Source organism: Patagioenas fasciata, chromosome 5 (assembly GCF_037038585.1).
Source record: "Patagioenas fasciata isolate bPatFas1 chromosome 5, bPatFas1.hap1, whole genome shotgun sequence".
Lineage (NCBI taxonomy): Eukaryota > Metazoa > Chordata > Aves > Columbiformes > Columbidae > Patagioenas > Patagioenas fasciata.
The window spans coordinates 59,167,024-59,717,430 of record NC_092524.1 but is presented as its reverse complement, the minus strand read 5'-3'; the positions used below and the strand labels follow the sequence as shown (position 1 = coordinate 59,717,430).

At 41.1% G+C, this 550,407-nt stretch overlaps 11 protein-coding genes, 3 long non-coding RNA genes and 1 other non-coding gene across 28 annotated transcripts; 8 read left to right on the top strand and 7 right to left on the bottom strand.

Moving 5' to 3' along the window:
* Positions 1-57,861: 57,861 nt before the first annotated feature.
* On the top strand, positions 57,862-59,645 carry ANKRD9 (ankyrin repeat domain 9). The gene is made up of 2 exons (XM_065840240.2): positions 57,862-57,953; positions 58,410-59,645. Exon 2 carries the CDS (start codon positions 58,479-58,481, stop codon positions 59,355-59,357), a length of 879 nt encoding a protein of 292 aa, XP_065696312.1. The 5' UTR covers positions 57,862-57,953; positions 58,410-58,478; the 3' UTR covers positions 59,358-59,645.
* Positions 59,646-77,371: 17,726 nt separating this feature from the next.
* On the bottom strand, positions 77,372-120,033 carry TECPR2 (tectonin beta-propeller repeat containing 2). 2 transcript variants are annotated; one of them, XM_065838046.2, is made up of 20 exons: positions 119,913-120,033; positions 115,061-115,345; positions 114,822-114,950; positions 114,273-114,404; positions 113,179-113,336; positions 111,790-112,102; positions 110,878-111,010; positions 109,119-109,589; positions 107,468-108,462; positions 105,798-105,981; positions 103,593-103,766; positions 101,196-101,376; positions 99,552-99,693; positions 98,008-98,248; positions 97,154-97,243; positions 96,082-96,315; positions 92,293-92,441; positions 79,561-79,702; positions 78,174-78,323; positions 77,372-77,910 (listed from the first exon to the last, which is right to left on the bottom strand). In XM_065838046.2, exons 2-20 carry the CDS (start codon positions 115,292-115,294, stop codon positions 77,753-77,755), a joined length of 4,410 nt encoding a protein of 1,469 aa, XP_065694118.1. In that variant the 5' UTR covers positions 115,295-115,345; positions 119,913-120,033; the 3' UTR covers positions 77,372-77,752. The 2 variants fall into 2 exon arrangements, with proteins under 2 accessions (XP_065694118.1, XP_071665757.1); XM_071809656.1 differs by lacking the exon at positions 119,913-120,033 and adding an exon at positions 119,305-119,570.
* CINP (cyclin dependent kinase 2 interacting protein) lies at positions 119,551-137,675 on the top strand. Of its 3 annotated transcripts, none has more exons than XR_011739447.1 (6): positions 119,730-120,083; positions 121,499-121,667; positions 123,022-123,148; positions 124,712-124,841; positions 126,696-126,973; positions 137,475-137,675. XR_011739447.1 is itself a non-coding variant. In XM_065838044.2 (5 exons), the coding sequence occupies exons 1-5, from the start codon at positions 120,077-120,079 to the stop codon at positions 126,896-126,898; spliced, it is 636 nt and encodes a 211-aa protein (XP_065694116.1). In that variant the 5' UTR covers positions 119,551-120,076; the 3' UTR covers positions 126,899-127,027. The 3 variants fall into 3 exon arrangements, 1 of the variants encoding a protein (XP_065694116.1); XR_011739448.1 differs by lacking the exon at positions 137,475-137,675 and adding an exon at positions 127,605-136,417; XM_065838044.2 differs by lacking the exon at positions 137,475-137,675 and having other exon boundaries at positions 119,551-120,083; positions 126,696-127,027.
* ZNF839 (zinc finger protein 839) lies at positions 130,433-143,390 on the bottom strand. 3 transcript variants are annotated; one of them, XM_065838041.2, is made up of 8 exons: positions 141,983-143,387; positions 140,155-141,078; positions 137,822-138,073; positions 136,943-137,035; positions 136,447-136,599; positions 134,680-134,820; positions 133,549-133,687; positions 130,433-131,807 (listed from the first exon to the last, which is right to left on the bottom strand). In XM_065838041.2, the coding sequence occupies exons 1-8, from the start codon at positions 142,700-142,702 to the stop codon at positions 130,819-130,821; spliced, it is 3,411 nt and encodes a 1,136-aa protein (XP_065694113.1). In that variant the 5' UTR covers positions 142,703-143,387; the 3' UTR covers positions 130,433-130,818. The 3 variants fall into 3 exon arrangements, with proteins under 3 accessions (XP_065694113.1, XP_065694112.1, XP_065694114.1); XM_065838040.2 differs by having other exon boundaries at positions 140,155-141,081; positions 141,983-143,386; XM_065838042.2 differs by lacking the exon at positions 136,447-136,599 and having other exon boundaries at positions 140,155-141,081; positions 141,983-143,390.
* TRNAI-AAU (transfer RNA isoleucine (anticodon AAU)) lies at positions 143,341-143,414 on the bottom strand. Its single transcript has one exon. It is a non-coding gene; the product is annotated as a tRNA-Ile (tRNA).
* Positions 143,415-144,756: 1,342 nt separating this feature from the next.
* Positions 144,757-164,820, top strand: MOK (MOK protein kinase). The gene is given in 13 exon segments (XM_065838163.2): positions 144,757-144,813; positions 144,815-144,872; positions 149,376-149,490; positions 151,250-151,339; positions 152,948-153,018; positions 156,588-156,666; positions 157,103-157,151; positions 158,084-158,262; positions 160,625-160,726; positions 161,134-161,307; positions 161,561-161,672; positions 162,733-162,930; positions 163,017-164,820. Coding segments are annotated over 13 exon segments (1,365 nt in total). The 3' UTR covers positions 163,098-164,820.
* A 3,703-nt stretch (positions 164,821-168,523) lies between these two features.
* Positions 168,524-213,840, bottom strand: WDR20 (WD repeat domain 20). 6 transcript variants are annotated; one of them, XR_010651378.2, is made up of 5 exons: positions 213,513-213,838; positions 186,608-186,790; positions 180,369-181,646; positions 178,569-178,635; positions 168,524-169,434 (listed from the first exon to the last, which is right to left on the bottom strand). XR_010651378.2 is itself a non-coding variant. In XM_065838162.2 (4 exons), the coding sequence occupies exons 1-4, from the start codon at positions 213,774-213,776 to the stop codon at positions 171,098-171,100; spliced, it is 1,821 nt and encodes a 606-aa protein (XP_065694234.1). In that variant the 5' UTR covers positions 213,777-213,840; the 3' UTR covers positions 168,524-171,097. The 6 variants fall into 6 exon arrangements, 4 of the variants coding, with proteins under 4 accessions (XP_065694234.1, XP_065694231.1, XP_071665759.1 ...); XR_011739446.1 differs by having other exon boundaries at positions 178,569-181,646; XM_065838162.2 differs by lacking the exon at positions 178,569-178,635 and having other exon boundaries at positions 168,524-171,193; positions 213,513-213,840.
* Positions 213,841-213,999: 159 nt separating this feature from the next.
* On the top strand, positions 214,000-219,785 carry LOC139828138 (uncharacterized). Its single transcript, XR_011739445.1, has 2 exons — positions 214,000-214,072; positions 214,736-219,785. It is a non-coding gene; the product is annotated as an uncharacterized lncRNA (long non-coding RNA).
* A 15,107-nt stretch (positions 219,786-234,892) lies between these two features.
* HSP90AA1 (heat shock protein 90 alpha family class A member 1) lies at positions 234,893-243,037 on the top strand. Its single transcript, XM_065838549.1, has 11 exons — positions 234,893-235,051; positions 236,623-236,781; positions 236,879-237,245; positions 237,755-237,888; positions 238,366-238,674; positions 239,330-239,495; positions 239,781-239,971; positions 240,101-240,248; positions 241,140-241,408; positions 241,753-242,086; positions 242,291-243,037. The coding sequence occupies exons 2-11, from the start codon at positions 236,623-236,625 to the stop codon at positions 242,398-242,400; spliced, it is 2,187 nt and encodes a 728-aa protein (XP_065694621.1). The 5' UTR covers positions 234,893-235,051; the 3' UTR covers positions 242,401-243,037.
* A 125-nt stretch (positions 243,038-243,162) lies between these two features.
* Positions 243,163-258,034, top strand: LOC139828139 (uncharacterized). 2 transcript variants are annotated; one of them, XM_071809660.1, is made up of 6 exons: positions 243,163-244,704; positions 246,405-246,555; positions 247,163-247,430; positions 253,945-254,012; positions 254,700-254,753; positions 256,695-258,034. In XM_071809660.1, exons 2-6 carry the CDS (start codon positions 246,445-246,447, stop codon positions 257,232-257,234), a joined length of 1,041 nt encoding a protein of 346 aa, XP_071665761.1. In that variant the 5' UTR covers positions 243,163-244,704; positions 246,405-246,444; the 3' UTR covers positions 257,235-258,034. The 2 variants fall into 2 exon arrangements, with proteins under 2 accessions (XP_071665761.1, XP_071665760.1); XM_071809659.1 differs by having other exon boundaries at positions 243,163-245,859.
* A 2,368-nt stretch (positions 258,035-260,402) lies between these two features.
* On the bottom strand, positions 260,403-304,281 carry DYNC1H1 (dynein cytoplasmic 1 heavy chain 1). Its single transcript, XM_065838621.2, has 78 exons — positions 303,940-304,281; positions 301,389-301,476; positions 300,615-300,788; positions 300,142-300,397; positions 299,042-299,228; positions 298,590-298,861; positions 298,225-298,452; positions 296,638-297,714; positions 296,170-296,349; positions 295,425-295,574; positions 295,033-295,179; positions 294,757-294,897; positions 294,447-294,623; positions 294,224-294,334; positions 294,022-294,141; positions 293,560-293,799; positions 292,853-293,008; positions 292,384-292,497; positions 291,702-291,812; positions 291,412-291,621; positions 290,870-291,016; positions 290,478-290,644; positions 289,659-289,832; positions 288,729-288,894; positions 288,462-288,650; positions 288,184-288,378; positions 287,217-287,499; positions 286,844-286,944; positions 286,503-286,662; positions 285,974-286,217; positions 285,614-285,797; positions 284,976-285,188; positions 284,568-284,806; positions 284,301-284,457; positions 283,666-283,893; positions 283,193-283,423; positions 282,922-283,062; positions 282,450-282,683; positions 281,616-281,822; positions 281,403-281,524; positions 280,858-281,023; positions 280,458-280,621; positions 280,038-280,167; positions 279,130-279,263; positions 278,750-278,864; positions 278,459-278,620; positions 278,168-278,382; positions 277,877-278,081; positions 277,565-277,738; positions 277,349-277,468; positions 277,100-277,220; positions 275,994-276,189; positions 275,253-275,370; positions 274,259-274,474; positions 273,506-273,718; positions 273,192-273,319; positions 272,617-272,770; positions 271,689-271,835; positions 271,457-271,607; positions 270,994-271,247; positions 270,693-270,827; positions 270,504-270,598; positions 270,239-270,413; positions 268,606-268,681; positions 267,334-267,494; positions 266,949-267,060; positions 266,809-266,869; positions 266,298-266,421; positions 265,861-265,974; positions 265,418-265,588; positions 265,000-265,217; positions 264,703-264,806; positions 264,108-264,319; positions 263,164-263,317; positions 262,227-262,369; positions 261,681-261,849; positions 261,188-261,315; positions 260,403-260,777 (listed from the first exon to the last, which is right to left on the bottom strand). Exons 1-78 carry the CDS (start codon positions 304,208-304,210, stop codon positions 260,649-260,651), a joined length of 13,956 nt encoding a protein of 4,651 aa, XP_065694693.1. The 5' UTR covers positions 304,211-304,281; the 3' UTR covers positions 260,403-260,648.
* On the top strand, positions 263,268-273,005 carry LOC139828140 (uncharacterized). Its single transcript, XR_011739449.1, has 2 exons — positions 263,268-263,589; positions 269,401-273,005. It is a non-coding gene; the product is annotated as an uncharacterized lncRNA (long non-coding RNA).
* A 4,527-nt stretch (positions 304,282-308,808) lies between the features above and the next one.
* Positions 308,809-394,744, bottom strand: PPP2R5C (protein phosphatase 2 regulatory subunit B'gamma). Of its 2 annotated transcripts, XM_065838709.2 has the most exons (16): positions 394,610-394,744; positions 392,918-392,983; positions 377,579-377,738; positions 342,985-343,184; positions 333,231-333,341; positions 332,523-332,615; positions 332,300-332,430; positions 329,893-329,952; positions 327,194-327,302; positions 324,991-325,044; positions 322,168-322,338; positions 321,472-321,599; positions 319,864-319,965; positions 317,185-317,257; positions 314,765-314,881; positions 308,809-311,733 (listed from the first exon to the last, which is right to left on the bottom strand). In XM_065838709.2, the coding sequence occupies exons 1-16, from the start codon at positions 394,634-394,636 to the stop codon at positions 311,602-311,604; spliced, it is 1,734 nt and encodes a 577-aa protein (XP_065694781.1). In that variant the 5' UTR covers positions 394,637-394,744; the 3' UTR covers positions 308,809-311,601. The 2 variants fall into 2 exon arrangements, with proteins under 2 accessions (XP_065694781.1, XP_065694782.1); XM_065838710.2 differs by lacking the exons at positions 377,579-377,738; positions 392,918-392,983; positions 394,610-394,744 and adding an exon at positions 363,338-363,543.
* Positions 394,745-395,047: 303 nt separating this feature from the next.
* On the top strand, positions 395,048-477,707 carry LOC136101764 (uncharacterized). Of its 2 annotated transcripts, none has more exons than XR_011739193.1 (5): positions 395,048-395,395; positions 440,015-440,107; positions 440,871-441,007; positions 444,241-444,315; positions 476,243-477,707. It is a non-coding gene; the product is annotated as an uncharacterized lncRNA (long non-coding RNA). The 2 variants fall into 2 exon arrangements; XR_011739192.1 differs by having other exon boundaries at positions 444,241-444,942.
* On the bottom strand, positions 450,550-452,174 carry DIO3 (iodothyronine deiodinase 3). Its single transcript, XM_065839470.2, has one exon. The coding sequence runs from the start codon at positions 451,976-451,978 to the stop codon at positions 451,154-451,156; it is 825 nt and encodes a 274-aa protein (XP_065695542.1). The 5' UTR covers positions 451,979-452,174; the 3' UTR covers positions 450,550-451,153.
* Positions 477,708-550,407: the final 72,700 nt, after the last annotated feature.

Genomic DNA, 550,407 nt, shown 5'->3' with positions numbered 1-550,407 from the left:
CCTCCCTTCCCCCTCCCGTGGCGGAAGCTTACGGCGTGGTTTGAATGGAGCCCATACAAAGCCCCCGTTGCCCGTGGCTGGGGTATTGGGGTAGTTGCTGGCCGTTAGAGCCGGGGTTCTATGCTAGAGTTCTATGCCTGAGCCGCTCGGGACGGTTCCCGCCGGCAGCGGCGGCTGTTCCGCGGGAAGGGAGAGAGCCCTCCGAGGGATTGGGGCACTCAGCGCCCCGCAGTGTCCCGAGAAGAGGGGCGGGGGGCGGCCCGGCTAGGAGCGGTGCTGAGGGAATGGGACAGCGCAGGGGACGGGGGGCTCGCCCTTTCCGGGAACGCAGCCCCGAGGGGGTGAGAGCAGCGAGCCGGGGGGCGGGCACCGTACGGACGGGGTCCCCGGAGCGGGGTCAGCTCCCCAGCGGGGCGCCGCCGGCTGCCCCGGGCAGAGCCGCCGGCCGGGGTGTCTCAACAGGAGGAGCCGCTGCAGCCCACGCCTCGGGCTGCGGCCGTGCGGGTCCCGCGATCCCCTCAAGTAACTCCTGAGCTCCCCCCTCCCCTCGAGGGGCTGTGCTGCCGAGCCAAGATCCGCTCTTCGGGCCCAGCCGCTGGCCCCACGTTTCCAGGGCTGGAGCCTGGCCAGCCTGGCTCCTCGAGGGACCCTGGCGGTGTGGCTGGGGGATCGGGCCACGGGGGAGCCCCTTGAGCCCGCGGGCCCTGGCGGGGCACACACCGGAGTCCGGGCTGCATCTGCCGATACCTTTGTGCTCCCGAGTCTAGCCCGGGTGTGCTGCCCTTGCCAGCCCCAGCGGCTGCGCCTCCCGAGACGGGGAAGGAGCCTGGGCCAAGGGCAAGGGAGCGAAACAAAAGGGGAAGCGAGACCCTTTTCCTTGTCTCCGTCCGCGAACCCTGTGCCCTTCTTGGGGAATTGCTCGGGGGGTAAAACGGAGACGGGAGTCCAGACAAAAATGGGCGACAAGAGTGTATGAACTGCTCGGTTTTATTTGCAACTTGAATTGTACAGTGGGGCGAGGGAAAACAATACATAATCATGGAAAGCAGCTTGTGAGGCGTGTCCTCTATTTTCATTCAAATCAACTTATGTACAAGTTTGTTGGGTTTTGGTGGTTTTTCTTTTTTTTATTGGCCCGTGCAATTAAAAGTGCAGTTTGACTAGCAGCGGTTATCTCGTATCGAACTGTCCCCGGCCACTCCCCGCCTCCCTCTGCCATTTTAATCCAAGAGAATTTGCACAGGGGGAGGGGGAAAAAGCCGCTGAGGGAAAGCTGCGGTCTCTAGTGCTGGGATTACCGTTCTTTCTCTATATTGTGCTTAAGATTGTCAAAATTATTTCAGTTCTAGGTTGTAGTCTGGAAAGGCTCTTCCGTAATTTTCGTGCATTAGTTGCTCCATTAAAATAAGGGAAAAAATATCTTTTACAAACGCATGTTAGTTTCTTTCAGTCTAGTGCCCTCTTTCCAATATTTACTTTCCCCTCTATACTCAGTATATGTGTTGTGTGTATATACTGACAAATGCATAATCGGTTTCCTTCATGTAAACCTGCATGTACCTGTAAATGTTTATTCACCAGTTATTTACAGCACAAAAAATAAGTTCATTTACACTACATAAAATAACTTCTAGCTCACAGAACTAAATTGTATGATGGCGACTCATGATCCCACACTCTTTAAAAATATCAGTTCTAAATCAGAGCAATAATTAGTGATGCTCTTAAACCCCAGCACTGAGAGCCACAAGTATTTCCTGGTGCAAAGCATATTAGTTCTTTAGTGTAGAATATATTTCATGGCAGGGATGCAAACATGGCAGAGTGTTCATTGTCCTCCTTCATACTCCAGTGTTTCTATCACAGAAATGCCAGGGCAGGATGGGAGCACCCAATTTTTCATGTAAAAATGAGCTTGAGTGAAATTTAAAAAGTTTTTCAATCTGGTTTGCAGTTCCCAGACCTGAAAAAGAAAAATAGCTCACCCAAGAATTAGACCAAAGCACACCTGAGTGTTCAGCTTGAACCTGAGACCACAGATGTGGTTACCCCAAGACACGTGTGTATGACTTTGCAAATCCAGACCTAATTTTGGTCGTCCTGCACTTCCTCTCCCTCCCTCCTCCTCTCCTCACAGCCGTTACCCACTTAGGCCCAGGTTTAAAATCTAAGTCAATCATCTAAAATATTTATAACACGATTTCACTCTTTTAAACTGTTAAAATGACATTTATTGCCAGCACTTAAAAACCATTGGCCTCTCCTGGAGCTGAGCCCCTGGGCCTGCCTCTCTGGTGTGGGGCTGAGCAGCACCCTCCCGATGGGATGGGGTGGGGTGGGGTGGGTTTGGATGGGGTAGGTTGGGATGGGATGAGGTGGGGTGGGGTTGGGTGGGATGGAATGGGTTTGGATGGGGTGGGTTTGTATGGGGTGGGGTGGGGAAGCAGCATATCCCCTGCAGCCCCACCACTGCTTGGCAGGACTGTGACAAATGCCACCCTTGCCAAAGCCATCCCCTGGGACAGCGGAACATGCTCTGCCACTCCATCCCGCTCACCATCGCTCGTTATCCCCGGCAGACGCTGAGGAGATGCCCATGAACAGGAGCAGGTCGGTGCCAAGGGGGGTGTGCACTGTGCACGTGTGTGAGTGTTTGTCCCTATAGCAGGAAGTCTGGGGCTGTCACCATCACAGCCAGTCTGCACCTGTCACAGCTGTTGTCCCAGCCCAACACCACCCTCTCCATCCCCAACAGGGCTGTTTTTCTATTTTTTTTGAACTTTTCTACAGAAACTCATGAGCCATGAATGTACCATCTCTGATGCTGATGGAGGTTTTTGTTTCTAACCATTAAGAACATTTTTCGTGTTTGTTTCTGCTTCCTTAACAATGGTCTTTGGTTTCTTTCTGCTTAGGCTGAAAACCTGAAGTTTTGAGTGTCCCAACACAGCACTACAGATTTTGGTGTTGTTCCTGAAGAAAACTTTGAAAAATTCTCTCTGGCCTTAAAGAAAACTCTTCAGAGAGTGTAGGCGACCGTGTACACAGAGACTGTACACAAAATACAGAATTTTATTTTATTTTTCAGCAGCAACAGTGAATGTACTTTTTACAGCCTCTGACTACTGCAAATGCCAAAAGAGCAACAAATTCTACTCCTCCAGCTCATGCCACTTGCTCTGCAGAAACCCAATGTTAAAACTTCTTTAAAGTTCTACAAGGTGGGACAGATGAGGAGGAAACCACATGAGCACTAAGAGAGACGCTGGTGGGCACGGGGTCTTGTTTACCTGCATCGATGCTTTGTTTAGACACATGGGATCATAATTCTACATGTGACCACACGCACCTGTACGTCCTGCCAAGACTCATCAAGCTGTGTGTAGGATCAAGAGAAGTTTCGTATATGATCTGTAGCAGACTGAGTCATATAAAGCAAAGATTATGTTTTTTCCTAGCCCATGAGCTTGACTGCAACTTTTGGACATTACTGTAATGTAAGAGTTAACCTGTTCAGCTGTTTAGAAAGCAGAGCAAAACCAGGGGGGAGAGGGGAAAGTATTTTCCTTATAAAGGTGGTGTCACTGTTGTGAGTTTGCTGTAGCATAACAGGTTGGACCAGGCAGGACTGTCCTTTTAAATAATTTCTTGAAATTTGGTTATCTCTGTCAGGGGAAAAGCACTTCTCCTTGCCAACTTTTAAATGAAAACTGTTTATTGTCATTAACCCTGTCAGTCTCACAAGTAAAATACAGGTGAAGTAGAAACACAGAGGGGATTCCTGACAACTGAGCAGCCTTCGTTCCCCGAACAAAAAGCAACATGTCTCCTGCCTCCTTCTTGGTCTCCTCTCTGCCCAGGTGGGTGTTTTGTGCCTCTCACCAGGAAAGTGAAGCTCGCCGTGCATCCCTGGGGCTGCCGGGTTTTGCAACAAGGGGTTACAAGAGTTAAAACCCTTCCCATTTGTCTGAGCTGTAAAAAGCAGCTCTCACCTCCTGTATATTGTATTTTCCTTGAAAACATACACACAAAAAATGCTTACCCCAGTGAGAATGTGCCTGGGTGTTTACACAAGTATATAGATACATATATATGTATATACACACACATATATTTGGTTGCTAGTAGTAGAAGGGACAATTAATCACGCTTTAGACTGATTGTTTTTAATACTGAAAGGCTATTAATCAGGAAAATGTTACCCTTTGAACAAAATGTTTAGACAGTCAACACTATGGGTTGGATTTTTTCCCCCAGTGCTAAGCTGCCTGTTAAAGCAGAGCGGAAATCGGGTTTATAATCTCTTACATTAGAACCTCATGCTTTGAGTTGGACAAAAATTTTGGCTCCTTTGGAAATTCTCACTTGTAGCCTTTCAGCCTGAAAGCTGCTTTTAGAGAAGGAATAATACAGCAAATTTTAATCCAAACTTTTATTTCCCACTGGAGACAATGGCTCATATCCTGTAGTGAGTGGGAGGCCTGCAGAAAAATATGGGGAGGACCGTGATGGAAGTGTGAGGGTGCAGAGAGTCAGCTGGGATTGGATTAGTGGGGGCAGGCAGGAGAAGGGCTGCTGGTTGCTGCGAGGTGACTCTATATTAGAGTCATAGAATCAGGGAATCGTAGAATCATAGCATAGTTGGGGTGGAAGGGACATTCAAAGCTCATCTAGTCCAATCCCCCTGCAATGAGCAGGGACATCTCCAACCAGATCAGGTTGCTCACAGCCCCGTCCAGCCTGGCCTTGAATGTTTCCAGGGATGGGACATCTACCATCTCTCTGGGCAACCTGGGCCAGTGTTTTACCCACCTTTGTTGTGAAAATATGGTGGGACCAGGGGAGCTGCAGCACCAGAGGAAACCCCGTGTTGGCCTGGAGTGGAGCTCCTGGCTGGCCCAGGGGGAGACACCAAGAGCTGGCCCTGGGAGAAAGGAGAAGATGGGACTGAAACTGCACAGACAGAGGCTGGCGATGCCAGAGAGAGCAGTGGGACAAACACACAGTGTCTTGGCGCAGGCAGAGTTGCAGAAGACACCCTGTCTGTCCCAGCGAGGTGTGAATACAGACCCCGGTGGGTTTGTTTCAGCATCTGCACTAGGAGCTATTTCACAGCTGGTGAAGCTGATGGGAACGGGAGTCACCCATCTGTACGTGCTACTGTCAGCATCCCCTTTGCAGGGTTTTGGCTCCTGGGGCACATGGCCTTCCCTGTCCCCTGTGTTGCTCCTACAGGACTCCTCTTTTCCTCCTGGGAGCTTCTCTCAGCTGATTAAATTTAAGGCTGTTGAGGAGCCCTGGTCCCCCTCAGCTTCCCCACCCCCCCAGCCAGCAGGGCTCTGGAGCTGGGGCACCCCCCAGCAGGCAGCACCCAGAGCAAGCAGCCCCACTCTGCCCCACACCCCTGGGCAGCCCTGAAGGGAGGAGAGAGTGGGAAGGGAGAGCAGTGAGAGAGAGGGAGACAGGAGCCAGGCTCTGGCATTATTAACCCCTCCATAGCTGGTGCCTTCTCACAGAAACTGAGGCTTCTATAAGGTGGGACAGGCACCTTCCCCTTGCTGAGGATGAGGAGGAGGCACATAGCAAAATCAGAGTAGAAAGTCTCGGATAGCTGATGGATTTGCTCCACTCAGTTCTGTGTTTAAGTAGAAAATATCCATATCAGAAGGGAAACACAAGGTGCGACAAGATTCATCACTCCTTAAAAAAAACAAATGGGGTGACACTTCACAGTAGACCCTATTGCAGGTAGCACAATGCTTACCCGGGAAAATACCGCTCTCTGTTTATACACTTCCTTCATTTCACTTCTCTCCATCATCACCACCTCGGCAGCGGGGCAGCCAGTGCACATTGCTGAGGTCTGTGAGGGGAGATGGAGTCCCAGGGGACAGCTGCCATCGTTTTCAGGGGGACCGGGAGTCCAATAACTTAATTCTTCTCACAGGAGATTTTGAACAAGAAATACACACAATCCCTATGGGGAGCTTTTTGTCACAAGACCTAGTGGGACAAAGATGGGATGCTGTACATCAAGCAATGCAGAGGTTTACCAGTAGATATTAATTTTAAGAGCTTTGCACGGAACATGATCCCTTGCACTTCAGCATTTTAGTTAGTCTATTGTTTTTTGAGTGGGGGAAGAAGCTTTCTCCAGGAGCAGCTACTCCTTTGACAGATGCTGCTGGTGGCGAGGCCAACAGACCGTGAGAAGCACCGGCTGGATCCAGCAGGACAGCTCCTCCACGTGAGATCCTCCGTGGTGGCAGCTTTCCAGTGGCCCATGTCGCTGGGATCCACTGGTGGGAGCTGAAAAGGCAGCCCAGAGAGAGGTGTCCCACCCTTGCAGCACTGCAGGCAGCCTCCTGCACCCATGTCCAGGCCTCCAGCAGAAACCCTGCAGCAAAGTCCCTCAGGACAACGGTCCCCTGCCTCCCTGGGGTTCCTCTTCACTTGCCTGCTGCTCTTGTGGTAATCCCAGCAATGGCGAAGAAAGGTGCAGCTGAGAGGCAGCTGCTTGCTCCTGAAATCCTACCAAAAAAATGCCGGTTTGAATTTCTGCCAACACAACCCCCTTTACTGCACCATTCAGCCCAGGCTCTTCCCATGCCACAGGATGATCTTTGGGAAATTCAGCCAGGGGGACCCTGCAGGGCCTGTGACCTCTGGCATTCCCACAGGAAAGGGAACTGTTAGAAATTCATCTGAAATTGCCCTCAGAACACGTAGTCGTGGGTCCAAGCAAACTTCTGTAACAGGGTAAAAAATTTATAGATTGGTATGTCTGTATACACATGGGAGTGGAGAAAACCATCTTATTCACATCCTTCTGACGTACATGGGGATCACGCTGCCTAAATCCCTGGAAATTCTGTTTGTTGTAAAACCAGTACAGGACAGCTCAGGCCCGGTGTTTCTGTGAGCACACCCCTAAGGCACAGCACAATTCATCAGGGCTCTAGTGCCAACCTTTGATTTTACATTTTCTCTTCCATTCATTCCAAACGTAATCGGGAAATCTCAAATGCTAGCGATCTCAGGGGGAGGAGAGAGAAATCAAAGGTAGTTCCTCACTGCTACTAGTCTAAAGAAAACCTGCAACACATGAAAACCTGGAAAAGAAAGAAATCAATAAAACCTCAGTTTGGTGTCAAGGGATTAATCACCAGCTAAAAGAAACAATCTTAGAGAATGCCATGACCTAGTACCTCTGAAAATCACAATTAGAAAAAGAGCTATATTCCTATCTGCCCCGGACTTTTCCCTCATTAAACACCAAATACAGATTCATTTCCCTGCCCCCCTCCCCAGCACAGCACAGGGGCTGGATGGTGTTTATCAATGGACAACTTGTTGGTACCCTCTCCCAGCCACCGCGCCTCTGGGAGTCATCTGAAGACACCAGGAGCCCTGGACCAAATTCTCAGTCATCAGACTGAATCTTTCTACTGTAGTCGTCCCCTTGTCATTGTCACATCGGTGTAAATCTAGAGTTTATTCTGATCCGAACCTGCTCAGAGGCACTGGAAGGTGCTGGATTAGTATCAAGCACAGGCATCTGCCTCCTCCTGTTTCTGTGCCTGTGGTATCAATAGCAATTTTGAAAATGATTATTTCTGTACAGGCTATAATGACTTAGAAGAAACAGTTACAGCCTGTTGTGCAAATGTGAACAATACTTGCTTTTTTAAAACGTGGATTTTTCACGCAACAGGAACTAATGGCCCTTTCAGAGCAGTTATGGTCTATCTTGTCAATTTGGTTTCTATTCATGCATGATAAGTGAATTTTTATAGCCAAACTAGGAGTCCCTAAAAATGGGCCTTATACTGGAAATGCAGATGTGACTTACTGTGAGTTGTGCTAGGAGAGCATCGCTGCCCCTGGGGAGCCAGAGCCAGTAAATCAGAATTCCCTTTCTCCATGCACATAACATGGCTCGCAGGCACCCTTTCATCTGTGCTGAGAGGCAGGAAGGAGAGGCAGAATTAGCCCCTCATTACAATAATGTTTCTCACACTTTTCCCAGCTACTCTCTGCAGGCATTAGCAGAGGGCCCTGGCTGCCAGGAATGCTGAAAACCTACATCTCCAGTTAAAAGAAATCAGAGAGCAGGGTGCTCAGCAGCTCTGAAAATCAGACACACACACAGCTTTAAGCAGAGGCTTTTATACTATTAAAAAAAAAAAAAAAAAAAAGGACAGGCTCAACTTTACTGTGAGAGGTTTGTTGTGAAAGAAAATTGTGTATTTTGCAGACTGTCTGATTTCTCTTACGGCTTCCCCACTATAAACTGTACTGCATACATACATCAATACATTTACCTGCCTGCTTCACAGCTGGAAAGAAAATTAAGCTGTCTCAATCATCTTCACATTCAGAGATAGAGAAAACTGACTTTTTTTTTCCCCACTCGATGCCAATTAAAATGTGAATTGTGGATAATCTGATCTCCACTAAATATTCCAGTCACCTCCATTGTACAGAGTGGATAAACCATATTCCATACTCAGTGGCAACCTGAACCCTTTCTAAGACTGGAAAAAGCAAGAGAATAGAGGCTATACAATCTTATTACTTATTTATTTTGAATGTTGCAGCCGTGCCTCCCTTCATCTCTTGGCTCCTTACCCAAAACCTGTGTAATGAGCAACATCACAGGACCTGACCATCAGCAGGCATGGCAGCTCCACTAAAATGAATGCATTTATACTGATTTATGGCAGCTGAGGATCTGGCACAGCGCACCCAGGGAATACCCACCTCTCCAGAAAAAAGATCCACCCCTGCCTGTGTCTTCCCAAGGTATTTCTCACAGACCCCATGCCGCAGTCGAGCAGGAGCCATCCCCACCCCAGCTTCTCCTGTCCCCATTGCTGCACCGCCTGCCTCGCCACCTTGTCCTCATCACAGGGGCTCTCATCTGAAAAGGCACAGAGCCAAAACTGGCACGAACCGATCAGATATGTACAAAGGAAAATCTTGACAGCATCTGTGAATAGAGTTTAAGAGAAAGGAACAAAATAATACCACATATGTTAACAGATTGAAGTGGTAGCTATGGTGACCACGGACAGACAAAGAACAAACCATTTTGACTGAATTCAGCCAATTCTTTCTGACAACAAACTGCAAGTCTAAAGCAAACTTTTAAAAATCCCTAATGAAATCATTATAACAAATCCGTTCAGCTCTGTTTAGCTTGTTTGCTTTTTAAATTTCAGTTTCAGCTGTTACATTAAACCTATTAATCATTCATGTAGTCAAATAGTTTCCACCGACAAAAAATGGGGATTTTCTCACTGTAAAAATAAAAATTAGTTTTCATTGTTTGCATTTTCAAATAAAGCGGTGGGGGGAGGGAATAGTTATTGTAAAATGACAGGCATTCATAATTCTGACCATTTTCTTGTGCCTGAGAGAGTGTCTGGGTTTTGTAGAGTACAGGCTTGTTTATAGAAGTTGGATTACTTTCCCTACTGCTATCCTATAGCAGTATAGCTATGAAAAATTACTGTCCTGATGTCTCAGAGTCTCTTTCCCCAGTGTGCCAGCCATTTTTTGCAGCCCTACAGAGGAGCCAACGCTCGGCGCTCCCCCACCAAGGGCTGGCTGGATGTGCCCAGGGGAATGGAGCTGAGGACAACACAGGAGAGCACAGAGCCGAGCTATCGAGGGACGGAAGAGCTGCCTACTGAGAATCAGCACTGGAAACATGCAGGCAGGAGATGGGGAGGATTAGTCTGGTGCCAGCACAGCATAAGGCTGCTCAAAGTGTTGCAGAGCTGCTTGCTTGCTTGCAGACTCCCACCCTGAGGGGTTGAAGGGGCCAAAGGAGGCTCCAGAGCCGATGTCAGGATGGAAACTCAGGCATATTGCCTGTTGTGGAGCATCCCAGGCACACCCTAATGGAGACCCCGCTGTCTGCGGCCGCTGGGATTTAACCTGGAGACCACTGCAGTACGACCAAAACAAGGGATGCTGCCCCTGCACCCCCTCCCTCCGCTCAGCCACACGCGCTGGGTGTAGTTTCAGAGCACGACACAAAATCCTGCTTCTAAGCTGTAGAAAAGCTGCTGTCATTTCCCTGACTGAGTGCTTAATATTTAACTTCAGTATCTTCTGCAGACTGTAAAATTCATAATAATATAGATTTGCAATGTGGCCATGCTTTCGGTGCTCCAACAGTAATAACTTCCAATCTCTATAGTGTACAGACACTCAGCTCTACGCTCGCATTTTCATCTGCTGAAGTTCATTGTCCTTTAAAGAACAAAACAACAAAAAAAAAGCCAACTAGCACAGAAGTGCCCCCATTCAAACACCACTCCCTTTATCTGCCTGCTGACTGGAGCTGTGGTTTAGCCTTATGTAAACTGAATTAAGTCCCCAGCTATGCCACCACTGCCTGCGTGAGACGGGCACTTCACCCTCTGTCTCGGTTCTTCCGTTCCCGGTAGGCTAAAACGGGACCAGCTTTAAGGCCTTTCACTTCTGCCTAGCGTGGCCCTTCCCTGTATTCTCCACCCACTCGCTTTGCTTTCGCTCTTGCCGGTGCAGAGGGCACGTCCTCTGGGACTCGTCCTCACTGTGTGGGTACCCCAAGAGTACAGCTGAGCGAGGGCAAGCACGTGTGCTCCCTGCCTTTTGTAAAAGGAGGCCAGAGGAATAAGCATTTGGTCCTGTGCAGCCTGACCTGCTGGATCTGTGTGCTTTAGATGTGGCTCGAGTGCAGCAGGAGCACATGGAGGGGGGTAAGGGGAAAAAGAAATAGCGCTTTTTCTTTCAGTATTGCTTGGAAACAGTGAAGAAACGGTTATTTTGATTTTATGTGCAGTAAACCTTCACTAGGTGGCTCCTTACAGCAAGTAAATATATCCCCCACAGAAAGAACACTGATGTGGCATGATCTGTGTGAGAGAAGAGATAGCGTGATGCTAACTGGGCTTTATTGCTGGCTGGGCATTTTGCACGGAAAAGCAGTATATAACAGGGCTGTGGGTGGGTGAGCAAGTGAGCATTTACACGAATTACGAATGACACCTCTCTGCGAGTTCCGAACTGTAAGTCAGATGGGCACGGGCGTCTCAGACATCAAAAATGCCACTTGCCCTTTTCTGTAGGTTTTTAAGTTAATTAATTTCACATTCAGCTTTCTAATTCAGAAAGCAGAACCCGGCTGCGGTGGACGGTACCAGCAGTGGAGATCTGGAGATCCTGGGGGGAAACAGTTTATCCCAGCAGCCAAGGCAATAGATGGTATTCAGGCTGAAACCCCCAAAATCATGCAATCACTCCTAAAACAAAGAAGCAACATTCATTTCTGAAATGTCCCCCCTTACCATCGCAATATCACTTTATTTGTAATGTGCGTATTGGCAGGATGTTCTGGGCAGAAGTACAAAAAGAAATGAGCTGTCATCTGCAGTTAACCTCTCATTCATACATTACTGTGTGCACTCCGTGGTTCAAGGTTATGCAAGTTGATTGTGCCCTCATTAGTGAGCAGTGTTAATTGGTGTCTATCCCCATTGAGATAAACACGTATATTACATGTTAAAAGTACTGCAGGCTGTGAAGGATCTGTACAGTATACAAATGAACACAGGCCCTGCACAGGGAACTGCAGGGAGAGATTGCATTGTGAAATGCTCAGCCCTATTTAAACCCACCAGCAATTTCAGACTGAGCAGCCCATGGCCCTGCATGACAGGCTGGCGCTGGCTCCAGAGCTGGGTGGCTCCTGCTGGCAGAGCTCTGTGCTGTCCCTGTGTTGTCCCCTCAGATCCCCATGCCAGCTCCCAGCTCCCAGCGCTCTGCCTGCTGCCCACCCGGCGAGGTGGATCAGCAGTGCTTCTCCTTTCCCTTGAAGCACCAGGATGGAAGCTCAGGCCATCAGCAGCTCGCAGGCAATGTAACCGTCCGTGTGGCAGGGCAAGTAGATGCGGCAGGAGATGTTGTCCATCCCCATATAAACTGTCCCTGCTCGGGAGTCGCTGGCACAGGAGCTGGTGTCCCTGTCAGCTTCCCTGATGGCTTTATCCAGCCTTTTCGCTCTTGCTGTCCCCTCTGCCCACGTGACAAGACAGCAAGGTCTGAAACAGTGGCAAACTTGCACATCATTAAACCTCTTTTTTTGTTGTTTTCCCCAACAGCTGCTGAAAATCAGCACAGATAAGTACTCTGAGCCAGGTCATAATCAACACTCAGCACTGATGCAAATATAAGGATTAGAGAATTACAGAAATTACATTAAATAACTTACTGTAAAAATTCCATTATAAATGCTCAAAAGAAGAGAGTTGCATGTCCCATAAGCAAGCACAAGCCATGTCAGACCAATGCAAGAATTTACGAACAAAGTAATATTTGATCGTCTAATTAACGGCACTGTTATCTCCCTGTGACAACTCAGGGCTTAGAGCTTTTAGACTGTTAAACATTTTGTCTCACGGTTTGAAAAAGAGTAGCACCTGACAGACTTTTCTTTTCTTAGTAGTGTTGCCTTGAAGTGTGGTTGTTTACTTCAGGTCTTGAAGGCCGGATTAAGAAAGGAGATTGTTTGCTTTAAATTATACACAGAAATTTTATAGTCATTGCTTCTGCCACTAACAAGCTATTTAACAAATGTCAAAGTGGCAAAGCTCACGAACTGCAAAAGCGAAAGGGTCACACCAGTGAATCCAGAAATAATATTGAGATTTTCTCTCTTTTCATGAAATGTACTTGCAGCAGGCAGTGTTAAAGTGCTTCCAACTTTCATGGCAACCAGGAGGAGCAGCTCATGAGTCAACCCAAAGAGGAAATATGTCATTGCCCAGTGAGTTCTCAAGATACGCTAAACTATCCGTACGTCTATGACATCCAGGGAGGAATTTTTATAATATTGGTTGTAGTCAGCAGTTTATTGTCACAGTCCTGGGTGTGGGCAGGTATCTTGGCGACTGAGGCTGTGATTGCTCCACACACTGCTGAGCATTTCACACTCTGGCTCTCATGTTCCTCCTTTTCAAAACAGGAAAAAGGTGAAACACTCTTATTTGATAGCTGCTGGAAAGACTCAACCAAGTCCTCATGGTTGTACTCTGAGTACTAGCATTCCCCTCCATCCCCTGTACCGTGCTCGCCACACCAAGGAAAGGGTAGGGCTCTTATCCCAGCCTGCTGGAGTTCCAGCCCTTCTGCAACTGAATGAAAACAAACTGACAGGAAAAAAAATAATCAGCTTTGTACATTTTCTTGCTTGTGTAAATTATGCATCACACTCATTATAGGCAAAAGGAAAACACAGATTTGGAAATTAGTTGTGGGTTCCTTCATTTTTCTTACAATCATGCAAGTGTTACAGCTCTATACACAGGGGACTTTCTTTTTTTATGCAGCTTTACGTCAAAATAAAGGCCTCAGTTGTTCTAGTCAGTGATTAGACTCAATGTTAAGCCTCTGGGAATGGGAAGCACTGGGAGTCAGAGAAACAGAAAATTTAACGGGTTCTTTATTTGAAGAAGGGAAAATTTTTCAGAATGTTTTCCAGAGCTCAGGGGATGCTCTTCCCCCTTTGGGAAGATGCAGCTCTTCCAGGTGAAAAAATTATAAACCTTGTTTGCAGAGCAGCAGCCCCCAAAGATTTCCTTGCCCTCTGAGCCCATGGATACACAGATTTTCTCACAGGCTAAAGTGAAATCATTTACCCTTATGTGATTTACTAGATCTTTTTACTGATATGGCTCATACTGCCATGTCTCCCTGCAGGAACTGGGATGCACAGAGGGAACACTCAGATCTCCACTTGCACAACAAGCTTCATGAAGACAAGGAATATGGGCAGTGAATTTGTACAGATATGCCTTGGAGTGGAGCTTACAAGTGGCCCATGAACCAGGCTTAGGAGGCCCCCATTTTGGCCAGGCTCCTGTAGTGAGAACTGACCCAAGAACATTGGAGATCAAAATGGAAATGGCCACACCACGAGCTGAAGGGACAGGGACCCTGCCCAGCAGGAGCAATCAGAAAATACTGTCCTCTGGAAATATCTTTGGGAGCTGTGGCACTTTGGATTTTTTTTTCAATTTTGAATATTTTATGTAATGCAGTAAATAAAAACAAAACCCAACCTCAGAATTGCTTACAGAGCAACTGGGCAGCTGGCTGAGCATCAGCGAGGCTGGTCAGTGTCTCCCCACTGTCACCAAAAGGCAAAGCCTGCCGGTGCTGACAGGTCTGTGACACTGACCCAGGGAAAACACCGCAGAGACCATGAACCCAGAGCCAGCTTGCTCAGCGCTGAAGCCATGGGGCACCCCAGCTCTGAAGCAGCTCACCTAACAGCATCCCCTGCATCCCTCCCCTGTCATCACTGCTGCTGGGACACAGCACTTCCAGCGTGGAGGCATCTGGTTTGGTAGGGCCACCCATGGGCGTCTATTGAAGATGACCTTGCTGCCAGCTCTGTCTACACTAGGAGGCAGAGGTGTGATGGTGAAAGCTACTGGATATCTGCCTGGTGCTTCCAAGTGCACTCAAGCCTGCACATAAAATAGGACAGGCAAAATAATAACGTTGCACAATGCTAAGAATAATAGAAGCGGTCACCTGCTGTATCTGGGCTGCTAAGAAGCCCTTTTGAGTAAGTGAAACACAGACCACAAGAAAAATGCGCACATCATATGTGATATTGTCTCCTGGGCTATCTTGTATTAGATGAAAAAGAAAAAATTACCCATGCAGAGCCCACATAACCTATAATCTGCAATGCATTAGGGCAGAGGGAGACCAGCCTTAACCCAAACCATGTGCATCTGCTGTTAAACCCAGCGTCACTGGGGCTCAGCCAGCCTGTGTGCCATCCCACCTGTCCTGGATTCAATGCTTCTCTGCCATATTCAGCGTTTCTCTCCACATTCACAGCTGAATCACTCTCGCATCAGTAGCCTGACTGTGGGTAGCGTTCCCTCTCTGGGGCAGGCAAGCAGTGAGACTTCCAACCCAGCCCCGCTCAAGCCGGCAGTGGCGCAGGATCCCTTCCAGGACACCATGCCGGTATTCTGCAGGGCCTTGTGCAAGTTTGTTTTTTTTTTTTTAATCCCAAATTAAAACTTAAGCTTCAAAGGCGAAGGTCTAGGGGGGGTCTCTTCATGCGGATACTGTATTTCCTGGAACAGATCCTTTAATTTTGTGGTGAGCTGGAGTTGAAGGCATTTGTATTCAAATCCTTATTTAGGCTCTAATGCTTTTTAGTATTGGATATAGGGATTTTATACTGGAAATGGCACTCTTGACTTTACTATCACCCCAACGAGACAATCAAAATTTAAGCTGCTATTTCTTTCCCAGCCTTCTTATGCTGTTCCCAGTGCTCCCAGAAATTGTAATTATTCTGCCACATGTAGTCTACTCATAAAATTTATTCTGGTCTGTGCCTTCCCCCCCCATTTTCTTCTCAAGTCTTACACCATCAAATAAAAGAAAGGTTTTTATTAGTAAAGGGGTTATCAGCAGCTTGGGTTTTACTTAGAGTTCTTCGAATAGGCTGTAGTGATGCTAGGTAGGTAGAAATGTACCATAATAGCATACACTGTGGTGCATCCTCCAAGCATCATTTTGTATGGAATGTCCCATAGTAGGCCTATCCTTTTAGGTTTATTTTTATCCTTGCTGGTGATAACATTTATGGCTCTAGTAATTTTGCTGGATATTTAACCAGACATGATCTAGGTGATGTTCAGGTCACTCATGCTGCCTCACCTCACTGTTTGCAATCCTGTCTGAACACAACAGGACTTTGTCATCTCAATGGGCCCTTGTAGAACAGCCCTCACTTAGCGGTCTCTCAGGGCTTTACAAGCTCACATTATGCTGTTGTGTGCCAGCTTTAGGTATGAAAGAGCTAAAAACGATGGATATGTACATCGCTGGGCTCTTACAGATCCAAGGACAGGAGGCACCAGCAGGTTCCAGTCCAGGCACAAGACTACATCCCTCTAAAAACGCACTGAGTGAAACTGCCTTCAAAGGATCAAACACGTTTAAATTCTTAACTATGCACAAAAGTCATGTCGAATAAGCACAAAGGATTTTGAATCTTAGTTTATTCCCCAGCTTGCGCATCTGTTTTTTGCTGGTGTCTCTAGGAGCAGCAGCTTTTCTGAGCCATCCAGCACAGAGTTCATTCTCAAGTGTACGTTCCATGCAGGTGTGCCTCTGGTGTCTCCTCCGCTCCCAGGTGTGCAGGTCTTTTTCCCCCAGATGTCCACACCTGAGCTGGGATGCATGGCCACAGCATCAACAAACAGTTGATTCCCAGGTCCAGGGTCTGGGAGAGTGTTGTTTCACAGGCTGGCTTTGGCCTTGGAAAAAACAAAACAAAAACGAACAAAAACCACAAACAAACAAAAACAAACTACAACAAAAAAACCCACACCACATTAAGTACGAGCTGGAAATTGGCTCTGTGTTCCCTTCGCAGAAAACAGGGACCACTAGGGAGAGTGAGGGGAAATCAAATGCCATTCCCAAAAGGCAGTCGTTTACATGGTCTCACATTCCCTCATCTAAAAACAATAACAAACACCTCCAAATAAATAAAACAGACAAGTCCATTCAATGCTTTTAGATCTGGGGAATACTGAAAAAAATAGTCAGGAATAATTTGTCATATTCCCAGAGTGTGGATGCACATTGCTTTGGTAGTAGCTTTCCCTGAGGGCTCCAGCTAACCAGCTTGCCACAGAATGATCTTTGAGTAGCACATTTTAAAAGGAGCGCTAGCAGGTATTCCCCAGAATACAATGTGGAATAACTATTCGTAAAAAAAAAAAAAAAACCACACACTGGATGTCTAATTTAGGAGCTCTGATCATCCTTTCAGCAGCTAGAAACATAGCACTTATCTGCTTGTCCAGTCAGAACAAATGTGTGTAACTCACAGGTCGCTGCTCAGTAAGTTGTCACTCACCAATATCAGGTGCAGAAGGTCGGGGATTGCTTGCAGAAAAGTCTTAAGTGAGAAAGAGCCTGTGTGTGTCAAGGGGTTCCCCCAAGTAGATTATTTACTATGAATGACTTACCCAGCCTTAGATTTTAATTGATAATTTTTCCCTTGATGTGCTCCGTATAAAGGAAATGTTAGCATTAACCAAAGCTAATCCACAGCGCAGTTGGGAAGGGGATTATTTTGCCAATGATTATTTCCTTTAAACATGGAATTGTGATCAAAGCAATATGGTTGTGATTTTTTCCTCTATTTTTAGCTTTGTAGTATGGTTCTTTTTAATAGTAAGTTACCGCTATAAGCATGCTGTGAATTTCCAATATAGCAAAGCTTTAATAATTTGCAGCCATAATTGTTCCTGCTTCAGTCTCCAATTCAATTTGATGTGGAATTCCCATCTCCCAACGCAAAGCTTAACTTGACGGTATCTGTGTGAGACAGACTATGAAACTAGTGTGGTATAATGGACTTCATTAAGGGATAGGCAAATTATTTTCATCTGTAATCTATTTTAAATGGAAAAGCAGGCTTTTGAATAAATATTTTTCATTCAAAAGTTATTAATTTCTGTGGGAAAAGGGGGGTGATTGTTGTTGCTCATTTTTCCTTTGTTTTTATAAAAGGTTTGAAAATTGTTTTCTGGTTGAACTATTTCTTTGGTTGAAGTAACAAATATTTAAGCCAGGAATGGGAACAGCATATTTTTATTTTACTGAAGAGTCAAACTGTGCTAAGAGTTTCCAATTCTTTGCCTGCCCAGCTGTAACCTCTCCCGATGCTAAAAGCCGGGCTCCCGGACTCACATGACGAGCATCACCCATCTCTGGACCTCGGTGGCCATTTTTCTGCCTACATACAGATTCAGGAGCCTCAAACCATATTTTAGACAAGCCTCAAAGCAGTGAGCTGTTTGACGCTAGCACAGAGATCTGGTTTTAAGAGTCAGCCTGCATTGGCACAAGACCCATTAACCCTAACCTGAACCGCATACACGCACAGACTAATAACAGGTTGGTGGAGAGTCTTATTCAAGCCCTGCACATGAGAGTAAATTACTCCCTTGATGAATAAAAGCCATTACTTAGTATTTAGCATCATAGCAAGAAGCCTCTTCTGCCTGTTCCTAACAGAGATGTTACAGTTAATTTAGTGTAAAATTATCACCTGCTGTACAATAAAACAACAAACTGCAGTCAAATAATCTCTTAATAAATGAAAATGTGTAATAAACTGTGTCAGCACCACAGAGACTTGGCAAGGCTGAATACCCTAAAGGTACCAATCCAAACAAATTCACCATACAATATATGGCCTGTGTCATTTCTGGTTCTTATCAGAGATGATTCATCTGGGAATCCTTGGCACTGAGTTTTACCTCTAAAGGCCAGGCAGTTATTACAATGATATAATTTCTGCCACATTAATTAAATATAATGCCTGTAAACCCCTTTATAGGGGTCTATAAATTCGTTGTAAACATATGCTGTAGATGGGCATATGTAATCTACAAAATGTAATAAACATTCAGTCAACTTCCTCTCCATTGCAGAGCAGGGAAAGAGGTCAAATGATTGCCATGCCAAAAAAAAAAAAAACACAACAAAAACACCAAACAAAAACAACAAAAAAAAAAACCCCACCACCACCAGTCACCCAAAGGTAAACCTGATGTTGCTTTTGCCAGGCACTAAATATATATAAAGATGGACAGACCTGTGCGTCTGTCAGAAAGAAAAGGCAGAGGAGCACAAGCACACAGCTGCAGCAGGCAGGAGGACCAGTGGCTGCTCTCACAGGCTGCTGGCTCCAACCACAGTCTACGTGGACAATAAAACCACCCCTAGTCACAGCATAGTTCCTCTGCTGGCATCTTCCGACTGCAGGAGAGCCACAGAAATGTCAGGTGTTGCTAAAAATCTACTTTGCACTTATTTGCTGGGGATTCAGATGTTCCCCCTGCCTGGTATGAAGAAAAACAAGAGGGGAAAACAAAAAGGGAAACAAGGCCAAGTGAACAAAAGCAGGGTAACACTTCTTGCAGTCAGCCAGACCTGGGCTTTGAGTAGCTTGTCTGAGGTCCAGATTGAGCAGAAATAACAGATGTCCTGCTGCATTACGTGAGAAGGTGAAGGAGGAGTTTCCCCAGCCCCATGCTGCCCGGGGAAGAGCGCGGCAGGCAGCTCCAGGGGCAGGAGCAGCAAAGGTGCTGCTCGCCCAAAAGTCCAGTCCATCCTTTCGGAAACCATGAAACCTTCAGGCTTTGCCTTTCTGTGCCCTGACCACACACTGGTTGCTTTAGTGAGTGCCAGGAGCTCAGTGCCCCTTGGCCCCGATGGTGAGAGGCTGTTTGCTGGCATGTGGAGCAAGTTGTCTTCTGGAGCTGGCCCAGGGCACGTCTCCAGAGCCGCTGACTCCCGGCCTCCGTTCTTGGACAGAGCCTGAGGGAGGTCTGCAACACAGGCCATTCACACTTTCACGCTGTACTTGGGCTTGTTTTGTTTTGCATAGTTCACACAGCAAGAGCAAGGGACAGCTGGTGACAGCTGAAAATGATGTAGGGTCAGGGCAGGACACAGCAGGATGCAGCTACCTAGCAGAAATTTTTAGATACAATTCACCATCAGAAGTCTTTCCCCTCCCCGCCCCCCCCCTCCCCCCCAAAATACCAGTTAAATTGTGAAAATATGAAAAATTACCTTTGTTTGTGTGCAGTGTTTTCTACATAGGTGTTTCTGATCCCATTCCCAGCAAACACTGTACCTTATGATAGAGTCCAACTAGAATTACAGCTTCACTGGGGTCAAATTGAGAGCTGACTGGCATCCCACGCCACCCCACTGATGGGCTGTGCGTGATCAGCACTGAAATCAGTCATTTCTGTTAGGCATCCATCTGCTAGCCCCTTTATAAAGTAGTTCTTGCTGGTACAAATCACCCTGGTCCATCAATACTTCCAACCTCAGTCAGTACCGTGGGCAACAGGAATGACCCTCCCAGTCTACCAGCTCACACCTATCTTCCAAACCATAGCTAGTGGCTTTAAACAGGGAACTGTGCCACGAAACTTCTTAGGTCCCCACGTCTCCATGGTGCCTTCTGCAGAAGAGCTATGGAGCAATTTCGCTCAAGCTTTCAGGATGGGGAAGGAGGCTGTGCTGGTACATAAATTTGGCTGGGCATCTGGAGGCCAAATAGCCTCTGCCTCCAGCAAGATGGCCAGCATCTCTTTGTCCATGCAAGTTCCTGGCTAGCAAATTGGTATGACACCACTGGAGACCTGTAGGAGGTTTGGATACTGCTATAGCTCTGCATGCAACCGCCACATGGGTGTGAGTGCGGAAGAAGGTCCAGGAGCCCATGGGTAACCACATCAACTACCCTATAGCTCTTACGGGGCATGTATCACACGAGGCAGCACTAAGGCTGGAACAAGCCCCTCACGTTGCTGATACACCCCTCCCAGTTCTTAAACTGAGGGAGCCTTCTAATGGGTGGGTGTTTTCCAAAGACAGGACCCCCCGACCCATGGCAGACGCTGGGCTTCTGAGCCCTGGGGCTTCCACGAGCAGGGCCAGAGGCACTACTTTATTCACATCCCACCACCATGATGGCAAAGCGTACACCCAACACAGCTTGCCCCTGTTTTCCCTTTAAAAGGCTGAGACCGATCATCTAAAAACAGGAAATTAAAATGACAACTGGAGGAGACATCTCCTCCACCCAGCTCCCTCCTTGGGAAACTCCGTTCCCATATAAACATCCTCTATCATTAACCTTTCTGGACAACATCCTCGCCAAGCAATGAGAGCAGAGCCTTTCCTTCAAATTGAGTTAAGATGAGCAAAAGATAAATACAGCATTTTTCCCCAATTACATCAAGTGTTTTTAACAGACAGGATCATCAGGACGTGCCAGCACCTTCTGGTAGGAGGGGTGGTCTGTGTGGTGGTGGGGCTTGTGGCTCCCGACATCTGCCCTTCTGGGGGTCTCAGCTTTGCCAGCGATGGGTGGCCAGGCTGCCTCTGCCACAGGGGACAGCTGAAACATAAAATGTGCTGCACTTCAAGTCAATGCTAAGGTTTCCCTTGCTTTTAAGAATGCTTTGATCAAAATGGTAAAAGATTCACTCTTTTGAACAGTTTTAACAGCCACACATCACAGCGCAGCCTGTGCCCTGTCATACTGCCCCATGGCTGCGCATGCTCACTAAGGTAACAACAAAAATAAAAATAAGCAACGCAGTGAATCTTATTTTGTCTCCTTATAGGGCCAGAAACAGTCTATATTTTCCTTGCTATTCACCCAGTGTTTGAGAGGGATCCTGCCCGGCCAGCAGTTTGAGGCAGACAGGCTGCCGGCCAGGGGTTCCAAGAGCCAGAGCAACGAAATGGGCCTGAGTCACCTCCAGCAGGTTTTGCTCAGTGTGACACTGTCTGAAGGGATGGAGAAAGGCCTTGACAGTCAAGGACATCCTCCCTCAGCCTTTAGTTATAAAACAGGCCGGGAGGTGCTCTCCCAACACCAAGCCAGGCTGAGATCAGCGGTGATGCTGCTGCCGTGAGGTGCTGGGCTCTGCCCTGGCTCCCAGGCTGACACAGCAGCTGGGCCCCTGTGGGTAATTCCTATAATTTCTTCACGTTTTGCAACACCGGATTGTTTTTTCTTCAGGTCTCACCTCCCAAATGCACATGTGATAACCAAGCTTTCCACAAACATCATCCTCTCAGGAAAAGATGGAGAAGAACCCAAGCCTAACCTTGCTGTTCAAACCCATAATGTACAGAAGTGGACTTGGAAGTGTGGTTTTGGCCGAATTATTTTCCTTCTAAAGGCAGGAAGGGGAGGAGTAAAGTAAGTGTGTTTTACAATGACTCTTGACCAGAAAACCAGAGAGGTCTTTGGGTGCCTGTGAGGGGACCCTGACACCCCATGAGTGGCTGTGCTCTTCACTTCGTCGTGCAGATTTGCATACGGGAGATATCTATAGCTGCTTCTCCTCCGGCAGACAAAAACGAAGTTTATTGTCCGTATATGGCACAAAGTAGAAGTTGCCAATAATGGGACGTTATAGAAAACCTTGTCGCTTCTGAGACCGGCCGAGCCTGGCTCAGTCCGCTGCCTCCAGCCAAGGGCAGCTGATACAACAAGGGCATTTGGCCACTGAAACACTGCACTAATCAAAAGGACATCACAGCGGTGAGACTATTGATCCAGCTCTCTGTGGTCCCCGGCTGATGTCTGCCAGGAAGCGCTGCCTGTGAACCCGTCCACCACAACACAGGAAACAAAACTGTTAAAAGTGAAGCCAACGGCAAGACTGCAACTGTCACTGGTCACCGCTCCTGCTCACGGATAGTGGAGGTCAGGGACCCACCAGCTCATCACGCTGATCACAGGCTCGGTCATCACAGGCAGCAAAACTATATGTGCATCCCGAAATCCTTCCACCCCTCTGCATCTGCGCGCTGGTTGCTAAAACAGTTAAACCAACCAAATAAGTGTGGTTTCAGTCTATCACGCATCACATACAGCCGTCTCGGTGCTTGATCTCTCTGATAATCTTCACTTTCCTCAAAGCATCACCTTATCAAAATAAAAACAAAAAACAAAAGACACCCCCCCCCCCCCACACACACACACACACAAAAAACAAACAAAGCAAAAAACAACAACAAAAAAACACACCACCAACCTAATTTGGCCAGGGCAGGAAGCTGGATATTTTTCCAGGGGTATTGGGGTTTTTTGGTTTGGGGTTGGTTGGTTTGTTTTGTTGCTGTTGTTGTTTGGTTTTGTTCTGGTTTTGTGTTTGGTGGTTTTGTTTGTTTGTTTTTTCCCCAGCAGCAGTCACTTTGGCCTCCTATAATTGGAGGGAGCAAGGGAGAGGATCCCTGAGGTTCAGAGTCTTGAACTCCTGTTAAAGGCAGAAAAGGCAGGACTGTAGTTTCCTTATTCCAGCCCAGAAGGGTCACGTTTCCTGTAAGGCCAGTACGATCTGACTGTATGATCTGAGCCCGTCAGTGAAAGGGACAGACCACGGCACACGCTTGACTTCTGGCTGCTGTACCAGGGCACAACGCAGCGCAGGACCTGTCTCAGTAAGAGAGTTTCACCCTGCAGCCTTGCCCCACTGAGTCTCCCCTTCCACACAAGATTTCCAGCCTCAGCAGGTCCCTTGCATTGTGTTATGAAAATGGCTGTTAATATGAGCGCTATTCGTACTGGCAGTTCAGCTTGATGTGAAATTTAATACCTGGTTTGGTACTAGGCCATGGTGTTAAAGTTTTTAATTAAAATTGAAGAATAGTAGAAGAAAAGTTGAAAACAAAGTAATGTTTGAAATTTTTAGAAAAGCAGGAAACCGTTCAGTGATAATTTTCTTCAGCTTTCAGCCATTTCAATATTTTTTTTTTTTAAAGAAGAAACCCAGCCACTCTAGTTATGAGCTGTAAAGCTAAGAAAAACAAACAAGAAAAGTTTCACTTAGTCTTTATCTGTTGCCAAATCAGACTGTGCCTTTTTGCCTGAAGCACAGTTACATTATAGCAGAGATGCCCACGTAAGAAGGATTTTCTTATAACACCCATGGTGATCGCCATCACTTACATCCTCAGATAGGATTCACTTTGCTCATCCACAATCACACTGCTTTCCATTTTGCCCAGGTCTGGATTCTTCCTTCCCTCATCCAAAGGCAAAATGCCTGTTTGCATAGTGACATACATTTTACACCCAGGACAAGCAACAAGGGCGGCAAGACAGCATCGCATTGCTGGGGGCTGGCTGCAAAGGTGCAGGGACCCCCCACCATTTGATCCAGTGTGTGGCTTGGGTGGTGACAAGGAGCAGGATATGAGCTTGTGTTATGGCCTCATTATTTTGATAATGACTTCTGCTCAACAGACTTTTTTTTCCTCTATGCTGAGTGCAAGCCTCACACTGAAACAAAAGCTATCCAGAAATGCATTAAAATGCAAAGCTATCTATAATTCACAGCAGGACCCTTTCCACGAGCACCTTTCGTAGGCTACATGGATAGTTTTAATTTGATTTTACCAAAGACCCTGTTGCAGTAAAAGGGGAATGTGTTTTAAGTGATATGAAAGCTGTTACACATTTTCACCAGGTCTGTCAAAATTTCACATATATAAAATGAAATTGAAAAAACAAACAAACAAACAGAAAACTCTTAAAATCCCCTGTAACCCAGTTCCTAGGTTACTCAGTGCTGTTTTACACGGACCCAGCCATCGGTATGGACATAGCCTGTACTGTTCAGCTAATAACTTTTTCTTGAACCAGATCTGAGTTTCCACTGCCCATGGGAGCACACCAGTACTGATGTACACACCAGGAAAGAATAGCAAGCAAGATCTCTACACATGATAGACCCATCTAACCAGAATTACAGAGGGTAGATACTGCAGAAAGAAACCAAGAAATGAGAGTTATTTACATGGACCCTGATATTGCCTCTGCCCAATGGCAGAAACAGTCCCACCACAGCCACGTCCAAGGGGCCAGCATTGCTGCCACAGTTTGTGCTTCTCTCTGGTTTGAGTGTCTTTCCCAGCTACATGGTCTGGGCATCACAGATGCACCCAGGGGCTCAGCATCCTGAGCACTGCACACCAGCACAGTTCAACAGGGGCGGCTCCAAAGGGGATGTGAAAAGTCTATTGCTCAGTAACTAAAACCGAACTTTCACCTGAGCTCACAGCTAGGTGGTGGAGCAGGGCAGGCTGCTGCAGGCATTTATCTTCCTTTGGGAGCATCTCAAGAGGTAAAGCACCCTCCACCACGCTGCTTTCTGAGCCCCACACCTGGTGTCAGGGCTGCAGACCTAGCGTAGCCATTGCCTGTGCCCAGTGCTCCTGAGGAATCACAGAATCACAGAAATGTTAGGGATTGGAAGGGACCTCAAAAGATCATCCAGTCCAATCCCCCTGCCAGAGCAGGAACACCTAGGTCAGGTTACAGAGGAAGGCATCCAGGCAGGATTTGAATGTCTCCAAAGAAGGAGACTCCACAACCTCCCTGGGCAGCCTGTTCCAGTGTCTGTCACCCTCACTGAGAAGAAGTTTCTTCTCATGTTTAAGTGGAACCTCCTGTGTTCCAGTTTGTACCCATTACCCCTTGTCCTACCACTGGTTGTCACCAAGAAGAGCCTGCTCCATCCTCCTGACACTCACCCTTTACATATTTGTAAACATTCATGAGGTCACCCCTCAGTCTCCTCTTCTCCAAGCTAAAGAGACCCAGCTCCTTCAGCCTTTCCTCATGAGGAAGATGCTCCACTCCCTTGATCATCTTCATTGCCCTGTGCTGGACCCTCCCCAGCAGTTCCCTGTCCTGGAACTGAGGGGCCCAGAACTGGACACAATATTCCAGGTGTGGTCTCACCAGGGCAGAGTAGAGGGGGAGAAGAACCTCTCTTGACCTACTAACCACCTCTCTTCTAATACATCCCAGGATGCCATTGGCCTTCTTGGCCACATGGGCACAGCACTGGCTCTTGGACCAACCTAGGAATGAAAAACAGCTCCATGGACAAGCCCTGTTCACATGCACACAGCATGGATGTAACTGAACAACAGCAAAAACAACAGAGAAACAGCACAACTGTTGTCCCAGTGTTGCTCCAGAGAGAGAAGGGGAGCTGAACCCACTTCTACCCTAAGAAAATCCAATTTCAATCTCTCAGCAATAAATGGCTCTACAGTTTGCTTCTGCTCCTTTGCTCTTTTTCCATTACTTATGGACCTTCATCCTTTTTCTTGCTTTGATTGTCCAGGTTTTCCTCTCAGTGTAACCAAGTGCACAGCTAATCTAAAATGAAATTCTCTTCTACCAGGAGAGGAGACATATAAAACCACAGATTTTCCTTCCTCATTTAATCTCTCCTCTCTCTCATCCCTTTCCACAGATTTCCATTTCCCCTAACCCTAATTTTCTGCTGAAAAAGTCCCTGGAAACAACTAATCCTTCTGCCCTCCCCCCTCTCATTTTCCCATCCCAGCTCCTGCTTCAGGTTTCTTCCCTTTCATCTGGTTTCTCTCCACCAGCTGCTCTTTCCATACACACAGCTCTCCCTTCCCAGCCTCTCTTCACCCTATCATCATTTTTTCACTCATGCTAATTAGGCCCTTGGCAAACATCTTTTCTCTGCTTCCCTTCCCCCTCATACCCTTTTTGTGCCTTCCTAACCCACTTGTCCTGGCATTTTCCCTTCCAGGGTTGCCTTTAATACCCTTCTGGGTTATAGAGCCCACCCAGCATTTCCAGAGGTCTGCGTGGGCTCTGACAAAGCACATGAAAGTACCCTTGCTCAGCAAGCGGACCCAGCCCCATCCCCACACTACATGCGTGCCTGCCACCCTGCACAGCTCACCATCAGCAAGGAGCCACCGTAATTACAATCACCCCAACTGGGGCCCAACAATTAAGATAAAGAGGTCAAATCATTACCGGCAGGTCAGCCTGCCAACCCCAGCTCTCCAAGCACAGCCGTGCTGGCTGCCTTTCCCCAACAGCATCCCCAGCATCTCATGCAAACCCCTCTGCTGCAGTCCCAAACCATGATTACCTGGGGTTGGACATACATGGCTGGACTGCACCCGAAATGCCAGTGGCTCAAAAGGACTGCTGAGGTGCTGTGCAGCTCTCCCTGCTGAGGAGAACAAAGCTGCACAAGAGCATTTTGTGTCAGAGCTGCTATTCATGCCACTCGCCCTCAAGGACATACATTACAGCAGCAGCATAACTTATAAACAGAGTCTTGCTCTGCATCCTGGTGGCAAGTTCCCAAGTCTCCAAATAGCTCAGGTCGCCAACAAATTGCACGATTCAGATGCCAAAACCCCAGCATCGGGGAGGGCTCCAGTAAAGAAGGGAGGAGAGGAGGGCCTGCGGCTCCTGAGGAACTCATCCCATTGCTGAGGGAGGAGATGGAGGCAGAGCTCAGAGGCTTTTGCTCTGTACTCCTACACATAAGTGTGCTTTTGCCAAAACTAGGCTGGAAGAAAGTTCCCCCTCTCAAAAATGTCTTTGAGCTGCTTGTCCCAGGAGTATTTGTCCCAGTAGGGGATCCCCAGGCAAAGATTTCTGCAACTGTTGGAAAACAAAATGCTTGCAAAGAAAACCAGTCCAGCTCACTGTATTTAGTTTCAATGTCACTGTCATTTTCTGTCTGGATCATCACTGTTTGTACCATCAGAGTAACCAAAGGCTAGACCCTGACTGCACCAAACGTGGAAAGATGAACTCTGGTGCAAGGACCATCTTCTAGACAATCAGCTCACTTTTTAGAAATAATTTGGAACAAGAAAAGTAAATTTCTTAAACTTTGAAAACATTAAGATATCACTTATCTGCCAGTAGTAGGTCTCCAGTCATGTTGCTCACACAGACGATCTACCTGAGGATGCGGGAGGTAAATGCAGGCACTTGCAGCAAGATGGGTTTTGGGCAGCGTTGCCCACAGTACCCAGGCTTTGCCTCTTTCCAGGCTGCCCATAAAGGCTACAGGGGGTAGTGTGTATGTCTGTTGAGATACACTACTGGGGGTTGAGACATGTAAACCTCTGGTTAGCTCTGCCAAAGTGACACCCGAAGCACAGTTTTGCTGAGAACAGCCCTGGCAGACCCACACCTCCAGAAACTCACTGCTGCAAGCACCAGGCTGAGTGGATGGAGGATTTGTCCCAGTTCACTGCAGCCCCTCCTCAAAGTGTGAGGAGCCCACATGGAGCCAGTAGGACCAAGAACCAGAAAAGGATTCCACTGAACATGTATGAGAGCTGGCATAGGGACACTACTGTTCCTCCCCAGCCCCTCAGGGCGTTTCTGAGGACAATGAGCCACCACAGATGCATCTCTGTGCTGCAGCTCTCCCTGCTTGGAGGAACACCCACTTGGGATGTGTTTGACCCCACATGAACCTTCTCCATCCTCCCCTGCCAACTGCAAATGCGTCACTGAGGGACACTGCCAGGGCCAACCCCAGTGAGAAGTTGGGTGCATTTTATTGCAAAAATTGATGAAAATGGGGCAGCTTGCACATGAAACTGTCTCAAAAAATATTTTGACAGGGATGAATTTGTTAGTATTTTTTTTGCATCACCAGTTCAAAGGGATTTTATTTAAAATTTTTAGAAAAAGTTTCAGTTGATTTCTTTCTCTCCTCTTTTAAGAGCTGCATTAGCAAATGCCACAATGCAGCAGCACTGCTGTAAGCTCCCAAACAGCCTCCTCACCAAGCTCGCAGCACAGGCAGGCAAATGAGTACTGGAGGACACCTTTAAACTGCTCTCTGCTTTTCCCCTCTGCCTCCCACACTCTGCTCCCCAGGATGCAGCTTCCCCTGGGCCTGCTGAGCAAAACACAGTCCATCTCCTCTTTCCGCAAATATTGCACCTGTGTATGTGGCAGGGGTAACCCCTCCAGGCTGGGCCTGCACTCCTCCAGCTGCCCCTGGGTTCATGGAAGGTGAGGATCATCCCAGCTCCTCCCCAGGTCAGGCCCAGTGGTCCATCCCATGGCAGAGCTTTGCCTGGGCTGTGTTACCTGAGCACATCATCAGTCCCCTGTGGTCTGTGCCTCTGCCCACCTAAAACATTTCCTTCCTCAGTATTTGCCAGCTGTGGGGTGAAATGAGTACATCCATCTCCAGCCACAGCTTCACCATCGCCATTGCCAGATGTGAAGACCAGCAGGTCACCCGCAGTGCAGAATTGGTGCTGCTCAGGTACAAGCACAGGGAGGCTGAATTACCCCGAGCGCTGCAGCGAGCTGGGTGCTGCGTGCCAGGGCCCTGCCAGCTGCAGGAAGACGGGTAATCTCCAATGAACCGTGCAGCTGGAGCAGCCTTGACAAACACTATCTGATCTTGCATCAAGCCAGCTGACACAGTTTACTTGTCAGAATGTTTTAAACCCATTTGGACATGCAGCCGGAGCTCATGCTGCACCAAGGCTATGCAGCAAGGGAGTTGAAGCAGCAGCAATCCCATCTCCAAGAACAAATATTCACTACACCAGCAAACCAAACTCATGGGTCTCTTCTCCTCCAGCTCCTGATATTGAAATTTGACAAATCTGCATCACAGCACAAAGCAGCAGCACATTTTAACTGTGCTCATTAATAAACAGCAGCAACAGCCCCAGGCAGCCAAAAAGGAAGGATTTTAAGGCAGTGAGTGGCTTCAGACAGGATTAACAGCACATGTTCTGGAGAAGAGGTACTGGTATAAGAGGAAGCCACAAAGACAAGACAAGCAGAGCTTTCCTCTTAACAGCAGTGATTCATCCCAGAAAGTTAACCAAGTAAAGGTTTTTTGGAAAACAGAACAGGGTTTGTTCCTGCAATTACAAAAAAATAAAGTTTTCATTCAAAAAGAGTAATTTCTAAACTTTCCATTGAGCATCAGCAATTTCCTTGGCCACTCTTCCCAGGAAAACCTTTAGAAATGTTGAGGGGGAGGAAAGAAGGATGACAGGAGCAGGCTGTTCCATGACAAGAATTTGATCATCTGATTTTCTAAGGATTACATACTACTTTTTGCTGTATTGATTTTTAAGAAAACTGTGCATATTTCCATTTGGACACCTTCCCAAGCAGCTGTAGTGTGAGTTTTACATGCGCTCTCCCTGAGCCAGGCCTGAACGTCCCCACTCTGACATGGAAATTGCACATTTAGACCTCTGGGAACTATAGCTGACCTGAAACAGGTATCACCCAGGAGGGTCTCAGGGCCGGAAGCTCCAAAGCGCAGGTCAGCAGCACAAGAACCACACACAGAGAGGTAACTCATCCCAGTCCTGGTGAAACAAGGACAACCCCTGGCTCCTGCAACACCAGCCCCATCTTGCTTTGCCAGTCCCTCTTGCCTCCTGACTATGGAAGCCCATCCAGGCTGCTGGAATGACCCTGTAGCCAGGTCTGTCCCAAGGGGCTGCTGAGGAGAACAGATACCCAAATGCTCCCTAAGTTATAGTGGCAGTCCCATGGAGGTAGGAACAGCAGAGCAAGGAGTCAAGGCTGGAGGTAGAAACATGTTTGGGGAAAGGAACAGGCTTTCCACAGAATGGTTTGAGTTGGAAGGTGTCCTAAATATCACCTAGTTCCAACCTGAGTGCCATGGACAGGGACACCTTCCACTAGACCAGGTTGCTCAAAGCCCCATCCAACCTGGTCTCGGACACTTCCAACGATGGGGCAGCCACAGCTTCTCCGGGCAGCCCGTCCCAGTGCCTCACCACCTTGGTGGGTCTGATTCACTGCATCCCCTCCAGCTCTCCACATGGCAGATGCAAACCCAGCCTCTACTATGGTCCTAGAAGGGAAGCAAGAGTTTGCTCCTCATCCATCCCCTTCAGCACCTACACACCCATCACTTGCCACCAATACACTACACACCAAACCCCCACTGAACCATCACCTGTTGGGTTGGCATCTTCTGCCACCCCCAGGCTTTGGGCATTCAGCAACCACAGAGCTGTGGGTATCGTGGACACTAACCACACCTTCTGGTGCCATGTTCCTCCACGGACCCTTTCCCTATGGTTTTTGTGCTGAGGACTAGCCTGCCCTGCTCAGCACTTCCAATGTTAAACATTAGTAGATAACAAAAAATAATGCCCTCCTTGCCACTGGCAAACACCTGTCATAGGCTTTGGTTTGGGAAGAAAGGGAAATCGGTCATCAGGGGCTTTTGATGCTTTTGTGAGCTTCCACCGCAAAAATGAAAGGGCAATTCAAGCATCTTATTTCCACAATCAGCAATAAAATGTTACATACCTGTGAAGCTGAACCTGAGATTATAAAGTAAGACTAAGTTGAAATTAAATGCTTTTGCCTTCATTCAAGAGGTTGCATTTCCAGTGGAAGCTTAATTACTTCTACCAGCTGTAGGTCTTAAATAAGCCTGTCTGTCAAAAGCTCACAAGTTGTGTTGAAGTGGAAATTTCTGTGAGGCCGAATTTGGAGCAGATGAAATTAAAAAAAAAAAATAATAAACCACAGAAGAAAAACAAACTGACATAATGTACTGAACTGGAATTAATTTTGCTTTCTTGCCAGCCTTCTGGAAGGAGTCACCAAGTCCCACATGCCTTTGCCCGAGGTGCTGGACAGGAGGAGAGCTTGTACAGTTTTAATGCAGTGAAGACCATCTACCAGAAGTTGAAAAAGACCTGGAATAACTGAAGTCAAACTTCATTAGGTAACTCCTCAGTCCAGCTGCATTTTATCATCTCCCAAGGTCAGTTTTCCTGTGAGAGAATGTCAAAGTCAGCAATTCACATTTTTCTTACTGATGTGCCACCTTGCAGCAGGTTCCACATTAAATTTAGTGAGTGCATTTTCCAGTAGGACAGACAACCACGCTGGTGTGTCACTTGTCTCACTGGGAGCCCTTAACCCTGGCTGGAGCTACCCCAGGAGCCAGCCTGGGACAAAGCCAGGGCCACCCTGGGTTTGAGAGGTATTTGTCCACCCAGCGCCACGGAAGGGAGGTAAGGTCCCACAGCCACCCCCAGCACGGCTCACACTGTGCCACAGCCTTCGCTGGGGACACACTGCCCAACAAAGTTGCAGATGCCTCATCCCTGCAGTGTTCAAGGCCAGGTTAGATGTGGCTTTGAGCAACTTGGTCTAGTGGAGGGTGTCTCTGACCATGGCAGGGAGGTTGGTCCTTTCCAACCCAAAGCATTCTATGACAGCAATCAGCCAGCATGGGCAGCCCAGGGCAGGGGGCCTTGTTGTGAAAACATGAATGCCAAAGCCAAGAGTCACTGTTGAAGCATTAGAGTCTACTACCACAGCACAACTCCCAAAATTTGGATGGAGAAGTGGCCTTAAACACATTTGGAAATACATTTGGAACAGGTCAAGACCCCCCCCGATCATCTTACTCCTCACTTTTTCCCTACAGACAAGGGATGCATTGCTCAGCCATCATACTATTTGAGACATTAAGTGTTTGGGACAGCATTTGGCCCTGGAAGATGACCCTCTGCAGAGGAAGGCAGCGCCTGCAGTGGAGGTGGGGAGGCTCTGCCCATGAGAGGCATCATCTTGCAGCCAAAAGCCATATTTGAAGGTGTATGTGCTTTGTAGCCACACCACATGGCTGCTGGCCAGCTGCCACAGCAGCTTACCGAGTCTGCTCTTACTGTTGGCAAAGCCTGGATGTTTTTTTCGCTGAAGGCACCCATATCACCCTCACCTCTGTGCCCAGCCAGCCCCACGCACCCCCAGTCCTCCACCCCACAGCTGGGCTGATCGCCTGGCTGGAGCATCCCCTTGCCTCCATTCCTCTCTGGGCCCATTCCTGCAGGTTTTATTGTGGCTGATCCTGTAACAAAGCACAGATGATCAGCTAACCCTCATGTCCTTAAAAAGCAAAGTGAAAAAAAACCACAACACAAACTTAGTTGTTACAGCTTTCCAGGTCCCCATCAGAAGCCACACTATCACACACATTCTCAAAGCAGAGCAGTGTGATATTGTAACACAGTTTATCCACACAGACCAGGGAAGGAAGCTGACCCTCTCTTATATTCAATATATTGATTAAAATGTAATCCCCCAGACCCTATGGAAACAAAGTGCTTCCTGCACCCATCTTCCTCCAGGGAGAAAAAGAGAACAGACAACTCATAGCAGGTGCTATCACCTCCCACCACACTGGATGGTGCTCAAAGCACAGAGCAATCGTCCTCAGCATCTCCAAGGAAGAGAAAGATGTGTCCAGAGCAGGCTCCTCTACTCACAGCAGGGACACGTACTTGTGCACGTCATCCATGCCCTCACCCACACGTTTTCTTTGCCATTTCAGAAGTGCTCAGTGCTACTTTGGGCTTTCCCTTCTGCCCATTGGTGACATTCATTGACTGTCAAGTTCTTTCCCGTGTCTGCACCGATTATTGTCAAGATGATTGTTTCCTACAGCACCAGGCAGGGAGCTGCTCTCACTCCAGCACTGGGGTCGCACCTGGGGAGGAGCTGAGCCCTTTACTCAGCCCCACGCCAGACCAGAGCCCATGGTCACCCACCGCCATCACATCCATACATGCACTTCGAGGCATTTCCTTGCTGGTTCAGTGCCTTCCCCACACCAGATCACATTGCCCTCTAGTGGAGCTGAATTAATAGACATCAGCTGGCAGTGACAATAACTGAGGAAACTGAATTTAAAATAAAAAAAAAAGAAAACCTAAACCAAAGCAGAGCAGCTCCCAGCCAAGCTCCTCCCAAGCATGAGGAGCCACTGTCTGAAGAGCAAAAGACCCATCAGGCAACAGTCCCAGCACAGCCAACACAGACATGGGGGTATCAAAGCCCCCCAGCGCAGGGAGCCGCTGGGTGTGTGATAACAAGCACCAGAGCAAATCATCTGCCCTTCTGTGCTGTACCGTCCTGTGACAAGCAAAACAGGCTTCACAGAGCCGACGAACCCAGTTTTCAGCCATCCCACAAGGCACAGCCAAGGCCTTTTACACACCATCTGTTTCGCCTTTGCACCCAGGGCTGACGCCTGTGTCATCTACAGGCTGCTGCGTTTTGTATGAACAAGCAACAAGATTTCAAGAGGTCTCTCCTCTCAGGGGGGAGGCTTTTAAGCAAACAGTTACCAACCACTAAAATGAAAAAACTTGGGAGGGAAACACTCCTATTCAACCAAGGTGGCAGGTTAGGAATGAAGTGCTCACTGTGAGCTGCCCCAGCCTTCCAGCAGGCTCGTTGCATCGCTCCTGCATTGGCATCCGATGAGAAAAGCGAGATCAAATATCCCCACTCACAGTTAGATTTTAAACCATCTTGCATGACCCATGAACCATTAAGACTGCAGGTTGCCATTCCTGAAGGAGGGGCAGCATGACTGGGAGCTGCTGGCCTTGCTGGTGACAAAAGCGGCACCCTACGATCCAAGGCTGGGGTCAAGCACTTATCTGCAGTTCAGTCCTGAGGCACGAGCACCCCCCAAAGCTTGGGGGAGGCTGGAGCAAGCCCCTTTTTCCCAGCAGTGGTTTTAGGTTAATTCCTGTTGGCTCCTGTGGGGCATAACCACAAGAGATGCTTCAAATGGGGGCACGGGGCAGGGGAAGTAAACAACACAAGAAGTGTGACTGACTGCTACAAAAGCTGCAAACCCTCTTAAGAGGTTGATTTTCTAATGCAAGACCTGTTATGTTCATTGCAGTAACTCTGAGGACCTTGGCACAGCAAGTCAGGCCAACATCAAGGCAGCTCTTCCACTGCACTGGCAAAAGCCAGATTCTCACCAGGGGTTGATGGAAAACTAGCACATGAGAAGAAAACTGGGCTTTCAAGTGACTCTCCTGCCTAAAAATAAAGTTAAAAGAAACAAGGCTATTTTTGCCTCATAGATCAGCACAAACCAGCGTCACCCTGCACTCCCTGGTAGGTCTCACCCATCCCAGGGTGCCACTGACCGCACCAGGAACTCAGTGTCACATTGGTTCAGAATGTAGTCCCACTTCACCTTGAAGAGATGGTCCCAACCAGAGTAGTTTCAGCTTTTTGCAGGCCTCCCCAAGGTCCTGTTCAGCAATTTTGGTTTAAAGTTTCTGTTGGATTGTGATTTGGGGGGTTGGATGGCTGCCACTGCATGACTGTGCCACAGAGTTCTCCATCATGAGCATTTGCTTACGGGAAGCTCATCCAGGCTCAGATGTTGACCAGAGCTTCCTGGGGCTGGCAGCCCCCTCAGGCACTTTCACCCACACTCTTCCTGGGGTGACACCAGGCATTGCCAATCTCTGGGCAAGGCAGGCTTGTGGGTTAAAGCACAGAGATGCTCACGTCCCCCAGCCAGCAGCACCTGATCAGGATGCAGAACAGATTGATACACCCCAGCAGGACAAGGAGGTAGGGACTCATGGGCAGAGAACAGAAAAAGTCCTCCCCTTCTTTTGATCCACCTCAGCCAGGAAGGCTTACATCCTCCCAGTTAGCCACCATCCCTTCATGCACAAGTTTCAGGTGTCCCATGCCACTGATACACAGCAAGAATTTGGCACGTGGTGTCCAAAGCTGCTTTTTGGGGTTCAGTTTCTCCTTCTGTGTTCCTTAGAACCGTGGCTGAGGTGTGAAGGCCCTGCAGGTGAGGTTCTGTCACCAGAGGTGCACCCAGCTCTTGCAGGACATGCCCCAGCACCAAACCCATCCAAGATTGGGCAGGAAAGGAAGGGAAAAGGAGGTCAGTGAACCTGTGCACTGTGCTTTTTCCTCTAGGCCTGGGTCAGTGGATAACAGGCCAGCTGCCCCTGATGCGAGAAGAACTGTGGAGGCAAACAACACTCAGTTTTCCACAACATTTCTGCTTATGTTGCTCTACCAACAATCAACCTTTTCATAATTTCTCCCGAGTACCTGTGCAACCTGTGTGGTTCACAAGACTAAAAATAAAAATGAAAAAAAATCTATAGTATGTTAACCTAATCCACCTTTTTATTTCTAATTAGAGCCTGGACTAAAGGGCACAGTCCCCTTCTGCCAGGCAATGGGATGCAGCCGATCACCCACCTTTGGTGAGGACATTCTGTTGGGCTTTACAGCATGTTTCACATGTCCCTCAGACACAGGCCCATTAGTCAGATCGTTCTCTTTCTCACTCTTTTCCCAGTTTTACTCATATCCCTTTTTCACACATCCACCCAGGTCCTCACAGTTATCAGCCAAACATACACCTGGCAATGGCTCATTTCAAGCATCTCCCTGCTTCTGACAGCTCCCTTGCTGTGTTGGGAACTGAACATCACACCTCTAGCTGGCCCAGGACAAATATTGCTTTTTGGGAATGGCATTGCGCACCCCACTGGCAAGGACTGAAGGAAAAACAGCAGCACTTGACCCTCTAGTACCTTACTCACTACTGCTCACTGATGGAGACCGTGTCCCTCTGGGGACAGCCACACACAGCAAGTCCATCACTGGCACCCAGTAAGTCTACTGGACTAGCATACCTGCTCCTGCTGAGCAAGGGAAGAGACAGAGCCCTTCTCCCCCAGGAAAGTCCATCAATGGGAGGAACAACACCAACCCCTCCCCAGCAGCACCCTCTTCTTCCTCCCCCAGTCCTCTCTCTCCCCAGCTCCTTCACCCACCCCAAAGCTGCTGTGCTCTGCATGCACCAACATTGCCCAGGGCAGAAAACACTGAAAAATTAGTATTTTTTCCAACACGTGCTAATAATAGAGAATAAATAATGGCTAGTCTGATAGTGTCAAGTGTGGACAGCATTTATCTTCAAATGTCCTGAGACACAGCAACCCTGAGGGCAAAATTTATAAGAGGTCCTGAACAGATGGAGAAGGAATTCAGCAGACTTACACTATTTGGGAAACTGAATCTAAATTTGGAATCAAGAAGTTGCCTTCCTGTTAGTCTTTAGCCATCCGTGTTCCCAGAAGTAGCTGCTTGTGTTTCCAACACATTTGGCAACTTTTCTGTCTTGCTCACATCGCGACAACTTCCATCAGCTTCTGTAAAAGGTCTTTAAATTAAAGGAATATGCTACAGAAAGGTAGAGCGTTCCCTTTGATACAGGTTACAGAGGGCATAAACGTCTTCTACCAACCTCACAGATTGAGAGCAAAAGTAGGATTAGTAACAAGGTTTTTTTCCAATTAAAAAATGCATGTTCAATAAAAAAGTTTAAAATTTTTTTTTCATTATTACTAATGACAAAATCTATATGTGTTCAACTATTGCAAAGTCAGGTCTTCATCTGATCATTAGTTACAAAATCAGTTATTTGGGAATACCACCTCCTCTGAGAACCAGACAAGTTGAGAAAATTTCCCCCTGGGGAGTCACTGATTTAATATTCAGATTCAATTCTCTTCTAAATTTCTAGTCTGACTCTCTGGTACAGTTTGAATGTATACTTGAAGACATTTAGTATAATATACTTTATAATCAAGCTGAAATTTATGTTCTGTCTGGCAGCTTGTCGGCTGAGCTGCTAGAAGTAGAAACATATTTTCCTTCCCACCTTGTTCTGAGTCTGTTCCCCCTGTCTGGGACATACTGCACACAGCACCGTTACACGTAAGGCTAATTTTGCAATGCACAGGCACTTTGTAGCACCGTTCCCCACGTGAGCACAGCCATTCAGACACAAAGGTCTGTGCCCCAGAGCCCCACGTTACAACCATCCTCACGTGCAGCTTGTTTCCCAGCCAGATTGAAGCAATTCGGCCATGGCCATCCAGCTCCAAGGGCAGAAACCCACGTCAGAGGAGTCTCTGATGCAATCAGCAGCCAAGGCTGGTAGGAACACAACAAAATACCTTTTTACACCTAAAAGGGGGCCAGGTATGGGGGGAGGCATACACCAGCAGCTGCTGGAGGATGGGAAACCTCACCGCCCCCGGGTGCCCCAGTGAGAGGAACCATTGTGGTCCCTTGGGCTCTTAATCAGGCATTTAAAATAATAAATCTTATTACACTAAGCATATTACTGTTAAGCCTTCAGCTGCTAATATTCAGACGCTGTTGGAAGGGCCAGACCCAGCCACACATGAGCCTAAAAGCGACACATGCAGAGCAGCAAGACGATACTTCCCAGAGAAATAATTACTTCGGCCAGGAAGGCTCAGAGCCAATGCAGCGACCATTGCTTCCATGTGCATCACCAACACCATGAAAGCAACAACTAGCTGTCATGAAGGACCTTTGGGAGATGTCCCCTGTGGCCAGCTACCTACAGATATGCCTTCATCCAGCCACATGCTGCAAACTCACCCACCCAGGACCCATCTGTTCCTTGGGTCCCAGCTCTGACTAACTTAGGCAGGCAGGTTTTCCCATACCAGGGAGCAGCCCATGCCAAACTCACCATCATTAAGCACACAGAGCTCTCCAGCCCTTGAACATCACACAGGCTCTGCTTCTCCATCCTCCAAAACACACAGGAGCCTCATTAGCCCCCAGCCCAGCTCTTACACCCTCCAGGGAGGCAGGAGCCCACCTTCACCTTCCAAAGCAAAAGAAGGCTCCCTGTAGGCACTGCTCAGCCCTCACCAGAAAGCTTAATAAAACAAGCTTCCCTCCAGCCCAGATCCCAGGACTACCACACCTCTAACGATCATACCAGCAAAGAGCAATACCCCAAGACAGCAACCCCCTCCAGGATTCCCAAACCAACCCCTGCTGCTTCCAGGTGCCCTCTACATCCAGCATTAAATCACTAACAGCCATCACCTGAAGGCCAATCTGCAGGAAACACAGGTTGTTGAGGGTTTTTTTTCTGTCTAAATGATTTCTTTAAACACCCACCTGGTGAGGGGTTTAGCAATCCGGGTGGTTTCTGTGGGTATCTGGGCACTGATGGTGCAAGCTGCCCTGGGCCTGGGTCTGTGACCACCCAGCATCCTGCAGAACCAGGTGGAAACCATGCTGGGCTGCACTCACACCACCTCTTTTTCTTTGTGTCACAGGGTTTTTACAAGAGGCTTTAATATTGGTCAGCTCCTTACATACAATTTGTTTAAAAGGGATCTTATCTTGAATACTCTATTTTTGACACTATCAGCTGTGATTCCAGCACTGGGCTCAAATTGTCTAATGTAAAAATCATAAGTGATCTTAAAAATAATGCACTTGGGAGTGGCTTTCAATGTCTTAATTTTCCTAAGCCTTTCTATGGCAATATTTTAAGTTAGAAGTTGAGAGCTGGAACAGAATTTAAAATGAAAGCGAAGGTTTGAGTCTAATATCAGGAACAAGGACCTGGGGCTCTAAAAGGTTCCTTGAATATTTAAACCAGAACAGTGTTACAAGAACCAGCTGTGCTAAAACAATTCATCTCACTGTTTTCACACAGGAGGTAGAAATCTATATTCGCAAAGTATTGTACATGATTTGAGCACCCAATGGGAACCGAACAAGAAAAATTCAACTCTGATGATCTGTTTCATTGAGCGTAAATAACTGAAAACAGAGTGGCTGCTGATTCCTTCAGTTTGTGCTGGACTCTGTCAGCACTGCCACTTGATTTCCTTCTCTGTTCATAGCTCTCTGTTTCACAAGGGATGGAGAAGACAACATGGCGGGGGTGTCCTTGGAAGCTGTTGGTCATCAGCAAGATCAGTCGGTACCTAAAAACTGCAGAAACATCACTGACTTCTAAACCAGTGCCACCCGGTTCAGTACAGTGCATGTCCTGCCCTACAAGCTGCACTGGTTCTTTAATAGTTCCTTGACCCCTAAAAGCAGAGCCCAGCCAGGCAGTAATCTCACCGATAGCTTGTTTTATACAGCCTTGGTCCTGCTGAGGAAAACCAGGGCTGGAATAGGAAGCCTGATGTTCGATAGCCCAGGGGCTTGCAGTCCAGGTTTGACGTACAACCCTTCATTTCTGAGATGCTCTCTGAATCATTATCCATGGTTCACAAATACAACCTACTCTGATCAGCCCGCAGAGCACAAAACTATTATATTGGAAAGTCCTTGGCTATTCAAGATAAACTTGGAAACCAAACGGGATGAAATACAACAACCTAATGTATGTGGCAGTCTGCTGTGTTATCCCATTTGGAAAGGATGAACTAAATCCAGCAATGAGAAAAATCTTGATTTCACGCCTAATTTAGCATTTTAAAGACTAACATGGGATTACACTATGCAAACATGCTGTCACCAAATTAGTTGACCTCCCCAGCTCGATAAGCAGTTGGGTCACTACGGCCACATTTTGTTCTTCACTGCAGTAGACTTGTGGGTGACTCCATGTGGGGCCAGGTGGCTGTTGCACTTCACAGCAGGAAAGCATAATTTTACCCTCCTATTTCGGCTTTTTTGGAGTCAAAACTGCTCTTCTCTCCCCTTCTGTGTCCATGCACAGAGGTCTAGACAAGGACATTTCACCGTGGTTGGTGAAGACCATCTCCAGACAGGATGATGGTTCTAACACGCCAAGGGAGACAAGACCTTCACTTTCCAGTTTCCTTCTCTGCTTTCTTTTTTGTCGTTTCTGTTCTCACCATTCCTTTCTCCAGGAAGTTCCCCCCAGCAACAAGATCAAGTTAATACTTGCAAAGAGTGTTGCACCAGACTACAAATGCTGCTGCTCTTTGTCCTAAAATAATTCTCATATGAGTGACTAGAATACAGATTCCCTAAATTGTGATTTGTTTTACTCTAGCTCAAATGTGGGACTTAAAAGTGGACCACAAGTTCCAAGAAGTGCCATTTTCTACTGGAGTGAAGCGTAGCCTCTGCAGGGCAGGGCTGTGTCCTGTGCCACTCCCGGGGGGTGACTGTCCTGCCCCAGGCAGAGGGGACCAAGTCAAAGCTCTGAGAAGTCTTTTTTGGTGCTGTTTGCTCTGTTTGATCCCAGGAAGAGCTGCATTTGCAACAGATAAATGCAGAGGGTTATATTTGAAGCTGCTATATCCATGCTGAGCTTGCAGGGAGGCAGCAGCTCACCCTGAGGGACTTTAATGTTCCCAGAGGAGGGAGAGGCAGCACTCTGGGCATGGGGACATGGTCCCATCAGCTGCAGAAGGACCAGGTCAGGTCTTGTCTCAGCAGATTTAGTTTGTCACCTGCAAATATCTTCCTGCCAGACATCGCGCTGTATTTGACCTTACACACACATGTGCACGTGTTCCATCAGCAGGGTCACTGATGTCCGTCCTATGCTGCCACTAGGCTGAACACTTTAATTTAGTCACCCAACGCCTAACAGACACTACAAAGTGACCCTTAGGGGAAGTGGGAATACCCATTTCCAGTCTGGAGGCCCCTGCCAACTTAACCAGGTACCCCCAAACACAGTGCCTCACATAGTCCAAAGCCCAAAGAGACTTTTGGGGTCAGAGACAGGACTACGAGACAAAGCTCAGATCCCAAATCACACAAGACACTGGCAGCAACCAAATCAAATCCAACATTTGCACTGAGTATCTCGGCAGGCCTGTGCAGAGCGTAACATAATCTCAACTCCAGAAGTCCTAAATCTGTGGGAAGTTTAAATCCAGAAACAAACCACTTTTACTAAAATTGGACAGTATTTACAGAGTGTATGTGCATGGGTGAGAGTTTATATTTGCATCCTATGCACACATATTTGTCTGCACACATTGACCACTTTCATTTTTAACAACAGCTAAAACCTAAGTTAGATCTCAAGAAAAAAGCTTTGCCTGTATTACTCCAATTTTTCATAGGCAAAAATCACAGCTCAGGCTGGCACCATGATCTGCTTTTGCTTAGCTCCTTTCCCACAAACAGCATTTGGGGGCACAAATAACCCAGTTCAGTGAAGCTGCAGAGAGCCAACCCATGCCAGGGGCAAATTCCAGGCCTGGCCTAAATGGGTGTAATTCAGATTCAAATCAATTGAAGTTATGCCAGCCTGCTCCAGGACTGGCCCAGCTCCTGAAGCTTTTCTCCTCAGCTTTGTTCCCAGCCTGTCACTGTAATGAGCACATGCACACAGGATTTTGGCCTAGAAGTGAGGCGAGGTCGGCTCTGGTCACGCCAATCAATCACTAAGCTTTACATCTGGCACAACTGAAATCAGTCACTGATTACCGACTCCCAGTCTGGTGAGGCCTGTGACAATCAGGAGCATTTGGGGATACATATTTATGTTCCCAGAAATGAAAACATAGGGAGTTATTAATAGACAAATCTAAAAGCATCCCTGTCCCTGAGACTGTAAGGTCTCATCATCTGGCAACGCTTTGCTATAACCCACTCCTGGGAACATAATCATGTACGTCAAATAACGTTGTCATGCACCCACCATCATCGTCAGCAGTATGAGCTCAGCCCTGTTTTGGGGCCAGCTCAGTCTCCACAGAAGAGGCAGCAACATTTTAACCCCACTCCAAGGCACTTTCAGAGGGAATGGGTGCTAGAGCTGGGACACAGCCCAGCAGGGTTGGATTTTCCTCTCACCAGCTCAGCTGTTTCCACCTTCCCTTGGGAGATAGGCTCCCTTTTCCTCTCCTTCCAGACAGGCTGAGGGAAAGCCTGGATGCTACCCTCTGGTTTAATGACAAGGGTACATTTGAGAGCAGGAGGGCACCAGTGGAGGATGCTACTGTCCAGGGTGCAATGATGAAGGAGGATTCTTCTTACCTTGAAATAGGTAAGCCTGGCTGGGGAATTGCTGGACCAATCTCAGCTTCATGCCTAGACCCTGTCAGCATATGAACCGAGAAGCTGGAAGTACTCACCACCTTCATCCAGTGGGGCCAGAGGACCAGGTAGGACTTGGCTGCACAGGCCACGTTTTCAACACACCACTGTTCACTAAAAGAAACAGAAACACAATGTCCTTGTCCACTTGTTTTTATGTCCACTCCTCTATTGCCCCCACAACAAGTTTCCCTTGAAACCACAGACACAAACGACTTTGCTTTCCAGCTCTGAGATACCCGTTATGCAAATAGACGAAACAGTACAAGATTGTCCCTCTTGAATAACCTCTCTCAGGTCTCTGCAGTTGCTCTGTAGAGGTGTAGGTGTTGGCAGAGAGCAGGCTGGGGTACCCTCTGCTCGAAGATGAAATGTGGTGTAGCCAGCTGCTTCCTGGTTCGAGTGCTCGGTTCCTGGGTATGGCAGGGCACTAAACACCCAGGAGGAAAATATTCTTATTATTTAAAGCCAAATACATGAAATAAATGAACAATCTGCCTCTTCTTTTTTTAAATTTTTTTTTTCTAGAAACCTGTGAGTTTTCTAGGTAAAACTTCTCTGAACATGCCAAAATACAGGTATCTCACATCTCCTCTCTTCTCATCCTTTAGTGAGGTATCTAGCACCCCATTGTAAAGGTCTTTTTCTAGAATGTCAGTCCACTATAAAGCTGCTTTAAATAGCTTCAAATTAGTTACAGATATATAAACAACCACATATTTATGTAAAGAGAGGGATTTTTTTGTTTTTAATACACATTTAATAAGACATTCAGAATATGAACTGGCTATGTTTTGGGGATTTTGTTCATTTTTATGGTGTTTCTGCCTATTTATTTCATGGGCTCTGGCGAGTGGAGGCTAAAACTGAGAGCTTATAAGAGGTCATAAAAGAAAAGAATGGCCATATTTTTCAAGGTAGTTTGAATAGCCAGGTTGGGAAGAAAAAAAAGCAATGCTTTTTATTCACATCTTAGCCAACACTTTTCAGTCAAAGGTAGAAATAAAAAGACACACATACAGAGACCCTAGACTAAGTAGTACTTGCTCATCCTGAGCTCAGCATCATTTTTTCTTAGCACTGGACTCAGGCACAGAGACCTGTATTTTTTTCACACAGGCTTTCCTCCAGAGTGCCTTTGAGAAAAGCCCTTCAGAGCTTTATTTCCAGCTCCATAGGCCTGAGAGCATCTTCTCTAACTGCAGCCCAAGGAGTGGAGGGCTGTTGCTATCCCCACCTCAGGGAATTGGACACACCAAGGAGAGGCTGCAAATGGCCATTAACTGCAGGGGCCCAAGCAGAACGCCCCAAGACCTGAGTTGTCAGGGTATGTGGCACCATTAAACTCTGTATGTTTAAAGCATCACCCCTACTAACGTCTGTCGAAGCTGCAGGCACCTGGCACTTCTGTAAATCTGGTTTTCGGGTTTCTGACATCGAGAAAGTGAAGAAAACACGTTTATAGGCCACCCACAGTCAAACACCACAGAGGTCTGGACACAAATTTGCACAAACCAGAAGGTCCCTGCGACCAGAATGGACTGAGCACCCAGTGAGCCAAAAGCTCAAATTCCTTGTGTGCAGTTGGTTACGCACCTCCCATGCACCACTGCTGCTCCTGGTTTTACAGCGAACTTCTTGGAAGGAGCGAAAACAGCTGGTGAATAATTCATCGTGCACCCTCCCGGTTGTACTGCAGCCTCACAGTTGTTTGCAGGCAGGGTTGTCTGTACCACCACGAGCCATTCCTCCAACGCTGCTGGGAACAAAGGCTCCCTTTTCACAGCTGTTTATGCAAAGGACATAGAGAGGGATGCAGAGGAGCTGGGGAAATAGCAGTGGTTGGAGATCTCACCCAGCAAGGTCCCTCCTCAAGGAGCAGAAGTACTTCCAAGCAAGGAGGACTTGGGACTCGCAGCCACATCCCAGGTCTATCTGCTGGTTCTGTTCCCCTCGCCACCAAACCTTCTCCCAGCTTACTGAGGATAATGACCCATCCTCCCATATCAGAATGACTGCTTCTCAACTTGGTAATAAAACTGAAACTATGAAAATTAAAGAATCAAGCAAATGATTTAGCATGGCGGGGGAAGAAGGCTCCAGGAACATTTTGGAGGGTGAAGAGCAGGGCTGGGCACCATAGGGCATGACGGGACCAGGACAGACTCCCTGCAGGAGTTGGGGCTGTGCTGGAAAGTTGAGCAGAAGCATCATTCCTCTTTGAAATGTGGCACCAGTTGGGTATGTACCGGCACCCTTTATCTGGAGAGCTTGGTGGCACAGAGCAGCCCTGGCAGATGTGGCAACAGGGGCACTAGCTCCCAGGAATGCTTTTTGTGGAAATGCTCCAAGCAGGGATGAACTGTTCCCCAGGACAGGGCTGCCAGCTGGGATAACCATGGTGCTTGTCTTGTGCTGAGGACTCCAGCCATCCTCTTGCTTCCAGCTCATCCTGAGCTGGGAGGAGTTATTATACTCACTGCACCTTCCAGCTCAGAACTCACACATCAACTAGTTAGTGACACCTTACTCTTTTGGGGTTTTTTTGGCCCTCATTTGCAGAGCTTTATATCTGGGTCATGGGCTCCATCTCCAGGAGTGGCTGCTTTGGGCAGGGCTGAGGGGAAGTGGGCACACAGCCTTGCAGTGCTCCCCCCACCTGAGCCTGTCCCCCCAAAAAAAGCTGGGAGAACTGCCCATTTCCAGGTCCCCCCCCACTGGCTAATAGCCACTTTTTGTGAGCTGCACAGATGCAGTGGGAGAGAGAATGCTGGTCAAATTCTGACAGACTTTGTGCTAATTCACCAAACAGCATTTTAGACCATACATGGACCCTTCATCGAGTGGGAGAGACAGCAGCGAACACGACATTTAATTATGGGAAAGAAAAAACAAAGTCTTTTACCCTGCATTTGGCATTCTCCCAACACACAGAGTTAATTGTTAGGAGGGTATATTAGGAGGCAATGAAGGAGAAGATTGAAAACCCTGATTACACCAACGTCCTGAAAATGCTGAATTTATTGAATTTCACATGAGAAAGAACAGGCTGTGCCACGCTGAGGGCTGTGCCAGCAGCCAGCTAAGAGCCCAGGGGGTCTGTATGTCCATGTTAGTGGGGGACAAAGTGCCCCAACTGATTCATGAGCCCCTGCCAACTGCTGGCCAAGCTCCACCGCATCCCTAAAATGGAGCAGGTCAAGATACTGAAGTAGGTGGCCCTGAAACATGAGCAGACCTCAGTGTAGGTGATGCACAAGGCAAGCACGTTGTTCAGGAGCTCCATTTTCTTTGGAAAAGGATCTAACCAGGTAAAGCTGGAAAGGATGTTTCAGCTGTGACCTCTGTGTAATATATTCGGCTACAGTTGCCTAAATTTGGCAAGAACCTACAGCAACATTAAGCCCAAACCACTTGGGGAAATGCTGGCACAGATGCTCACGAAAACATGAGAGCTGCAGCGCTGGAGGAGGGGGCACCACAAGGTCAGAGAATCTATAGAAATCTTCCCCAAAAAAACCTCATCACCTCCACTAGCTTCATACTTGTGCTGCGGTGTAGCTTTAGCATCCTCAGCACATTTCCCCATGAACTTGCCCAGTTTTCCCTTGAAAACCAGCTAAACTTTCAGCCCCCCCTTTTTTTTTTTTCAGGTCAGGTCACAGGTGAGGGGCAAAACTGCAGCTTAGGCTGACCTGTGGATTTAGTCATTATACCATAGTCCTTGGCCTAACACATCTCCCTGGAAAACTCTCCCAGTCAGGTGCCAGGAAGAAGAAAAGTGCCAATAATTGCCAACTCTTTCATTATGTTAACAACCCCACCTGTGCTTGCTAAAGTTGGTAGAATTGACTCTGGATTTTTGAGGAGCACACTGCTTTTTTATGCCTTTAAAAATAATAAAAAATAAATAAATAAATTAAATCTACACTGATAAATGAAATCCAAGTCGTGTTATACCTGCAGTAGCTTTAGATGTACTGCAGGGGGTAACCTTCGGCTGCTGATACACTCGCTGCTGCAGCAAGGCAAGCGGAACCAGCCAGCCGCGGTGGAAAATCCACCACGAGCCCTGGGGATTTATACCGTGGTCCCAATTTAATTACAGCAAGCTTCTGCTTTTCCTAGCTTTAAATAGTTTAGGAAAATGAACCCTAAAAATAAAATAATTTTTTAAAAAGACAGAATCTGACATTTGGGGTAGAGTAGCTACAATTATTATTTTTATTTTCTCAAATCACATGATTTTTGTGCCTGACCGATGTCAGCGGAGATACCCAAATTGAACACCTGAATCTGCCTCACAGAGCAAGGCCATCACTGCAGAGGGGGAGGTCCAACAGAAAACCTTTTTTTTCTAGCAAAATATAGTGAACCAGAGGGAGCCTAACAGACCCATGTAACAGAGATGGACTCTTCACACCAATGCTCAAGGAAGTATCCCGGTTCAGAGACTGCTTGGCTCATGCTGAGCTTTGAAGAAACCCCAGCAGCCCTAATGGGAGTTAAGCTAATTCTCGAGCCAGAGGTCACACAACTCCACTTCTCACTGTTTCTATAATACTTGGCCCTCTTTGTGAGATTTTTTTTTTTTTCCGGTGAAGCTATTTTCCCCTTTAAGCCTGCAAACATTTTCTTCTGAGGAGCTCTTCAAGGAAGGGGCTGGATGATCATTTGCAAGAGTGCTGTTCCCGGGGGGCTGTTTCCAGTGCTGCTCGGCAGCGCTCCAGGAGACCTGGCAATAACTCACCCCCAAGCCCTGCATGCCCTCCGTCACATCGGATTTTCAAGAAACATGTCAGCATGGAACCGCGCGCCAGGCATCCGATGCCCTGCTCGGGTAGGCAGGAGGAATGTCTGAGCCCACACCTACGGGCAGGTCACACAGTGGAAATGAGGGTTAGGAAAATGTCAAAGGCAGAGAGCAGTGAAATACAGGCAGACAGGTTCCTCCTTTTCCAAGGACTGATTTGAAATGTTTGCCTTTAGTCTGCAGCAACAACCATTCTTCAGATCCCTTTTGTCCTACCAATGCAAGGGTCCTCTGAGAAAGCCAAGGAGACCTCTGGATGTAAAGGAAGAAGGAAAGGTCTCAAGTCAGCATGGGCTTACCGGCAGAAAAGCAATGAGACAAACCCAGGCCTCACTGCAAAAGAAAAGGCGAAAATATATATTTTTATAAATTAAAAAATATCTCAGAAACAGCCATCTCCACTTTAGCACTTTCAAAATGAAAGTCAAAACAAAGATTTAAAGACCGTCCTGCACAAGAAGCACATTTTCCTGTACAACAAGCGGAAGGTAGTTTCAGCTCAGCAGCAGCTGAGCTGCTGCACAATGAAACTCACTGATGAATGAGCTACTTTAACAGCAACCAAGCTTTGTCTCTTGGTGGCTCAGCCTCTCCAGTGTCTCCAAAATGTTGGTTTGTATGTGGGAAATTACTAACAGACCCTTGCAGAAATGAAGGTAGTTGAGGCTCCAGCTTTGGGAAGTCACTGGGGCAGGGGAAGCCCTGTGAGAGCCGAGGCTGGAAGGTGGCCAAGCAGCATGGATGCGGCTCCATCCTCACCACTCCAGGTAACCTGAGGAACTCAGCTCCTGGTGTCTGGTTCAGGCCACCAGAGCCCTGAGAACAAGCTTGAATGTTGTATCCTGCTGCTCTGAACTCACCTCACTGCTTTCCCCACCACCATCCTTACACTCCTCCAAAAAATAACCCAGCTCTCAGACACCCAGTCTGTGAGAGCACAAACCAAGCACCAGAGAACCAGTCTCATCTTCGCCAGATGACAAAAAGCTGGAAGCAGCAGCACCAAGAGGCTTGTCTTGCCTTTAAATCTCCACAGGCTGTCAACTCTGAAATTTACTGATGGTGCTAAAACAGCAGCCATGGTTGGCTTGCTGGCAGGTACCACTGCAGCGGGCTTCTGCCACCATCCCATGCTGCTTCCACAAAGCCCCAACCCCTCGGAGTGACCATCCTGCTTATCCCAAACGTGTGCCGTGGCATAGCCACTGCTGCATGCCAGAGACTGGAAACCTGGAAGTCACCTCTGATGTAGGACAAAGTACAGCCCACAAAGCACAACCTTATCATATTCACCAGGAACAGCCTGGACGCTGGGAACAACACACCAGCACCATCAGGGAGCCCACAGATGCCAGCAGAAACTTAAGCTCCTTTTACTCTATACAAGCAAGCAAAGACCTTGAACTCTTATCAGGCACTTATTACCAGGACAACAGAGAAAGGTGCTTGAACCCTGGCCAAAATGTTTCTCTTTCTGCTCCACAGAACACATGAATTGGAAGAGCAGCTTGTGCCCAGGAGTACTCATGCCTCAGAGACAGCAGCAAGATTTCCAGAGTAAACAGATATGAAATCTTGTGTTTCCTGTAGTCTCAAACCAATTGAAAGGATAAGGGCTCTCAAATACTGACACCATTTAAAAAACAACATCAACAAAAAACAACAGAAACACCACACCACACAAAACACCACCAACCAAACAGCATTACCTCTCTGGAGCACAGGCATTACTCCAAGACCTACATCCCTCCATCCCACTGCACTGATAGATTAGCCCAGACCCACTTTCCTCAGTAGTTTAAGCTGCAATACCTGGCTGCAAAGTGGGGCACAGGCACTTCTTATTGTGCCATCCTTGGTTTGGGGACAGAAGAGTGGGGTGAAAGGCTGATAGCAACACAACAGAGATGTGGTGAGGGTAAAACGAGTACTTTGTCTGTCTCCTGCAACATTTCTTTGTATGAGCTATAAAGCTCTGGAAAGTTTCATTATTCGTACACATTTCCAGCCCCTGGAGCTGTAACTCAACATGCACAGACCTTTCCTGCTGCTTGTGTTACCTGCCCTTCCTACTGGTTTCAGTAAAAATTCCCATTTTATTCAAGTGAAATTCTTACCCGCTCTGTCAGGTACTTCAGGAGATGCTGCTGTACCCAGCTCCGAGTGAGCTGCCAAACAGCAGCACCCCCAAGAGCCCATCAAACAACCCCTGTCTGTGATGGGCCATGCTGGGGTGTGTGGGGTACGCAGACGGGCTGCCTGGCAGGCACAGACACCAGCCCTGCCCAGCCTCTGTGCCACACCATGCTCCACAGCCCCAACAGCAACAGGCTTTGGGAAACCATCCGAGGGAGCTCAAGATTTTGTTCAAGTGCACTTCACACCTTTCTGCAATAAAACCAACCCTGTGTGGTCCAAACATGCTGTTCAGACCCGAGCAGACGTGCTGCCAAGAGGGAAGGCAATGGTGAGCATGGTGAGCCAGTCCCAGCATCCAAGCGGGGCTACAGCAGAGATCCAGGGAGCAGAGCTGAGAGGGAGCAGAGCCAAGGGGGAGCAGCCCATTAGGACCCCATGCTCGCCTTGGGCAGCTCAGGTGGTGGCAGGGAGCCAGCTGACCTTTCTGACGTGCTTAGCACCTGGGCTTGGGTGTTCATCAGCCTCACTATTTATACCAGACTCGCTATTTATACCTGGCTTGTTTTTGTCACACATCTTGTCTTCCCATTGCCTTACGTCATCTTCTCAGCCCTTTTTTATTTCTGTTTTCTGGGCTGGAGGCGTCACAAAATACTGGCAATACCTTGGAAACATCAGCCGTCTCATTTCCCTCAATTGCATGTGCAGGAGCAGAGGGAATTCCTGGTAAGGGGAGCTGCACCTTAACCACTTATTACACCGTTAAGAAACATTAACAGACACACCTGATCTGGCAGTTACAATGATTTCAGTGACAAAAGCAACACTTCCAAATGGAGAATTGCATAAAAAAAATGCTGGTGCTGAATCCTGCAGGTAAAAGCTATTGCTGTGCTGATTTTAGGTGCCTTTACACGCACAGAGCGATCCTATTGCCTCTACATAGAGGATAGCTACTGAGTTAGGAAAAAGAAAAGGAAACTCAAAAACCCTACTGTGAACTTGCTACAGTCCAACCTCCTGATTGTATTTGGATTGGAAACTTTTATTAGAAAATAATTACAGAGAAACCGGAAATATTACAGAGGCTTCATCACCAGACCCAGGAGGTTTTCTTGGCAGCAGAGCAGCTTCAGGCAGCGCTAGAAGACTACTGACTATTTTTTTACAAAACGAAAGGGAAAGACAGATTCTTTCTAAACACAACTTTGCAGCAAAAAGGCTTTTGACTGACAACCCAACCTTTTTCAGGAAAAAAACCACAGGTTTCCTATCGGGATGTATGTGACACGAACATGTGGCTGTTGAGGCGGCAGTTGCCTTTGGAGTTCACTGCTGTAATGCAGCCGCTTCCCGCCGACGGCAGCTCGTGATGGAGCTGCCTTCTTTCCTCATCCCTCTTTGGTATTTCAACAGACCCAGCGGCAGCCAAGAGCAGAGAGAATGAACAAACGGGAAAAAAAATAAGCCCTCAAAACCACGCAAAGCGTTAGCCAGTTTGGTTTTGGTCTTGTTTTTTATTTTTTTAATATTTTTGCTTGGCTTTATACCTGTCACGTTTTACTATTCAAATGGCAGAGGATTTTATACCACAAAACCAGATCAAATACAGCCCTTCAGTGGGTATTACACTAAATGTACTTGCTTCTAAAGACAAGTGAGGTAGCTGCTTTACTTTTTCTTAGATAGGAGGAGTTCACCCTGCAATGAGTTACAAGCTCGGAACAGATTCACTCTGAACAGTGAGGTCCGAACAGCTGCAGGCACCACCAAAATTAAATATACTCTCATCACAGGTGAACTCGAATAGCTCAGGCCCAATGATCAAATTGGTAATTTCTGAGTTGCAGAGCCGTGCTCACATCCCAGCTGTAAATGCCTTGGGGAAAAAAAATGATGGTTAGGGTAACAGTCCCTGCAGCAACCAGAGCATCTCCACGGTGATGCTGCTGCAGCAAGAAGATTTCTCTCTGCCTTGCTCCAAAGAGGCTCCATCCCCCAAATCTCATCTAGAGACAGATATCTACACAGCCCTGACAAGTGCAGCCTGCTCAGAAACCAGGAGCTTGTGAACTTATGGCTCATGCTATGTACCTACGCATTCCGTGGCTTTATGCAGAGCCACCTCAGCATCGCAGGCAGTGGCCCCTGGAATTAGGGTGCTGCTGCAGTTCTGGGGCCCTGGAGCCCAGAGAACCACAAGTTTCATTCAAGCCAATTATAGCACATTATAAATAGAAGGTCCTGCCTGTTTTGGAACCAGCAAATAGCGAGTGGCAGGTTCTGCTTCCACAAATAGCCCGGGGAGCTGGTAAGGTCAGGCACATGTTAGCTGGTTTGAGAAGTGCTGGGGTTAAAATGACACCACTTGGGAGCAAGGATATGCCCCCCCACCCTGGCCAGAAACTGGGGTGGACAAGTCTGGGTGCCAATCATCAGCAGAGTCAGGCTCTGCCTTAGCAAAGCCTTTATCCTCCTTAGTGCAGGAAAATGGAGCTTTCATTCGATGCCTTCCTCAAGTCTGTTAAGTCAGCAGACTTTAATAATCACACATACAAACAGATGCTCTGGTAACGATTTTAGGCATGTTCATGACACACAATGCAAAAAGCAGACACCTCATTGGTTCATTACCTATAGCTCCATTCTTACGGAGCAACAAATTCACACTGAAATGAATCAGGCACCTGCTCAAATCAGTTCCCAATGGGGAAGGCATCTCATTCTCTAACTGTACAACACCGCATCATTTTTCTAAGCTTTGAATATTACTGATTTTTTTTTTTTAGGTGCAGAGAGAGAAACGTACATGGTACAACTGCTCTTTCCAGAATTGGAGCACCAAATGCCAACTGAAATCCCAACTGGATATTGCATGACAACAGAGACAAGATGTGCTGTGCACATTTGGGGCAAGGGAGGCAAAGGTTTGACGCCCCCCGAGCCCTTGGGGTGTGCTCTGCCAAGGCCAGGTTGCTATATCATTGTGATAAGGGTAATCCTGTTAGTCAAACACTTCAAACAAATAGTCGTTCCTGATTGCCGACCTTGTCTAGGCAAATCTAACCCAGGGTTAAAAATGTGCTGAGTGCACAGTCCTGTGGCACAGCACACTAGGGCTGAGCAGGGGATACGCAGGGGTCTCCTGTGCCCCAGGACCCTGGTGCAGGCCCTCACCAAGGCTCAGGCTAGTGCCTAAAAGCATTTAAAAATTGCAACAGAGTAAGTTCCCTCTCTTTCCCCTTCACTTCTTGTGCAGAAGAGGACAGATGACTCTTATGTCAGGCTGTTTTGCTTCTATAATTATGTCCTGCCTTAGGCTCACAATGTTCAGCTCAGATGCAATCCAGTCTGGTCGTATTAATACATCTGGGATAATATTTTTAACAACCAACATCAAGCTGAAGGCCAAAATCATCTGCAGGCGCCAGGAGCTCTCTGACCCCTCTCATCCGCTTGCTTATGCAACAGAAAGGATCCCCAAAAGGTACTTCTTCCCTTTTTGTCTTTTAAGGGACAAGTACACTTCTCAGCTTCCCCCGTAACATACTGGATCAAATTTAATTTCTGCTGCAGCTCTGGGAGTTTCCCTAGGTTTCCAAAAGGATGAATTTGGCTCATTTATTATAGGTGCCAAAATCAAGGTTTGATGAAAGGTGGCCTGCAAACTGAGCCAAAATAAAGAGGACACTGCTGATAGCCTGTGACTCTCCTTGAGGGCTTGTGAGATAGCAACAGCTGAAGGACCTTATCACCTTTCTGTCCACCTCATTTCTGCCAGAACACTTTGTCAAGGAACCAGAATAAAAACTAAGTTTTAAAGACTGGGTTATCCCACCAGTGGACACTGACAACCTCAACAAATTCACGACACCAGCTGAGTCATTTATTCAGCCTCCCATCAGCTGGGACTGATGTTTGACAGTGGTCAACCTTCATGCTACGTAGTTCCTCAAGAGCCAGTGGAGAGATGTCCTTTCTAAAACAAAGTGTTTCAGAGCTTCACTTGGTCTCCCAAGTGACATTTGGGATGCAGATTTTTGGAAAGGTGTCATATTCTCTCAGCAGCAGCAGCCAGGAAACAACAGAAACAAGAGAAGGCTTGTTCACTTTGCTGTTTCCAAAGCAGATTTTCTTTCATGCTGTGGGTCAGGATGGAGCTGACCCTATAACGCAGCAGAGAAAGCAAACCAGCCAGGGCTACGGGTAGGTCAGGCTGAGTGTGAAGTGATGACTCACACAGAGTCAGGCAAGCAGGGAGTGCCTGTAACACAGAAGAAGACTGAGGATGAAGAAGAGGTGGGTGCTGAGCGAGAGAGTGTGGGGCAAGTGGTGAGAACAGCTTCGAGGCCACAACTCCTTCCCTGGACAGAGCGATGTCTGATGGTTTCAGCAAGGGAGCCAGGAGCAATGCCCCAGCCCAGATCACCACTGATTCACTGCAGCATCATCAGCGGTCTTGTTTCTCAAGTGGAAATATTTTCCCACTTCCCAGGAAAACTTGCATGTCTTTTTTCCAAAGGGATTTGAGGTTCTGAAATGAAACGAAAGGGTGATTTGTAACAGCCACTTGCCAGTTTATCCCCATGAAAAACAGGCACACAAAAAGCATGTCCACGATGGACGTGATAGACTCAGAGGTGGGTATAGGAGGGAGATACTTTTCTCTCCACATCTGATGTACAACACGCATCCATAGTGAGTTGTCCTCACCATCATGCAGGGAGGATGTGTGCCTTCCTCCTTCTCGGGGAGGGACAGGACAGTCCCCAGGCAGCTTTCCTCGGCTGCCCTCCCATCCCTGCTCCTGCAGCAGCCAAGGGCCCTGCTGCCTCCATCCAGGCTGAGTACTCTGGAGACGACAGTAACAAAGGGTGAGCTCCTCAGGCAGGGAACCAGCAGCAGCAGAGGAAATGAAACAGAAAGGTTTCTGGCGAAAATGTTTATCTAAGGCTTCCACGAGGTGTCAGCAACAGCTATTATTCATCACAGCTGAACAGAGGTGCCTGGAACTGCCATCTGCCCCTTCACCTGGCATGTTCTTACGAAAGAACATGTCCCATTTAGAGACTGCCAGCAGCTCTGCCTTCTTGTCTCTCCACAGGCCAGCACCCTATGACAAGCCTGTGTCCCCTGTCTAACACGGCAGAGCAGAGGGGTCCCCATGCAAGGCCAGTACCCTAAGGACCAAATTGATGCACTTCTGTATTATCCCTGACCTAAAGAGCTCACCAGCTAAACCAGGATGGTTGAAATGGTGTTACTGCACCCACCCTGCAGACAGGATGCCGGGGGTACAGTGAGACTAAACTGGAGGTCAATGACATACCTTCGGTGGGAGAGGGTCACACAGTGTGTATATTCTATCCCAGTGCCTCTGCTGCAAACCCCTGACTCTCTTCATTCACTACTTTCTCTCTAAATATGTTTAATTTTAGCTAAATGGGACATTAGGCATTTCTATCTGACTTGTTTATGAAGACCCCAGAGCCAGAGGCTTGAAGCAAAGCAGCAGCTCTGCTGCTCCAGCCCACCATGGGTCTGGGGCTGTTGTCTGAACTCTGCTGACCTTCGGTCCCAAGCCTGCTTTTGAGAGAGGAGACTGGTAAATATTCAGAGCCAAACCTGTGCACAAAATCCACGCAAGGACTGGAGTGAACCCCATTTCTTTCAGCTCTTTTCATAAATGAGCGATGCACTATTTGCTCATCTTCTATCTCACAGTCAAAACCAGCGCTAAACATTAACTGTGTTCAGCTTACTCACTGATACTGCCTATTTTCATATTGCTTTTAATTACACCCACAATCATGGCTATTAAGTCAATAGGATCCTGCCCTCAATTTAAAGTAAAGATCAGGAAACAATTGACATCTGCTATAAGAAACGGCAGAGCTTTTCCCTTTGTCTCGTTATGTGGCTGGGTTTCAGTAGTGTTAAGTGGGTTTTAGTTGGTCACTGGGTGGAGAAACCAAAGGATCAACATCCCAGAGGAGGGTGAAGAAAAAAACCGCTCTGAGAGGACACGTCACATTACTTAGATACGATCGCACTGATGGAGTAATCTTCACCATGTGCCAAGGAACCTGTGATAAGCCTTCTCATAGTCAGATCAGTAATAAGATCACTTACTTAACTCAAAGTGATTAAAACCAGGCTTGACTGCAAACAAACAAGTCATGTCTGTGGGTCTGTGCATAAAATATATACCGTCACAAAAATAAAACTTTTTTGAGATAATGTGTTTTGTCACTATTGCTGGACATGCTATAAGCAATTCGGGGGGCAAATGCAATACTTTATCTGCAGTGCAGCCCGCAAACATACTGCCTTTCTACAGGCAGGCTCCTGCTTTGTATGTGACAAATACCTTCTGCAAACAGGGGCCCGCTTCAGGGTTACTTGTCTGTTGGTTTTGAGGCCACAAGGACTCAGCATGCTGGTTTTAAGCCAGTTCTGGGGCTCAAAGCACACGCTGGTTGTAGCTGGTCCCCCCACCTCCATACGAGAGCTTGGCCCGAGAAAAACAGTCCTGCTTCCACACCAAAGAGATTAGTTTTCTACACAAAAGCCAATTTGGCTTCGCAACTATGCCAATCCCCTGCCTTCGGGCCCAAACACCACTTGGCTTACCCTCACCCAGGCATGTGTGGAAGATGAGTAGAAAGGGCTGGGCAACCTGGCTTGTCACCACACTGGACATCCAACTCCATGGCAGTGTCCCAGTGATGACAAGGAAAGGATTTGGGATTCATGGTTGGGCAGGGCTGTCTCCTGGAGAGGCAGCAGGCAGAGGTGCGCTGGGTACCGCTGCCAGCAGTGGTGGTGGCGAGGCACAGGCAGGTGAGGCTGCGCCGAACAAAAAGGAAGTGCTACAGAATTATCTATTTTAAAACCATTTCTTTTGATCCTGCACTTTGGTACAAATTATCCCGTGCCTGCAGTAATAGGATGCAACTGAAAGACAAGTGCTCCAGCAATAGCAGGGAGAGGCGGAAGTGGCTGCCTTTAATGAGTTTTCATCTGGAATCGGACACGAGTAATGAAAGAGGATTTTCTGTGCTGTGGCTGACATCTGAGACGCCAAGAGCTGCGGTGGATCCGCAGGGATCCTCAGATGATGAATCGCTCTGACAAACACTGGATGTAATTCTCTCCCACAAAGCAGTTCAGCGCATGTTAGCCTGATTTCTCTTCCCTGGGACATGGTGACCGAGAGTTTCTGAGTGTGACAGTGCTGTGCAGTGTCCTGCCCGGCTAACCCCCCCCACCTGCACCTCCTCACATGGACACCCGGGTTCTGGTGTGGGCATCACGTGGCAGGGAAGAAGTCACAGAGCAAACAGAGCACAGTTTAAGCATTATTTCCCCGGCTGAATGGCAGCTCAGAAGAGGCGCAACAAAGCGAGCAGTTGTTCCTCGCTAGCTTTGTTCTGATCAGGGTCAAGGGAGCACTATCAGGGTGCTGTGAGCCCCTTCCCCACTGCTCCCAGCAGCTTCCTAGAGGGCTGCAAGGAAGCGGGATGTTTCAGCAGACACATGACGGTCCCCCCTGGTGTGCAAGCACACAGGTTGTGCTGGGACACGTGGAAAGCGTCACTTATTCCAGGAGCAATCAGCAGTAGCTGCACTCCTGGTGCTGGCTGGGAAGGCTGGAGATCCCTGAGGACAGAGAAACCAGAGCTATCGGCCATGAACACGACAGTGATCGGCATCGCTCGCCTGCAGTCTGATCACACCCTCCTGATCAAGAGGGTGATGGCTGCAAGCAGGGGAGGCCAAACGTGGTGCAAAAGAGAGAAAAGCTCTGAATTCACTTGGAGGGGGTAAGGACGAAGCTGATGCCATGATTTGCTGTCCCTAAGGAGGCCTTATGAGTGAGATCACAGTAACGACAGCACTTGCATTCACCGTGCTTTACTAGCACATGGCTGTTACCTGTACACACAGGCTTTAGGGCCAAGGGACTGCAGGTGCCCCAGGGGAAAGTCCCTGGTGCAGGGCTACCAGCTCATGCCCCACCACGACTATCTCCTTGCTCTTGCATAGCCAAAATCTGACAGGCAACTGTCAGCTGGAAGAGTTGCAAATGTCACTGTCCAGGAGAGAAGCAAGAGCCAGGAGTTGTACAGCCAGCACATGTGCGCACACATGCAGGAGCCCACAGCCACTGCCAGAGCCCCTGCAGGGATGGGACTCTGCCCACCCGGGACCCGTGTGCCTGAGGCACTGCGCGTCTGCAGGCTCCTGCACCCGGGAACCCGAGTGTCCCAGAGCCCCAGTCACCATCCTCAGGACTCCATTGACTCAGGACCCTATGTCCCTGGGACCCTGTGCTCTCTGCACCTCACACCCCCAGGACCCCATGTGCCCCTGACCCCCTGTGCCCTGGACCCCATATCCCCAGGACCCATGCCCCTGTGTCGCCAATATCGCCTGGATCCCATGCCCCCGGGACCCCACACTCCCGAGACCTCACACCCCCAGGACCCCACACCCGGTACCCACGGGCTCCCTGCCCCGGGCCCCCCGCCAGGCCCCGCCCGCCCCGCCGGGACTCGGAGCCGGCAGCCAAGTTTCTTGGAACTTTGCCTCCCGTGACGCACACGATGGTGCAGGGCCCCGTCCTCTCGGCGCAGCCAATGGGCGCCCGGGGGAGCCGGGGCGGCGGCCAATCGGCGGCGGCTGGACAGTTCCCCGGTCCTGACCGACCTTCACCGCCCGGGCCGGGGGGTGGGGATAAAAGGGCCCGGCGGCGGCGCGCGCTCCCGCTCCCGCCTCCACTGCGGCTGCGGCGGCTACGGGCAGCGGCACCGCGGGGACGGCGGAGAGGTGAGCGCCGGGCGGCCGGCGGGGCGGGCGGGCGGGAGGGAGCCGGGAGGCGGGCAGGTCCCGCGCACCGGGAGCGGCGGGTTGCTGTGCAGCCGAGGGGAGGGGTTACCATGCACCGGGTTCCCCTGCGCCGGGACACGGACGTCCTGTGCACTGAGTGGAGGCCGTTCCCCTGTACCAGGTTCTCTTGTACCGGCGATATGGGCGTCCTGTGCACCGAGGGGAGGCGGGTCCCGTGCACTGGGGGGAAGGGGTTCCCGTGCACCGAGGGGAGGCGGCTCCTGTGCACCGCGGGGAGGCAGCTGCAGCGCACCGGGGTATGGGTGTCCCCTGCACCGGGGCTGATGTCTGGTGCAGCGGGGCCGTCGCGGCTCGCTCACTCTCCTCGCACTGGCGGCGGGTGCACCCCGGGGAGCCCCGGCCGTGCGGTACTGACCGCCCTTCCCACTCCCGCAGGTCCGGACCCGATGCGGCCTTTGCGCGCCGGGGTGGGAGGCAGCCCCCGGAGGAGCCCGCCCGCCCGCCATGCCCTGGAGCGTCCGGTGGGTCGGCGGCCGCGGCGCCCAGTCCCAGAAGCACTGCAAGAAATCCTCCTTCGCCTTCTACCAGGCGGTGAGGGACCTGCTGCCCGTCTGGTTCCTGGAGGACATGCGGACCATGGAGGTCTTCCACTGGGAGGATGGGGGCAAGGTGAGCGTGTACTCACCCTCAGAGGCCCTGCTCTACGCGCTGGTGCATGACCACCAGCCCTACGCCCGGCACCTGCTCACTAAGTTCCCCCAGAGCGCTTTGGCTGTGCCCAGCCAAAGCTTCAGCTGCTGCCAGTCCTCAGCCCCACACCTGGCCATGGCCGTCCGCTACAACCGCGTCCGCATCCTCTTCCGAATCCTCAAGGCCATCCAAGCCTTCCCGCCCGGTGACAGAGCTGGCCACCTGGACCGCCGGGGCTGTAGCCGCGTGGAGGGCGGCAAGACGGCCTTGCACGTGGCCTGCGAGCTGGTGCGACCCGAGTGCTTGCTCCTGCTGCTCGGGCACGGCGCATCGCCCTGCTTGCAGGACAGTGCGGGGAACACCCCCTTAGACACCTTGCTGCAGCAGATCGCCCACACGCCGGCAGCAAACGTGCGTGCCAAGCTCCTCTGCCTCGACTGCCTCTTTTTCTTCGTGCCTCAGGACCTCCAGTTCACAATGAAACAGCAACTGTTGGACAACCGGCAGCGGTGGCAGGACCTCCTGGGGGAGAACAGGCTCCAGTGCCTGCTGGGCTTAGCTCCTCCATCGCTGTTTGTCGGAGCCATGCGTGTCTTGATCAGGACCATTTCCCCTGAGCATTTCCCAGAGGCTTTGGACAATTTGCCTCTGCCTCATTTTCTAAAGCCTTTGGACTTGAAACTGGAGAGCTAGAGGGGTGGCATGAGAGCCTCCTGCTCACCTGACAGAAATAGACTTGTGCTAAAAATGTATCTGTATATGAAGCTGCTAATGCAGCAGCCAAGTATCTGTTTTAATTAGGACTGTATTTTTTAAATGAATTGTATCTGGCACTTTACAATATATTTTATTTAAAGATCCTTGCAGTGAGGTGAGGTCTGCACTGCATTTTATAAAAACATGCACGAATGAGGGTACGTAGGAGAATATATTTGTAAATACATCTAAATAAACCAGTGGCAGATATGATCAAAATACAAATCAAGTGACTGAAAACTCTGAAGCGGCATGTGCCTTGAAACAGTGTGGATGGGGAGGGAGAGTCTCTCTTCGTTAGGATTTCCCTGTTATATAAGCCTAGCGGTGCTGGAACAGGATGACTCCTTTTTTACAGCTCTCCTAATACATCTTGGCAGGGATGTGGGTTTTTTTTAAAGGCACAGATGAAAACTTCCTCATCTTGTACACAAGACCAAAGAGAAGCCAGATACAATTAAAACTTCCCTAAACAAGGCTGGCAGGGATGTGCAGCTGAATAAAATACATTTTAAAAATGTACATAAATAACAGTTGGTTTCTTCGCAGAGTTCTCCCTGTTCTTCTGGGAGAGTCAAGGTGTCAGGCAGTAGCAGAAGGACACACATCCCCATGGCCAAAGATGATCCTGCCCTGGCAGCAGGCAGGGATGGACCTGGCCACCCCTCCGATGGGTGCAGGGTGAAGAGGGTGGCACAGGGAAGGACCAGCCTCCTTGTGCCTGCCCTCTGCTCTGCCCAGGGGCATTGGTGGAGGTGTGGCAATGGCCCAGGACCCTAGAGCAGCTTTTGTTGGTTGATCCTGCCTGCTCTGCTGCCAATTCCCAGCAGAATGTGATGGCTCAGGTTCAGCTGAGAGAGCTGTGCCAGTCTTGGTGTCCAATCTTGGTACCAGAGGAGTAGCTTACATCATAGAATCACAGAATGTCCTGAGTTGGAAGGGACCCACAAGGATCATTGAGTCCAACTCCTGTCCCTGCATATGACAACCCCACAGTTCACACCATGTGTCTGAGGGCATTGACCACTCTCTCCTTGAACACTGTCAGGCTTGGGGCTGTGACACCTCCCTGGGGAGCCTGTTCCAGTGCTCCTGCACCCTCTGGGTGAAGAACCTTTTCCTAATGTCCAACTTAAAGCTACCCTGGCATATTTTCTTGCCATTCCCTTGGGTTCTGTCGTTGGTCAGAGAAGAGATGAGTGCCTACCCTTCCTCCTCCCCTTGTGATGAAGCTGTAGACCACAATGAGGTCTCCCCTCAGTCTCCTCCAGGCTGAACAGCCAGACTTCCCCAGATATCCCTTCGGAGATGTTCCAAGGTACACAAAACATCTTCATGTCCGCTCCAGCTCAAAAAAGCCCTTCAGGGGCAGTGTCCTGCTTTCAACACTTGTGTTTAGACACTTCAAAGTCCTGAGCAAAGGGTACAGCTTCAGCAATTTGCTCTGCAACCTTTACTCTACAGCATTCTGAGTGGTCACGCTGCCAATTTCCCTGTAAAACCGGCACTGCCCCTGCCTGCTCTGCAGGGCGCAAGCTGCACCAGCTCAACCAGCATCACCACCACAGAAACGGCCACAGCACTGTAGCTTTGCCTCTGTTGTTACACACTGTCAGTGAACCTGTAGGGTTTGGTTTCAGTGCTTAAACGCATAGCCAGGGAGTTGTTTGCCACTTGAACTATTTCAGCACTGCTGTTCTCTTTGGGGTCACCAAGGAACTGATGCGCTCAGAGAGGGAAGGCCAGGTTCAAGGCACACATTTCTCTATTTGTGAATTAATTTTGGTTAGGAAAAAAACCCCACAGAATGCGGCACTATAAGCTGTTCATGCTTCAGCAGAACAGAGTGGTATTTCATCTAAAATAACCTCTGTAGTGCATGCACAATAGAAGATAAGCCATACTTCTGAAATCCAAGATGCAACAGAAAGAAAATTGCTATTCTTAGACTGATGGCACCAAGAATGGTTCCTAGAAGATGAAATGTTCCTTTTTTTCAAGAAACCAAGCTGATACGTGCTTAAAATAATTACCATGGGAAATTTAGATCCCTTGCTAGAAAGGACAGAACAACTCCAACTGTTCTTTTCAGCTACCTTGTTGATAATAAATTACAGAAATCCAAAGAACTAATCCCTTGCTTAGATGCTTAATTAGAAAAAAATTAAAAATCTGTGTTGCTACATTCTTAGAGTACATTTTCCCCATTGATTCTGTAATAATGGTGTGGAACCATCTTCCAAAACAGATAACAAGTAAAGCAGTCAGGTCCAACTTGCACATGGAAAAGTGTCTTGAGGTGAAGGAAGCAGCAGAGCTGGTGGTGGGAGGAAAGTTTGATCAGCCTTGCTGACAGAGACATTATGATATTAAGCAGTGGAGAGCTGGTCAGTTGAACTGAGTGCTGGAAGATGCTCCAGCTCCCAAGCTGTGAGGCTAATTACACATTGGAACAACATGACAGGCTGGGCAGGACACCCTACACTTTACAATGAGCCTGTTAACAAAACAAGAATTCAAGGCCAGAGCTGCCCCTGTGATTCTTCCCTTCTTCTCTGGTAATTCACTGTAGCAAACAGAAAGGGTCCCTTCAACGTGTTGTGACGGGTCCAAATTCAGGTACCTGCTGTGCCTCTCCTGTTACCCTGAGACAGAAATCAAGCCTGTTGCTGAGCATATGCTGGGATCACCCTGCTGAAGGTCACTGACAGACCTCACTACGTGTGGCTTGTTGATGTGTCTGGGATGCTTCATCTGGAGAGGCTGAGAGGAACTGCGGGCAAACTACACAGATCACTCACCCAACTGGGTCCAGGCTTGTTTTCCAAACAGTGTCACAGCTTGGAAAAACACTGGGGCTTCTCGGCTTTGGAAACAGAAGCCCTTTGTTTATAGACCAAGCAATCATGGCATCAGCTTTCCTCAGACTGACGTGCCAGCATGTCTCTCTGTCCTCTGCCACCTTTGGAGCACAGTGGAGCACAAGCTCCACAGCATTCTCCGTCTCTTGGCGAAGGCTGCCAGCAAAAACGCCAGTTAGTGCCAGTTGCAACACCATTGCCAAGCTTAATAAAGCAAACATGGACAGTCATTATGTCTCCGCAGAAGAAGACTGCCAGTGCTAGTCAGGGAGCCGGCCACAAAGGTGTGGGAAAGAAGATTCACCAAGTCCTGACCCCACGAGGGCACAGGGGTAAGGATATATACTTAAAAGCTTCTGTCTTACCTGCACACAGGTTAATCTAGACACACAAGGCAAGTTACTAATCTGTAGGAAATACTTTCAAAAGCATATAAGGCAGCATTCCTGAAAAGCTTAGTTACAGCCAGCTTTTCTAAAAAACTACTTCCTATCATGAAAACAGCGATGAAATAAATATTTCCCATGTGTATCTCAAGCACTTTCAAAACAAAGTATTCATATACTACCCACCTTTTAGTACAAAGTGCATTTATTTGCAGGTAAAAAAGGCCTGAAACACTTTCACTTGGAAAGCAAGGGGAGAGAGGAAGTACAGGGTTACTTTTATTTTTGACTCTCTGCAAATGACTCCTTGCTGCAGCTCCCTCAAGTGTTTCAGGAATTACAAAGTTCAGCCTGTCTAGAGTCTGCTGAATGAGCTGAAGTCTATTGTAAATTTGAGTAACTCATTTAAAAGATGCATTTGGGATCTTTAAATCTTACTTTACCCACAATATTAAGTAGTTCAAGAATTTAAATTGACGTGAACACAAAACTAAGTGGTTTAAATAGTCTAAAAAATCCTTTACTGTAACATTTGTCTCAGTCCTGCTCCCTGACTTAGTGTCCTGACATAAAAGGTGCATCCTTGTTCTTACCCTGGTCACAGCCTGGTCTGAGCATCACCAGAGGTGGGCATCTTAAATTTAGCAGAAGATGCAGGCATTAATTACACCTGAAAAATCACTCCCTTCACAAAGATGTATAGATATGGAATATCAAGCCTAACATCAGTTTAACCCTTGGCATCACACAAAGAACGTCTGCTGCAAACAGGTAAAGGTTTCATACAGCTTCAGAGGGAGAGGAAAAGGCCTGTTAACGAACAGGCTCCTCTGTGCAGGCAAGTCTTGCAAACTGAACCAAACAGGGAAGCATTAACTAAAGGCAAAAAAGAAGCAGGAAACTGCCAAGAGCAAGACCTGCAGGGAGAGGAAGCCTTGGCTACAGGTATGGCTGCAATTATAGACTGGATTGAAAATCAAGTTGAAAATATCAAGGACAAAGATCCAGCACAGAGGCATGGAAAGACAGAGATTAGAAATGGGCCAGGGTGCCAGGTTTGTTTCCTAATCTTTATTTGCCCTGTGTCTGGTGTTCAAATCATTTGGGTTTCTGACTTGCAATATAACAAATCTATTGAATCAGCACATCATTGTGCATTGCATCACCTCATCTTCAGATCAATGCTCCCAACTGGACAAACAAAGCACCCATGCCATGCACTTAATATTTAAACAGTACCGTAAATCTGTGCAAACCAACTTTTATAACACCTGTGTTAATGACAGGTGATCACTGGTTGCTGTCAGCAGCTGTCTGAGGTGAGTTCACCATTAATCCCCAGCCTGGCTTCAGTGGTCTCTCCTTCACCTACAACATGTGAAAAATAAACTCTGCCCATTACTTGCTCAGACCACATCAAACCGTCCTCTGTTATCACACACAAGAATCACACCTATGGTGTTGCAAGGCTGCTGCTTGCACTGATTTACTCCTCCTCACATGTGTAGCACAAGAACAGAAGGTGCAGAACTCTCTTGCAAAACATAACTCATCGGTCATAGCAGAAAACAGAAATACAGTTTGCATAAACATCAGAGCACCCTCACTGCTGCTAAAAGAAATGGATCCAAGTGCAGTTGGGATAAAAAGGTTCTCCCTACTTGCTCTGATGACCGTGCCCAGTGGTTTAGTTGATAAATGGAAAGACTACGTGAATCAACAAAGCAAAATCTTTAGAAGCCTCAAAAGATGAGAAACACTTCACATTTAGGAATTTTTGCTAAAGTCAAAAGAGTCTAGTCATCTGGTCTAAATTGTGTATGACACAGGTCAGCAATTCCCATGTTGGGCCTATCATAGCTGACTGATTTGCAGCATGTGCTTTAAGTCCAACCTTATTTTATAGTTTTTTAAACACTGGAGCATCCAGGGCTCTCTGAGGAACTTGTGGCTGAGCCAAGCAAAGGTTTCATCCAGATCAGCTCAATCTCTTACCTATCCCTAAACCACAAAACATCCCCTGTTGTCAACCCTGCCTCCTTCTGTAGGAATAATTAATCACTTGCTAATGCAAACACGAGAACTGACCGAAATGGACCAGAGTCAGCAAGGAGAGAAGCAGGCAAAGCAGAAAAGGGCTTTGACCTGTCCCATGCTTAGACTTCAGCTCTGCGAGCAAGGTTTCAGCAAGAGGCTGAGCCAGTAAGTCAGGGCCCTGGGTGAGCTCCAGTCACACCAGGCCTTGTAAGGTTAAGTTCCCTGTACCGTGAGTCTGATGGGAAACACAGAGCAAATCAACTCTTCTCCTTCAGGAAATCATATTAGGCTCCAAAAGTTCAATTCCCAAATTGAGGCCTAATGCATCCCACATTTTGAGCCATGGCAAAATGCCTGTATGCCTAGGATATGAGGCTCACAGTCTCCCCTTCCCTGCCCTCCCCACCTATGGCAAACAGGAGGCTCCATGGATCTCAGCAGGGAGGCGACCGAGGCGCCAGGGCCAGCCAAGCCCTTCCCTTAGGCTCCTCTGTGGAAAGCGATGGAAGGAGGCCAAGGGAAGAGAGAGGCTTCCAGGCAGAAAGCACTTGGCTGCATGCCTCAGCCAGGACAGGGAGCAGCTTCCAGCTCCCAAGAGGACAGCATCATCCCTGCCCTCATCCTCCCGCCTGCACTCCCCGCTGCCTGGCTCCTTGATTCCTGCCCCCTTCGCTGCCTGCATTTCGGCTCCTCTCCCACAGCCTCACAGCCTGTCCTCCCACCTCCCGCTCACACACCAGTGATCAGGCAGCGTCTGCAGACCCTGACTCTGTCAGGAAGATTGGGAAGCACCATCTTCTCTCTCAGCTAACAAAGCTCCCCTACCCAAAATTGTCCCTCTGCTCCTTTGTTCCAGCCCTGCTGGTAATAACCATCTGGATGCAAGGGTGGTTTTTCTGGCATCATGCTCTTAATATTTAGGCTTAATTTTACAATCATTAGGGTTCTTTTTAATGGTGCAAGTAAATTATAGCAAACACATTATCCTACATCACATTCATATTTTTAATGCGGTGTCATTTCCCTGACAATGTTTGAGGCAGCATTTTACAGCAAAGTCTAAAAGGATAAGTAATTTCTAACTCACAGTAAGAGAGAGAATGAAGTCCCTTGAGGAGCTGAGTTTTTGAACGTCCTTTCCTCCAAAACCATCTGCTAGTGCTCTCCCGCTCTCTCCCACTCCTGCAATAAGGAAAGCTATTGATGGTTAGTGACTCAAAGCAACAAGACAGAAAGATGCAGACTCTGAAACTGACTTCAGTCCTTTGCTAGTGACATGTACAGACAGGGCAATGGTCAATGCCAGGCTGGACTGAAGTCCTCAACTAGTAGTGGAGATGAACTGAGTGACTGCTTGTCCACTACTTCTGTGAGGAGAGGGGCATGTTGCATCTTTCACTGCTGGGACATGGGACCTTAAGGGCCACAGAGCTGAAGAAAACTACTGAGAGCACCATAGGGCCACGGCCATCTGACAAAGAGCCATCACAGAGCTCTCGGCACTAACAAGGGGAAACACGTGCCAGCAGTAGGAGCGTGACACTCCCTCAGGTTTGCCTCCTCCTTCAGATGTCCAAGGTCTGACTCAGCCTTGCTGCCACCTCATCTTCCCTGCCAGGAGCAGCACAAGGGCTGTGGTTAGACCGAGAACGCCCTGGCAGAAAAACACCCTCTGAGACAGCCCTGAGGTGAGAGCTGCCGAGAGGCAGACCAGGTGAGTCACTCACTGAGTCACTCACTCGTTGGGCAGAATATTCTGAAAGATAAACCCAGGTTGTTTCCTTCAGAGAAATGACAGCTGCACAACCAAGGCATTGTATGTATCACCCAGGTCGCCTTCACTATTAAGTGGTGGTGGAGCTTTGTACAATGTGGTGGTCAGAGATGCCCAGTTCATATTCAGAAACATCATCCCAGCCTTCCTGACAGATCAGCTACCTATCACCCCATCAGCCAGGGCCATGGTACCAAAGCTCTACATGAAAGACTCAAGGTGTATCTCCTACTAACCCTTTCCCCAGCCAGTCTGGTCTCTCAGGAGACTATGGCTTCTCCTGAGGGTCATCACCCTAGAGCGGGTGTGCAGTAGAAGACACTCCATCCTCCGTTCCTTCTCAAAGGAATAAAGCCCTTACCCTCAGCACAGCCTGTCCTGAGACTCCTGTCTACCACTGGCCCCTTCCAGCACTGCCTACACCCCTGTTCTTCAGGTACAGAGGAAGCACCACCAGCATGGTGATGGGCGAAGAGCACGGCCCACATCCGAGCTACCCTTCACTGCTGAAGAGACTTGGTAAGTCCTGGCTCGCCAGTGAGATCAGACCTCTGCAGAAGCACAGAGTACGGGGGTTGGGGAGGACAGCACAGCCAAGCAGACAGTGGGGCCAAGCACCAGAACATTTCTATCATGAAAGCTGTGAGAACTTGAGGTCCTAATTCTTTGATACCACATGGTATCAGCTATGCTTACATACGTGCTTAGACATGCCTGTGGTACTGATGCATCACCCACATGACGAACAACAAATCACATCACATCTCCTTCCCTTACCAGTTTAGAGTGACACAGAGCAGTTACAATCCCAGCTTTCTGAGCTGGAGCTTTTTCTCAAGTGGTATCAGCAAATATTCTTATCACCAGAGTTCTCTGGCTCAGTGTTGCCCTGCAGTGGCCACAGCAGTGGCCTTTAGCTCCTCAGGTCTCACAGGCACTCACTCCACACAAGCCAGCTAGCAGCAGACCTTGTCCTGCAAAGGTCCACACTGCACCTGCAAACAGCATGTGCTTGTACAAGCCAGGGCAAATCAGGCAATTGTTCCTCTCTGCTGCACAGCTAAGCTCACCAGGGCCAAAACCAGAACCAAAATCATCTATGCTTTCCTCAAACCGCAGGACTGATGTGTTCCCATCCTCTTTCCAGTTTTGCTGAACTGATGGCAGGGAAAAATAGAGGGGGGATCAAATTGCCTCACAGTCCCCGATAGTGAGGGAGTAATTTTCCAGGCTAGAGCCAGGCAGAAGAGGGCAGGAGTAACACAGAGTTTGGCTCTGCCCACCACCAACTCAGAAGGAAAAGCTCTGCTTAGCAAATGCTTTGCCTTTTTGAGGGTGCTAAGCAGCACTGAGCACTCACTTTGGGAGGTGACAATTCCCAGCCGGTAGTCTGGATTTGTATCTATTCACCTTTTTGGCATATGCAGTTCATGCACGGAAAAGTGGCACCGTACTGTATCAAGCCACGGATACCAAGCTGGGAGGGTATTCGGAAGTCTTTTGTTCCAGAATCAAAAGAAGCCTTTCCTGCCTCCTGCTTGCAATTTGATGCTTTAGAAACTGGTTGCTCAGATACCAAACAAATCTTGTGTAGATTCCCTGCTAAAACAAAAGCATAGAAATTTATGCAACCAAATCCCTGCTTTGGACTGGGACTTTATCAGGCCCTATTCACTAATTAGGCTACACTGAAGGTTTACGCAGATCCAAACCTGACACTGATGCAGCTGACTCTGTAGGAGACACCCTTCCTAATGGGACACATACTGAACATGCTATTTTAATGGAATGTTGACCACAAGTGGCCTTGATGATCCAGGCATTAAATACGGCGTGGCAGAAAGATGTGTGTCCTACCTCTCTCTATGGGTTGGTGTCTGTAAAGAAAAAAGCCAATTTGGCTATGCAAGCTGACAGCTTTCAGCTCAGTTGGCAAAGGGCTGCATGCACTGTGAGGGTAAGTCTTGAGCTCAGAGCCTACAGAGAACTTCTATTAATTGTGGTATCAAAACACGAAACTCCAGCACAACAATCATGGCATTATTGCCCACCTTCCTAGTTCCTCCACCTCTGCAATGGGAAAACTTCATTCTTTATTGGTTTGTTGCTCACTTTTCTATTACTGTAAGGTGTACCTGCTCTGACCATCATGGTACTCTCAAGCCCACACCCTCAATGTAAAACTCCAAGCTTGATACCCAGCTGAACCTGTGGTTAGCGAGGGTCCCCCCACTCTGCTCACCACTCAGGTTTACTCCTTTCCTAGCAGCATTTGGAAACTACTTCTGAGCACAGCAAGTCTGTCAGCAGCAAACTTTCAACTCTTCCTTCTTATTGCTGGCCCTCCTTCCTCATCTGCCTACAGGTGCAGACAAGCCAGCTGCTGATCATCTCTTTGGAAAGCGCTGTTACTACAAGAAAACATGGAGAAATGCATGAGATGACTGGCTTTGTTGAAAAACTGAAAGGTTAATAAAAATGGTTAGTCCACACAGCTAAGACCTGTTGAAGACAAAGGCTGACGCTAAATGTGAACATCCACTTGTAAAGAGATAACCTCTGAGAAGAAAGATTATTGAAACCAGCACCTAGAGTTTGACAAAAATGGATTTACTACACAAGTCTAACTTTTTTTTAATAAATCTGCCATATTGTTGTAATGTCAAATCATCAGTGGTCAAATGAATCCCTCTCAACTTACCCGCTTGATGTACTGATTCTGAAAACCAAAACAACCAAGCCCCTCTTACATTACATCTGTTACAGGTGATGTTACATGTATTAGTAGCCAGCTGGTTGCTTTTGTGCTTCCTCTACGATAAAGAGCTCTGTTCTTCTCACACGGGCCATCAATAGGCCCCGAATGTTCTCACAATAAACCAAAATAGCTGTAGGACTGATTTGCAGAAATGCTGAGTGTTCACAGCACCAAATGACATTAATTGAAGATGCACATGTTCCGCACCTTCAAAAGCCCTGACCTTCTGCTAATGCCATTCAGATCTACCATAGAGAACACAAAAGGAGGTAAGAGTACTCGAAGTGAGAACAAGGTGATATCACCTACATAAAAGAATCACGCAAAGCAACAAAACATTAAATGGCTCTGATAGATGTTCTCATCCGTTATGTCATTACAGGGATTGTTCCCTTTGTCCAGTCTTAAATGCTTCATAGAAAGGGACTGTCACCATCTCCTGACTACTGCACAACCTAACTTCCATCCTGTGGAAAATGCTTCCTGATATTAAGCCTGATTCTCCTTTTCTCATTCTTCTCTCACAGGTCAGAATTATTCTCTTCAGCATTCCCTGAAACCATCATCTTACCTCTGCTCACCCTACCAACTGTGGATTAAGGCAGTTATTCTTTAAAGACTCTTTGGCTTTCATTCCTGTCCCTCTCCTCAGGTCATTATCTGTGCTCAGTTCATTATTAATACTGGTTTTCTCAGAACTTAGTTTCCGAAATTCAGGCGCTTCCAGCTGTATGCAGTAACCTAGATCTGAACACATCAATATCGGAGCTGCACTACACAACACAAAAGAGATTCACCGCAAACCAGGACAAAACCTACAAATACTACACAAAACCGGCTACACGGGTCCCCCTGTGACTTGAGTACGTTTCAAAACGTACATTCCTGTTTCCCAGTCAGTGGCACAGAGTGGCTTCCAACGTCATTCCTTACTTATCTGGATTACAGCAGAAACACTGGGATCAAGAAACAAAACAAAGAAAACCAGTTCCTTCCCTAATTGTCATACATGTAAAAACTTTATGAGTCACTGCCAAGGAAGAAAGACACTCAGTATGTGGCTATCACTTCATACAAAGTAGATGCATTTATTTTGCAAAATCACTTGCCTGGGATGGCTTCCAAAAGCATCCTTTACTTGGCTGAACAGAGGCAGAGTTGCCTCTGGAGATGTCATATGGTAAAGCCTTAGATCCTACTAACAGTATTCCTGAAACCATATCCAGATCCACTGTACTGAAAGCTCTGCCATGGATTTATATAGGACTAAATATGAAAGACAAGCGTTCCAATATTCCCTGCTTCCCTGGCTGTATTTTCACAAAATAATTTTTAAAAATTATATTTTTTTTTTTCTAGTCACCATGGTGTTGTTATAACTGTTACCGGTATTTCTTCAGCTTAACATGACAACTGAATTCTGATATTGTAAATCCACCATCGGGAAAACAGCTAAATATAAGCCAAGAGATTAATGATACCAATGCTAATAAACATAAATAAACTAATTTTCAATAGTTGTCAGATTATTCTGTGCTGCTCCACACAACGGTAACTTTTTAAATGAAAAACTGCAAGAAATTTGATTAAATTCAGCATGAAGAGAACATGAAGGAAGTTTCAATTGTCACGATTAATCAAGTATGTAATTTATGTCGGTGTTACGCTGACATATTCCACCTTGGCTGGCTTTAGGAACTGCGAGCAGCAAACCCCAGACCTAAAGCAAGAATCTTTAGAGACAAACCTAAGAAATCCACAAAAGATTATTATTATCCACCATGGAAGCTGGCAAAACTCACACATGTAGACTATGAGCCTGTCCGTGCTGCCCAGAACAAATGTGCTATGGGAGACACTGAAGTCCAGCTCTTAGCAGGCCAGTCCTGCAGAGCCAATATTCTTCTCCAGGACTCTGAGCCTGACACTAACACAGATGCCAGCCTGCTCCTAAAACTGGCTTTGAGAAATCACTGGATGTATGATTGCGAAACTTAGGGATTGAATGAAGCATGGCCTTTTAAGTGAAAGCTGAGCCCACCTTGCTCAGTAGCTTTGAAACTCATCTGGCAACACACGCCATCTCTTGCCCATTAAAAAACCAAAAAAAGACCCGCACACAACCAACCATCTGTCACCTTCCATCTTGAAAGTTATCTATTAAAATCAGGTTTTAGAAGTTACCCTATTGTAAACAGTGAGCAATGGTGAGAAACATGCTACAAAGGACTACAGACAAGGTCAAAGGTAATACAAAAACCTGCTGGCTTTAGTAACATACCAAAGCTTCAGTAGAAGGAGCTGCTTTGCTACCTCCTTGGACCTCAACTGCTGTCCTACAGCAATGAGAAGTGGTAAGATGGGGAGGAAGGAAAGAAGGTGGTAAAACACTGGCTGGGTTGCCCAGAGAGGTGGTTGATGCCCCATCTCAAGAAACATTCAAGGCCAGGCTGGACGGGGCTCTGAGCAACCTGATCTGGTTGGAGATGTCCCTGCTCAGTGCAGGGGGTTGGACTGGATGACCTTTGAAGGTCCCTTCCAACCCAAACTATTCTATGATTCTATGATAAGGTGACATACAAAACCCTCAGAGTTGTCTCTACACAGTCCTGTGTTTTCCTGCCAGGAATGCTCCATATGAGCACCATGTAAGTACATAGTTGTGTACGGAAGAGCAGGAAAGGATCCCTCCACTGATGAACAGTACGAAAGGAAGACAGCAGGCCTTAAAAGCAAAAGGATTCAGCTCTCCACTGTATCTGTTCATAGTACAAACACTTATTTCAGATTGTGTTGTTTTAAATATACAGCCCATGCTGACAGTATCTTAAGCAACCACCTAATTAAACCTGAAGCCCAACAGATCTCCTACACAAGTGCTATGGAATCAGTGTTGATATTCAACAAGGTCAGCATTATTATTACAGTAATTATGAAGTGAATTAACAGTGCTAAACCTCTTATTTCAATGTGTTACACTGATCATTTACCATGTTCTCCTTAATTTAAAAGGCCCAACTTCCACCACAGCACCGCAGAATGAAGCGCAGATCCACTTGGCGTGTTTGCTATTCCCAGTTTGGAGCGCTGGGTGCGGCTCTGGGAGGGAACAGACTCGAGCCCATCTGCTGAGGCAGGGAATGGATTTAGTGAGACCAGCGTGGGAGCTGAGCAAGTAAAATCTCAGTCATCCTAGCAATTACCCTACTTACTCTGCACTTCCCACGATCAGCTGTCTGTTCCCTGTAACAACCGCGGATTGTGGGGTTTCTTGCTGGCAGTTGCATTTTTCCCCCTGCAGCTCAAGCGAATTCATTCTTTGCTGTACACGTGTGCCAGCCTGGCTGCTGGGGGCTTCCCTGGAACTTTCCCCACAGCCTTTTATTTTTGCTGGAAGAGGTCTAATTAGCTTGATCTTTCACCTGACCCAGGCGAGCTTTGCTAAATTCATCCAGCCCATGATTTGGCAAAATCCAGCTGTATAACAACTTTAGCAACTGTCTACTGAGTGTTCGTATTTCATGCTTTAACAGACATAACATCTACACCACTTCTCCATTTTATATACAAGGCACCTAAGCACACTCCTAACAGAGAGCTCCAGGCAAAGCTGACTACACCGATTAGGCTACAGGTCCACCGAATACAAATAGAAAGTGCAGCCAACTTGTGCAGATTCAAGACGGTTTAGTACAGGACATCAGCATAATTCTGTACATGTCTTTAGTTGTATTTTCTCTGGATATGAGACTCAAAACACAAGGGTTGTAAATGCAAGTCTCCTTTATCTCTATCTGCTGTGAGTCTCAGCTGAGGTTATGAGAAAGGTATATTAAAAAGGAATAATAAGTCACTGGTTTCTTCTACATTGGACAGAAACAGTGAATAATGTTTGAAAGATTAGTTCACAATGACAGCTCCACTCAGTGCCATGCAGTTGTGCACTATTCAGTGCCTCTATTAGAGAATCACAGGCTATAAAAATCAGTACATTTTAGTCATTTCTGAGGGCCAAGACAGAAAGGACATCTTTCAGTTTTGAGGTTTTAGCATTTTTTTGGTATTTTATTATCATTGTATTAGCTTTTAGAAAACAGAAAGCAAAGCTTTTTTATATGTATATATAAAAAGTCTGCATTCTATCAGAACAAAGTTTATCAAACAGATCTTTACTTTTTCTACAGTGTTTCTTTCCCCTCACTATCATCAAACAGGATTTGAACTTTATAGCAAATATAACAACTTTAATAGACCTATTCCAAGAGATTTTGAGTTAGATAAACTCCATGACCAAAGGACTCAGCATGGTAATTTCACCTAGATTCCAGTATGATACCAGCCACACTACTATCTGCATTTCCTGCACTGAACCCCAAACCTCACTTCCTATCCTGATTTCAAGTGATAAGAAATCCACAGCTATTTACGTAATAAACCTAGAGAGCACCATTCAGCAGTCATTCTAACGAGACCATTTCATTTATCCAGATATTTTAATCTTTATCAGTGGAGCTCTGGCTGTAGTAATTCACAAAAGATAATGACTGCAACTCAACTTTCACTTTCCAGCAATTAAAAACTAGTCCTCTATATTACAAGTTCTGTTCTGCTGATGTAAGAGTGGTTATTTTTAACTACAATAACCCAATATCAAACAAATCAGGGTGATCGACTTTGGCAAGGGATAAATCACCTTTCTTTGCTGTCTCCTTGGCACCATAACACAATTTCCAAGGTGCAACTTTCACTTTCAGAAAGACTATAAGAGGAATACAGTCTGCATCTCACGTTTCACAGCTAGAAATCTCAATCCAGATCTTCTCTTTCTACTCCTGATGGTAGGGAATGGGATGTGGGCAGGGCTGGTTAACATAAAAACCGAAGACCAGAGATTTTTCTACGCAGGAATGAGGAGATTCCCACATCTTCGTATGTGATTTATGCTTTTCTAATTGCTAATTAACAAGGCAAAGCCATAGGCATACAGGCACTTGAACTTCAAGCCTCTACACTCAGTATTTACCGAAAAGTTGCCTCAAGGTTGTTCCGTGAAATCTATCCAGAGCTCTAGTGGAAACAACTACCAACAGTGCTCTCATTAAAAGGAGTTGTAAGAGAGAAGCACAAAGATAAGCCAGAATGCCATACTAGTCTGAAATAACCCACGAGTGCCACCAAGACACTTAACCTCTCACCTATGGAGAAGCAGAGAAATTACGAGGTTCAGACCTTTTGATGTTCACGTGTGCGTGGGGAAGAAGGGGAGATTCTTGTCCATCACATCAAAGACGCTCTGTACAGGTACAAAGAGTTTGGAATAAATGTGACTCTTTGCACCTCTATAAAGCTATGCTTAGACAATGACACAAGTCCATAATTAAGAGTTCCTCGTTATAATTTTCTTAGCAGTTACAGTGTTTCCTAACAACACTTCTATCATCTTACTTCAGCAACTAATGTATTTTCTTTGACAACTGTTAGTGAAAGATTTTCTTTGTACCACTTAAAGTGATCCTATTCATTTTTATTGCTGCAAGACAATGACAAACAAGAGTTGCTTATGTAACTAAGATGGCTGTTCCAACTCATCAGTCACCTGAAGTTCCTTAAGCTGTGACACAGGGATTTCTCTGCAGAACAGCACCCATTGGGGGCTGGAAGGAGACTCCCAGACTCCCAGTTCCTTGGGGGGGGGATGGGAGAAGCAGCCAAACCCGTTTGTCGAGCTAAAAGCTATGATAATTAGCCAAGGATGCTGTCACCTGAATCTGAGCAGGATTCCTATGGCTGGAAGTGGGTTTAAGAGTCAGAAGCATCATTAATCATTGCTATGTACTCCTGTGTGAAGTTACCCAGGGTGCAATTCAGTTCTCCCCTCTGGGAAGTGAAGCCAAGGTGCTCTCCTGAAGCCCCAGCTCCAGTTAAAGGCCAGAAACATGGAAACTCTTCCCGTGAGCTTCGATATTTTAAAATGCAAAGAAGGGTGCAGTTACAGCATGTGGTACAATCACTTGTTTTCTGCTTGAATATTTTCTAGCTGTGACCGCACAGGTACATTCTTCACTGAAAGCAAAGACATTTATCATGCAAGTGCAATCTTTGTTTAGCATGCAAGGCAAGAAACATGTTTACTTCTATTACAGCAAGACCAACTCAATACAGAGGCAATAAGTTTAATATTCAAATATGAGAAGTGTTTAGTTGTCTTTGCTTGGAAGATGACCATTTTGCTGCTTTGACACATCTGTCACCATTTAAAAAAAATACATGAAATAGACTTTACAATATGCAGGTCCTTACACTGTTATTACCATATTGTCTGGGGTAACAGTAGGGGAGGGGTTTCATAAACACGTCTGTCTTGCGCATCAAGGCCATTTCCAGACACAGAGAACTCTCTTGTGAATCATACAACAGATGAGTCTTACCACAGCAATTTCTTTCTTGAAAATCTAGTTTATTGCACGTGTCTCAAAGCACAAACAAAACCAAAAACCTAAATACAGAAATAAAAGTAAAAAAACCCATCCTAATTTCATGAAAACTACCCTACAAAGTAGTCTGATAAGAGCTCTTGACACCAACTTAGTATTAACGACGATAGCAAGGTACAGTATTATACAGTAAACAAACAACTAGCAAGCTCAAGCCATTACTAAGATGACTTTGAAAAATGTACGACAAAGGAGTCACTATTAAATAATGCCATTGTACTTGAGCATCTGGTGCTTGGCAGGAAACAGAGAAGTAACTCATGTCCCTTCTCCAAAGTGACTGACTCAGGAGCTGCCACAAGATACTTTTAAGCTGAATTTCAGCTTCTCTGGGGTCCTCAAGATACCAAGCTATGCCTGCATAAAACAGACTGGGTTACTTCACAAGCTGAATCGTTACAATCCACTGCCAGACAGGCTAAAAGAATCCCCTGGGGTAACCTCCATATACAGATGAGATTGCAATGAAGCAAACATATCATCTGTAAAAGGGAAACAACCTGTCCTCCCTGTAAGATTGAAAGATCAGACTGAGAACTGACAGCCAGTATCACAAGTGCTACAAAAAAAAAAGTGACATAACTTGGTTCTCTCCCCATGGATTCACATTCTCACCTTGCACCATGTTTGTTCCAAGTTTAGTGCAGTACACGCATGAATTATTCTGAAAGAGAACAGAGGTTAAAAAGAAAACACATCCTTTTCCATATGTATTAAGTTCTCAGAACAGAAACATCCCCACTTTGCAAACTCTTGGCCTTTTCTGAAGCTGGCTCTTTTACAGTATTGGTTAGTAGCTGCTTAAAACAATCTGATGATTTATAAGCCTAGAATGAACACAAAATAACTCCTCCGCCTCCGTGGCGAACTCAAGTTCTCTCATCTACAGTTATATTGCTTAAAAAGATGAGGTATCTTTAAAGAAGATTTAAAGAAAAATAAACTGCAATGATTAACTTAGGTTACTTCTCAGTTCATCACATACCTCTGCTGCAACATCTGCTAAGTATAAGACACTTCAAAATGTAGCTAACATAGCTAAAATCAGAATATTGTTAAGTATTTTCTCACAATATCACAACTTTGAGTGGGATATATAGGTAATTCTATCAATTACCGTTTTTTGTTTAAATACATCCAAGTTTGGTGCTCAAAACAATTTGAGTCCAAACATTAAAGCACTGGCTGGAGGCACAAATACAGCACAACAGGAATTATGAAAGCTGCCTTGTACATTCCTGCTTTGTACTAAAAACCCAACATGCAACTTCCTCCTCTTTCGAAGTGGGACCCACCCCCCCAAATCTGTCAGCTTCCTGATGGCTGTGTGAAATGGGCAAAATTCCCCAATATAAGGTGTAATCCAAACTTCTCCCTTGTGAATGAAGCCAAATTATGAACCTAAATTTCTTGAAAACAAAGGTTAGTAGAGCCTTGCAGATATTTATATGGAAACGGATCAAACTAAGTTCATTTCAACACCAATGCTGTGTAATCATGATTTTATGAGATCTTACTAAGAAATACTTTGCCATATTTTCTTCCATGCTGCAAGGGAAAACAATTCTAAATATATGTACAATAGTCAGCAAGCATTCCCATCAGTTTGGAGTTCTAAGTACAAGAAGAAATTGAGAAATGTTTAATGTTTCTGCTGTAGAGAAATATTTAATGCGACAGAATCCTTCTCAAAATAAGTACACATGTATTAGTGTGCATGCTGTTGTGAAACAGTCACTTTCATTGCTAGTAAGATTAACTTAAGAGTTATATTTCCAAAGGAGCTTCTACAGTAGTACGGTATAACAACTGGAGTATGCCACACCTAAAGAGTCTCCCAAGAGATAATGAAACAAACATCAGAACTCACAGCTGGGGGCTATTTAACAGCTCAGTTTTTCAATACAAAAGTGCCAGTGTCACAGGTCCAGTATAAGTGGCTTTCAGATCCAACATTCTGTATATACATTACGGAAATTTTGTCCTTCTGTTTTTTTCACTGCTTCACAAGCTTGAGAGACGTCATATCACTTCCCATTCATCTTCAAAATCATCAGGGTGAAGCAGAACAGAAGTGTCATTATTTTTCTGCAAACTATGGGAATGGCTAAAGGTCTTAGTGAGGCGCTGGAGAAGGGATCCCGAAGTACTGATCGCCCACAGTTCATCTAGAGGGGTCACTGCAAAGCATAAATTAGCCATCTTTTAATTAAGGTAGCAGGTTCCGGTTATAAACATTAAATAAATAATATTTGGACCTATTTTCCTAATTACACCCAGAGACGGTTTTTACTAAGGCAATAAAAGCACCCTTGGTGAAACTCTCACAGTCAAAGCATTTAGAGTGCGCAGCTCCCCCTGTATGGGGGCAGCTCGAGCACCACCAGGCAGACGTCCAAGAGGGCATCACAATGTTTTGGACCCTCGTGTAGAACCAACTTGCCTGTTAAACGCGAGACATTCCCAGGAATCTTCTTCCAGTAGTCTCCTGCTGGATTCTTGTCAGTAATGCCATAGCGACGAGCTACATCTCCATTTGGACAGCGTGCCCAAACCGTCCTTGTACTTATAGCCAGCTGACAAGCTTGCAAACCTAAAGGTAGTTGGATATGAAGAGAGAATAACCACAGGCTTTCTTATGTGCTAAATACACTGGCAGAAAAGTTTATTAAGATGACAAGATTATAACAGTTTTTATATATACATTAATACTAGAGAAGAGCTCTCGATTATAAAAGGCACAAAGAAATACCTGTTTTGCCAGGGAGCTTTCTAAGAAAGGACTGGCAAGAAGACAATTTAGGACTACATACTTCCTTACACTGACTTTGAATTGAACAGTGTAGATACTGTTCATGTCTGAGCGCCTGGCCACGTGTGAGCTGAACACAGAAAGTAGGCCACTCGCAGCACATGAAGCACTGGTGAACAAAAAAGCTTTTTAATTGCAGCTGTTGTATTCACTGCATCTCCTGACCGTAAGGGTACCACACTGCGGATACGTTTTTATTATGTGGCCACAGCCACAAGCAACAACCAATCAGAGGATCTTCCAAACATGTTTTTGGAGTCTCTGCTGTATTTTACTACCACAAGGGGAATAATCCAACAGTTATGACTTTAGTTTATCTAAAAATGGTTAACGTTATAGATGTTGTAGACCTTTTGTTTCTCCCTCTTCACAAGAAAGCAAGTACTCCACAACCAAGGGTCACGCGTTTATGCAGCGAAAAATCTTTAAAAAGCAGACAGCATCAATACACAGCTATTTAAAAATAAACAACTAAAATTCAGTTCTATTCACAGGCAAGGCAAAAATGAAATTACCTAATTTCAAATGCACCTAGCACACAGGATTAACAGAAATCCATGCAGAATAGCACTAGGTTTTTGTTAGCCACATCTAGATAGGAACTCCACATTGTATCACATTTAAATATAAGACTTCCCACAGCACAGTGGTCTCCTGTTGCTTAGGAATACTGCTTTAGTTCTAACTGAAATGGAACAGTACTATTTGCTAATTCAGTGGCAGCAGCCTGAAATAACACACAATGGAAATTCATTTTTAAAATACCAAATTTCTCTTCAGTTAACCACTCAGTGTTTTTAAGCAAAACCAAGGCCATCTTTAAAAGACAACCCTTATCAAATACTTTACCATGTTCCTATAAATAAGCACACTTGATTGCTATGGAAAATTTATTTAAGCATTGCTATGCAATTTAGAAAGCAACACGGGGAAAAAAAACACACCACACAAAACCGAAAAAACAAGCAACACTGAGAAAATGGCAGAAAGAACCAGGAACTAACGCATTCATTTTTACCTGGTACGTGTTCCCAGTCAGTGCCCACAGGCATTTCATCTGTAATTCCAACTCGTACGTGGACATTCCATTTGCTGTCAATTGCCCACAACATCTGATCATTTGGACTTGAATGAATGCTGACCAAGTTGATTCCCACTGGCTATAAAAATTAAGCACAGTATTTAACATTTGTACTGCTGCATCTTTGTACTATTGTATCACTTGTTCTTCACAAAAGTACAAAAGAGAAGTAAAATACTTATCAGATATTAAAAACAGGAAGAAATTTAACTGCCATTTTATTTGCAAATGTATAAAATTGCCCACTTTCCAAAAAGTCAATCCCTTCCTAAATGGAAAAAAAAAACAGGAATGAAAGTCGATCAAAGTTACTGATAAAGATACTCATGTTTAATGTTCAGCATCCAAGTCTAATATTATTAGTATTTGCTTTACCACTGTTATTCCAATCAGGTACAGTTTCAATTGCAAGTTGAAGAGGGAACTCCTCCACTGAAATGCACAAGGTGCAATATTTTCCTCTTGCCTTCCTGGAAGTTTTCCTAATATAACTAAATCTGCGCTTTATTTATAAACATATACAAGCAGTGTGTTTTCACGGTTTGAGTGTTTCCTCTTTGCCATGAAATGGTGATCTGCCTTCTCCCTGTGCTTCGTTCTACAGAAACACGATGGTGGAACTCAGGGCAGGTGTCCCTGCGGTACCCCAGCAGCCATGCTGCAGGCGAGCACCTCCAGCACCGGCTGTGGGCAAACGCGTGGCAAACACACTTCCCAGTCCAGATCAGTCCTTGTTCTATCTGCTTCTGTGGAGATCTGCCTTAAATACTGTTCAAAATCTGTGTTACGGACCACAGCACTTTACGGGCATTATAAAGATGGTGATTTTGTAGCAAAATATATCAGCCGACAGGTTTAGGGAAAGCAAACATCCTGCAAAGTGTGTACTTTAAATAAAGCACATATAAGAACAATGATTTTTTCCTCCACATCAGCCTCATAAGGTCACTGAAGAAGACAGTAAGATGCCCTAGGCACAGACTGAAGCAAAGGACGTTCCAACTGAATATGAGGAAAAACTTCTTTATTTGAAGGTGCCAGAGCACTGCACCAGGCTGCCCAGAGAGGCTGTGGAGTTTCCATCTCTGGAGACATTAAAAACCCACCCAGACACATTCCTGTGTGTTCTGCTCTGGTGAAACTGCTTTAGCAGGTGGGTTGGACAAGATGATCTCCAGAGGTCCCTTCCAACCCCAACTACTCTGTGATTCTGTGAAATATGTCATCAACTCACAAAGAAGCACTGCACTTCTTGCTTTAGCCTCATAGGCATAAGCTGAATTTCTAGAGTGATAAATACAAGAGCAAGCAGCTCTTTACATGTATAAGACCAGGAATATAGGAGCATAACTTGCATGTGTATATAAGCACACAACCCAGCCCCACATGGGCCTTCTGTGTACATAACAGCTACCTGCTTTGTTTTCGCTTTTAAAATTCTGGTTCAAACAACTCTCTGACCTGCTATAACCAAGTTCAACTTGCATCACCAAATCAGCCCTGTCTATTCAGGCTGCAAGGCCTTTGACAGACTATCTTCTCATGCTTGTGCTCTCAGTAGGTACTTGCCCTCTGTTGGAAGCTTGAGGCTGGCAGAGGCCTGACGACGTGTTTAACTCTGGTCATGGTGAATTCACAGTGGCTGCAGTTTGAACACTTAGAGTAAGACACTGTGTTGACTACATAGAATATATAACTGTCTATTTTCTAATCGGTATTCTGCCATATTACAAGTAAACTAAACTACTGTATAGCAAAACAAAACAAAGAAACCAAAAAACAACCAATAAAAAAAATCCTGAAAAATAATCAACAAAAAAATATCCAAAACCAACCAACAAAAACCCCCAAACCACAACAAAAATATAACACCCCAAAACCTCACACAACTCTCCTCTCTGGTCTTGCTGCCTCTTCAGTGTAGTTCTCCTCACTCCTGGCCCTGTTCCTGTTTCTCCTCTCCTTTTTTTCTTTGCTTCTTTCCATGGCTACTTTGGCTTTGGCTCCTTCCGACTCCACACCACTGTCAGGGGGTGTTCCCGGCTACTGTGCTGCTTCCAGCTTCATCTCATCCCTCTCCATGCCTCTGCTCTTGTAGAACCATGTTTTCAAGTAAGGGAGCTGCGCAATTAATAGCTTGTGCAGACTGAATCACTGCACATAATCACATAACAAGAGATCTTTGCCTTTTATTTCCTTCTCCCTGCAGTGTTCTTCTACCACAGTCACCTCTTCCTGAGATTTAGGACTTTCTGCCACTCTTCCCCCATCTCCTCCACACCACAAACTGCCAGTGTGTCTGTCTGTGCTCCACCTCTGCAATACACTGCACGTTCCAGCTGCAGCCCTTCACAAACTGCCAAGCAGCTTCATCTGACTCTTGTTACTGAAATGCTGGGGTTTGTGCACCTTGATCTCCACTGCTCTGTGTCAGGTTCCTCTCTTCCTCTGTCATTTGTCTAGAAAATAATTCCCTGAGAAAGAACTGGAGTATTTCCATCCAGAAAGACTGAGTGCTCACACCTAGTACCTAAGGTTCTGCATTGCTACAGATTTACAGGTAGTGGAAGCTAAGAAAAGCAGACAAAACATCCCAGAGCGGTAGAATGGAAGGAGTTGCATGATGCTCAACTAGGTTGTTTTGGATACCACTGCGGCTTCAAATATCATCACAGCAAATACCTCTACCCGGTTCTGCAGCACCAACATATCTAAGAAACAAATGGAAATTATCAAGTTCAAAGTAACATCTCTACAAGTCTGGCCAAGAATTCTTCTCATTCTCCATTTTTCTAGGCGAGTTCCTGCTTCCCTACCTGCCTGGGTATGTTACTTTCAGCTTCTCTTCCTTTTTCAGGCTACTTAGCTCTTCCTGATAACCTCGCATCAATAAAACAATCCTCCTACTCACTCTCATTGTAAAGGATCCAGGCAACACGCTGATGGCAGCAGCCAGTGCTCTTACCAGAGCGCCCTCCCCTGCGGCTTTCTGCTGTGAACAGACACCGAAGGGCACAGCTGACAGGATGGCTCCTGATACCACCATGTACAGCAGCTTTTGGCACAAAACAGCAACAAGACATTGGGAAACAAGTACAGGCAATTCTTGGAACCTGTTGCAGAGGTTGTGCCTCTGGGTTTGCCGCTGGGGTTTTTCTGTGTATGGTTTTGTTTGGCTGTTTTTTACCCAGAAAGCAGCTGTCTACAACAAAAGGTATTCTCGATAGAATGGATAAAATTAATTTAAAACTTACTTGACATAATGTACCATTTTTTGGAACAATCATGCCGACATCATCTCAGATATCCCTCATTTTCGCTAAGTTTTAATTACCATTAGCATGCTTTAAGTATTTTATAATCTATATAACAAGACAGATCTCTACAGCTGCAGTTAAAGACTAAATAGAGTTCTCTCACAGCAGTAAAGAGAGACATCTGTGCAAATGTATAAATCTGCTGATAACATTTCAGAGACTGCTAACCATGAAAATTAATAAATTATTTCAGCGTAGCCTTTTCTCAGCTGGTTTAACTTCCAACAGCATTCATGAGATTTATATACTTGAACTGTGAAATATATTTGTAATTTACTGAAGAGTTTGGAATTTTAAAGAATCTCTCACCAGTCTCTCAGCCACCCTGCTCAGATGTTGATGCAGCAAAATCTGTTTATAGGTTTACTCACAATACTCACCGCCATGAGACATTGACTTGTTATGGAATATGACTGGATTCGGTGTTATTTGATTTTTAAAAAGGTGGAACATTGTCTTCCTCTTACTTGTGGTGCCAAAAATTTCTAAACTCAAAAAAAAAATCTCAGGAGATCGACTGATTGAATGCAGACCCTCCCATCCTCTGGTCTTGTACCTCAGCTACAAAATCCTCAGTTGCTCTCTTTTTTAATGCTGAGGATTTCCTATTACAACCATGGACTGCAACACATGCCGGCTATGTGCCTTTCAACATTTAAAAATGCAAACTAAGACCTGTGACTATCTTTGCTACAAATGAAAACAATGAAAACCAGTTTGCTAGCACCCACGTGTCTGATGAGAAAACAATGCTGATAAAATGAAGTACACTTGAAGGAAGCAGTTCAACAAATTGTTAAATTATATCAAGAAACAGTGCCAAGGCTAAACATATTTAAGTTACAGATTTGTCCATCAGCTTTATAATTTTGTGCAAAGTCATTTCTTTCTGCAATCCACAGAGAAATAAGCTGCTGTGTAAGAACTTCATTTAAACAATAGTATCAAACAAAATCCAAACTAAAAACTAACGTAGCTCTCCCTCGACCTACTAATCAAAAATGTTGTCTTATTGCAACTGCTTTGGTCACAGCTGAACCCAAATTACAGCGGTTCAACTTCTTTGTAGAGGAGGAAAGGACAAACGCACACATAAAAGGTGGCAGAACATTTTCCACGTCACTTTTCAGAATCACAGAGTCCATGTACCAGCAGACCTCCGCTATTTCTGTTATATGCTGTAAATATCCAGGATGAGGAAGACTAAACATCAGGTTCTCAGTCTGTCCAAGCCCAAGTTTTTTTATAACAGCTTGGTGGCTACAAGCAGCATGAATGTTCTCTTCACCTTCAAAAGCCAAACCAGAGACACCTTCAGCTGGTCCAGACCAGGCTGTAAGAAGGTCAGATCAGATACTTCTCACAGTGTCAAGCGTTACCTGTATATCAGACTAATCTGACTATTTTCACAGCTAACAGATGTCCAGATCCTATTATCCAGAATAACAAAAGCTGCAACTTAGGGGGACCTGCCCCTAATACAGGCCTAACTATTTGCATATTATTTCCTGAGCTCCATTTGAATGAAGGCTACAAAGCACTTTCAGCATTAGAGATACCAAGAAAGCACGAGCAACGTAAGAGCAGCACTGACCTGAATGTTTTGCATTCAGACATTGAGGAGAACGGCTTACTACATTAAAAGCCCCTTTCTTCTCTGCAGAAAAGTTCAAGGCAGTATACAAGAGCAGGAAAGATTACAAATCTATGTTTAGTCTTCCTGGAATGCACGTGTTCTTCAGAAATGCTGCCATTGAATTGTCAGAACAAGATTATTATTTACGGACTGAAAAACTGGAGTACTATTTTCCTCAGGAGCCTTAGAATAACAGCATAACCCTTTCCCCCACTTTCTGCCTTTGGTGAATAAACAGACGAAGGCCTTAGTTGGATATCTCCAGCCTATGGCAGCTCAATCAGGAAGAAAAGGTAAAGCCAAGGAGTCAGTTCCTTGACCTCTCCTTTGTTGACTCTAAATTCCTTATTCCAAGGTTTCTTCTCACAGAAACATTGGAAAGACTACAGCACATAGCATCAAATCCTAGAAAAGGTCATAGCAAACCCACGTGACTATTCTCCATGATAAAGCTCAACAGAATCATAAAACACTTTCAGAATATTTAGCACAACAGTTCCTTAGAAGCAGTTAATAATTAAAAATTTAATGCAGTTGCTTTAAAGACCATACAAACTACAGATCTGCTCAGGTTTGCCCAACCATCTCATACTTCTCCTCACACTGTCTTACATCTAAGATTATAAACTGTAGTGCAGGAGATACTCTGTCTGTATTACCACTACAGGTAGCTTTAATAACATACTGAAAAACTGAAGCATTAGGAAAAGAATGACTAAGTTTTTACAGAAATGTATGTCAAGTAAAAACTACGTGCAACCATTGCCCATGAAAGAGAACCTAATTTAGCACGACGTAATAAAAACTTTGTGTATAAGCAAGGCGCTGAGTAACCAAGGCATTTTCTGTTTTTGTTTTTTAAAGACACACCTTTAATGAGCATCAGTAAAACATCCTCCTCTCATGCAGGCTATGCCAGTAAAGCCACCTCTCTAGTTTTCAAAACTTAAATACCTTACCAAGGAAAGTAAAGCATTTTTGTAAGGTAGGAACACCCATGCCTCTTCAACTTCAGCCTCAGCTCTGCTTTGCTCTGACAATTTTAAATTATTATTAAACTGATGTGTTTTCTGCTGGTTTGCTTTTTACTGTTTGTCCATGTTATTTAACCTATTTGTGATGAAAATGACACATACCATTGATAGCAACAGGAATTCCCATTTCATTACTGCACTGCTTTATGAAAAAATGTATATATAACCTTTATTTGTTACAATTCATTTATCTAACCAGAGTGGGGGAAAAATATCCCAAACACCTGTAACAGAAAACTCCACAAACTCATGGAGGGGGTAAAAAGGTCATAACTTAAAAAAAAAAAAATCAACAAATGTTGACCAGTTCTGAAAAGTAACAGTGTGTCAGAATGCAAAACACATCCTGTAAGCCACAAGAACACTGAAAACACACTCAGGATAGAACAATCAGTAGTAGTACTCGTACAGTGCTAAAGCTCTTGACTAAGTACTGTCTCAGGTAAAGCGTGGCTCCCAAATACAAGGCCGTGCAATGCAGCAGTCCGGGGGTCTGGGATCAGAAATGAGGTCACTGCCTCTCAGATGGATGATCCATTTACTGGACTACACAGCCCAACCTCCCCGGCCTTGCTTACTTCTTAGCTGGGTTCAGTTAAATCAGGTCTTGCTACAGACCAGACTATTTGGCGGTTCTGTAGGAAGGGCCATCCCAGCAGGAGACACACCACAGCCCAGCTCCCTGGGAAGGCAACTCATCACCCAGCTGGTCTGCAAAGACAGGTCATCAGCACCTTGTCTGCTTACATCGTCATGATGAAACGGGGAGACAGTAACACACCATGGGGAGGGGCCTCCAGGCTCCTAATTCGAAGTCCAAGGGTCTGATGGGCCCACCAGTTATGCCAGGGAGTGTCCTTACTCAGGACAGACTTGTTGGCTCACTGATGTTCTCTTCACTGACCACACACCGAGCTCAGCGCCCGCCTCTGCTGTCCCAACGTGTTTCACAAAAGCTAAGCCCCCAATTACAATTACCGTTACGCTTTTGTTTTAAAATAGTTTTAAAAAACCTCTCAAAACTCAACAATGGTAACCGTAGTTACTGAACGTTAAATACATTTCTTAAGCCCTCTGAAAAATAATTAACTATATAATTCTGTGTTAGATAACCAAAATATGGGCACATCAGAACAGAGCAGATGTGAAGATGCTTCCTATTACTGACCAAACAAAAGTATGAAAAAAGAATGTTCTTCTTTGCACAATTTTTGTTTTCAGTGTAAACCAGTCTTGTCAAAAAGCAAATATGCCACCTTGAGATCCTATTGCAAAAGGATATGGAAGGACCGTCCACTCAGTTTTCTGGGTGTATCTCATTTTGTGCACTTTTTGTGATCTAAAGCTTCTGGTGCTGATAATAATTGCTATCTAATGTGACAGGCTACATGCACGCTTTTCTGAACATAGCGATAGCAAGGCCTTAAAACAAATATCAGAAGGCTAAACCACCAAAGCAGAAAAATACAGTGAAATATAGTGACAGCAGTTTTCTTAACAAGCAACAAAAGGGAAGATAATAAGTACTGAACTGAGGAATGGAATTGGCATGAGGCAACTTCAGCAAAAAAGCTGGAATTGCATTTTTTCAGTATCTAAAGCAGCTTTTATGTAACTTACAACTTCTTAAGAAAGGTATGCCTGTGAAGAATTGTACATATTTGAAATTAAACATTATGGCATTCTAAATCAGCTAAACAAAATAACACAGCTGCAGGAGCTTTGATCTCCTGTACTCATTTGCAACCCACCTTGATACAGCTATTCTGATTACTGCTAAAGAGTTTTTCTCTGCATCACCTTGAGAAGTGCCATCCTCCAGGAAAATCCTCTTCCTGTTAATGTCTTCAGGAGGCCTCACATGAGTAAAGATACATGGAACAATAGACTATCTGCTCTGGTCTACAGATAACCAGGGGTTAAATGAGTGTATTACCCCTCCAACCTAAGCAGAACTGGTCTAATAAAATATATGGTTCCTCTGTATCTCACCGTGGCACTCCAAAATAGAACTCATAGCAACTTGGAGATACCTGTGCAACAACCAGGTAACTAATGCAAGCTAGTCTGTGCTAGTGAAAACCAGACTTGAAAAGAATACTCATGTGGATTATGCACTAGAAAGAACAGTTTTCCATGCAAGGAGTTTCAAAAGTAGCAGAGATGATTCTGAAGTTATGAAGTTTTTTCAACAGAAAAATCCCTTCCCGTCCACTTATCCAGTTCTTGAACATAATTTCAACCAAACCCTTCTAACATTTCAGCTTTGATTTTGCTCGCCTACCAAAAAAGATGTAATGGCAAAATCTGACCTTGCGGAGCGCTCACCGCTTCCTCTGCAAGCGCCACTTAACACAAAACTGGCCTTAATAATAATAGAAACCTCACTGAAAAATGCAAAGATGAGGCAGATGGCAGGGGATGAGAGTCTCCAGATTTGCATTAAGTGTTCTGTACTGTAAGCAGAACTTTAAATAAAGAGAGGAAAGGAAACGAAGATCATGATAACCACTTCTAACACGTCACCACTCATCCGTAAAACAGATTAAGAGAAAGGAAGGTATTGAAAATAAATGAAATTTAACATGTATTGATTTTGCAGAATTACACAAGAATTTCCTAAATTTCAAATCATATTTTTAACTATTTGCTTTGTAGTATTAACAATTTTTGAATGACAGTGAAAGTGCGAACAGCCTTAATTTGTGTATGTGAGAGAAAAAAAAATAGCTCCTCCTAGAATTCTGACCTTCTTCTCTTACCTATGATATTAAACTTAAAATATAAAGAGACTATTATTAGGTTGTTTATGGGAAGAATGGTAAATCAAAAGTTTCTCTCACCTGAAACGTACATACTTCAAGAGACCATTTTACGGCCAACTGAGTGTGAGTTAAGTGGTTCTCTTCTGCTGAGACTCTTGGAACTACAAAGGATCAACAAAAGCTCTATACAGGAGCCAAAGAGCAAACATCTCCTGAAATACCCATCTGGCTCCACAGTTCGGACAAGCTATGTGGATATTTAAATAAACCTCTCAATCTAATAAAATTGCTTTTTCAATCCTATTCTCTATGAATTTTGGTTACAAAAGCGCAAAGAGTAGCAATTAAGCAAATGGCAATTAATAAAATGTTTAATGTGTTTTTAGAATAAGACTGATTGCTTACAAGAAACAGATGATTTGTCACTCATTACAAATACTTGTCCTGATCTTTGTTTGCCTTAATCCTCTTAAATAAAGTTTTGCTTATCTGATAGATCCCTTAAGCTAAACCTGAGAAGGTGGTCGTTAAGGCCAGTTTTAATGTTAAATAGTACTTGTAGGAAGTGAGCATTTCTCAAGATCAGATTTTGTCTCTGCATCTTCTTCAGAAGGTGCCAAAAATCAAAGCTGAAATGTTCAAAGAATTCTTTTCAAACAAGCATTCGACTTCTGGTGACCTTTTAAAGCAATTTGATGATCTTTAACTTTTAACCAACTTCTACTCCATAATTATCCAAATTAGTCTTACTGACTATATTAATTTTATATTTCATTTTTAATTATTATTTCTGTAGGCTAGAAATCTGCAAAGCATTATATCTTCATAAATACACATGCACACACGTAGAAACATACTCTATAGTACCTACATAAATAACATTTATAATTCCTGTTTATTTTTTAAAAAGTAAACAATGTATATTGAGGCATGCTACCGCAGGTAAGTTTTTTCCTGTATACTAACAGTAGAATGAAAAATACTTTCTATGTCCTGGACTAAAATAATTTCCATCAAAGAATTTTGATCAGCTTTGTCAACGTCGTTAAAGCTACTTCCAAAAAACTGCTTAACTACATAATTGTTTTGACTTCTAAGATTGCAGAACAAAATGGATGAAGCACAGAAAACATCTATATATGAACTACTACTGCTCAAGATATTGCAATGATGTTATCAACCACTTCTCACGTGTTGAGTAAAATAAAGAAGAGCGAGGGCAGAGAACGTAAAATGTTATTTTTCATATCTAGAGATGCTGCAGTAGGGAGTTACAAAGGGAAGAATAACAAATGAAAATGGTTTTAATCTAGATTAAAAAACAACCACACAGCATCACACACAAAAGAGTGAATTTAAATTATATACACTGATTTTAACATGAGTAAAATCTCATCAAAACTATTGTCTCTGAATACCTCAGTGAAGCTGTGCAAAGACGGCTGCTGTGCAACCGCAGCACTCCTTTAATGAGAAGTGACACCATAAAAGCAGAGTCTGGAGCTGCTCACGAGCTGCTCATGAGTCATGAGATCTGGGATATGGCAAGTCATATTGGCTCTGACATTTACTAGGGAATGAAATATCCCTAGTTGGTTTTAAATTACATTATTTGAGAATGCTGCTGTACTTAAAACAAGTGAAAGGCAATTTTGATTTCCTTCTTCCAAAAGAAAAGGACAGAATCGCTCACAAATACTCCTTACAATATTTCTGTTGTTCTGAAAATAAAGTGAGGCAGCATGAACTGTGTCAAAGTCAGTTAAGGGACAGTTAACAGTAAGGTACTGCTAATAAGCAAATACTGTTTACTGAATAGCCTACTTTTCAGACAATCTGTTATGATTGTTATCCGAACACTAAGCTAGCATTTGGAAATCATTTTAAAGTTCACAGGTTTTCTTATTTTGCATTAAGCCTCTGTAAAAGCACAAATGGCTGCTCCTTCAGTACTTTAATGACTTGTTTCAACCTGCTGGAATTGTCTCAAAACAAGCACATAACCCACAAGTTTTCATCATCTCTGCAAGGAATGTTTGAATTTTTGCCCTTTCATGTTGACTCAATAAATTTGCAATGTCAGGTGTTGGCAAGATAACAGGAAAGAGAATGACACTGCTCTAGAGATCAGGTTATCATTTTGGAAGGCAACATCATCCAGCTTCCTCGATAAGCTAATAGGAAATAGTTTGATTTTCAACCTTGTCCACTTAAAGACATTCTATATAAGGAAGTCACTGCTAAATAACAAACCATGGCAAATCCCAATTTCTTGCAAACACCTTTGTATTGAGTACTTTAACCTGCTTAAATGGAGGAGTAGAGAATACGCTTAGTACAGACAATATAGTATCAGTGTAGAGAAACAGCTTGTTGGTCTATTTTCCTGGATAGAGAAATCTTTGGTAAGAAGATACTACACAAGTTTAGTTCCCTGCCTTTTGGCAAACTCAGTCTAAGCATCACTGATACCCTCAGTCTCTTTCTGCTTCTCTACTCTCTGTTAGCAGGAAAGAAAAAAAGTCTCTTCCAGATTCCATCAGAAACACCCACCTGCAGCACACAAAGAATGAGCAGTGTAATCTAGCCCTTGTTGCAAGCAATGTTGGTATTTATTTATCAGTCTGTTCTGCTCTTCTGCAAAGCAAGGTGCCATTTCTCCATGTCTGACCACATTCCCAGCATAGAGCGACAAGTCTAACCAGAGCTGTGCTAACTGATGGGATGCAAATTTACAGTTTCATTTCCCTCTTTCCCTGCCCTTCTTTGCTGTTACACCCCAAGATTCAAGGAAGGAACTGATAATTGGCTGGTGAGAGATAAGCAGAACTAAAAGTGAATGATGTAAGAGACAAATAAACTTGCAACTGCACTGCCACAGATTTACTTTTATTTCTTAATATGTACCACACATTTCAAAACCTTCAAGAGAAATTGTTACATTATATAATGTAAATCAAGTATGCAAACACATCCAGTGCTACTGTGCTGGATCAGCAGACAGTTCAAGTGATTTCATGCCAAGAAGCAAAGAATGAAATCAGCAGTCAGAGGTCAGCTCTATTACAGCAGCACCAACCCACTACACAGATTACTCCTATTTCATTAACTTGCAAAGTATTAGAGCAGCAATGAAAGCAAGCATTGAAGTTTAAAGACTAGGAAAAAAAAGAAACCAGATACTGGACAAACAATTTTGTCCATTCTCTATATTCAGAAAAGATGCTCCCAGGGTACTTTAGGAGGCTTCTTTCCACTCCAGTCCTCCCAGTTGGAACATAGACAGGATATGAAGTTTTCTCCCTTGTTCCTGGTATGAGCAGAGCTGCAATTCTACTGCATGCTTACTAACCACTGGGTGATAAGGGACATCTCTAAATCCAGACAGAGCACCCTGGCAAGCATTCCAGACTGAGGAGGGTGAGGATAAAGGAGGAGGGAGGCACAGCAGCACTGAGCCTTCCCACAGCCCCTGCTCTGTGCTCTTTGCCAGCCCAGCCCCTTGGCTGGTGTACAGCAGGTGTCTGGTGGACGGTTCAAGGCTGCATTTTCTATCATGTGCCCATGAAGTGGCTGTGTTACAACAAGAGTAAACTTTTATTAAGAACAGAAAACAAAACCTTCCACTTTAAAAAAAAAAAAAAAAAAAAAAAAAAAGGTATTGGGAACTATTAGACGAATGGTGATAAGGTAGCATATTCAGAGTCCATAATACAGATGCTGAGGGTTTTTTGTCTCCCTTTTTTTTGGGGGTGTGGGATAGAGTAAAAGAGAAATCCTGTAGAATTTAAACATGTAGGACAAAGTTTTAGCTCCACATTTAAAATCTGGCCCTATTGTTTCCCATGAATGTTAAAATTATTCTTTTTCAAATACATAGAGATAAACCACACAAAGAACTATAATCAACATTTTACCTGTATAGGTGGCTCAATCATTATCCACGCAGGAAGCATCAGGCTTGGGTTAAGAGGTTGAGTTCCTACACGGAAATAAATGCCACCACTGGTGTCACAGGCCCAAACATGCTGATTTCCACAGGACAAGCTGACCAGCTTTACAGAACCTAATGACATAGAGACTATTAGCAACCTGGCTTTTTCCTTTCAAATTCAGCTAATAATGAGAACTCTTATTTAGACTAGCTTTAAACACAGTCACATAAAAATTATTAAAAGTTAATACAACTTACAAGAAAAAAAAAAAAAAAATCACTGGATACAATTAATAAAACTACCAGGTAGTATATGTGAGGTATTTCTCTTTTAAATCTAAAAATAAATGGTTTAGTCATAGGATACTGCAATTTCTAAAGCACACTAAAAATATGTTATTAAAATAACCGAATTCAAGTAGGGAAACATTCTGTGACAAATGTTATCAGTGCCTAGACAAACTTTCACATGACCTCATGTGAACTTTTCTCTCCAGCTGGCTGTGCCTGCAGACTTTTAAAGGTGTTGATCTGCTAATACATTCAGCAAGGAACATTCCTAATGCTAAATATGAGAGCATACAGATTATGCATTTCACTGTTAACATACCGGTGTCCCATCAGTAAAGAAAGGGCCTGATTTTCCAATGGATTTATATTCAACTGTGTACCTATTTCTTACACCTATCTCAAAAGTGCAGCAGTATTTTAACCCTATGTAAGTCAGCACAACGAAAACAAAGCTGCCAAATAAGTATGTTTTGCGGTTTGGGGGTGTTGGGGTTTTTTTGCATACCAAATCACACCCATCAACCTTGTTATTAAGTTTGCAAAGACAGTAGAGAAACATACCAGATATTTCAGACTAAAAATCTGCTAGTTAATTGCCAACTCAAACTCCTTCACATTCATTTTAAAATAGCCATGTGAGGTAATATAGGTAACATTTGATTGGCTTTTTTTTTCCCTTCACAATCTTGGGACAACACAACGTTAAGTAATGGAAAACATGTTGTACAGAAAGAGAGAGTCAGTACAGATACACCACAGAAGGAACGCTCTGGTCAGACTCCAAACTAAAGACTATAAATAGGCCTCGCTGGCTGATTGAACATGCCAGGGCTGCTTGGGATACTCCATTCTGGGTAAGTTCTTTCTTCAGTGATGCGAAATCTGGCAACAAAGGCTTGAAAAGTGCATCATATACAGCATTCCTTAAAGAGATGGGCGCAAATTTATCCCACAGAGTGCAAATTTAAAGCACATATTTCTGCAGCAGGCAATATTCCCTGTCATTAAGGCTTGCTACGATAAAGAAAAGGAAACAACAACACAACTAACACAGCATTATTTTTTAGTTATCTGTAATAGTAAACAGATCTTCTCTTTAACAAAAATTATGTAGTTTTCTGAAACATATTAATTAGAATTAATTCATCTCACCCCAAAACTTCCTTTAATCATGCAGCTTGATATCGAAAACAAATGACAAAACCACACACAAAAACCTCGAAGGCTTGGGATAAGCACATGTAGAACAACTCTCTTTTCTAGGCAGGGACTTGACATTCAGCTACAAAGTCAAAATCTTACTTAAAACATAATTATTCCTTCTAACAAAGTATGACTTGAAGTAGCAGTTTTGTCACATGATGTCTCAGCTGTTGAAATGTTCTGATCCAAACAAGCATCCAAGCACTCAAATGTGGAATCACATATCACCTACTCGGCATAGCTGATATTATTCACGTCTACAGTACAAATTGATATTCGAAAATGCAGCCCTTAAGTAAACATTCTGGGGTTTCTCCCTCCTCCCACTGACCTTTTTTATCTTAAGAGAACATCATGCTAACCACATTCACCTACTGCTTAGAAAAAGTAGCATGATTCAGAGCCATTGTTTATAGTTAAAACCTAAAGGTCATTCTACCGTGTTTAGAAACCTTGATACTGATAGTGGAACCCTATCAGTATAGTTTACTAGATACTACTCCCAGTACATAGTGTAAAAGCACAAGGAAGATACTACCAACATAATATTTCAATGTTAATGCTGGCAACCCTATCACTTTCATACTGAACTCTGAATTGCATTTTACAGAAACTTGTTCCCCAACGTCTTTCAAATGAGAGTCCTAATGTTTCAGATGGAAACTTATACACTTGAACAATAACAATAGTTCCCCAATTTCTTCAGCACCATTAGACCAAATAAAGGCTTTCATAATCACGGATATGCACGATCTTGTCAGCAGTGCTCTACCATACACATTGAGTCGGAGGAAAAATGCCTAAAACACTTTCACACTTTAGTATTAACCCACAGTGACAAGTAAAGTGGAGTGTTTAAAGTACTTCCTGACCCCATATTTCTGCAATATGACCAGAACGCCACAAAGCCAACAGGAAAAGTTGAATGTAAAGGCTGAACTTCTGAACTGCTGAAGTTCACAAACCAGATATTACTCAGCTTACACCAAGTACGCTGATTTCCTCTATGAATGCTTTGAGATTTGCAGACAATAGCAAGGAGTTATTTATTATTTCAGTTAAACAATTATTATCGAAACTGCTGGAAAGCAACAGTATCATGAGAAAAGTTTCAAACTCTACTAAACAACATGAGAAGAGTGTGGACAAACATATCCTGTAGGTCAGTGAAGGTAAAAGAAATGAAGCAGTGCTTAAACTATGGTACGATAGTGATTTGGAAGTAATCCATCAGGTCTTGAAAACCTGGTGTATATCTGGCAAACAAATTCATTTTTAAAAGTTTTCTATGAAGTACTACAAATCATGTACTGAAATTGTACGTGAGGCTTCAAGTCTGCCAGCTGTGTCTGCCTTTTGTTAATCCTGAAACTAAAATTGTTTGTTTCCAGACCAGTCGTGAACATTGCCATTAAAAATGGAAAACTGCAAAACAGTTGAATTATTTTTAAGACGGTGCAAGAATGGTGCATACTCTCAATTTCTTTTAGTTCCTCTTAGAACAGGAACACAGGCCAGCAGGAAGATAAGAATGTTCTAGCAATCAGACTGTCAAATAAATAAATCTAATTGGAATATGACTGATGAAGCTTACACATGGCCTGACTACTCCAGAACCAAACTGGGTGGACATTTTAATGACCAAACCACGGTCAACAACCTTGGTCTTACGCCTAACCAAATAAAAAGGGCAGTTAAGCAGCAGCACGTTCTTAACATTATGCTGAATTGTTAGATCGGTGTAAACCTGCACAAAAGAGAGTGTTTGTTATCAAATGCATTGCTTATGGATGACGTAGCTCTCGGTGCACAATTTTTCCTTGACAGGATCCTAACGAAGCTTTGACCACTCTGTTAAGAACATGTTTAACCGCAAAATTCAGGGCCTTGTGTACGGAAGTGCCCAGGACCACACAATTATGGTTACAGTACCATAGAGGAACTAGACTAGTTCAAGCTACTGGCACACCTGCACAGCATCGGCTCAGGCTGAGGAGCCTCCGACTGACAAACTGTAAGAAGCACATACACATACAAATTATCTTGTAAACAGCAAACATGGTGTCTCCAGCAAAAAGCTGAATGAAACATTATTTGAAAGCTGTAGTTGTTCCTGATGTTTTGCAGTCCTCCGCTGTGAAGCCCATTATTGTAAGGTACTATTTAAACCAGTAAATGTAATATTCCATATCGGTAAACCAAAAGATACTTCTGAGGGAAAATACTGACTGTCTGCTGAGAAAGCTAAGAGATAGTCAACTCAATAAAAATAGCATACCTAGTTGAGAGAGATCCAGTTTTGTCCAATGCATCCCTGTTGGACAGCTGGATGAGAGTGTTCTGATAAATATCTGCCCGAGACTATCCAAACCCCAAATAGCATCCTGGCAGGCAGAGTAATGCACCATTTCAGCCTCCAGTGGCAGCTGCACCGTAGAAGGACGAAACTGAGGATTCTGATCACTGACACAAAACAGATCCTTGTTGCTTTGGCACAGCCACAGAAAGCTTCCTACGGAAAGGACATTTCTGTTACTAAAATAATTCCTAACCCACTCTGAGAAAGCTTACATATCTGCTTCTTCTGAAAAAACATCAGTACATTTGAAGGCCAAACTAAAGCTTCTCGGCTATGCTCACGTGATAAGATTTTGAAGCACAAATATGCATCCCAAGCCCTTATTTAGGCACTTAAATACTCTCCCTCTGAAATCAAGCAAGTAGTAAGTGATCTCATTTGAAGAAATACCTCATTTAGAGAAACTGGTAGAGAGAAGACATATGTAACAGTAAACTACCACTTCCCTTTATTCTTCTGCTCTTCTTTATCCTTGATAATTGCCTTTGAAAAACAGCATTCCTTTTCAGCTCTAAATCACACATTTTTGCCAATAAAGCTAGTGTACTTAGATAGATAACACAATTGTTAACCATTGTAACTAGCAGTTGAATTCCATAGCGTGGTCGCACTTTTACTGATAATGTGCAATTTTGCTGCAATAACTGTACTGACAGGAGATGTACTTGGTTAGCACAGGCATTCCAGCAAAGCATGCTCCAGGATTTCATATTACAAATACTGGCAAGTCTACCTGTGGCAATTTAGGAAGCTACTGCTCCTAAAGAACTACCCGTTTCTCTGTTGGATGCCACTCCACACCAAAGGTGGCAGAATGATCTCCAGTAGTTTTACAGACATATTTCTACCTTACTTGAAATATTTTAGATCCCTTCATACAGAAAAGGCACCCAAAATATGAAGTAACTCAGGATATCTAATTACTTATATCATCAATTCCACTTGATTTAAAAAATCGGATATTATAGGCCAGCACTGTTGGTTCACTAACCTTCTTTAGATGGAGCTGTGGAAGCCAACATGAAAATCCATTTTGTGGCAGAAGCAGTACCACGAGGCACAATATTATTCCAGTAAGTGCCTTGCAAGAAAGAAGAGTGGTATTAGCATGCAACTTAATTTTGTATTAAAATCTGTTATTACGTAAAATGTGACTATTTTAAAGAAATTCTATTGCAATCAATTATTAAATATCATCTAAACAAGATTTTCTATGTAAATATCTCAATAAACCATTGGGGCAGGAGAGAAAGCCTCTTCCTGACGCATACAATAAATACACACAGAACGCTGGGAGTGCAGAAAAGGAGATGGTAGAAGATAAATAATCTTCAAAAGACCAATTTGGCGACAAGGTTAAACGGACAATGTTCTAGGTCTACTCTTAGTATTTCCCTGATCAAAGAAATGTACTAAATCAAAACTGTATTTTGAGAAATACAGCAAGAAAAATAAATAAAACAATGCTTCTATTATCACTGTAAAACCATAACATTACTGTTTTGCATAGTCACACTGATCATGAAAGATTCCACTGTGCTAGATACAACAGGTACAACACCTTAAGATCATCTCACCCCAGAGAAGGGACAAGTGTATGTGTAATGTGTGCACAGTTCACTTGCGGACAAAGAATTTTCCATGAAAAATATTTCCCTTGGAACAGGGAAGTATTTAAGACCAAACGCTAAGGAATAATTTCATTTAATTTTTAAACATGGAATTGTTTGTTAAAGCTGCCCTGCCTCTCCACAGATAATTTTTGTGCAGACAGAACTGTTGTTAGTTACTTTCTCTTATTTATTTTTCTTAACTTAAAAGTATTAGATACAAAAGCAAACCAACCTATCAAGTTTCCCTTTGCCACATGGAATTCATTTTTGCCTGAAGAGATCCAGACTCCGCTGCCATTAACTCCGAGGAGGCTGGGCTGACACTGAAGCTGCTGTGACCAAAATGCCATTCGAAGTTTATCAGCCACCTTCTCCACAGGTGCCTGTGCTGCTGTTGCCACTGTATGAGTCGCCTGGATTATCGTCTGGAACAGGCTGCACTGGTCGAACATGACATAATCAGTGATGCTTACCTGGAGGGGGAAAGAAGAAAATTCTTGGTAATTAGTTAAGCTTTTGGGAGAACTGCAAAGACTTTCAGTAGCAGCTTTTTTTTTTTTTCAATGCGTGCTTTATATACAGGAAACCTACCAAGATTTTAGAAACCTTTAAAACATATAAAGGGAAAAACAAAACCAGTAGGCTTTGGATAAGTAAGATCCTTGATAATAAACCAGATCAAATATTGAACATCACCTTACAACTCCCTCCTACCCAACAATCCACTCTGAATTCTCCATTTTAAGAAAGCCCTTCATTTGAGGATGACTGTTCTCTCCCTCTAAAAACACCGTGAACTCTGCAAACTAAGAGGCGAATTTTCAGTTTCTCAAAGGAGAGAAACTTGCATAGTGTAGCAATTTAAATCACGTTGTAGAAACTTGTATATACTACTCCTTTACAAGAAGCTCATGAGCATTTTAATTCATAAGGCAGGAGGAGGTCTAAATAATTGCCCAAGTCCTGTCATGGACAGCTGGCTTGGCAACACCCTGGGATACTGGGAAGGAAATGCTTAAGAGCACAAAAAGAAAAGTGGTTTGCCAATAACCTCAAAGCCAAGCTATTCAAGATGCCCATAAGCAAGAAGAGATTACACATGAAGATAAACTGGAAGTCTTTTAACATGTAGGCAAGTTTTCTGTGTAACTGGTTTTGCGCCCCCTTCTCCCCCACACTTATCTCTCGGGAAAATCAGCTGGGAAAAACAAAGAGTAGGGAATTCTACATCAATACCAGGGAGTACTTGTAGTAACTTCGGTTTTACCCACATGATTTGCGACTGAAGCAAGCAGCCCCACATGGTTCGATGAAACCTCAAATGAATGGGAAAACGTGTAATAAAAGCATTTTTGCAAGGTCACTTACTATTTATTTCACATAGCTAAGGAAAAGGATGGGTACTGGAAGACAGGAGACTGCATTCAGCAGCCAGGCTGGAACGCTCTGCCTACACAGCATGTCCTATTGCCATCATTAAGACAGCAAGCGCCACCACATGTGATGTGACCTGGCAGAGCATTTCTTGTGTTTTTCAAAACTGCTGCGATGCTGCCCTGGATGAACATGGGATGTTGGTTTTTTTTCCCTTTTTTATAGCAGACATGAAAAGGGATTTCAGCCACAGCCATGCCGTGGTTTTAATCTATTGCATAAAGAGTGCTATAACATACCAAACAATTAATTTATATTATCATAGAATCTCATGGGAAAACAATGCAAATAATACACCCAAGGCAAAAGACTGAACTAAAAGCAAAATTTTAAAATGCCTACTTGCCACCAATGGTTATCATCTCCTTGTGGTTTCTTTGAAACTATACCAGTTCTGAACCACAGATTTCCATGGATATCCAAAGCCCATAATGTCTGCTGATCTCCGAGGGTTATGCACACAGGTTCCAAAGCTTGCATTTCACTGGAAATGCAAACAAGTACAAAAATTAAAAACCTTAATTCAAATTTACACTTAGAGCATTTTAAGGAAGCTGTTACGATGCTAACAGCAATTCAAAATGATCAAACTCAGTGTGGCCAAGCTCAAACACACATTTGATTTCAAACTTTCACATGTATTCAGTAATTCAAATTTTATTAATTTGTGGAAGTAAAAACCATTCAGCAACAAAAAATAAGTCACTCACAGATCATTCAAGATTTGAAACTTGGGTACATAACAATAAAACTAAACAAAAACTAATTTTTTCAGTAAATAAGAAATAAACAGCTGTGTTCTTTATATTTTTAACAAACCAACTTCATAAATGTATCTCCTCCAACTTCCTTGACCTATCCTGAGAACACCACTAGCAGTTCAGGGACCATAAACAGAAAACTCAATGTAACTATATATATATAACAAAGACAACTGTTAAGGTTAGGACTATATGTTTCCTGTATAAATAAACAGTTTTCAAGCTCTGAAAGTCACCAGGATCAGGTGAGCATTTCAGACATTTCAAAGGTAGCCAACAATGCTATTTCTTTCAGAGAACCTCTCTCAACAATTTAAGAACAAATAGGGATTGCTTTCTGCAACTATAATGCAAAGCCCAAGAACATTAAGTGTACCTTAGATGTACGTCAAGCAGGTATTTAAATTAAATAAAATAAATACATATTTTAATTAAATAAATAAACTAACTGAAGCACATGCAAATTTCATATTTGAACAAGACACTGAATATTTTCTTAGACTTTTCAAAAGCCAAATACCAGGTTGGGAGGTAACACAAGTTACAACTTCACAATAGGGTAGTCAGTAGAAGATTAAAATCATATGATGACAAGAACTGGAATTTCTTCCTATACTTGCTTCAGGATGATGTCACAAGAGAAAAAACATTCTAGATTCTCAAAGCCAGCAGTAAACACTCAGTGCTTTTAACTTTATCACAAACTAATTACTGTGAGTGTAGGATCAGCTACAAAGCTAAATACCAATTACTCAGAATATTTATACAAATCTGTGACTGGGAAGTGGAAAAGTATTATCAAGATGTGTGGATGACCAAGAAAATGCTGAGATTTAATCTTAGGAAAAATTCACTCAAATATCTGGAGAGCTCATTAAAGCCATTAATCACACACATTAAATAAAGAGTGTTTGATCAAGAAGTCATACTGACAGACATTACAAAAATCTTTTTGAAATTGTTCTCAATTTTTTAAACTTGCTTTAACTGTATTACCACTCTCTGTAATGAGAGAAATTGCTGTAAACAGACAGAAAAATGCCAGTTACTCTGAATATACCTGATCAAAGACTAAAGGACATATATGTATATATACACACACATATATATATATGTATGCACATGAGTTCAGGTGACACTTTTTCAAACACCAAGGAGTTCCAGCACTGAAAACAATTATTTGTGCCATTCTTGTTATAAGGCTGTCCCACCACAGTGTCATTACCTGACAATATCACTCTTCCATTGCTCTCCTTCAGGACAAAAGCTGCGGACTCCCTCCCGGTATAGCAGGACCCGCTGCTCACTCAGTGCCCACACAACATTATTTCTGGATGTAACCTGTGACAGTGGATAAGGGCAGTCAACCTTTACTGCTCGGGCACAAGGACGATCCACACTGAGGCCTACAAATCAAAAAAGGAGGATTGCTTTACAAACTTCGGGTGGTTTTTTTTTTTTTTTTTGCAAGTAAGAGACAAAGCTATCCAATAGAAGAAAATGAAGAGGGGAATATCCTTGACGAGCTAATGCTTTTCTTTCAATCAACATTTCCCTGACTGACTGTTTTTCTCTATAAACTATTAATCATTTCCTCTAATATAGCGGAATTTATATTTTGAGAAATAAAACACTGTATATCCTTCAACATCCCACAGAGCACACAAGTTCTGCCTGGTCATTTCTGTTCCTTTTCTCCCTCTAGTGTCAATACCAGGAATCTCAGTTTATAAAACCTGTACCGAACTTTGCAGAAGCATCAAAGAAAAAGGCAGCAATGGAAAAACCTTTGCCCAAAACGTGCCAAGGAGAGAGGCAACCTTATCCGAATAGTGTCTGCAGAACAATTTAAAAAGAAGATGCCACAGTGTGCAGTACTGAAAGGAGAAGAAAGGTTCTGGTAGATTTACAAGTAGTTAGCACACATTTATACACATAATCTCGAGAACCATGTCTTCTTCACAGTTATACTGAAGCTTGATCTACACGGTTGCATGTGAAACACCTCAAGAGACACAGCTTTTGCTTAATCTTCTCATGCTGCCAAAGCAAGTATGAACACACTCATCTGTATGGTATTATAAAATAACAAGAATGCTCATTTCCAAATCTCTGAGAACACACTGTTGTTTTACAAGTTAGACAGGGCAGTGGAGGGAATGAAAGGATCTCATAGAAAAAACTATCATTAGTTCCCTCACATTAACAAGATGGATATACTGAGCACTCATTTTTGGCATCAAAGACAAATTTGGAAGCCCAAGAAGAGCAGAACATAAGCTGACATAACCAAACCAATATCTCATAGGGAAGAAAAACATTGGTTCAAACTTCCACAGAGCCATGTATGATTGACATCCGAAGTTCACTCTTTATCACCAGTATCCCATACATATGTGACCTTGGGCAGGCCCTTTGATTTCTCTGTAACTCCTACACCTAATTAAAATAATTTAAGAGCAGAGTATCTTTGAAACTGTGTATTTACACAGTTTTCTTAATCACAAAGAATTCTATATTGTGCTACAGCAATTAAATCTGCAAGAGAAATTAGGAGAGTACCAGAATTAAATGGAAGACAAATAAGAATTTTGATAGCCACTCTGAGATGCTATCCTGCTTCAGCATCTGCTTCCCTCTTACCCAGTCCTCCTCTCACTTCTCCAGTAACTCTTTCATCATGTTATTTGTAATTTTTCCTTACTAATTCATCTCTCTGTGCAAAGCCCACATGTCCAAGTGTCCCTGACACTCTTCTCTCTTAACTCGAAAACTTGGAGCTCCATCCTTCATCCTAGCTCCTTGTATTTCACCTGAATATTCTCCATCTAACACCATCCAAATGCATCCCCTTCTATCCACTGAAGGGGACAAAACTAAGGCCATGACTTCAAAGTTCCCACCACACTATTCCTTTTTCTGATTCTTGCCTCATCCACACCCAGTGAGAAGGCAGCTGTAAAGACTGTTGCTCCACAGCCCGTTCCATTCCTCCACTGTCTTTGTTTTCTCTGTCACATAAAATACATACCACTTGCTTGTACTTTCAAAGCACCATGTGATTTTCTGTCTCAGAATATCTTCCTTTCATTATCAAGCGGTAACTCTTGCCTCCAACAGATCTGTGCTTTTCAAAACACACAGCTTCCACTTTCCCCTACTCTGTCCCCCATACCTCAATTTCTTTTGAACAGCCCACACACTATCTCACCACCTTTCAAAGTCCTTCTTAAAACTTTGTTAAAATCCTTAAAGCAAGAAAAGAAAATCCACTTAAGGCTCCGTTGTTTCAGTGCATCATACCATTTTCAAGGCAAGGATATTATTTCAATATTTTCTTCAATCCTTTTCCACTTATCTGCATCCATCCCATGTCATAAATTCTCTATACTATATGTTCTCTAGTTGGCACAAAAAAATAAGTAGCAATGAAGCAGCTTTTCCAGTGTCCTAATTACACAGAATCTTGCAACTGTTTCCAACCATTTCTCAAGATAAAAAAAGTTTTCCTATGTCCTGGCTGTGGATGAAAGTTGAAAACAAATTGTGATCATTCCATGGACTTGAAAACCAATAATCTTAGCCCACAAAAATTCAAAGCGTCTGCAATTAAATCAGGTACCTGTTTGCAGATACAGATCTCCATTTGTTCTGATAATCCAGGCGGTGTCATCACTTAAAGATACAAATACAGCCTGGGGTAAAGCCTCATACCAGTGGCGTTTTCCTTTTATAGTTACTTTTCCACAAGCAAATGCTTTGTTAGTCTTCTGTTCAATCTTCCAGAGAAGAGCCCCTGTATGAGGAGTAAAGAGAGAACATAATATCACTTAGCAATTACTGTAACAGAGACAGCTGATCTGTCCTACCTGCACCTAAACTGATGTGATGGGAAAGGCAAACCACTAGCATTAAACAAACATACAAGATTTAAAAACACCTTTTTTTTTTTTTTAAAGCAAAACCAGAATAACGGCCAACTTCTCTACGAATTGCTGAAATCCATTAGTATATGTGAGACTTTTACAAGTTCAAATGCTAGTCACTCCTCCTTAGTTACACACTGAAAAATAAACAAAATTTCCTTGTCAGAGCCACACTAGCCTACTATTAGGAGGTTGAAATTCATAGCTTGCTTCTGTAGTAGTTGGTACATCCTCAGTACATAAAGGGGTTAAAGGTAATACTTTCACCTTTCACAAATACTAGTAGTAAATTACAATTTTGAGGACCAGAGAGTAGTGACAAACACCTGAAGGGCTGTGCTGCCCCACGCCACAGTGGGCAGTGCCACTACCTGCTTTCATAGCATGTCACGAGCAGACAAAGCTCAGAAACGTAACTGCACAAATTCATCTGGAGAACATTCTCCCTCATGTGAATGAGCAACGATAGCTCAGAAAAAGAACACCAAATGGAATTCCAAGCTCAACTGCTGATGAGTAACCATGCTGGTTTCTACCAGAGCTGTACACTGTCATACTAACTTCCTTTGAATAATTCCACAAAGTAGCATTTGTTTCCATTTTTGATGTTGGCACTTAACACGCTCTTGTGTTAATACATCCACAGGAAACTGTGGATGCTAGAAATTTGTATGGATTCAACGCAAAACAGTGGGAGTTCCTGGAACTGAGGAATAAGAAATGCAGAGAAAAAACCTTTTGCCCAGGAAATCTCAGAGTCACCAACAGCGGCCATCTGATGCTACCAAGTGCAAACCCCATGCCAGCCCATTCCTTTTATTTTTCTGCAGGCATCTGCGTTTGACCACGGTTAAGGACAAGATACTGAGGTGGATGAATCTGTGATCTCACCTATTACAGCTACTCTTAAATTCTTTTGTCCATAGCAAAGCTCAGCTACAGATCAAATAGAACACCTTTCCTCTTAAAACAGAGAGCAAATCTTCCCCTACAGCAACAAAGGGAAATTGCCATGTGCTTTTAGAGATGACAGGGGAAGAAAAGTAGTGGTAAGGCAGCAGACTTAAGTAAATAAAATGTCTGAGAAACTTGTATTTTAACACCAGTCCTGGAACAATCTGGAAGGCCAAAAGTGATGCAAGTTTGTAACCAAAACCTATTTCATTTTAATTCAACACAATCCTCACTCCCAACCATCCAGAACAAACTCATATGCAAATACACCAAAAATCAAAAGGTTTTTTTCTTTAGTACTTGCAAAATAAAGAAGAAAAAAAGAAAAAAAAAAAATCAACAAACCCATACACAAAACCAATTCTATATTTACAACAAAAAGAAATTAAATTTGGGAATCATAAGCAGTTTTGTAACAAAAAACACAGTTTTGTATAGACAAGGACCTCTTCATTCATCTCTGCCCACCACTGAACTATTACTTCTGAAATTCACTTTAATCAGGCAGCCATGTGCTCAAAACTTCCCAAAATGCAATATGAACCTGTTAGAAACACAACCACTTAAACCAGAACATGGTGTGCAGAGGTAGTGAAGATGCAGTCACATCACACAATATGACCCCTGGAAAAAAAAACCAAACCAACCAAAAAACAAAAAACAACCAACCACAACCAAACCCACCACCAAAATAAACCCCACTACTTTTACATGAAATGAGTTCCAAACAACCAAGTTTCTGGAAGCACTGTATTTAAAAAGAAAAAATTGTCTACATGGAAATTACATATGCACTGAACTGTATTTGTGATCTCCAAAAAACGAGGTTTCACCTAATTACATAACAGCTATTATTAAAAAAAAAAAAAAAAGGCAAGCAAATAAACCACGCAAGTCTCTACAAGTTTCACATTGACAAGGTTATAGTGAAGCAGACGGTGACCAACCTGAGGGGGAAACCGCCACCTGCTGCACCCCATCTTCAAACTTCTGCCAGCGCAGCCCCGCGGCAGGCAGGGCGCTGCAGTACAAGCTGCCCCTGTAGTCCAGGCACCAAATGTACTTTTCTGAGACAACCAGGCTCAGGATGCCGTAACCAGGGCCAGAGTATCCCATCCAGCTCTCTGCAAACTAAAAACTGTAGAGTCAGAGCAGTGTCGGGTGTCTTCCAACTGCACGAGAAAATGGCTATATGAGCATAGCAACTCCCATATTTTCACTCCAAAAAAGCAAAACTTAAGGTTAAGTACTTTGACCAATGCATAAATTTGCCTTGTGTAAACTAAAACCAGATCGGTCAGTGTTCTCTAAGATAGTATGTACTGCAAAGTAAGACTGCTAGAACAAACGTTTCAGAAAAAAAAAAAATTACACAAAAAAAACCAACACCCCAACCACACAAAAAAAACCAAAACACAACCTCCAAACTGCTACCTCACCTCCAAAAAGCGGAAAATCTTCTCTTATTAATTAAAGAACACAAAGTAAATAGCAAATGCAAAAAGGAATACATAAAAATGTAAACTCTGTAGTCCGGGAAATTATTTTTTGACTATGAATTGATGAGCAAAGGGAACAAGAAAGGTGGAGTGCAGAGACAGCTAAACATCCACCTCCGATACTCTCTGCATGGTACAGGAGCCATCTATTGCAGAAAATTGGTTTAAGGGCTACTAACTTAAATTTTCATAGCTTGCATGAGGTGAACCCAAGCACTGCATACACGACCCATAATACAAGCAGCTGTGGAGCTTTTCTAAACATTTCAGGGTGTAAGAACATCATTACTTGAAACTAGAAGTCTTCTGCACTTTGCCCTGCAGGTGTTACTATAATAGATAGGACACCGTCAACTTTTAACTCAACCTTTATCAACAAATATTTGGTCGATCTCAATACAAGGCTGTTATCGAATTAACAAGGAACAAAACCTCCAACCTAGAAGAACTGTATTTCCTCCTCAAAGACTTCTGCTAAAACTACTTTACAATTAATTTTAGTATTTACAATTTATTTTAGTATTTCTTTCTATTGTCTATATGAGAATTACTATTTCTGGAAACATTCACTCACAGAATAACAATGAAGGAAAGAGGGATAACAGAAAAAGGAAAAATGTTAACATTTTTTATAGTACTAACTGCTATCTAGGGTACAAAGATTAATCCTTATTCTGAGTATTTACAGGTAAAATGATCCTTAACCAGGGGCCAGCCATGTGAGATCATCAGCACTAATTCCTCCTGAAGTCAGAGAAAGTTGGGAACAGCATCAAGCAGAATTTGGGCTACTGGAGACCCAAACATTTGAGCATGACTTGGGTTTATTGTTCACTCTTTAATGGATGGGTTTATGACAGCATTTTTGTTGAGCTGGGAATAATACAGCCAGTGCAGCTTCTTCACATTGTAAGCACATACCAACTGTTCTGAAGACGCATGCATCACATTTAATGAAAGTTACAATACATATTGCTCTGTGGCTTTATATTTTACTTGTTTACTTGAATCAAGTAAGAAAAAAAATGCTTTCCTAAACAAGTAAAGCATAGTAATTACATTAATGTTTCTTCTGAAATGCTGTAGCTATGTATTTTAACTAAATTGAAAACACATACCTGGTCAGATTTTAACAGCACCGTTTCATCTAGGCTTATCTTGGCCACATCCTGGGAACCAGGCCCAGCAGCAACTTCAGGCATGCTGGTCTCTGAGGACGAATACGGCAATCCATGTCCATAAATATCCTCTTCATCACTTGAGGCAGATTTCTCAATCTTACTTTCATGACGTTCTGCTACTCCTTCAGTAGTGCTAGTACTACACTTAGCTTTGATTGCACCTTCAAAATTCCATCCAGAAATAGAAGTGTCATCTGAATAAACATCATTGGAAATGTCAAAATGGAGCACAGAAGGGTCCGACAGAGCACTGTGTATTAGAAAGATCTGCTGTTGTTCTTCCCCACCAGTTTCATCACTTTCCTTTGATGCCAGGGATGTCTGAACACCAAGTGCAGTGTCACATTCTAAAAACATTTGGTCTCTAAGGTCTGACTCTTCAAAAGATTTTTCAGTATCCTGAAGCTTCATTTTATCTACATTTTCATCTATTTTACACAATGTAGGAAAATCCTGCTCCTCCTCTTGGCTTGGCTTTCCAAGACAGCATCCATTGCTGGCAGAAACCACACTACTGTTACATTCACCATCAACACTGCTGGTCAAGTCTTCTGTGAGGATTAGAGGAGAGACAGATGTCAAAGTATCTATAATAGCTGAAGTACCCATGCCACTGTCACTGTTTGGAAGTTTCTGTAAATCAGCCACATCTCCATTTTCTTCATTAATTAGTACAGTCGCAGACTCAGGAGACTGTAGGACACTGAAAGTTTCTGAACCATTATCTTCTTGCAAGACGGTGTGGGACTCCACACTGAACATGCTTTCCTGATCTGGAGACCCCGTACTCAAATGATCAATGCTGCCACTCATTAGACTGGAAGTCATGGAAAAGGAGTCTGCATTCAACGAATGGGGACTATCGCCAGAAAGCTGGCGCTCATAAATTGGTGTACCTTCCAGAGAGCTGTGGTTCTTCCTGGTCCCACTTTCTGTTCTCATAAAACAAACACATACACAAAAAGGGCAGTGGTGAGGGGAATAATATTAAATAGGATCTATTACACTTCAATGCCAAGTAAAAAAATTAAATATTTTATTACTGGAGGAAGAAGAGAGTTAAATTTAAATTTTGACATACTGACTTTTCTCAACTTCAACACTGAATGATACATACAAAGCAAATAAAGGTCTTAATATCAAAACATTTTAAGGCTGTAACACCAATATAGAAAACAATTAGAAAGCAAACACTCATGCTATTTTAACAAACTAAAAAGCACGGCTAAGAAAGACACTGTCAAATAGTTTAAAGAAGATGAATAAGGTTACACAATTCCAACACAAAACTGGAAGCAGAGTCCATTGTATGTTGCCATTAACCCACACATTAGAACCTTAAGCATGTTTACATAAAGCAAAAGTTAAAAAAAATAAAACAAACAGATATAAAAAGACTTAATCAATTGATCACTTTAAAGACAGGCTTTCATCTAACACATAAATGGCCTACTACAGCCACTCAAATATCTCAAGAGCATGGCAATATAATATAAACAGCGCATGTCAAACACGCTCTGTCTGTGAAACATCAAAAGCAACGTGTTCTAATAATGAGCAGTGGCATGGAAAGTTCTGCCAGACTTACCTTGTTTCTTCTTTTTTTTCTTTTTCACTTTAATTGGCTTTACAATGAGTTCTTGATCAAAATCTTCAGAGCTGATTGTGCTGAACCGTTGTGAAGAAAGTTGACTTTCTCTTTGAGCTTCTGAAAGGTGGTCTGCACATATCATAAAGCTAGAGCCACTGTCCACAGAATTTACTGAACTGCTCCTGCTTCTTGATTCACTTACTACAGAGCAGCCCCTTCTTCTTGTTTCATTGCTCAAGTCTCCCACTCTATCAAAACTTTTCTCTGATAGCGTTGGAGTTTCCAGATTATCTTTCACTAAAGAATTAGAGTCATTTTTATCACCAATAACTGAAGGGGAAGTAACCAATTTTTTATCTGTTTCCACTGAAGGGCTAGATGATACAGATGCAACTACTGATAATGGGGTCAGCAATTTGGGACTTGTATCTGTTAAAGGATTCGGCAATTTTGAATTCACATCTGAACCTGACCAAAAGAAAAATAAAAGTATAAATACTAGTGTGTCAAGTGAGCAGGAGCGCAGTTCTTGGAGAGTACTGAAAAAAAAGAAGCTTTGTGCAATGGAAAAAATATTCTAAGTTTGCAGTATTTCAAATACATACACACACACACAATGTAAACTCTATGTAAGTAAACCTATATTAAATCATTTTAATAAAATCAGTCTCCCAAAGCCTATATCAAACTTCTATCAGCAAAATTCTGAATTTGTGGTACAGGTCTTTAGCTTGGAACACCCAACAGTATCACATACTGAAATGCCACTCTCTATCTTCAGCTTCTCCATTCAAACATTCAGTATCTTGAAAAGAATCAAGGAAAATTTACCAGATAAACCACGGTGCTAACTAGACGAAAATATACTTAAAGAAGGCTCCGTCCAAACTACACTTAGAAGTTACAATAGTAAGCACTCCCTAAAAGTTTGTGAGCAAAGAACTGCTTAAATGACTGAAGTTATGGCTAATAAGGAAGCTCTCTAGCATTCAGTGAGACTTCACAGCATATTTACTAGCATTTTGCTAATACAAGATGGAATAGTTAAAATGCGTAAGTAGTCATTCTGTGAATGTAATATGCTGGATAATGGTGTTTACAATCTTTATGATTGAGAAATCATCCAGAATCATCATTAAGGAAGTATTATTAATCCATTTTAGAGAGTTCTAGTAACATATATTCTGAGCTCAGGTGGTAAATAATAAAATAAACTCTAATTCTTTTTGGAATTTTAGTGAGTATTCTTCAGACGTTCTGCCAGTTTGCTCTTTTTCATTGCGGGGAAGGCTGAGATTTCCTCTGGAATGTGGGTGGTGACAGGTGGCGCAGAATCAACATATGCAAGTATCTCCAACCCAGACAATTAAGACTGATCAGTAAAGATATAACCATGATCAGGATCCAGATTGCTTCAGCATCACGGTTTAGAATAAGGTCCCAAATGCACAGATGCCTGGCTACGATAGTGCCATTCCACTCTCAAAAAAAAGGGAACCATAATTTATTTATTTATGCTCCCATTCTTATTGCAGCCAAAAATCTGCTCAGATGAGTAGATAAATCAGATTTTTAAATATAATCTGCAGAAACAGATAAGTAACTCTAAAAAAACATGGTAGGCTTTTGCAATGATCTGAAGGTTTTTATGTGAGGTTTTGGTTTGTTTTATAGAGGTCTTTTTTAATATTAAAAAAGATACAACAGGCACCATGTTCCATGAGGCACGTCCTAAAGTTTGCTAATCTATACAAACCTATTGATGACAGTCCTTCAGGTCTACTTGAAATTCTTATTATGTCTCTATCCCCCTTTAAGAGAAAAATCTCATTGTTGGTACAGGACACAGACACGATGTCACCATATCCTTCCAAGCCACCAATCAAAGCCTATAAAAGAGTCAACACAGAAAGAAATTATTGGCATCAGATTAACATGCTGTTTGGACAAGACAGTGCTCTTAACAAAAGTATTTACTGGAATTCAATCAACACAGGTACTTACAGAATAAAGATTTTATCTTATAAAAAAAGAAAACAGAAAAAAGAAGCAGGACAGCACTCTTTAATCATGATATAGCTCATTTTATACTAATTTTAATTCCACAGGTCTATCCATTTTCTCTGTCCAAATGGGTAGCAACCAGTTACTTAAACAATATAAAACCTGGTGGCAGACAAAAGCCACAGTACAAATTTAAAGATAGTAGCTTGTATTTGCTTTCATACGCACTTTAAAAAAAACCAAAATAGTCTACATCTCTCTGTATACCAATAAAAAAGTAATACTTGTTTTTTTTTGCAGACATCAACAGTAGCAGAAAGGAAAGAATAAATAGTTCCAGGCACATCTTATATGCCTAAACCCTATTTTTACATTAATTACTAGATTTTAGATTTATATTTGCTTTATTAATTATCAAAATCGACTATGATGCTAACACCTGGACTGAAACCTTTAAATATATTTTATTTTCATATACATGAAGCTTGTCTTTGAGTATATCATTGCAGCAACAACTTGAAGAGGGACAGAACAAAGTTGTCTTTCTTAGGTTTAAATACGGATTTAAATCATAGACATGTAACAGATAATCCAAAGAGTCTCATGGTACAGGATGAATGAAAATGAGTAAGAAACAAAACATACACCCACAAGATTTATTTACCTGGTTCACAGTGTCTAGTAAGTAGATGCTGTATTCATTCCAGGTCAGCACCCATCCTTCCTGGAAAAAGCATGATACAAGCCCAAAGTGTTTCTCCGGGGAGCTGTAACTTCCTCTGTCAGGTGGTTCCAAACGAGGATATAGTTCAAAAGTTTTTATTCCTCCAGCAAATACATCTTTCAATATGAAAGTGGCCTGAACAGTCCCGTGAACATCGGACTTCCAGAGACGAAGCCCGGGTCTTGCAGCAAATAGCGTCAGGTCACTCTGTTTACATAGGCCAGGTATAAAACATGCTCCAAATTTGCCAGTGCTGAAACGCAAACCAAGAATTTATTTAGAAGGCTACATACTCAACTTAGAAACATTTTTTAAAACTAATGGCACACATTTAGAACTGCAAGTTATCAAAAGTTTTGTTCTTTGATTAAAGTATTCAGTCAAACGTCTGAAGTACAATTTTGGTTACAGTAAGACAAGAACAGTGCTTCCAAATAGCCAGTTTTCCCTCAGCTTTAGATGTCAGGCACATTAAATGACTCCTCCTAATAAGCTTCGTAGGCTTAACAGTCTCTTTGCTCATCTCAGAAAGATCCCAACTATGCAGCCATCCTTCTCCCAGAATTAAGAAAAAACAAGCAAAACACTACAAGTGCTCAGACACTGACAACCTGTCGTTGCAAGAAGCAAGGAACTACCTGGACTGCTAAAATTTTCGTCTCTCACACATAAAAACACCCTTTGTACGTAACATGGTCCTGGGTATTCCTCTTACTATTCATATCCCTGAAACAAACACTACAAAGGTTCTTTCAAGAGTCCATTTCCTCCACTTCCAGATACAGTCAGTCATGCTGTTCTACGAGTGGGTGCCCTCCTTCATATCCAAAAGAGATTACACAATGGAAGATGCCAGGTCATACAAGAAGTTCTTAGCTTTCATGTCAGCTTTCAGTTCTTGCTATACCTTTTCCCTTTTACTTCACTTCAGCATATAAGAAAAACTGGGATGCTGACTTGCTTTTTGCATTAGATATTACATCACCCATTAGATGGGCCTGATAACAATGCTTGCTCACACCAAGTCACAGTAAACCAAGATGGACTGCTGAGGAAGTCTGCCCAGTGATTTCAGTTTAAATGAGAAAAAATCTGAACTATTTTTCCATAATAGTTCCCTGAAAATATGACTAATATATCTGCAACTATGCCCTTTCTAAGTAGGCAGAATTGTCATTTGATGTTTGAGCAAACAGCTACTGTAACTAACTTTTTGTGAGTGGACCGCTGTGGTGTATTAGTTTCACTGCTTAGATCACTCTTTCTGTAATCCACTCTGAAAAGCTAGTATTAACAGATGGGCCTGTATCAAGATTTTATGAGGGTTACTTTTTTCTGGGCTGTGTTCCAACTTGCTTGACAGATTTCTCTTCTGTGTAAAAAAGTATAGTCCGTTGTAAAGTAGAGACGAGGAGCACTTTCTGGTTGTAATCCAGCTGGACAATCGATGATGGCTCTTCCAACACAAGGCTGGAGTTGCAAATACCCTTTTAAAGATACAGGCAATTAACAAGAGTCAACCTTTCCAAAAATATAAAGTAATAACTAACATTTCAAATAAATTAATATGCCTGAAAAAACTAACAAACAAAAGCTTTTGAACTACTGCTGCACAAAGTACACTTGATGAATGTGGTGTTTCTTTATGCAGACAAGAAGGGAGTTAGATTGCTTGTACCACAGTGGCACACAATGCCATTTGATTTCTCTCAGAACATTAGCCAGCATATTTCACTCAAAGTCAACAGAAGCCCCACAACCCATTTTCTCCCTTTTTCTCTACTCCCAGGTCATATAATGCCAAGACAACTGTTGCACTCGAAGACATTAAACTTCGTTAAATCAAATGAGGGACAGTCATGGGTAAACTGGAAGGCCATTGTTTAAAGTTTTCTCCCATATATAAATTTAAGTTAACATTTATTTTGTTGACGTTCCAGCTCTGTTTTAGTTAACAAACCATCCAAAAAATTCCATTTACTGGTGACATGCTAGAGTCACCCAGTAGAGGCCAAGTGTTGTTTTCCTTCTGTACTCTATACTAAGATGCTGAACAATTCTGGGAAAAGTACTTAATCGATTTAGTGAATCAGCAATGTCGCACCATTCAAGGAGAAATTACTGGCTGAGATCTGAATGGAGACATAGACAGTTATTTCAGACAGAAACATGATAAAACAGGAAGGATCACTACTCACCTTTTTAAAAAAATAATAAGTAAAAAAAAAAAGGCAGTTGTGAAGGTTATCTAACTGTTGTCTTGCTGGGTGTATGCGCACCTGGCCCAGTGTACACATACCAACAAAACAGTCCAACCAAATACCTGATACTAAGCAATTCACTAACTGCTAAATATTTAAACACACAAGCATGCTTTCAGAAAACCGTAAATGAGAATTAAGGTTTCTGTAATAAACGCTCACCTGGTCTAGGTCTAGGGCAGAGTACACAATCTTCCCTTTGTCATCTCCAGAGAACAATTTCATCCCATTGGGACTCCAAGCTAAAGCTGTGATGCTACTTTTGTGGATACCAGCAACGTCAAATCTCCGAAGCTGTGAAACAATACCAAAGTGTTACAAGAAGGAGAAGAGAAAAATGGAGACACGAAGCCTACTCAGTGACTGACTGATAAACTGGAGATCAAGTGCAAAAGTGCAGGGCATTCTAATTTTTATTTAGCACAAGAAAAACTAAACAGTCAAAAAACCCACCACCAAATAGCCCAGCTATTTTTTAAAAAGGATGAATTTATCAAAAGCATTTTTTATTAAATATATATTTTTAAATGAAAAGCCTGATTTAAGATAATTGCTTTTATATGTTTAACATATGAAGCCTAAAACATATTCATAGATATTTCATCAAGCAAAATTCTCTGTTTTTTCACTATTATAAAGAATCATGGTAACATTCTACTAGGATTCGCCATACTAAACCTCACAGTTGTCTCGCCAAATGCAAAGATTTACCTGTTTGTTTCTTCCAGGTAATGAAGACACAAGCTGAAAAACTGCAACCCGACCTGAGGCTGTACCAACAGCAACTAGATCATCGAAACAACTCAACAGCTTTACAAAAGTAATAGATTCGCACTTCCCCTGTTGAAACAAACCGTACATAAATTTGCAAAGTTAATGAGAGACAAACGGCACCTCAATTCTGAACAACTCAACTTCATTAGAAGAGATGAGTAAAAGTTAGTATTTACCTCAAAATTGTATTTTTTCATTTGGTTTAAATGTCTGCAGTAGAGATAAAGCATTCCAATGCTGCTCCCCACAGCAATGTAGTCTCCATTGGTATCGAGTGCTGTGAGGTAAACCACAATTGAGCGAAAGCCTTTTTGGACCTTTGTAGGAATGGCATTGAGAAGATAATACAAAGGACAAAACTCCTTAAATATAACCGGTGAAGCCACAGATGCCATAGCAAGCATTGGCATCAGCAACTTTAAGGCTGAAATAAACACATCTACTTGGCCACATAAGGAAATCTGAAATACAAAAGCAAAAGACAAATCAACAAAAGCAAAAGACAAGTCATTAATTTCTTTGAAAAGAGTAAATGGTTACAAGAAAGCCATCATTTAGCAAATAAGGATGCAGAAATTCTCAGGTTTTGTTTTGTACAAAGAAAAAGCAAGTTAAACTCTTCTAGTGAATGCAAGTTATTCTTAGAAGAGCCTTTTTCTTAAGACTAAGCTTATTAGGTCCAAGCAATATCTAAGGATGTATGGTAACCACTAAATATGGTGTAACCACTTTTCCTTGCAGCTGTGAGCTCATCAAAGTTGAGTTCAAATGCAGTATTTCTCATCTAGCTAGTGAAAGAATCACAAGAGCTCAGATGCTGAACAGTCCATGCAGTATATTTCTTCATCTATCTGCAAAATCTACCTTCAGCCCTCCCAGTGCTGAGAGCACAGGATATTCACTTTGTTAGACAGGGCTTTAAGATCAAAGTGTCAAACTAGTATTTATGCTTGGCTCCTTAGTGCCCCACATCCCAAGCAAAACATGGTTGAGAAACAACTCAGTTATAACTACATCTGCTATATAATCAAATAACAACCAAAAAATGATAATACTGTGGGAAGAAAGGGGCAATACAAAGTGTAAAGAAATCCTATTTCGACACACATGGGAAAATATTCATGTAGCAACTGAATTTAGAAAGATAAGAAGCAAACAGAGAAGAGTACCATATGCCCATATTTCCCTTTGCAGTTAAGCAAATAACTTCGTGCTTTGTAAAACTGTAAATATACTTAGGGGATAATTTTGGTACTTTTCCAAGAATAATAGAAACAAACACTCTGTTTGCCTTCTTCAAGAAGACAAATCTAGTCAGAGCTCATCACAGTAAAAATGCACTGGGATCTTCAGAAAAACCTCCTATGACCATGACGTACGTAAAAATATTTTTAAAATTTAATTAAATGCAGTAATTTTTCTCACTGTGGGGTGACAGCCTTGGCAACAACATTTTTCAGCAGTAGTTATGCTCCTCATGGATGATTTCAGAACACAGAAAAGAAAAGAAACCTTCACTTCTTGAATCTTATTTTGCCATGAGCAAGTCTGATTAACAGAATAGTTTAGAATCTGCCAAAAATACCTGCAGTTTTCCAAGACACGGATTTTGGTTTCTGCAAAGAAGAAAACTTTCTATGGTTCTTTAAGCCTGTAACACTGAAGATTTTCTTAAGCACCAGCAGAGTTAGCACTTCCTCAGAGAAATAAAAAACAGAAATATGCCAATTGAAGTAAGAAACGCTTCTAAATGCTCACAATTATTCTGTAAAATATTCCTACTGCAATTTGTGTGATATGTCCTATTGTGCCTAGCTTTTATTTCTATAAGGATGGAAAATGGCATTTGTTTGGCAGCTTCACACACTGCTTAGAGTGTGTATCAACTAAATTAGAAAAAAAAAGTAACTGCTCTAGTTTAATACCTCCATTACTGTGAAAAGCTCTGATGTCTCAATTTTCTAACTATTTCAGTTATTGTGCAAGACAATTCAGCACACTGGCTTTGAGCCCTGCAACACTTGCTGTCAGCACACAATTCCACTAAATCCAATGGGATTACTTGCACGGCATTACCCATTCAAGCCCATGTTAGACAAGACCACAGGAATAAAGATTGGTTACTGGACCCATATTTTACTTGTGTTACAAAACCTGCCAGTAAATAAGCTAGCAGCAGTTATTACATGTGCTTAATTATGATAAATTTTGCTGCTTGCTAGAACTTACGATATTAATTCCACCCTCCTCCAGTGTTTACTACCTGACACCCATTCCATAAAATATCACAAGGATTAGCTGATTAATGTACCCACACTAATTTTGAATGAAGAGTTCCTTTCAGAGTTGTGTTCATGGATAACCTCAGTGCATCACCACTCTTTTACAATACTTTCACACACCAACTATTTCCTATCCTGTACTTTAGGCATCCTGCCCTTCCCCTCAGCATTTACTACTTTTTATCTACAGTCAACTAAATAAATGGAGAACCCGCTGCTAAAGTCTCTTGTTTGCTGTTCTAAACATGCTGTTTCACCAGTTGAGTGATTGTACTAGCTGCTGGTCTTTTTTTTTTTCCCCCCTTTCTTTTTTCTAATAAAATCCAGTTTCTGTCCCGAGTCTCACACGTACAAATCTTCTTCTGTCTAATCTCAACTTCTGCCACTCTCCAGCTACTGCCTCATGAATTTAACATATTTAGGTTTTTAAATCCCCTTTGTCACTCCTACAATTCACATCTGTCATCATCCCATGCTGCTCTCATAGCTGGAACCAGATCACATTCCCCAGTTGCCAAAGGACCTTGCAAGCCCTTAAATTTCATTCTCTCTCTTAGTTTCCATCACTTATCCTTCCAGATCAACTAAACTGTTAAAAATTACAAACTACGGAATTATGGAAATTTCTATTATCCAGAAAAAGACTGGCACTCTTTCCTCTACAGCCACCCTATCTGCAACCTGCTGCATGTTTTTTAAGTTTACACGTCATTTAAAAAGAGGGTAAAAAAATTTGGGAGTTTGATAGGGTTTTTTCCATCCCACAGAAAACACTGGGAGGAATGATTTCTTGTCGCATACTAAGTTAAATTTTAAAAACCCACTGTCAGGTTACAATCAAAAAAATGTATTAATAAACTATAATTTCTTGCCATCATACACAAATGACTTTCATCTTGAGTAGTCTACAGACTAACAAAACACTTGCACAGCTTGTGTGAAAACGTAACTGAAAGCTCACATCATCACTTTACTAAAAATACTGCTAATTAAGCAATTTTACCTGCATGAAACAAATATATACAAGTATACAGGACTGGAGAATTGCTATGTGGCCTGTATCCTCAAAAACTCCGCACAAACACCACAATTCTCTGCTTAATAGCCTAAAGTCTTCAACATCCCCCTAATCACAGTTGTGTATCACATGTAGTCTCTTTATTAACAGTTTTAGGATTATATGTTCTCTGTTTTTCTTACTTCATTAATGAAAGGCAAACAGTGGATATAATCTGTTTTCTCAGATTTGGGAATTGGACGCACACATTCACTGTGTCAGCCACAGTTACTCTGAAGTACATTAAAAGCTGTAGAGGGCAAATCAGCTTCTGCTAAGCAGCTGTTCCGCAGCAGAGATAAAGTAGAAAAAAATACCTTCTATTCCACATCAAAAACAACCACCAGACAAAGGAGTCCCTCCATCTCAACTCGTGAAGTTCACAACAAGCTTTTAAATATTACATTCAAGGCCATGTTTTGAAAAACAAACTTTTTTAAAATTTTCCACTGGTCTCAGAAACAGGAATAAGGCTCAACACTGCCTAACAGAGGCAACTAAAGCCAGAGTTAATCCCACAGCTAAACAGATAGGCAGCAGTTAAAGGTTCAGTGCCAGGGTATGCCACAGACGGACCGCAGGAGGCTAAAGCCATCACTGTATTTCTCTGTGCCCGTGCCCTGCCTGTAGAAGAGTAACAACAACTTTGGGGTTTCTTTTGTTTTTATTCTTCGGCATAAAAACTTAAATTTAAGCTCTTCAGAATATGGACAAACTCGTATATGTGACCACAGGTAAACACAACAGTCTCTTTTCTCAGCTAGATCCTGCCAACTAAAAAGAAAAGCGGTTTTATTTTCTAATACTTCTCACATTTCTAGCTCAAGGAGCAGGCGACCAGGCTGCAACATCTCCAGAGCTTTTCACAGGTGCCAGGCAGAGGGGAGAACACAAACTCCCACCCACCCCTGTGAGCTCTGCTTTTGTGTACCCAATCTGTGGGCACAGGACCGGCCAGCACGCAGGCTGCAGTTACCCAATTAACACGCCTTGTTGCTCCACACAGCTCTTGAGATGTTGCATTTTTGCCTCGAAAGAGTTTCTTTTGAAAGAAAACTAGAATAACAACCAACCAACCCACCCTCGGTGGCAAGGCCAGAAAGGACAGAAGGTGCACCTGGGGTCACCGCACACACAGGTGCATCCAGGGGGGCGGCAGAAACCTGCCCTTCTGATGCTCTCGGGACACCCAGTTTCTCTAGGAAACCTTCCTTAAATGTACTTCTACATCCTGGCAGATCTTTCATGCCATTCCTTCTGTTTTCCAGCACTTGAGGGGCTGCAGCTCCTGGCGGGGGAGGCAGCACACAGCCGCGGGCCACGGACGAACAGCTGCCAACGCCGCCTCGCCTGCCCGCCGGCTTTACCTCAGCTTATGCGGGATTTACTGCCCAGAGCCGGGCCGGGGCGGGAGGGGGGCGGCGAAGCCCCTCCGGTCGCTCTGCGAGCGCGGAACGGCCGCCTCGCCCCCTCCGAGGCCACAGCGCTCCCTCCCACTAAGCGAACCTCCGGGACACGGGCGGCACAGCCGGCCCGCTCCCTCCGCCGCGCCGGGCTCGCCCGCTCCGGCCGGCCGCAACAGGCGGCAGCGGCAGGCCCGGCTTGCGGCGACCAGGGAGGGGGAGCGAGAGCCGGGGCAGACCCTCAGGCGGCTCGCACCCGGCTCCGCGGAGACGCGGCTCCACTCACCTCCTCGGGAGCGCGGGGCAGCCGGAGCCGCCGGCGGGAGGTTGAGGGAGAGAGCGCCGCGTCGCTCAGGCCCCGAGGCAGCTGCGGCGGCCCCGGCTGCCTGCGCCGCTCGGCGGGGCCGGGCCTGGGCGGGGCCGGACGTGAGCGCACTTCCGCGGGGCGCCATGGCCGGTGAGCGAGCGAGGGAGGGAGCGAGCGAGCGAGCGAGGGAGGGAGCGAGCGGGGGCGGTGCGGGGTGCGCTGTTCGCTCCGCCGGTCAGGCCCTGGGGCCGGCTGCTCCCCTGGTGGGAGCGAGGCGCAGGGGGGGCTGGGCCGGGGACAGCAGCTAGAGGCCTTGGCGCCTCCTAAATAAATACAGTGCTACTGTCTGTTGTGCCCGGCCGTGCCGCCGGCGTGTTTCTCTCAGTCGTGTGCGTCGGTGGGGAAGGTGCCCCCGGGAGGAGCGAGTGACCCCGTGTCTCGCCATGCGTGTGAATAAAAAGAGCGGCTGGTGCTGTTCCATGGCCCGGAGCCGGGCAGGAGCTGTGCGGGCGCGGCCGGCGTTGCGGGCCTGGGCGGGAGCGGCCGCTCGCAGCCGCCCCGAGGAGCTGGCGTGTGAGCAGAGCCATGTGTGGTGGGTTCCCGTTACTGTGTGCTCCTCTAATGGCACATCGTGAAATTACGGTCGGTGGCAAAGCACCCGCTGCCTTGAGGAGAGGCCAGGTTCCTCGCAAATGCCTCAAGACGTCAGTTCGTGGTGTGAGCACCACACGCGTGCAGTAGCTGTGGCCGTGATTCCTTATCATCATGTGCTGCGTTAGCATTTGACTATCATACATTGGCTGAGAGAGTGCTGTAATAGATTGGCCAGTACTGGAAACAGAGTGTCCAGAAGAGGCTATGAAGTTGGTGAAGGGTTTGCAGGGGAAGCCATAATGAGGAGCAGCTAAAGTCACTTGGTTTGTTCAGCCTGGAGGAGACTGAGGTGAGACCTCATGTCGGCTACAGCTTCCTCAGAAGGGGAGGAGGAGGTGGGCAGGTGCCAAACTCTTCTCTTTAGTGACCAATGACAGAACCCAAGGGAATGGCAGGAAAATGTGCCAGGGGAGATTTAGGTTGGACATGAGGAAAAGGTTCTTCACCCAGAGGGTGCTGGAGCACCAGAACAGGCTCCCCAGGGAGGTGTCACAGCCCCAAGCCTGACAGTGTGCAAGAAGAGACTGGACAACGTCCTCAGACACATGGTGTGAACTGTGGGGTTGTCATATGCAGGGACAGGAGTTGAACTCGATGATCCTTGTGGGTCCCTTCCAACTCAGGACACTCTGTGATTCTATGAAAGCCACTGCTGTCCTGGTTACAATATCACATCTCAGAACATGCTTGCATTTTTTTTTAATAACACGATTTTCTTGTAAATTGTAACAAGGCTGATAGTCGTGAAATCCTATTCCTCATCTAAAGACAGTTATTGTAAATTCCATTTTACTTTGATCAATATTCAGCAATAAAGCAAGGTATTAATTCATGCAGACAGCTGCTGGACAGCGCACTGATTTGTTTCTGTATGCTTTAAATGGCTTGAATGTCTTTATTTTCTCATACAGCAAAAAGTCCTGCTGATGGTACTCCAAAAAGACCTGTTTTATCTGTCAGTGCAAGAAAAATTAAAGATAACGCAGCAGACTGGCATAATTTAATGATGAAATGGGAGAGACTGAATGATAATGGCTTTACTACGGCAAATAAAATAGTCAACATGAAGATCAGTGAGCAGTAAGTATGCTAATAACACATATGAGTAAAGACAGCATAAAGATTGCCTTTATTGAGAAATTAATCTGTTTTCCTCACTAGGAAGTTCTTTTTGGAGGTGAGGGAGAGAACAAGTCGGAGTGGATAAGCTAGCTCTTAGATCAAACTCAGCAGTTGTGCTTTGTGGTTGCATAAACATTTTACATTCACATAATAGATGTCTCAAAGCTTAAAATAATCTCATAAAGTAGAGATATTTGCAATAAACGGATGTCTATTATACATAGTCAAGCATAACAGATATTTAAAATTCTTCTGTAATGTAAAAAGTTAGAATCTAATCCTATAGTTCTCAGCCCATGTGACTTCACTCACTCTCTTGCATATTTACACTGAGGCCAGTATTACTAAATTTCACCCAAATCAAAAGCTCAGCAGACTTTAACAAAGAATCAGTGATGTATATAGACAAAAAAGTTAGAACAGTGATTATTTATAAAGCAAAACAAAACAAACCCCACCACACTTGGGTAGAGCTGGTATCTTCATGCTGTAAAGAAAATCCTATCATTATCAGGGTTTTGAAAAGAAACTTCTCCAGAGTCCTGACAGCTGAACAGGGTTTGTCTGACAGGGTTCTGACAGGTACAACTCAGGAATATTTTGCTCTAATAGTGTCAGATGTTGGCTTCACTTTCTGTCAGCCCCTGTCTAAGTTTACATCGTCTGTGGGAAACTCAGCAAGACAGGATAGGTGTCTGCACATTGGCTGCTCTGGATTCACAGTTAAATGTCTTAGCTTAAATTGTGCATGAAGGTGAGCTTGTGCTGAGCCACCAGATTGTCAGCTGGAGGCTGGGCACACCTTGCCATGGAATCATAGAATCATTTTGATTGGAAGAGACCCTCAAAATCATTGAGTCCAACTGTTAACATAACACTGTCACTAAACCCTGTCCCTAAGAAGCTCATCTGCCTGTCTTTTAAACACCTCCAGGGATGGTGACTCCACCACTTCCCTGGGCAGCCTGTTCCAGTGCCTGATAACCCTTTCTGTGAAAGGAAATGACCATTTTGAGAGAATAACTTATAACACAGGGGCGAGCTAAAATGGGGAGAGGTGTTATCTTAATAGCTGCAACTGTTTTTTTCAAGCACATACTCTAAGGTAGAGTAATTCTTTGTTCCTCTGAAGATTATGGTACCAGCCCCAATTGCTCACGCAACTGGCTATGTCTCTTACTGGTTTTAGGTAGGAATTCTTATGAACAGCTTGTGAGAGATTTTAAAGGATCAGACCATATGGATTTTAAACCTGCTCAGCTCAAGTAAACCTATATACAGTTGTTTATCCTGCCTTACATTTCTGTTTTAGATTTCAAGGCAATAAACTGGAGATAGCATGTGATAACAGTGCCACAGAATCTGAAAAGCCAACTCCAGAATACAATGAGCAACTGGACAATTGCTGTGCAGAGTTACTTGAGACCTTAAAGCATATGGTAATGTTAATTTTTTCAGTCTTAGTCAATATGAATCAGTTCCAAGTGTGTCCAAGTATGACATAAGGAAATGTCCTCAAGTGTTTGTTGTAAACAGAAAATTGGGATTTTTATTCGTTGTTCTTTGGCTTCCAGTGTCCACCATTAGTTTGCTTGACTAGTAAATTTGGAAGTTAGGTTTACATCTGCCTTCCTATAATTCTACTCCTGCCATTATAAAATGATCTTCTGAAAATTAAAACTAGTCATAGCAAAATGCATTCTAAAACTGCACCTGTTTTCTGTTTTCTCACCCTGAATATTTTATTTAGAAAAAAAACAAAACAAAACAAAAACAAACAAACAACCAAAAACCAAACAATAAAGCATGAAGTAGTGCTTTACCTACCATCATATCTTTGCAGTTATCTTTGATCAGACATAATGGAGTTATATTTTTAGTCTGCCTACCTGTGTTTTCTGTGTATAATGCCTTCTCTGGGAAGTGGAGTATGATAATTATCTGTAACCCACCTTTTCTTCTGGATACATTGCTAGGAATTAATGTCACCTGTCAGTCTGACAGGAAACTTTTTTTTTGCCTGATACTGCAATTTAAAATTCATATTAAAAATAAGTTTTACAGCCATCTGCCAAAGTGGAGGCCCATTAAAATGATGATAGATCTATTTTTTTATATAGACAGGGTTCCAGTCCAGTATTTAGAATAAACAGGAAAGCAGCTGGATTTTCCTCAAATGTTGTTCTGTGGGAAAAAGTAACAGTAATTTTTTTTTCCTTGAGGTAGTTTTGTATTCACACTACCAAGTGTGTTGATGGAATTTTGTTTTACTCCTGCATAACAGGAGTCCAAGCAGCCAGTGTTAGATTGGATACTAAACATAGCTTCTACAGATGTATTCTATGTTTTATTCCTTATGAGTCTGTACCACCTTACAAGTTTATAGAAATATCTGTAGTTCAGCTTCTTGAATTAAAGATACTGCCTGCAAACTCCATTGTGTTTTAAATGTTAGTCTCCATCAGTAACACACAAAGTCAGGTCAACATGAAGGAAGTGGATGGAATGACCTGTTTTTCAAAGCAAACTGCTAAATCAGCCCAGTCACAGCCTGAGCTGCTTTTATCACCTGCCGCTGATATTTTGAAATGAAATTTAAGTCACCTTGACATGGTAATGTAAGAAAGCGTGTATTTACAGGGCTTGCGCCACCTTGTTTGTAGACAGCCTGATGTTTTTCTCCACTACTAAATTGCTATAATGAAAATACAGAGAGAGGTGAAAAACTGAGAGCGCACTTTAATATGTTTCTACATGGGGGAAAGAAAAGAATCATGCAAAATCAGAGTCAGTAAGTCATATCTGCAGTGTTCAGAATTGTAGGGTATCTCATATTAAATCCGTATATAAATTCCAGCTTTAATTCCTGCCTGGAGTTAAAAAAGTGAGTAATGCTAAGCTGAAATAGTCTCGAGAAATAGTATGTTTTAAGAAAATGTTCAAGATTATAGTAGCCTGGTGTCCTGTGATGTTCGTTAACATTACATGTTTATCACTTCCAGACAAAAATACAAATGAAAATGGAAAAGCTTACTTCAACTACTAAAGGAGTCTGTGACTTGGAAGCATTCCACCGTGGAGCTGGGAACTGCACAACGCCCTTCTTTCATACATGGCCCACACCGTACTTCTGTAAGTAAAATATTGATTATCTTAGCTAATTGCGCTGTGTGGTTGATAGCATCTAATTTAGGACTGAAAAATAAACCCTTTTATCTGGATGTGTTAGAGAGGGAGAGTGTGTATCTGTCTCCTTTATGATTAACTAATCAATAAACATCTGAAAGTACCACTTGGCTTTAGGTTGCTGCTGGTGACTGCTTGTATGAATTGCCAAGCGTTGTCTGACATGCAAAAATTACAGCATAAAACTGAGCTTGTCAGCAGCTTACAGTGTCCATGCTGCAACAGCCACGGCCTTTGTAGAGACGTATTTGCAACTGATGGTGTTAAGCCATAGGCTTAACAGGCTTGCCTTGTTACTTGGGACTGAAATGAAATCCTTGAATGCAAAGAACATGGTATACCTCAGTTAGTTCTCTGACAGCAGAAGAAAAATACAATTATCTCAATGTCAGTCAAGTAAAGAAATGTTCAGTTATTGTCTACTGCGAGTATCAATCCCTTTAGCATTCACTTGATGGCAAAAGGTGCAGCCTCCCAGCTCATTGTGCCACAGTTTTGAAACTGAATTCAAGAGAAGCCTGATTGCGTGCAAATCAACTGCCGTCTTTGTGAAGCAAAAGTCATGCCATGCTGAAGCACTGCTTCTTACTTCGCTACCACAAAGTTAGGAGGAATCTTTTGTATTAGTTTCTGCAAGCTTAAAAGGGTAAGAATGATGAAGAAAACTTCTGTCAAAACACTCGTTGTGACTGAATCATTTAACGATCTCAACTCCATGAAAGACTGAATCCTCCTGAAGGTAGGGATGGGCTAGGTTAGAAACACAAGATCAGTCTCTCTTTAAAAATAATCTATGTGGCTATTTTTTTATAAAGTCAAATAAGTAAAGATTATTACATAAATGTATTTTAACCCCCCTACCAGTATTACTAACAAAACTAGTAACAATATTATGTTTTACATTATACCCTTCAGTTTTTGCCTGTTGTTTTGTTTTACTGTTATTTTTCACTGTTTCATAGATCATAGAATGTACCTACAGTGTCCTGAGTTGGAAGGGACCCACAAGGGTCATCGAGTCCAACTCCTGTCCCTGCATATGGCAACCCCACAATTCACACCATGTGTCTGAGGGCATTGACCAGTCTCTTCTTGAACACTGTCAGGCTTGAGGCTGTGACACCTCCCTGGGGAGCCTGTTCCAGTGCTCCAGCACCCTCTGGGTGAAGAACCTTTTCCTCATGTCCAGCCTAAACCTCCCCTGGCACATCTTCCTGCCATTCCCTTGAGTTCTGTCATTGGTCACTAAAGAGGAGAGTTTGGCGCCTGCCCCTCCTTCTCCACTTGTGAGGAAGCTGAAGAACATTATGAGGTCTCCTGTTAGTCTTCTCCAGGGTGTTGGTGTCACTTCCTGGAGATAATGCATTGCTAAAGTGCTTGGCAACATGTGAGAACATCCTTTAGATGAGGCAAAATCAACAGTGACTCTGAAATGTGGAACTTGTATTTCAAGATAGCATTGCCAAATTTGAAAATAAAATTTCATTTTGTTTTGAAAGAATTTCTATAATTGCTCATTTTACAGTGAGTTCTGAGAATCAATACCACTGCTTATTCTAGAATTCATGTCAAAATCGCAAGCATATAAAATATATCTAAAATCTGATGAAATTGTTTAACGTTTTATATTCTAGTGTACAAACATTAATGCTGTAAAACCCAAGATGTCTAGATATGGGTAACAGCTTATGTAAACATAGGATTTTTTTTAAATGATCAATATATTACAAGTATAATTTAACTTTTGGAGAATTGCTGAAATGTTCTGGTCAATGTGCTTGACTTTTTAATTCATTTCAGACGAGGTTTCTCTGAAGCTTTCTGAAATGTACAAGAAGGAGCTACAACTCAAGCAAACAATCGTACAACAAATAGCTCATTCTGCTGACCAGGATCTGCTGATGGTCTATTTATCATCATGGTTGTACCAGCCTTACATTGAGAACAGCAGCCAACTACTGCTTGAAGCCATGCTGCTGGAAACAGGACACAGACAGTGCTAGAATTTCAGATGTTACATGGCTGGCTTCTCGTGATGCTTACATGAAACTGAAATGGCAGATTGCAAGGCTTACCAAGTAAGTTGAATTTTTGGAAAGTTTATTAAAAATATTTGTCTCTGTTTGTATTTATTTTGTCTCAGCTGATACGCCTTTTTCTTCATGGGACTATCTGGTTTTGGTTGCTTTATTCATTTTAAGTGCAATAGAGAGGCTACAGATATGAGGCCAAGTTCCCTATAATCAGAGAGATGTAAGCATTGCTTGGTGGTCTGAGGGGATCCAATGCACATAGACACCTGCAGCAAATAATTCAACTATATTCCAAGTCCTGACATTCTAAAATACCTACATTATCCCTTTCACTGTAAAAGTTCTTCTTCATCTTTCATGGGGTTTTTTTTGTGTGACTTAACAGAGCTAGTGCTTTTGTACTTGCTTTGTCAATGGGGAAAAAGAAAGGAAAGCACAAAACAAAGCATCCCAAAGGATCCACATGGTTTGGTATGCAGTTCTGAAACGGTGTCACAGGCACTAGTGTAAATTCTGGTTTGGTTTTGGGTATAATGTGGTTAGGTACGTGACCCTTGAAGAGGGGTCCAAGCCTCAACCAGCACACTGGGCAGGTTTAGTACAACTCACCATTCCACAGGCATTACAGGAAAAGGTCTTGTCTCTTTTAATATATTGTAATATTTTTTTTTTTTAGAAAAGTTTCATGAAAGCATCTGTTGAATAAAAACAAGACCTACTTCAGTCATGGCCTTACCCCATATTGTTTGCTTGCTGTCATAGGGCTCAGCGAGTTTTTCCCTGGGTTGCTGTTTCTGAGGTGAGGTGGTTTGGGTTTAAAGGCGTGCCCCCTCTATTTTTGGTTAGCAGCTCACATGACAAGAATCTGTGGCTCAAATTCTTGGCTTTCTTGGAAAAGAGGGTATGGAGTGGGTTGAAGAGAAACAGTTCATGCAAAAGCTGAAGTGGAATTCAATATCCTTACTTGCTTTCACTCCTGAAGTCGTAATAATCGCTGTAGCATACCGTTATGTCAGACCTGGGTAGCATGGAGAAGCTGCTACACTTACCCAGCCTTTAATAATTGCTAGTTGCTATTGCAAATTAGCACTTTTCAGAAAAGTGTATTACAATGTGGAAACTACACAGCTGTGTCATCAAATTTTTAGTTAAATGCCTACACCGTAGTGAATTTAGGCCTTCTGCTTACTTCATTATGATTAATCTAAATTCCTCCCACTGACTGATTGCCCATATGACCTGCTCCTATATAAACTGTTGATTTAGATCTCCTATTTCACACAATTATGCAGTGTTTCTGAGTGCCATTGACTTATTGTGCCCTGACTGATGTTTACCCTTGATTCTCCTTGTAAAAACTATTTGAACTAAAAGACAGTAACACAAAATGCACGCTGCTATGAAATGGCTGTGGTTTGAAACTAGGAAAATCTAGTTAGAGTAGTGAGAGATTTTGGAACACATTGCTGATAGTAAAAGTGGGGTCACTTAACTAGTTCTAAGTTGAAACACCATGAGCTTGGTAAAGGAAAAACATGGGTTTCCTGCAGTAACAGAACAGGAGAATTGGAAGAGTTTTCTCAGCATGTTACTCTGTTCAACAGGTTTTTTTCTGACACCTTAATAGTGTTCTATTCTTACCCCAAATTTCTAGTGTCTGAAAGGAAAGCCTGCTGTAGCTCATGGAGAATACGATCCATTATGAGTAGCTTTGTGGAGTTTTATTATTTTCCTTTGCAAGCATTCCACCTAGTTTAACAGCCACCTTCATTTATCTGAGTAGGGCCAGACCCTTGTCACTATGGAAACACCTTCATACTTGAAAAATATTTTCCAAGGAGAAAAGGTTTGTTCACTTATAGAATTGTTCTTTTAAGATGAGAGTGGGTGTATTGTATTTCCCAGCATGTGCAAATCAATAGGGAAGGCAGAATTGAGGCATATTTTCATTGTCTGCCCAGGTGGAAACTGTGGTTTGTTCTCATTTCTTAAGAGGAAATATGCTTTTCAGGAAGGAGTCTTCATATTCACGGACCCCCTTGCTCGTTGACTGCTACCAGACACAGCAAGATCACTGCAAAATCATTGCAGAGGTGTTTTGTCATTATAGCTTTAAGTAGTTCATTGTTACTCTTGAAGCCCTCAGATGTAGTTATTAGACAGTCAGTACAAAAGAATGTAATAAAGAATTGCTCACTGCAATCATAGACTTTGAAAGGCCAGCAGAACCTTGCTTTATGTGGTAGCTTTATTTACAAGGTAGGCCTGTATCCTCTGACAGTTACCACCTCCTGAAAAATAAAAAAGGAGAAAAAAAAACCGCAAAACAATAACTATACCATAAACCCAACAACCAAACAGGAGCTCACTAACATATGACATCTTTCACATCCACACATAAATTCAGTGGTTTGGCTAAGCAAGTTAATATTCTATTTTAGGCAACCAAGAAAAAACAGCCAAACAAAAAAACCCCCAAATGACAACAAAAAACTTGCAAACCCAACCGTATTAAAGGGACATAGTAGAGTGGATTTTTTCCATTTCTAAATTGTCCTCTCTTGTTCAGATTCAGTTTTACTGTTACGTTTTTCCTCAGTAACAAGACCATGAAAAATCAACATTCAGTGCTCATACTTGTTCTCCTGCATATTACAGGGGCTTTTAGCCGATTTCTCGTTTTCTCAGTAGCCTCATGTATTTAGCAATGAGGCAACACAGACATTTAAAAGGTATGTCACCAGTTTTCAGTAATGTCTATGACATCACAAGAACAAAATAAAGGTACTTGTCATTTAAGGCTGTTTTTTTTGACCTGCTAAGCTTCTTGGAAGGACAGTGCCTTGGACAAGAAGCTGCTAGGAGGTCTCCACAAAAATATTCTCATCCAAGCAACATACTGAAAGTATGACAAAAATACAAAAAGCAGTAGATAAAGCAGATAAGTAATTTGGTAAGATTTCTATCTGCATGGGGCAACAGGGATTATAGTCAAGGATGTCTTTTTTTTATGATTAAATAGTACAGGTCATTGTGGAGTTACTAGGAAGATCAAAGCTCAGAACTGATAAAGGATGCACCATCTGAAAGAAAAAAAAGTATAATAGAAGTATAACAAAAATAGACCATCAGAGACTGAAGTAAAAAAAGGATTTGGTATCACTAAAGAAAATCAGATCACTACTTACACATCTTCCAATTTCTGTCCAAGTTAACAGCAATTTTTAGAGGTGCAGCTGAACATTAAACAAGCACGCTGAAATACATTTCCAACAGCTCAGTACAAATCAGGTCCTGTTTGAGGCTATTTTTGTCTCTAAACTCAGCGGATGCTTACTTAAGTAAGGATCAGCTAAGCTGTCACATTGGGGGTTATATTTAAAACTGCTCATTTTTCCTTGCAGATTTACACACTGAGTCTAGATGCTAATGAATATTCAATCTGGCTTTAAGAAAGTGGAAAAACAAAGTGTTTTGTTGTCTCAGTGGCACAGAAAACACACATTTTCAATATAGTCTTTATTTTACCCATATACAGCTTGCCAGTACACAGCACATCACTGCTGAACAGCAGTACAACTTACTGCATTTTTAGATGGCTAAAGAGAAAAGGAATTATGTAACAAAAGGGAATAGTGCAACAGTTTTAGGGTTGACAGATTTCCACTTTCCACCCACCCCCAACATATAAAGCAAATAGAACAATGTTAATTCTATAATTTTTGGTTGCAACGCTGCTAGATATATATAAACATAAGTTATAAAAAGTACAGGGCATAAAAACAGTTTACAAATAAGTTAAGTTTCCATTATTTCAGTATTCACATTAGAAAAATATACATTTTATAGAGTCAGTCTTTTCCAGAAGAAAGCATATACAGTTTTCTAATTTATGGCTCCAATTCACTTTGCGAGAGCAAAATATCTTCACTTTGGCCATCTGCTTCCATTGCCAATAGTGCTTCCACAGTTTCCAAAGGTATCCCCTCAGGTGTGCGAATGTGCATCGTAGTACCATTGGAATCTGTTACAATTACAATACCTTCTGCCTGAGACAAAACAGCAGTATCTGGATGAGACAGGATAAGCCCATCTGAAGTCTGAATAAAAATCTGTTCGTGTCCCTGAGACAAAAAATCATGGCTCTCATCAGTAATCTCAAAGGCTACAGTTTCATCTACAGTAACAGTATTCTCCAGCTCATGTTCACATGTCCCACATGAAAATTCAGTCATGTTTTTGAAAGAGTTTTCATGGTTCACAGGAGCAGACAGGGAGGCTTCCTGGGCAGGGCTCTGGTGCGACTCAATCTGGGCGCTGTGTGGGAAGGTTATTGGCACGACGTTTGTTGAAAAAACTTTTTCAAGTTCCTGCATCTCATCAGCCACATCAGCATTATGAGGTTGTTCAGAACGTCCTTTAATTGCAAAACTCTGGTTTTCTTCTTGCAATTTCTGATATGTTTGCTTGTGACCATCTCCTTTGCTCGTTGGTACGTTAGCGCTCAGACTGCCCATTGCCTTCTCCAACACAGAGCTGCAGAGTTCAGGAGCTGACAGCCCACTTGCTGTGTTCCCACTCACAAAGTGCGCTTGAACTAATTCAGGTGAGCTGTCCGCTTCAGCAGGCAATACAACTTCAGAATGTAGTGGAGGTGCCTCACCTGCCATATCTGGTCCTTGTATGTTCACAGGCTGGGAATACTCAATCCTCATTTTCACAGTCTGGGAGAAGGTACCTGAATTTTCAGCATTGATTCTAACTCCTGAATCGGCAAGTGAGTTATGTTCTTCCACTGTCAGCAATGTATTTCCAGTTGTGCAGCAAGTTATATGCCTATCTTCTGAAAGCAGGATTTCTCCATTTAATGGATTAAAACCTGAAAATGTGAAAGAAATATCATTTTGTTGGGCATTCTGATATTGCACATCTAAAAATTATCTTACAGCAATAATTTTAGAGGAAAAGCTAGACTGCTTCCCTGCTTGCTTTCCCCAAATTAGCAAATCTGAAGCAGCTTATAACAGTTTCACAGCACTTCCCCTGAGAAGGCCAGTATAAAAATGCTTAAGGAATTTTTGGATAGCAAAATATTGAATATTTCCATACCACAGGAGCTTACATTAGAAGCATTTTTTTGATAATCCTGAAAACAACCTGGGCTGAAAGTCAATTCCTTCCATTTGGCGTACAGCCAGTAACATTAAAAGATAAAGAATATATGAGGCACAAAGTTGTCAGCTGCTCATCCCCATTACCATTTGTAAATCAACAGAAGCATTTAAACTTGATACAATTTCTGTTGATAATCAAGTGCATCCTGGACTCAGACATGTCATCTAGTTACTACATTTCTAATTAGCTGTGCTAACAGTCCCAGGAGCACTTTCATCCTGTGAGAGAAAAAGTAAGAAACACTAGGAATGTAGTGTGCTTTACTGGTTATTTGATCTGGCCTGAGAGCCAGGTCACAAGCCCAGGAGGTAGCTGAACAATAACTACTACGCTGTAATAGCATGAGGTATCAGTTTTTATTATTGAAGATCAAAAGGAACAAGTAGGTTTTTCTTGTTGTGAAAGATACCACAAAGGCAGCCTAACCCTGCAGAAAGGACCATTTTAAAATTTTTGTACTGTAGACTAGCGAAAGCCTTACTAGCAGGTGGATGTGAAACAATATTTTAAAAACTCATAGCGCAGAAGAAAATCATAATACAACATGGATTAAGCATGGTCATGCAGAAAGCCTTTCAGAGAAAGATAAACCAACTCAGGGGGGAAAACAAAACCACCACTGTTGACACAAAGACGTGCAAAGGGCAAAAGCAAAGCGGCTTACAAGCAACACCAAAAGAGGTATTTGCAAAGCAAGAGATGGTACAGATACACACACCTTACTAGAGATGGGTAAGGGCTGGAATCTTTCACAACAGTGATCACAACACCTCTGAATTACTGCAACACTTTTGCGTAACAGACCAGTGGAGTTTAGAGATGACACGTGGGGACCCATCTCACTTTCTAATCCACTGTTCCCCTGCCAGTCTGACGGGCAGGGGGAATAAAGACAAGGGATAAAAAGAAAGGCAACCACCCAAAGGCTGTGGTGCAAAACAGTGCCTCAATTCCAATCCTTAGGTCCGGCATCTCCTCTGGGATACGGGGCAGCCTGTGCCAGCTCGTCCCCTCCCCCAGGACACACAAAGCTCTGATGATTCTGCTGTTGTGACCTGCTGGGGCAAAGAGGAAGGACACGCTGCTTCCCTTGCCTCTGCTCTCCCACAGCTGACACTAAGGTCATGCACCACCTCCGCTCTAAGGGCCAAGAAGCAGTCAGGAAGCACACAGTACAGGATAGCACTATGCTCCTAGTACTGCCGAAGTATAAATAACTGGATTATCATGCATTTAGAGTTGAGCTACTGCCATGGCTGCATCATCCATAACTTTTTTTCCCCCCCAAATGAGGTCTTTTCAATTAAACAACTGCTTTTAAAGGACCTGGGAAGCAAGTTACAAAGTGGAACCTTAAGACAAAAATCAGAGTAGCTTGAAGAACAAAGAGATTTGTTCAGCTCCTCCACAAACAGAACATGATTGGAAAAATTTGAAGAGGTTACCATCTTTTTCAAACAGTGTACATAAATTCCCACTCTTTTCTTTCACTTCATCTTGGCTGGCATAAGCATTATTCACATTCTCCATTACGTCTTCTAACTTGGTCCTTTTGGCTGATGGCAACAGTTCCTCCCCTGAGCTCTGTCGATACAAGAGATAATTAACTGGCTGCCACTGTAACAGCTGACAATACTGGAAAAGATCACAAACTAACTGTGGGCACTTCATGGCAGTGAACTGATGCTTGAAAACAGGATTTTACACTAAAGGTCTTTGTAAAAGGATTTGAACACAGACCTCACACTTTGTCGAAATGCCACTTTTGGTATTTGATTGAAACAATCTGCCCTTGCTTCAACACCAAAGCTGCTTCTTGAGCCTTTCTGAGTAGTTGTACAGCATGAAACCTACTATAAGCTCACTCTCCAACTTCAGTAAAGGGCTGTGAACAGCCTGCCCAGCATTGATTGGTCAATGAAGAAACACTGATCAGCTCTTTAAATTTAACCACAGGCAGAAAATGGAAAAGCACTAGTCTTATTTATCTACCACCAGAAACAACTCTGGATCAAATAAGATGTAGAACAGTTAAGGGGACAGAGATGTGACTTCTAAGAAGAGGAAACACCATTCCCTGCTACAGCTGTAAACAGACTAAATCGGGTCAACTGGCTTGTTAGAAAGAAATAAGTTATTTTCATGCACCTCTGCCAACCACCAGTTAGCAGAGCAACCACTTCTCCAGCATCTGAGCCTGCTCTAAGTTAATCCCATTTACTCTAACACAAGTTAGTAGAATCTGAGGATCCTTCTCACTGTGTGGCCCCCATTTACTAGGACCTCAACAAAACTCTTTCATCCTTGTATCATGAGATTACCTGTAAGCCTTTGAGATTCCATCCTGAACAGTACCAAGTGTCTTCCCAAAGTACATCTTAGCATGCTAGTTCACATGCTCTGCTATGATACCACAGTAGAGAGCACTTTTTTAAAGTATTTCCAAACACCATGATAGCCTTACTTTAATACAAGTCAGATAATACTAGTTAGGTTTTGTAAGGAATAATTAGCTGGCTTAACAAGTTTTAATTTGTCTTAGTTTGATTTTTAATTTTCACAAAGGTTTTCCATACCTCAGCTAACCGTTTTTGTCCCAGTATCTCCACAGGCACTTGCTCACTAACCACTTTAATTATACATTGTGAACAAGAGTCTACGCCTCCCGTCTTTTGTTCTCCAGTGAGTATTTCTGTAATTCCTAGTGATTCAGCAACCTTTAAAAACAGTTATAGGAAAAAAAAGTCAAAGTTAGCCTTTCCAGTCTGAATACATACATGCTGAAATACTGATTCGTTTCCTTAAAACTGAACTAGAACTACATGGGGTCTAGTCTAATAACAATCGTCATAGCTCAATAAAGTATTTAGATTCCGATGTTTTCTAGTAGCTTCCATATTAATAGAACACGACCTTCATTTGAAGGTGAATATTAACAGGCAAACTCAAAAAAATTAAGAGTACAATGGTTATATATAGAACCCACAGACAGTTACTAAGAGCAGAATTTAATAAAGAACACAGTTGAGGCTCTCCATTATTTAAAAAAAAATTTCAGTCTTCCTGTTTAAGAGCATCTCTTAGTAGTTATGGATTCCTCCTGCCCCCATTCCATTCCTGTGCTTCATCCTTATATAGGTGTGATACTATACAGCTTCTCCAGTTTGCTGATTTGGGGTTTTGGTTTGGTGGTGGTTGGTTGGGTTTTTTGGTTTTTAAGAGCACACTTTTGTATTAAGAAGGCACATTAACACTGAAGAAAACCAAGAAAGAGATCCCATTTTAGGACTGCCAGTATCAACAGCATCTCTTTACTTGCTGCACCTTCATTTCACCAAAAGGAAATGTTAATTACAAAATGTCCAGATGAGCACACTGTAATTCTAGTAAGTTTTTTAGTATGTACACTGAACATCACAATTTACTCTGAAAAATAAGTGTTAACCACTGCTAACAGCCCATACAGGACTTCATTTGTTAAACCAGGGTTATTATAAGAAGCAAAATCTGATCTCTACCATCCCTACTCTGAGTTTTGTTCCCTTCTTACAGCAGTTAAGTTCAGTGCTTGGGTACCTTCATAAGCACATTGTTTGGAAATTTAGGTGGAGGTAACGTACAGAATAGTGTTTTCTCTACTGAGAGAAGGGAAAACCACAAGTGTTAAGTACATGTACAAATGTTATACTTTTGTTCTAAGCAAGGGGAACATAAATTGATAAGGATCCATAAGGACAAACAGATCCACATTAAAAACAAACACCAACAACCAGAAAACCAAGCCTACGTTGTCTTTCTAGATGCAGCTGCATACGCAAAAAAATTGAAGAGTCACTGAAATAAGTTTGCAGTTTTTTTAATGTATTCACTGCCTTTCATGTTGGTTAGTATGACTCCATAGATGTATTCAGTTTGTCCTCATTTTGCAATGAAACCACCTATCTCTTTAAATCAAGGCCACTCATTTTAAATATAACCCACTCCATCCTAATCCAACATCAAGATGTATTTTTATTAGCAGTGAATGCTAAATACACCTTGCAGATACATGCAGCTTCATACTACCCTAAATATGCAAGACAGATACCAGTGCTGCTAGAATTTTATTTTAAATATATTTCTAGTTGTATCTACTGCCACAAACTAGAATTGTAGTTTTATTGTTGACTTTTCAGTTAGTTATTAGCCTTTTTACAATAATGTCTATTTTGCTCATCAAAAAACATTTTCTTTAAATAACGTTACCAGGATGACAAAGCTTGTCAAATAAAAATGCAAAGCATCCAAAATAAATATAACACAGAAAAAAAAAAATCACCATTCCAAATAGAGTGCTTTATTACCTTAGCATCTTTTATTTCAACAGGCTGCTGGCAACTCAGCAAATCAGAATTACTGAGGTGATCATAAGCCATTTTCTTTACCATATTATGCAAGTCTTCAAATTCCCTATACACATCTGGGAAGTAAGCTTTGGCTGGATACCCTTTTTCAACCTAGAAATAAGAGGGGAAAAAAGGGTTTGTTTCCCCCTCCCTATATTTAAAAAAAAAATGAAATTTGTCAGTTTGTTTTGTTCAACATTTTAAAACGGAAATATTGAAGTCAAAAGATATGGAATATGCAAAAATGCCACTGACCCAGGCAGCAAAAGGCCAGGCTTTCAATCAAGAGACCTACCAGAGTTTTGCCTGTGTTAAGATTGGAGTGATGCATAGAACACGTACATTTTGCACAACTCTAACTTAGGAAATTCACATACATCTCTAAAGGAATCTTTTTATGTACGCTAGTGGAAGTCTCCCTAAAATAATTTAACTTTTTTACATAAAAACTTACCTTCATCAACAGGAATTCATATACTGTAACAAGCTTTGCGAGACGTGGGAGAGCCAGCTCCATTAAGTCTTCATTATCACATTGTTGTATCAGCTGTCGAAAGCCAGAAAGAGTTTATTAGAGCAAAGTGGTCTACAGAGGTTATGCATCCCATATTCAGACCATAAAATATCACTATGTTTTTTGAAAAATGCACTGTATGTTGAAGTAGCTTTGAGAATAGATGCAAATTAACCCCAAATGAGGAGATAAATTAGAAAACCTCAGAACAGTTACTGCCCTTACACAGAAAAAACTCAGTCCCACAAATGTTGCCAATTCATACAAAGAGCAGCAACATCAGCAGCCATAAAGGATCTTCCACAACACATAGGAAACAAACAGAATATTGTGTTAGTTGCATGGATTTTTATCCCAATTCTATCCTCCTCCAAGAGCTTGCAGGTTTGTTTTTTTTGTTTTGGTTGTGTTGGGGTTTTTTTTTTCCTTTTTGATGTCGCCCAGCCTCAGTTAGGTTTATTTCTTATTACAGTGTTGGAGGAGATACACAACAGCAGTTGGTAACTTCACTTCACCAGAGGGACAGCAAGAGGATATCTACATGTCAAAAGACCCTTTCCAGACTGAGTTCCCACATTCTCTTTGGCCAGTGTTCTGCTAGAAGTATTTTTTCCTTAAAAGACAACTTAAAAGCTTTCTTCTTAGATGTCTTAGGCTTTCATCTTGTCAGTACACAAGGATGTAATTAAAAAAAAAATCATTAAAAAATAATAATAAAAAAAAAATCAATCTTTCTGAAAATGATTCCTTGAAAATAAATGATTAAAAAAAAAGGCAGAGGGAAGATACTTGTGAAGTAATTGCAGAAGAGAACCATACCTCTTTTAACCTAGCTTTTCTTCTGAATACATTGTGCTCTGCTGACACACTACTAAGTGACTTTGAAGGGGACTGACCAGGTCTGCTAAGCCTTCCAGAACACTTGGATCTTCCACCCATCCTTGGTCGACCACGTCTCTTTGGTCGTCTGGGTCTTCCAGGTCCTTTTGGTGTTTTGGGTCCCCGGTGTCCTGAACTGGTCTCATTTTGTTGTTCTGCCAACATATGTCTGCTTTCTGCAGACTTACAAATCTTAATTAAAAGAAAAAGTATTTATTCACCATTTTAAACAGTGTTTTGAAGAAGACAATTTTATGATTAAGTTCTTCATCTATGTAAACAATAAATAGCATATTAAACAAATACAAAGCCTGATACAAGCATAGCTGAGAAGAAAATTCTGGAATAAATCCACCACATTAGTAAGATCTCTACTTCTGCAACACATATATGCCATGATTTGCAAAGTCAGAATTTTTGATCCACAAAATGTCATACAAAATAAAAAGCTTTATGTCAGTTAAATATATGTAATATTTTTGAAATAAAATATGTCCTCTTCAAATAAAGAAGTTGTAGAAATAATGACCCGTAAAACACACCCAAAGAAAAAACTGGGTTTCATTGTAACTGTCAAAGCACAGAGACTTTATATGGAAGAGAAAAATTCTGAACAGCCATGAACACTGACAAGCCTGGTAACTAAAAATGAAAATATAATATACTGCCCAGTTTCCACATTTCAAACTCCTTAGTCTTCCCTAAGAACACAGCTGAGAAGTACAATTTCTATTGTTACCACTGTGATTTCAGTGCAATTTTTTTTTACTGATCAAAGCAGTGATTTCTTACTGAACACGTCTTCCCTTCCAAGATAGAATTTCTAATAATGTCCCAGTATTTTGTAAGAGAGGCATTTACAATAGTCCTGAGCTATATAAGGCTTTTTTTCATAACCAGTACATTTCCACCCCAATCTAAATATTCAGTAGTTCCCCACTATTCTAATGGTTAGGAGAGCTCTAAAAAGGGCAAATTTATGTCAGTTCTATCCGGAGATTAAATTACTAAATTAGTTCCAAATACGACAACAGACTACGTTGAGCATGGGGATCTTGACTGCCCTCCTGTCTGTATCAATGTACCAGTTTTAATAATCCTGATATTCTTCCTAGAAAGTATTCACCTGGCCAAAACCAGGAACAAATCAATGACTTAAAGTGCAAATTTGTAGAATTCTTATTTGCTAGTTAAAAGTAGCAGGTGCAATAGCAATCTAGCAGTCAGTAGTGGTATTACATGAGACTGACTGGAATTTTTCTAAATTCCCATCATCCTGAGTAAAATAAGTGCTGCACAGGGAAGTAACACTACACAATAATAAAGAGAGCAGACTTCAGCATTCTGCAATTCTGTTTCCATAGGTGACAGAAGAGTGTAGAAATGGGGGAGGTTTGTTTGCTGCATTGGCATCGTAAGCCGTAAATTTTCAAATTTCTGAGAACAACTTCACATTTATAAATAACACTAATAAATGTGACATTGCTGCATCTAAACGAGTATTTTTTTCCTAGACAGCAGTTTTATCAGCTCTTGATGCAAGATGTTAGAGCCATTTCAACATTAAAAGAGGAACTTTACTTTGAAGTGAAGAGCTAAAAACATAACAGAAAAAAAAGTACAGCTACAGTAGCTTCCAACCCAGAGACTCAAGTTTCACCAACGTGTTTGGTTTGCAGGCGTAGCTAAGCCACACTTTCAAAAACCTGCTCTAGGAAAAGCTCTGTTGGATTCCAAACAAGCATCATCACAGAAAAATCTCTATTTCCGTAACAGAAATTGACAGAGCAGATGATGTCTTGCTGTCTAACATGCTAAAGGCTGGAACTGAACCACACAGTAGTCTTATCCAAATGCAGAGAAGAAAGCCATTTACACAGACAAGGGGTTTTCAAGCCAAAAACTGTATGTCAGAAAACAAGTAGGAAATGAACACTCAGCAAACTTTTTGTTTTATGTGCCCGTGCAAGAACACTATTCCTGCAACGCCTCAAGAGACAATAACGTGATTTTTAAAGCACTTAAATGGGAAATTTGTTTAATTTAGTATACTGGTGGATGTATCTGAGCAGTACAAAACTTCTACATTTTACTAATGACACGTTCTACTGAACTGACATGCATTTAAATCCCTACCTTTAGTCTTGTCAAAAAGACTTATTCTGTTACTCTGCTGTCAACAAGAATTCAGATGAATGAGTACAGTATATAGCTACAAAAGTGCCATTTTACTTTCTACAGAACTGGCAGCTTTTCCAAATAACACACTTTACCTGTTCTCCAGCCTTCGAATCAACAGTTTCTTCCAGATCAGTAGCTAGTGCATTTTCATTATTTAAAGTGACAGCAGTTGAATCCAAATGTGCTGGACTCATCATTCCCTCTCTTATTCCACAGGCATTGTCCACAAATATACTTCCATTAGGCTTATTTAAAGGTATTTTTTGAGGTGAAGACTCCAGCTGTCCATGGCCTGGGTTAAGTTTATAATGTCTTGCTAATCCTCCTTTTCCTATATAGGATTTTTCACAAGTCTGACATTTAAACATTTTGGGTTTAAGATTATAATTTGAAGAACTGAATAATGCATCCTTTCCCTTCACCTTTCCTTCTTCATCATCTTCTATACTCAGCTCAGAATAGTCATCAGAATCGGACTGATGACCATCAGCCAAATCCTCCATTTTAATGAATTTATAATCTTTAGCTTTGTATTTTGGGGGTCGGGAAATCCGTCCAGAACGAGTTTTCACTTTCAAGGATTTTTTTAACTTGTCATCCTTTTGGTTTTTTTCAAGGCATGGTATCAGAGTATTTGCTGAACTGGCTCCAACCATGGTGATATTTGGAGACCTCGTAGCCGATACTGTGGCACGCATAGCTTTCTGTCCATTTATCATCTTAGATGTGGGAATCTTGTTCACAGACAGTGATCCCTGAGATGGTAAAGGTCTCTGCATAAGCAACTGAACTGGAGACTCAGAACTCTGCAGGAATAGCTGCTGCTGCTCAGTTCCTGTAACAGGCTGTATCCTAATTATCTGGGGATTAATAATGCCAAGTCCTGATATGTTAGAATTTCTACCAACTGACTGACTCAGCATTATAGTTTTGGACTGGATTGGTGCCAATGAAGGCATTGGCCTTTCGGTTTCCTTCATCTGTCCTGGCTGAACTTGGACACAAATGGCTTCCAGCTGCTTTTGTGGAAGAAAAGGAAGAGTTAAGATTACACAAATACAGTATTTATAAAGACAACACTTATCAAGATCATACACACATGCCCTTAAAGCAAAGCACAGAGAAACCAATGCCCATCATTAGTTTTCCATTTTAAAGCATCAAAGCACAGATTTAACACCAAAGCACAGATTCCCTTCCTTCAAGCTCTGGGCTTTCCTGCACATCCCCTGATGTGAGTGCTGTTCAACTAAAGCATGTAAAGTTTTTTCTCGTGTCATGTCAGAGCTCTGCTTCCTGCAAGCAGAGCTGTTCTGCAATAGCAGAGTCAATGCCATCACATGGGCGCAGTCATAACCTTCAGCAACTCAAACACAGGAGAACTACAGCCTGCTAAATGATACGGGCCAAATACCAGATCCAGGACTCACCACTGTAAGTGCTCAGTTGAAAAAAACTTTGTGATCATGATTAAGGGGAGCTATGCATTACTGTTCATCTCCCTCCTCACCCAAATTTCTGCCTCAGCTTGAACTGACTACTTGATAACACCTGCACCCCAAAACGTGGGCAGAAACCCCAGGTACTGTCACCTTCTGTAAGAGGGGAACGCAGTGTCTACCTGTGCATCGCCACTTAACCACTATGAAACAGCTTTTCTAACCCGTTTTAGCTGCACGTGTAGTCGGGCCAAAATACTGACCACAGCAGCTGGTTATCTAGGCAGATTTTTCTAAACCACGTTGGAAGTTGTGTCTTCCAGCTGCGAGGCTCGAGTCTACACCCAAGGGCAGGTGTGGCCAGGAGGAAGGAGAAAAAACCTAGCGCCCCCCGAGACGCACCCTGGGCGGTGGATTTCATCACCGAGCGGGCGCCGCAGCGTCCACAGCGTCCCCCGCGCCCAGCCCCCGCCCCGGTTACCTTCTGCGGGAGGAGCCGGGCGGCCGCCAAGGACTTGCCCTGCTGCAGGGCGACCTGCTGGGCCACGCTCTGCAGCTGCTGGGCGGCGTTGTGCATGATGCTGGCCAGCGGCGGGGCGGCCCCGCAGGCCTGCGGCGGCAGCGGGCCGGCGTCCCGGGGCGGCGGGCACCCCCCGCGGCGGCAGGGCGGCGGCCCCGGGCAGGGCTCCGCCGGGGCGGCTATCGGTGGCTTCTGCTGCTCCTGGGCCTTGCTCACTTGCTCGATGACCCGCTGGAGCTCCGCGGGGGCCAGCGGCGTGGCGGCGTGCCGAGGTGGCGGGGGCGGCGGCTCCGCCGTGCCCGGCCCCAGGCTCCCGGCGGCGGCCAGCAGCTGCTCCAGCAGCCGCCGCTGCTCCTCGGCGCTCAGCCCCGCGCCCTCCACCAGGCTCCCGTCCGCCTGCAGGTAGAGGACGGTGCCGGCCGCCGCCGCGCCGCCTTCCAGGGCGGCCAAGCCCTGCGCCAACTCCTCCGTCACCGCCAGCAGCTCCGGGACCTCCGCGGGGGGCGGCGGGCACACGGGCTCTACCGCGCCCCCGCCCTCCTCCCCCGCCGGCCGGGCAGCCCTGCCCGCCGCCACACCGAGGGCAGCCCCGCAGGCGGCGGCCGCCCCCCCGGGGGGCTCGTCTTCAGCGAGAGGAGGGGTCGGCGGCGCCTCCGTGCCCCCCTCCTCAGGAGCCGCCATCTTGGCAGGCGTCAGCGGGCGGGAGCCGCATCAGCCCCCCCGGGGAGGTCTTGGAGGCGCGGGGCGAAGCGAGGGGCACCGGCGGTACGCGGGCCAATGGCGCCCCTGGGGCGGGGCCGCCCAGCACCGACGGCGGCCTGGCGGGGGCAAAAACCTTCGGAGGTGCGTGGGCGCGAGTGGGACCCACGAGGGGTATAAGCCGGCTGCAGGGAATTAACGCAGGTTCGCGTTCCCTCTCGTAAGGCGAAGCATGTACTCGTCACTCACTCTTACTTGGCGGGGTTCCACGCGCCCGTGGGCAGTAAGCCCAACAAGGAGGCGGCAAACGAGCCTGTGCCACGCGCGAAGTGAAGCCCTCACGCAAAAAAACCGCGCCTGCAGGGGTGACCCGAGGACGCCGCGGGCGGGCTGGCGTGGCAGCCGCCCTCGCAGATAGGGGAACCCGCGCCCTGCCGGAGCCGTCCCGGGCTCCACCAGCCGCGGGAGCACTGACGGTGCTCCAGCGCGCCAGGTGAGCTCCGCGCTGAGCGCCCCGCGGCCCCATCCTTGCGCTAGGTAACACTGCGTGTGCCAGCAGAAGCGGGGCGGTGGGAAGGGGGCCGCTGGAACGAAGAGGAGAGAGGAAAAAGTAGTAGTTCTGGCCCGTACGGGGATCGAACCCGCGACCTTGGCGTTATTAGCACCACGCTCTAACCAACTGAGCTAACCGGCCAGCCGATGGTACGGTCTCCCTCCGTAGGGTAATAACGTCACTAAGTAAAACTGTCGCTATTCTACCAGAGGCGAAGGGACAAAAAAAGCGACAGCCAGAGCAAGTGACCTCCTCAGCTCCCGGGAGCGCCGGAGCCGGACCCACACAGGGGGAAACACACGCTTAACTGATCAGCTCAACCAGAAAGCACTCAGCCTCGCATACAGAGATGCAGCGCCCGGGAGGCAGCAACAACCACAGGCCATGTTCACGGGGCGACTTAATTTCACCTCTTAATAGGCTATTACTTCCCCAGGCTTTCTAGGATATCATTCTAGTTTCATTTAAGCAAACAAAATAGTTTATTTTGGGCATTTATGTTAATGCATTTACTCATCTGGCTGTTTAATGCACCATGAGGATCTCAGTTCTCGTGAACAAATTATTCTCCTTCTCCTAACATTTTGCTTTTTACGAGTTATGTAGTATTTAAAAGAGAAGTTTTCTTCACAGCTTTGAACCCTACATTAAAATACATTAAGTCCGCTTATCAAGAGGCAAACACCATGAAGAGGGTGGGTGGGGACATCTCTCCAAAATGCCGGGCTCGGTGCGGTGAGAAGCCGAATAGAGAGCGGGGCCGCCGCCGAGACCGCCGGTTCTCCCTTTACTCCTCGTGCAAACTGGGAACTGGGCGAGTGCAGCGCACACCCTCGCCCGCCAGAAATAAAGCCCGCCTGCTATCTGCAGTGGCACACGGGAGCCACTGGGGATCAGGCGATCACCGCAGATAAACCTCAGCTTTCTCGGGCGCCGCGACACCATCCAGGCCACCGATCGCGCTGGTGGTTTTATGGAGCACTCGTCGGCTCAGACCGAGGCCCGCACACCTTAACCCCTCACCGAGGCGGGGCCCAACGCCACCGCCTCGGGAAAGACAGGCCCGTGGAGGGCGCGGGCAAGAACCACTCTACAAAAACCAACACACGCACGGAGGTACAAACGCACCAGGCCGCCACGCGCTCCATGACCTAAAGGGAAAGCCGCGCGGTCCTCAACCTTGCCGGCTGCCGGACGCGCCCCTACCCGCCACCCCCGGCCCCACCGCAGCGCCACTTCCACCCCGGAGCATACGAACTGTTCCCACCACACCACCCCAGCCCTCTCCCAATTGCGCAAACTCAGTGAGGAGAGGCGGGGCAAGTAAAGCAGCTTCCCCGGCGTGGTGCCCACTGCGCATGCGTCAACTCACTCCCCGCCGGCCGGGCGGCCGCATTACGTCTGCGTGTTCCGCGTGCCGTGGGAGGGGCCGCGCCGCCGTGGGGGCGGGGCCGGAGCCGGAGCCTGCGCGGTTGCCAGGGTGATGGGAACACAACATGGCGGCCTGAGGGCCGGGCCGGGAGCCGCTTGGCGGTCGGGAGAGAAACCCAGCCGCTCTCTCGCTCACCCCGAGACCTGAAGGCGAGCGCAGGATGAACAGTAAGAGGGAACGGGGGAGAGTGGTGGGCCCTGCTTGGTGTGCAGGCCGCGGGCAGAGGGCCTTTCTTCAGACGCCTGTGAGGGGGCCGGCGGTCACCGGCGGCCCTGGCTGGAGGGGAGCGGGGTCCTGGGCCGGGAGCACCTGAGCTGAGGTGACTGTAGGTGCTTTTGTGGTCCCTGTAAACTGCTGTCACTGCTGCCAGCTCCTAGATGTGCCTGCCGAGCTCGCCCATGGCAGCGCTGGTCTCTACATGCCGGGCAGTTCTCCAGGGGGTGCTCAGAAATCCTCCTCCCAGTCCTGTGAAGCAGTAGCCTGGCTGTCCTCTGATCTCTCTGAAGGATTTCTCAGAAATTGCCAAGCTTCCTCATTCTTTATTCTGCAAACCTTTCCTTCCATCACTTAGCATCCTTCTTCAAATCATCCCATGTCACATCCAACAGGTTTGGCATGCTTCTGAATGCAATAATTATCTGTCATGGCCTTGTGACTGTGGCTGAAGCTGAACTTCTTGCTTTCTTCATTTTATTTTGGTTCTCCCCACATACATAAATATCATATTTAAATGTCATGGCTTTTTCATCCTCATCTTCTTGGCAACTTTGCAACAAAATATCTGCTTTAGGTATTTATAGTATCCTGGTTTGACTACGGTAGTGGTATATTGTCTGTTGTTTTGCATTTGATTCTTTAATTCGAAATGATGATTGATTTTCTGTGCTCTCCAGTTACAGTAATACGGGTGTAGTCTTTGAATTCCATCACTTGCTCGTTATTTAGTTGACATTGTTCTTAATTTCCTGTGTCCTGTAGTCTCTTGCACATTAGACTGTTCTTCTATTGAATGATTACCCCTCTGCCATTTCAATGACCACTTTTTGGTGTTAGACTAGTTCAGATTGCTGCAACTTATTCTTACAAATAACTTCTGCCATATCTTTTGTACTTATTTTGTTGATTTGTATGGAATTTCATTCAGTTTTCCTAAACTTTATCTACCTTTCTGCTGGCCACTCTAAGCCTGAGTATCTGTGAGTGCTGAAACCGAGAGGAGGGAAGAGGTTGGGTAATATCGAGCTTGTTATAGATGCCATGAAAGCATTGCTAACTCATTATTAGGTCTTCTTTATTCTTTCATGTTATATGCAAGTGTAATTAAAACACTGTTTATTTAATTTCATCCTGAAAGCTTTCAGTCTTAAAATCCTGATTAAAAAAATTAAGATTTCTGTCATTTTTCACCTTTCATTACCAGAAATCCAGGCAAACCAACTGGTAGCTAGTTTTGTTTTGTAGCTGTAGTAAGCTTCATAGTTTAAAATTGACACCCTTAGACCTGACTGTTTTCTTTCAGAGTGTGTTTCAAGTCCCTTGTTTTGGTGGGGGTTTTGCCACTTTTGAAAGATCAGTTATATGGTGCTGAAGTGGATTTTTAAGAATCTCCAGACATCTTGGCTTGTGGATGCAAATTTTATTCCTTCTTATTCTATATAAGCTTTTATGCTATTATTCTTACAATGTCTGAGTTCCCTTCAGCTTCTCATTAAATGATAACTAACTCATCACACGATCATTCTCATTTTCTCCCTAGGACAAAAGGTCTCTCATCTTCAGCGATCTGTTCTGTTGAGAGTTTACACCTTTATTTCATGCATCAGAGACATTTCAAATAATGCAATTTTCCTTCCTAATTCTACATTTTATTCGATCCATTGAAATTATTCAGGTCTTTGCTGTCATTCTTTTCACTGGATGGCTCGCTCTCAAATGCCAGGTTAAAGCCTCAGTTGTTTGTTATGTGTGAGTTTTTAATTTTGTATGTGTAGCATTCTATTGTAAAAACTTACAAGAACAAACCTAATATGCTTACATAAAAAAAAAAAAAAAAAAACAAACGACTTTAGTGCTGTAATTATGTTTTAAAGTGTGTAAAGATTTAACTCATCTTACACTATTAGAACTCTTCAGTTTAAAATAAAAAAAAAATCAAATTATTTTGAGCCCTCCACTGTCATCTGGACTTATCTTGTAGGAGAAAAAATATATATCTAATAAAACATAAACAAACCCACATTATATGAGTATATACTATATTGTCTTTATATATCTAAAAATATTTTCAATAAATATGTACAGTAACGTTTTCCCTGTGTTTCTCTGCGTAAGTGCTTTGGTTGATTAACACCTCTTATTTTCAGATCATATGATTTGATTTTTTTTTTTAACACTAGAGAATCAATTACTTGCATGTAAGAAAAGAAAAAATATGGGATTGTCATTTATCCAAATCAAAGAGCAGGTCAATGAATAACTATTTTTGTGTGTGTCTGCCTTGGATATTTTTTGCCATAGGGTCTGGCTCTGACTTTATATGCACATATAACATAGCCAGTGTGTATCTGACTGATTAAAGAATATCAGTTGCTACCAAAAAAATCTCTTGTCACTTTTTCTTTGGAATTCTGTTAGAATGGGATTTAAGTATTCTGAATTTACAATCTCCATGTTACATTTAGCTAGAAAATTGAAATTTAAGGTGGGGGTGGAGAGCAGTGTGTGAAGTGTGATTTTTGCTGATAAAACACATTGCTCAGTCATGTTGCTTAGTGGGTGCCAAAGGCAAGGGATAACTTTGCTTAAAGCACTGGTTGAGCAGTTACCAAATAACAGCCACATGAATTGAGCAATCTTATGGTCTATTCCATATTTTGGAGTCTCTGTTAGGGATTGCCCACTTTACCCATAATGACTTTCAAATTCTTTTTCTACTTATAAAATAGTACTATTTGTAAACTGTCTGTACAGAATGCATTAGACAGTGTCATTGATTTTAAGTTACTCTGCTTTTTCCTATTTTCAAATTTAGATGGCCCAATTATTTTATGATTCAGCATGATGGATAATGATCAGAAAATCTAAACAGCAGGTGATAAAAATGAGAACAACAACTGACAATTCTCAGAGCATTGCCACTGCTATATTGGAGAAAGAGGGATTTGCAAGGGGAAGGTTTCTACTGATTAAGATATAAGCATTTGGATCACAAGGAAAGGAGTAGTTTTTTAAATAGGAGTAAGTGTGAAAGTTGAGGAGGAGAAAGGAGGTGAAGACAACACAAATTGATTGCTAGTTGGAAGACAACGTTAAAATGTTGTTGCCTAAGTAACTTTTCACTCTGCAAAATTTCTTGGCAGGCTTTCCCCACTCTGGGGCTGTATTTATACTTGTAAATTAAACATATCTGGGAATCTTCTTGGACACAAAGAGCGACTGGCATGAAATGGCCCATGTCTATGCAAGTAAATTCTCTTATCTTCCAAAACAAGGCAGCAGGACACAAACTGCTTGAGGAATGACCTTAGAAGGAGCCATCGCACCAGGCTGGGAAGGTGCCTGGGAGAACTGTGGTTGTCACACACCAAATCCAGGCCAGGGACTATTGTCACAGTAACTAATACAGACTTCACTGAATTTACTGCTATCGACAGAGCTTAAGGCTCCTGCAGTTATTCTGACTCCCATAAGGGGCTGAATATGATAAAAGGGTTTTCCTGCTTTGCCTCTCTCAAAATGTCTGGCTTCAGATCTTCCTTAAATAATAAGACTACATGAAAAGCAACAGCAGCATAAAGCTAACCAGAACTGGCCTTTGCTCAGATGAAATTACTGCAATAATTACCAAGGGTGGAATCTGTAGGTGCTAAAAATAAAGGGAAACAGGAGGACAAAGTGGGTGAAGGGAACCAGGGAATGGGATTGGTAATGAACGGTTAATCGCAAAGCTGAAGGAGAGTAAAGGATGAAAGAAATGTCAGTTTTGAAGGATAAGACTCAGAAATTAACAGAAATAAAGCTTGCTTCATAACTCTTGTGTTATCCGCTTCATCTCTTAAAATTCTGCAGAATTGACTAGAATTGACTGATTATCACATCCTTTTGTTTGGTGCACTTCATTATTAAAACAAGGCATTACTTTTGGCCTAGTGCAAAACTTACATCTGAACTTAAAATCAGCAACTGTTTTGCTTAAAAAATCCCCAAAATATTTAAAAAATAAAATAAAAAATCACCACCAAAACTACCAAAACCCCAATGTTGGAACAATGACAAGAAACACTTGCTTTTCAAGGTAATTTTATGTGTTCAGTACAAGGGATTTTTTTGGTGAAAGGAGCAAAGACCAAGTTCAGGTCTGAGTCGCTAATGTGCTGCAGCAGAACAAAGGCATGAAGTGCAGAGGCACCATGCAAGGAGGTGGTAGTTTGTCTAAGACTGAGTTACTGTATTTTACTTTCAGGAATATAGATTTATGTATTATAGGCAGCAAAACTTCATTTCCTATTATTCATTATATTTTCTCTCAAATAAACTTATGTGTTAACAAAAAAACTCCTTTTAAATGCAATTTGTCCTCTAGAATTTAACAAATCAAGTATGGATTAATATGCAGTCTTCATAACCATTTTTATTGTAAACATACTGAAACAGTATATTTTTGTTTTTAGACTACAAACCAGTGGGTAAGATAGGAGAGGGAACATTTTCTGATGTTCTGAAGATACTGAGTCTTAGGGATGGAAAGTACTATGCATGTAAACACATGAAGCAACATTTTGAAAGGTATGCATAACTGATCATAGAAAATCTTGTTCAAATTAGGTGGGGAAATGTGAGATTAAGACGCGGTGAAGTTTTTTGAATACACATGTATTAAAAAGGTTTGCATGTAGCACAGAAATGAAACTCTGCTGCTGATTATGAAGGGCCTTCCCGCTTGGCATTGGAGTTATTGCCTTGCATACTCTAATTACTGTACTAAATGCTGCCTGACCACTGGGTCGAGGGTGAAATGAGAAGAACGAGGACTAAAGAGCTGATTTCTGCTTTTCCAAATGCATTGAATATACTTGTGCTGTTTTTCTTTTTGCTGTAAATAATAACAGGATGAGGAAAAGTGTCAGTACACCCCCTGGACAATGTTTTCTTTAGTCTTACTTAAAATACTGTCTTAATACAAGTTAAAAACACTGCATTTATCCTTAGCCCACGTATCGCATTGGTTCTACTTCATGTTTGCATTTATATGTAATTACATCCATCATCAAGATGCTGTTTGGTCACAAAACAGGTGCTTTTTATCAGTTATGAAAATAGAGGAGATGGCTGTGTGGAAGTAGACGTAGACTTGACATTGTCCTCCAAATATATAAGTGCCAAACAACGCTTTTTGGGTCACTGACTTTATATTCTCAGTCAAATATATTAATTTCCTAGTGAAATCACTGAGAGTGCCACATTTGTTCATACGAAGTAAAATGGGACATTTTGCTCTTACATAAGATTTCACAATGTAACTCAGCTTCAAAGGCTGTAAGTTAAAAAAAAGAGAACTCAGATACTTTCAAGTAAGGTTGCTTCTGATTCTCTGTTGTGTTGCTAGAGAGCTGTTGGTCCATTACCCACAACTGACCAAACTGTCCAATTTATGATCAAAAAAGTATTTAAACTAACAGCTTAACTATATAAAGAGCAGATAGTATAAAATTCAGTGGCAGGACATAACAAGCAGACTCCTTTTGTCATGTAGCATGTTTAAAACATCTTTTTTAGGCCTTTAACCTTTTGATAAATTGACTGACAAATTCTTTTGATGAAATTAACTCTTTTAGCAACAGATAACAGTGTTTTAAACAGAACCTGACCATACAAGGTATTTCTCCTAGTTTCAAATAGGAAAATATTCTTTTGATGTGTAGCTTTAGGTCTGACTGTGAAATGGCATCTGAGTCCTGTTCTGATCCATTAAATAGTGTGCAAAGCTCTTTGTTTCCTGGTTCTTCCCCAGTCTCTGTAGCATATGGTTTTGTTCGTTATTAAAGTCTAGGAAGCCAACGTAATAATTGAACAATAATTGAATACTGTCTGTTTTTCATGTAAGAGGTTACCATCAAAACTTAATTTTAAATGTTAAATTTGGCAAGGCTAGATTGTCCCTTTCATCATGCTAAGCAGGAGCTGGAATGTGTGCCGTGCAGAATAAACCATGTCATACATACTATTGCCGAGCACAGAATCCCTTCCAGATAGCTCCTTGGCGTGGTAACTGATGTCTGGAGCACAACGAATAACTACTTATCTTGTTTGGGTAAATCCAGCTACTCCAGACTGCAAGAAGGAATAAAGCCATTCTGCTGATTACTGGTTTGCACTGTAAAGAACCAAAGCAGTTGAACAATTTATCAGGTCCTGCATTTGAAAATTCAATTACAGACTAAAGTGGAGTACAGTCTGACAATCTCATGGCAGGGAAGAAAGATAATTATAATCCAGTCCTTGATTGCAAGTCGGTGATTCTCTTTTCTTTTTAATTCAACTTTAGTTTGGAACAAGTTAATAATCTGAGAGAAATACAAGCACTAAGGAGGCTGAGTCCACATCCTAATATCCTTACATTACATGAAGTTGTTTTGTAAGTATGGTGCATTCATTTCTTTTTTCCTTATTCCTTTATTGGCACAATACCCAGTAACTTTTCAGACTAGAGGCAACTTGTAGGCACTTAACCAGCTTTTTATTCCATCAGAAAGAAAAAAAACCCCAAGTTTGTCATATTCTAAAGTCTTCTTGCCTTTTTTGTTAAGAAAATGTGATGAAGCTCACACTTTCTGTGGCTCTTTTGCAGCAGACCAAAAATATTTAAACATCAGTATTAAAATTACAGACTTCAAACTACAAACTTCGTATTGTGCTATGTCATAGTTGCTGGTGATTTCAACCTGTGACCCATATCCAGTCAGTGCTTTAACTGTGCAACGTCATGCCTGCAGGAGACAGGATTTTGGTTGGGCACACACAGAGCTTATCTGCTGGAATAGGCTCTGGTACTTCAAGGATCTTGCTTTGACTTGTCAGTTTGAACTAGGGATCTGAGCAAACTATATGGCAATACCATTTTGTCAGAAACTTTACAGACACCCCTTTGCAAATAATAGAAGTTTAGATCTCTGAATAAGGGAGAAGCTGAGCTACAAATTTGGAAAGAGATAAGTCAGTGATGAAGTTGGGTTCTTTAGCCTCGTTAGACACATAAGTGTCTTCTGGGGACATGTTCTGTCTCATAAAGAGATCAGGTTTTGTGATGGCATTTACTCCATTAGTGAGCGTGACACTGTGAGTGTTTAGTTGCATAGTGAGCCTATCCCTATGCAACAGCAGACATATACTTCATTATTCGAATATTTGGCACAAAACTTGTTGACTGTTCTAAAATATTTTTTCTTGCTTTTCAGGCTCTTATTCCTCTGCTCAAGGCTCTGGTACTATATTGTTATTGACAGGCCCATTTTCTACAAATAGACAGAAAGCCCATAATCGTGGCAGCAGCTTGGCTTCCTGGAATTCTCAGCTTCAGCTGCCGTTGTTAACGAAGTGTCATCCAGATGGCCAGGCAGCTCATGAGCTCTGTCAGTCTGTCTGCAAACCCAGCTGCAGATTGTACCCTCAACCTTTTGCTGTCTGGGTTAATGGAACATTGCAGAGGGGATGTACTTTAATGCAATTACCTTGTAAGAAAAAACTGAAGACCCAAAGACATCTGCCTCTGCAGGGCAGTGAAATGGAAAATAAAGTGTCAGATGTATTGTCATAGCATGATGATACTTAAAGCTGCTGTTGTCAGCAAAACACGAATTCCAGGCAGATACTCATTTCCATGCAATAGTGCACTGCTGGTGACCCAACTAGAAAGTCTTTTCATTTATGGAGTAATAGCTTTCCTATCTCTTATTGTGAGACTGTGTCAGTTAATTTACTGGAAATTTCTTGATACCGAACAGTATCATATACCCAGAAAACATGCATTCAAGTAACTTCATGGAGTACATCAGTTAACTTCTGCAGTAAACTAAAACTATGATATATGAGACCCTGAGTTGAACAACTTCTGTGAGAAAGTATCAATTAAAAATGAAAATGTCCAATTTAATACTGGATAAACTAAGTCCTTTTTTCTATGTTGTATACAAACAAACATGTAAATGTTATTTCTAGCTTAAAGTCTCCCTGTTTGTTTCTTCAGTGATAAAAAAGCTGGCTCCCTTTCACTCATATGTGAACTTCTGGACATGAATATTTATCAGCTGATAAAAGGTATGTAGAATATGGTTAAGAAACGCTCCTTGTGTAGATCACAAAGTGGAATTAGTTATTTGTCACGTGTTTGTTCGCTGTTATGTATTTCAAAGTTCATAGGGAAATTCTGTGCTGTACTGCTTTACTCTTGTTTTTCTCCCCAGTGCAATAAACCCACGTGTTTGAGGTGTGGACGCACACAGAAGGTTTCTAATGAGTCAGGTCAATGGCCATTTATTGCTGCAGTCAAACTTTACATGGAAACAGCCAAACAACCTTGACTGCAAAATGCAAAAAATTACATTATGTAACAAAAAATAGAAATTAAATAGGCTTGTTATGTCACAACTGTATGATATAACAAGAAAATTATTTCCATTTGTTTCAAAAACTACTGAATCAATCAATAATGATTTTCAAGTTTTATATCTAGTAAAAATGCCCTTTACCGAGTTCTCTCCACAAAGCTTAAGGAAGAGTTCCTACAAAACGCTTATAACAAAAGCTGATTTAAAACCAGGGTTATATAGACACCAAAGGAGTTTGATATAGTAAATGAAGGGGCACTGACTTACAATTCAATATCAAAAGAGGATTTTTTAACTGAATGATTAAAAATTTGTAATGTCTTAACAGTTCGGAGGTTCATATAAGTAATTCAGCATGCAACTGTCATTCAGTGTAACAGAATAAAGACTTGCTCCCAAACATTACGTTAGTGACACTGAGTATTCAGATCTCTAACAAAAGGAGTAACCATGTTCCTGACCTAAATAAAAAAATGAGATTAAAATAACAATAGATCACTGAAGCAGCCTTGAATATTTGCTGTTTTAATAAGACGAGGAGAAATCCATGAAGTTGTGAAGTCAAAGTAATTAACAGAATATCAGAATGTGGATAATAAGTTAGCCCCGTGCATTACAAACAATCTTGCATCTTCTCTTTCTAGGAAAGGTAGTGTACTTCAGTTATGAAAAAACAGAATGTTTAAGTTTGTTATTTAACTGTATTTTTTTTACTGCAGAGTATTTGCTTTCAGTTGATGACATTTCTCAGTGTTTCATTCTTTCTATGTGAAAAAGCCTGCTATATTAAGCATTATATACAGATGGAAATTAGTCTAATAATTTCAGTATGTTCTGCTATTTTTTTTTTTAGTTTTAAAACAGTATTATCAAATTCAGGCTTTCCATTAGAAGGTAGTTTTCCTGCTGCTTATTTTAAAAAACCTCCTTTTTTATGTCAGGGTGAATCAATTCAAAATGAAATCTGTTCAGTTGTCATCTGAATGCTGCAGTTGAGGTTATCTAAACATTAACCTGGGTCTACATGAACTTCTAGAAATTGCCGGTTCTTCTTTGTGGTCTGATGTTGTGTCTGGACTGTATTTCCCATGATACAGCGCCTTTTTTTCACCTTGTACAAGATGGTGACAAATCATAGAATGAAACAGGAAAATGAACAACAGATCCCTACGGAGAGTCTAATTTTTTAAAAAGTAACTTGATATTTTCAAGCACTGAAGCGTTTCATTTCTGTCAAGTGTTTTGCATTTTAGAATCTATGCGCTTTTTTTGAAATTTATTTTGGGGTTTCAAGGTAGATGTGTCAACACAACAATTTTCCTATGAGGCAGAAGTAGTTTTTCATTTGTTTTCTCCCTCACTCTACTTGTGGCTTATCGCAAAGACAAGAAATATAACATATGGCAGTCACTTCAAACAATAAATGTCTGGCTAAAATTCCAAGTACATAAGTAAATTGGAAAATTAATCATAATTCTGAGCCAGAACACTTATCGACTGAGGAAATCTAGATAACAATGGCAGGTAGAAGGAACTCCTCTTGAATTTTCAGCTTTGTGATTTGAAGGACTGCATTAATAATTTGTAGAACAATTAAATTGTGTTCATTAGCAACGCTCTGTCAAAAAACAGTTTTCAGAGTGGACAAAAGTAGTCGCATTTCAGATGATTTGTAATATTTTGTATATTTTGCCAGTGTTTAGTAATGCAAATGCTTGTAATTTCCTGACTACTCTGAATCTTGCAAAATTGAGTTTAATATGAGTGCGGAACAATTTTAAAAGGCTTTAAGTTGGAAAAGTTCAGAGGCAAGCATGGTTTGCATGAAATCTTATAACGAAGAGAAACTTGAAGCAGGAATTGACTGAGAATGAATTTCTAGCTTAACAAGGTGTATGGAGACACTTCTCTAAGTAGGAGGACAGTTCACTCTAATGCTACTAATGTGCAAAGTTGATCCTTTTGGTTTTTTTTGTTAATAAACTTACCGATTCATGTTATTTCAATCAAGACAAGGCTATTTGTCTTTATACAAAGCCATAATTCCCTTGCTATTAATACATAGTGCTATCATAAGTCATTTAATAACTGAAAACCAGTCTTGCCTTTTGCTTACTCAAGAACAGTTTGGTCACCTGAAGCGATGAAAAAAATAAGGCTCAGAGGGAGGTGGGGGAGATGCCTCAAGCAAAAATGGCTGTTGCCTCGAGTGCTGCCACCTGATGATTCGCTTCATGATCACTTTCGAATAAGGTTCTGTAATGACAAAACTGGAAGTAGAAGAGCATGTGCTCCAGATTTTACTAGTGACCTACAATGAAGAGAAAAATGGAGCACAACTTCTTTTTTGAAGGCCTGTTTTGTTTTAAATACTAATGATAATCTGGGTTGGTTTGAACAGCTGCATTTTCTAAAATAATTTCTATTATAAATGACAAAATGCTGATGTTGAAAGCACCATTTCTCTCTACTGGGGTAGTAACACTACAATTCCCAATGTGAACGGGTTATCTAATGCTGCTCATTGGATCCTGTGGCAGAGCGGAGCAGCCCTGTGCCGCCTGCCAGGACTCGCAGCCTCAATGAGTTACTGTCCCAATCATCTCCCTCCTCCTCCCCAGTCAATTACTCATCCCGCTGTCATCGGGCAGATCAGTACCTGCTTTGTTTTCAAAATTGCGATCATTTCTGCCTCCGTTGATGACATTGCAGCGTTACATAAAGGCATTACAGCAAGACTGAAAGGCCTTTGGAGCCTATCAAAGAAAAAAAGCTGAATGGCTCTGAAAAATAAATTTTATAACTGTCATTATTGCACAACAGCAATAGCAAGCTGAACTATGGAGGTTAACCTTTACTCTGCAAGTCAAATGTGAATCACAGTCATTTAAACATTGCAGTAATTTGAGGTGATTGATATGAATCTTGAACCTTATGGACAGTTACTTTGTTTAGAAAGGAAATTAGGTGTTTATAAGTGAAATACTGTAGTTCTGTTAGAACTTGGGGGAACGCATTGCAAGAAAAACATGCAGTAAAAGCTAAGGCAGATTACAGAATATCAAATTGACAGTTGTTAGCTGAGCTATTCTGGTACACAGTGAAATCTAAATTATGTCTGAAATTGAGTGGAAAATGGATTACAAAGCTAGCTATAAATGACAGAAATAGTATAATTGAAAAGCATAATATCAATGCATTATTGGAAGCTGAAGAGTAATTTTTTTGCATTCTGTTGTTTGCTAAAAAGGTCTTGTACAACTTGAAATTTAATTCTAGGAAGGAAAAAGCCATTATCTGAAAAAAAAATTAAGAACTACATGTACCAGTTATGCAAATCTCTTGATTACATACATAGGTAAGAGCCCTGGTTCAGCAACAGCTTTAGAGTAAACGTCCCATACATTGATTTCAGGGTCATATGGTAGAGAAACACAGTTGTCTGGGCCAGCAAGGAGAAAAAAGGCCATTGCCCCTGCAGCTGTGCCTGCAGCACAGCCCGGCAAGGAGCTGGGGGACCGGGAGGGGGTGGCCCCGTGATCCTTCGGTGACCCTGGGGACAACAAAAGCCGCACGCGCAGCCTCCCCTCCCTGGGCTTGCCCTTTCCCCAGCCCCAGACCTGGTGCTGTTATCTTGCCGTGGTGGCAAAATTCACTTTGTTTTTTACTATGCGGTTGATGAGTTTGAAGAAAGTGTTAATTTCTCAAAGTATTTTTGTATAAATAATTGTAAGCATTGGTAATGTTGCTCTTTTTACTGAACTCTTCTCCCTGGTGTGCTTCTATTGGTACAGAAATGGGATATTTCACAGAGATGTGAAACCAGAAAACATATTAATAAAGGTAATTAATTTTATGTGAAAATATTTAACTGAAAGTGAAGTATATCAGTATTTTTCTCTTTACTCTGAAAAGGTAATGTTTCTTCATGAATAAAAGTACAGTTTTAAGAAAAATATATAGACAGTTACATGTAATACCATATTCCTCATCTAGACGAATGAACAACCCAGTATAATATTGGCTAAAACCTGGAATGAATCAGGTGCATTACGACCTGCATGTCTTCACTCCGGTTGGAAAACCTGTTCTTTATCCTGTATTAATATGTATTTTCCTTTCTGTGTTAACATAGAAACAAGTGACAGGGTTCAGTTCTGCTGCTCAGTCTTTCTGTATTCGTGTCCTATATTTAGTGCTAGTTATTCATACAAAAGAGAGCAGAAGGTATTAGCTTTCTGAAGATTTCTTCATAAAAATCTGTTCTTCTGACAGTTTCAGAATGGTATTTTGCTAATGTCTGAAAAGCAAGGTTTTCAAAATTTGGTTTATGAAATTTTATTTTCTGGACAAAAATTTTTCTTTTAATTTTTACAAGTGTCCAGGAGAAGCTGTTACAGAGAGAAGCCAAAGTCACCTATTATATCATTGCTGAACACAAGAACTCTTAAGAAAATATCTTAATCCAGATGTCCTATTTAGCAGTCTTCCATTCAGTAATAGTCCATGTAGTTTTGAATTAACTCTTATCTCTTATCTCTTTCTTTTCATGATGTACACAACAGTATTTGCACGTATTTTGAGACACAGAAATCTTCAAGCCTGGAGTTACTTGCTATTTAAATGTAGTTTTACTGCTTTAATACTACCCCTGGGATTTCTGAAAGTATAAAGTAATCTGTGATTTATTTTGTTATGACTATCACATGTTTAAGGAAAACCTTTGCTTGAATATTTCAGTGTTTCTAATTTGTTAAAATACTTTCTTTTTGCAGCGCAATACCCTGAAGTTAGGAGATTTTGGATCTTGTAGGAGTATCTATTCTAAGCAGCCACATACAGAATATATCTCTACACGCTGGTACCGAGCACCTGAATGCTTACTTACAAATGGCTACTATAATTACAAAATTGATATATGGAGTGCTGGCTGTGTTTTCTATGAAATCACAAGGTATGGTGTTCAGTGGCGGGTCTTACTTATTATTAATCAAGAAAATCAAAGGTAAATAATTCAAATAAGGAGCACATGGTACAGGTAATATCATCTTTGTTTCCATGGTTTTGTGGAAGCTGCTTCTGTGATCAGTGTGCGGGTTCATGCACAGCAACCCTGCTCGGCAGGTGCTCCCTTCACCCCGTGGCAGGTTAGTAATAAAGCAGTGGGGTGTTCAAAAGAAGATAGTACCAACAAATATGATTTACAAGTAAAATAACAATTTTAAACAGTTGGTCATTGTGGTTTGTTTGTTTGTTTTTTCCATTGGCTTCATATTTGAGTTTGGTAAAAATGTGTTTTCTGTGCTTTATCTCCGAATACAATATGGCTTGTTTCCTCTCTTGAGCATCACTAACTAGCCTCATATCTTGTTAATGCACTTGATGGTAAAATTTTTCCCTCTTTTTTTGAATTACTATTCTTCAAAAACAAAGGAAAATAGAGAAGACACTCCCTCTGATTTACTGCTTTGATTTATAATGCAGTGTGCTTAAGAGCCTTGTGCCGGGACCTTGTGTTCTAGAGTATCTTGAAGTTGGATTCTGGTGAAGGAAGAGTCCAGGAAAACCCAGATTGAAGTCCTTTAAGCTTTTGAGTTATGATGAAACTGTAACTCAAAAAATGTGTAATTAGTCTTTAAGAAAAAAAGGAAAAATAACCACCATGAGTATTCCTCCAATATCTTTGTGCCCTAGCAACAGCAGCAGTTCCTCTTTATTCTCCTCCCACATGGCTGTCTCCAATATGCAGCCAGGAGTGATAACATTTGCTTTGCTTCTTTCCTCCTCCTCCACATGGTGAGTGCAGCTGCTGCCATCACCATCACATTAAATGACAACCCTTATGCTTTGCCTGCTAACTCTGAGAAACAGTTCTACTTCGGTCAGAAAACTGTTAATAGAAGAATCTCAAATGTGGCAGTTCTCTTCCAAAGTGAATTGGGACCAGAAGCTGTAAAAATGCCATGTTTTTCCATTTCAATTTGAATCAGGTGGGCTTTGAAGTTTGGCAAGAAGATTACACGCTGCAAAGTGAAGTTTACTTAGGGCAAAAAACCTTAAAGAAATTTTCTCATAATGTTTAGCTTAATATAACAAATTCCATTCTTTGCAACCACTGCACATTTCAGAGACCTGAGATTTGAGTTCAGGGAGAAATGAGGGATGTTTATTGGAAATTACCAAACTGAAAAAGATGCAGCCTTGCCAAGCTAAAGGAAGCTATGGACAGGTTTATTTCTTTTTACGTGCATCTTGCAGTTTTTGCCGCTGAACATTTGTGCAAGCCTTTACGCTTTACACCTTGCCGTGTAAGAATTTTTATCCTTTTACTCAGCGATGCTTATCTTGGTCTCCTTCTGCCTGTTCCTTACAAATAGTGGCTCCTGGATTACAGTTTTTTGTGGACAGCACAGTTGTTCTTCCCTAAGCTGTTCTTCCCTTTACACTTAAAGGCAGCACATTTTGTAGCTCACACAAAAGCTGCTCCCAACTGCTTGTCATGCTGTGGCTGCACAACATGAACCAGATCTCGCAACGATTTCTAAAGACATTCAGAGAACTGTGCAGCCAGCTGTTTGACTGAATTTGCAAACAGTTAAAGAAGTTTCCTCCTCCTTCAAAGAGGGCTGAATGTGTTGCTTTCAAGAATCACATGATGCTACTTAAATTAGAAGCCGAAGGAAACCCTCTGCTAACATGGAAAAAGGCAACTTGTGCAAGAAGCAAATGGTACTGGACCTAGGTTGTTAAAAGTTAAGCTTGCTCTACTGATCACAATGTTCCAAGGACTCTATGCAAGTTTTTTTATGAACTGAGGATGATGCTCAGGAATGCAGTTCAAATTGCCATCTTTCCAGTATTGCTGCTTGCAGAGAAGCTGTGTGTTAGGAATGGAATGTTTCTGATATATTTCTCTGTTCATGCACAACAAGAGGGATTGCTTGACTCTGCTGTCTTAAAATGAGGAAAACACGTTTCCTTCTGAGATCTGCCACTTCACCAACCACGATTCCATATTCTTGGCCTTTCACTGGGAGGGATGTTCTCTTCGCATATCTACCCCAAACCTGTGAGGAAAGGGCAACTACAGATGTTTGTTTAATACCCCAAAACACCCTTTCAATCCAAATATGTGGTTGTATTGATCTGCTACTCACGTTATCCTTCAGTTGACTGGTATTAAACTGTCTGCAAATGAATAATCCTAAAATTTATCTTCCTCTTAAATGAGAATGTTTTAACCAAAGTGGCAGCTATGCCACTTCAACTAGTTTAACTGTGTGTTAACAGTGCTAATGCCATCTCTTAACTTGCAGTTTTCAGCCTCTCTTTCCTGGATCTAATGAGCTGGACCAAATTTCAAAGATCCATGACATTATAGGCACTCCTGCTAACGAAACTCTGCACAAGTTCAAGCAGTAAGTAGCTCTGATGTCACTGTTTAACTACCCACAATATAACCGTTCAGCTGCACGCAATTTCTGCTCAGGGAACCTCCACAAAAGTCAAATTCTTTTGTGACAGCTGCTGACCAAAGAGCGGTGTCTTCTATCTATCCCTACCCAGAGATAGGCACACATTTGTGAGCCCTGACTGCAGAGCAGAGGAAGCCTGAATCAATCTTATTTGGCCTTTTATTTCTGTAGTATCCTTAAGGCCCATGACATAACTTGTTAAGAAATAAACTTTTTTTTTCCCCAGCCAAGTCTTTCTTACTTGTCCCTAATAAATGATCGCCTCAATCAGATTAGAATAGGGGTTTTTTCAGTAAATTGTAATTTTCTCTGAATATGCATTAATAACTGTTTGTTCTTGCTTAACACAGGTCAAGATTTGTGACTTTTGATTTCCCCTTTAAAAAAGGAAAAGGAATACCTCCTCTGATGTGGAATTTATCTCCCAAAGGCTACTCTCTCCTGTATGCAATGATAACGTATGATCCTGACGAGAGAATTGCTGCCCATCAAGCATTACAGCACCCTTACTTTCAAGACGTATGGCAAGTGACTTCAAATCACTTCAATCTTGAAGACTAAAATTAAAAAGTGGGCTAAAATTAGGAAGTGGGGGGAGTGCGATGTGCTTATTATTTGAAGTGGACTGGAATGAAGTTTGCTTACAGTGCCAGTATTTAGCTTGCATGACAATGAATGTTATTCAGTCAACGTGATTCTTTACATCAAGTCCAAACTTCACCTAAAGCACAACTGATGGTTTTATTATTCTTTTTTCTTCCCACCCGAACTTTCTAGGGCAGCTGGTACACAAGATTTGCCCAAGCACAAAAAATTAAGATTATTAGGAAATACAGCAGGGAAAGTACCTCTGCATTGGTGGCAAATTTCAAAGGAAAGTCAAAGACAGGTAATATATAAGTGGAAGAATTGTCAGCCCCTTTAGAGAGGTGACACTGAGCTTGTTAGCTAGAAACAAATGTTTTACTTAAGCTGATTACTTGGTTTTATTCAGTCTGCCTGAACACTGATCTTTATTGGATCTGATGCAGTTCCACCCCCCAAAAGTCCTGAAAATCGTGAGATAGAATTCAGAAGCTGTGATACCACATAATCCCTTCAGTAGACAGTTGCCATAGTTACTATTACTTAGAGCAGGGGTGTCAAACTCATTTTTGCTGGGGTCACATCAGCCCCTCGCGGTTGCCTTCAAAGGGCTGAATGTTATTTTAGGACTGTATAAGTGTAGTAGTTACATTTATATGTAGGAGTAGTTACAGACTTAGAGGGTCAGTTCCACATTTTTCTCTTCTTTTTTTCCCTTTCTTTAATATCATCATCCTCCTTGCTGTCTGCCTTTAAGTTTTATAGACGAAGTTGCAGCAGAGACAGAAAGGGTGTTTTTGCCTTTTCAGGCCTTCAGTCTACATTTTGAACAAATAATTTAAAAAAAAACTTTATTATCCTGTATTTTGATGATATCTTGGAAAATCCTAAGCTTATATTTGACACTGGAAATAACAAAAAATAAAATCTGATAAAAATTCTGGCAAACTAAAGCCTTTTTATATTCAAGCTATGAGAAAAATGCTCCACATATTCACTCTTATGGAGTGAGATGGAAGTTAGTACTACATGAAAAACTCTCAAATATGTTTTTTTCACACAAAAAAAATTGAAGTAGGAAAATAATTGTTCTGCGCTGCATTTAACATTGAAAGCATGAAGTCTCCCTCCACAGGAACAGTCATTTTCCACCAGTTTAGTTCTGGGGTTCATCAATGTGGGCTTTGTAGGAAGTTCCTTCAGGAAAAATTGCTAAAAAGTAATTTTTAAAAAAAGGAATTAGCTGAAGAAGTATTTGGCAGAGGTTTGGGGTTTTTTTTCTGATCATTTGGATTTTCTCTTTTAATTTTATTCCATAAGATGCTCTCAGAAAGAAACTGAAAATTGTTTCTTTATTTTAAAAGCGTTCTCTTAGCAAAGTCCAGGAAAACGCAAAACAACGTGGACCTCCTGGTGGAAAATTACCAAAATTAAATGCTTCTGGATTAGCCAAAGTCACCCCCCAATCTACTCCTGTCTTGCACTCGGTTTGCCAGACACCGAAGGAAACTGGTGACACCCCTGTGTTACAATCTGTTAGATTTATTGGATCAGACATCAAGGTACAGACTCTAACTTGCTCATGAAAGTGTAGTAGCAAAATGTGTTTTACCCAGCGCATTTCAAAGGCTTTTTGTTTCCTTAACAGTCTGAGAAACAGAAGGCACTTAAGTCTTCTCGGAAACATTTCCACTTACCTGCTGTAGAACGAAGAGGAGGCGGCTGCTGAGCACCTTGTAAAGTATTTGGAGAGTGAGGAAAAGCGGGACTGTGCAGTGAGAGTCCCAGTCTCTCTGCCGTTGGTAGAGCTCCAACAAGAGCTGCTGTGCCTTATTTCCTGTTCCTCTGACAGTTTGTAGGAAGACCCACAAGGCTCTGAAGGCTGCTTAGCTCCCATTTCGGCATTCTGTTCCAAAGGGCATCAATCCTTAATTAAAGCATTGTTTGGTGGAGCTCAGAGAGCGCCCGGGATTGAACTTCCTAAGTATTTTTTCCTTTTAGAACCTGATGGAGGAGGAGGTTGGTTAAAAATAACATGAAAGGATTCTTTGAGCTTCACTATTAGGAATGGAATGTTATCTACAAAATGTAAGTTTTCATATTTTATAATAAATGATAGCTAACTTTTGTATATTTTTTAGATGTTAAAAATGTTTATTTTTCCATCAATTCTGGAAAGTATTCACCTCCCGTATTCAATGACTTCAATCTCGAGTTTTACTGAGAATCTGCAATTATGCAGTCATGTGAGATACTTGATTTTGATGCAGTTTCTGTAACTGCTGAATGTTTTTATATAACTATAATCTAGCTAAAAGCTAAAGCAACTTTTTATCCGATTGAAAAGCAAATAAAGCAAGTGGTAAGACAAGAGAAAATGGCCTCAAGTTGTGCCAGGGGAGGTTCAGATTGGATATTAGGAAAAAACTCTTCACAGAAAGTGTTGTCAGGCACTGGAACAGGCTGCCCGGGGGGAGTCACCATCCCTGGGGGTGTTTAAAAGATGTTTAGACGAAGTTCCTAGGGACATGGCTTGGTGCTAGAGTTTGGTTATGGTTGGACTCGATGATCCTGAGAGTTTCTTCCAAGCAAAACAATTCTATGAAAATTTAGTAATAGTTTTCTTCAAGACATTGATCTTAATCAAAAATTTTCACAGTGACTGATACTGCAGCAAGTTGCTTAGAGGGCAAGTATCTTACCATGGTTCAGAAATGTTGCACACAGATCAGTAACAATTTAATATAATGTTACCGTTTTCTAATCCTATAAAATGTAAGAGTTAAAAGGCAGCATATTTATCTTACTTCCAAAGAGTAGCTATTGCAGTTTGATACCAATGATTTTAAAACTCCCAAGATCTCCTAAAAGGTTGCAATAATCATTCTGTGATATTTAAATTTGGTGATGTGTTACAAAACAGTTCTGCTATTTAACAAACAAATGAGTGTGCAAGTCATATTTAGCTGGGGGTTTAAATATCTTCTGCCTACCAAGTATGCGTGCAAGACGGGTTCAAAATAGTTCCAAAAGTTACTCTGCTCATAAGTGGGAAGTGATCAACTCTTTTTCAAGTAACCAAACAGCTCTGGGACTGCTGCTGCTGTTCAGAATCTGCTGTGCAACCAACAAGTGAAAAGCAGGCAGGGAACAGGCAGGTTGGTTCGGCAATGCGAAAAAACACTGCGGGGAGCAGATCACGTTAAAGTCACTAAGCCAACCCCTAAGCAACAGTTTGAGATTGAAGCTCTAAATTCAGACAGACTAATTATTCTAATCTGTTAAGATGCAGCTCAGACAATGCGGTAAAATACATACTAAGAGTTTATAAAAATAGTAGCCCAATATGCTCTCAGCTGTCCTGAGATTTTATTAGGCTATGCATTTGTGAAAGTAACAATTCTTCTCACTCAATTAGAGATTATCCAATACATGGCTTTTTTATTGTGTTGATGCGTTGTTTTTTTGGTCATCTCAGCACTTGTAGGATGCTGTTGTGACGGCATTAAAGCCTATTCCTTGTTCTACCGTTGAGCTGCCAGATAACTCCAAGCTCACCCAAATTCCACATTGTAGCTTTGCATTGTGGGAAAGCTCATAAGACTCAAGTTCCTTATGAATACTTTTGAGATCTACTGCTTAAAAGCACTTGTCTATATTATGTTTATTTCTTGGTTTGAAGAAGGTCTTTTCACACCATACTGAGGATCAACATGACATTCACTAGCAGATTTTTTACATGTGAAAATATTAGCATGCTACATGTTTGTGGTGCATAGTGTGGGAGTAATTTGTTAGTATCAATTCAAATTTGACTATCCCAGTTGAATATCTTGCACCTGCATCACGGCTTACTGTACCTTTACTCATTTTATTCCATTTCTTCATAGCAAACTTTCAGAATTTCATTAGCGGTAACAGAATAAACATCCCAGCCCTGGCAAGAACTCCTGTAAAATGAGGCTGTAGCACATGAACAAGGCTCTGCAGGGAACCCTGTATCGCTGCCAGTCGCCTGATGTGTGCCAGAGGAGTAGTTTTCTCTTACTAGGACTGAACAAATACATAAGGAGAGGTTTAGTGGAGGAAGTGTCCTACACCAGCAGAGTGAGAACATCATTATAAAGGGAGAATTAAACAGCAGAACATAACGGTTCTGCTCTTCTTATTTTATTGGAACTTATACTAGAGGGGTGTTGTCCTTGTCTCCAGTCCTAAGCAGAAAATACACTCCTGACAATGGTACCTCCAAGTGCAGGGGACACACATACACATAAAGGCAGAGTGACTGGTTTTACTGCTCTGTTACACTTAATGATCTCCCCACTTCCTCATGCTTTCCCATTAGCAGCTCATACTGATAGAAAAGGTAGAGAACAATACGGTAATGCAGTATTTGTTTGAATACCTAGCATAGGTTTTCATATATATATATATATACACACACACACCCCCCTAGCATAGGTTTATATTTATAAAAGGTGTGATGCTGAGCTTCAGAAATGGAAATAAGGACTGCAGCTCCACAGACAACACAGCGTAACAGTAACCTCCAATTTCTTACCTTTGGAACTCAGAACAAAAGGTACCATGAGCTTATTATTCCAGAGAGGAAGATGGTGAGTTGCTTGGGACTAACGTAGTTGAGCATGGCATGCAGCAGTAAGAGTGACAGCCTAAAAATAGGCAACTTACTATATCTGAGGGATTTTGCTCTCTGCAGTTATTAATTTCTGACAAAATTAAAAAGAGGACAAAAAGGATCAAATCCTGCTACCCACATTTGACTGATCATTCAGACCCAGCGCTCTCTAACCCAGCATTATGCAGTAGGCCACAGCTCATACTATCAATAGGACGTTCCTCAAGGAGGTGTGCTAACTGTCTTGGTAGCTTCCCATAAGGTTTTTCTGGAAACATCAAACCACAGATGCTGAAGTTTAATTATTTCGACTAAAAAAATAAAATCCCTCAGATCATGTATGCACAAGATACTTCCCTGGTTTTGGAAGTGCTATTTGCAACCATTTGCTTCTATAATTAATTTATCAGGTAGGTCATTATTCATACACCAGGAAAGCAGTTGTTCTTTTGAAAAAGGATTAAGTCAGAATTTTTGCTAAGTTTTAACTTGCGGAGAAAGGCCATCAGAGCAATATCTTGGATATCACCAGTAATTCTCTCTTGTGTACTGTTTATCTGGGGCTGTCAGGCTGTTACAATGAAAAACACAATTTCACATTCAGCAGATAATTTTTTGCTATGAAAATTGGAAATCTGAAGTGAAGGACCACATTGGAATGTTTGCTTCATTTATTTTATGCTTTCAAGTGGATCTTACACGGTTTGGCACAAACAGTGCTGCACGGGCATTTATTTCATTACAAGCTCTTTGCCTTTACACTCTGGAGGCAGCTCACACTTCTCTGGCTCTTGGATCAGTAGGGAAACTTAAGTTTTCCCACCTGCTTTATAGTTAAAATACGCTGAACTTTAAACTACAAGTGTTCTTTCTACCCTCATTCATCCACCTAAATTCCATATTGACATGATCTGTGTTACACTCACTTCTTTTTTTTTTTTTTAATGTAGTAGGAAAAAATTATTTATTAAGAGCTGTATCTATACTAGAAGACTCCTAAGTTCTTTCCAGGTAAGTTATTAGTATCCCTTTTCTTCCTATTTTTTTTCCATATGGAATAAAGGGTGGGACGGGCAGTTCAAGCTTCTCGGTGATTGCCTAATAGTAAAGAAGCAGATGAAAAAGCAACCCACATACACTGCTTGTGTGCTGTTTAACTGTGACCTGTAGCAGGGACACACTCTGCACACAGATATGCAAGTAGCTGCTATTATTAGCTCAGTGTTGGATACTACGGTCCTTTCCGTACTGGTTTTGCGTTTTTCCAGCTGAAGGAAAAAAATCTTTTGAAGTGTATATATATTTTCTCAACTGTTTCATTTTGACTCAGACCATATGAAGCACTTTTTATACAAAAGAAGTCTACAGGGAGATCACTACACTAGTTTTCAGTGATGAGGTTTATCTGTATTTTAACAGCTAAACCCACTATTTTAATAAAACTTCTGAACAATAATCCTGCTTAGTTGTGTTTTCCCCATTCCTCGTATTTTAGAATGTAAGTAGATAAGAATTGTAAAGTACAGCTCCATCTTTAATGAAGTAGACAAGCCAAATGCCACCTTTTAAACTCACCTGGCAGTTTTCTACACGCCAGCTGCATTACTAGAATAAGACCAAGTTGCAAGTAGCCACTGTGGTTGTTTCACCTGAATTTTTCACTTATTTCCTGAAAAAGTAACTTTTTAACCTCATGTCTGAAAAATGTCTATAATCCACTTGCAATTCAAAGAGTTCTACCCAGCTGTATCATTGGGAAGCTGGAAGGGCATCCCCATGGGCCCAGGGTCCAGCGGCTGCGCACTCGGGCAAGTTCCCCCGCCCGGGCCAGTGGCCTCTGTCCCCGCCACCCCCCGTGATCCAGCCCAAGCCTCAGCCCCCTGCTGCTGCACAGGGTCAGGACGGGAGGGATGCTTCTGTCATTCTGGGGCTTGACACGGAGCTACAGCTTTTGGGGGGGTCTTTAATCTTTACAAGAACTGAAAACAATTCACGTGTTCTGTTGCTGAGTGCTTAAAAACACTGTGTGTTCAGACAAGCAGCGTGAAACTGTACGCAGAGATAGATCTATCTCCGTAACACTTAAAGAGCGTTGAATTATAAACGAGATGCTGGATTTAAGACAAGTTGCCTCAGAAATGCATCTACTCCAATCTGTTGACCTAATTTGGGGTTGTCAAGTCAAAGTGTGGACATCTACCACTGCTGGATCTCCCGAGACAAATATATGGGACTATGTGATTACAAAATCCTTGCCCCGCAAAGGTGTCTGTGACCTTTCCACCGTATGATGTATGTAGAGATAAACCGTTAAGAATGAGACCAGAACAATGTTATTCCACTTTCCTAATTGACGTTTGACTATATTAAATATGAAGTAATATTCCAGATGAGATACGTTTGAAAGGAATTTGTTCTACAAAGTTTAGATGATATTTTTGTACCAAACATTTAATTCAACAAAGGATTGATTACATTAAAAGTGATGGAATTTGAACAGAAAGTAAACAAAATGCATATTCAAGATAGTTTAATATGTATTTTCTGAATTAGAAATATCACTTTCTTAAATGAATGAGAATTGCTAGTGTAATGATCCATTACTCCCCTCCCCCATCACTGAATTACATTATTTATACATATAATACAGAGCCGATTGCAGTTGGAAACAACAATATTAAAATAAATGTTTAGTAGATACAAAGGTTCTTTTCTCCACAACATAGTTTTTTCTGGTGTCTGGACACCAATTTTAAAGTAATTCTCTATTAGCATTAAACTATTTAAGTGCAAAACAAGTTTGTTTTAAAAATCTATGATTGCAGCATCCATCTTCCTGAATAACATTTGAAGCTAGAAAGTAATGACTTTCATTTGCCGTGAGTGCATTCCAGGCTGTCTTCTAGCCATCTCTGGTTAAAAAAATCAGTGCAAAATAAACAATGGTGAAGTACTAGTTTAACCATTGAACTTACTTGAATTTAAGAAACATACTTTATTTTACACTATATATATATATATATATATAACTTTTATTTATATATTTATAGAGAGATATTAAATTACACTGGACTTGAAAAGTATAAAGAAAACCAAAAATGTTATTTTTTTTTTCTGCAGCACCAAAGGAAGCATTTTTAATCTTTTTTAAAATGAAAACTCTTCCTCGGGCGAGCAGCCTAGCAGTATTAGCTGTAATAAGAACTCATTACATTATTCCTTTGCAAATTACTATGTGATTCACATAACTCCATGTTTACACTCTACCACATTAGAATTTGTGATGCTCTTTGCCTGAAGAACAGCTCCTGGTTCCACTGTCATTACTTCTTGTCCTGCGTTCAGAGGTTTGCTAGCAGTAGTGTGCTGGCTATACTACAGTTCCACTTGGAGAATTGGCCTGGTTTTGAGATGACAATAAACCCTGCAAACAAAGCAGTTTACATTAATCCAGCAAGAGAACCTGACATTGATTTTATAAAGTTCTTAGCCTGAAGCTAAAATGAGTACAATCTATTTTTACCATCACTTGCTTACTTGAGACATCAGCACCTTTCCTACAGCAAATCTAAGCCACTACTGTATCGGTCAAGCAGCACAAAGAGCTTTCAGTAAGTAAGGAAGCGTGTGCATTTCTGACACACGATGAATCTGATCCCAGCATTTGATTTAATCTGCCTTGCATTCTGAGTCATTGTGAACTGTGAAGCTTTAAAAATCATACACCAAAAATGTGATCAGCATTTTATTAGGGTAGCAACAAACAAACCTGTTCCAATATTAACAAGTTTGACACCTAACCTGATACAGGAAAACGCTCTGATCTCTTATATGCTCTTGAATATTACAAGCTTTGAATAGAAAAATAGATTATCTAACCAAATATTTATTTTGGTAATTTTAAAAGAGAATGAAATGCTGAGCAAGAGTTCAGTAAAGATTTCCCATCACAATTTAAGCTTGCATTCAGGAAAACCTTTTTTCCACCAGCTCATTTAACTATGTTACTGTTCAAATAAAATGAGGCTCGCTTCATTTCAGACATAATCCCGCGACTGCACAGCACCACTTGCCAGACAGAGGCTGCTGCTCTGGATTAAGGCAACTACACCTTACAGACAGACACCAATGGATAGATCCCATTTCGCATTTACATAGAGTAGCCTCTTTTTAATCATTCGCATAAAATCATGTATCAGACTTATGTAGGAAAAGCTTAATATCAAGATACAATTTAGTCTTCTTGCAAAGGTCGATATTTAATTTTAACAAGCGCCAGCAGGATGAGGAGCACGGCAGCAGCTAAGCTGGAAGCACAAACGAGTTTCACGGTGCGACTCCTTGCTGCGTAGGCACAATAAATGCACTTTTAGCGCTTCCTCTGAACAGCCACCATCGCAGGTTCTTAGCTCAAAACTAAGATCCTGTGACTCAGATCCATCAAACTAGACAGGCAGCAATTAGCACAATGGAGAATTAGGTCCCACCTTCGGAATCTACAGGAGCTCTTTCTTGCTTGGATCCAGGAGCTGGAAGGTCATGGCTGATGGAAGGAAACCCCGACCTGTGAGGGCACAGGTGGAAGGAGGGCTGGACTGGCTGCATTCAGGTCACCAAGTTTCTACTAAAACCATAGTTCTTTGTAAAAAACACCTACCAGCTCAGACATGTGGTGAACATTTGTAGGATTTATAGCAGACTGCGTGTGTGTATGTATATGCACATGCACACATTTTTTATGACATTAATATATAATAAGTTATGTGGCACAATTTGGTGCTCTCGACAGATCACACCAGCAAGAAGTGGAACACTTTATTTTTGACTTGTTTATGTCATGGATATCTGATTCAAACACTGCTGAGGTAGAGGCTGAAGTGGGTTGGTCTTTAAACCTGATGGACCTTCAGGATGTGCAAAGATACTGCGTATTTCATGAGAAGAGAACAAAAAGTTTCCTAGTTATTAGTTACGGAACAGATGGTGAAGACAGAATTTTAGAGAAAACAACGGAAGCACTTCTGAAAATTTTTACCAAGGAAGTTGTGTTCTATAGTGACGAAGATGAATCAGAACTCTATAGTTCATTACCAAAGCATTCTGCAGAAGTCTGTTAAATCCAGCAGCAACTGGAAGGCCTTTCTTGCCAGAAAATTGCACCCACCAAACAACTTGATAGTACCCTGGAAAAAGGCATCCAGTGGTATTATTTTCAGCCTTTAATAAATCAGTGATCCAAACTGTTCATATGCAAATAGGTGCTTTATCAGCACACAGAAAGTACTAGGGATGGCATAATACGAAGTGGTTTTCAGCGGGCTCGTAACCACGCTCTACAGATGAAGAGAGATGAGCGCTGTTCTAATATGGGATTCACGCTGTCATCCAACCAATTGTTGGGAAGCAAAATAAAGAGTCATTCATTTCCGTACAACTCCTCTAGAAACAAGCAGCACGTACAGAAATTCAGTGCGGTGCCTTGTTCCCTATGAACTGCCAGACCTTCTAGAATTCAAGTTCCAAGACCGGGAACAAGGAGTCTCTCAGTCCCGGATTGGTCTCCCGGGCACAAACGCTCCCTGCTTTGAAAAACACAAGCGCAGTGCAGGTGGCTCCAAGAAACTCAATACTCAGAACTCCTTATATTTCAATCCTTGCTCTGAATTAATCCTGTAACTCCGAGCAGGCGAGCCAGAGGAACACTAAAGCGGGAAGAATCTCCACATCAACATCCTTGTGCTACTGCAAAGAGACATTTCAAAAACTTTGCAGGTAGTGCCTTAAAACATGACCAGGATATTCCAGAACTTCGCTTTCGTGACAGAGATCAGAAATGTTATGAGTTCTTCCAAGTACTTAATGTCAGAAGACATCTTAGACCTTAGATGTTAATACACAAAAAGCAAGAATAAGAATTTGGGTATTAGGCACAGACGTTTTACCTAAGTGGTGAGTGTTCTCACTGGGTCTCGAGTAACAAAAATATTATATAGAATTTTGCCATTATTTCAGAGCCTTTCAAGCAAGGCCATTTAAGAAGTTATGCTGGGTGTAACAGAGGATAAAGCCACGTTAGAAACAAAAGTGAGGGCTCAAAACCAGTTACAGTTTTGATACAAAAGTCGCTCTATAAGAGTCTGATCTGTAGTACAAATGGTGTGGGACTAGAATATCTGTAAGCACATTCTCTAGGAATATTACAATGGATAAGGTTATGAAAAAATATAGAAAGCTCCTGCCTGTAAAAAAATAATAAAGACATCAGATTTCAGTGTGTTCTGTGATGAAACCATCCAGATTAGTCAACCAGGTGGTAAAAAAGGGAACAAAAGCTGCAGCAACTTAAAGCTGCGGAGTTTAACAGCCAGGACAGAAAACATGAACCAAGATGCGCCAGCTGCAGATGTGCTGTGCGGTACCGTGCATCAGCTTCAAGTTTAAGAACTGACAGATCACACTGAGCAAGCAGCAGAAACAAACGGAGAAACTGTTCAAATGTATGGAAATAAATGTAGCCTTTTCTTAGTAGTAGCATTTCGTCAGCAGGCGGGTCTAGCAAGGGGTGGGAAATGGAACAGTTACAAGACCCAAGTCAGGAATTTGGTGAGACAACCTTCACCAGCACCTCCGAGAGGGTCCTCCAAGCAGGTGCTGCATCATCTGCCACCTTAAGAGAACTCTCTGGGGCTGAAATGTGCTGCTTGGGCAGAGGCCGGAGCTGTTATTCTCAGGTCAGTCAGCAATGTTAGAGTATTGAACACAAACTGCACCCATTGCCAGGGCTGTTCCAAATATACAGGTTTTGAAATTAGTTATATGAAAGATCAGCATGTAATTGCTGTATGAAAAAAAAAAAAAAAAATCAGGATGATACTATTAAGTAGAAAAAAGCCATCAGTAACTACTGAGTTAGTATTTTCATACAAATTAGAACAGGATTAATTGGAGCCAAAGATGCAGTTGTATGTAGTTTCACTAATCTAGATAATAAACTGCAAGTTTGGACACATGAGCCGGATACGGGAACATGAAACAGCTCAGCTGACTCTGGGTAACTCGCTGGATGTCAGAGCTCTGCACGGCTTTCCTGTTCTCTGCTTTGAAATTGAAAGGTAGAAAAAACGAAGCAAAGGGTCTAATGTAACAACCAACCAATGTAAAACAACAACAAAAAACCCAAACAAAAACCAAACCAAACAACCAACCAACAAAACCCAACACAATGAACAACAAACCCACCCTTTGGGGCATGTATAGTTTAAAAGGGTTCGTGTACACTAATGCAATTAAACCAATTTTTTAAATAGTTGAATTAATGAATGCCTATACAAAAATGGCACTGATTTGTTAAAACATTTCTGCTATTGCCAGTAAATGAAATAATCAGAATTCATTATTTGAGGAATATTCCATGGGTTGTTTATTCTTGTCCAGAACTGAGATATTCCTGGTGTAATTTGAAAATGTAACCTGGACTGAGACCTTTGCTTGCCAAGAGCCCACAGTCCAATACAGTATTGGAGAAATAATAATATGCTAAAACAGAATGATATTTTTCACATTTGTAATTCTGTAGTCAAATCAGCCAAACTGGTTTTAACATTTGCATGAATAAAGTCTCCAACAGTTTCTTATCCAAATGAATCAGCATTTATTAGCATAAGCCTCTGAGCTCCATATACTCACTAAATCAGATATTAATCTCTAACGGAGCCATCATATTAATTGAGAATGTTCAGGGAAGTGCTTGCTGAACATTCACGTAACATACTGAAGAGAAATATTTTGCATGGGATTTGGGGGGATACAGCAAAGATACCTATCTTTACACAGTCTACACATTCCCTAAACAGACTCTGAAATACATTATTAGTCTTCCATTTGTCCCCACACCTTCTTTTATTGGTTCTAACAGTGGTACAGGAAAGTAGGAATGTTTAAACCACTGGACACCAGATCTTGTAAAAGCCTGTAGGGGCATCAAGGAGGTTTCACTTGCAGCTTCTCTTCTGTGCAGATAAAGGAGTTTCTCTCCTCACAGGCACTTATCACCATTCTACTCATTGTCAACAAACAGAAAACTGAAGGCTGCTAGAAAATCTGCCAGCTAAAACTACCTAAAAATCTGTCTAAGGGTATTGGGCAAGATTACTTCAAGACTAGTATATGACTGGCAACTGGAAGACATGCATGTTCAAGAGAAAAAAAAAGATGCAAGTGCTTGTGTGCTGGGAAGCAGAAACCTGATCTGGCTTGAGCAATGGGACCTTAAGCTTCATTTAGGCAGCAAAGGCTCACGTGCTTAGAATGGTTGTTTCTCCAGCTTCCTCAGCCTACAAAAATGTGTAAGGTTTAAAATTTTCAGATTAGAAAATAACAAAGTTGAGATAAACCAGGGAGAACGTCAAAGAAAAGCATATGACTTAAGGCAACCCATTTGGGTTAGTGGTAAAAGAAGTGTGATCTCAGCTGGAGAAGGAATGAGTGAAATTAATTTGATAAGGTGGATCAGTCCCTATCTAAAATCCAGCTTTGAAACCCAGAAAATAAAGCGATCATACAAGTTATTTCCTTGACAAGCTTGTGTAATGTTATTAAATAAAGACAAACAAGATTACACGTCCAAGTTCCCAGACATCTTTTGCCCAAATATCTTCTATGGCCACAGAGCTCGTGGAGGTTGTGTTTGTGCTCACACTGACTGCTGAGAGACTGGTTTGACCAACCAGTTCTCGCACCATTTGATATAACTGGATGTTCCCAGCAGCTTTCAGAACAGATTTCACTTTGTTCCTGCATTGGCACTTGTTCTTAAACATACATACTTGTTATATATATAGACCACCATAGTGGTCAATCAATACCTTCTGAAGTACCAGAAAGTTCTCATGTTCACATAAGAAAGAATCCCCTCAGCTTTAGCCTACAGAGTATTTTTGCCTAAGAGACCAAGAGAGTCCTACTTCAGTTGGACTGGGCCCAAAGTAACTAACTTTTTCAGCGAAATTTCTCAAAAGTGCCTTTGAAACACTGGAGCAAGTCTCATTTGCTTGGCGCCTTCACTGGTTAGCACAGAACCACTGCTGCGAGGGTGACGCAATTCCTAGTCCACCAGATGGAAGGGCAACGTCTTAAGTCTTCGCCTAAACTGATTCCAATAAATTTTGCAACCAGTTTTAGACAAGTTTGGTTCTAGTTCAGACCGGTTTAGTTCTAGACTGGCCACAGCTTCTCTAGACAGAAAACACTTGAATCATCTGAGCGAGCCATGTCCTGAGGGCTGTGAGTTCAGCATTCATTAGGCAAATGCCAAGATCTAGAGCTGGAACAAAGAACATTCCCTGCACCAGGGTCCACGGAGGAAAGAGCTCCTGTAGAGTCCTAGAAGGAACCACAACGCTCCGCCCCAGCTCCTGTTCGACAGGTAGGCAGAGAGAAGCCAGATACATCCATGTCCATGTTACACTGAATCTGAGTTCAAGCAAGTTTGATAAGTGGTTTAATGAAGCATTCTATGTCATATTACTCTAGTCCTAAAAAAATAAATATAATGAGACACAACCTTATCAGCAAGATTTAAACATCAAAACATATGCATCGTCTTGAGATGAAATGAAACATTTACTCAGAGCAGGTTACAGGATGCGATCAACTTCTTATTTTAAAATATGGCAAGTTAACAGCTTTCGTTGTGGCCATTTGTTCAGCACAGTATGATAGCGTAAGACTGCCTAAGGACTGCAAGATAAATTAAAACTCAAATGTGGAAAGGACTATTGAAAGTTATCTACATTTACAGTTCAATCACACATTTTTATTTAACATCAGTATACAGAGGACAACCCCAGCAAGTTATTTTGTAATGTCAAGTATTTAGTAAAGTTCTTCAGCTGTAACAGTGACAATAGAACAGCTAAAAATAAGCAGTATGAAACAAACATGATCTTCTTAAAATTATAAATATACCAACAATACTTCTTAAAGCTTAATTATTGCAACAGTTAAATTAACAAGTTCATGTTAGAAAGGCTCTATGAAATTTATTCAAGTTGTCAAGAAATTAGATGGAAGTGTAAAAAGGAAATACATATGAATTTTACTTTTGATTTTCACTAAAGGTAGTCAATACAATTTTGTACAGTATCACCTAACACGTCAATCTTGAACAAACTCCAGTATACAGAATTCATTAAATGCAGAAAAAAATTGTTTAATCTTTACATGTAAATCGACAGTAAATTAACTGACACAAATTTTATTATTGTAACATAAGCAGGTCAGCATTTTAAATATTAATTTAGTAGCTTTATGTTGTTAAAGGGGCAGACACATACAGTCATTCCAAGTACATAATCAAATTTTAAGAAGTGATAATCCAGAACACGGGGTTTCTAAAAAGTGTTTAGTAAAAGTCATGTTATTTCCTAATCCAGACATCCTCATCATAAAGCCTTTACAGGGTTATGATCTCTCCTGGCTTTACTGGAGCCACTAGTCACACCTCCTCACACACGCACACACACATACCTTGCTATAAATATCACACCAGTGTACTAGGTTTAAATTCCCCCTGATAATGCGGGTATGCTATGTGCAACTTTGCCATTATGCACATTACAGAAAGCTTCAAATTTTAGCATGGTAACCTGAAGTCATATAGCTGTGTTTCAGTTTTACGATAATCATCCCTGAAGTTTATACAGATACCGTATCACGTTGAAAGAAATCTATTTGATAGTACTTAAATACCAGCAATTGAACTTCAATTGTAATGATGAAATGCTCCTTTCCACTGAGGAAGAATTAGTATGTATAGCTGCTCATCTCACTCAAATATAGTACATGAATGTTTAAGTACTTTCACTGAAACAGAAGTCATACTAAAACATGATACTGTACTACAATTGTAGTTAACTAGAAAATTCAAGGATGTTATAATTTAAGTCTAAGTTTTTCTGTACAATAAGTCAAATAAATAAATTCCATGTGCATTTGTTTTACAAAATGGTAGCATGTTTATCTTGCTAGGTTATACACGGCCATTTCACCTGCTCATACTGCCGGCCAATCTTACCTTGAGCCTCCTCACAAAAGAAACAACCCATCGGCAACTTCCATTTAGATAAAACGGAGTGCCTGTACAAGATGGTGAACACTTAATTCTAAAGTCAAACACAGAAATCACACAGATAGTTTCTCTGATCATTAAGTTACGAGAAAACTTGGTTTGCATATCCAGGTCCCACTTTGGTTTTCCAGAGGTTTTGTGGATTTTTTTTTTTAAATGTAAATGCTTCTGCAGGTCATGTAATTCAGTTTGAAGTAGCTATAAAGATAGCACATGAAGTTTACCTTGGTTCCCTTAAAATTATTTTTGTATGTTTTCAGATTCATGCAACAGTTCTATAATGCCATTTGGGTTTCCCCTCCGGGCCTGGGAAAGACAAGGGGGAGAGGCAGCAGCTCACTGTCACCATGTTGAGAAGAAAGTTTATACTCTTGTTAAGGCAAGCTATTTTTCTCATCACCCTGAACTTTCTTCCACAGAAACAGGCTAACACAGAGAAAAAAAAACTTGAAACTAACGAACCCTGAGCCTCACTCAACTTGTTTCTAATTGAGTTTTGCCATTCACTTCACCTCACTCTGACTGGGAGTTGGTAAAAGAGCTGGGGAAGTGCAATGCAAGGATGGCAGATCCAGTGAGGAAGCTCAAGGTATGATTATCCACACACCGAAGCAGTAATTTGGGAAGTTTATAAACAGTCGGGACACTCGAAGCACTGTACAGCCCGTAAGATTTCATAAGGATCACAGCTGAAGAGATATTTCTGGATTTTTTTTCCGCTAAGCCCAGCCACAAAAGCGAAGAGAACTTGTCATACACTGTCCAATTATCCAGCGTGTCTTTTGAGGGCTGTTAAAAATGAGAGGCAAAGGTAGTGCTGGCCCAATGGAAATTCCATTAGACACTGCAAGCCTGCTTCAGTTTTCCATCCAATCCTTTCTCTAGGTTGGCAGTGGCATGAATTTAATGAAGGCCTTTTGAGGCAATGATGGAAAAAACCAGCAAGACTCAGAGGCTTTCACTCCAGAGTTGGCAGACAAAAAAGTGACGGAGTTTTAAGATCACTTGGGGACCCATATTTCAAAAGGAAGACTAGAAATAGCAGCTTTAAACCCCAGAGTAATGGAATAGCCTAGGATAAAACAGCTGGTGAAACAGAAATGAATGGTATATAACCCAGTAAGAAACACATTACCATGAGTGTTTTATACTTTGACAATTTGCATTAAATAAAATTATTAAGTGCTTTCCTATAAACAAAAAAGATGCTCATAATGTCCTTCTGGCACAAATATTGTCCTATCAAAGCCCTGTAAACATGTCACCGAAATTTAGTTTTTACCAGCAGAGTGAGCTCACTAGAAATGCAAGTGAAAACAGAAGAACAAATTCATTGAAAATTTCTAAATACTTCCTAAACAATATGGCATTTACATCAGTGTGCAATATATTAATTTTGAAAATGATAACTCAGTATGAAAATTACTTACCTGTAATTAAAGTTTTCCATATTGGCCAATACATAAATCCTGATTTTTGGTACTGCATACTTTATCTCTGAAATATTTGAAATGTCATATTCCAAATCAAAGTCAATACACACAAATATTTAAGTTATCCCCACTCTAACAAAACCCACCTCAGCCACTGAAAATCAATTTAACAGTGTAGTGTTTAGTTGTATGCAAAGGGGTTTTAGAACAAAAAGAAAATATAGGTCACAACAGAAATCTGAGGCACTGCACGTATAAAGTTAATTCATAAGACATGTGAATTGCACTGAGTCACAGAAGCCGTAACTGCTTTAGTATTTTCACTTAGGACAAACATTTTAAATAGGTTAGTGTTTGGGGGGTGCTTGCTTTTTCTTTTCTTTTTCCCTCTCCTTAAATTACTGCTGGATTTGTAGTTCCCATGCAAAAAAAAACTTTTAGGTAGTACTCTCCTCCTTTCTTCCCAGGAAAGGGTTTACAAGTTTTAGTTTTAGATTCAACCTTTAAATAAGCATTAAGATGCAGAGCAGACATAGCTCTCTGTGTTGTGGCAAATTCAATAACAAACCTATATTATACAAACACTTTTAAGAAAAAGTATTCAGCTTCACTTAAAAGCTTATGACAATGAAGATGTGGTATATAAATATATACAGTACCTCCACTTCGAAAGTCAGGTTTATGAACTAAATGGTTATTACCTAATGAACATCAGATTTTTATTTAGGTTGTCCAATGTGGCAATATTCAGGTGTTACCAGACTATTTCTTTAGGTGGTAACCTACATTCCCTTTCAGAAATTTTCACAAAAATAATGGTCCATTTTGCTAGATCAACTCTGGTAATGTTGTCATAGCTTTATTCCTTTAAAATGTTGCCGGCCAACAAAGCTATCATAGCACAAAGTACTTTTTAATAATATAATCACCACGTTTAGCTTCATTGAAAACTTAGCCTTCTATACATTGGACAGAAAAAAAATAAAGTTTTATCTGTGTTCAAGTGCATTAACAACAAGAATTAAAATTAGTGATCTATTTTAAAGAAGGTTCAACTGATAGAACAGGTGCCACCAAAAAGCACGAGCTTGTTGATGATCAAATTGCCAAACAAAACTGAGTGACGTAACACTGAAGCTTCAAGAAAGCTTTGCGTGATTTTCCCTAACTTAACAAATACAGAAATCCAGACCTGGCTAAAATAAGAGTTCCTTGATAATACTGACTCACAATTTCAAAAGCGTAAACTGCAGTCAGTAAAATCTGTGCATAAAATAGCTGATGTTTTCATAGGAAGTGGTTTGACATTAATGGCAGGCCACCACAGAAAAGTATGGAGGAATGAAACACTTTGGTTTTAATTTTTTCAGAGGCTCACATTTCTCATTAGACTTAAAAGCAGCAGCTTTTCATAAGCTACTCTCATTGGGAGCGCATATTTTGTAGAAAAATTAGAAGGATTATAATTATTTTAGTGATTGACAGGTTTTACTTCAATTTTTACATAAATAGCTTTCACCATACTGTGGTTATGCTTAAGTATAAGAACACTGATCAATAGTTTAGATGCACAGTATTTATTTCTTCTGCTGGAAGGCAACTATACTTAATAATTGTATCCAAGACACTTCAAATCATTCAGAAATATGGCATGCAGTATCCAAAAGTATGGCTCTGAGGATTTTTTTTTTACATTAAGCATAAAGAAATTTTATATTCAACATTCATTTATATTTCAAGAAAACTACCTATTCAGAGTTCTAGTTCTTTGATGCAGCATTAAGGATTAAAACTTACCACTTTACCAGGCCTTGCCCATGTGCAAATAAATCCCTCCTGACAAGCAGTGACTATACAGTCTTCAAGAAAAATTAACACAGTCAGTCTTTCATGTGCTATCTTTTTACAGATAAGAGGCTCTAACAAGGGAACATCTTCCATTCGGGGACAGAGAGGTGTTCCCAAAGTTTTAGCTGGGTCCGTTTTGGTTTTAGTAACTAGGTTCAGTTTGTCACTGCTCTTGCTAGATATATGTCCCATGCTATGATTTCTCTTGTGATCTTTTTCATGGTGTCTTTCCTTCCGATCGTGTAGCGATAAGGTTGCAAATTTACTAACGCCAGAAGCAATGGCACCATCCATGACGCTGCTTTTACTGCCAGCATTTGAGACTGCGGAGTGCGGAAGGCTGTTGGAGCGTGGAAGAGGAGGGGGTACAGAGTTTCCAGGTGTTGTGATACTGTTTCCGTTACTTCCCGGGTTAGTTCCACCACTTCCAGCAGGTGGACTTGTGGCATTCATGACATTTGTATGTGTCCTTGCTCTTGAGAGGGGTTGGTGGGGGAAGAGGATATCTTCTGTGAGATCCCACAAACAGAGCTGCGTGTCCTGGCCTACTGACCCAAATCTATACGTAACACTTACTGGACGACTGTCCGTAGAGTTCCTTTTGGATAGCCTAGATTGTGTACTATTCGCTCGATCTCTGCCAAAATGAAGGTCTTGGAAATCCTCATCGCTTCCGCTAAATTCCATCGGGTCGCTCTCTTCTACACTAGTGGTATATGGATCAAACGCGACAACGCTGACCCACGATTTATGTCCGTGGCCTCTCGCTATTACTCGACAGTCCACGAAAGACCAAACTGTTACCAAGTCATCCTCTCCACCTGTCACTATGTATTTCCCATCGGGACTCCAACACACACAGAGCAGTCCTCCAAAGTAGCTTTTCATTGTACCATGCAATTCCACCGAATCAAAGTTAAACACGCGAAGAAAACCATCCTGGCTCACACACGCCAAGAACTTCCCATCTGGGGAAAAGGCAAATTCATTCAGGGCACCCTCACCTACTGTCCATTTAAGCAGAGGATTTCTTGTGGATTTACTCTTGCAAGTGTGAACTGCAAAACTTTCTCCTTGTTTAAGTAGCTGGTAGTGCGGGGCTGTGGTACCACAAGTGTGCTCCACGTTATACAAGTACATATTGCCACTGGAATGAGCTACTAGGAAAAGGCTTTCCGAACCTGGTACCCATTTTACACAGGTTACTCTGGACTTGTCTATTAGTCTCTGTGAAAAACAAAGAAGATACACATCAGACAGTCTGAAAATTAACGTTTTAATTATTAACTGTAAATCTGAGCTTACTCGGGAGGATGGGGAGCAACACAACCAAGGTGAACTCAGCTTTATAGAAAGGAGCTATGTTACTGTATTTGCAAAAACTTCTCATCTTATCAGGCAGCGAAGAGGAAATTATTTTTAGACAACATGCTACCAAAGGTTATTATTAAGGTCCAGTCACATTGCACAAAGAATACACTTCAATCAAGCCAATCTGTTGTTATGAATCTAAAGGTAGTGTTCTTAGGTTTATTTTTCACTGTGAAGGTTGAAGAGCATGAAAAGGAAACAATCAAGAAAACACAGATGAGCTAAAGGGGAAAAAGGCAGTTACTCCTCTGTTCTACACAGGTTACAAATCAACAACAGTAAATTTAGGCTATGGTTTCATCTGAAATCGCAAATAAAATCCATTCTCTGGAAAAAAAAAAAAAAAAAAAAAAAGGAGGCTTGAGGATGAGGAGCCTTTACCAGCTTTTACTGATTCAGGGAGCAAAAGCTACATCCACAGTGTCCCTGTTATCATGGGGCTGGAAAGTCAGTAGCTAAATACACATGGTTCACCAAATTCAGAAGGCACAACATACTCTTCACCTTGGAATCCCCACCCTCCAATTACTTTTCATTCATTAGCCAAGAACCTGTCAATACTGTCAGTTACCACCTGATTAAGTAGCTTCCTTAATAGAAAAACATTTTAACAGAGTCCATCATTGCAAAAGAATGAACAGACGTATTAAACAAACATTCCTGATCATAATGTCTTCAATGTTGTAAGAGCCAAGAGATTAACTTTGACTTCTTGAGTTTGTTAGCGTAGTTCTGATGGGCTTCTAAAACTTACCAAGTCAGCCATGGCACCACTGAACTGCAACTTGGAGACAACTCTTTACATGCACATTCAAGAGTTGTACTTGGTATGGATTAACTACAGGCTGAAAGAAGAGCTGAGCTACACAAAAGGCAAGAATGCAAATACAAAGAACTACTAGAACAAGTTACAAAAGCGTTAAAAAAACAAAGCAGCAAAAAAAATCCCCTAAACATCTTGCTATGCTCTTCATCACAAAAAACCCCACCACACCCACAAACTAATGGATAATACATGGACTATTATCCATTCTAGGCCCATGACTATCACTGGAAAGCAGCACCTTGTCACTGTAAGCTATATTTTTGCACATACTATTGCTGCTGCCAACCTCAGCATAAGACCAGGAAGACTCTTCTGTAATTTCTCATTGGTTAAATTAGCCATGTTGTACTTGAGAGCTGAGAAATGTAACTTTTTTCATCAAATGCAGTAGTTTTAAAGTAACATATTCTTAGCCCCTCTTGCAAGATTTAAAATAGTTGGTCATGTGTTCATTGATATCCATCATTCATGTCTCAGTAATGATGATATCAGAAATATTAGACTGAAAGTTACCTGGTACATACCAAGGGAATGTGGACAGGGAATATCAGCTCCTGCTTTAGGCAACAGTCTTCTCCTTACAAAACTACCACTAATATGGCAACAAAGTGAAATTATCATACTTGCTTGCTCGACTGAAGCAGCTCAACCTGACATACCACCTCTACTCATTAGAGCAGTTGCTCAACTTTTACACTAGAAATGGCATTTTAAGTCCATAATCATATTGGGTACATGACCTTAAAAACTGTACCAAAATCCTGCAAACCTGATCTTTACCACAAGGAGGTTTTAAGTAAAACAGAACATTGCAATCTGCAGTGAGAACAGATCAGCTCAGAGACAAGATGCAGAAAGACTTCAAGCTGATAGGTAGCAAGCGACTACAACTCATACCCTTCTCAACCAAGAGCTTTAAATTCAGCAGGAAGATAAAAAACTCTGAAGTTATGACTTTCTGAAGTTTTAAAAGCTTCCAACTGGCCTCACATGATGCTGCAGCACAACAAAACAAGATCTGAAGTCAGTTTGACTGGCAAACGCATCACAAGAATAGACTGAATGCAGAATCAAGCAAACTGGTGGAGCAGCTGGGATAAGGAGCTTATGTTCAGTTTAGTGAAAGAATAGTAAGTGAAGGAACTTCAGTCACTACTCAGGAAGACAAGCCAAGTAAGATTATCTTGGTAGCCGTGTTTTGAACAAGCTTGAAGAGACAGAATCAAAGGCTACAAAGGCATGAAAAAAAAAAGAGGCAATCAAGGAATATACACTAATGTCTGACAAAGTGCTTTGGCAACATAGGTACAGGAAAAGTTGATTAGGAAAAAAATGCAGGCTAAGGATTTTGTTTAAATACTATTTTTAAAAAAAGAATTAAAAAATAAACATAATTGAATTGATTCGCTTGAGAATAACCAGCTATCACCTGGAAACAACTGAATCTGTGAGGTTTACTTGGATGGTTCTGGGAATAAGAAAATATCACTAATTTAATTCTCACACAGCTAGAAGGAACAGCACTGCTGATACAGACTGATTCAGGCACACAGCCACAAGCTGCATAGGATCACTCACCTCAGCCTTTCAAGACCCTATTGTCTTCTACATCAATAGAATTAAAAAAAAAAAAATAAAGGGAAGAGTAACAAGTTAGACTGCATTAATGCTATTGCATTTTCATTTCAAAATAACCTTCTGTGTCATAACAGGTTATTTCACACATCACACACGATTAAGTGCTACCCTGATTACTTTATCACAGGTGATAGTCAAAACAGACTTGGGCTACCTGAATCACCAAATTACTAATAGGACACACAGTGAATTCTATTACCTCTATTGTTCCAGGACTAGTGCTAAATCTGTCAAAAGATGCAAGTATTCATTTAGATCACCCTCTGCCTATGAAGACATGTTTATTCTCAAACGCTATCTAACCTCTAAATATATTCAAAACCTAACAGGCATCTTCATCTTGAAGCAAATGAACTCGCTCAAACATCGATGCTCACTAATGTTTCTCTGAAGTGGCTTTTAGATACAACCCAGAACTTCCAAACAAGTCCAGGACAAACTTCAGTATTGTAACTGACAGACTAAAAACAGAGAAAAGTTTTAGAATTGACTGCAACTGCAGATAAGATCAGTGTAGGAAACAAGAGTTTGTCATTTAACCCTAGCCTACTGCGCAGGTAGTTCTAGTAGCAGCGAGCAAATCCTTATGTTAGCTTTGTGGAAAACAGATCATCTCCACTGAACTGTCAAAGGATGTATTCCCAGCAGGGAAGTAATACTGGTTATAGCACAGAAAAAAGACAATACTGAAGCCACTTTGCATTAGACAGTGTTTCCATGGTTTGTGAACTACCACAGGAACTACTCAGCCTGCAATGCAGCTTTATGCTGTAGATACTTGACAGTAACCAGCATCAAGGCATGTACACATGCATTGGATCTTTATATAAGTATTTCAGCAGTTTTTCTCAAAGTAACTATTGTTCATCTACAAGAGTGGGAACTGCTCTGTGATATGAAACTAGCTATTGACAGTATTTCTGCTGTCATTTGTAATACTTACACTATTATCACACAGTCAGAGCTGCACTTAAACAAGTAACTCATATGCACATTAGCACTCCCAGGGGCGAAGCTGCACCAGTGACAAAGTTTAGGGTGTTCTGGTTTGGGGTGGGCTGTAGTTTTTGGGGGGGTGCTAGTGCAGGGGGAGGGGTGTTAGGACAATGCTAAAATGAACATTTCAGTGACTTAGAGGTTTCTAGCAAACGGAGTACTCCAGCACTGTTTCCCACTCAACACATGCAGAAAAAGAGAACAGGTGGGAAAAAGGCCAAGTAAGAAGAAAAACACCCCTCTTCTGATTTAGATGTAGCTACTTTTAGAAAGCTGAGGAGGAATTAGACAGTTCTAATTATAAAATATCTCCATTGAGAACAATACTTCAATCTTCTTTGCACAGAGCAAGGCAACATATCTCTCTAAGGTGGGAAAGATATGCTTGCTCAGTTTGAAAGCTGAGCAAGGCTTAGCTTCATCTGCAGAGCTCTTATCCAGACCTGAAATTTAAAAAAAAAAAAAAAAAGACACCTGCAAAGCTCTTTGCTATCATCCCCACACAATTCACCTGCAGAAAAAAAAAAAACACCACACCCAAAGAAACTAAACATACCCCTGCAAACTACCCAAATTCCCATAGCTTATCATCTGCAGAAAATGCTGTCTAAAGTCATACCAGTTACCAGATTTCTTTCCTTGACAGAATCCAGATGCTTACTCTTCTAAGAATGCCAATACTACCAGAAAAATCAGAGCCAGTGGTCTTGTAACTTGGCATTAGTTCCCCCCATACTACTCTCTTCTCTCTTTTCTTATTGCACAGGAGCACAAAAAGCAGATGGAGAGTTTCTTCCAGGAACATAACACAGCGAAGACCTAATAAGTCTTCAGCTTTTCCTATGCAGCATTCAGCTTGATATCCCAGTTTTCCCCATGCAAGTCTTTAGTAATTCTTGATACAGACGGTTTCTGCTGTAACATCCTGACTATAAAGATTGGTATTTTTACCTTATTTACTATTTTCATCAGATTATGTTAATTACATAGGGGCTTAAATGTTCTCTTCTTCATTCAGAACCAGAAGCTACAGAAACAACTGACTGTAGAGTATATGCAGCAACATTTAGAATTGTAGACCTTTTTTCTATCAATTAATTGTCATTAACTCTAGTTACTGTATCACGCAAACTAGAAAGTCCTAATTTTTCATCTTAACCCCCAAAAGACTTCTTCATGAATAGAATTTCCATGTTATCCCAAGGTATGCCAAGCCAATGAAACAGCTGAAAAACAAAGGTAGTGGCTGAATGATAAGCTGTATAGGCAAACAGAGACATCTGCAAAACGTCAATAATCTAGGATGTTTAATACCACAAATATATTTGCATGCAACAGTGTTAAGATTTCTACTTACTTCCTCATTAAATAATTTGCTAGTTTCTTTTTTAATAGGGTCTATAAGTTGGACCTGGCCTGCAGAGAAGCCCACTAGAAGAGACACACTTTCTGCTGTGGCTGTTAAGTGATTGAAGTCATGGCATGTAGGTTGTGTTCCTTTGTATATCCTTTTGTCTATTGGTTTACTCAAGTCTGCAGCCTGCAAAAAGAGCAAACAGAATTAAGACAGTTTATCACAATGTGTGCACATAACTAGTTCTATTTGCAAATAATGTTTATACTAAGCAACAATTTATGAACTCACAAAACCCTACTTTAAAAAGCAGCTTTGTATTTATCAAAGACAACCAAGATAATGTCAAAAGGTTTATCTTTTCATATAATGCAATGCTTGTGTTTTTTAATTTTGCTAAACACTATACCCACCATAGCCTTTGTAAGTACATCACGGGACAAACCAGTGACAACCAACCACTCAGCAACACAAAGGCTCCAGTGAGTTCAAGACCAACCTATCCCCAGAAGGCTTCTCCTACCAGCAGTTATTCCATCAACAGAGACGAGATCCCTTCTAGTTTCCCAGTAAGAGCAGCTTTCTCACTACTGAATCTAACCCATTTTGGACTACAAATGGCATATTCTCAATCATTCGATTCTTATACTGTAAGCCTATCCTTTTATAACAGGCAAACAAAATATTGGTCTCATAAAAAAAAATGATCAGCTAGATCCTAGGAGAGCATTTTCTAGGAACACTGACTCAAGATGTTGGTACTGTGATTATAAAATACATTTTAAGCTATTAAGCTACAAAGTAATTGTGCTTCTCACACTGAACAAAGAATTCAAATATAGCTCAGACAAAATAAGTGGTAACAGAACTGAGGAACTTCAACATAAACAACTGAAGATCCAGCACTAAAGTGTCAGAACAATCAAAAGGAACAGAAAAGCAATTTTAAATGTTCTTGGTTGTGTAACCTATGTTTATCCCCATATCACTTCTGAGCAGACAACCTAATCTTTCATCATCCAGAGATTAAAACCCACACATTTAATATGCAAGATCATACATCAGGTTCAACATTTTTTTTTTTTTTAAATAAAAAAAAAGCCTTCCTATTTACTAGATTCAGAGTCTGTAATTAGAAAGCTGCAGATACTCAACAATACCACAATCCTGAGATGCAGCTGTGATTTGGGACTCAGATTCTGATTTTGATATTTACTTCTTCAGTATTTTTAGTCAGAGGAAATCAGGCCAGCAATATAAGAAATAAAACTTTGAGGAAGAGGACAAGCTTCACATTAAAAAAATTGCGCCAGTGTATTAAACCTTTGAGGTCTAAAGAGCAGCAAACCCTTGGTGTGCATGGAGCCACACAGACAGAAACTAGACCTGACAGTAGGGGAAAATCATAACCAGCTACGCAGTGAATCATGTCAGGTGAGCCATTTCCAAGGCAAATTTAACTACAAGATATACACGATAAGCATATATACACAAAAGTATTAAAGTTGCACTTATGTTTTGGGGAATACATTATAAACCAGCTAAATCATGGGTATGGCCACATAGTTGAAAACTCCAAAATGAGATGATGTATTCCAACTTCTAAAGTCAGCAAATTAAAAAGTTATTCTCCAGAGCCTAGAGATCCATTATAAGCTAAAAAAAAGTATTAGCAATTCCTCTTCAAGGAGAACTTAAATAGACTACTCGCTCTACTGGGAGATGATAGGATAAGGCATTTGCCTACCAATGAGCATTCACAGACACATGTAAATCCGTAATTTGAAGCTGAAAGCTCAAATCCTAGAGGCCATGCAGTTCTTATGCAAGATTCCCTTGTCCTGTATCACAACAAAACCAATGATATCAAGAGGTAACTCTCAAAATTGACATAGCATTTCTAACTGGAAGACCATTCTTCAGAAACATATAGATGCCGCCCTCCGTACCTCAAACGCAGAGTTACCAAGGTTAACCTATGAGACGTGAGACTGTGTCCTCTGGACAAAAGTTCCAGCAGGACTCAATACCTCTAGAAGGAAGATCCCTTTTAAAGTAAACAGAACTCTGCCTGAATTCTGTTGAATGATCAAAGAACCAGAGACCCTCCAAGTCAGCAGGAAACACAGGTATTCCCAGGTTATTCTCCTCAATCTTACTGTACTTTTAAGTAGCAAAGAATCAACAGGTGGCTACTTTCAGACTGGAACTATATCTTGCTCTTTTGTCTGGTTGAGGTTTTATATCAATAGCTTTGGCTTTTGTTGTCCGACAAATTTGGTGTGACTGAAGTTTCCATCTTCTGAAATTGTGTGATAACAGATCTTGCAAGACGTGAAATTCTGATAAATTAAATCTAAGTGCAGACTTCACTGTGCTTGTTCTAGCTGTTCTCTGGGAGCCAGATGGCAGTGACAATCTGTCAGAACTTAAATGGAGTATAAATAAACCAATTCAACCCACAATTACCAGGCTTCTACTGACAGGGATGCATCGCCTTTTATTTACATGTAGCTAGTGTTCTCAGTTATCATATAGCTGTCCCATTGTGACAAAGTCAAATCTACAAGCACAAAAGTAATCTTTTGGTCTTGATCTCTCTTAACCAAAAGGGTAGAATTAATGAGCACAAGAACTAGGAGACATTTTCCTTCTTTCCGTGCAGTTAAGGGTTGCTACTAGATTTGGGTAAGAACAAGAAAAGCGCTTACTCATAAAATTCAGCCACGCCTGGGACTCAATATTTCATTAGCTCACCACTAAGTACATTTGCTATAGCTGTTTTGTGGAAGATTTGATTTTCAGAAAAGAGCTTTTACATTAGATCCAAGTCCACAACTGTCAAATCCTATGATATGACACTATTTACTGAACAAGGTGATCTGAACTGCCCCCTTCTCAGAGGAATGGTGATGTACTTTGAAAGAGAACAGAAAGATCTTGCAATTAAGTATTACCAAACATGAAGGTTAAAAGCACAGGATCAGGCACCCTCACCCCTGCTTGAGCTGGCAGCAAGCTATTTGTATGCTTCTTGTCCCAATTCCTTTAAGATTTTATTATGAAAAAACACTCTGCACTATTCCAGTCTGTCCACCTTGAGAAACATATTCCATTGTGAATGATTCAAAATAAGACCAACATTTTGTAATCATGACTGAAAGAAGGTTGGGGCATCTAACGCAAGGTAAAGAATCAATATCATCCACCCTTCAAACAAAAATCTGGGCAAGCCGCTGAAGTACTACTTAGCTAATCGAGACTCTGGCACTGGCACCTCAGCCAACTGATACCTGCATCAGAAGTCTGTTCCTTCCAAACTACAGTAGTATTTCAAGTACCCCTTGGGCAAAGGAACAAGGAATAATGATTATCAGGCAACAAGAACAAGAGGAATCTCATACCACACCTGTCTGAAGTCAGTAATGCAACTGAACAAAATTGGTGTGCCTTGAGCATCAACAGCTTCCAAGTCCTGTCTTTGAATAGATTAAAACATTCCAGAGAAGAAGAAAAATTGACCAACTTTGCCATTTAGTTCTTTGTGATGAATTCATACTCTAGATATACAACAGGAACTATGTAACTGTCTGGGGACTTCCTAGCCCCATTTAGTTAACTCTCACAGCACAATATTTTAGCAAAATTACTCCCACTGTGCTGGGGTAAGGAAAAAAAAAAATTAAAATTAACAGTGTAGAAGTTGCCCATTCACCCTGAATCATGACTTCCAGCTTAAATGCAGTCAAGTCAAATTGAGTATCTTAACGACAGCTTTAAGCACATAAACACTAGGAAGAAGATGGGAAAAAAAGAAATCAGTTACCTCAGTCTGAAACAAACATTTAAGCTTTCAGATTGTGATGTTTGAAATGTCTGATTAGGATGGGCATCAATAACCTTGGTTATGTAGCTGTATGTAATTCTAAGGTCAAAACCAGATTAATATCTACCCAAGATTCATTCTTTTTATTTACTATTGATCTGAGACTTAGAGCTTTCATACTAATATTTCCCAAACAGTGAATCAAATTACTTGAAGTCAGCATTTAATCACGCTCCTTGACAGATGCAATTTCTTCCTGTATCTTCTCCTAACTTAAATGTGCAGCTTTCTGCAAATTTTCGATGAATGAAATGTATCATAGATGCTACACTTCCTTCTAAGCTAAAAAACATCTGAGATCAGAAAGTAAAGGAGTTATTTATTAATTTGTCTTAGATATTTCAACTGTATTCATCAAAATGCTGCTTTTAGATACTTAATAGTATTTAATATCACATTTGCCAGGAGACTAGCTAAGTGAGATCAAGGTAGAATATTAGGTCTTTAAGCCTGTGAGGGCAAACATTTATTACAAGTTTTACTTCCAAAAATCCTCTTAAGAAAATCTCTCATGTCCAGGTAGTGAATTGATCTTGAACAGCAGATTACAGATCAGCTATGTATGTAGAGCTTCAGCTCAAAATAAAAGAGAAGACACAAATAACCAAAAGATTATACTTTTGAAAATAATTTCCTCAGCATTTCTGGAATTCACAACTTACAACCTGTAGCTTGGTATCTCTTCAATACCTTGCTGTCCAGGGATTTAATGGTCCCTGGTCTATAAACAGAACAATTTGAGAAAGCTGTGCTTGTTACAATGCTATACAGGTAACAGGGGAAATCAACTCTTAGAATTATTACTAAGTGAACTGTATTGAACTTCACAGATGCTCTTTAAACCCCAGCTGAAAAAAAAGAGGCAAGGTAAGCCGTGCTGCAGCACTTTGCCTTACAGTGTCCCCTAGTGAACAGGGCAGGGTCTTCCAGGACGGACTCATTGGCTTAGCAAGGACAGGGAAAACCAAACCACGAGGCCCCTTTCAGCTTGTTTATCCTTCCTCCGTGTCCTCTGCAGAGCCTCCTGCAGAGCAGCAAAAGGACAGAGCAAGCTGAGGAACACCGCTGGAAAGCTGAGTTATCCAAGGCACTTTTGTAGAATTTTTTGGTGAACTCTATTCATTGTTTCTATAGACAAGTCTTTTTGACAGAAATACTAGTTTCAGTACTTCGCACTGGAAATAAGGAGTAAATTTACAGATTTTTTTTTTTTCAGAGCCCAAAACCAGCTAACATATATTATCAATAGAATAATTTCTAGTTACTTCACTGTTACTTCAAGCTGGTCTGATCTCATAGCTGACCCTGCTTCAGGCAGGAGGTTAGACTAGAGACTCTCAGAACTCCCTTCCAACCTGAATTAATCCTGAGATGCTAAACTTAGGATCAACTAAAGCAGCAGCAATAAGGCCACTCCCAGCTTACTTAACAGGTCTGGTTTATGTCTTTAACTACATGCAGGAAGAAAGCTACAGGAAGAAGTCAGTTGTCTTTCCCTATAAAAAACAGTGATGTAGAGCAGAAGTTCTATTTAATTTATATAAGACAGACAACAGAAAGTCCAGGCAACACTCCCTGCGACTATACAGCCCAATTAAAACACCCTTCAGTGCAGAAGACAGGGCAATGGTCAATCAGTACTGAACTGGCTTCTACAAATGCAATTTTATGTAACCCAACAAAGTGCTGACTAATCAATGACCTTAGCTTGCTCAGGAGAAAGTTTAAAGTCTGGTAAGAACTCACATCAGTCCTAGGATCTCTTCACATTCAACAGCACATATCTTTCAGGTAGTGTACAAGTGAACATACATTCAGGGCCACTTCAGAAGCCCCCAGAAAACTTATAAACTAGTTTGAAAGCTTCTGGGAACACTTACAAACAGAAAAAAAAAAAAAAGAAAAGAAAAAAAGAAAAACAACACAACACTAAAACAAACCAAACCAACCAAACAAAAACAAACACAAAAAAACCCACAAGTACAAATACTCTTTAGAATCCTATAAAAAGCCAGCAGACAATCACCCTTTGTAAAGTCCACCTACTTATATATCACTACAGTAGGTTAAGTGTAAGGACAGTTTCTTAAATAAGAGATGCTTTTTCCATAGCCGAGTGATGTGCTCAGCATTAAGAGTTGCATAATGGATATTTTGGGTGTACACACAGTCTAGCTTTAAGTGTCTCCTTAGCCTTGAAAAGCCATTAACAGTATGGAAATTTTAGGTCTATTTTGCAACACTGCGTTCAATGCACATGCTTTATATTAAAGTCACATTTGTAAACCTCAAGAAAATTATTAAGTTTTGCTTTTAAAGTTTAGCTGAACTTTCAACTCTATGAATTGAAGCACTAATAGCTCAACACTCACAATGGCACAACCAGTGCTGTATTTGCTGCCAATTAACATAAGGGCAAGTATGAACTAACACTAAAAATAAGCACAGATGTTCACTTTCCTTTAGTCCTCTCTAACTGAAGTCAAGAGAACCTATGAGAAAGAGACAAAAGTTGCACTGGACAACTCAAAGTTTGAAAACTAAAAACTAAGAAACTGGGACAAAAACAAGTCACAAGCATGAAAAAGAATCTGTTACTTTTAACACACTGACTCAAAGACTTTCCATTAAGGTACCTCTTCCTTTCTCTAGAAAGTCTCCAGTAAGTGTAGCTGCCAATGTGTGCCAGTTTGATAAATCTTAAGATCTTGATCTTCAAGACATGATCATTATTAATTTGGCTTCAGTGGCACACCTTCTGATGTACTTTTTCTAATACGTAAATATTTTTCATGATCTCACTTAAAGCTGAAAATACTTTGCATTTATACTCACATAAAACAAAAACATTTCAAGATTTATTTCCACTCAACAGAACATTTACTCTCCTGAGCAACACTGTTCTTCGTAAATGGGTTCCTGAATCTTTGCAGGTTTTTTATAAGGTACAAAGCACTTGATTAAATGCTGAACAGGAACACTTAAGGCATGTGACAGAGTTTCTAGGATACTGTATAAGAACGGCTCTGTTAGTAAAACAGGGACGTCAAGTAATTTTAGTTAACTTAATTTTTTCATCCGTAACAAAGTGTTAAAAATCAGTTTTGTACAAAGCCATTTGTAAATTTGGGAAGCCACTTGATACTCTTCTCTCTTTTAGATTTAATTTCCAATTGGAGCCATACAAGACATACACATTTTTTGAAAGGATAAAAGCATTACTTAATAAGATTTCATCCTTTATTCATACAGCAGACAACTATGACCACATACATTAAGATAAAACTCTAGTTCAGACTACTGGACATAAATCCATATTTAGGCAAAGATCAGTTTAGATTTCTGAAGCATCCAACAAAATAATCACACTCTATTTCCAGAAGAATTATTACAAGCACTGAAACAGAGCAAAGAGCATGCACTGGGGTGAAATAAATCTATTTGATATTAACTGAACCAATGGTTATATAATTGGTATGACCAGGAAAGTGGATGTGAACACCATAAAAAACACACACGAAGCACTGTTTGATTTACAACTTACCATAACAATCTTCACTGCATTTTACTAAGGCTATAAACCAAGGTATTTGTTTGGTTACAGTATAGATCAGCACATCCTATTCATAGTTAACTAAGGTGAAAGCACCAGTCTACGAATAAGCCTAGAAAAAGTAGTCATTTTTATTTAAAAAGAGTTCAAAAACCAGAATAGCAGACTCATTAAAAAAGAAGAAAAACAATCTTTTTTTTGTTTGCAAAACTCCATTCACTTCACAGGTGCATATGGAATCAACTTACCCTTCGTTTCTCTAGAAGACTGGGCAAAGGGCATTAAAGCAGGACAAGAATGGTAATACATTTGAACTACTGTAGGCCAGAGAGGTTTAGGGAAATTAAAACAAGGTTTTGAACTCCTCTACACAAAAAAAATAGCTCCTCTGTCTTCTGAGCAGAGAACACTGCTGCTGCCTCCACCCCTCACAGACCAATGGAGGTCTCAAGTCACTGAAACTGCTCCTTTAGAAACTTAAAGAATTTTCAATTCAAGGTGTTACACGTGGTAAAATTTACACCCCTGCGGACACTGCTCCTTTTGAGTGAGAGCCCACAATGTACAACTTCTGACAGCGCCATTCAAAGAGCCAGGGCAAACCCCAAGTGTCCTAAGGAACCGACCAGAACCCTCAGCACAGCTCAGAGCAAGTCCTGGTCAGTCCTGAGAAGGTCTATGAGCAGAACTCAGCATCTCCAGAAGAAACCAAAACAGGCTGCTCACTCCAGGCCAGGGATTGGAAGCTCTCCGAGTAACTCTAACAATCTTCAGCTGCACTATAATCAAATCACTAAAACAGCAGGGAAATTACATGACACTGTAACATAACTTTCCCAAAAGTGTTTGTTTCAACATCGTTAACAAAGTTAATTTTTATTACACCTGTAGGAGAAAAACCTGTCCCTTTCCTCCCTAGAAGCTCTCCAATCCTTTACATCACACTTTGCACAACACTGCCTTCCTATGACACAGGGAGAGCACAATAGCTTTCACTTGTTCTTGAGGACCTCAACGATCACTCAGATACCTACTCTAAAGAATAGCTAACAAAAGCAGTATTTCACAGTTTTGCCAAGTTCACCTTATTGTGGGTGTCAGTCAATGACATGATCAATGCAGATAAAAATTAAGACTTTGACTTCACTGTAATGTGGTTGGGCCACACTAAATCTGTAAACAGGTTGGTTAAACTCAACTCTGAATATAGTCACTGTATCACATACTCCCAACAGACGTGAACTGAATTAGATATTCTATTTTGGTTTAAGCAATTAGTTGCCTTTTTTTTTTTTTTTTTTTTAATAGGAAGAAGGCAAAAGAAGCTGTAATATCAGTATTATTGTCAGTGGCTGATCTACATAATTTTGGCTCAACTGTAGCTCAGCCTGCTGGATAAAAACCTCTCCAAAAGAAATCTAATTCAGAATCACGTATGTGCTGCATGCGATGCAGACACCTTCCTCCTCTTCTCCCCCTACTCAGCTCTTTTTAAGGAGATATGCAAGAAAGAGATCTCACTGTGCAGTTTTAAGTTCAAAACAATGATCTCTCAGGGCTATTAATAAACGATGGGTCCCAGGTCACATTTTCATACTGGTCTTCCCCTCACTGGCTTAAAAATTAAGACACAGATTTAACAAGTCATGGCACACACATACTTCATAATCATGAGCTGCAGAACTGGACTACAATACCATTTATTCAACAGTGGGCAGATATCAATACAGTTCGAGACGTAAAGACAAGAAGTTAGCTGCATTAATAAACTGTTGCCCATCCTAGATTTCCTTCAGGAAGCCAATTAAATTGCAAACATGGAAGTTTAATAACCCTTTACAGGATTGTTTGGGGTTTTTTTGGTTGGTTGTTTTTTTTTTTTTTTTTTTTTTTGCATTAACCACTGCATGGAACTGTGAACATTACCAGATTTTAACACCCACTTTCTGTTCATTACTTAACTGAAAAAACACATCCTGATAAAGTTAAATATGTGGGGAAAACATATCAGTTCTGCATTTTGTTCCCCTCTCGTTTTACTGAACACCTTCTTGTTCGCAGGAAGACAATGATGTCAAATCTTCCTTATATACACAGCACTTACATTGCTTACTATAAGTAGTCTCATCTGTTTTAGTATTCCCACAGCAGTTTTCAGTGATCACAATTTTCACGATTTCCCTGAATCTCTTTGTAATAATCCCTTTTTTAAGATCAGTATAAATGCTTATAGATGGATCTACTAATTTATACAATGCAATATGATTTACTTCATTCTTCTTTCCAATACCCTTCCCCACTCCATTTCTTGCAATAAAGAAAAATTAGGACTCAGGTACTGATCAATTAGGCCAGTCATCTATAGCAATCCCTCTTCTTTTTGTGCAGTGGTTTCAAACTGACTCAAGTTTTTTTCCTCCACTGTGTGCCACTAGAAGATTAGTGGGAACACACACTCCTGCTCATTCACCTACCATAACAGCATCTCCCAAGTTTCTTATTATTGCCTCCTGCCTTGACAGTCAGTTAGTTAAATTAACCTACCTTCAATTTCTGCTGCTCTTCTCCTTTATTTCTTTTCCTGAAGTTACGGATCTACCACAGAACTATAAATTACCATATGCTAAACTTAGTGGGATGAAAGCTATTTAAAGTTTTATTTACTGTGGCTAATCAATGGCACAATTCATCACTTCCTGTGGCCTCCAAGTTCCTACTTTCCTTTGAGCTAAATCCCAGTATAATCTTCCAGATGTTTTCACATCCTACTTTTGTATTAATCATAAAGTGAACACTAAGTCCTTTTTAAAGAGGTCAGCAAAAAGCACAGACTAACCTCTAAGTCAGTATAACAGTTACTATTTGTAACAAGTCTGCAGCTCAGCCTCTTTACACTTCAAACTCATGACAACTCCTGAGCACCATTTCAGCCTGACACTAAACTGCTTGTTCATCACCTCCAACACCTCATGTTCCAGAACATCACTTCCTAGTTATGACGACATCAAGCCTTCCTTCTCAAGACAAATTAATTGTAGTTTCTCAATAATAACCTAAACTGCTTTCCCTTAGCCTCCAACTACATAACATCATCTCCAATCCAGATTATGCAACGCATGAAGTGATGAGGTGGAGTCACATTCCAGTGTAGGGTGCACATCACCTCAGTGTCCAACTCCAACTCTAGCCTCTATCTTCAGGAAGTTTTTAAAAGCAGCCTATCTCTCAAACCACAGATTGACCATTCTATATAACTGCTTCTCCTTTGGGCATGAGATTTTGGGAAATATGCATGTAAATATACATATTAATTTACATTCCAAGAGAGAAAAATAACTGCATGATTTGCATACGACCACACCTATGAAAGACTGCACAGCAAGTCACATGCAATAATATCAGATATTGCCATAATATACTGACAGGACTGCAATACGAAATACTGCACTCATAGACAGTTCGAAGAAGCTGGTTAAACAGGGAAACTATCAAACCGAGAATCACCTCATTAAAATACATAGATCTTTGTTGCAGATAGCAACCCTTAAGACAAACAGCTGTGGGAAAGTGAACTAAATACTTCAAGATCTTTAACATACACAAATCATCAAATATATATAGATCATATATCATGTAACATACACAGAATTATTAACATAGACAAATCATTAAATATATACACACACTATACTGGCCACATCTGTTAAACAAGACATGGCACACTGAAAATATGTCAACCTTGATTACAGTATTTAAGTAATTTATCTGTCTCCAAGAGATAGATTCTATTCAAGAGATTCTATTCCAAGAGATATTCTATTCACTCAGTGCCCTTACAGTTAGAGGGCAAGCCAACAAAGAATGTCACTCTTCCCTGCTTGGGCATATTGCCTGCTTTGTGCAAAACTCTGAACCAGCTATTAAGATTTCCTTGAATAAAATAGGATTTTAAAACAGTATTATTTGGAAAAGAGACTCTAATAAATTATAAACAGCTACACTTGCTCTCCCAAGTGATTATGTCAGTTTACAAGTTTTCTTTTGTGTATCTTAGTTTCCAAACTTTGGTATAAATTTCCTACTCTGCTTGCCATGGTAACCAACAGCCTGTGCCTCTACTTAAAATTCGGTTTAACTGTTTAGTGCTGCATTTGATCAAGATACATTTAACATCTTAATGCATTCCAAGGAGTAAACAAGCAGTTCTCATACTGGAGGAATCACCTTACTCACTGCTTACAAACCTCAAAGGATTTTTGCTGCTGTTTAAGATGGGAGGGTAATGAGGAAAACTTCATTGACAAAGATGTGCACGAATAGCTACCAAATAAAGAGAACGCACTCAGATGGGAGGAACAAGGTATTATATATCCACTGTGTAAGGAATTGCACTAGAAGAGCAATAGGTCTTGTCTCCTGGGTATAAAGACTTCGCATTCACAGGAGAAATGAAAATTTGTTCCAAGATTGCATTTAAATGAGAAATAGAGTTTCCATACATTAAAGCTTGCACCCTGGTGGAAAACCATTCTGTTCTGGTGCAAGATGGGCCAGGTAACTGGCTTACTTGAAGTTTTAGGATTTACTTTAACAGGGCAAAGCCAAGCCACAGTTGCTAGCTTTTCTTAGTTTCCATTTTAAAGAAAGAACTTTCTTCAAATATTCAGCTCAAATACAGAATTATGAATAAGAAAACATCTGTTTTAAGCAGATGGGATCTTTCCTAATTCCCAGAACACATATCAAATACCTTAGCATACTGAAATTTATGTAAAAGTAAATAAAGAACAGATTACAAAATCCTGAAACAAAAAAGTTGTACTGCTTAGGTTTTTTTCAGTCTCACTATGGCATACGATAAAAAAAAAAGGAAGTAAAAGTTGGCTGGTCACCTCTTTTATAATAAATTAATGCACCATTATCCAATGTTATTATTCAAGAAAATCTCATCCTGTACTCTGCTCATGGTTAAAGATAGAATGAAATAGTTCTGACCTTCAGAGCCTGTTGTATAAATGCAGATTTACAATACAAAGAACTATCTCCAAGAAAAATCTAAAAACCAAAACAAAAACCCCTGAAGCTTCCTTACAAAACTGCTGGGATACTGTTACCTTAAAACACTGTGAATATCACAGCAAGAACATGCTAAATCAGCTGTAATTCTGTTCTTTCATTAGACTTCAGTGTCTCCAGCTCCTCAGTATCTTGCACTTCATCACCTTTTCTGGATCTAAAAAGCAGTAAGGTGGCCTCACTGGGTACCACACAGTTGGTTTTGTATCACTATATTTTCTTCATTCCATTCATCTGGCTCAGCTCTAAGAAGTTTCTGGATTAAATGCTTTGCCTCTTCTTAAAATCCGTTCTGTACTTCCCATAGAGTCTATAGCCTAAAACAGAACAGTATTCTCACTATGCAGTTCAACTATTCACAATAGCTTACAGCAGGGCTAGTCAAAGAGCAGGATCCTTCTGAATGGATCGTGAATTTTGCATGATTTGGATTCAAGGGAGATCAGGCAATGCTTCTCATACATCTAGGGAAGGTTTTGTTTACTTATTCTCTCCTTCTCTTCTTCCTTTTAGAGCTTTAAGAAATAGTGATTGATTAGCTCAGCTGATTAAAAACAAAAAAATCACACTCTTCTTTCTTCAGTTTTACATTAGACACCATCTTCTCCTAGTAACAGGAGTTGAAAATGACTTTCATCAACATCAAGCAACTAGAATTTCATACAATATTAAAGCCACCTTTTCAATGCCTTGTGCAACGGCACTAAAGATGCTTCCTTATTTCTGTTTGCAAACCTCATTTGATACATCTTGGAACTGCATTTACCTCCCCCTGCCTTCAACAGCTCTACCACAAGCTGGCTCAGCTTGTAATCAACATTACATTCTGGTTATCATATTTTCAAAGTTTCATGGCTGAAGAAAAAATTCCCTAATTATGTATTTTTTTCAATGAAGTTTCACTTCAGTTACTGTTCTGATACTAGCTTGTTTCTCCTTATAAAACACTCTGATTATGAACAGTGATGCCTCCCAATTTTGTTATGAGAATTTCATCATGTACATGGTCTTAATTCTTTGTCCTAACATTATCAATGAAAATATTGTTTCCAAAGCCACTCCTAGAACACCTCAACTTGAAACTCTTCAACAGTTGTCAGTCCCTGTCATCAGAAAATATGTAAAAAGATATCAAGAAATAAGCATTTTGTCTCTTCATTTCAGAACAGAATGAGTTTAAGGTTCTAGAACTCTGTCAGTTAAAATATGCAATACTCCTTATGGACTGCCACATATTGTGAAAACAATGTATCACCTTCTGTAAAGCCTGGAATGCACTGAAGCACGTATTTTAGTCTCTTAATTTTATCAGTTCCTCAGAAGTCAAGTGTACTACCACAATTATCTCCATCCTTAACTACAATTCATAATTAAGTTCTGCAAGGTTCACTTAAGATATATACTTAGTTAACTGTAAGTCCTTTTTCAACAGTTACAGTCTAGTAAGTTATAACAGATTCATAGCTCTAAAGTAAAAAAAGTAATAGCTATCTTTCTGATCTCCTCCTTGTTCCCTATTCTCCAGTGGATCCTTTCATTTCCTCCCATTCCTACAGTCTAGTCACACTGTTGCCTACATTTATCAGTCCTTTCTCACCTGTTATAACGCTGAATGAGGCGTGACTCAGATCAGCTGAATACAGATAAGATAAATATATTAGATGTAAGAAACAAATTAAAATAAGAAAAATAGATGGGTAAATATTAAATGGATTCCAAGTAAAGCCATGCATTCTAGCACAATTCAGCAACTGTTCTCATTCTGTTCACAGGCTCAGTTGAAATACTTACTAAACACTTAGTAAGTTACTTTCATTGGGAAATGGTTTAAATTGTCTCAGCTCTGTAAGTGAAATTGATTAGAAAATTATACTTGTTAGAGGTGACACCCATCTAAATTACAGCTGGCAGGCTGCTTTTAGATGCCCCCCAACATGGAACAAACTGGAAACATTGCATGACCTAATGACAGAGTTGTTCATCTGCTCCCCTCGCACATACACAAAGTTACCTGACCTGTTGGACTGCAGTTCTAGTCAGTCACACCTTCAAAGCAATTACTTTCACTTCAGCTTTCAACCTTATTTTTTTCTTCTCTAAAGCATTGGTATGGTTTTGTTACATTATCAGAAAAATACACTTTAACAATACATGCACATGTATCAATAGCATCCTTTGAGGTTGACTGTATATACAGCTTGCCAGAAACCAAACTTTTTCTTTCAAGTGATCAGACATCCAAAGTATCATCAAAATACACCACACAAAATAAAGTTCCCTGTTGAAAGACTAAGGCTGCTGTAGTTTCATCAATTAAGTTGTTCAAATTTCATTTCTTCAAACTTTAAAAAGATCAAAATACAGTAACAGTCAAGAGTTGGCTTTACAAGTGTTAGGAAAAAAAAAAAAAAAAAAAACCAACAAAACCCAACACCCAACATCTGCAGTCCCTTGACAATATTCTAATTTTAACAAGGAAGTTTAAAGAAGAACATTCTCTCTTTAAGGGTATTCAGAAGTACCAAAACAAACAAGATGTGCAGAGACTTTAAACATACAAAGAACAAATAACCAAAAGTCTGACTGATTCAGGGAATCAGCAGTAGGGCTAAACTAAGTTGATCCACTTGGAGTTTGCCAGCTACTATATGATCATTATTATTAAATTTAAGCAAGTTCAGTTTCATGTAGACTTGTCAACAGGTAAAAGTACTCGTACTGCATAACAATATAGCCAGTATAGTTCCATTATACGAAATAACATACAGACAAGTAATAGTAGGTTGAGTTTCCGCCAGCCTATCAGTCTGGTATTCATCTTTAAAAGTTTCCCCCATCCCCTTTTCAGGACATAGAAGTTACTTCTTTAGGAGAAAAAAAAAAAAAGCAGCAGCAAAAGAGCTCAGGATTATCCGTTGCTATAACAAAACAATGTTTTAATCCAACAGTGTAAATTCGCTGCTTGTAAGAAAAAAATATCCATTACAGAAAAGCAGTGTGAATAATTGTACCCTGCATTGCCCTGTTGCTATAGAAACTTATTTCACTGCAGCACTTGTTGATCAATTTACAGTTTTTTCATTACAAAGCTCAATAAGAGTCAAATACAACCCAATAATGTCTGCCCAGCAAGTCAGAATTTTCTGGCTACTGTTGGATTTTGCAAGCTCTACAGGAATGCTGGACATTTTTGATAGTTATCAATACCATAACTCCATCATGTTGCAGCATGTTAACAAAATATGACTAGAAAAAAACCCTAATTACTTTTGTGCTAAAAATACAATGTAACTGGATGTTATTCTAAGAGCCCCAGAACAGCCCTATAGAAGTTATCTGAATACATTATCAGCCAAATGTTTAACCTATGCTCCAAAACCAGAATGAAGCCCATTGGTTTATGCTTTTTGTGGTCATACTTAGTAACAAATAGATAAAATAACATATTTGCCTTGACTCCTGTCTTTAAGACATTTCATAACAACCCAACCCAATGAGGCAAAAAGTGTTGCAGAACAAGAACAGGAGTACAGGCCACCAGAAAACAAATACCAAGGGCCACATCCCTACCAGCAATCCACTGCAGTGAACTCAGATGTCCCACCATCCCACATGCACAAGGTCTAGGATATCACCTAGTTTACAAATGAGATTCCTGCTTCGGAAGTTTTAGAGCAACAGGTAGCGTGTTCCAAATTACAGCACCAGCTTTCCCAATAGCTTTATTCTAAAGTAAGCAAAGTATTAAGATACTTGAAGTAATAGTAAGTGCTACCAGTTCCACTGGTAAAGACATTATGTGGGGAAAAAAAAAATAAAAAACAAACCACAACAACTTTTGCCTGCTATTTATCACTTTCTTCTAGAACTACCATTAAGGGGCTAAGAGTGCCTATATGAGGGCACAGAACTGAACACAAGCTAGTGGCAGAACACAGCCCAGCTGCTAAATCACCCCTCCCATTGATATGGGCACACTAATACTATGCATGCTAGGGATTTCTGCTGTCAAAAATAATCACATCTTTACCTAGCACCAGTATCAGCGGCCTGTACAAACATAAATTCACCTTTACATCAGCTTGCACTGGAAGTGCCACAGCTGCAAGTCACCTACTAATCAGAGGTGATACAAATGAAGAAAGGGTTCCCAAAAAACTGAAGAGAAAGCACAGCAAAAGTATTTTCTAGCATCCTAAGACTGGACTTCCCCAAGCACTGATCTTACCAGCAACGCCCTCTGTCTGACTCTCTTATGTACAAGCAAAGCCTCAATCAATTTAGGACTAACAAAAACCAATACACAGATCAACCAGATCAATGTCAGCCCTATACTTTTTTGCAAAAGGGGCAACCTATTGCTCAGAGGGAACAGAAACAAGCACACTGCTGCAGTGCAACACAGAGCTCAGCGAGCTGCCTCTAGACTGCTGCAGTAACTTAACGGACAATGAGCACTTTGTTACCCTAACAATGAGGAGAAGTATGAATCATCTTGAGCACCACTAAAGGCAGCTTCATCTGGACATCTATTTGAGTTGTTCAGAACAGTTGTCTGCCCCATCTCTCCCATTCAAAAGTGCTAACGTGCCCACATTTAACCACATCAGTTCAGACTAGTGCACTTTCACAGACACAGAAGCTGCATTTTGGTTAAAACACAGAACTACACTTGAAGTCACTTCATTGGCACAGAGCCTATCCTACCAATAGGTCAGGAATTTCATCTACAACATCATCTTAAGACGCTGCAGGCATTTGCTAACTGCACATGACACAGACAAACATTGTGTACAAGGGACCACAGTTTCGGTGCTGAAGGTGAGAACTGCAGACATTCCCACATGTTCAACTGTCAGGAACGCAATTGCACAGCTCCCTTTAGAGGGGATAGTGCGTAAGATCCCATTCTGAATGAACAGCAGGATTTTGCTAGAAGTCACCTGGTGAGATATACAGTGAATACTATCAAACAGTGATAACACCCTAGTTAACTCAAGCATCTCTCTTTTTAGAAGCTCCACCCCGTATTTCTGAAAGCCTTATTTGAGAAAAAACCTTGTCCTGGCACACTCTTCAAACAAACAAACAAACAAACAAAGGTTACTTATAAGCAATAGAGCAGTAATTTGAACTGACACATGCAAGATGGGCTATACCTATAAGACAGGTAAGAAATATTGCAATCTGCAGTATACAACATGTTATCAAACTTTAGAAGTGGTCTTATCTAACCATGCAAATATTTCTGCCTTATTTTTTAAAGATAGACCGTATTGACACCCTTAGTGCAAGCAGATAGCTATTGAAGCTCTCTGCCCCACTCTCCTATTAAAACAGCTAAAAACCCCAACCAAACAAAACACAAACCCCTCCCCCCAAAACACCACCAAACTCACTCTAGAAACACTTTCATCTAAAAGGAAAGTCCAAAAAATAAATCCAACTGTTTGCAATACAGAACCTAGTAGGAAAGAAAGGTGGAAATTTGAAGGAAAATGCAGACTAGTTCTCTATCTATGGCTTCACAAGTTGACTTTTAGAGATGTTTGCCATTCACACCACTAATTTACGCAAATCCTAACACCTAAACTATAAATCTTATTAACATGTCTTTTTTAAAAAAAACATCGCTTAACTATTTTTCTGTCATACTGAGGACAGTAACTAACAGAAAATCAGAAAAATCAAGACAACAAAAAAATACAACTTCTCCAAAATTTAATTCTAATGATAGCTTCAAACTTGTGTCAGGGTCATGTTCCAATATCCACCTAAGGAAAACCTGCCCAACTTTTGTGGAAGTCTTTGTTACAAGAACTGTGACCAAAAAACCAACCAACCAACACAACAACAAACCACCTTAGAAATAAATTGCCACAGTTAAAATATGACAAGACTATGACTTGTAAAATTATATATATGTTATAGTCACATTTTAAGTCAGGAAGATACATGACTTAGATTTACAGAGCTATCCTTTTGACTGTGCAGGCTAAGTTGTTCTTCAGGCATTGTTCTAATAGTTTACTTCACCAGACTCACGGATTTTTAACAGATAGTTTCAATATACATTGGCATCTACTCAGCCTCCTGTTGCCACTGCTCCATTCCTTTAGTTGAAAGGGAGCATTAAAGACATAAACCAGAGTCCACTCAAAGTTTTATGTGGTATAACTTTCCCGGCAAAATGTATGTCAACTTCCTGTAAGATAACAAGAATTACTCTTTATTCCTAGGACAACAGGAATAATGAAGTTTCATCATAACATCCAGTGTTGTCTCCCTATTCCAGGGCATTTTTTAGTTAAAGTTCTTGCTTAGAGCAGTATTTAGTCTAACATAGCACTGGAAATTCTCTAGGTGTACAAAAATTAGGCATTATTAAGCCAAGAACTACTTAGTAGAGCCATCTTCCAAACCCACAGTTGAAAATGAAAACAAAAAAGTATGCCTTGGACCATTACAGCCACATAGAGAACCTTATGATTAACTCATTAAATTAAAGACCAATTATAGCTGGTAAACCAAAACTGAAATCAATTTGCAGAAAGTATCTATTAGAGATCTATCATTCCATTATGAACAGTTTTACTGAATAATGCAAGAGAAAAATCCCAATGCAAGTTATGACATGGCCACTGGAAAGCTTTCCACCGGAGCAGCTGGTGGTCCTGCCTACAAAGGCTACAGGGCTACATCTGATCTACCAACAGTCTGCAAAACAGATGCCAGAACAAGCAAACACAGTGACTTTAATTTAAGCTACAGGGGACAAGAAATAGGAGGTATGTAGAAGCTAGAAAATGGACTGCATATATATTTGGACTTAAAAGTGGGGTGCGGTAAGGAAGAAAATTTCTTGATTTCTAAGAGGGACACAACAGAATATTATTAAACTTATGGTATGGCAAATTTAATGTTACTTTTTAGTTTCCTCAAGCTTTCTAAGAGGACAATGGCACTACTAGACATTATTGGCACTAAATTTCACCATTTTCAAACACTAATTCATCCAAGTGTGTCAACTCATAGTCATGGCAACTGGACAGCAAGTGGCCTCTGGATACACATGCTTTAAAAGAAAGTATTTCAGATGGTTCCCTTTAGCCAGAGAACTATGGTAAGACTTCAAACTAGGGCATTAAATTTGATTCTGGAATGTCAAACAAGACAATTACGGCTTGCAATCCTCTCAGAGGTGGGTCTAGTCAACGTTTAATTAGAGTTCGAGGCATCTTCACTGTACATTTTAACTGGTAACACTTAGCTAACTGTTTTGCAGACTGTCAGATGTCAACACATAATGCAAACTCCTTGTAATTTAAGCACATAGCACAACGCTTTTGTAAACATTCTGACACAGCTAGCCCACAAAACTCGCTACAGACACAGAAGTGTTTGTTACAAATGACCATTATTTGCATCTGTGAAGCATTATGACTAAAATGTTGTCAGTCTGCAAAGAATAGGCATCACAATGGTTTTACACTAATTTCAATTCCCCCAACTGAATTGGTATAAGTGCAATATTACTACAATTACACTTCAATACAAAACAAAAACTGAATTATACCTACAGTGGCACAAAAAACACCCAAAACAAACAAACAACAAAAAAACCCCAACACACACACACAAAAAAAAAAAAAAACCAAAAAAAACCACCAACCACACACACAGAGACGCACACACAATGCACACACATTCACTGCTTATAAGATACTGTGCACCAATTTGGGGGTTTGGTCAGCATGGTCTAGTATCCACTCTCAATCATGCCAGCCAAACAAGCTGCCATAGATAACTGAACTGTCACCTCAGAGAGCAATCCTGCAGAGGATACACTGTAATAGCTTACTGAAGTCAAACAGCTGTGATACAAGCTCAAAGCACAGACTAGGAGATAGTGGCATCAGTCTGTAGTGCTTCTCTATCTACAACTCAGAAGTAGTCCCCACCTAATAATCATCTTGCAAGCTCCGTTGAGCATAGAGATTTTATTCTCTTCCACAGCAAGAAACATTTAACAGTGTAACAGTATCATTTTAAAGCACCTTTTTAGTCTTTCCTCTTAGTCTACCCAGTCCTAGTTCTATATATGCCTCACAAGGAAGTTAAACACCTAGAGGTACCTACACTCCTGTGATCTACATTAGTTCTTCACTATTTCCTTCAGAAGTGTCATTGAAAGAAAAGGGTTGCCAAAAAAAACGCCGTTCAGAAAACTCTACAGGAACATTTTGTAACATGTCTTGGCAGTCCACAGTGCAACCCAGCTAGAATGAAAACATCTGCCTACACCATAAAACTCGAGCTGGTCAGTATATCCATCCATTAAACGCTTGAAACAAATTTCCAAGAGACTTTCAAATACCTTTACAAGAACAGATCAACAGGTAAAGTACTACTGATTTAGCCACAATACCTCCAGAGGGCTGGCAAATCCAGTCCCAACATAACAACCATTATCATCTACAAGACAGAGAAGTAAAAAACTCAACAAGAAATGGGACTACACAAATTCCTCCAGTACAGAAAAATAGTATCTTCCCAGTTGCAGGATGGGACCAGATACCTTTGACAAAATTTCCGCTGTCTTTACCATGGTACTTCCATTTGCCACCTTTGTCTGTCATCTCTTTGACAAGCGTGATGCTTGATTCTGGCGTAAATAAATATTTGAACACAGAACACTTTCTAGTAGAATTCGACAGTCAGGGTAGTAAAGCTTTCTTTGGTATCAAAAGCACTGAAACATTACGGACTGTAAGCACGTAGACAAAGCGGGGAAAAAAAAACAAACACCACCACCACCACAAGGAAAACTTGGCAAAATCAAGCACCAAACTGATCTAATTGTCATCTAAAAAACAAACAAACAAAACAAAAAAACACACAGAGAAAAAGGTCTGTAGCAAATATAACACGTGGTTTTTAAGTTCTATGAGATACTTTTGCTAACTCATGAGAGTACACATCAAATTTGTGAATGACATCAGGACTGGAAGGATTTTTTGCAGTATGCAGCATGGAACTGGAAATAAAATCACCCTCTAATAAACTTAATAAATCAAAATTAAATGAAAATGCTATGTGGCATTTCTAAACAACAATGAAAAAGTTCAAAATATGGATAAAAACAGAGAAAAGCAGCAACACAGTAAGAAACAATCCAAGTGAGTCAACATTATGAGCAGGATTCAAAAATGCCAACATTATTGAATACGTTAGCGACGATATGAGAAGGCAGACACAGCAGGAAGTACTATATCTAGTTTAGGTACCACAACTGCAAGTAAACAGCAATCAGTATAGAGGAAAGCAATCAAACTTTTGGAACTTCAGATCTGAGAAGAAAGTTTAAAAGAACTTATTTATTTACCTTAGGAAAAATGAGACAACAATGTAACACGTTTTCAAATATGTAAAAACCAAAGGCAATAGTCAACTGTTCTCTATGGACACGGTAAATAACAGCATTCAGCCTGGGTTCTGTTTGGTTGGTTTTTTTCCACGAACAAAAAGTAGTTTAGTAGATATTGCAGGGGGGGAGAAAGAAAACTAAGCATGAAAAGAAATTATTTAGGGCATCTGTGGAATTCTTGTTATAAAAGCTTAAGATCTGGTCAGATGTAGGTATACTACACTTTGCTTCAGAGCAAGTGTATCTTCAAAAGATCATTACAAATCTCAGCATTCTTAGAGCTCGTATATGCTATTAAAACTTACATCTGTTTCAGAGGCCTGACACAGCTCAGTGATCTCTAAATATACAGTAACATAAACTCATGTTCTCACCACATCTTGAGAAAATTTGCTGGTTTTCTCCAGATTCCAGCTTCCAACCCAGAATTGTCTCACATTGCTCTCCCAAGAGCCATAAATTAAGCACAGTGACAAATGCCACCCATTATCATTCTGTCTTTGAGACAAGATCCTAGATGAACAGTATATACAATGAAAGTCACCAACAAGAACAACACTTCTCAACTAAAGACTCCAGTATCAAGCCAGACATAAAAAAGGTAATTTCAAGAACTGCAAAGGAAGGAATCCTACACATCATCAGTATTTTTACTGATAACCAGGGACTGACAGTATGCCTCTTTTCCTGAGAAAGAGGTTCCAAAAAACGAAACAACCAATGTTAGGAAAGCCTGGTACATACTAACAAATAGAATAGGTAGTGAAAATTTAAATACAATGGGAAAAGTCTAACATAATACAATAAGCTAAACTACACATTCAAATTAAGTTGCCAATTGGCTATGTAAAAACCAAGACTGCACTGTGCAACACTACTGCTAATATGTACCTGTATATGACTGTACTGCAGTGACAGTTGCAGACTAACTTGCCCAGAAACCTTTACAATATAGAGAATAACACATTAATTATCATACACATAATTTCTCAAAGGAAAATGTACTAGCTTCCCAGTAGAAAGAAAAACAGATTTGGTAGGCAATGTCAACAGTAATCTAGAAAGCCTTGTTTTGTCAGTCATCCCTAAGGAGAGGAGGATGCGGTAGCAGTCTCCTTTTCCAGCCTAATGAATCAACTAACAAATCATTTTGTGAAGCTAGCCACAAACCATATTCAAGCAGCCCAAGATCATCTCATAATCAAGAATCAAGAAACAGCCCTCACTCCTGATTTGAGGCTGCACGAAAAGGCAACTCATCCAAAGCATCAGAGCATCAGAGCTTGAACAATAATTTTTGAATTATTACCTCATAACCCTACTCCATAAAGAAGCAAACACCTAAAATAATGGAAAAAGCCTCCTTTAACACCTGTAAGTTGCTTAATCAAAATTAAGTCAACAATCCCCCAAGAACAGATAATTGTGAATCTGACATAAGGCTGAAGGTAAAGGCTTTATTCAGGTCAGACCTCATAAGGCGGTGGATCTGCTCTGACAGGCCAGGCCACTGAAGGGGGCAGCTTTATTCCTTCGCCCCACCCTCAACCCTTTCTTTGCTGTCACTGTGCCTGCTAATATCTGACCCCAAGCTGAAACAGGTCAGCTCACCAAATCAAGAGCAAATCTGCCCAGAAAAGCAGCAAGTATTTTGCTGCTGGTTTAGCAAGCTGAACTAGCCCAACCAGAGGCTGAGCACGGCCAAAGCCAGCAAGGAGATCAAAGCGCACTGTCAAGAAGATACTAGACTGCTAGACCATCATTTTCAGCTGTCATTAGATCAGTTGAGTTCATGAAAATTGACCCCTTCTGTTTAACAAGAAATCACTGTACACATCTAACCTTAAAGCCAGAGATAAGGACTGAAAGGGAAAGCCCATTGACACTCAGTGCAGTTGAGAATAATTATATACTCAAATAAGTAAAGCAACCACATCTCATTCCATCACAGGTTAATTCCTCCTTACTAAACTATAGGTTAATTTCTTTTTTCAGTGAACCCAAATCAGAAAGCAGCGGTTTTCTGGAAGCATGCATTGCATTATTAACACAAGAAGAGCTGCAAAAGTTTCATTATAAAAACAACAACAATTGTTGTGCTTTCTATGATGTGGAAAACATGGAAACATGGTAACATATTTCATGGTAATAGTAAAGTTTAGTGATAACATGGAAACACAAAAACAGTAAAAACTCAGCTTCCTTTTTAAAGGGGCGAAGAACAAAGTTGAGAGAAAATACCTTTTTGCCTCAGAAAGTCTTTCAAGACAGCTTAAAATGTTGTCCAAAACTCTCCCTTGTCTCTCTACCAAACTATGATCCCTGTCTATCAGTGCTCCAATCTCCACTCCACTGTCCGGGACACCAAACACAACTTTTCAACCAAGTTTCTTAGAAGACGGATCAAGGTTAAAGAAACATCCCTGCAAATGTATTTTCTTTATACAGATTAAATATCCTAAACAGAACACATACATCAGCAGTCTACTTAAAAAGATGACTTACGGACTAGATGTAGCACATGCTATGTATTTAGGATTTAAGCAAAACTAAAAGAAAGTTTAGCATCATTGATTTCAAGAAATATCCTTTCAAGTGGTATCTTTGACTCAATATTATGTTATTTATTCTTAAGTGTCATTCATGGCTTAAGTGTGACTCTTACTTGATGTGTACTGATCTGCAATGGATTACTGATGTAAGAATTATCTCAGTATCTAACAGACACAGTTACTTAAAATAAAGTCCTGGTAGTTCTTTAACTCATTTTAGTAAAAATACAGCATTTTCTTAGGAAGGAAAGAAGCAGAGCTTAAGAAAATGTAGAAAGACAACATTATAGCTACCTGATACATACACAGCACAGCTTCACTAAATTCAACTCATACTCTAATATCCTAATATGACTTAACCAAAATGAAAATTATAGTCTTAAAGTAATTAGAGATTTTTTTAAAAAGGATACACAGATAATTATGAACTCACAATTAAAACTGAAGTTATTAGCATCTGTATTATGCAGAGGATCACAAATAGGTTGGGCTTCAACAGATAAAAGTCACTCCGGACTCAAGAGCAGGAAGGTGTGCAGAGTCTCACAGCTTGTCCAGTTTAAAGACAGAATTACACACTAGCAATTTAGGTAAAGATAGTTCTCTCGCTTCTACAATAGTCACAAGATATACCTTTCGATTCACAAGATATAACTTTTGATAACTTTAGAGAGTATGCCTCAAATTTCACAAGTTAGCCTGACAAACTAAAATTTTCTATTACTGTGTATCAAACCAGCAGTTTTTAGCATCCAAAAAAATAAACTTAGCTCAAAGTACTTTTTATAATTTGAAAAAATTATTCAGTTCCCTATTTTCAATGAAGTTTCCAGCTTTACATTATTATTTTTTAGAAGTGTTGTAAGAGATGACTAAGACAACGTGCAAGAATCGCACGTACCATTACTAAACTACATAAAGGCCTGCTCTGTAATCTAAGTGAAAGAACTCCACAGTTACTTTGTACGGAAAAATGAACATAAGATATTAGAATCCAAATATGGTAATAATTCAGGATAGAGATTTTCACAGATATTGCCACCCACAATACCTTGGAATAGCAAAGATAACAACCGCTTATAAATAGCAAATGCTGTTTGATACAAAATACTAATAGAATGCTCAAAGAAACTATCGTCTAAGTATTATTTAAAACATAACTAGATTATTAAAATTAATTAAGGAGTGAAACTAAAAACCATATGCACATTTTTCCATATAATTATACAGGACATATCAGATCTGTCAAGTCACAGTCAACAGATAAGCACATAGGCTTTATTCTCAAGTTGGTGGTTATATTTTATACAGAGAAGGCACAATATGTTCACTAGCTTAGGACAAAGTAGATTCAGGTATAAGTCCTTGCTCATCTACAAGCTTCCTGTACAGCCTTGTGTCCATCACTAGCTCTCTGTGCCTTCGTCTCACATTGAATGGAGGGTAAAGAGCAGTAAGATTTCAAGGTACTCACATTATGGCAGCTGAGTCTCAAATATGTAAGATAACAAACACCTACTTTTTGAAAGGTAAAACAGAAAGCTGACAACCATTACATCTGTGTTTACATATATTAGCAGTGACACATGTTCACTCAGCATGACAAATTCTGAATCCTTCTCTAAATCCCATAACATTGAGGACCTTAAGAAACAAGTAGAGAGGGTTTGTTCATAAATACAGTGAACTGAGAGATCAAACGCATGCACTGTTAGTCCTGTGCCAAATTATGACAGATAAGGAGTCTCTCTCAAGTGCATCAATGGTTCTTTCCTGTAAAAGCAACTTTATCTGTGTTAATTATCTGACATTTAAAACTCAGCTCTTTGCACTGCTCCCATTTAGAAACAATCCTAAAATCAGTCCACACTTCAAAGTCATGATGAAGGCCTAAAACTATAGTTAATACTGTAACCAGTCAACCAAGGCTAGAAAGATCCTGAAAGCAGGGATTTGACACCATCATAATCACACCAAGCGTCACTGTCCAGCAAACTCAGACTTGAAGCAGCAGGTGAAGGAGGCCCACGGCTGCCTTGCCAATGGAAAACCAAACCTCATTCCTGTACTCCAAGCAGGGCCCAAGCAATCGCATCCCTCCAAAGGGGCTCCCCACACACCCCTACCGTCAGTGACACAGTATTTGACACAGCCCGCCAGCACCAGTCCCCTCATCCAACGCAGGGCCTACACCCCGCCCTCCCCAGCCGCTACCCCACAGACCAGTTAATCGGGGCACGGACTGACTCCCAGCCACAACCGGGCAGCCGCCAGCCCCAAGGCCGCCGCGGGGGAGGCGAAGGCGAAGCGGCCCAGAGGGGGCGGCCTCCGTCTCCCGCCCACGGCGGGGCTCCCACAGCCCACGGGCAGCCCCCGCCGCTCCTCCCCCCAGCCCGGCGGCCGATCCCTGGTACCTTGCGGACCCCCTTGTAGATGTAGAAGTAGAGCTCCCGGCCCACATTGAAGCAAAGCCGGTCCCCGTTGCCGCTCTGGTCGTTGACGTTGACGAAGGAAACGCGAACCGGGTTGGAGCCCTGCGAGTTGAAGGGCACCCGGTTAGGCCGGCTGTACTCCGAGTGGCTCAGCAGCTTGTACAGCCCCTCCCGGGTGGTGAACTGGGTCTTAATCTCGTTCATCTCCTTCCCTCCTCCCTCCGCCGCCATCTTGGAAAGGAGCATTCATCCTGCCCCAGTGCCCGGATGTAGCGCCACTGCGCAGCCGCCGGCGCTCGCGCGGCCCTGCGCGGAGGCGGCCACGCAAACGGCGTAAGGGGGAGGAGCGGAGGCGCCTGTTTACTGCGCGTCTGCGCAGGCGCCGGGCTGCCAGCCCGGGGGTGTGGCCTCGGTGGGAGGGGGCGTGACCTGAAGGAAGTGGGAGGAGCTCCGGGGGGCGGGTCCCGGCTGCCCGGGGGTTGCTGGACATGGCGGCGGGGGAACGGGTATGAGGAGGGGCTGTACGGGGGCGCCTGTCCCTGGTAGGTGTTGACCGCCACGGCCGGAGGGGCCGGGCTGGAGTCGGAGAGGTGTCGGTGTGCGCTGGGGCAGCGCCGTTGTGTGGGGGTGACGGCTCCCGGGTGAGAGCCCCAGCGCGGGGCGGCAGAGATGGGTTGAACCCCGCTGGTACCTGCGTGGGCTTGTTTGCCGTGGCCCTGGCCAGCTCTGTCGCACAGGTTGGTGCCTGCCAGCTTCTGAAACCCTGGTCAGATGGGGCTGCTGAACCCTCCGTGGGTCAGTGGGTTCAGAGGCAGCACACACAGGTGTGCAGGTGTACTTGGGCACTTCATAGAATCATAGAATCATTTCAGCTGGAAGAGACCCTCAGGATCATCAAGCCCAACCATAACCTAACTCTAGCACTAAACCATGTCCCTAAGAGCTTTGTCTAAATGGCTTTTAAACACCTCCAGGGATGGTGACTCCACCACTTCCCTGGGCAGCCTGTTCCAATGCCTCACAACCCTTTCCGCGAATAATATTTCCTAATATCCAATCTGAACCTCCCCTGGTGTAACTTGAGGCCATTTTCTCTTGTCCCGTCACTTGCTACTTGGGAGAAGAGACCAACCCCCTCCATGCTCCAACCTCCTTTCAGGTAGTTGCAGACAGCGATAAGGTCTCCCCTGTCTCCTTTTCTCCAGGCTGAACAGCCCCAGTTCCCTCAACTGCTCCTCATCAGACTTGTGCTCCAGACCCTTTGCCAGCCTCATCGCCTCCTCTGCACTGCCTCATCTGGGTGTTCCTGCTCCGGCAGGGGGATTGGACTAGAGGTCCCTTCCAATCCCTAACATTCTGTGATTCTGTGATTCTGTGATGTCAAGGCCATACAGCCCCTGAAGGAGACAGCACCCACAGCCCTCCAGCTCTGCACCAGCCTCTAGACTGCCAGCTGCATGCAGAGCCAGACCGGGGAGTTGACCTGAAATGTTAACCTGAAAAACTGGTTGTCAGATAACCCACGTCATTGTTCTGATCGTCGTTGCAACTCCACAACAAGCTGTGTTGCACAGGGAACCAGATCAATGTCAGAAGGAAGTGGCACAGGGCTGGAAAGGATTGTTTTAAGTGGGCAGGGAGGCAGGACTGTTTCTTTTGGCAGCAGTTTCAGCTTAAATATTTTGTCTAACTAGAGCTTCACAATTGACCCAACTAGTTCAAGACTGATCTCCAACTGTAAAAAAGGGCTTTGACCTCTCCTCTGTCTTCAGGTATGTATTCCATTACCTCCCTTACATGAGTTCTAGTAATCATGCAACCAAAGAGTGAATCAGGTCCACTTGAAAACTAACATGCACAAAGAAATGACGGGTTCTCAGGTAAGCAAACTGTTAATCAGCAAGCAGGCTGATCCAACTTATAGGACTGCTAGAGCCAAAATAAGGAGTTGGGAATGTGCAACGAGGGGCAGATAAGCAGCACAGAATTAGATCATCTTTTATTAATACAAAACGTGGTTTAAAGCTACAGTTTCATGCTGTAGCTGTGTTGCTCCAATGCAGCTGCTACCAAAGTGGTTGTCCTGCTCTCTTCATTCTTGACTGTGACTGTCTGCTGCTACTGCTTCCTTCATCAGCACAATGATCATCTGACCGCATGATGAGCCATTTCTGAAAGATAAATTGATATAGAATTAAACTCCCTGCACATATGAAATGAAATCTGTGAAAAACACTGACTGTGTAAGGGAGGGGACAGCAATGCACAGCAGAGCTGGAGGGAAGCAGGACCTGCCTTTCCACTAAATCAGCTCCATCACAGAAGTCCACTCAGACTCCAGGGGTTAAAGAAATTTAAGTTCAAATCAATTTAGTTGAAAGAGGTTTACTTTGCAGCTGAATACTATCTTGCTGCTCACCATCAAAATATTAGTATAAAGTAGCTGAGGGATATGAATCAGACAAAGATCGCCAGGTTAACTCATGCAGAATAGAGTATGTGAGTGAATATGTCAACAAGCACAGATAATCAAACTGCCAAAAGGCCAAATATTGAAGCCTTGCTTGAAATTCCTAAAAGAAAGTCAATCCATAATGACCAATAGATCTTGCAATCTTATCCGCCAGCCCTGCCAGATGGTATTGATGACTTCCTAAAAGCACATGAAGTAGGTGAGCAGACCTGCAATTATTTTAAGAATCATTGTCTCCAGAGTGGTACTTTCATGTGGAAATTTCATGAATGGACTTCCAGAGAGAAGGTCAAAATGTTTTCAGTCACCAAAAGCAAAGCAGGAAATGCAGGGATCTCTAAATAATAATAATGATATTCAAAATAGACAAGGATTTGACTAAAAAAAATAATGTTGCTCCAAGCAGGCATATTCAGTATGTCTTATTCATTATACTCTGACAACATTGGATAGATCACTTGAGCAACAAAGCAGGCAACCTTGGTAGAAGAGCCGTGCGGAATGCAAATCATACTGCAGCTGCAGGAGCTCATCTGTCACCAGTGGAATGAGCATGATCCAAGGAATAAACAAAGTTAACATGTACCTGGTTATCAGCAGTACATGATGGTGCAGAAAGTCAAAGAATTGATGTAGTGTTTAACATTTACCAAGAAACGTCAATAAAAGCTGCTGAGAGGTTCCACAGAGAATCCAAGACAAACATTCATTTGAAAAACACAGCTGCAAGTCACAAGAACACTATTGTATGGCCCCATCAACAGCACTCATCAAATACTTGGCTAAAGAATAGGAAAAAAGATTACAGATATAAGCCCTATTAAAAAATTCTCTGTACCACTTGTAAATTCTGTCTCAAGCTAACCAGATGATAGTTCTGAAATGATCCCATGAGGACATCCCTAAATGATTTTATGCACCGCACAACCAATAAATAGTAGTAGGTCAGAAGCACTGCTGTACCGTGCCTTTAGTTCTCACAAATGTTTTGGCAAATTGGAAAACTGACATGAGCAAAATTCACTAACATTAATAAAATAGCATGGTCCTTTGAGATTGATTTATGCAGAACATAAATTGGTCCTGCAGCTTTTCAGGATGCAGCATTAATAGTGTTTTTGCTGGTCATGAGGAAACTGCAGCCTTAAAACTTAGGCAATACATGTACAGCAATCAACAAAACTTTTCAGTGCTTGCATTTGAATGCCATCTGTTACTTCTCTAAAAGTGCAACAGCTGATATTAGTGGTGCTTTTACCACCTCTACTGAGCCAAGGGAAAAAAAAAAAGAGGGTGGTGACTGCACCCATATCCATTATGCAAACAGCATCTATTTTAGCACACACTGCCTGCAGATCATGATACAGGAATCCAGAGACCATCTCTGCAGTGTCTGTCAACTATAGCAGGTCTGTCAAGTCTTGCTTAGACTTCTGATGCCAAAACCAATTGAGGCATTTAGTGTGTGACTGGCTTAAGAGTCAAAAGAGTCAAAAGCTCTGCAATGTGTCAAATTTCAACAAATTATGAATGTGTGTGAGTTACTAACAGAGGCATACAGACATATGTAAGCGACACATCTGAACTAGCCAAAAGATTGATGCTGGTGAGAATGGCACACAAGCTCCATTTCACATGGGGAGAAAAGAATCAGTGTTGGAAATATGTTTCCAATGACTTACATAGACTTTAAAACACATTTAACTTGCTTTCAGCGTGATAAAATATTATTTATGGCATAGTTTCTTAGCTCCTTATTTGAATTATGAATCTTTTCTTAACCACTACACACATTTAACACTGAATATATGAGATAACGCATTGTAATATGTACTACAAAGTGAAAGAGTTTTATCAGTAAGTTTCTGCTGTGCTGGAATACATTGTGTGTTTTTTGTACTCTCATCCCTCCTCAAGAGCAAGAGCACGTGAAACATTTTGTTTTCATAGTTGCGGGGGGAGGGGGGATGTATTACTTAAAAATAAACAGATATTTGGATATTTTTAAAAGCAAACATTTGGATTGAAGAAGGCAAGGTAAAATAAATCCTCTTTGCATTTAGGATTGGATGACAGTGAATTCTGTTGTGTCTTTGGAACATTTCATTTTGCTGTTTGCGATCTCTGTAATGTGTCTCCTGAAGAGACTACTGTACCCCCATAGTGAAGAGTGCTGCTGTTGTCAACAACAGTTCTTATCTTGAAGCTGTAGCTGTCCTGGAAGTTCTGCTCTCTGAAGATAAGACTGAGATAATGAATTTAATTTAAATTCTATGGAAAGCCAGAGAGATTGGTTTGATATGCTTACAAATAGCTTGTGTTTCTAAGATGTGCTACAGCAGTATGTACTTCTCAAGACTCCCTAAATAGGGAAGAAATTTTATCCATACAGATGGTATTGCTGTAATCCAGCTGTGGAATGACAAATCTGTGAATAAGTAAGGTCTGATTGTTGGCCAGCAGCAATTACTTTCTTACAAAACTGGAATTTCTAGACAGTGATGCTTACCAGTGCTGCAGTGTGAGAATGTGCCATCGAAAAGGCCAAGAACACTCCTAAGCTGCAGTCTGCAATGGACCTTGTGTGTCTGTAACTTAAGCAACAAAAGCTTCACTACATAAATGCTTCAAAATTATTTTTTCTTCCATCAGATTCAGCTATTTCATTCAGCTGGTTTTCACTGGGAAGCCTGTGGTTATCATGTTTTGATAATACATGGTGTTAGTAGGTGTTGCAGGTCAGCCAAGCAACTGGTAGTTGGTGTGACCAACAGTCAGGTAACAGTCACCCATGTGAGAAAGTGGCTGCCATTGTGTGATTTAAGACTCCCTAAGCAGAACGGGAAATAAGGAAAGCTTAGACAGGTGTCCTTGGAAGGAGCAGACTTCAACATCCAAAGAAGGGGAAGCATTACCAGGCTAAAACAAAGAATTGAGTAAGTTCTAAAAGGCAACCAGATTCAAGAGCCTCTGAACGCTTTGCACTTAAGAGAGATATGTGTGTGGATGCCTTAAATTTATCCTGGGTTCCTCAGTCTCTCCAGGGCCATCCGCCTAACTCATGGAGAGATCTTTCTCTGCTGTTTTGTTGTATTTCTCAAAGAGGGACTGAAAACTTTTTGGCACGTTCTACATTCAGCTTATCACCTTTCTCACATGAGGCAATATTATCTCAAACATGTTGCAAAGAGCTTGAGAAGAATGGCTATCTTATTTCTGTCCAGTCATAGGAGGAGATTCTCCACAAGTGGCCTAAGTGTAATTTCAGTTCTGTGGCCTGGATGACTGTCTCCAAATTGTTTTAGATGAAGCACTGAAGTTTTAGATGGATGATCTTCTAATGGGACTATGAGTTTGTCTATTGAAGAGAAGATGCTAAATCAACGTATACTGTGATTAAGTTACAAAAGACGTACCCATCATTAACCAATTGACATGATAAATGCTTTCTAACCAACTGCAAAATGAGAGGATATTTTTCAAGTTTTAGATTCTTCTGCATGACAAGAAGGAGACAGAAGAAGTGATACATTGTTTAGAAGCAGAATACTTAGTTATATTTAACTAATAATCAACAGATGTATTGTGGGTAAGAAACTAATAAATTATAACTAACATAATCAACTATTTCTTAGTATAGATGTATGTTAAACATTTCCAAAAAATGTAATTAATATGTAGTAATTGTGTGAATATAAGCAATGCAAGAGCGTCCAATTGTTGGAGCACTTATAGAGGATGATCCCCAGTGCTGATAAAATAAAGAATGCCGCTTAACAGTATCATTGACTCTGCTGTTAAGTTGATTTATTTGTTTCACCATGAGCTGACTGAAGCACAGGAGCTTTGGATACTGCATAGCACCCTCTGTTTGTTCAGTGCTAGTTGAATCATTGCACATTTAAAGAAAGGAGAGCTTATTTCTCTGAATTGTGTGCTGGCTTCATTATGGTCATTATTATGGTCCTGCTCATGACTTTTGTTTGCAAGTCAAGAAGGGCAGAATTTAAATTCACAAGTCTTCACCACCCATCTTGTATCCAGAGCTTATTCATATCTAGGAACTGGAAAACTGGTGAGTGGAACTGTGGAACTGTTTAGGCAACACTTCCCAATACAAATTTTCCATCAAAGTGGGATTTTTTTTAATGACGGGGATTTTGTCATCTACAGGACAAAGAGAGATTGGCTGAGGATAATGGGGATTTATTGCTATGATGCATATATTCTTATGATAATATCATATGTACCTTATAATTTCATCACACACAAAAAATAATTACAAATCAGCAGTCAGGCTTTCAGCAGTCTAAGTGCCTGTCCAATGAGAAGTCTGACTTCTACCATGCCTAATGAGACTTGTTCAGTTTCTCTCTACATATATAAAGCAAGTGATGGAATTACTAACGGAAAGTGTGGTTTGAAGATTATCTCTGTAGAGTATGCTCTTGGATCCCTGCTTTTCTGGTTTACCTGAAACTACCATCCTTATCCAGCTCATGCATTATTATGTTCTTATGTAACATATACTTACCAGTAATCATTTCATCAGGTATGCACATTAGTATGACATTCCTTTTTTTTTTTTTTGCCTTCATCTTTCTATGACCAGGTTCTAGGTATAATATGATTTATGTAACTTCCCAATAGCTGTTCAGTCGCTTGAGTTAAATGCCGTCTGATGTCTATTTGTTCACTGTTGGTTTTATTTCCATAAGTAGGTATATTGTGCTAAAATCAAATATAGGGTAGATACATCTTAATGTATTTTCATCCCCTTTGATAGTAATAGTGATAGAATTGCTTATTAAAGACACAGTAGAATATAGAGAGCATCAGTCTGACATCTTTCACAGGCAATTACTTTCAATTTTCAAATACTAACCTCTCGATTAATTGATTTGACACAGACGAAGACATCTAATAGATGCACTGGCATGCAGGGAATTCCTTTTTTAAAAAAATCAGCAAACTAAAACTTTGATGCAATGCCTAAATATGTTCAGAGCCTCTACATGAAACTAAGTCTGGGAGATGGACTGAGGAGACAGGACCAGTTTCTGTATCAGTGTATCACATGAAAAGGGAAAGCCATACATATTTGTAAGCTTACACTGATTTTTGCAACTTTTATTTGTCTTTTTATTTAAACATAGAAAAAAATCACAATATTTTGGAATTGAAGACAACACATAACCTTCCATTTTTATAAATGTGGTTTTATAGTTGTTTAGAGATTTAAAAAAAATAAATAAAATAAGCAAGCCTGTTCTAACCTAGATTTCCTGAGACAGTTATCCGTTTGTGGGATGATGGTGAATGACTGAATAGTTACACATATAATTAATAGAAAACTATTGAAACAAAGTATCTGTTACAAAGAATGGACTTATTGAGGGGGCTTACTTAAAAAATACTTTTAGAAGGTCAAAACTCCTATGCCTTATATACATATAGCTCTCTCTACCTATCTATATGTATTTGTTCAGTGTGGCTTCTGTAGAGAATATTTATATTTGCTGTATTAGCCCCATCTGGTGAATTCTAACAGCATTGCAAACTCAACAGACTTGATGCTGAACTCTCATGTCTCAGCAGTGGGAGGGTAGTAGGGCAGACGCAGGGATGCATGCTCCTCCCTTTGCCTGCTGCAGCAATAGGGCAAACACCAAGGAGCAATACTCATTAGTGTGTTATTAGCAGAATTTCTAAGCTTCTCTTTTGCTTGAATGGATTCATCTTACAAGTTAGGGGGCTAATATCTTCAATTGCATTCAGAAACATGATCAGACCATTGATGCACTTTAGGCACGCCCCCATTCACAGATAGGTGTATCTTCCATTTCTGTCCTTCAGCGCTGTTTGAGCGACAGGGCAGAATCAGCTGCTCCTTTAGAAAGTTTAAGATTCTTTCTGAGAGAGGGATGTGGTCCAATTTGTGTAATTGCAAAGGGATGTGACCCATCAGTGAGTTCATTTCAGAGCAGCTATTCATGGAGATAGTTGTGGGCAACCTGCTCTGGGTTCCCCTGCTTGAACAAAGGGGTTGGATAGCATGACCTCCAGAGGTTCCTTCCAACCTTAAACACTCTGTGATTCTGCAAGTTTACCCTTATCATTTATATTGTGCAATATCAATATAAGTCAACATTATTTTGAATAGGTAGCATTTTACTTGCCTTCTGTCACAGGATCAGGATCATAGTTTCTAAACAACAAATGAGGAAGCTGCTTGCCTCTAATACATGGGTTAGTAAACCCGGTTAGCCTTTGATACATGGTTTGTCAGAATAATACACTTTCAGCACCTGTCTTGACTTGCTCCATGCCCAAGGAGTCTTGTTCAGTTTCCTCTACTCTCCTTCTCCTGCTGCATGTCTAAACCAAGTGATTTTTTTTAAAGTGTTGTTTGAGGTTACCTACATGGAGTAAATTCTGCAGACAGATGAGTGATGACAGGGATTCTGTTACTGCCAGACTTAGCTGATGAAGATTAGTTGCTCTGCTAAGGTAAGCTGAAACGTCACTACAGTATGTTCCTTTCCACCACTTCCATTTGGGAAATTTTAACATAATCTTGTCATAATCCTTCTAGTCAGTCTAAATTATAATTCATTCTGTTTCTTGTCTTGTTTCCTTCCCACAGCTGTGACAGGAGAGAACTGTGGGCAAAATAAAACCAGCTAGTAGCGAGACACGAGGTTCTCATGGTCTTTATTCAAAACAGGTGATTAAATGGGGCTGTTTAAGCATAACTTAAATAGGAACATTAAACAGGAGCACATCTTTAATAGAAACTCTACATCTTTATGTGGTTTCAGCCTTGATTAACGTTAAATGATCAACAGGAGGGACTTTACACTATAACATGTCCCTTCAATAAAATCTCTTTCCTTGTAGTATTATTCTGACTTGAATGGATAATGAGCAAGTCCATATTAGCCTCATCATTATGCCAACTAAGCCAGTGTCTCTCATTCTTCCAGAGAAATTTCAAGCTTATTCTTAAATCATTACCTTAGAATGTTCCTATACAGGTAGTGTTTCAGTTAAAGGAGAGTCAGAATCTCCAGTCTTTTTTATTTTGTCGTAACTGTAAAATTTAAACCCTGGAATGTCCCAGAATGTAAAAGGGAAATTAAATAGTGATAATAAATAAAGTCTTGTGATGACGTTTCTTGCTTTATAATACAATCTAACATGAATACATTAAAAAGCCTACTAAATTCCTCTTGATTAAACAATTATTTATCCTATGTTATCTTCATCTTAAGCAAGAAACTAGAAATCAGAAGTGAAAACACACAATATATACTGGAATATTAATGATACATCTGAAACAATAATTATATTTTTCTGTCCTTTGCTCTCAAGACATATATCCAAAATTATTTGTATTTTTTCATTTATACGCCATATGCCACAGTCAAGTGTGTTTATGTATAAAATATACAGGCTGTAAGATTTCAGCTGTATGTATACTTACTAACACTGAATCTGTGCAAACTCAAGATCAGCCCACGGATGAAGAAGAGAAGACTCTTGCCTTCCAGGCTGAAATAATTGCTCATCAACACTTTCTATTCCAGCAAGAAAAGATACCAGTTTGCAATTCGTCAGTTGCTATTAATATGACTCAGCCACTAAAACACTGCCTGAGTCCATAATTATATCCTGAGAATTCTTGAGCTTTCTCTTGTGGTTTGTGGACAAAATCGGACTCGAGGCCCTGACTGATCCAGACAAGCTGGATCCTGGGAATGACTGACCGGACAGACACAATTGCACTTTGACCATCATGGATTCAGACATGCGATGACCAAAGCTTATCCTGTTACTACTGTGAGGTCCAGCAGCAGAGCTTTAATGGAAAAATTACTTGTGCTGTTGTCTCCAGGACTGGTTACTTCAGGGTTGACTCCTGCCTTCTTGATTGCAAATATTGCTGTGCTCACAAAGCAAAATGACAGGCAGCATGTATGTCACCTGCAATTCGGGGCTCTCTTGCCATCATTGATAACGGGAAATGTTTGTGAACAAAATTTGCTATTCTCTATCTTGTGGCTGGCTAACGTCAAGTGAACACATTGCAGAGCAGCAGTGAGAGCAGAGGTGCACATATGATATAATAGTATATCCTAACTTTAGCAGCAAATTTGCCCTGGCTGGGTAATAACCATCGACTGAACTTTGTATAGCAAGAGAATGAAGATGGTATCACACAATACAGCACCACAGCTGCATTTCATTTTTAGTGTGTATAACATAAAAGGTCAAACTTAATGAATCTCTGCATTATAAACTCCCTCTTACAGTTCATGCATTGCTGTGTACTGCTCTGCTTCATGAGGGTATGAAAGTTGGGGGAAATAGACATTGAAATGGTACAATTGCTGTAGCTGTTGCATTTGCTGGAGCATAGAATAGGCAGAAAGCACCAGTTCATCACTATTGGGTAGTCAATGATGATTAAGAATTTCTTATTACAATTATATCCTAACTCCTAAATTCAGAAAAAGCTTGCTATTTGGCCATTTGTGTTGCCACTAAAACTCTCAGGTTTCATTCAAAGGGAACCCCATGGCTGTAGAACAAAGATTTGACTTGATCCTAAATCTGAGAGAAGACCAAAGAGAACATTTGGAAGAAAGGTAAATCAAAGAAATTGTGAAGAAGCATTCTCAATTCATCAGCTATCCAATTACACTCTTTGTAAGTGCCTTGTTTGAGATGCTAATAGTACCTGCTTTGAAACTCTAGTTGCATCCCTTATGTCCTTGCATCATTCCCAGATGCTACCAGTACAACATCAGTTAAGCTCTCTGTACTGCCAGCATTATTAACATTTATAAGAATGACTGTGCATTATGTTGTGTGACAATTTCTTGCTTTATTTTCCTAATTATCTCTTTAAGAGTACTATCTATGTAGGATAGTGTTATACCATGTATCAGTTGAATCTAGATGCTGAGCTTCTCATTCACCAACCAGAGGATGTCTTGCAAAGCTCACATTCACATTGGTGAATATACTAAGACACAGTTCATGCTTTTGTTAAAATCTGGACTACTTGACAATGAAAATATATGTTTGTAGCTGAAGATCCTAGTTATGCAGGTGAAGCAATAAACCCTACATATGTATTTTATACTGATATATCCTAAAGTTGTACATTTGGGGCCAAGAGAATCTCCTGACATATTTGGATAAGCTTCTGAAAGAGGTCTGATTGGCACTCACTAATTAGTAATTCTGGCTTTTAAGCACTAGGTATTATGGCCTCAGTTCCAAAACTAAGACCAGATGAGCTGAAAGCAGTTTAAAAAGGTACTTTGAATGCCAGGTGTTTCAGTATTATTTCATGAATGAATTCTACAAAGCAGAGTTGGAAATACCTCTCCTATGACCAATAATGACCATTACTCTTGAAAAAGCAGGGACATGCAGGGAAGTCAATCGAGATGGAAATAACATGCAAATTAAACAATCCAATAGGAATGTGAATGTAGAAGTTTCTAGAGAAAAGAATGGCTGGCTGTAATTTTCTGTCTTGGACAGCTAAGGAGAAGGAAGCCAAGCCACTGTGGCTATATTTGGTATAAATTCAGAACTCTATTTCTATCAGATGAAAGAAACTTGGAACAGTTCTACAGAACTGCAGGTAAGAGAGAGATTTCATTTTGAACAAATGGTCAGAGGAAATACAATTTTAGATAAGTCATTAGAAAGAGCAGCTAAGCCCTGAGGAAGAAAAGCTGAAAAATCCTTTCTTTTACTATCCAAATCCTTTACTGTCCCTTCCTGCAACTTAACCTTGTAACCTACTGTGAAGGATGGCAAGAAGACGACAGAGAAAATGCATTCTGTCATCAGGTTTTTATAGTTTCATTTTGTAATAAATAACTTTTCTGATTAGAGTGAACTTGCTGCTTTTATTTTAAACACTAGACATCTAAAAAGTAAATAAAATTTGACAAAATACTTTTACTGTTCCAGACATATCCAAATAAAGTGGAGATGCAGATATCCTGGGCTGTCAGCATCTGAAACATGCAGAAAATTACAGCTGGCCATTCTTTTATCTACATTCACATTCCTGTTATATTCTTTAATTTGCATGTTGTTATTGCAATTTTGTCAATCGTGGGAGTCAGTGCGAGTCCTACCGAGCTGAAAAAGCCATTCTGGAGGGTTTTTCCTCTGTCTTATTTTGTCAATGGTGAGAAAAAGAAGGGAGAAATATCTCCTGACAAGTATTAACCAGCACCACTTTGATTAAAAAATAACCCGGTGACTTTTAGTAACTCCAGTCTGTCCCAGTTTTACAATGTAGAGCAGCTGCATTATACTGACATGCATATTAACCGGCTAAGAATACCCTCAGCTCAGCTGACTGCAAAGCAGGATTTCAGTAAAAAGAGCCAAGTTACTTCAGAAGCTTTGCCTCAGTGTGGCAGGAAGCATCTCTTTGAAAGGGATGAAAACCGACTTTCCCTCTAATTCACTCCGTCTGGTTCCTGTAGCCTACAGATAGATTTGTATATGATTAATCAAGTACTTACACATCTCTTGACAAAATTTCTCAAAGTAGCTACTCACAGTCAGCTTTCATCAGAATTATCTCACTGCCACTACCCTTTTTTTCAGCATTCTTTTGTGGAGAGAAAGCTGGGATTCAGAGCTCTCCTGGTTTTTCACGAGAAATTAATCTTTTTATCTGTCTGACACAGCAGGAAAATAGCATTAAACTGCGCCTAAGCACCATGTTCATCATGGATAGCTGTGAAGCCTTTATGTGTGATTATCTGAAAGTACTCCATAATTTTGGTATTGTGCTTTTTTTCTTAACAGTATCTCTCTAATAAAATGAAAGTACTGTCTGAAATATGGAAAAAAAAAATCTATCAACCATGTACTAAGGAGTCTACCTGGACCGCAGGGACAGATTTAAACTATTTTCTTGCCTTTTTTTTACAAGTATAGAGTGCAAAATTAAAGACTATTTTCTATGTTTGAAATACTAGAATTGACTTCATGGACATCTATTTTAAATGCTAGTAATCCCCCTTCTTGCAAAACGTGGAACTTGAATTTGCAGGTTTTTTTAAATCCATGTAACTTCTAAAACCGTTGTTGGAATGTGTTTCATGATGAAATTGAAACTTCTAAACATGTAGCAGACTCAGAGTACAGTCAGGTGTGTATCGAATTCTCAATAGCTGACTTGAAATATTTCTCCACAAATATTGCAGCAGAGCAGAATTATGTCAGTGACAAGAAAAAGTGTAATAACAGAATTCTTCAAAGTTTTCCTTTACCGTCAGATGGAAGCAAAACATAACAAGTTTTATAAGCGATTTTCCAGAATGTGAGGTGCTGTAACTGGGCACCTTGTTCAAGGAGGGACCGGGCTGTCAGGGTGTAAAAGCAGAGGTCGCTCCACAAGGGAGGGTGAGTCAGGAGCCAAGGGTGTAAGTAAGGCAGGCAGTGAGCACGGTGATGAGGGTCATCATCCACCTGAAAGAGAAAGGAGAACTGGCCAATGATGTTTCAGCCAATAGCTCAATGATCACCACACAAATGTATAATACTGAGGTAGGTCCAAGGACAAGCCAAGGAGTCAGGTCAGCAAGGCAAAGCACAAGGCTGAACCCAGGCACAGCTACAGCACAGCTCAGGCGAGGAGCAATGCCAAGGGCCAAAGCTCAAATGCAGCTCCTAGGCTGAGATGGGAAATCCTTGGCCAAAGTTTCTTGCAGCTCTTCCTCACACCGCTCCTTTCATACTGGTCAGATCCAAGGTAACTGGGCTGCATTATATCAAAGCTAGTTTTGAGCTGTAATTTAAACTTATTAACTAAAAACTCTCACTGCAAATTCTTTCTAGTACCAGGCTTTTCAGATTCTTTTCTGCACCAAATTAAGCAGAATTTCTGCAAGATTCTTCAATTCTTTCCATTTCTGTGCCCTCTTAAAAGTTCAATGGTTGAGGTTATTGCATGGTCAGTATCCTCAATAAAAATGTGTAATTGACTTTTTTAACCTAGTGTACCCTGATTCCAGCAGTTGCTGCTTAGTAAACCTGTTTTCCCAACGCTAAACAACTATTAACAAAATTCCATTCACAACTAAACCAGAAAGTGTAAGTTATCTCCATATCAGATTGCTCTCACTCTTCCCCTGATCCTTTGATTTCTAAGGTAAACCTTTCTCTGAAGGTTTTTCTCCTTTGTCTCTAGGAACTGTGCTTATTAAGTAGATGGCTCAGAAGTGTTGCTGAAGTATGAAGGTGTTGCAAACAATTTTTCTTCCTGCTTTTGCTGAAGGCACTAGAACAATTTGATCCCAAATATGTCTTCTTTATATAAAATATTATCTTTTTTATAGAAAATCTTCTTTATCCAAAAAATATGTGATCTTTCCAGTACAGGTGACTGCATGAACTACTTCCCTCAACATCTTCTTACCTACTTAAAATCCAGGACTAGAACTTATCTTCCATGTGTCTATTTAAAATTTATCCAAAATTTATTTCCTACTATCAACTTTTCTGTCAAGTCCTAATTATCTAACTCAACTCTGAAATGGCATCTGTGTTCACTAATTTGAAAAATAAATACTATTGTGTCAATAATAAGTTAGTGACATACAGAATACATGCTTTGTGACATAATTTCCGATAGTATATTGCTTCCTAGTTTGAAGTAATTTAAGATTTGAGAGTCTTTAGTTGTACTGTTTTGGACATGGCTTGAAGGACAGTTTTATCACCAAACATACCACTCACACAAAATAAGGTAAGTGCTCCATACATACCCATACCTGTAGTAAATATGTGACAGCGTTTAGCTCTTCCATGTGCTAAACCCACAACCTTTCCTGTTATACTGAATCCAATTATTAGAACTTGAATATATACAGGGAAAAAAGTATCAGGTTTATTTCCACACGTGTTGATGCTGAAGCTCTATTAAGTTATTTTTTTAGTGATGTGACTTTACCATCACTACAACTTTTATGTCCTCATGGTAAGTCTACGATTTTGTTTGTCTGGGGATTTTTTAGTTGAACCTCCTGCTCTATGGAAGAGCTTTTTCTCCAACTTTCCTTATGAATTAGGATCTACTGAAACGTCTGCCTATGAATGGAAAAAAGCTCTTGATTATAAAAGTTACTGCTACCACCATACCTATTGTTCTTCCTCCAAAGCTAACATTTAAATGTAACTATTCCAAATTTAAGGGGGATCTGATGGGCTTGACATGCCACTGTCATTCTACAAATCACATAACTGTGTGTACTGTTATTTTGGTGCCATGCTAGACAAAGGCAGCACACATTTCCGCAAGCAGGTACTTGTCATCTTGCAGTGTTCTTAAAGCAAGGAGCAGAACCAGACACTATAAAGAGACATCCATAATTCTTTGGAAGGCTAAGTGTCCTGTGTTGCTAAGTTTGCATAGGTATAATTCTTGCTTTGTACATGTATTAATAATTTCAGCTAAGAAGTACAAATTATGCATGTATTCTGGGAAAGTGTAAATGATGATATAAGGTATACAACTATAAAGACAGTATCCCCTGTTCCAGTCACAAGGGAATATTAAAATGAGGACCAGTTAAAAATACCAAATTGTAGTGGTCATAAACAACCTAAGCTATTAATTTCGTAACAAACAGCATATAAAGTATTATATGTTAAGATTAAACAATTAATCTGGGGCCTTGTTAACATTCTATGAAGGCAGGCCTTTCCGTGCTCATTCTCTCAGCCTTTCTATGCAGCTGAGGTTTTATTATAAATTATGCTTGAAGTTTGTTAGTAGTGGAATTGCTGAGTTTTGCTATAACACCTATATTTTTGTTAAACATTTTGAGTCCTTTCAGAATTCCTTCTGAGAGCAATGACTCTGACAGTTATCACACTCCCTAACACGTACTTCAAGAACCACAGACTCTTAGAAAAAACTGTGTGTAACCTATTGCCCTTCGTCCATACAATTCTTGCTGCCACCTACAGTTCAAAAGAACAAGTACATTTTATGAGACCGACTTTGTTCTCTGACTCTTAAGTACATTTTCACAGCAAAAATACTCCTTCTAAGTCACCATCGATCCTATTTCTAATATGAATCACTTTTTTTTTTTTCTGTGACCTAAAAGATCTTATGATCACTTCATCTTCCAGTAAGACATGAGAAAGTAGGGAACAAGACAGCCTGAGGAAATTTTAAAGCATGAAGCTTTGCACAGAGATCCCTAGCCAGCTTTACATTTCATTATGATAACACAGACTTTACATGCATAATTCCATGTGTTAAAGAAAGCTAGACACATATTAGCACATCTTTCTACTTATGTCAGTCTTCTGAAATCTACTGTTTGGGTAATTTCAGTTGCTGCTGTTTTGTTTTCCTTAAATAAACCCTGAAGCATCAAGATAAAAACACGACACATGTGTCAGAACGTAAACAGAATTAATTTTAAAGCAATGTTATAAAAGCATTAAGGCTACAACACCAAGCATTCAAAAGTTAGTTAAATGCTGGAATTAGAATTTTCTATGCAAATGTAATTTAATTTCTTCTTATAAAAATAATAAAAAAGAGAAGTCTTATTCAGCAGCACTGAAGAAGCCTTTGATGGAATCAAGAATAACACAGTTTTCCTGGGTGTTACTTCAAGGCTTTGAACATTAAATAACTTTCTTCCAGCCATCTTTTACTTTGTTCTTTTTTAATTTTGCAACCTTCATATTGCAAGGAGTTCTATGAAAACATGTAATTCAAGACTTTATTACAATGCAAATGTATATGGGGAACAAGCATGGGACTAATCCTTAGGAAAAAAGCAAATATAAGATTGAGGCTGATGCAGTTACTGCAGCAACACATCCAACTTCCTACCACGTGGTGTTGGCATGGAACAGCTTCTGGTTAAGGAATATCTGGTTCTTCAACATTTTATTCAAATCTGCATTTTCTGAAAGTGAAAGTTGCCTAGATTCTGAGAAGAAAATGGCAAATCAACTACCTGCCTTGGCTTTGATTTTTGAATTAGAATTGAGTATTGTGGTGGTTAGGTTTTTTTACCTTTGCATTTACAGTAATGTTTGAAGTAGTAAATCTTACTGAATGAATGGTAGTTGCCCCATGTTATTTATTTTATTACTGTATAATTGGAAAAAATGAAATCCCATATAACCATTCCTCAGATATTGGCTACAACAGTTGTTAAAAAAAAAAATTTATTCTACTTTCCTAAGGAAATTAAGCACATGCAATAACATGGTTGTTGTCCATCACTACCTTCTTAATAGTTCTGAATTAATTCAATTGAAGTTAAGAAAAGAACAGAGATCACAGAGATACTAAGGTCTGCAAAAATCAACAGGTGGGCAGTAGAGACGTGTGCTCTTCTTGCCTCTTCTGAAGGAAGGGGTAGGGAGAATTCAGCTTTCTCCCCTCTGTGTGGCTGCCCTAACAGCTGGGAGAGAGCAGCCAGCTCTTCACTGAGCACATCTGGGTGCTCAACCCAGGCAGAACCTTAAAAGCAGGCAGATGATATAAATGGGTTTGGGGGTCAGGGGCCTCTAGGGGACATGGGATGGAATGAGTCTGTGTAAATGTAGGAAAAAATGGAACTATTTTGCTCAGATTCCACCCCCCCCCCAATTAACTCTGATGTAAACGAAGTCTGGAAACAAGCTTTTTTAACCTAAAAGTGAAGCAATACAAAACTGGCATCAGTTAAAATAGAGTAACCGTAGAAACAAAGTACCAATCTTCACTAGTCCTCACTGCACAACAGAACAAAAAGAATATAGATTATTCACAAGTCATGAAGAAAATATTTCTTTTACACAGACACACAGGAATTTGGGTTATGCAGAGCTGGGAAAACTTAAATGGTTTGGTATGAGATTACTTTCTCCTAGTGTATTTGTCAAATAATTTGGACAAAAGAAATCAGTGTGCTTTTGAAAGCTGAGTAACATGACCGTAAGGGAGAAACAGAATGATTTGACTGTTACATTAGACACTATAAAGGCATGTAATCCTGCAGACATATGCAAAACCTGCCATAGGTCTTTACATGCTTAAAATTACGTATGTCCCTAAGTCTGAATGACTGAATCCACATTAATCAAGAGACTAGAAAGGAAAAGATTTTCTTAAAAGTAGCACTCTTTAAAATTCTGGGTATCACAAAAGTGGAAAAAAAAAAAAAAAAAAAAGCTTAGACAGATTTCCATAAATTTTAATATCTTAGCAGTCCTCTAAAATACAAAGTTATTTTGACCCAAATATATGTTGGAAAACATTTCAGTTAATGGAATCTGAACGTCAGAAAAACTCAGCCAGAAGGCATGTCCTATAGAATTTGTACTATACCAGCACTATTTTTAATCTAAGAAAAACATGAAAGTTACATTGTTATGCTTGGTTATAACTGTCACACTTTATTAGGAAAGTGGTAAAAAGCCATTAAGCTGCTTTATGGGAGTAGACAACCAAAGCAGCTGTCGGACCACTGAAATCATAGTCACTATGCAAAGAAAGGAACACGTCATACTCAAGAAAGCATTTTGGTGCTTATTATTTTGTAGAAGGGTGGGTGTTTGAGAGAAAGGAAAAGCACTGAGACGCACCACAAAATCAGACTCAAAGAAGGTACAGAAAACCACCAGCCGGAGTAAGCACCAAAAAGGTGACCCAGACAGAACGGCAGAGCTTTCTAGGCTGAGCATTGGCTGAAATTCAGCTTCTTCAGTGGCTTAGAACTGTGAACAAATAACCTCACTCTTACAGATGGATTTCTTCCGTGTGCTGTATAGATGGGACCAGCAGCTCGTCTATACGCCCTCTTATGTTATTGTTGACACCACAATTAATCTTTCCTTCTAACTAAAATAATCCGAAGGACCCTGTATTTTGGCTGACTGCTTGGGTCAGAGCTGTAACAGCACTACCTAGCAGGGCCGAGTCCTGGAAGTCATGGCACCAATGCAGATACTGGTCCAGAAACTGCAATGAAACAAGCTGTAATTTTAACTTCTTGTCAAGTCATATGCGATATCTTAAACACATACTTTATGTATCTTCTTGTCAGCTACTGAGAAGTACTGAAAACTCCCTGAAAGACATAATGCTGCAACCAAGACTGTAGGCCCCAGTTCAATCAGATTTGCTTTTCTAGGTCAAACTGCAGGATAAAGGATGTTAAGAATGTGAAATTCAGAATAAGGGTCTCCAGTTAAATGCATTAATGGATCTTCGTAATATCTAGTTAATGGGGCACGCTACCCAGTGTAATTTAGGATGCTTAACTGGCAGAAGGGCAGACTAGGCAAATAAAACTTGCCTTCCCAACAGTCAGTCAGATGTTGAACTAAATAGCTGTCTGGGGTACATCTAAGAGCCAGCAGAAAATCCTAAGCAGTTGCACCTGTGATGAATTTTTGCTACAGAAGCAGCATCCTTTTTATTCCTTAAAAAATTAAATAGCTCTTATTTAGAGCAGGGAGACGATTGTCTAGATTCATGCTTATATTGGTGTACAATCGTTAACATGTAGCTTCACTTGGTATTTATATCCCAAGAAGTGGATCAGCTCCAAGAAGAAAGTTTTGGAAGCCTGGTCTGGAATACATGTGATGCAGATCATTCTCCTGAGACATGGAAGACCTGCATTTAACTCCCTGCTCCAAATCAGGTCATTCAGGATATAAAAATAACCCCCTCTGTTGCATGCCATGATCAGAGAGCTACTGGGTATGATGAGACATGTACTTATCAAACTCTTTATGCAGGATGGATAATGTATGTATAAAGGTGTCTGTAGGTGTGCGCTTTGAACATGAAGTGGTATTTCCCACAGATTAGATGGCAAAGGCCACATCCAGGCTGCCAATCCCAGTGGGTTTCAGACTTTAGCCTGATAACAAAGAGCACTGGCATCCCTCTCATGTCTAGTATTAGCACATCAATATTTTAAGTAACTGCACTGCAATGTAGGTCTCTCAAGTTTCTTGGATTTTCTTGCTTGACTTTTTACCCTGAACAAGTACACAGGGTAAGAGGGGTGGTTTCGCTCAACTTGCAGTCCGATACTTGCTGCGTGAGAAGCAATTTTTTTTCCCCTGATGAAGCAAAACGCTTTACCACTGCATCCCTAAGCCGTGATTCATCCCGCTACACCCCACAAAGCAGACACTTCCCCCTCCAGCATCCCCGGCCCGAGGGGGAAGCAGAGCCGCAGACACCTGCACAACCGGCCTGCGGGAGCCGCCCGGCGCGCCCAGCCTGCCCGGGGCCGGGCGGGCGCAGCCCAGCGGCTGCGGCTACGGCGCGGAGACACAGCCTGAGAGGAGAAACAGCGGCTGCCGCCCCGCACCCAGGTTCTGGGCACTTCTGCCGCCAGGAGAAGGCGGGGGCAGCCCCGCGGTTTCTAGGCCCTTCTCAGCCCGAGGCGGGGGAATGACCCCCCCGGGCCCGCCCGCTTCTAGGACGTTCTGAGGGGAGCAGGGCAGCCAACGACGTCACCCCATCCCTCCCCCTCAGCGCCGCGCGCGCCCAACCACCACCCCGGGCAGCCACCGCGCATGCGCCCGCCCGCCGCCCGCCCCCACCGGACTCCCCGCCCGAGCCGGCGGTTGGGCGAATGGGGAGCGCGCGCGCTCGTTCAGCCGCCGGCTCATGCGCAGAGCGCACCTCCGCCCTGACTGCTGAGGCGGCGGCAGGCGCCTGCGCGAGACCCGCGCTCTGACGCGCTCCTGTCGCGGACGGCCACTATTGGCTACAAGAGGCTCGACCCCGCCTCTTAGCGGCGTGGCCGGGAGTCTCCGCCCCCGCGCCCCCCACCGCCGCACCGCCCCCTCCCCCGTGCCTGTCAGTGAAGGTTCCCGATGGTTCTGGAAGGAGGCGGCGCCGGGGGTATATAAACCAAGCGGCCGGCGGGGAGCGCGCACTAGTGGAAGCGCCCGCCGTACGGATAGAGGTCGCTCGCAGCTTCAGTGAGGAGACTAGCAGCCCTTCCCCCCAGCAAAGGTGAGCGGTGGAAGCGGCTGTAGCGCTGGCCGGTTACACACAAGGGTTGATTTGGAAGAAAAGAAGGAAGCTGTTTGCTCTAAAATTCTAGCGGTTGGTGCACGGCTCTGCCTGGGAGTGTGAGTTGAGGGGGGTGATCAGGGAACCGCGTGGTGCAGGACGTGTCTTTTTCCCTTCCGTTCGCCGATGACGGGGGCTTGGAGGGGTAAGCGGGTCTCGGACTCTGGGTATGGTCGGAAAGGGGTGAGGTGCTGATGGTTCAGAGCCCTCATGTTTAATTCAGATTTTTTGTGCCTCTGAAGTAAGGGAGGGGATGAAAACGGGCGAGCATCTCCTCGTGGAGGGGGTTCTTCCGCTAGCGGCGCTGGGGGTGGGCGGCTTAGGAGGCGGGTGGAGCAGCCTGTATTTCTTTTGAGGGGTGTAAATGCAGGTCTGGGCCCCAAGGGAGGGGGTGCTTCCGTTCCGAAGGGGGTGGGGGGCATGCGGCGGGCAAGGTTTGCTCCCAATGAATGGGCGCTCGGCCATGACCGTGCAAGCTGGAGGGGCGGGCGGTTCTGGGGCAGGGGCTGGTCGGCAGCGCACCCCGCTCGGGGGTGGGGGTGGAGGGGGGTGTAGGCGCTGCTCGGGGTGGGGTGGGGGAGCGGGGGCGGTACGGACGGGGAAGGCTCTGGCAGTTTCTAGAATCTTTCCTGCTGCCGCCTCCAGCCCGCAGGGGGCGCTGCGCGGCGCGCGCGGGGAGGCTGCGCGCGCCCGGCGGTTACCGAGCCGCTCAGCGGGCGCCGGCCTGAGCGGGGCGGTTGCGAGCGCGCCCGATAGCCTCTGGATTCGCGTTATTCTTTTCCTCTCTTACCGCTGTAGTTAAGGATTGTGGTCTTGAGCGTGGTCGCTCTCCGTTCTGTAGCGATTAAAGTGGGATCGTGTTGGGAGAGGTTTTCGTTTCTGAGTTTACTCGGTTGTTCCTGAGCCTTGACTCATGCAGGGGATATCCGAGGCAACAGGTGGCCGCTCAAATTGGGATAATATGTCAGGACAGAGTAATGAGGTTGGCTGGACCGCATTGGCACATTTGTTAGAGTTGTGAATATATTTCCATCGTAATAATTATATGAGTAAAATAGGAGGTAAATGGGAGGAAAGGAACGTGTCATAAATAGAGGCTTTACTGTGACTGTCGACTGCAGAGTAACCAACCTTTCAAACATGCGGTCCAGGTCTTGGCTGTATTTTTTATTTTTTTTGCGATGTGCAACTAGTCTGATGATTAATGTGTAAATTAGTGGAGGGAAAAAGTTCTGTGTTACCATAAATGGTGCAAACCGAAATGAATGCAAAGCAAGTCTGTAGGTTAAATTTTGTATCCAGTTTCTGCATTCATCAAGAATTCCTGAGCTGTTACTGATAGAACATAAGATCTGGGTTGTTCTGTTGTGTGTTACTTGTGTTCCTATGGGGTGGCATTGTGATCATATATTAAAATACCTTTATCTCACAATGGTATTGTCACTGACTGTGAAAGGATATGTGTGCCAAGCTGTTGCAGAGTGGGATTTCAACTATGTCTCTCCTTACAGATGCCGGAAGCTGTGCAAACTCAGGACCAACCAATGGAGGAGGAGGTGGAGACATTTGCCTTCCAGGCTGAGATTGCTCAGTTGATGTCTCTGATCATCAACACCTTCTACTCCAATAAGGAAATCTTTCTGAGGGAACTGATTTCCAATTCATCAGATGTAAGTGTCTTGACTGCTAGACTGGTTTGTGTCAATAGAACTACTGAAATTTTTAGAACTAGTCAGGGAATGTGAAAGTCTGTTTCTTTTCTTACAGGCTTTGGACAAGATAAGATATGAGAGCTTGACTGACCCAAGCAAGCTGGATTCTGGAAAAGACCTGAAAATTAACCTGATTCCAAACAAGCATGATCGCACTCTGACCATTGTGGATACAGGCATAGGGATGACCAAAGCTGACCTGGTCAACAACCTTGGTACTATTGCCAAGTCTGGTACCAAGGCTTTCATGGAAGCACTGCAGGCAGGGGCTGATATATCCATGATTGGTCAGTTTGGTGTTGGCTTCTACTCTGCCTACCTGGTTGCAGAAAAAGTGACAGTGATCACCAAGCATAACGATGATGAGCAGTATGCTTGGGAATCATCAGCTGGAGGATCTTTCACTGTCAGACTTGATAATGGTGAGCATTAAATGTTTCTACTCAAGTATGCTTTCTGAATATTTTCTAGCATTCACATACCCACCCTGCCTTGAAAAAGGTAAGATATAAACCAGGTAGTACTGGTCGTGTCAGATCAAGCACAGCTGTTCTCTTACTGGTTTCGGTTTGAGTAGCTGTTGATACATGACAAGCAAATACCTGGAGTAAATGGTGCATTATAATAAATACAAAGCTTTCAAAGCTTATAGGTTGAGATTTTTCTGTAGACTCCTACAAGTATATATACAGAAATTGGAGAGATGACAGGCTAACTCAGTGATAATCTCCATAAGCTTTTTGAAATACATGCTGGGTACAATAAGTTCGATGAAGTGTCTGGAAGGCTGCTTCTGTACACTGAAGCTTTGTACTTTCCCAGCACTGAAGACATTACTGATACAGGAGTGCCTTTCTTAAGAAAGCATATTTTAAATTAATCACAGCCTACTTGGCTCCTGCACAAATAAAACTTGTAAACTCCATTCTAGGTGAACCTTTGGGCCGTGGAACAAAAGTCATCCTGCATCTTAAAGAAGATCAAACTGAATACCTGGAAGAACGGCGGATCAAGGAAATTGTGAAGAAGCATTCTCAGTTCATCGGTTATCCTATTACACTCTTTGTATGTACTTTGCTTGAAATACTAAGTATTGCCACATCAAAATTAGTGCATTTTTAAAAACAAAGCAAGAGCAGTCCAGGGGTGTTTTTTTTATTGAAATTGTTATGGATGTTAGATAGATCTAGCAGTTGCTGAAATGCAGTTCTGTTAAATACAACTTACTTTACAAAACAAAGTAAACAATGTGTTTTACCAAGCCAGTAGTGTTTCTCCAGACCACTGAGTAAATCAACTACTGCTTGATATATTAGTGGCAATTCAGTGTAATGAAACTCAGTAGCATAAACTACCACAAGCACATGGAAACAAAACGGCACTTGTGTTTCAGTAGCTGGAGTGTCTTCATTTGAGTCTAAGAGGGAAGGACCACACAATACTCCTGTAGTTTCTAGCTTTGTGAGGCTGTGAGGTATGCTTCAGGGTTGTTAATGATGAAACTTCTGGATTTCTCAGTTCAACTGATGGTCTCGTTTGTAGGTGGAAAAGGAACGTGATAAGGAGGTGAGTGATGATGAGGCTGAGGAAAAGGAAGAGGAAAAAGAAGAAAAGGAAGAAAAAGCAGAAGATAAACCAGAGATTGAGGATGTTGGTTCTGATGAAGAAGAAGAAAAGAAGGATGGAGACAAAAAGAAGAAGAAGAAGATTAAGGAGAAGTACATCGATCAGGAAGAGCTCAACAAGACCAAACCCATTTGGACCAGGAATCCAGATGACATTACCAATGAGGAATATGGAGAATTCTACAAGAGTCTAACTAATGACTGGGAAGACCATTTGGCTGTCAAAGTAAGTCCTTGTTTTACTTCAGGCATGATAATGCTTGCCACTAAAGTTGTAAGCTTGATGGGCATGTTGCTGAACGCCTATGCTTTGCTTTGGGTCTTACTGTGATAAGTCTCTTAGGATTTGGAGTGATACTGTTCCAAACACTTTATGTGAGGGTGACACTATGTGCTACAATTATTTTGACTACTGTTAAGGTGTTCCTAATCCAATCCACGGTAAAGTGCAGATGCTTTCCCAGTTTGTAGCTTAGTTGTTACTAAATTGAAAAAATCAAGTAGATTTTTAATTAATGTAGGTTCAGTTCTTTACATTTGTAACTTAGAAAATGCCTACAGCTAAAGGGAGTAAGTGGGATATAATTGTCCTTTTTTCGTGCATCTGTAGTGGGAAGTGCTCTGAAAACACATGTGCTTCCTGAGTTGTGTATACAATACAGGGAACTGTCTTCTGAGGCAGTCTGTTTTTCTGGTAATGACTGAACAGAATGTAGATGTCTCTGGAGAATGTGCTTGTTCCTGAGCTACTTGTCTTGCTGATGGTGTTGAATTTTTTCCTGACATCTCAGATGGTTATGGTTTGCTTTCTGCATGTGAAGAGCTGTTACAGGATTACTAAAGTGAGACCCATATAAAATAATCATCTTGCTTTCTCACAGCACTTCTCCGTGGAGGGACAGCTGGAATTCAGAGCTCTCCTGTTCGTCCCACGGCGTGCACCCTTTGATCTCTTTGAAAACAGGAAGAAGAAGAACAACATCAAGCTGTATGTACGCAGAGTTTTCATCATGGACAACTGTGAGGAACTGATCCCTGAATATCTGAGTAAGTATATTTTGGAGAAAAATTGTTTTCCAAAATATTGGCAACTGCCTAGTGATTTTGTAACTTCCCTTTGTATTTAAAGAAATCCAGGAAGGGGAAGACTTCAGTCCTCAACAGGGCTGATCAGGAAGTGTCTGGGCAGTTAAAAGTACTGCTAATTTGATGTGTAGGATTCTGTAGAAACAAATTCATAATTTTCAAAAAGGGCAAAGCCATTTGAGTGTTCAGTGGTAACCTTGATTTCTTAAACATCTGGAAATCTTAATTCTTACCATCATCTTCCAGATTTCATGAGGGGTGTGGTGGATTCTGAGGATTTACCTCTGAATATCTCTCGTGAAATGCTGCAGCAAAGCAAGATCCTGAAAGTGATCCGGAAGAACTTAGTGAAGAAGTGCTTAGAACTTTTCACTGAGTTGGCTGAAGACAAGGAGAACTACAAAAAGTTCTATGAGCAGTTCTCCAAGAACATCAAGGTTTGTATTGTCTTTCTGCACAATAATGAAGCAGGAGCTATGGATTGTTATACCTGAAATACTAAACTACTACAGTTTAGTATTTATCTAAAGGGATCATGTAATAGCTTTTATTTTTCTCTTGTGTAGCTTGGCATACATGAAGACTCCCAGAACCGCAAGAAGCTCTCAGAATTACTGAGGTATTACACATCTGCATCTGGTGATGAAATGGTTTCTCTGAAGGACTACTGCACTCGGATGAAGGAAAACCAGAAACATGTCTACTACATTACTGGTGAGTTGGTAACAGAAATTGTGTGTAAAGCAGATACATATGTAGGGTTATGTTTTGGCAGTTAGAAAACTTCCCTTAGTCAATTTAGAAAGAAACTGCAATTTTTGAGGAAGTAGCTAATTGTGTAAAAACAGTTACGTTTTCAGTATATGTTGCACTGCTTTCCAGAATATCAGTGTCATAATTTTTATTGGTTTCTTAACGTGGTACAGTTTCCATGAGGACAGCAGAACTGGCTACAGTTATTCTCTGCTGTGTTCCCTGCTGATGTAATGCTGACTGGCTGCTTTGGTGCTAGCTGCTGACTTGGGACCTGTACCATTTAATGAGCTCTAGCAAAACAGCTCTTCATGTGTTACATTGCTCTTGAAATAAAATGTTCAGTGTCACTGCTGCCACTTTGAGGTGTGGACGAGTGTGGTTCAGCTGACACGAAGGTTGTAAAGGCCTTCAAGATAGCTTTGTGTTCAGGCTTTAATACTTTTGGTCAGGATTATCTGAATTTTTAAGATCTAATGCTCAAACCATTTTAACTATTTGGGCATCAGATATGAAGATGTTTTTTCCAAAGCTAAGGTGCTGTACAGGCCTTCTTGATTTTCCTTTTTGACAGGAATTAAAAAACAATTCTAAACTGGCATTCCAGGAAATGTAAATTTATTTTCAAGCGAAATATTACAAGCTGTTACATCAGTTTGAAAGGCTTGAGTCTCCTCAAGCCAGACTGGTCTTCTCAATAGTTTGTGAATACCTATTTGGTGCCCCCTTTCTGTTCACTATGGACAAAAAGCATCACTGGAAGGGTTGCATAGGCTGTTCCAGAAAGTGAACAAGCTGCCATGTTACAGTGTGGGGCTCAAACTACAACTGTGCTGTTCTTGGTTCTTGCAGGTGAAACAAAGGATCAGGTGGCCAACTCTGCTTTTGTGGAGCGTCTTCGCAAACATGGCCTGGAGGTCATCTACATGATTGAACCTATTGACGAATACTGTGTGCAGCAGCTGAAGGAGTTTGAAGGCAAGACCTTGGTTTCTGTAACAAAGGAGGGTTTGGAGCTTCCAGAAGATGAGGAAGAGAAGAAGAAACAGGAGGAGAAGAAAGCCAAGTTTGAAAACCTTTGCAAAATCATGAAAGATATCCTTGAAAAGAAAGTAGAAAAGGTAATTATTAGTAAATTTAAAAAAATCAGTTTGTCTCTACAAATTCAATGATCTGAAATAAAGTTGCTGCAGAGAAGGCTCAGCTGTAATGGTATGTTACTTACAATTGCCTTTCCTGAAAGAATCTCTGTAAGATAAATCTTTGTAGATAGAAGGTGTCTTTTTTTTTTAGTGAAGCTAAGTGCTTCTGTTGAGTTACGGTGGCAAATTCTTTAGATAAAGAGTCTTAGGCCACATGTAGCAGGATTTCAGGGTTGAACCTTGGTTAAATCAGTGGGGATATTAAATGAAGTGTATGTGTCATGCTAAATTACAAAACTTCTGTTTTGCGTTCACTATTCTAGGTTGTTGTGTCCAATCGTTTAGTTACTTCTCCATGCTGCATTGTAACAAGTACGTATGGCTGGACTGCCAACATGGAGAGGATCATGAAAGCGCAGGCATTACGAGACAATTCCACAATGGGATACATGGCAGCAAAGAAACATCTGGAGATCAATCCTGATCATTCCATCATTGAAACACTGAGGCAGAAGGCGGAGGCTGATAAGAATGATAAGTCTGTGAAGGATCTTGTCATCTTGCTGTACGAGACAGCACTCCTGTCCTCTGGCTTCAGCTTAGAAGATCCTCAGACACATGCCAACCGCATTTATAGGATGATCAAACTTGGCCTGGGTAAGTTAGAAACGTGTCTTCCCCAGTAAAAACTCCAAGTGTGGTTATGTGCACTTGCAGGGTGCAGTGTTTGGAGATCACCTTTGGAGCTGCTTTGTACTTCTGGAAAAGGGGGAAATCTCAGATCAGTTGAAGTGCTAAGGAGAACAAAGCTTGGAGTTCTGTTATTGGCATTGATGGGTGGTGCTTCTGTTTCCTGAACAGGCATTGATGAAGATGATACTGCTGCAGAAGAAGCTACTCCAGCAGTGACTGAGGAGATGCCACCCCTTGAAGGAGATGATGATACATCACGCATGGAGGAGGTGGATTAAAGCAGTTTACAGGAACTCATGAATGTTTCCTTGGCTAATATGAATAAGTTATATTTTGTATATTATGAATGTTACCTGCCAAAAAAAAAATCTTCGACACTTTTGTCTGCATTCCCTCTTTATATTTATTTTCGAAGATGTTATACCTTTATTTTTGTTACATTGCTTTTTCAGCTGATGTGAGATACAAATGCCATTGAGGGAATATTTTCTTTAACACTGTACAACCCTAAACAGGCAAGTAAGGAGTAGTTATTTTTGTCTGTTTTAGCTGGTTGCAGGTGGCAGGGTTTTTTGACTTATTCTTAATTGCCGGAAATGTGGGGAAAGAAGTTAGAAGGATGGTATGACATCGGGGTGTTCAAGTTCTAGTGTTATACAGCTCTTCAACTCTAAGTGTAACATACAGTACCTAGTAACTAGGTATCTGAGAGCTGAAATGAAATACCTGGGGAAGCTTTAACCCTTTTGCTCCTAACAAGGTCTTGATGTTTAAAGTTGTTTTTTATACTGTTCAAGGATTCTGGATTGCACTCTACCATAGAATAGAATCCACTGTAAATCTCTATTGTGACTTATGCAACTCTGCATGTACAGTTCAAACTTAGAACTGTAAGAATAAAAGTGTTAAGAAAGAGTCATGTCATTGACTTGTCTGTTAATGCTGGGAACAAAACCTGCTTTTCTTCGAAGCATTGGGTGCTGCTTTGGGTTTTGACTACAGCCACCATTGTGTTAAATCTACAGTTAATACTGCATGGTTTGTGTTACCACTACAAACTAGTACCAGATAAAAGTAGAGAAGGCAATTCTAATCTGAAAAAGTGATTGTGTCAAGTGAGATTTGACTGGTGTTAAACTCTAGCAGTTTTTTTTTTTTGACTTGGTGACTGGAACATGCTCCTTTAAGGTGCAAGCCTGATGTGTTAGCACTAGTCAGCACTACATCATGCTGGCTTCTGAGAAACTGTGAGGTTGTGCTGCATTCTCTGTTCCTTAGCCTTTCTCTTTGAGAGAGCAGTAAAGGAAAGATTTACAATAAGCTTGAGTCTAATAAACTTGTAGGGGGTGAGGGGGTAAGGGCAAGTTCTGAGCCTCTTGCCCTGTTCTCTGTTTTGATACAGCTCTCTCCCAAAACAATATTTGAGGTCTGATTCCCAACATAAACTTTGATATGACAATGTGTGTTTTGAATTTTTTTTGTGATACGGCAAAAGCACAATGAAGTTTCGGTTGTAACAGTACCTTGCAGGTGTCTTGTACACATGGGCTTCCTGCAAGTTAGTTAAAGTAGTTGCACAAAGCTGTGGGTCCCAAAGGATGCTGTGTTTATGACAAAGCTTTTCTCAGGGCTGGGAGGGTCAAATTTACGCTTTGCATAAGGGCAGTGGATATTTCTGCTGGCTGATGAGTGAAGTGACCTTTTGGCAGTCACTTTGACATTTTTGCATGTCGGTTTAACTAGACTGCTCACACCTCTGCAAATCACTGAGTTGGATGTTAATTGTATAAGGAGTCCTTCAAGTTTGCTTGGAGGCTTCCAGTTTTTCTGTACCCCAGTTGTTCCACCATGCTTCTATTAGATCATGTTACTTTTCTTCAGGAGGGTAGATTTAGTACCAACAGGAAACATGTAGCACTTCTTTCTATGGTTCAGAATCTAGGTTACGAAAGGAAAGATGCCTTTCAAAATCACTTCCCTTCCACAGTTCCCAGTACTTTACATGCCCTGTCACATGTCTGAAGTTGGTCACAAAGCTTGTTCAAGCTCTTGGTGACTAAAAGAATTACCTTGTTGCATCCACAAAATAGCTTGAAGTCACAGGTTACTACATGTGGGGCATTTGTCTTCCAAAGCTGTCCTGTGTCATGTCATAAAATGTCCAAAATCACTTCAAATTGTGAGTATCTCAGACTGCAGGAGAGTGGCATTTACTGTGCTAGTGAAAGAAGCAAGGTAAGGTCAAAATGTAGAAACAACTTCTTGGACAGTGAGACAACAGATCTGGGTTCTCTAACTGCTCAGCAGTGGAGCTGGGCAAGAGGTGCTTGAGCGTTGCTGTTTCTAGTCTATAGGTGTTCATTCCCTTTTAAGTGACCCAAGTAGAATGAAATGTCTTCTATGCATTCCAACACTTCCTGTGGCCATAGTAACAACTACACTGTTGCTATAGGAATGTGTATGACATCAAACCAGATGCAGTCTTCTGGCTTGTAAGAGGAGTTGGACAGCCAGAAATGTTACGTGTACATCAGTGCTGACCTGCAGTTTGGTGCATGGATGACCAGAACAACAATCAGAAGGTAAATGCTTCCATCAGGGTGATAGTCAAATATTTACAGTTGTCAGGCTGAGAGAGTTTAGTCTACTCTTAACATAATTTCTCCAAAACGTCACTGCCAAAAATTCTTACTCAACAATCTTCCAATTAGTAGGTTGAGATCTAAAATTTACAGTGACAAAAGGTGGTTTTCCAGTTGGTCAGTGAAGTGGTGGCTCAAGTCTTTTGTTCACATCTTCACCTCCCTCAAAAACTATTAAACATGCAAGTGAAACTGGTAGGTTATCTCCAGGATTTTCTGCAGTGGAAATGTATTGGTGTTTCGAGTAGTTTCCTGTGTTACACTGCAGAGTCAGACCTTGGCTCTTGCACAAAGGGCACAACAACAGCAGGTTTTGCTTTGGCAGGGAGTGCAGAGCTCTCATTTACCAGCTTTTTGCTGAATTCCCAAAGTAAGGGCACTTAACAAAAGCTCTCTTGCTCAACTACCTGTTGTCACAGTTGACAGTCTTTATCTCTTACCTTTTGTTAGTGTTGTAACAGTGGATGGAAGTGTTGCGGAGCACCACAGTGGAGTTCAGGAAAGGTTGGGTGCTCTGATAAAGTAGTAAGGGCTCTCTGACCCTGCGGTGAGGCTTATAGTGCAGTACTGCTTAGGGCTTACAAGGTCACTTCTAAGCAGAAATGCACAACAGAGGTTGGGTACCTATATTAAAATATGTTTCTCCTTATTTGAGCTGCAAGATGGTGGAGCCAACCACTCTGAAGAAGTGATTACTGTAACACTTGGCACAGCTTGGTGTTACACTCCTCCCTTGCCTCCTGGCCATGCTGCCAGTCAGGTGTCATTAAAGTTTAGCAGAACATTTTCCTGTTGATAATGGTCTTTTTGAGGTCACACCAGGGTTAAGGCACTGGGATACTGAATTCAGAAGTATTTGATTGTGCTGCTCTTTCTGGAAGGAAATTGCTCCTTATGTGTTTGGGATTTTTGAACCTTAGGACCTGTGGTGCTGGTGCCCTGTTGCTCTAGCGAGAGGCTCCCGCTGTTGTATGCTGTACACTCTACATTTTGGATGGCAGCAGAAAAGAATAGCTTTCATTGTCATAGAAATCGCAGCAATCAGTTGATGGATTTCCAAATGTAACAAAGAAAGGAGCAGAAAAAAACATACGGGTAAATTCTGTGTGATGTGTTGGGGAGGACTTAGTAGTTCTTGAAATAAAAATGCATCTCAAATGTGCTATTGATAGCCCATATACATAAACACTTATTACAGCATTCATGGCCAATGATGTGTCCTGCTGAAGAGTCTTTTCAGGTATTTTGCATTCATTAACAGCTGGCTAAAAAATGCTAATTTATTCACCTTCTTACTATGAATTTGGAAGTCTTAATTTGACAGTAGAAGCTTTGGCAAATAGATCATTTCAGATGGTCTTCTGTCTGTGTGTAAATTAAACTTTTCTCCTGCCTGCCAGGATTTGCTTAATAGTGAGGTCACCCTGAAGAAAGAGTGACCTGCATTTCACACCTACTTGGATGTTTCTGATATGTTATTATGTAGTGATCTTGTTTAAATGTTCTTTACTTTCAACAAAGCAAACCTCACCTAGGAAACATCTGAATCAGTCATACTGGACAATGTGAAGTGATTTCAGATAAAGATTTAGTTTTGTGCTAGCAAATTATATAAAACTTTGTATTTAAAAAAAAATAAGGCAAAAAAGAAGAACTGGTGAATAAAACTCCATCCAAGGAATGGCTGGTCCAAGGAAGCGCAGATGTATCAGGGGAGCGTGCAGTGCCCGTGGCAGGAATGGCATGAAGAGGAGACGGAGGAGACGGAAACGTGCGTTCTTTCACACCAAGGTGCTGTTTCGATGGGGTGACAAGGAAGAGGAGGGTGCGGGGCACGGGGTGTTTGGCTTTGCCACTGTGCAGAGTTCTCCTGATTTGAACCGTTAGTCAAGCATTTCATTGTTAGTGCTTTAAAACACACAAGTACGGTTTCTAAGTGTATTTCACTATGTCCTGTTTTTCTGACCTATTTATGACTGTAAATTACATCGTTGAGTTGCCTTTCTCTATTAGAAGTCCATTGCAGTTTTTAAAGCAAAAAGCACATTTTTTCCTGAGGAGAGGGTTTTTCAAGTACAGTTCCATGAGTTTTTCCTGAAGCAGAGTTAAAAGGCTGTTAACAGTCTTCTGTTGCAAAGCAGAAGTTACATAAAAAGAAGCGTAGAGCGATTTATGACATTACGTCATTGATAGTCTCTCCTGCAAAGTGCCACCGAGGGTTGTGCTCTACTTGCTAAAATGCTCTCCAGCATTCTTGCTTTGCGTTTGCTGTCCCCTGCGGCAGATGGTTTTGTGCTCTGGAAGTTCTGCAGGAAAACTCCCACCTGGGTATCTCTGGTGGGAAAGGGACCTGGCGGTACAGAACTCACCTTGCTCACTTGGACTCATTGTATTTTAGTTTCCAGATGCTTGCACTGGTTGTGCAGAAGATGGATCACTTCACACAGGCTGTAGGATGAATTTCCACAGGGGTAAACATCAGAAAGGAATGAAACCTTCATGGGTGCACAGCAAGCCAGAGGCTGTAGATTTCAGAGGTGTTTTCCATTTAGAAGCTCCACAACTTTTTCTTACACCTGGAAACACAATCCTGCCAGCTACAGAGTCCGACAGTGACATTTACATGGAACAAGAAACTGATTTTCAGACACCAGTGAAAATAATTGGTAAGGAGGCAACTGCTTTTCCTTTAATGGAAGTGAATGAACTGTCTCAGAAATCTCCAACTACTGCAGAGTCCCAATTGCCTTCACCCATGGAAATCGAGTCTCCACACTCTGTGGGATTCCTGGAGAACTCTGTTACAGCTGCCCTGCTGCCAGACTGGGGCAGTGACATGTGTGAGCAAAGCGCAAACATTTCCAATTCTAGAATGCACTGGTGAAAAATTAAGGAGAAAAACCCTTCGTGTGCCCAAAAGTGGGTATGGCAATAATAATAACAGCATCCACAATACTTGGTCCTGTCTTAATGTCCTGTGAAATTTCTGAAGTTAGCCTAAGGTTCCTTTGTGGAGTGGTTGAAGTCATGTAGTGGAATTAAAGCTTCAAAATCATTGTTACAGATAGGGCTGGGTCCTGCTTACTTCATGAAATCATGTCATAGATCCATGCTGAATCTGGGCAACTATAGCTAAGGGCCTTGTCGATTTTAGATTATTAAGAAGAACAAAGTCCATCTCATTGTCCCAGTTATTGCTGTTTCTCTTAAGATATTAAAAGAAGTGCTGGTTGATGGGGTTGGGAAGGCCAGGCTTCTGGGAAGAGAGAGCCACCCCCTCCTTCAGACTTCCTGGAGTTTGTTTCCAGGGAAACAGAAGCACAGGTTCGGCTAGACATGGATATACTCCTTCCTTCCTTGAGTGGGTGATGCGTTGCTGTATGACTGATCTATTCTTTTTGCCTTGTCTCCCAGGTTGTTACAGAGGCATTTGAGAGTGAGCCTGTAACTTTATGTTATGCTGACTATTGCTCATTTTCTTGAGGTTCTTCACTGGATAAGCTAGAGAGTTTGCTATACTAACCCTTTCTAGAGTTAATGACTTAAATGCATTTGCTATTTTTTATTAGTTTGGAACAATATACTTGATTTTAGTAATTTTCTAAAAGTTCAGCAACTTTCAAAAGTAGTTTTGATCAGAGCCTAGATATGTTGTGGCAGATCTGAAAATGAAGCATTAAGGCATTAGGAAACACACCTCTTGGTCCCATGGTATTCTGTCCATGTGGTCATAAAAGGTATCTGGCATTTGACAGTGCCCTGAGAGAAGTAGAGGCATTTTTTATTTTTCTACTGTAAGTTGTGCAAACATGTATGTATACAGCATCTTCATTCCCAAAAGCTCCTAGCTGACATAAGAACTATTACTTCCAGCACTCTCTATTGTAAAATCTGGCCAGATCACTTACATTACTCCCCATCTTTCTAAAGAACAAAATCCCAGTCGGAGATATCAGGCTTCATTCCTGAAGCAACGCTGTGCAAAGTGAGAAGAGACAAGATTCAAGTGCAGTGGGGCTGGTCCTTGTGGGTCCCATCAGTCCTGTTCTGCTCGAGAGCATGAGATGCATTTCATGACAGTACAACCCACTCCTGGGCCAGGACATGATGAAAACACTCTGGGAAGCTGAGCCAGATGTTAAGGCTGTCGCGCAAGGCAAATCCCTCAGGGAGGGTGATGCTGGCTCAGTGAGGACGTTCCTTGCAGATGCTGACTTATACTCTTACCACTTTCAGCCTGGAGTGTGATGTTGGTGGCCAGGTGCACCTTTTCAGTCTGAACTTTGATCCAGAGCAGCAGATGATACAGACACTGACATTCATTGAATGGAGGAATGAGAATTTATTAAAGAGTTTTCTTTCTACTTGGTTTTCCATTAGTCTCCTGTTCTTTTCCTCTAATCTGCTTTCCAGTAAGCAATAAGTAAGACAAACCCTATAAATGCCTGTGATTCCATGCATGGTTTGGCCAAAAATTACTTCTAGGCTTTCTTTTTCTGAAAAAAATGAGGTAATAGATCTGTTCTGTATCCTGATGCCACTATTGCCTGTCAGAAAAGGTGAATTTTGGGATCCATGGAATATTGATAGAAACAGGGCACGTCCGTACTGTCTTGTTCCCTGTTAGATCTGTAGGATCCCACACGCTCCAGCCGAAGTGAGGGAGCTCTGTAATTTCAAACTGAAAAGGTTTCAAATTTGTGCTGCTGGTTACAGGGCAGTTCCAGCGTGAGTCTAGGCTGAATGCAAATGCTTCACCTGGAGCTTTTCAATCTCTACTGAGCTTACATACCAAGCTTACTGCACCGTCACTGGTGAGAGGGCTGTGTGCACTCCTGAGGTAAAGGGACTTTTAAAGGTTTGCTAAAAGTTGCTAACCAGTCAGAAGCAACTAATTGCAAGAACTCAGCTTAGTCCTCGCTTAGTTTGCAAAGCCCCAGTTAAGCACTTCTGCTCTGCACTCTGCGTGCCTGAACAGCAATATAACCATAATATTTAACAGAAAAGGCTGAAACTGCAAACAAGTGGCTGACTGATGTATTGTATTCCTCAAGTGATGCTGATGAATCCCTGGATGTTCAGTTGGCATGAGAGGCACTGGAAGTAGCAACTAAAACAAGCAGCAATGGCTTTGGTGTGGATGTGTGTGGGGATGCCGGAGCTGCTCTATTCAAACCCTTGGCTGTGTTCCAGCCTGCAGAGCACACTCAGAAATCCCTCCAGCAGCCAGACTGTGGCTCACGGGGCAGGTGGGGTGATGTGTGTCAGCCTTCAATTCGTCTTCACGTCCCACTTTCGTCAGATGGTGAAATTATTGATGAAACTGAGCTAAGAGGTGGAATGTATGGAGGCTATTAAAAAAAGAAGTGCATATTGATCACATATAACTGAGGTTTTGTGAAAGAAAGTCTGCATAATCACACTAATCACCTTCCTTGCCTTCTCAGTATCCTAATTACAAACCCCCAGTCTTGTACCTAGGGAAGTGGCTGAGGGGGGGAGAGAGGCAGCCCGATGCCTGACTCCTACAGCCTCCAAGGAAATAAGGGGATGTAGATGCTCCAGGAACATTACTATGCAATACTTCATCTTCAGGACAGCAACAGCCTGTCAAAGATGACAGGATTAAGCATCTAATTTTGATTATTCCCTGTGGCAAATGAAGTAAAACCCTTTTCACCCCAACACTGTGCCATCTTGCATTTTAAAAAAATGTTTTGTACATGAAAGAGATGATTCCTAATGTCTAAATAGCGCAAGGAATGCCGCTGTTTGGCTTCATTGCCATACAGCAATTCCAACTGTACTTGAGGATTAGAATTTAGAGACACGCATTGCCCTCCAAAGACAGCTCACATACCAGTATCTGCTTCTGTCAAGGCCTCTGCCAAAATTAATAGAAAAACTCTGCTGCTTCTGATCCTCCTAGAGGTACCCTGTGAATAATCCATCTTTTCTTTGACTGGCAGCTGAGGGACATCAGCAGCAGGAAGAGATGAGCACCTGCAGATACAGAGCCACCGGGGACAGGTGGTGGCTGCCAGGGGAAAGGGTGACCCTGGTCCAAGAGTACAGGGAGGAAAAAAGCACTAGAAAGTGTCGCCTGAGCTCTTCAGTCAGGGTGGAAGCCTGGTCTTATGGAAGGGCTGTGGCTTTATGGAAAAAGGCTGATCTTGCTTCATCTTGGCTTTCTTTTTTTTTTTGTAAGAGTTCACCTTCTTCTGGCCCCATGAAGGAAAAGTATTATTTTCTAGGTTGCTTTGGTTTCAGCCTGTTCCTCAGATCCCAAACCAGAGCTGGAGCAACCAGATGGTTGCAGAGCTGCATGTGGAGGCCCCAAACCCCCAGTGTGTCCTGCGCTTTTTGCATTCCTTATGGTGAGAGGTTTGCCTGGAACAAGATATCTGTGAGTCAAACATGGTGTGCTGTGAATTGATTCCCCGTTCACAGTTTACAGATATAACCTGCAGGATCTTGGACAAATCAGTTTTCCACAGTTTTTCCTCCAGCACATTTCACAGCAAAAACATTTTACCTGTGTACATACAAGCTGATGTACTTGGCTGCTCTTTCAAAAAGACGAAGGGGATTATTATTATTTTTTTTTTGAAGACAGTGATGCATGTGTGATGTATTAAGTGGACAGTTATAAGGTAGAGGCCGAACTGATGTACTGAGGCTCACAGTGCTGGCCTCCTGGGGCACCCATGGGTAACAAGAGGGGGAGTTAAAGACAAGAGTTAAATGAGTTAAAAATGCCCTTAAAAGCAAGAGAAGTAGTATGTTACCTCAGTTCTCCTCTGGCCACAAAGCCCAGACTCAGGAAATCAGAGCTACCTGGGGCTGGTACAAGGCCTGTGAAGGGTTAAGGGCTATCCTAAGGGTGACAAGTTCAGTAAATGGCTGCAATAAACACCTTAAGTGAGCATTTCTGTGCCTCTGTAACCCTCTGGCCACCCTCCTTGTCCTTTCTGCACCAACCGAGCAGAGCTGGAAGCTGCCCAGGCTTGGTGACAGCATCGCTTGTGGCTTTGGAAAGCAGAATCCCCAAATCTCCCTGGGTGACCTGTTGTGTGACTGTACCTCTGCTGCCCAGGTGGGTGCTGGCAGGGGGTTCACTGTGCCCTGGCCTGGTCTCAGCCTTGCAGCCAATATTGCTTCTGTAATTCCTCACAGACCAACCGTTCCCTCGAGCCCCATGTGCTGAGGCCTTGTTGGTAACACCTGTTGCCTGCAAAGCATCAGTAGCAAATTTAGCACAGGCTTTTGTGGGAGAAATAAGTCGAAGCCATGTGTTTGGATTAAGGGTGATGATTGTGTTCAATGCAGCTGGTACTGCAGGCACTGTCACGGCCCTTCTTAGCTCCCACCTCACTGGTGGGAGGCATTTTGTGAGGTTTTTTGCTGCTCTGTTTTGTTTTGCAAGTGGCTGGAGAATCAAAAGAGAGGGAGTAACCATCAGATTGTTGTGGTCTGGGCAGAGAAGGTAAGGAGGTGGCAAGGGAGGTGCCAGGGAAGAAAAGAGGAGTTTGCAGTAAGAGTGTAACTCAGCTCATAGCAGAAGTGGGTGCAAGGCTTGTGGAGTTTGTGAGGTGCTCCCAGTGCAGCTGCTGTCACTGTCACCTCCCTAGGGGCTGGCTCTTGGTGTCTTTGGAGCGACAACCTGCTGCTGGCTCTGGAGCTGAGAGACACTTGTTTCACTGAGGCTTTTTACTTGTTTTAAAACTAAGCTAAACCAACAGGACCTTTTACATCGTGCAGGGAGATGCAAGAAAGCCAGGTAGGAAGGAAATAATGGGAAAAAGAGGAATTTGATGTGGAAAAGTAAAAATAATTATTCTTCATTTCCACGTAAAAAGGAGGAGAATGGAAATGGAGACATGGCCACTAAAGGATCAAATCAAGTTTACTTATTTGTGAAAAATGGGTCTGAGTCATAAGTTTCCAGTAAATCTGGAAAAATACTATTCCTTGTATTTCAAAATAGCAAAATTGAGGTTTTTTTGCTTAGTGAGTGATTGCAAGTAAGGGTGATGGTATATAAGTCCTCCAAATCACACATGATGGCTTGTAAATGATTAAGAGGAATGTTTAGAAAACATTGTGTGTCCAGCCACAGCTTTCCATCCAACTGGTAGGAGATCTGCCACATCAAATCAAATGGCAGAGGTGGCTTTCCCTTGACTACTGACTGTCTTTCTGTCAGCCTGACGGTCGCGTGAGTGAAACGGGGTTACAAACAATAAACCGGTGAGAGCGGAGGGGGAGCATTGCATCTCTGGCCACCAGGTCTTGCAAACTCAACTGTAGATGTGTGGGCATGTCTGTGCATGTATGGGCTTTATAAATATATATATATATGGACTTAAAGAAATGCAGTGACTAAAGGACTCAAACTGCCATGCTATGTTGTGCATGTGTGCTGTAAACACTCAGTCAGCTCTGGTGGACACATCGTGAAGAACAGTCTGGGGTCCCCAGAAGTGGCCCAAAGTGTTTTCACAGGACAACCTTACTCGCTTTTTCCTTGCTTCACTCACATCTCTTTTTGAAAGAGGGACGTCTCCAGGCTGGGGCAGGTGGGGGCAGAGGTGGGGCAGCTGGGGCCCCAGCCCATAAAGCTGGAGGAGGGTGAAGGAGCTGGGAGCAGGATGGCCTCAACTGAGAAGAACTGGTGGTGGAGGAAGAGACGTGGGGCTGGGCAGCCCGTGGGTATGGAGAGCAGGGAACACCCTGCATCAGAGCCCTGCTGGGGGCTGTGTGGGCGGTGGCTGGGACAGGGGGGCTGACTCTCAGCATGGCTTTGCATGTCCCTCTCTAGTCTGGTTTGCTGTCTTGAGTACAAATACCTCTTTGAGGGTTCAGAAAACATGAACTGCCCTAAAAAGAAAAGAAAAAAAAAAAAAACTCCACCACTTTACAAAGTATAAGTTTATTTAAAAATATATAATTTTTTCTCAGGTTGCATGAAGGACCAGTGAATCAAGTAGTTGTATTGGTAGAAGACATTGGCTGCTTCTTGTTTCTTTTTAAGCAGAAGCTTCCTTTGAGAACTTAACACAGACTTTGTGAAGGACTGACCAGCTTTCCTAGCATAAAGGGAGGCACCACATCTGGGCAATTTATCTCTGAGAAGATTTTTCTCTAATGTGTTTTCCTACCCTCTGTCTGTTTTATTAGATGCTCAGAAAATGAAGGATTCTGTTAAAAGCCCAGACCACATAGAAAGACTGGCACATAAATACATGGTAACTTTTTTTTTTCTAATTGCTGCTTCTTTATCTCCCTGTTAAAGTATAATTTAGAAAGTGTTAGTCACTTTGTCATTAGTCTGCTAGTGCAGCCAGCTGTGCTAGCAAAGGGTGCATGAAGAACAGGTGTGAATGAATTAATTCAAATGGTATCACCTGCAAAGAAACAGAAAGGGAGGGAGGAAGCTATTCCACTCCTGGGGAATACGGGGGCTGTGAGTTTGTAAGGGCTCTTCAGCAAGAGCTTCAGAAAAAAATGAGGATGTAGTTTAATCTTTTCTCTGCAGTTACATTTCTGAGATATAGGCTCCGATTTATAAAAACAAACCCACAAAAAACCCACCAAAAGCAAAGAAATAAACAAAACCTCAGTGCAAATCAAAAAGTATTTTTAAAAGTTATTTACAGACCTGGAATAACTGTTCCTAGCAAGTGCAAGGTATGTTCTGAATAGCTTCCTATTGTACTTTTTTTCCTATGGGGGGGTGAGGAGACTTCTGTTTTTCCCTCGTGTCTCACTTGTACAACCCAACCAGCACCACAAATGTGAGATATTTGAAAAGATGAACTGGCCCCAGATGGGAAAGCTTTGCACAAACACAACATCTGCAGTTTGTACTAGAACTTCAACCTGAAGCTGTGGTAACTTCTGCTTGGAGTGACGTTTCTTTCCTTCCTCTGCAGCAGAAGTGTGTAGTGGAGTCGAGTACGGAGTCCGAGTCTGAATCCAGCACAGAGGTGAGGCCTGATTCTCCGAGGCGTTCTGGTGGTGATGAGGTTCCCTGATGAGTGTCCAGCTCTTCCCTCCCTTCAGTCTCAGTAGGGAGAGTCTGCGGCATGGTTGGGGTTGTTGGGTTTGTGATCTTAAAAGGAAATGGGGGAGAGAAAGAAAGAACAAAACAAAACACCACAAAACCCTAAACCCAACACTATTGTCTCCATCAGGCTCTTACTTGCAGCTGTTAATAATTTTAGCAAAGTTGATTCTGGGGGTATGAGGCAGGGAAATGCCAGTGTTTTAGGTAGGCAAATGTAGCATAAACACTTCTCTGCTAAGAAGTGCTTAAATCTGAGCTGGGTTGTCTTTAGTGGTTCACTTTCAGCAGCTCTGGGTGGAGAACACCTACCTGAGAGAGCACCTCTCTTGCTCTGGCAGTTATTTATAAATATTGGTAATTTCCTGAACGTTGTTCTGTCAAACAAGTGTGTTTAATGTTGATGAAAAAAACAAAACTGATTCTGGAGTGCAGAAAGAAATAATTTGTGGTTAAGTCTTCAGAATTGACGCCTGCTGTTAGCCCATGTGAACTGCTGTGCTCCACGGCTTAGACAGGCTGTCTGGCACGAACCTGCCACCACTTCACCTTCCAGAAAGCACAGGGGAAAGATGGAGATTTCCATTCCCCTTCTGGGAGAAACAAGACTGGAAGTCCAGCTGGACCCCAATGGCTGGGCTGGGGCTTGCAAAGGTGCCAGCCTGGACGAGAGCTGGTTGCCCTCACTGAGGGTGCTGAAGCAGAAGCTGCTTTTCTTCTTTGCCCAGCACCACCCACTGGCTTTGTGGAGATGCCTCTGTGTCCCTAACTAACACAAGAACACGTGGTTGCAGCTGGGCTCCTGTGCTTCAGGTTCCTGTGGTGAGGAGCCCAGATTTGCCAAGCCCAGCTTTGCATCAGCTGGGCTCAGACTTTCCTTCCCCACTGGAAGCAGCTCAGCAATGACTGGCAGCTTGTTTTCTGAGCAGCTGTGGTGGATCCCAGAGGAGCCCTTCCCTTGCAGGAAGCCTTTTCCCCTCTGTGTGACTGCTGTGTACGTGTGGTTTGCTTTCAAAAGGGTGTCTCGCTACATGGTGCTTTTTTTTTAAATGCACTTTTTCAGAATGATGCACTTCTCGAGCATAAATTCATGAAGAAACTTTTTTGCCCAGGTCTGGACGAGCCCATGTTTAACCACATGGGGGAAAGAAGCCTGAAATTTCAGTGTTACAGCAGCGACACTGAGGCTAATTGGAAGGACTCTGTTTAACTATGTTAGTTACAGAACTCTTCAAAGTACAGCAAATTTGTAATCCAACTAATACAGAAGGATTTCAGGTCAACCCTATGTAAAAGAATAGGAAGGGACTGAGTGGGAGGGAAGCTGTCTAAGTTCTGTTTTGTCTACTATTACTTAAATACTGACTTGGTTTATTTGTTCTCTGTACCAAAGTTTTAAGTGCAGTAAGACTTGTCACAGCTCTCCTCAGTCTCTCTGTTTCAGGCGAACTTTACCAGGCCTTTAACAGTTCGACTGAGATATACTTTTTACTATCTTTTAGCAAGGGGATAATCTGGCTTCCTCTTCTCTAGGATTTTTACTTCCTCTGGTTTTACTTCAATCAGTAATTCATAGGAAGGTGCTCTATAAACCTGTTAACTTCTCTTAAATAGGTCATGCCTAGCCCACTTGCTGCAAGACTCAAGAAATCAAGGGACTCCAGGGGACTGCAAGTAGGTCTGGTTATTGTGCAGCAGCCTTGTTCTCAGTGTAGCACCCAAAATTTAAAATATAGGTGGGAATGTGTGGATAAACAGAAACTTCCACAGTGAGTCTGTGACTTACATTGTAAGTGGTTTTAAAGACCACTTTATGATGCCTCTTTCTGTGTGTGTTGGGTATTTAGAAAGTTCTTTATTTTAGTTTTCAGATCCTTATGATGGTGATTCAGAAGATACATCTATTCACTCTGACTGTAGCTTGACTTCTTTGAATAGTATAAGAGTTGCACCACGGGTGAACAGTGCCCCAAAAGCAATGGCTCTGGAGGATGCTGATACTTCAGAAGATGGAGAGTCCCTCCCTAAACCTCGAGGCTGGCTCTGCCCAGAAACAAAAGTCAGTGGCATTCACACAGTAAATGACTGTAAAGCCGCTCTGGAACTTCCCAGCCAAGAGAGGGATTTCCCACGAAGCCTTTTGCAATCATCTGAGCTGACCCGAGCCACAGAAGCATTTACCTCCATGTGGGTGACACCAGACCGTTCCTTACTGCTGAGTGTTAACCCTTCAGCCTCTGCGGGTCTCCTGGCAAGCCTTGGTGACAGTGCTCCACAACCCACACCAGCAGCTGACTGTGATGGCACATCAGCCAAACAGCCCCTAACTAAACGAAAACGAGGGATGTCCATTCCAGAGGGTGCTAGTGAAAAGCTAAGAAGAAAGAAGTCCCGTGCAACTTGATCTGAGGTATGAATAAATCACTGGATGAACTGTTCTGAGGAATGAACCTGGTAGAGATTTCTTTTGCAGATGGTACCTGAATTGAACAAGCTTTAAACAAACCTGTTACAAATGCAGCTGCTCTGTGCACTGCAGGCTTTGATCTCCACCTGAAATACAGAATCAACTAAATAAGCTTGTGCAGCGGTTTAAGTGAAGACTAGCTAAGGCAAGCCCACAGAATCACAGTGAAGATTTGTGCCTGGGCGCAACTTTGGTGCCTGGGGCCTCCCAAAGCATCAGTCTAAGGGCTTTCTCTGGTACCTGGAGGCACCTGCTAGGCTTCAGTGTAATTTCAAAAAAGTATTACAAAGATTTGCTGAGGAGGGAAGGAAGAATGACTGCAAGGTTGCAATTGGTTTCCAATATCTATAGCTCACCTCAGGCTGACTTCATGTTGGTGTTTGGTTTGTTATATGAGGGAAGTAGCTGGATGGTGAATGATCCTACAGGTGTGACTACAAACAACTGAATTGCATTAAATTGAACTGCCTGCAACTAAAGGCAAATTAGCTTTTGTTTTGTTTTGTTTTGTTTTCCTCCCTTCAAACAGGGAGAATCTGATTTGTGCTAATTATGTATCTGTTCCTACCCATGTTGAACAATGTTTTAGGTACAGCCTTGGCATACCTACCAGTTTAGAATTGAAGTGATAACAGTCATTTATGAGCTGCAGAACTGGTGCACACAGATAGGAGGCCAGTAAGGCAGCAAAAATGATTTCTGATCTCCCTCTCTTACATGGCAATTTCTTTTATCACCTTTAGTAGTTCCACATAAATGGACTACCCAGACTCTATCTATAAAAGTAGAATGATGGCTTGAAATACATGGGTACCATTTACTTTGAAAGCATTCATTCTGTATGACTGGCAGAGTTCTGTTTTTTTTAATGTGCAGTTTCTTTCGTAAGTAGAAAGCCACTCAAAATACTACTCAACCTCTAGCCTAGCACTCTTTCATTAAGGGCTGCATATTTATTTTATTAAAGCAGCTTTGGGGATAAGGGTGAAAGCGATCTGAAGATAGGGAGATGTTTTTGTAATCAGTTGTTTGGAAATAAACTGCTTAGTAAGATTCAGAGGCCTTTGCCCCAAGACACAAGCTACTGTGCTTCCTTCTGATTTGCCCCAGTGGCAAATAACACTGCAGTGAATACTGCAAAGTTAATTGCAAAAAAAAAAACCCCTTTGCAGCTGTAGATTTGTGTGTACCCCACACTAGGCCACAGGTCTCTCTGGAATTCAGACTTGTGAAAAGGGTTTGAAGGGCTTGGCTGCACCAGTGTCATCTTTTTAAGTCTGAGCTGTCTATGGAATGGTTTTTCAATCACCTCAGGCTAAATAAAACTGAACTATTGACCCTCAACCTGCAGCCAAGAACCCTGAACAAATCTGGTGAGGATTTACTCAAACCACTTGTTTAACACAATACACTGAAAAAAAAAAATCCACTAGGAAAAAATAATCCAGGAACAATCAGGAGAGAAATAAGTTGAAGAGTAAGCCACACGGCACAGGATATATTCAGACATTGAAAGTCTGCTTATTCACAGTGAGAATCCAGCTGTGGATTAACTTCTGAACTGAAAACACACCTTTTGTTAATTCAGGTCTAATACAGAAGTTGGCATATAAAAAGCTGAATAGTTTAAGCTCTAGCTACTTCAGGTGTATTTGAGACTCTCTTGATCTCTTCATGTGTACTTGTTAATAGGTGGCACTGGTTTAACTGAAGGTTTTTCTAGTAGCTGAAATCTGCTACTGCAGCCCCAGTACCGAGCTATGCACAAAAAGTAGTTGCGGAAAGTTAGGTGCATCTTAGCTGTGCTGCTAGTAGCTACACCTTGGACATATTTCAGCTAATACTTCACACTGCAACTGGTATCCAGAGGATACTGCTAGCAGGAGGAAGTCTGCTTCCTTACTGTACAGTGTATTTCAAATGATCCTGGTGGGAGTGACAGTATGAATTCCAGGTACTAATATTCTGCTAACGGAAATGAAAGCAACTCATAGAAGCTGAAACAGAACCAGGACATCATGTTATGGTTAAAAACTGATCTTGGACAATGCATGTAGTTCCCATCTCTGTTCCTTACATTTGGGTGTGAAAACTACAAAGCTTACATGATGCATTGATCTGGGATTCTTTCTTTGTAAGGTAATAAAACCACGCAGGGCAGTTCAACCTACAGAGAGGAGCTACAAAACTTTATGGAGAGGGTAAACAGCAAGCATTATCTCTTTTGGTAACCAACAGGCATCAGCTGAAACAAGCCACCAAGGCAGGCTGAGATAAGAATTCTTCCTCCCAGCACTGGTCCATGCAGTAGAACCACTTACCAGAGAAAGAATATTAGAGTTGATGCAATTTCAGAACGCCACTGCTTTCCTAGGAAAAATTGCTGGAGGGAAGGAGCTTCTGAGATTTCTGTTTTGAGACTGAAAAGCTATGTACCTGTATTTTGCACAGGCATCTTTGAACACCTGATATTAGCCACTGTGAGCGAGGTCAGTTGTTCTGGCAAGATGGTCAGAAGAGCAGAAATGCTCACCTGATGAACTTAAGGTCAGAGAAGTCAAGTGGATATCCAAATCATTACAGCAACCCAAGCAATTTGCAGGAATTTTCATCTCTCTTGATTTGGTAACAGTTGGTCACATGTGTCTGAAGTAAGACTGTAACTCTTTGTTTAAGCATTTAATACTATCCTCCTGGGCTTAACTAGACATGAAACTGGAGCCTTATCTCCCCATAAAAGCAGCTTAAGAAAGAGGAAGCCCCATGGGTCAACAGATGACAGTCTTTGGTTTCTGAATGTATCTCAGCAGCTGTGTAAATGTACGTTATTTCAAGCAAGAGTCAGTTCTTTGCAAATAATTCCTGTTACGTCATCAGATATGTCAGGCTGTGTGTATTTTTGCAGTGAAGACTTAACTCTAAGGTTTTTGTTACTGGAGGTTTGCTGAGTGAGCTGTGTGAAGGTTAACAATATGCTTGAATACTGACTTACTTGTTGTCCTGGTGACACTTGTTATTCTCTAAAAAGAATAGGCATAGGCATAGTTTTTCCAGACCAAAAAAAAAAAAAATCACCATAGGAATTAGATTTCCAGAGAGTCAAAATTCTTGCTACAGATTTTATTTTATATAACATGAGCCATCAAATACCACATCTACTACTAACCGTCTAAAAATCTCATCCAATTTTCCTTCAAAGAAATTTAGCCTATCAGCTTTCCAATGCACTGTCCTCTTTCTTTCTAGTCAACTTAACACAAATCCATCTGACAACCTGACTGGGTTACAAAGATATGGGTGAATACTACATAGAAGACTGACAATTACTACAGCATTACCAATGAAAACAAATCACTCAGTGCAGAGAACCGCAACACCACGTTCATAGAAGCTACGAGGATCTTCCTTGGTAGCAATTTCGAAGTCAACCGTGAAAATCAGATCAGCACGAGTGAAGTTCAGATAAACTGGTAAAGTAACCTGGGGAAAAACATAAATACAGAAGAGGTGTGCAACATAGCTGAAAAGTATATTAAGTTTCTATAATACTACACAGTATTTATGAGATAGGAATTTAGTCTCAGATAACTTAATACTAAAAATATGAGGAAAAAACCCAGGCTTGTGCAACCTTCTTTATAGGTATAAATTCAAGTTTTGGCCTGAACAGCATTAGTATTTTTAGATGCCTCTCTCCTTATCTACCTGCGAAGGAAAGACCTAGTCAACACTTGGTCTGTTTGCTGCTAGCCCAGAATTTAGGTACCAGCTGACAATGAGAATAATAGAAAAGAACTATTTCATTTGTGGTGCTCAATAAAAGTATCCATAAAGCTTCTGAAAAAAAAAAAAAAAGACTACATAGATCTAATGATCTTATCAATACTTACAACATTTGCTTTTTTATCAGCATTTGTCTGCTTGATCCAACGAAGCTGTGTAATGGGCAGTACAGTTGAAATAGCATTTGAAAGTGACAGCTTGTTGTTACTGCATGTAGCTCCCTGAAGCTTCAGGCCTGTAAATTGAAATATACTTTAGAGTTCTAAGAGCTTTCACGCATTCACATGAAGATTGTCTCCCTACGTGACATTTAATGGCTAAGTCCACTAAATGAGAGGTGTTTCATACTGCAAAATGAAGAGGTTGTAGCAGATAGACTATTCAGTACCGCTTAAATATCTACTGTCTTGAGTCTCGAGATTTATCAGCATTAGAAGTACATCTCTACTGACCAGTATCAAACTACTCTTCAAACAACTTCAGAAAGTGTGTTTAAACTTTCACAATTATATGATCTTTTTCACCTGCTATAGCCCATTTAATACCAGAAGCTTCTGAAAATATCTTGGAGCAAGGACCCCCTAATTCTGCTAAGTTTACCTGTGACTCCAAAACTGCACGCATCCAGTACTGCGTTCTGTGTAGTTGTGACATTGACCTCGAGACAGAGTTCTTCAAGGGACCAACTGTTTGCTTGGGCAACATATTGTCTTGTAGCAGTAATATAGGCCTCTGGTACAAACAGGCCACCAAGACACACGTGGATGTTCTAATTGAGGAGGAAAAAATTCAAAATAAGTATATCAGCTGCAGTATTAATTAATGATTATCATCAATATCACTTCAGCAATCTACTTACATTAATTTTTTCCTGCTGATAGTAGAACACTGTGTAACCACTAAACTGCTCGTTGTTCTCGTGTCACTCTAAACCACTAAATTTTCCTCTAATCTGTATATACAGTTAGCCTGCTAAGCCTCCCCATTTTACTATGAGGAGATACTCAAGAGTATTTACAAACACATTTCAAAGAACATTGACTGAAGTTGTTTTGCCTGAGGAACTATTTAGAAGCCTTCATGTGAAGACCACATGAGGTGGTTACACAGCTCCACCAATAACCTCTAGAAATAAGCACAAGGTACCTTTAGTTCTTTTGCTCCACCAGAAGCAGCTGCCTGGGAAATACTCTGCAGCTGCTTAATGCGCTCGCTGAAGTCGGACACCCACTGAATAACAGTCATACCAGCTGGCACTGTGTAATGAGACCAGCTACGAGGCAAAATACCTACAAAAAAACGTGATTAGAATTAAGTTTTGTTTACCTACAAGTTAGAATTAACACACTATTTTGGCAACTCACTACTTTCCCCAACAGCCATTTAAGGCCTGGACCAGGATATCAGCCTCTATCTTACAAGGCTCCCCAGTTAGCGAAAGCACTTTCAAATATCAAAAACTAAATGGCCTTCAGGTCTAGTATTTATTTAAAATGCCATCCAGCTACAGAAACCCTGCAACAGCAACTTCAGTTACACACAGCTATATACTGCAGTAAGTGATCTTCAAGTTTTGTGAAGATTTGAGTTCTTAGAAAAAACCTGAAGAGGTCAGGTATCTGTGTTTTAGGAAATGCTTTTGTTCAAAGCAGACAGCAGATCTTCAAGCAGTACTAGAAACAGGATGCCTGTGAAAATTCCACATTTATGTACAATCTTGAAACAGAAGTTTAGAGAACCTGAATGTTTTCTAGGAGATTTTCTAGGAGCAATATTACTCACTTTGTGGTATAAATAACTTTGTCCCATCACAGTTCAGAGACTGAAAGAATTTGCTAAGATTTCAGCTTAGAAATTAAACTGCTCATATAAACAGTACAAAAAAGCCTAATATTAGCTACCTCAACTTGAAATCCCAAACCAAATCAACTGGAATTTGATGCTGAACTGAAAAGCATTGCTTGTGTTAAATGGTAAACTCAATACCAGTTTTCCTGCATTTTTTTAAGCTGCTGAGCGTATCAACTCACAGAGCACAAGAGGCAAAGAGAGCACAGGAAAATGCTAATTTGATTTACTGTACCTTTCACCAGTTCATTTATAAGTGTTCGCAAATAGTTGGTTTGTTTCTTTTTTCCTTCACACACTTGAACCACATCTGCAAGATCCTGACGAACATCCTGAAGCAGCTTAGCTCCCATTTTCACCTCTCTCTCAAAGAATCGGAACAAAGGATCCTGGATGGCCAAAACAATGAAAACAAATTGCAGATCAAAGTGCAAGATTCTTGCTGGAAAACTGCTACAAAAAGCAACTCCAAAATCCTGGATGGACTGACCAGTGGCACTGTGACTACAATGAGCGTTTTACAACCAACAATCTCCTCTTCCTTGGAGAAGCAACAAAATCTTAGTTGAACAATTAATGCAGGTTGCCTGCTGCAGCTCCTACTAATCAACTCTACATTTCTTTTAATGAGCAATAAATGGTTCTCACCTACTATCCCAGAGTAAGTCTTTAGAAACTGTTAGGCAATCATGGGCACATTCAACTGGAGAGCTTACTTGTGAATTAGAGCTTAGGGTGCTACTGTTCAGACCTTAAAAGTTTCCTCCAGCCCTTGCAACTTCTTTTCCCAGTTAGCAGAATCTTAGTTAGCTCAATCTTCCCCTACTAACAATCACTAAATTTTAGCAGTAATTTATGTGCACTGGCTGTAACAGCTTACAAGAAGCACTTGTTTTCTGCTACCTCCGCACAGAGAAGCTCCAGAAGTGGTACCCTTGATAGACAGTTTGCCATAGTATTTCTTCAAATAATTCCCAGAAGACATAAACCAACTTTCAAGAGCCTGAGAAGAACCCAGCGGGGCATTACATAGCTATGGCAGTCAGAATCGGCACCGATACAGGCTCCATTGTTCCCCTCAACAGTTTAATCGGCACTTACAAATCACAACGCGCTTGTTCCAGCGCACCAGAATTTGTGTGCTTTCTATGCCCACATTACACAAAACGTACTTCTTACCTTAATGTTTTCCACAGTCCGCTTCAGATGGTTCAGAGTTTGTGGGATAAGGTGAAGCCAATTAGAGGCTGTGGTGTGCAGTGTTCTCATCCAGGCCGGGCGACCATCTGATGTAGAATCAGTTCTTGTCTTCTTCTCAGTTTCTGCATAAGCTAGATCGTCCTCATCCTCCAGCATTTGCATTTTCAGCATTTTACTGATCATATCTATGCCTAAATCAGAAGACATTGCTGTCGGTCAGAGCCACAGTCTTCATCAAGATGAAAACATCCTACGAACATGCAAGAACTAGGACTTTTCTTTTTCCCTAGACTTAAGACTTAGAACTGCCCAGCTGGTAATAAAGCTTTCCAGAATCAAGATGGGAGTTTGCATCAGGAAAGCTGAATGTAACTGCCTTTTTCTTTTTTAAATTCACAAGCCTCTGGTCACTTTCTGGTCTGCTCAAGTGTTTTACCTTGCAGAAGCTAAAGCCACTATGTTGAGGGAGGAGGGGAAAGCTATTGACTCTTCAGCAAGATATCTATTTCTCTTCTGCGTTTTAGTTTAAAAGCCTGGTAGTCTGCGTAAGATATTGTTAAAGTTCTGGTTTTACCTTGTGTGGTGAGAAGAACTTTCTCTGCGTTATTTGGCAGGCCCAGCCATGATGGTGTTTGTGTATCGGGCAGCATCTCAACCCACTGAACAAATTCTTCACGTCTGCAAGTCAGTTTTAATATTCATTAGAAGACTTACCCTATTAGAATAGCAAGGTAATTCTTTGCCTGAGACAAATTTACACAGGTAAACTCCAGCACAGAGATACCTTATGGATTTTGAGTGTTGTTTTTTTTTCCTAAATTTAAAAATAGAGAACTTCTACATAGAGATCAGGATAAGGAAAAAATGATACCTGATTCCATCCGGCATCTGAATATCTTTGTGCCCATCAACTTTGCAAGCCAGTTTGAATTCACTATCAAAACTTAAAGTGGTGAACAGACGTTCCAAGAAAGTGTTTAACAGACGCTGATCAAATTCATTATCGATGCGACCTCCATAGATAGACTGTGCCATCAGTGTCTTTAATGCAGACCAGGGGATTTTATCAGGTGAAATGTTCTGGCGACCCTGTAAGTAAAATGCAATGTGATTAGCAGGAAACAATTCTTTTCACTTCTCCTCTGACTGAGGAATTGAATTAAAAAACCAAGTGAAATTACCATCAGGCTACTTGTGGCTCCTACTAAATAGTTCCAGAACAAACTGCCTCACTGAAGATCTTACGTTATCTCAGTATTACCTATACCTAAGTACACAAGACTACTTGCCTTTGCTGTATCATCCAGCCACGTATCTACTGTGTCACAGGCGGATCTCAGATCAGATTCTCCAAATTCATACTTCTTGGACCAACCCAATGGAGCATAGCGCAAGCGCTCTTGAATAATGGCATGAAACCAGGCGAGGAGGAAATACAAACGAGCACGCTCGTTTGGAGACTAGGAAGTGGAGAGAAAAAAACAGAAATACAGCTATTACTCAAGTGAACTGATAAAAATCAAAGCCTGCTAAAAGGCTAGAAAATACCAGATTTAATGCTAGATTGCTACCAAAACTGAACATATTCTACCAACAGAAGCAGCAACTATTACTTCTATGAGAACAAAACATTCTATGTACATCTTAGAAGCTGAGGTTTTATCATCCAAAGTAAGATTAATAATGAACACATTCTGACATTTTGTTTCATCTACACAAACCGCAGCCTTACCTTGCACATTCTAGAAACTGGAATGCTACTGAAAGTCCTCAGCATGTTTGCCTTTACACCAGGAGGAGGTTCAAACACAAAGATTCGTCCGGCACGTAGCAAATTCACTGGCACCTAGAAAAGATCAATAAACTCAAATCCAACTACTTTAGTGTTCACTAAACTAAATCTCTCTTAAAAGCACAGTTTCCATTAACTTCAAACAGTGAAGTCCTGCCTTTCCTTTGGAGGGTAGGGGAAGCAGCAAAAAGAATGGTATGAAGTTTTCAGCTACAATTAAGTTACAAGAAACCAAGGCTAGTTACTATGCTGAGAGGCATCTACTTTCCTTTTTCTTTAATGCAGAATTGCAGTAATGAGAAAACCTTCCCTGGGTAGCGCTCTTGGCTCTGCAAGCTCGTTTCTCTACAAAGGATAAAATTTCATATCAATGTTACCTTTGGATTAATCTCCATGGTGAGGAAGAGTCTGAAGCAAGCATGGGGTTGTAGGGAATGCAGCTTCTTTTCCAGTTGCATAAGCCAGCCAGGAGCCAGGTGAACGTTCTTCAGCATTACCCATCTGTGAAGTTTTGAAACAGAACAAGCGCTTTTAGTGTACAGCTTATGGATCCTGGTTATAATCACCACAAACAGTAACAGAATATGATATTAATGCTACAGATTTCCCTCCCTCTTTTAAACCTGCCTTCTACATAGAATCAGTTACTGTCTACTGTAAATGTGCTGACCTTCCTGCTCTGCAGATACAACCTACTTCTCTTGAAAATATTTAAATCAAATTGTTATGAACAGCTGTGCTTAAGTTACTGCAAATTTCAGTTGAGAAGACAGTCCCAATTTTTTTAACTCACAGTTTTATCTATTTAGCCAATAGATTACTTTCCCCTTCCCTCCCATTTACCTTTCTGCTAGGCAGTATTCTAGCTAACAAGGAGACAGAACTTACCTTCCAGATTTCACTGCTGTGTTTATTGCTTTATCTGCTTGGTTAAACCCTTCAGCAGAACCTAAAAGACAGAAAGGGTTGCTAAAGCTCTTATTGCTAACAATTTCTTTTGTGCTTTATGAAATAAGGTATGTTCTTACCAATAGCAATAGAAGTAATCTGTGTATTCTGCTCAGCTGCAAGGTCTTCAACGTGACCACTGGCATCATAACCAGGCACTGAACACATCAGCACAGGGGTATTAGGTTTCACCTGTTGTCCAAGAAGTTTAAAAGGATATGAATCAGTCACTAAATCAATACGATAATGCAGTGAGCTCAGTCTTTCTTCCTTCTGGCTAGCTAAAGACATTATGCTACTCTAAGTTTTACATTAGCAATTAGGAAAACAATCCACTCCTACCCATAAGAAGAAGGGTAAGTGGAAAAAATGTTCCAGTGAAGAGCTTTACTCGCTACAGAATTAATGCAAGGTGGCACTAAACATTACCTTGGGATTTTAGCCTTTCAAAAACAAGCAAGTTACCTCTGTATCTACAATATGCGTCAGATCTAAAGGCTGCTCCATAATAGACATGAAAGACTCTCCAAGATTTGTGGAAACAAAGGTATGTGCCATTGCCAACAAACGATCTGGACGGAAGGCCTGGATCAGAAGTAAGCGATGAATGGCCTGGCCGATAGGAGCTGAAAAGATGAGACAAGATTAAGATGGAAAATTAAGAAAACCATCCTCAAACCCTCCTTCTTTTCAATTCTCCATTCAAGTTTTTCCAACTTGTTCTGAAGACTAGATGCTTAGAGAACTAGTTACCCCTTTCAAAGATCTGTTGCAACATATTAATGGAATGCTTGTACTCTACCTTCACTTGGACAGTCAAAAGAAACTTATCTTCAGTTAGTTTGTCTTCTGTGACATTTTAGCTACCTGCTCAATTGCTCATGTTGTGAGCCCTTTGAAAGCCTACATTGGCATGATACTTCTGGATTCTGCTGAAATGCTACTGTTTTAGAAAATTTACAGTCTATAACTAGTGCCATGAAGTGATTTTACCTTCCAGGGAAAACAGGTCACCTCTTCTCATTCATTCAATAATCTGGCATTCTAGTAGACTTTACAATATTATATACTTGTCTAGCACGGAGAGGATAAATAACTGAGTATTGCTTCAGTTAATGGTCAAGCAACTTTATCGTAGCTAGTAAAGAGAAGCTTAGAATCCTTAATATAGAAAGCCAGCTACGGGAATAAGCCCTGAACGATCATAGACAGCAAACATTTCCTACGGTTGCCTTTCAGACAGGGCAGGAACTAAAGGGCAAGTTATCTTTAAATTCTAGCTTTTAACAAATAAGGACTGTCAACTAACACAGCAAGAATTAAGACTTTGTGCTTAGATACAACTGCATTCTATGCTGTCCTCAGACAATCTCTGTCTTGGAGAGTACTGAGCCGCATCCAGATTTGCAATGACTAAGGTTATTCCAAACCACTATGCAATCTTATGAGATTATAGGAACTGCATTTCGCCCTCAGTGGAAGACCAGATCACAGGTTAAGGTGCAGGAACCAAGTACAGTGGCCACTGCTTACAAAAGTCTGCCTTAAAAAAAAAAAAAACAAAAAACAACCCATAAACACCAGATTTCAGGTTCTTCCACAGCTTCAACCATATGGTTTTCCCACACATTAAGGTCCATATTAAAATTCTACTTTAGAATTGCTTTAAAATCATAGTAATTCTACTCAGAATAAAGTAATTTCACTAGCACTGGTGTGGAAAATAGTGTGACTTACTTGCAGGTCTTTCTTCAGTCCAAAGGTACGGTACAGTCTGCTCTGGTGAACTGCTATCCAGCCAGATACAGAATTGCTATATTGAAAGAAAATGCAAAGAATTTGAAATGGAGTTTCCTGGCATCAAATATCTCTTGCAAGGCACAGGCCCTGTTCGTGGTGCAACAGAGAGGTTTAATCTTAGCCATAAAATTTAGAGTTTAATGTACTGCAAAATTGTTCAGCTACACAGCAACTTCCAGTAGAAAACAAAGATTGCTGGGGTATGGCTAAACTTGGTACAGTCCACACTCTAATAGCTTTTGATTTGTAAACAGATCTCTAAAAATTCTAATCAATAGCTAAATGTTTAAACAAGGAAATGCACAAGTTTGTAAGATTTTTCCAATTTAATGCTCACATGTTATCACCAATTTTCAGAATAAAAATTTACATGGAGTACCACATAAAACTTTTGAGCTTCCATCTATGAGTAAATCTTAAGAAGCAAGACACACACAACACTGTTAAACAGAAGCACTATTATATTAATGAAATTAAGTCAAACATTAAACTTAACCCCAAATATTATCCAACACTCAACATAGTTTGGTCTTTTCCAAGATTTCTAGATAGAAATGGTTTGAGTGTTTCATATGTAAAGTGTCTGAATGATTCCCTGAGCAAGCCTGCCATATGACCAGCACATTTAGTAAGCTCTTGACTCATGTTTCATCAAATTAATTTCTCCAAGTTCCGTGGTTTTTTAAAAAAATTCCACATGTAAAACTCAAATTATGTTTTGTTTTTCTTTAGATATGTCCAGTCATTTCACTAGCATCCTCTAATTCTGCATTGCCTCCAGCATCTCCGAACCTACAGACCTCTAGAAGTCCCAGCCCAAGTGATACACCACTTTACCCCTGGTTGAAAAGTTTGAGAAAAACTTCAAGGCCAGGTTGGACTGGGCTCTGAGCAACCTGATCTGCTTGAAGATGTCCCTGCTCATTGCAGGAGGGTTGGACTAGATGACCTTTCAAGGTCCCTTCCAAGCCAAACCTTTCTATGATTCTATGAAAATTAGATATTGCAAAGAGAATTCAACTTCTAATAATAAAACTAGACAGGGTAATCAAACAAGTACTATTTTAAGATGTGGCCATATTTTGGAACATGCAGTTTCACAGTAAGGACACAGATGTATTCTTAGAACACATCACGAGGAGCAAAGTGTTGAGCAGCTGACCACTACCCAAATTTATTTGAAATAGTAATGCCCAAGAGCCCACCATAATGATGTTATGTAGGGCTATGGCTGCTTCCCTCTACTGAATCATTATCACAGAACAGCAATACAGTAAAAGTCGCAGTATCACCCTCTCTTCTACCACAGGAACCAAAGCCAACTGCAAAGCTGGAAAAATGGTGAGGTGAATAAACTGCTTCTAAGGCTGAGTGATGAACAGTGCCAGTATTTACAACTGAAGTTTCATAGCTTGATTACAAATGATGCAAGGGCATTAACAACTACAACCAGTTAATCTGTAAGGCTTCCCTTCTTATACTAAGAGAGATTATCTGCTTCTAAAGCAGACACCTCATAAACTTATAACCAGGTAGTTTAGTGCAGAAACAAACCCCAGCCAACACTTACCTCATCAGCTTGAACTTTTGAAACAAGATCTTTAAACGCAGGCAGGCAGCTCAACCTCATCATTGCTTCTGTTTGCTCTACAGTCAAACCATTAATTTTTGGGAGAGATGAAGTGTTTAGTACAATTTCCTTCCCTCTCAAGAAGTGCTGGAATTCTGCATCATATGTAGGTTCCCTAATATTAAGGGAAAAGATTTTAACTAGGTGTCTTCAAGACATCCCTCCCTTTTTCAACTAAAATGAAGTGAGGAAACAAAACATTTACCCAATAGTGCCTTTCAGTTTAATCCGGGCCAGCAACATGGCAAATGTGATATGGTCTTGATGCAGCATGCCACGCGCCACTCTGTTGAAAGCAACCTACCAAAAACCAGTGAAGTTAGTAACATAGGAAGCCCTGAACTCTGACCCTTCAAAAATGATTTAAGTGCATTTACTAATTAAAAAATTGAACCTGGAAGAGATCTTTTGTGATGATTGAGAGACGCTGAGTATGGTCTGTAATTCCCTTCAGATTTGGGTTCTCATACAAGACGTTGTGGTAGATGTCCAAGAAAAACTGGAGAGAGTACTGGTACAGAAAATGTATCTGAAAGACAAGAGTATGGTTTTTTCTTGAGTCCAGCTGTTTGATAGTCAAAGTCTTATGCCTACAAAATTGCAACACAACAACCAGGGCTGGAATTAGGCACTGCCTATTTAGCTTTGATAAGTAAATACGTGAAGCTTCTGGCATGAAGAAGCACTCAACCTACTTGCTTCAGTGACTCCATAGTAAAGTAGATACTGCTGCACGCTGTAGAAAGAGGCAAGTACTGCTGAGAAACTGTCTCCACTTCCTGCATGACAATATCGGTCTCTTCTACTTTTCTAGTGACTTCTGCTGCTTCCTTCTTCAGGTTCTCAAGAGTAGTAATGATGGTGTCATCATCCAGGATACGTCCCTTCACTTCATTAAGCGCTTGGAGTAGGGATTTTTCTAACTGACGCAAGCGCAGCTGAAATTCACCTTAATTAGAAGAAAAATCAGGTTACATATTGTATAAATGTGTTGGTTTTTAAGAACTTTATGAACTGCGTATGCTTTACCATTGGACATCCTGAAAAAGCAGGAGTATAATCTATGAAGCTATTTCAGTGTGTATTTCTACAGCTACAGTAAACCCACTGTATTCTTTTTAGGACAAGAGGAAGTTACTCTAATTTGGGTACGCATACCCTGAAGCTTGAGGAGGTCAGAGCGTTTTTCATCAACATCTGGTCTTTCAGCTTTCAGGACTTCATTCAGACACTGGCTCTGTAAGCTGCTGCGAGTTACTGTGAAGTTCACGAATGTAACACGAGAGCAGAGGTCCGGTGGGAATTCAACCTACCACAGGAAACATGAAAAACTTTCTCAGCTCTCTGACATACCATTTCTACAAACAGGACAGCCTTTTGTTTTACTCACTGTTGGATCTCTGGTGGAGAGGAAGATAACGAAGGATGGTGACAAATCAATATCTTGGTCTCCCAGAGTAATCAGAACTCTGCCTCCAGTTCTCCGGACTTCACGATTAAGAACAGGATTCAGAACTGGATCATAGCTCTCCACATCCTAGAAGCAGAGGTGTTTTGAGAGATTCTGTTTCTTTTAAGTATCTCAAGCTAAAAATCCTGATCCAACTGGGGCTTAAAGCTCTGGTAGCTATCAATTTGCAGTTGGTTTTGAATACAGATCATGTCCAGAAGGTTATTTCCACTTCAGATTTGTTAGTTGAGCTACACAAGCACAAAGTTTAGGTTATTACCATACAAAATCTCAGTAAGGGAGTATTATTAGTGGTCATAATTGTGTTAGTTCTAATGCATAATATGCCCTATTCTCAGCAACAAAAGCAACAGTTACTGATCTAATCTGTGAGCTAATCCTTTGTTTTTCCATACTAAGAAATGAAATATGTATCCATCTGAAATGAACGCCAAATATTCCTACAGTTGCCCATTTGTATTACTCAAACTTCTTCCTGCTACTCAAGGTATATTTAATTCTACATAACCAGCCATACTAGGTGCTATTATCTCTGACTAGAGATAGCATAAGGGAACAAAGGAACAGACAGACAGGTTGCAAGTAGTTTTATAGAGTGCAAGTAAAGAAGGATCATTTGAAAATAAAAGCATTTGATATTAAAACGGTGGAAAATGGCAACACCTTCTTTTGACTGTGTCACTAATCATTTTTCTCAGACTAACACCTCACATATCACTCACTACTAGGTTACTTGTTAAATTACAGTTTTAAAGTAAAATTGTTTGTATCTTACTAACAGAATAATCACAGTACACAGACAGAATTCAAGAATTTTAAATAGTTTCCACATGATCATGCAACTAACCTGGACCAGAAGCGGGTTACCAAATCTCAAGGCACTTTCCAAGTTCTTTCTGAAAGCGTCATCCAAGAAACTAGTACGAGTTATCTTACGGTCTTTATATTCATTCATGATAAACTCTGTAGCTTGCCCAGAGGGATCAATGATCAATGGATACCTAAGTTAGTAATAAAATACTTTCATTATTTGAGTTTTGACAGCAGACAGTCTCTAAGTAGTTTTATGAATTTAGGTTGCATTGTTACTCTCAACTCTAAAAGCTTGTATATTGAAGGAATAAGTTGGCCAGGCTCAATGACTTATTTCAGTTCAGAGTTTTGGAAGGTCAGTCTACTGTATTTGGACAACAAAATAGTTTCAGTTCAAGCCAACTTAACAGCTGAGCGTAACAAGGCAAGGAAAGATGAATGAGAGTTTTTATGTTTACACGTGGCTGATAAGCTTTTACAAACATTAGAAGCTCTCGCAACAGTAAAGAGTGCTTTGAAAGAGTTACTGTGATTCTTTGATAGATGCAAAACCCAACCTGCTGTGAGAATGTTGCTTTAGAATTCTACATCTTAGAAAAAAATACCTACCTATTAAACCGCTTAAGCATGATGGCATTCTCAGTGCACAGATCGTCTGCAGGCAGGGAACTTGCTTGCCAGCGAAGCCGCTCGTCTGCGTTGGACAGGTACTCGGTCCTTGCTATGTCTGTACGGAACTGCAATAAGTACATACAGTTACTATTTGACTGGAGATTCTCCAGCTAGCTGGTGAAGACATTTTGAGTAAATGAAGCTCTACAAGGTTATAATTTTCCAATAGCTCCATTCTTAGCAATCTTAAAGCTTCTTTAATGGTTGCAGTAAATAGATTTACAGTTACCTTATCACGTCCATGTCTTTACCTGGATATTTGCTTGTTGCAAATGGTGAGACCATGTGGTGAACAGATTCTGACGCATCTGCTGATCAAAGTAGCCAGCATAGGCAATAAAAGCTCCCGAAAGTAAGCAGTCTCCCGCAATAGTGGACATCTGGTTCTTGAAAGTTTCACTTGTCTTCTCCCATCTTTCACGTTCAGCAGAAAGACTCTTCAGAAGAGCTGTGCTACGGTTTACCTAGAAATAAGTGGTGAAGTAGACTCTTTAGATGATCAATTGCTCTAGTATTCCAAGTCTGTCGGGACACTTAAATATTAACTCAAGGCCCAAGTTAAACTTAAAAGCTCAGATGAAATGAAATGTGTTTCTTCACTTCAGTGTTAATTTATTATGTTGGTTTTAACTGTTTTCTTGATGAACTTAGAAGTGCTAAGCACTAGCAGAGTAGTGACACGCTAATGAACAGATCAAGTACATAGAGAAGTTTTTCTCACACCCCCACCAAAAAGAACTCCAGTTAAGCCTGTTTCTAAAGGCTTTCTACTTATTTTAAGCCTTATGTGGACTGTCTTGTTAATCAACTGGCAATATAAGTTGATGTTCTAGCTCCAGCCATGTTTCAGTAGCTTAAGAAGCTTTGAGAGATCCAGAGATGAAACAGCCAGCTCAAATGCACTGCACAAGGGAACCAAAGAAGTCTGCTCACACGTTTGAAGAACAGTTCTATCTCTGTCAAAGATTAAAGAATGGACAATTACTGATATATAGAAGCCTTACTTTTGCTTCTACAGCAGCCAAGTCTGCCTTGATTGCTTGAGCCTCCGAAATCAGTACCGCGTATTCTTCTTTGTAACGGGCAATACTGGCCTCAAGATCACGAATCATCTGCTCCACTTCATTTGCTTTCTGTTGGTTGTCTTTGGCATCATCCTCCAGCTTCTGCAGTTCGTTGCGTAGAGGTTCCACTCTTTTCAACATATCAGCGTAGTTCAGCTGCAAACATTAAATAAGCCATTTATACTTTCTAAAATGACACGTGGTACCAAGCATTGTTGATCAGTCTTCAAGACTCTTGTTTAAACCAAGCACAGACTCATATGTAACCGCTTTTTGCAAGATCCTTTTACTGCTCTCTAGATTTACAGAAAGTCATCTGAAAGGCTGAGCCCACATTAAGTAGTGTACTGCACTGTTTTGCATTAATACTTAACTGGGTGTCCATGCCAGTACTGTGCTAACCTGCCTTTCTTAGGAAAAAAAAGAGTATAGCCAAGACAGAGAACAATTGGGATAGGACCTGTTGTATTGAACATCAACCAGCAAGTAAAACCGTTCTTGGATATCTCAGTCTGGGGCTGTCTTCCCAAAAGCTGGTTCCTTTGGGAAACTAATCAGGTAGTCTGCCCTAAAAGACCTTAACAGAGCTGCCTGTGTGTCCAACTCTTGATGAAGACAGAGACTGCCTAAGTTTCAGTAAGAGGATTGTCCTGCATCTTCCAGCTGAGAACTGTATTGTCCTCTAGAATGACAGTACATAGAGAAAAGATAAGCTGTTGTTTACCTCAAGTGTCTTCAGGCAAAAGCTGTATCACAACTGGCCATTAGTTCTCTGGCACAGTACTACAGGGCCCAAAAACATTCATCTGAACCTTACACTGATTTATTTGAAGCAAAATATCTTGCAATACTTAGCTGAACAGAGCAATGCAGAGCCTTCTGACACTATTATTACGTGCCTTCAGGCTCACTCTTTTCACAGTACTGACTTTACCTGTGCAATTGCCCATTTCACCATAGGTCCGCAGGCCAGTGATGCTCTGTTTACAATTTCATAGTTGTAACTTGGATTTGACAGGTAGTTTTTCTTCATCTTCTCCCGGATGGCATCGCTGCAAGGGAGAAGTTTTTAGAGACAGCGTAAGTACACTGTCAGCATACAGGTGTTCAGTTATCTCTTTTCCTGCAGTTGACATGATCATTTCCTGGCAGTTCTGCTGACTGGTATCTGAGACACTTTAATTAGCTCAAGATGTTGTTTTGGAAATTACAGCTTACAGGTGGTAAAAGGCATTTAACAATTATTTTAGGATTAGCCACTGAGGAATTGGTTAACTTTGCTCAGAAAAAAATTGAGGTTGGAAAGGAATTCAGAAGGTCCCCGGTCTGAGCTCCTGCTTAGATTCAAAGCCAACTAGGAGGTCAGCCTGGATAAAGCCCTTGGCAACCTGGTCTGTTATTACTGCATAACAACTTCCAACTAATAATGTGGCTTTGGAAAGCAACACACTGCCTTGCAACCACGTGCTGAAGTTACTCAACAGCAGCTGTTTTGTCCCAGTTTGCATGATACACCTTTGCTTTAGCAGTCTGTTTCCTATACCACCTACGCATTCATTACATGCAGGAGTAAACTAGTCTCAAAAGAAGTCCAGCCATTACAGAGAGAAAAGTCCATTTAAGACCTTCCATATCTTTGTGAATAGTTCTTTCCCGTAAGTAATTCACACCTTACCTGATTTCCTCAGCAGAGAAGTTAACAATGGTTGGAATGAAGTTCTCTCTCATGATGATGGATCGTATTTGTTTCCAATCAGTTGTACTTTCACCCAGCAGTAGGCAAATGGACTCCAGTGCTAGCTTCACTGCGGCAGGTGGATTAGCCATGGAACGGACCTCTACCAGATGCTGTTTCTTTATCGACTTCACAGCTAACCAGTGCCAGAAAGATGATGAATGTTGATTGGGAAGAAAAAGAACAGTTAGAATTAGAGAATCACAGTACAGTTTGGGTTGGAAGGAACTTGAAACGTCATCTAGTCCAACCCTCCTGCAATAAGCAGGGACATCTTCAACCAGATCAGGTTGCTCAGAGCCCCGTCCAGCCTGACCTTGAATGTTTCCAGGGATGGGGCATCTGTGCCAGTGTTTCACCACCCTCATTGTACAAAATTTCTTGACCGTGTCTAGCCTGAATCTCCCCTCTTTCAGTTTAAAACCATTACCCCTTGTCCTATTATAACAGGTCCTGCTAAAAAGTTTGTTAACAAAGTCCATTAAAGTACCTTGGATTAGTAAAAATGCTTCAAGAGTCTCAAAAGGAATTTGAGATTATTAGAGAAGCAGATATTAGTGGATAACATTCAAACTACTGTATCACAAGAGAAACTTTTCTGAATGTCAACTTGCCAACTGGCTACAGGCAACTTAACTTACTCTGCTGTCTAAAACTGAGACACTTAAAGCTTTATTATAAGCAATGACTCCTCTATCCAGTTTAATAAACGGACAGCTTGACTATATGCTGTCTGTGCAATAATAAGGCAGCAGTCTTTCTGATTATGAGCTTTCTTTATGAATATATAGACTGAATAAAATACTAGAGCAATCTGCCAGAAACAAAGACACAAGCCATAGGAGTATCATGTGTCAGATCAGTACTACGAACAGCACAAAAATCAGAGCTCATAGATACAGAATTCCTTCAACACTGTTCAGGTCCATATTAAGAGCCCACACTTTTGTTAGGCAGGACCAATTCAGACTGCACCAAAACACATTCCCATAGACTTCAGTTTTAGATCCAGTCCCACAGTGTCACCTTTTCAGGTGCTAACATACCATTCTGAGCTTCAATGACAGCAGGCTCCACCTTGTCAAGATCTTCTTTCACACTCATCTGCTTGTCTGCAATGACCTCCTGCTGCTTGTGCAGCTGTTCCTGAATCTCCTGGCTCATGACCTAGGAGGAAGTTTCATAGACAAAATACTGCTTTTTAGAAATTGAACTTCTTCCAGTACTCACTCTGCAGGCTCTGTTTTGTAAATATAAGTATTTACTATGCATAAAGGTTTAACAAAGATTTTTACCTTTTTCTTCTCAGCTTCCTGCTGATCTTTCACCATCTTTTTCAACTTGTCATTGGCTGCTGCATTCTTCACTTCCAGTTCCTGACTCTTTATTCTTAGATCACGCCGCAATTCTTCCACCTGAGATAGATTGTAAGATGGAAGAATTCACATTAAGCACAGGGATCTACTTAATCACTTCAATCTTATAAAGGGCAAAGTATCAAGCATATATACCTGATCAACTGTTTCCTTGATTTTTCTAAGGCCAACATTCAAGTGCATTTGCTGTTCCTCCAGTTCACTTCGTTTCTCATTGAACAAGTTGGCATAGTGGTTGATGAAGTCTAAATAGTGGCGTGGTGTGATTGCCATGGTTCTGCCTCCTCGTTTTGCCAGACGAGCATTAGCCTTTAGGGAAAAAGGAGTTGTAGATTACACACTGGTTTTAAACTCATTCAAATGTCAAAGACCATACATTTTAGGAAACTGCTGCAAGATGTTGTGGCCTAGAGATCAACCCAAGTTAAGCAACATAATAAAACATACCTGATGGAGAGTCTGATGAACAAATACACAACTATTAACAATAGCTTCCCTGTGTGATGGTGGCTGTGGCAGCTTATCATACACAACTGGCATGTAATCGGGCACAACGTAATTTGGTTTCTCAAGATCCATTTTGCTTGTGAACTCTTTGCCAACTTGGTACAGTGCCTCAGTTGACCAGTCTCCAAACCAGTTCAAGACACATCTGAAATATAAAGCATTTATGAAGACTTCCCCAAAAGTACTGTTTTAACAGTCCTTGTAATACATGTTGGAATATACAGCAATTACCTGTTGAAGAGAGCAGGAGAGGTAGCTGCCCTGTCCTTCAGGCCCTCAGAAGATGGATTCATAGTGAACACGACATGGAGATTGCGAATAACTTGGCTAGTGAACCATTTGTAGAGTTCTTCATGAGAATCTAACATTAAACCTTCTTTCTGTGCTCCTTCTTTACACTGAGTCATGAGGGTGGCATATTCATCTCCTTCAAAGAGACCAGGAACCTAATTCAAAAGATAGCTTTGTTGTAGCTTATAGTTGTAAAAACGTGCTTCAGGTATTTACTTAAAATCGGCCTACCTCTCCGTTGGCTAGGAGAGTGTTCATTCTCTCCAGAAATCCAGAATCCAATACATTCGACTCATCCATTATAAAGGCTATTTTTTCATTTTTACAGCCAGAACGTCTCAATACTGTCCTAAGGTCTTCATCAAAATCTTCACCTGTATATTTTCTGTGAACCTATTAAGATTTAATATTGGTTATTAACATTTTGGTTCAGCTTTTATGTTTTCTTTTTTTTAGGCATCAATATTTAAGAAGTGCGAGTTTTGACTAACAGTTTTTGCTAAATGAAACTAGCATGCCCACCTTAATTTGGTAGACGCTCAAACCATTCATCCAGGCAACAAATCTCGAGAGAGTTGTTTTTCCTGCTCCGCTGACTCCAATAAGCAGCAAGTGACCCTGTGGCTGACGGAAGATTCTGAAAAAGCACAACAGCAAGTATGTTTTGATCAAGGATTATCAACTTACTGAAGATTTTCCTCGAGCACCTGAACTTCAAATCACTACCAAAACTGACACATCTTTACAACTAGGATCCTGCTATCTGGAAGCCAGAAGTACATAATCTATGGATAACAATGGGATCATGCTCTATTCTTACTTAATCTGTACTTGGGCTACTCTATTTCAAAACAAGTCTCTAAATACTATTTATGTGAGCAGCAGCTGAAGTCTCCACTTACCGGTCAATTCTTAGCACATGATCCAGGACTTCATTGAACAGAACAAGTGGTACATCAAGTTCCTCTTCATAGAAGACTTTAAGCCTAGCTTTCACATAGTCTCTTAATTCTTCTTGATCCACTGGAATATAATCCTGTAAGAATCAGTCAATACAGTATGGAATTTAAGATATGGGAATTCTTCTTAGGGATCGATTTATGAGTGGAGGAAAGCAAAACTATTAGAATACCTAATGTAGCAATCACCTAAAGAAGCTTAACAACACAGTACTTGTTTAACTTGCACAGGAACGTGTCCACATTTTAGAGTGCTACAGATAGCGACATGGGGTTTAAACCTGTTATCTACTGAACCTGTCACAGGTTGAGTCTGTGCTGCCAGTAACTGAAGAGACTAGGAAGCAGCATAAAAGATTTATTCCCCCATCATTCCCCCAGTTCATTTTAAAAAGCCTTTCGTAGATATTTGCTATTGATCAGAGAGACGGGTGACAGAATAGATGGGCTTTTGCCTCGAGTCAGTGGGATTTCTACAGACTGCCCAGGTGGATCACTTCAGATTGCAAGAAACAGTCCACCATAAAATTTACAATATCAGCATTGTCCAAGGGTCACTGCCTTAATCCAAGAGATTCCACAAACAATAACTAAGCAACTTTCTGGGAGTATTATTCTGTTCTTGGGAAATATTATTTAATATTGCCTTTATCTACTGTGGCAGATCTTACAATAGTATTCTTGAAATAACAGTGATTAACTTGGTGGTAGAGTTTGCTTTGGATAATCATGGTAAAGAGCTTCCTAGAGCTCAGTTTAACAAAATGATGGGCACCAACTATCAGGTTAATGTAGTCGTAAGAGCAGCATCACTCAGTTGTTCCCAAATTATTTATTTTTTTATTTTTTACCTTTGACAGCCAGTTGCTGTATAAGATAGGTCTGCTCATAGCTTTTTCTTTGTCAATATTGGGGAAGTGCTTCAGAGCGACCATATCAATGTTCTCATCAGTCCAGCGTCTCTCCTCATCTTCTACAAGTCTGGATAAAGAAAAAAGCCAGTAACTACAAATCTTCGGCATCAGGAAGATATAGTCACATCACATGGCAGTGCTACCAGCAAAGTATGTTTCTGCTTGGCATAGATAGGACTTCCAGTAGTGTTAAGCTGGAGTGAAGGGAAATACTCTCATTTGTATTCCCAGTTATTTAACATGAAGTACATTGGTGTTTGGTCTTCTAATGGAAGCTGACAAGGAGGTGGGAAGAGCTGGGAAGTTTTTTTGCACCGTTCTTTTTTTTTTCGGCCCCCCATCTCAAGTTTATTTTACCTGTCTTGGAAGAGACGTAAGGCTTCATGGGCCCAAATCCTGATCAGGCCTTCAACTGGTAAAGTTTCCAGTGGTCTTAATGCTTCGAATATACCTCTCACCCATCGAGTCATTTCACGAGGAGAATAGATGTAGTGCGGCTGCGTGTCTTGAGTGAATCTCTCCTAAAAATTCAAATACGATTAGTTACTTCATCCCAAAGTTGTAACACATTTTTACAGGTCTTGTGCTGCATGATATTACTTTGCTAGTGTCATTCAGTGGCTTTCACCAGAACTCAAGTAATTAGTTGAGTTCTTGCACACTTATTAACCATATCAAGGCAAACAATGCATGTTAAGTGATTCAGCATAAAAGGAAGACTTCTAATCAGAACTTGGGGCTGTATTCAACTAATTACCTGAGACATTGTGTAGAATTCTACCATAGCAGCAGTGAGAGGTTCTGCGTATGTGCGAAGTGACGGGATGAGCCTTAGCATTGCACGATTAAATGTTCCATATATCTGAGTAAGTGAAGCTGGTCCAGGATAGTCCACATAAACCACAGGAACATGTCGTAAAAATCTGGAAGATTAGTATAGTACATAGCACAGAAAGTCAAATTACTGCCTGTACTTTTTCATTATCATTTTCCAAAATAAAGTAACTGCTTGATTCAAAATTATCAGCAGTAACTGCAGTTGGTTTGATTGCTCCTTAGTGACTCAGACCAAAAAGCATTCTGAAGTACCCAAAGAATTTTAGACAGGATATTCGAGAAGTGTAACAATGAGCTGACTGGCTGGTTGTCAGGATAAGAACTGACCAGCAAGTTAATCCAAAAGCAAGGAACACAACTCAGCACAGCTGGTGTTAAATAAATGTATTAAGAACAGATTACATAGTCAATGCCTAAATTTTAAGCCCTATTCTGTTGCCACATAGAGTTTACTAAATACATTACCTATGTGAGAGAGGTTTTCTTCCAGGATCAGTAGGTGGATTACATGCACCAACAAACTGAATTCTCTCCAGTTTCACCCATGTCTGGTCTGATGTACGATAGAATCCTCCATGTTCTACCATCTGGATGAAAAAAGTAAAATAAAATCAGTGGAATATTGTATTTCCCTAAAAATACCTGTTATGATATAGTTGATTACAAAGAAAGACAAACCTGTCTAATGAAGGATATGACTCTCTGTGTGCCGTACTTATCCATATCTGGCAAGTTGATTTCGTCACAGAAGAGCACCAACCACTTTCCTAACTGCACAGGAGCCAGCACCACTCCGTTAGGTGTACGTCTGTACTCGCAGTAGTGATCAAAAGTTTTCAGGAGTAGTTCTGGAGTAGTAGCACTAGAAAAGTTGAGTCCAACAACCTTGAAAAGAGAATAGCGAAAAAAAATAGTTAAAATACACCAAGGCTTGAAAGAGAGCCTATTAAGAGTCCTGGAAACAGGTCTGTTTGGCTTTCCACAGTGGAAGTAGATATTCCATCTATATTTCAGGTTACTGCCTGCAACCTGGCTGCATACAGTTCACTTCCCACTGCAGGTTCTCTGTTTACCATGCAGCAATGCCTCCTGCCCAACCTTGTACTCAGATCATCACAGCTTCACATAACTGTTACTCTACCTAAATACAACGAAGGATGAGAACCATTCTTAAACACTACTCAATGGAGCAACACCTCTGTATTGCTGAAGTGGCAAAGGAAGAATGTAGCTTTTAGGTTAAGTATCTTGAGATTTAAATTCAGTTATCTTCTTAGGTATCTTCAGTTATGTTATCAGTTAAGTATCATGAGATATAAATTCAGATTCTGCTCAACATAGTTTTTAGTTTTTGCTATGTAAACACATGACTGAGGTGGAGGCATCACTGAACTCTGGCAAGCAAGTGATTCCTGTACTAAATCAAGACTGCTTTAATCCCTGAGGAAATTAGAAACTTGTTACTACTCTAACTCACACACGTGTGGGGCACACACACACACTCTCGTGTACCTCCATGTCAGGTAGGGCTCTGAGAGCACTGAAGAGGGTCATGGTCTTTCCAGAACCTGGTGGGCCACAGAGTACCAGCGGTTTGTGTTCTGCCAGCCAAGTATACAGCAATGCTTCATGGCGAACTGTATCCAGCGTTGGTACTACAACATCAGGAGCTGCAACTTTGTGTGTTTCGACTTCAATTTGAGGAACCTTGGATTGCCACGGCACCCATTCACCCGTAATGGACACCTAGGAGCACAAAAACACAATCCGACAATTTAGAATAGGAATATAGCTCAACCTTAATTAAAAAAGAGAGGTTTGTTTAAACCACAGAATAGTTTGTCACATTGAATTTGATGTGTTTTTTTAAACAGGCAGGTTGTTCACTGAGCTGTGAAATCATGTTTCCAGTTTCATCTCCATAATCTGAAGCAAGCTTCTAAGAACATAAAAGAGCAACATGTCTAGCATAAGAAAGGCTTACCTCATAGTCAATTATAGGTATGTTGGGTGCAGTGGGCAGTGGCACAGTGGTGATTCTCCTGATGTATTCTCCCAGCTCTGCTCTCATTTTCAAACGACTGTCTCCAGAAAGAGACCAGAGTATTGCATAGACCAAGTACCTCTGTAAGATGCAGTAAAAGCAGTTATTGTTTATAGAGTAATGGAATAAAAATTAATGAACACTAAATGAAACATAGCTGCTATATTGACACATCAAACACGGCAGCGACTTAGCAGCATATTGTATTTACCTGGATGTAACGCTCCAGTTGATCTATCTGCATTGGGAAGTCTGGATGATTGGCATTGTACTGGGCTACGTTGCGGCAAGCTTGATGCAACATGGAGAACAGAGAACCAAGACAGCGCAAGCGGGTGAGATCCATTATATGCTCCAACTTGAAAGCATGTTCAAGTGCTTTAGTTACCAGGCCATTAGATGTGAAATATGGCTGCATTATTGTTGCAGCATCTCTCTGAATCTGTTGGGGGAGACAAAACACTGTTCAAAGTACTTGCTTCTCATTTGATTACCAGAGACAGCAGGAAATCATTTTTTTTAATGCTTGAAATACTTCACAGTCTTAAAAAAAAAAAAAATGGAGAAAAAAAGATGTAAAGAAGTAGTCAGCTTTTCTATGATAGTCATAAATTCAAAGCACGTTGTACTACTTGCCATATGAGTGTTCTTACTACGTTATCACTAAGGTAATCTAAGTTATACCTGCAACATTGGGGATGCTGCTTCTTCTCCTTCATCTTCTTTGCCCTTTCGCCTGCGCTGAGCTTCCTCCTCACCTTCATCCAGAGGAATGCTTCTTAGTCTGGCCAGGAAGTTATTGAATATCATGTCTGTACTGAGAACATCCTCACTGAACCAGACCATGCCACATCTTGACACAGTGGCCAAAGTGGCATATTTCAGATCCTGTACCTCAAACATGATACGCACCTAGAGAGTAGAAATTTAAAACAAAAGTTTGAAGTAAAAAAAGACCAACCAACCAACAGTAAAACAGAACAAAAAAACTACAACCATCCCCAAAGAGACCCTCTAGATAAGTTACTTTGTATTTAACCATTGAATAATCAACAGCAACGTTAAACTGTTCTAAGGTTAAGTTCATCATTATTGCCTGTTATCCTGGACATTTTATAATCCACAAAGTTTGTCTTACAGAGTCAGAGTAAGCATAACGTGAAATGTTTGCTTCCACAAAAGTGCCTAACCCAGCAAACCACCACCTGACATCAGTATTACTCTGATTGTGATGAGAAAGAGGGAGAGTGCTAATACAGGTTAAGGTAAAAGCAACAAGTTCATAGGACAGCATGTAAACATAATGTAAAAAACATTACATTTGGTGGTAGGCTGAGACGTTCTCCATTTGGCAGAGTCAGTAGCTTGTTGTCATCCAAAACAGAGTTCAAGTTCTCAACCCATTCAGGGTCTACATCGCCATCAAAGATAATCCACTGACGTTTCTGTAGTTCACCTCTCACATTGTCTATGATTCTACATTAAAGGAAATATTTATTGCAGTAGAGAACAAAAACACAGTAAGGCCAGAATATCCACAGCACAAATATACTGGCCATTTTTCATTTGTGCTATTAAAGACTCACTTTCTCAGGACATGTGTGAACAAGCCATCTGTCCATTCTCTGGTGTTTGGATCCAAAGTACCATAGAGGTGATCTTTGCTGATTGCTTTTGGATCTATAATATGAGCAACACCTTCCACACCCTCCAGCCGTTCGAGGGCTTTCAGCAGTACTCTCCAAGCCATGCTCTTTCCACTTCCAGACGGACCGACCATCATCAATCCATGATTTATCTGGGTGATCTGGTAAAGTTGAAGAACCTGTGACAAAAGAAATGATGTACCAATTAAGTTTTCAGTAGTTAATCTAAGCTCCTTTGCATTGCTTGCTTAAGACAAATAAAAGGAAAAAGCTTTCACTTTCATAATAAAAAGTTTAGTCTTATACATCCATTAATTTCAATTCCACATTTTCAGTTTTATATTTTACCTTTTCAACCCACATGCCACCAACTTCTTCTCCATCACCATACGTAAGGTACATTTCCTGACACACTTTCTTAAGCTCCTCTCGCAAAGCTGTCATCTCCCCACGATGATACTGTACTCCAGGGAACACATCAGAAAGGAGACTGAACAGCAATGGAATATCTTCTGCAACCAGTTTTGGTACCATGGTTTCACACACACTTTGGATCAGGATCTGCAGACAGTTATATTTTGGTTAAGACTTTTTTTTGAAGTTCGCTTTATCGAGTGTGTTTGACAGGGAATACTTCACTAAACACATTATTGATCAAGCACCAGACCAATGAATTCCTATTGTTTTTCAATTTATACAGCTGTATTTTCTTGTACCTCTTCACCATGCATCTGATACTAACTGCTGAGGAACCAAGCAGCCATATGTGTTATGAATACACCATCTCCAAAGTCTTTCCCTATGACTCCTAAGGGACTCCTAAGACATGTTTAACTTGGTGCTTCTAAGCTATCCAATTCCCACTTTTGTAACTAACATTACTCTGCTTGCATGGCTTAACACTAAATGTTAAACACTGTAGAGTTATTTCCTTTGTTTAGTGAGCATCCTGTACTTTATCACAGAAGAATACACACACACATTACCTCTTGCTCTGGTAAGTTCTCAGCGATTTCTCCCTCATCAACAACTTCACCACGCTCTTCCTTCTCCCGCTTTATCTTCTGAATCCTCTCTCTCTTCACATTACCTGCACTAACCAGCACACTCTTCAGTGCTCTCAAGCCAAAATCATAGTGACTTTGGGAGGACAGCTGTTCATCACAAAGCCTAAGAAGCAAAAAAGACAAAACACGATTTTTAATAGGGACCAACACCACACGCAGTAAATGTCACTGTTTACTTGAAACGATTGCTACATAATGTGCTTAGTAAGTTGTGAAGAACATTATTGCTTTGAACAATAAGATGTATTTTTACTGATTGAAACCAAACTTGTTACTCACTTGAAGAACGGCACTATCTTGTTGGCAAGCACTTCAGCTGTACGGAAACCTTGGGAGTACAACATGACCTGGGCAATCAACTGACGATCTGGTTTTGTCATTGCCAAGCTACGGAACAACTTCTTCAAATTGTCAGGCAGATTTGACCTGCCTGCGTAGCCAGGATTCATGGTGATGAAGATAGCCATGTCAGGGCTCACTTTGACTTGTTTGTTCAGCAGCTCACAAGTAATAGGTGTTGCAGCTGAAAAGAAAGTGCATTTAGTTACAACTGAGTCAGTGATTAACCACTCTGAGAACAGAAGTCATACTTTATTCTGGTTTAGTTTCCTATAGTAACAGACCACAGGTCCTCTAGTACCGCTCAAATACAAATTCCTACCAGGTGAAAGTTACTTGAAGTTTTTAAGTTTTGATAGAAAGTGGCGTCGTTCTTGGATTGTTTGGGAGAAACATAACTGAGCAACAAAACATCATGAGGGATGCTAAAAATGCTGTACAATGCCACTAGAAACGAACAATTACGTACTCTTGTCATAGTTGGGGTTGGAATGCTCTCGCAAGGCTTCCTGGATGCACTGAACTTGCTGTGAAACAGCTGACAGCATACGCTCCTCCAGTCTGTTGAACTCATCAAAGCAGCCCCATGCACCCACTTGGCAAAGTCCCACAAAGATGCGTCCCATTGCCTGCGCACAGAGGGGAAAATTTACTGAGGCTGCATGATCATTCTTGCGTATGCACAGGCAAAGGGAGCAGAAAAGCGCACTTCATACAGTGCTGTATACAGATACCAGCTCAGTTAAGACTTACAGAAAGACTCATATTGCTTGTTAGCAAAGACTACTTTTTTTAAATCAAGCAGCTTACCTGGAAGTCAAATGTTTCATCACAGTTGAAAACCAACACAAAGCGGCCAAGCTGATGTCCAAGAGCCTTGACAGATTCTGTTTTACCAGTACCAGCAGGACCTGTTTTTGAAGCGGGACCGACACATATTAGTGTTTACCACCTGAGGTATCACCACCTACTCATGTAATTGGCCAGTGTGTTGATTCTGACAGTCCCTGACAAGAGGGTTCAGTGAAACCGAAAACTATTACAACTTCCCCCAAAAGACTGTTTTGTTCTTTAGTAACTTAGTTATAAGTGTTCTCCATGTTCATTTTAGAACTATATATTAGAGAGGGTAAGAGCTTTTACATTTGTCTCAAGTTTTTATTGTACTTTAGTACAAGCTTACCAAATGGTGATCCTCCAAGTCTTGCCTCCAGGGCTTGTGTCATAGTCAGGTAACAGCGGTCAGTAAGAGGGGTCTGTACCAGCTTATCCTGAACACCAAGGTACTCAAAACCGTAGTTGAATTTGGCATTTGCCATCTGAATGGAGAGCTGTTGCAACACATCTGTCTGCTTCGGGTCAAAGTAGAACCGCATCTGGCTGAGCCACTCAAAGGATTTGGAGCTGTCAATCTTGCTTTTGATCAGTGATCTTGTAACATCTCTCTGGTGCACTAGCTCAGTGATCTGGAGAATGAAGGAACTTCTTAGACCACAGCAATACAAGCCACTGTTAATAACAGTGGGAATCCTATAGCTTTTCAGATTAGTCATCATTTTGAAATCATGACCTATCAACAGGCTCTGCCTTAAAATCTGTTGCTATGATGACAAAACTAACAATGTTGACTCCTCTTGTTAAAGACTTCCCTGGCTTTCAGCAAAGCGCTCCGGTCAGTTAGTGTGCTAATCCATGACACTACTAAACTAGGTATTTTATTTGTCAGAAGCTATGAAGACAAGTACTCATAAAACAGACCACATATTTCCTTCTAAAAATCCGTAACAATAATCCAGGATGATTTTCAGTTTCCCCCTCCCCCAATCTCAATCCTTACCTACAAACAAAATCATACAATAAATAATATGCAGCTTAAAGAGATAGCTTATTTTTGAATAAAGAAATCAGTAACTTCCACATATGGAAGAGCCAGTGTGAAGATCAGTTCGGTGAGCTAGTCTATAATATGCTACTATGCATTAAGCTGACTAGAGCAAAAAACTAACACCATCTACAGGATCAGGGCTTGATGCAGTTGCTTAAACCTTTTCCTGGAGGAAAAGTAGAAGTCTTACACTAAGCAACCTTTTCATTAAACTTCTAAAAATCCTCACCTGCTAACCAGAAAAAGAAAGGAAGTTTTTACTTACTAAGTGCTCCAGTTTCCTTCTGCGAAGGGGCGGCTGCTCCATCAGCACAGAGTCTGCCAGGACATTGAGCGTGACCTCAACATTAGCTAGCACAGAGTGGAGAGGGCTGTTGTCTCCAACTCCACCCACACCATTGAGGGCTGACTCGACATTCTCAGACCATGCAATCTGGGCCGACAGGACAACAAGCTGAGCCTGTGTGACAAAAATCCTCATCAGATAGATTTCCTCACTGAAGTAACCAAGCTGCAATACGCTTAAGTGTTCCACATTGATACCTGGTATTTGTCAATCCACGAGATGTAGACTGCTGGATCAATTGAAGTTGCTTTTCCAAAGATTTCTACTTCAGTAACAGATTCTGCAAGCAACTTAGCAAGGGTCACTCTCATTTCTTTCTCAACCAGAGTGAGCCATTCGTTGATCTTGGGATGTTCTGTGATGGAGACAGGTGTTTTGAACAGCACCTGCAAAAATTAGGTGTAAGTCAGCCCACACTCACTTATTTTCAGAATTTTGTTTAAAAAGAAACACTGCAGCTATACCTCCTCTCCTTCACGTGAGGATATCCCAAGAACCACAGAGTTGTCTTCATTGAGAATAATGCTGGAAACACCAGCAAACATCTTCTTGAAGTGTTTCTGCAGCTTAGCAACATTTTTGCTGTTTCCAATGATTTCAAGCAAGTCTTCATCACCAACAAAATAAAACCTAATAATTACAGAAAATTAGATCTATATCAGGACTCCAACTATCATTTTTAATTTATTTATGCTTCATAGACTGTTGCTATACAGGAGCTATTGACACCCAATTCCCCAACACTGCAAGAGTGCACAAACCATGCATTTGCTAGAAGTTATATTTCAGTTCTAAGGTTAAGTCTCAGTTCATGTGGTCTGTACCATACAAAAGTGTGGATCATTTTCATAACCCATCCATCCCTGAAATACCCACAGTAGAACCTGGGATTAAGTCTATTAGGCAGGAAGGACTCCCACTCAGTACTTCGCTCATCCTTACTGTCTCAAGATGGACCCAATTTCAAAGATACAGTGATTTCAAATTGGGTCTATCTTTTTGAAACACCCTGTACTTAAGAACTACTGCTAAGTCAGAACCAACAACTTAAATACTGGATTGTGACAGCTTACACACTGTCCTTCAATTAAATGCCAGAATTAAACAGTTCAAAACTGAACCTACAAGTTCACAGAAATCAGCTGCAGTGGTTCCTTAACCAATATCTGAATCCTACGACCAGCCACAGATGGTCAAGTAAGGGAATTTTAGACTCATTCCTGAGAAGTAGCTGTAAACTGAATTCTGTATTTAGACAACATAGATTTAAGTGGTTGTAACATCTTACACACATGCAATACATAAAAATTGGGAGAGGTTTTATGGAACAGTACATCAATTTCTGCATAGAAATACCAAATTATCTCAAGAATCAACTACAGTCAGCTCCTCACCGAGGGAAAGAGGACCTCTCCCTTTCCAAGTATTCTCCCAGTGCCTTCTGTATCTTCCCAAGTAAGTCTGCCAGTCTCTCTAGTGATCTCTGCACACCCTGAATGTTAAGAACATCCATCACTAGTGGAGATTTGGACACCTTTTTCATGAGTGCCAAAAATTCAGTGCTGATGCTGCAAGTAAAAGAATACAGTACATTAGTGCAAACTCAGTAACCACAGATCTGCAGAACCCCAATGTTATTTGTCTCTAAATGACGACTTGTCTCTACACAACCACAGGCTGAATTCCCAAAATAGCTCTTCAGCCACCTCAAGTCCACAACAATAAAATCTTACTTGTCTGCAATGTTCAGTCTATCAGTTCTACTGCTGAAGGTCTGCTTATCTTAATTTCCTCAAGAGATGCATAAATCTGAGCAACTTTAAGCAGAGGAAGAAAATGATGTTTGAAGGATGAAACTAAAGACTGAGGAAACAAAAATCAGCCTGCTTGTTGCAGTCACAATGCCAGGAAAATCCTTGAGGTAGCTGACTGGAGCTAGCAAGAAAAAACACCTGAATCCCAGTCACAAAAAACTTGTCCATTAACCTGTTTATTATAAACCTTTTTCTGTCACAGTTTGCTACATGCGCCTCTTGCCATATTTATTTGCTTGATGCACTTACACCTACAGCAGGGCTGTAATCCAGCTGGATTAGGTAAGAATTCAGTTAATATTTCAACTCAAGAGAATACTACACTGAAGTCATTAAGCTGCAGGCCTGTCCATTTGATGCCCCAAGGGAGGCAAGAAAAGAGCAAAGCAATCAAGTTACCTCTGGAACCGCTGGGTCTCCACAGGCAGCAAGTGCTTGATGTCTGCACTGCCAGTAAAGATACCCTCCAGGTAGACCCATCTCCTTTGGACATCTATCCAGACATCAAAGAGTGCCATGATACGGTTCAGCTTGTCTTCCCAGCTAAGGGCATCTTCCTCAAACACCTAAAGTTTAAACAATGCATTAATATTCATTTCAATAGTATCAGGGGTTTGACTGCTAATAATTTTTAGCTCAAACAGTTGTTTGAGAGCTAGAAAGTATGCATATGCATTTAATTGTCTGTCAACTTAAACAGCAAATATAGGCCTTGCTGACAAATATATAAGCTAACCAAGAGAGGAAAGCAGGATTATATGAAGATTCTTTAGATTTGTTCTGCATTTTACCTTGTAGTATGGCGACAGTTTCATAGCAGACACGCTGTTAATGTGCTCTTTTACTTTGTTGAAAAGGTCATCCCATCCACGAATCAAACGACATTTGTTCTGGTAATTGACCAAGTCCAGTTCGTAAGTGTTCCACACTTCTCTGATCTGAAGAAAAAGAAGTTTAAGATATCACATCAATCATTTCTGCTCCCATATAGTTACAAATGTATTTCAGTAATCAGAATTTACTTTTTTTACTCAAGAATTCTGGGTTTACGCTCATGCTTTTGTTAAAAATATGGAGAATATGATGCAGCTAGGTAAAACTTAAACAATGTAGGGTCTTTGCAGTCATTTTCAAGGACTGCTTATCCCATATAATCCAGGTTTCATCAGAGGAAGCTTACGTAGCTTTAAGCTGTTCTCCAAAACGGAGTGTTCCATGGAGTCTCAGTACTTGTACTAACAGCTTAGACTGACAGGTTTACTAAGCAAGCTGTCACCTGACAGCAAGGCTTTCAGTTGCTATTAAGTGCATACATACAAGAGCTGATACTAGCCTGTTTCAAGAACTCTTCCAAAGCCATTTCTCCCTGGGCCACCAGCAGTACATCTTTGACGATTGCTTCATTTCTCTGTAAATCAACATCCCAGATCTGACCCAGGGTCAATTCCGAGACAACCCAGTTAACGTGAAGCCTTTTCATCAGCTGTTTCCAGTGACGATCTTTAAGTGCCTCTGATTTCAGTTCAATAACTAACATGTTTATCTACAAAAGACAAGAAAGCAGGTTATATCCTTGAACTTGATCTATAGAATAAACGTATTTTAGAAATGAGTATAACTTACCTTCATGTAGCCCTTCAGAAGTCTCTGAACGTACTCATAGGATGCATACTGTCGCAAGCGGGCAGGGAAGTTTTTCAGTTGGTTCAGCAGACCATCTAGGTTTTGTCGAAGCTGTCAATAACATAAAAGCAATGAAAGCTTTCTCTGCAAGCGCTGCACACATAGTGGCATGAGTTTACAGTTGTCTATAGATATATATATATATATATATCTCATTTCTCTAATAAGATGGTTTCTAGCTAAGATTTATGAAATAGTATTGTCACAGGCACTTTATGGCTTGGCGTTCCTCTTGCTCTCTGCTTCCTGAGCACTGAACTAAAACTGATGCTGTTCATCCAACCATATAATGAAGTTTCCCTATTGAGGACCAAAAGCCTATTTAAGAACAGCACAGTTTCTTCTCTGTAGACGCAGTCAGTCAGTCCAGTTCCAATTTCAAAACTACTGAAATTGTTTAAGTCCCCCCCCAAATTATTTAGGTTGTGACAAACCCTGTGACTTTTTTTAGCATAGCACGAGAAGAAACATGCTCATGAGATACTGAAAAAGGTACCTAAACAGTGAGAACGATCTGAAACGTAACAATTCATAATTGAGCACGTCTGTCTCAAAAATTCTAATTCTTAATTTGCGTAGACTTACAGTAGTTACATTGTTTATATATAAAGAAGTTAAATACCTTTCGAGGTTGTACTGAAACCCAGGGTTGTTCTTTCATTTGATCAATCTGCTCCCAGACCTTAGAGAGTTCAGACCAGACGCCTTTGAGATCCTGCAGCTCTTCAAGGGCTACCTATAGTAAAGAATATGTCAAATATTTGCAGTTATTCCTAATTTCTTCATAGTCATTAGCATGAGGGAGGTAAAAAGAATATTTTTAACATGTCAAAAACATTAAGACAGCTTGACAAATCAACAGAACTGCAATAACATGTGACACAGATGAGATTTCTGCATCTCAGGTCACATAATAGCTTCACAAGAATAAGAGAGGTAAGCAAGAGATAACAGACAATCTCTTAAGGTTAGAACTGAGTAAGTGTGAAGACTCTGTCTTGACACTAGTATATTATAGGCTACAAGTCACTCTCTTAACGAAAAAAGAGATGGAACTGAACAAAACAAGAAGTTGTGTGAACAAGTTGTACCTGGACGCGCTCTTCGCTGCCACTGAGGAGTCCTGTATCTGTCAGTTCCAGAGCTTCCTTGGCCTTTGCACACTTCTCACGATCATCTTTCAGCCTACCAAACTTTCCTTCGTAAATGGTAAGAGCTTGAAGAGCCTCTTCTGGACGCAGGTTTCCCTAAAGTTTGCATGGGACACGTTAATCCAAAACCGCTACAATCAAGTTGAAGCTAAGTTAAAAACATGCACTAAATACTAAATGTTGGTCTGTCATTATTTTTTCATTTCCAGTTTGCAGACAATAAGGCTACATATTAAACCAAAGTAAGTCTCATCCAACTTTTACACGCAGTTTTTGGCTTTACTAAAAATCGCTTCAGATTAAAAAAAAGGAAGGGGGTGGGACAATGAAGCAGCTTGCTTCCGAATCCTGCTACACACATGCCTCCAACATATCCCTTGTTCCAGCCAAAGCTGAAGTAACTGAAATAGTCTCGCTTTTTGCACCTAACAGAGGCCTACATTTTAAGGGTAAATCTCCCTCTGCCACTTCCCCAGAAAAAAATAAATTTGCATTAGCAAATTATTATAGAAGCCTTAAAAAAGACTTTTACCACCATCTAAAATGAAAAACTACAAAATAACCCCATAAAAAAACACTGCATGCCTCTTATTGAATGCAGAGAATCTGCCTCATTTGCTGGATGAGGACTAAACATAACTACTTACTGTTACAGGCTTTGTTTTCTCCCAGTCTGTTAGCAAGTCAGTTGTTCGGCTCTCCACTGCACGATCCTCTTGAACTATCTTCATCTGCAAATTTGCTACTTGTTGTTGAATGGCAGAATCCTTTCTACGCATGATGTCATTGAAGGCACCCCATTCTCCTTCAATATTGTCAATGTAGAGCCAAGAGGACGGAAACTGGAACCTTTGTTTCTCAAGCAAGCGCTGACCATTGCGATAAAGCTACAAGAGACAGCAACTGTTAAGTTAAAAGGACAAAAGTAACTTAAGTCGCAAGGCTAAATACTCAATATACTTTAACTAGTTGTCATTACAGAGTTCACAGGATTCCTCAGGATATTAAGTTCAAGTCTGTTCTCAAGAAAACTTCAATATCATGAAGCTGCACCTTGAGGGCTAAGCCTGACTTTTCCAGAAGTAAGAATCATTAGCAAGACAACATACCTCAACTTGCTTCTCAAACTGCTTGATTTTACGTTTTAGGGACTGCACGTATGTGATGAATGTCACTGCATCCGATGTGCTGGCAGTGTCCACTGAATGCTGCTCCAGTTCTTGACGGGACTGTTTGGAGCACAAATCAATGTTTTAGAAGTCTAGAACAGCTGATCCAGAAGTGAAAAACTGGAGTTTGGACTTGTCTTACCTTAGAAATTTGTGAGTGAAACTCTGTCATATTCTGACCAAGCATTTGGCCGAATTTGCTGAGCACTTCCTTATGCCAGGAGTCGTATTTCAAGTTCACCTTTGATTGTACCTACAATTGAATAAAGTTACATAATAGTAATTTGTTGGCCTTGCTATTTTCTGTTATACATCCATTTTGAAATGTAATGCATTTATCACAAACAATTATTACAATTTCTTACCTTGCCGTAGTCTATGACGACAGGTCCAAATTCCTTTCTGGTTTCTGCATTGTCAAACGTTCCTCTTGCCTTTCTTATCTGAACTAAAAGGGCTTGCCACTTATTCAGGTCTTCTCCAAGACGGTTGTAGATGTTTTCAGCCTGCATATCCCACAGACACTGGTATTGCAGCCAAACCTAGTTGAGGTATTACACAATGTTCAGAACGTCTCCAGCATATTCCAAAAGACATCCTCTAAACCCCTAGGAAAACTGAGAGGAAAACCCACGTTCATTTTAGTTGTAGCAGTACATGGTGTCACCCTCCTACCTTGACATACTGCTCCACTTCAGTCACAATTCCCATGACAGCAGAGTATGACTCCTCCAAAGCTGCAGGGCCATCAGGCATCCTTGTCAATGCATTACGATAGAATTTTTCTTCCTCAGACAGCTCATAATGCACTCCAACCTAAGGACCACAATTACATGTGTGATATGCATGAATTTCCAGGGTAGACAGATTCAATCCTTGAGAAACAAACTAATACATCAAACACAATTAATTGTGAAGTTAAAACAATTGCACAGACTTCCTTACACTTACCTGATATCTCTGACTTTGAATTCTTGGTAGCGACAGGATTACCATCTTCCAAGAGAACATTTCTTGATAAAGTTTGTATCTACACTCTTCAATTGGTGGATTCAAGTATATCACCTGGTTGGTTATTCTCAGTTCATGTACAATGTTCTGCAGAAACAGTAACACACTCAGTTTTACTGGCAGATACTACTACAAGTAGACAAGAATTTTGGACTTCAACAAGTAGCACACTTTTGAAAAATCAACTTGCACTCACATGGGAGAAAGCAGGTATTCCTCCAAACCCAAATGCAAAAGAATTTATCTCCCATATAAGCTTCAGATACAATTCTTGCATTAAGTAATGGACAGTAAGGGAAAAGACAACAAAAAAGCCCCCCAACAAAACTTACCTTGATCTTGGGTTCACCACCGGGCTTATGGCTCACTTGAGGAGCATCTGTATCCATGTCGACTTCTGCTTTGTCATCTGCTTGTCCAAGCAGAACTTGGGTCCAGGCCCTCAGTCCAGCTTGCAAACGAACACCCAGGATTCTTTCAATCTAAAGAAATTAAGCCACATTGGAGGAAAAAGCTACGTATTCACTCATAAAGATTCCCACTATCGATATATTCCAACACCAGGCACCATAGTGTGCTCCTTTACTATGTTACTAAAGAGGTTTAAGAGGTTTGGAAAATTTTCACTGAATATCAATTCAAAGCTTCTCACGTCTTCATGGACTTAAGTAGAATTAAACAATTTTAACTGCTTTGAAGTTGGTCTAGTGTCCAATAACCTGAAACTTAACAGGCAGAACCAAACAATATGAAGGTAATGAATCTTTGCTACAAGCGTAGCTGATTTTAACTGCCCTTTATCTACCTCACACCCCAGAACATTCTAGGCAGTCAAGCTGTACCAAACTTTTTTCTTCAAAGGACAAAACTCCCCTTGAATTCATTGATCCCAAAAATCAAAAGCTAAAACCAAATAGGTCTTGCATATTCTGCACACTGAAAATGCACTGGAATTTTCAGAAAATGGGGAGAAAGAATTTTTCCCTGGATATCCATGAAGAGTGTAATCAAAACCCACTTTGAACCTGATCAATAAGCTTCCTCTAAATTTATACTACTTCTTGACCCCAAACCTACCTCCATATCCAATTTATTGACCCAGATGGGCAAATTTGAATATGAATGAAGATTTAAATCATCCACAGCTTTCTGAACCCTGTTTAAGATTTCGGAGAAAGTCTTGTGATCATACATGCATGTTTCCAATGATCTCACTTCCAGGTCTATTTTCTCTTCAATAATGAGCAAATCATCCACCTAAAATGGTTTAGGAAAAGTAGGTTGTTTAGTTTGACAGGTTAGAGAGAGGCACCAATAACTATGCAGTAATGGTTAGTCACTTCTCTTTATTTGCATGCAGCAAGCCTACCAATTTTAGTAGCACTAAAAGATCCATTCAGCTGGCCAGCTGGTGCCAACTCAACCAGCTTCTTAACCAAAGAGCTATCAAACAGGTCATGAGCTTTCCAATTCCACTTCTGGTTAACCCCCCATTACTGAAGTATAAATGTACAAATTTCGCAGAATTTGAAAGGTAAAACAAACCTTTTCCTGGAAACTGAAGACAGTCTCAGCTAAGCGCTGTACATATGGATCAAGTTTGTAGGATTCCCACACAAGTGCAATTCCTTCTGCAATCAAAGCCTGCACCTCTTTCTTCAAGCCAGCAACCAGAAGTGAGATAGTGTTACGCTCTTCTACTTTCTCACATGTCCGTTCATATGTACGGACACTTTCAATGAGGGAAATAGCAAATGGATAGAGCTGGTTTGCTTGGTGAGCTTTGTTGACAATTGCTAGTGGAACACGGAAACCAAGCCACTTCAGGTTTCGGACTTCTTTTGAAAGTGTAATTATTTCTGGAAGGAAGTTGACTTTCAGTTTCAGGACATTTCCAGTTCGACCTCTGACACGAGTGCTTTCGATGGTGAAAATACGACCAGACACACCAAGATTGCGTTGCTGAACTTTTCTTGCCCAGTCATCAAAGATCTCCTGAGTGTTCAGCTTCATGCGAAAGCTATCTCCATCCTGCTTTAGCTTCTGACCTTCCACATGGTTCTCCCAGCCTTTGCCAAGGACATCCTCAACACGCTTCATGTAAGCAGTGAGCTGTCTGTCAATCTGCTTTGCCCAAATTATAGACCCAGACACAGGTGGCAAGTCACGAACGTGACTCATTTTACAAGCTTGACTCTGTGGGTATTGTACTTTAAATTTGTCATGAAGAGACTCAATGTCATCTTTAACGCGCTGGATCAATTGTGTCTGATATTCACGAATGGCACCGCGAATGTGAGGTCTGACAAACAAAGCATTAAACCGAGAGAAGATTCTGAACATTTCATTGGCATTCTTTGCTGTACCAAGCTGGTCTCTCAAACGGGCCGTTATTCGTGTTTCAACTCTATCAATTCTTTCATCGTATCGTTTCATTGCTGCCTCCCAGGCTTCTGTACCTTCTTTGGAAACATCTAACCCATCCACTTCCTTAACATTCTCATAAGCAAGATTGACTTCTTCAATGGCATTAGCATCTGCAGCATCAAAAAGGACTTCTGCTACTTTCATATCCTGTGGTTCAGGGACCTCTCCTTGATTTTGCTGGGCAACAGCAGTTACCTGCATTAAAATCAGAGTTTAGCAAGTTGGATGCTTCAAACTTTACCTACAAATAGTTAAACCTAGTCTTCTAACAAGCATTGCAAAAAATCTACTAAGTAGTACTAAATCCTTAACAAGCTTTCAGACGTTTCAAATTTAAGTTCTACTAGGACTGAGGCAACAGTTATTTCACAAACTTCCCCTACCGTGCAGCATAATCTCATTTTCCACTGTGGTTTAGCTAAGCTCAAATATTTGCACACTTATTAATCTCCTCTACATTAAGTCTGGACTTGCTGTGCCTACTAACATGAGCATGGCCCTGTAGTGTGGAAGTATGAGGAGAATTAAAGCTAAGCCTATTAGCAAGGGTTCAAAACCAGACTATTTTGGAAAGCAGGCAGCAAAAGAGGATGTTAGGTTAGTTCTGTGTTGTAACTTTTTAAAACAACAGCCAACACTCGTGAAGTTGAACGTTGTTGAAGAAGCTGCACAGGTTTTCCGTCTGATAATGACCAAGAATATTACCTGAGGTCGCAAGACTCTCACAATAACCGCCCTCAGCTGCTCATGCTGACGCCTGAATTTCCTCATTTGATCAAGACGACCCTGGAGCTTCCTATGAGCAGGATTGATTCGCCACACCATCTTCAAGTTCTCTTCCCTTTTTCTTTTCACAATATCTCTCAGCAGAACTTGTAGCTTCTCATATTCATCATCCCAAGTTTGGAAAACTTCAAAGCATGCAACCATTACCTGGAGAGAATTTTAGAAAAGGAATTTTAGCTCTCAAATTAAATGCTTCCTGAAAGTCACTATTTGATGCAAAACCACATCCACCAGTGCCATGATGCAAAAATACAGCTGCCAGTGTAAGAAAACCACAAACATACCTTTTCAAATTCTTCATAGGCAACATGCATCAGTTTCCTGGTTCCCAACACTTTAAGTAGCTGAGAGCTCAGATCTCTTGAAATAGCCTCCACTAAACGCAATGCCCTTTGTATTGGGTATTTTGTGTTTCTGATTTTTCTCAAATGGGTAAATATCGCAACAAGGGCCTGCCTTATTTTGTCCAGCTCAGTAGCAGATAGTAAGTCATTCAGTGGGAAGTCTTTCATCAGTGGATTATAGTCGTTCACTGTTTCCAGAGCCTGTTTTAGACCTAAAAGTAATAGAAAAGATTTTGAATAGAACTTTTCATTTCATTAATCAAATCTATATAATACAACAGCTTTAATTAGACTCTAAACAGCATTGTTCTTTGTACCACAACATTCAAACTTCATAACAGCTTAAGTTCTGCAGGATAGTTGTGAAAAATTGTCTTGAACAGACATTTTACCTGTATCTGTATCAAAGCTGACAGTTGCATGAAAACGTTTGCCATGTTTCAGAATATCCAGAGTTAGAAGAACTTCTGGACTTTCACGTTTTTCCTGAATGCGATACAGCGCCCGTTCCAAATTTAACCAGAAGCTTATCTCCTGTAATGCAGTGCCTGATGCAGGATCTCGATCTAATTTGGTCACCTTAAAAGTATTAGGAAGAGAAGAGAGGCAGAAAAGCATTTAATTTATATGCTTCAACTGTAAAAACTTGCTCTATTACTAAATACAATTGAAGCACGTAACATCTACTAGGTTTTAATAATCTAACATCAGACAGTTTTGGCACTCATTCTGTGAGAGGTGTAGGAACCATAGCACAAGCAGCATCAAAGTTTAATTCCAGTGGTCCTAAAGGTCAGCGTTTAGGACATTCAGGTAACATCTTCAGCGTAGCCTAAAAAGGTCACCTGTCTGCTTTCCTGATTGATGTCTGTATTCTAGTTAATGACAGATCAGCTAGGCAAGAAAACAAATGTTTTACGTTCTGGAGTAAGAAAAAGCACCGTTCTTCCATAAGCAATAGGTGTTCACTGTCCCCATGGAGGAAAAAAAAACAGAATAGTATCTGAGCTGCTATTTCTGGGTGACAGCAGAACAGCAGAGTTCTTTTGAGAAGTAACAGGCAGGAGTACAAGAGACTACACTATACGACGGGAGCAAGTGTTCTGAAGTGTTTCTGGATGCACCCGGGGAAATAACAAAACCAAACAAGAACCTGTTACTCTGAATTTGCTGTAAAGATTCGAATAATAGTTACAAACTTCACAAGGCTATTGCCAGTTACATGAGCCTATTACAACAGAGACAAAACAGTCATGTTTTCAGTTACCTGCAGAACAATTTAGACTAGACTTTCAATTTAGACTAGGCTTAGCTTCATCTAGAATTAGACTTAGTCTAATTTAGACTATCATCTCTGGTGACTCAGAACACTGGTTTCAGATCTTCAGACTATCCCGCATGGAGAAGTATTTTACCAGTTAAACTGTGAAGAACCTACACTGTACTACACAGAAGTTCGTATCACATAGTCTAGTACTTTTTTTTTTTGTACCTTTTGTATCTCTCTAATCCAGCGGTTCACTCCAGATTGTAGCTGGTTGAGGAATAAAGGATCCTCAGCCTTCTCACCAAAATCTGTAACCTTTGGTTTTTCTCCACGTTCGTAACACTGCTTGGCAACATTAGTAATGGTAGCATGAATTGGCAGACTAATCTCTGGAATTTCAATATTCTGCTGCAGATGCAAGAGGCCCATTTCAAGTTCTGCAATCTTTTTCTCCACTGAAGGAGCCATCTTATCTCCATCCCTGAAAAAAACACAGTTGTTTCCATATAAAAAGCCAAACCAAAAACCATCCGCAACACATTTAAGCCATCTGAACAGCTTCCCCAGAGTCAGCAACAGCATTGTATGCAACTGTGTGCTTAAAGAATTTCACATGACTTGCCTTGAACACTTATTTTTTTCATTAAACACCTCTTTGAATTCATTAGCAGAGAAGTGCAGTATTTATAGTGAATTACCTGTCTGCTTTGCCAGATTCTCTGATATAGGACTTGAAAAAGGGAGCAACAGCATTGCTGATGAAAGAGTGTAACGTTTCGTATGGAGAATCTTCACTGAGCGTGAGCACTCTCAGTTGAGAGGACACTGGTTTGTCGGCATCAATCACTGGCGTGCGCTTAATGAATGCCAGGCTGCAGAACAGAGAAGAGAGTTACGAACTAAACACTTGAAACTTAAGTGACAGTTAGAATTGCTTTAATCTGACTGCGAGTTTAGGTCACAACAGTCAAACGCTATCCTGCATCACCATACTTTATAATCTTTCTTCTAAGAATACAAGTATTCCCATAAATACTTCTTTATACTTCAGTAATCAGGCAAACATAGCTATCAATAAGGACTCTGCAGTATGGCCACACTAAAGAGGCACACATTTTATGAAGCTTCCGAGTTAAATATGCACGAAGGTGACACATATGAAAGAGTCAGGCATAACCAAAGATCACTGCACCCAAGGTGTGTATGTTACATTTGCATGTACACCAAATTAATAAGACTTTGCTTCTTTAACCTCAGAGCTATAAATCCCAAGTGTTTTCAGCCTCGTGATACATCCCTGTCTTATCAGAGCCTCCACCTTGAAAAGCTACTGCCCTCCCAGAAGTAAAAAAACAAAAAGTACGAAGCACTACATAAATTGGAGGTAAATTTGTAGATAAAGCAGGTAAATCTCCTTGTGTAGGTTTTGCATTCATAGGGTAAAAATGTCCAGATCTATTTTCCTAACTCACCTGTTTGATTTTATTCCATAATGAATGTCAGTGCTGATACTGTAGGAAATGAACTCTTTTTCCTCTTCTCCTTCATCTCCCACATCCTCTGCAAAAGATACACTATGTAAGAAATATTTTATTTCTAAGGCATCTACAGCTTTCTCTCAACCATCTTCTGCTATTACCAGATATTTTTAATCTTTAATTTCTACACTAACTTAAATTTAGCTTGCAATATCACATTCAGAGTGGGTTAACTGTTTTGTAACAAAGCCACATTAACTTTTTTCCGTTGCTATAAAAAAAAGATAAAACATTACAACAAACAAACTGCAACTCGCATTCTAAGAGAGAAATCTGCAATACAGAATGTGCATTTACTTGTAGAGATACACTGATAGCGAGAATAAGAAACAGCTGCTTTTTCATTTTAAAGGTTGCTTTGTATTTTCAGACTTTTTCTTTTGAAGTGATGTGGAAACTGAGTCTCTGAACAAAAAAAGCCCAAGTCATGGGAAGTACTCAGGCATTACCACAGCCAGCATATCAGAGATGACGTAATCGCTGGGGATGGCAGCAGTTGTGCTGCAATGCAGTGGTTTCAGTGCAGAAGGTTACTCCCCGTTGGGGACACACTCTGACCACATTACAGCAGATTCTTATCCTGCTTTCATTTCATTTGGCCCTTTGCAGGAGACACAGCCCCACAGTGTCACATTTGCAGTGCTGAGCACCAGAAGCCGGGTCACAAAACAACGCACTAGATCCCAGGGGAGCCTGGACAAAAGCTGTCGACAGTCTGTGTAGCTCACAACACCACAGAGCAGGTTTCATTTCTCAGAAATATGGCTTCTGTTTCACTGTATTTGTGATCAACAATTTTCTTCACACATTCTAGTCCATGCACAAGTTTCAATAATAATACCGTTTTTAATAGTGCCAGAAAACACAAGATCTCTATTTGCTCCTGGATGCTCTGAATCTGTTAAGTTTGAAGACCGCCTGTCAATCAGATAATCCACTCTTCCCAAATAACTCCTATTAAACCCAAAGATATAGATGGGAATGCCTTCTACCAGCAGTAAAGCAGTATTTAGCTTTTAAAACATGCAATAAGTGACTCAATTTGTCTTTAACCATACATACGTAACAATACCTATGCGACAAGCCTGGAGACAACTGATCACCGTTATCTTTCATTACTTCCAGCCTGAACTAAGGAAAACCAACCTCATGGGCCAGACATTAACGGAAATTTTGAAATCATCTGTACAGTCTATTAACATCCAATGGATGTTTCTTTAAATCTTATTAACCACTGTATCATGAATTCATAAAGACTGTTCTTTTTCTCCCCTCTAGAACTTTCAAGCACTATCCCTGCTGAAAAAGAAGTCTCAAACTTCGGAAGGAGAAGGAAGGGTATAATTAGTGGAAACAGGCACAAGATAAACACAGGATGTTTTGAGCAACATCTTAAGTTCACAGTGAACAGACAGCAAGTAGAAGAATTTTGTGCATGCTTCCCTTGGTGCGCAGGAACTGCAGGGCATATATCCAGTATCTTACACTGCAGCGGCTGACATGTTAAATAATGCAATACGAAGTATGACTGCACGATGTTCTGATATACATCTATAGGGACTGAACCAACAGCACCCTAGGAGTAGAGATTTGGAATTTTAATACTGAAATTTTGCGAAGTCAGACTGGCAGGCATGTAGCCATATACAGACTGTAGGCCTTGTTTAATATTAAGTGTGTTATCAACGAAGCCTAGTTTATTTTACTGTTGTTTGTTAGGCTGGATGCTGTGACAATAAGCGCTTACTTAACAACAGATCCGTTGACAATAAAAACCCGTTCTTGAAACAAATCGAGTCAGGAACAGTAACATGTAACTGATGAAGATGTTTCTTAAGTCAAAGCAACTTAGCTGTGATATTTAATGCCGTATTCGATGAGGTTTTCGAGGACCATTTACAAGCAGCATGGCCTCCGGGTTTTGCTAACTAAACAAAGACACTGCAAGGTCTACATCTTGATTCATTAACTTCAGAGTCTTCCTAATTTACCATGGAAAAGCACTTTTTACAGGCTGATTCTGGTGCGCTTTTTCGCCCCACCCTGCAGGTTTTTTTGGTTTTGTTCTGTTTGAGGCGGTGATTCGCCTGGCCAAGCAGGAGCTCACTCCCGCCGCAGCAGGGAGGCCGCACTGACGAAGCACTTTCGGAGCCTTTCCCAGCAGAACAGGCCGATACCGCAGCACTCAGGCTGCCGGGCCCGCAGCCCCGCCGTGCGCCCGCCCCAGGGCCGCCGAGCAGCGTCAGCTCCAGCCCCGCACCCGGACAACAAGAACAACGGGAGAGGCCGGGCCGGGCGCCACAGCCACCGCCCTCGCGTAACAGCGGCCCCGCGGAGAGGCCTCCCCCGCCTCCCCGAGCGGAAAGTCCCCGCGGCGGCGGCACCGCGCTCCTCCCACCCCGCAGCAGGGCGGCAGCTCCGGGCGGGCACCGGCGGCGCCGCCGCCATTTTGCCAGCGCGGCGGCGGCCCCGGCTCTCGCCTCACCTTTGAGGGTGGAGCGCTCCACCAGCACCGTGTGCACCTGCGGGTCGGAGAGGAACTTGCGCATATGCTCCACGGCGCCCTTCTCCTCCAGTGCCGCCTCCAGCACCGCCGGGGCTTCGCCGCCATCCTCCAGCAGCAGCGGCACCAGCTTACGCAGGTGCTTCTGCAGCACAGACACGTCGGCCACGTTCTGCACCGCCGAGCCCGACACCTCCATGCCGCCGTCGTCGCCGCCGGGGCCACCGCCCCCACCGCCGCCGGAGTCGGACATGCCGAGGCAGAGACAGCGGCAGGCGCGCCGCGCTCCGCCCGCTCAGCCGCCGCCCCGGCAGTGGCCCGCCTGCCGCCGCGGGGGAGGCTGGGAAGGGCGGGCCGAGAAGGACAGGCCGCCACGCCCCCCGCCCCGCGGGAGGCTCCAGGGCCCGGCCCGCGGCTCCACCCACCTCCCGGCGGGGCTGGGCCTGGCTCGCGTCCCCGCGGCACTAGGGGAAAGGGCGGTGCCGCCCCGGCGCTGCGGGAGCCGGAGGACGGGGGTGGCCCTGAGGCCCGGGGAAGGGCCGCGTCTTCTCCTCCTCTGCGCCCCATCCACCCCCCTATTTACAAAGCGTTTGTTCTGCAACGGGAGCGGTAGCTGAGCGGCTCTCCTCTACCCTTCATCCCTGGCAGCACCGGCCGGGTGAGATGGGGATTTGCTACTGCCGCCCCATTAACCTGGAAAGACAGACCTGCCCCGGAGCCTGTTTGTCCAAAGAATAAAAATGTTGATTGCATGTTGAAGAGAAACCCAGAAGCCGTAAGAATAGGTGGTAAAATGCCATCTTTTCCCATTAAGGGAGGAGCAGATCAGCATGTCACCATCTCAGGCAAAGCAGACACAGCAGCCCCTGTCACCCCGCGCTGCTGTCACCCCAGCTCCTCCAGCCAGGCCTGCTGCTCATAGACCAATGGACACAGCACCCCAACCGTTAATCCGGTGTTCTGAGAGGCTGTTTCACAAAAGCAAAGGACATAACACAGGAGGGACTGAAAGCATCAAAGGGGACTTTCAGCTGACACATCCATGCCTGCCCTATCTCAGTGCATGTGTTCGGCTGATGGTATGAGCTTAGCTCACTGCTGCTGGGATGGACAATCCTGTTCCTCGTTGCCCAAACTATTCCCCTCCCCGCCCTGGTCCTCACTGGTATTTGAATGTGCCTGGGAGAGGGGAAGTGGCAGTGAGGTTCCAGAGCAATTCCACTGGTTCCCAAAAAGTATATTGCAGCCATCAAGTGATCCACAGACTGAGCCCCCCACCCCTTTTATTTTTTAATAGAGAGGAGGAGAAGGGGATGTCACCCAAGAAAGAAAACCAAGCAAACCAACCATACCAAACCTCACATGCATTTCCTCAGGTGGATACCTTGCAAATACACATCCTCAGGCCCCGGATCTGTTCAGATCTTCTGCACAAGAAACAAGAGCGCTGGGGTGGGATATCCTGCCAAAGTCCTGACCTGTAAGCTACCTCAGCAGTGTAACTCAGCGTTAAAGCCTGTATCTCCAGCTAGCACACCAGGAATCCAGAATCCCCCGACAAATATCCCAGCTCCTCCGTTTCTACTGGGAAATAAGCATGTCTATGCTCAAGTAGGCTCCTAAGACGTTCAGGAGTCCAGTTTAACTTAAAAAGCACACTGATTTCTCAAGTAATAGAAATCTCAGACGTTCTCGTCTGGAAGGAAAATGATGTATTCAGCAACAAAGATTCAGTCACAAGCATCAGAACTGATAGGGGTGATTCACTAAAAACCAATCAAAACCATTTAATTCCCCCCCTCTCTAACCTTATTAGAAAGCCTTTTTTTTTTTTTTTTAAAATAGCGGTAAATACTCACCTGAACATTGTATTTTCAGAATATAGTTACTGAGATAGTGTTTAATACAACACACTTCTTTCTGTTTTCCAAAGCCTAGTTTGCTCACACCCTATCATCTTTCTATTAACACATGTAGGTTACGTTTTGGGATTACATTTCATATGAAAAAAAAAGTGCTCTCTTTGCTAGGCTGTCTCAGTTCCATCAAGGCTACCCTCTGTTGGTCCTGCCTCACTGCCTTCCAATGCAGGGAGAATTATCTACTTACATCCATGTCTAATTATCAGTACAAGCCAAGCATTCAAAAAAACACAGGTTAAATGAACATTCTGGCCTTCAGCGTGTTTGCTAAAAGGGTGTTGATAATACTCTTAAGCAATCTAGATACATCTTGAGTATAACTTGGCCTTTCTCAGGTCAGCTCAAGCTATGGTTCCAAGTGCTTGCATGCTCATTCTTCTAAAACAGCAGTCATCTGCTGCACGAAAATGTCACATTTTTGTAGCTTACAGAGCAAAATACAATATTTCATTACTTTAAAATTACTGTCAGGAAAAAAAATATGTATCGGGAGACTAAAACAGAGAAGGTGAAGGAAGCAAGACAAAGATAAGAAATAAGAACTCAAGGAAATAATTATTTATATACATTGCCACTGAACTGCAGAGAAAGTAGCACCAAAAACCCCAACAAGTCTCATCTCACTGTAGGTTATAAAACCAGAAATACTCATGTGTGGCAAGGCTTCGTGACATAAAAAGACAAGTCTAGGATTCTGATATTTAAATGCTAGGCTACTTGCAACTAAAAGCCAGTGTAGGTCACTTTGTATTCCATTCATCACTTGAGCCTTATCTACTTTGACAAAGGGAGTGGGAGGGAGACGATGTAATTAAAGGAATCTGAAGCAAAGACAAGACAAACGAGCTTTTTTGCACAGGTTCTCACGCTCAGTTAAAGCCCATGGAGAGAAAATGCTTTCGTTTACTCCATCAGGGTGCAAAATAGTTTGCCTTGGTCTACCTCTAGCTGATTATGAATGCCCTTGTCTTGGCTACACAAAGGACCTGGCCCTTCTCACAGGCATGTGAGAAGCCATTGAAATCAGCCATCCAAAAGGCAAGACTGTCAATATGACACATTTCCCCTATAATTTAAATAAATATGAGTATTTCAGAGTATTAGAACTAGGGCTTGTCAAGCCAGACAAGATTTGCTCCTGGTGAATGCCATATAACATATGTAGAAAGAAAACCTTTTGCATAATAAACTAAACAACTTCAGGAAAAAAAAAAAGCAGCTGTATTTTCCCCATATTTAATAAAAAAATTGGTAGCATTTGAGACCAAAAACAAAGCAAAAAACACCAAACAAGTAACAGTCAGAGGAAATCACTTGCCTTCCCATCTCTAATTCTTAAGCCAGAATACCAGAAAATTTCCTGCTATGGCAAGGCCTTTGTGCCCCGTTAGAGTGGTCTTCTGAATCACAAAAATGCCTAAAATAGCTCAAGGCAGATTATGTGGACACTCTTCTCCCCCAGTAGCAAACCAGTGGGAGCCCGCTCCCCGCAACACTCCAGGGTAAATGCTTCCGAAACTTCACATTTGGCATGTACACTCCTCCGCTTGTGAACGTGGTCCCAATATCACTGCTCAGAGAAAGCCGGCTGCAGTCATGCTGCTCTTATGTGAGGAAAGAATAATGTATTATATTATCTTCTTTAGCTCCACAGTAAATTCTTCCTTGAGATATCTTTCATATAAATTTTTTTAAGTACACTGAAGTTTTATTTTGTAAGGAAGAGGCAGCTCAAGCCTAGTCTTATCATATAAATACAACTATAACCCAGGGAGACAGCAATATGGTAATCAGAACGGCATTTCTTCATTAGCTATACGCAGTCTGAGCCTACACAATGACTCTGCACAGTTAAGGACAAAACTCAAGGAGCAGAAATGCTCCACTTTTAGGTGGATGGCCCATAATGGGATCCAGAACAATCCTCTGGATAACCTGGAATCATAGCCATCTCCTTCAAGTACCATTTCCAAAGCACTAAAATAGCCTCCATAAAATAAGCCAACAAACCTCCAAACACAAGTATACTTGTACTACACACCAGCTCCTTCATTTCCACTTCCAAAAAGCCGAACCAAGTGAGTGATGCCAAAAAAGGTTGTTGGTCAATGCCTTTAAGCTTAATTCCCTTAGAAAGGATTAAATCCACCTCTCCCACCCCATGAACGTGTGTGCAACTCAATAAGGTATTTATATAGAAAACAATATCCCTACTGTCAGTATTAAAAAAAATGGAGAGGTATTTGACCCTAGCTTTGTAACCTGTAGGACTGAATTTTCAGTTGTTGCAGTATCTAGTATTGGATTCATGATTAAGCTTGGCAGTGCACGTGATGAGTTTACTTCTGAGCTCATGCAGAAAACTCTATTTCAGTGAGCAAAGGCTTCACTTATAGCCCAAATACATTTCTAACTCAAGTCAGTTAGTCACATACTGATCCCAGGCTTACAAATCCCCCCAACCCCACCACTCACTGGAAGTCAGCTTTATATAATTACCTTAGCTCCTCTGAAGACTTCTATGGATTCCACAGGGAAGACAATTCTGACTGCAGACTTTTTTTCCTGTATCTTTGCCACCTGACCATGTATCACCTATATATGTTGCCATGTACCACACCATAATCCCTCTTGGCTTGAAGCCTGTCAGTACAGAAGTGTTACAGAGGAAAATACTACGGTAGGAAAGGTGCATCTTTCCTATTTGGAGATTTATTGAATTTCTTTCAGTACTGATAAGTGTTTGAAAAGTTAAGTCTGTTTTTTCCACCGAATATCCATTATTCCTCCTTTTCTAGTAATGGCCTTTCCATATTTTTTTCTTTTGTGGAATGTATGCAATTAATTTGTACCGCTGATTCTGCAAACAAGGATAATCTGAATACACCCCCAAACTCTCTGTGCTAAATTTACTTTCATGATGAGCAAGTAAAATTCACATGTTCTTTATTTGTCCATATAATACACCATTTTTTTTTAAAGTTTTAAAATTAGATAAAAGCATATTAAATGACAGGTGTATGAAGTTCTTCAGAAACAATGCCAGAACAAAAAACTGCATTACAAAATGTTAAAAAATATGTAGGTACATTTGAACTTAACATTCCACTAACGCGTAATGTTACAGATATTGTCTAATGAAAAATAATTGTGCCACTTACCTATTTTTGCGGTTTCTAGGAACTTTTTATTCTGTACATAGGACGATTCTGTACAAAATATGAAGTCTACATTTTTATTACTTATTACCATAAAACAAGGTACAATGTATGTACAATATTAAAATGAAGCCATACTAAAGCCACACTAAAAAGACACTTGTAATATTACTTTTGACATTCCTGATGTACAGGTGTAACTTTGGAAACGGGAGAAGATGTCAAACACAGAACTTTATGAAGAACAACAGTCACCAAAATTCTACTTTTTTCTTCTTCTTCTTCTTCTTCTTCTTCTTTTTGGATGTATTAGTTTTAGAATGGTTTAGTACAGGATTATAAGAAGTATATAAATATTGGTAATAAACATGCTAAACCATTAGTGGTGACAAATTCTGGAATATTGCCTAAGCAAATGTTCAGTGGCCAGAAACGTCAAATATGAATTTATGGTGAACTTTCAGCCTTTACAAATACCATAATATTTTGCTTTTTGGTGAGTGTTTATCTTCAATAAAGAACAGAAATAAAAACTAGACAGTAAAAGATTTTCTTATACGTTGAGGATCACACAATCAAACATTGATATACAGCTTTTTTTCTTTCCTTGAGTTAACATAATAATTCCTTTCAGCAATCTCTTGCACAAACATACTGAACACCCAAAATCAAAGGTAACTGATAATCTACCAGCTAAAGATGGAAGTTCAAACAATGGTATATCAAAATACATAGACGCTGCTTTACACAACTAAAAAAAGCACCCTTTTTCCCTCAGAAGGAGAAGGCATCTTTAAACTGTTTTACTATAGTTTAGCCTAATGGTAAAGCATATTATTTTTCAAGTTTTACAGGAAATGTTTTCAGACGTCGTGGACATTCCACTTAAAGGTTGGGTTGATCTTTAAATTTAGTTATGGTAAGCCAATATTTACCACCCACAATTTTCTTCCAATAGACAACGCAACAAATATTGGGAATCGAATGTTAAATGCAACCAACAAACAGCAGGCACTACATCTGCACAAGGTTACTATGGATGTCTGCTTTGCGCATTTATTTTAATGGACACAGGAGACATTATACTTCCTTAAAAAGTAAAACAAAACTATTTTTTAAAGAAGCCACGTTTTTATCTCTTTATGCATCAAGACATTGAACATTAAGTTATATCATGTTACTGCCAGAGACAAAAGAAACTAATCACTCATTTAGAATAGCAGAACACGTTTCAAACAGCATGTAAGCAGGATAAGTAAGTTAAAATACTGGCCACCCTGAGAGAAATCAAATATTGAAGACAAAGCACTATATTTTTAAAGAGATTTTCCTCCCGTGCTTTTCCATCTACAACAAAAAGCTCATTACATGCAAGTAATCTTGTGGAATATATAGCAGCATTTGAAGTTCATCAGCAACTTAGATGCATTTTTCAGTTCACTTGTGAGGTGTATTTGCAGCACATGTGCTCTTTACAACTACAACAAAAAAGTTTTTTCACGGTAAAATTATGGTCACTATCTCCTCAGCTCTGAGACTCATCTAAACAGAAGAAAGGAATTCAAAAGTCTGTTCTTTTTCTTATTTTACTTTATTATATAAGCTTGTGATGATGTTTCCTGAAAGATTATGTTCATCTTTCAGATGAAAACTGATGCAACTGAAATCACGCGTAATATCTGCCACAGAATACTGAACTCCTAGAGCCCAAGAAAAATGCTGAGTATTAAAAGCTCAGATAAGGGAGAAAAGAGTGAAAGAACTTGAAAAAAACTTAAAATGAAATTTTATATTCAGTCTACTCCCAGTCATAGTAAACAAATTTTCATTTTAGGAAAAATTCTTCTACCAGTTCATATCTGGAATACTGGTGCTGTATTATACACTGAAGACTGGAAAATATGGCTTTAAATATACATAAAGTATTAGAACATGGTGTATATATATAGATCTTTATCCAAGTAAAGGAGAAAAAAAATTACAGAACTCTTAGAAAGGAATGATGATTGAAGATTGTCATGGAAGTCACCAATTCGTAAGCCATGTTTTATACTATGAAAGAATAACTGTGTATTTTCAAAACTGCTGGTATATTACAAGACATCAATAATTTGGAAACAACTACAAAGTTCAGAAATCCTAGAAAAAGTTTAATACTTAAACTTGAAGTAATATTACTTTTGAAAACACACATTTATCATTAGTACCAACTATTGGTCATTCACTTTAGATGGAAAGAGTTTATAGAATGCTCTTCTCAAATAGAACTATAAAAACTGCATGATATTAGCTGGCTGGTACTATGATAACACCTCCAGGAAATTGTGTCCACTTGATTACAGTCAACCTAATATTCTGCATATGGAATTGGGTAATTTACCATTGTTTGAACTACTAATCTTGAGCTGCATACTCAATTTATTGCCTACAGAACTGGGTTGAAGAAAGCTTTGACTTTGTGTGTAACTGATTGGTATGGCACAAAAAATTAAGTTCTACTGTAGAACTGAGTCCAGAAAAAAAAAAAAGACGTTTCCTCCAAAATAATATTTGACTGTAATAGTTTAATGCCCATCATGTGATATTAATTCATCAGCTCTGCAATGTGATTCCAAGGCTTTCATGGTATAGATATCCTGAGGCAGTTCTGACTTGCGTCGCACAAGAGGACGATCTTTTTTCTGATCTTTCTGTGCCTGAAATAAAAATAGAATAAAGTTGGTAAAAAACATGAATTACTAAACAATGACAAAATATTTATTGTATACCAGTATGCTCACTTTCAGGAAAAGAAATAAAAAACATATTGGAAAACATTTATACTTTCTCTTTACCCCACCAGCTACCCAGTTTCAAGCCTCAAAACCACTGTTTTGCTAAGTGCAGAAGAAAAATTAGAAACAACTGACAAACTCTAAGCTATTAGCAGTCATGACATGACTACCATGATTATCACTTGATAACATTTTTAAAAATAAAATAATCTATCTTCTCACTTATTTTTCACTTTCATTTCTACATGGAAGATAAATGCTCTGAAGTCTTTTTTCTGTGCTTCTAATTACCTGCATTATGCACATATCTGAAAATTCTGCTGTATTATCTTACTGATGCTCTCTCAAAACCAGATATTATTCCTATCAGAGTACCTTGAAACTATATAATGGTATCTTTATGTAGTCCCCCTGACTGTCTTACCTACCCTAATTTGCCTGTTAGATCAATGATGTTTATTTGTGCCCTTTTAAAAACTGATTGCCTTTTATTTAGCCATGAACTTAACCAGCGAGTCCAAAAATTTAGTAAGCCATGGTGGTCAAATTTTATTGTAGCAAAAAGCATTCAGTAAAAACCCTCAAATAGTCTGGTCTGCTTTCCTCAGTCAATCCATCACCTTTTCAGTATGGACATTCTGCGCTATTGCTAACCTCTGGCATATACCTTACTTTGATGGACCTCATTTTAGCATCAACTTCTGATGGTACTTAGCAAGGGATCCATAACTGCCTCTCCAATGTTTTCCCAAAAGCTGTTGCAAGAATGCTATCTGGTTTTCTTTCTGAAATACCCTAATCCTTCATCAAGTCCTTTTCTGCCTGGTGACCCAGACCTATCAATCTTCTTACAAGCTTTATACTTCTCATAGATTCCTCTAATTTTTTCTAATAATAAGAATCCCTGTTTTAAACTGTTCTACTAGCTCTGCAAGGCCAGGATCTTTAACTTTGAAAAACAGGCTTATAACCTTCCAAACATCTCATTTACTTCTGGCACACTTTCTGAGCAAGGAAAACCAGGAAAGCATGCACTTGGAGAGACAGCTGAAGAATGCTTCAACAGTTCCAACCCAAGTTGCAGAATTTTATTTAGTTTACAATTTGTTTCATTTCCATTAGTGTCACTTTTTCATCTCCACCTCTTCTAAGAATCAGCATGGGGTGGGGAAGGGGGAAATCAAACTCATCCAAAGGAATGCAGTGCACTGGCTTTCCAGTTGGAGCACTATCTTGAAGCCTCAACATTACAGCTCTTGAAGTTGAATCCTTTGTAGAAAAGAAAGTAAGACCTAGGTAGAGTCCTTGGTTTTAGTTGGGGCTGCCACTACTGTTTGTGCATTTTATGTTGTGTAATACTGGCCCAAATCCCCGAACGCTTCCAGCAGCTGGGACTGAGGACTTTGTTCTTCACTGCTTGTCCCAGCTACTAGTGTGTGTGTATATATATAGAGAGCGAGCAAGAGTTAGGAGGTATGAGTTTGAATTCCCTCTGGCCAAGTGAACCAAGGTCTCATAAATCTTAAGAAAATGGTTATGCACTAGAAAATAGCATAGTAAAATATGGACACTACCATCAACAAAACTCTAAGGCAGTACTAATTTCTTTGAAGAATCTCATATGCTCCTTTTTCTGCCAGAACTGCTTCTAGGCTCTGGAGCTACTGAAAGGACACCCCTCTCCCCATCACAGGGGCCTGGCTAAGCTATCCAAGGCCTGAAGAAAGGCAGTGGTTTAGAAACTTTAGTTAGCCCAGTGCTCCTCACTGACCAGCTCTAAGCAGCATCCCCATGCAGGGGAATGCCACCCTCCTTTGTTGCCCTGGATAGGTGTGCAATTCAGCCACCGAGATTTACATATAATGCATTGGGTTCCACTCCAGAGATAAGTGTTTAAAAACCAGCAATCACTGAGCACGTCTTGAAGGCATTCCAGCATTTCTTCTGATATCAACCTTCATCCAAAATGCCACAGGACAAATAAAAAAAATATACTCTAATCTTGCAAGATAATGACACTGGAATTTTAAGACAGTAATGTAGGGGGTTAGATGGACTGTATGCTTGTTTTTATTAAATTTCTTGTTTGATACACTGGTTCAAGTAAACAGACTTTATCTCTGATCTCAACCAGTTTTTCAGCTCCAGATCATTTCTCTGGTCTTACACATTACTAGATTTAGAGATGTTCATAATACTGATATTGCTACCAGACATCTTAGTGATACTGCAATGCTCCTGGCACCTCTCCATTTCCCAGCAGCTCCAAGTTAAAATCTCTAGTTCGAATGTCAGGCGTCTGGTTCCACTTAACAGAAGTTAAATTAAAAATACGTGAAGATCACTAAGCATTAGCTAAAGACAAAAAGTCTGCGATGACCCTGAGAGTCCTTGCCCTGCAGCAGGTGATGGAACAGGACAGATGGTGGACTGAGGAAGACCCATGAGCAGGCAAGACAAATAAACACTTTACATATTTTTTTCAAAACACAGCTTTAAGCCACTAAGAAGGTTTTGAATAACAAGCAAAAATATCATCACTAGAATCTGGTTATATTTTATATAAGTTTTCCTTATGAAAAAACAAAACTGTTATATAGAGATAGAAAATAACGTGGCAGATTTTAGCCATATTTGTAACTATTCTTAAAGCGTAGTCATTGTTCACATAATGACGCAAAAAGCTATTCTAAGTGAAAAGAAAATGAAAGTTGCTGTAGAAGAAATGTCAAGAGACCATACAGCAGATTCACAGGCATTAGAAATAACACTTGTATTCCTGGCTGCTACAGTATCACTTGAAAGTAGCAGCTCTAATGAAGTTTATTACTCTATGATAAATAGTTTCAGGGCTGAAAATATAACTCAAGTTTACGTCTAGGATTAACTGTTGCTTTAAAAAAAAAAAGTAATTTGTAATTTAGGGTAATTCGTTATCTTCACATGGCTTTACCTGACAAGCCTCTTCTTTCACTGTCTTCTTCAGCATCTGCAAATCTTCAATTAAAGGCCCATCTGTTTCCATTGCAACAGGACTGTTCAGCAAACTCGTGTCACTATATGTTGGGTACTAATAAAATGCAAAGTGTTAAAATAATCATTCTTAGTAGTAGTACCTAAATAATAAGAGTGTATTTGAACATTTGAATGCTATGATTAGTTATGAGAGATTAGCTTCAATATCTTATGCTTCCAGGCACCAAGTTACTAAATTTCAAAATGGAACTCCAATACTTTCACCTGGCAGAGATGTCCTGTTGAAAAATACAGTCAGAATACAAAAGATATTCTCTGATTTTCCGAGACTGAATTTTAAAATATTCAGATTTTGCCAGTAACAAATGTCTACTTTGGCAATTGTTTATCTGAAACTTTATTAATACATTGTCTAGTGATTTGTGAACAGTGTAGCAAACCAAACTCAACTATTTTACTTTATGGTGCAATTTTGTGTTGGAAGAAAAAATACAATATTAAAAGGGCAAATATGGCCAAAATATATTTAAAATAATTTTAAACTGAAGTAAAACAGCCATAAAAGTCTTTTGGGAAGAAAAAAAAAAACATCTTGTGAAAACACTTGGATAGAATAGAAAGCTTGCTATACAGATATCTCAATATTTTAAATTCTATTCTAACTCAGAGGTGTATGTGGTCTTGAAATCAAAACTCATTTATAAACACACACACTTTTTCATCCGTTTTTCCTCGTAAGTATTTTAGTATGTGAGTGTACCAGTAATTTAATGCAGTTGAGACAAATAGCAAAAAAACCTCACAGCAAGGATTTAACTAATAATTATCATGACCTAAAATCTTAAAGTGTATTCTTGTGTCATGCAGAGTCAGGAATAATTCTGAACAAGAACTGTCAGTAATCAGACAAATGAAAAAGTTAATAGAAATTCCAGGAAAATTTTAAAAATCCATTACACAGAGTGCTAAAAGCATTAATATCCTAATGTCAATTCAGTCGAGCACTCAGTGTCCAAATTAATAATTTTTCTTTTAAGTTGCTTCCAATTCCTAGCTCTCTTCAAGCTTACTATGCAGAACATACTGTACTCAGGTTGTGTAAACCAGTTTCACAAACCATACACAGTTATAAATAATTACTTGGAAAGAAAAGGAAATTTACACTGTAGAGCTAGTTTTACTAATACAAGTCAATCCCCTTATTTAGTTAGGCATGCAATAGTTCATAATTTGTGACACCAAATGACCACATATATCAAGCTCTCTTCAAGCAAGGCTTTAGTATGGCTTGCCTGATTAGAGGAATGATTTGTCACTGAAAGTCAATTGCTGCTTTCATATGAATGGTTATGTTTTTGATTATTTAAACTGATCTATTGTCAACTGACATTGTTTAACAATTTTTATTTGAGTGGTGTAGTAACTGTACCCTGAGCAATGCCACAAGAGGGGAAAAAATATTACTGAATTTCTCGTCCTTAAAAAAAAAATGTCCACACACTTTGTTTTAAAATAGCACTGAGATCATAAAGTGTCCCAGTTCTGTTTATAGAGTGCCATTACTCCACCTTCCATCACTTTAAACTCAGCTAGACAATGTTGGAAAAACATAATACAGTAAGTTTCTTGCTGCAATATTGGAGAATTCTGTCTGCAAAGTAACTGAAATGTTTGCGGTTTTTTTTTTCCCATAACACCAATTGATTTGATTGAGACAAAGGAAAACTGGCAGCACTCTCCAAGCAAATTAAGTAGCAGGGGGAAAAAAACCAAACAAACACAAGCCAAACCACCCCCTTCTCCCATAATTTCAAGATATAATGAATAGTCTAAAGGATCTTTGCTTCTTTATCAAAATTTCAGTTACACCAAGTAACGCCTGACGGGATGTTCTCCTTTCAGTAAGGACCTAAGGCGCAGGTCCACCAGAAGACTGGCCCAATGCAAGTATGAGAACAAATGCAGCAGATAAGAATGTAAAATATTACTTTAATCCACTTAGCACAGAGAAAAACTGACCAGTCAACTCACAGTTTGCAGAAAGATCTCTTTTGTAATATATTGTTTGTAAAACAGCTTTTCAAGAGAAACCAATTATGGCACCTCTATATTTTCCATAATTTTGCACAATAATTTTTCAAACCGCAATACAGTGTATCTCCTATTATAAGAAAACGAACAAGTACTTCATATCATACTTTCCAGAAACCTTTTTAAAAAAATAATTACTTGCACAAGAGAAAGGTTACAAATTTTAAAAGTACTTTTATTGTGTAGCTTTCATAATACAATTAGTGAAATTGCTTTATTTCCATGATCAGTCAGACCTGTTTCCCTCACTGATATTTAACAAAACTAAGGTATTTAAACATGAACACGTTAATCTTTTCTAAATACCTGGGGATTTGATTTGGCTAGATTTTCTATTTTAACCCAGGCTTCTTCCCGTTCCTTCAATTTTAGCTTCTCTCTGAAAAAAAAAAAAAGATAGAAATCTAAATAGCAAAAGCAGCTTGGTGAATCTTGCATTACAACTTGTATACTTTCTTAAACATGAAGAAATTCACTAGAAGAATTCAAGTAATAAATTATTTAGTTGTGCCTCTTTCAGCCTCCTGCCCAAAATATCACTTACAGTTGACAGAATAATTTGCATCATATCAGTACCCCATGACTGCAAAGCAACATTAAAAGGGAAAAAGCTTCTATTTTCTCCTGAAAACAAAGTGGCTGACACCAGTTTATCTTTAGTAACTGCACATTGTTAAAGGAGTAAAAAATACAAGAGCCTTGATCTATGTTGAAAGTGTGTTTGCGTTTTAACTTGGTAATACTTGAATCCTATATTGGAAAGTAAGAAACTAGTATCTGACCACAAAAAAGGCAGATTGCTACTGGCAACAGTTTAAAAGAGTAGTTTAAAAAGAAAAGTAGTTTAAAAGAAAAGGCCCAGAGACGTTTTGAATTGAACACTAATGGAGAAGTATCTGACAAAACCACTCTGAATGAGGGAGTCACAGGCCAAGAGGGATGACATGGGATGCCTTTTTTCTCCCTTCTAAATTAGGAAAGTAGGAAAGGTTTGTTTCCTTAGGCCTAATGTAATTCAAAATGGTAAAATCTAGGGGCTTCCTCCTTTCTTTCTTAACGATAAACAACTTATTGCAGAGACTAGAAGGAATACTTGTCTTTGGAAGGCGGTACAGTTTAAAAGGGCTTTTAGCTTAAGAGTGCTAAAAATGTTCTCAGGCTTCAATGCATACAGCAGGTGGTCCAAATGTAAAAAAAAAACCAAAAAAACCTAGTTACATTAAAGCATACGCACAGTTTGCCTCCAACTCTCCATTAAGTTAAATTTGGGCTGGGGTGGAAGAACTCTTTAGCCATCTTCTTTTAAGTTCTTGTGAGGTGAGGGGTTGTTTTTTGGTTTTGTTATTAGGTCACTCTGCCTGTCTTAGTTCACACTCAAAACACTACCCATAAAAAACACAAAAAAAATCTCCAGAGAATAAAAGATTGCTTTCCTATTTAAAAGGGATTCTACTTATTTGCTAGGAGGGAAGAGAGACTTACATATTTTTAAAACCAAGAAAAGTTCATATTTTGTTATCTCTAAACCCACCCATACATCTTAAAAATTGATTATACTACAAGCTCATTTCTACCTAAACTGTAATAAGGAAATGGAAAACTTCGGCAGATCAACCTACATTAAGAATTTGTAATACTTCTAGTATATTGATTTAAAATAGGTGTATAATTTGAACCATTACTTGAAGGGATCCCTGTTCACTCTGAAACTAAAAATAAAATTCAAATTCAAACGCAGGCATTTTCAGTACCCACTTCCTAACTACACTCCTCAGTCCCTAAAATGAGAGCCAAACCATTAATACTTTCGACTTGGTTATGTTTAAAACAAGACCAGTTCTCTTTTAGTGATTTTTCCTTTCAGTTCTTCTAAGTAACTGCATTTTTCTGAATCTGGCTGCATGTTTTTCAGACACCGTTCGCTCCGGAGCTGGTAACGGTAGCAATGGTGTGCAGAAGAGGCCCAGGTTTAGACTCATTGCTACAGCAGCCAAGGTTACTGATAAATTTTGTATGCGCCCTAAGTGAGAGGGACATATTTGCAAGGTGGGGCGGACAGAACAGGTGACTGAAATTGACCAGCTAAGTATTCCATCCCATACACATCATACAGCCTATCAAAGTGGGAGATCATGAGGGTCTCACTCTCCTTGACCACAGCCGGCATCTAAGCAGGACCCTGCCTGTCATTGCTGTGATCCCAGGCCTAGTTCCAGACCCTGCGTCCCTGAATCCAGCTCTGGTTTACTGCGTTACAGGTACTCAGTTCCACCACAGGCCCCCCGCTGTGCTACCCCGGGAAATTCAAGATTCATTTTGTATATTTTGTATTATTCTATTTATTAGTGGCATTAGTAAAGCATTTTTAACTTTTTCCAACTTGTAAGTCTCTGTTCGTTTTCCTCCTGTGACCTTTCCTAGCGGGGAGGGGTGGGGGTATAACAGAGAGCATCTGTCATGGTTTATTGTCACCCTGCATTAAACGGTGACATATACTCAGCAGGATTCTTCTGGCAAATAACGTATACATGCCCCTTATTACAACAGAATAACAAGTTTATTTTAGGGTAATTTTTAGAAAAACAGGCACTTATGCTCACACACAATGTAATGCTCAAAAATACTGGAAAAGTGTTTTGGGAAGAACTGAGTGACAACATGGAAGAAAATAACACCGGATAAATAAACCACGCTAAAATAAACAGAGGATGTAAACTAAACTGTTTAACAGATCTTTTACACTGGGCTCTGCAATCAGCAGTGTCCTTCTCACAAAACATTAATTTTTTAGGAAGATGGTGACCCCCAGTAGTATTAGGCCAAAGACTACATGAAGCATCCTATTCTTCAGGAGATTTTACAGTTCATATATAACAAGAAGTTCAAATGGGCACAGCTTCTCACTAAAGACAGTCATTTTTCAGAGCTAAAGCACTCTGAACAAATTACTCAAGAAGAGACAGACACACTGACATGAAAACTTACTTCAGTTTTTCTGCTTTAAATTGCTGTGTGCAGTCATCGAACAGTTTTTGGTTCATCTCCATGAAGAGTTTCAGAGCATTGTATATCAAGCCATGTATTGTCCTATAAGTAAAACTTCTGGTTGAAACTCATAGTACTTTAAACTTTGAAATCTAGTTTTTCTGGTCAACAGTAGCCAATAGCCTACATAACTGGAAAATTACATCATTTCAGAATAAGTGGGAACAGAACTAGTTAGTGGAAGTTTCAGTTTACTCTCAAAAGGGTTAATACAAGTACTAAAATTACTAACTTTGAATGCAGTTTTCTTTCTCTATAGTATTACTTGCCACTTGCGATGTTTGTAGTATTTGTTTTAAATATTACATGTACCAATACAGGACTAGTTTTGAAATTCAGTTGCTGACGCTAAATCAACTACAGTTATTAGAAAAAAATGTAAGATGAAATTAAAGATCTTGATGCAAGCAAATAACTGGTAACTGACAAATTCAAGAAAAAGGTTAGTGATTAAAAGGAGCCTAGAAAAGATATAATTGATTTTGAAAACTGCCATGCAGCAACAGTACTCACTTGAACAGAGTTAGAAAGTGTTAGAAAAGTGAAGTGGAAACCATCAGAAAAAAATAAACAAAAATAATCTGTTTATGAAGCACTTTGACAAAGTTATTTACAGCTCCAGTCTGTAACCATTGCTGATCATTAAGTCCAAATAGCAATCAGTGACATGATTACTTTGTATCATATATGTGAGTTACAAGTAAGAGAGCAGCTGTACTGGGTGGCGTGACTTCTGCTCGGAATGGAATGAACGCATGGCCCTGAGCCAGGGGAAAACAACCAACAACAATCCACATTTCCTACACACAATCGCATCACTGAATCGGAATTTCATTAATGAGTATATTATTTGTTACTGCTTACATCCAGTGAGAGTAACCAATCCCTTTAACATTACTTTATCCTCCATTTATTTTCCTGTGTTTAGTGGCAGATCGATTGCTGATCCTCGGCCAGCGCCAGACGGTGACACTCTCACCACCCCGGCAGTTGCACTGCGGCTCAGACAAAGAGGCGCTTTACAGCAGAACAGCTGCAGAAAGGAGCTGACCAGGACTGGTTTTGTGCGTGAGTACTATGTTATTGCGGGGGAAAAAAGTGAAAATAGTCAATGGAGAAAGAAAACAAACTAAAAGGCGGGGAGGGGGAAGGAAAAAATGACCTGATCTGCAACATATTCCAGTAGAATGCAGAAGAAACGCAAATCAGCAGAGGTTAGAGAACAGAAATCAAAGTTAGCCTGTAGAAGTATCTGGACTACACGTTAATGGGAAATTTGCTTTATATTAATAAAAATATGTCACGGATTAGATGCACTAAAACACTGTTTCTTCTTTAACAAAAATAGGAAAAACTATCTTCCTCAATTCTTACTATTTCCTGAAAATGTTGACAACAGTAGTCTCCTCCTCATCCAGCAACTTTCACGTCATAGAATAAGCAGCTCAACACACTTAAAACTAGCAACTTAAAGATCTGAACTGCTTTTAAGCCTAAAACTAGACATAAGTGAAGTAGTAGAGTTTCATTTGTACAAGAGTTTCTTACTTGTTCCAATGTGTCTTTGAATTCCGGTACAAGGATGGAAACATGATGGGTAAAATCTTTGCTGCATTATCACTAATTAAACTCATAATATATTCATTATTCCAGTAGTATAATGCTCGCTCCGCAACCTAAGACAACATGAAAAAATGAACACTTCAGACAATCTCTTAAAGAGCAAATAATCGAAATATTTGGCAAACGTAAGGGAAAGGTAAGAAAGGCTACAACTCAGATTTGGGTTTTTCTCTAGTGCAAATGGGAGTCATGGAGCTGATGGAAATGGAGATGGAAAATTGCCTTTTCCCTGATAGGAATACGATTCAAAGTATAACCTATGAACTCTGAAAATGAAGCAAAGAAATGTTTTCACAAAGAAAGATTATTTGTAGAACTCTATTACAAGCAGTGAAATGCAAATACAATGTACTGAAAGGGTTCAGGTACTTCTGTACTGGTAACCAGTGAGCTTCTAAGCTTTTTTGTTAGACATAACACTGAAGTGCATCGCCCAAACTGAATGCACATACTGTACTCTTGAAAGTAAATCATAAAACTAACATTTGGATCCCTAAAATTTGACACAGAAGACTTTTTTTAACCAATAAAATTCATTACAGTGAATAATAGTTGGTAATGCCAGTAACAGCTCTGCTTTCTAAAAATCCTCATGCTATTGTACATTCAGCAAGTACAGACCTGAAAGTGTGGACTGGACACACATTTGGCGAGCTGTCTGAACAGAGGCTCCATAACCTTTACAAATTCAGATGGTTCAATAACATCTAAAATTTCTTCTAGTTCATTTAAAAACATGACTTCTTTTGGACTGTGAGTCTTTGGCCAGTATTTCAGCAGTGCCATTACAACCTGCAGAGACAAAATAAACATAATCTTCACCATAATTTGACTTTACCTTGCACTAAACTATATTTAATTAAGCGGTCTGATATTTTAAAGAGAACATAAAACCCAGATTTCTTGTCCCATGTGCCAGCAGTGATATGGTTCAGTGTCACAGAAATAACTGCTAATAGGTCTAAACACACTTATTCAGAATACAAAGTTATATGTTCAAAAATAATAATCAAACGATTACAGAAAGTAAGCTGACATCTAACTTCACATGATCATCAAATTGAAGCGCAAATTTGCTACTATATTATTGGGAAAATAATCTGCCACTCAAGTGATAGCAGCTTTCAATCTCTTAATTGCTTGGAGGCATACTCCAAAGCTCAAGAAATTAAGTTCTATCATTATATTTTAAAAAAAGATTTACTATAAATACCAAAATTGATAAGTGACTGACTACTCTAGACATGTTACTCTTAAACGTCACATCTTATTTAATTGATTGTATTACTGTAATTACAGTCTTAACCTCCTTCGTGATTATTAAATTATTTACCCAGCTTGCTGAAGAAGTTCTTGTTGAGCAAACTATGAACACTCAGAAGATCAGTGAGAAAAGAGGGGGTGGACTGGGAAGGAAAGGGCAAAAAAAATACGGGATCCATAAAAACGTGCCACGAGAGGAAGCTGTCTGCCCATTGGCTCACAGCCCTTCAGAAACAGTCTATAAATCTGTGCAAAAATGTTAATGAAGTCTCATTGAAAAAAAAATACTCTCATCTATGGAATATGCAAGTAGGAAATTTTAAATTTGAGAATTGATACTGCTTTAGCAGTTAAATATATTTAGACGTGTCTATTAGTGGAGTTACCAATTATACCATAATTTATTAAAGAATCTTCAAAAATACACCAAGCTATATTGAAGAAATAACAACTTGAGCTATTAGCCATTTCTGATTTAAGGAAAATGCGATTAAACACAACTGTTTTCATTATAAAAGGACGATAATTTTTCTCAAAGATTGCAGTTTTCAACCCAAAATATAAAATCTTAAAACTTTTTTTACTCCCTCTGTACCATAAGAACAGTTTTTCACGTGCCAATTTGGTGCCAAACAACATTCAAATAGGAGGACATCTTCCTCCAAAAATGACTGACATAGCAGTCAATCTTAAATTTAGATACTTTTGATGAGGAATTAATACAACTTTGAATATAGAAGCTTATAAATGCTTTTTGGTTTGTAGTTAAAGATTAAAAAGCCACGAAGAACAAAACTGAGTGTTTGCCTAGTCCTAGGTGAAGCATCAGAGGGGAAAAAAACCACCAAAACAAAACAGAAGAGTACAGGCTTACAAAAAAAACCTCTTAAAGTGAAGTTTATATGTGTCGTCTTATAAAGTTTAAAAATTGCCAGACACCTATTTTTTTCCCTCATTCGGAAAAAGAAGCAGTCTTCTCTTTTGTTTTATGAAAGTGAGGACATTTTCATAGAAGTCCATCTTTTCATATTTAAGAACTATAGGCAATATTTAACATCATTGCAGACAACTCAGTGAAAAATCAGCGCATCTTTCATGTATGCATGATTTAATCATGAAAGCAGACACTATATGCCCTCAATGAAGCCTTGGAAAATTTATGCAGATTTTTTTAATAAGACATCAAAAAGTCTCATATGACAATTGTAACGGGAAACAAAGTTTTACTTTGTGATGACTAGAATTTTTGGAAGGGGAGCTTAGCACTTTGGTAATGCGTGCGCTAAGTTTTAAAAGAATGTTGTAGTCATGTGCTAATTGGGATCAAAAAGGGAAACAGACTTAAGTACAACTTCATTTAGATTTGTACAAGCAAATATGTAACATCCTAGCTCATGTGTCGAAGCAAGCCAAAATTTCAAGATCTTGTATAGCACGTATGACAGAATGTCTGAGATTTTATATCTTCACAAATATTAAGTTCTACCATTATAAAAGCTCCAAGTAGGATAGAGTTCTTCCTTAGCTGCATACCTCATTTGTTTCAAGAATCCCAGTTTCCCATTTTGCACCGGAAATGGTTATAATCTACTAATGTGCATTTTTCTTAATAGCAATCGTTTTACTGATTGCAACTTAATGATCAAAAACATTCATTCTTACCCACTGAATATCTGGTGTAATGACACGACATACTATCAAGGACAATGAAAAGTATTCATCTATGCAATTATGTGCAGCCAGACCAAAGTCTGGCTTTGTTTACGGTCCAGACTTGGTAGACATGAACAGGATCTGACTCAAAAGCCTTGCATCAGTAGATAGCTCTGTGCTCCACCAGAACATCAGTCCCTCAACAGAGCACAGTTCAGGCAAGCGAATAATGGACTAAACTGCTTCTGGATCAACCACCTCACACCCAGTCAGCCTGAACAAAATAAGCAGAATAAGCTCTGGCCTGTTTGCAGGAGGTATGCTCTTGGTACTGTTTTAATTCATTTGGGACATTCCAAATAATTGTTTAAAAAAATGAATATGACAGACCAAAACAGCTAATATCTGATTCTTCCTAATAAAAACAATTACATATCAATACTTTGTTTCCAAAACCTTCCTAAACAGTATACAGATGAAAAGGATCATAATATTCCAGAATATATAATAATAACAACATGAACTTACTGGTTCTGTAAGTGTGCTGTCCTTTTCCAAAAATTGAACTACACAGTATGCCAGCTACAGTAAAAGAAAGAGATTTTCATTAACATACAATGTGAAACTGAACACACTTTCAAATCATGACCATAAGTGAAAAACAGTACTGAATTCAAATATAAACAAAACAGTTTTTCCATAATTTTACAAAAATTGTTCAGTAGACAATTTAAACAACAAAACGGCAAATACCCTTTACCAGTTTTTCATGACCTTCTCAATTCTGTCCTCATCTTTTTCTGGGGTATAATATAGACAAACACATAATCTGATGTTTTTGTTTTTCAATCTAATACTTTGCATTTCAGCACACTTTGTCTTTTCAAACATAGGATTTAAAAATCACAATCTTGTCCTCTGAAGTACTTTCCACTCACTAACATTTTGGTATCCATGCTGATTTAGTGTTTTCTATTTCATAACCCAAGTTAGTTAATAATGCATTGAGCAGTTATAAATCATAGGATATTCTATATATGAGAATTAATGATAACTATGCATATGAATGCAAAACTGTAACAAGCCAAGGCTGAATTACAGCATTTACCAACTTCAGTTTGGAGAATGAGAGTTGTATCTGTGCCTAAACAGTGAATCATTACATCCCTTTCAATTGACAGGCCACGAATCCCAAAGTAAATGGGAGGTTCACTGCACAGCTCATAAACTGTTTAACCATTTTTCTAACATCTCTCCATTTATAGAAATTCAGCTGATGAGCCCAATTCCTTTCCTGTTTCTGACGACTGCTACCAAGAATGTCTCTAGGTAACCTGAGGAATGTATAAAGACCATTACATCTAGTGCTCTCTGCTAATCTAAAGTAAATTTGAACTGAATATAGAAATTAGCTTTCTTCATGTGTATCTGGATTTGGTGGCAAATGCTTCTGAATATCTGCCACAATTTCCATGTGAAGTTTTGTGGTTTTGCTCTGGTGTGTCACACACTAAGCTCATTTGAAGTACCTTCCCATTTCATTCAGGAGAACATGTAAGAGAAGCATTCCTATGTCGCTGACTTCTTTTTACTGACAGTAATGAGGAATGCAAATCACCTGGAGGCTTTTGAGAATTAATTTGTGAACTAAGGAGAAGAGATAAAGACCAATACGTCTCAGGTAGGTAGAACAAAAGGCAACGATCACAGATCTCTGCACTAGTCGAGATTATAAGAGAGGTCTGATTGGCCACACCCCAACAGGTTATGTTCATAGCATTAGAAAAAAAGAACAACAACATATTTTGAAAGGGGAGACACTCTGGCCTACTACTTCAACAGGAACCGGCGGGAGCCCCAGTAGGCAAGATCCAAAGCAAATGCTTATAAGCAGCTCTAATTGCTAGAGAACTGTAATTATACAAATGGTGTTCTTAAAAATACAAGTTGTTAGTAATTTTATTTGAAGAAATGGTACTTAAAGCTTGGACTACTTGAACTAACATAGAAAATGTTGAACTTTCAAATTAAAAAAACAAAGCTATGTAACAACCTCTCACAGAGAAAATTGCAGAGTATTGAAACAACACTCTTCTCTCTAACATTGTATGATTTTCCTGCTCCTTTAAGAATTCTGAATGGAACTAAAACCCAGCACAGAAGAGGTACAGCTGGTTCAAAAGCACAATACAACTCAGAAGTCGCCCTTTTTCCTGTGTACTTCTAAAAAGATCTACTGACTTAATTAATGATGTAAATAGTAAATGCCCCAATTCTTTTCAAAACATCAACAGTTTTAAGAAACTGAATTCAGCTGAAATTTTCCAGGTAGCTTAGAAAAAAAATGTTTATAGATGGCATCCACTAAAACCATACTTTTCTGCAATTTAGCGATGTCTAACCATTACAGACAGGAACAAGATAAGCAAAAATTTCTGTGCATGGATAAACATCAACAACTTTCACCTTTGCTAAGTACTTCATGTGTATCATCTATCAACACTCCAGTGCTTTTTAAAAAGGTATTTTTATACACACATATATATTTATTTTTTTTCCCCCCTCGGGAAGTGAAGCATTACAGGTACATAAATTAAATCATTTCTGCAAGGCCTCTTAATAGAGAAATGTTGGAGCCTAGAACAAAATCCACACAGAATGACCAGATCCCCCCAGCCTCTCTAGGCAACTTGCTTGAACACTAGTATGAAAAGCGCTGAACAAAACTTACCTGTGGATGGTAGACACTGAGTGATTTCACTTTGTGCAATGGTAACAAAACCTTCAATAGGAATATTTTGTGCTCTTCTTTTAATGGTAAGGCAAATCCATTAATTATGCTGCCAGGGAAATAAATTTGGAAATAAATTTAAAAATAAAAATCAGTAATTACACAAACCGTGCACAATAGAGAATATACCAAACCTCTTGTTTTCATCGCATGTTTTTTTGCAATCTCCTGGAGAACATGATGCAACAGAAAAAAGTACAAATTAAGCATGCAGCAGACACTATTTATTTTTTGATCCAGTTGTCTGACGTTTATAAATTACTAGAACAGTTAGATCAGCCTCTGCCCATCCCTCACCCAAGTCTTTCACAGGTCCCAAATTCTTTTTCCAAGCAAGATATGACTATACCTACACTTCAGATTCTAACTTTTGCTATGAACTATTGGCTATCATCAAAGCTTTGAATACATATTTCTCCCAGCTTCTTCATGGAATTAAAGAATGAACCAGAGACTGGATGTAGAACAGATGAATCCAGGCGAGCATACAAATCAAAACACGACTTCTGCTAAAACATTACTGTTTCTGTAAGACTCTCACATATAACCAAACATCATCTCAACACACAGCATCCCAGTTACTGGTGAGTGCAGACATGCCTTGATACTTGGTCAACAGCACCTTCACCTAAAATCACAGTAGTATAACAGTGGTGGTGTTTGCTCATTTTTCTAGCATTAACATCAGTGAGAACCTCCAGAATCCTATTGCCCATTTACTATTTTAAATCCTATTTTATTAATTATAATGCTTTTCACTAGCAAGGACAGAAGGCACCCAGGCATAGCAACCTATCAAACACATCTTAAAAAACAAAACAAAACCAAACCAAAAAAAATACCAACACATTAAAAAATTCAAAGTTTCATATCTATTTCAGATCTCAGAAATCAGATGATGTCCCAGAATTAAAGCTAAGTAACACTCACCCTTGCTACACATGCTTAAAATAATTTTCACTAGTAGTGACAGTACAAGTATTATAAGAGTATGTGGTTATTCCTCCTGAAGTCTCAGTGCATAATATTAAAACCCTCCTTCTGCATTAACAGTTCTATGGTGCTCTTGCCATAACTTCAACATACTTGACACTACGTTAACTTCATAAAAAAAAGTTTCTCCAAAATGTTTTAAGGTTTGTTAACCATGAAGAGGAACAGAATTGTAGGGCAAGTTTGGCCTGGATTGAGCGTGAAGAAATTCTGTGATCCTGCCAGTAGATGATTGTCAGAAAAAAACATAACCACTTCAGTAGATCCTAGTGGAAGTGTTAATTTGTCCAGTATTATATAGCACTCAGCAAAGAATTAAATCCAGTAATTCAGTATGAAATTAAATTCCTCTTTAGTTCTGACAAGGCAAAACGCAGGGACTCAACTAAAAACTATTACTCATAAGCAGCTCAATGTCAACAGCACGCTGCGTGAAACTCCTATGGATTGGAAGAATAACCAGTACAGAACAGTTTCAGCTCAGAAGCCTCATTTAACTACTACAAATTTTTATTTGGATGTCTGGGGAAAAAAATAACTTTTAAATTTGTAACATTTAAAGCTAACTTAATAAAACCAAGAATGAAAAAGGTGGTGACTTAAGTAACAGTTTTGAAGATCTAGCTCCCTGTTCTAGTATTTAAGTTCTACAAGTTTTGGTGTATCTTGTAACTTTAATCACTGAACATCAAATGACTACTCTGGGCAGAAACGCAGACCTAGAAAGTTTTAAAACAGCTTTGCAGTATCAACAACATCGTGGGCTGCAGGGAGATGATCCTTCCCTTCTGCTCAGCCCCGGTGAGACACATCTGGAGTGCTGGGGCCAGTTCTAGGCCTCCCAGGACACAAAGGACATTGACACACTGGGGGGAGTCCAGGGAAGGGCTGCAACCATCATAAAGGAGCTGGAGCATCTGACATACAAAGAAAGGCTAAGAAAGCCTCCAGGTACTAGAAACAGCGACACATTGCCCAGGTTGTGGAGTCTCCATCTTTGGAGATTTCCCAAGCCCAACCAGACACAACCCAGAACAACCTGTTCTTGCTGACCTGTTATTTTTATGTGCAAAGATATAGAAATGTCATAAAATGAACCTAACTAGGCTTTTATAGTGTATTAATGTATAAAACCTAAAAGCTTGCACATGGATTAGAGAAATCGTTTGATAAAAAACACACTAGTTTTGATGAGGCTATCAGCTTTAACTGGTAACATTTCAGTTTCAAGGGCTTTCAGATGCATCACTGAAGTTTGCTATAAAATGAGATTAAAAAAAGTTTTCTGAAGTTTCAGAACCTATGCTTTGTTTACCTGCTATGCATTTAGTGATGTTAGAAGAACTTTTGAATAAATTTCAACAAGTTACATGTTATTTCTAGTTGCTTTACAACTAGTACTAATTGCAAAGATCCTAAGCTAGAAGAATTTAAAAAAAAGTTTTAAAAAATTGTCACATCCCAGGACTTTGCTACAGGGTTCAAGTTTTTGCTGGGTTTCTGCAACCTTCCACAACACTTATTCTCTTTTTACAGCTTTGCTTTGAGACAAGATTAAAATAGCTTCATATCATGTGACAATCTCTAATCCCCAACCTGATCTTTAAAGTCTACTCTGGAGAACAAGTAAGTTTAACTAAACTTACCTTCCCAGTATTTCCAGTAATTCCGCTATGCCATTGTGATGTTCTGTTTCATAAATAAACCTAAAGAAATGAAAAGTTTTACTCAGTTACTGTTAAATAGAGATAGAAATCTAACACCAAGATCCCCATGTAACATTACAGGTAGCCTTGACCTCCCAGGTTTTAGTCAGTAAAGAGAGAACAGAAACACATAGTGGAAAAGAAACTTGGTGTTGAAAGCAGCTTGATTTGTGTTTCCACATCAATCTGCTTTCAAGCTTTGTGCTTGCTCTTTTCTCCCACATTTAGCAAAGCAGCATGTGCTTGAGCTTTTTCCCATAATCATATTCAATGCCATTTTAATAATGGAAAACTGAACACAGCAAACAATGCTTTAAATATCAAAATAACACAAGCACCTGGCATCATTAAATGCCATGACTCAGCCTTCTATAGGGCATACAAGTACAAGGTGTTCAAACGGTTACTACTTATGGATCTAAAAAGCTCTTTGGCATTACAGATTTCCATGCATACAAAAGGCTCTGTAATGAATAGAGGAAGTAAAATTTTCCTGAATTTTCTTTTGATAGAACACTGTAATTTACTAGGCAATCACCTTTCCACCCTCTTCCCAATCACCCGAGTATGAATTTATTGAGAAAGTTCTATGCACAACTTCAGATATTTTGCAAAGAGTTATAAAAACTTACACTTACGAGAAAATAATTCCACTAATTTGAAAATATTTTCTATTTGTCAATTTGTCACAGACTGACATATTAAGAGATACTTTTAATTCAGAATATTTGATCTGACACTTCTTTCTCCTTAAAGAGCCCTTCTATGCAATTCATGCCAACAACTGCAAACAAAACTAAATACAATGACACAAAAACTTCGGACTGAATTAACAGGATCGGTTTAATATATTTTTAAATACATTAAAAAAATATTAATGTACTATTGGGCAGAATTCTGGTCAGTGACTAAACGACAAAAAACACAGATTCCTTAGATAAGCACAATAACAAACTGATGACTTGCAGGAAAAAGTAAAAGAAAAGGAAATATTTTTGAAAAATTCTACACATACTTTAAGAGCTTATCATGCACAACGCACTAATTCAAGACAGAAGTTGAAACAACTTTCCTCCCCGGTGCTTGTATCCCAGGAACACTAGTTTACACTTGGATGCAAAATGTTTCAACTTCTAGCTCCTAAATTTGATATAACTAAGGGAGGTTTACTGTTTAATTTCTTTTTCCCCTACAACTCAGTAGGGAAAGGTAGTCTCAACAGTGCAAATTATATAATCTGCCATATACATTTCAGATTTAAAGCATATTTTTATACAAACTGTTACAATGTTCATCTAACAACTGGAACATTTCTTAATCTTTCAAAAGCCTTGCACCAGATCTGTGTTTGAAGACTTTGCTTCCACTATTCCTGAAAGTTCATTGTTCGGAAGATACACCTGTACTGTCTCCTTAGGACATAATGGCTCAACTGTCTGCATCACACTGAAGGCTTAATAATTATTTTTAAGTAGTCCCTCTGTATCTCTCCTAAAGGCTTCCTTGTTACCACAGACTGGGAAGATAAGCTCCCTCCACAGCTGGTACTGAGGGGTGTCACTCATTGGATGGCACCAAGTATGTGGCAGCTTTTTGCTATTTTCTTAAAGGGGTAGCATGATAAATTCATTTCAGGATTAAAACAACAGTGGTAGAGGACAAGGGAAGCATGATGGAAGGACTGTAAAACAGATACACAACATAAATATATATAGAAAAGTGTACCAAAACACTAATAAAAAGGCACCATAATATTGAATTCACACTTAACATAATGACAGTAGAAATATACTTCTAAAGATCTTTGGTAATACTGTGGATTCATTTTTCATCTTTACATTTTTTGTATCAGGGATGATACTACAGTTTATTCTATGGTGTTAGAAATATGTCACAAGACCTAAATGGTACATCTCAGTTCGCAGGAAAGAAAAGGGAGTAAATATGTTCCTGCAAGCAACTTCCAGATCTCTAAGTCACAGAATCACAGAATGTTCGAGCCCAACTTCTGCATTAAGAACAACTACATTTTATTAAGGTACTACTGTAATACAAATACTACTACCGAGTAAGAAAAAGCAAAAACAAAACAGAACACCAAACCTCACAGATAAAGATAACCAAACCACCACTGAATCACACACAAACTCAAATTTCAGCTGTCAAATTTATGGTGTATGCAAGACTACCCTTATTTAAATCTCCCTGGTTGGTATTAATTATAGTTAGATGTAGCAATACTAGGTATAAACTTACTAAGAATTTTAAAAACTGCTAGCACTGTCTTGGGAGTATTTTTAGTTGTATACCTGACCACATGCACCAGAATACAAAGATGTTGACATACCTATAAAATATATTATTAATTTGTTTCCGTATGTAAGCTCTTAGGCCTAAGAATTTCCCATATATTCTGTGAAGAGTTGTTTTAAGAAAATCTCTTTCACGAGGATCTTCACTGTCGAAGAGCTCTAAAAGCTGCAAAGGAGGAAAACAAGAGATACACTTTACTCGAATCTTATGCATTGTAAAAAAATTTAGAGTTTGAAGTTACTTTCTTTTTTCCTCACCTGTAATACAAACTTCTGATCAATATATTTCTTAGCTATGTTAGGTTGGAAATCTGGAGATTCTAAAAACCTTAAGAAAAATTCATAAACAAGCTGAAAAAGAAAAAAAGAACAAAAAGTATTAGTCTTTTAAACATAGATCCATTCTAGTAGCAGCACATTACCAAAATTACAAATCAGTTACTCAGAACTGCATTATGTTTTTATTGATACTTATTTATATAATACGCAGTAAAAGCTTTGCTCTGGCTCTCCTGACAAAGTACAAGAACTTAAGGTTCTTTAAACCGCATTGAAATTTTGCTGAGCTCCATCACTAGATTTTACTCTGACGACGTACAGTAATCTAATATTCACCAAGCCCTGAAGTGCATGTTATGAAAACTCTGTTCTCCTCTGTCTGTCATGGTACCTCTGAAAGCCAGAGCTGTGCCAGAGTCAGATCAAAGCATTCATAGTGACAAACTGCATCTCATTTAAAAATCACAGCAGTTACAGCTGTACCGCAAGAAACAAACCTCTAACCTCTAATAATGCTAACTAAAAGTTTTAAAAAGATTATCAGTTTAAATGTAATAAATATTTTAAATATTGCAAATAAATGTAATTGACTTGAGATAAACCCATCAAGTAAACAATTTTAAGTCAATAAACAATGACTTCAATGTCAAAATTTTGTTAGACTGTGACTTCATCTTCCTTAAATACCTGTAGATGAGGCCATGCAGCTTCTAAGGTGGGTTCATCTTCCTCTGGATCAAATTCTGCTCCCGTTGGATTGGAAGATGGTGGTAATGTTCGAAACATATTAACTGCAAACTGAAATCAGGAATGTCTTTAAGAACTTTCAAACAAGTGAATAATTTTAAAAATACTTCAAAGATGGTTTTGACTAAGAATTCTCCACATGAATTATTTTAATTAATGTTTGCAAAAATACAGGCTACATAACCCAGTAGTTTAAACAATAATGAGGTACATTGATTCTTCTTCAACAATTTCTAACTTGGAGAACACTTTTCCAGGTAATACTCTTTAAAGCACAAACTTACTGCCAGGACATTTTCTATGAGGATATTTCTCTGATCTCTTTACACACACATTCTAAAAGCCCAAACAAATGCATATCAAGTGTTTACACAAACATTTTAATATATATATACACTTCATAAGGCCTTACAGCGACCTACAGAAGAAGTCAGAGGCAGAGATGCAAAACAGATTATCCACAACTGTTCTTCTCTGCAAAATATTATCAGTTTCCTTCCATGCCATGAGTATATAACATGGAAAAACTTTAAATCCAAATCCTCCTTCCTCCTCTTACTGGTATTTCTCTTAAACCGTGTCCATCTACCTGACATCACAGAGTACTGAGCGGGGGAGAAATGCGCATCCTAATCCTTTAATCTTTCACTTCATCTGAATTCTCAAAACCCTGAAAACTGTTTAGCATCCTCATGGAACTGGAGCAGACTACAAAGATGAATCACTTTCCAAGTAGTTGATATGTACACAGACAAATTATGTTTCTAAGTGCTTGTTTGGATGCACATTCATACTGTGTTTGAAGCAAAGTAATGCTTTTCACAAACCCCTTCAAGATGAAGAAAGTTTCGAAGTCCCTAAAAAAGACAAAAAACCCATTCCCTGTCATATAGACAGAACATTTTTCCATGAGGTTGCGGTCTGGGCAAAACAACCTCATAACTAAGTGCTTGGAGCTGGAGTTTTCTTTAATAAAAATGTACCAGTAGAAACAATCGCATATTAATTCATACAATGCATTATAATCACAAAACGTAAAATACACTTGTTGGCTAAACAAAAAAAAAACATTACATGATTTTTGGGATAAATTTAGCACACCTCATCTAGAGTGGTGCAAAGATCTAAAAGGTCTGCAGTATCCTAAATTCTCCATGGGAAATGCTAGCTAGCCGAACCAGCTGGCTCCACTGTGAATAACAACGGAACAACAAGCGAGGGATTCAAATGAATGTTCTCACACTCTGAGGGGTTAATGATTAAAACTTTACTGGGCAAACTGGAAAGAAAAGGTTTCTGCACATGCAAGTAAGAAAACCTGAAAAAGCCTCTATCTGTATACCCAAGACTGCTATGGCTGTCAATACTGAAAAGAGACTAATTCCTCAATTCCACTTGTAATCCAGAGCATTAGGTAGGGCAGACGTTGGGAGGAGACAACCAAATCGCTGAGCAAGTAGAAATACATAATCTATTTAGCCACACCCAATAGAGACTTTCTTGTTCTATTTTCTTGCTTACTCATTATCAAACCGGTACCAAGCAGTCTAAACTTATTTCTGTACAGAATAAAAGAAAGATCAATTTGAATTAGTATATGGTCCTAAACCACCTCCACTACTTCAAAATGATCCTTTGAGACAAATGCCTCAGTCTCTCTGCAGCTTGAACACATTGCAGAAATGAGAAGGCTGCCAAAATAAAAACATAGTGGTGTTCTGTCCTATCCCTTCACAATGACTGATTACATCAGGCTTCATAAAGAAATTCACTTCAAGACTATACCTACTAGTCAAGGAAGGGAGCCAGGAGACCTGCGTGGCTAAACAGGGGATTGCTGGGTAAACTCAGGTGGAAGAGGAGAGTTTACAGATCATGGAAGGAGGGGCTGGCCACTTGGGAAGAATATAAGGCTGCTGTCAGGGGATGCAGGGAGGCAACTAGGAAAGCTAAGGCCTCCTTAAAATTAAAGCTGGCAGGACGGGTCAAGGACAACAGAAAGAGCTTTGTCAAATATGTGGCAGATAAAACTAACACCAGAGGCAATGCAGGCCCACTGACGAATGAGGTGGGTGCCCTGGGGACAAAAGATACAGAGAAGGCAGAGTTATTGAATGCCTTCTTTGTCTCTGTCTACTCTGCCGGAGGCTGTCCCGAGGAGCTCCGTACCCCTGAGGCCCCAGAGGAAGTCAGGACGGTGCAAGAATCTGCCTTGGTTGATGAGGAGTGGGTTAAGGAACAATTACGCAATCTGGACATCCACAAATCCATAGGTCCTGACGGGATGCACCCACAGGTGCTGAGGGAGCTGGTTGAGGTCATTGCTGGACCGCTCTCCATCACCTTTGCCAAGCCTTGGGAGATGGGAGAGGTGCCTGAGGACTGGAGGAAAGCAAATGTCACTCCAGTCTTCAAAAAGGGCAAGAAGGAGGACCCGGGTAATTATAGATTAGTCAACCTCACCTCTATCCCTGGGAAAGTAATGGAACGACTTATCCTTGGTGCCACCTCAAGGCATATCAAGGATAAGAGGGTCATTAAGGGCAGTCAACATGGTTTCACCAAGGGGAAGTCGTGCTTGACCAACGTCATAGCCTTTTATGAAGATATAACGAGGTGGATAGATGATGGCAGGGCGGTGGATGTGGTCTACCTTGACTTCAGTAAAGCATTTGACACAGTCTCCCACAGCATCCTCACAGCTAAACTGAGAAAGTGTGGTCTGGACGATCGGGTAGTGAGGTGGACTGCGAACTGGCTGAAGGAAAGAAGCCAGAGTCGTGGTCAATGGGGCAGAGTCCGGTTGGAGGCCTCTATCTAGTGGAGTGCCTCAGGGGTCAGTACTGGGGCCAGTACTGTTCAACATATTCATCAATGACTTGGATGAGGGACTAGAGTGCACTATCAGCAAGTTTGCTGATGACACCAAGCTGGGAGGAGTGGCTGACACACCAGAAGGCTGTGCTGCCATCCAGTGTGACCTGGACAGGCTAGAGAGCTGGGCAGGGAAAAATTTAATGAAATATAACAAGGGCAAATGTAGAGTATTGCATCTGAGCAGGAACAACTCCAGGTTCCGGTATAAGTTGGGGAACGATCCATTAGAGAGCAGTGTAGGGGAGAGGGACCTGAGGGTCCTGGTGGACAGCAGGATGACCATGAGCCAGCACCATGCCCTTGTGGCCAAGAGGGCCAACGGCATCCTGGGGTGTATTAGAAGAGGGGTGGTTAGTAGGTCAAGAAAGGTTCTCCTTTCTCTCTACTCTGCTCTGGTGAGACCACATCTGGAATATTGTGTCCAGTTCTGGGCTCCTCAGTTTAAGAAGGACAGGGAACTGCTGGAGAGGGTCCAGCGCAGGGCAACAAAGATGATGAAGGGAGTGGAGCACCTCCCTTATGAAGAAAGGCTGAGGGAGCTGGGTCTCTTTAGCTTGGAGAAGAGTAGACCGAGAGGTGACCTTATTAATGTTTACAAATATATAAAGGCTGAGTGTCATGAGGATGGAGCCAGGCTCTTCTTGGTGACAACCAATGGCAGGACAAGGGATAATGAGTTTAAGCTGGAACATAAGAGGTTTCACTTAAACTTGAGAAGAAACTTCTCAGTGAGAGTGACAGAGCACCGGACCAGGCTGCCCAGCGGGGTTGTGGAGTTTCCTACTCTGGAGACATTCAAAACCTGCCTGGACACATACCTGTGTAACCTCATCTAGGTGTTCCTGCTCCAGCAGGGGGATTGGACTGGATGATCTTTCGAGGTCCTTTCCAATCCCTAGCATTCTATGATTCTATGATACTTGCAACACTGAAGTATATTCTGCTTTCAAATACACAGACCATTTTGTGCTTCCTAAAAATACTCAGATAATTTAAAGTAAATTTCAGTAACATCTGCTCACAATGAGAATGGTGGATCTGCTGAATGGAGCTATGTCCTGCACAAAACTCATCTATTGAATCAGCTGCAGCAGTTACACGTAGCTTCAGCATCAGGCATACATCCTAAATATGTACCACAAGTACCAGTAGGAGTTAACCTATACATTGTTATTGATGTTCGGTTGCTGTTAGATTGGAAGTGTCTTTTTGCAAGTATTTAAGGGAAAATCTGAGAATACACTTGCAAAGCCTGGCAAAGCAAGAGATAACAGAGCAGAGAAGCTGATCTGCCAGGAAAAAAAAATTATTTGCAAAAGGCTACATCACCAGGAGCAGCAGAAACATTTACTGAGCCTTTTCGAGAAAACCAATACTTGGCTCAGCAAACATGCCAGTACAGGGCATCTCCAGAACCAGGTAGGAAAAAAATAAGGTTACTCCATTCGAACATGCACTGAACTGGATGTCTTACTTGAGGAAGCAAAAGAACATTTTATTTATTTCATCAGCCAAAAGTTTCCTACACTTTTAACAACTATGTAATACAGCTCAACTTGAGAAAAAAACCCCTAAACCCTACAAGTTTGAATTTAATTACAATGTAGCTATTCAGAATGCAAGATCTACTCTAATATCCCATTTAAGATGTATTCTTTATACCACAATTTCAGTCTTCTGTTCAAATTCCATCACAGATAAAAATCATATGTGCCATACACACATTCTTATTATTTTCTCAGGTTTTATCGAGGTTTTTTTTTTTTGGTTGGTTAGTTTGGGACTTTTTTGTGTCTTTATTTTTTCAAATATTATCAAAGCTTTCTTGCTGATCATTTGAAGATTACTTTGAAAGCTCTGAAAGATTAAGCTGAGTTTAAAGATGCTACTTCGCAGAGGAATGTGTTCCACCCATCTTTGGTGGGATCCTGGGAAAGGCAGCAGAATGCCATGTTTCTTTCTTCACATGCTGACTTCTCATCAACACCTCCACTCACAGTTAAAATAATGCTGTGAATTACCTATTAACTGGCAGGGCTAAGGAGCATATGTACATGCTGTCCTGCCATCTCACATGTGACAGATGGCAGAGCAGACAGTGGGAGGCAGTAGCAAACCGTATTAGCTAAATCTGCAAGAATGACATCATTTTCCCATGAAGGAAAAGTCATTCTGAGGCTCTATTTTTCTTCAGAATATTCCTTCATTTCAGCCACTGAGATGTAGGTCTGATACAGACTGAGAATGACATATCAGAATAATTACTATTTCAGAGAATTAAAACTAAAGCTAGAATATCTTTATGTTCCCCTTTTTGAAAGCATGGACATCAAGCAACTAACAACCTCCAACCTTCGCCTAAAAAATATGGTGAAAACAATACTCAGTGCTCTTCCAAGAAAATAAACCCAGGAAGACTAGACTTGAAATTTAAAATTCACTAAGGTTGTTAAGCAAATGGAAGAATAATCAGCTTTTTCTAGATGAGAAAGTCTCAGGCTCTCGCTACAAAAAAGAAAAGTCAGGTCATGTAAGGTATTAGGTACAATGCTTTACATTTTTTATTTTTGAGAATATCAAATAAAAAGATTTAAAACCCAAAACCAGAATAATTTGTTCCACGAGCAATGGAACAAATGAAGCCTGATTTGATGTGCTTTGTGTTTCATATCCTTGACTAACAGAACACAAATTGCTCAAATCAAGGTGCAGCATCTTTCAGTGAAGGCACAAACCTGAAATTCTCTCATCTATTAAGCCACAGAAATTTAGGAAAATTTGCAATGGATTAGTATGAGTGAGACCTTTACTTTTCTGCCAAAGGCTGATCTTTTTCCTAACTTCTCAGTCTTTTGACCACACAGACAAGTTGCAAAACCTAATTTTCTCTAAGGCAAATTTCCCACAGAAGTACTAAATAAACATAGCGTAACTTCAAACACAACCCTAACGCAGCTCCACCCCCCTCCAACAAAACCCCACAAGCCCCACCAAATTTATGAAATGTGAATCTTTAGGAGAACTGGGCTGCTGTGTTAAAATTCTCTCTGTGCTGCTACCACTGACAATATTTGAATGCAAAGGACATAACTTAGGAAGACAGCAGAACAAAAAAGGAAAAGCTGCATTTTTACTGCATCATAGACATGCTTGCTGTAATGGTAGTTATGCACCCTGCTTTTCTGGTGGCCCATTTTGTATAACCCTGGAGAATATTTTCAAGCAAGTAAGTGTCAGAAATATCTTTATGCATTTTCTCCTCCCTTGTGCTGAGAAGCCTGAGTGAAGCCTCACATGAACAGCTCTCAATGTCAAGCTATAGAATCTGAAAGTCTGTGCCTTTTGTATTCATGTCAATGAAGCCATCCTAATAGCTAAATAGAATCACAAGTAATACATTTCTGTTGACACTAACATCTCTTATTCTAGACCAAAGATCAGAGAACAAAAAAAAGAACCCAACAAAGCAACACAAAACCCACACACCATCAAAATCCCCAAAACAATACCACCACCAAAATAAATCTCATATGTGTATAATTGAGTATGAATTGAGTACCTAATTCAATTTTCGTAATGCATGAAAAGTTGCAGGGAAAACTGCACCAGTTGCTAAACAAAACTCTGTCTGTTCCTATGCATTGTCAATTTTATAAAGCAGTATTAGCCTGTGTGCTTCACAAAAATGCTAATTTGCTATCCACAAGAACTTCATCATCACCACCACTAAGGAAATTATTCTGGGAGCTACAGAACTAAGCAAGCCATATTTATCCAAGCTTCTGAACTACTACTTTCTCTGAAAAGAGTCCTGAACCTCCACATCCAAGACTGGCCCAGCCTCCTCAGGCTCTCTTCAACAGCCTCTGGCTGGCCAACTGGGAAGAGAATATTCATACTGATTTCCACTTTCATAGTCCTTCTTAAAAGAGATACAATCCAGATACTGTCCATCTTTTCCTGAGGTGGAAAGCTGCATTAATTTGGAAAGCAACATTAATTTGGGTCTGTATCCTACATAGCTAGCAAATCTCATGAAGTTCTACAAAACTAATACCCTAATGTTGGTACTTCTGACAAACCACAGCACAGCAGAACATTCTCATACAGTCCAGTTTTCTTCAAAAGCCAAGATAAAAAACCCAAACATACATTCTTTTCTAGTAAGAATCTGTAACAGATGCTTTTGATCAAAAAACCTAAACCTATCATTTATATTTACAAGATTTACTCAGACATTTGTCTGCATGGCTTATGGTTTTGAAAAGAGGTAAGTTCCTGCTCTGAGGCTAATAAATCCAACCTTACGATATCATAACTGAGAAACTGAACTTGTTATACAACCATTTAATAAAAACATTTCCTTTCCCATCACATCTTTATGTACAAATGCAAAAAAAAAAAAAAGAACATATCAGCTGGCTCTTTGAGGACAAAAGAGAAGAAACTCTTGCATTAACACTGGAGAGTAACACTGAATCCATCTTAGAAATTCATTTCTCTCATATCTTTTGAAAAGGAAACTTATGATTAACATTAAATAGTTCAACTAAGCAACTAGATTAATACATAGCTTTAAGACAAGATCTTACTATAAATTAGGCTAGGACACTTGAAGCAAAAAAAGGATGAGGGTGGAGTAGACGGACATGACACGAACACTATAATTGTAAAGAATAAAGAACCACCAGATGATAAGGTAGCTGCTTCCCGTATCAGAAATAAGATTATGAGCTATTGAAAAGGAAAATTTTGACTACTTCTTTGTCACTTGAATAATTTTACTGAAAATACTATTCCTTCTTAATATAATTCAAGGGAAGTAACAGCACACAACTTAACTTATGTGTCTTGGAAGATTCTTGAAGTACACAGAGACACGAGATTTATTTTTCCCTAAAATACACAAAATTAACTGAAATCTACTGCTAGAATTTAGCAAAAGTACATTCCAATTTATATGTAAAAGGCTCAAAGAAAGAGGCTGACAGTGCTACTGCAGGAAGAATACACTACTTTCAGAACAGATGACCAAAAAGAAATTGTTCCATAGAAGTAGCCTAAAAAACCTGCTATTTGAATTTAACCTCAAAATAATAGTCCAGGTGCCTTCACTGACAGTGTCTATTACAGCACCATGTAAGTCCCAGCAAGGAAATCCCACACCCTTTAGAATCTTGCACATGAAAAGCATTTTAAAGTCACTGAAAGAATTGCCAAACAGATGCTGCATGCTTCCAGTAAAATGCTGGTGATTAAGATAGCAGCCAAATTCTGCACCAAGATTTATGAACTGATCGAAGTGCAGACTTTATTACCATTAGTTGCATCTGAATGTGAAGACAGTGTATATTCTCCTCAGCCAAATGTACTCTGGCCACAACTGTTTACTGGAATTAGATAATGCAGACACATAAGGCAAAAATTATAAATTATGGGCAGTTAAGTCTTCTTATGGAAACACTAATGTCTGACATAGATATTCAAGAACTCACCATGAACTCCATTTTACCTAAATGAAGTCTCAGCAAGCTTAACTCTCTTTCAAAACTCCCCTTTCATCACTGTCAAGTATTCCAAGAGAAGCAATCAATTAGCAAAAACCAAAGATACAAATAAACTATCAATCCATGGGAAAAGCCATGATACCCACATCTCCTCATTAACCATCCTCAATGCTTCATGTACGTGTTTGACATCTAGAGTTGTAAGCAATCCTCACATACTCGTAAGTTCTCATGAAAATAACTTCTGTATCAGTAAACACTTATGGCTGATTTAGATAACAAGCAACCTCCAGAATAAACAACATCTTTTATACTATAAATTCTTAGAATCTTTGAAGAAGCTTTGAAGTCTCTGATCTCTGGGAGGACTTCAAAATTTGACTGAGTTCATATTTATGTTAAAGAAACACTTTTCCTATCCCCCTGAAAATTCACCCCAACCTATAAAGTTTTGGGAAAAAAACACCATACCAAACGCAGTCAAGAGTTTCTTCTAGGCTCAGCAGTCAGCTATTTCAGAAGATGGTTTTTGTTCTCAGCGTATTGCAGACAACAGCTACAAGGCCTGAGACCTCAACCTGACTGCTACTCCAGCCAACTCGTGTCTGGTCACTGCAACAAGAGCTGAAAGACCCTCTTACAGTTTCATGGCCTCCTCTGGAGTGGACTTAAGCATGACAGAAAGAAAAAGTGGGGCTAGCTGGCTAAGATTTGGATAGTAAGCAGGGAGAAACAACGCAGGTCTGAACAGTTTGCATTCCTTGTTCCAGCAGAATCCTCATCTGCCATGAGGTGCACTAAATAAGGTCCGACTCTAATCCTCACCTCTGAATACAGAATAAAAATCAATCACTGGTACTGAATGGGATTACATAAATTAAGCATCAAGCTTGCACAGGTGATCTTAATTCTAATATTCTTTTTTTTTTTTCAATTTTCAGTTTTGAAATCTACCTTTTTTTAGACAGCTGGATGTATTTAACATTCCTCTCTATTTTTATAAACATCTATTTAAAAAGTGTGGAAAAAAGCAATCTTTCTTTTTTATACAAGATTTCATTTTTACCAACTTAAACCATAATTTAGTTCTGCTTCATGTATGTGTCTAGTTTTTATATTAAGAAAAATAGAACTCAACACCAGCAATGGGATTAAAAGCATTGTTATGTTACTGTTTTGCAGATATGTAAACATAACTGATCCTTTTTGAAAATTTCAGCATGATTTCTTAAAATAAATTGATACAGCTGAAGAAGTAACTGTGAATTTTAAAAAAAGTCAAAAACAGTTCCCATTGTTAAATCACTTACCATATGTACTACTTCAGGGTAAATAGGTTCTGTAATCACATTGCGATTGTGTGTGATATATTCTACCATTTCACTTAAAGCTGCTCGTTTTACTTCCTTCCACTTTAGGTCACTTAGTGGATCAGAAACAAAGTCAAAAAGTACACAACACTGTCGTAACTTCTGGATAAAAAGCTTTTCTTGATCAGCAGGAGGAACATCTGAAAAGTGAAAAAAAAATTGGTTATAAATGATATTGTAGTGGACTTTACTCTTCTCCCCATTTTTATTTTGCAAGAAACAGGCACAGCAATGTTTAAGACTACAAGCGAACTTTCTGAATCTTCAAATAACTTTCAGGAATATAATGGTCCAGAGTATGAACCACAGTAAAACACACTGCATATGATTTAACAAGACTGCAGTAGTGACGCATACTTACCTTTGCCAGAAATAGGTACCGCATGGAAAAAATACATACTTAAAAAATATCTTAAGGAATTTCCCAAGCAGCTCAGTTTGTCTAAAAAAAAAATTATTATGCCGTATTTGCAGAACTTTTTTTTTTTTTAAAATAAAAGAAATAAATGAGTGGATCTTCAGTTTCAGCATTTAAGCCAGAGCCACTTTTTAAACCCAGGAGCTGCCACTTCACAAAGCCCATTTTCACATTAAGTGCCTCCTACAACATGACAGGCTGCAGTCACCATGCCTATGCACAGTACAACTATTCCAGATTTTCTTAACTTCAGTAACATAAGAAATACCTAAAGAAACTGGAGCGACACACTTAGGATCTTCAACTATTGGGTCAATCTGTAACACTGTGTTCAATGTTTGTTTTGCACATACAAGTGTTAGACTTGATTATCCATCTACTTAAGCACTTGCAGGAGTCTGGCAAACTGATAAGAAACTATTTTCATTTATCTCTTCTGTGATACCTATTAAAGATATCTCACAGGCTTCAGATATCCTGAGAGCCAGACTCCCTCATCTTCAATAACAATTAAAAAAACCAATAAAAATGAGAGAGAGGAAAATATTTGTACTCTTTCGGCAACACACTATCATCCATTGTCTGTAGCATTTATCACTGTTATACAGACACAACCTTTGAGACAAAGGTTGCCTTGCCTTATACAATCTTTGGGCGCTGGTATTTTTATTGTTTCACAAGGATATCTAGGTTATTAAAAAAAAAAAAAAGTTAAAATTTTTACCTCACAATTTTCACTTTCTGTGCTTTATACCTTAATCATCCCTGCTGATCATCTGTAATTAATTATTCAGTACTTGCATGTGAAGTGAAATTAGATTGCACAGTTCAAACATAATACACTGAATTAATAAGCAAACCAGTACTACTTCTACCATCAGTATTTTCTGAAATAATGAACCTTCAAAAAACTAAGAAGTATACTCACATCAACGTAGATCCACCACTTATAATTTGAAACTCAACTAAGCCTAAATCACCATGTCCAAATATAGATGTAGAAGTTTAAGTTTAGGCCAGTCTTAAGAAAGAACTAACACTAGACTGCTGTTTAGAAACATTAATATGTCGACAAATTAAAATACCTCCTATGGCTAACATTTCAACAGTTATAGAACGTAAGTTATGCCTTTAAATTCTACAGCGCTTTAGCCTCAATGCCATAAGATTCTGCATGTGCTTTGTTTTCTGCTTAAGTAATTCCATGAGTAGCTAAGATGACTAATGCATGTGAAATTAGACATCGTTATACACAGCAAAACTTTCAGGATCAGGACCTTAACTTTCAATACTTAGGAAATTCTAATGTAATTGGCCAGAGGTCAAGAAATCGGTACCATATTTTGACAGAAGCAAAAATTCCTGTCCAATTAACCATAGTACTAGTCTTCAAACAAGAAATGTGAATACACCACAGAAAGCTTGTGTAAATTAACACCATAACGCTTTTTATGTTTCTGCATAATGACTCCTTTATTGTTAGGTATGAACTGCTAAAACATTAATAGCACGCTAGAAAAGAGTAAGACTAGATTGCCTTTGTAATTATTTCTGCAGTTTGCTCCCACTTCTTCCATTTTATGACTTTTCTTAGAGTATCATGAAGTGTTAAGATTTTCTTAAACCCAAGCAGCAGGAGCTACCATCAAACAAAGGATTTCAAGTGGTACTACTGAATACAAGCACACACAACCAAACCCATGCACATACGATCTAATACACTGAATGTCTGTGATGTCTACAGGCCAGTTGATTAGTAAATTGCTCTCCTTTAAGTGCCTGACAAACCTCTCCTTAAGATAACAAAAGCTGGAGTAGTTCCTCCCTCCCCAAGAGAAGTTGCTTTCAAGAGTGCTTTTGTTATAATAAACCTGGAGGATGTATTTGGTTTAAAACCGTCAGCATTTTTTATAAAGTTACATATACTGAATTCCTCTGAAGATTAATTCTAGGAAAAACAAAACAAAACACCCTGTAAAGTAACACCCTTGAAGAACATACAGAATAAAAATGGAGCATATACGAAAGAAACCATAACCAGTTACAGACTTCAGTGTCACCGAGACACCTGAGACAGTGGGCTTCAAGAACTACAAAGAAGGTGCTAAACGACAGATGTTCCTAAACAGAGCCTATTTCTGGCAAATAAACCAAAATTCCTGTCCAGGGCTGTGAACAAGTCAGAGGTACTTTAAGTCACACAAATTCTGTATCCAAATAAACATGCTTTTGTCTATTTGGATTAAAAACTATAGCAATTAATAATTTATCCTGGAAAACGAGTATTTAATCAAGTAGTTTGCATATTGAAAGCCAAATATATGGCTTGAACGTAAGTCTTGGATGCACAAAGTGGTTGGAGTGGTTACCTTTTCCCAATTAGCTGTAAAACAGAAAAATGGGAAGTGGTTCAACCTGAAGGTTCGCAAGCCAGTTTCACTTATGGATACTGTGCTGTGAATGTACACTCCACAAAATCCAAAGCTTAAATAGAGGCTATAACCATACAAGTAACGGACACACAATTACAGTGATTTACAGTACACTAACCTGAAAGGAGAGGAAACATTAAAACTGCAATTACTACTAATCTTAGAAGTTAAAGACTGACAACTAAGAGGGACAAGAAACACCCTCACAGGGCAAGCCGCCTCCCTCACCATTTCTGTGGAAGTTGCTTAACTATTTTAAGTACCTCAGTCATCCTTGTTATTCTAGAGGAGAGAGATCTTCTTTATACAGATTGAGAACTTCACCTATTTCTAAGGAACTGTGTTTTGTTTATTTGGGTTTCTCGCCCCCACTACCCACTTTAGGAGTGTTCATCAACAGCTTTCAATTGTCTGGACCTCAAATCTCTTGTGGTACTTGTCTGGAACACTTGCTGTCACATCAAGGTAATTCGTACTTTCAAGGTTTGAAAGGATGACTTCAGCATGACAGAAGACAGGAGGTGTTTAAGAAGCTGACCCGAATAGACCATAATTTTTGCTCAGAGGATGTATGGAAGCCTGCAGAGCAATCTGAGACACCCCAAGGAATCATTGATCCTCAGCCAAGTGCCAGAAACTATCTGGCTACATTCTTTCAGTTCACGGCACAGCAACTTCTACATCATCTTCCACTTCAAACTGAAGGGGTAACCCTCAGCTTCCAATTGCAGATGTTAACTGACATATTCAAAGTGTGTCATTAGGGAATATTTTTCATAATTAAGCAACTTTGGTGCTCCATTCCCCAACGACCATGGGAAGGTCACGGTTACTCAGAAGCTACTCCCTACAATTATTCCAAAGCTGACATCTAGAGCTACTCACCAAACAGTTTTTCTTTTTAAACAAACCAAACACCCCCCCACCCCAACAAAACAAAAACCATACACCCCCCTCCCAAATCCACACCTCTATTTGCTAGCCATTATTTACATCATTTTCACAGAATTTGTTTCTGAACAGTAGTGCTAGCATGATCTGAAACCTATTCAATCCAAACACTTAACCCCGTCAGTAATCATACTTTAAAATAAGTACTGTTTCTGCTCTTCTACTGGAACAGGAATATACTTTTTCAGAATCACAAAATATTTCAGTCTTACGTTAGAATTGGATGTCCAGCAATTCCTGACCAAGATTTATACAAATATCGTTATACCCTATTTTATGCCGAGATCTGCACTAATCATCCTACTGCCCTTTTTGTGAGACAGAAAAATACACTCGAAAAAGTATCAAAAGAAGGTAGGTACTATGATAACAAGGTAAGCCTCTGGACCGAAGGGATCAGCTTTTTGCCTTGCTCAGGTTTTTCAGAGTTCTGTTCCTTCTAGTCCCAGGATAACTGTTAGACCAACTCACACAACTGACAGAGATGCAAACTCTACCCCTTCTATTTTAATGGTACTGATACAGAAGTAACTATTCAGTTTAAAACCTTCAAAATCATCTTAGACTGTGGCCTAAACTTGCTGATGAGTATAAAATAAGTTTCTTTGCACTGTATAATTGATACCAGCTGTGCCCACTGCGAACAAACTGTTCAGGCTGGTGACTCCCCGCTGTATCCTCACTCGCTTCTCAGCCAGAACGTGGCACCGTTCTGCACGCAGGAGCCACCAACAGACAGACTGTGGCACCCTGAGAAACCACAGGGGTTTAAGGTGCAGCATAGCTAAAGAACTTAAACACAGTCATATTCTAACAAATCAAGATCTTTTTTCTGTCTTCATATTCGAAAAAATTTTGCCCGGTTAAAGAAACTTAAAAATTGAAAAAGTAAACCAGAAAACACTGAAGTTCAGTTTTTAAGAGTCTGAACATATGTTCAACATTGCATGATGCATGCATATTTTTGCACTGTAGGACTGAAGAGAACTTGCTGTTCTCTGGATAGTATTTTTTATATTCCTTCAAATATGAAAATTAGATTTTTGGGTTTGCATTGTAATTGTGTCATAACTAGGTATTGATGATTGATCAATCTCCTGCCTTTTCACAGAAGACCATTTTTCAATGACAACGGTGTAATTTATTACTTGCTGAATGGAAGACAAAAGGCTAGGCATGGTAAATAGGTGAACCAGAGATGTCACACAAAACAGCTGTTTTCTAGTCCAGACTGGAACTGAAATAAAGCTAGAAGTTTAAAGTTTTCAGGTATTGTCCCGACAGGAAGAACAGTTGATACAATTTCTACCACAAAACACAATTTGCGGTCAGTAAAACTCGCTGCATTACATCATTTTGAAAGCAGAAAACAAGAGGCATGGTTGATGATTTGCACAAAATACACAGAAAAGATAAAAATCATCTCGGATGTATGAGCAAGCTCTTGCTCATATATAAAGGCTCAGTGGAGGTACCAGTTTTACTCGGCTGACAGGTCCTCATTTCATTAAAAGAAAAATACATATTTTTTCTTTAAAACTATTAAATATCCATAACAACCAGACTATGTACACACACAACAGTTTAAAAAGTTCCTCTCATTTTAAATGAGCAGCTAGATATTTTCACACACGAACATACAGAGATGTTTAAGTCAAAGAACACACAGATCATGATACAGATGAGAAGCATGTGCAAAAACAAGTTCACAAAGTCTAACTAAAAATCACATGTTAAAAGTAACTGACTCCTTAAGACAAGAGTATAGAGCAAAACTTCGAGCATGTAAGGTCACTCCTGCTTGCAAGTAGATGATACATCCCATGAAACGTCTCTGTAAATCTATCAGAGGGTTAGAGCTTCTAATGGCACAGAAAAGCAATATTGAACCGTCAACTAGGGCACTACCCAGAACGTATCATCAAGTATATCGATAACAAGGTCCCTTTTGCTGGTCAAAAACCAAGTATTAGTGTATTTCAAATTTGATGTCTGTTGGAAAAGCAAGCAGCATTAAAGCTTTAGCAAAGCTTTGAGATTATGTACTTTGTAGTTGTATGTTTAACAAGGGGCATCCAATACCTTGCAATGCTTTCTTAGACACTCCAGTTGAAGTACCATGGCAACTTTTTTCAAGGAATAGTGTTCAATATTTTGAGTAAAAGAAACTGCAATTGCCAGACATAAAGTCAGAGGGACTACAAAGCACAGGAAAAAAGGACATAATCTGTCAAAACACGGATTTATCAGAATTAGCACTTGGTCCAGAACTAGTCAACAAGGTACTTAGAGAATAATGCAAGACAGACACAGAAAACTAGAAAATTACAAAAGCTTGTCTAATATTTGATAAAATTCCATTTATAATATTCATCTTATTTTGAAATGGTTAAGTTACTATCCTAATCCAAAGCAAGAAATACTTTCCTGGGTTACAGAACTTAATTTTTATTGTAACAAACTGCTGGTTTTGGCTGGGATAGTTAATTTTCTTTACAGTAGCTAGTACGTGGCTACGTTTTGGATTTGTGCTGGAACTACTGTGGACAGTACAGGGGTGTTTCATATGGAAAGTCAAAGCCTTTTCTGCTTCTCACATCACCCCACCAGCTAGTAGACTGGTGCACCAGCAGCTGGGAGGGAACACAGCCAGGACAGCTGACCCCAGCTGACCAAGGGGATTTCCACACCATATGGCATCATGCTCAGTTTGTATTTTGGGGGAAGAAAATGACAAGGGGAGACGTTTGTAGTGATGGCATCTGTCTTTCCAAGTAATGGTTACCCGTGATGGCCTGCTGCCCTAGAGATGGCTGAATGCTCACCTGCCAATGGGAAGCAGTGAATGAATTCCATGTTGTGCTTTACTTTTGCTTTACCAGTTAAACTGTCTTTATCTCAACCCGCAAGTTCTCTTACTTCTACTCTTCTGTTTCTCTCCCCCATCCTACCAGGGGAAGTGAGCGAGTGGCTGCGTGGTGCTTAGTTGCCTGCTGGGGTTAAAGCTCGACACAAACTCACTACACTTTTCAGTGATTTTATTGAAATAATAATGGAAATTAACACTACTTAGAAACGATACTCTCCCAGTTAGCAGCATTCTATCCTAATACATGATATTGGAAACAAGGGGGTGGCACAGAGAAGGAATCTTTCAATTCATGCATGGAAAAGCTTTATTAAAGCTATTACTTATACCAATACTTAAAAATAAATTCAAGGAATACAAGTACTATAATTATAGACAACATGCAATACATTTTATGCTATAACTAGCAATCCTGGGAGTGGGAGTTTGGCTGCAGATAACTCAAGGCGGGCAAATATTGTTATGTGCATACATTGGATGAGAAAAATAAATTAAACATACTACTGTTCATATTGTTGTATTTGGAACATTATTGATCCTGTAGAAGCGTTTCTTTGCCAAGAGAAATGCTTAAAGGAAGAAAAATTACCACAGTGATCAAAGCCACAGGAACACTCACGGAAAAAAAAAAGTGCTTGTATCACACTCAAGAAAGTATGATATATAAACATTTCAAGTGGCATAGAAGAGGAGCAAACTTCCACTCTTTATTTCCCTACTAAAGATAAAGGGATGCACACGTAAGAGATGCAATGTGTCACAAATGAATGCAGGCTTATTCCAAAAGAACTGAGCTGTAAGCTTAAGGTCCTTCACTAATTACCATGTATGAAACTTGTAAACATTCCCACAGAGTAGTTCAACAACTTTTTTATTTTTTAAACATTTAACACATTTGCCATCAGAAACAGAGCACTGAAGATTAGATGGACTATCCCTCGGATATACAACAACAAAGCTCACAATTCTCAAACAACTCCTGATCAGCAACAAAACATTTCACAGGTACCTAGAGTTTCCATAAGGATTACAAGAAAACACCTACTATTCCAACCAGCTATTATCATAGTAAAGTTGTTTTGTTTAAGGCCAGTTAGAAGGAGAGCTGAGAACAGTAGGTGGATGCACAAGGGAAGTTCCCCGTCTCAAGCAGAACTTGGACAGCAACTGAAAATCCCCACACATGACCCTTGTCTCCATCACCTGCTCTATCAGCACTGTGAGAGCTCAGCAGAAGTCCAGGCATTCTGGAGAGAGAGACCCAGCTGCAATTACTGGCTGTGTTCGCTCCTTTGCTTTCAAGGAACCGAGCTGCTGCCAGAAATACCTTTTGGCTGTTCTTCAGATCACCGAAATTCGTAACTGGAAATAAAAGCCAGTTTTCACTTCCCTGCACTTGGAGGAACTGCACTGCTCCCAACTGCTGCTGAAAGTCCGGCACCCAAAGTATGAGAACTACTTCCCTATGTGTAGGCAGAATATAAGGTTTAAACACAATGCTTAAAATCATACATGTGGCACATTTTCTACCAAAAATTCAAAAGCAAGCTGCATTTTATTCTGAAGTAGTCCAAATTTTTGGACATTCAGGTACTCCAGCGGTTTTATTTAAAGAAGCTTTATTTCCAGCAAATAAGACCAGTTTAGTAGCAAACGTTCAAGCTATAAGTTTTCAATAAAGCAACATGCTTCTATGCTGATCTGCAGTCTGGATCCAGTCATAACTCTTCAAAATTAAAAAATTATTTCACCTATGCCAGTTTATATACAAAACTAGTCTTAATCATAATACATAAGTGAGGAGGAAGGAGGCAGGAGCAAGATAATGGAATTCTTTAGGTAGAAAGGTCCACAATATTTAAAATTTTGGGGTTTTGCATAAAGAAATCTTTTAGCTAAATTTTCATTCAAATGAACAGCTTTTCATTGGATTATAATACTTTTAAAGCAACATATTCTTCAATTTATTGGGAAAAAATGAAGAGCTGTTAGAATCAAAATGAGCCATTATCAGACTGGGGGGGTGGTAGTTGAAAAGCCACCCCTACAGCTTAAGAAAGTCTGAAAGGAGAGAGAAGCACATGCTTTGTCAAGTCCTGGAGTGAAGCTCAAACCAGGTGCTTCACAGCACTAATTCCCTGTGAAAGCTGTAGCCCTTGGGGAGTCCAGGGCTGAAGGCTATTGCCAGTGGCACCCATCTCCTGACTACATTACACTGCGGTTTTGAGAACAGAGAAACCAAATAATGACATTTAACTATTAAAGATTTAAAATGGGAGATTTTAAGGACTGACTGGTAAGGAAGCAGAAAAAAAGTCTTTTTTCCTTCTATAATATTTGGCTTAACTTTCACATACTGAACAACCCAAGGCACTACAATTACTTCCAATAACATCTTTTCCATGCACACATCATAAGTCTAATGATGATAAAAGCAGAACAGAAAATAATCTGTGCACCTAATTATCTACTTTTTTTTCAAGAGCGGATCGGTATCACCCTGCACATAAGCTGCTGCTTTACAAAGAGTTTTCTCAGAAGTCAACTATTTTCTTAGAAGAAATTTTAAAAAGCCCCTTGAGAATACATTTGTAATAATATTTAAGATAAGTAAGGATTTATAGCCTATTACATAAAAGGTTTAAAAATAGAAAGCGAAGACTAAAAGTGATAACTGTATAAATACTTTAAAGTCAATGTACCATAAAGAGGAACACAGGAATGCTCATACAGGAAATGACAAGTGAAACAAGCTGAAACGGGCTTGAGCTAATGAAATAAAAAAAACACCTGAAAATTAGGGAGAAAATTGACAGGGAAGATAATCAAATAGACAGTGGAAGAAAAAAAGTCTTAACAAGAGACTACAGAAATGAAACAGATCAAGAACTCCCAGAGCTTTTTGGCACACACACAGTTAATATGACAGCAAAACCCACTTTTAAACACAAAGCTCTTACTAGAAACTCAAGAGAAAAATCCTGTTTCCCAACCGTTACAGTGTTCTTGAATTCATTCTCATGGCACAAACTCAAACTTATGCAACAACTGCATGTGAAAACTTTAAAATTGTTTTTAAATATGTATGATAATCTGAAAAAAATGAAGTACTTCAGCTACATTACAGAAAATAATTCAAGTCTTCGGTGTAATACAGAAGAAGATTTATATAACGTAAATTGAAGAAACCCATGAACCACTGTCTAAACTCTGCCACTTTGGACACTTGGTTGAAATAAGGATCAGCTAATCAAGCCCAATCATCTGCCACGAGCAGAAGTGCTGTTTCTGAAATGCACCCAAATGCCACACACCAACCTCATCCCAGTCAGATACGGCTCACGAGTTACTAACTTGCCAATCAACGTTACCTGTCACACACCTATGATAAATATAATTCAAACAACAACCAAATGCCAAAATGTGAATTAACTTGGTTACTTCCCCAGAGTGTAAGCCCCTGCTGCTGCCTCTCCTCATTCCCTGTACATGCACTAAACCCTGGGGATCACCACTTGCTTTCTGCTGGATGCTTCTGAGTGACAAAATAATCAAATTTAATTATAACATTTAGAATAATTATGCACTGATATCACAAGAATTCATTGAAGACTGCTGGGTCATGTGTAGGCTTAGAAGGAGGTGACACAATATAGAAAGTACAAAGAGAAGCACCCCACATTGTCTTGTATGGTCAGACTGAAGTGTTTCACACCTTAATGTGACCTAAACCAAATGCACAGCCCCACTGCAAGAACTCTGCGTAAGTTACAAGCACAACTGTGTGCACTTTCCAGCTTGCGTGAAGCTAGCATTTATTTTTAAATTAACAAACACTCCCACTATCTTTCCTTGATGACAACACTAAATCAGCTCTCTAATTCCCCGTTCTTTTCAAAATTCGAAATAGAATGGGGAATAGGGCAAGTCTATTGAACAGTCTGTTCACAGGAAGAGCTTTAACAGTGCAGGGAACTCTTAGCTGCGATGCAAACTGAAGTCCTTAATGGTTGATCCACAACTAAAATCATCCCAAATTGCCACGCAATCAAACTTCCAGCAGTCATTACAAGAGACACAAAAGCACCACCAAATACCACCAGAATGGTTTTTGTGGGTTTCTCACAATTTCTTACTAAATTTAAATAGACAGTAAGTTCCACCCCCTCTGAGTTTTTGTTTGTTTGAGAGAGGTGTTGTTTGGGGATTGATTGTTTGTTTTGTTTTCCCTAAAAAATCCTACTTTCCAGTTTAGTACACAGCCTTCCTCATTTTTGGCATAAGCAACACTTCCTTAGTCCCATATATCTGTGAAACTTAGGCACCTCACGCAAAGTGACACAGGTAAAAGAAATAATCTAGCACAATAGCAATGTTTCTGGAAAACATTAAATGCAAAAGCAATATAAGAATTTGGTTCTAGAAGCTGTGTGAAGATGCACAGCTTGTAACTTTAATCCAAAACCACAAATTAAAAACCTTCCATGAAACTGCTTTAAAAGTATTTCAAATTAGTAGACTGCTACAAGCCACCAGAAAAGCCCCAAATTATTTTTTTTTTTACCTTGTTTTTACATGTTTTCTTTATAAATTACACAAGGAAGAACAATACATGAAAATATTTACTTCAGAACATTCAGATCATTATCGGTTACAAGAGCAATTAAGAAAACTGACATAGAACTGATCCCTTCTGTTATTGATAACAACCCAGAGTCAGATCCCATTCCCAATTTGCTCTGCATTTGAAAAAGAAAACTTCATTGGCAAATTATAGCAGAAATAGTGTTGCATCATCTGTACATGCATTAAGCGGAAGTGGAATGGACTAAGAGAGGTGCAGATGTGGCTTTAAAACATCAGGCACTCAGAGCACCATGTAACTCAGTTTTGTCACTGGAGACACAAGGATGCGGGCAGAAGCCGAGCACGGGCTCTGTTTGTGCTGTCAGGACAGCGCTTTCCCTGGTATGGGGTTTTATCTTGGGCATGAAGATCAGAATATCAAAGTTACCACCAGAGGAGCATCTTGTCTGTACGTGATGTAAATATTCCTGTATCTATTAAATATTGCTGGTACTCAAATCTGCATGCTTTACAATGTGGCTTCAGCAGCTAACAGTATCTGATAGCACATGGAAAGAATTAGCTGAAGCTGAAATAAATTATTAAAAGCTTTTAACAGAAAGGGGAATAAAAATTTTCCTCAAAAAAAGATCACACTGAATTTTAATCTTAAAATGTATTTCATAGCAACAATCACAAAATAGAATATTTTGATGTATAAATAATAATGAGCAAAATACACATGTATGGCAATATAATTTAGGTTCCTTGATAGGGTATGCAAATCACACCATGAGTCAATAAAACTAAAAAATTCCAGTTGTCTACCTTCCTGTAATCGCACGGAATTTTCAGCTCAACAAAAAGTCCCATCCAGACCCATTTTACAGTCATACCCGTAGAGATTTCTAAGCGCAGTGTGATCACTTAACATCCTCATTGCTTCCAGAAGCAGAACTTACACATACACTCTTCATACAGGCAAACGATCCATACAAAGGTAAAAATAACCCAAAGACAAGAGGAATGACAGAGCACACAGAGTAAAAGCAGTAACAAGCTAAAATATACCCTCAGATACAAAGTTATGCACAGTAAGTGAAGAGTTAATCAGCATGTCACCGCATTAAATGTGGCAGGAGTAGTAACTAAGCAACCTTCTTTAAATCTGCTCATGGTCAAGTACCTAAAACACTCCCCACAAGTTGCTTCAGTCTATACCATTAAAAAGCCATCATCAGTCTATGCCTGGCTGTGTACTGTGGCTATGTCTGGATGTCCTTCAAAACACACAAATCTACCAAAATCATACAAGAGGCAATACAGTAACACAGTCATTTGTACCAATATCAGTCTTTAGAAAATTCAGGTGATTATCTAATACTAATTGATGAAACCCTAAGTAAACATTACACAATCCTACAGATACAAGAGGCCTAGCTTCATTAGGAGTAGAACTGCTGCTTGTTCTTGAGGAAGATGATCTTGTTTCTTCTTTTTGAGGCAACACTTCTAGAAAGGATCAGTGGACGGGTTTCAAAGGATTCTGTGTACAACTGGTTAAGCAACGTTAAAGAGCAGCACTGGCTGAGAACTTGCTATGAGCAAGATGGATGACTGCAAACTCCAGGAGTCAGGTTGAGTATCCACGGAGTCTGGGTGGCTTGGTAGGAAGGCACAGGATCAGCCCAAACACACAGCTGATTCTCACCTCTTCAATTATTAAACTATAATTGGCTCATATGGGAAAACAGGGAAGAGCAAGCATTTTCATCTCCTTTAACCTCAGCTGAGGTTTATCCATTTCATCCCAAACCAACAACTATGACCCACAAGCAAGACAGAGGATGGGTGCTGGACATAGGAAACCCCATTCAGAAAATTGGCAGAGGTGCAAAAAAGGTTTTGAAGGTCTTTTGCACAGGAATATTTCCACAAAAGTAAAAATGAAAGTGAAATTCTACAAGTAGCTGTAATTTTTAAATTTAAAGCATTGAAAGAGAATTATCACAACTCATCACTGTGATGGAAGAATCTCTGAAGAAAACGATTAAGGTGTCTAGTGTATGTACCTTCCCAGGAAGATTTTACTTACTTCTCACAACAAAGAGTCACTGTACCTTAAACATTCACTCAATTTAAATGTGTTAAAGGATTAAAGGAAATTAATATTTAAATAAACATACATGCTCAGGCGAGTTAAGTTCATCAGCCTTAAAAAACACCCACAAGATGCGTGTGAAAGTGAAGATTATCATCATATAGAAAATACAGAGGGAATAACCAGATTCATTTTCCACTGCAGTATACACTAACAGCAAAAAAACCAGTAGTATGAAAGGTGACTTCGAGATTTTTCGGTATGCTTTCATAGTCAGGATAGACCAGTTTCAGACCATAATACAACGTTAATACCCCCCCCCCCCCCCCCCCCTCCCCAAAAAAAAAAAGGCAAACTGAGCACATGTAAAGGATATCATGCTTGAAATTTATCAAGTTCTTGGAAAGTATCAGAATTCTGGTAAATTATAATCAATCCTGGATTTTTAGACTTTTAACATAATGTTTTTGTTTTTATAATGCAGGAAGACTACCAAAAACATGTTGTAAGGATCCGTGGTAGAAATGACACTGTTCAACATTTTCATAAACACCTCAGAAGATGAATAGCGAGGTCACATGGTTTGTTAATGCAGTATTCATTGTCAGTTTAAAGCTTGTTTAAAAAGACCTACAGAAAAATATCACTATATTGAGCAAATGAATTAAAACAAATAGATATTTCCAAAGGTGATAAATGTAAAGAAATACAGATGAAATAGCTGACTGCACATTCATGAGTTCTAGCTTATTCAGAAGATACTTTTAGAGTTGTGTGTTCTGTAAAAAACACATCTGCCACAATTTAACTACTGCTGAACTGCTAACAGAATACTAAGAAATGAACAAAACATCCTTTTAGAGTGCCTATTTATTATATTTTTAATACTGCATGTGGTTCCAGTCACCCATCTTTTAACAGTTGACAAAAAACCCATGATAAGATTTTAAAAGACTGCAACACCAAAAATTGAGTTAACACAGAGTTAAAAGTATTCCTAATAGTCATACTGGCAGTAAACATACTAAAAAGTCTGCCTCAGTAACAAAGTGGAAAAAGGGGAAAAAAAGCACGACACCATAATTTAAAATAAGAATGCTGCCCTTTGAATTCAAAAAGTACATCAAACTTGATACTGTAATTTTATTAAGTAACATTAAGGTGAGTCACCTATTGGTCCTACATGCAACAAAGAATGACAGAATCATAAAATAATTTTCAACAGAAGGGACCATCTCGTTTTCGCTAGTCTAACCCCCTCAACCAAAGCAGGCTAAGCTGGATAAACGTGGCTGCTCCTTGCATGGTCCAGTCAAGTTTTAAGTATCTTCAAGCACAGGTGTTTCACAGCCCATTTTGTAATCTTGTTCCAGTGTTTATCCACTCTTACACTGAAAATTTTTTTGTCCTTGTATGCAATTACAACCTGCTGTGTTGCAACAGGTATCAGTTACTTTTCACTCAGTCACTGTGGCCCTCTGAAAAGGGCCTGGCTCTGTCCTCTGCATCCTCCCATCAGTTGAAGACAACATCTCTCTTCAGCCTTCCCTTCCTCAGACCAAACCAACCCAGTTCTTTCAGCCTCCTTTTGTACATCCTGAGAGCAACAGCTACTGTTCTGCATGCAGAAGTAATACAGACCAAATTGAGAAGCGTGAGCTTTGGCCTCTGCTTCCCATTTAATTACAAAATAGATATTTTTTTTTTTTAAGCTCAGAAACAATTCCTGCAAAGAACTTGGATTTTTAGCAAGTATGGTTAGACAAAAGTATCAAGCCAATTATTTTTAAAGAAAAAGAAACACATGCTTGTTTCTTTCTAAAATCAAAGTATCAAGCTTTTTTCCTTTAAGAAATAAAATGCATACTTCAGGTTTAAATTAAATATGCAGCTCATTTGCAGGTTGTTTACTATGTTTACACATTGACAAAAGGGACTTCACCTTTCACAGCCAAGTATGAAAACATAAAGGAAGTGTAAATGCACCTTGCAATAGCTGGATAGCACTTGATTGCTTTAAGAACCTGACAATAGTACATGGTGACCAGGTAATCTTTCAGCTCCAGATCAAAGGTGGCCCAAGCTCAGGGCAATCAACACCAACAGGTGCCTGATGCTATGATAGCACATAACCCAACCCATCTTTCATCAGGCTTTGACAAGAATGCAAGTCTCTATCTAAATAGTCAGATATTGACATCACAAAAGCATTATCACTGAACATTTTTAGCCATACACAGTAGAAAAGCACTGTGAAGACAGAATATGAACTCCATGATAACTCACTCCAGATTAATACATATGAGGAGCACATAAAAAGAATGGACAAAGTTAACATCATATCATCTTTGAAAAAAATCAAAGCACCTTTCATAAAATCTGAAGTAACTTAAATAATGACAAACTTGAATCTGTAAAAAAAAAAAAAAAAAAATGCTGCTCTGGAAGGAAGAGAAGGATGGACACGGAGATTTGAAAGATGTTATGGTCTACAGGAAGCACCAGTCTGAGCTGACAGCACCAGGGTGTTCTCGCCCTCCTTCCCACACAACTTTCAGTATGTCTTGCAAAACATCTTGAAAATAATTTTTTAAAAGCATGAACAGACATTAGTGGCTTAGTTGCTGACTGTGATTGGTAGAGTAACTTCTATATTCTGCTAATTCTGCCATTGTAGATCAGAGCACAGTTTTACCTATATTTTGTTCAAATATCTGTCTTTAGTTCATAAAAACACTGGCATTTGAGCTACTTCTACATTCCTGATAACAGTATTAAATTTTTTTGTTAACAGCATTGAACTGTATTCCTAATGAAAAATGTGTGCCCCCTCAATGAATAAACATTTATAATGTGCCTACAGAACAAATTATCATTATTTTCTACCTGCAACTGCACTCTGCACTACAGCTACAGTTTTCAGCAAAACAGCTCACAACAGAAAATACTAACTGGTAACTCTGAAGCCTACTGACAAACGTTTACTGTTTGTCCTAATCCATGCTGCTTTTACAGCTGGTTTCTTTGCTTGAAGTGCTGAGATAGAAATCAAAAGGTCCCAATTCCTTCCCCCAAGCCTCCTCTCATTTATGTGGATCCTCCTGTCACAGCCTGGAGTGCACTTCCATCACTCCAGGGATTTAGCTGCCAGAAGGGCTCCATAAGGACAAAGGCGCATATTGAAAACATGGAAACACTATCCAGCTCTGCTTCTCTCCTTGTTGGAAAAAAAAAAAAAAAAAAAACCACAACCCTTAAGTGCGGAATACCTAATAATCCTCTGTGCTGTCCTAACAACATGTTCATAGCTAGTGACTTGTCTATGTACAAATATCCTAAAGGAGCTCTCCATGCAGATGACCCTTGACCAGTTGCTTCGGCTCCATCATTTGCTTCACAGTCAGCTACAGAATCACAAACCACAGTAGTTACTCCACGGCCACAGTGGCTGCTCCAATTGAAACTGTAATTTTATTGCAAGCTTTAGATTGCTTCAGTACAAGGTAAGTTTTAAGTTCACCATGATAACGACTGACAAGCAGCTCAGCTGATCATTACACACCATTTTTGTACTCCAGAAAGATCAATGCAGCAGTAGCAGAACACAGATCTCCTGGAAAGCCTGTTGCAGGTGGAATAACCAAGGGCTCACTAATTCTCTCACTGAGCCACCGGTTTCAGCACAAGCAAATAACATACAGTTATGGCTCCACGTCATTCATTTTCCAAATGTGGTTAAAGCCCTTTTGGTGCTTTGGTATTTTCCAGAAACAGGTTCAAAGTAATCTTTTGCAGAGCTGATTTCTACACATTGGTCTTGAGCAACTGCCAATGGCCTATGGTTTGTGACAAAGGCCAGTCTCACCGTGCCTGAATGAAGAAAGGAGAGCAGGTGTACTGACAGTGATCAGGGTCAGCCAACAGGCCAGTGGCTGCTGAACAAGCCCAAGGTGAAGAGGCACACCAAGTCAGGTAGTCAACACGTCAGGATCAAGATCAGTGAAGTACCTGGCTGGACAACCACGTAGCTGTAACCTAGCTGAAGCGACAACCAAAGCCAAGGGCCTGAGCTCAGAGACAACTTCCCAGTGCAAGGGAAACCCCCACAAGCCTTCTCCCAGCTCTCTCCACAGCAGTCTGACTCACGATTCCATGGCTGCACCATATCCAAGATGACCTTGAGCACCAGCAGCCAAATGAACTGCAGGTTGTTTGGAGCCCTGACACCTCCTATCCTACAAATATCTCCTATCCTACAAATATCTCCTGCTCCTCCTCATTGGTGATGGTGCAGATACCAGAGACAGCAACAACTTCCTGTTCACAAGACTTGTAACAGTATTTTTAAAAACCACCTGCATCTATTTTTCCAACTGTGTTGTTTTGGCAAAGCTGTAAGCAGCCCAGACAATAAAGCTGTCTGCCATTCAGGAGGGGCAGAAGGAAGTGGAGCAAGCTCCCATTCCATGCCAGATCCGAAGATTTCCTTTTCATCCTGCAAACATTACATATTCCACATGGTCTAGGTACAGAAAGAGCTCTAGAATTCACTTCAAAAGCAAGACTGCAACTTTTATTTTCAAAGAAGTCCTGACAGTGTAGTCCACAAGGCTTAACAGACGTTTTAAAAAATAAGACTGAGGCCAAATATGGTAGCTACAATATAAGGGTAAAATAAAATACAGTATAATATCATAATTTTAAAGATTATTAGTGATAAAACACTATCTTCTCTGTTACAACAAACCAGAACTACTAGAAACAACTGAGGGGATTATGCTCCCCTCACCCCCATTTGACACTGGAGTTTTAACTCTTACAGATGCAGAGGAGTTACTTCCACTAGAAATTTAATTCTATGCTGCAACAGATGATCTAAAAGGACAACTAAAAGTAGCATGGATCGGGACAAACAGTAAACATTTTTCATTAGGCTTCAGAGTTACCAGTGCATGTTTATTGCAATTAATTTTGTATGTATTGTTCTGACAAGCTTCATTTTGGAGACAGATCAGTACTGGCAACAACAGAGCAGCTAGTGAGATGAGGTACACACCAGAAAACAAAGCAACTTCACTATGTATGTATATAAGGATAAGTATATAAGGATACACTTTTGCTCTCCCAGCATCAAGAAACTTCTCTTGGCTCTAACATGAGAGACCTATCTAATTCGCTACCACTTGAGAGATGCAAAACAATCTCTGAGTTACTCCTTAATTGCTTACAAGAAAGTCCACTCTCATCACCCATTAAAACCCAACCAAACAAAACCACACACCACCAAAAAACAAATACCAAACAAACCACAAAACCCCTTAATCTCTATTCTCCAGTGCACCAAAAATTTAGGTTTTAGGAATGTAAATTTCAGAACAGTTTTTAAAATCTGCTGTTTCCACAATTATGTATTTAATTGGAACAAACACAGGGATGATATATTTGAGAAGAACCCTTGTTATTGTATTGAGAAAAAAGAACTGAGGTTCATCACTATAACATTTCATCATTCTGATTCCAACATTGAGATGTTTTCCTGACTTGCACCTTTAAAAGATGGTGCTTCTCCCCTTCCAGAAGGCATCATTTACCAGAGAATTAAGGTGATTTGTGCAGAGTGAACAGCAAAGGCCTGTCTACTGCTCAGGCAGTGGCATTTATATTCCCTTGACAACAAGCACAGTCCCTATTCTAACTCTAGGGATTTTATCACATTCCCCCTCATCCACAGACCAAAATCAGAGTCTTCTAGAATACATCCAGTCACACTTGAGACAGAGAAGGAGACAGCTCTTTTAAAAGGTAAAGAGAAATCATGATTTCTTAAGACATGAAAACCAGCATTACTGCTTAAAAGGAACAGGCTTCTGAACACTTGGGTTTTTTTTAAACTTTCAAAGCAAAATTTTTTCAGTGTACAGAATACTAATGAAAAAAAAATTCTTTTCAGTACTAACAGTGAGCCTACACCAGTGAAAGCTGAGAAGCAAAGGTAATTGAGAAGGGTATCAGCTGTGTTTCTCGCATATAAATGCTATTGTTCAAGATGTGCTGATCCCAGCTAATGCACGTTCTGCTTTCATATAAAGTTTAAAACAAAACCACCTTAAGGAAGACATTAGAAAAAGCCACCTTGGTTGGTTAACAGCCAACATAAAAATGTACCAAAAAACCCCATAGCAATGCAAAATTTTACAAACTGCAAAAATACAGAAAAAGCTCCACAGTCACACAGAGTAAGTATTATGCAGAAGTGTCATACCAACACGTATTTTCCCACTGAATTACATAAAACGTAGATTAGCAATGCATTAATTTTATAAACCCAAATCATTATGTGAAGAAATTTAACATTCATAACTGCCCAAAACGATAGGCACATAAGAGCTTGCTTGTTAAATCCAAACCACATCTCTTCTAGGAAATGCTTTCTGAATACATAAAGGATATTTTCATAATAAATGTCATGTCTCTTCCCCCCCCTTCTTCCACAACAACACTCCCAATTCTTTCACAAGCTGCAGAGGATTTTAAAGGAGCTCTATCTGAACGACTCACACAAAAAAGGCTTTGAAGCACAGCCAATATTTGCCCTTATTCTATAGAAATTGTAGAGGCATAACTTGGCTCTTCCCTCCCCCCACTCTATACCTTTCTGGGGTAGTGACTTCACATCCTTTGACATCACCACAGCTTGAAAGGGGGATGGGAGAGCTACAGCAGAAAGCAGTAAAACCTGCTTTTAACTATGCATGCAATGCCTCTACGAATTCTCAAATGTTCCCCCAACGCATTTAACAGCAAATGGGTTTTGATCTCCCCTGGTTTTCCTGCAGCTGGAACAACCCGCCAGAGACGGGGCTACAAAGGGCCTTCCTGCTCCCCTCAGCCAGCACCACAATAGCCATTTATTAGCTCGGCAGAGGGTCGCGATTCGCACACGCACAATAACTCACCTCGAATATGCAAAAGGGCCACGGGCTGGAACGGCCCATTGGAATTGGCTGCGTCAACCACCATCCTGCTGCCAGCTCTGTTACATGTCAACATCGAGGCTCCGGCAGGCAAGGCGGTGTATTCCTTAAGGCAAGAAACCAGCCTCCATTTTAGTTTAAAAAAAGACAGAAACTGAAGCGCTCTGCAGCTGGAGGGAACTGGCTAGTTAGTGATGTCAGCGGGCGGGAGGAGCCCCATTGGCTAACGGCAGCAACTTAAAATGACACCGAGGAGGCCGCAAATGAGCGGAGGCCGGTGCGGGGCTGTCACCGCGCCCAGCGCTGCTGCGCCGGCCCCGGGAGCGGCCCGGACCAGCCCCGCGCCTCCCGCCCCCAGCAGCAGCCGCCCCTGGCAGAGCGCAGCCTAAGGGGTGACGGCTCTTCTGCCTTTTTTCCTTTAAAAACCAGGATGATCTTATTGCAGCTCTGTTATTAACATTTCCACCGCAGATAATATTCAGTACACACCTGCTAGAAAGAGCACATGCCTCTTTTTTTTCCTGAAAAAAGCCAAAAGCTTCATCTTCAGTAAGGCTGACAAGAATTAGCAAACCGCAGTTCCACTTCACCACGGAAAAACACAGCACTAACAGAAGCATCTACAACTTCAGCTTTCAAGAGTCATATTAGAAAGTGATTTACACTGAGAATTGTTAGCAGTAAGCAACCTTTTCTTCATCATATGAGATCTGCACGTTTACTTTCACAATGAGCTATCTGAAGGACCATCTCGTCTCTACGGTACTGCACCTCTGGGGGTGATGGCAGAGAAACCGCCAATGTTATACTGGTACCATCTCCACATCTCTCCTTCTTCCCAAATCCTGTTTGTATGAGTGCGGCACCTTTAAATATTGAGATTACCTCATCTATGACACTGCTGTAACTTACAAGAAAGAAAGCTGCTCAAGAAAGGAGTGCATGGAGAGGAAAAAAAAAAGGAAAAGGCCTTTCAGTTAGGTAATTTGCTCATGAAAATTTGGAACAAAAACAAATTATAGGGCATATGCATACCTGGTTAAAAAACTATATCACACTACAATAGTTCACTGTGAAAGATGAGTTAGAGCTGTACTAAATATTATTGAATTTGATGAAGGGAAAAGACTAACTGGGATATAAAAAAGAGGAATATTATCCATAAGACACATGAAGAAATCAATTGAATTTACTGATTGCTGACAAGACCCAATTTGAAGTAGCACCTCCTGCACTTCACAGTTGAAGGAGGATATAAACCTGACGAGAAAGCCCAGAGATGACCAATGTAGAAAATACTACTCAGTTAAAAAATAAATAAAGCTGCTCTGTTTAGCGTAATTTGTTTCTTTTTAAGTAGGCCAAACATAACAAGTGATAGAAATGTAGTTGATCCTGCTTTTGAGATCAAAATGGACTACAGAAACTTCTGATGCCTTTTAAAAACTTCTCCATAAGACTACAGAGATTCAAATCATTTGTCCTGCGGTCTAGACGAAACCAGGGTAGCTATATCATCAAACATGTCAGGTTTTATATCAGTATATCCCTTGGGTTTACCTTAGATGTGGAATTTTAGTCTTATAAAACAAAAAAGCTATCACAGAGATATGCCTTTAACAAAGCTAGATTTACAAACATAAACAAGACTGACCTCAAACAAAGTTTTCTACAAGATCTTGATGAAGGAGAAAAAAACCTGAAGAACAACTTGGATAATTTTGTGCAGTATTTTCAGATGCAAATTTTGTTTCCCCCCCCCCCCAAGTACAATTCGACTGTTCTACAGTAAATAAGCCAGAGTATGAGGCAGCAAAAATTAGGTTTAAATTCCAGTTTATCTGGAACCACATAATTAAGAGGCAGCTACTCTACCTCTTCTCCTCTCTACTTCTGTCTTTAATGGTCAACTGCTGCTTCTGTATCATTGAAACTCCCTGCAAAGATTAAAATGGATTTGAAGATTGCTGGTCCAATGGCACACAACTACGGTACTGGAACACAACAGGGCAAAAAGGGAATATTCTTTTAGTTACAGTGTCATTTCCTATTTTATAAATAAGTATGGCGTGAATAGCTGGAGGTTCATTAGCAAATTTTAGGTAATGGTTTAAGAGTTAATTCCCCTACATTCTTCACTTAAGAGAGTAAATGTGACATTCGCAGCATGAGCAGTAGTACTGGCAGAACACTCAGTCACATTCGAGTTTTCTCTTGCAAGATACACATATCCTGCTCTTATTTCTTCCTCTTTGCAGGGCTGTGTCACATCTCACGCCAGTGCTTCATACACTACCATGAAACCAGTTCAAACAGCCATAATTCAGTATATTTCTGGTGTGCTTCTGACAGGATGCTAGCGGAGCTGAAGAACTTCCATCTTTATAAGACCTTTTGCTTTTTAATCAAATCGGGTATCTTCTCACCAGTTGTCCAGGTTGAGAGGTACATTCTGCTCAGGTTTGTAATACCCTCCCTCTGTTTCAGCCTTAAAATATTTGATTTATTACCAAAGGAAAATATGTACGTAAGTTGAACTATTTTGAGTAACTTCATTTGGGAAATAAATTGCAAAGAAAATTGAGTTAGGAATTGATTTACTAATGAGAAGGGAAAGAATATTAGTGCAAGTGGAATGGAGCTAATGAATATCAATGGGAGGAGGAAGAGGTTACTTGAACAAATTTATGAAGACACTTCTATTTCAAGAGAATCAAAAGCTACCCATTTTTAGAATTAAATGAATGAAAAAACCCATATTGACAGTATACCAAACTGTAGCTATTAAGGCTTCCTCTGAACCCTGCTAATCACTTTTAACTTCCTGATGACAGGAATGAAGGAAAATCCTATAAAGTTCTCATGATATAATTAAATGTGTTACATTTAGGATCCGGTACTATAACTGATGACTTCTCTTTATACTGGGAGGCTATGTAGTATTTCTTTCAAAACAAACACTCCATTTGGGTTGTTATTTAAAAACACAACCAACTGCACCCTAGCCTCAACAACAAATTCACCTGCCGAAAAGTTGCCTTTATGTCCAGCTACTATTATGACCAACAATGACAGAACCAACAGCATATAAAATAAAATTGGACAAACTGTTTACATGAAGACACCTTGGATAAAGTTGTTTATCTCTCAGACTCTATGTGAAGTTTTCATTTTTGGATTGGGGAAGTAAGGGGCTATTTAGTCTGAACTCTAAGGTAACTAAAGGCGCAATTCCACAATTGCTGAAGTAGCTATTCCTCAGCGAGCTGAGGCAGCCCAGCTCAGACTGCTGCTGTTTCCTTCCTGCATTTCTCTGCTTTATTTTCCCCACATCTGCTTCAGTGCTCATCAGACCCATAGCCGAGTTGGTTCAGCCCACTAATCCAACAGAAAGTCACCTTATTTATTGTCGGGTTGGTTTTCTGTTAACTTCGGCTGCGTTCCATGGCAGCCTAAGCTGAGCTAAGTCTATATGAGCTATGGCTGCAATCCCACCTCTTCTGGGGCACACGTGCACAACTGTTTGAAATAGCTGTACAAAGGCTTGTGCAGCTGCGTGGCTGAACCAGATTAGGAAACCGAGTAGAGTTAAAATGAGAAGGAAAAGGGTTAGTTTGAGCCTTGTTGATTCTGTTATCTGGTTCACCAGACAGCCACCCAAAAAAGGGATGGCAGTAAACACGACTCCCTTTTACTGATAAAACCAACGTAATTTACTTTTTTTTCTCTCCTAATTGAATAACCTAAGCAGAACTTCCATTCTCATGAAAATCATGTCAGGCTATAGAAGGTGAGAATCTCTTCACAACCCTGAACAATGAGTTAGTTACTCAAGGACAGTAAGCGTTTTAGAGGAGGAACAGCACTGGATACTACACATTCTGGAGGAGAAACCACAGCAAGAAGAAGGATGCCGGGCTTCTCCTACAAGGTTCTGACTCAATTCCAAAGGACAGCCGAGCAGAAATTCTCCAAGGAAACAGAGGCAGTAAACACCACGGTAATACCCAGCTATCAAAAGAAATAAACAGGTAAGAAAAAAAGTCCTTAGCTGAATAAATGAAACAGGTATGGACTATCATCTGGCTTCCTTAAGGAATTCCTAAGACTGAAGCAAGGCAAAAGATAGTATTCTACCTTCTGTATTAAAAAATGGGTAATATTTACTCCTAGTACAGGAAAAAATAAATTAAAAGAAGAATTGGCAAACATTTGCCTGTGACTGGATTTGTCTCTATATGGATTTCCTAATATTTCCATGGTCACTGTAGCACACGCAGACTCCACAGTGCCAAGTTTTCCTTCAGCCAATATCGTAAACTTGAAAAGTTTTGTCACTGAGGGTTAGAGGGACAAATCAGTAGATATTTGTTGAGTCCAGCAAGCTGGACAACATACACACACAGATCATTAGTTGCCTCAAAAGAAATAGATTTTAAGAATAGGATCTGGTACAAAAACGCATTTCCCAAGGCAGATTGCAGAAGGTCATTTCACGTATTGGCACACTATTTTAACCAAGCCCAGTACATAAGCCAACACGCGCGCCACCGGACTCGCTCCTGTCTGTGGCCTTATGACAAAAGAGAGTGCAGAGGGGTCTGGAGCACAAGTCTGATGAAGAGCAGCTGAGGGAACTGGGGCTGTTCAGCCTGGAGAAAAGGAGGCTGGGGGGAGACCTTATCGCTGTCTACAACTACCTGAAAGGAGGTTGGAGCATGGAGGGTGTTGGTCTCTTCTCCCAAGCAGCAAGTGACAGGACAAGAAAAAATGGCCTCAAGTTGCACCAGGGGAGGTTCAGATTGGATATTAGGAAATATTCTTCCTGGAAAGGCTTGTCAGGTGTTGGAACAGGCTGCTCAGGGAAGTGGTAGAGTCACCATCCCTAGAGGTGTTTAAAAGGCATTTAGACGAGGTTCTTAGGGACCTGGTTTAGTGCTAGAGTTAGGTTATGGTTAGACTCCATGATCCTGAGGGTCTCTTCCAACTGAATCGATTCTATGATTTTAAGTCACACGTGTAATTTTCAAGAAGAATAAGAATAAAAATGTCAGTGTGTGCAATCGCTGACATACTACATGTATAAATATTACAATGGTTAATAATTAGTAGAGGTCTTATGAAAGGAGAAGTTTAGTGTGGCAGCAAAACTGTTTACGTCTGATTATAATGAAGACCTGTGCAATGGAACAATATGTTCTTTTTGTAAATAAGGGTGTAATAAAAGACATTTTAAGAGATCTAAACTCTCAACTCAGAGACAGGTTAGAATCTGGAAAATAAGACAATACCACATTTTAAATCCTATTTTTATGGATTCTATCCAAGCTTCAGTGGAAACAAGTTTGGTAGGAAATACTGCCAGTGACAGATGTAGAGCATTCTGCTAACACTTTCAGCTGCTGACTAATGAGTAGGTGTTTGATAGGGCAGTTAAAATGAAAAATGGCTCATTAATCCAAGCCTATGATTTCATGTAAAGCTAGCTAAAGAAAAAAGTTCACACACTCAAGCAAATTATTTTTCTCCGTAACATTTTTGATACTCACTCAATAACTATGTTTCTTAATCTTTAAAATGTTACAAAGTAATTCAGGCTGGATAATTGCTAAGTATTTTCATAATTTATGATTTCTTCCCCATGAGGGTGGTGGGGCACTGGCACAGGCTGCCCAGAGAAGCTGTGGCTGCCGCATCCCTGGAAGTGTTCAAGGCCAGGCTGGATGGGGCTTTGAGCAACCTGGTCTAGTGGAAGCTAGATAGGTCATATTTTCCTGTATGAACAAACAATTGCCAGATTTTGCTTTAAGAAATGTATATGCTTACCACACACATATTTTAATAATTCCTCTAAACATTTAAAAGAAAATTAAATACAGGAAAGTCTGTTTATGCAACACTATGATAATGTCTTAAAGCTCAAGGTTCAAAACCAAACTTACTAAATTAACATAGCAAAGAAAGTCTCCACAGTTCTTTCACAGGATACAATACATGCACTCACGGACACCTAACCAATCTGATGAAAGAGTGAGCTTCTGCAGTATTTTCCTTTATGGACTTTTTGTTTCAATAAATTCAATACAACATTGGGCTGCCAAAAATACTATAAAAGAATGAACACAGAGAGGACGAGAAGGATGGCACTTAGCATACTGAGTCAGTCCAATGTATTTCATGTGTAAGTGAGAAGAGCATAATCTGTTTCACAAAACTGTATAAATCAATGTTTTGCATAAAAATTAATTTGTTTTGCCTCAGTGTTTTGCCTTTTAAATGCATTACGTCTTACGACAAATTATCTTCTATAGTAGTATTATCTCATTTAATCTACTATCTTACTTTGCATAAAATACTTTTAGCTAAACAGTTGGACAGAACTCCTTACTTGCCATACATGCACACAAGAGTGACTAAACTGGAAAGGTTGAACTACTGCACCTTTGTTCTCCACCTAATTTACAAATGGCAAGAGTAAATTTCTGAGATCAAAGTCACATTAAACATTGAGATCCCCAGTCTCAGCTCCTAAGAAAAGTGGTCCTCAAAAGCCTAAAGTAGTCCATTATCACTATGATTCCCATAAATTCAATTAGTTGCATATATCCAGTCAGTCTTTTGTATCGCAAAAATAGATGCTAGTTTTAAATGAACAGGTAACATGCCCTGCCTGAGTTTGATCTTACCATGATATGAGTTTGTGGGAATTACCAACATATATGGTTGTATTTCTCCACGGCAGAGAGAACTATACTTTACTTTTTCTTTTAATTTACCTTGATATCAGTTTTGCTTACTTGTCTGTGCTCTACAGTTGAAACACACAACATACCATTCCTGACCTCTTGAGAAATTCTCAAGTTTCACCTCCTTCCTCATTATTACAGGAGTTTTATCAAAGAAAATTTGGTCCCATCATTTTTTTTTTTTTAAGTATCAGAATCTTAAACTGGAATCACCTCTTCTGCAATCTTGATTCATCAGACTTTAATTCTGCACAGATGATGAACACAGAGCTATCTCCTAGACAGCCATTTATGACTTAAAAACATTAGGAAAGCTTTAATAACCCTTGTCTCCCTATCAGAGTCCTGTATCACAGGCAGACAAGTTGAGACACCACCCTGACGTTCTTCTCTTGAACAGACAAGACTCAGAATTTGGCACAGTTCTGAAGCCTAAAGAAACCATGCACTCTACATGAAATGTGCTCAGAAAAATGGTACCTTTATGACCCATCATGTTTTCCTTTTTTTTTTTTTTAATTTTCAATAGATACAACTGATACCATGATTTTAACATTAAGAGTACTAAGTCAGAAACAGACATTTCCACCAGGTCAAAACCATGCTGATCAACACGCACAGCAAGATCTTCAACAACAAAATACCAGAATCAGTTGAATCATATCACCTGCAGTTATTTTCCATTAAGAAAAAAGCACAGAAAACACCATGTTCTATACTTCTCAGCACTAACTAGATGTTCACATCTGTCAGAGCTCATTTCTTCCTACCTTCATATAACTTCATATTATATCCACATTTTCAAGATCAAAAATCCAACTTCAAGAGGTAAACAATAATTCTGTAAATAAATTAGGAACTGTATTTGAAAATAAAAGGTAAATTGTAGTCAACATTTTTAAGATTATGTAAAACATTCACTTTTACCTAAAAAAGAAACAAAAAACCAACTCCAAATCCATGAACGAAGCCATGACATGGTGATCATAGGAAACCCCTATAGAGCTATAAAAGTATTTCTACCCAGCTTTAAAACACAGACAGAAATAATACAAAAAAGGAGGCAGCATATTTTTGAATCATACCCAAATTTACATAGGCATGACTGACACATGCTCATAGGGAAATTCTGCAACACTTCAGAATATTATGGAGCACTGACACTCCCTCCCCGCCCCAGCCCCCTCCCAAATTTGTTATTCTAGGACTGACAAAGAACATTAACTTTAACCTGCAAGTAATATTCATTGAAAGATAGATTTGTGGCACAGTTGTATTTGGCAGTGTATAAAAGCTATTATCCCAGCTAGCACATCTTAGTATTGCATTTAAAAATTATCATTGCAACATTGCCTTATAGATTACAGGGATTCAGACCACATTCTCAAAAAAATCTCACTGCTTGGTACAACAGTTACTTCTCAACACTGCACATTTACAGTTTACTAAAATCAGCACATCCTTGCAAAATAATGTGTACAAATACAAGTATGCTCACCTGTTCATACTGTTAAAAATCCCTTGTAGCATATAAATGAAATGTACGTAATGGGCAAGGGAACATCTTCAAAATACATAATTAGTGCGATAGTACGGGGGGGGCGGAAGCCGTGTCTGTGTTCATAGTCTTAAATAGAAGTGAAACACATTAACATTTAGGTTGCCAGTCAATCAGTTGCGAAATGCCACACTGCTGGCTGTTCTATTTTTTTTGTTTCTTTCTGATCTTGGTCAGTTCACAGTGAGTCCTTAAGAACAACCTCAGCCCTGCAGACGACAACACTCGCATCCTGCTCTCATTTGGTAAGGGACAACTCTATTCTCTGCGAAAAACAGAAGGGACCCCCTCTCCTGCCGCCACCCTTTTTTTTTTTTACATTAAAAAGTTTTCAAAAAACATCCCAGGGAAAATTGAAGAAACATTAAATTTTATCTCCTAATAGTTAGGTAGTAAATTCAGCTTAGAGAACTTACAAATGTTTGTGTGGTGAAGTTTTCTTAATAGGCATTTAAGAGAAGAAAAAGATAAAGCAGCTAGATCTGAAGTAAATGCAATTAACTCCTTAAAAAAGTATCCTTCCTTTCCCTCAGCATTAAATCCAAGTCATTTTCTTTGTTTCAAATTTTAGAGACTTGATCTGTATGATGGTCTTGGTATACTAACTCCCCAAGAGCTGAAGTGAAAATGTATTATTGCAGCCATCAAGTGCACAAACAATAAGCATGCAACTCATAACATACCAAGACACTCTCAAAAGTGTTTTCTCAAAACTGAACGAACACAGCTAGATGAGTAGCACATATACATCACATACTCAAGCTCTAGTGCTTCTTCCAGTAAATAATGTATTTGCGTGTCAGAAGTTCATAGAGATAACCTACAATCGAGAACTAAAGATGATGACCCATCAACGTCACCAGAAATAAACACTGGTACATGACAAACTAAATGACAGACACTGTGGAATTATTTGTTAATTAACCACAAAAACTTATCCATGATGTAAACAATGAATTCAAACTTCTTGCATACAGTTGATGTGGGCAGTTGCAAAGAATACAAACTGCTTCAGTGTGTCAGGGGTCAGGTACATACAGGCTTAGATATAGTACTTTTTAGTGTATTTATTAAATATTCATACTGAACACTTAAAGTTCTTTATCTCATACAGAACACGTTCTTAAATCTGTAAACAACTTCAATATATCCTAAGTTACAAGCTGTTTTCTTAAGAAAGCAAAAATGAAGAAATTGGCAAGTTTCTGAAGGCTGAAACACCCTTTGTCATTTATATTTGATGTAACCAAGGCATTGATCTGCAAGTTTGCAAATTGTAACAAAACAAAGCACACCTTTAAAGCCAATAAGTGATTTTTCCCAATAAGCAACTAAAAACAAAGATTGGGTTTCTGTAACTGAAGTACCAGCACTACGTATGTTCTCTAACAAAGTGAACCACCTAAGCAGAAATTAACATAACACAAGTTCGTTGACACTGAATTTCTTCTTGTTTGGTGAAAACAGGTAAGATCTTGTCAAGATGTTTGACACAGCTCTGAAGGTGCTTCTCCAGAGGTACTTCAGGGGTACCTGTGGGCAGACAATCTACCTGTTCTACCCAAACTAAATCAGGTTGCATTGCACTGTGCTGCAGGGAGCTTCCCTGGCTCGCAGCTTTGCTAACATATGGATCTCGACGCTCCACAAACCAATTGCATCAGAGACTTCTCTTTTCTATGTTCATCTCTATTCTTAGAGCCTCTTAACTCAAAATTTATTTCCTTTTCTTTTTGCACTGATCTATCCTGCTCCTCCTTTTCCTGAATAAACTAAGGGCACGCAATGTTAATCATAAGCTGCTCCAGTGAATATAAATCATACCACGCTAACACCAGTCACCAGGGCATATGGGCTGGTATTTCCAGACAGCCGGCATCAGCACTTTTGTGCAACGCCCAAGAGAGTTTGCAGCACGCCCAAAGACAAAAATTGAGACTACTTCAGATTAAAAGGCAAAGTAGTTCCTAAACAAGAAATCTTGATGAAAACCCACTTTGGCAGTTCCTATCACCATTTCAAGTGATCTGCTGACCTCAACTCCAGCCCTGTGGCACAGAAGAAAGGTGATAATCACAGCAATGCCGCAGGCCATTTAGAGTTTAACAGTTACAAGCTTTCATAAATCTCACACAGACCTTCAAGTATGTGAAGTTAACCTCAATCTATATGCTGTTTAAATACAATCTCATGTAAAGTACATCACAGCATAGTCAACCCAATATTTATGAAGAGAATACACACCTCTTTGTCTACTACAGATAGAAGAAAGGTTTCCAAGGTACTGTAGCCATAGAAATACAGCCACCCGTTATGAGTAACTGGAGTCTGAATGTTGCAAGCTGGTTAAACACTGCTAACCTGAAGGAACGCTATGTTCTTCCCAGCGCTTCATAAAAGTCAAACCTGCCTTAATCATCTCAGTTCTTTAAATTACAGCCTGTCAGCCTGCTTTAACTCCTGTCCAGGCACAGAAATTAAACACCACACTTAGAGCTGTCCAAAAAGAAGGTTTCCCAGCTTCACTTGACGCACTAAATGCATGTCAAGTCCCATACCTACGTACACACATCAGGAGAACAGGGTGACCGGTGAACAGCATTCTCAGCAACCCTAACAGGTGGGAATTAAGTCATAAGTGAGTACATGTAGTGAGCACAGCAATTATACAAACACCTGCTATGATCCGCGAGACTGGACATAGTTTTATTAGTAGAGACAGTAATTACTACCCATCACTAGGTCTGCAACTTCACCAGTGTTTCAATACAATTTGACCCTCGGCAGCCTGGGGACACACAAACAGCCTCAGAGATCCACCAGAGATAAGCTGAAGAACTTCAGAGCAAACTGAAAAGCAAATATAATGCATATGCATAACAATATTTTTACCATTTCTCCTCATCCAGGTAAGTTGCATCAAAAATGCTAGAACACTCTCAGAACATACCTTATGTAGTTTTTCACTTTATTTTTTTTCCCTCTCAAGAACAAACAAGCACTCTTCTGCCCTTCATTGGCCTACTAGTTTAAACTGCAGAGCAAAGGTGGAAACAGATCTAAAACTTCACCTCATCTCCTGCTAAAATAGATTACTTCCCCACATCTGCTCTCAGTTGTCTCGTTTGCAGCTCACTATTCGCTCTGCTTCTAAGTGAACGCTCAGTTCTAGCCTCCCTGAGCTGACGGTCCCAGGCACTACCAGAAATGCACTATTTAAAACGGGACACAACAGAGGTTCTAGGCCAAGAAACATGTTTCTTTGCAGCGGAGTCTTCGAACAAAAGGTTATGCCAGTCAATGAAGCCATACGCATGACTTATTATAAAAATCACGAATTCAGTGTTATTTGCTTATGTCACACCCTGGATCACAGTATCACAGAATGTTAGGGATTGGAAGGGACCTCAAAAGATCATCCAGTCCAATCCCCCTGCTGGAGCAGGAACGCCTAGGTGAGGTTGCACAGGAACATGTCCAGGTTGGTTTTGAATGTCTCCAGAGTAGGAAACTCCACAACCTCCCTGGGCAGCCTGTTCCAGTGCTCTGTCACCCTCACTGAGAAGTTTCTTCTCAAATTTAAGTGGAACCTCTTGTGTTCCAGCTTGATGCTGTTACCCCTTGTTCTATCATTGTTTGCCACCTAGAAGAGCCTGGCTCCATCCTCGTGACACTCACCCTTTATATATTTATAAACATTAATAAGGTCACCCCTCAGTCTCCTCTTCTCCAAACTAAAAAGACCTAGCTCCCTCAGACTTTCCTCATAAGGGAGGTGCTCCACTCCCTCAATCATCTTTGTTGCCCTGCGCTGGACCCTCTCCAGCAGTTCCCTGTCCTTCTTGAACTGAGGGGCCCAGAACTGGACACAGTATTCTAGACGGGGTCTCACCAGGGCAGAGTAGAGGGGAAGGAGGACCTCTCTTGACCTACTAACCACCCCCTTGTAATACACCCCAGGATGCCATTGGCCTTCCTGGCTACAAGGGCACAGTGCTGGCTCATGGTCATCCTGTTGTCCACCAGGACCCCCACATCCCTTTCTCCTTCACTGCTCTCTAATATGTGATTTCCCAACCTATACTGGAACCTGGGGTTGTTCCTGCCCAGATGCAGGACTCTACACTTTCCCTTGTTAAATTTCATCAGGTTATTCCCTGCCCAACTCTCCAGCCTGTCCAGGTCACGCTGGATGGCAGCACAGCCTTCTGGCGTGTCAGCCACTTCTCCCAGCTTGCTGATAGTACACTCATTTCCCTCGTCCAAATCGTTAATGAATATATTGAATAATATTGGCCCCAGCACTGACCCCTGAGGCACTCCACTAGATACAGGCCTCCAACCGGACTCTGCCCCATTGACCACAACTCTCTGGGTTCTTTCCTATGACGTTGGTCAAGCACGACTTCCCCTTGGTGAAGCCATGTTGACTGCCCCTAATGACCCTGTTATCCTTGATATGCCTTGAGATGGCACCAAGGATAAGTCGTTCCATTACTTTCCCAGGGACAGAGGTGAGGCTGACCGGTCTATAATTACCCGGGTCCTCCTCCTTGCCCTTTTTGAAGACTGGAGTGACATTTGCTTTCCTCCAATCCTCGGGCACCTCTCCCGTTTCCCAAGACCTGGCAAAGATGATGGATGCAACAGCTTATTCATGATGACATACTATTCATAATCTGTGCCACTAAACAGTCTTATTTACAAATTTAATAAACTAGATTCAAATTCACTAATTAAATAAACAGCAGTTAAGTCTTAAAAAATTTTAAGCAGTATCTTGAATATAGATTGCTATGCTATACTGACATGATGGACATTATTTCATAATCTTTCTGAAAAAAGAGTATCCATGTGAAGAGAAGAATCTTGCAGTCTAATTTGATCTGTATGCAAAGTATTATAACTCATATGGGCTGACAAGCTAGGTTTCTTATTTTGAAGAAACACTAATGCATTATATCAAGAAAACAATGACTGGAGGAAAAAAAAAAAAGTCCTTTCCCTTGACATTTTCACATTGCCTACAATAGTACTACTCAGCATTTCAGTAATCGATTAGGCTTTCAGTGCCAACTTTGAACGCTGGAAAGCAGCATATGTCACACCTCAAAACAGCTTATTTTTTTTTCTTAAATAAATCTTTAGAGCAAATCAACTCATCAGTACATGTGAACATACCTGGAAAATTCTGCCCTAACACTACTACAAACTACCATAAGCACACTATGCAAACATGTACCTATACCACAGACAGTGCCTAAAATAAAGATGATAAAAGCCACGTTAGTAAGAGAAGACGCATCAATTGTCATTGTTTTTTCATCACAGATGGCAGTAAATATAATTCCAAAAGATCACAAAGCCTTAAAATTGGAAAATGAAAGATTCATATTCACTAAAAAGACGTCACTTTGCTTGACCCACGCTCAGGAAAACCAGACCAATAAATACGCCATGATGTTATTTTAGTACAAACAAAGCACAGTTTGAGAATGCTGCACTGAGACAGATGCCTGATATTTTGCATAGAGGGCCCAAATATTCTGCTTTTGTGTTAAGCAAGTGAATATACTTTCACGCAGACATTTCTGGGTTGAAGAAACCTACATATTTTCTATACTGATTTCCAAGAAGGCAGCACACTAGAAGTCCTCATATAAGGACTGGCAGAAAAAAAACCAAAACCAAAACAAAACACAACACAACCAAACAAACAAAACAACCAACCCCAAAAAAACCACAAAACCCAAACCCAACAACAAGTGTGTTTGCACATGCAGGTATGTGCACATCTGCACATGTGTATATTTGATATCTAAATGCACGTTTTCCAGATACATCTCAACTGTCATACTTCTTGTATCTCTGTCTCATGCCCAAGATTGCCCACAAGAGCCATTCTAAAGACAGACATACCTTTTAAAGCTGGCAGTTTCTGAAGCTCCCGGTTAATGCTAACATTAAACCTTGATGAACTCTGCCGCTTTTCCTTCTTCAGTACTGTCTGTGGTGCTGGTACTTTGATTTTAGATAGTTGTGCTGGGGGAGGAGTGCTGTTTGATTTTTTGTTTGACACCTGTTTAAAAATAAATCAAAGCAGTTAATTGCAGCTGAACTTGAGAGAAAGTCTACTAAAAGATCTATTTTTATTACAGAAATAAACAAAGCAAAATAATCTTTTAATCCAATTGCTGTATTCAACATAATCTGGATGTATAGGTATCTATTCTTTTGTTCCATCTTTTCAGTGTTAATTTCTGTACCACAGCCCTCATAGAGATGGGAACAGATCACCTTGTTACATGCAGTAGTCCATTTATTTGAAGTTATCAGTCAATTGAAAAGAAACTTTCAAAAAATGTAGCTCTTGAGCTACTCTCACCTTTTCCCTGAGAAGTCTGGCCTCCAAGGTATTTTGGCTGCCTAACTTCAGCTTCAAAGGGATCACGGGGCCTTGCCTATGTACAGCAGGTGAACCTTTCACTGCCCATTTGTCCTGTGCCTCATCGCTAGAGTCCTAAGCTTGGCTGGGGCCTTCAGGCTTTGACAGAACGTTAAAGGAGTGAGTCTTATTACTGTAGTAGCTTCAGCAGCTTCTAAAACATTCACAAAGATTTGCAGCAGTTTACTGCCTACTCAGAGCAAGTTGCTTTTACTGTAATAATCCTTATCAGATTGTCGCTGTAGCTCCGTATGAACTTTATAACATAAAACCAGAATAAATGGTTCTCACCTATAGGTTTCCAGTTTGCTGTTATTTCCCAGACTATACCTGACAGTACACTCTCTCAAGCTGAATAAAATGCATCATTAACAAAAGCCTGTCAGAACTTGTGATGCTGCTGTTCTCTTTCCTTTTTTGAAGTAGTAAAAGCAGGTTTTAAGTAGGCAATAGTAGGCAATAGTGAACTTTTAAAATACAAATAACTTCATTATGTTCTTTACAAGAATGATAAAACATCTGTGAATGACCTACACTAAAAACATAGAATCAGCTGAGCAGAAAATTTTACTGCAAGTATTGTAATTCATTTTGTAGGACTGTAATTTGCTGTGGAAGTCTTTAAAATTTGCTAACTATTTTACACTGAAGCACATACATCTGAATACACCTTGGCACTTTTCTCTTAAAAGAAAGAACATATTCTCCTTTTGAGAAAGTGCTCACATGATAAGAAATTGGGAAAAAATTACATGGGAATGGGACTCACAATGGAAATCAAGTTGTAATGCTGCTACTCTGGCAGCTTGAGTTTTAGCAGATATGAAAGCAGTGTTTCATCCCTGCATGAAACTGTATCAATGGCATTTTCATAGGGATATGGCTAAAACCATTTCCAGAATAGCTTATTCACAGCAATTTCCATGTGGTCTGGGAGTGTACACATGGAAATGTTACCACACAAATTTATCTACCTTCAGAGTCTCCAAGATGGTAATTTTATCAAGTTTTGTTCTAGTAGCTTAACTGGAAGAGAAATGTATATGCTTCAAGAACACATCAACAATTGTTATATTATACACACGAAGACATGGCTGAAAACAATATTTAGTTTTCCTTAAACACAGCAAAAATGCATACAGCCTTATAGAAAAAAAATCAGGGGAGACAATATACTGTAGACCAGAAGTCTTAAGTTGCCAAAAATACTGTAGAACTTGTTTCAGTAAAAATGGAATACACCAGCAAGTTAAAAGCATTTATGTACAATTAATAACTGTTACACTGGATTAAAAAGTGAAATAGTCTGAAAAATGCAAACACTAAATGTTTAAAAAGCTTTTTGCTGAAATACAAGTGATCTACATGTTAAATTCTATACATTAATTCATTTTTTTTTTAAAAGGATTCCAAATAAAAATATAAATAGACTAAGCAGAAAGAAAAACAGCACTAAAATTAGTAAGTAATGACTTACCCTGTATTAAATAATAAAAGCTAATTAAAGTACATTATAGCACTATTACTACACAGGATTCTGTACTTTCAATATTGTGCTTGAGCCTGATGCTGGTTTTCTGAACAGGCTATCTTCCACTGCCACCTGGTTTTTGTTCATTACTTGGAACAGGAAAAGCCGCTTTCCTGTTTCCTCTATTCCCAAACAAATTCTCCGTTTTGAATTAACAACAGCTCACATGTGCCTGCACACATGCGTACACTGCGGTATCCTACAGCAGCACACACCTCGGGGAACCAAGTATTCTAAACGGCAGAAAAAATCTAAAATTAGCTGAAAGTGGTTATTTAAGAGGACGGATAACATTTTAATTAGAAATGCTGAAAGCAAGCATTTTTTGTTGCTATGGCAACTTCCCATCTAGCGGTGATGACTCCAGTGTAATTCTAGCCCTGAATCACTGGCCAATGTATCCAGCAGATTTCCTCCTCCTTTCTACCACCAACCATCATCACCCCTGCTTTTCCGTCACGCTCCAGTCAGTCAGCCAGCACATACCAGGAAGCTGCCAAAACGGTTTCCAGTTCATTATTATTTGATTACACTACACAGCTGTACCAAATAACCTTTGCACAGGGCACTGTGGTTCTACCACGAGAGAACTGGCCTCCAGAGCTTGCAGATCCAGCTCTGGGATGGAAGAGCACCTAGAGAACCTGAGTCAACTTCAGCCACACAGCTCAGCAATCATCCGCCTCTCTGAAAAGAACACAAATTCAGACTAAAAAGTCTGTGTATTAATTTGCTAAAGATTTCAAGGCAACATACTTTTCACGATGGTCCAGTGCTCATTAGTTCAGACGGAAGAGCCAAGCTCAGCTTCTTCCTTCCAATAACAAACCAAACTACTTCAGAAACCACAACTGATGAACCTGTGCTACATCAGTGAACAGCTCATTTGTCAGCAGAACAGTCAAACTGCAGATATACTTTTATCAATTCTCTTCCTGTGACTAGAATGGGAAACACCTATTCTTCCCCTTGTTCTGACAAACAGCTCCCTCCTACCCAAATCTTTATATACTCAAAGACAAACGCAATTCCAAAAGTGCAGATAAATCACTAAAAATACGTACAAATTACTCTAGAAAAGAAAGTCAAATTGAGAATGTGTTTCTTCAGATCATAATTAAAACACATCCTCAGGTTTTATGATCAGTTTAGTTTTTAAAAACTTTACATAGATTTACAAACATTAAGACAATCAGGACCAGCGTGATTCTGACTTTTAACAATTAAAAAAAGAGTCTATGGTCTTCAGTTCCCTTGAATAAGCTTAAATTGAATTCAAGAGAGTGAACGGCATGGAGGAGAAAAGGAGGTTTCTTGCCAGTCATGACAGTTCAAGATAAATAGTCCTTGCATCCCTTCTTCCCTTGAGCCCTCCTGCATCAAGCAGGATGTGGTACATTCTTGTCTCAACATCACCTTTTTAAGAAAAGCTGGATCCTTCATCCCCTGACTTGTACACAGCCAAGTATAGATCAGAGCATGACACTAAGTTTGTGACCAGGGAAAGATGCAAGTAAACCAAGCACATCTGCAGTTACAGCCAATTCTTCTTTTTAAATTAAATTGATCAAAGAGCCTACACAGCAACTTGTACTTTTGGTCAGCCATCTAAGACATAAGAGAGACAGAGTACTGAGATCTGGAAGGAGGATCCACTCTGCATCTCATGTGTGTCAACAAGTCTTTCAGAAGACCCTATTCCTCACTTCCTGACAGTCACCCAAAGAGCTGGTATTCAAGCTACCTTGACCAAACATTGGCAAACAGAAGGACTCTGCCTGACCTTACCTTTCTAAGAACACTCACTAACAACTGAAGCAGACTGAAGCAGACTAAAGCACACAAATCCTTCTGGTTTGCTAAATCAACAGGGCTTTCAAGTGAAGTCTAGAGTCAACTTTATAACAATGCAGCAAGTTTTCATATTGCTTTCTCAGATAAACTGGTCTGAACAGGTTAAGGATTTGAAGATGACAATAAAATAACCTGGATGCATCTGTCATTCACAATTAAAAAACTGGATGGCATACTTGTGACAAACATCAGATTGCCTCCCAAGCACAAGGCAAGAGAGATTTTCTCTCTCTGCCTGAAGAAAACACAGTGCTAGGTACAGTATCCTATATGGTGTTTCTTGACACAGATCAGTCCAACACTAATCTGTGAATTTCCTCCCTCTAATGAGCATCACCACCGAATTCAAGTCTATATCAGTGTGTGTACCACCCCAGGATGGCAGCAACAAGCCACATACCAGCAAGAACGAGATAAAAACTCTGGACTACAAAATCTGGATAGGTGAAACTTGTACCAGTCAACACATGATTAAGACTCCCTGTGAAATGCAGGTACACAGAACACTTTCTGTGCAAATCATTAGTTTGAGAACAGAGGGAGAATGCTTATATTAATGCAGAATTAATATCTTCCTTTTTTTCCTTTTAGTATACTAAGTAGCCTCCATGGACTTATGTTTTATTAAGATTAACAGAGGTCTGATCTATAGCACCCAGAAGAGCTCATTTCTTGCCAAGGAAGCCTCGGAAGGGGCTACGAAAGCATTCTGGATTATATCTAAAATATACTTTAAATGAAACTACAATTTGCTGAAACTAAACAAAGAACATGAGAACACACAGAAGGGACTTGCACAAATTGATTTTCAAAACCATATGAGGGCCCAGTATATAATCAAAATAATTTGGCTATGAGGTTGAGGCCCAATACATATCAATGTAATTAGGCCAAGAGGCTGAACTCGATTTAATCTCTTCAGATGAGAACTGAAATCAAATATCAAGGAAATCAAAAATGGGTAGAGAGCAGTTGAGAGCATTCTATGCAGTTTTTTTCCCCCTCTGCAGTAACTTTAAAGTAGTGTGAAAATCCCTGACCACTCCAGGAATTTTGAACTCTGCCGCAGAGAGCTTAATTTACCGTTTTGTGGTGAGAACAGGGACAGACCATACCTAGCATACAGCCCTTGGTAACTCTGCCCACAGCACACCTGCAGGTGGACTGGTGCTGTTACATTAGCAATTGGGACCACAGCAAGTTGTTTGAGACAGCACACTGCCAGCAGAGCAACATCTGTCCGCTGATTTCAATGCTGTGTTGCTCAGACCACCGGATCAAAATGTCTTCCAACAGGACAACATCAGAATAAACCCTTATTATTATAGTATTAAATAAATGGCTTGACAGAGCTATCCAGAGAGTCTGCAGTAATTCTGGTTCATGCAAGCAGTGTCCAATCACCAGTATGGAGTTTGCTACAGAGCAGCTAGTTATGTTCTTTAACCTAAGTATTTTCCATCTACAGAGACTTGGTGCAAACTATCCAAAGCTTGATACGGATTCGTAATCATCTGGACACATAAAAAGGGGCACTGATCCATAAACAACCCAGTTAAAAAAAAAGCAGGAAAACAACATGCTTACTGGGTACTATTCTGGATGGCAAACAGGCCTCACTTTACTGAAGATTCTTGCTACTATGCCATTATTGTTCACTAGATTCACCGCCACAAGATTGTTTGGACACACAACCTATGGAGGAACCTCTGGAAATGCAGCTTATGGTGCTGAAGGCTCTGGTTCATTTCACACAGACTACAATTTAGATTTCTACAGTTTTTCCTCAACAAAATAATTTGCCAGAATAATACATGGATTCACCTGTTAGAATGATCTTTGCGGCTGCCTTTCTAGCCTGTGTGTTAATTATCATTAAAGATTCTTTCAGTGGTTGAGATATGCTGAGACTACCACTGTATTATCCAATGTAACTTACTATGTTTTTATTTTGTAACATAGCAAGAACTGCATCCTAGAGCTTTGAGGTTCCATGTTCTTGTAACGATAAGGAAAAAGATGACCTTTTCAACAGGGCTGTGATGACAAAGTTTATATATTTTAGCACACTGTAATCAGCACTTAGTGATTTACATTGAAGTACTTGTTTAGCAACTGTGATTTTGCATTTACATATAGCAATGCTACTGCTGGCTATTCTTAATGTCTAACTAAGGAGTTCCATTAGTGTTTCGTTAGAGACAACATGGAGTTTGATGAACTGCAACAGTGACTGGGAAGTTCCCTATGAGCAGGGAAGGTCACCGGGCCCTCTTCACATTGAAAGGGTGCCCATGGCAAGTTTTAGACTCACAGACCATTTTAGAAGACTGATCTGCAACTTGCTGAAGCTCTTCTGCCTCTCTTGCTGACATTTACTTTTCATGACACAAAGCATTGCCTGTATTTCATGTTTGCTGCTCAAATTTTATCTTCTGAAAAATTTTATCATCACGGTTTTGTGCAACACACTTGACTTGCAACACATCAAACCAATCCTGACAATTGCCAAAGGTGTCTCAGCTCCGTGTACTGCAACCTTGACATTCTCTCACTGTAATTTTACATTCCTAGTTAAATATCAGTAGCACGAGGCTCAGTTTCCATTTGCTCCTTGTAAACTTCAGAGCTGGGTCTGTTCAGCCTGGAGAAAAGAAGGCTGAGAGGGGATCTCATGAATGTTTATAAATATCTCAAGGGTGGATGTCAAGAGGATGGGATCAGACTCCTTTCAGTGGTGCCCAACGATAAGATGAGGGGCAAAGGGCACAGACTGAAGCACAGGAGGTTCAATCTGAATACGAGAAACTTCTTTACTTTGAGGATGCCAGAGCACTGGACCAGGCTGCCCAGAGAGGTTGTGGAGTCTCCTCTAGAGACATTCAAAACCCACCTGGACACATTCCTGTGTGATCTGCTCTGGTGAACCTGCTTTAGCAGGTGGGTTGGACAAGATGATCTCCAGAGGTCCCTTCCAACCCCAACTATTCTGTGATTCTGTGATTTGATTCCTTTCAGTCAGAGATGAGACCTGCAGCCTGAGGTTGCAGAGTACTGGCAAAGGTGACAGGGTGCCCGGCCTCAGACTGTGAGGGGATTCATGCTGGCTGGCCTTTGCTGGAGCACCATCAGTGAGCACTTGGCACTTCACAAACATAGACAGCAAAGTAGCATTTGTTTCCTAATGAATCTTCTATAATGAAACTTCAAAGAAACAAATGACCCCAGAAAAGTAAAATTTGTTACCTGCAACTATTAGTTAACTAATTAAATATGATTAAAAACAGATAATATCCTAAGTATTACTTCAAAATAGTTATATAAATACAGAGATAAGGAATCTCAGTAAATTATAGCCTGGCCTAAATTACTTCAGTTCTTGGTTTTAATTTGTAATTTCTCTCTGATCAGCCTGAACCACTCCTTTACTTAAAAAAAAAAAAGAACAACACACACAACAAAAGCTATCTTTGTGCTTCTTATATATATATATATATATACATACACACATATACATATATATGGTATACATACATAAGGTTCCCAAACTTGAAGGAAAACACAAACTCATCTCATTTGCTTTAAGTCCCAACTCCTACACTTGGCTGGAAATTTTAATTATATAAAGCTACTCCTGAGCTAAGGCTACTGTATATGTGGCTATACCAATGATGTCTATATTCTTCTGATCCATTCGTAATGGTTTCTTACTTCACATACTCTTATCGAAGTATTTTTTGCTTTGCCCCCTGCCCCCCAATTTGGTATTTGTACGAGATGGTACATGAGAGAGTTATAGTCCATGATAAGGTTCCTGTGCATTTTAATAGCGTAATAATAACAACCTTTACTTCTTATTAAGAAGTTTTACACCAAATCATTTCATTTTTGGCTCTCGCAATGTTTTTATTGTACCTGTCACTAGGGAAGTTTACTTTTCAGTACCTCAGACTACTGTACTGAGTAGTGATGAGGAAGCGTATTAAATCATAGTCACTATAAAGGTGTAGCGAATGCTAATATTTGGCAGTCATCTTTTAAGTATATTCAGGAACGGGGCAGGATTTTTTTTCCTAGATTTTTTTTTCTTTAATTGCACCCCCCTCAGCCTGTCGAGGGGCACAACCAAAAAACCAAAACCTACCATCCCACTTCTAAAATTACAAGTTTGCTCTGGCTTCAAATGAAACTGAGGAAAACAAAACAAAAAACCCCACCACAACAAAACCACACACACAAAAAAACCCAAAGAACAACAAAACCCCAAAGTAACAATGTTTGTAAAGTCTGTGAACACGTGTTGATTCAAGGGCTACCTGTTTTTCTCACTGTTTGTATTCTCTATGGAATAACTATATTAATAATTTTGCATTACACATATGTAGTAGTGAACACCCAATTCCTCTCAAAGTTTACAAAGCAGTAGGCCTTAATTCTTCTGAAAAAAAACTTAAGAGAAACTAATTGAAACAAAGGGTGAAAACAATGCTTCCAGCGTACAAACAGCTGATAGCCAGTTTTGAAGACCACTTTGCTCCTTTGAGTAGAACAGCCTCTGCCTTCATTGCTGTGTTTCCACCCAGGAAAGATTCAGAGAGTTTAGAAGCATGATTAGGAAGCAAAGGACAGTAACTACTAAAACAAACTGCAGACCAAAGACCTCATGCATTCTATGTTACACAAGTAGCTGTCACCCTTGTGTACGAATGAGAAGGCCATAGGAGCCTGTTTTCAAAAGCACCTCCTTTCAGGTAACAAAATACTTGTGTACAGCAGTGATTGATACATTTCTTTAATCAAGCCAATTAGTTTTAAAAATGTAACATAACAACCACTGTTAAGGTAGCCTTTTTCACTAACTGATATTAAAGTATATTTACTTTGGATGCAGAGGATATTCCAATTCCCAAAACAACAAAGGCAAGATGTCAATAAAAACCGGAAATAGAAAATTACAGAAGTTAAAAATAACGAAAAAATTGCATAGCTGCTTTAAGAGCAACACACAGTGCAACTTTCTAGTCAGCAAATAGCACCTCATTTAGTACTAAGGGCGTATTCACTTGCTACACTTAATTATTTTTCAATGGTTATATCAACCCATTAAAAAATTCTCTCTAGGAAAGAAGTGCAAGCCATGAACAAAAACGAGTTTTCAAATATTTTTTTTTTTTAAATAAGTTGGCACAGCATTTTGAAGACAAGCAAACAACCCTAAAGCCCACAGACTTCCTTTACATGGAGAGAAAAATCCACCCTGATTCTACATGCAATTTCAATTTAAAGTCCTGGTTTGCTAGTGTTAGAAAATCCCAAACCAACAGTCCTGGAAAGCCTCAGAAAACAGAAAGTGTAGCACAGTCCATTTATATCCATTCTGTGATTCAAACCTGAGAAGACTAGTTCAAAATTTAAGATTCATTTCATAATACTAGGATCTCTCTTGTTCCAAATGAAAGATGGCCACTTTCCAAATAAATTTTACCTACTGCATGGGACCAACTCATGACAACACTGGCTACTCTGCCTATCAGTCTAGCTGGGACACATTACTGAAGGAACAGCTACAGTACAGCTAGGTTTGTTATGCGCTGCATACGCCAGACAAGCATTGCTTATTGATTTGGTCCATGGAACACCTGGGGGCTTAGGGATGCTCTATCATAGGCTATCAGCCATTCCTGGTCTAGACAGTTGCATAAACAGGCATCAAACTCAAAAGTATGGTAAGGAGTACTACCCAAACCCTTAAAACATTATGTTATAAATAAATACTTTCTAAAAGACATCTGCTTTCATGAAGAACAACAAACACAGAAGAATCTTGTACCTCAGAGATGCTGAACTCAGTGCATTCAAAAATGCCATGCCACTGAGCGACAAAGACTGCCTGTTCATCTAACAATAATGGAAAAGAGTTTAAGTGACAGCTGCTTTTTACAAGTGACAATATATATGTGTGTGTATATATATATATGTATATATCTATCTACACACTGAATCACACACAAGTAGAAATTAGTACACTATACAATTAAAACAGGATAATCTCATCTGACTGAAAATTAGTTCTGGAGCAAGAAGATACTTCCAGGAATTATTTAGGAGCAGTTCTAGTCCTAGCACATGTAAAAAAGGTGGGGAGAACAAACCCAGAGCTTTTGGAAAGGCATTCTCCCCTCCCCACAAACCTCCAGCTCCTCTGCTGTAGTCTGGAATGAGTCGCCTAGAAAGTACTTAAGTGTGCTAAGACTTTCTAGCATAACTTTGAAAACTCTGAAGTAGAAACATCTAGTCAAAAATAGCTAGACACTGTCTAACAGTCCCCATATGCCATCTCCAAGGCTGGATCAGGTACGTTCGTTTCTCAGGGTTGCTAATAACTGGTACAGCACCTTATGTAACATTGCAACGAAAACCACAAACAGGAAACGTGAGAAAAATAGTCTTACATAGAAAACATGGAGTCAGCTTGCTAATTAACTTGTTGCTACTGATGACAGGAACCTGTTAACACAAAAAAATGCTTTTGCCTATTCCTCATTTTCCTTCTAACATTAGTATACTTCTACATATGATCTCTGCTAAGAAATGCACACAACCATCACCACTTCTACTCCCCATCCCTTTTTTAATTTATTATTTTTAAGGACAGTGGCAATTATATGCAGACACGTAATCAGGAAATCAGTAAAAGCAATCAGAATACCAATAGTCTTTCCCCACTGTTTGCGGTCTAATATAGGAAAAGTGATGACAGAAAGCGGATAGTCACCTCTCACAGTTCTTTCAAAGAGCTGAAAATCCTTATTTTTACTGGAGTATTTTAAAGACAGTCCATTAAAGAGAGATTGCTGTAACTTCATTACCATTCATGAAAAATATTACCACAATGTTGAATAGTTTAAGAAAATAACTCTCAAATAAAAAAGGCTTCACAAACAGGGAAGAAAAGCCTCTGAAACAAGGCCTGACAAAACTGCTGCACTGGAAGCTACTACCAGTGTTTAATAAACCTACTCAAAAGTGATGGCGAAGAGACAGCGGCAGGACAGAAGCATGGACCAGTACTCTAACAAGGCTTTTAAAATTTTAAAAATTGGTTTCAACGGTGATTACAGTTGATTATAGCGACATACAATGTCAATAAATCACGCAATTTCTTGCACGGCAAGAAACCTTGCAGTTTGTATTTTATTACATTTTGATTTGCCTGTATTCAATAAAACACCTTTAAAGTAGAAAGAACCAACCAGGGCAGCACATGGAAACAATGAGATAATACACAGAAACACACTCCTCAAATCACATTACTCTTCCATTTGCTCTTCTGTCTGCACAGCAGATAACTTGAAGAAAGAGTATGATTTGTGATCTTGTTTGTTGAAAGTTACCAAGCCAATACTTTCTTAAACAAAAGTTGTCTTTCCCTTCTACAGATTACAGAACACCTAGATTCAAAATAAATACAATTTTAAATTTAGAATTTTCATGCCTTCTTAAATCAGTCCAACTAGACCTAGAAGCTGCTATTGCTCCCAGTCACCTACTACTGCCTTAGATGAAAGTTTACCAGATACTTCTGGCTCTTCCATCCCCCAGGTGAACCACAACAGTGAATTGCCCAAGTCCTCCTGGACCATTGCAATTACTGGGGAAAAGTGCAAGTTTTAGCACGTACATTCCCACAGGCAAAACAGACAAATAGAAGTCTATAAGGTTAAAATTTTAGCTTCCTTCCCCGCGGTTGCATTTGAAAACTACTTTTAAAGTACTGTGAGAAATACTTGCCTTTTTAGAAGCGTTAGGTTTTTGCTAGAGACAGAAAAAGGTAATCTATCTCAACAATCATTAACTATTACCAAGCCACCTCTTTCTAAAGGAATTAGACTGACCATTAGTACTGCCTAAACTCAAAAGGAGAGCTCCACACCCCCGTGACAAAACACAACACCTACAACAAAGCTTATCTATGAGACAAGTAACTTTTGCAAAGACAACATTCACACAGAATATGGCAAAAAGTGTTGGCATAGCCAAGCCACACACCCAGGCTTTTGTTGTTGTTGTTGTTTGTTTGTTATTTGCTTGTGTTCCCAGTATAGGTCTTGGGCAAACAACCCCCCCAAATATTTTATCAGAGCACAGACACTACTCTGGCACAGAAGAAAAACAGTGCACAACAGATTAAGGCTTTGTTCGCAACCTGAAGACACCAACATCCTGGACTAATTACTGAAGTAAGGGGTTATACTTAAAGGACTAGATTCAATTGTTCTGGCAACTATTTAGTCTAATTCATTAATGTTTACTAGCAGGTTACAAACTAAAGCTAGATGGGAGCTTAATCACATTAGCTCTTTTCTTACGTGTTCAAAAAGTGAACAAGATGTGCAAATGGAAACTGGAATAATTGCATTAGGGTACAGAACAACATACTGTGCATTTCCAGAACTTTTCCCACAAAAAAGAGAGTAGAACACAGAGAAGGAGAAAGAGAAGGGCAATCAAAGTAACAGCAGTCCTCCCAGATAGGGGAGATTGAGCAGGACTTGCGGAGAAAAAATAATCTACAGATGCCAATATAAAAAGTCAAATCATAAATAATATGAAAAAAAATTACACAACACCTCAGCTAAGCAACATTCTAAGGCATACACTGGCTTAAAGAAAAGCATACCAGGATGAAAGATCATACACCTACTCTGTTTCTGAATCTCTCTTAGTGAGTATCAGCTACTGACCACACAGAAAGTATGAAGCCACATGGACCTCTCTCCCAACACAGCATGGCTCTTTTGGTAATACAAGTAACCGAGGCACAGGTAATACAAGAATCATCATCTTGTATTCTTTCCCCTAAACATCTGCTTGGTGGAAATGCTGGAGACAGGAAAACAGGAAAGACAGACCCTGCTTTCAAAAAACTACAATAGGGTTCTTTGAGATTTAAATGAAGAGGACTGCAGTGGGTCACCTGTGTGCTGCAGCTACTGCTTAGTACTTCAGTAAATGGTGTATGCTTAGGGCCTACTGCTGAAAATTAAAACTGAGACAAGCATCAGGTTAAGTTACTTCCATCCCCTTTTAGCATGGGCATCCTGACCAGGCATACCAGGAATCACTTCCATCCCTTTTCAAACCTGCTGTACACTTTCACTCAACTGAAATCTCATTTCCCTGACTGCAAGACAGGAAAAAGACTTTAGTGTTTTGTAATATTTTTGTAAATATTAAGATCTGTTGTACTTTTTTATCTATAGAAGTCCAAGGCATCATGAATTCAGTTAAGTGCTATAAAAGTGTCTATAAATAAAATATTTGTGGGATGCTGCTGCTTGTGTTGTCCCTGTTCTTTGAACAGCAGACAGTTCCTAGTCTTTACAATCTGTCATTTGCATTGAATGCATATGCACTAAATGCATTTTGAGAAAAAAACAATGAAATTAACCAGTACATTTCAAAATCTACTCATAGAAGATTTATTAAAAGACATGTTAAAACACATGTACAAGAAACTTGATGACCACCTTCTTTAAAGAGAAAAACAAACAACTCTAAAATTGCATTAACAGTGTGTTCCAGAATATGTTATATTTACTAATCTTCACTATGTTAACAAATAGCCTCCTTTCTGGTCATATAAGCACCAGCTAACACACATCATGGTTACAGCCAATCACATTAGAATGGAAACTCTTCATTACTATTTGCATACAATTATTCTATTAATTAAGTTACTGAGTCAAGCACTGAGGTGCACAAGAATGTATGGCGACTAAATAATGCCCACTGGGAATGGCAATCCTGTCATGTGTCAGTCATATTCCCAAGCCCTCTCCCATTCTGCCCCTACTCACATAGGGCTAAGTATCATAGATAAGTAAACTGTACTTTTCATTGGAAATCCTACCTGTGAGAACAACAGAAAAATAAAAATGCATGAACACTATAACAGAGCCTCCTATTGAGAATTCATCTCTTATATTTTAAGTTAAAAAAAGCTAGATCTACAAACACAGAAAGAAATGAAAAAGAAAATAGTACATGCATTTTCAGTTAACACTTAAAGTTCTCCCCTAATTAATTACGGGAGCTTTACACTCTATCCTGAAGTATGAAGAATGAATAAGAAAATCAATTCTAGTCTCAGTAGCTTGTTATTCAGGAGAAAATAAGCAGTCAATAAATGTACAGCCAAAATGCTGATAATGATGAGCCTTACAATTGCACAGGAACTAAAATTACAGCCAAGAAGCAATATTCTTTTTAAAGTCACAGCAATATCCTGGAACGACAGATCACAATAAAGTACATCTATTTACAACATCTACACTGGTATGTTTCTTATTTCATTCTAAGAGCTTTCCTAGTAGCTAAGATCTCTCCTAGTAGCTAGGTTCCCGCCACCAAAACTCAATCACTTTTATTCGAATTTACCAAAATACTTCAGTTTGCAAATCTTAAGATCTTATTAATTTATGACAGTAGTATGCATCTTTCTGCACAACAAACGAGGCCTCATTGAAGTGCATCAGAAAGAGTATACTAAATATACCCACCCACCTAGTCCCAACAGTCATTTCACGGACGGAAAAATGATAAAGCCGGATCAGTATTTTGTTCTAAAACAAGACACATAGTTCACAAGCTGAAAAACATAAGCTTTTCAGTGTAGCATTTTACATTCAGACTGGTATTTTAACGGAAATTTTAGAATCCACCTAAACAGCGGATTTCCAAATGAAGCAAATCTATTAATTCCAAGTTTCTGGATGAATGTGGGAAAGGGAGTGAACTGTGATTTAACTGACCTCTTACAAGTCACTGCACCTTACTGCTAAGCAAAACAGAGCAATGCAGAAGGGGTGGGGTGGTGGAAATCAGCATCAACAACAGAATAATCAGTCAGAAATGGAACACTCTATTGTATACCTATAAAAAGAAATCACACAACAAAACAACTGACAGCCTTTGATTAAGCCCAAGGTCTCCTGCCAGTACAACAGGCTACTGACACTTAACTGACATGCCAACATCGACAGCTTGAGAGAGGATAGCTCTAGGAATTACAGAGAACGATAAAAACTGTAATCATCAAGGAGAAGACAAGCCCAAAACCTCGCAATAAGACTAGAAAAATAAGATAGATGTACATCTCATAACCAGAAAGAAAAAGAGATAAGTATTTAAGACTGTAGCAAGAAAGTATTTATTTACTCTAAATAAACTTAACTTCTTCACGAGCATCTTAAGTCTTAAAAACATTTTGTGCCAAATACCAGGGCAATAGTTCCACAATCATGTTCCTCACAGCCACCTGTCACGTCAAAATTATAACAATCTAGAAAAACTCACAACACTCTTCACGAGTCATAACAAATCTGCCTGAAAAAAAAAAAAAACTATGTATTTTAGTAACATTTACCTCATGTTCTTGGTTATCTTGTCCGTCTTTGCCACTTTTTCCACTCTTGGCTGATTTTGCAGGTTCCTTAGAAAGAAAGTTTGCAGTCTTAGTTGAAAAGATCTAGATATATTTTCAAGTCAAGAAATTTTATATTTTTAGACACTCAATAAGAATATTAAAACTAATGGGGCAAAAATGATACTGTTTTATTGTAAGATGTTAATACTGAACTATCAGTCTCTATGAATCTGCTTTAAACATTTTTCCTCTGCAGAAATGTTTTGGAATTTCATTTATGCCTCAAAATTCACCCGTAAGTACATAAAGATAAGCTTTCATACAGGTAAGCATGCAGGGACAAAGAATGAAAGTGATTTGAACCCTGTCTAAGAACCTACCCTTGCTGTCATTGGCTTTTAGCATCAGGAACCTCTATATTTAGCATAGCTTTGAAATCAGCACCAGTGCAGTACACATTTTACACTTTAGCATTTTGTCTGTTTTAGAGGCTAGAAAGTCTAGTACTAGTAGGCCCACAACACATATTTTTCCCTCCCAGCATTGTATTGAACTCGTATCCTTCACCCATAGCATATTTTTGAGATTTGTTATTTTCAGAAAAGTAAAGTTTCAACTTTTTTAATATGAAAGTAGGCAAAGTTATTAGGGAAAAAGTTAAACAAACGCCCACAAACCACAACTCCCTACATCTGATTTTACAAGGATGTTGAAAAACTAAAAGACAAGCATAAGTCAACCAAACAGAAAAGGTCTAGAGAGATAGCAGCTGGATGAGGCAGGCTGTATACTTCAATTTCTGACTTCCACTCATATGGCTAACTGCCTACCACATAAAATAAAGTGCAATCCAGTTAACTTTCTGTGGATTTAGAAGTTTTCTCTAAACATTCCTTGTGGAAGCTCCTTCCACAGCCGCGGCTGCCAGACAAATCACTCCTGGGAGCACCGGGGGAAACTGATGCAAAGCAGTGCCAAAACCAAATCCTCTCCCATTGTCAGGGAAAGGAGGTGAAAAGACTTCAAGTAGCAATTAGTGCTCCTTGAGTGATTATGGTGATCCCCCTAAGCGCAACTTCAACTGCAGCCAGGGCCACGCAACAGCGAAACTTCCCGGGACGGGGACCGGGCAAGCAGCTGTGGGGACAAACCCCCTCAGTGAAAATCATCCTTTTCGCCCCCAGCCCGAACCACCCGGGCCGGCCCCCAAGTAAGAGACCCCCCCCGCTCCGCGCTCACCTTCCGCCAGGCACGGTTGAGGACACGTTCCCCATCCCCTCTCTCCCGCACTCCCCCGCACGCCAAACCACGGCCTCCCTCCACCGACTCCCTCCCTCCGGCTGCCCCCAACTTCGCACCCGCCCGCCGCGGGCTCCTGGCCCCGGTGGGTCGGACCCCCGTGGCCCTCCGAGACGACACCGGAACGCGCCCCACCAGCCGTCACGGCACCCCCCGGACTAGGCCCCACCGGGGGCTGCCCCCTCCCCAATACCCGGGTCCCGGGGGAAGGCAGGAGGCCGCCCCTCACCCGGCTCTCCCTGCCTCCCCACTCGGTGCCGGGCTCCGCTTGCCACTGCCGCCCCCCCGCACCCCGCCGCGCTCTGCCCCAGGCCCCTCCTCCCCGCGGGGCCTGCGCCCCACAACCTCCCCGCGGGGCCCGACCACCCCCCCACCACGACCCCACCGACTCACTTTCTCCTTCTTGTTTTTATTCGGCATGGCCGCTCCACGCGCCGCGGCCGGCGAGGCGCAACCCCCAGCGGCCCCACTCCGCGCTGCACCCGCCCCGCGCTGCCGCTCCCCCGTCCTCCGCGGCGGCGGCCTCGGCTCTCCCCCCACCCCCTTCCTCCTCCACCCGCCGCGAGCGGGCCGTTGCCTCCCCATTGGCTGCCCACGTCACGTGAGCCGCGGCTCCCAATACGTCACCTCGCAGGCGGGGCTGGCGGCGCTTTCCCGCCCCTCCTGTCAGGCTCCCGAGCGGCGGCCGCTCTGCGCCTGGGGCTGTTCCGGCCCTGCCCGGGCTGCGGGGCGGGTCCCGGGGCTCCAGCCACGCCCTGGGGCGGGCTCCGCAGGCTGAGCTGTTCCGCCCCCGCGCCCTAATCCCTGCGTGTCTCTGAGGGGAGGGTAGAGGTGTCCTCAGTGCTATGGGCTTACCCCGGGCAGTGGCGCCTCGGGGGAGGTAAGCGGTCCTTGGGGCCTCCCCAGCCGCCTACCGGAGCCCGCTTTTGAGTGAGGGGAGCGGCTGGATGGCTGCCCCGCACCCGGTGGGCGCAGAGAAAGGTGAGGCCGCCCTGAGAGGTGCGGGAGCCTCTCACTGGAGAGCGGCAAATGTTTAAGGAAGAAAAAAAACCAAACAGCCAAGCAAACAAACACTATAGGGCAGATCTGAAGCATGCTGGCTCTCTCATAGAAATCCAGTCTGGTCATCATCACTTTGAGGACTTCAGTATGTGCTTGCACTGTATGGATAAGCAAAAGGTGAGCTTTGAATAGTTGCAGCGTGATTTTATAATAGTATCTTTATTCCTTGTTTGTTTTTAAAAGCCCGGGTGCTGATGCGTTTTGGTGATGTGCACCTGTGCCAGAGGTAATTTTTTTTTCAAAGAAATCACTCTTTAATCTCTCAAAGCCAGAATGCAAAAATTAGAAAGATTTTCCTAGCGAAAAGAAGAAAGTTGAGTATGCTTCATCTGGAAAATTTACAAACTGTGTTTATCACATGGCCAGATTAAGCCCCAAATTACTGTTAGCTTGGGAAAAAGCACAGAGAATATTAGTACTCAATATAAAGATGTAAAGCACTTATAATTTTTTTTTGGATATGCGTATTAAATTTTAGTTGTGCTGTGCTACAAAAGGATAGAAATATTACACCCTAGTAAATACCAGCATAAAAATGAAATTGATCTTCCTTATGCAACCTGTGAGTATCAAAGCCAGCACAAGCAAGCAGCTGCGTTCTCGTTTTCAGGAACTGGGATTTCTAATACCACTTGTGTCTGACGTGATGATATCTAACATCAGCTTGCATCCATTATATTTAAACACTTGGCTTTTGCTGTGGTTAAAGAACAAACAAACTTTCTTTTCCAGGCACTGCGAAAAAGTCTACTGACCATAGAGAGCTGCTTCCTCTTGCTTCAGTCTCCTTCCCTTCCTGCTTCTTAAAAGCTAGAAAACAAATTATGTCTGCCTGTTATCCTTTACCTAATCTTCTCTGGTTTTAGGATTTAGAAATGAGGTGCAGCTATCGTTATTTTGCTTCTGTTAAAAGCCAGTAATGAGTAAGTTACTACTAATAAATGGGACTTCTGACCAACAGAAAGACGTATGTTTCACATGTACTAAGAGACAGTAAGGGAAAGAAATCTACCTCATCTGTAGTTTGGAGTTTGATCAGTGCATGAAACTGTTTGTACAGCTGAGGGTAAACTCAAGAGCTTCCAGTTCTTTGTTGGGTTTCAGTTTCATAGAAGCTTAAACTACTCTTAATTTTCAACTGTTGTGTTCCTCTCTCTGTCCTCTGCACTGATGCTGGTACTGTGCAGCTCTTTAAAACAGTTCATAGAATTGATCAGATTGAAAACTCTCGCCCCAAAGTGATGGGTTGTTTGGGGTTTTGTTGCCCTGACCTGGCACACGACCACCTGCTTCTGTAAACGCCAGCACTGGCCAAAGGAAGGGGGTGGAAATATGTGGCGGGGGCGGGATGTGACCTCAACAGCCTAGATTTAGATCAGTTTAAGCAGCTTAATGAGTTTCTCATTGGCTCTTGGCCTCCTTTGTGCTTGCTGGTTCTCACAGTTTTTCCAGATAATGGAAAAACTGTCAGTATCATTGTTACCCAAGTACATCTGAATAGCAACAGTGAAAATTGTCTGTCCTTATTTTACTGTTAGTTGGGAAACCTTAAATCAGTACATCAGACTAACGCAGGTTCAAAAGATGGCACTGACTCAGTTAACATTTAGGAGGTTTTCTTTGTGACCACAGATGTAGAAACTCTTGTGAAAACTTGACTCCCCCTCACTGCACTTGCAGGGGAAAGAGTCTCTTTCACCAGTAACAGAAAGCAATTGTGTTTTTCAAGGCCTGCTGTATTATATGAAATAAGCAGTGGGTGGAGGTGGTTTATGAGAAAAATAGTTCCATCTGTATGCTCCAGTGTCTTCGTAAAGTATGAGAATAAGAGTTACATTTTCATGTGGTCCTAAGATGAAATCTTATTTTTACTACAGTGTTACGTCACTGTGAGCCTAATTATTCTGCCACAGAGTATTATTAACTATGTAAATAAGGTGATGTAATATGAGTATGAATGACTATATTAATATTTGCATTAACTTCTGAACATGTTTCATGCAAACTAGATGTTTTCAAAAACCAGACCAGATTCAGACTGATTAGGCTATCTCTGTAATTAAAATAGCAAAAAGTGAATGCATGTAGCATAGCTAGCAATTTACATTTTTTACTGTATTGATTTAATTGTCTAAACCGGCAAAAGTTAAATCAGCAAGTAGCTTGAAGTCTTGTGTAAAACACCTGGATAATATTTAATAATAGCTTGGAACTGGTCCAAGTGTCCAGCCTACCAATGAAAGGAAAATATTTACACAGTCCTTTCCAACTGTATTGGATATTTTTGGTTTGTTTGGTTTTTTCAACAGGAGTTGATCAGTCATGCTCTAGCTTGAGTTTATTGAACAGATCACTGTCACTGTGATAGGCATAACATCTTCTATCCCCAGTTGTGTGATTTTACTGCTGTCTGTGCACTTTCTCTAGTTTAATTGGGTGACATGCCAGTTCAACTTGCTAAAATGGCAGAAAACTGCTTGAGCAGGGAAGGCAGGAGACAATGCGACCTTTTGCCAGCAAACTGTTAATTTAGCTCAGCTGAAACTACGCAACTGCACTTGTGGACAAGGTTTGAGAAGCCAGTGAACTGTCATCATTATACATGATTGTCAAACATTGGCAGGCTGTTTCTCAAAACACTTCTTTATTGACTGAAATGGATCTCTTCTGTTTTCTGGCACTCTGTGTCAAACATAAAGAGAGAATTGAAAACTGAGGCACCACTGGAAGTAAAGAGGCTGAAATAGATGGGTTGAAATCAAAACATGTTTTCCATGCTTGCGCAGGCCAAACTACTAGTAAAGGTAACTTTCCTGTGAGGAGTAGTGAAACTGCCAGGTTATGTCTGAAGGAACTAAATGAGGGAATAAACTACTTTATCAACACCTGCAGTAGACTACTTCTGTGCAACCTAGAATCAAAAGCTGGAAAGCCACTATATTCAACTTCACAAAAAACCTTAAATATCTTTCAGAAACCTTCTCCACTAGCATGGATTTATTCTGCCTACCCTGGTTTACTTTAGATAATTCTTGTGCTGTTCTCAATCTAAATTCTAAGGCTTTAATTCTCTTCAATTCTTTTAATATCCGTGAGTGTTGGATGCCCTGCTGTCATGATCTGCTGTGTTGTAAAAGTTACAGAATAATTTGGGTGCCCAGGCCGGAGCTTAAAGGGAACTCCTGGACCTGTTGGAAATGTTGTCATGTGTGGCTGGTAACTGGCATGGTATTAGATGTTTTTAGTAGCTGTTGTCTGTGTTCATTAACACATTGATTCTGTATTTCTGTTTGGGCCAATTTAATTTTAAAATGAACAGGAAAAACATAAATAATGAGCATGGAGACCTCACATAGAATCTTACTGAGGGATAGTACTGGTTTTGGCTGGCATAGAGTTACATTTCTTCATAGTAACTTGTATGGACCTAGCTATGTTTTGGATTTGTGATGAAAACAGTATTAATAACATAAGGATGTTTTCGTTATTGCTGAGCAGTGCTTACACAACCTCAGGGCCTCTTCTGCTGCTCACACCACCCCACTAGTGAGTGGGCTGAGGATGCACAAGAAGTTGGGAGGGGACACAACTGGGACAGCTGACACTGACTGAAGTGACGTGTGACGTGCTCAGCAATAAAACTGGACAGAGGGGTGAGGAGGTTGGCTGAGGCTGCCACTGCTTGAGGACTGGCTGGGTGTTCTTTGGCTGATGGTGAGCCGTTGTTTGGGGTTTTTTTGCGTCACTTGTTTTTATTTCTCTCTCTCTTTTTTTTTTTTTAAGTATTATTTTTATTAGACTGTCTTTACCTCAATCTATGAAATTTCACACTTTTACCTTGTCCCATCCCACTGGGGTTGTGTGAGTGAGTGGCTGTGTGGTGCTTAGCTGCCTCCTGGGGATGAACAATAACATGCATTGTTACTGAGATTCCATAATATTCTGGGCAAATAATTATAACAAAAATATCTAATAGTATCTAATTAGAGTTAAAACATTTTGTTTGTTTGTGGCAACAGTTTGCACAGGGGGTGTTATTATTAAAATGACCTACATGTTGGAATTCAAATGATGGCCAAAAAATAGGCAGGCTGTTAAGCCAGATGAATTATTTGTCTTATCCGGAACGCCAATTCCTATGAAAAGTGCCTGCTGGTGCCCAAATTCCATAGAGATCAGAATGACAAAAATAGTAACATTAAAACACTTTGTATAAATCACTTGATGTTCTTGTGCCTCAGTGAAGCAAATAAAAAGATCATAAAAGCAAGACTTTGCTGCATGTCATTTAGGTGAATCCTTCCAGGGAAATAAACTTGAAGAAAGAAGTGCAATTCTGCTGGTAACATAGATGAAATTGGGAAGTCTAGTTTCATGTTTCCACTATTTTTGTAGTTTTATTTCAATTTTTATAGTTAGTTGAGAGATACTTTAAAATATGCTATAATAATATGTTTAAAATTTATTGGATGAGTTTATTTTTGATTGTTCATCTCGTTTCTTGTATTCAAATTGAGTATCATTATGGCGTGTTTTGGTGCAATTTTTAGCAGTCATTGTTGATTCCAGGTTTTTGCTGCATTAAGTGCAATGTTCCTATTCATGGACTGCCATTCCCTCTTCCCACATGATATCAAAGAGAAGACTAATTTTGTATCAGATGAGTGAGACTAGTAACATAAAGGTGACTGCAGCTAAGGCTCCTACATTTTCACTTTTATAATATTTAAGTTGGTATTTATAGAATGAATGAAGAGATCCAATTAATTGTACCTCCTGTTGATGCCATACAAGATTTTATCTTTCAACACTTCATACTTTTTTCTTCTTTTCTTAGGATTTGTCATAGCTAATATAGCTGTATATTTTTATCTCAGTGTGGGAAGAGTTGAAAGACATCCTCAGAAGGCATACTGAGGGCTTAACCCTGCAAGTACCGTAAGTCTGTAGATGCATGAGTGTCTGCTTTTGAGTATGCTCAGAAGTGTCCAGCTTCTCAGATGATGCATGTGCTGGATTTGTGACCTGCAGTGGGAGGAATCTCTGCTTCCTGATCAGAATGTGAGTAGCTGCTGCCATGAAGACAGTTTTTGCCTTGCCCTCTTTAGGGCAGGCTGCCTGCATCTACGCTGTGCAGCATTTGAAGGGATCCTGTAGTGTTTCCACAGCCTTTTTTACACACACCGCACAAATATCACCCTTCTGCTGTGCTCACATCTTGTGATCATGCCTGTTCTTACTGTGTATCTTGAGATGAATAAAGTTCGGTTTTAAGCATTGCTGCCCTACCACATCTCTTTTGGGAATCAGGGTGGTCTGGCAGTCAAGGTTCCCCATTCTTCAAGGGCTGTGGTAGCCTTGTGTCCTCTGCCACACTGACCTCTCAGCACCTTGAAGCCTGTCTTTGCATGTGAGACATCTGAACAATTTTGAAAGGTTCTTTATTAATGAATACCCTTTTTAATTTGTCTGAGATAAAGGGAGAAATGCTTGTTGCATACCACTGTAGCATGTTACCAGAGAGATGCGTTACAGGAGCATGCCAGGCTTGCTAGGATGAGGTTGGAAGATTGGACCAAGTGAAGGCAGACTTTGTACTCAAACCATTTCCTAGAGCTATCTAGCTGCTGAATGGCTTCTAGGTTTTGTCTGGGAAGAAGCCTTGTTATTTTGCTTCAAAGGATTTTCCAGGAATAATCAAGCATGCGCACAGAGGGAATGCTAATGAGTAGGACTTTGGAGCAAAACGGGTGATGATTCAAACTGATAACATAGGTGCACTCAAATTCTTCTTACATAGTACATTGGGAGCCTTGGCCTGTAATTCAACTGTAATTCACCAGAACTCCCATCGTTCTAGGTTCGGTTTTTCAACATAAGACTTATAAGAATTTGTCAACTTCAGCAAACGGGATTTTTTTCGCTTAGTCATATTTTAGAGGATGTCATTTCCATTTTTACGGAAGGTTTTTAAAAAAAAAAAAAAACAAACAGATACCTTCAACGAATTTAGACTTAGCGATTAAACACTGGCAAAGTTTATAAGCATTTTGAACTAGAACCTTATAATATGAAGTGTGAGGCAAACTTAACTACAGATTTCCATCTGTATTTATATCATGGTGTGTACTGACTGTCTGTTATGCCTGTACAGCCTTCGTCCCAAAGTTAACTTTGTCTGCATCTTGTGTTCAGTATTTATTTTAAAAATTCTGCATAAGTATGAGTTGTATTTACATTCCTATCATAATTTCTTGGGCACATTAGGATTTCTTTTGAAGACCAGGCAGGTGAATAAAAGTACTGAGATAGGGAGACAACTGCTAAGAAGTCAAAAAAATGGCCTCTGACACAGATTTTTTGCTTGCATGCTTTCCACAGAAACATCACACGTTATACCTGATGCATTCCCTTTGCAAGGAAGTTCAGGGTATTTTTAACTTTATGCTCTTTTTTTGCTGTCCACAGTTTTTTCCTGTCCATGAAAGTGGCATTTATTGGTGTGAGCAGAGCTGATTAATCACAGCTGTTCTTACAGTTTTTAATTTCCACAGAACAGCTCAAGTCTCCAGCGTGTGGTTGTCTCTGCTTTGTTGCTATTTTACATGTTTCTTTCCAACTTTATTAGAAGACTCTCTGTTCGTATGTTTCTTGGCTATTTAGAGTAGTGTTCCATATATACAATGATTGAAGAATCAATTGTTTTTCCCTTCCTTTCACAGGAGCTGCCAAGATAGGCAAAGGGCTGCCTATAAAACTATCTTGTGCTTTTTAATTTATAGAATTTATGCCCAGATTACTACTTTATCTTTGTTTCAGAGAAAGATTTAGGAGGCATTTGAACTAAAATTAATTGCTTTTCAATACAAGTTGAAATAGAAATTCCTTGTTATTAGCATATAAAAGCAGCAGATTGGTAGCTGCCTGTCCGTAATTCCCATGGTACTTTAAATTTAAAGCTTCTTTCATATATGTAAAGAGGATAATGGTAATAAGGTAAATTGAGTATGTAAATAAATATGTAAGATATATAAATGAAGGTTTATTTACATGTATTTACATAGGAATCCTACTCCTCACCCTGAGTTAATTGGATTTTTGCAATTTATTTTACTAAGTTGTAGTAGAATTTTTGTTCTGCTAAATATATTAAGGCATTTTAATATGTATCTAAAATGTTAGAAACTGGATGAACTAATAGCTAATCTTTGAAGATTTTTTTTTTTAATGTACTTGTATTATGGAACCAACCCGAGGTTTTAACTCAAGACTGAAGTATTTTGGCATTGTATATGAAATACTGGTAAGGAAATGTCATTTTCACAGAAATGTCTGATTTTGCTATGTGCTTCTCTAATGGTATGCTTCATAAATAGTATTATTCAATTGAACGATAAATTAGCTATATGCATAAGTTGTGAGCTTGAAGCCAGAATGAGAGGAAAATGATCAAAAGTTGTACAATTAAGGAGAACATTTACTATGTATACATGATGTAGGAAACATTTATTTGCAGAAAGGGTTGTTGGGCTTTGGAACAGGCTGCCCAGGGAAGTGGTGGAGTCACCATCGCTGGAGGGGTTTAAAAGAGGTGTAGATGAGGCTCTCAGAGGCCTGGTTTAGTGCTAGAGTTAGGTTATGGTTGGACTCCATGATCTTAAGAGTCTCTTCCAACCGAAATGATCCTATGATTTATGAGATGCAGGGGCTCAGGAGTCATTCAGGTGAGTGCATTCAAGTTTTGACTGTGCCTTTCCAGGCTGCTCAGGTGTATATAGGTCCTGCATCATTTGTTCTGAAGAGATAAAGTTTATGATTGATAATGTTGACCATTGCATTCCTGTGCATGCTGTTGGCTGCAGAGGCTGATATACTATATCCAGCTAGCCCAACAGGCTGTTGTAGGCTTGAGTGAACCTTTAATATATATGGTACAGCACTTATATTCAAAAGCCGTTTAGCCAACTTTTTGATTATTCTTTAAATGTTAGAGGAAGTGGATTTTTGAGAGGTAGTAAGTTCAGTTGCTTTGTGTTTGAAAGGTCTTTTTACAGTCTAACATTAATTGCTACTGGCAAACACTGATGGCTAAGAAAAATGTCTTAGAAAAAGCCTGGGGGAATACTCTGTGAGCTCAGCAAAGGACTGGGGTTTGGAAGATCTGGATTCTGTTCATAATTTGATAATGGATTTGCAGTGTGATTTTGGCAACTTAATCTCTGTGTTTCTGTTTCTTTTTCACATCTTTTGTCTCTCTTGTCTATCTCTACTGCAATTTGTCTCTACAGTGCCTAGAATAAAGACGGAGGCAATCTTGACTGTGTTTCTAATAACAGTGATAACAAATAATATTAAATATAAAGGAAGTTTCAATCATTCTGTTGAAGTATGATTGTAATAATTTTGTATAGGTATACAGTGATACAGATTTAAATTACTCGTTCAGCCATCTTTAACCTAAAGGATTGAATCCTGTCTGAGAGCTGTCATTAGCATCCATCTTCATGTTCTTTACTGAAGCTGAGAGAAGTTAGACTTGGAGATAATGTTCATGAAAGTCAAGGAGGTAATATAATTGTATTTGTAACAATTCTGATTCAGCTAAATGTCTGCAGCTCTTTTATATATATCATTCTGTTTCATATTTGATACATTTTCAAAAATGTTCTCATTAAAAATACTTTCATATGATGCTGACTTTATGTTTGAAAACAACTGATTAATTATTTCTCAGATGGCTATTTCTATGCTTACTCCAAGTATACTCTGATGGGATTTTCTTTTCAAAGGAAAAGTGCTTTTACATTGACCAATTTTGCTGTCAGATAACAGGTGATATAGGCAGCTTTTGGGTCTGGTTTGAAACTCTACTAATTTCAGTTGGGTTCTAGGAAAAATTAAGTGTGGTTCTGTTCAGTAAACATGAAAACACACTATAATAAATTAAAAGCTCGTGGAAACCACCGAGCATGGTAAGTTTTACTGAGAAGAGTAGCTGTCAGCCTTCTCTAGGCTTCCTGCAAAAGAAAGTTACAACCACTTGATTTTTATCAATTTATTAATGCTTTTTTGACAATACAGGTATTTTGCATCCATACTGTATGTTTGCATCACTACTGGAAATTCTTGTGCCTTGAGCGTAAAAAAGAACACATCATGTCCTTTGTGCCGAGCTTTGTGAAAGCGATAGTCTGTTTCATTACACTAGGTTTTTCCGTTCATCTTTGGCTGATTTTTTTGAAAACAATACCTGATAGACACTGATGGAACCTGACCATGAAACAAGATAATATGTGCAAAGACCATTGTCCCACTTGCAGCTGGGTTTTAAACGTGTTCTGAAGGGCTGAACCTTTAGATGCTAAAGGGTAATAGTCTTCTGGCCATCTCAACCCTGAACTGAAAACTAGCATGCCAGCTATGTTAACCAGATTGTACCAGAAAAGCTAGACTGAGACTGGTTATTTCATATTAGCTATTGAATACCTGTCAAATAGTAATTTTCAGTTACAATCAACATGAGGCAGATCTGCAGCAGTTACTTTGAGATGAAAAGCTGTGTATCCTGTTACCAGTCACTTGAGCCATTCAGTGTCCATCTGCTGATCTGAGAAGAAAACATAATTAATAATGTATTCCCTGATTGTGCTCTAGCTTTTATGTTGCTATTACTTCTCCCAGCATGAGCTATCTCAGCACTATTTAGCTTCTGAGCTCTAACATCTCCTTAGTAGCCATGGCAAGTTTCTTGGTATTTTCTGTTTAAGGGGATAAAAAGAATTAAAACATACGATGTGACATTGAAATTGATTCATGAATATGTGGTTGCTTAGTTTTCGCATAAGAATCTATACTATGTTAGTATGTTTTATTACTGTGTTAAAATACTGCTGCAAAAGAGGAAGTCTGGGCAAAAACCAGAAACTTGTATCATAGTTTATTACAACTAACACAACTACACTCATTTAGTACTTGATAATAAAAATCATGTAATGCTATGAAATAAGTAAGGGAATGTTTTGGAGTTAAGGAGCTGAATGCTGATATAAATTGGGGCAGCTCCATCGAAGTCAGTGGAAATGCCAATGCCAGAAAAAAAGATGAAAATATCTAGAGAATTTGGTTTGGTTAGTGCTTTAATATTTTTAATTAACGGTTCTATTTCATTAGAACTTAAGCTATTGAAACCCATAACTTACAGGCTTATCATTTGGGAGAGTTGTTTTGTTTTTAAATTACTGAACAAGGTGATCTGAGAATCTGTCAGAAAGCCTGCAGCCAAAACAAGACAGTATTGGCTGTTAAGTTCCTAATGACTCTGAAAATCTTACTCTTTTAAAGTTTGGGGTTTTTTTTGTTTGTTTGTTTATGGGTTTGTGTGTGTGTTTATTTATTTATTTTCCCTTAGAATGGCCAGTTTGTGTACAATTATGTGCCTGGGAGAAAATGACATGCAGGTGTAGTCCTTGATCCAAGATACTTAGAAGAAAAAAAAAAAGTTATTTTTAATATGTGATTTAAAAAAAAAAAAAAAATCCAGTAGTATCAGTGGCTGAAATACCCAGAGGCTTGGCTGCTTACCTGTGATACAGAGTCTCTGCAGTTTTCATGCCTTTGTGGCTTAAAGATTGCATTACTGCAGTACACAGGGACTGAGGAGCTATAGCTATGGCAACCAATGCCTGGTAGGTAACTGACAGCATGAATTACAGTATCTCTGAGGATTTGCTGCAGACTGGTCTCCCTGCCGGTCTGTTTGCTCTTTTTTTTTTGACCTTCAAGTCCAGGATCAAGGCCTTTTTTGTTGTAGTATTCATCCTTCTGTAAGAAACTCTGCAGAGTTTGTCTAGATAAAAAGGTACAGATGGACCTTAAACTGGCTTAGGAGGGGATTTTTCTTGCAGTCATGCTTGATCTAATTCTTCAAGCGAGACAAACTGTGTCTCACTTTTGCTGGTATCAGGATTGCTACATCTACTGTAGCTCTTACCAACACAACTTACTCATTCAGAAGGATATTTTTCACAACCCTGACTGACTTAGTGATGTAAGTGAAGCCTGAAGTCCAACTCAACCTCAGACATGGCCTTTGTATTAAAAATAAGGGGGGAAATAAGGTGGAATATTAAATGTTCTTGATTTGTTCTTTAGGTTATGCAGAGTGTCTTGAAATAGGAAAGCCAGTTGCAGCCCTGAGATCAAAAATGCAGATCCTCTGTAGTCACTGACAATTGGAGTACACGTTTCATAGCATATCGCAAAAGCCAAGAAGATAGAAAGATGAAATACAGGAGAAAGGAATTTGGGTTCTTATTTTTCTTAATAGCTCTGTGACTTGCTAATTAAATTTTAAGAAAAATTCAGCTCTTATCCCTGGTTAATGTGTGAGTGGTCATGCTCCAGAAGCCGAAATTCTGTTTTCGATTCTCCTTACCTAAACAAAAGCCAAAGAAAAAAAAAGACTTTGTGCTGGTTAAAAATATTTGTCCATCAGAGTTTAAAATCTCTGACAATGTATTTGGACTTCTTTTTATGAAAGCTGTTGACCACTTCTGTAAAGTTCACCTGCAAACAGTTATCTATTTGCAGTGGCTTACTAATGTACATTTAAAAACAAAACTGAAGGTTCCTGGACACTTATGTCTTCAACCAAGTATGTCGTTAGTGTAGTTATAATCATATTATGTAATAATAATAACAATGACTTAATTGAGCAATTCAGGGCACATGTTCTGGCATTACAACAGCAATTTAATAGCATGTATCCCTTTGTAAGAAAATGAGAACTATAACATCAAACAAGTTTCAGCAGTCAGAGGAAAAAAAATTATCTGAATGAAGCACTTCATAGAATAGAATATCTGATTTTATGGATTTCTTTAGAGTGTGGAGATCGCATGCAAAATTTTTTTGCTTGAATATCATCAGCAATCAGTAAACTGTAATGCCAGAGTATTAATTGTTACAAAAATCTACTAAAAAGGGAGTAAAATACGTTTATGAAAACAACCACACTAAGGTGATTTTATATCTACAAATGTAAGTCATAAAGATGCAGTTCACAAGGAAAAATTCCTGTAAAATATTATTGGAGTTTGCAGCATTCAAAATTACTCAGATTCACTTCTACTAGTTACTTTTTCTAGTGGCTGCTTTTGCTACTGAGAACAAACTTTCAAAAATTGTTAGGAGACTTCCCCAAGATTTAGTGTGGCCTAATGTTATTGGATAACTAAGAAGGGATAAAATGAGTATTTACATGGTGATTTTTGTACAAGAGCATAAACGAAGTCTGCTAAGTGTATAAGTAAAAAAAAAGAAATCCAAGGAAGGTGATGTGTTTTTTCTTAATTATTAATAGCTTTTGTATATACCTAGTTCAGATCCCTTTTCCTAAAAATGTTGTATTACCATAACTGATAACACTGGACCAGCCTGATGCAATACCATTTTCCCAGTTTATATTGATTTTAGTAAGGTTGTAAATGAGTAGAGATTTTTGTCTTGCAACAGTTTAGGATCATAAAAGGGTTTTTAATATATAGGAAAGGTAGAATATACATGAAGAAAGAATCCAGGATAACCGATTGCTCTTGTAGGGTTGTGGGGTTTTTTTTGTTTTTGTTTGTGTGTGTGGTTTTTTTATTTCCTAAGTAATTTATGACAAGCACATTTAAATTTACTTAAAAACCTTTGGTAAAGAAGGTTTATACATATATATATATATTAAAAATATGTATATTTATAAAGAAGTCGTCTTATTTTGTCTGTTGCTTGGCTTCCTGTCCATTACTGAATTATCATAATATGTGTTCTAATTCTTCTCAATCTAAGATTTAACTAATATTTCCTGTACTTCTTCCAGTCCTTCTTCTAGTGGATACATTGAGCAGTAGATAACAATATTTTTAGCACTACTTTTCATGTATCCAGAGAATTATCAAGTCTTGTACTCTTTCAGATCCTTTACCTTTCTCGTAGGTCTCATTTTCTAAGCCACTTTTACTGTTAGTTTTCTTCTCTGGATGGAGCTCTTCTAAATATGTTTGACAATTGTTAGTATTTAAACTTTTTAAATTAAAGCAATACAAAATAAAAGAGTAAATACACACATTAGTTTCAGTATTGTTGTATTAGCAATATAAATTGTGTTGTGAACACATGATAGACATTAAGGATAAGTGCTGTCTGGTTCTGAGCAGTATGATGTTTTGTATGTCAAGCACAGGTCTAAATGAGTTGACTCTGTTCCACTGTATCTTCCAGTCACTGAAACTAAGTGTGTAAAATATGTTCTGGCTTCTATTGAAGGAGAATATCCACATCATCACCAGACTAAATTTAGATAGTGTTTTTTTTTTCCAGAAATTAGAATTCTTCTGAATGTGGAGAAAGTTATCGCTCTACTGCATCAGGTAGAGCTATAGAGGATGACTGGGACAGTTTCTTCTTTCTTATTCCTGATGATAGCAATTTGCTATTGCTGTTTATTTGATACAGAATACTCCTCAAACTTTTGCAAGTTTATTTTTTTCCTAAGTTCTGTCTGCATGCTTTAATTGAAGTCTGCAGTTGATTCATCTCTGCTTTGCACAAGTGAAGGTGTGAGCAATGTGTTACAGGAGTAAGTTTCTCATTCCCTGTTGTTGCTGTGAGTACACCTGAACTTGGCCTGATCTGGTTCCTAGTCCTCTGTAGGCTGTCAATCAGTTTTCAAGTCTGATACTTGTAACTCTCACCAATAGCCTCACTTTTCAGCAAGCAAATAAAAGTATTTTAATGGTGCAACAACATAGGAACATTCTACAATAATGGAAGAGACTTTGAAAAATAATCAAGGACTATAGCACAGAATCCCAGAGGTATTTAGTCAAGGTGTATGATGAAACTTATGGTTTTGATCAAAAAAAAGCTTCAGGGTTTGTCAGGCAAAAAAGAGAAATCTTTAACTGAAATATAAACTTTAAAAAATTTCCTCTGGCTTTAGAAAATAAGTAACCTGAATTATATAGTGGTTTCATGTACTTGCTGTGAGTGCTTTGTAGCATGACAACACTAACCTCTAGTGGCAGTATATGTTAGCACAAGTCTCAGCCTACATCAGTGAGATTTGGTTTATGTGTGTTTAAAAGATGATGTGTTGCCCATGTTAGTATTTATAAGGTCAGATTTCTGTTTTACATAACATAATAAGGAATAGTTAACCAAATGCTGCATACAATGTGGTGATAATCTGTGCTTCAACCGGCAGCATCAGCTGCACCATGTATGTTTTAATGTAACTGTAAACCAGAGTATATATATGATTTCTTGTAGTTTTATAGTCCATCCAACTTCTGTATTTGTATTCTGCTGTGGCGGATTTTTCATAGGTGTGGCATGAAAGGATGACATGGTAGGATGACTAGTTGGTTTTGATCTGAAAAATCCAATGAAAGTCGCCTTTTTTTGGGGGGTGGGGTTGGTTTGTTTTAAAACATGCTGACATATTTTGGACTCTTTTTTTTTCTAAATATTTCTTAATGTATTTTGGAAATAAAGAGGTTATGGTGCTTCCTGTTTATGCATGTCCCATATAAATCCAAGGCAAAGTGGAAGCAGGAAACAGAAGACCTGTTTAAATACACGTCTCTGGCTTTTTACGTGGAGTGATTTCTGCAAGTGACAAGCAGAACAGATAGGAATGAACTTGTTGATGTTTTTACTGTTCTCATTTTACCTTCAAAGACAATTTTCTAGCCAGCCAGCTCACTTGTGCATCAGGTCCAGTTAGAAGACCCTGTAGGTAGCTCAGCGATGCTTTCATTTCCCTTCTCCATACCCAGACAGTTAGCAAACACGTTTTGGGAGATGGGATTGTACCTTTTAAATGTTACCGCTTAATGCACCATAAAATATAATGAGTGGATACTAAGGAGGTTATTCTGACATTGATATGGATTATAGAATTCATGAAAGCTACTTGTACTTTATGAACTTACTTCAGTTCACAAGAGTATTTGTTCCTGTAGTGCCAAGTTGTCTTTATGTTATCCATGCAAAGAATTCAAGGTAAATATTTTCTTAATTTTCATGTGAATTGTCCTTAAAAACCAAAAGTAAAAACATAAAAATGCACTGTGTTTTCTTTTTTTTTTTTTTCCCTAGCATTTATTTTATATTGGAAAATGTTTGCATTACTTTTTTTTTCTCCGAGGTCTGCACTTGAACTGAAGGAGATACTTGATCTGGACAGTTCATGTGCACAGAGAGAAGTCATTGTCTTGTTGTCATTGTTCCACAATCCCCTTGAGCAGTGTTTGCTATCATGGTATAAACTGCAGGGGTAAACTGCGATGTGAAAACATAAAATTTATGACAACATCATTGCAGCCACAGAACAATAATTAGTCTAGAAACAATTCTCTTGAATGAGACGATGACTATTTTTAAAGTGCCAATAAAATGTGTTAGTATAGTAGTATAAGTAGTGTCCCACTGGAGCTCAGATGTGACTGCTGTGAACAGTGTTATTTTAAAAATGTCTTGTGAAGAGTTCAGATGTTATCACAATTGGAAGATGTTATTCAGGGGCTTGTGGTGAGTTATGGAGACTTTTGCTTCTAATTCGTCTGTTTAATTCCAGTTCACAATGCTAGTGACAAAATATTATATAATGGCAGATCATGGCACTGTGTTTAATGAATTAACCGTATGTGGCCAGTCCCCCAAAAATATAGCTAGAAGTTTACATCTCAGATTGGCTAACTATGGAAAACACCAACTGGTAATTTTGTTTTCAGTGTTTGTAACCAGTGTTTGAATGGCCAATGAAGATTGAGTTGTCCTTTTTCCTCTAGTTCTCCTTTGAAAGTTGAGCCTTGTTAATGGGGAATATAGAAAAGTCTCAGAATTTCTGCCTCTGCCATGTGTGTTCTGCAGGTAAATAAGGAAATGAAAAATAATGTCAGGGAAAAATAATAACCAGATGTCCTGGGGGAAACACTCGTGAGGATCTGTGAAAAGGAACTGTATGTTAGTGACAGGCTGCAATCTGTTTGCGTGAGGACAGGCCCTACAATGCAGGTGATCAAAAGAATGCTCTGTTCCTTGTGTTATATTAAAATAAGCCTGTGACATAAAAAGAGTGAAAAAACATTGATCATGACTCCACATTCTCTTCAATAGGTCAGCATCACCAAGTCAATCCGTCTTCTGTTTCTTCTTCCACTTGCCTGATTCTCTTCAATTCTGTGTTTCTAGATTCTGTATATCTAGAACTAATAACTGAACGGCATAAGAAGATGGCGTTTCCTGTTCTATGAGGGTTGTTATGTGTTTTAGTGTTCCTGTTGACTAAAACCAAATTAATTCGATATTATATTACTGAAAAACACATACCTACTTGATGACTCCATCAGTGTTTTTTGGAATATGTTATGTTTTCTTCCTACATATTTTGCCTTGAAAAAGGAAGCTTTTAAAATTTTCTTCGGAAAAATACTGTGTTTATGCAGTAAGCAGTACAATAAAACAAATATTAATTATAATTTGTGGTTTCACATGTTCATAATTGCAAGAATGTTGCCTTATATACAAATACAGGAATTTAATAACTGTCCTGAAATACCTGAATACGTTATATCTGGCTATGACGCATTGTAGTCTAACAGTTTATTGTTTATTATACCAGTGCAGTATTTTTCTCAGTATAGAATAGACATTAGAAGAGCTCTGCAGTAAACAGAGGCTTTCTTATCTATTATCATACTTCCAAATAGGGGTTGACTGCTGCTTCTGCAGAACTGAATTAGCAAGACCAATAACACAGGAAAAACAGCCAAAGCTCCTTGGACAATGTCCTTCTCTACTGACCTACAACACGGGTCACTTTATGTACTCATTTAATATTTGGGCTGCCTGCTGATATGCACAAAAAGAGTACAATAATGACAGTGCGTTCTCTTCTAATAGGAATCTGTAAAGAAATACAGGAAATAAAATCACCAAATGTATTTTCTCACAGGTCACTGAAGAGCTATAATGTTGCATACTGATGGTCTGGAGAATGTGAACCTGCCATCTAGCACAGTCATCCTCTGTTTCCATTAATAACCGCATGAACCAGCCCTATTACAGTGGAATGGCCTGCTGTATGGAATGATTAGAATATTAGATCTTTCATATGGTGTCACTTTACAAATGGCTCCACTGAATTTAGTTCATTAGAGCAAGTGTTCCTCAGTGTAAGCGTTAGAGAAGTTCTGTTCTCTAACGATAAACATTTTGTCTTGCCCTGAATAAGGCAGCAGAGTCCTATTGCATTGGCTAAGAAATTGCACAGGCAAAATGTCTCTGTTCTGGTGGCTGACTAAAAAACATAAGAAAGAAAAATTCAATATGTAACAGAGGATAGAAGAAACAAATACATTGGAGAGATTGATTTGTGGAGGCTGCTCTTCCACTACAATTTCAGTTATGCCAGTGGGCAATTTGCCTTCTCTTTCTGTCTGCTGACACTATCCCGTACATCTGGAAGCAATCAGCCTTAGAAAAGGCTCCTGAGATCTCAAGTTAGAAAAAGCAGACCAACGGTGCGTGGCACAGCAATGACAACAAATCTGAAAATCTGTCTTCACTGATTTCACTTACTGTCATGTTAGATTTGATGCAAAACTGTCAGGATCAACTTGTTCTTATGTGTATTACTGCCCAAGCTAAACACCTGGAAAGTATTAGGAAGTAGTTTTTAGTATAAACTGAACAGACAGATCATACAAGTATGTGCTGAGAATTTATTTGAGTTGAATAGGATGCATAAGAGCCTTAAGAAATTTAAAAAGTAAAGTAGGATGAAGTGTAGCTGTAAAGTAGTCTTTATAATGCAGACTTACAGAGAGCAGGATCCTCTGCCAAGTTAGACTCTCTGTCAGCTGATTAACCTTTCTAGAATAAAAGACTTGTGATTTCCCATAATACAAAGTCAGAAAAAAATGTGTTTACTAAGAAAAGCTGAAGACTAAATACTGTGTTTTATATGATGGTATATTTTTCATATCAATTCACTTGCTATAATTTTTGAAAATTTAACTGTTTTCAATGTGCATGATGTAATTTGTGAGGAAAAAATACTTTGCGGTATTTTCAAGAAGTGTCCCTAGAAATGGTATAAATCAGAATTTGGCTTGTGAAAGGGATAGCTCATCCTTGGAATCAACACAGACTTAGAGTGTAGGCTGGTATGTTCAGATAAGGACATTTCGAATCTTATATGAGGAAAAGAGAAGTCGACTGGTGATATTGAAAAACAAGCTATGTATCTACTTATCTCTCTTTTTTTTTTTTTTTTTTTAATAATATTGAATATTGTCAGTAGTATGAAATGGCTAAGCTACTAGTTTGTTACCAAGTAGAACAGAAGGGCAGAACATGAACACTTAAATAAAAATTAGTAGTTCTGTTCCCTGAATTGGGAGTGTGTAAGAGAATAAGTACTCATCATTGTGAAAAAGGAAAATCATGAACAGTCTGGCTCTGGAAGATGTTTGCTATTAAATCTCATGCTGTGTGTTTTAATTTGAGATCCTCTAGAGGTAATGGGGGAGTTCTTCAAGTTGTAAATGACACAATTTTTAGGTGCATATTTCTTTACTGGCTTTCTCTGAAACAGAAGTTGCCGACTACCGCTGGAAGGACATGGTACTAGAGTGATCAGTAGATTGGTTTGGCAGAGGAGATTCTGGTTTTATATTTTAATAAGTTATTAAGCAGATGTGAAATAAAAAAAAATCCTTTATGAAGAAAGAGTTATGTATGTATTGGTCAAAATATTGTGTAAGAAAAGTAGCACCAGACCAAGAAGTCACACAGCTTTTCCAGGGCGTGCCTTGTACTGTCTTTGAGCAACACTCTCCTGTGAAACAGAGCTACAAAAGTTACTGGTAACAGACTATCACAGGACTAGGTGCTTTAAGAAAAATAATCATTTTGCCTAAACCAAACAATGTTATAGTGTTACAATAGTCTAAAATAATATTAACTCTTCAATTTCTGAGTAATTATGTCAGTCCTTGTTATCTTCAGGACACAATACCTATTCTTCATTGACATATCTTTGAAAAAACAATAATTGAATTCTGCATTCTTTACAGTGTGAGAATCCGAACTCGTGTATACAGGAATTAGAAACGGTCAAATGTTGTACTTTCAAAAATATTTAACTGAGTAATAATCTTATTATAGGATGTGTCTGTTTGTTTAATTAGGTTCTAAAACAAACTCATTGCTACTAATACTTTTTAACCAGATTTAAAAAAACCCCCACAGGATCCTAAGTCTAGCCATTCTTTCATTAAATGTCTGTTGTTTATAATATCACTTTTCTAAGTAATTTGCCACTCAAAAGAAATAAGTAGATACTTTGAGAAACATGCCATGCAGCGTCTCAGACTGTTTTCTTGCCAGATAAATGTTTTAGCACCTTACATTCTGTTCTTTAAAAGTATCAAAGAGGGTGAACTACTCAGCCAAATTCCCTTCAGGATTTGAGAATGTGACTCTGTAATCTTATGTAAAGAGGCATTAACAATATTAGTCACAGTACTCTGGGTTTTCCGTATTCCTGGCTAGTCCCTGATGTGGCCATCCTTGCACAAGCAGAAGTCTCATTAGCATTAACAGATTTATCGAATCTTTCTAAAAAGTTACTGAAATTTGTAGAACAGTACTCCTGTTATTTAGAAAAAACAACATAATTTATTTTTATTTACTAATGCATCTAAGAGTTTAAAAAAAACCAAACCAAACCAAACAACAAAACACTGGAATTGTGAATCAGCAATGTTTTATAGCAGAGGATGCCTGGCTAGGGACCAAGGGGAGGATTTTGGGCATCTGAGCTTTACTATGGTAAATAATCAAATTTATTTATAATTGGTGGCTGTGTAAGAGTTGTTTGATAAAGCCATTGAAATGATGATTGACAACACAGTGGTAATGGACTGGTTTTCTTGAGAAAGGAGCAGCAGGGAGATACTTAGAACTTTTAGATTCTAAATTAACTTTTACAGCAGCCCTTGCAGCATTACAAAACGGGGACCGCTCAGACTCCTCACCCTGGTTAGGATCCACACGAGGCAGTCCACCAGCTGCAGTTGTTGTCCCAGTTACTACCGTAGACTGTGGGAGTTGGTTATACTGGATTCCAACCAACTGGGAGTGATTTTTGTGATCAGAGAATTATATCTAGAGATAGGTATCCAGTCTTTTTTTGATGTTCAGGCAATGTAGTGAGAGCAGACTAGACCACAAAATGTGACCTTAAAAGTGTATTAGAGTAGCTGACTTATTAAAGGAGGTATTTAATTAAATGTCTGCTCCATTCAGTTGTATCATCAGAAGAAAAACACTTGAGTAAGGAGTCCGAGATCTGGTCTTGCTGTGATTTCTTTACTCTTTCATTCCTCATTTTGTTACCTTTGTGAATTTTCTGTGCATACAATGAGTCAGCAAATGAAGAAACAGGTGCTTTTTAAACTATTACTTCCAACATCCATTTTTATTTCGTGGATGTTGATGTTTTAACTTCCCTTAATACTTGTATTTCCTTTACTTGTAAAAAAACACAAAGTGATTATACTCATATAAAGGCAAAAAACTAAAAACTTTTAAACATCCAATGTCTCTCAAATGGAGGAAGACTTTTTCTTTCTTTTACTTGGCCCATTGAAATAAGTGTTTTTCTGATTAACAAACCAATAATAAAAAAATCTTTCTATACTGTTGCTTCCACAGTTCAGATTCCAAATGGATAATCTTCAGCCCTGACTCCTCTACAGCTTTGTGGGAAATTTATTAATTACTACATACATAACAGAAAGGAATTAATAAGGTAAATATTTACATAGTTAAGTGCAGTGTGATCTCTAAGAATAAAGTCCAAAACGTTTGAACTAGTATTTTCATTTAGATGCTAAAATGTGGTTCCTTAATGCCTTCATAGGCTCACAAACAATCAGATTGCTGACAGCCTTCCAAAAAGATCAAGTCACTTTTAACTTGGAATCTAAACATGCATTTAGGGATGAAACTTTCAGGCTCTAATGGCTGGTTTGCATTAAATTTTAGCAGTTCATTCAGTGATCCATAAATCAAGTCCAGAAAACTCATTAGTTTTTTTTAGTCCTCACCACCACTAAACTTCTAGAACTGCTGTACATAAACTATTGTATCCTACTATGGTATTTGTGGACTCCTGCATATAGATATATATCCTAAGTGACTGTCAGAATTAAATCTAAGTGTGTGTCATGTTTGTTTCCCTATTGATCTAACACTGCCATTTTTGTTGTATGAGAACCCAAAGATACAGGCAGGAAGTTTTCAGCTTGGGGAGTTTTCCAGTCAGAAGAAGATCAAGGGAGCTGAATGACAAGGGTAAACTCTACTCCATGTTTTAATGTCATAAGCCATGTGACATCAGTCCTGTTATGTTTTAAAAGAGATATCTCCTTACAGACTACAATAGAATAATATCTCAGGGAAAAATGATGACTGTAGGTAAGGAAGAATTTTCAAATCTTCCAAATTTTAGTGTCTTATTTTTCAGAATTATTTTAGTTTCTAAAATTGATGATATAGAATGTAGAAACTACGTTTAGTAACTTGGGGATTTAGTATGTTGTGCTGGGTTGACCCTCGTTGACACTTGGTGCCCACCAAAGCTGCTCTATCCCTCCCCTCCTCAGCAGGATGGGGGAGAGAAAATAGAGCAAAAGGCTTGAGGGTTGAGAGGACAGTCACCGATTGCCATCATGGGCAAAACAGACTCAACTTGGGGAAAACTATTTTAATTTATTACCAATGAAATCAGAATAGGGTAATGAGAAAATTAAACCAAATCTTATAGTGCCTTCTCCTCACCCCTCTCTTCTTCCTGGGTTTAACTTCACTCCTGATTTCTCTCCCTCCTGCCCCCAGTGATGCAGAGGGACAGACAATGAGCGTTGTGATCAGTTCATTACAGGTTGTGGTTGCTGCCCCTCCTCCTCCTCCGAAGGAGGACTCCTCTCTCTCTTCCCCTGCTCCAGTGTGGGGTCCCTCCCATGGGAGACAGTCACTCCTGAACTTCTCCAAGGTGGGTCCATCCCATGCACTGCAGTTCTTCATAAACTGCTCCGATGTGGGTCCCTTCCACAGGGTGCAGCCCTTCAGGAACAGGCTGCTCCAGCGTGGGTCCCCAACAGGGTCACAAGTCCTGCCTGCAAAACTGCTCCAGCCTGGGCTCTTCTCTCCATGGTCCACAGGTCCTGCCAGGAACCTGCTCCAGTGTGGTCTTCACATAGGGTCACAGCCTCCTTCGGGCATGCACCTGCTCCGGCATGGGATCCTCCATGTGGTGGATCTCTGCTCTACCATGGACCTCCACTGGCTGCATGGTGACAACCTCACCATGGTCTGCATCATGGGCTGCAGGAGAATCTCTGCTTGGGTGCCTGGAGCGTCTTCCCCCCTCCTTCACTGACCTTGGTGTCTGCAAAGTTGTAGCTCTGCTGCTGTTGTTGCCACTTTTTTTTTTTCCCCCCTTCTTATTATATTATCACAGAGGTGCTACCACCATCACTGATGGGCTCAGCTTTGGCCAGCAGCTCTATCGGACATGGGGGAAGCTTCTAGCAGCTTCTCACAGAAGCCACCCCTGTAGCCTCCCTCCTACCCAAACCTTGCCATGCAAACCAAATACAACTGTATAACACTTTAAGGAAAGATGAGAGTAGGTGTTGGTGTGTTTTGGACCACATTTTTTACTGCAGAGGAACATTAGCAGTAAGACTGACAAAAAGAGAACTAAGGAAGTGCAAGGGGGCAAATAAGGACAAAGGGCCACATCGTGTTTTGAGGTACTGCCTGCCTGTAACTCCTGTTGACTCCTGCATGCAAGGGGGCTGGATTGAAAGAACGTGTGTATATGCATGTGTGTGGAATCAAGGAACCTTATTTGAACCTGTCTTTGGGTTACAGCCAAGTACTGTAAGTCAAGACGGTAGTCAGATGCTTGGGCTGTGAAAGGTACTTAATGCAAAAGAAAAAAACACAGTATAGCTGCTTTGGTTTTGATCTTGCTCATGTGATAAGTGTTCCAATAGCTTCCGATCCTACTGGCAGGTCCAAAGACCTTCTCTAATTATATTTATATAAATGTTAATAACTATTTCAGTATTATTAACGATGGCAAGATTTGGACTCATTAAAGGTGGGAAATTGGTGGGATTAATTTGTTCCAGCTTCTATTTGCCAAGAGAGCATTTTCCCAGCATTATTCTTTCTCCATATATTTTAACTTTGTAATTGTGGATCAAAGCCTACTCAGCTTTGGTTGTATTAAGTGAATCTTACTGAAATAGAGACTCAGAAAGGTATTTTCTGCCAAAAAATGTAACTGGAGAAGTCACAGTTGAGTTCAACTTATTAAATCTGTTTACTCAGTGTGCCTAAATCCTTTTGGAATTAAAAAAAACCCCAACAAACCAAACCTGGGTATGCTTGGGCAGTGGGACATGACAAGTAGTACATTTTTAAAGAAATAGTCCTGGGAAATAAGTTTGAGAAATATCAAAAATACAGGACAATAAACGAGACCTCATAAATGTATTGCCTGGAATAATATGTGGCTCTGTTAAATGAAAATTATTCGGGAATTGTGAAAAATCTGTGAAACTTGCTGATATATTTGAGCTTTCAAAAGAAGGTGTAGGAATTTTACAGCAAACCACTGTGGATGGTCTTTTCCTGAACTTTAATTGCTCATCTGCTTCAGCTTTTAGTAGCTCTTTCCATAAAATGGATATGAATAATTATAATTGTGAACACCCACTATATTTATATTATTTGCATGTGAATATTTACATTTAAGTTCTGGACCTCATTTACTTCATGTCATTTAGATTATAAGATCAGTCACATGAAATGAGACCAAAGGTCCATTTAGGTTAGTATTGCCTCTCACCTGCTGTATGAGAATTTTGGTGAACCTTATTATTTGTAGAGTAACAAATAATGGATTATTCTTCCCTGTTAACAGTCTAAATTACATTAATGGCATTAGTCATTTCAACATTGACACTAGTCATCTTTTGCTTTCAGTCTTCTGGGGTTTTTTCTTGAAGTGAAGCATCTTGGTGTGTTTTGTTTCTCTTTTGGGAAGCTGTTCCATACTTCTATTTATTTTTGATAGTCTAGTATCATGGAAGCTATAGTTTTTTAGAAACTAAAATTATCGTTTTATAAGGTCTTTTTTTCTGAGATGTGATGTCGGAACTGCATACTTTGTAGATGTTTGGAACACGGTAGGTTTATATTGTCTCAGAATTACTTCTGTCTCTAGTAGTTTGTATGGTTTACCTTTTTGAATCCTGTTGCATATTGAACAGCTATTTTCAAAGAATCATCGATAATGACTCCAAGACCACCTCTCATTATGATAATAGTTAAGAAATCATCCTTTTATATGCTTTTGCCGTATGTATTATGCTGCCTTTATTGATTTTATGCATCCGTTATCCATTTTAAAAAACATTAGAATGATTATATTAGGTTAGACCAAAGGTTGCTCTAGACCAGTTTCCTGTCTCTAGTGCTGGCTAAAGTTAAATGCTGTTGGAAAAAAACCCAACATTAGAACAGGGCAATCATGTATTGTTACTTTGTCAGAATATTCTCCCCAGTTCCAGCAGTTTGCAGTTCAGGAAATTCCAGAGTCAGAGATACTGTCTTTGTAGTTAATGAATTTTATTTCCTGTTGCTTAGTACAGTATGATTCTTCTACAAATGCTAGCAATAAGTTTTAGATTTAACTGTCCTGACTAATTATTATCATCAATAATACTTCCTCCTTTTCTGTCCATATACTGTTAGTCTTAATTGAAGTAGTTAAGCCAATTAGTGTTCATCAAACTTTAAAGTTCATGTAGACACCCTGCTAATTGATCATTCTACTTTTCTGGTCAGATCAAATGTAGTTTATGTATTTTCCAATCTTTTGTTAAATCTTAAAGTTTTAATTTTCTGCTTTTTCAGACAAGGTAGAAAGCACTTATTTGAGGAAGACATGGATTGAATTTGAGCCATCCTGTGACTGTTTAAAGCAAAGCATGCTGATGATGAAGCTGTAGAAATTCAGAGTTATTCCAAATACATTCTGTACCAGCTGCAACTGTTTAAGTAATTCACTGGTTTTTGAGGAGGTATGATATGAATAGGGAAGAACTGATAAGTGTTGTGATTTAAAATCTTTCAGATTAACCCTTTATTATGTTCATGCATGATTTTTTGCAAAACTACTGTCCTTAAGCAAATAGTCTTTGACTAAAGATCTGCCTGAAACTATGACAAGTCTCTTGTCTAGTGTTACATGTAGGATTAGATCCTGCATTATTGAAATTAAGGAGAGTTTCTGCTTTGACCTTGTTTACAAGGAACAGGACTTAGGACACCAGTGTGCAGCTGGAGACACTAGAAGATAAAAAGTTACCTGGGGTAGGTTTTTGTGTGATAAAGTATAGAGATAGAACTCTAACACTATTTAGAGTTTCAGTGTTATTTAGGTACTGAATTCCTAACGTGCTTTGACATTGCGTGGTTCTAAGGACAATATTATGTGTAACCAGAAATAAATGTGTGTCACTATTCCTTTGAACAGTTTAATATTTTAGGCCTGGTATGTTGGTTGTGGCTTATGGGAAGAGCAGGCATGCAGTTTATCTTCTGGAAAGAGGAATCCACTACAGTAATTTAGGCTTTTTTCCTGATATTTCCCTATTATCCAATAATCTCTTTGATGAGGAACAGTCCCAAATTTTCTGGTCTCTAAGTCTGGCACCTGCCCTGAATCTTCATTTATTTGGAGAAACAGGCTTCCCAAAAATGCCTTTCATATTTATCAGTGCTGTTTCCATTTACTGCCTGTTCAACCTTTTTAGAGGCTGTAGTCTACCTCAGAAGTTGTTGTTGCTGGGGAAAAAAAATCCAATTCCTAGTTATGCTCTCTGGTCTTAACCAATATCTGTCCCTGAAACTCAAGTTCTTGAGATGGGTCCACGTTAGCTGTTATGATGAGTTTGCTATGGCCCAGGCATTCAAGGTCTAAAACTGTGTCTTTGTGATATGGGTAGAGGTTTGGTGTTGCTTCTTTCCTTGCTACTCAGCATATGGCATATAGGGAAGGTCTCTTGTTGAAAGGGCAGGCTTTACAGATCTTTTGCAATCGATATAGTGCCCTTTGCTTCTCCTGTATTGAGGATTTAACCCAAAGCCTCATTTCAGTTGTACAGAACATGTGAAGGTTATGTCAAGCCTACCTGCAGGATACCTTGGTTGTTTTTCAATTAGGGCTATGTTTCTCAGGAGTTTTCTGTTTACTCATTGTTCAAGATACAAACACTGTGCAAAAGGCAGCTAGACTCTGAGGTTTTCTTCTCAAATGTTTTAAGAAGGCGTTTGTCATTTCATCTTCTCCTAAGCATGACACACAATTTCTTGTGCCTTTTGGGTAAGTACATGGGTGAGGTGTTCGTAGCAGCATGAGGGATGTCATAGGCCTTAGTGATTTACTCTATGGAAAAATGCTGGATGTTCACACAGTGCTTGTCTCCTGCAGCATCCATCTATTATGCAGCTGTACCAGCTTTGGCAACATCCACAGAACACAGTAACACTGTACCCACATTGCCTCAGTCTCCATTGCTTCCTGAATGTTTCTGACCTGGTGGCTCTGCTTCTTACATCTTTTAGATTGTTAAAGCTGCACTGGCTGCCACTGGCACTATACGCATCGTCCTGCCTACATGGTTCTACTTCCTGAAATATTCCCCTTGATGCTTCAAATCTCTTAATCTATCCCTGGAAACAGGTGTGTTTTTGTATTTGTGTGTATTTGCCACTCAGGGTTCGAAACCATTCTACTGGAAGGAATGGTAAGAAAAAATATTTTTGTCTGGTCATTAAAAGAAGAGCATATTCCAGGGAGTCTCAACTATCAATGTCAGTACCCAGTGGTATGTATGTGTTTCACTCCAAGGATTATCTACTTCTCGAACCAGATTACATGGATCAACCTCCTTTCTCATCAACCTAGTGGGCTTGCTTATTTCTCAGCATCATTGTAGTGCTGCGTGCTGAACTATTTGACTTTGTTTTCTAGACGCAGATTCAAACTGCTTGACAGGTTTCTTTTCTATGTTCTTGTGTCTTGATACTTCCTTTTTTTTTAGTGGAGGCCGGGTGTTCTCTCACACATCACATCACTCCAGACTGTTCTTGACATGGCAGTCATGAGTTCCCATTTTATTGAATTACCTATTCAACAGTGGCAATTTATATAGCTACAGAGCACTGGCCCCTTTAGGACATGCAATACTTGTTGAAAATTTGCTGTCTTATAATTCCTTCCTTTTCATTTCCAGAATTAAATTCCACTCCACTGTCTTCAGAATTCTTAGACCAGTTCTGTTTGCCAGGGGTCTTCTGTTGCAAAGAGGACAGTGTTTCGCTAATTAATACTACTACCCGAGGAAATGGCAGGAAGATGTGCCAGTGGAGGTTTAAGTTGGACATCAGGAAAAGGTTCTTCACCCAGAGGGTGCAGGAGCACTGGAACAGGCTCCCCAGGGAGGTGTCACAGCCCCAAGCCTGACAGTGTTCAAGAAGAGACTGGACAACGCCCTCAGACACGTGGTGTGAACTGTGAGGTTGTCATATCCAGGGACAGGAGTTGAATTTGGTGATCCTTGTGGGTCCCTTCCAACTCAGGACATTCTGTGATTCTATAGTATTAGCTGGTCTGTGCCTCCACAGTCTTTGAAGGTTGTAAGCCTTGGCAATGCTTTATTCGTTTTAGGTCTCTGGCTTATATTTTTTCCCAGCCAGGGAACATGCAAGAGATACAGGATCCCCCTGTTTTCTACTTTCTGTACTCAGTTTTTTGGGTGGAACATCTGGCTACTGAAGGAGATTATTGAAATAACTGGTGAGCTAGGCAGTCTGGTTTGGACATGTCTAGCAATCCAAGTACTCAAGAGAGGAAGTCAAGCAGTATTTCAGAATGAATAAGCTGTCTTTTATCAGTGTTAATTAATTACTGAAAAGGATAGATGGTAGTGCCTAATGGTAATATTCTAAAAGACAGCATTACCATTAACCCTTAGAAAACACTTGGTTCTTCGGGGCACGTGATATTCTTGTCTTTTAAACATCATGGAATTTCTATACAAAGTTTCTGGTCAAGGCAGTGCTAAGACATGCACATAAATTCCCCATCTAAGCCTCCACAACTTCACTGCACGGGCACTGATTGTATTTTAATTTCACCATCATCTCAGGCTTTGTGCAAACTTTAAAGTAACAAGTTTTGATATTTTTTTGAGATCTAAACATTGGAAGGGCATTTTTTCCAGACAATCCTTGTTTATGGAACACTGCAACTATGAGTCTTGATCCAGAGTATTTAGCTAGGATTTAGTAAGGTGTCAGTATGAATTACAGAAGAAGCTTCTGTACAAAGCTTTCCTAGAAGCATAATCCTCAGAAGAATTAATAACTGGTATGCTGAATAAATTTTGATATGTGTGTCTTTTAAACAAAAAAGACAATAATTGCATGTTTGGGTTCCTTATATTTTTCTTTTACTGAATTACAAAATATCAGTGTCTCTTCATTACTAAACAAGTCTGTGAGTTGTAATGATAAGCAATTTACCCATTCTGGAGTACTTATTGGACCACTGTCTATTAAAAGTAAATATTACTCCAAGAGGGAAAGTGTATATAATCAAAGGTAATTGTTTAATGACTGATTGGGAATGTGAAATCCTAAGAAGCAATAAAGCCTTCGGGACATATTTTGATACTCAGTTTAAAACTGTGAAATGAAAATCATAATGATTAATTTTAAGAATTGGCCCATGATCGTGAGCAGACAGAGTAGGAAATAAGGGATTCCAAACAGATAAATATCTTCACATTGGAAAAATGCACCAATTTTCACCTCAGTACTTCCTGGAAGAAAAAGTTTTGGCTTTTCTTTATTCACTCAAGGCTTTCTGAATACTTTTCTGCATATCATTTCTATTGTGTAGACTTTTGGTATAAAAATAATCCAAAATTCATTGATATAGTTTTGTTTTCAGAGTCTGCTTTTCCCTGGGCGGGAGAGAAGGAAGTTTTATTTGCTTTCGTAACTTCAATTACCATTTGGCTAAAAGTCTTCTTTCATTGGAAACGTTAGTCCATTTCCGTTCCAACTTCAGGCTGCATCCATGCTTTGGGATAAATACCCATGAGCCTTCTCACAGTTTCTTAGCAGCTCTTTAAATAAATGATAATGAGTATAATAGGCAGCACCACCATTGCAACCTGTTGATGTCAGAAGTTTTTTCTTTTTTTTCAAGAGACATTCAGTTTCTTCTTCATGGATCAATCTCCAGATAATATTAAGCAGTCACGACAATGTATGTCTGTTAATGTCACAGCGTGAAATGCTATGAGGAGGAGCGATAGGAAGTGACATTAGGATGTGCGCAGTGTGTTGGTAAAGTGAGTAGCTAATGGTGCCAGCATTCTGTCTCTGGTATTGCAGACTGGAAAAAAGCTGTAGCGTAGAAGGCATGGGCAGTGTCAATGAAGAGGTGGACCTTGAGCTGCAGCAGCGATGTATCATGGGGCTGCCAAAGAGAAGGGGAAGAAAGTTCTGTTTAAGTTCTCTGATTGTAAGAGAGTGCTCGGAGTTGGTCCAAGTCCCAGGTGTGTGAACTGCCAATGGCTCCAGCGGGCTGGTCCCAACAGCCCCTGGAAATCTCCTTTTGTGCCTTTTGGTTGTGGCCAGTGCCCCATAAGTGGTGGAGAAGTGAGACAGAGGGCACTGTGCTGGTGTTGCACCACGGGAAAAACACTTCTCACTGCATTTTTCTTAGGGAACTGCAGGTGTCACTAAAAATCATGAAGACAAATCCATTCTCTGGAAGCCAGGACACCGGGGAAATCTGGGGAAGTGGTGAAAAAGATGAGTCCTTTTCCAGTTGCAGAGTGTGATAAGCCAATGTAACAGAAAACAGGGTATTTTTGTGTGTGTGTGTGTTAGATCTATCTCAGTGCTTTATGCATGCATGTCCTTAAAAAGCGCTAATTGTGGCTATAATTGGAGTTAGTAACTTTTCCAAGTAGTCATTATGGTAAGAACAGTATAAGAGGTTCAGTTTCCATCTGTTACCAGATCCATGGCTTGAGTAGCAAACTGATTTTTTCTTTCTTAAAATTGGCTTTGTGTCTTGTATTACACTTGTTCGTCACTGTGATCAGTATGTGGAAGATAAGTACCTGTCACTGTAAAATACTTTAAAAATATTACTTTCAAATGCTTCTTCCTGAATAATTGTAGGACTTCCGATGGTCACTGTTTCTGTTTCTTTCTTTATATTTTCTCATGTTGAATGTTACTTATTTGTTTTCTTTCCACAGCTCCTTCAGCTTGGCTTTGCTTATTATTTAGTGACCCCTGCTTTTTTAGGTTATCTTGTAGGACATAATGATATATCTACTTAGTGAAAAGACACAGAAAGTATCTTGATAAGCATGTTTTAATTGATATGATACTGAACACTGTGGAGAATGTAAGACAATTCTCCATTTGCTCTGCATCTTTTCATGTTCTGCCTTTCAGTTTTGATTTGAAGTAATGTCTGAAGTTTCATCCTTGCCTGAGACACAAAAAATCTGGGAGTATTTGCAGTCAATGATCCATCAGAATGTCAAAAAGTTTATAAAGAATTTAATAGGACTATTACTGATAGACCACATTTTTTTCTAAAGCAATGGAAAATGATTGCTGCTAGCTTTAACACTGAACAGCCAACAATCATCTTCCCATCTTTCCATTAGTAAGGGATATCAAAGAATTCATTAAATACCTACTCAGGGAGAAGAAAGCTGGCAAGAAATAGAGAAAGAGATGGACAAACAGACAGACAGCAGCAGGCTGAACTGAAAGGTCCATGGGTCTCTCCTGCTGTACAATGTAGGACAGTCTTGTTGTACTAGGGACTGTTGACTTGTGCCTTTAAGTGATGGGTTATTTTAGAAAAGCTGTCTTTCTGGTGTCAAACTACTGCTGGTTGCCTTAACTTCTGATTTCAGAACCGGTATAATTTGCACTCAGTGATGTGACTGCCCATATCTACTCCCAGAGCTGGAGGAAAGACTGGTCGATCATTTATGCAGGTGCAGAGGCAGCGTGAGGGCCAATTTCTGAACTGACTGGGGGAAGCTGTGGACTGGCCAGATTGGAAAGTGGAATTACTTTTGTCAAACGTCCGTGGCAAGCGTGAATTAACAATTCATCAAATGTGTTTAAAAGTATTCACAGAATTTATTACTTTGCTGTTTTATATCCGACTGTTGGCCCAGCAGGTACGAGGGGTTAATTCCAGAAATATTTCATACCTCTGTCTTGCTGACTTTTTTGCCATCCATCAGTGGTCTCTGGCAGCCTCTTCTCAGAGAGGCTGGGTAGTCTGGTAAGGCATTTGGAATGTTAATGCCATAGTTGAGTTCAGCTTCCACAGGAAACAGCATTGATAATGAAAAGTGCACTTTTGTAATTGAATTTCTGTTTTTCCAAAGTTCTCTGTATCTTGTTCAGACATCTTCAGCACATGTCTGAAGGACTAATATTTTCTATTTTTTTTTTTAAATACTTCAATTTTCTCCAATCATTTGTATTGTTCTAAAGCAATAAATAAAGTATCATGCACATCTGTCTGTCTTTCTCTACCACAAAAGGCTCTACTGAGAGCTTTCCCACTTTCATTTTTCACTTCATCTTTATTGGCGGAAAATCAAACGCCTTCTTGTTTACTTTGGCAGACTGCTGGAGGTTGTGACTGTGTCCTTACATTTTCCCTCTTTGTTATTTTTACAGTAGTGATCAGAAACATGAGCCTTCCTTTATGTGTTTCTTTGCTGAGAATTCCTGTCAAACAACACTGTGGACATAACTGTTCTTGACACTTACTGACAAAATGTCATTATCTGATGCCTGTGTCATATTATCACTTATTCATTTCAGTATCTTCTTATAATAGGGTCATATTGTGCCTTTAACCACATTGTCAGTACCTGTCTTTGACACCTTTCTCTTTCAGCTATGCATCTTTTGAAGGTGAGTTGAATACAATATTCAATTATTGGTTGCACTATCAGGAACCTTTACACTGTTTATATTGTTTTTCAGCTTTTTTCTCTGCTGTACTAGATTCTCTATTTGATGACTGTGTAAGTTGTGAGACTTGTGCGTTTTCCAAGAGCTATCAGTGTGGTTTGCATTACACTTACTACAACTACAACATAATTTATATTTCTCCGATTCAATATTTGGGGTTTGGGTTTTGCAGTTGGTCATAATAATGAAACTGGATTGCAAGGGCTTTCTGTATCTAGTTCATTTCACTATTGGTTCTTGAAGATTATCGCACTGTTTGGTTTCTAGTACAGCAAAAGAATGATCAGATTTTGTATAGAGAGATTTGATGAAAGTATTACTACATGAGATATATTATATATCATGGTCTAAACAGTCTTTTAAAAATTAAGTAAAAAATCCAATAAAACACAAATACATTACTCACACCCGCATGTTTTTAGCTGGTTGACAACTACATTTTGTTCTATTCACGTACTAGTGTTTGTAAGCACCAGGTTGTTTAAGAAATCATTGTGCTGCTTGGAATATTGGAAAATGTTATGTATGTGCCATATGTATAATATGCATAAGTACTTGTTACATTATCATGTTACATGATGTAAATTATCTATGCAAATATTAGTGAGACGAATTAAGACTTTACAGTTACCTCTCTGGATAAAATGTGTCACTGTATGTAGAAATACCACCTACAGTTACCTTTTACTAACCCGAAAGGGTGATACGAGGACTTTTATTGCAGCTGCATCAAAAAATTTGCTGGCAACTTCCCCCATCCCCAGAGAGCATCACAAGAATGCCTTGTTGCCTTAAGTAAATATAGAGGAACAGGTGAAGGGGAAAGTCACTATATACCAGAATGAGAACAACCACAAAATTGAAAAAGATTAAAACCAACATACTCACAATTTCATAATAAACTGAAAATCAGATGGAAAACAAACCAAAGCAAATAATAAAACAGAAACGAAAACATACAGAATAATGTACCCGTGTACACTGAGATATATTCAAAAGCAGAAATAGAGTAATTAGTGATCAAAACTTGTAGATTTCTGCCACAAACTCATAGGTCTGTGAGATTTTGGCCATCTTCCTATGAGAAGACAAGGCTTTTAGAAAGTGTCGAATTCTCACAGATGAAAAGAGACTTAAATGTTGGGACACAGATGCTCCATTGGCTTCTTAAGTTGTTGATCTAGAAACATTTCTTATTCCAGTAAAAGAATATATGGTAGAGCTGCAGGCTGTGGAACATCTCCCCTGTCTCCTGCAAGGGAGAAGGCTTTAGGAGACTGAGATTTCTTGGGAATGCAAAGCCATAGGAGAAGGTTCTTCCCCTCAAACTTGAGCCTGCCAGGGAGAGGAAGAAGAAAATGGTCAAACAGTATGAAGTTCAGTGTCCTTAGTTCAGTATAGGGGATGGCAAGGATGTTTTTTTCGTATTGCCTTTCAGTTATGAAAAGCAGAGCCGAATATATTTTTTGTGTCTTTAAGTAGTCTTAAAGAGATACAGCATTTGTGATCAGCAGTGATTCCTGAGTGCTTTTTGTAAGTGCTAAGTGTGCTGCCTTGCCCACATTCTGCTTTGCTGGCTACCTTCATTTTGTGCCCTAGGACTATTAAGCAGTTCCAAGTGTCATCCCAGAAATAGTTGCACTTTATTGAGATAAGGTAAGCTTTGAATATAAAGTCCTGTCCTGAGATAGATTATGTGCTTGCAAATCTTATTGACCTCACTGGAAATTTGGAATCCTGAGTAGGAGAAGGTTGGAAGACAAGAAGTTCGTTTTTATAAACTCATTACCATGTTTTCCTTTGAGGTTGACTCCTCAACTACCCTATAACAAAGTTCATTATCTCAAATTTTCCTTAGGAGTCCTGTGTTCACTTGTCCCAGAGCCAACATCTATGTTCTTCCTTTAAATCCTTATTTGAGGGAAACTGGCTCACTTGGCAGGCAGAGTTACTGGGATAAATATAACTGGACCTCAATGTAATTCCCTCATGGGCAGATGTAGGCTGACGTTTTTGGTACTGCTTATTGTTTGGTGGAAGGTAATCTCTTGCAAGGCCAGGTTGGGTGTTGATTAAATTATAAAGCTTATGTACAGTGGAAACCAGTAGAAATATAGGAAGCCTGAAAAATGAAGAATCCATCATGGTTTTGCATCTGTGATTTTTCATTGGTTTGGGACATAACCATTTGATTTTGGCATTGTACCCATGTTTGTGTCACTAAATAAGATAGCTAAACCTCCAGGGAATTCCTGTCTCTTAATCAAGGCCATCATTAAAGTGTGTACAAAGAAGTGGGCCTAGAGACCAGAGTTCCTGCCAAAAAAGAACATGAAGATTTTAAAAAACATTCCTGTAAGACATTTACCAATGTTTATGCAATTCTTAGTCCATCTCTTCCACTGCTGCTTTCTGTTGGTGCTGTGTTTCCTGTAAATCTGGAGAAGCAGATAGGAGCAATGCCTTTTTTCACCTTGATGCCATTATAATCTTAATTTTCATCAAAGGATTCTCTTGGGTGCCCCTCTGGGCTTCAGCATTCTGTGCAGCCCTGATTAAGCAAGGCTCCCGTTTGTTTTTAATAGTCTCAGATTTCACTCTCTGAGCACCCCAACAGGTTTGGAGGGCCTGTGGACATCAGGATTTTAAATCATCATCTTAAATGTGTTTATTACATGCACATAGACTGAAATATGTCTATCAGATGTGCATAGAATGTGCATATTTATATAAATATTGAATATATGTATGGACTTATTTTATCTTGTTGCGTTTGCTTGTTGCTAAGAATTATTCATTCTAATTTCTGTGTATTGTAAGAGTACGTGTAAACAAACACATGGTATTAGTGGTATTAGCACGAAACTAATGGGAGCATTGGCTTCAAGGTCTGGATCTGCCAGGTATTTGCTGTCACATGGCCATTGGGTTTCAGACAGACTGTGTGTGTGTTACATACACATATGAATACACTGTCAGCTGCGAAGATCTAACATTGAAAATCAGACCTTGACTCTTACCTTTCTGTATTTCCAGGTTTTCTCCATTCCCTCAGTAATGTGAACAAATTTTGCAATTAAACTGTTGTCTTTGGAATTAAATAAATTGTAGAAAATAGTAATTAGGTGTGAATCTTATTTTTAACTCTTGTAAGAAATTTGAACCTATAATTAGCAGTGGTGAGGGCAAAAAAGAATAGCTCAGGAGTTAAACTGACCCGAAGTGCATACTTTTTACTAACATCTAAAAAAAAAAAACCAAACCCCAAACAAACAAACAAAGCTCAGCAAACAGTCCACACAATTGGTGCACAGATGGTATGGAGCAGAAACAGATTTCTCTGCAGAACTGCAAAGCTTTCATCCCATACAGTTTCTACACTGATACAGATTTTACCCATCCATCTGAGCTGTTAGGTTTTTGTGCACTGAGTGTGAGACTCAGAGATTTGGCTTCTGCATCAATGCACCCCCACAAATAAGGGTATGTCTTGCATACTTTCCTAGCGCAGTGCCAGAATCTTTCTCCTGCTCCATGACCTGATATAGCAGCTGCAGGTGGTTGGCAGCTCCTCTGGTCCCCTTCCTCCCAGGGCGCTGCTCTGTCGAGTGGGACGGTCTGCTGGGCCCCATGTCCCCTCGTTCTCACCGAGGTGTCGGGCTCCAGGGAACCCCCTTGCTGGCAGGTTTCCCGGCTGCAGCACAGAAATGCTGGCTGACCGTGAGCCCCAGCACCAGGTGTGCCTCCTGTGCAGGACCAGCCCACAGTTTTGTTTTACTCCTTGGAAAAGAAGAAATGTGACAAGACTGAGCCATTTGTAAATGAAGTTATGCAAAGCTACAGTGAATTTTTTTTTTTCTTTACCAAAGCTTAACGATTCGAAAAATTTTTTCTCGTATTTCTTCCAGCCTGTATCAAATATAACAGAAATTCATCTGCTGCTTCAAACATCTTTTTGGTACTCTGTTGTATCTGGATAAATGAGTCTGAGGACTCTTGTTTTAATGGACTTGTGAGATGTTGTCATTATTTTTCAGGCACCAAAAATAAATGTTTCATTTATTGTTTCACAGCTGATTCCACTGGTGTGGCTTGTTGAAATTTTGCTTATTTTGGGTCTGGCTGAGCCATATTTTGTCAGGCAAAGCTGCCACCAAAGCTTGATGGGAGATTTGGCCAAGTAAAGGCTCTAGGATTTGACATGCATTATTTTGCTGTGTCTTTGTGCTGTTACTGTCTTTCATTTCGATTGGAACATAGATAATTATATTCTAGATTTAAAACAACAACTTTTTTTTTTTTAATAAATAAAATGTTTGTTTTACTATCCAAAGCCTGGAAACACCTTCAAAGAGGTGATTTTAGTATCTTATAATTTTCTGTACACCATAAATGGTTACTTGGAATGTGTTTCTAGTTGTCTGCCCTAAAAGGAAAAAAATACTGACCAAAAGAATTTAAAGTGCTTAAGAGTTTTAACCACAAAGGATACACAGAGAGGCTAGAATGGCACATGGTGCTGAGCCTGTCAGATTCTTAAAATACCAACAATTTGGTGGTCTATAATCCTGTCACTCTTTTCATGTATCTGAAAAAAAATGCTTAACATCCTTGTTAATTGAAACTAGGGCTTTCAGGCTAGAGATTTGATTCTTCCAATATCAATGTTATAAAATCAAGGAGGATTTAGGGTAAGAGTATAGGGCCTTACTTTCTAAAAAACCTGCTGAAGCTTTAGAAAAAGGTTTTTCTAAGAGATCTACTCAGAAATTTTCTCTTGTGTATCATGTTATCCATGATTTCTCTTTTCCCTTTTTTATTGTTGAGGAATTTTCTTCATAAGCTCTGTGTTTTAAAATCCACATGCTCCTTTTTCTTCCTACCTGTGTGAATTAAACCTTTATTTGTGACTTCATTCATTTAAATTTTTACGATGACACAAAAGATCAGATCCAGAGAAAAGCGGAGAATTGGTCAGTAGAAGTTAGTGCTCAGGATTTCACAGGACTGAGCCCACTGAAAGAACTACAGTCATGTTGAGGCACGATTTTCTAGCAAAAACCAATGAGCTTTACATGTAAAGTGGTCCAAAAATATACAAAGCATTAACACGAATATTTAGAAATAAAATGGTTTAAAAAAAAAAAAAATCATTATTGGTTGAAAATCTAAGAATAGAAAGATTTTTGACCACAAATGATGGTACTAAATAGCACATAATCTACAGTGTATGAACCTGAAACCATTCTAGAAGGAACTGGAGCTTTATCATCTTTATTGTAATCATCTTACAATTATTTAGTCCACTACATTTATTCAGGGATGTCTGGTTGTCTTCACCCTTTTCTTATCTGTGTCTTACAAACAAAAAATATGCCGAGATGGTCTGGACCAGTGAAGCAGGAAATTACAAATCCTCATCAGTCTTATTTGTTGAGCCACATGTGGTTGGTGTTGAGATTTGGGTTTGGGTTTTTTTTTTGGTGAGAAATGAAGTTTGCCTCTCCTCAAGGAGCAAGTCATTCTGCACTGCAGTAGATGGGTTGGTCAGCCTGTCATAGCTTTTCAATGCAATCAGTTTGTTCTTTATGCAAACCATTCTTAGCTTCTTTCACTGAATAAATGGAGACAGGACAGTTGCATGTAGTCTCTAGAAGACTAGATGAGGAGAAACTACCTTCATCATTGCGTTGTATTATTTTTTTCTGCTACACAGGGTGTGCTTACAGATATCCTTGTCCAGTTCCCGGCAATGAGGTTGTAGGAAAATAATTGCTGAGAATAAGTAGCTTGAGAGTTCATAACGCATGCCAAGTCCATTTGATCTTGAGAATAAGGTCAGACCTTCATTTTACTGAAGTGTATGTATATTTTTAGAAATTTTCTCCATCTGACAGCAGCAAGATGCATAGGAGAAAGAAAGTGAGTGTCCTTCCACCAAAGAGGAAGAAGAACATCCTTGATTTAGCACAAGATATTTGTGTATAGTGGGAAAGATGGAATCTTAAAAGGCTCTGTTGACCTTCATCACTGAAGTGAGAAGGGAACCAAATGACAAATATGCCCCTTGCCTCATATTGAAGTCTGACCCTAAATTCCTGTATGTAGGCTATTTGTGCATTTCATCTTTGTGGATACTAGCAGACTTGTATGTCAGAGAAGAGCTGAGAAATTAGTGATTTCTCAAATGAGACAGTTACCTTTGGTGTTGTGGTTTTATTTGATGCTTGGCACATTGTAAATTGCAAAACAACCTGCTTTCACTCTGATGTGAGATCCCTGTGACTTCTGCTCCCTAACTGGATGGAATGGACTTCTTCTTCTCTCTTATATTTTGTCTCAATTTCTAGACTACTAAGAAAAGGTATAATCTTGCAACAGTGTTCATAAGCTCTTGTCACATATCATATATTACACAAAGTCGCCTAGGTATTCTTTGATTTCCAGGTTTTTCAAACATCTCTCTCCCATATACTTTTTGAATGATTATTTCCTTCAGCTTGCATTTTTCCAGAATGAATCTCATTCTGGGGGATATCCAAAGCCTGTTGAGGTCAGAAGAATGTCTCCTATTGACTTCAGTGGGCTTTGGATTTGTTCCTTTATTTCCTATAGCCAGGAGCCAGATTCTGCACACCTTATTGTTTTAATGGGTATTTTGTGTTAGGAAGGCAAGCAGCGTTGTATTCCATAGTCTGGTATTTTTGAACTTCTTTGCATTGTATTTCACTGTTTTGACTAGCTTTCACAGTGGTACAATATAATTTACAAATATAAGTGCTGTTTATATGTCACCATGGATAGCTAATGGAAATCTTAAGTAATATTGAGTAAACTCTGTTGTGTCCTGCTACCACCTCTTTCCAGACTTGATATATGTTCTTCCATTACCTTTTGTTTCAGTCTTTTAATTACTTTGCAGTTCATAAAGTTTTGTCAGTGTTTGGGAAAATGTGAATAATTTGTGGGTAAGGTTTTGAGAGGCATTGTGATCAGATATAAAGTCCAGTTACAGATTATATTCTACATATGTTAAGTTTTGCCCAAATTCAGGAAAGTGCTTTAACATGTGCTCGTCTACCTCGTTAAGAAATTCAAGTATATTTTTAAATGTAATTGTCTAAGTGGGACTTTGGTCTCACTAAAAGTTAACTGAAACTTTATATTCATTCCTGAATAGGGAGATCTTTTCAAATTGTGTGTATATATCTCAGTTCTCTAAGATGAAGGATTCCGAACTATTCTACAAAGGCGGTACCTGCAAAGACTATTCACCATGACAGTATGGTTACCTCTGAACTGAGTGTGCTATATATCTTACTCAGGATTTGCCATTTAAAGTTAAAACTGGAGGGGGTTTAGTGGAGGTCCGTCAAGATTGTCAGAGGCTTGAAGGATTTGCCTTAAGAGGAGAAGCTGAGGCTTGTTTAACCTGAAGAAGATATGGCTTTTGGGGCACCTTATAGAAGGATGTCACCAAGAGGATGGAAGCAGGCTATTCACAGTGCTACATGATAGGAGGACAAGAGATAATGGACAGAAGTTGATACAAGACAAGTCTGGACTGGATAGAAGGGAAAACTTCTTCACAGTGAGGGCAGTCAAGCATTGGAACAGGTTGCTCAGAGGTGCTGTGCAGGAGGTTTTCAAGACCAAACTGCATATGAGTAAGTTGGTCGGATCTCATAACTGACCCTTCTTTGAGTTGGAGGCTAGAGTGGATGACCTCCAGAGATATCTTCCAACCTGAATTATCCTGTCATCTTTTGATCCTGTTCATGTTTTCTGTTGCTTATAGTTCTAGTATGCTCTTGATCTCTCTCTGGGTTCATACATTTTTTTTCTAATAGCATTTATTCAATTATTTTTGTGGAAGGAGAAGCAAGAGATACTGGAAAGCAAGTTCTAGAATTCCTTGGACTTCCGTAGGAAAGTGTTAATCTGTATTTCTCCCTTTTGAATTTTCCCATTTCTCAGTACCTACTTCTTTTGACATACCAATTTAATTGTCAGTGGTTCATATATTAACTAGCTAATTCCTTTATGATCTGGGGATGCATATGTCCTCCTTCTGGTTCAATTTTTTTCCTAGCTGTTTTATTAAGTACTTGTTATAAATAGCTGTACCAGCAAGATTCTGCTGCTCTACTTACTCAGGCATCTTTTACTTAGTTTTCTTGTTAAAGAATATTTTTTTGGTCATTATTCCTTTGTTCTTTCATTTTCACACAGGGCCATCTGGAGCTAGTTGCCTAGGACCATGTCCAGATAACTTCCAAATGTCTCCATGGATGGCGACTCCACAACCTCCCTGGGCAAACTTTGCCAGTGCTCAGTCACCCTCGCATTTAAAAAGTGTTTCCTGGTGTTCAGATGGAAACTCGCATGTTTCAGTTTGTCCTCGTTGCCTCATCACTGGGCACCACTGAAATGAGCCTGGCTCCCTCTGTACATCTTCTCTTCATGCATTTATATGCATCCCCCGAGCTTTCTCTTCTGCAAGCCATACCATCCCAGCTCTCTGAGCCTTTCCTCATGTGAGGTGCTCTAGTCCTTTAGTCATTTTACTGGCTCTTCGCTAGACTCTCACCTGTAGCTCTATATCTTTCTTGTACTGGGGAGCCGAGAACTGTACACAGTGCTCCAGGCGTGGCCTCACAAGTGCTGAGTAGAGACCTCGACCTGCTCACAACACTTGTCCTAACATAGTCCAGGATAACTTTGACCTTCTTCACAGCAAAGGCACGTTGCTGGCTCATGTTCAACTTGGTGTTCACCAGGACCCCAAGTTCTTTTCTGCAAAGCTGCTTTCCAGTTGGTCCTCTCCCAGCATATATTGGTGCATGGGGTTGTTTTAGCACATTTTGATTTCATACTTAGCAGAGCGCCTGCAGGGGTAAAGACCAGCAAATCTAAAAAGGCACAGGCAGTTACCTAATGCAATCTGTTCATATACATAAGCCTTAGTTGAACTGTATGTAGAATTACAGATTGTCTGAGACCATGAAGCCCATCATTTCAGATCATAGTTCACAGACTTTAAAATTGATATGAATTACTCTATTGTGATTGTGTATTTTTTTTGCAATATTCTTCCTACAATCTGTAGTTTCAGCCTAGGTGTGTCTGGGGCAGGACACTTCCATTTTTTTTTTGGTATCCCCTACATGCGTACAAATCTCTCGTAGGATGCCTCAGGGAATGTTCATCAACAGAGACCTGCTCTGTACACAGAAAATTCAATCTATGAAGAGATACTACTAGGCAGATGTTCTTCCTACACCAAAGATGTTACGTGGTTCTCGTGGTGTTGTGAACTTACAGCATGTAATGGACAAACAGATCTGATCAGGGAATGAACTTTTTTGTTTCTCTTTCTCAGAAAACTTGAAACTTTGTAAAAAAACATCATGCCAAGTGGGAACAAAAAGACAAATTGTTGAGCATCTGCAGGAGAAAAAGATTAAAGTTAGTACTACTTTGGATCATTTGAATTGTAGTGTTTGACTAAAATAAAGATATTCAATTAAAACACTTGTGATTTTTAAATTATAAAATATTGTAATGTGAAAATTGGAACCTTTCTTTTCCAAAAATGTCTGATTGAAATATATCTACATTTTAGAAGTGTTTTCCACTTTGTCAAGAAAACCTTAAATTAAATTTGGTTTCTTTTAGGAAGGGATTCCATGGAAATGACAGCTTTCTAGTGGAGAGTTGCTCTACACATTTTTAGCACTTTGTGTAAATCATTTAACTGAAATACCTCTGCTTTTCTTCCCATGTGAGAGGAGAGTTATATAGTTTATTGACCTCACTGTCTGTTAGGATAATTAATCTGTATTTATTAAGCACTGTAAAGAAGAGAAGCTCAATTCCAAAATGGAATTATAAAAAATACTGTAGTAGTCTAAATGTCACCAAATTTCAAAGACATTAAAAGGCATTGTCAGGAATACTCTGAATCACTGATATGAATTAATTAAAATAAATAGTTTCCTTAACTCCTTAAAATAACTGTAGACCTTGTTGTCCAGAGTTAAACAGGCAGACATTATGTACAAAAATCTGTGCGCATCTTTTTTCCCAACTTAGAAACAGCATTTAATTTCATCTGTCACTTTACCAACTGGTTATTGATACCGTGAGGTGCTTCTATATTTTGCCTCAAACTACTTTATTTTTTACTATCCTAAGCAATTTCCTGCTATCAGCAGAATGTGTAAAATTTCTATATACTCCATATTTGAGATTAGTCATGAGTACGCTGAACAACACAAATTCCAGCAGAAGCCTTGCAATGCCTCACGAATAACTTTCCTCCCTTCTTATAACTGCCCATTAGTTCCTTATTTCTTTTCGAATTTGGAAAAAGCTGATAATGCTCAAGAGGACCATTCCTCTTGTGCTGTGGTAGCTTCGCTCTTTCAAAGGCCTGTGAATTTTCCCAAAGCTTTATGGAAATCCAAGTCATGTGCACCCAAGTATAGAATTGCAACACCACAGTTACCAGGTCATCTTATCCGCATGTTCCTTTAGACAAGACTAACACATTTTTGAGACATGACTTGCAGCTGCAAATCTGCATCAGTTCTTCCTCAGTTAAAATCTGTCACAGCTGTAACTCCCATCATGTTGCTGTGCTGGGGCAAGCTTGTTAAAATACTCAGTCCTTGTCTTCTAAATTATTTGGATGCTTACCCTTTGAATACCCCAGGTAGTAGTTTGCTTTTTTTCATAAATGGTATTGAGGGGACATTTTATAGAAAAAGAAGGTAAGAGTGAACAAAATAACACTTCTGTGACTAAATCATTAGCACTAGGAAGTTCATTAAAAATGCTTGTAAATAAAACCAAATTCTGGAAGTATATTTTGTGCAAGAAAAAAAAAGAAAACAAAAAATATCCTTCAAGGTGAGTCAGTTCCTGATCTTGTCCATCTGTATAGCTCACTAATTATTATTTTCTTTACAAGCTCTCTGATACTGCTTTCTGTGATTTGATTTTCAGATACATATGTAGGCCAATTTTATAGAAAGGGAATTAATCTAGGCTTTGGCTTTCGTTCAGCTATGTCTGGCATATACAAATCTGAGATCTGTAATAGAAGAGTCTGTTTTAGAGACATCCACATTCACATCAGTATCATGTTTCTAAATTTCACAACAGTCATAATTTTCAGAGCTTCATACTTTGTATGTGCTAGATTTCCCTGTTGTGTCAATTGGCTCTTCTCTCCACGAAGCACTGAAAAAAGCGTGTGTAAATTCAGACAAAAATTGCCTGTGCTGTTGACATTTTCCGCTGTTGAAAAGGTAGCAACTCACTTCTGATTTTCAGCTTGCTTTAAACTTACAGAAATGGTGCAACAGCTGCCTGTTTCTAATTATTCCTGAAAAGCCAGTGAGAGGTAGGATGAAGGCCACGCAGGAGAATGATTCAGAGCGATCTGGAAATTTCAGCTATTGATCTTTGACTGATGACGTTCGCTTTGCTAAGCCTGACGTGTGCTGCCCAGACCAGAGGTTGTTTGTAAAGTCCACTGCGTCCTGTTCTGTCCAGGGCAAGAAATCTCAGCGATGAGGGTTCAGAAAAGATGGTGATATTCTTTTTTTTAGAAGTAGTGCAAAATGATGAAACAGAAAGGGCTTAAAGAACTGCTTGTTTGAGAACAACAGCTTTGGTGAAAAACTGAAATCTCTACAACTGATCAATGACATCAGCAGTTACCAAACGTCTTTGCCCATCACTGCTACAGTGTTCAAAACTAGTTGTCTGTATTTAAATAGGTTCCTGAATCTGTAATGATAGTGAGTTTATAAATAGTTGGATGTTCAGCTGGGTTGGATCTCACAGCCATTCCCTGAGATTTGTGGATATCTGTCACTGAGGTATAACAACTTTACTGACACTAGGGAGACTAAATATGGATTGAAAAACTTAACATTAGGCAACTGTGCTAGTATTTTGGCCCTATGTCCTAGAAAATGATATTTTTATTTGTAATCTTGGAAAAAGTATAGTGAACAAAACAATTTTTAAACATTTTTGCCTGGTAGTTACAGTATCCTCCAAAAGCTTAGGATTGGCACAATCAAATTTAAGAAATTGGCTAGGTTTTCTTAAAGATACGTAGAGTAGGAGCACAATTCTACTAAAATGAAAGGCAAGTTTATTGCTTTTCCATACTTCTGGATATGAGGCAGTGAGACAGAAGAGCCCTATAGAAGCTGGATGTAAAATGAGCGGTTTCAATGTGATTGTGCTTTATTTTATGCAGACAAACAAACATATGCATGTGTGTGTATAAAACCCCTCACCTAACTTTGATTCTTGAGGAGTCTTGATCACTCGTAGCTTCCTGGCTTGCTGCATTAATGCTACTATTTAATATGGATTCTTTTCTATTTCACTTAGCACTGTTCTCGCCTTTTCTTAAGCAAATCTCACTCATCCTACCTCCATTTCTCAATGATGTGTTTATTTTCACAGTTCTCTCAAACATCTCCTGCAGAGGCAAGCTCACTGACCGCTTTTCAGTAACTTCTGAGACCGAAGAGTGCACTTTCTTCATATGATCAGCTGGTAATTTGAAATCTAGGTCTCTTCATCTTCCTATTTCCTGGCAGCTTTTTCTAAAGACTGTCATGGGGCAGCCAGTCATCCTCGAATGCTTCATGCAAGAAGCTGATCTCTACAGAAGCTCAGATAACTGCTGTCTTTAGGGATCTTCTTTATTGAAGAACCCATTGTCCAGTGTTATGTGCTTACCTTGAGGTATATTTATTCTGTGTGTCACATGAGCATCTGCAGGGCAGATAACAGCAATTTGTGGAACTTCTATCCTAAGCTGCAAATAACTGTTTTGTAATACAAGCTGCCTCATCCCTCACGCACAAGAAAATGAAACTGAACTGTTAACTTTACCATATCTCAGTAATGTTTCTCTTCTTTTTTTTTTCTTGTTAAAATGGAAAGATCTTCAAATAGTAGAATAAAGATTTATATTTTTATTATCACGGACAGTATTTAGAAGTACAGCTCCTAAAGACAGCTAACTCCTCTGTTACAAGGCTATTTTGGAAATCACTGCAAGGAGCAGGCAGGAATTCTCCCCTTCCTATGTTCACTGTTGCACAAACGAATTCTCTGCTGCCTCTGACATGCCAGACACATCTCATTGCTGGTATTCAGATATGATGGATTATGCCTCAGATCTGATGTTCCTCTGTTAGTCTTATGGTACAATATGCACTTCATTTGTTATGGTTTAAATCCTGATAAAACTGTTACATAAAGGAAGCTCTTAAGTGGTCATGGGCTTAATGTCCCTCCATCCTTTTTACAGGAAGAAAAATGACTAAAACTTGAAGTCAGACTCTGGCATGCTTTGATACCATATGCCTGCACTATTGAGAGACTGGAGCAGAGTATCTGGAGAAAGATGAGAGAGTGTGGGTGGCAATAGAAAAAACAACCACGACTGTAAGTTAGCAAGATAATATCCTTACTTTCTTCTGTGGGTCTCAAGAGTGATTAAAAAAACATTGGTGTTTTAAAAATATTGCTGAAGACTACAGTGTGACTCATAATGCTTCAGAGAATGGAATTCTTGGAAGTTTCACTGTAATGCCAGATTTCAGAATGGAGGGCAGCAGAGCTGCAGAGAAGTAACATGGGGCTATGTTGACGGAGAAAGAACATCTCTAAGGAAGTGCAGGCGAGAGAGAAAGAAAGGGAAGCGAATGAGCCTGGGGAGAGATGACAAGACAATTATTTATACTGAGAACTGTTGCTTGCACTGATGGGAATGTTTCACTGCTTTTTGAAATTTTATTGACCAGCATGCCTGCCTACACAATGCTTGGTCATATGCACAGCAGGGGAGGATATGTAAACATGTTGGCCAATTAGACAATTAAAGCATTTACATGCGACTCTGAAAGTCTATCCTAGAGCTGGTCTGAAACTTTTGAATGAAACTTCTTTTTGCTTGGGGGGTGGGGAGAGTAAATTTCTGGTAAATTCAGCTATTTTATGAGCGAGTATATTGGGCAAAAGTAAATTTTCATTGGGAAGGTTTGTCAGGTCTGAGTAGACTTTCTGGTCAGAATAAAATAAATAAGAATGACAATTATCTGGAATTAAATAGTAGCCGCACAGTTAGGGCATGCACCTGATTTTTACTTGATACTGTAGCATACCTATTTTATATTCTAAATAAGAGTCTTCGCTAGGAAGTGAGCCATCTTTCTTCCACCATCCCCCACGAGTGCTGATCAGCATCAGTTCACCTAAAGTTCCCAGGAAATGGTTTATGTGTTTCACGGGCTGTGACATTGGCAGGGACATGGGCACTCTGGGTTCAGATCCATGAACGTGGTCTGGGCTTGTACCAGAACCTCCTCCTTTAAGTGAGTGTCCTAACTATCCATGATTGAATTCTCACTAGCACTTACAGGGGAAAAAGATATTGTTTATACTGGAGGCCTAAATACTGAAATCTAGGCACTTTTATTTTAAGAGCACTCTTACAGTGTCTCCTGTAAACTATATCTATAGTTTGTGCATATGGTTAACTAAAATATGTTGGTTCAGAGCACTGAAAATGTATTGACGGCTTAAAGGTGAATAATGCTGCTGTCTAAATAGAAACTTCATGTATCTTTTAAACATTTAACGATTATTCATCTGAAAAGTCACATCTGAGAAATGCCATGACTTGATATTTGGTACTTCCTCTCTGAAAAGAAAAATCATACATCCAGCAGGGGTGCGAATACGACAACATTTGTGTAGGTGATGGTCATATATCATGGTTAAATAAATACCCTAGGTGAACAATTTTTTTATATGTTCTTGGCTGAAAATTGTTCACATAATTTAATTGATTAAGTGTATGGATAAAGAATAGATTAACAGGTCATAACCAGTTCATGAACAATTAATGAACAGGAAGAAATACTATAGAGCAGGGAATTTGAATAATATATATTTTATTCCACTTGTATGACAGGAAAATGTAGATTTTTGAGTTGGCCAAAATGGAAAAGGAAACTTTTCATTTCTTTCTATGTATTTTTTTTTCTGCAAAGTTCAGTCTAGTTATATTTAGAAATGAAATATCTTAAAGGAAAAGGGTTGTCTATTATGAAAATGACTATAGTGGTTTTTTTTTTTTTAGTTTTTACTTTCAATGTTTTTATGTTTTAATGAATTCTTATTGGAATAATTTTGCAGTTTTCAGGTGGCTGGCACTTGGGTTTTAGCTAGGTTGAACCAACAACTCGAGTGGATAAAACATTCAATCAAAAATTTGTCCAGCTTTCCTGGTCTGATGATCTACCAATTCCCTCATTTCCCACAGCAGCAAAGTGAGAAATGTGTAACAGTTATAGGATTAGTGCTACTAATTTGCTCTCATAATGCCTGTCATCCTGTAGATTTCATAATATGTGAACACAGCCAGATTGTTGTGATCTCAGAGCCCGCCGTAGAATCTACAATGCATGATGATGGTGGGTTCTCAAAGTAATATCATCTTGGACAGAATGAAAAAAAATGCACCAAAAATTTGAGTAAACAACAGCAAGACAATCTGCATCATCTCAGTTTGTGTAGGAGATAAGTCAAAGCTGGGAAACATTTTCTGATATGCCCATTAATGGATGTACAACTCATCCAATCACTCAGGAGCTAATACTGCACTTTTCTGTTCTGTGCATAAAAAATGTCATGCCAAATGACTCTGAGTGGTATCTTTAATGATGAATTTACAACCATCAGTGAAGAACCTTCTTCGATTGTCTGCATTAAAGCAGCAGTTGATTATGATCCCATCCAGTGATGCTTTTCCTTGGCCTTATTAAAGAGAGCAGCGTACAAGGCAGTCATACCCTTGGGTATCTTTTGACTTGCTCAAAAGTATGGCTTAAGTGTTGGTTTCTTTTCAAAAAAAAAAACCCAAATTACATTTTACAACGATGACACATCCATCGTCTAAAAATGAATGACATGGGAATTGCAATGATGCTCTGATTGCTCACCTGGCATTAAAAATAGTACCAGGTTTCACAGACAATATTTAGCTGGACATATCTGTCGGTACTGTGCATGGGCAATAGACAACCATCTCCCTCTTTTCATCACCCCCAGTCTGGGCCTTATCTCATGCATCCTCAACGCAGTGCTCCCGTCTTGCTCAGAGCCCTCTGTGCTCCACAGCTTCTCCCCCATCCACTGGCCCATGGAGCATGTCTTACTGCATTGAGCAAGAGAAGCCTGACAGATCTGGAAGTGAGTTGTGCGTCAGTGAGCATGTTCAATAACTAGAAAGATAAATAAAATCTGATCTTTCTTTTTGACAAGTCCTTTTTCTAAGGATGAGATTTAGTAACAAAAAGTTTCCAAAGTGGGTTCATAGTAACACAGAAGATACGGTAAAAGACAAAGAAGATCTTCCCAGCTTCCAGCAGCATCTGTAGAAGTGCAAATATGCATCCCCCTGGATAGCTTCCTACCCAACTGTAGGAAACACAGATGTATTTCTGTAGTACATACCCATATGTTTCAGTTCTACTGGTAAGTCTCTACTGAGTTTCTCCAAACCTCTCTTTGTGTTTTATGATGATGTGACTGAGGACTTTCAAGTCCAGTCAGTAAAAAAATGAAAAGCGAGATCAGTGACACATTTTTTTCTTCCATTCTGTTCCTCCCAGTAGATAATTTATGGAATTATTTCAGCTGAGTGAATCAAGTGAAGACATCTCATGGGAACAGGAGACGGCTTGCAGGTCAGTTCTGGGGAATGGTTCCATGTATTGTAAATTCTTTTCTAGCTTTTGCTTACCACACCTTTGTGCTAATCAGATAAATAGAACCATTGACTTAGCTTGATGTCATGATAGATTAATTGGTAACAGAAATATATCAGTCAGGTAGATGTTAACTAAAAAAGCTATAGATTTGCATAAACATAAAAAAGTGGAGCTCAGCATAATTATTCCATAATTATTCTAGGGAAGGAAATAAAAGGGAAAAAAAATGAAATAGAAGAAAAAAAACAACCGAGTTCCATCTAATACTTTCTATTTGCCCAGAACTGTTAGTTATTCACTGGCAAATGTGCAATGGATGTGTTCCACTTAGAAGAAATAGAAATGAACTTTGTAATTTGCTTAAATTTTTGTATAATTATCACTTTTTGAAATAAATATTTCATTTTATAAAATGCACAACTCCCTGCCTCTCCCTTTCAAATGTTCCAAAACCACTTTGGACTAATTTTGATCTCTGTTTGCAATTGTATGCATGTGTCTGTGTGTTAGTAGCACAGTATGTTCTCTGTGTCCATGTGCTGCAAATCCGGTTGACAGCAGCCTTGCGCCCTATTCTGTCCTTGTTGTTCTTCATCACAAATGGTAAGTGATCAAATAACTAAAATTTTTGTTTTCTTGTACTGAATTGTGCAACTTCCAGAATTTCTTCAGGATGGTCCCTGAAGGGGAGTCTCTTCCCTTTTAAAAAGTCATGACATACACCTTTCAATTTAATGTATAACTTAATAAAATGTAGTGTTTCATAAACAAATGTGTTAAAGTTTATCCTTAGGTTATGTAATGATTTTTATTCTTAGAAATTATTTCCACTATCAGATCTTTGGTAGTAAGTATGTCTTTGGCATAATTATGCTTCTGAAGTTCTATGAGCTCTGAAAAAACTCTGAAAGATGTTTCAACACATCATTTTTCAAGTTTTTGATGCTTGAAGTGAGGTCCTGTGCTGGGAGACCTCATTTAAATTCCACAGTGTGGCACATAATTTGAGGAATTGTGCCTGATAACCTGGAGTGATTGAATAAGTATACTGAGTTTTGGCTGCTGCAAGAGATGTACATCCTGACTGACTCTTCAGGCAAGAAAAGCAAGACTCAAGAAGGAAATAGAAATATGACCCTACAAATCACACCTGGAGTGCTTTGGAATAGATGTGAAAGTCCAGACAAATGCAGACTGCTCAAGCACAAGTCACTTTATAAACCTGAGAAGGTGAGATGGAGAAGATGGACAGAAGAGAAAGTTTTACCATGGTGCTTACCCTAATTGCTAGGGGTTTCAGTAAAATTTAAATATGTTTATTGTTCATTATAGTGCCCATTACTGTATAATGGATAATGGGATCCCCTTCTGCCAGGGCCCCTGTGCCAATTCATCCTTGAATGTCTCCAGTAAGGATTGAAGCTCTTGGATGTTATCTGGATCAGATATGCAGGGATCACCTCTGTGTCAGGGTAACTCTGGGCACTGGGGCATTGATGTGTGGGATGTTAAACTGCCCTACCTCATCTGGCCATGTCCTAAAGGTCCTTTTGAAATGGAGGATATTTATTACTTGAAAGGAAATGGAAACAAATGCTTCCATGAGCAAAGTCAAGAAGAAGCTATTAACTTGGAAAAGAGAAAGGAAGTATCAGGTAGACCTGATCTTCTGTGTTTGATGGATGCAGAAACTCCATGGACCATGCTGAGGGATTCTTACTTCTGTGAGCATAAACATCATACCCTCAGAAGAATTCTTATACAAAACATATTAGCTGAAGGATTTTAACCTTGTTCTGTAATGTGTTTTCACGCAGGAAGTACTGAATACTGCTTACTGTTCTGCTTAAGATGTTTTTGGCCGTTGATTGTTAGTGTATTTACCACTGTAAACCACTTCCAAAATCTCAGAAGAAGCAGGTGGAAGACCAAGAAGATGAGAAATACTTGGAGTAGTCAATTAAGTGGAGGTCATAAATGATCCCCTTTCCAAGAGGCATCATCAAGAATTTGTCTGAAAAGAGAAATTTGCGAAGAAGGAAGCAGATGTCAAATTCCTTTTGGCAGCTGGATGCTTAAAAACATTTAAAATGAAAAGCTACCTGATCTAAAGCTCAAGACACTCAGAGGATGTGCCTTAACAAGTGGAAGAGAGCACGTACTGGTGGGGTTTACAACTCTTGCGCTGTAGGGAGGGCACAGAACGGTGAGGAAATATGCTGACATAGCTAAATTCTGGCAGGATTTAGGACACTGGCACTGACAGTGATGAGGAACTTGAAAATCATTTTTGAGCTCTGTATTCAAACAGCTGCCTGTCTTCCGCAGCGAGCTGTAGAAAAAGAGAGGTTTTGAACCATTAGGAAAGCAAAGGAAGTGCAATAGCCCAGATTTTGTTCATAATTACACCCAGGTGGTTCTGAAGTGACTACATCCGTGTCATTGAAGTTACACCAGTGCAAAACTTGTGTGAGAACTGAATCAAGCCCTTTGTTTTCTTGCATTTGTGTCCCAAAAGAGCACTCCTAACAGCTCTTAGTAAATAATAAATTAATAATGATATGATGATCTCCCTTATGACTGGAAGAAGTACATAAAAATTAGTGTCAGAACAAGAATTTGCTTGCAAGATTCTTAGAATGTGCCATTTCTAGATTTGTATTGGATACACGATGCTCTTCTGGACTGATTTTAATTTCTGGACTGATTTTAATTTTTATTTCAAACATCAGAAATATCAAATTTAGTCACTTAGTATGTGGTGAACAATACAAAACCTACAACATATAGCTTATAGGTCAAATGAGTGAGACCTGTGGTCTTTTCATCATAAAACACCTTTAAATCCCCAGCAGAAAGTAGGAATGAACACAACTAATGAAAGCAAGTGCTTTTGCTGTCTCCGCACTGTAAAGCAAATAATATTTTAGGAGATGGTTTTGTTTGTGTTTCCCCATTTGTGCCTCAGAATACACCAGACTGCAATGTTACATCACATTTTTAATGACTAGAACCATGTCCTGAGATCCCCCTCTGACCACACCACAACTTCCTTCTTTCTTTTCCCCTCCTGGCTAGAGGACTGTATGTAATTATGCTGAGGACATAATCCAATTAATTATTGACAGAACACGTAATCACCACTCAGATCTCTCTCTGATATATCCCTTTGCTGGTCTCTGACTTTTGTTTGTCGTGCACTAGGGAGGTGGAAAGGCAGTAAAATGAGTTTTAAAGATAGGACGTTTCTCAGTATTCTGTATCAGCCAGAGAGGCTTCTGACACCCTGGGCTCTTCAGATGTGAAGCTATTGTTCTCGTCTGTGCTAAACAAGTGTCCCCGAGAAAGCTCAGTGGGATGGAGGCTTATGGTTCATTTTAAGTGAAGGATATAATAGGAGCAGATAACTTTGATTTGTGCAAAGGAAAAGTGTGATGTCTTTCAGGGATTCCTGGTTTTCACGGCAAATTTTTCTTCTGCTGCTGATTAAAGGGAAAATGATAAATAAGAGCTCTTTGTTCGGTTTAAAGGAGAAATGTAGCTTTAGAAAGCTGTCTTACTTAGTAAAAAAAAAAAATCCTGACCTCTGATAGCCTTTGACTAAAATCTGCTAGTAGCAGAAAGTAAAGATGAAACTGTTTCTGTAACTATTAGAAGCCAAGTAAGGACAGTAATAATTTCTGTCCCTTTGACCGGAAAATGTCCTGGGGGCCGGGCGGGGGTGGGGAAGTGCCCGGGGGTTGCCCGTAATTTAGGATTACAACCAAAGCATGCCAAGAGCGGATAGGAAAAAGAGATAACGAGGTGAGAAAGCAAATAAGGGTTTTATTGTAAAGAACACTAAGCAACTAAGCTGTGGAGTGAAAAAAAAAAAAAAAAAAAAGTTATGGCGTAGATGGAGCCGGCCCTTGCGGCCCGAGCGACCTCGGCTGACCCGGTGCCGGCTTCGAGGGTGGGCGCGGAGCCGTACGGCCCCTGACCCCCACCGAGGGCCTGGTGGGTGCTGGTGCCCCGGGCATCAGCTCCGGCCTTCGCACGGCTCAGGGAGCCGAGCTGAGCGCTATCCAGTGACCCGGCTCTGCCTGGGGCTTCTCCGCCGCCTGCACTCGGTGGGGCTCGGGCTGGCACCGGCGGCTGCGGGCAGCGGGGTGGCACGGGGGGCACCCACCGCCCTGCCCTTGGGGCGGCGTGAGACGGTCCTTCACGGCGGCCTTCTGAGGGGGGCTTGCAAGAGCTCCGCTACCTTTGGTTTTCACGGCGCGACACCCGTGGGGCTGGGAGAGGCACTGCGGGGAGCGGGGACACGGCGACGCCGGGAGCCGGGTCTGACAGAAGTGCAACACCTTCTGCTGGTCCCTGGAGCCCGGTGTGAGCGCTTGCCCCATCTCTTCTCCCCTTCTTCTGGATGTGCCAACGTGACTTGGGTTCCTTCCTTGCCGGCAACAACGTTCAAAGGGAGCGGGGCGTCGCCGCTCCCAGGCATACGGCAACCGGGTTTGCTGCTGCTGGGCGGTTTGGGACCGCGGAGAAGCGCGGTGCGTCCCGCGTGGGGTCGCGGGGAGGGAGCCGAGGCCGCTGCTCCCGTTTGCCAGGCGAAAGGCACGGACGGTGGGTGGAAGTGGCTCAGGCACTAACACCTTTGCCTCTCCGTAGCCTGCGGCGCCCGCAGCCGCGCCTGAGCGGGCGGTGCCCGCGTCGGGAGAAGCGGGATGATGTCCCGCCGCAGCCTGCCCTGCTGGGGCTGCCGCGGAGGTTCTCCGGGGCTTCGTCGAGGGCGATGAGTTAAGCGAACAACGCTCAGTTGGGAGAAGCAAGCTCACCTCAGGCTCTAGCCTCACCGCCCAGCATCACAGGAGGTGCCCGAGCCGGGCGGAGCCGGTGCAGCCCCGAGCCCGGTGCGGCGGGAAGCCGGCGGGACGCCCACTCGAGAGGGACGGTGGAAAGGCGAAGTGCTGAGGGATTTTAGGGGCCGGCGGAGCAGGCTGCGCGGCCAGACGGATCGGGAAGTCCCAGACGGGCACCTGAGCCGGATCTTTTAACACCTCAGCTAAAGCGGCCCGATTTCCAGGGGCGTCGCACTCCCGCCGAGGACGGGGCGCCGGGGACCTGGGAACAGAGTCGGGGCCTCTGGTTTAACTGTGAGATACCGCACGGTGCTGCTTTTCTTGGGAGGCAGCGGTGGGAGCGGTTACACGAGCTGATATAAACCGTGAATGCTGAAGGGCAGGAACGTTGCGGGGTCAGAGGAACACTGTCACAGACAAGGGCTGTAACGCCCTTCCAAACAGCTTTCCGCAGGTTTAGCTTATAGTACTGCGGGCGCGACTTGGCGTCCCCAGTTTACCTTCCCCTCGGGCGGTGCACCCCTTTCCAAAACTTCGTGAGGGACCGAACAGCCCGGACGCCTTGTCCTGCTGCGATCGAGGACAAGGAGGCGTTCAGAGGCACAACGGGAGGTGCTTAGGACCCGCTGTTTCTGGGCGGCTTTGCACAGCTCCTGCGGAGGCTGCGGGATGCTCCCCACGCGGGGCTTCACCTGTCGGGCTCTGCGGGAGCGAGCTCTGGCACGCCTCACCCTTTGAAAGGCAGCTGCCGACCCCCGGGGTGTGGTTGGTGTGAGACTCGCACCGTCGGGCTGGGCGCTCCCCTCCTGCCCGAGCCCCGCAGCCGCCGTCTCTCGGCGGGGCCGGCCTCGCCTCGCCGCAGGTGCGGGTCGCACTGTCCCCGGCCGGGCTCCGTCACCGTCTGCGCGACGGGGCGTCCTCGGCGGGGCAGCTCTCCCGGCCAGGATGGCTTTCCCCCGCCTGTTTTTTTGGCCGGGATTCACTTGCCTGCTCGGCGCCGGCGAGCCCTGCACCTTCGCCCTACCAGGGCTCGACCCCGGGGGCGGCTCTCCGGGATCAGAGAGGGAGCGAACAGTCCTCCGGGCCGGCCTCTGGGGCCACCGCGGTGCTCTCTGCCCCGGGAGACCCGGAGGTCTGGATTTTCCCCTGGGGACATCCAGTACCCACCCTTGTCCTTCGGGTCGCGGGCGGGGCGCGCTCCTGCCGCCGCCGAGCGAGAGCCCGTCGCCGCCCTCGAGCCCCCAGCAGCCCATCCTCTCCCGCCTGCCGCTTCACCTTCCCCTCCTCGGCTGCGGGGAGGATATTGCGAGGCAGGCAAAAGGGAAAGTGAGTGTAGCAGTCTGAAGACAGAGAAAGACAGTCAAGGTTAGACGTGTATTTACTCAACCTTTATTATTTAAAAAAATTCATTAAAAAAAAAGGTGAACGAACGTCTTACAAAACCCCCCCCCACATAAATAGGACATTCCGTTCACCTCTGGCTATTGGCAGTTCTAGTACTTGACAACATCAGACGCGATTTCCTGGCATTAAAGAAACCCATTTCAAAATCGGTCATCACAAAGAAATACTAGAAATCCCAGTTAGCACTTGCTAGGCAGCACGGAGCACTTGTACACAACTTTTCAGACGCACACCCGCGCACACACGCAGATGGGAACAGATCCCGTAGGAAGAGAGCCTCCTTAAAAAATAGTAAACGCTTCTCAAAAAAAAAGGGGGGGGGGAGAGAGTTATTTACAAAACGCACATGGAAATACAGTATTGACAGAGCGTGGCTGGCAAATCAACATGATTTGAATAGAGAAAGGACTATGGCACATCTTCCTCCAAAGCTCCCACAGCAGCCTCCTTCGAGTGTCCCCGGGGAAGACAGCTCCTGCCATCCCCGTCGCAGTGCCTTCTCCCTCCCCACCTCTCCTCCCGCCCTCCCCTCGCCTCTCCACCCCTTCAATTTTGCCAGGTCCTTTTTACACTTGGATGACCACCATGCTGGGACTCTGGAGCCGGGTTTTGTATTGGTCTAGCCAGCTCCTCAGCTCCGAGATCTTGTAGCCCTCTGGTCCTCTGCCTCCCTGGTACATCACCTTCTCCTCCTGGATGACGTAGAGCCTCTCGAAGTAGGCACCGTAGGCGGCGCTGGAAGCATTGTCCATGGTGTCCACGGCCAGGGGACAATCGGGCGCCCCTTCCCTCATCAGCTGAGCTGCCCGCAGCCTGTCCTGGAGGCACTGGTGCTTGGGGATGTTGTAGGCTGCGTCCGAGCTGACCCAGCCGTCGGAGGGGTGTGCTTCTTCGATGTAGACCAGCAGGAAGTCAGCAATGTCCACGAAGTGCGCGGCCAAGCGCTGGAAGGACCTCAGGCGGGCCATGAATGGGGGTCAGGTGCAGCTGCCGAAGTTGAGGATGAGGGGTCTCTTGCCACGGGCGAAGTCGAGGATGCGGAGCCTCTTCTGCCCGTCCAGCTGGATCACCTCGGGGTTGGGGGCTAGGGAGCCCACGTGCGCCGACTTGAAGAAGTCCAGCTTCTGCCCGTGCCACACGGCTTTCAGCGACTCCAGCGTGAACATGCGGTTGGAGTCGGACACGCAGACCGGGGGGTCGTCGGGGGGCGGCCCCTCGCTGGCACTGGCCACCTCTTCTGCCGTGGGCATCATCAGCATCTTCTTCCTAATGCACAGAAAATCCAGGAGCCAGAGCATCACGGCGGTGAGCAGGAAGCGGGGGAAGAGGAAGATGCAGGCGGCCGCCTGGGTGAGCAGCTGCAAGGTGTGAACGCCAAGGGAGTGGAGCATCGCAGCGGCTCGTGCTGTAGGGCGCTGGCTGCCTGGGGCCCCCCACGCACCCTGCTTCCCGGGGTCTGTGCAGCACAGCTGAGATCCCGCTTCTCTTTAAGCCCATTTTATAGTCAGGGATTTAAATGAAAAGTGACTCCACCTCCGGCCAGAACCCGCCCCTCTGGAACTTGAGCCTGGGGATTACCTACCCCTCCACTCTAATGACCTAAAAATACACAGACAAAAGGGGAGAGAGCCCCGGCGGGGGCTGCGAGGGACGTGCAACGAAGCAGGGAGCAGCTGCTATCAGGCACCAGCAGAGAGTCCGAGATAGGGCACCGCCGGGGTCCCCGGCCGCTGATAGCGGCAGACGCTCACAAGCAGCCCCGCCAAGGACAATGCAACAGGCGCAGTTCGTGCCCTGGCCCGGCCAGGCGCGGCTCCGGGCTGTGCGAGCGCGGGGCCGCCGCCGAGCCGGAGCGGCAGCGGGAGCGGGGGCTGGGGCCGTCCCGGCAGCGCCTGCAGGTGACAGGGACGGGCCGCCCGCGCCTCCTTCTTCGTCCCTCCCCTGCGCCTCCCTCCCCTCCCCGCCCCGCCAGCCCGGTGGCCCCAGGGCACGGCCTCCGCCCCGCTACACCCCGGGGGCACCCGGGACTCGAACCCCTGGACCCGCCTCGCCCGCATCCTCCCGCCGCGGCGGCGGTGGCGGGACGGGACGGGAGGCGGCCGCTGCCCCAACCCGCGGGAAGCCCCTCGCCCCACGGCCGGCGGCCCGGGCCCCGGCGCGGGGGTTTGCCAGGTGGGCGCGGGCCGGCGGGCGCTGCCCCGCGGCGGAGGAGGGGCGCGGGCGACGCTCCGGCCGCTAGGGGTAGCTGTTGCCCGAGAAGCCGCCGCGGCGCGGCTGTGGCGGCGGGGAGCCGCGGGGCCCTGCCGCCCCCCCGGGCCGGGGTGTCCGTGCCCCCGCCCCCCAACCCCGGAGCCCGAGCCGGAGGGGGCGTCCCCAGAGCGGCGGTCTCCCCCTGGGTGAGGTCACCGGCCTCCCCCCGCTGCGAGGGCCCTCGGGAATCAGGGTCACGGCGGGGAGCCCGGGGCTGCAGGAGGCTGCGGGGCCGGGCTGGCCTCGGGGTTGCAGCTGTGCGCCGGGGTGTGAAGGCGGAGCCCGGCCGCGCTGCAGCGGGGCTCTTCGGCCGCGCTCGACGCCGAGCTGGGCGGGGCAGCCGCCCTGCTCCCGGGGGTCATTGTCACATCCCGGCCATGTGATCCCCGGGCTTCACCTGCCAGCTCAGCCATGGGCGCGCTCTCCCGTGCCGCGGAGCTGGGGCTCGGGCGGTGCCGCGGCGTGTTGCACGATGGGTGGGCAGCGTGGATAGTGGAGGCAGCAAGAGATCACTGCCTCTGCGATGTCCCCCTCTTTACTGGGGGTCCTGCAGCACCCGGTGAGCAGATGCCTGCTTACAGAGACCCTGGAGAAGGCATCAGCATTTATTTTCTCTCGTCGAGTGAAGTATGAATACAAGCTTCTCATGTGAGTAGGTTTAGCGAAGTCCTTAAACAGATGAGTGAAGTGTCACCTCACAGACGTGGTCAAGTAGATCTACGTTCTATCCACACAGTGGACATGCAAGGGCTGGTTTTAAGTTGGATGGGTATGCGTCGGTTAGCAAAGTGCTTGCAGTACGTGGAGCTGAGCACAGACTGGCCACCTTTAGCGTTCACCCAGTCAGGAGGAATTTATGGCCCGTAAATTCCTTCTTGCTGGACTAGATGGAGACCTGTCCCACATGTATGGTGCTTAAATCTGGTTTGGTGTATAGGCACGACCCTAGACAAAACACAGCAGCTCTGCTCACAGATGCTTCATTGATACAGGGTTCCCAGTTTGCAATGTGCACATCATTTCCCCACCAGCTTCTTTGGAAAGGGATATTAGTTGTCCAAAATGCTGAACGCTTCCCTCTGCTATGCAAATGCGACCCATGCATCCCTGAGCTGCTGCTACAGCTGCCACTCACCCAGGAGCCAGCCGTGCTGACTTTGGGGACACGCCACCCAAGCATTCAATATGTGTGTAGGTTCTGGGTGGCTGTTTCTGCCTGTGGCTGATGCCAGGTCTCTGGCTGCAGATTTCCAGAGAGCCCGAGGACCTGCAACTCTGCCTGGGTGCAGCCTGCACTTCTCCAAATGTGACTGTGCACGTCTCCGTGCCTCCCGTCTAACATCTGCAAAATGGAAAAACTAATGCTGAGCCTCCTCATGGGAGTCTAGGCGGCTTACTTCATTTTTATGTAACTTGTTACGAGAACTCCGACTAAAAGGCAAAATTAAAATCTCATTTTATTTTTTCTTTATCTGTTTCCGAAAGGCTGGTTTAGAGCGATCTAATGAGGCGCCTGGTTTGCAGCCCCCTGGTGCATCGTCTGTAGTTGTTGTCAACAGCAAGTGAAGGGAATTCAGCATTTTAGCACCTGAATGGAAATGTATGCTCTAGTCCTCATAAAGCCATGTTCATGCACTAGCCTGGTTAATAAATTTTTTGGCATTCTGTGGTGCTCAGTCCAGGGAAAATTACTGAGTAGATATTTACTATATTGTCAAACTTATTTTGAACTCTTAATGTGGGCCTCTCACCACCTCTCTGTGCAGTTATGCAATCTTGGAAACCACAAATTAAAGCCTCCAAACAGACGCAATAACGAATTGTGGTAACTCTGAAGAAACCCCCAGGAAAAAAAATTGATCTCTCAAAGCGACCTCTTCAAACTCTGCTGACAGACAAAAGCCTGAATAAACAGATGGGTTTGCAATCCTGAATATCAACAAACTTTGCTCTACTAGATCAGTGAGAGATACTGCAAGGTGAAAAACGTATTTAGTCTTACATAGAGCATTTGTAGCTGGATAGGGACTTTCAAAACGACTTTATCTCCATTCTTTGGAAACAGCTTTGCTTTATTTTTGTAGCTTGAAGGAAACTTTTGAATTGGAGTTTCCTATTCAGATGTAGACAGAGCAGAGAACTGAAGCCTTTTGCTCCAGCAGCTCACCGATACACTTTCTTACCATAGGAAAATTCAAATATAACTCAAAGGTGCTGTCTCGTAGTGAAACGCTGGCTCTGCTTGGCTCTACAAGCCACGCACTGATGTGTTCAGTCGAAGTACAGCGCTCGTGTATTTATGCAAAACTCCGTGGGAAAGGGTGGAAATTTTTCTGCATCCCTTTGGTTGTTGGGAGGTTTGAAGTGATGTGTTGCTGCTGTTCTCACTTCTGTGTTATGCTGGACGGTTTTCAAAATCATGTGTTTTCACTCCGGTAAACCCTCTCTCTACTTCACAAGGGCCATACCTCCCAGTTGGATCTTGGATTATTTTTAGGTATGTGAAGGTAGTTGGTCTTTCTAGGAATCCATTTCGCTGCTGCTAATAGTGTGGGAACTTACGTCTTCCTGCGCACTGAGGATTTCATAGAATATATCCTAAAATACGGGATTTACAGTGGCACATCTGGTTATGGGTGGTTTTTACTCTTCTGCATGTGGTCTGTGGTTCAGCAGTCACTAACTTAAATATGTATAAGTTTCTGTGTGTGTGTCCGCACGACTGCACATACAGGGTTCACATTATTTCCTTTTTTGAGAACTTTGTAGTTGTAGTTTTTCTTCATTTTATAGTTGTAATTTATAACTCTTTTAAAGTTCTTTTCATAAACAGGAGCTACAAAATAAATCCAGCAACTTATAAAAACAAAACCTCAAAAAGCTGAAATTAAAAACATCAGGTCTGCTTTGATGTAGAGAATGTGTTGAAATGGTATATTTACATGTTTATTTTCTATTTTATAATTTCCTGCACAAAGGCATGCAATACTTTCTGACAGGAAACTGAATGTATTTTGGAAGAGTTCCACCTCTCGTGTCATCTAAGCTACATGTCATTAATGTGTTAGAACAGAACTTTATGTGAAGGAAATGAAAAAGACTTTGCTGAAGTTTGGATCTGGCCCTGAAATAAGAGCTGGACAATTTCTTCTCATGTAAGCAGCTACCCAGTGACGACAGAGAGGTGCAGTAGTGCAGTGGTGAATTACTCACCTGTCTGGTATCTGTAAGAAGTGAGTAAATGTTATGTTGCTGAAACTGGAGGTGGATAAACCCCATTTGCAGTTGTTTTCTCTTGATGACACCTCTGGAAAAAAGTTACCGTAAGCTGAAGCCTAAGCATGGGTCTGGCTGTCTCTGGACTGACATCCCTGTTAATCTTTCACCACTTTTAAATGACACCTGTTTTTCTTTTCCACCTTCCTTTTTTTTTTTTTAATATATATTTGACTCAGGAAAAACCCATGCAAAGTCAAGCACCAGCCAATGCTATGTGTAGCTTTGAGAACTGAAAGAAAAAAGTGCCATGCTGCAGACTGGTCTATAAAATCACTAGCAGAGACAAGGACTTTGACTCCCCTACCCCACCCTGGTATTCTCACCTTTGAATTCATGACAAGTGTGTCATATATGACAAAGAGATTCCCTGCACTGAAGCTTTTAAAATTTTCTTTTCCCCACTTCTTGCTGACTCTGGGTTGAACTGTGAAGGAATTGTTTGATTTGGAGGTAGGACTGATTCCACAGCTACAGGTCTGTTAGTGCAACACTTAGTCTCACCCCGAGTGAGCGGAAACCAACATTTTCTTGAGTCTGTGAGCCACCTACCAAAGCTTTGCAGCGTGACCAAGTGTGCAGTTCCCCTGGTGTGTTAATGGGTTTCTGCACCTGCCTCCGCACTGCCGATCGCTAGTGCCCCTGTTGTGCTGGCAGCTTGTCAAGCTGTGGTGGAAACTAGATAACTAAAAGGTTCTGGTTTAAACAATTCTGGTTTTAAACCCAGATTATTTTGGTGACTGGGTTTACTTTGGGACCTCTAAAATAGCACGACTTGTGGTGCAACTTGGTGAATACCAAAAGGTGCAGCTTTTGACTCCGTGATTCCTTCCTCACTTCTGCTTGCGCTGTGTCTTGTGTGATCCCGTGGTCACCTGTTTCAAGGACTATGGGGGCAGAAAAGCTTGGCTTTAGGAAAACGAGTTATTTCCTGACAGGTTAGTTCCCTAAATTGGCTCACAACAAAAGGAAATGATCACATGTGCGATGCAGAGAAGGCAGGAGAGAAATGGCCTCAGTGTGTGGCCAAGGCGGGGGTAACAGGACCATCCCATCAGTCTACCTTAGCAGCATCATCAAACTGCCCCTGCGCAGGACTGTGTAGTGAGAATGTGTTAAGAGCAGAAATTTCCTGAACAAGCTTCACTGCAAGGAAAATGTACATAGCCTTACCCTTTTGTGTAGCGGAGGAGTATAGGAGATGTACAGGAGATGACAGTGGCTGTCACAAGGTCCTGCTGGGCAACGGAGCCGAGTGGGGCACACAGCCGGCTTCTGGGGTGAGCCAGCAATGTCAACTTCAGCAGCAGCTGCTCACACGCTTCCTCCAGCGGTAGGAAACCAGATTATCCAGAAGCCCCCGTGCCAAGCACATCTCTGCTAGCCATCAAGCAAACTGCTCAAAAGCTGCTGTGGCTCAAGAGCTCAGGCTGGACCCCCGTCAGTGCAGTGTAATTATAGTCGTCTGAATGGTTCGCTCTGCAGCAAAGACAACCGGCTAGTCCAGAGTGGAACCCCGCAGAGTTACACTTGAGCGGCAACTTTGTACACATTGAATACAGATGAAGTCCTTGGCAGAAAGAGAAAATACTACTTCCATTGTCTTTGTTCGTACGGGTTTCAGGTGTGATGCAGAGGAAGATGAGGAGATGCAATTTGCTTGAATCTAAATCTCCTCTAAGAACATTGTAACGGAATTCGCCACGTGCAATGTTTTATAACAGAGTATGTTTCAGCATATGACAGCAAATTTCAATACACCAGCACTGTTTAGAAAGATGAGAACAGCAGACTGATAGCTAGGGTTAGTTTTTCATCTTCTAAATGGCAGCACAGCAAGGGTCTTTGCTCAAAATATTAAGAGGATACTTTTGAGTTGACAGACTCAAGGCTTTGTGGGGGTAAAGGCAACACCAGTCCTTTGAGCTCCCATGCCACGGGGAAGCCTCAGCGCTGCCTGGCAGTCTTTGTTACAGGCTGATTCTCAGAGCTCCGAGGTTTGTGTGGTGAAAGCCGTGCGTGATCAGTAGCAAAACTCCCGGCACCTCCCTTGTGCTCAGGATTTTGCCCAAGCCGTGTAGCATGATAACAGACAAAAGAAGGGCTGAAGACTCAGGGTGCCATTTCCATCATCTCGCTTTCCTTAGCAAGTGCAGTAAAATATAAAGAGTTTTAAAATAATATCATTTAATAATTCTCAGGTTTTCAGGCAATTGCATGTGCCCTGCCTGAACTGACATACACATTTGAATTTTCAATCTGTTACCGACTCGGAGGGAAAGGCAGGAAAAATAGCATTTAAAAAAAACATTTATTCAAGAAAAATCTTTAGGGATCATGTCTGGGATAATCTTTTTCAGGGTGACCCTCATTTTCTACAATATAATGGTTTTACCCAGCAGTGGTTTAACGGTTTTGAATAATCTGTAAAGTAAAGGAACAAATACTTCAGCAAGAATGGAGGAGTTTACTCAGAAAGGCAGGAGTATCAGCTCACTTTTTAATATAGAACAGAGATGATTAATCTACTGACCTTTTATCCCCAGCATCACTAAAATGTATATTACATGTATATTACATGTTTTGTGTAAATGGCCACTTTGAGCATGACAGACCTGTTTGAAGCAAGTGGCGTGCCAAACAGGAGGCTGGAAGCCACCATTGCTGGGTACTTTGGCTCTCAAATAACTCGCCCTCTTCGAGCCTTTTCTTTGAACATAAATGTTTGTGAAGTTTTCCAGTGATTTTTTTTTCCTGGCATTTGCACCACGACTCTGTTATTTTTAGCCCTGTAAAATGGCATTATGCAATTCCTGAAATGTGTTTCTTTCAGCTCATGATGATTTATAAATCTTAATTTCCAGGATACTCCCTTGAAGTTACCTTCTCTTTGTGACCTCAGGATTTCTCTTCCCAGACCTTTGGTATTTATTTTTACTGTTCCTGTGGTCAGGGTTTGGCAATGTTATTTTGGATTAATGGCTAAACATACATAAGAACTGGAAGGAATACACGTCTTAATCTCATAATTTAATGTGTGGCTTGTTTATCAATAGTATAAAGAAGTTTCTGAACAGGTTTGACACGTGCTAATAATAGGTCTCTGCAGCCAGATAGAAAAACTTTGATGAATCTGAACTGCATGTAATTCTCCACTTGTTCCAAAATAGATGCAATTTGCTTATTTTATATTGCAGTGCAGTATTTCTTTCTAAAACTTTGCCCAGAAAGAATTGGAAGTAGAGGTCAGTTAGTCTGAACAACTATGCATTGTTTATATGGAATATTTTAATTGAAATAAAATTTTGTAAACCTGCTCGCTTTTCTGCTCTTGGATGAAGAAAAGATCTTGGGAGTAACAAGGGCCCGAATTCCTGTTCTATTTTTTCCTTTTATGCAGGAAACTGCAAATAATTTAATGCTCAGATGAAATTACTCAGCATTTTACTCAGTCATTGAATTTACCTCATAAGCGGTATATTTTGCCTTCATTATATCCAGTGATTTTTAGCAGGCATCTTCTGATGATCTTTTCACTTTCTCTGTGTATTCTTATTTACCTTCATTGTTTATTTACTTAGACTTAATTCCTTTCCTACACAGCCTACTGTGAATAAAATGTTCCCCTGAAAATGATTAATTTTGCACTTTGTTTACAGAATAGTCTTGCAATGTTGTATCTGATACTCATTAGCAGGAAAACAGAAAAAAGAAGGAGAAACATTAGGTCTCACCACAAATCATTTTGAATCCACTGGGATCAGGATCCGACCTAAAATGTTTAGGTTAGCTCAATGGCTCAAGTTGATTCGAAGGGTCTCAATGTTTATGCCTAACAGCGCGTCCTCCTGTGACTTTTTATTTTTAGCTGCCCAACAGTTCTTACTTTCTGTGAATTTTATTCTTAGTCAAAGCAATACAGTCTCTTCACAGGCAGAAACTGTGACAAGTATTGCCATGTGATACAGCTCATCATTTCATAGGGCCCATCATTTCCACCAGAAGCTCTGGCAGAGAAAAACAATCAAAGATTAAATGGTTGCTTTAAACTTAGATATTAAATTTTGGGTTCCAATTCACTCTTTTCAACGCGTGAATTATTGTGGATACCTGGAGCGGTCCACCATCCTCTGTGAAACTTAAATTAAGGGCCACAAATTGCCTCTGAATATTAACATATGTGCAAACCTGCTTCCTGGAATCCAACGATACTTTTATTTCTGACACTTCAATAAAATTGATTTTGTGAGGGTACTAATCCTTTGCTGCTACTTCTTACCTGAAACCAAGTTTAAATTTCTTATAACTAGAAAACGGTGCTTTTTCAGAAAAGGTATTCACAACCCTTTTGAAATGGGAATCATATACAAAGCAGGGAGTACATATGTGAATAAAATGATTCCAAGTGACTTAAGCTTTCTCGTAGAAAAGGGAAAGAAGTCTGAAATGCATATTTATTACAAACAAGCCCTGGATTTACTAGGTACTGAGCAAACATTCTTTTAAGAACAATTATGTTGCATTTGGAAAAACCGACATTTTCTTTCTTTCTTTCAATTTTAATTGGCATGATGCTCCCACTGAGCCAAACAAACAAAAAAAAAAAGTGGAAGTCAGCAGCAATATATAAATTAAAGTAGGAGTAAAGTATCTTAGCTGATGAAAGCATAGATAAAGGGCTCTGAAGCCTTTCTTACAAATACCTTCTTCAAAAGGTGGTCCTTGGGTGGTGGTGGCCCGTGCCTATTCCTTGGCCTCTTTTACAGTCGCTGACATTGCGCTGCCAATGAAGCAGCTGTCACTTTTTACCAGCCTTAATGCCTGCCAGCAGCCAGCTCGGAAGAGCTGCTTTTAATTAAATTCTTGATTTCAATTGGATTTTTTGCAGTTCACAGCTAATGGAGATTTTCAGGGTGGGGTCTTACAGGGCACCTAGGAGTATTTCAGACACCTCTCTGTTACAGAGTTCTGTTCAAACGCATCAAGCATCACCTTAAAATTAGTTACATTTTTACCCCCATTACTTGCGAGAGCTCTTCCAGGATCTCTCTACCATAATGGCTAGACATTCATATTTCTGGCTTAACTGTATCTATGGTGGATTTACACCCGTTTGTTCTTACGCCAACACTGTCTCTTTGCTGAGGCAGTTTTCCTGCCTGCCCTTCCTTGGTATGTTGAAGAGGTCAGTCCTGTCCCTTTGGGCACAGCTCCTCCAGGGCTAGCGAGCCAAACTTGTGTGGTATATTGGCACTGATGAGGGCAGGCAGGTTCCGTCTCTCTCTGCTAATGATCTGAGTGAGCTGGGATGAAAATTTGCCCTCTCCCAGTGCCTGTAGGGCTATGCCAATGTCATGCTAAGCCTGAGCTGGTGAGTTCTGCTGGAGACTTCATTAGCACTGTGCTAATTTGGTCTATATGGATTCTGGGCCAGTATGGGACCAACTGAGTCTCGCATTGGTCTGCACCTGTTTATTCAGATGTGCTCACAGCCTCTTCTCATGAGATGGATTTTCCATTTCTCTGGTCCTCTTAGAAGCAATCTTCTGCACCTGTTTCATGTCAAGTCCATTTTCCTGCATCATATACAAAGAAATTAATTGGACAACAAGAGATGGCTCTGCCCTCTCCTCTTTCCCTTGCATTAGCACTGCTTGGCACAACATACAGTCACTGCTTCAGCACAGTCATTCTCATCAGTCTGGTTGATGTCTGGAAGTCAAGGACAAACACAGATGCAGCTTGACAGCTGAACACCTGGACAATGAGGTCCCTTCCAACTTGGTGTTCTACGGTATGATTCTATCAGTGACATGCTGGGTGTACCCTCCATGCGCTGTGTTATTTGATCAGTGCTGTGCAATATAGCTTGGACCTACCTGCAACCCATAGGACAAGTGAAAACTTTATGTATGGTGACTCTGCAGCCTCTCCACTGTATCAGCCAACGCACCGTGGAGTCAGCCCGTCTCGGTGAGCCCAGTGCAATGGGAGAGCGTCGGGCCGCTTGTGCGCTCGCTGGCCATCTGTGTCGTTCACGTTCCCCACAGACTGGAATTCCTGCTCATGCGGTGCGTGGCATGGGATTTCCCAGACACAAACATGGGAGCCCAGGCACATGCTCGGGGGCCTAGTGACAGGGCTGTGGCTGTGGATGTCCCCCATATGGAGCACAGCTGTGTCAGTTATTGAATGGGGTGACCTAAATTTTACACAGTATTCCAGTGACGTATGACCAGCACATCCCTCCCTGCTGGAAACACCCCACGTGTTTTTGAATTGTACTTGTTTACCATAGCTGCCTCTCTTTAGGGGCTCATGCTAACCCTGAATTTGACTGAACCATCTCGAGTTTTCTCCTCCCCATGCAGTTGGCAAGTGCCCAGTTATAGTGATATTTTTTCTGCCAGCTTCATGAAATTGAGCTAGGCAATTCTGGATTTCATCCTGTTTGTGTTGCTTCAGTCCTTGAAGCCATTGAGTTCTTCCAGTGAAATAGCCCAGTCTTGTTTTGTACACCCACAGATTTCATAAACTCATTCCCAATTTTTGCACTCCAGTTTTCCATGTCATCTTTGCTGACCATATTCTTGTACTGATGTTTTCATCGTAATAATCAGCAGACAGCAGATAACCTCGGCTGATGTAAGTTATCATAGCTTTTGCTATTGAAATAGTGCTGCTAGTGTTTCCACCTGAAGTTCTGCCAGAATGTAATTAGAAATGTACCTTTAAAATGTGATATTTCTGTAACTACTGTAAACATATTTTAAAAGAATTCAAAAGGCTTTGCTTAAAAATACCACAGTGCTTGTGAAACAGTGATTCTTAGGCCAAATTAGCACTAAAAATCTATCATAATATTAAACATTTTACAATATTAAAGGTGTAGATTTCCATTATTAGGAATATTCTCACTTGCCTAACTCTATTGTAACTGTGTTTCTTATACACAGATGACTTCAGTTATTGTGATAAATCATGCTGCTCTTTCTCGAGTGAGATGCCAGAGAGATATTGCAACAAGCACTTGCTTCTCGGCATGACATCAGTCCTTTTCAATAGTGGCTTTGGACCTGACCTTTACAGCAGTTTTGTTCTGTTACCTGAAGAACCGGGCATCACGTTACTGCATTCTCTATGCCACAGGGCTGTCTTCCCCCAGAGTTATTCCCATACGCTCTCCAGCTTTATGGCTGAGGAGAAGATCTAAGAAATAGAAACCAAATGCAATAGTGCATCCGAAAGCAAACTAGGTAACAACTCCAAGGGATACAAACTGGTCCAAATCTTGCATATGTTCAGTACTGGTGACTTAAGTTGGCATTGTCATGGTGGCAATTAAGAAGCAAGAAGGGGAGGATCCCAGATCTGTGTGGTTTAATGGAACTGTTTTGGTGCTAATAGTCACCTCTCATCAAGAGCCACCCAAGCTTAGTCCTAGCAGACTCCCTGTTTTAGGGGGGAACCAAGCTGGAAGAACATGCGCACTGAGCAGACAGGACGAAGTCCTGTAGTAAGCAGTCCTGGTTTTGGTGAGTAGTATCTCATCTGGGGAATCAGGACAGATTAACTAGGGGGTGCCACCATCACTTTGGCCATTTGGTCTTTGACAGGAGATGATCAAACTGGAGCATGTGGCAATAAGAGGCAGTGATGCAGCCACCAACATTTAAGGTGTTTGGGGCTTTTTCTCATTTCTAAGCAATAATCAGTCAGAGAAAGCCTTTATAAAATATTTATCTTCCTTTCTGTGTGTAAAAATGATTTATTTTATTTGGTGTATGATACATTATTTTTTTCCATTAGGAAAGCAAGCTGTGATCAGTTAAACACCTGCATGGAAGTATCACAGAATGACCTGATATGATGAATACTATTATAGACTGTAGTTGAATAGGTGTTTCTTTTCCCAGCTGTGGGAACTGTAGATATTGAAAACGCTATTTCTGAAAAGTTCTGGAATCAACTTTTTTTCTTATAGAGATCTTTCTAGTACAGAATTAAAGTTGCTTAAGTGTATTTCCTTGCAATGAACATTCTAAAAATAATAAGGGATGATAAATAAGGTGACATTTATATTCAATGCAGTGCTCGTTGCCATCGAATTCCATAACCACAGTCCTCCTGCACAGACATTCGATTTAACAATACATCACCTTTGATTCATAGCTCTGAATAGCTGAAAAATCCTCTTGTAATGCTTGCCCTTGGCCCCCGATAACTTGCCATTTACTTGAATTACATACGATGAGTAAGCACTTGAAGCAGGGTACATCTGTACATGTCAGTAATGTTTGTGTAAGGTTTAATTTAGCACTGTATATTATATTGCAGCCTTCACTTTCTGGGAAAGGTGATGTGAGGAAATTGCTTTGCTAAGTAAGGACCGCAAAACACATTATTTATTGTATGTTATTTTGATGTACTATTTTTTAATTCTAGATGGATTTTTGCCATCTGAGGGCTGAACAGCCTAATGTTGGAGTTCAGCCTGTGCATTTGTGTCCTGAAATACAGGAGGGTGACAGTACTAAAGGGATTACTAACAGCTTTCTGCCAGTACAGCTATGTTGTATGTTGGGGTGGAGTCACTCCTTCCCATGTAAGACAGAGAAGTTGTCCGAATGTGGCATTTCTCTCCCTGTACACATTTGAAGACTGGGGTGCAAATCCTTGCTTCCTGTTCTGCTCTAATTGAGCTGTGTAAAACTGCCCTAGAATTTGCCATATTTGTAACTGGATAGTGCTATCAATATGTGTGCAGGTGCCCAAAATGTGATCCTATTTCTTTCTTTCTTTCTTTCTTTCTTTCTTTCTTTCTTTCTTTCTTGACTTCTTTCTTGACTTCTTTCTTGACTTCTTTCTTTCTTTCTTGACTTCTTTCTTGACTTCTTTCTTGACTTCTTTCTTTCTTTCTTGACTTCTTTCTTTCTTTCTTTCTTTCTTGACTTCTTTCTTTCTTTCTTTCTTTCTTGACTTCTTTCTTGACTTCTTTCTTGACTTCTTTCTTTCTTCTTTCTTGACTTCTTTCTTTCTTGACTTCTTTATTTATTTATTTATTTATTTTTAAAGAGGGAAAAATGAAGTGCATCAAGATTTTTCAGCTGGCCTATTTGATCTCATCCAATCTGCTATCATAGGCAACTTGAACATCAAAATGTTATGGGAAACTTTGAGTAATCTGAGGCACTCAAGGTTTTACTAAGGCAAATTTTCAAGGCAGCACTGAGAGATAACGTACATACTTTTTAAAAGACTGTTGGAAGTCCTGGTCCAAGATGCTATGCTATAATTGTGACGGTGTTATGAGTGGTGCGTCAGAAACTGCAGAAATTAATGTAAAGCATGTGCTTCTCTTTTCATCTGTGTTGCTGCACTTCATTAAAAGGCTATCAACATCACTTCTAACTTCAGCGGCATCTCAGTCTACATCTTTGTGTCCTGCACTTCTTCCTGTTACACATTCTTTTAATGGTTTAATATAATTACTCTCAAGTCGCATTCCTCTGAACTGTACCATAATAAGCATGGGTAGATGTACATCTACTTGTGGACCACTGGAGACCAGTCTTCACTCAGATGTAGCTGCAGACCTACTCAAAGACAACTCCATTAATAGCCACAGATCCATAGTTGCTGAGTGTTATGTACTTGTCCAATTCACTGAAAGTATCAATGAAGTTCGCTCAATAACCACAAATTTGTAACAAATTTTGACTATTACTAATAGAGTACAATACAAATTAATGTGTTAACAGTGCAGTTGTTGTTTGAAAACAGCAGTGTTGCTTATGAGAGGACAGTTTCTATTTTCTCAGCTGGATTTTCACACATTGCTATTCATTTCAAGTGAAATAGAAAAGAATAGCCACCCAGACTTTGTAATCTGGATTTTTAATATGTCTGTTATGTATCTATTTTTTAATTTTAATTTCTTCACTGTGTGTGTTTCTTCTCTCGCTCTGCCCCCATTAATATCCTTCAGAAATGATTGTTTTTTCTGAAATATAACTTCAAAAGGGAAGTAAGATTTTCCCAGCATGCTAAAATCTTGGGTGGTATATAGTGTTGTCATTAGTCACATAATTTAAAATTAACACAATTGACAAATACTGCTTTAAAGCTTCTATTGAAAAATCATAATATGTAAGTGCGGTAGGACTTTTTTGCTGATCTGGATTTACATTTGTATAATGTACAGTTATTAACTGGTATGATCTTGTTACAGATTGATTACACTTCTTCACTATGTCCCTTGTTTTGTATCCCATTATTCACTTGAAGGGCTTAATTAAATGAATCACAGTATAAGCACATATTTGCCACAACAATCACAATTCCCCATAGATAATTTTCTTTGGCTTGTCTTGCTGGGATTTCCAGGAAAGTTCCCAGAAACTGTTTCACAGAATAGAGGGATTTCTCTTTTTAAAACCCTTTTTTGGTGTAACACAAATTTGAGCCCAGAAAAGTTTATTTTTTGAGAAATAACCATGAATACTGCGTGCATGTGTGCCCTTATAATAACAAAATCTTCTGAATAAATCTAGTTTAAGTTGAATCCTATTTGATTTCTGTGGTTGGCTCTGGAAACATTTGGTAGTTATTTTCCATGGAAATTCACACCCGCTTGGGGCAGTAATATGTTTAAGTGCTTCCCCTGTTATTTCTACTCTGCAATCTAAATTCTAAAAGTTGTTTTCAATTTTTTTTTCTGTTTGCTGTGTTGTGCGTATTTATTTTTCACACAGCAATAAATAATTCTGCATTTGCTATTGGTGGTCTTAGTCTTAGTGTTCATGTATGTGTGTTGACGTGATACAATATATAGCCCCGTAAAGATCATTGTTTGATTTTGAGAAAGAGAGAAGGAGGGTTTCTAATTTACATCTATATTGTGGAAATAAAATCGTGGCTTCTCCATTCGAGAACGTGGCTGTGATTTTTCCAAATGGCACGTAAGGCTTAGATGACTCTATTTATGGGTGGCTAAACTGGAGATGTTTTTAAGAAATAAGTTTTTAGAGAAGAAGGTTAAACATTACCGAAATTTTAACAGGACAAGCCAGCCCCAAAGAGCGAGCAAAACTCTCAGGTGCTGTGAGTGCAGTGCAGTTCTCTTGGCCTCTGTTGCATTTATTGGGTCAAGGTGCTTGATTCTATGTTAGACATTAAATAAAGGTGGTTCATGCTTCAGTGTACTGGGAGGCATTAAAGACATGAGACATATGGAATGGCTCGAAAGGGAGAAGTTGTTTTGTTATTTTGGGATTTTTTTTGCTTATTAACATAGAGATTAATTAAAGACATTTTGATGAGAGCATGCGCAGATTGACAAGGTACAAGTGACCTTGAATCCAGAAGCTGTATCAATGTAGGCATGACACTATTTAGCAGGAAATATTAGCTCAGGCAAAGTAACCTGTTCACAGAAATGTACAATTTTTTGTGCCGGTGCTGGGTTACTTCTTGCCAACTTGGGTAACTAAGAGGGAAGAGTGGCTCTGACTCCTCACGCATTTGCAGATGAACATCCATTCTTGGGAGGATCAAAGGCTTGTTTTGAGGGTGCCCAAATCAGTGGAGATATACCAGTAATCTCCAAGGATGTTTGCATCAGACCTCAAGAGCTCTAACTGGCATTTCTTGCAGCTAAGTGTTATATCTAGAAGCTCCAGCTGACATGTGTTTTCATCTGGCAAATACAAAGCAAGAAAGAGATCCTGCTTCCAAAACTTTACCGTGAACTGAGAGGAAGCTTAGATGGAAATGATCATCCAGCCCAACTCCTTGCCAAAGCAAGATTGTATCCTGCAGGCTGTTTTCTAACATCTGCCAATCTGGCTATAAAAGCACCAGACAAATAAGATCCATTACTGAGAAGAGTCTGGGAGACTGCTCCATTGTTTAAAAGACGTCATGGAAGGACATTGTCTTCTGAAATTAAGTATTTATTTTTTTCTTATCTTAATTACATCTTATCCTTGGTTATGTTCTGAGATACTGAATTAAAATCTTACATTTTTAAAGTCTATATAGTTGCTGGCCATTACAATTCACCTTTGTGTCCTCAAGCTGACCAACCTCGGGTATTGGTCACCCTAGGGGAAAGGGCCGCACAGCTGCATGACAATAACTATTCCGTGTCACAGTGACCAGGGAAAACGATGACTCTGAGACTCCTTTTGCCTTCTTCATTTATCTGGCTTGCTCTTTCCTAATAAATCAGTTCCTCCACGCCATCACAGCTTCTGCTGTTCTTCAGTGAATGTTTGTCAGCAGCTACATCTATGTAAGCAAGTAGTGTGGGGTGGATGCAAAACAGGACCTGTAGAACAGAATGGTTGGTACTGCAGGCTTAACTTCTACAATTATGTATGCTTTAAAGTTTTGGGACCGTTCTGGGCTGGTCCCTAAAAAAGGATATATGTACCGACTGGAGATATTAGATGTGCTCCTGGAACACACTTTTTGATGTAAATTTTTTCTGAAAATCTTTGAGTCTGAGACTGCTTTGTTCTTCAAACTAGAGCATAATGAATAGAGGTGATGTGGAGACTTCTCTACTTTTGAAGGAAAAATGCACTTCCGGTCTGAACTGAAATGCTAATGCAGACACAATACAGGTTGTATTGGGAGTGTGTTGTCCAGAGCAGAAAGCAGTGTTATATAGCAGTGAGAGATTTGAGTCAGAGCTCAGGAAAATGTCTGTAATGACAGAGAAGGCAAAGCACTATGGAAATTGAATGAAATCCCTGATGAGAGGTTTTAAGAAAAGCATAAACAAAACAGAATTTGGGAATAATACGTATATGGTTGTTCCTGCACAAACAGGAAAGGATTTGGTCAGTTTACGACATCTCTTCAAGCCAGATTTCCCCTATGATTTCAAAGTGCACCACCATATCTGTTCTGAAGTAATGACCTTTGTATAAACAGCTCCAAAGAGCTTTGTTTTCTTGCTGCGTGACAGTGTAGACCCTCGTGCTATACTTGTGGTTTCTCTCAATACTGCACCTCCTTGCATTACTTCCACCTGATGAATGTGTTTCCCGTTTTCTTATGCATATCAGTTTCAGTTTTTCCAGTTTTAACTTTCTGTCTTTTCTCCTGCTATTCACTGAGGTTTTTTTCTCTTCCTTGGCTCCTATTTATAGCTTCTCCTAGTTTAACTACATCATGGAGCTCTACTGATGGCACTTTAGTCTCCCAGATACTGAAAGTTTTTAATAAAGTTGAATCAAAACTGCTGTCTACCAAGTAACCTATGTTGCTGGTCATAATGTACTGTTAGCCAGAATTCCAAATACATAACTGGTTCTCTTCAGGTCAATTTAAACTCAGTTTCAGATGAGACATAATAGCAAATGGTCTACTGAACTGATGGCATATGATTATTTCCTGTCATTCATTTGTAATTTTGTCAACTAGAAAACTTGAAATTAATAAAATTGCAGCCATTCTCTTCTTCTATATTGTATATTATTGTGAATTGTTGAGTGTCTTGAAGCAGAACTGCTCCTCACAAAATACGCATTTCAGAGCCAAAAACCAAGCAAGTCCTGCTCCTAAGCCTCAGATCACCCAAAAGACCCTCAGTAAATTTAGGTTTCATTGCCATTGAATTTAAATGAATGTTAAGGACCTTTACTCACTAAGGTTCCTTTTAAACCCCTGCTTTTGTATAATGACTTGTTACTTTATTAGTTTTCTGCTGTAGCTTATGAAGGTTCCACTGTCCTAAGATGAATGACCTTTTTAGTGGATGGTACAGGTGTCCGGTTTCAACACAGAGGACCAGTCTAGCCTTGTCTCTTGGCTGCTGATAATGCAGTCTCTAGGAAAGGGAAGAAGTAGACTCAAACCTAGCCTTCTAAAGTGTTTTAAAATCCAGGTCACTCATTTCCCAACAGTTTATCTTGACATTGCCTCCTGCTCAAAAGATAACAAAGCTTTAGAGCTCCAAGGCCATCTCATGTGTGTGCTTTTCTGCTTTCTGATGACATTTTAAATAGAGATATATCTTTTTTCTTTCTCAGATATTTCCATTTTGCTAGGATAAATGGTATTCAGAAAGATTTTTTGATGTCCAAAATTATCTGTACCCCTATCAATTTCTGATACTGAATTTAGTAATGTTAAAAAAGAACAATAAAGGGGAAATGTTTTGGTACAAACATCAATTTTGGAATGAAAACATTCAGCTATGAGGCTCCATCAGTTTTGCAGTTAGCAAATACTTCAATTGACACTGTTGTCAAACCAAGGACATAAAACTGAGAGTGTGATATGTTATCTGCTGCCAATTACGTAAGTTCATGATGCATAAGTTATTGCAAAAAATAAGGTCATGACTCCTCAACCAACTCCTTTTGAAGCTGTAGTTCTTCATAAAACCTCCTGCATATTTGTATATTTTAGTTGGTTAACTCTTAACTGAATTTTTGTGAGTGCTTATGAAAATGAAGTATTATGTGACATTAAAGAAAAAGCAGGACTTTGCATGGTCTACAGGAATACCAACTTGTTGATATCAAATGCTTATAGAGAGGTAAATATGTCTAAAACATGGATTTTGGCTCCTAATCAAAGAGCTTAATCAAGGTGCCTTATCAAAGAACTGTTTGAAAACAAACATTTTTGACCACCAAACATAAACTGTAAAGTTATTACAGAACATTATTTAGCATGTAGGTAAGAGGATGAGGACTCAAACTCTCCAGTTCTTGTCTTACCTTTTATCTGGTCTTTTATGGTAATCTTACACTAATAATTGAATTTTTTCTGGTTGTCTTAATTTATCTTTCTGTATGACTAAATATGACTGTCATATTTGTCACATGAAGATAGTATGTAAGTAATAGACTTATGTCTTAATTTGAAATATGCCAGCAAAGCTGGGAGGAGTGTCAGAGGAAGAAATCACTGCACTAAGAACTGGAACAGTGAAGACCTTCTTCATGTCTGAAGCAGAGGTTTCGGAAACTTTAAGAGTCAAGCTATCCTGATGCTAAAGATGCTTGACACCTTCATCCTAATGCAAAGGATTTGTTAAAGGACCGTGTAGCCACAGGAATTCATTTTTTTCACTTCAGAAAAAAAAAAAAGTCTGACTTTCAAATATTATCTCTCTCAAAATTTGATGGAAGCATGACCTTTGCAGATGATTCGACAAAGCTCCCCTAGAACAACTAGTGCTCCTTACTCTGCCTCATTCAGGTCGAGGACTGAAAAATAGGTGTTTTGTAGGCTACTAAATGACTTTACCACAAGTCTTTTTTTTTCCCTTGAGTTTTTGGGACCATCACGGCTACCTCTGTTGCTCTCCAACTTACCAAGTTTGTACAGATAGTTACCTATTCACCAGCCTGTAGAAAGACCAATGCAATAGTCCAATGGGCAGTCTAAGTTCAAGTGCTTGTTCCAATTAATGTTTAATTATCTATACAAAGTGAAACAGGTCCAATAGGAGAGACTGAGGAAGCTGTTCTTCAGAATAACTGGTAGCTTGGTATCCAGAAAGCTTGCCTGGGATGCAGGGTTCTGACATTCAGACATCTTGCAGAACAGAAACTTGAAATCTGGACTCCCATGCCACCAGTCAGTGCCTTAATCATAGGATGATTATCTGGGAGGGGTGACAGTTTTCTTGCTCTTTGATGTATTTCAAGTCTCATCCTAGGCATGAGAACCTTTCCCAGGTAAGAGCCTCGTAAGAACTGGTAAGTACCTGCAAAAAGTTCTGGTCTCACAGAATATAATTTGTCAGTGAAAAAAAACTTCACTGTAAACTCTGATGGGGGCATGACTAGAGTTTTCACAACCATGTAGATCCAGAGTGGTTTGGCCATTGGGATGATCCCTCAAAGTCCTGTGTTTGAAGGAGAGGTCAACAAGCAGCACTGGAGGGCATGAGTCTCAGGAAGCCTGTAGAATGCCAAAGCATATGTCTGCATAAGTGTCAGACTTGTAAATCAGCTGTTGTTACAAAAGCTTAACAATGGGAAAATGGTCACATACAAAGATTGGTCTGGGCATTAGGCTTATGAGTCTTGCTGTTTTTAAAGACTTCAGTTGACATTGATGTGAAACTGAGGCATAAAACCAGGAGTCTGACATGTGATCTGTTGCCAGTTCCCTTCAAACTAGCATGTCTGATGAGGGAAAAAAAGAGAGGAAGTGGATGGAGAAATGGGACAGGTCATCTGGACTCTGATAATTAATGTTGCTTAGAAAATAAAAGTTTTGAAACTTTCCTGGAAATGAGGTTTTATGATCTGCTACAATGGCCCACGGGGGGATGCTGCAACCTACACATATTGACAATTGTGGTATTACCAGGCAATTCATTTTTATGAGTAATTTCCAGAGCAACCCTCAACCATGCAGTCACGCATACAGTGCAACAGTGGGCCATAGAAGAAAGACTCAGCTAGAGGCCAAAGATTATACAGATTTACTAATATTTGGGAAAAAAGATCCTAACAGCAGAAAGCAAATTGAGCAACAGACTGGGGGAGAAGGACCGACTTGACAACAAAGTGAACTCTGTAAGGATGTGATCCAGAGCACAGTGAACTCAATGGAAAGATTTTCCATTGATTTCTAAAGATCTTGGATAGATCTCAAGGGAACAGAGACACTCCATCTTATACATTCCACTCTTTCTCCATCTGAATGGAAAATACATTCTTCCATGTTCACAACTACTATCATTTAGTGACCAAGCATCACAATTAAAATGTCGATCATACTTGGCATGTTAGAATAAAGAATACTCATCTAAACAGCCCCAGAAGTGACTTGACTTTTCCAAAGGCTGAGCAACCTGGAAATTTTCTCTAACAGTACCTTCATCTTTTTATTAGACTCAGAATAATCTTATCCTGCACTTAACTTTGCAAATCCACTCTGCTTTCTCCTTTAAAACACAGAGAATAATGCAGTAGTTGGATCTATAATCTTGTTTCTCTTAAATCCTTCTCCATAAACACTTTTCTTGTAAAGGTAATGACCCGTTTAGTCGTCTTCTTATTTCTAGTTTAAGTAGTGATAGCTCTTACTTTTAAACAGCTATTAAATATTTCAGTAGTTCTTAAACCATGCCAAGGAATACTTGGAATAAAAGAACAGTGAACAGAGATGACTGAAAATGAAGTTGTAGAATTGATTTTGATTAGATATCATTCAGAAGATAAAAATAGTTATGTCAGAGTCCCTGTTAAGGGCTGTTAGAGTAAGTGAGTGATATACTTTGCACTAAGTGAAGCTAAATAGATCATGAATCATGACCCCAAGTGATATATCCCCAAGACCGGCCTGGTTATCTACTTTCAAAATCTTTCATTCTATGTGAACAAAAGTTTGCTGCCTAATGTAAGCAGTGTTTGACAAACTTATCCTGCTGTGATAGCATCTCTTATTTCATCCTACATACTGAAGAATATTATTTATCTTAACACTAGGCGTTGAGGAAGGCTAGCTGTGGGGAAGTAGATCTACTAGGGTTTCCTTTTACTACTGAACTCGATTGAAAGCTCTAGTCAAGCCAAGACTGGTTTATCTACTCTGTTGATTATTTTCTTTAACTCGGTGTGAAAGACCAAGGCAATGGGTGGGTAAGTTACCAGCAACACATGCTGAGATGAGGAGATGGTGACAACACAGAGAGAGAGAAATCCACATTACTCTCCGTTGCTTTACAGATACAAGAGTAAACTTCCTTATAGAGAAAACTGAAACATTTTCCATGGAGAGCACTCAAGAGGGAGTCTTACTGTTTGGTGGACAGCAGCCTTCTCAGTGACCAGGAGGTCAGGAGTGAAAACTTCCAGGTCCCTAATCACAAGCCCCTCACCTTCTCCAGGCTGTACATGTTGGGAGTGCCTGCTCCTTATCTTTCTGCCAACCAGGATGCCGAATGTGTCAGAAAGCCCAGATTCCATGGTTTGAGGATTTACCCATTCCCTTCACTAGCACCGAAGGTGCTGGCTTCGGCAGTTCACTCTGTATTGCTTCCTCCAGAACCCAGTGGAGACACTTGTCCTTCACCCAGCCTGAACATGCACACACACACAGTAACAACAGGCATTGACATGTCCTTCTGTAAGATGACTCTGAACTAAAGGACACAGCACTGACACCAAGCTTTGCAACAGAGTAGAAAAACTGCAAAAGAATTTGTTTAAAAGAACAGAAATGAATAAAAAAGGCAGCTCTCTGCTGTTACAGGGCACTGGACACTAAACATCAGTTCCAGTCTAAAGTCTGTCAAATGATGCAGCACAGATAGTGCATTTGGAGATTTCAGTTTAACTTTTGACCCAGACCTCCCTGAGGACAGTGGGAATCCCTCTGGATTTGCAAAGTGCAATAAAGGCTCTTTCCTCAAGGACAGGTAAGCACATAGTCATTAACAGGTTGTAAAGGAGAAGGAGCTTTTACCCAAGGACTTGTTTTCTCAGATTCATCCTGTACTATCAGCTTGAACACATCTGTGAAGATCCCCAGGGCATCTTGCAATTTTCCCTCTTTGGCTTGTTTTCAGGATTTGTTTTAGCGAGTTCCCTGTTCACAGAGAGGTGTGATAGGGTGATGCTTGAAAACCTGGTTCTATTCACTCTGTCATAGTAAATCTAATTTGTTTACCAGGAAGCCCCAGTGTTGTGACCTGAGGAATGAAGGGGACACAGACTTCATTGGTAGAAACTATTTTAAAAACTTTACATTGTTGCCACAAATAATGTCAATATAGAAAATATTCACAGATCAGGTTACAAAGGTATGATTTTATTGGGCAGAGACAATTAATCCATTCTGTGGAACAACAAGCCCACTAGTATCCTGAGTTTGCTTATATGCAGAAGTGCCAATGATGATAAACATGATGCAGTTCTATGGCAAAATTAATTGATTTTAATATGGACCCAGTACAAATGTTATTGAAGTCCTCCCCTCAAAAAAACCCTAACGAGACAACAACCAAAGGTGCTTTTCTTTGCTTGCATAGTGAAGGAGATGAACACTGGATTTGCTTTCAAACACAAGAGTCACAGGATGTATGCAGACACATCCAGCACATGACGACACAGTTGATGTGCACATTTCTTCTTGTCCCGCCCTCACCAAAAGGTTAGTCAAAGTTGTGGAGATATTTGATTTTCCTGGTGAGACGAGGTCAGTGCTCCTCTCTTAGAGCTGAATCATGTGAAGTGGAAGCTGAAAGGGGACAGAGGGCATGGGAGAGAATAGGTACTATTTTTAGCACAGGGACATTCTTTGGTAGCCCTGGCATCACTGGAAATCTGCAAGGAGAAGTTTCTCTTGGGGATATGATTCATGAAATAATATACAGAAGAGATGCAGAGACCTGCAAACAGCAGGCTCCTCTACAGTCAGGTCATTGACACCTGCTTGCATTTGGATTTTATCATGCTTGTGTGCCAATATTTCAGACTTATTATTTTTTCCCTTGGTCTTTTAGGAGGTAGCATAGATAGCAACTTCTCCCATGTGTTTTGACTTTTACACTTGTTTCTAGTGACCATCTAACTGCCTTTATGTGTTTCTGCTCTTTCTGGAGCACTATTGATTATGTACTGCACTTCATGGGAGCCTGGCATAAAGGGACAGCTTTATGAGCCATCCTGGGCTCCACGTATCTATTTTTATCAACCCGAGCAATTGTTGCTTAGTAAAAGAGACCCCTATTCTCGGGCCGTGTGTGGCTGACCTCAGTTAGTCCGAACTCCTTTGACCTCAGCGCAGCTTAAGCGATGTGACAGCCGAGTCAGCCCCTTTAATTCCAGTCTTTGTGAGGCTCATGTGATAATCATGCACTTGCTCTGTCAGAGAGGCCAGCAAAGAGCGACTCTGTCTGTACTTGCTCCCTGCAGCAGACCTCTTTCTTGCCTTCTCTCTTCCACCAGATTCCTGTCATTTTGTTGGTTCTGTTCAGGAACAAAGAAGACTTTGTTGGATTGCCCTTGTGGTTTATTTTCATGAGCCTTGGAAGATAGCAGACTTTCGCCACTGTTTTATCCAACCCTTTATCACACGCACAATACTCTGAATGCCTGAAGGAGGCTAGTGTGTGTTTTAGCCTAACCCTCTGCTTTTTTTTTCAGGTTGGAAGCCATGGCTGACTTCTGGGTGCCAAGTTAGAAATAATTGTCAGCTGCCATAAAAGCCACAGTCAGAGGATCTACAGACATCAGTAGATTTTGTCTTGTTTTTCATGTTCTCTGGTCTTACCAGGTCCCAGTGTCTACACAGACATGCATTTATTTACAGATGTAGAACACATCCTCATCAAATGATCTTTGGGCACGTGTTCAAAAGCGGTAAAAATACATTGACTAGCCACTACAGCTGCTAATGCTTAGCAGCTTTTATCTGACCCTGTAAAAGTGTTTTGACATGATAAACTACTACAATCATCACAGATGTGGAAAGGCGGTTGCAGAAGAGTTAGATGAGGGATTTTGGTTTATAGGCTTTACCATGAAAGATGTCTCGAGCCTCAGGAGGAGTCGATAGAATGGAGAAGACCAAAAGGAGCAGCTGACTCTAATCCTTTGCTCTAACCACTGTCCCAGCTGCCTTTCACATGACCTGCAACTCTACCTATTCCCAACACAAACCTCCCAACAAGTTTTCTTTATTTAATGCATCAAAGCATCTTTTTAAATGATGGAAAATGTAGCCATTACTCAAGGCTGCCTTGAAGTGATAGCTTTATCTATTTTGTCTATTGCCAGAAGGACACAGTGTGGTCCTGGAGAGTCTCTGGACAAGGTAATAACAGAATGTTGCTTCATCAATGCTCTTCTCATGAGAGACGAGATCTATAATCTTTGTTTTTAGTGGAACAGACTAACAATCTCTGAAGGCGTAGTAGGCGTCAAAATACTATGCTTCTGAGCTCTGTATGAAAAAGGTCAGGCAGTTTTAATCCTGGCGGTGACCTCATGGACCTTGAGGGAATTTCATCAAGGATGTAGTTAGTCTATATTTTTCAATAATCTGTAGGAAATAAGGTTGGCATTTCAGAGATAAAATTCACAAACAGTACCATTCCAGTCACCCAATGTGCTTTGTAAATGGGATTTCTGTGACCGTTTACTTCTAAAAAATCTCGTGTTCAAACCCCAACCTTTCAGCCCTTACTCGGGCAAAAACTGCACAGAACCCACTAGGAATACTGCCTAGAGCAAAGTGAAATAAAAGCTGGAGGATCTGGTACTGTGTTATTTGGCTCATGCTGCAAAACTTCAGCAAATTTGTCTCTAGCAAGCAAAGTGAACAGTTTTGACAGCTTTTATTATATTGAATTACAATGACAAATAGGGGCATTGATTTGTAGAACATTTGAAAGTGTGATAAACACAGTCTTAGTGAGAAAGATGTTTCTTTTTATTTGACAGAACACTACTGTTTTTTCTTGTGCATACGCTAGGTGCACCAACAAAAATAAAAGACCTGGTTATTTGAGGCAAAATTCCTGAAATATTATTCTCTAAATCTCTAAGCTTTCACTTATTACTTTTTATTCCCAGAAGTATTTGATGATTTTATTGTCCACAAAAACTGTAGCAGTAATAAAATAAACTCATTAGTGCAAAGATAGAGTACCTCAGTGTTTTCTTATTTATTCACATGTGAATTTAAGGTTAAACATACTTTCCAACATTAAAAATCTCATTGTGTTGAGGATATATGTTGCTCACCATAAGGGGATTGCTCTTCTGTCCCTTATGCAGTTATAGTCCTTGGGTTGTTTAGCTGCAGTTCTACCCACCATAGTGCTTTTTGAACCTTGAAGCCTACAGTGAGCAACTTGTACTACAGAAGAAAATAATTCTACATCTACATTCACATAACAGCTGTAGCAGGATTGCTGGAAAACGATCTGTTTTGAAAACAGCTAGTATGTTATGGGTGCTGCCATAAATAGCAACAATAGCAAGATAATTTTGCTTATCCACCAGTAACACTTGCAAGGGAGGCATTTTGCCACAGCTGTTAGGGATTCAATAGATTCTAACAAAGCATTTAGTCCAGAATGTTGGCATTTTACATGGGTGTTGTTTTTGCTGAAAACTGTTCCGTGCTTTTGTCTGCTCTATTTCTAAACTTGCATCTATCTCTATCTAATTGAATACCTACTTTAAACATGAAGAATTGCACTGTGCCTTTGCAGATTCATTCTATTATGCCAGTTCCCACACACAGACCTATATATTTCATCACCTACTTTACGGAACCGGGAGGTTATTGCTTTTCGCACAAGTGTACTCACACATCCAAACCCTCCCCACAGGTACATGTGCATATACATGCCCTTCACACACACACGAGCACATGTGCTCATTTGGCACTGTGAAACTTGCTTTTGTCTAATTTTCTGAGGAATTTTCAGGAGACACAGCTCAGCTGTGTCACAGCTGCCTGAGCCTTTTCACTTACTTCTTACTTACTTTTCACTTGCCCATTTCTCTGTCCTCCTTGCATGCCTGCCTCAAACGCTGTTGCAGCCTGCTGAGATCTAGCCCATGAGCTGCCTGGGGCAGGGACATGTCTCCTTGTGCATCCTGACAGCGTTGCCTGTTCTCTGCAAGTTCACTAGCCCAGGAACTGGCTCTGTGTGTGTGGATTCGGTGGGGTGCAGGACCAGATGACAGGCAGCTGCCAAGAAAGCCACAGGAGCAGAATGCATATAGAAATGAAGCAAGATATGACAAATATATATTCCTGGTTTAGGTGGGTGCACAAAAAACAGCTGCTGCTGGGGCAGCCTCAGCTCATCCAAACCATGCTGAGAAGAGGCACAGCTAAAGGAATTTTTCATGTGCCGTCACATCCTCAAGGCTTGCTTTTCAGAGCACAGAAATGCTTTTTATTGTCTTGGAAGCCACCTCCTGCACATTTACAACTTTAAAAAAAAAAGCTTAACTTGGATTCACTGGAATTAGGGATAAGGGAATCCTATTAGGTCCCATTATCATTTGAGCTATTGGAGCAGTATTGTTCTATATGTTAATTTGCCAAACACTCTGTTCATGTTTAAATAACTCAGTGTAATAACCATGCAATTATTGTCTATGCCTCCTAATACATATTCATATGTTTGATAAAAGACTTCAGTTCAAATATTTTCCTGCCTTAGGAGACAACTGAGTGCAGACCTTTTACTCCCAGGTGAGAAAGAAAATGCTGGTCTGAAAGCAGAAAGCAAGTGCCTAGCAGAAGGACTGACAGCTCTTTGGTTACCCCCTGCATCCCCCCACATTGCCACCAGCATCCTGAGTGCTCCAGGCAGGAGCACTTCTCCAGCTCCTGCCTCAGCTGCAGGGAAGCAGCACCTGAGGCACCAGCTGTGCACACTGACCCTGCAGACTTCATCAGGACACAGCTATGGAGGAGCTGGTAAGCAAGTCTGCTTTCACTTTTTTCGTGCTTACTACCACTTAGGCTTTTGTATGCCAGATATTGCATTTTGGTAGTGTAGGTGGTGTGCAATAGCACTGTGCTATTGGGACATCCAGGGGCTACTGTATACAAGTCAGACTTCTCTGCAGGGTGGTGGGTGGGCAGGTGTCTTTATGGCAATGGCTAAGAAAAGAGGGGGAAGATATGGGGAAACACTTCAGAGAAGCAGATATGTAGGTAAGAAAGAAGAAAGTGGGGGACTAATAGTTGTGGTATTAGAGAACTGGAGACATATGAGTATACTTGGTAGCCTTGGGGCTGCCTCCCTAATCTGGAGAGTGGCTGAAGCTCCTGGTGGCTGGAACAGGAGTGAAAAGAAACCTCTGTACATCCTGCGTGACTGGGGGTGGTGGTCTAAGGGGACATTGCCTGTGAGGGGCATGTGGAGAGAGGTGGGGAAGACACACTGCCAGCATGGGTTTATTTGCTACCTGGCTTATTGGTGACTTGGCACAGGTTATGCAAGAGGCACCAATGACCTGTCCAGCCTGTCTCCCCAGGTTTGCCATCTTGAGGTAAACTTGCTGAACACATGCTCTGCTGAGAGCTTGCAGGCAGTCAGACCCATGCTTGTCTTGATATGGTGCCTGAATCACCATAGGTGGTCAGCAGAGTTTGCCCAGGTGTGGAAAAGTGTTTGCTTGCCAATATCTGAGGCAGGAAGAGAACCTCAGCTCCCGAGGCACAGAGCACTTTCAGATAACTGCTCTTTTGAAGTTGTCTGATGTAGCTGGTGGTTCTCTCTGAGGCTTCTGCTTAGGGCTCAGGAAATGGATGAGTGGCAATCTCTTTGGTTGAGGTATTTGTGAAGGATGTTAAGGAGTTCCATGAATTTGTCTGGATATCTGGAGAGTGCACATGGGGCAAGCACCTGTACTAGCCTTTCGGTAGTTTCAGTGCAGATATTTCAAGAGAAGACAAACTGGCTATTCTCACAGACCTCTATCACAATCACGCCATGTTGGTAATAGCAAGCCTTGAACTCGTTGCCAGCAACTGGTGAGAACTGGAAGTAGTAGAACTCTTTAAGGTGGTGACAAAAAGTTTATTTCTCTCACTTTGGATTTCTAGGAGGGGAACTGCTGATGCAGGGAGCCTTGAAGCTGGTTCGATGCTTCCAGTATTGTTGCCTCCATTGAGAGTCATCTTAGATGCACAGCACAAAATAGTCTTCTGGGGTAAATAACTTCTAGATCCAACAGCTCCTCTGAGCATGAAGAGGCTGACGTAGAGAGCAGATGATGCTGCATCCCATGTCAGTGCCATTAGCCTGGGATAGCTGCCCTTACCTTTGACATCAGTCTTGGCTATGCCTTGGAGGTCCTTGTGGAACAGGTCTGCCCATCTGACACAATGACTCAAGCAAATTGACTTTATTTTGAAGAAGCAGGCAGATCTATTTAAAACTGTGAAATAGCAGCAAGGGCTGTAGGGATGAGCACAAGGAACTTTTTCAGTAGTCGTGAAATAAGTGGGAGCAGTGGTGATCATACTGCTGCCTGCATTTTTGACAATGGCCACCAGAAAGTTTAAAGTGTGGCCTGCTTTTAATGTGCTTGCTAGTGCTGTGGGTCAAACAAGGGTTGAGCATGGTGTGTGGGTCATACTGGAGCTGTGCGTGCGTAGGTTCAGAGACCCATGGGTAGGCATGGGGCTGGGACTCACTCCAGTTGCTGTTTGGTGTAGGTAACCCTGGCTGGTGAGGCGTGTGTGCCCTGCTTTACTTGTCCCAGATATTTGTGACAATGCAGAGGGAGAAGAATAACTTTCCTGTTATGTTAACAGGGAATGGATATGGACTTTCTAAGTCCCACTGTGTCTGTTAGACCCTACTGCAACTCCAGCAACTGGATCTGTTTCTCATATTATACATTACTTTCCTTTGGGGAATCCCTCGTTCTCTGTATAAGAAACACAAAGCACAAGCTGTAACAGCCTCTATTAAATTATCCAAGAGATGTTGTGCTGGAGAACATCCCTGGAAGTCATCCGCTAGCTCTGAGGCAAGATCACACTTAGCTAGATGGTCCCTCAGAGAAATTCCTGTAACTCTTCTTCAGCACCTCCAGTGATGAGGCATCAGCTATAGAGGCTGCAATGCTTCACTCCCCTTGCACTTAATTTATTTTTTTCCTCCTGACCTCAACATGTCTTTGCTGCAAGTCAAGCTTGCACTTTCTTGTCCAACTCTTGCCGCATATGGCAAAGCTTTCTTTTGGTAACAGCCTTTCCTTCATATTGGACAGCTCTTCGGAGACCTCTTTCTCTCTATCAAAAATTCTCTTTCCCAAAGCACTTAATATTCCTGCTGTGCTCCACCGACCTTTCTCTGGCTTCCCTGCACTGCTCCTCTGGTGTGAACTTTGTGTCTCTGGTGACCTTGTTGGCAATTTACGTTTAACATTCAATATGCAACACAAACCTATAAGTAAGGCAACCTGCTTCAAAGATCAGGACCCTGGCTCAATCCTAGCATATGGTTCTCCTAAAGGATAACAACTCCACAAGGATTTGGTGACCTCTCTCTAAGTCCTGGGGAGGAGAGAGCTGGCCAAGGCCTGGGGAGTTCTTCTGTGGCATGTTGGCCCTCCCTGCTCCATCTGCTTTCTATTGTGTTTGAAAAGGAAATGAACTGAGCTAAATGATTTCAAAGTGACATTCCCCACACTGCACTCTAATTCCCTAATTGCCAGCTCCATGCAGTTCCCAGTACTAAAATGTTTAAAATAATAGCCTTCAAAAAGAGCCAAGGCTTCGAAAGGGCCATACACCACCTCTGCTGGAGCAGTAAAATGGTGGCAGAATAATTTCCATATGCAGTGGATGGATGTTTGGTTATTTGGGAGTCAAGCATAGTTTCTTCCTTTGCCAGGAATTTCTATAAGCCAGGAGTCAAAATTACTTTTCTCCTTTGTGGACTCTTTTTAAATGTTGTGTTGACTGATATATCAGCAGTGGTTTGGTCTTCAGTTGACTGCTCAAGCTTGCTGGTGCAAATTTTTGAACAGACAAAAGAAACTTTTTTTCAATTTATTTTTTTTTTTTATCATGGACTACTCTTTCTCTCTGTATAGATAGAGGGGTGAAATAAATTTTTACTCTCACCTCTTTGATCTGATTAATTTCCCATGTGCAGTTCTGTAAATGCGTCTGTGGCAATCATAGCAGTGGCTTGGTTTAGTCTGACATCCATTAACTACATCTTCAGCTTGATGTAACTGCTGGGACAAGAAGGACAATGTTCAGGCAGCTGACAATGGGCAGCCACCGAAGATTTGTTGGCTTGGAGTCTTCAGCATGCAAACCTGCAAGACTAATTGTGTTTTTTACTAAACCATTAGCTGATTTGTGTTGCATTAATTCTCTAACACTATCTCCATTTGCTCCCTGTGCACCTCATATTTTCCCTCCCCTTACGTTTTTGGTCAGATAATTTTATTTCTTGAAATATATCTCTGAAACAGTTCTGGACTTCCGGCATGGTTGACTTTGCTGTGTAGTATCGAGTCCAATTCTGGAACTCATTAAATTATTGTAAAGACTATTGTATGTATTCCATTAAATGAATATCTATCTTGCCATACCTTTAAACAACCCTTCTGTTGGCTTTGACAGAGAGAATTCGGGTTTTTTTTTTTAAAGTAGAAAATAACCAGAATAAAAATAGCAAGCAATCTCTCCAGAAACGAGCAGTCAGAATTTATGTTCCCACTGTGCACAGCTCTGAAGATGTGATGATTCCATTCAGCTGAGCATCAAAAAGATCAAAAGACTTTACTGAAGTGTAACTGTCACTTTGATCAGAAAGCTGTATTGGAAACAATGAAAATCAGTGGCTGCTTTTGACAGTTGCGGTTCTTCCTGTTGCTAGCTGTGGTGTTGATACTATGGGAAAATAACCTGACCCTGCTGAGTCCAGACACTGTGGTTGGGTTTTGGGTGAGAGATGAGATTAGGCCTTCCCTTTTTTTCAGTAAATAAATTCACCTTGAATTTTGGCTCCATTCAGCTGATTTCTGAAGTTTTTGTTGTTGGTGGCTTTTTCTTTCTTTTTTTTTTTTTCTTTTTCCTGATTGCAAGTTATTTCATTCATTGCAAATTTTCCAGCTTTCTCAATAATTCCTGAAATTGATGCTATTTCTTACTCTGAGTAGAAGAAATGATCTGATGGCTGGGGCCCTAGACTGAGACTTGGAAACTTTCAGTAGAATCATGTGGAAAAAGCTGGCCAAATTTTGTGGGAGAGTTCAATGACCTGAAGTTTGGCTTTGTTGCAATTCTGTTGTGCTTGACTTTACAGAAGTCACTGTGGAGGCTAGAGAAGAATGTGGGATGGAGATAGTTTGGGAGATTGACTGCTGAGGTGGTGGCAGGGAATGAGCCAGGAATGAACAATGCAGGTCACACCATGGGAAGCTTTTTGACTGACCCCTTCCTTTGCATTCTCTCACTCAGGTGGTGAATAAATATGGATTTGATGTGGTTTGCACCCAGCTAAATGCAAATAGTTGAGGGAAAATCAACCTGATTTTCTCAGCTTGTTTCTGAAGTTATCTAGAAAATTCCTGGTTCAATGTATTCTTCATCCTTTTTTGGAAGGCCACCTTAGTTTATCTGGAAAAAACAATTTTTGTTCTTTTGCTATAGGGTTATTATTTTTAAAATCTCTCTAAAAAATCTCAAATTGAAAGTTGAGGCATTAAATTCCGTAAGTCTTGTATTTTACTTTGTCGTCTAATTCTTAGACCATTAGCATATTACACATGATCAGATAGTGATCTCAACTTTTTAAAAAACAAGATCTATGAGTAAATCCCAGCATGGTACCCTAAATAAGTGCCTGCAGATGAGGCATACAAAAGGCTCTCATCTCTCTCCATAACCAGCTTCTACAAACACAAGCTGTAGTCACATTCAGAGGTTAAACTGACTAGATTTGGTACAAATTAACATATTGAATTTGGAAGCCCAGCTCTGAACTTTTTAGGGTTCGAAGTGTCCCTGATCATAACTAGACCACAGCTTCCCATTGTTGCAATTCTGCTGCTCCAGACATGGGGACCGCCTTTAAAGTGGATGCTGGAAGCCAGGCAGAATTTTCCTTACACACCTGACCCTACCCTTGGAAGTGATGGCAGCAGCACTTGTCCTCAATTTCTGTTTTTTTTGGCAGAAGTCAGCTGGCGATTTTGCTGCCATTGGCTCTCTGGTGATGCAGAGAGCTGTCTGCTTGTCCCAGAGCTCAGGCCATCCTCAGCTCCTCTGCAGAACGAACTTTGCAGGATAATGTCCATTTTTCTCATTCTACAAAGCAACCCCTTCCGGCAATGGTCAGTGCCAGCTTGCTAGGAAAAATTAAGCGGTTGGTTAAATATTAGCCTGTGGCCTGACGGCTATGCCCTTTTCAAAGGATCTTGTTTGAAAAAAACCCAACCAACCAAACAGAAAAAAACAAACAGGAGTTGTTTCGAGTTATCTTCAGTAAAAGGCACAGCTGATAGCGGAATGGTGTGTTTCTTCGGTGACGCCTCATGTCTCTCACAATGAATATGTGAAAATCCTCGTTTCCTGAACCCTGGGGAGGCATCAAGTGAATTTCCTCACTCGCGGGTCCAAGGCTTCTGCATTCTGGGCAGACAATTTGTCTCTCCTTTCCTTGGGAGTGCGTTGCCAGAGTTTGCCTGGCTACTTCTGATGGGCAGCACTTCCCTCTGCAGAGCAGGCACTGCCTCCTCCTGGGGTGTCTCAGCCTCCTGAATAGCCCAGCAGACAGCCTGGACCCTGCCGTTCCCAAGCTGTATGCACTAACTTGTGTGCAATGTAGGCCATAATCCCAGCTTTTGCTAAACAAAGGAGTAGGTAGATGTTCCTGCATTCAGCCTGAGCAGCTGTCAGCCACGCTCCCCACAGCCTCAGCGAGGCTGTGATCGCCTGGCCTCCGCCACCACAGCAGAGGGGATGAGCCATGAAGTTTTCCTCCTAATTCCTAGGTTGCTTTATGCCCTGAAGCTTGAAAGCGTAAAGCTTTCCAGAGCACTTGGCTTTATAAAATGCTTGTAATTCTGGGTATTTTTATTACCCATGTGAAGGCTTCCACCAGTGTAACTTCATGGATTTCTAGCAGAATTATTCTTGATTTCTGTCCATGTGAGAGGAGGATCATATTCCAGGACTTTTCAGCCTGAGATCATTATATTTTCAACTGGAACCATTAGCATTTTGTCTATAGACATTTCCAAACCTAAATTATTTTGGTCTTTGAATTCTACCAATTTATTTCATTGATATTTTGATTTCTTGGTCTGTTCTAGAACGGAAATGAAAGTTGAAATAACAGGATTAACTCCAGATTGGAAATTCTGCTCTTTGAGCAGGTCTTATGTAGCATGGGAGTCTTTTGTTGCTTAATTTAACATATATATATATATGTATGAATGTATACATCTCTCTGTAATAAGTACCTTGGGACCCTCAGTAAAAGTTCATTACAGTCGAGTGTTCCTTATAACAGCATTTGGCAATTTACCAATAAACAGAGACAGGTCCAATTTCAATCCATCAGGAATTGTATAGTAACTTAATGGAAAAACTTCATATTGATCAACTTTTAAAAATGTCTTGTAAGGAATTAAATAAATACTTGAGAATAGAAAACTTGTGTATTTACAAGCTAAATGCAGCTTGCAGTGGAGAAAACAAGAGGAGTAAACCCGTGATACCCAGGTCACTCTCATGTCCTTGAGATTTTTCTGTGTGGGAATTTGGCACAAGCAGATCTCCTATGGCAAAATTAGAGTGTTTTGAGCATGCTGAGCATCCCTTTTAAGCTCCCCCAGGCAGCTGTTTCACACTCCCCTCTTCTCCCTGCATGCCTCCCCTTCATCTCTGATGTTTGGAGCTGTTGCTCTGCTGACCTTCGTCCTGCCCAAACCAACTTCTCTGCCTTGCAGACCTTTCTTTAAACAAAGACCTACTTATCTGTCTTTGAACATTTATTTCAAAACCTGTGTTTCGCATTTTAATTTTCCCTCTTCGCTCTCTTTCCCCTCTAACAACAGGCTTTTCAGGACTGTGGCACCTACTTTTGGGAGGAGCCCTGGAGGGAGACAGGGAGGGCAAGAGGGCATCTTTGTGGCTAGGAATACACAGGGGCAAGTAATTTAGCTTTGGCTCTTTCCTTCCATCTAATACCAGAAGCTTTCTGTTTCTGGATGGAGACAACAAGAAATTTTCTCTCGTGATGTTTTTTGTTTGCATGATAGCTTAAATGTTCCTGTTCCCTGGGGGTCAGTGGGGACAGTTGGTGTTGAGTGTCTCTGAAAATCCTTCTCCTTAGGAAGCCCAGCCTGGAAAGGCTGGGTTAGGTCAGGCTCGGCCTCACATGGCTACAAATCGACTCTCAATAGGTCCTGAACACACCTGACATATGCTGACCCAATGGCTCAGCTAGTCTTTTGCTATTTTTGTCTTTTCCTTAGGGAGACAGCTTGACTGCTTAACACAGTGCTTAATTCTCAGGTCATGATCTGCATGTCTTCAGGTCATTGGGGAATTTTGGCTTGCTGAGTGTTAAACCTTCTGTGTTTTTAAGCGTTAAACCTTAATGTGGTTACTGTTTACTGCTCTATGTGTTTTGTTTCAGTCTTGTGAAGACTATGACATATAGACAGTAACTCAAGCTTTGTTTAAGACATCACAGCTAAAAATGTTTCATGCTACTAACACATTATGGTAATGTGGGGCACTTTATACTATGTAAATGTAAAACTTGCCTGTTACAAAAATGAAAGTTTTTATTTTTTCTTGCCAAGGGAAGTATTTACTCTATTTTTTTTTTTAATGATATTCATTTGTGCATCATTAAAAAACCAGCACATTTAAAAACAATCATTAAAAACCACCATTTCTAAACAATGTGGGAATCCTGACCTCTTTAGTCCCTTACAGTGTGGCTGAGTAGGGATGCCTGGTTGGCTTTTCCAGCCACTGCAGCACTGAAAGCCTGCAAGTGAATGACATGTGGGGAGGACACACACTGTTCAGTCTTCCCACCTCCTTACTTATTTCTCTGATAGCTTTGGATCAGCACAAAATTCTTGTCCCACTGAGCATCTGCTGACCTCAGTGATCTGCTGAAGTCAATCAACCTCTGCTGACCTCAGTGATTTCCCTAAGAACTATCGTGTATACGGAGGCTTTCCTGTCCTTAAGACCTATATTTTAAGGGCCTGTCCCAAAACTCACTGAGTTGATGGCAAGCCTTTAATTGACCTAAATGGGCTTTAAATTGAGTCTTATTGCAGAATTTGCTAGTGGAATGCAACAGGGATTTTGTGTCCTGGCATATTTCAAGCAGAAGTACCTTTCTGCTCCTGGACAAAGAGGGTAAAGCTGTATTTGTGTAGGACAAGGGATCAGTTCCTGATGTGGCTTCAGGGAAGTACTTGTATGTAAGAGGCCATGAACAACTCTTCTGCAAGCCTTGAGAATTGTTTAGAAAGCCACTTTGCAGCTTTTTAATCTAGTTACAAAAATGTGTGCAAATCTTATTTTAAGGTAAGTGGAAAAAACCAAATACTGACGTGTTAAATTTAATCTCTATCCAGAGCATCATAATAAATAAAGAAGAAAGAAAATACCTAACTCTCAAAGAACAATGCAAGAATACTAGGTCTTGTAAGTTCGTGTTTGCCTGGACTCAAACCAAGCCCTGGTTGCACACTATAAAGTTCCAGGTGGTATTTCTGTTTGATTTCATTCAGTCCTCCAGAGTTATGTCTTCTCTAGGTGGATGAAGTCTCACTACAAAAAGCAGTGATTAATTTGATTTTATCTATTGGTTGAGGGACAAGACCTATATGATGAGGTACTTTGCTCTTTTGTTGTTATGGAGGAATTGCTGTAATATTACAATATGCTATTTATTAAAAGCCAAATTCTGATCTCATTTGTAAATATTCAACCTTTATAGAATATAAGAGGCTCAGATACATGTAAATGAGAGCAGGAGTTTACTTCATTCTTTAGAAATTTAAAGAAAAGTACAATATCACAGAAAAATAGAGGTGGAAGAGTCCTCAACAGATCCTCAGTCATCGGTGTGGATCAAGGCAGGATCAGTTATGTCTGTATCATTCCTCTCAGCCATTCATTTAAATTGTACTAGAAGGTAACCTGGTGTGGCAAACTCCACTCCTTACCCAGATGATACATTCACGGTTGGGTTTTCCTTATGTCAAACTTGAATCTTTTCCCTTTTGTGATCTTAATCCAATTCCTTTTTGTCTTATCTACCATGCAATTGTGCACTCCTGATTTTTCTATTGCTAGGAATATTTTCCCATGTTTTCTACCTGGAAGTGTTCGCAGACATGTTTTCAAACAGAACAATTTTAATTTAATTATGGTGCTATGAGGTAACAAGGATAGAAACCAATACATCTGCTCACAACAGTCACATCTCTGCTTATCAGTGTAACAGAAAAACAATTTCATTAAATGCCTCTGCTTAGTCAAGTGGGCTTGCCGTGTGAGTTTGCCATTCCTGTTAATGGAGCCAAATTTGTTTATTTTTGGAGATTCCAGAAATTCATGTAACCATTTTCCAAGAATGGCTGTTGTCATCAGACTGATAATAATGTTGAATCATTTGTGTTGGGTTGGGACAATGATTTCCATTCCTGAAGAGAGAGCAACGAAAGGAGTTACAAACCATGGTGGGCATGTATGGTGTTGATGAGTGTGAAGAGGACAGAGGAGCTTCTAAGAGGCCAGCCAGCCAACAGAGAGAAGGGGATTGTTCAAGGTAGGGCACCATGGGCTTGGCAAAAGAGATAGAAACTTTGTTCCTGTAAATGAAACTTTCTAAAAATGCTTCACCATTGGCTCTACTCCACTGACATTAGTGAGGCTGGAAGACATAGTAGTAGCCTAAAGGATTAAGAGCATGAGTTTTCTGCTCTGCCATGCTGGTGGAGCTGGAGAAATGCTTGTGGCAGTGGGAAATCCTTAGCAAATATCCCTAGTGTAGACAGGGCCCCATGGAGCCATTAGGAGTTAAATCTGCAGGAAATAAAAAGAGGGGGAGGGAGCGTGAGGGATGCAGTACAGACCGTTCCTAACAGGAGTAAAACTGCGCATAGCTCAGAATACAATATACAGAATATAATTGAAAAAGATGTTTTGAATGAACAATAACCTTTAAATTCTTTAGTGTGTGTTCTTTGAGCTGTAGAATGTTCTGATTGTTAAGGCAATTAGCTTTTAAAAATAGTTATTTTTTAAGATTTTAATTACATGCTGCATTTTGTCTTTGTTATTAGATGGGGTCAGTAAGGTTACTGAAGTAATTATTGCGCTCTGCTTGGCACTGGTTAAAGCATAACTGGAGTAACTGTGTTCAATTCTGTATGAAAAAAATGTGGACAAATTGAAGAATTTAGAGGAGTGGAAGCAAGATGGTAAGAAGTTTGGCAATCAGGTCTAAGAGGAAAGGTTAAGATAACTTGGCACCTTTAGCCTAAAGGCAAAAGAAGAGTGTGGGGAACATAATAACAGGAGACATAAAGGAATGTTATAAAGAGAACAAGTATCAATTATTCTCGTTAGTCAACAAGGATGGGACAAATAATAATTGGCTGAAGCAGAAGGGAAATTTTAGGTTAAATATTAGACAAAACTGTAGAAGAAGTGTTCGGCAGTTGGACAAGCTGCCAAGAGCCATTGGACAATCACTGTCATTGGAGTTATTCTAGGCCAGACACCCATCTACAGGAACAGTTATAGAATAATTAAATCAATCCTGCCACAGGCAGAGGGATGGACAAGGGGTCCTTCTGGCCTCAGTGACCAAGATTTTGTTATGGATCTACTTTTTCAGGATTCATGCCCATCACCTATTTTGTAAACTATTGAATCTGCTTCAACCTCTGCTAAAATCAAGAGGGAGAACAACGGTTTAAAGCTGCTCTTTGTAAGGTCAGAAAACATGTGAGACATAAAATTACCCCCTGATCTGTGGCCATGCATTTTTACAGCTTCTTAGAATCGGACTTCCTCTCCTCTGAGTGTCTCTGTTTTGTCCCTTTGAAAATATGAGCTCTGGGAGAATAAAGTAGTAACCAAAACAGACTAGAATGGCTTTGGACTTATTCATTGCTATTCACTACTTTATGGCAGCTTTTAGAAGCTGAATTGTAAATAACCTCTGCGTTTTACTGACAATATGCTCTTCATCTTCCCTACTACTTATATGGAAGGAATTGAACATGCCAAGTGCAAACTCTGTCTTACTGGAGTGAGCAGACTTCATCCCATGGTTGCTTTGAGAGCTGAAAACAGAGCAAATGAAGAATAACTCTACAAAAAGTTGCTCTTGGACAAAACTGTTACCAGCCAGATTTGGCCCAAAGATTGGCCTGGAGAGAGGTTCTGCTTCCAACTGCACAGTCAAGGGATGGCTCCAAATATTGGTCACTGTGTTTGCAAGTGGAGCAGGTCATTTTTAGAGGTACATCACGCTTTTTTGGCACATCCAAGATTAGAATCTGGATACCTGATGGACAAAAATGACACTGCTTATGTGTGCTCTGACAGGCACTGCAGAGATGATATAAAGGTTAGCGAGCTAATTTGTATTGTTAATAGTGGCCTTAAATGGTAATTACATATACAATTATAAATCATGATCCCAGCCTATTTATTTTTCCCCTCTAGTGCTAATGAAAAACAAAGTAGCCTTAGTGTTTTGTGACATCCCGAATGCAATGCAAGCAATCATTTTGCTGACGAATCAGAAGGCAGAGACACAGTACGACACTGATTAGGCTAAAAAAAAATAATGGTAAAGTCATACAAAATCCTTATATTTGCTAAGCCTGAAAACACTGAACAACCCTGATGTCTGGAATGGTCTGTCTGGCTGTGCTCTGTCCACTTCTAGCCAGTAACATTATTCCAGAGATACAGGGATATTTCTGCTGTGGAGATTGCCTCTCTTTGCCAAATCAAGAAACTAGAAAAGCGTCACAGAGCAGGAGATGCCATTGCAATGTGATGTGCAACCCCACGTGCAAACTGAACAACCCCATGACCATAACTGTGAGATGCCTTTGCTAAGTTCCATCGCTCTTTTTTTCTCCCCAGTCCTGTTTCTCTTGACACAAAGTGAAAGGTGCTGGGATGTTTCGAGGGGTGGGTGTGGGGGGGTTCCCTGTGACATGGGAGCCCTGGGAAGGCTGAGCTGGGGCACCTGGAGCAGGTCTGTGTGCTGGTTACTTCCAGCCAAAGGGCAGGAAGAGATGATGCGCACCTTGTTCCCCATCATGGCCTTTGTAAGCCCAGGGTCTTCAGGGGGAACCATGGTCACCTCATCTCCAGGCTTCACTACCCCTCACTCTGAGGATGCTCAGATCATCTTCTGAAAAGCGCAGAAAAAGAAAGGGAAGATGTTTTACCCAGGCCTGTTTTTCTGCTCTTGTGGAGTCGAAAGAGGCCATTTCATAGCATTAACTCTGTATTTCTTTTCTAAAAGCAAATTGTACTTTTGATGAATAAGTAATATTTAACATCCATTAAAAACAAGCAAACAGTGGTGTTCAAAATTAGTTATCCTTGGCAAATATTATTGATATGTATATGTCTAATAGGTCATGCATCTAAGTGGGGAGAGAATGAACCTTTTCTTCTGTAATGTCTATTAATGAGTCTACGTGCAAAACTTCATCCAATGGTTTTTGGAACTATAAACCCTTCCTTTCTTGGCTTAGTTCTTCAGGCTCTGCTAACTGATTTTCTTTCTTTTTTTTTTTTGCTGCCGTCTCATCCTGGACGAATTCACATGTGAATGTGAGGGGGAAGAGTACCTTCACCACCCCTTCACTGCTGAATTGAAACAGTCTGGAAGGCTAAAAGGCCAGGCATTTCTACCTGCAAAAGTGTCTAATGTATTGACATGGGGGGAAATGCAGTCCTAACAACACTGGTACTTAAGAACACAAAGCTGCTTGTAGTGGCCGTGCTTTTTCTCCTTGTGGGTCTCCTGGCCTGCTAGCACCACTTTGTAACCTCAGGCACCCTCAAGACCCAACCCCCTTGCTTTTAATTCACTGGTGAACTTGTGACATAACAGCATTAAGGCTCTGCCCGCACTGTTTTTTTTCTGTGGTAGGGGTGTTTTAAACAACATTCCCGAAACGAAGTTGAAAGAGTAGAGGAAGAAAATCCGGCATGACTTTGGGGTAGTGCAAACGAGTCATAGGAATCTCACTCTAGAGATATCTCCAGAGACTAGTCAAGACAAAAGTTACAGCACAAGTATTTGGAAGGGGGCCACTGCAAACAATTTGTCCTCATTCCAGTTGAGCAACTGTAAGCAGGGACATTTTCAACACAGGCCATTTAGGGACAGAAGGAAAGATTGGATGGCACTAAAAGAAACTACACAAATACATGGTGATAGGATGACTCGGCCACCCGCCACACATACTCTGCTGCTTCATTGTTCTTTCTCCGATCATCCCAACACCTGAAAAGGTCCCACCCCAGCACAGCAGCGTGGCACAGAGGAGACTGGCATTAATTAACTCCAGGTGATAAAATCACCTTCCTTGGCTGGCCTTCATTTGATGGGGAGGGAGTGCAGGGGTCATATGTGTGGCAGGAGCTGAGGACAATGGGTTAAAAAAGGATTTTACTTGTCAAAGTATAGCAAACACAGGAAGAAAAGATGACTTGCTCTGCTGTGGCATATTTTGCTCTGTGAGTCTTGGGTTTAAATGGCTGCAGTCATCCTGCTTTTTGAGGAAATTCTTGAATATAGTTATTCCAGTTTTGTTAATCCTTTCTTCCCCTTAACTTACAAGCTGTTCTTGCTCTGCTGTTTTCTCCAGCATGCCAAAGGCACCATACCTTTCTGTGGAAAGTTTCTGCCACCCTCTCTGATTTTGTGTTCATTCTGAATAAATAAGAACAAGACCTCCCTCCAGCACCTTGGCATGGGCTGGGCACTTGGATGGGAAGACGGTGCATGATAGAAATATTATGTAAGCAAGGTCTGAATGTCTGCAGTCCCAGTTCTAGACAGCCGTTGTCCACAGATATTTTAAAACCTTCTACCCTCCCTGCTTCTGAGCACCACATCACAATACAGTTTCATTCAGTGAAGAGCTGGCATTCGGGGGCTGGATGGCTTAGCTGGCCCATTTTGGGATGGGGCGCCTTTCATCTGTAGGTTGCTGCTTTGAATTCTGCCCACATTGTTGGCAACCATGAGCCCTTCTCTTCTGATGGCAGCACAGCAGCATATGCAAAATTGCTAGGAAGTCTCCGATCCTAGACACCATGTCTAGATCATAAAAGCTACCGTAACAATTGAGTCTAAATGGCACCCTTCTTGGCAGCTGAAGCAGAGGCTAAGCAATAAAAGGGCTATGGAGAATGGGCTACTGTCTAGCATCTATAAGCTAATAGTGAGGAACACTGGTGAGGGAGTGTGAGAAAGTATGCACAGCCCATGAAGGCTCTTTTGGGTGAAGAAAGAGGATTTCAGTCTCCTAGGCTGAAAGGCCAACACCTTTCAATAGCAGAAGAATCATTTACAAATGTGAGAACAAAACCATTGTTTGTCCTCGTGCCTTTAACAATGCTGCTTCCTGTTGGCATCTTCTGCTTACTAATAACACAGTCCCATGATTTGTATCTTCACAGTGCTGCACGAGCACTAACTAATTAATCCTTTCTCACCCCACTGAGGCAAATAGGTTTTTATTTTTAATGGTCTGTAGTGGAGATGCCTTAAAACTTGCAGATATGTTTATTAAGGTTACATAAGACTGACTACATAGCCAATGCTGACGTTAGGATTTCTGCTTTTGATACAGCTACTCCAGTTCAGGTAGGATGCACCTAGTTATACATTTTGCTGAGCTGAGGTCTTAATTAAAATAAATGAGAACTAATTTTTTGAAAAAAAGCCTCAGAGCAGGGCAGGGTTTCAGTATAATGATACGAAACAAACAAACAGCCTCTCCTTTCTGCCCCCCAAACAAATCAGCTCCCCTTCACAGGAATAATCTCTGGCTGTCTGACCTTATTTATTCAGATGCTGACATGAATCATCAACTGAGCAAGTATTCCCTCCTACACCTGCAGTACTTGGGGTTATAGTTCTCCTTGGTTTTCTGCGGCAATAAGAGCTCAGTGTTATTTGGAGCGGTCTCCATCTGGCAGGCCATGACATCCACAAAAGCACAGAGGTCTTTCTGTAAAAATGGAGACAGCCCAGATTGCTTTCTCTTTACACAGCATCTCAAGAGGACTCCAGGCTTCTCTCTTTTGCAGTTGTCAAGCGTGCAGTCTCTATCCTTCCTATCTACTTTTTGTGTGATGACCTCTTCTTGGGGTAAAGAACTGCGTGGGTGAGTTTGGGGGAGGGGTTGTTCTTCTCGGTAAAGCCAAATTGCAGGATGCAGCACATCTTGAGCTTGGCAGCCTTTCACTCTTCCCCAAGAGGCAGCTGAAGGGCCCAAGCAGGGGTAAGACGTTATCAGCTCACTTCTAGCGTGCCAGAGCATATCCTTACTCACGGATAGTGACACACTGTGTGCACCACAGTTGACCTTCATAGACCAAAGGAGATCCTTCAGTGGTGGCTAAGGGAATATCTCATGTCATTTGTACGCTGTTACAAGGCTGCGTAATTAACAAATGAGTAGCTCTGCAGTGTTAGCCATAAAGCGAGTACAAAAGTGAAGGCAGAGGTTAAACATTATGTTATCTGCCAATCATTCATTGTTTGGAGAGAATATCCCAAGAGCATGGCTGAGCATTGGTGTCGTAAAGATCTATACATTGCTGTTGTAATGGGGTCATTTGTCCGCATCTGGGATTATACCACTAGCAGTACATGAGCGTATTCAGAGTATTATGCAGCTCCAGGTTTCAACCATATGGAAAAAGTGTAATATAGTGAGAAATTCTATCCTTTAATAGAATCCAGAGCACCATCCAGAATGTTTTCCTTAGTTTTATTTCTTTGCAATGCAGGCTTAATAACCACTGATGTAGCATTTAAATTTGAAGAGATGCGACATCTAGATAAGCTGGGAGATCTGCTGATACCAACTGCCTTCTGATAGGAAAATCCCTTGCTATTTCTGTGGAAAAACCCACCAGGCTTACTAGAGCCAGAGGAAAGGTATGGCACAGCTGTGGCATGCATTAACCTCTTTTGACTTTTGTCTCTGTAGACACGCAGAAGGGCTTCCTTATCCCCAAAGAAATATTCTCAAGTAATTTTCACTTTGGAAATTGTCTTTGTACTCACCTCTTTCATGCAAAATGCTAAAAGCACAAAAGAATTGTGAGTTATGACAGGATGCTGATGGTGCACAAGAAAACAGCAGTCCTTGTCTTCTTCCCTGTCGTCTGCCCCTCTTTATAGACTATATTTGTGGTAGAGAAGCCATGTTGATATGACCTCACTGCCTGTAGGTGACGAGGTTGGTCTGTGCAAATCCATCAGCAACTGTAAGACACTGAAATGGTTATACTCATGAGCTCAGAAACCAAAACTGCTTTTCTACAGTCTTGCTTGCTGGTAAGACGCCAGCTTCCCCAATGCTGAATAGAGTATATGAAATTCGATGCTAAGTTGTTAAGGATTTGAAATGATGGTGAAACTGGGAGGAGTTAGTGTAGGAAATTAGCTCCATTGATTTAGCAGCAATGATGTCTGGACCAGACTCTGCTACTGGCTAAGCATTTGCAGGAGTGTCTGAAGGAATTTGATGTAATTCTGAGCTTGACATCTCCAAAAAAGGCTGTTCCTGAGATGTACCTGGCATGGGATTGTAGCCTAACGCCAGAGAAATGCAAATGTTCTCTGAGACAAATGGTGGGGTTTTCTGAGGCCAGAAGCAAATAATATATGTTGCTGTCTGGGAAAGGTACAAATAGCTACAGCTCAGTGCAAAAACCCACATTATGGCTATATCTGGCTTAAATGCTACATAGTTCTGTGGGCTGTTAACAGATGTTGCCAGAGCAACTTGTTATGACAAGTTGTGTTGTATTTCTGAACCCTGTAATGTTACTGGCACCACCTCCTCCATCTCCTCCATCTCCCAGTGAATGGGAGTTAACTTTGGTTGAGAAGGGTTTGCAGCCCACCCCAAACAAATACCCTTGAAGTGCCATATGAGGAACTTATTAGATAAGTTCAGTGTGTGTGACAAATATTCCTCTATTAGCCAGATCTTCCTCATCATTGTATAGGTACACAGAGCTTGTCAGGAATTTTTAAGAGCTGCTTTTTTAGGGCTGGACAAGGGGAGGAAATGATGGTGGGAAGAGACTACAGACTGACAGAAAATGGCGAAAGAGAGAGGCAGGAAAGCTCTGCAAAACAGCCAGCAACTAAAGTAGTTGTGTGGCAGCCCCAAGCCTACATTTGTATTCTAAATCAGACCAATTTATACCCCGGTGAGTAGGCTAGTTGCAATGCAATTGGGTTTGGTTGAGTGGACCCCTCTGAGTCTCATTTTTTGTAGAAAAGTTTTAATTCAACTGAGTCCCAGGAAAATTTTTTAGAAAACTGATTTTTTTTTTTTTTTTTTTTGGGGAATCAACCCAGTTGCAGCTGTCTTAGCCAGGCTATTTTCTCACCTCATGAAAACACTGCAAGTAAACTCTTCAGGGGAATGTATGAATGGTGCAGTACATGATATCTCAGTGAATTAGTGTAGTAGAGGATGAGCTTTTCACACAGTGAAACAGATGAATCAATGGCAGTGATGTAGGGCAATAGGAAAGTCTGAGGTAAAAAAAAAACACCTTAGCATTTTTCAAGTCAGAATAACAAAAACCCCCCTGTTTTGTGTTCTTTAGTTATTTTTTTTTCCTACTGATGCAAAAGGAAAAACAACGCAGAGGATCACTCGAAGAAGATTCCCACTTCATTGGCCCGTCCTGGTGAGTGGCCAGAAATGAGGAAAAATGAGCAGAGGCTCCTTCCAGGGAACAGCAGTGGGAATGGGTGCAGTGCATGACAGCCACTACTGACCCATCGTTCTTGGTTTGTGTGAATCAAAGCAAAGTGTAATTGTGATGCAGTCCTTCTTCATCTCCTGATTACTTGACAGAACAATAACACTGAAAAGATAAACGAAGTGATAAAATAAACAAACCCTCTAAAGCTTTTATAATCTAGCTGATTCTTTGCTCCCAAGCATAGCCTGCCCAGTGGCAAGATGGGCAGTCATAGTTTGTCAAAAACAACAGTCTACCGAGGCTGGAGAGAGAAACGCTTTCAGTGAGTGGAAACAGGCATTTCAATCACTTAGCAAAAAACAGGTCCTTCGTTTCTCTGCGTATTTGATACACTAAAAATAATTTTGTGACATGGTCTGTGACCAGGAGCCATGCCAATCACAGTTGGTCGAAGCCAGCAAGGAATGGCCATTGCTGCCAAGATGACAAACTGATGTAGACCACAACTGGATTTTTCCAAAAAGCGAATAACCTTGAGGGTCTGATCTGCAGAAGTGCTGAAGCGAATGGGAGCGGTGGTTGCTCAACAGTTCCATGAATGGGGCTGCTCTCTTCTCATCAGCCATGCTGCAGCTAACTCCTTTAAAATCAGCAATTTCTTTTCATGCAAATAAGTTGTTGTGCAGGACTATTTCAACACCTGGGCTCTGCTGATATCCTACCACCTCCCAGCTGAGCTTCAGCCATAGTCCTGGCTCAGAAACTGCCCCAGCTGCCCCGAGAAAAGAGAAAGGTCTTAAAAAGCAGCTTCTGCACCGGAGCGGGGGCAGAAGGTTCTCCACCTTGGCAAATCCTGCAGTCCCTCACAGAATGAAAGCCGTTGAAATACTTTCACAGCATTGGTATTCATTTTCAGTAGCCTAACATCTGTGGATGCCTAATTTAATGAACCCCGCTGGTGACTAGCTCAGGCAGGCTGGCTGATGCGTTCGCAGAAAGATGGAGCTAACATGTGCAAGATCAGGAAAAAAGCCAAACCCTCAACAGACCAATGAAGTCAAACGAACAGGCTTCTGGGATATGGACATGTCATGTCTGCCATCTATTTACTAGTCAGGGCTTGTTCCATATGAAAAATTAAGAGTAAACAATCCAGTACCACATAAAAGGTGAATAAACTTACTGGGACTTTTGACAAATGAGAGAAAGACTTTCAATAGTATTTTAATTGAGGTAGTTGGAAAATAATATGGTTAATAATTAAAATTAAAATATGTGAATTCCTGGACTTATTGTATTTGGCTGTAAAAATAATTGTATATGCTAAACTATAATAATAGGCAGGAATACAAGTGATGAGGTGCTACTGCAATAAAAAGCTCTGGATTCCACTCTTAGATACAATGAGGTTGTTAACATGAGGTGCTCTTGGCATGAGATGTGATCTGGTAAAAGTTTGACCAGTGAAGTGGATGCCAGGACATCGTAAGTTCTGTGCTGATTTGTTCTTTGATTGATTGGGTAAGGCACAAGTTGGCACAAACAACCGCTTTCAGTCTCAGTTTCCCCATCTGTAAGTGGAGACATATATCACAGTGATGTTATCAGACTTAATTATAGTAATGTATTTAAAGCTTCTCAGGTGTAAGGTAATATAGAAAAATGCAAAGCTCATTGTTCCTAGTAGAAAGTACTATATGAGATTTTCAGTATTTGTAATCTCATATTTCATCTGCAACTTCAGCTGTGAAAGTGTTTTGCCTTTATACGCACACTCATGTTCTAGCTGTGAAATAGCATTGTCTTTGCTTTCTAACAAAGTTTTCTGTAGTGTGGGTCAGCATTCAAAAATAAGGCTGAGTTCTTTTGAGCATTGATTTAGTATAAGTTTTCAAGTTAGTTAATTGTTCTGAACTATGTAAGGTGCTGATTTGCAAATAATTATAAAATAGCTAAAATACTGCTTAAAGCTATAATACTGGTGAACAGTTTGTTCACATTGTAAAAGACTCCTTAACTTTATAAACCAGAGTTGTTCATCAAAATGAACACTAAATTTTTGCACAGGAACTGTTTATTTTTAATTTTAGCTCTTTGTACATAAAAGAGGATGCCCACAGCTACAGAAGTACCAGTGTTTGCTGTGTATAAAAGGAAGAATGAGCTAAGAGTCTTCTGCTGAACATGCTATTGTTTTTGAAATACTGTGGCTACCTCAATAGAACAAGATACTGGGTTTGTGTAAAAGGATATAAAAGGGCTAGATAACAATACTTGCAGTCTGTCTGAGCTCAGAAGGTAGAAGGACTCACTGAATAGGGCAACACATGGCTCTGTTGGCCTCAGAGCCTGGCTCAAAGGTCAGTTTTCAGTTCCTGGTGTTAGACCAGGTCTCCCTGACTAATTACCGTCAGATGATGTCCTGGAGAGGACCTTGTAGCAGGAGCTGGGTGGGCAATAAGGGGAATATGGCAGGACAGTGCACATGCTGCACATTTTACCAAGAGCCATAGAGGTGAATGTGACACACCTAAGAAGAAGTGGAGCTGAGGGTGGACTGAGAAATTTGCATTCTCACCAAAGGTTAAATCGTGTATATGAGTAACCTGCAGTAACACACTGAAGAAAATCTTGTCTCAATACCCTGCACTGAATACAGGGAATTAGAAGCCAATGCCAGAAGCAGCCAATGCCCCTCTGCTGAGGGCAGCTGTGTTTGTCAGGGAGATAGGAGAAGTGTCAAAAAGAGACAATATCTCCAGCATATACACCGCAACCTGTGTGTCAGCTCCCTGGCGAGGCAAACTGGCTCAGAGCCGCCCTGTACCTTGGCCTGGGACTGACTGAGGCGAGTTGGCATCACAATAAAATTCAAGGACCCGATCTTCCCTGCAGCTTCCTTTGGGGTGGCCCCATCTGCTCAATTTGTCTCTGATCCCACCCTCTCAGCTCTTTTTGCCCTGAGCAGAGCTGCCACGGGATATGTGACAGGAGGGCTGCTGCTGTCCCCGCCACGGCTGGGCTCTCTGCAAGCGGAGCTGGCTGGGGCTACCCTCATATCATATGGTCGGGATGGGGGCAGGTGACACCTTCTTCCCTTTCATTGCTTGGAGAGGTCCTTTTTAGGCCTAAGTCTCCCCTCACTAATTATAGTCTTATGTAATTCAATTACTTTAGTGAAGTTTCCTCCTGATTTATGTTGGTGCGAGTGAACAGAGTATCGACCCTTGAGCCTTTTATCGAAGTATGATGTTACACTATTTCTGGACATCATCATGTGCTGGTTGTGCAACAGATAAGAATAAGGCTTGGTAAGTCATTAGTACTTCAGTTCAATTTGTGCTAAAATCATCAGCTACATCCCATTTAGTTTCTAAAGCCTCCTCATTACTGCTGCAAACCTCAGACCCATGACCTGCTTTCCACTCTGTGAGAGAAGGATAAGTGAATTTAATGCGATCTCTGCATTACAAAAAGTCTGCTGCTGTTCCCTTGAAATCAGGTGGTGTTGACTTCAGTGAAGGTAGGATCAGGTCCAAATTTGAAACACTTAATTTTCCAGCAGAAGGGAGTCAGGATTAAACTGCTGCACTTCTTTGGCAAATAATGAATGGGACCTCATTATCTCTGTTGGGACGTGACTTTACAGACGATTACGTGCTGAAAGTATGCCACCGATAGACTGGCTCTGTCCTGAACTGTGAAACTTGCTCAGAGAATCAGAGACTGCTAACTTTCAAGACACTTCATTCATTCTCATATCATGAATGGTTTTGTCAATGAATGGGACTGCTGACCTTGATGATCTGGTATCAGCATTTCCTGCTAGGTACAAGCACGCAGGGATGCTGTGACTGCTGAGCATTATTCCTGCATTCTTTTCAGATGAAAAGTCACCCACAGTAACATTTACCAGAATTTCTTTCCTTGTAAGATATCATTGTGACCCTGCTCATTTAGAAAGAATTTGATGTCTCTTATAAAAACAATATGGAGGTTAAGAATCAAGGGAGTTGCTCCACAAGTTTTATGTAGAAAAATCTTGTTCTGATTTTCTGAATATATATTTGCTAAACTGTTCTAAAGCAAAAAATTATAAAATGCCTTTAATTAACTTTATGCTTATTGCATGTTAGAGCTGAAATATCATACAAATATTAGAGGAATAGAAATGATTTGACCATGATGGATCTTTTTGCTCCTGCCACATGTTCCCTGAATTCTACTGTTTAGAGGAATTAATGGGGCTCAAATCAGTAGTCCATGCATGCTTCTCAACAGTATCTATGACGGGTGCTGCATAGAAAGCTTGTTGAAAGTACGTAAGAGACTTAATGATTTATGAATTTATTCTTACAAATCTTTTCTGAGTCAGATAAATACTATTATTGCTGTTCCGCAGATGGGTAAATTGAGGGACTGAAAGCTTAAATAGCACGCACAAGATCACCCAGCAAGTCTAGAGAAAATAAACTGGAACCAGAATGTTTCATTTCTATTTTCATGTTCTGTAAGTGTTAGATCATCTTTCTCCCATGATTAGCTGCTATTCTGGCATGAACTCAGCACCATTATGATAGAGCTATTTTTCATACAATGGGATGAGACTACCATGGCTTTAATTACAAGCATGTGTTCACTCTTTTATGGCATTGTGATTGTTATGTAAGGTGATGTGTAAAACTAATGAATTTTAAATTAGGAGTTTACATTACAAACCCTTTGGAGTAGGGAAAATTTTCTTCCTCTCTGTCCATGCAGCACTTATTAACTTGGAGTCCTAGTTAATGACTGGACCTTGGAACTGGTGCACCAATGCAAGACTAAAAGTAATTATCAGATTATTTTTATTCAAAATAGAAGTTGTTTTAAATACATGAGGAGGAAATCCCACCTTCAGGAATTTGCAGAAAAGACTCAAGTGCTTACTTCTGGCTGAACACACTGTTCATATAACTTATAACTGACAGGGCACATACTCCTGAACTTGAGTTTAGGAGCAGGGGTATCCTAAATACATGCACCACAACATATGCTTCTACATTTTGCAAATTTAACCCGGCTCTTTTGGGGGAGAATGTGATGAAATGAATAAATGATGGTACATTTATAGCGTATTTTCAAAGAAAAGAAAGGTAGCCAATCCTTATGACTAATAACTATTATTCAAAGCAAAATGAGAGACGCTCCTTGTAAAATTTCAGCCAGGGTCTTGGCATGACTTAGTGCCCAAGAAAAGGATATCTATATTGGGAATCAGCTGCTCTTACACAATCTTTGTGATGATTTGGAACCACTTAAAAACAAGGAGTTGATGATATAATACATTCTTTGGATTTGGAGATGTTCCCCTTATTCCTGCTTTGAATTAAGGGAATATATTGGTGGTTTAGTTAAATGTCTCTTAGTCAAAATTATATGTCTTTCTTTATTGTGCAATTGAAGCCAGATCTGTCTCTTACTGTAAAACAAATACAGGTGTGAAGAACTTTCAGCTGCTCTAAGCGTGAGGTCATTTCTATATTGCAGTGGATTTCAAACTGTGGTCTGCAGACCACCAAAGACCTGGGAAGTGTCTGCTGGAGGTCTGTAGAGGAGCTGTCTGGTCAGATAGGATTGCCTTTTTTTAAAAAAAAAAAAAAATCCAAGAGCTTAGTGGTGTTACAAGTAGCTAAAAATGCATTAAATATTTCCCAACTAGCACTTTTAAATGTTAACAGTTGTACTTGCCTCAGGGCTGTTATTCAGCCACCAAAACCAGGAGGTGGCCTGTGTGATCAGAAAGCAGGGGTGAGTCTCAATGACAAGATTTATGAAGATGTTGTCTGTAGTCTGAAACTCTTTAGGAATCTCTAGCCTATGTCATGCTTTGAAATGTTGGTAAATGCAAACATCTGACTTCACTAAGTGACTGAGGTGTGTTTATAGCACTGTGAGAAAGCAGATAGGGCTCTAGTGAATTCTAGTGACTTTTTCTTATGTCATACTACCACTATACATGTTAGTCAGAGGACCTGCTGCTGGTAACATGCCCTACAATAGCTAATGATCAGTGTACTGGGGAGCACAAGTAAACTACCTATTTCTTTAACCTCGAATAACCAAATAATAAATAAAGATACGATCTATTTTTCCGCCACTTATTAGAACACCCAATCTATTATTTTAATCTGAGAAGTTTATAAAGTTTATAAAGGATAAAAGATAGCAAGTACTAATTATAGTAGTAATACATACTCTGCATTTGATTAATAAATGTAAATACATGATGAGTCAAAAGGTTGAGCTACTTTTTGCTCCTTTGAGCAGTGTGTGCCTAAGGTGTCACAGAAATAACCCAAAGCAAAATTTAGACACCCATATGTGTGGCATTTCTAGAACTGGTGTTCAGAAAAGACTTTGCTGTTGAAGGCGCTATTTTCCCACTAAATCTAGAAGGCAGAAAACTGTTTCACTTGTGTTTTATTTCCGAGGCAGAGAGCTGGCCACAGCAGGGAGAAGCAAGGGTTATCAAAATATTTTTTGCTATGGAAAATGCTTATAAATCACAGATTTCACAATGCTACTTATACAGAGTTTATGATGGCAATTCTCTGTCCATTACAACTGGGACTACTAAAAGGATTTGTCACTGACATTCTTGAGGCGCGAATAATCTTTGGCCATTTTTAAACTGATGCAATACAAAATTACAAAGGAAAATAAAATGCAGCTAAACCCTAGGCAAAGAAATAGACACAACTTGGGGAGTCCACTCAAGGTGACTGGTGTAAAAGAATTAATTGATTTCAACAGGCATAGTAGATCAATCGTGAATTGCTCAAACAATTAGCTAAAACCATTACTTGGAAATCATTAGAAAAGCAACTGTATCCATTTGCTCAATCCAGCAATTTAAATTTCTCAGGGTGCCATGAATAAGCTGTGAAAGGTATCTTTAAGATAAAGTTTTTAATTAGAACTGGCAGTTCTGAACCTGCTGTTGGCAGGGCCAGCCTACTGAAAAAGAGCTCGATACGATAGACTGTAAAGTGTGTCTACTCGCTGCTTTAGCATTAAACAATTGAAAAAAAAGAAAAAACCCACACCAAAACAATCAACCTTTAAAACTGGAAGTTGTATTTCAACATCAGCATTAGAAGATTTTTTTTCTCTGTGGTTAAAGCAGTTTGGAAACTTCAGCTGTCATTGCTTACAATAGGTGTCAAATACAGCTGATTTCTTGAAGGATGAAACTTGTTTTACAGGAGCGCGCACACACACACCAAAAAAAAAAAAAAGTCGAAAAAAACCAAAAGCACCTGCTGTAGCAGATCAAGTGATCTAAGTACCACCCTACAATCCAGTGCTGGACTGCTGGTGTGTGACCTGATTCAAATGCTCAACCAAGCACATGCTGAATAACAGTTTGCATAAATTGCATTGTCTTTATTGGAACTTAAGTAGGTGCTTAAAATTGAATATCTGCACTTTAAATAGGGATTATGCATGACACCTACTTGGCAGAAATTATCCTTTTATTTTCAAATACGCCTCACTGTGTGCTCCTGAGAAAGTGGTGCTAACCGTTTAAAAAATCCCATCCTAAGCTGAGTAAAATAGGTGAATTTGTTGTTTTTATGAATGTTCATGGGGGAAAAAGTAAAAGCTTATGTTAAGGGCCAAAAGGTTAGGTGAACAAAAGAGCGAAATGTCCCATGCCACCTGTCTCTGCTCATTCTTCTGAGAAGCATGACCCCATCTCTGCTTCCCTTCTGCCTGTGGTTTAGGGGCCCTGGTGGCTTCTGCATTCCTCTTCTTTCATGTTGCTCTAACCGCACTGTCATTTAGCCGAATCCATTTTTTCTATAGTCCAAGCCCAGTAACCCTTGTCGCTGACCTCACCAGCCATGTGCTCAGTGTGAGCATGACTCATGGTAGTGATGAGAAATCCCGATTCTCTCTAATTTGCCCTCTCCAATGAAGGGGTGTAGGGCACAGAGGCGATGGGGGATATTCTGATATTTCCAAACTTGCTTGCTGGAAGTGTTGTGTCAGTTACGATAATTTGGTGTAGCACATAAATCCTTCGGCTGCCTTGTGATTCCCAGCACACCCCTTGTAGTCTAATTGAGGAACGGCACTGCTGTCGGTCACATACTCTGGTGGAAATGCAAGAATGTGAGGAACAATGGGAGCAGTCTAGTACTGAGTCAAAACAGATAAAGCCAAAATTGCTTGTTGGACTGAAAGATGGGAGCAAGCGGATGAGAAGCAAGTTGGTCAGACACCCATTGCTGCCACTGGTGGCTGCCTGAGTGTGTGAGTGGTGCACTCTCTTTGTGTGTGAGCAAAGGGGACAGACAGGCAAACCGGCAGAAATGCCATTAATCTTTTCTTTATGAAAAGGGAAAGATAAGAGCATCAAAATAATACAGTATGCTACAGCCTGTTGATGGATTCCAGGGTGAGGAGAACAGTCTACAGATAGATCTGGAGGAAAAAAATAGCTGGGGTAAAACTAGCCCCTCTTGAGGTTGGGTCTGAAGTGGGTGGTGCATGGATTGTGCGGGAGTGAGGGAGCTGGGACAGCCAGGGCTGCTCACAGGCTGCCAGCTGTGGGCAACGCTGGGAATCGGTTCAAGATGGCTGCCCAAGGGGAGCACGTGGTGCGCCTCCTTCTCCTCTGGAGGCTTTTATTTGTTCTCCCTTTCTTGGTGATTTTCTCTAATCTGGGGAACAAGATGTCCTTAATGAAAACAGATGTTTTGCTCCCTTCCACATGGAAAAAAAAAAAAAATTCCCCAAAATAGAATGAACCCAAAGAATGTTGAGACCAGCAATAGGTTTCCACAAAGCCAGGAGAACAAACCTCTTCATTAACACCCTGACCTGGCTGCTCGTTTCCCACCAACATCCCATGGAAGCTGTTGATGCAAAGTCCATAGTAAGACCCGGGTGTAAGGGCAGGCGAGCTGTGTGCCTCTCTAAAGCGTAAACACCACACTGAGCTGGCTCGCAGCTTTCCCCATCCATGGTCTCCCACTGTGAGATCCTGGTCAATGGCAGTTTTTGTCATTGGCTTCAGCGTAACTAGGAATTGGTCCCAGTATTTAATTTAAAGCACAGCACACAAAAAACCAAAATCATAACATCTCTGCTACATTTATAGAGCTGCATAAGCCACTGATTAACAAATGGATGAGATACTGAACTTTGCTTTACCATCTGTCTTTAATTACATAAAATAACTTGAAGCAATTAACAAGAAAGAAACAGTGTGACACAAATAAATAAATCCTATTGATAGAAACAAATGAGGGCATACTTAGGATATTTCAATATATGGATGAAAGTCACTAAAGCGGCATAATCTACACCTAGTGATATTACAAGTATTATCTAACAGATCTATACCGCCATTGCCAATTATTTTTGACAAATAGTAGTTACCTGTGGAGATGCAGAGAAAAAGAAAGCAAGCTCTGTATGTGTGCAACTAGAAAGGAAAACATGTAGTCCATCCAACTGCTGTGATGTCTAAGTTTTGTCTTTCACAGATAAGAGAAACTAATATCAACAGAAAAATACACAAAGTATGAAGTTTCATAACTATGGACCTAAAAGCAGTCACGTAAGTCTGCAAGCTTGTAAGTGTTTAGGCACCAGTGGGGATTAGGCTCTTTAACATGTTGCAGCATTTTTTTCAGCATTCAAATGCACTTGTTTGCCTTCCCTGTTTAGACACTTAGAAAAAAATAACTCCTGTACAACAGCTATTGAGTGACTGCTGGTGGATTAAGGACTGACTAACTGATAGGTGTCAAAAAGCAGCTGTCAGTTCCGAATGAAAGATCTGGAGTCACTCTGCAGAAATGGATGTTATTCCTGGCCGGCTACAAAACTGTCTTTATTTATGAGAGACAAGTTCATCCATTATAAAAACATGTTTAGTATACTAGGGAGGAAATTAAAGTTGGTGAAATGATAAACAAATTAGGAAGATAGAGCAGCCCAAATTCAGGGAGCAGGACCTGTGCAGAAGAGATTAATGTGAAGTCATTCACTAACAGTGGCTGTATTGATGCACTAGAAATTGTATCCCAAGGGTGGCGCTTGAAAAAGCTTTGGTAATATTGTGGGCAAGCAACTGGACACAGGATTCAGTCTCATGGTGAGAAAGAGGATTAATATTATCTTTGAATGAGTTAGCAGGGACATATGAGCGTGATGCTGACTATATGGCAGCGGTACGTTGCAGTGCTGTGGGTGCTAGAATTCTAAAAAAGAGTGGGAGAAAAGGAAAAAGACCCACTTGTAGATTGTAGAAGACGCTTTCGTTCCCTTATCAAAATGAGATGAGTGGATTACAGTGTATAATTACCTTCACGACAAGAAATAAAGCGTCTCACATCAAATGAATGTATTACAAGAATCTGTGGGTGGAAATGTAAGCCAAGGAAATTTAAGCAAGCAATGAGGCTTGGATTTGTAGCAGTAAGTGTGATGAACTGCTGAAACAAACTGCTCAAGAAAGTGATAGTGTACATATCAAAACTGGATCCCTTCCTGGAAAATACGTGTCAGCCAAACAGAAATTATTGAGATTGGTATACGGGGAATGGGGCAACACCTACAGTCTGTGACACAGAAGAGGTTAGACAGGATGAGTTAATCATCCTTTCTGGCCTCAAAATTCATAAAGCAAGGAAAATGTTTTCAACATTTTAGACTGAATTCTTATTTCATACAGCCAAGTCATCCGCTAATCCCAAGGAAACACTGAGACAAATAATATGAGGAGACACAAGCAGTATGGGCTTGGAAAGGATCAAACTTACTAAATATACCTTTAATGTCAATATGCAACATTATACATCCTGTATGTTATAGATTTGGGGACCAAGGCTGTAGGCCACAGTCAGCATGCTCTGAATTGGCACTCAGCAAGCAAGGTAGTATGCACAGTGAGTGAACCAAGAGATAAACAGACTGGGTGGGAATGTAGGAGAGAAGATATAGGGAGTACTGAATATGTAATTTGCTACTGTTTCAGATATTAGTATTGAGAGAAAGGACTTTAATTGTTTTGGTGGGGAATGCTGCTGTGTAGACTAAAATGGGAGAAAGAATGTAAACAAAGGGCAACGATCAATTGCTGTGTTATCCTAGCTTGGGTCATGGCAGGGACTTTTGACAGACATCACTCTATTGAATATCTCTATGGTAATCTCAAAGTAGAGGTAAACAGCACAATATTGAAATGTGCTGATGATACTAAACCAAGAAGGAATGCAAACAGGAGACAGCAGATAAATGATATCAAAGGACTGGCAGATATTAGAAAGCTGGGTACAAACTCTCCCAAACAACTCACAAAAAAAAGAAAAAAAAGAAAAAAAAAAAGATACATTGGAATGTATGTGTCCTGGTTATCAATATTGCTGATAGAGTTTCAAGGTATAGTTGACAGCAGATGTGAGATATGAATTTACACAGCGATCAAGGCTATGCACATACAGACATGAAACGGGGAGGTAATAGTTCATGTGTAAAGCTCTGTGTTACTACATCCAGCTCTGTGTTCAATATTGCCAACCACCGACTGACTGGAAGGAGTTGGAAGAACTCCCACAATGATTCAAAGGCTGGAAAAATCACTTTGGGGGGAAGACTAAGGCTCAAACCCAGCATCTCATTAACTTAACTTCAAGTGCATGAGCTGTGCTGTGGGTTTATGACTCCTTTTATAGCCCTGTTAGGGGGCTACAACAAAGGAACTACATATCGGCTTAAACATTGCACAGTTAATCACTTTGTTAGACTGGAGCAGAAGGAACTTGGTTAGACTGTGAGGAAATGTGACAAAAGTCTGTGAGCCCTTGGCCACTGAAAGGTGCATGTTTGCTGCATTGAAACCAGCAGGCAGTCATATATTTTTGTAAGGCTGGGCTGCTTCATTCTTATGCGTGAAACAAAGGTGTGCAAAGGTTTAAACCAGACAGTGTTATTTAACTGAAAGGGAGCAAAGCAGAAAAATCAGGCCTTTCAGGTGTACTTTTTTTTAAGGTGAAAATTGGAAGGCTGTCAGATAGTCTTTCAAGGGGAGTTCATGTTGCCGGGGTTTTAGGATAGGTTTGAACAAAGCACCGGAGAATGCATACAAAGCACAGCTTTATATCTTTACATTGGAAGGCTGGGAGTTCTTTTCTGTTCTAGGAATTCCTGATCATATGGAATCACCACAAAAGCTCCACAATTCAAGGTGGGAGAAATGGTTCCCTTCTGAGCTCTGAAATCATCTCTGTGACTGTTCATAGAAGAGTCCCTGTGAGGCTGAATTCCCGATGCCGATTTTCAAACCAAGGAAAATTAATCTTTAAAAAATAGGGCTGTGAAATGCTGAACTGGGATCATAGATGTGGTGGGAATATCTATTCTGTGTAACCATTTATTGTGCTTATAACTGAGACTTATCTGAAGTACAGAGCAGTTTGTTCTCTCAGAATGGCATTTTTGGGGGAGTTAGTACTTGATTCTGTTTGAAAGTCATGAGAAGGTGAATACCCAGCTCCTCGGACTCTTTTAAGCATTGCCACAGGCTGAGGTTTTGTTTCTTTAGATTTTGCTCAGAAACAGTATAAAACCACTATTTTCTGGAAAAAAAATAACACTTCAGTGTTTCACTTGAATAATGATTCTAGACTTATAATGCAATTAGTATTACATGATTTTACAACTAGTCTTAGCTAATAATTTGGAAAAGAGCATGTCATATTTAATTTTATCTTTCAGAAAGTTAATAGCGAAAAAGAGTATTGGCTTTGACAGTGATTTAGTCTTGGAAAGTTAGCAGGCACTCTTCTGGACTTAACTAGTCCAATATCCATAAGAATTTAACAAAACACCTGCATAGATTATGAAGAAAACAACAGGGAAAGACCACAGGAGTGATGATCAGAGAGTAGAGCTTCCCTTTACAAATTTTGATCAAATACTTGAAGGTCAAGTTTGTTATCATGGAGTGGAATTTAGGATACAGGGTTAAATTATTCACATGAGTGAGTATCTACAGATCCTTCTCCTTTTTCCTTCTTTCTTATTATTCTTTATAGTCCAGTTTTATATTACACTGCTTCATTCATTCCCTGGTGTTTTTTCTCTCCCAATAGTATGTCTCTATAAGCTAGTTCAAGCGCCTAACTTGCAACTTATTGCTTTTCTCATACAGCTACTTTGCTCTAACATTCAGCATTCAGTCTCCTTTGGATGCTGAGTTGCTACAGCAGTTGTTAAAATTTTTTGTGTAGTACAATACAAAAGCTACCAAAAGAGGGCAACATATGAGCCAACAATGAGAAATGTATCCTGACAAGTTTTTGGTTGTGTATTTGCAACACCCTCCCCCCTTTCTTTTTGATAGAGCAAGAAATTTTAGCAGAGCTGGTCAGGAAACAGAAGTTCCATTCTATGGGAAATTCCAACACTTGGGAAAAAAGTAAAAGTGCTGATGGATTGAAAATTCAGAGAAAATATATTTGGCATGATGGAAGTTTTCCATAAGTGTCAAATCATTCTCACACCAGAAAGATCAAAAGTTATAATTACATTAAAATATTCTATTTAGTAAGAAAAAATGTAAAATATATGAATGCTTGAAAGTTCAAAACAAAATTAAATGAAACAAACACTTAAACGTTTTCACCTTATGGAAAACAATACTTTAGATGTTATTGAATGTAATATTATTTTAATTTGTATCCATTAAAAACGTTGTCAAAGTAAGTATAGTCTCCAAAAAAGCAAGCTCATTAAGACCAAGTTATATTTCCTGAAATAATATGTTTCCTCTGAGCATTTTTTAATTACGTTTTCTCTCAATAAAATGCCCAAGAGAATTTCAAAATACTCTCAATAATCCTGTGAAAGACTAAGGTAAATTGGCCACCTCCCAGGACTGTCCCCGATGCTGTGTTTGTGAAGCCAGACAAAGCGATATCCCAAACACCAGGCATGTGAACTCCAGAGCTAGTGTACCCTGGACAACACCGAATGTGCACTCATTGCCAAACGGCTTATTATAAACAAAGGTTTTTTTAAAAGTACTCAATAGTACTCCAAGGAGTTAGACAGTCCTGAACACATGCCAGCATGGCAAGGGATACAGTAAGCAAATACAATCTACCTCACTGAGGGTGAATGTTTGGCTACAAATGTATTGAGAGCTCTTTAATTCTTTGTATGCTTCTCTGATGAGAACCAGAGGAAAGGCAGTGGATATGTAAGGACTGAAGGGTGACTTTTTCCTTCTCTTATCAGCTGCCCAGATAGGCTAGCTGCCAGTCAAATTAAAAACCTCACTGGAGGAAATGAATGAAGGCCTGTAGGTGTGGAAATCTGCTGTTTATACAGCTGCACCAAGTTCTGCTAATGATCAACCAGAATCAGCCAAGTCTTCATGAAGATATGCAAAATTCTGTGGCAGTGTCCAGGAGGATGACTATGGAATTTAGGGCATCTTCAGGATTTTTTTTTTCTTTTATTTGTTTCTTTTTATTTTAAGACTAACTACTTCTTTCTGCTTGCTTCAATTATGGCTTAAAATGCTGGAAATTATCTCGGAAGGAGAGAGGGAGCAGATCTATGATCTGTCTGGAGAACAATGAAACATTTGGAAGGTTTGGAAAGTACTCACCCATCTCGAAGACAGGATGTTCTGCTTGCAGGAGCAATACCTTATATTTTCTCATTTATCCACATCCTACTTCTGCATCTGTATTTCTGTGGATTTGAAAAGAAGGAAAGATTTATTTTTTCTAGCCAGAAGCAAGTAGAGATTTCTGTCTGTAGGGTTTCTCCATCGTCTGATCTATCACATGAACAATGACTTCATATCATTCACCTGATGAAGGGCTGCAGAATCACAGGGTATCAAATAAGACGTTCAGTATAGGAATGACAGCTGTGCCCACTGTCTGTGCTGCTGGATCGAGTGTATCAACTCTAATCACGATGTTTTCAGACATCTCCTATATTCTGGATGTGCAGGAAGCTATTTATACTCATCTGCTTTGCCTTCATTTCTTGTTCTGCCCATCTATTTTTAATTAATGTCTTGATACTCCCTCCCAGTCAATGATGCTACCTTTGAGAGATGAACGAGGAACAATTAAGGGGTATAACACATGTATTTTAATGGCATTGGGAGATGTGGTTCGTTATTCAGTTGTGTTTAGGGCAACAAAGATGATTAAGGGAGGGCAACAAAGATTATTAAGGGAGTGGAGCATCTCCCTTATGAGGAAAGGCTGAGGGAGCTGGGTCTCTTTAGCTTGGAGAAGAGGAGACTGAGGGGTGACCATATTAATGTTTACAAATATATAAAGGGTGAGCGTCACGAGGATGGAGCCAGTGTCTTCTTGGTAACAACCAATGGTAGGACAAGGGGTAATGGGTTCAAATTGGAACACAAGAGGTTCCACTTAAATTTGAGAAGAAACTTCTTCTCAGTGAGGGTAACAGAGCACTGGAACAGGCTGCCTAGGGAGGTTGTGGAGTCTCCTTCTCTGGAGACATTCAAATCCTGCCTGGACACCTTCCTGTGTAACCTTATCTAAATGTTCTTGCTCTGGCAGGGGGATTGGACTGGATGATCTCTTGAGGTCCCTTGCAATCCCTAACATTCTGTGATTCTGTGATTCTGTGTTTATTTGTAGGAAAAAAAAGGTAAACTGCATCCTTAAATAGCCTTGCCTCATGGGTATGAGCCTACATGTCTCACTGCTGTTTATGTCACCGCTTTACCCAGCAGCCCAGTGACTGGTGTTTATTCAGGAAAGAATCAGCCCATGCACACAGAAACACTGCTTCTCACAAGTGGTTCTGTGTATGCTTTTGCTTATTGACTTCTGCCAAATTCAAGCCTAAATTCTAGGAAGCAACAATAACACTAAAAGGAGTCACGTCAGACTTGAAAGCAATTGCTTTAGTTCTGTGAACACAAACTGGACTTTTTTTTCTTCCTTAGAAATGATTTTTAAACATGCCTTGGCTTCTCTGAGCTAGCATGGTTTTACCCTGTGAGTCAGGTTATGAAGAGCGATCTGTTACCCCCTTCGCAGATGTGGCACACAAGCCTAGTTACATCACATTTCAACGCAGATAGATCTCCGAAAGGAATCGCAGTATCCAATCATGTGCTTTCTGTCCCTTGCTATTGATTCCTGTGGTTAGTCTGGTTTTGATTTTATTTCTCTGTGTAGTTTAAGGGCAAGTCTGTGGTTTGCCCCATGTGCCCAAGCGAAGGCGCAAGGGTGCAGAAGACTGCCTGAAAATAAATAAATCAGAAACAGATAGACTAATTACAAGGACAAATGCCAAGGGACAGAGAACACACAGTGTCCTCATGATCAGATATGCCTGGCCCACTGGAGGAGAGATGGATGTTTCACCATGTGGCATAACTCTACCACACTGGAGAGCCAGATTGTCCTCTTCCTTGTCTGGCTGAGCAAAACCCTCTCGTGTGGTTTGTCCATGTGGCATGTCCCAGTGCGGGAAGGAACATCTTCCCTGGGGTACGGGTGGGAAGGAGCAAAGCTGGGAAATTAGGGGCTGCTGTTACCCCTCCAGTGCCTGCCCTGACAGCCAGTAGGGCTAAGCTGACACTGGGAAGGATGTAATCTACTCCTGGTTGTTTTATGGTCAGAGCACATTACTTCCTTCCATGGAATAAGAGGATAGTCATGGATGTCGTTGTGACTCACGGTCTCCTGGGGCAGCGTGGCTCTGTGCCATGCCTATAATCAAATGACCTGAGGGGTGAATTAGGAAGGCTTTTGATGTCATTCTCTGAGCACTGCACCACAGGAGACAAAGACTTCTTAATGTAACGTCAGGCTATCTCTTAAACATAACCATGAAACTAACTTTGACTTGCCAGCAGCTGGTACAGGCAGTGGCCTCCCTACTCTGCTCTGGCACTTAGCATAAGAAATGTCATTATGTGGGTGGATTAGGCAGAACCTGTCAAAGTTGTGTACGTGTTCTTTGGCTGGGTTTCCGTCCCTGGGCTAATAATGCCGAGGAGATGGGGAGTGGGTTGACACATTTCTGGCATGTGTCACTTAACCCAGTGAAGTGAAGGATTTGTCAACCACAAGACTTCTCTGCTTTAGTAAGTTGCAGACAGAAGTGACATGCCACAGTGGCTAGCGGTCTTAATCCTATATGTATTCACACCGGCAGTGCCTTCATCATGGTTTCAGCTTCCCCAGGGCTCTCTGACAGAGCCAGAGGTATGTCTGGAGGAAAGGGTAGGGAAATGCATCTAGATAGATACTGTTTAAACTCAGGAAAGCAGCAGTAGATAGAGGCGTTTGTGTAACATGTTACCTACAGAACTTGAAGAGCTTTACAAGTTGACTGATGTGGTGTCTGCAAGAACCACTGAATTTAGCACTGATATACAGGGGAAATATTCAGTGTCTGTTTTGCAGTGTGCAAAAATGTTCCATACCAGTTCAACAGAGGACAGAAAGAACATCTGTACCTGGTAAGAAGAGATTTCTAGGGCAGAAGATGCTCAAGCAAGACAACCAGTGGTGGATGAGATTTAGGACAGTCACTGTGGCTGGCTCCCTATACTGGTGTGAGAACAGTTGATAGGACTATTGGGGTGAGGGAATTGTCCTCAGGGGAACAGGAAAGACAGTGTATTCATCCTCACAGAGAAGCCTGAGCCTGGTTTTGTACAGCTCGATGCTTAAGATCTGTGCTGAGGAGATGCAGTGTAGTCCCTGGGCTGAGGCAATGTGTCAGGTGGGTTCCTCACAAATCATCATCAGAACAGCAGAAGATGGTACGAGCATGTCTGCCTAGTATGACATAAAAGCCATCTCCCATCACTGCCAGTATGTTGCAGGCTGTGTTCAGTTGTTGGGAAAAAACTTATCACCTGGGTTTCAGCTGCATGCCACAAAACAGACAGGTCATAGGTCTGATGTGACTTGTAGCAGGTACAGTACCCAGTTCACTGGGAAGAGTGTACTGTGTTTTCCCTGTAGCTCATAATAGTAATGGTAATAGTAATAGTAAAAATAATAATAATAATAACAACAACAACAACAATAGGGCAAGCAGCTTCTGCAAGTCTCTTCAGGTGAATGACAACCACTACTCTATTGTAACATCCGTAGCATCTTGGGTTAAGAACTCCCATCTCCAAGTGCCATGTTCTGTTTTCCTGTAAAACTGAAGAGCAGAAGTTGCATAATCATGTACATTAGGAGGTAAAGATACAACTTGGTGAGCATGGAGTCAGCCCATATGGACAGGGGAACTGCACAATAACCCCACAGGGATGGAGGTGACTGCTCCCTTCACTCAGTGGTGTTGAGCCACGGCATGAGATTGTAGTAAGGGGTTAACAGAAACTGTCCTGATGTAAGTTCTGGGTCAGACACAGCTGGTTAGCCCAGTATGTGGGGCCAAGGAGCTGGATGGGAGCTTGAGGGACTGCACTGGCATGTTCTGAGGTGCCAATTCTGTCCTAGGGGAGCAAGATAAGCAGGATAATACTGAGACAGGAGAAGACTCTGTCACTTAATTTGTGGCTGCCCACACTGCTTGACATTTGTATGAAGTTTGAGACAACTTGCATCAACGCGATGCCTGACACGGAATGTGTATTGTCCCATGATCAGCGTGACCCTGCTCAGATTGCCAGGTAACGTCACATCTCCAGTTGTGTAACATCACCATGTTCTCTAGATCTTGGGCCTGCAATCATTATTGAACTCACTGTTTGTGCACTGCAGAGGGAGTTCAAATATTGTTAATCAGTGGAAATGTTAGCTATGTGTCCTTTGTTGAAAGTAAAGCAATCCCATTCCTCATATGTCTAACTATTGAAAATAGGAAGTCACTGGAGAGAAAAAAAAGTGCCAGCAGGGATAGAGGAAGAGCCGTCATTTGTGTACGAGTACATGACGTGCAGGGTACACAACAGTGTTTAGGTAGATACCGGTGTTTCGTAATTCAAGGATCACGTAACTTTAAAAAAACAGTAATCCACTGCTGCCATGATATTTTTAATTTACATCCAAATAAAAATTAAACTTAACTCTGCATGTTCATTCATTGCTTTTATTTTCCCCCAACCTTGTTTGTTTGCCTGCTTGCTCATATGGTAATGTGTATGTTGTTTGGTTGCTTGTTTGTTTTCATTTGAAATAATTTTGCATGTAATTTTCTGAACTTTTGCAGAGCAGAGAGACTGGTAAATGTGTATGTTTATGCACCTTTGTACATGTACAAAGACTGATGGACAGCTAATGAAATGCACATCTTTGCAATCCTTTCATGCTCAAGATCCCCAAGCAGAAGTTGTGAGTATTCAAATAAGATAGAACTGATCCAAAATGTACATATTTAGCTTAGATAATAGCAGCCCCCAGATATGTGCCTCTATGCAGTTGGAAATGTGTCAGTTGAACAAAGAGCAGGATATAGTGTGAATCAGGCTGTCCTAAAACCTTTATGTGATAGACACACTTTGTGGACTTAGTTCAATTTTTCTCACATTTCAAAAGCTGTCTCAGACACTAATTATCATGAGGACAAATTCCATAAAATAATTTTTGCAGTCAAGGATCATAATGTATTTTTAAGTCAGAATATGTGTTAAAAGAACACATTTTGTCCCAAGGTTTATGGTTCAACCGTGCAAGGCTTCTTCTTGTTCCTTCCGTCTGAAAAATTATTCCTGAAAAGTCATTCTGCATATGGGTTTTTTTACTCTTTTTTCAGGGGGGAAAAAAAAAAATAAATGAGCTGTAAAGCTCACGTTGTTCTGAACTCCTTCTCTCCTCTTTCACCAATGAGTTCATCAAACAAAACTCCACAAGAAACAAATGTTATTATGAGATTAACAAAGTGTATGCCAGAGTTCAGATACAAAACATTTTTTTAAAAAAACATTGGGCTTAATGACGTGAAGGAAGTTGTAGTTTAAACATCAAGGTCAATTATTTCGTTAAATATTATTTAAAAGTCACTTGCCTTGAAACAAAACCAGAGCTATCCATTTCCCAAAAATGCAAACAGATAATTCTGCCCCTGTTTGTCAGCTTCACTAGATAACTTATATTTGATCTTCAAATGAAAACAGTTTCTGTTTCAGATTTATACAACAGGCTGCCTCTAAAAAGAAAAAGATCTTAAGGTTGGACTGTGGTTTACTTTCCTTTCTAATCCTGTGAGAAAATTTGCATAAGAAAAGCAAACAGATTTGAGTCTAGGTTTTTGTGTCTACATCGAAAGCGTGAGGATCAGCCAGTCATCTCCATTTATTGAGAAAGAAAATGATTGCTTTTGTAAGTCAGGTGAGCAGGAAAACTTTCAGCATGTTCAGCGAGATTCCTCTAAAAGTAACAGGGGTTACCCATCAAGACTAAATGAAGCTTAGTTAAATAATTAAAATAGTCAAACACTGAGAGTCTAAAACCTAAAACCTCCGGTCCCAGGTATGTTTCCTGACACTGTATACTTAGCATTAAAACAACATCCAGAATTGGTATTTCCTGGATCTCACAAAGCAGCCACGTGTATCTGCAGGTAGCCTTCTCACAGCTTCTAACAGCATCCGTCTTATTTGGGACCTCAGTGAGCAGAGCAGCGCTGGGTGGTGATGGGAGCTCTGGGTGTCACGACTGAGAGGGTGCCCCCAGCTCCAAGTGTGGCCCCGGGAGCAAACCAGTTAACTCTGCTGTAGAATGGGAATATGGAGCTGTACCTACAAGAGTGCTGTGAAGCAGAGTAACTTAATGTGTGCAACGTACTTGGGGATTCTTTCGGCATATAAAAATGCAAATTATTATTTTAAAGCAAGAGGATTAGAAGGGACGTTTTGGATCATGGGTTCCAGTCCCTTGCTGTGGGTGGTAACCACATCTCAGAAGCTGGTTCACAAACCAGTCAAATTTCATCTTCCAGCTCCTTTGATTCCATCCTGCCTGTGGATGTCCTCACCACTCTGGTGGGGTGAAGGTGCTTTTCTGTTTCCAGCTTGAATCCCTTCCTGGCCAGTTTGTACCAATTCTTCCTCTTATAATTATTTAACTTGGGAGGAGGGGAGGAAAACTGTCTCATAATTTTAAATTCATTTGAATTTCCCTCTGAGCCCCAGGCACCTGGCGGAAACACGCCAGCAATGCTGTAGGCTGGTTCGATGTACCAATAAACATAAAATTAAATTAAAAAAAAAAAAAAAAGAGTAAGAAAAGCGCCATTCTTAGAAAGCCTCCAGCGTTCCAGCTTGAGCACAAACAGCTTCTTCTTTGGGACTCTCCTCGGATAAATCAACAGCCCCGGGACGAAGAGGCCGCAGCTCTTGTGGTCTCACACAAACCCAGACCCCCCGCGGTGGGGGGGAACGCAGAGGGAAAGGAGGGAGGAAAGGGAAGGGGAGAGGGAAACCATCGTCAAAATACGGTTGAGACCTCGGCCGAGGGGGGCCGACGGTCCGCTGGGACGAACCAGCGCGGAGAATTCCGCCCCGAGACACAGCCCGCTCCGCTGGGGTTCTGCCCGCGCCCCCGGGAGGCAGCGGGGGGCGGCCAGGCTGCAGCAGGGCTCGGCGGGGACGCTGATCTCCGATTTGCCCCGTGGCTCGGGTCTCCCGCTGCCCAAGGAACAGGCGCTTTTGCTGGAGCTGCGCTCCCCGGGGTTGGGGGTGATTTTTCGTTTGTTCGGTTTTGATTTTCTTCCTCCGTTGTCTCCCGCAGGCCGTCCTGTCCCCGCACCGGCGGCCCCGAGGGCGGGTGGGTAACGCGCTGCCGCCTGTCACCGGGCGAGCCCCGGCCACGAAGAAGAGCAGCCTGCGGGGCTAGAAATAGCGGCGAGCGAGACGGATTCGAGGGCGCTTCAGCCTCCCCGGGGTGCGGGACAGGGGCAGGCGGTTCGTGTCCCTCGGCGGCCTGTGCCCCCGCTTCCCACGGGTGAAGGCAGTGCGTGCCCCCCGTGGAAACGCGGTGTGGCAACAGCTCTCTGGCCCCTCGCGGGGCACGGGCTGCAGGGGAGGGACACAGGCGGGGGCCCGGGGCCCGGTGTGCCATCGGTAAATGCCACCTCCAGCCTCGGACCGAAGAGCTTCCAGTCCGCGGCTACACTCCGCTCGACGGGCGAGTAAACAGCTACCCCCACCTCTCCAAACACCTATACCTCCCTAGTCCCCAAGCCCAGTAAGACTGGAGCAAGAATCACCAAACGCCCTCGAAAAACCTCGGCCGTTTCTTCGGGAACTCCCGAAGAAAACTGAAACCCAAAAGGTGAGAGACCCAACAGCATCACCGACGAGCCCCCCCCGAAACGGCGGGGTGAGCCGAGCCGCAGCGCCAGCCCTGGCGCAGCGATGCCAGCCCTGGGGGGCCGGCTCCCGGGGAACCACACTCACTCTCCGCCACCGTCTGCTAGTTCCTAATTCCTACGAATTCAACCAGATTCCCCAGGTGATAACGGTGGGAGGATGGGGTTTAACCCCCAAGCCCAATTACAGTGAAACCGTAACAAAACAGATGCAGGTGGAGGAGAGAAAGTGCACTCCCTGCAATGGGCACTTGCCGCAACACTTGCGGGGGCCGAGGCGCCTCGCACAACGGCGGGCAGCAGCGGGAGAGTCTCTCCCGAGGGCTACCGGAGCGGAGAGAGGAGCCGAGGAAGACGAGGCTTTTCCTGGGGAGAAGGGCACCGGTGGCCGGGACACCTCGCCGCAGCGCTGCCGGGCGCCGGCTGTGCGCTGTCGAGCCGCCCCGGTGCGCACCCTCCACCCCCGCGCAGCTCCACCGAGACCTGTGCGGCTTTTACACGGGCGATCGCGCCTGGCCGGCTCGCATCAAGCAAGAGCCTTTCCGGGAACAGGCTACTAAGAGCTCACCAGCGGGAGCGGGGGCGGGGGAAATGAAATAAAAGGCTAAAGAAACAGCGCGATTTTGGGACCAGGACCAAATCCTAACGTGTTATATAAAAGCCACGGGCGGTTCTTATCAGCAAGCCCGGCCTGAAGAGGAACAATCCCCAGGAGCAGCTCCAAAACAACCCTGTTAAAGGAACAATTGTGAAATGCCAACTTCCCACCAGAGGATGAACAGCAGGAGCCGGGCATGTCCTGTCTGTAACCAGGCTTCTGACAACCAACAGAGAGAGAGGAGGGGACGGGGGGGATCCTCTCTTGACAAGATTTATCAAGAAACATTTAACTGGGCTTTAATCATATTAGCAAGAGCCCAATTAGGGTTGAGAGCGAAGCGAGGCGGCCGGCGGGCGGGGAGAGGAGGAGAGGGGGGGGAGAGGAGGAGCAAGCGATGGAGTCACTCGAGGATAAAGTCCTTTCATCAGGCTGCGCTCTCGGCAAGCAGAGGAGTGCGAATAATCAGTGCCCTTCACTGGGGGGACGGGGGAGGGAGCGGGCGGGGAATGTGTGTAAAGGATCATTAAGGCCAGGCAGAAGGGGGTGGTGGTTGTTGTTTTTAATTATTACGGCTATTCAGGTGTTGTCTCTGGGCTCTCTCGGGCGCTGTTTTCAGGGATGGAGCGGGGAAGAAGCAAAGGGGCCCGGAGGCACCTGCTGCACTGCGACGACCTACTCTGCGTGTGCGGATAGGGCTCTCCCTCCCGGGGTAAAAAGGGGCTCCCTCCCCCCGTCACCTCCCCGAGGGAGAATTTCCTTAAAAGACCTTTGCCGGGTCGCCTCTCCCTGATGCCGAGCGCTTCCCTGGCGGCATCCCGCCTCCCAGCGCGGCTCCTCACGGGGGGGGGCACAAGCGCCCTCGCCCTATAGCCCCCGCTCCGCTGGGCGCGGGGTGGGGGTGTCGCGCAGCCCCTGGCGGACGCCAAGCCGGCGGCCAGGGCTCGCCGAAAGCCCCGGGAGAAGCGCGGCCCTGGGGCCACACAGGGCAGGGGCAGAGGGCGGAAGGTGTCGTCCCGGGGTTCAAACTTTCTGTGCTTTCGCGTGAGCAACCTGCCCCGTCCTTAGAGACTTCCCGCTCCAACTGTCGGGGATGGGGAGGGCGGACAGCAAAGAAATAAAGAAAAACTAAAGATGCCAGGTGGGAGCAAAGGAAGACGTTGGCAATGAGACCCCCACGCGGGTTGCGCCACCTCGGGGACACGCCGGTGGGAGCGCGGCAGCGGCGCTGAGCGCTGCGGGGAGCGGAGCCGGCCGTGACCCTGCCCGCGGCTTTCGAGACATCGCCGGCAGCTGCCAGCGCTGCCCAGGTTTCCTGCCACTGCCCGCGGGCAAGAGCGGGCAGATAAGGCTGTTGGGCAACGATTCACCTTTCACCTAAGAGGAGCCGGATCTTTGCACCGCGGGGCAGAGGATGCTGCTGTTTTATGTTTTTTAACAGGGCAGGGCTGGGGGTGTGTTTGCTATCAGCATCGCTGAGCATCCCCGCTGTCGGGAGCGATCCCCACCCTGCCCGGCGCGGAGGGGCTCTCGTTCCCCTTTCCTGCCTCCTCGGAGCGGTGGGCCCGGTCCTACCAACCCCTTTTCGCCCCCCGGGTCGCCGCGGCCGCCTCCTCGGGGACGGGCGGCCAGGGGAGCAGCGCCTCCCTCTCCCCCTCCCCTCTTGCCCTTTTTGTGACCGTGCCCCCGCCGCACCTTCCCTGTCCCACGCTTACCTTTCCGGCCCGGCCGCCGAGGGGCTCGCCCCCTCCCCGCTCCCGCCCCCCGCCCTGTCTCCGCCATCCCCCGCCGAAGGGGTGTCGCACGCTGCCGAGCCGGCAGAGCCGCGGCTCTCGCCTTGCGCGCACTCGGCTAGCGCTGGCAGCCCGCTGGGTTCATCCGAGGACAACGGCGGCTCCTCGCCGCGGCTCGTCTGGCTGCCAACGCCGCGGCGAGGCTGACGCTGACGCTGCCGCGGCCGGGGGTGACTCACGGCGGCCCGCGGCAGCCGCTGGTTAGCGGATCCGCCAGTCAAGCGGGGAGCGGGCACGTCGCGGCCGCTTCTCGCCTTATTCCCCGGGCACAGCCGCCCCTCTCACCTACCTCCCCCCCCCGCCCCTGCCCCGGCCCCCTCTGCTCCTGCGAAGTGGAATAAACGGCCAGTTTTACAGAAAATATTCACCCTTCCGACACCGAAAAGGAGGCCACCCCCTCCTCCGTGCCGGGCCGGCGCTCCCGTCGGTGGTGGGCCGGGGCTCGGCCTCGCGGCCGGCAGCGCTCCGGCGGCACCTGCCCCCAACGTAAGTGACCACAGGGGCCGGGAGTGGGTGGCCGTCCCTCGTGTCCCTGCCCCGGGGCGTGTGGCCAGAGGGGCTGCGCTCGGGCGCCGAGGGCGAAACCCGCGGGCTGCTTTGGGCGGGCGGGCCGGGGCCGACCTCCGGCCGTGGCCCCAGGCTCGACCCGGCGGGGCTCGCTGGGGAGCGTCGCCTGCATTCATCCGGGCAAAGGCAAACACAACCAAGAGCCAGCTGAACAGCGGGGTGGGGCGGGAAATAGGGGCTAAGACCTGCAAAGGAACCCGCGGTCAGAATGCCAGACAGGAGGACGTGCATTGGTGTGATGCACCATAGGTGGTCTGCCCTGTTTAGCAAACAAGTTGCAGGGTTTTAGCTGCATGTGGTTTCCATGGAGTCCTCATGACATGTCGCAGCTAGAACATGTGGCAGATGTCTTCATGGAGAGCATGCAATAGGTCTCCCACTTTGCTCAGAAGTCCCGGGTGGATGGAGCCTTTTCAGATCCTTCACTCTGCATAGTTCAGCACCAGCAGTACCTTTGAGAAACATGCTTTGTGCATGGCATCCTTGTTCTGAAAAAGATTTTTGAACTGAAGCTGTGGCGACATACATCTTCCAGTTCACCCTGATCGGTTGGATGCACAGTTCTAAAAGCAGTGGTTCCCTAAAATTTAGAGATTATTAAAAGTTCGTTTATTAAGAAACTTAAGCCGTGAAGGTAGTGGGAATGAGTGCTGTGTTCTCTGGATACAGGCTCAAGTTTTGGATGTATTAAGAAGGGATGACTGGGCCTGTACTTAAAAATACTCCAAAGCTACTTGTCAGAAATGTGCTAAAATGATAAACCTTGGATTTATGGACAGGGATTATGTTGTCAGTACTTCAACCTTACATTCATTTTTAAGTCCAAATTTCAGTCCTTTGAGAAAAGAGAGTAGTAGGAGGAAGAAACTATTACAAAAGAAATGCTGACTCTGCTAACTGTGGCAGTGTGAAATCACTACTATAGTATAGACCTCAGCTTACAGCCTAATTCCAAAGAGGTGATGCTATCCAGTAATAATGTAATCAGTTTGTTGGCTGTAACATAGGAAACTGGGAATTGGTCTATTTTATTGCTATTTTTGGCCCAAGTTTAAAAAAAACACCAAACAAACAACAAAATGTATAAGATGCCAGGATCAAGGCAGGAGAGCTACCTTTGCTGTTTACTAAAACAGAGTTCTTGAACATTTTTCACTTCAATGCAGTTTTACAAAAGCATATTTTAAAAGGGATGTCTAGTGAGAATGCAAGCTTTCAAGCTTGGGATTGAAGGATGGAAAGGCCCAAGGCTGGAACACTGTTAAAAGTTTTCAGAGAGGTTCCGCAAGCACAATGTTCGCTTTACAAAATAGAAGTTTTCTCCTGGGTAATCACTGAATGAGTTCGCATTGATTTGCAGCTGCAAATTTAAAGGAAAAAGAAGGAAAGAAAAGAAATGACAAAGAGAAATGCCCTGTTAGTAATTTAGAATTATGCTGCAACCATTAAGAAAATTGCATCAGATATATGAAAAATTGGAAATGACCGCTTAAGCTGTTGAGTATTCTCCAGCCCTCACATCTTTCTTTTTGATAATTATATTTAAGGAATTAACATTCTGACAGTTTTCTAGATGACTTGCTCTCAAGTAAAAAATAACAACGTAAGTAAATTAACTTGTAAGGCATATGTTTCAGCGAAACCTTATTGGTGAAATCTTCTGTAGGAGGTTAGTCAGTGATGTTAGTGAGGTCAGGATTTCCCCCACTGTGAAGGCAGTATTGTTGCAGAAAATTGCAAGGATAGAGACAGACCAAATTATCCCTCTAGTTCAGGTTTAGATTTTGCGTTTCCTCTTGATAGTGTTCTGTATGGTTAGCCTGGCCTAAAACTCACCAATATCAATGAGACTCTTTGGGCTGGGGTGATGAATTCTTTGAAGGATCAAGTCTTAAGTTTATTCACGTTGCTAGGAAGCCCACCAGTATCAGTAACAAGATATATGAGAGTATGTGAAGGCAATTAAAACAAAGTAATGAGTATAGCCAAACCATAACTGTCCATTTTAGCAGAGTGCCTTGTAAATAACAGAACCCTACAAGAATACTTGGGTGTGTCTGAGTCAACCTGTTCTGGAAATCCTGTGATATGCAGCTGCAAAAACTGCACAGATTCGTGAAAAATTGTCAACAAAACCTGAGAGGACCCTAAGGGATTTTATTCAAATCTGTTGAAATTTTTTGAAAATAATTTTTCCTGAGTTATATTTGAGTTCTGTTCTACTTACAAATATATCACATGTTGTCCAGTAACTCTTGAAAAGTAAGCTAAAACTACTACAGTGACTACCTTGTTCATCTGATTTTGTTAAGGCAACATTAACTCTCTTTTAGACTTCCCATTTAACAAAGTGTTATTATAAGCATTACAACTGTTTGTGACTGTGTGTACTCTGCGCTGTGGAAAAACAGGGGCTGGCATTTGCTGTCAGGCTTACATCCAAAAACATGCAAGTTAATTTGCACTATATGGCCACTGGCACTACAGCGTGATGAACTGGAAAAAGTATTTTGAGAAATGTGAATGATTCCAGAGTTGCCCTTAAACACTTGCTTGAAGCTAGAAAACAGATGTTATATAATGATAGTTGTTTTGGTTTTATTGTAGGAAGATAATAGCAGTTTGTGATTACTGACTGGATGTGAAACAGAACTTTATGGCTGCGTGAACTGTGTGTAGAGCGTCTGCAGTCATACAGGATGCTAGTGGAAGCACTGCATATTTGTTCTGTAAGAAGAGTCAAACAACAGTTAACCACTGTTTCTCATGAATCCAAAACCAAGAGGGCACTGAAAAGTTCCTTGAGGAAATTAATGTATGGATATGGAGTACTGTAGCCTGGATACCGGCTGCCACACAGGAAATCCCCAAACCACTGACTGATAGACATTTCATAATGTTATCAGGTTAGGGATTAGTCCAAACAGTGTGTTTTCACACTTTTTCCTAAGTGCTCACTTCTGGCCACCACAGAGATTACATTATCCCAGTATAGATATTTTTACTTCCTCGCTGCATTGTTCTTGAAGTCCTACCTCCTTCATCGTTGGTCACGGTTAATTAACTTTTTAATTTTGATACAAAATGTCAGCTTTGTTGTTGAGAAATTGAGTACAATGGTGCAGAAGTGTGTCCTTGTGTATACAGGAGCAAAAGATGCCAGCGAAAGAGGAAAAAGGAATGGAGAGGGTGTTTGGAGACCAGAGAAGGAAAGTAGGAAATGTGAGGCTTGCAAAGGAGTGACGGGACAGGAAGTGACTGTACCATTGACCATGCAGGAAGCAGTGTTCAGTGATCATTGTTTGATTGAACTACCCCTTATTTGACATACCTTGCACAGTAAAAGACTGAAAAAGTAAGGAGAGAATGAAAAAGCAAGAAGCAATTTCCTCATTTGTTTCTTTCCCACTTCTGAAGTCTGCTTAGCCCACACACTGAGTAGGATAGACTTACAGAAAATCTTGGGCAAAACTAAGCAGGAACTAGAACAAAGTTAGAAAGAAATTCCATTAAGTTTAAAGATGATAAAGAAAAAATATCTGACCCTCCCTCTTCTTCCCCAATAAGGTACTTAATGTCCAGCAAAATCATGGGAAATGCCTGACAAGAATGTGGTATGTGTATCTGCTCTAAAATCAGAGTTCATATATATGTAAATAACTGCAACTCAGACTTCATCTTTCTGACAACATGTTGACCTAGAACTTTCACATTGTCATCTTTTTCTACTTTCTTTTTCACTCATTTTTTCTTCTCTGCTTTTGGGACAGAAAATCCCTCATGCGTGTGGTCCAGGTTATACTGGATGTCTCATGCAGGGCAGTATCTTATTCCGTGCACGACTTACTCATGTTGCAAAAGCAGGGTGAGTAATGGGTGCTGGAATTTAGCTCTATATTGCATTTTGCATCTGGGGTTTCTGTAATAGGTTCATGAAGTTCACAGACTACCGCTAGTAATTTTTCAATTTTTCTACCTCCCATTCCTGCTCTTTTTCCATTTCTTCAGAGATTTTATGTGGTCCTGGAGGACTTTACAACTTTGCAAAATGATGCAGAATTATAACAAAATGCTGCAAACACTGTTTAAACACATAGAGTGTATTTGTGATGCAAAGAGAGAAACACCAGGGTTTGATGGGGCACAATTCCTTACGGTTCTAGGACTGTTGACCAGCAGCAAGGTTTACAGCAGCTGCTGGTCTTAGGAATACACCATGGATGTGTAGAGAAGTAGCAGCGCTGGACTAACGTTGGAAGTGGGATGCTTTAGATGGTACCCAACAACATCACCCTTCTGTCCAGCAGGGGAAAAACTGTTTTTCATCTACCAAGAAAGCTCTCAAGGGCGTGCTGTTGGACTCCCAAGCACAAGGGAAAAAACTGCAGTTAAAAAGAGGCTCTCCAATGCACCGAACTGCTGATGGAGCACTTACAGTGACAAATAGTCCTGGTCCTCATATAACTTTTGGGAGTACACGCAGGTCTCAGAAAGAGATGCAAAACAAACAAACGAAAGGGTCCAAAATCACAACTCATTATCTGATCTGGAAACAGAACAAAGGAGTTGTCTGTAGCTGCACTTCGCTCAAACTTCAGTTGGGCTTGTACTGTAGCTTGGTGTGAGTCCACAGAGTTCACATCAGACTCTGGGCTGTGGGTTTTCTTGCTGATGATCCTGCAGCCTCCCAGGGTTCCTGGGGCCTGGGGGGAGGCAGTGTACAAGGGTGTGCTTGTTCGGGGATCTCTATTCAGTGTAAAGAGGTGGTGACAGAGATTGCTGTTAATTGTTGCTGTGTGGGTAAGGGTTGGGGGTTACTGTGCAAACAAGTCTCTTCTGCTCTGTTCCAGTTCAAAGTCAAGACATCTAGATGAAACTGGGGAAAAGTGTTAATACAGCTAATGTTTGATGTCAAAAGATGAGAGGGAGAGACAAGGAGGACGATAAGTATCCGAATCTGTACATAGGAATGGTAAGTCTGTTGGGTTAAACCCCGAGTTCAGACCCAGAGAGCCATGCAGTACAGATGTGATGAGTCCAGTCTTGTGTCCTACTAACCAGATCACAGTCATTTGTGAAAAAGGACTGATGCTTTCCAGGATAAGTTGACCATTTAGTTTGTCTTTCTAACTAGTCAATAAAGCTCAAACAATGCTCTTCTAGAAATTCTTTTTGTATTAAAATTGCCTTATTCCTATGTGTCTGAGTCTATATTTGGCTGTGAATTGTAGGACCTTGGGGATATATGTAGAGTTCAGTTAAATTTTGACACAGGAGCAACTGCTTTATTTTCCTATTCATTTTCCTAATCTGTAAACAAGCTTTTGTGCAAGACTCTTGGCACTGAAAGTCTGTTTGAAATTGAGTTGTGGAAGTGCCAAGAGTTCATAACCCTTCTGTTGCAGCAGCTCAGTCAGTGCTATCTGAACACCGAGTGCCTGCCTTGGGGACGAGTGGTGGGGTCTTCCTTAGCTGCCCAGGCAGGGCCCTGGGGGAGAGCAGCATTGCTGCCAGCTACACGACAAAAGACACAGTGCAGACAACATCCTCTGCTTACCTCTGCCAGGAAGAATTAATGACACACTTTATTATCCAAATGCTTTCTGAGGCTGAGCTTCAAACTCTTTAACCTGAGAATGGATTCAGCAGCATGTATTTATCAGTGCCTTGCTGCTCACTAGGTTCCGCTTTTGACAGCAATAGAGGAGTTTTCCATTGCAAGCCTTTACTTGTTTATTTAATATGCATGAATCACTGCTGCTGGCTTAATATGTTAACAGTTATTTAAAGAATGGTCTGGTAAATACTTCAGTTCATGTATGGATTATGAAATAGAATATCTTATAATATATTGTCTGGTCACTTGCTTTGTGTTAAGATTCCATTAATATGCTTTTTCTAAATAACAAACAGCTCCTACAGAGCTTGTTAGCCATGTGAGGACCATGTGGTGTAACCAGTTATAAATACACCAGTAAAAAACATTCCAGAGAATTATAAATCACTATAATGTTCAACACCAGTGGGCTGATGAATAGTATCTTTATTAACTTATTAACCACTTATCAAAATGATTTGTCTTGTACTTAGGCTTAATTTTATGTTCAGTGTAAATTTTGTATAAAGCCTGACTTAGTTTTCTTTTGCCAGATGTATTTATTTCTGAGTCAAAACTCAGTCTCTTTTGCAAAAAGGAGGAAAATCAAAGAGGCATGATAATCAGTCTAAACTCATCCAAAGCACTTTAAAAATAACCAGCCCACCTACTGCACTGGGAGATTATATAGTGCAGTGTACAGAAGCAGAGTGTGAAGTAACTAAGGAACTGTGCAATATGTAAGCTTTTCAAAATGTACTTGAGGCAGTGGCTCTCTAAGCAGTACTAGGTTTGCTCCTGCTAGGGCATCTACCTTTCAGACCCACACTCCCTTATGGCTTGGTGCCCAGGTTGTTTAATTCCACTTTCCGTGAAAAATGACCCTGCATGGATTTTTGTTTCCAAATCAGTGGCTTATAGTGGAGAGAGCTGTGGCAGAAGGTGGTCGAAAAGAGTGAGACGGTGGTGTTGTTCTGTCGCTGGTGCGGTGGGTGGTGGTGCACTGGCGTTGACACTTGGGCTGTTACACAGATGGCCTGTGTAAACTTGAGTAAAATTCTAGCAGATAGGTCTGCAAAGGGATGTAGGCACACAACTGGCCTGTGTGGGCCTTGCTAGGATCCACAAAACCCTGCCCAGATGTCATCTCACTTTGTTAGCGTGGGCTCTGCCAGGGAGCGCGTTACACGGTGCCTGCAGGCTCTGGTGGGGGTCTTGGGTAAGACTTTTCCTGGCCAGTCTGCTCAGCAGAGCCCTGTACAAAACTGCTGGAGTGTTTGGGCCTCTGCTCATACACAGATACTATTTGTTGATGGATCCTATGATTATCATCATGAAGTGTAAATGCATGATTTATCCAGACACTACTTAAATCAAATTGGTTTAATTTACAGAGACCATTTTTATATATATATTTTTTTTTTTCTGCTCTTCCCTCCGTGAAGCTTACTCTTGCTTGTTATAAACCCCTGCTTGTCTGTTCTCCTAGCTGGCTTTTATAAGCATTTTACCTTTAATTGGTACATGTGGCTGGCCAGTTTACCTAATTTCCCAATAAACAATCTATGGATGAAAGAGCTTTTGGCAGGCAAACAGCATACATTGCAAGAGATGCTTTAGGAGGAAGAGTAGTAAGTATGTGTGTTACCACGCTACAGCTGAGGTCAGGTGGTCACATCGCTGTTTCTGAGGGGAATTTTGCACCAAAATAAACTTTAGAGTTGACTGACACACAGGGGAGTTTCCTATGATAGACCAAACTGAAGGTACTGTGCAGGGAAGTGAGGAAATCCAGCCTCATGGTTTTCAGCATCACTGATTTTGAAAGGGTTAACTACCTTCCAGTAACTGCATCTTATTAATGTAATGCACACTGGCGTTTCCTTTGCATATCTCTATTACAGAATTTGATGAAACAGCTTTTGTTTGTTCACACTTGTCTCTCTTAAAATTTGTATATCATCAGTAGATGTTATTTTTTCTGCAGCAGCTTGCACTTTCTTCTCTATGCAGACAGAAGTCAAGTCATCCTATTGCTTTAGATTATCATTTTCAGCTTGATTTAAAAAGTATGTAGACTTTTACTGCTCCTGACAACAAGGACTGTAACCAGTTTACATGCTGAGATTTTTCAGTTTAACTGTCTGCAGGTATTGGTCGCTACAGAATGGAGGGGTTTGCGTGGACGTACAACATGATATTAGCCCTTAATACCATTTTGAATGTGTTTTGTGAAGGTAGGAAAAACCAGTTGATAGTGTGAATCCAACTTAACACATGGCGTAGCCTTCATTGTTTCCAAAGGGAAGGAAATTCTACTTTACAATGTTTCAGAAACTTTTGGTGCCCTTTGGTAGCAAATACATTCACAGGGTGAGGGTTTCGTGGTCTGTGCACTTCAGTTTATTTCAAGCATTTTATTTAGCTGTGAGCTGGAGTTCCCTAAATAGCTGGTAGGATTTGTAAAGACCTCAATGTCCATGGACAGAGAGGAACCTGCTGTAGCTCGTGAGTCCTTAGCTGCCAAAGGTATAAATATGGATAAGCATGTCACACTGACTGGGGGTGAATTTCAAAGTAAGCTCTTTCAGAAGTTTTTTCAGAGTTGGGATTCAAAGCAGTTTCTGTGTTACACTACAGTGTAGAAGAGATTATGTGTTCATGCAGTAACCTCCCTTAAGTCATAGAATCATAGAATCATTTTGGTTGGAAGAGACCCTGAAGATCATCAAGTCAAGGCAGAGAATTAGATATATTTGGTTAATATTGTAACTTGAAGTATAGTCGAGATTTTTGTAGTACTAGAATACAAGAAATCCTCTAAATTTAGAGAAAAGGTAATAATCCTGTTGTGGCAAAGGGAAATAGCCATTGCATTTTTTTTTTTTTTCTACCAGCATTTGTTTCCCACTAACTGAATCATGTTTAGGAACAACCTGTTGTATTTTTTTCAGCATTCCTTTAAAGGGTAGCAGAGAGAAAGCCTTGCAGGGAGGTTGTTATGCAATTATGGCTGTATATCTTCCTGCTTGTAAGCCTTAATTCTGCTCTGATTTTTCTTTGTGCTATTGTTTAGATCCTTAAAAAGATGCCATTCTCTCATTGAATGTGTTTTTCCTCCTAAACACAAGTGGTAAATACAGAAATGGATAATATTATGTGATTTTTTTTTTGAGCTAGCTGTTTTCAGTTCTCATACGTTCTATCCTAGGCAACATTAGAAAAGTATTATCAAACCTCATAAGCTCAGATATGAAAGCTCCTTGACTGGTCTTTGCTGTGGACATTCCAAGTTGTAACATGTAATTATATATGTAAAAGAAAAACCCCAGAGGTAACAGGCAAGTAGAATTTTGCAGGGTTGTTATAGACACAGTGACATCTGGTTTTTATTGCAGTTAATGATTCCTAATACTATGTGCCATTTTGTGTTATGTAACCATTTGTTATTAATTGGCATGTCCCATTACAAATCAGCTTTCAGTGCTTCCCTCCCACCCCCGAATCATATCTTGAGATAGTATGTGGGTATATATTTATGCCCACTAAAATAAAACCAAAGGCGTTCCATATTAAGAATTTTTGAAGTTCTTGGAGATGGATTCTGCATTCTCCATGGAGTAACTGTTGTCCTAATTGTTACCAGGAATTGAACCTGGAACTACCAGAGCTAAGGGATAGCTTGACAATTTGAGCTCAAAAAGGCTAAATCTTCTGGCTAGCAGTAGTAGAAGAGTCATGCCTTTTGTGGCTCTGGCAGAAGTTACTAGTTGGAGAGGGAATTATGCTTGTGCAATTGAAAATTGCCAGTGAAATCCAAGGGAATTTGGGGTTTTGTAGGGAATGCAAAACTGGGCTCTTCCAGGAGCTTCCCAGTAAGCAAGAAAGTTTTTTTTTGTGTGTGTGTGCGTGTGTGTGTGTGTGATGGATAGTGAGAAATCCTAATGCCTGACATTGTTCTGGACTAAGTGCATTCTTTAGTTTTCCATTAGTGGTGGTGGAGTCCATCAGTGAATCCTTTCAGGAGCAACCAATTGGCATTTCCTAAACCCTTGTCTGTGTATCATGTAAAGCTCAGTGTTACCACTCTAAAGAAAGACCTTGAAAAATTAAATGCCTTTGGAATTTAGTAATGTAGGCCACAGTGTAAACTGTGGTTAAGTTGAGCTCAGATCTGCTTTACAGAAAGAACCTGTAATTGATTAAACCTTGCCTCTAGCTAGATAAAAATGAGTTTGAAGTAGATTAATATAAAAACAGTTAAAAGCTTCCTCGTTGTTGTCAGTTTTCAAAATGAAACTTGTCAAGAGTTTGGCAGAAAGAGCTCAAAGACAGATCTGATTCTAAACTGAGAAAAACAAACCCAAAGGAGCAAACAGCAGTTTGGACCTTCTCATGTTTGGTTGATTTAAGTAGATTTACTCAGTGAAGGCTGTGACTTTATGGCTTTCATTTTAACTTGCCAAGCCATTTTGCTCCAGACTACAATCCTTCATGAGTTGTGTCTCACAGCTTTGTCTAGCGCAGAAATTTCTTATGTACTGCTTGGCCTATCTTCTCGTGGCCTTCATGAATCTTCTCTGACATTTACTGTGTGTAATTATTACGAGAACATAAACCAAGGGCAAAACTCAAAAGATAGTCTTGGATTCAGTAAGAAACTGTCTGAGAGAGGATTGAAATGGAGACAGCACAGCCTGACAACTAGAATGATGTCAGACTTTTTGATGGAATCTGCTTCCATCTGCAGCTTTGGGTGGCACGTGACCTCTTCGTGCCACACAAACAGTTTGGCCTACTGCAGGCACAGGCACAGCTTGCTGACGAGGTGGTGCAGCTTTCTGCTACTGATTTGGACATAAATTCTGTAGTTCCAATGATGAGTGAAAAGTGAGTCTCATCGACCTACTCCAACAAATGCTACCAAAGTGTTTATCGAAAAACAATGTTGATTTTACTTAGTGTCACAATGGAAAGTCATTTTAGAACATGTTTGGGCTTTGACACCCTTTCTTAATATTTTTTCCCATATCCTTTTGTATGTACAACTAGGTCATGCTAGTGACCACAGGCATGAGTCTCCATTCCATTGCACTGGTTTTATACCAGAGTAACCCCACTACTTTTCACAGTATAAAAGACTGTTGACATGTGGTGAAAAATTGATCCCATACATATCCCAATCTCTGAGTGACTTAATATTTAGTGCTAAAACATTTTCAACCTTTAGAAACAACACTTCTATCAGTCATGTTACAGATTTAAAGTCTGCTGTCTCACGACTTGTCAGAACTGCATCAAATGCTGGAAAGTGAGCATGTCCTTAATCATGGCAAATCATGAGATGTTTGATCCTTAAGTTTGGCAGTTGTGTAGGAGGGGCAACTAGCGCTCCTGCATATTGACCTCAGTGTCAAAACATGTACCTTTTCCCCCCAGTCCATATTTTAGGGTGAAGCAATAGAATAATTCCCCAACATATATGCTGTTTCTTCCTTTTAAATGGCAGCAGTTTGAAATCTGTGTTAAACTCGGTGATGTTATGGACTAAAAGGTAAGTTAATGGAGACCTTGAGAAAGTAAACAAGGTAGAAATTAAATGCAAGATGTTTCTTGGATCTGTGGGTTGTTCCATAGCTACAGAAATAAAACTTCAGTCTGTTGTTGTTACAACAATGTAAATGTTGTAAATATATATGTTTCTATTGTTACATGCATGCATACATACATAGTCCCTTTAATTGGCTACTAACTCGCCTACTGCTCTATTTGCAATATGAGGAAGGTCTTGTAATATCTTTAAATTTCTGAGCATAACAGGCCTGTTCCTGTTAAAATCAGTTGCAAATCTCCACTTGATAGCAATAGGAGCAATCTCATTATTCTCAATGATCGTAAGCTAATACTACTGACAGGGAACCCGGGAAACTGAGACAGACTGTAGTCTCATAAGACAGATCATTAAGGAGGTATGAGTGTGCAAAAGGCATGTTGGGGTCTGTTGTATTTGGAACTTTGTTACACTGCAGCTTTCCTGCGTAACTCTAGATTAGTTAATATGGTTGACTTCTGAATCTTTAATCTGGGTTTAGCATCCTCCTTACATTAAAAAAGGGTTATATGCTCAGAGAAAGTGATCAGTGGCACCTTCTGTGGTTGGGAGAGATTTCTCATAAGACTCAGACATAAGCTTTGTCTATAACAGTTGGGTAAATAGTAGTGGTAGTTAATTAATTATTAGTTAATTAGCTCAGTTAATTAGTAACTGGTAGAGTAACATCTGTTACTCCTGCTTGTTGTGTAAGAGAGTTGTGACCCTTGGTCTCATGTGATGCTCCTAATGACACTTCAGCAGGGCAGCAAAGTAATGGTGCTGCAAGTCAATTATTGCATCTTATGTATATATTCAATTGCTGCAGATTAATGACATGCTATGTGTCAGGTCCTTGGGATGTGTGATATACTATGATTCTAATGGTGAAATGTGGTAAGTGTGTATACCTATATTTAGGCTGTGGTAAATGAAGGGCAGAGAAACTTGGTTTAGCCTGTAACAAAAATGATTACGTTAAGCTGCATTGTCTTGGTCTAGTTAAGGACTGGGAATGTACAAAGACTGGTTCAACTGACATGTGATAGCTTGTTAAACCTTGGTAACTTGATCTGAACTCATATAAAGGTTTAGATAAGAAATTGTGGTTGTTCCTCCTTCTGCTGTCACCGTTTCTGATTTATATGAAAACAAGTCTGGCATTATAAAGGTCTCAAGAAGGTTTATACTGGTTAATAACAGTCTTCTCTGCTTTCTTCCCTTTCACTTTTTTACCAATTTAAATTGGCCAAAGAACAGAATGTCTGGTGCATGGAAAATCTTGTTTTCTTTTTTTGTGTTTTGTTTTTTTCTTTTTTTCTTTTTCTTTTGTGTGTGTGAGGTTTTGGTTCAAACTGATGTGGGAAATAAAATTTTCTGCCAGACAGAAAATTTGAGACAATTTCATTCTGGAAAAAGCAAATATTTTTGTGAAATAAATGTGTCCCTTGGTTCCTGCAGCTTCTCAGTAAAAATGGCACTTGACAGGTGACTGACTATCAGCTTTGTAGAGCAGTTGTGGGGCTTGGTGATGCTTTGGCAGCCGTGTTCTTGGGCTGCCTGGAAAACTGTCACAGGGCTTCCAAGCTGCCAGTTGGCATTTACTGGTAGGTGATTGGGAAGTCTGGAAATTACCGGGGTTTCCACATTTTTCTGTAACCTTAGTGGGAAGTCATTCCTCTTATGGCTACGGTTTCCAGGGCTTCCAGCTTAGTGGTTGAAACTGTGGAAGCTTGGTGTTTTCCTGCTTTGGGACACTCCGTTGAGCAGATCTGCCTCCTGATTTCTTACTAAACTCATCTTTATTTAAAGGGAGCCATTTCGCACCTTGTTTTCCAGCATCAGGATGGTGTTCTGTGCTGTTGGATGCAGAAAGAGGGTCTCCTGTCTGAATAGTTCATCTGTCTCCCCTCACTGGAGACCTACCTACCTACCTGCCTTGCCTTCAGCTTGCTTGCTGGGATATGGGTAGCAATTCAGCTGTGGAAGTGTGGAATTTAGTGTGGGCTCATTACTGTATGCAGTTTACCCATCTTCTTTGGGTGCGTCCTGCATGGCTGCTAGACCACAATGGAAACTACCCACGCAGCTTCAAACAGCTAATGAAGCGGCCTCACGCCCACCACACCCAGCATTTGGAAGATTCTGGCCCATCTTGCAGAGTGACACTATGCAGAATTACAGCATCTGGCTTTGGCAAGTCTGCAGGCACAGTCTTTGAGACAAAAACAAAACCATGCATCCTCACCACTGTTTCTTCCCTTATTTACATGACTAAATGCTACAGTGCGCACATGTGGGTAAGAGCAGGAAGAAAACACCCCGCCAGGGATTGCAAAGGAACTGTAGTGGCTCAGCACCCTGCAGGATCCACTGCTCGAGCTGATGCACAGCTTTTTCTAGCCACACCAAGGGTTTCACACATCTTAAGCAGAGTTGGCACTTGTAGTGTGAAAGATACCTAAGAGGTGTCAGATTTGGCCTTCAAAATTGAAGGAGTTTTATCAGGCATTTTTACAGGCAGATTGCAAGTACACCTATCCTTAAACCCTGGATATCCACACATCTCATCAGACATGCGACTCCTTTTCCTTGTCTCCATACATGAGTGATACGTATCTCATGTGATTGACACCCAGGCACAGAAAAAATAATGGATTTCTTGTTATCTTGCTTGTGTTGCTACTTGTGTTGCTGAGGAGCCAAGCACCTTCAACTCCTTTTGTTGCCCCCATGACTTGCATTTCACAGATCTTGGTTAATGGATGTTTAGAGATGGCAGGATATGGCAAATATTTTAAAGATTATAGAGGAAAGCAAGAATTGTTTTCAGTCTTCATTGGCACACCAGGTCATTTCTCCATTTCAGACACTTTTGCAGAAAGGCTTACTCTGGGACATTTAACACTGAATGTGTCTGATCTTTCATGGTTTAAGTGATTTCTGCATGAATGCATTGTGTTCTCCTTGTGCAAGTACCGGTGCCTGTGAACAGATTTGAGCCCATAAAGACTGTTTTGGCTCTTCAGTTCATCTTTGAAGATGTCTGCCAACCTTAGACTTTCACAGCAGGAATCTTGCGTAAGACCACATGTGCAAGAAAATCATCCATGTAACATTTAAAACCTATTGTTTCTTCCATTAGTTAAGAGGAAACACAGACTAGTTTCTTACCGAATGTGTTTTTTATGGCCTTCTCACAGCTTTGAAGATCTTCTGGAAGCATGTAATCATAAATTAGGAAAAGGAAATCCAAGCTACTCAAAGCTAAACACATGAGTTGTCTTGTTAAGGGGAAAAATGTATGTGAATGGATCAGCAGGATTAAATCACTGCAGGATATCATAACCTGTTGTGACTGCATATAGGGAATCTGATAATCTTACTTGTCTCTGTTATAAGGGAACAGAAAGATATTTTAATGCATACATTTTATTACAAAATGAAACATGGTGCTATAGGCATGAAATGGAGCAAGAGCGTGTGTGTAAACACATACATATGTATATACTAAAGTATACACACATACGTTCTTTTGGTACATGGATATTTCCTTCCAGATGCATTTGGAGTCCTGGCTGCTTTGAGGGTTTGGCAGCTTTCTATTGCAGTGTGGGTGTTTATCATTCTACTGTGATTGTTCATGTTGTGATGGGTTTCCTCTTGGGTGCAGTTTTCAGGCACATGTTCCTGTCAACCAAGGTCAATGCTGAGCCAGAGGAGCAGCGCACAGGTGGTATGTCAGAGTTAACCTCTTTCTTTGAGCTGTAGGCAGGGGCACTTCCTAATTTAACTTATAATTACACCATTGCCCTGATACAATACCAAAAACATTTGAGTCTTTCTGCCCGGATTTCAGAGAGATGGTTCTTTAAATAAACAAGGGAAAAAATGAGTGCACGCATAAAAATAGGCTCTCAAGGCCTGACCAAAAGCCTATTGGAGTTGATGGAAACACTGGCTGGATTTCAGCAGGCTCCACTTCAAGCCCTTAATGCATGCTCTGGTGTCTATAATCCCAGGTGGGAGAAGCTCTTTGTTAGGCAGGGGGTGGCTTCTTTCTTTACTCTCAGAAGGTATAGTGCTGGTGGCAGTGGAGAAGGCTCAGGGTAATGGGAGAGTTCATGGCAAAAATGATTTTTTTTGTTTTCTGCTTGGGCGGCAACTGAGTTCTAAACAAAAAAACCCTAAGGGGAGAAATACATCAGGGTCATTACAACTGTCATTTGGCAGTTACTAACATGTATTCTTGAAAGAAACTGTTAACACAATTTTGCTGTTTCTTGCCAGCAGCAAGGGCAAGCTGGTTATGTTTTGGAGCCAGAACTGGTCTGCAGGCTTTAGAAATCCTCTCTAGGATCAGCTGATCAAAAAATATGAGAAACTAAGCATAATTAACCCTCCTACCTGCAGATATCCATGCTTGTCCACTCACAAACACATGCTATGTTTCTGTCAGACTTCAGATGTGCAGTAGAGATTATGGAAAGTTACACCAGATTTTTACCTGTCTTTGAATGACAGTAATAATAACTTGTGATGAGGTAATACTTTAAGATCAAGGATGTTGATATTATTTGTCTTCGAATAAATTTATTCACCTGTTTAGAATGTATAATGATCTTGATTCCACTAGGAGTGTATGAAAGCCAGATTTCAGCCTTGTTGGTCAGAGTTTTCCTCTTAGGGCAGCACCTCCTGTCCAGAGCAAAGGAGGAATTGGTTATTTCTCCCAAGACCTTGATGTTTCTCTGTTTGTCCTGGTTAGCCTGGAACAAACAAGCCAGAACTTGCCTCTCCCTGTGTCTAAATTACCAACATCCATGACCTGTGAGAAATTCAAGGCCTCAGAAGGGATGGACACCAGTCTCAAGGGTCTATCACAACTTGGGGTTCACTGTGACTTCAGTATGGCTGCTGTGCCATGGCTGCATCAGCCCTTTTAGAAGGGCTTGTAGTAAAGTAATGGTAGCCTGGAGTACAAAATCAGCAATAAAACCTGAAAAAGGGACAAAGTCCACCTTTATGTGGTAGCAGGAGTAATTATAATGTTACACTAAAGCTAGACAGAGAAGGATGTATAGAAGCATGCTGGAATTTGTGTTTTCCCATCGCTGCCTTGATTCGCTTGGGCAGTTTAACTGTGATTCTGTATCACTAGGTTACATAAACTAAATATTGCTCAAATGTTTGACTTCAGCAAGTTCAGTACAATCCAGTCCAGCCGATACAGTAAGGGACCTCCCTGGAAGCTTATAGAACGGTTTTCTTATTGCTCTGAGACACTTGTTTTGTCGAGACTGAGTTGGTACTTATTAATGTACTTTTGAATTTGTTTGGAGTGTTTGACTGTGCCAAGCCGTGCAAAACTGGAGGAAATGTAACTCAGTAACTGTACAGTATAGAATTTCTTGTATGTGCTGTGAATGTTGGCACAGATGGAAACTGGATTAGGTGAACCGTGCTGATCTCTGTGTTTCATATGTTTCTTTCTTGCACTCACAAAGAGAAATATCCTGAACTCATTTACTTGATGTCATTCTGGAATAAATCCACTTTAGTCAATGATGTTAAACTACTAAGCTGTGCTACTGATATGGCTGTGTTTTATTACCTGCTTCGTGCAAACCATGAATAATACAGAGAGTACCAAGTACGTGATTTTAGTTTTGGATGCAGGATGTGTGATGCAATCCACTACAGGGTTTATGCACATATGCACTGAGCATATTTTTGAGCTACTGTACTTTGAAATCTGTGCCAGACATCTATGCAGCCAGACAGTAAACAAATAAAATGATACCTTAGGCCAGGAACCTTCAACAGCACAGAGGGCTTACCTCAGAGACTACAAATGGGAAGCGTAGCAGGTGTTAAGTCCCAAAGGTTAGTAGGCCAACTAAGAGCAGTGCTGTGCCTGTGAGCTACATGTATGGGATCTGAAGTCAGTGAGGGTTTTACTACTGATTTCAAAAGGGATGCGACTGCCCCAAGTGTTTCTACAGCAGTTTAATTCCATTGGCATCAACAGAATTGCTTCAGTTTTGGTCAAGAATGCAAAAGGTGAATTTGATCTGCTGTCAAAAGAGATTGTGAAATTTTAGTTTTATTACTTCATTCAAAAAACATTTTCCTCTGATTATCAAATACTTTGTGAACATTTTGCCTGAATCTTTGTAAAAGTGCTCTTAAACTAAACCCACATTCTGATACCATTGAACACAGATTCCACTGCATGATAAAGTATTGTAATTGCAATAAATATGAACGACAAACTCTTCCAGGTCACAAAAAAGGATTTTAAATTATAAAGTTTTGTTATATGACTCACATGTTCCTGGAAATTCTGTGAAATTCATCAAAAGATTAAAGAAAACATTATTCGGTGTGTATTTTCCTTTTTTTTTTTTTTTTTTTTTTCCCAAAGCCAAATGTAAAGTTAAAAGCCAAGCTTGAAACAATCTGGTCTGGCCGCACAATTCATTGTAGACTTCAAGGAGGCTTGAAGAACTATTTCACATTCCTCAGCTGCAAGTGAATAGAGTAATGAAGAAAAATATTCTGGAAATGTGAATTCAAGCATAAAATGTATTCGTAGAAAACAAGGCTGCTGAAGTATGAGAATACTGCTGATTTTTTTTTTTTTTTTTTTTAGGTTTTAAGTGCAGTTAGTTTTCAGGTGATTAATTTGTTTTTGATCCACTGGCAATAATGATTATTATGACATGAGTAGAGTAATGTAGTGGCTAGCTAATGGTACTGTCTTCACAACCATCAAAATCAATTTGTGATGCCTGATGGGAAATGTAGTTTCAGATCTTTTCTCCCCAACATAATGAAAAACACTCATAGTGTCAAAAGTTGTTTTCCCCATGTGACAAACAGTACAATGGAGAAATTTGGACAGTGTTTAGAGCTCTTGGCTTATTTCTTTAGAACATCTGTACACTGACTCTACTGAAGCATGAAAACTAATGTTCATGAGGAGGTTGAGGAGAGAATGAGTAGCAGAAGGCACTGAATTACAGAGCAGTCAGACAGGGGAAAACTACAAAATGAGATTCCTCCCAGTGGGTAATGTCCATAGTCCAGAGCAGGAGAGTCGAACTCATTTTCACCGGGGCCACATCAGCCTCACAGTTGCCTTCAAAGAGCCGAATGTAATTTTAGGACTATATAAATGTAACTACTCCTGCGTTTATACAGGCCTGAAATCACATTCGACCCTTTGAAGGCAACCACGAGGGGCTGATGTGGCCCCCGGTGAAAATGAGCTTGACACCCCTGGTCCAGAGGATTCAATCTCTGAACATCATCCAATATCTGAGGATAATGACATAGGGTTTGTTCCACTCATATGCTGTCTGGGAAAATGAAAAGTATTACCAAGAATTTGTCCTCAGACTTCAGTAGAAGTTTTGCAGAAAGAAAACTCAGACCTGTAACTGACTAATTTAAATATTTTATTAATACTGATATTGTCCTATCTTCTTTTCTTGTCTCCTTATATACTATAATTGCCTGAAAAATAGAGGAAAATAATAGTCATGGTTCTGTCTGCATGCTTCACTGGATAGGAGCGTGCTGCAGTCGAAAGACTGAAGCAGTACTGAGCCCAGAGAAACTAACTCTACAATCTAATCTTGAACTGCCAGCTCTAATACAGAAAAGGATTTTTGCTTTACAGGAGTCCCCATCATATGAAGAGGATTTTCTGAACAGAGTTTTGTGTTTGAGAGTCTGTGTTTTCCTCAGGGTTCATCCAAGGGGGTCACACATTCATGAACTTTTAGGAATAAATATCAGGATGAAACCTGTTAAATGGAATAATTGTTTTTTGTTTTTCAGAAATATAGATGATCATAACATGTTCAGGACCAGAGAGGTGGCTAACCTTCCCAAAATTTTGTCAGCTGCATGGGGGCAACTGACCCTGATTACGTGAAGAAGAGACTTTTGCCTCAAAGGCTGGATTTGCTCCTTCCACTGCAAACTTATGGTCAAAATTCTTTTGCCGGATTGAGAGCAGAGTTAGTCCTAAATCTGCAGCATCCATGCACTTTATTATACATTGTGTTATGTGGTGGTCATATGTGTGGATTGTAAAAGGATGAAAAAGGTTCTTTAAGCAAAATATGAATAACAGTAAATGAAGTGCTCGTTGACGCTTTACGGGAGGCCTATTTAGCTAATATCAATAAAGCTTTTTTTTTTTTTTCATTCTTCATTTGAACTAACATGTTTAAGCTGCTTTTGTTATAATTCAGTCTAGTTTTTTTCCAACCCTTTCCTTTGCCCTTTGCCTTTGTGATTTCTGTTTTCCTTCCATCTGTAGTTTCCTACGTAGTTTCCTACATTTCTCTCAAGCAGATTCCTTCCATCCACTACAAGAATGGGTACTCAAACCAATTGTTGATTGAAATCCTGGCTCCCTGGGTGTTTCCCTCCACTGCCTTTAGTAGTGTTAGAATTCAAGATACGTTTGTTTTTCTTTCTTGCCATTACACAAATACTGCTCCCCAGTAGGACTTTGAAGTTCGTATTGTATTCATTAATAAGATTTAAAATCTTTTCAAGACAGTCCCTCCTAGCCCTTCTCCACCAGCAGGATGTGTAGCCCATTGCATATGAATTGGTACCGGGAGTGGGGCCAGGGAGCGGGAATAGCTGCTTCCCTATGTATAGGAAAAGGGATTTCTGGGTCTTAGTTTGTGAGGGTTGAGGAGGGAAGAAGCATGGCCATCTGCACTGAGCATGGGTGGACCAGCTTCTCAAAGAGCTGCCAGCAGTAATGGGGAGTGAGGTCTATTAGAACCCTAGGAGGTTCACAATTTGTGAACCAACTGTGATTTCAATAGTTAGTGTGACCGAACCGGGACGAACTGTCTCCAGCACAGTTTTGGCTACCCGCAACCTCTGTTGGCTTAGTCCTGTGTTTCTGATGCCAGTGCATTGCCTAATGATGTCAGCGGGTGTTTTGGGTTTGCAAGGAATGCAGGAATGGGATCTCTGAAAAACAGAATCTGTATGTAGAAATGTCCTAAAACAGAAAGATGTTTTGCAGAAACTTGCATTAAACATTTTAGCAAGAAAACTGAACTTCTTCCAGTCCCTTGGCGGTTGTTTTTATGAATTCTCCTTGCAGGTAGCTCACAGTCTTCCAGGCTGTCTTCAGATGCTTTTGTGAAATGCTTCTGAGGGGATGTAACTTATGAGAACCTTTCTGACCAAGACAACATTCACCAATTGCCTGGATACCCTTGAAGTCTTTGAGACTTCAGAAGCTCAAGTACTTTTCTGAACTGTGCCTTGTCAGATCAGCACAGCTATTGCAGTGGATCTTTTGTGGAGATGATAATGTCTCTCAAGTGTTAAAGACTTTAGCTTCACTTGATTTTTGTCATGGAATTTAACAGTATGCTATTGTGTCTATATAGGCTCTTTCTAGGCTTGATACTTTCATCGGTTGAGTGGAGTGGAGTCACCATACTTACCTCTTTTGAGGTTATTTCCTGCTGTAGCCAATAGTACTGTGTCTTTAACGATCTTCTCATTGTTATAAACTCTTTAAGAGTAGTCTTTCTTTCTTTTTTTTTTTTTTTTTGTTTGTTTTGTTTTTGCTCAGCGGCATGTAAGGTCTGAGACAGGAGTTGGATTCTTCATAGTATACGTGTCATACGTGGTATGAAGCAATGTCAATGGGTCTGTAACGGGCTTTTTGGGGGGGGTCACAATCTACAAGTCCTCTCTGTGCCTTTGTGCAAAGAACTGATTATAGTTTGATCCAGGTAATAAGTATTGACTTTTCTAATGCAATGCTCCAAGTATTCAGGGATTCCTTACTTATTAGGAGTCAGATGTGCTCAATAAATTCACCAGGTACATCACTTATAAGCATCCTCAGGTAGCTTCAGGATAAAAGCTTCTGTAATGTATCAGCTTGTTAGATGTTAGTTTTTATACTCAAGATGTACTGAACACCAGAGAGTTCCTGCTGTAACAGTGTGTTGAATCAATTTCCATGGAGCCCTCAGCCACTGCTGTGTATTGGCTTTTGTCAGAACTGTGACAACCCCGACTGTGTTGAGGTTTTCATACCTTCTGACAGAGAAATGTCATTGGCCTTTTCTGACCTTGTCCTGTGGTCACACATGAAATTTTGAAAGGTCTTTTGAAATGACTTGGCTTCTCCCTTGGTACAATAATATTGCAGAGTACTACTTCCTGGATTTTCCTGAGAGAACATAACAGTTTTTACAGTGGTAAAGTTTTAAATAGAGTTTTAAATACTTGGCATCAGGATAGATGCTTCTGCATGCAATATATTAGTCAGTGTGACTTGTTAAACCCCTAAAAAGAGCGGCTTGTGCAAGAAGCTGCATATTCCCTAGTAAATCATAGAAGTGTAGGAACAGGAGGCAGCTCAGGCGACCAGTCCATCTTCCTGTTTTATGGCCAAGCCAAGGACTATTTTTGACAGTGATTTGTCTAACCTTTCCATAATGGACTCCAGTGATGAGGATTCCATGACCAGCCTCGGTGAGCTGTTCCAGTGTATGGCTGTTTTTGTTAGTTATTTTGTCCTGGTAGCTAACAAATCTTCTTTTGCCACATGGTAAGCAGAACTATTCTTCTAACCTTGCTGGACATGAAGAACAGTTGATCGCTGTCATATTTGTAACAGCATCTTGCATATTTGAAGACTTATGTCTTCCCTCAGTCTCTTTTCTAGACTAAACAAACGCAAATCTTTCAGCTTTTCTTCCTAGATTGTATATTCCAGCCTGATTTTTTTTTTTTTTCCTGCTTTCTTTTTGTTTGTTTGGTTGTTGTTATTGCTGCTCTTCTCTGGACTCTTCAGATTGTCTGCATGAATATTGAAATGTATAATTCAAAACTGGACTGTATTTTTGATTTGAGGCTTCACTGGTGCCAAGAGGTATGGACTAATTACCTCCCACAAAATGCTGTATTTGCAAGACAATCATTACTAACTCAGTTTGCACATGGGTGTATTTACAATCTTTCTGCAATTCTATAACTAACTTGCTTTTCTCTCCTTTGTAACTGTGCATTTGATTTTCCTGCTGAGGTGCAGATCTTGTCTTTTTATTTCATCCAACTGATTTCACAGCTAATTCTCACAACTCTTTGAACCTGTCCTATGAAGGGTTTTCTATTTGTCACAGCCAGATGCCCTGCAAACTTGAAGTGTACCTTAAGTGTACCATCATTTTACTTCTAACTGGGCTTTAGCCAATCTTTTCAAAACGAAGCAATAACAACACAGTTTTCACCCAAGAATCGTGTTCTGCAGAACTTCCTTCTGCTGGTTTACTGATGAAAGTGTTGGGGGTGCATGCCACAATCTTACTAAACTTGAGATCCTATCTTCTGTTTCTCCCTTAACCTGTGGATCATAAACGTGGAACAAAATAGAATGGTCTGACATGATTTAATTTTCACCTCTGTTAGAGAGGTTGGCCAGAATACTACTAGTGTCCCTGGTTCCCCCAGCCCTTCCCTAGAGCCAGTGGTCACTTCTGGTCGGTCTGGTCTGAGTCACACCTGACAGTTTTATTAGTGGTCGTGAACAGCATTGGGCAATGGCTGGATCACTAGCTGAAGCTTGGCAGTACGTCTGTAGTATCATGGATTTAGGCTTCTGGCAGGCAGGCAGCTGACACCCTGGGATGCTGGGTTGACAATGAATGTCTCTGTTCATCTCAGGAAGAATTGTGACAGAAAAAAATAATCTTGCGGTGATAGTCATCAATGAAGCAGACAAAAAAAATACCCACCCACCACAAAACAAAAAACCCCCCAAAACCAACAAATAACCCCACGGCAATTTACCTAGAGTCTAGTCTATTTGCTAACAGGTTTCCCAACAGTGAAATGGTCCTCTTTGCTTCCCAGATTATTTAAGAGCAATAAACACACTCATCAGCTGACTTGTCCTCCGACTGCTTTGAGAAAGTTTTTAAAGGGCTGCTTTATTTCCCCCCCTCTTCATTCCTGGCAAATGCACAAATATCTAACTGAAGTCACATTACTTAAATAGAAACTAATAGGAGAGCTGGTTGTACAAATAGTTCAGGATCTGGTCACAAATATGCACTAAGCTGCTGGCCCTCCTGGGGTGAAACTCACCTTGGACAGAGTCAAGAGTTGCATCTTGTTAGCGCAAAAAAGGTAACTATCGTCCTTGTATTTTAATCAATCTAGCTATAGAGTGAAATGGGAAGCCAGAAAAGGGATCTCAGGAGTGTTGGCCTGCTAGATCAGTGGTTATTTATAGCAAAAGATAATAATAAAATAAGGTGAAAATATTTTGTTCTTACATTAGGTTATCCTAAAGTGAATCATAGTCTCTGAAACAATAAATAATGAAGGAAAGTGTTTGAAAAAACTGAAAACATGATTATTTTGTCTCTTCTGGAAGTGTCCTGTGCCAGTTGCAGTAGTAAACATACCTCCTTTGAATCACTGGAGATGAAAACCAGCCATATATTCGAGCTTAGGTCGTTTATATGGGTTTATAACTGTTTTGTATCTTTTGAGCATTCAGGAAAATCAGGCCCACAGATTTTTAAACTATGATTCTGGCTACAGAGGCACAGCACATTCTTTTCTGTTTTTAATAAGTCTCTCTCTTTGTGCAACAAATCCTTCTAAAAAATTGTACCAGCAGTGCTAACCAATGGGTAGCAGCTAGAGGCAGGGGGGGTGAGAGGAATTGCTTTGGCTGGACAGAGAGTAAGGGATTTGTACACCCAAATTTCTATTGTATTTAGTAGGAATTTGGCTTGAAAAGTCTTATCCCTCATATGTATTCAGTCTCTAACAACTGGAGGTCTCTAAGCATGCATTCTTATCTTGCTGGATACAATCCTCTGCTGGCTGGTGTACCAGCCAGAGGAAAGTAGGTATGTGGATGTGCACATCCTGTGGCGAGAGTCCTCCCTCGTCAGGTGCGCTTTGCTGCTTTTCTGGTCAAGAGCACCTACCATCTGCTGGCTGGAGCTTACAGCCAAAGGAAGGACGAACCCGTATCCCACCAGGAGTGCAGAGGTTACTTAATAATCTTAAGAAGGTTTACTATGCTATAATGTGGATTAGTTTTTCTCATTCTTTCAGTGGCTTTTCAGAAGATTAGGAGAGACTTTGTGAAAATACAGGACACTTGTGCTCTGGTATACTGTCATTCCAATTCTGCCCTGCAAACAAGTGAAGAAAATGTAAAAATAAATTAAAAAAAAGTCCCTGAAAAACAAGAGAAATTTATTATCTCATTTCAGTTCAGACGGGAAGCCTGAATGAAAACCCATAAACTTAAGTATATGACAAAAGGATGATAACCACATATGCCTTCGGAAATTAAATTATTGAGAACACCAGTTTAGGACTGTTTACTAGAGGGATAAGTATTACTTTATTGTATTCAGTTCTTCAGTGGCTTATAAGTAAAGAATGTAACTTGGTAAGGTGGTTGCAAGTGAAAAGGAATTTTTTGCAATAATGTTTGCATTTTCGTTACCTTTTCAAGTGACTAACTTATACGGAAGAGGGTGAGCCATGCAGGGGCAGCATTTGCGACTGCATATGCTGATGAAAATATTGTGAAGGAAAAGGTTCCTGAGAACTCCAGTGGTGGTGCAGTTAGACTAACATACGTTCAGTGCAAGTTTATTAATGGGGAGGATGTCAGAAAAATGAAAAACTCTGAAACCTTGATCAAGGCATCAAGACAACGGGACACATCATTTTGAGACAGAAATTTTTATGGATCGCATGGGACTGGCTGTATTCCAGAATTAGTTCCAGGCTGAAAAGTAATTCCATTCTATATCTTCCTCCGTGTGAGAAACCTGAGTAGTGAGTGGTTATTACACTGAACTATATTACGTGCGCTATTTAAGCACACTGAGTACAGTACATGATTACAACTCTGTTTTTAAGTACACTTCTCTTTAATGTGTTTTTACTTAGAATGGCTCTGTAGGTTAATGTTGGACTCACCCTGTATACACAGCGCACGTGATTCTAGAGGGAAGTCATATTATCTGCCAGTGCTGAGCATAATGAAGAGGGGAAGTGCTCTCCAACCTGTATGAGCAGGATACGTGAACAGACATGGTATTTTTGCTTTTCTGCCCATTGCAGCTGCTACTTTCATCCCAAGAAAACAAGAGCTCAATGCAGAGAAGGTGATGGCTGAAATTCTCCACCTGTTCCCATGGATATGCAGCTTTCTGGCAGCAAAGCACAATTCCTTGTGCAGGCAATTGAACCACCAGAGCTAGGGGGCTAGATTAATGGGAGGAATTATGTTTAAATGCCTCGTCAGTGCATAAGGATTTCTCTAGGTGTCACTGGCATTCCTCTGCCTCCCCACCTCCCTTCTCTCCCCCATGCCAGTTCTTTCTGGGCTAGTTTCTGTTGGTGAAATTCCCACAGGACCCATCAGTCTGTTTCTGTGTTTGTGCCACCTGCCTGACTCCTGACCACATCAATCCCTGGGTCTGTAGCCCACAGCTTAAAACTGCGAGAAAGGTGTTCTCAACCCCTTTCTTTCATGTCTCACTTGTGGTTAGAGCAAAAAGCATGTGTAGAGAATATACACAATTTCATGAGAAAAAGGCCTGTTTTGTGGTGTTGAATCAACCATTCATTAAGGTTCTTACCTTTCAGACAGGAGATTTTGATTCAGATCTTTTGCCTCTTGGTGGATGAAAAGAGATTTTTACCCAGGAGAATGCTGTAACACAAGCCAGGGTTGGGGTTTTTGTACTTGGTACCCTCCCACTGGTGTTCCTGGTGTATTCAGAGGGTAAGAAAAAGAATGATTTCTAGAAAATCTATTTTAGGACACGTACTACAGAGGAAGAAGGGGCAAGTCGCTATCTGTTGAGTGTAATTGACATCCAGAAAATGGAATAGGTTTTTTCAAAAGGAAGAAAATAAAAAGGTGTGTGTATATAGGGGCAGGTAGGACAGTGGGAACCCTCTGTGACAGTTTGGTGGCTGACATTCTGCTGGAAGATGTTGGTTAAAATCTCTCAGCAGAGGAAGAACAGGAAACTGAGGCTGAGACTGCTGAATGTCCTGACACTTGGGTTACAGAGTACAGTCTCCAAGCCAGTTTGTCAGTGTGTGTGTCTCTCTGTGTATGTGTGCATGATGTTTATGTGTGATCTTATAACCACACTTGTCTTTGCATTTACTTCTGACTAGCTTAAGCAGCTTCCTGCTTAGTGTGCTGCTGTCTGCATATCCCATTTCAGTGTGCTCAAAGCCTCTGATTAATTTATGTGTTGCTGCCAGCTTGAGACAGCTAATGTGGTTATCACCTCTAGCTGTTTACCCCACCCTTAAAGTGCTAAATAACTCCAGTGGTTCAGCGGCTGGTTTATGAACAGCTCAAATATCAGTGTGGGAAGGGTGAGGGGGACACTTGGGCACAGTAACCTCATCAGCGGTCTGTGGCTGAGTCATCTCTTCTTGCCATTCAAACTAGTCTCCCCTCACATGGCACAGGCCAGGTACAAGGCAGAACTTCTGTGGCCAGGTGCCCTTTTGAATCTAGTTTGGATACACAAGAACTGTATTTTGTAGTGCTTAATGTAGCCCTTCTAGTACAATCTTCTGAATTAAATGCTGAAACTCTGTGCGTAAAGAGGAGCCTCATTTGACAGATGCTAAATTGGGAAGTGCTGTTAAGACTGGGGAAGCCCATTCTGAGTATACCTGGAAGAAGCCACCTCAGGAGTGTCACTTGGAAATGCAGCCATCAGGGGCTGGGATTCAGTTAGCTAAATATGGCTGTGCTTCTAAACCATTTTTTTTAGTATCTGTTTATACCTTTAGCTGGAGAAATGGACACTCTTTCATGGTATAGAACATCTCTGGAAACAGATGTCTCAAATGGGCTAGATGAAGTGTGCCCTGAAGTGTCCCGTTTCTCTCCATTCTCTGTCAGAAGCCAAGGGGGCTGTCTCAGCTGCAGACATTAAATACCAGGGCCCCAAAGTGAGATGAGATGAATCTCTTCTGTAGGAATTGGAAGTGAGCTAGGCAGAAACTTACCTGGAGATGCAAAGGGTCAAAATTTGGGTTTAGACCCTTCTATCCATGCACAGTTGCTTTGTGTATCCAGGCCTTCACAACTTGAGGAAGACATAATGTTTCTGAGTGCTGGGATTACTTGCAACATGATGGGTTTGTCATCCTGGTGTGACTCGGCAGAGATTGCTTTGTTACAGGAGAGGGGTGTGGGATTTGTCCCGGGGGTTTGTATCTGCTGAGCGTCTGCCACCTCCCTT

Coding starts and splice junctions, on each gene's coding strand:
- PPP2R5C (XM_065838709.2), bottom strand. CDS start 394,636: ATGCCGAATAAAAACAAGAAGGAGAAA. Junction 343,185..377,578: donor GAAACTGCCAGCTTTAAAAG/GTATGTCTGTCT, acceptor TTCACTTTTCAG/ATGTTCCTCCTGCTGATCAA. Junction 314,882..317,184: donor TAGCCAAATCAAATCCCCAG/GTATTTAGAAAA, acceptor GCATTTTATTAG/TACCCAACATATAGTGACAC.
- DYNC1H1 (XM_065838621.2), bottom strand. CDS start 304,210: ATGTCCGACTCCGGCGGCGGTGGGGGCGGTGGCCCCGGCGGCGACGAC. Junction 286,663..286,843: donor ATGAAACATTTGACTTCCAG/GTAAGCTGCTTG, acceptor CTCTGTGCGCAG/GCAATGGGACGCATCTTTGT. Junction 278,865..279,129: donor CATGTGCTAAGAATTGACCG/GTAAGTGGAGAC, acceptor GTGCTTTTTCAG/AATCTTCCGTCAGCCACAGG.
- ZNF839 (XM_065838040.2), bottom strand. CDS start 142,702: ATGGCGGCTCCTGAGGAGGGGGGCACGGAGGCGCCGCCGACCCCTCCT. Junction 141,082..141,982: donor CCCGGCTCCTCCCGCAGAAG/GTAACCGGGGCG, acceptor CTTCCACAAAAG/CAGCTGGAAGCCATTTGTGT. Junction 136,600..136,942: donor ATGAATTCCTGTTGATGAAG/GTAAGTTTTTAT, acceptor TCTTATTTCTAG/GTTGAAAAAGGGTATCCAGC.
- WDR20 (XM_065838162.2), bottom strand. CDS start 213,776: ATGCTCCTTTCCAAGATGGCGGCGGAGGGAGGAGGGAAGGAGATGAAC. Junction 186,791..213,512: donor TCTACAAGGGGGTCCGCAAG/GTACCAGGGATC, acceptor CTCTTTTTGCAG/GCTGCAGACTTGAGTAAACC. Junction 171,194..180,368: donor GGGCAAGGCCTGGTAAAGTG/GTAAGTTTTAAT, acceptor GCCTTTTTCCAG/GGTACTATCAAGTTGTTTGG.
- HSP90AA1 (XM_065838549.1), top strand. CDS start 236,623: ATGCCGGAAGCTGTGCAAACTCAGGACCAACCAATGGAGGAGGAGGTG. Junction 237,889..238,365: donor GTTATCCTATTACACTCTTT/GTATGTACTTTG, acceptor TCTCGTTTGTAG/GTGGAAAAGGAACGTGATAA. Junction 242,087..242,290: donor GATGATCAAACTTGGCCTGG/GTAAGTTAGAAA, acceptor TTTCCTGAACAG/GCATTGATGAAGATGATACT.
- TECPR2 (XM_065838046.2), bottom strand. CDS start 115,294: ATGCCAATGCTTGCTATGGCATCTGTGGCTTCACCGGTTATATTTAAG. Junction 109,590..110,877: donor TGAAGGACTGTCATCAATAG/GTTTGTATAGAT, acceptor TCTTTTGGTCAG/GTTCAGATGTGAATTCAAAA. Junction 92,442..96,081: donor ACTGGATCTCTCTCAACTAG/GTATGCTATTTT, acceptor CTATGTCATTAG/GTTCTGTAAAGCTGGTCAGC.
- CINP (XM_065838044.2), top strand. Junction 123,149..124,711: donor TTGAGACCTTAAAGCATATG/GTAATGTTAATT, acceptor TATCACTTCCAG/ACAAAAATACAAATGAAAAT. Junction 124,842..126,695: donor ATGGCCCACACCGTACTTCT/GTAAGTAAAATA, acceptor AATTCATTTCAG/ACGAGGTTTCTCTGAAGCTT.
- ANKRD9 (XM_065840240.2), top strand. CDS start 58,479: ATGCCCTGGAGCGTCCGGTGGGTCGGCGGCCGCGGCGCCCAGTCCCAG.
- LOC139828139 (XM_071809660.1), top strand. CDS start 246,445: ATGGCTGGTCCAAGGAAGCGCAGATGTATCAGGGGAGCGTGCAGTGCC. Junction 247,431..253,944: donor GACACCAGTGAAAATAATTG/GTAAGGAGGCAA, acceptor CTGTTTTATTAG/ATGCTCAGAAAATGAAGGAT. Junction 254,013..254,699: donor GACTGGCACATAAATACATG/GTAACTTTTTTT, acceptor CTTCCTCTGCAG/CAGAAGTGTGTAGTGGAGTC.